At 37.9% G+C, this 455,000-nt stretch overlaps 23 protein-coding genes and 2 long non-coding RNA genes across 72 annotated transcripts in view; 11 read left to right on the top strand and 14 right to left on the bottom strand.

Moving 5' to 3' along the window:
• ncoa5 (nuclear receptor coactivator 5) overlaps window positions 1–8,053 on the bottom strand; it is a 14,098-nt gene extending 6,045 nt beyond the window's left edge. For 2 of the 9 annotated variants that reach the window (XM_046846246.1, XM_046846264.1), the window contains exons 1-7: window positions 7,905–8,040; window positions 5,764–6,056; window positions 5,408–5,515; window positions 4,285–4,339; window positions 3,075–3,275; window positions 2,699–2,811; window positions 855–984 (exon numbers count right to left, since the gene is read on the bottom strand). In XM_046846246.1, coding sequence (XP_046702202.1) covers window positions 855–984; window positions 2,699–2,811; window positions 3,075–3,275; window positions 4,285–4,339; window positions 5,408–5,515; window positions 5,764–5,926 — 770 coding nt within the window. In that variant the 5' untranslated portion in view covers window positions 5,927–6,056; window positions 7,905–8,040. Of the gene's footprint in view, window positions 1–854; window positions 985–2,698; window positions 2,812–3,074; window positions 3,276–4,284; window positions 4,340–5,407; window positions 5,516–5,763; window positions 6,057–7,898 lie in introns of all 9 variants that reach the window. The other 7 variants (XM_046846255.1, XM_046846289.1, XM_046846273.1 and 4 more) reach the window with 7 other exon arrangements.
• Window positions 8,054–9,437: 1,384 nt separating this feature from the next.
• Window positions 9,438–17,057, top strand: ctsa (cathepsin A). Its single transcript, XM_046846324.1, has 15 exons — window positions 9,438–9,569; window positions 9,736–9,905; window positions 10,066–10,177; window positions 10,396–10,446; window positions 11,239–11,325; window positions 11,423–11,578; window positions 12,013–12,104; window positions 12,405–12,489; window positions 12,575–12,666; window positions 12,909–12,987; window positions 15,240–15,388; window positions 15,533–15,608; window positions 16,062–16,151; window positions 16,231–16,332; window positions 16,472–17,057. Exons 2-15 carry the CDS (start codon window positions 9,736–9,738, stop codon window positions 16,553–16,555), a joined length of 1,425 nt encoding a protein of 474 aa, XP_046702280.1. The 5' UTR covers window positions 9,438–9,569; the 3' UTR covers window positions 16,556–17,057.
• A 246-nt stretch (window positions 17,058–17,303) lies between these two features.
• LOC124383932 (phospholipid transfer protein) lies at window positions 17,304–29,249 on the bottom strand. Its single transcript, XM_046846323.1, has 17 exons — window positions 29,114–29,249; window positions 28,093–28,952; window positions 25,978–26,104; window positions 25,759–25,858; window positions 24,108–24,233; window positions 23,801–23,956; window positions 22,688–22,751; window positions 22,530–22,593; window positions 22,303–22,394; window positions 21,239–21,415; window positions 21,107–21,166; window positions 20,817–20,981; window positions 20,603–20,670; window positions 19,679–19,721; window positions 19,500–19,563; window positions 17,796–17,872; window positions 17,304–17,718 (listed from the first exon to the last, which is right to left on the bottom strand). The coding sequence occupies exons 3-17, from the start codon at window positions 26,087–26,089 to the stop codon at window positions 17,644–17,646; spliced, it is 1,443 nt and encodes a 480-aa protein (XP_046702279.1). The 5' UTR covers window positions 26,090–26,104; window positions 28,093–28,952; window positions 29,114–29,249; the 3' UTR covers window positions 17,304–17,643.
• A 136-nt stretch (window positions 29,250–29,385) lies between these two features.
• Window positions 29,386–42,935, top strand: pcif1 (phosphorylated CTD interacting factor 1). Of its 3 annotated transcripts, none has more exons than XM_046846236.1 (17): window positions 29,386–29,491; window positions 30,742–30,887; window positions 31,336–31,460; window positions 31,767–31,904; window positions 32,061–32,233; window positions 32,523–32,677; window positions 33,092–33,239; window positions 33,329–33,412; window positions 33,501–33,600; window positions 33,694–33,856; window positions 35,771–35,946; window positions 36,134–36,220; window positions 36,310–36,494; window positions 36,612–36,705; window positions 36,798–36,973; window positions 40,584–40,863; window positions 40,902–42,935. In XM_046846236.1, the coding sequence occupies exons 2-16, from the start codon at window positions 30,761–30,763 to the stop codon at window positions 40,861–40,863; spliced, it is 2,211 nt and encodes a 736-aa protein (XP_046702192.1). In that variant the 5' UTR covers window positions 29,386–29,491; window positions 30,742–30,760; the 3' UTR covers window positions 40,902–42,935. The 3 variants fall into 3 exon arrangements, with proteins under 3 accessions (XP_046702192.1, XP_046702182.1, XP_046702174.1); XM_046846226.1 differs by having other exon boundaries at window positions 40,584–40,902; window positions 40,941–42,935; XM_046846218.1 differs by having other exon boundaries at window positions 40,584–42,935.
• A 2,286-nt stretch (window positions 42,936–45,221) lies between these two features.
• LOC124388657 (deoxynucleotidyltransferase terminal-interacting protein 1) lies at window positions 45,222–56,746 on the top strand. The gene is made up of 13 exons (XM_046853559.1): window positions 45,222–45,657; window positions 47,657–47,727; window positions 47,881–47,977; window positions 48,075–48,173; window positions 48,263–48,325; window positions 49,103–49,159; window positions 49,509–49,570; window positions 49,658–49,703; window positions 49,805–49,863; window positions 52,014–52,074; window positions 52,158–52,229; window positions 52,309–52,364; window positions 55,751–56,746. Exons 1-13 carry the CDS (start codon window positions 45,580–45,582, stop codon window positions 55,857–55,859), a joined length of 930 nt encoding a protein of 309 aa, XP_046709515.1. The 5' UTR covers window positions 45,222–45,579; the 3' UTR covers window positions 55,860–56,746.
• A 222-nt stretch (window positions 56,747–56,968) lies between these two features.
• ube2c (ubiquitin-conjugating enzyme E2C) lies at window positions 56,969–59,820 on the top strand. The gene is made up of 7 exons (XM_046853571.1): window positions 56,969–57,095; window positions 57,761–57,871; window positions 58,793–58,820; window positions 58,922–59,008; window positions 59,132–59,336; window positions 59,468–59,527; window positions 59,624–59,820. Exons 2-7 carry the CDS (start codon window positions 57,771–57,773, stop codon window positions 59,659–59,661), a joined length of 519 nt encoding a protein of 172 aa, XP_046709527.1. The 5' UTR covers window positions 56,969–57,095; window positions 57,761–57,770; the 3' UTR covers window positions 59,662–59,820.
• A 410-nt stretch (window positions 59,821–60,230) lies between these two features.
• On the bottom strand, window positions 60,231–63,448 carry zgc:109913 (regulator of G-protein signaling 9-binding protein). Of its 3 annotated transcripts, none has more exons than XM_046854988.1 (3): window positions 63,003–63,448; window positions 62,253–62,622; window positions 60,231–61,051 (listed from the first exon to the last, which is right to left on the bottom strand). In XM_046854988.1, the coding sequence occupies exons 2-3, from the start codon at window positions 62,452–62,454 to the stop codon at window positions 60,531–60,533; spliced, it is 723 nt and encodes a 240-aa protein (XP_046710944.1). In that variant the 5' UTR covers window positions 62,455–62,622; window positions 63,003–63,448; the 3' UTR covers window positions 60,231–60,530. The 3 variants fall into 3 exon arrangements, with proteins under 3 accessions (XP_046710944.1, XP_046710953.1, XP_046710933.1); XM_046854997.1 differs by having other exon boundaries at window positions 62,253–62,530; XM_046854977.1 differs by having other exon boundaries at window positions 62,253–63,448.
• A 2,365-nt stretch (window positions 63,449–65,813) lies between these two features.
• On the bottom strand, window positions 65,814–82,109 carry LOC124385738 (E3 ubiquitin-protein ligase RNF182). Of its 2 annotated transcripts, none has more exons than XM_046848999.1 (2): window positions 82,033–82,109; window positions 65,814–67,980 (listed from the first exon to the last, which is right to left on the bottom strand). In XM_046848999.1, the coding sequence occupies exon 2, from the start codon at window positions 67,277–67,279 to the stop codon at window positions 66,524–66,526; it is 756 nt and encodes a 251-aa protein (XP_046704955.1). In that variant the 5' UTR covers window positions 67,280–67,980; window positions 82,033–82,109; the 3' UTR covers window positions 65,814–66,523. The 2 variants fall into 2 exon arrangements, with proteins under 2 accessions (XP_046704955.1, XP_046704945.1); XM_046848989.1 differs by lacking the exon at window positions 82,033–82,109 and adding an exon at window positions 76,044–76,375.
• LOC124385718 (nuclear factor of activated T-cells, cytoplasmic 2) lies at window positions 81,634–92,403 on the top strand. 3 transcript variants are annotated; one of them, XM_046848962.1, is made up of 11 exons: window positions 81,634–81,652; window positions 82,292–82,411; window positions 82,914–83,808; window positions 84,024–84,192; window positions 85,835–86,037; window positions 86,192–86,364; window positions 87,233–87,373; window positions 88,505–88,560; window positions 88,652–88,784; window positions 89,556–90,104; window positions 91,178–92,403. In XM_046848962.1, the coding sequence occupies exons 2-11, from the start codon at window positions 82,312–82,314 to the stop codon at window positions 91,225–91,227; spliced, it is 2,469 nt and encodes an 822-aa protein (XP_046704918.1). In that variant the 5' UTR covers window positions 81,634–81,652; window positions 82,292–82,311; the 3' UTR covers window positions 91,228–92,403. The 3 variants fall into 3 exon arrangements, with proteins under 3 accessions (XP_046704918.1, XP_046704934.1, XP_046704927.1); XM_046848978.1 differs by lacking the exon at window positions 81,634–81,652 and having other exon boundaries at window positions 82,127–82,411; window positions 89,556–89,867; window positions 89,976–90,104; XM_046848971.1 differs by lacking the exon at window positions 81,634–81,652 and adding an exon at window positions 90,447–90,486 and having other exon boundaries at window positions 82,127–82,411.
• A 461-nt stretch (window positions 92,404–92,864) lies between these two features.
• manbal (mannosidase beta like) lies at window positions 92,865–96,517 on the bottom strand. The gene is made up of 3 exons (XM_046849013.1): window positions 96,286–96,517; window positions 95,880–96,038; window positions 92,865–93,425 (listed from the first exon to the last, which is right to left on the bottom strand). Exons 2-3 carry the CDS (start codon window positions 96,027–96,029, stop codon window positions 93,312–93,314), a joined length of 264 nt encoding a protein of 87 aa, XP_046704969.1. The 5' UTR covers window positions 96,030–96,038; window positions 96,286–96,517; the 3' UTR covers window positions 92,865–93,311.
• Window positions 96,518–104,076: 7,559 nt separating this feature from the next.
• Window positions 104,077–160,014, bottom strand: LOC124386945 (synaptotagmin-2). 4 transcript variants are annotated; one of them, XM_046851025.1, is made up of 9 exons: window positions 159,629–160,014; window positions 125,287–125,529; window positions 124,369–124,529; window positions 121,581–121,712; window positions 120,675–120,842; window positions 113,226–113,393; window positions 112,904–113,021; window positions 112,433–112,566; window positions 104,077–107,982 (listed from the first exon to the last, which is right to left on the bottom strand). In XM_046851025.1, exons 2-9 carry the CDS (start codon window positions 125,501–125,503, stop codon window positions 107,767–107,769), a joined length of 1,314 nt encoding a protein of 437 aa, XP_046706981.1. In that variant the 5' UTR covers window positions 125,504–125,529; window positions 159,629–160,014; the 3' UTR covers window positions 104,077–107,766. The 4 variants fall into 4 exon arrangements, with proteins under 4 accessions (XP_046706981.1, XP_046706987.1, XP_046706971.1 ...); XM_046851031.1 differs by lacking the exon at window positions 159,629–160,014 and adding an exon at window positions 133,051–133,217; XM_046851015.1 differs by lacking the exon at window positions 159,629–160,014 and adding an exon at window positions 126,259–126,370.
• A 5,906-nt stretch (window positions 160,015–165,920) lies between these two features.
• Window positions 165,921–176,296, bottom strand: mybphb (myosin binding protein Hb). Of its 2 annotated transcripts, XM_046854585.1 has the most exons (13): window positions 176,030–176,296; window positions 173,890–173,952; window positions 173,438–173,572; window positions 172,394–172,561; window positions 170,243–170,331; window positions 169,942–170,137; window positions 169,523–169,662; window positions 168,917–169,076; window positions 168,657–168,793; window positions 167,884–168,070; window positions 167,197–167,229; window positions 166,339–166,378; window positions 165,921–166,239 (listed from the first exon to the last, which is right to left on the bottom strand). In XM_046854585.1, exons 1-11 carry the CDS (start codon window positions 176,235–176,237, stop codon window positions 167,198–167,200), a joined length of 1,515 nt encoding a protein of 504 aa, XP_046710541.1. In that variant the 5' UTR covers window positions 176,238–176,296; the 3' UTR covers window positions 165,921–166,239; window positions 166,339–166,378; window position 167,197. The 2 variants fall into 2 exon arrangements, with proteins under 2 accessions (XP_046710541.1, XP_046710609.1); XM_046854653.1 differs by lacking the exon at window positions 173,890–173,952.
• Window positions 176,297–176,684: 388 nt separating this feature from the next.
• nav1b (neuron navigator 1b) lies at window positions 176,685–260,668 on the bottom strand. Of its 14 annotated transcripts, none has more exons than XM_046836753.1 (33): window positions 260,649–260,668; window positions 244,206–244,910; window positions 243,941–244,032; window positions 230,124–230,226; window positions 227,970–228,329; window positions 206,205–206,343; window positions 201,202–201,508; window positions 198,585–199,329; window positions 197,808–198,215; window positions 197,497–197,538; window positions 196,796–196,950; window positions 195,201–195,377; window positions 193,673–193,725; window positions 193,402–193,425; window positions 193,005–193,082; window positions 191,567–191,575; window positions 190,874–190,957; window positions 189,407–189,518; window positions 189,164–189,285; window positions 188,418–188,426; window positions 187,729–187,898; window positions 187,428–187,590; window positions 187,110–187,287; window positions 186,605–186,696; window positions 186,417–186,512; window positions 185,123–185,291; window positions 183,284–183,519; window positions 182,603–182,757; window positions 182,436–182,507; window positions 182,039–182,235; window positions 181,604–181,722; window positions 180,956–181,153; window positions 176,685–180,708 (listed from the first exon to the last, which is right to left on the bottom strand). In XM_046836753.1, the coding sequence occupies exons 1-33, from the start codon at window positions 260,651–260,653 to the stop codon at window positions 180,622–180,624; spliced, it is 5,661 nt and encodes a 1,886-aa protein (XP_046692709.1). In that variant the 5' UTR covers window positions 260,654–260,668; the 3' UTR covers window positions 176,685–180,621. The 14 variants fall into 14 exon arrangements, with proteins under 14 accessions (XP_046692709.1, XP_046692989.1, XP_046693236.1 ...); XM_046837033.1 differs by having other exon boundaries at window positions 197,808–198,182; XM_046837280.1 differs by lacking the exon at window positions 260,649–260,668 and adding an exon at window positions 257,752–257,959.
• Window positions 260,669–264,473: 3,805 nt separating this feature from the next.
• csrp1b (cysteine and glycine-rich protein 1b) lies at window positions 264,474–267,526 on the top strand. The gene is made up of 6 exons (XM_046854638.1): window positions 264,474–264,634; window positions 264,965–265,074; window positions 265,667–265,835; window positions 265,921–266,050; window positions 266,238–266,331; window positions 266,898–267,526. The coding sequence occupies exons 2-6, from the start codon at window positions 264,966–264,968 to the stop codon at window positions 266,972–266,974; spliced, it is 579 nt and encodes a 192-aa protein (XP_046710594.1). The 5' UTR covers window positions 264,474–264,634; window position 264,965; the 3' UTR covers window positions 266,975–267,526.
• A 3,363-nt stretch (window positions 267,527–270,889) lies between these two features.
• Window positions 270,890–275,392, top strand: tnni1b (troponin I type 1b (skeletal, slow)). Of its 2 annotated transcripts, none has more exons than XM_046854658.1 (9): window positions 270,890–271,012; window positions 271,976–272,003; window positions 272,257–272,263; window positions 272,543–272,584; window positions 272,758–272,889; window positions 273,019–273,108; window positions 273,195–273,371; window positions 273,468–273,576; window positions 275,035–275,392. In XM_046854658.1, the coding sequence occupies exons 2-8, from the start codon at window positions 271,996–271,998 to the stop codon at window positions 273,570–273,572; spliced, it is 561 nt and encodes a 186-aa protein (XP_046710614.1). In that variant the 5' UTR covers window positions 270,890–271,012; window positions 271,976–271,995; the 3' UTR covers window positions 273,573–273,576; window positions 275,035–275,392. The 2 variants fall into 2 exon arrangements, with proteins under 2 accessions (XP_046710614.1, XP_046710605.1); XM_046854649.1 differs by having other exon boundaries at window positions 275,032–275,392.
• A 6,130-nt stretch (window positions 275,393–281,522) lies between these two features.
• On the top strand, window positions 281,523–290,879 carry tnnt2b (troponin T type 2b (cardiac)). Of its 6 annotated transcripts, XM_046857941.1 has the most exons (14): window positions 281,523–281,751; window positions 281,902–281,944; window positions 282,087–282,097; window positions 283,490–283,519; window positions 286,116–286,142; window positions 286,263–286,284; window positions 286,370–286,430; window positions 286,630–286,746; window positions 287,213–287,290; window positions 287,367–287,474; window positions 287,562–287,674; window positions 287,851–287,941; window positions 288,261–288,301; window positions 290,501–290,879. In XM_046857941.1, exons 2-14 carry the CDS (start codon window positions 281,916–281,918, stop codon window positions 290,538–290,540), a joined length of 768 nt encoding a protein of 255 aa, XP_046713897.1. In that variant the 5' UTR covers window positions 281,523–281,751; window positions 281,902–281,915; the 3' UTR covers window positions 290,541–290,879. The 6 variants fall into 6 exon arrangements, with proteins under 6 accessions (XP_046713897.1, XP_046713906.1, XP_046713916.1 ...); XM_046857950.1 differs by lacking the exon at window positions 286,116–286,142 and having other exon boundaries at window positions 281,529–281,751; window positions 286,257–286,284; XM_046857960.1 differs by lacking the exon at window positions 286,116–286,142 and having other exon boundaries at window positions 281,533–281,751.
• Window positions 290,880–295,170: 4,291 nt separating this feature from the next.
• On the bottom strand, window positions 295,171–311,673 carry pkp1b (plakophilin 1b). The gene is made up of 13 exons (XM_046855268.1): window positions 311,341–311,673; window positions 308,360–308,466; window positions 306,473–306,858; window positions 306,214–306,355; window positions 305,509–305,716; window positions 304,777–304,945; window positions 302,961–303,078; window positions 302,409–302,585; window positions 301,683–301,853; window positions 300,394–300,547; window positions 299,403–299,583; window positions 299,223–299,307; window positions 295,171–295,929 (listed from the first exon to the last, which is right to left on the bottom strand). Exons 1-13 carry the CDS (start codon window positions 311,528–311,530, stop codon window positions 295,855–295,857), a joined length of 2,163 nt encoding a protein of 720 aa, XP_046711224.1. The 5' UTR covers window positions 311,531–311,673; the 3' UTR covers window positions 295,171–295,854.
• A 2,268-nt stretch (window positions 311,674–313,941) lies between these two features.
• Window positions 313,942–326,989, bottom strand: smpd2b (sphingomyelin phosphodiesterase 2b). The gene is made up of 11 exons (XM_046857463.1): window positions 326,854–326,989; window positions 325,528–325,616; window positions 325,005–325,101; window positions 321,130–321,206; window positions 320,833–320,926; window positions 320,321–320,410; window positions 320,144–320,226; window positions 317,637–317,769; window positions 317,444–317,548; window positions 315,886–316,042; window positions 313,942–315,801 (listed from the first exon to the last, which is right to left on the bottom strand). The coding sequence occupies exons 2-11, from the start codon at window positions 325,563–325,565 to the stop codon at window positions 315,413–315,415; spliced, it is 1,263 nt and encodes a 420-aa protein (XP_046713419.1). The 5' UTR covers window positions 325,566–325,616; window positions 326,854–326,989; the 3' UTR covers window positions 313,942–315,412.
• Window positions 326,990–333,735: 6,746 nt separating this feature from the next.
• On the bottom strand, window positions 333,736–364,574 carry tead3b (TEA domain family member 3 b). 6 transcript variants are annotated; one of them, XM_046849712.1, is made up of 15 exons: window positions 364,394–364,574; window positions 363,886–364,011; window positions 352,134–352,385; window positions 344,970–345,034; window positions 344,665–344,727; window positions 344,415–344,477; window positions 341,186–341,197; window positions 338,610–338,738; window positions 338,459–338,502; window positions 338,209–338,270; window positions 337,989–338,125; window positions 337,553–337,726; window positions 337,292–337,435; window positions 336,231–336,383; window positions 333,736–336,110 (listed from the first exon to the last, which is right to left on the bottom strand). In XM_046849712.1, exons 3-15 carry the CDS (start codon window positions 352,255–352,257, stop codon window positions 335,997–335,999), a joined length of 1,284 nt encoding a protein of 427 aa, XP_046705668.1. In that variant the 5' UTR covers window positions 352,258–352,385; window positions 363,886–364,011; window positions 364,394–364,574; the 3' UTR covers window positions 333,736–335,996. The 6 variants fall into 6 exon arrangements, with proteins under 6 accessions (XP_046705668.1, XP_046705676.1, XP_046705684.1 ...); XM_046849720.1 differs by lacking the exon at window positions 341,186–341,197; XM_046849728.1 differs by lacking the exon at window positions 344,415–344,477.
• An 881-nt stretch (window positions 364,575–365,455) lies between these two features.
• LOC124396174 (tubby-related protein 1-like) lies at window positions 365,456–373,091 on the bottom strand. 3 transcript variants are annotated; one of them, XM_046865342.1, is made up of 13 exons: window positions 372,930–373,091; window positions 370,949–371,075; window positions 370,716–370,832; window positions 370,375–370,509; window positions 369,101–369,211; window positions 368,760–368,909; window positions 368,580–368,665; window positions 368,002–368,169; window positions 367,539–367,651; window positions 367,343–367,451; window positions 367,131–367,229; window positions 366,689–366,860; window positions 365,456–366,436 (listed from the first exon to the last, which is right to left on the bottom strand). In XM_046865342.1, exons 1-13 carry the CDS (start codon window positions 372,942–372,944, stop codon window positions 366,303–366,305), a joined length of 1,536 nt encoding a protein of 511 aa, XP_046721298.1. In that variant the 5' UTR covers window positions 372,945–373,091; the 3' UTR covers window positions 365,456–366,302. The 3 variants fall into 3 exon arrangements, with proteins under 3 accessions (XP_046721298.1, XP_046721214.1, XP_046721353.1); XM_046865258.1 differs by having other exon boundaries at window positions 367,539–367,654; window positions 372,930–373,090; XM_046865397.1 differs by having other exon boundaries at window positions 367,539–367,654; window positions 370,949–371,072; window positions 372,930–373,090.
• A 3,777-nt stretch (window positions 373,092–376,868) lies between these two features.
• On the top strand, window positions 376,869–378,889 carry LOC124389100. 3 transcript variants are annotated; one of them, XR_006926512.1, is made up of 5 exons: window positions 376,883–377,021; window positions 377,280–377,501; window positions 377,909–378,101; window positions 378,215–378,535; window positions 378,640–378,889. It is a non-coding gene; the product is annotated as an uncharacterized LOC124389100 (long non-coding RNA). The 3 variants fall into 3 exon arrangements; XR_006926513.1 differs by having other exon boundaries at window positions 376,869–376,987; window positions 377,909–378,535; XR_006926510.1 differs by having other exon boundaries at window positions 377,909–378,535.
• A 6,041-nt stretch (window positions 378,890–384,930) lies between these two features.
• LOC124391552 lies at window positions 384,931–393,858 on the top strand. Its single transcript, XR_006927001.1, has 2 exons — window positions 384,931–389,504; window positions 393,275–393,858. It is a non-coding gene; the product is annotated as an uncharacterized LOC124391552 (long non-coding RNA).
• A 13,757-nt stretch (window positions 393,859–407,615) lies between these two features.
• Window positions 407,616–416,168, bottom strand: LOC124393319 (glutamine-rich protein 2). The gene is made up of 15 exons (XM_046861093.1): window positions 416,039–416,168; window positions 415,244–415,348; window positions 415,032–415,091; window positions 414,090–414,804; window positions 413,769–413,848; window positions 413,538–413,689; window positions 412,732–412,837; window positions 412,531–412,653; window positions 412,336–412,410; window positions 412,083–412,238; window positions 411,695–411,789; window positions 411,137–411,202; window positions 410,837–410,893; window positions 410,482–410,594; window positions 407,616–407,799 (listed from the first exon to the last, which is right to left on the bottom strand). The coding sequence occupies exons 2-15, from the start codon at window positions 415,334–415,336 to the stop codon at window positions 407,744–407,746; spliced, it is 1,947 nt and encodes a 648-aa protein (XP_046717049.1). The 5' UTR covers window positions 415,337–415,348; window positions 416,039–416,168; the 3' UTR covers window positions 407,616–407,743.
• A 15,661-nt stretch (window positions 416,169–431,829) lies between these two features.
• cysltr3 (cysteinyl leukotriene receptor 3) lies at window positions 431,830–439,761 on the top strand. Its single transcript, XM_046858537.1, has 2 exons — window positions 431,830–432,186; window positions 437,613–439,761. Exons 1-2 carry the CDS (start codon window positions 432,180–432,182, stop codon window positions 438,680–438,682), a joined length of 1,077 nt encoding a protein of 358 aa, XP_046714493.1. The 5' UTR covers window positions 431,830–432,179; the 3' UTR covers window positions 438,683–439,761.
• Window positions 439,762–450,107: 10,346 nt separating this feature from the next.
• Window positions 450,108–455,000, bottom strand: part of gnb1b (guanine nucleotide binding protein (G protein), beta polypeptide 1b) — a 19,651-nt gene continuing 14,758 nt past the window's right edge. Inside the window, exons 3-11 of the mRNA XM_046851712.1 lie at window positions 453,937–453,975; window positions 453,721–453,827; window positions 453,461–453,524; window positions 453,214–453,376; window positions 452,816–452,882; window positions 452,422–452,623; window positions 451,996–452,212; window positions 451,159–451,297; window positions 450,108–450,594 (exon numbers count right to left, since the gene is read on the bottom strand). Of these exons, the coding sequence (XP_046707668.1) occupies window positions 451,191–451,297; window positions 451,996–452,212; window positions 452,422–452,623; window positions 452,816–452,882; window positions 453,214–453,376; window positions 453,461–453,524; window positions 453,721–453,827; window positions 453,937–453,975 (966 nt within the window). The 3' untranslated portion in view covers window positions 450,108–450,594; window positions 451,159–451,190. The remainder of the gene's footprint in view (window positions 450,595–451,158; window positions 451,298–451,995; window positions 452,213–452,421; window positions 452,624–452,815; window positions 452,883–453,213; window positions 453,377–453,460; window positions 453,525–453,720; window positions 453,828–453,936; window positions 453,976–455,000) is intronic.

Genomic DNA, 455,000 nt, shown 5'->3' with positions numbered 1-455,000 from the left:
GAGACAGCATACAGAGAGGACGTGAAACAGTTAACAGCCTGGTGTGGAGCCAACAACCCCTGTCTTTGACAGTTGACCAAACCAAAGAGATGGTTGTGCACAGAGCGGCCATTCTCCACTGATCATTGATGGATCGTCCGTAGAGATCGTCAAAAGCACCAAATTTCTTGGTGTACATCTGGCGGAGAACTTGACCTGGTCACTTAACACCAGCTCGATCACCAAGAAAGCCCAGCAGCGTCTCTACTTCCTGAGAAGGCTGAGGAAAGCCCAACTCCCTCCCCATTCTAACTATGTTCTACAGAGGGATCACTGAAAGCATCCGGAGCAGCTGCATCACTGCCTGGTTTGGGAACTGCACCATCTCGTATCGCAAGACCCTACAGAGGTTAGTGAGGACAGCTGAGAAGATCATTGGAGTCTCTCTCCTCTCCATCATGGACATTTACAACACATGCTGAGTCCGCAAAGCCAACAAAATTGTGGACGACCCCACACACCCCTCACACACACACTTCACCCTCCTGCCTGTCTGCACTATGCACACTATGCACTTAATGTGGTTAGGACCCTCACTTTAATCCTTGCTTTATGTTGTGTGTTGAAGCTCTATTTTGTTTAATGTAGCACCAGGGTTCTGGAGGAAAGTTGTCTCATTTCACTGTGTACTGCGTCGGCTATATATAGTAGAAATGACAATGAAAGCTTGACTTGACTTGAAAATGTTCTTGCTTAATCAGCGATAATGTAAACAGTGTAAACAGCCAATGTAAATAAATGTAGATTTGCACTGCAAATGCAAATTTCTTTAATGGAGTCTGTTGATTTAAAAAAAAAAAAAGAAAGGGACTCACTTCTGTTGCTTGTTGACTACGATGACAGAGCAGTCTACAGGTCTCTCAGCATCATACCGCCTCTGCAGCTCCTCATAGTACTGATGGTACAGCTCGTTTCTCCTGCGCTCCTCAGGCCGCATTCGCTCCTCTGCACATCAGAAGTCATAATTCAGATGCAGAAAGGCCTCTTTGTAATGAACCATACAGTGAGAAAAATAAGTATTTAAACACCCTGCTATTTTGCAAGTTCTTCCACTTAGAAATCATGGAGGGGTCTGAAATTGTCATTTTAGGTGCATGTCCACTGTGAGAGACATAATCTAAAAAATAAAAATCCAGAATTCACAATATATGATTTTTGAACTATTTATTTGTATGATACAGCTGCAAATAAGTATTTGAACACCTGTCTATCAGCTAGAATTCTGACCCTTAAAGACCTGTTAGTCTGCCTTTAAAATGTCCACCTCCACTACATTTATTATCCTAAATTAGATGCACCTGTTTGAGGTCGTTAGCTGCATAAAGACACCTGTCCACCCCATACAATCAGTAAGAATCCAACTACTAACATGGCCAAGACCAAAGAGCTGTCCAAAGACACTAGAGACAAAATTGTACACCTCCACAAGGCTGGAAAGGGCTACGGGGAAATTGCCAAGCAGCTTGGTGAAAAAAGTTCCACTGTTGGAGCAATCATTAGAAAATGGAAGAAGCTAAACATGACTGTCAATCTCCCTCGGACTGGGGCTCCATGCAAAAGCTCACCTCTTGGGGTCTCAATGATCCTAAGGAAGGTGAGAAATCAGCTCAGAACTACACGGGAGGAGCTGGTCAATGACCTGAAAAGAGCTGGGACCACCGTTTCCAAGGTTACTGTTGGTAATACACTAAGACGTCATGGTTTGAAATCATGCATGGCGCGGAAGGTTCCCCTGCTTAAACAAGCACATGTCCAGGCAAGTCTTAAGTTTGCCAATGACCATTTGGATGATCCAGAGGAGTCATGGGAGAAAGTCATGTGGTCAGATGAGACCAAAATAAAACTTTTGGGTCATAATTCCACTAAACGTGTTTGGAGGAAGAAGAATGATGAGTACCATCCCAAGAACACCATCCCTACTGTGAAGCATGGGGGTGGTAGCATCATGCTTTGGGGGTTCTGCACATGGGACAGAGCGACTGCACTGTATTTAGGAGAGGATGATAGGGGCCATGTATTGCAAGATTTTGGGGAACAACCTCCTTCCCTCAGTTAGAGCATTGAAGATGGGTCGAGGCTGGGTCTTCCAACATGACAATGACCCGAAGCACACAGCCAGGATAAGGAGTGGCTCTATAAGAAGCATATCAAGGTTCTGCCATGGCCTAGCCAGTTTTCAGACCTAAACCCAATAGAGAATCTTTAGAGGGAGCTCAAACGCTGTGTTTTTCAGCGACAGGCCAGAAACCTGACTGATCTAGAGAAGATCTGTGTGGAGGAGTGGGCCAAAATCCCTCCTGCAGTGTGTGCAAACCTGGTGAAAAACTACAGAAAACGTTTGACCTCTGTAATTGCAAACAAAGGCTACAGTACCAAATATTAACATCGACTTTCTCAGGTGTTCAAATACTTATTTGCAGCTGTATCATACAAATAAATAGTTGAAAATCATACATTGTGTTTTCTGGATTTTTTTTTTTTTTTTTTTTTAGATTATGTCTCTCACAGTGGACATGCACTTACGATGACAATTTCAGACCCCTCCATGATTTCTAAGTGGGAGAACTTGCAAAATAGCAGGGTGTTCAAATACTTATTTTCCTCACTGTACCTGTCCATATATTACAAAAGGAATTGGCATAGATTTGGCAAGACCTACCTTCCGGTTCTCTCCTGGCACTCCAGTTCTCTCTGTAACGTTCGGGATATGGGTCCTCTTTCTTGCGGTACGGTTCATATTCCCCACGGTAAAATCTGTCATAACTATCATTTCTGCGACAAAAAAGATTTTCCCAGGGTCAATACTGTTAACATGCTTTTAGGTATTAAGTATTTAGGGTGCAAAATCAGCCATAATTCATCTCTGTTTCTTTACTCATTATAGTAGCATCAAATTACACAGTGAAGAACTCCAAAGGTTGCTTCAACATTTAAATATATCAATCAATAAAAATATCAACACAACCATCAACCTATCACCTACTTATCTACAATTTTCTCCAAATGAATGAGCTTTAAGGTAGCAGGGCAACTACCTGTGAGGAGCATCTCGTGAGTCTTTATCCCTTGCGTCTGATCCCCTGTATCGCTCATCGTGATCTCGTGGTGGTCCAGACCGTGGTTCTCGACTAGGTTCCCTCGTGTCTCTGCCATCCCGGCTTTCGCGGGAGTTTCGACTGTGCATTGGGGATCGAGAACGGGGTCGGGGCTCTCTGCTTTCCCCATAACCAGCAGGCCTATGCGGACAAAACCACAAGTCAGAAACATGGTTGTGACAGTCTTACATGAAATGTGCTCTTAGCACTTAACACCATGTAATAGGCTCAGGATCAGTGACTCGCACAGACACCTTGAAATGGTAAACGATGCTCAACAGAAGAGTTACCCGTTACTCAGCCATACTTCAACTGCAAATAGAACGTTCGCGGAAAATAAAACACCAAATCTTCAAAGTTGCCATTACGAGTTGGTGGTGCAGTTGAAGCTTGCAGGTTTTCTTCAGAACCAGTCAGTGTGCAGAGAAGCAAAAAAGTGCAAAATCAATCATCTTTATGCTTAAAGCTTACACGGGCGTCCAAATACAAAACATTTGGTTTTTTTTCTCCAGTATTTTCCTGCAGGTTTGCTTTATTTTTTACATAATTAATTTTTTATGCGTTTTTTAAGGATTTACCAAAAAAACAAAAGCATATTGCCATAGAAAATGTATAGTAAGAAAACTGAGAATTCAAGTATGACAGACAAAATAAATAAAATATGATGCAGATGCTCCAAAAACGTGGCACTTTTATATCGTAAAAATCCGAACGGAAATTTTTGGCGCAATCATTATGCGATCACAAAGTAACTTAATACTGTTTGTAGTCCTGTTAAATTTTTTTATTTTTGTTTTGCAACAGTTTGACGCAGTCATTAACGAACAAAGACACTTGAGTTACTGAGAGTTAAAGACTTTTTTAACAGAATAAATAACACACTGTTAGGACACAAGGACACCAAGGAAAATAGTCTTAGATTGGCCTTTCAACTTTATTTCAACAAACAACTAAATACTTGTGAATAAATGATGATCCACAAGGACACACTCCGAAAGAGAAAAAACAATTTTGGAAAGTTTTCTGTTGCCTTTAACATATCTTGCTGTTCTTGTCCGGAAATGCAAATGCATTTGAAGGCGGGGATAAAACAAATTTACCAGAAACCTGTCACCAAAACCTTCAGAGTAGACTCCTGACAATACTTTACCTGCGTGGAGGACTTGACCTGGGTTTCTGTCGTCTCTCTGCAGCCATATTTACATCTAAAAAAAACAAACCAATCCCAAAGTTCAACATCAATTTTTTGGGGGGGGGGGGAAAAAGACAAAAAAAAAAAAAAAAACACAAAGACAAAAAATTTAAAGAGAACCTAAGCTTTGTGATGTCCCACTTAAGCACAAAGCTAATAAAGGGAAAACAATTAGAATACAATTTTTTTTTAAATATATACATTTATTTAAAAGTAAACACTCAAACAGCATAGTTCAGTATACTTTTTTTTAAGATCACTAAAGAGAATAGCACAGACTCCAGAATAATAAACACTAATTATGCTAATCTTATCGGAGTGGTTATCATACAATGCTTACTCATTTTTCATCTGTATTTCATCATATAGGCACAATACACAGGCTTTCCAAAGCTCAGATTCTACTAACTCTTAAACTTAATATCCATGGCATGCTAGAACTTGAGGGGTAGCAATGTATTTAAAGGTGCAGATTAAAGTTTTTAAAGCCCTCTACTGTTTGTGAGGCAAGTTCATTTTAAGGTCACTAGTCCAATACATTACACGTGCTGCTCTCCACACATCAGCCGAGGCATGATCTGGCACAAGGCACAACAAACTAGGTTTACCTAAGTCCCTAAACCTTGTCCTGGCATATCCTTTTTTCGCAATTTAACAATTACCAGCCCTCTCTGAGTTATTTGAATCAGGTTTACTTGAAGCAGGAAAAAAAGTGTGGAAACCCGTGTGCTACAAAACCATTTTGCTTAGTCTGTATTAATACATTTCACTAGCTACCTTGCTGGCCAGCTTTTCAGTCTCGTCATCTTCTAGGCAGCAACAACATTGGACTGGGTAATCAGATTGTGTCTCTTGCCTGGTGGGCAAGCTAATAAAATGAAGATTTGTCCACCCCTTGGGCCTATAAAACGTGAAATCACAACAAACTGCACCTTTAAACAACTTGTGTAGCAAGTTTGGGCTTGCCATTACCATTGAGCGTATGCCCTGTAAGCTACAGCCAGTAGGCCAGTTAGTAATAGAGCAAAATATGGCAAGATCAGTGCACGTTTGCAACATAATCCACGTTATAAAGCCTTACCTAGTTTATAACCTCTATAAAGCCGACCGTTATGTCCTGCTTTAGCTGCCTCAGCATCTTCTGGTTTTTCAAACTGCACAAATCCATACCCACGAAACAGGGACAAGGCTGCAAAAAGGAACAGTTTTACGCAGGAAAACATGATTCTGGGTGATTATGGGAAAACGGTCTTCGTTTCTACAGCCGAGTCCATATTTTGTTTTGATGCAAACTTTGTAAACTCCATTTACAACTCTTCAATGACATTTCAGATTCCATTTCCAGTTTCAATTAGGAGACTCAAATTTAAAAGAGAAACCTCATTACTCCTCAGTTCAGCTAATTATGATTTCTGGATATGTACACCGAGTACTAACCCTGTATTTTCCCATATGGCCTGAACAGCTCTTCCATATCCTTCTTCGCCATATGAGCAGTGGGCAAATTGCCGACAAAAATCCTTCGCTCCAGGTCACGAGGGTCATTGCTGTTGGTGCCGTAAGACGGTGGAGAACCACTTCGGCTTCTTCTGTGCGACATGATGCTATAATGCTTCCGATCCGAGCAAACACTTGCTCGAGGCGAATTTGGAGTTGCCGTTGTATACAAAAGTGTATACAATTAGTTTTTTTTTCTCTTTCTTTTACCAATTTATTTTTCACCCCAGGTCCTGAAAATGCCAGGCGCATCAACATAGGGGAAGAGAAGAGAAATTCCACAGATAAAACGTCTGGAAAACACAGTGAAGTACTCTGCAATAGTTAGGGAGAAATTTAACAAAATGCTATTGTAGAACTCGTAAAAGAGAACATAAAATGCTCTTTTTTTAATGTTTTAATTAGCAACCGCATAAGTGAAGTTATTTTATATTTAAAGAACCAGATTTTAACCATATAAACCCTCCCTCCCAAAAAACCACAACTGAGGCTGCAACTAATAGCAGGTGTTGTCCAAAATGCAAAACAGAAAAGAATAAACAATGATGGGGAAATTGGAAAAATGCTCCCCGAAGATTTTCAAGCGATAGTGTCCGTTTTGGAGGTGCAATGCAACGAGCGCCGAGCCCATGGCGATCCGGTGACCGTCGTTTTGCGTGAAAGTGGTTCATGATGTGTTTTACACCGATAAGTAATGATCTGCGCATATTTTTGTCGTCCATTTCTGTGCAACCATTCATACTGTTCGTTCCATATACGTGCAAATAAACGCATAAGCGTGTAATCAATATAGTTTGACAAACTACAACATTATCTCACAGCGTCCAAGCTCCCTGGGTTTGATTCAGTAATCTAGCATACCAGTGTAGATCTATTCATTGATAAGAAACTCAAAGCACTTTTGTACGTAGCTCTGGACAAGGATGTCTTCTAAATGCCATAAGCGGAAATGTTTTGCAAGTATCTGTCTGGGTCATTGGTGCATCAGTTTTTAGTGTTCTCCAGATTTCCTCAAAGAAAAATAAATCAAACAAGTGAAGTGGTAATGGTACTTGCTGTTAGGTAAAGAGGAGTATGTGAATGTGTGTGGTGCTTTGTGATGGACTGGTGTCCCAGCCGGAGTACAACTCTGACTTTCTCAAATGTTCCCAGAAGACACTTCAGGGACAAACCGGTACGGAAGCCGAATAAACCATACTGTAAATGCATTAACAGAGAGCATTGGGAAATTATTTTGTAAACCATTAGCCTGTGTTAATTATTACAGATAGCTAGTGATTTTGGGGGTTTAAGATCAGTGTGGGTTTTGTTTTTGTTTGTTTTGTGAAAATGAGCAGTCCTCATTAGATCATAAAGCGACCTGGTTACATGTTAATAATCCCCGTTAAAACCCCAGCCGCCGGAGGACGAAATAACAAAATCCGTGCGAAGTCCAAAGACGCAAAACAAGAAAATAAACTGTAGATTGCGGCGTTAAAAGACATGAACAAAAGGATGAACGTTGTTCATTAATTTACTTATTTATTCATTCATTCCCAATAATTGAGATCGCGCTCCGGTCCCCTGCGACCGATCCGCCATTTTGTCTCACAATAGACTCGTTGCCGTGAAGCTTGTAGAACCGGGGGGTCATTCAGCAGATCCAGAGAAATGAAAAAATTCGGACGAAATGCAGCGGTTTAGAGAAATGCACGATGCTCCATGCGCGGCGCCGGTACCACGCGATATGAAACGTGCACGCGCGTCCGAACCGGTAGAACCAAACTTCAAAAGGACGCCATGTTGTTTAGCCGAAATACCGGAGCAAAATTTATTTTCTGCTAAACTGATTCCTTCTTATTGATTCTTTTAGGTTTATTCAACGCAAACAACAGCTACATATGTAAAAAAAATATATATTTTGTTCCACAACGTTGCATGTTACTTACTCCGTTGCCTACATTGCAAAACGACACCACTGAGGCTAGCTAGCAAAGCTAGGTACGTAAGTAACGTAACCAATAGCTCAGTCGGACAAGCGAAAACAAAATAATGCGTTTTCAATTCTTCTGCTAAATAAAAAAAGCCGCGTTTACTTTTACCATGAGGAGTCGCTGAGCTTTTACGCCTCCACACAGTCCCAATTCACGCCGCTACGGACGGTTTAGCTGCAAAGCATCCGTCGGCGTCACCTCGACGCGTAGATCTGTTTGTGAGTGTGGGTATAACACGCATGCGCAGTGCACATCGGTCAGTGTGGTTGGGGGGTGTTGCTTGAATCTCAAATAACTGCTCACTCTCTTCATATGTACACTATATAGGATGTGATTCCTACACCTTGGATAGTGCACTATATACATCAAATGGAGTTATTTGGAATAAACCCAGTGACCTGAACAAAGGCCATATTTAAAAGCATGTAGGAATTCATTCAATTTAATTCAGTTGTATTTGAATAGCGCATTTAACAATGGGCAATGCCCCCAAAGCAGTTTTACAGAGATAAACAGAATATTAAAAAGAGTGATGAAATGTAAATGTAAAAATGCCTATAAGTTTATCTGTTATAAGTTGAACCCCTAATGAGTGAGCCAGGGGAGACAGTTGTAAGGAAAATCTCCCTGAGATGGCATGAGGAGAAAACCAGAGGAACCAGATTTAAAAGGAAACCCACCCTCATCTGGGTGACACCAAATGTCCATGCATTATAGTTCCATCCATGTTGAATCAGAACTAATCAGAACTGTTTATGCAAACTGCAGTCCTGAGCCATTGTAGCAGATTGATGATATTAAGTCCATATCCATCATCATAGTTCCTGAGTTGCTCAGAACCTTCATTGATCTTTAGGCTGAGAGAGAGAGAGAGAGAGAGAGAGAGAGAGAGAGAGAGAGAGAGAGAAAGAGAGAGAGAGAGAAAATAAAAGAGGAGAGTAGAAATGTGAGGGAGAGAATAATAGGGATTATTAATTATCCTTATTCTTACAAAATAGTTAAAGAATCTGTACAGTGTGATCAGAGTGCAAGTATGCTAGTTATATATGCATGTATGGTTCAATAATTAATTTTCCATATTTATCCTGCTTATACTGGTTATTAACAGAGTTTATAGTGGCAAATGACTTTGTAACTGAGCGTAGCGTTACTATGTTATTTAATAGTTATAATAGATTTATTTGACTATTTATTCTGCTATATTTAGTATAATTATTCTAGTATTTATCTATCAAATTTATTTATTTACACTGTCCAAGGTTTCAGTGTCATCCCTCCATATATATATATATCGTGCAGACTAAAAAAAGTCATGGTGTAACACATCAAACAATAGTACAGGTAAAGGACTACATAAATTGCTAAATTATACAACAATAAATATTAAAAATCTGAAACACACTGCACGAAGCACACACTAGGTTGAGCAACGAACACGTTAATAATATGAACTGTGATTCTCATCCAAATGGTCAACTTTATCGTGTAATCCGCCGTGTATTGTAGGTATTTATTGCATCTGGTTGACTTTGCACCCTGGTTTTATAATGATATATATATATATATATATATATATATATATATATATATATATATATATATATATACAGTATAAGAATAACTTTCCTTGTGCCGTTCATTTGAAGCTTCTCTTCGATCGGCTGCGGTTTTTATCACCAACGTGACCTGATCACGAGTTAGATGTCACGTGACATGACGGCTGTACTTCTGCAGTAGTTCACGGGAGACTTTACTGCACATCAGGGTGTAAAGGTAGGAGAGCTGTTCTCGTTCTTCTGGTTTTGGTTTTCTTAGGAGGGATCGAATTGCCCCCAGTATTAACATTGATTTGTGTTTGTGTAGTTGCAGCGGATTTTCTTTCGCTTTCCGGCGTGTTTTGTTTTGTGTAGATAAAACACGACAATGTTTGTTGTTACAGATGCACGCGGGGTTCAGTGTGTTACTGGTTGGGGCACTGGGAGTACTGGGAGTGTTGGGAGCTCCAGATGCCGATGCGATTAAGTCTCTCCCCGGACTTTCTAAACAGCCGGATTTCAGACAGTATTCAGGATACCTCACTGTGGCTGGCAACAAACACCTCCACTACTGGTGTGTGTATTCCCAGATTTCTCTGTTGCTCCACATGGTGTTCTCATATATTTCATACATACCGGAAGCTGGTTTAAAGCGAAGAGATTGGTTTAGAAACGATTTATTTGATCAGTGTTTCCTTGTGCTTGTAAACATGGTAATATCATCTCTGTTGGAGGTTTGTGGAGTCGCAAAAGGACCCGGAGAAAAGCCCTGTGGTGCTGTGGCTGAATGGAGGACCAGGCTGTAGCTCGTTGGATGGCCTGCTCACTGAACACGGCCCTTTTCTGGTGAGATTTCATTCCTGGGAAATTCTCAGTAGGGAAACTCAACATCTCTATTTGTTCTCTTGATGACTTCCTGAAATCCGCCGCCACTTCCGGTTTCTGGCGACGTCTGGCCACCGTGCCACATTTGACTCCGATTTATCAAATCCAGCTAATTTATTACTTGATTTAATGTGTGCGTTCAGAAGTTGCAGGTTACACGATCTGTTTTTTTCTTCCAGGTTCAAGATGATGGCACTACTCTACAGTACAACCCTTATTCTTGGAATATGGTAGGAAGTGTGATTGTTTCTTATGCATTGTAACATAAAGCATTGAAGACGAAGTAAAACCTTTTGTTGCATGCACTTCTGTGCTGATCATTTTGTCATGTTTACTGTACTGAAGCAGAAAAAAAAGATAACTGGCTGAATTTTCACTGTGTTAAGTGTGCTCTCTGGTGAATGTGTAAGGAATAAAACTCCAAAAAGGCATGTTGGTATCGGAAACTAATCAACAATGATGTTTTGATGACTTTTGGGCCAATATAAAGTGGAGCTACTGTTACACCATAACTAATAATTATCTTCCTCATGTACTGCACATCCCAGAATGTTTTCTTCCTCATGCATGGTAGAAAATGTCACAATGCATGATTGCATTATTCCTTTTGTATTGTTATATCTATATGCAGACAATTCCTTATCACACTTTCTTTTACAAATGACAGATAAAAAGATTAACAACATTGGTGTATAAAGAAGGTTTGAATGCTGCTTTGCCTTTAGTTAATAAGCAAATTTTTTCTTTTAATTTTACATGCAGCATGTTAAAGCAACACAACAATTCGGTGGATTTGATTCTAAAATATAGTAATTATTCAACATGTTTAAAAATGACCTGTCAAGCCTTTGACATGTGCCATGGTAAATGTTTTCTATATATATTTTTTTCTTATTCAGTATGTGGACAGCCCATAAACAAGTGACCTCCTTTTTAATATTGTAGCTCTTTTTCATTCAAACAGTCACATTAGTTTCTTTTTCACATGGTTTCCAGCCTAATCATCTGATCATAATTTGCAGATTGCTAATGTGCTATACCTGGAGTCACCAGCAGGTGTCGGCTTTTCCTACTCTGAAGACCAGAAATACGCAACCAATGACTCTGAGGTGTGTGAGACCATCCAAATATAGACTGTGTGTAGTTGTAGGTTGATTTTTATTGATTTCCCCTTCCCTATTGTGTTATCACACATATGTTCTCTAGGTGTCCATGAATAACTACTTGGCCCTCAAGGAATTTTTCAGACTTTTCCCAGAGTACAGCAAGAACGAGCTTTACCTCACAGGCGAGAGTTACGGAGGCATTTACATCCCTACACTAGCTGAGAGAGTTTTGGAGGACAGTAGCCTCAACCTGCAGGTTGGTGGCTTTCATGTGAAGAGTTGTGCTGTGTCCTGAACAAACCTTTCTAAATAGTATGCAAGTTTGAAGTGGGGACGTGTGAACACTCACTTTTAGTGAACACTGCCCACAAGTTCTTGCACAAAGGAGGACTTCATACATTTGAAATAAAAAGTGGGGGTGAAAAGGAGAAAATAGTAAATATAAATTGTATGAAGAAATGACTGAAAAGCAACGAGTTTGTTGACCGACAGCGTGTGACCGTGTCTCTTACATAATGTCCCAGTACTTGTTTCCCACACACTCAAATGTATCCACATTTTCTTTACAGACAGAAACCATAATTTTAATGCAAAGTATAAGTAGGTGAATTGGGACACAGCATCGAAGTTGTCTTGATTTTAATCTGAGTGTGTTTTGAGTGTTTAATTCTGTGTGTGGATTTGTTTTAGGGTATAGCTGTTGGAAATGGCTTGTCCAGCTATGAACTGAATGACAACTCTCTCATCTATTTTGCATATTTCCATGGACTGCTTGGAGAAAGGTTTATTTTTTTTCTTTTCCCTTCCATCAAGTCCAGGAAATGGTTAATTTGAACACTTTTAACAAAAGAACCAGCACCAGAGTGAAATATTGCATTTATGACTAACATTGCTTAATGTCTGTGTGAGTGTAAATCATGTGAATGACCACAGGTTTAGTCAGAACATCTAAATAGGAAGTGATCTTTAGCTCTTGCGGGGGTTGTTTGTCCTTATCTGCTTGCATCTTGGTTGACTTTTGTGTAAGTTCACTTATTTGACTCTGATTAAAGCATAACTAATCCCTTGATTCTCTCTTTCAGTTTATGGGCAATGCTGCAAAAATATTGCTGCATAAATGGACAATGTAACTTCTATAACAATTCAGACCCGTCATGCGCTGATACAGTAAGGATGCCTTCTGTCTTCTATCTCTGAAATGTAAGAAATTCGATGGCTGTAGTGTGAATATTCATGTTGGCTTTATATCTAGGTAAACCAGGCACAGCAAATAGTCTACAATATTGGACTTAACATTTATAACCTGTATGCTGATTGTGCTGGTGGAGTTCCTTACAGTACCAGGTGAGAATCTGCTCCAGATATTTACCCAGTTGAATATATTTGTAGTGTCCTGTTAGATGGTGCAAACGAAGAATTTGTTGGTGTTTATCTCTTTAGTAGGTTCAGTAAGTTCTGAATGCTCTATGGTTGTCAGTCATCTGTTCTTGTATTATAATCACCGACATTACATTAACTCATGTGGATACAATATTTAATTGTGCTAGTTATGCATTGCTGGTCTTTCCTACTCTCTCCTTCATTAGTGTGGAAAATGGACGGCTTGTTATTCATGACCTGGGCAACAACTTCCTAAAAAACAAGTGGTCCAACTCATGGAATCAGGTAATCAAGCTCACTGTATATATTGTATATTAGAAGCGTAACAGTACACGTATTCATACCGGAATTTTTCAGTACAGGGCTTTCGGTTTGATAAACACGTATCGAATCCTTTTTTACGTGCGGAAGACAATTAAAATTTAAGTCCACACAGGAATGTATTAAGTGGCGGACCGCAAATTTGTTTAGTCTCCGCCTCACACTTTGAGTGAATGGTTTTTATTTATTTTTTTATTATTATTGTGTGTGTGTATGTGTGTGATTTATATTATATTATAAAACTAGATTAGCACAGCATCACTGTGGCTGTTCACTCTGTACTGGAAATAAGATCTGTTTTGTGCATGCATGAAAAGGCTAAAGACTTAATATTATATTATATATTGCTAGCATTAGCAGTGAACCGGAAAGTGGCTAACGCTACTGTTATGGATCCTTTAGTATTTTAAGTCTAAGAAATTTGAGATTTTCTCTTGAGGAGAAAACATTGACACTTCTGCATATCGAGAATGTGATTGAAGGACGAAAGAAATGCTGAAATAAGTAGAACAGTTAAGTGGATCATATTTTTAGAAACGTAAATATTAAATGTCAAACACACACACACACACTTGCATACACATCTTTATTACCCAAATGGTGTCTCTTCATTTCATTGACTTTTTCCATTTGTTTAATTTTATTTTCCCAATTTTATTTTGGACCAATTTAATCAATATAATAAAAACTGTATTAAATTAATTTGATTATTTTTATAAAATATTATTATAATTTTTAATAAATTAAATATGATTGGTTAAATATAGAAATATACCATCAGGCCTTTTATTTAAAATTATTTTAAAAATGTAAACTGTTCAAATGCCAATCAAAAGTGTAAATAATAATAATAAACCGCATTAATAAAAAACAGCAAGCAATTTTGTTTCACATTTCTCCCCACAAACCGTACCGAAATTGAACCAAATCATGACTTAACCGTTAGACCCCTATTGAAAATGTATGCTTTCAATTAACTTTCTAACAGTTACTTTGAAAAACATACAAAAGAAAATCTACTTGATCAAGAGCCTTTATTTAAACCCCACTGAACACTTACTGCACCTCCAGGGTCTGACTTTAATAAGACATTACGGTTCCCTGAGAGGGTGTGGAGGTTGATCTAACAACAAAGGTGCGATGGTCACGTGTGCACATACCTTTTCAGGCATAAAGGCTGAGAAATGCTAATTACATTTTTTATTTTTTTTGTCTAGTACAGGTTTTGTGAGGTTTTTCAGTTGATGTTGAACTTACAAATTTCCTGCAACCTGTCAAACCTGAATATTAATATTACAAAACAAGAATGGTTTAAATAGGTTAAAAAACATAAGACTGTATCCTGGAATGCATGTTGTTGACACTTCTTATTACTCAAAAAAAATCATCATATTTATTCTTAGAAATATTTAAAATATTCTGTTTTGAACTTACACAAACAAAATTTGTGTTAAATCAGATAATACCAAGGTGGGTACTATAAAAAACGTCACTAGGGTGAGTTTGTCTTGTACTAGACTAAGACACCACTAGATGGTGAAACAATTAATAAATATAAATAAACATATAAAAGGTAATAACATATTGGACATGCACAGTACTATGCATAAAGTAAGTAATTTCAGAGAATGTGAATAAAATCGATTACATTATGGAGCAGGGAATTTCATTGCCTTTATTTCTTCAGTACTTTATGGACAAATGTATTGGAACACCTACATTTTTCTGCCATATGGTTTTTACCACAAAGGAGGCACAGAATTTTATAGTATGTCTATAGGTGTAGTAGCATAAAAGTTCCCCTTTACTTGAACTAATAGATCCAAATCTATTTCACCTACCAGCAAACCACATGGTTTGGAGTGGAAGATCTTAAGAGGCCTTCTATGTTCTGGCCTCATTCTTATTTAACACCTTTGACATGAATTAGAATGTGGACTGCACTCAAGGCTTTATCAGTAGCTCACTTTACTAAAAAACCCTTATAGCTGAATGAGCACAAATCTCCACATGCACACTCCAAAATCTAGTGGAACATCTTCCCAGAAGAGTGGATGGAATTATATGGGCAAATTGGGACTAAATGTGGAATGCAATGCTCAAAAATCATACATACCAAAAACATACTGTACTTATGACCAGGTGACCCAATACTTTTGGAAATATGGCGTATCTCTGATGTTCTCAAACTCACTGATCAGTGTTTTCTATTGCAGAAACTGCAAGCACTTGGCTCTACTTTCAAACAGCTGAAGCTAGATCCTCCCTGTGTCAACTCGACCCCATCTGCTATGTACCTGAACGACCCCTATGTGAAGTCTGCTCTTCACATCTCCCCTAAAGCACTTGCCTGGGAGATTTGCAGGTGTTTGATCTAAATCATGCTTGAAGTTTAATAATGCTACAATAGAAAATTGGAAAAAAAGATATTGGTACAAATTGATTTTCTCTGTAAAAACTTCGCTTTTAAGAGTTGCTTCTAATGTGGTACTAATGTGGTGGTCTACAGTGCTGAGGTCAATCTCAACTATAACCGTCTCTACATGGATGTGAAGAAGCAGTACATGAAGATACTTGGCACACTGGTGAGTTGGATAGGAATGCTTTAGTACCCATACTGACAGTAATTTAATCAACAGTCCAATGCATCTGGCCATGTACACACATTCAAGAGTTTATATATAATTCTATGTGGTCGGTTTAGCCTTCAGCAGGCTTTGTGAAGGTTGTTAAAATCAGAGAACCACAAGGAATTAGAATGTGTACAAATATGCAAAGGCAGTAACCTGAAATCAGGATCTAAACTGGAACTTTATATTTGGCCATGATGGGGCAAGCTAAAGCTCACGCCAGTGTTTAGAAGCAGCGTTACAATTTCCATTCTGATCTTAAGCCCAATGCTTATATGAATCTGCTTGTACAGAATATATATCACTAGCAGCAGTGTTTTCCAAATCCTAAAATGTGAGACCAATTCAAAGATACTTTTTCGCTCTCCATTTCATACAAACTGTAACAGTGCAACGTCGTCTTTACAGAAATACCGCGTGCTGGTGTACAACGGAGATGTGGACATGGCCTGCAATTTCCTGGGTGATGAGTGGTTTGTCGAGTCCCTTCAGCAGGAGGTAAGCTTCTGCTCAACATTTCTATTCTATATCCTGAGTGACAGAACAGAGCGAGTTAATATGAGCGATTCTGTGGCAGGTCCAAGTGAAGCGCAGGCCATGGTTCTACAACAACGGGGAGACTAAGCAGATTGGTGGTTTCGTTAAGGAGTTCTCAAATCTTTCTTTCCTTACTGTCAAGGTGAGTATAATTAAACACTACTAGTGAATTCTAGCATGAAAGTCTACATGCTTTCTACTAAGGAAAAAGGCTTAAAGCAAGCCAAAATGTTATGTTATTCTGTATTTGAATTTTTGTTGTTGTTGTTGTTGTTCTTTAGGGTTCTGGTCACATGGTCCCCACTGATAAGCCAATAGCAGCCTTCGCCATGTTCAGCCGTTTCATCACAAAGCAGCCGTACTAATGTTCCTACATGTTCCGCACTGTTTGGTTGGGACTTGCACTGAATCACTGTGATGTACCGTGTTCTAGAGTAATCAAATTCTGGTGTATAGTGGCTGATTGTGCCGACATTTTTTAATTTTTTATTAAACTATATGGTTGAAATGAGAATTGTGAACCGCAGACTGCAATAGTTCCATTTCGCTTCGAGTGACTGTGTAATCGTGACACTAGGAGCTTGACTGCAGTAGCTGCTAATCGCTTAACGTTCAACTGTTCTGACGATTTTTCACTGTCTTGCAGGAAGCCGCAAAATAAATATTCACGAGGGTAAAAGGGATTTGTTATTTCACAAGAAGAAATGCATGACCAAAACGAACATAGGATTTACATAGACCTAGATTTCTTCAGTTGCTCAGGGTTGCTTTAAATTGATTCGACTTTCTAAAGGAAGGTATTGATGTGCCTTTAAATCAGTGTTTCATTTTTTTCTTGTATTGTCAAAATAAACCTGAACATTTAAATGAATGCATCACTGAGATTCATTTCAGATAGTACTAGCAACAGACAAAATGCTAAAGATTTTTTTTTTGTTTGACATATTTTATCATCACACCTAATAATTGCAGTCTCCAGTAGTCAGAAAACTTGTAATTAAGTATTAAGCTTATAAAAAATGTTTAAGAAGTTCTGCAGACTTTAGCATTATTTTACAAGGGTATGGAATAATGGTAGTTTTATAATCCAGAACTGTTATGTCAACAAGACAATGTGTTTGACTCATTTTATTAATTACATTTATAGACACGTACATGCCTCATTTTCTTGAATAATATGTGCAAAACATCCTGTCTTAAGCACCAATACAAGTTTTCCAGAAATATGGAATACCTTAGTAGTGATTAAATCTATTCTGAAAACAACATGCACATCAAATGTAGCTATGGTCAAAGACACATGGTGTGTAAGAGTATTATTAGTTCACTTCTGGCACAGACTGTAAAATATAAGGGTGGTAATGACTATGTAGTAAGCATCTATTTAAAGTACATGTGAAAATATTGCAAGCAGTGGTGAAGGAAAATAATGTGTTCAATATTTGTCATGTTCTTAAGATGAACTGTTCTCAATCAGCTCCTTCAGACCGCTCCGGAAATGGAGATTGGCTCCAATAGTGATGTAGCCCTGAATGATCACAAAGTAAATCGTGAGTTCAAGTTTACAGTGGAATGTGAATTGGAAAAAAAATTGTCACAACTTACATTGTGATACTCAACCACATCCTCGACGAGGTCGATTCCATTAGGCAGGGGAATCTGTACACCCTTCTTGGTGTAATCTTTTATTGCAAGAGAAAGAAAAAATAAATGAAGCATAATTTCCGAATTAGCAGAGATGTATAATATTTTTTAATATAATTTTCTTTAACAGGGGTCTGTAGTCCATAGGAGAATGTTCTGGTAAGTATATATTATAAATGTAACTAAATCCAGATACATAATCATTAGTAAAGGTTACAACTCATTAAACAATTAAAATGGGAACAAAATAACTGACTTGTTGGGGTAATGGTTTCAACATGGCTACTAGGTTTTATATAATGGGATAGAAAGAATCAAGTGAATGTTGTAGTCAATGTTGTAAATGACTGTCAGTCATCACATTATCCGTATGTGTTACACACACTATGGCTGCTGTCAGTGTTGGGGTAACGCGTTACAAGTAACGTGCGTTACGTAATAATATTACTTTTCTGGAGTAACAAGTAAAGTAGCGTGTTAATTTATAAATGTACACATTAATATCTGAGTTACTTTTTAAAAAAAGTAATGCGAGTTACTTTTCAGTTAAATTATTTTGCATAAAAAAAATTAATACTGAATTAAAATGAACGTAGTCACGTAGAATCGCGCACTTATACGTGCAAGCCGGAGAATTTTCTTTCTTTTTTTTATTTAAGTGTGCAGTCTTCATTATACGGTAGCTTAACAAATTATCCTACACCTGCTATAGAGCTCTGACCTCAACCCCATCAAACATCGTTGGGATTGAAACACTGACTGCACCCCAGGCCTTCTCACCCTACATCATTGTTTGACTGTACTAACACCTATGATGCAGAATGAGCACAGAAGCTCCACAAGCACCAGCAATATCTAGTAGAACGTGTTCCCAGAAGAGTGAAAATTATTATAACAGCAAATGGAGACTAAATGTGGAAGGAACTGTTCGAAAAAAATGGATACAAATCTTATAGTCAGGAGTCCACAAACCTTTATCTATATTTTATATATAGCAGGGGTCACCAACCACATGAGTAGCCCGCGGGCCTTTTCTAAAAAAATAGCTGTTTCCTACTTTGTTAAATCATTGTTGATACTTATTATGAGAAATCATTAACATGATCAATGTCTTCACATAGATGAATATCATTAATTATTAATAATAACATATAATAAAAGGTAAATTGAGCAAATTTGTTATTTCAGATTTTCAAACTGAAAACTGTGTGTGTCAAACTGGTAGCCCTTCACATTAATGGTACCCAAGAAGTAGCTCTCAGTTTCAAAAAGGCTGGTGATCCCTGATATATAGTGTCTAAATAGTGTAACTATAGTGCAAGTGGGATTAATAAAAACAATCCTCTAGATGTGATTGTTAGAAACTCAATCGATGTAGAACCGGCAAAATTCAGCGAAGATGCTGACTCGTGGCATTTTTAAATCTGTATTTTTTTTCTTTGTTTCTGGGGGTTCATAATAAATATTTGAAAATTGCTTTAAAAAATATAACTTCTGATTTAGGTCATGTGCACCTTGAAATTCGATCTGAATTTGAATATGATTAGAAAAATTAAACATATAGATATTAGCGATGCATTGTACCCTTTGAACTCATGGTCAATGTAAGTTGCATGTTGTGATAATTGTCCTATGGACTTTAGGATAGAATCAGTTATAACTTACTGTTTAAAAGGGGGACAATAGTCATTTGGAGCAGAGCCTTCAGTGGAGCTTGCAATGGAATCAGCTGCAAATAGTGTAGAGTTAGACAGTAGTCATCAAACATGAAAAAACATATTCCTATGTTCTCAAAAAGCAGTAAATTGAACCAGAGTTAACCTGAGTATCAAATATTGTCTTACCATTAATGACTCCAAAGCAGACTGGTTAGAAAAGATTTTAAACCTAAAAAAAAAAAAAAACCCAGAAAATGTATTATTCATTATGTGTTTTCCAAATATTCTTTTCTTTCTTGTTTCTCTTTTTCTTTTCTGAACACTATTTTTTATTATAAAAGAATAAACTACATGTACTTTTCCATTATCCACTGTACACATACAAAGCTGTTTACAGCAGTTAAAGCTTATCTACAGTAAGTAACTAGGTCTTTGGAGCATTATGGTTAAATTGTTACAATTTTTTGATGATTTTGGTGAATCATCATTCATTCGGGTCCATCTTTAGTTAGGGTCCCTCTGATGGACTTGCAATGTTCTACTGCCACATACTCTACTTTCTGCAAATATTACAATTACAATTTTTTGTAATTTTTGTACAAATGTTTTCTAAATTATCAATGCTTTTGGACACGTCTCTTTGCGTCTTTTCTGAGTGGTTTTGTGTGGGGTTTAGGAAAAAAAAGATGTATATGGTGCAGTTCAATGCTCATTGTTGTTTGTATAACTGCTGTTCCAGTTGCATTCGGCTCATCCTGCCATTAGCTTGATTTTGATTTACCTTCCACATTATTACAACTTAGGAAGCCCTGACACCTTTACTGTGATTACTAATTTCATAAAAGCTTTCCAGCAATCTGTACAAATTCAGGTATGCAAAGCTTGTAAAGATGTACTCAGGCATATTCAAAGCTGTAATTTGTGTAAAAGGTGCTTCGCTTTATTTACAAAAATGTCTAAAAAGTTGTTGTTTGTTGTTAAGGGTTATTGTGTCTAGATTAAAGTCAATTCAGTTTAATCCATTTATAATTAAACTGATAACACGATCAGGTGCAAATATTTTTTTCTGTATATGTGGTATGTGTGTAAACATAAGAAAGTTTTAAGTACCTTCTCAGGTCCAGATGTATTGCCAGTCTCTTCTCCTTCATGTACACCTTGGCATTAAATTTGGACTCCTACCCACACAACAAAGCATTTTATATTACACTTGGGTAAGATATGGAGAAGATGATTGCCTATCTGGAATGGAATCCTTGCAATTGGCAGATGTGTCAAAGCTCTTTTGTTATTATGATTCATGCGCATTATTTGAAGTCCATACCATGGTCATACTGCTGAGCTGGAAAGGTGACTTTCCTGGTGGTAGAACCAGCACTCTGACACCAGCATGCACTGCCACTGTCGCCCCCGTTGTCTTGATGCTAGACTTAGGAGCTGATGTTACCTCCATCTCCAATGAGATTGGGGCATCTATCATAGCTGGGTTCTAAAGGAGAACAAAAAGCAAATGGTCCTTTACATTTTGGGGTTTTGGTTTCTTAGATGCCTTGTTACTCATGCACTTTATTATACTGTGCAAACGTTTGCATCAGATGTTTAGAAAGGTCTCACCAATAGCATGATTGCCCCAAAATAAGTGGTCCTGAGAAGCATCTCTAAATCTTTTGGCATCTGGGAAAAAATGTAACAGTTACTCAAGGTACTTTTCCTCTAACTAAAATAATCCTGTGTGGGTATTCTTACCCGTTCATTCACTATGTGCATCCTGAATACCCCTCCTTTGAAATATGAGTGGAGTCCACTGTCAAAGAAGTACTCAGAGAGAGCCATATAGATCATGCGGTTGTATTCGTTCAACACCGGATTCACCGAAAAATTCTCCAGAATGTCAGTCTCGTTCTGCAAGTCATAGAACATCCCCTACGAACAGAAAGATTCATTCAGAAACATTTTAACACTGAAAAATAATCAACACTACAACTTTTTCTGCTCTTTCCTATGACTAAGAATTAAATCAAATTACACAAGATTCACCAGACACATGTTCCTGTTGCATATAATTTATATAAATAGATAATCTTCAGACACTATTAAAAATTATTGGTGGAATTACAACATACAAAAATGGTATTAAATGGGGAAAATACTGGAAAAAATAAAGAAGTGTCAATAACCTGGTTATATACGTGAGCAAATTCTGTCATAATTGTATAATTTCATGGGTTTCTTTTGTGTTCAGAATGAACCAATCTAATGTTCAAAAGTAATTATCATCCAGCTGTCAATTAAATTATTCTGAATAACCCCAAATAAATATATAAATTCATCCGATTGCTGAAACAATGGTCTTCAAAGAGCATACAACACATGCATGCTAAGTAATGATTACTCTCTGCATGTGCCAACAATCTCTCTTCTTCCTCATGTCAAATCTATGGGGTATGGGGTCAAGACAATAACCCTCTCTCATATCTCACATCAACATCCAAATTCCACTAAATCGCCACAAAGCAAACTGTGTTAAGGTCTGAGGAGACCATAATGGAGTGGTGTAGGAGTACACACACTTATGCAACCAGGATAATGGAAGTTTTTTTCTCTCCTTCTCCCCCTAATTTTTTTCCTAATTGATTTATGCTTGCAATTCACATTGAGGGTGGTCTGGTATGGGTTTTCTTTATTTCATATTTCTTTGTTTCTCATAATTTATTTTTATTTACAATAAAAAAAATGAAAAAAAAACTTTTTATATCCATTGTAATTGGCTTTATATGATCAATTAACAACACTGGCAGTAAACTACTTACCCTGAAATCCATATCAAGACTGGATCCAGAAACCACAGGGTCACTCAAAAGTGAGTAATCAATGCCGATGTAACTATCCACTACTGCACGCACTGCACAACCACAAACATTCAAGCTTAGAGTTTTAAACATTACCAGTACATTTCTACACTGATCACACACATGCACAACAACAAAACCACTTGTAAATAAAACAACCAAAAAAACAATCAAAAATGCAGACCAACCTGGAATTGTTTCCAACAGTTGGTTTATCAGTACAAGACCGGCATGATTCAGAGCAGGGCAAATCTAAAAATAAGTATAGAAGCTAAGTTAATATTACTTTGTTTCATGGAGAACTTACCTTAATTAATGGAACTTGCTCTTCAGCATGAAAACAAACCTGTCGATTTAATAGGAAGCGCATTCCAGTGGACAGGAACGTGGCGACAAAGTCGTAAACTCTCCTGTAAACGTATGCATTTGTGTTAAAATGAAGATGCCTGTGAGACTTTTTATAGGTTATCAGTACTAATAGCACAGCATATGTGAATTTTCAAATATGGCGATCAGAATCTGTTGATTACTTTTCTAAAACAGCAGCTGACAACTGACAGTAATTTGGGCCACAAGACAAATCACAGGTTTTTATTATTGTGTGCACTGGTTTCTGTGATACACATTGAAACAAATTTACATAAACTTGTGTGGTCGATGTCTACAAAGTCTTCAATGTCAACATAAGGGTTAATGTGTTGCAAAATTTTTGTCATGGCTAAGTCGTCAGGACATAGGACATTGCATGAAACTTCTGGTTTCTTGGTTTAATTATGAGAGAGAGAGAGAGAGAGAGAGAGAGAGAGAGAGAGAGAGAGAGAGAGAGAGAGTAAATAATGTGACAGTAAAAGAATAATGTGTCCCAGATGTCATTTGTGAAAGCCGTCATTAAAAAATTATATGCCGAATCAGGAAGGTTGGTATTTGAGTGGGTGTGGATATGCATATGTATATATGTGCATTTGAGAATGCAAATACAGTTAAATATTTGCCATTGGCAGATAGCTTTATCCATAATGGTTTTAAATGTAATTTGTGCAACAAAGCAGTTACGCTTGGCAGTGCTGTGATTTAAACTTGCGACCTTCTACTCAGATACTGTTTTTAATGGGTTTTTTGTTGTTGTTTTGTTGTTTTTAATGTGTTGAGTTGATGTTCTTGTTTGTACTGCATGTACTGTGGGTTAAACTGTGGACATTAAAAGTAACTATGCTAATATAATGTACAACCTACCTTTATTCAATAGAAAAATCAGCATTGATTAATTACTGTGGTGTAAAGGGAGTGCACTTTATACTACAGTATACTACACTTTTGGGCAGCTGTTAAAGGAATATAATCTATTGTGTGGTGGTAATGGGGCATAACACATATTTCTACATCTGAAACATATACATATAAAGAAAACAGACCATAGAACTATTAAATGTTGAAGTCAGTACTATTATGTAGTCATTACCCAAACGTCCCACCAAACTTTGCCCTCATTTTGGCAATGGAAGCATCACAGCTGACATTCCCGATCTTGAGACGGCCTTCATCATCCTTGGCAAGATGAAGGGTGGTGTTGATGTTTACGCCTTCTGCAGAGGCGTTAATGATACCCTCATCCTGTCTGATAGAGACAGAAGATATTTGTTAGATTGTCCGATTGCACACACATCTTATCCCTGCCTTAATATTGATAAAATTATAAACCGTTTAATACATAGCACTCTAAGGGAGACCCTAAGAGGATGCAAACATTACAATACACATCAACTTACAACAACCAGTAGATTACACGTCTCTTGAAGTTTAGTTTAATAGATGAGTTCTGCACGTCGAACAGCAGTCCATCTACAGGCTGGAAACTCAAATCTGCAGTCAGGTTTAGCTCTGTTATCCTAACACTGGTAGATAAAGACAGGTTTAGAACAAGGAGATTATATTATATAATATTTTAATTATATATAATTATAATTCCCTCCACTCTTCTGGGAAGATGTTCCACTAGATTTTGGAGTGAGCTTATGGATATTTGTGTTCATTAGCCACAAGGGTATTATGAAAGGCAGGTACTGATGTAGGTGAGGAGGTCTGGGGTGCAGTCAACATCCCAAAGGTGTCCAATAGGAATGAGATCAGAGCTCTATAGCAGGCCACTCAAGATCTTCCTCTCCAAAGCATGAACCAAATATCCAAAGAGCTCACTTTGTGAACAGGGGCATTGCCATGCTGGAACAGGTTTGGGTTTCAAGTTCAAGTGAATGCAAAATTTTATTATACTGCATCTTAAGACGTCCTGCAAAATTGAGCGCCTCCAGCTTTGTGGTAACAGTTTGGAAAAGAACCAAATATAGCAGGAAAGGTCAGGTGACCCAATACTTTTCGAAATATAGTGTGTGTGTGTGTGTGTGTGTGTATATATATATATATATATATATATATATATATATATATATATATATATATATATATATATATAAATATATATAAAACCAATACTTTGGGTGAATGGAATGTTGAATTGCATAAATTGTTTACATACATTTCTCATAGATCACTTTTCACTTTTGATGATTAGGTACATTTAAAAGCAAGTGCTTTTGATACATTTACTCGAGTAGAAATGTAACTTTTACTATTCAAACAATAGATTTGTAGTTTTACTCAAGAACAGGAATTGTGTATATCATGCCCCACTGAACATTTTATGGTCTAAAGGGCTGACTTGTCACTTAAGTATCTCAAATCCTTTGTTGTGGTTGAGTAAAGCTCATGTTTCTCCGTTCTATAGAGTAGGCTAAAAGGGAATGTTCCCATTTTGTGCTTGTACTCCATATTCTGTGTGACATTTTGGTAAAATTAAGGCTGCATATTAACAATAAAAAAAAAGTAAATACAATATGTAACTAATCATGGTCTTAGATTGCTTAGAATCTAGGGAGATTACCTGTGGAGATTAAATGTATAAGACACATTCACCTACAAGACATTTGCAGCAAATTAAATCTGATCACCCCAAAGCATTTAAGAGGTCTATGATGTATTTTAGCCACAGGGTAAACAAGTGCAAAGGCACCTGTCTCCCAAGCCACATTTAAGAAATTAAATTAAGCAAAAAGATTTTTGCAGTATTTTACAACCTTATTTTAAAACAACTAAAAACAAGGATCAACAATAAAAGTTCATTTTAAAGGGTCATTTGCTGATCTGCATATTAACATGCTTTTTAAATGTCAAATCCATGCATTTCTCATTTTCATTTTGTCTGACTGGAGACATTTATTATTCGTATAATAATACCTACAATAATAGTATATGGGTGGGTGAATGGTTTTAGAATAAATGAAAGATAGAACCGAATAATAAGTTCAAGATTTAACATAGTTACTGCATTTAGATATTTTAGGATTGAATTAAAGTGTAACTAACTCTGTAATGGAATACTGGAGATTCCCATTCACGCCATGCATCTCTGGCATGGATATACCTCCCAGCTCTTGCTCCACAAACTTCTGTGTCTCTTGTTTCACTACAGAAAACACAACATGGCCATTTAGTGTGATTTAAAAAAATAATAATTGCTTCTACATTTGACATAATCTGGTGTAGCAGAATATTCTACTAGAAAGTGAATGACCGTTTTCTTACACAACTCCAACCCTTTAGATGTGATACGAATTTTGAATCCAGGAAAAATGTCTGTCATCTCTGCCATGTGTGGGAGCAGAGAGATGAAGACCACCATCATCCAAAGCCCCATGTTGCCTTACTGGACCTGGAGACCAAAGGATGAGAGACAGGTAGCAAAGTGACACCAAAACACAGGATTACAAAATAGCCACATTACAAAGGATAAACAGTGACTACAATAGAAGTGATGGATGCATACATTCCACTACATCTCCACGACATGATGCTACAAGCTCAGAGCAAAAGATGCTAAAGTTAAATTCTGCCATCTTTTACCAGACTGGACAAATTTGTCTTATGATTGCTGAGTCTTCAAACTATTCGATTGGCTTTTGAATTATGGCATTTATATAGCTGTACTTCAATAAATTTTAGATGAGCTGTTGTCCTGTGAACACGTCATGCTTGATAGATTTCCAGAACTTTGTCCTGGATTTGTTTTTATAGATCCTTGGTCCATGTCCATGATGTTTGTTCTCTACCAACCTAAATTCCAGGAACCAGTGTATTTATATTAAGATCACAAGATACCATGGCTACACCATTCAAATAATCATGTGAATCCTGAAAGTAACTGAATGCAGCAAAAGTTATTTATAGTTATTTCCCAAAAGGAAGTCAAATACTAATTGAAATCACAAAACATTTACATGTCATTTTGCTTATTTTAATCAGCATCATCTTTCCCACCGCATCAGTACCCCACACAATGTGGAAAAGTTGAAGAGGGTGAATATTTACACAAGACACTGTAATTGGTTCACTTTTCGAAATGTGGTGTAGAAAAACAGATTTAAACAAAACAAAATTGTTTTGATTGCTTTTACCTCTCGCAAAAATGCCAGTAGGCAAGCCCTATCTTTGGCAAGTTATGCATCTTACAAAAAAAATCCACCTTTCAAAAACGATTTCACTATTTCCAGAATGCAGTGTTTTATTTCAATACCTTTGCATATATTAAATGTTAACCTCAAAATATTATTTGATGTATTCACACCCAGTGGATTGCAGCCAGCTGTCTTCCACCGCTTAGACCTAACTATGGACAGCACCTAAACAAAGCGCTTACCAGTGCGTTTTAATAGGTTGCTGACCTCAAGGCCTGACGCAAAAGGACTATTCAGAATACGGAGGTTGCACAATATCTACTCTCTTTGTCTTAAAGACTTCAGGGGCAAGACGTCACAGCACTCCTGAATTCCATTAAAAAAATTCTTGGAAATCTAGCGAACATATTACATTATATGCATCATACAACTCCCTTAAGTGGCTTTTTGTCAAACTGAACAAGAACGGTTTTCAAATAAGAGTGAGAACAAAGTTATTCACTAATAGTGTTGGGCCTATTAAAAGCAAGGCTTCCCAGGGACCTTACAACATTGTTTTTTATATGTTCGTTGAGCAATGATGTTGTGATTCATGTTCTCATTTCACTTTACATCAGATATCTTCCAAAGCTAGGCTTCAGGCAGGTAATAAAAAAGAAGAAGTGGTGTGTGCAGCAGATGTGGCAGGGGGGTTCTGCACTTCACAAACAAGTGCTCTGCTTTGCGGGTCAGTGCCCTATAATAGCCCCCAAGCTTTGGGGTGAGAAAGCATTTTATTTAAAGATGAGAAAGAGAGACAAAGAAAATACCAATGCAACAAAGCTTGTTGTAGAAAGCTTGTTTTTTTCCCCTTTTCTTTTATTAATAGGTAGAAAAAATATATATGAGAAAATAAGCAAAAACAGGTTTTTAATGTAGAAAATGTTTTGTTCCTCCCTGAGCGCAGCATCAGTGCTTTCAGACAGCCAGTTCTATAGGATTGTTTTTTCTTCTTATTTGGAGATATACAGTTTACCTAACACTTAATTCATTTACACATAATTGAACAAAAACAGAATATATGTATTTTTTTCCTCTAATTGATGTATAACATTAAACTAGCATTTATAAAGGAACAACAATATTATGAACTCAGCTCCATGTGTATCACTGCAGTGATGGACAAAAATCATAAAACAAAAACATAACAGAAATAGTTCAATTATAGTCGAACCCTTTAATATTCCCCAATGCACCCAATACTTACGGGAAGGGTAAAAGTTGTCCTGCTCGCTGGATAGAGAAGCTTTTTGTATTTGCCTTCACTCAAGAATTCCTCAGTGGCTTGTCAAGTGCTTTCTGATGCCAATTCTCTCCTTCTGAGACTTTCCACTTTTCTGTTGACCCTTTCATGTCAGAACAATTTATACGGGGAGGTTTCGGGGAAAAGGGTGGTCCTATGCTTGCCTGATGTCGTATGACTTTGCGGTTGAAATAATGACAGTCATTTAAAAAAAACACACTTTACATTAAAGGCCATTCTCCTGACACATTGATGGCCTGGATATTTAAAAGAAAAATAAGTTTTACTTCCAAACGATACTTGCATGTATTCTTTTCAACAAATGTACACTTCTTGACTATATATCTATATAATATCTGCTTGCCATGTTTACTCCTTACTTTTCAAACACAGTGCCTATTTGACTCCGAACCCTTTAATCACAGAAGTGACCCTTTAATCAGTTCATGACTTCTTGGAAGCACCAACCTTTTTCAAACCACTGATAGATGGTGCATTATGAATTACATCTGGCAAATAGCAAGCAGAAAGAAATAGGAAAATTACGGGTTTTCAGAGCTGATAGTAACAATGTGTGTCTATTTTTGAGGTCCTACATTAGGACAAGGATGATCATTAAGTAATCACAAGACAGATTGTATAAAGTTGAGTTTTGCTTTCTGAAACCATATATACTCTTTAAATCACGAGTGAAAACAGTATATGTTCATAGGTGGATTTGATCAATCCTTTTAAAATTGTATTGATCAATCTTATATATCATATATAACTGCTTATGACTTTTCATAATGGTGGCAAGTAGGCACTGTGTTTACCAGACAGCCCTGAATAAGAAAAAAACAAAAAAAAACAATACTCATTTAGTTTTGAGTGATTTATTATTAACTACGGATAGATATTTCAAATAATATCTATTAATAACAATTTTTTTTAACATATCGGATAAAAGACATAATGCAAAAGCAAAATTCGTTTCTTTGCCTACCTTGGCAGTCTGTATCTCCTTTATATAAAATACAATTCCGTTTAATTCACACCATGAAAACACAACACGGTCGTGTTATTCAACCAGAAATTACGGACAAAATACACAGGTTTTTTTTGTTTTGTTGTTTTTTTTTATTAAAAATTAAATAGTTCGGTGTGTATATCTTGCACGCGGAGCGCCGTCGTTGCCCTTCTGCAAATGGCTCCGAGCTCCTGACATGTGGCGGAATGCGAGACGACTGAACTCGCGCATGCGCACTACCCAGGTCCGAGTGGCCGATACAAGATGGCGGAATCGGTGGGGAGGGAGAGGCGGAGGCGGGTCCGGATCGAATAGAGCAAAGCCTATACAGGACTCCTAGAAAATCTCTCGAAGGTAAGGGATTTCGCTATTTTAAAAGGGCACCGCAGCGTCGGGCGTGCGGCGGAATATCCGGCGCATGTCGAGGTCTCGGCAAATTTAGCGTGTGCGCGCCCGGTGCGCGGGAAAAGGGAAAAAAAAACGAGCGCACAAAAAAGCCGTCTCGGAGCGCGCGCGCCATCTTGGCTATGCGTTTGCCTCGATCCAAAGTGCGCGCCTAAAAAAAAAACGGCGCTGTCGCGGACGCAAGATCCGCGCGAGCCTTCGCGGTGCCCGTGTTTTTTTTCTTTTTCTTTTTTTTTGGCGGACGCCAGTGACTGCTCCCGTGGGTTTTACGCACGCCGTGGTACCGAACGGCGGGGCTTTGGTGCGCATTTTACACGCTTTTGCGCGCGCGTCCTCCGGCCGGGTTGCTCTGTGCTGCCGTTGTCTTTGTTGTGCAGCGCCTCGGATGGCCGGCGTTTTCCCTCCTCCTCCTCCGTGTTTGTTTTCGGGCGGCTCGGTCCGGGGTGGGCGGTGTAGCAGGCGCATGCGTGCCCCTTAATAGCGACCATTTGCGCTCTAAAGACGGTGCACGCACAAATCACTGTCGTGTCCAAAATGAATAAATAATCCACATCATCTCTATAAACTACATAACATGATTATAATCATGAGTTATGATACTGACAACCCCGGAGGTAGAAATCCTTCGTTGCTAACGAGCTAGCAAGCTAAACATTTATACACGTTTTAATGCGATTATCTACTTATCTAGTGTATTATGCATTATTATTAATATTAAGGTCTGATAAAAAAAATTAAGAAAGTTAAAAGAAAAAAAAACATGGACGATTAATCGAAATAGTGTACACAGTGCAGCATGAGCCGCTTGTTTTGGTGTCGCGCCCCCTCCATGTTTTGATGCTGGAATCCTCTTCAACAACTGCATCCCGTCTTATAATAACCGTGTAGGCATCCACGTGTCATCAGCGGCGTGTTTATTCACGTTTATCAAGGTCACATGAGTTTATCTGAAGCGCAATAACAGTGTAGTGTTTATGTGCAGTGACGTAGATAAAGAGGTTTCCCTGCTCAATGAATGAAGTGCATCATTGATGAGCCCAAACTTCCTCAAAAGCCCTGATTGATCAACATAGAACCATGTCATTACATCATATGCTAAACCAGCCCCCCCAACAAACACACACACGTGCACACGCACACACTGTTTTAACCTGTGTCTGAAATGACCCGTGTGCATTATTTGCATTGTTTTAATAAAGACAGGACAAATGAGGAGCTATGACGAGTGAAAACCACAGTACTATAAAGGGAGACTCGGGCATGATCATGTCCCCGACTGGGTCCTCAGCCGCCCAAGCACCGCCACTCACGCCCTCCACCAGCAAAGCCATCCAGGACCTGCCAGGTGTGTGTGTTTTGTGTGGGTGTGTCGGAGTGTGTTTGCATGTGCGGTATCATGTTACTGTCCTCCTATTGCCAGCACCGGTCATGTAATGTTTGTGCTAGAGGTTTAAAATAGTCCAAAGTAACTGAATTAAGTCAGTTTACTAGAACTTTATTACATTACCAGTACATTTGATCGAAGTGTTTATCAAAAACCATAATAAAGTTAAGAGGAAATGAAGACGTACTGTATTGTTTATTATTTATTTTTGTATGCAGTAAGGCATTTCATTTGTGTAGGAGTGCAAGTGACTCTGGATAAATGTTGTTATTCATTGTACAATGTGTTATACATTGTCACCGAGTGCAATCATTTTATGTCAATCATTCCAGAGAGGAACTGTTAATGTCTAGTTAAGCATTGAAGCGATCTGATTCTTTTTGTTTTCTTTTTTCCTTTACTTCTTTAGATGAGCTGGTTCAGGCTGGATGGGCAAAATGCTGGAGCAAGAGGGAGAATCGGCCGTACTATTTTAACCGTTTCACCAACCAGTCGTTGTGGGAGATGCCGGTCCTGGGGCAGCATGATGTCATCGTAAGTACAGGGGGAAATGAAATACAGTCACTTAGATTACTTTAAGGACAAACGTTGGAAAATGATTTGTTGTATTGAAATAAACCTGGAATAAGGTGACTACATGGCAAAATAATATTTGAATAGTAAAATGACCTGTTAAGATGTACATTCAAATTATTTACTCGGTGTATACATTTATTTACTCAATTATATAAATTATGGCACATTTAAGTTATTTTTATAATTTTTTTTTGTCAGTGTCTTTAACTTAGACCTGTTTTTAATTCTGAAACTGTTTTTTTTTCCTCCATACTAATGTTTCAGTCTGATCCACTGGGCCTAAATGCAGCACCTGCTACAGGCGATGGTACAGGAGAGGCTGGAGTGGGCAATGGACAACGTAAGAGGCGCCCGTCAGAGGATACCTCCTCAGGTGGTCCTAACAGCTTCAAGAGGCCAAAGGTCAGCTTTTTCTATTCATAATACCATGGTACTACATTCTATTTAAAATACACTTTATCAAAAAGCACATGAATGGTGTTGGTTTTTAATCTCATGTTGAATATATAAAAAAAGCTGAACATTTTAAAATATATATTTTGTCCCTGGTGTATGAAGGTTGAGATTCCTGTAACGCCAACCACCCCTACAATCCCCATATCACCAAGCACCCCTGGCGCAAAGCCCTGGAACTCCACTTTAGAAGAAAAACAAGCCCAGCCTAGCACCCCTGGTCCAACTCCTACTCCTGCTGCTCCTGCTCCTGCTCCAGCCCCATACCGGCCTTCAGTGTGAGTAACATCACATCAACACCCCACGCTTTCCTTTTCCTCTGTTGTGTTATCAACATTAATAATAATATTATTACTATTAAAACAAACTGGTTTTCCCCCTTTTTCAGTCAAACACTATTGCTAGTTTTATAATGATAAGCAAAACAAATGGCTGAACACATCAGCTCTCTTTTTTTTTTTTTTTTTTTTTTTTGTCCATGCCCCTATTTCCTGTAAATTAGCAGTGGAAATGGAGAAGAAGCGTACATGTGATTTTTGTCTAAGATCTCCTTTGTGTTCGTTTCAGTATTTACTGGGATCTGGACATTCAGACCAATGCAGTAATTAAGGAACGGGCTCCATTCAACTACCTCCCACCTCATCCGGAGATCGAGCTACAGCGTGCACAGCTCACCACCAAACTCCGTCAGCACTACCACGAGCTGTGTTATCAGCGTGAAGGTACACACATGCACCACCGACCCTCCACATCTCATTATGTAGTTTCAGTATTCCTAGTGTGAAAGATGGGTTAAGAAAAGAGAGGTGATTCTCATCTCAGTTAGCCGTCTGTAACCGAGACGTGAACGTATCCATGCCATTATCGTATCCTATCCTATCCTAAATGACTTTACTTTTGTCCTCAGTGCAGATTTCTCAGAATGAATACAGTCATTATGAAAATCACGTGTCAGACATGTAAATGAAATTGTTATTGTTGCTTTGTATTGACATTTTGTTGGACATATAGAATGTGGAAACAGCAGCAGGAAAGACTGGTATCATTATAGGCTTTTGTGCCGGCATTAAGGGCATTATAAATACACACCGAAACAGATTTTTCTTTTTATTTCTTTTTATTTTTGCACGTTGCAGGGATTGAGCCACCACGGGAGTCATTTAACCGCTGGCTGTTGGAGAGGAAGGTGATGGATAAAGGAGTGGATCCCCTGCTGCCTAGCGAGTGTGAGCCTGTGATCTCGCCCTCTATGTTCAGGGAGGTCATGAACGACATCCCCATCAGGTGCGCATTCAATCTCCGCTTCATTGTACATGCATAAGCGCACTCCAGCGAGAAAGAATGACCCACGGTTATATCTTTTGGAATTCTAGGCTCTCGCGCATTAAATACAAAGAGGAGGCCAGAAAGCTGCTATTCAAGTATGCAGAAGCTGCCAAGAAAATGATCGATTCCAGGTGAACAACTTTGATCGTATTTCTGCACTATTGACAATATTTAGGCCGTTGCTCACGATGGACTAACGTGCGACTCATGTGTGAACAGAAACGCTACGCCAGACAGCAGAAAAGTTGTAAAGTGGAATGTTGAAGATACAATGAACTGGCTCAGGAGAGACCACTCTGCTAGTAAAGAAGACTACATGGTACCTTCCATTCCTTCATTAAGAATAAATGTTCCCACCCTTTTTGTTATTCTCGTGCCTCCCAAGTGTTGACTGCTCTTTGCCATCTCTCAGGATCGTCTGGAGCACTTGCGGAAGCAGTGCGGTCCTCACGTGACGGCTGTAGCCAAGGACTCGGTGGAGGGGATTTGCACGAAAATCTACCACATCTCGGCCGAGTATGTGCGCCGAATACGTCAGGCCCACCTCAACCTGCTGAAAGAGTGTAACATCACAGGTAAGAACAAAACTTGGGGAGAGAAGTTATAGTGTGAAATAATTGATTGCTGTACAATTAATTGTGATAAATGTTAATAAAAAAAAAAAGAATTATTTTCTTGTAACCCTAGCACCAATATTTACCAGTATATTATACCAGTATATTGGCGAAAAAGTATAGTGCTATGGTATTTTCCTCTTCTATCCACAGCATGGTTGTATTCTTGATTCCCAATCAACCGGGTGTTCATTACATTTCCGTAGGCAGATCTGCCAATAATACTGACTAGAAGCAAATCACGTTTTTTTTATTTTTTTTTATTGCACGCCTTTCCATAACAATTTGTATGTTATAGGGATGGTATTCGGTTTGTCCGTCTGAGACTTTCGTGCACTCAGTATCACTAGAGCAAGTGGTTGAATGTTTGTAGGATTTTTAAAGAATTGTCTTTGTACCCTGCATATGACTTTTTGAAAATGTTGATTGATCCAGACAGCAACAAGGTTACAGCAAGGTTATCTTGGTTAGCTTTCTTTACGTTTGAAGTAGTTTCCAGACTATAAGCCGCTACTTTTTTTCCCACTCTTTGAACCCCGCTGCTTAAACAACAATGCAGCTAATTTATGGATTTTTCCTGGGTTTTTCCTGGTTTCACAAACTTCAAGCGAAAAATCTGAGCCCCATAACATTAGACCAATGAAACTGCCGAACAGGTTCAGGTGAACAAATGAAATTCTTTATATTAAATCAGATGCGCTCCCACTGAATCGGGCCGCACCACATCATTAATATGGATGATGTTCCTCTGACGTTTGACCTGCCGCTCACTCGGACTGGCAACAGGAAATGCGAATCATTCGTCACGCTGAAAACAACCGGGCATGAAAAAACACGCTTCTGAGCTGCACGGCATCGGGAGAAAAGATTCACCGATGGTGATTTTTAAACGCACGACGACGCCTGAAGAAAAACTCACGAGAGAAATTGTTGTGAAAGGAAGGAGGAAGACAGTGAACAATAACTTTCTTGGTAGGCTACTGTTTAGATACAAGTCGTGTAACAGACACTGTCTTTTGTTAAAGCCTGTGTAAAGTTCATTAGTTTCAGTGTAGACATCTGCGGCTTAAAAACAGGTATTTATAGACGGCGTATTTATGTTAAAAATAAAAATCTTTGTCAAATTCAGTGGGTGCGGCTTATATATGGGTGCGTTTAATAGTTTGAAAATTACGGTATATATTTTTAGGGTTATTGCTAGCAAACAAATAAATAAGAGGTTGAGGAGAAAGTGTCCCCGTCACTGATGTTGGCTTTGAGTTGGACATGCTTGTGTAGTAACAACAGGCAGGTGAATGCTCGACTTTATTAGATTAAGGTAAACGTGGATATTGGATAATGTAGTGAGGTTTCGTGTAAGGAGACACACAGAAGGACTCTAATGCTGCCATTTTATGAAGTTGGTTGTTGAAGCTGTAATTTCATGCTTCCTGGCCCAGGAAAGTCTTTAGGACAGAAGGATTTGCGGCGTTTAACATGAGAAATGGCTTTATTTATATCTCTTAGAGAGCCAAAAAGGAGAAGCTGGAGAGGGAATAACCATAATAAGAACTTATTTTGTGGATGTTCCAACAAAGTTTCAACACCATAAATGGGTCAAGAGCATTTATTAATGCATTCATACTTTAGTGTAGATTTCTGCTGTGGTATAATATTAATAAAGGCTTTGGTCAGTGCTGTCACTTTAAATATGTTTTGTTTGGAAGATAACAGTAACTCTGTCTCATAATAGTTGTGCAGTCCAATATCATGCTTCACTGTTACATATCCTCCACTGCTTATTGCACACAACGGCAATCCAGAATCCAAGTATCAACAAGAAGTTCTCAATATATTGAGATTAAGCACTATGTGACGATTGTTCTTATGCTATAGTGGACGGGGCAGAGGCTGCAGAAGTGCACGACCGGTTGGTGTATTGCTATCCAGTTCGACTGTCCATTCCATCGCCACCGCAGCCCCGCGTTGAACTCCACTTCGAGAACGACATGGCCTGTCTGCGCTACAAAGGAGAAATGGTGAAGGTCAACCGTGGCCACTTCAATAAACTGGTAGGATTAACAATAATTTACAAGTGAGACGCTTCTGAAGTTCACATATGTCTCAACAGTATGATTATTAACAATGTGCTCCCAAGATATGGTGACGGCGAGATGAGTGTTTTGATATTGTATGGACTGTGAACATGCGACTATCTAACAGAAACATTTTCTTCTTAAAAATCTACCCAATGAACAGGAGCTACTATACAGGTATAGCTGTATTGATGACCCAAGGTTCGAGAAGTTTTTGTCACGTGTGTGGTGCCTTATAAAGAGATACCAGGTGAATAGAAATGTTGAAACCTAGATCTTGACTTAATTTCTGGTTTAGAGAATTCAATTTGCATGATCTGACGGTGTTCATCTCATTAGGTGATGTTTGGATCTGGTGTGAACGAAGGCAGCGGCCTACAAGGGGCACTTCCTGTGCAAGTGTTCGAGGCGCTCAACAAACAGTTCGGAGTCAGTTTCGAGTGCTTTGCCTCGCCACTCAACTGCTACTTCAAGCAGTTCTGCTCAGCCTTTCCTGACATTGATGGTTTCTTTGGATCTCGAGGGTACATTTTCCCCCAAGCGCATGCTCAATCTCATTTTGTTCAAATCTTATCGATGAGCATGCAGTGATTGAAAAGTACAGCGCTTGAATGGAAATGTTATTCTCTTTGCTCTCTCAGGCCATTTCTAAGCTTTTCACCTGTCAGCGGGTCATTTGAAGCCAATCCTCCATTCTGCGAGGAGCTCATGGACACCATGGTCACACACTTCGAAGTAAGAGAGATTTTAATAAAAGCCCAGTGTTTTGAATGTACTGTATCCTGGAAGCTTATTTGTTTTGTTTGCTCTCAACCTCTCGTTTGTAGGAGCTTCTAGAGAACTCTAGCGAGCCTCTGTCTTTCATAATTTTTGTTCCCGAATGGCGTGACCCGCCAACCCCAGCACTGACACGGATGGAGACCAGTCGCTTCCGCAGGCACCAAATGTCAGTGACAGCTTTCGAGCACGAATACCGCAGTGGCTCTCAGCATATCTGCAAAAGGTCAGATTTTCTATTTTCCCTGACAATATTTCTTCCCAATTTCTATGCACAAATCCACACTACGTGGTAATTGGCTGCACAGAAATGTGAATTATTTAAAAAGCGGACACTATTACATTTACTCGGATAAGCTAAACGAGTGTAAACCTCTTGGGTGGAGACTTTTAAATTTGTGAACTAATATTTAAACAGCAGCTTAGACAAATTGCTCACCACCACTTGTGGCTGGCGATTACAATGAACTAGCAGCAGCCGTCTTTTACATGAATCCTCCAAAACATTTAGCTCTTTTGTCCAAACTTCCCGTGAAAATATTACTTCAGTAAAAGAACAAATGTTCCTTCTTTTGAATGTGCTTATGCATCAAATGTTAAAGTAATGATCTTTTGAGAACTAGTTTGATCATTTATGCAAATTGATGTTCCATTCTACTGCACATTAGTACCTTTTCTTAGAGAGAGAAGCTTAGGGGTTATGATTGAGGCAAGTTATCATTTAAGGCTTTTTTATATTCATTATTGTAATACGTTACACGTGTAGTAAAAGCGACGTAAAATAAGTTTTTCAAAATTCCACTTTTGAAAATGCAGATACTTGAAAAATAAAATGTTTACTTCGTTACTATCCTGCCATGAAGCACTACTATAAAACAAATGACTTCATATTGTCTAATTTAAACCACCAACCAATCATTAATTGCTAAGCAAAAATATACTCGATATATCCATTAATTTGTTAGTTGCTTATCTGAACATTTGTAAATAGGTAAGTAGATATAACACGATAACATCTATCTATCTATCTATCTATCTATCTATCTATCTATCTATCTATCTATCTATCTATCTATCTATCTATATCTATCTATCTAATCACTTTATTCACCTCGGAGAGAAATTTATTTATTACAGCAACAAAGACAGTAAAAAGTATAATAAAGCAATTTACACTACAGATAAAGGATAACAAGAGAATAAATATATACAGTATAAAAAGGATTATGTAAGTATTTGGAAAAGAAACATGCTGTGTGTACAGTGAGAACGTACTAGTGCAGTGTATTGTTTGTGTAAACATTGCTGATACACCAGCAGACTTGAGGTTATTTCAATTGACAGTGCAAACGATATCAAAGTGGACATCATGAGCCGTAGTAACAGCAGAAGAGGGAATCAAAGCATTAAAGTGGCAGTGCATATGGTTGTGAATGGTTCAAATATTGTTTAATAAGCTACTACTAACACAGGCTCAGTGTAGTGTGGTACAGTGTGATCGCTGTTGGAACTAGCAACTTCCTTGTAGCGTGCCTTTCTACAGCCAAGCTGGATGAGTCTTCTGCTGTTTCATCAGTAGGTTATGGAGGGAATGGTGTGTATTGTCCAGAATAGTTGTTTACTAAATTCCCTCAGTATATTAACACTAATTACACAAGCAGTTTGCCCTCTACATTTCCCTCTTAAATCCACTGTGTATTTAATACTTACATTTTTTTTTTTTTTTTTTTTTTTTTTAGATAGTGGTATCTTTAGTTTTCCCCGTCCCCCAGATCTATCACAGTAATGCAAATACATGAAACCTCTCGTTCACAGTATTACTTTGTATTTTTTTACATTTTTCATTTGTGATGTTTTGCATTTTTTACATTTCTGGCTTGGATCATTTCAATAAATGAAATGTATATGCATTTGTTTGTGTGTGTGTGTGTGTGTGTTTGTTTGTTTATATTTTTATATATATACAGTACAGACCAAAAGTTTGGACAAACCTTCTCATTCAAAGAGTTTTCTTTATTTTCATGACTATAAAAATTGTAGATTCACACTGAAGGCATCAAAACTATGAATTAACACATGTGGAATTATATATGGAATTATATACATAACAAAAAAGTGTGAAACATCTGAAAAATGTCATATTCTAGGTTCTTCAAAGTAGCCACCTTTTGCTTGCCTTCACTCTGCGGTCCAGCTCACCCCTAAACCATCTTGATTGGGTTCAGGTCCGGTGACCTATATATATATATATATATATATATATATATATATATATATATATATATATATAAAACGAAAGATTTTCATGAAAGTCAGGAGTAAGACAGTGTGTACAGTGTGTGAATAAGAGGAAGGGCAGTGGAGTGGTGTGGTTGACAGTGTAAAGTAAAGTAATGGAGAGTGTGTTAGAGAAGTGAAGAAAAGAGTGCATAAGTTTATAGGACTGTGGTGAGACCTGCGATGTTGTATGGTTTAGAGAGGTGGGGCTGGAGGTAGCAGATGATGATTTCGTTGTGAGTGACGACGATAGACAGGATTAGAATTGAGTTTATTAGAGGGACAGCGCATGTAGGACATTTTGGAGACAAGGTGAGGGAGGCGAGATTGAGATGGTTGGGACATGTGCAGAGGAGGGACATGGGGTATATTGGTAGGAGAATGCTGAGGATGAAGCTGCCAGGTAGGAGGAAAAGAGGAAGCCCAAGGAGGAGGTTTATGGCTGTGGTGAGGGAAAATATGCTGGTAGTTGGTTTGAAAGAGGCAAATTTAGAGGACTTGGTGGTATGGAAACGGATGATCCGCTGTAGCAACCCCTAACAGGAGCAGCCGAAAGAAGAACAATTTTCAAAGTCATATTTATAAGGAAAAAAATTAGGCAGCGTTGTTACACCTACCGTATTTTTCGGACTATAAGCTGCTACTTTTTTCCCACGTTTTGAACCCCGCGGCTTAAACAACGGAGCGGCTAATTTATTAATTTTTCCCGGTTTCACAACTTCAAGCCAAAAAACTGAGCCCCATAACATTAGACCAACAAAATTTCCAAAAGAAAACGAAACAACGCACCTCACCTGTGTTCTGAGCTGCACGGCTTCGGGGGAAAAAACTTTTTTTTTTTAACGCACGAGGATGCCAAAAGATAAACTCCCGAGAAAAATAGTTGTGAAAGGAAGGAGGAAGACAGTGAACAATGACTTTCTTGGTAGGCTACTGTTTAGATACAAGCCGTTGTAACGCGTTGAGTCTGGGTGAAGGGAGAGCTCGCTAACTCCAATTGCAACAGAAATCATATCAAGCACAGACAGGTTTCCAAAACTCGTGCTTCTTTTTTTTTTTTCATGGCAACATCGTTAAGGGTTAGTCAAAGAAACTTAGAAATGAGCATCAAAAAATAATAAGGACATAATTCTCATCTTGCACACATGCAGTAATAGCGGAAAAATGCAGTGGCAGGCTATTCCCAAAATACCGCTATTCTCCTGAAGGAAGTGCAACATATTCACCGATTACACCGTGTGTAACGTGTCTTTCGTTAAAACCTGTGTAAAGTACATTAGTGTAGACTTATTTATGTTAAAAATAAAAATATTTATAAAATTCAGTGGGTGCGGCTTATAATATGGGTGTGTTTAATAGTCCGGAAATTACGGTAGTATTTAGTCAGGCTATTATTATTTTTAGGTCATTGTTTTTATTCAAATAAGTTGTCTTAGTAGTAACAGCTCATTGTCACTATTAGAAACTAAGTAGTGGAGACATCTAATATGATTTGTTTCTTTATCTCATGAAATTGCTGTGATTTAATGTTATTTTTGTTTGTTTCTGTTTAAATAAAGAGAGGAGATGTACTACAAAGCCATTCACGGCACAGCGGTGATCTTCCTACAGAACAGTGCCGGTTTTGCCAAATGGGAGCCAACCAGCGAGAGAATTCAAGAGCTGCTGGCTGCATATAAGATCTCTGGACGCTCACTGTCCTCTCCTGGACCTTCTTCCTCTTCTTCCTCCAGCAGTGGAGACAGAGACTCCAAACCGAGCTTTGAGCGCTCTGCGAGCGTGGAAGCCCCTGTAGGCCCTGAAAGTAGCAGCCCTGCACCTGAAACATCAAACATATAAGTGTGTGTGTGTGTGTGTGTGTGTGTGTGTGTGTGTGTGTGTGTGTGTGTGTGTGTGTGTGTGTGTGTGTGTGTGTGGGGGGAGAGAATGACTGACTGCATGTTGAGTCAGTTCATGAGGGAGAATGAGGAGAGAGAGCTAAGTAGAAAAGGTTTATTTACTTTTTCCTCAGTCTCTAATATTTAAAGAAATATTATGGGTTTTATTATTCATGTCGTCATAGTTGTTGAGAATTATTTTTTTTTTAAACTGATGTAATTATTTGGTCACTAATTGCGTTTTGTTGTTGCTGTTGTCATTTGACACGTGGTAATTCGACTTGGGTCCTGGTTTCTTTTGGCCTTTTTATCGTCGTGCTTTGCCAGAGTTGTCTACCCGTCAGGTTGAGAAGTGGGGGAAAAGAACGAAAAAAAATGTTGTCTCTTGTGTCTTTTCTTGTTTGTCTTTTTACTTAGATGACAGAAAGGGAGATGAATCCATGAGTGGGCAGCTATGTTTATAAGCCTGTAATATACATTACAGAGTAGTAGTAGGCCTTTTGCATACAAATTAGCTGTGTTTTATTTTGTGCTGGAGAGACTCCTTGGAATACCCATGCCAGCCCTCGTGGTCCCTCTTCTGGAAAACAGCAGAGAATATGAAAAAACGTACCTGGGAGTTTATTTGAAGCGGTTACCTTTATGATTGGGGGGTCAGGAGGCAGAGGAGTAAAACGGCAGACAAGGATAGCCTTGCATTGTTTTCCCAAAAAGATATAACTTGATTTTAACGTTATAGTTCCACACTTAGTTTACTTGTTCGTAAAATGTGCACAGAAGATGAATCCATTTGACTTTGTTTACTAACCTGTAGGAAAATACAGTTTTGTTACTCTGAGGTCAATAGCATCGACTGCGATAAGAATGGAAATTTTGTATTTTTTTTTTTTTGAGTGGATAATTTAATATAACTTTTATCCTAAGTTATGATATTTTTTTTATTTTGTGTACGTCAATACAGATTTCAAAAGAAAGCAATAGGTGATCCTAAAAGCTTAACGTGGTATGTATACGTGATATTGCATTTCAGCAATAGTAACTGTCCAGCCATCAAACTCAATTGGTTCTACTGTCTTAATCTCTGCCTTAGAAATAATATTTCTAAATGCCTTGGGTTTTTTTTTTTCTTTCTGCAAACTTACAAATATGTTATGTAATTGTATGTTTACTCCAGAACAAGATTGAACCTGATCACTGGGCAGCATAATGAATGTAAAAAAATTAACACAAAAAAAAGGTCAAACACTCGATCCAAAAAATGTTCCCTCCAGCTCTGGGAAAAGACCATGGACCGAGTTTTCTCTCCTCCCAACATTCTTGTTAAATTTATCAGCTGTTCTTTTGGAATCGGCTTTCTGGCAATTAACAATGTGACCGAATTAATAAGTGTCTTTATATACTTTTAATTTCTCTGTTGTGTTTTCTCACTTCTATATGTAAATACCCGGCATATTTTTAAAATGATGAAATGCTTCAAGCTTAAAGCTTGAAGGACGGCTCATGCAAGACATTATAGAATTTTGGCAGCTTGCTGATCATTGCTAACATTAGACCTCCTGAAGGAAGATTCTCACCTTTTAGGAAGTCTTTATCTGGCTTTCTCATTCCTGGGGTGTTTCCCATCACCAGCAAAACTGTAGATATTGTACAGAAAAGCATTATAAAGTATGATTTCTCCCTCACCCACCCCCCTCCCCGCTACACTTGCAGAGCAAGCTCTTTTGAAAAAGAAACAAAAAGTATTCTACATGTCTTTCTCCCCATGCTTTTTATTTCTTTTCATTAAATCTGTTTATGGATTATATGATTTATTAAATAGAAGTCATTTTAAACTAAACCAAAGTGATAACTGAAGAGGAGAAATCTATCTTGTACGTAATAGTAGAACTGTGTATGAACAGTACTGCATAGTGTAACCAGCAAAAATGATTTGTTATTTTTATATTTCATTGTTGAATGTGTTCTGTTTAGGTTCTTTTTGCTTGATCCCATATGTCACAATCACAAAAGAGATAATTAAATGTATAGTGCTAATGGGCTTCGTCTTGTGTTTTTACTTATGCCTTTGTAGCTGTTACTGAAAATTTAAGACGACTTACAATTCTCTTTACACAACTGAGCAGGCACTGGACCCTCGGTGGTGCTGGGATTTGAACTCACTACCTTCTGATTAGAAGTCCAACAAGGAAACCAAACTGAAAAGTACACATCACAAGTACACATTTACTGCATTTATAGGATTTAAGAGGCAGAGTAGCAGCCAGATGCTGCTAATTAAATGCCCTTAATAAATTGATTATAAGAAAAATCTGACCACCTGTATAAAAGCCCATGTTTAAGGAGTGGTCTGGAGCATTCAGGACATCATCAATCATGCTAGAGAAGCAATTATTGCTGCCAATTATTTAAAGGCCATTTTTAAACCATTCTACAGTCACAAACATTTTTACAAGTGGAAAACATCCAGTATAGTTGCAGATTTTCTCAGTAATTGGCATCTAGCAAATTCACCCCAAAGTCAGTCCATTTACTTCGCAGAGAAATAGCAAAAGCTGAGAGTTACATCTCAGACTCTAAAGATGTCAGTTTGGATCTTAAATGTGACGGTTCATAGCAGTACAGTAATAAAATGACTGAACATTTCAAACCTAAGCGGTAGTCCTGAGTTCCATCTGAACAAACCAAATACACAAAAGAGCCAAACGAAGCATATAAGAACAAACACCTCGTACTGTCAAGCATGGTGGTGGAGGGGTGATGATTTGGGCTTGTCTTGAGACAAAGGACCAGGGCACCTTGCACATATCACGGTGACTCTTAACTCAAAGTCAAATGTGAGGCCATCTGTCCAACGCCTAAAGCTTGGCCGAAATTAGGTCATGCAACAGGACAATGAATTGCACACCAGCAAATCTACAACAGACTGGCTAAAAAAGAACCAGAATCAAGGTGTTGCAGTGGCCAAGTCAAAGTCCAGACCTCAACCCGACTAAAAAACGAATGCAGGATTTTAAGAGAGCTGCGCATAAACAAATGCCTGCAAACTTTAATGAACTGAAGCAACAATTCTCGCATAAAGCAGCATTACAGAGCTTAAGAATGAAAGGGAATGATGTGTGTTTATCCCTGATGAGCAAGCCTAGGGCGACTGTGGCAAGGAAAAACTTCCTTAGATGTTATGAGGAAGAAACCTTGAGAGGAATCAGACTCAAAAAAGAAACCCATCCTCATCTGGGTGATATCAAGAGTGTGATTATAAATCTTAATACAATAAAAAACACCGGAGAGTGAGAACTAGCATGAGCACCAGAGTGTGTGATTGTGAGTAATGTCCTTTCTATAGTCTTATACAGTCAATTGACGTTGTCGAACCAGGAGCTACTGAGCAACTCATAAAATAGCTCATTTGAGATCATCATAGATCCAACACCAACTTCTCCATGCCAGAGACTTTAAACATTCAAAGAGGTTCAATGTACTTCTCTAGATGGTTCTGGATGTTTGCGGGCCTGGCATCTACTTCTTTGAAGGTCCATAATCTTCATGAGGTGGGACAAGTCTGAAGCTGGGTAGAGAAAGAGAAGCAGCGAAGAGGAATTAGTGTAGCTGATGTTCATAATATTAACAAGCCAAAGTTAATAATGTGCATTTGATCAGATGTACTGAAGCACAAGGTTATGATATGTGATGTGTGTTATGTGTAGGATAAAAAGATACGTCTTTAATCTGTGGTTAAACTGGGAGAGTGAGTCTGAGCCCTGATCTTTGTCAGGAAGGCTATTCCAAAGTTTAGAAGCTAAATCTGAGAATGCTCTACCACCTTCAGTGGATTTTGCTATTTTATTCTACCAGCTAAAATAAATAAAGAGACGGCGTAATGTCATGTATTGTTCATCCGAGGAAATTTTCACGACTACTTTTTTTCATGACTACTATATATTTAGATAGAGAATTGTATTAGTCGCTACTGTTGAAATAAAGCAAAACCATGTACATGATTATCCAAACATTTCTTCATTTACTGTAGCTGAGGAAACATTGGAGTACATTTGAGGTATATTTCATGTTTTTATAGTGTAGAAAATACCAAGTGTGCACCATTACAAACACATTTGTAGACGGTATAGTTCCTCAGTGAATGGTTACAAACAGTCTCACTTACTACAGTATATAAAAAAATACATATAACCCAAACTGGATTTCTCTACAGCTGCAGTGGAAATGCCTCTACTGTAATGGCGGAACAGCTGGTACAAATAACCCCATCGTTTGGCACGGCCTGGGCATGGACGCGCATGCGCATACTTTTACGTTGAAAGGCACGATTGTGCAACCGGAAGTTGATTATAGAATTCGTTTTGCGTTGTAATTTTTTGGGGGACTCGCACAGGGACAGAGAAACTGATTATAAACTTGGGCAGTTTGCGTTGTTTTTTCGTTTCTTCTATTGGATCGATTTTCAGAAGTCATTCGCAGTATTTGAACCATGTGGCAGATCGGTTATAATTGCAGAGCAGAGTAGCGTCAAAGCGATTAGTGCAGTAGGTACGTTTGCCTTTGCTTGCTGTCAGCTCGTATTAAAGTAGATAAGTGCGATCGGGAATCGGAAAGATCCTGAAGTCTGCTGATCTCTTTGAAACGAGAGAAAATCTAGCTTTCGAGTGAAGTGAAATTGGTAATGGGGGCGCACAGGAGTGAGGGACGCAGAGAGTGGCTTCAGCAGGACGCTGGGGAGCAGCAGCAGGTTCAGACCATGGTGAGTCACCCGGGGAGGAAGTTGTCTGTCTTTCTGTCTCTCTGTCTCCCGCTTTCATTTTTCCATCCTCGTTCTCAGTCTTTAACTGTTATTTAGCTATTACACCACCATTTAACGTTTTCACTTGGATTTTTTCTTTTTGGTGCGTAAACGGCGCTTGGTTCCGCTCAAAACTGCATACTGTTCAGTGGTGTGTATTGAACCTCTTGGAGCCCTAATAAAGCACACTTCAGTAATGTACTGTTTCACAGGCTGCATCTGTCACTTCCTGAACAGAGGCAGCCTGAGCTGCACCACTCCACTGTTCTCTTCCTCAGGCCCTTCATTTCATGTCATAGTCTCCTCTCACAAGAACATTTACATCCGTGTAAAGCAGTGCTTCTCAAAAACCATGAAACATATCCAAGAAGTTGTTTGGGGTATTTTCTTTTTCTAGGGTCGGTAGTGGATTCATTGTTCAAACAATGGAGCTCTGAGCAACTGGCTTGAATTTTCCCTTTGGAATGAATGGGTTTAATGTTGAAATTAATATATCTATAATTATTATTAGTTGTTTCTGACTACAGATGATTGAGAACTCCTGAATAAAACCACTCACAACGACTGATTTTGTTGGACAATATATTGTCCCAGGAATAATTGTGATACTACACAGGTGCATAAATCAAGCAGTCATGCAGTCTGCATTTATTTACATTTGTTTTAAAAAATGTAAATAAATAAAATAGAAAACTACATGAATGTAAACAAAAAAGAGCTCAGTGCATTCAAGTGTGGTACCTTGATCGGATGCCACCTTGGCAATAAGTCAGTTTGTGAAACTTCACCCCTGCCAGATATTTTATAGTCAGCTTTATGTTGCATTATTGGAAACTGTAAGTGTTTAGAAAAAGAAGCAACTCAGCCACGAAGCAGATCATGTAAATGCACATAGTATATACAAGTCACTAAACTTTTGCTAATTCATAGCTGAAGCGTTCCAAGATTCGACTGACGTTAATTTCAGCACTGTGAAGCGAGAGCTCCAAGGAATTGGTTTTCATGGTTGAGCTGCTGCATGTAAGCCTTATGTCACTATGTGCAATCATTAGATAGAGTGGTGTAAAGCATGCTGCCACTGTATTCTGGAGCAATGGAAGCGTGTTCACTAGAGTGACAAATCACACTTCTGTGTCTGATGGCGTGCCAACTATAAAGTGTGGTGGAGAAGGGATAATGGTATGACGCTGTTTTTCTGGGGTTTCAAGGGAAATATGTTTGCTCTAGATACCTAGATATTACCTGGATATTTTTGACAGATATGCTTCCAATATGTGGGTACAGTTTGGGAAAAGGCCTTTTTCTGTGTTCAAAGCAAGGTCCATAAAAACATGATTGGATGAATCTGATGAGGGAAAACTTGACTGGTGTGCTCAGAGCTCTGACCTCAACCCCACTGAACATCTTTGAAATGGCCTAGAAAGGAGATTGTGAGCCAGGCCTTGTTGTCCAACACATGTGCCTGATCTCACAATTGTTTTAATGGATGGCTGGGCAAATGTTTGCACAGAGACACTCCAAAATATTGTGGAATGCCTTCCTATGAAGTGGAATCTGTTTTAGCTACAAATTGGGTATCAACTTAATAATATTGTGTATGTATTTAGAATGCATGGTCATTACAGTATCCTTGTTTGACATCTCTGGAGTGAACAGCGCTACATAACTGGTTAAAATGAATTTGCTTTTGTAAGTGAACAAGCATGCAACATAGAGGGCAATAATAAGGTCAGAAAAAATGACTGTGGTCATGTCCATATATCATAAAATAAGTAATGTAGTTTCCATGACAGGTCCATTCCTTAATCCCATTAGTGATAAAGAATCTGATGACACAATGCATCTCTTTCCACTTCCAGTAAGATTTTCCTGCTAAGTTTATGTGCTTTCTTCGGTCACCGATTTGTCACCATGTCTTTACTTTGGCATTTATCAGCATTTATTTTCCCTTGTACACTAGAACCCTTGGAACATCATGATCAAGCACAGACAGGTGCAGCGCAGGGGTAGGCGCTCCCAGATGGCTGTAAGGTAACTCTGAACATACTTATTTTAGTTCATTGATTGCTACGTCTTCCAGATGATTTAAGCCGTCTTGACGTCTAGCTATGAATTGTACAAAGCCGTGATGTCTGTACCTAATACTTAGTCTCTGACAGTAATCCATGTCTTTGGGGGTGCTAGTTATACAGATCCTGTCATTTCTATGGACCTCTTGCGAACTGTGCTACAGTCCAGCTTTAACGATGACATATTGGCAGTCTTTAAAAAATACATGAAGGTAAGTTACACTCGGTAACGCTGAGCAGTCTGTATGATGTTGGCGGAAAACTGAACAACGAATGAAAGTGATATCGGTTGTTCTTTCTTTTGCACAGTTTTTTGAGAAGGCAGCAAGCAACGTGAAGGAGAACGTGGGGGAGGAGGTTCAGACGGATCAGCTCATCAAAGAGGCTTGTCGAAACTGCTTAGAGCACGTATGTCAAACCCGCGGCTTAAACAAAAACATGTTTAAAGCTTGAGACGAAAGAGTACAAGTTAAGCATGGGAAAATCTTTTCATCTAGGCCAAGCAGCTCTTTCCTGATGCAGAGAAAACTACACGACCTGTTTTTGATCCATCTATAAAGGTAAGTATCAGTTAGTTCTTTGTGTGGAGGTTCAGGAGAACAGTTCACCTTCTGCAGAAGAAAACCCTAGTTCTGAGAACTGCAAGTCAGAATCTTGGTGACTATTGATGCTCCATAGTTTTTTGTGGGATACATTTTATTGGAAAGATTTCATGGTTGAGACAGAATGGCCAGCTGTATGATTACTGCCCTGACTGCTGAACTATGGAACAGTTCTGTTGATTAAGTTTTTGGTTTTTTAAATAAGTTGTTTTGATCATTTTTCAAACTTTGTCTAAGGTCATCTGTGGATGTTGGCTGTAATCTGAATTGTTCTTTGTTTTGATGATGATGTAATGGCACAGCAGCATCATGGACATTTTGACAACCGGTGTTCGGTCACAACTTAAATGAATTAGGCTCATGTCCAGTTTGCTATGGCTTGTAAATTTAAGCTATGAGAAACACAGTTGACTAGTGTTGATTTAGATCTTTAGGCAACTTTGGTTGCATCTACTGCTGCATTTATTCAAATGGCTTCTAACATAAGTGTTTTGTAGGAAAGACAGGGTTAGAAAATAGTTTCCCTGCTGAAATCTTGTTTTGTAGATTTCTGCCACAGTGACATTTGATGGCTTTTTTTCTGACCACCACACAATCTTTCACCGTTTTGACAAAAGATGCTGGTCCCATTCTGTGATTGTCAGTGTAGTGACAGTGTAACAACATATGCTATAATTAGGCATTTAAATCTAAAGATTCTTCGGTGAGGTGTCTCAAAACTCTTTCACTTCTCAGCGCTCACGGCAGATGGATGATGATTCCAGCCAAAGAGGAAGCCCAATCCCTAAAAAGGTAAAGGAAATGGGAAATTAAAATATTATATAAAGTGGTCCTCCGGAACTCACAGGGGTTACGTTCTTAGAGTTTCCTTGGTGAATTCATCTACATTAGTGTAAACATAGTTTCAAATGCAACTTGTTGTTAGTTAGGTTCTAAATGAGAATTATCAGGGGGTTAACTATATATAAAATATTTGCTGCTGTTATTTCTACCAATACCTTTTTCTATTGTAAAATCAGGAAGGCTTATTTGCTTCAGAAAACCTCTGATGACAAAAAAGTGCCTTTTGATTTCTAATCTAATTTCTAATTTGGTCGTATTGTTTAAATAGTTGCTGACACTTTTGTTTACCTGTGTTTAGAGGAAAGGCCGTCCCCCTCTGCCCACTCTACCTTATGACAGAAATGTAACGTACAGTACTCCGTAAGTATTGTTGAGGAATGATGGTTTAAATGTATATCTGTTTGTTGGTTTGTTGTAATTTTAGAAATGTTTCCTCATTCTTTGTAGGATTAAACCCAAAATAGTCGAGCCCATAAAGCGGGAGGGACCGAAGGTAAAAAAAAAAAGATGGTTTTACTCATCACATTTATGTAGCTATAGTCTGTGTATGCTTGAGCATTTGACACATTTTAAATATGGGGTTTATTCTGGCAGTGGGATCCCGCCCGGCTGAGTGAAAAAAGCACATTTGTTTTAGGATCCAGGGCGAACAAGTAAGTTGTTATTAAATTAATTGTTTCCATGGTAACTTTTCTAATTGATTGAGACTAAACTCACCACTGGATGCGATTGTAAGACACTTTATCTATAAACATGTATTTTATAAAAAAAAAAAGAATAGCACAATTAATGTGTCATATATTTAAAATTGCAATTGATGTCAAATACAGAAACCGACGTATGCTGTGTTAATTCAAACATTCTGTATGCGAGATTGCAAGACAGAGTCCTGGCAATGACACAGCAAAATGTAAAAAAGCCTTATATAACAAATCTGTGCTTTCTGACTGAAAACGTTGCCATTACCCTTAACACAAACTAAATTGTAGAGCTTTCCTCTGAGTGTGCTTAGTTGAACTGTAACATATAAGCAGTAGAGCTACATGATGCTGTGGTTTATGTGTCTTGTTGAACATTCCACCAGCAAATTACTAGGCTAGTAGCTGTCGTATGATTGGCTGCAGCTAGCTTAAGGATTTGAATTGGCAGATTGGTCAAAATTCGGTTAAAACAGCTGACAAGACAAAGAAAAAGAAAATCGGCTGTTAGCGATTGGGTTATTTCTGACAATAACGCACTTGGACAGTGCAGTTCAAAGAAATCGTTAAAGGTTTAAAACTACATGGAAAGTACATACTTTATAATCGTACCTATGCTATCGTCATGTAAAGATTTTGTTTTATAAGAAGTTAGATTAATTTGGGTTGGGACAAATTAAACGCCTTCTCCTATTGGCTTTTTCTCCCAAAAAGCCAATAGCGTTTAGATTACATCACTACTTTAAGCCTGTCACAGAACCATAAACTGCCACGAAAACCTGCTCCTTCAAAGTAAATAAATTCAAGCCATTTATTTCTTAACCGACTCGCAGCTAGAAAACCAAATAAAATGTGTGTTCAAGCAGACACATTTCCAGCCCATGATTGCTTATATGATTCATTTCAATCAACCAAGGCAGTTTCAGCAAGGAGATCCTTATAATGTTGGGGTTCCAGGCACTTCAGATTCAAGATCAGAAAATCTTGTCATTAGAGCACGGTATATAAAAGGTTAAAAATCCACTGATTATAGGGAATGTCAGGGTGTTGGATAGTTACACACCACTGTTTAAGTTGCTTTTTAAGCAGCGAAATGTTTACCAGAAACCTGCTCAATAGTCAAAATAAATACCGTATTTTTCGGACTATAAGCCGCTACTTTTTTCCCACGTTTTGAACCCCGCGGCTTAAACAACGAAGCGGCTAATTTATGGATTTTTCCTGGGTTTTTCCTGGGTTTCACAAACTTCAAGCCAAAAAACTGAACCCAATAACATTAGACCAATGAAATTTCCGAACGGAAACGAAAAAACGCACCTTACCTCTGTTCTGATCTGCACGGCTTCGGGAGAAAAAACTTCCACCAGTGTTGATTTTTAAACACATGATGATGCAAAAAGATAAACTGCAGAGAGAAATACAGTAGTTGTGAAAGGAAGAAGGAAGACCGTGAACAATGACTTTCTTGGTCGGCTACTGTTTAGATACAAGCCGTTGTAACGGGTTGAGTCTGGGTGAAGGGAGAGCTCGCTAGTTTTGGTTGCAAATGAAATCATATAAGCACAGACAGGTTTCCAAAACTCGTGCTTTTTTATTTTTCTTGGCAACAGCGTTATGGGTTAGTCTAAGAAACTTAGAAATGAGCATCAGAAAATAATGAGCACATAACCCTCAGTCTCACACGCACACACACACAGTAATACCGGAGGAATGCAGTGACGTGCTATTCCCAAAATGCCGCTCTGCTCTTAAAGGAGCCACAACATATTTCACCCGTTACACCGTGTAACAGACACTCTCTTTCGGTAAAGCCTGTGTAAAGTTCATTAGTTTCAGTGTAGACACAGGTGTGGCTTATTTATGTTAAAAATAAAAATATTAGTAAAATTCAGTGGGTGCGGCTTATACAAGGCGTACGCTTTATAGTCCAGAAATTACGGTATATGAATGTGTCCCGGTTTCTCCCTGTGAAAGACTTTCACAGGCCATCAGATACTAATGATTCAGTTTATTGAAATTTCATTCTGTGACTATGGATCTTATGTATAATTTGAGTTCTTCTTGTGTTGTATCACAAATTTAACTAATAAATATTTAAATTGCAGAGCTTTAGGGATGGGAGGCACCAGGGGAAGGATCTATATTAAACATGCAGATCTCTTCAAGGTAGTGTGAGTTTCTCTGTTTACTATGTTATATTTTGCTTCTGCATTGTTCATTTTAAATTTCGGTGTTTGTGTGTGTTTCAGTATGCTGCTGATGCTCAGGATAAGCAGTGGCTTGCAGAGAGGCAACATATGAGAGCCACAGGTGGAAAGATGGTAAGAATCAGTTTGTACATATTGTATGTTAAGATTTCATAATTATTTTTTTAAGGAACTTTTGAATGGTTTTTTTTAGGCATATCTTCTTATTGAAGAGGACATCCAAGACCTTGCCCTGAGTGAGGAATATAAGTAAGTTAATAATACTAAACCCATTAAATGTTCCCTGTGCCTAATATTAAAGTAGTTTGTTTTACTGTACTTGTTTGATCCCACAACGTTAAATAACACCCACAGTGAAGTAAAACTGGTAATTTAGCATAATACCAATTATTTGTACCCTTTATGAACGTAAATTCAAATAAAAAGAACAAAATGCGAGGGATATTTGCATCTTAATGTCCTCCACTCCTCCACTGTGACCCTAAAAAAGGTGGGTTTTTTTTTTTTTAGTTTTTTTTGCATAAAACATAGAGTCCAAGAGAAAAAAAAAGGGCTCTGGTCCTTGGATGGGAGGCTCATAATCTCTGTTCTCCTGTAAATCACTATGACAATCCTGCGCATCTGTGGGTTCATGCATTTAGAAGGGGGAAGATTACACTGTCCTCAAAGTGCTTTACACCCCCCTCCAGTTATCCTGTGACGCAGCATGAGCAGCAGTTTAAAATGGTTTGTAGCTGCTGTATGGGAGGCGAGAGCTGGCTGGTAGGTGGAAATTATCCAGGACTAAATTAGGGAGAAAATTGAGACTCCTCATGCCAAAGCGTCAAGCAAGGCATCATCTCCATTAGTGTTTAGCTCTCCCTAACACATGTCCAACTTTCAGCACCTTGTTGTGCACACTGATATCAGTAATTACTCTGTCGGTTGTTTTGATATTACAAGTATGATAAGTGGGATAAGAGCCTCAATCAGTTTGCTAAATTTTAGTTTTTTAATAGTAGAGGGTTTGACAGGTTCTTGTATGTACATCTTGAGGAATTTGATTAAATATATTCACATCCTCACAAAAGAAGAGCTTGTTCGATAACATTTGATATGTAGAAACCTGTGCATGCATATTTTACACATATTATGCACACACACATTTAAAAAAGATACCCATGTTTTGGGCCTAAATATCCTTATACCTGTCCGATTTAACAACTTCCCCTAAGCCACCAGCCACAAAGCTTCACTGATGCTTCGCCATTTACAGCAGGTATCAGGTGTTTTTCTTATTGGTCTCATCTGACCACAAGACTGAAGGCTGGGTTGCATTTTGTGAGCTTGTTGTTGTGAAAGTGGTCTGTTCTAGTGGTTGTCATGTTTCATAATAAACAAGAAACAGCTAAGCTGAGCAGTAGGCTCATTTTTCCACCTTCTCCTTCACCGTCCTTACTATAAGAGGGAAATCCTGCTTTAGGGGGCTTTTTGTATGTTCCTTATTGTAATGGATGGTATTTTTATATTAACAATGTGATCTGTGCATTGTAATTGATGATTAAGAGATTTAAATACTTACAATTTACTTTTTATTCCTATGTACACTTCAGAGAAAAAGGACATGGATACAAGTGTTCAATAGACTTTTTAATACCTTTGCAGTTTTATTACCAATCCACCTTTTTTTTTACACATATACTAGTTTGGAAAAATAACTACAAGTACCTTTCTTGTTTGAGTAGAAACGTATGGTGTGTGCTGTATATGGTTTCAACTCCTTTTTATGAAGCCAATAATTGTGGAAGATGCTGATAAAGCTTTAGCTATCTGTTTGTAGTCTTCTTCTTGTTCTTCTTTCGGCTTCTCCCATTAGGGGTCTCCACAGCAGATCATCCGTCTCCATACCCCCCCTGTCCTCTACATCTGCCTCTTTCAAACCAACTACCTGCATGTCTTCCCTCATCACATCCATAAACCACCTCCTTGGTTTTCCTCTTTTCCTCCTTCCTGGTGGCTCCATCCTCAGCATTTTCCTACTGATATACCCCATGCCCCCCCTCTGCACATGTCCAAACCATCTCAATCTCACCTCCTTCATATTACATAAATTATATTAACTGTGTGTGTGTGTACCTGTGTCTGTGTGTGTATAAAGTAGTGTACAAAAGTTTAGGCAGGTGTGAAAAAATGCTGTAAAGTGTAAATGTGTTTATAGTTTATTTTTTATCAATAAATGAAATTAAATGGAAAATAAAATACACACGATAAATCCAAATCAATATTTGTTGTGCCTGCAAAACAGCATAGATTACTCTATGTACACTTGCACACTAGGCAGGTAGGTTGTTCCAAACATCTTGGACTTCTGAACCTCTTCAGTCTCTTTATGTAATTCCAGACAAACTCAATGATGTTGAGGTCAGGGCTCTGTGGGGGCCAAACTATCACTTCCAGGACTCCTTGTTCTCTTAGTTGGCATTTGTGGTAGTTGTCCTGCTGAACAATACATTTTTGGTTAATCAGATGCCTCCCTGATAGTATTGTAGGATGGATAAGTATCTGCCTGTATTTTTCAGCATTAAGGACACAATTTTTCCTGAATAAATCTCCAACTTCATTTACAGAAATTCAGCCCCAAACTTGCAAGGAACCCTCCACCATGCTTTACTGTTGCCTGCAGACACTCATTGTTGTACTGCTCTCCAGCCTTTCAGCAAACAACTTCCCTCCTGCTATAACCAAATATTTCATATGTTGACTCCAGTCTAGAGCACCTGCTGCCAATTTTTTGACCCTCATTCTGATGTTTTCATGCATAGTTGAGTCTCTTAGCCTTATTTCCATGTTTGAGAAATGGCTTTTTCGACACAATTCTTCCATGAAGAACACTTCTAGCCAGACTTCGCTAGACAGTAGATGGATCTACCTGGGTCCCACTGGTTTCCACCAGTTTTTTGCTGGTGGCATTTCTGTACATATTCTGATTTTGAAGAGACGTAAGCACAATATGCGTCTCATTCACTACATTAAGTTTCGAGGCCGACCAATGCGTCTACAGTCCATTTCTTTGTGCATTTTTCAAAATAGCTTAAAACACATTCGAAAACTTCAGTCTGCTTTGAAATCTTTACCTGGGAGAAACTTTGCTGATGCAGTATAACTACGTGTGTCTTGTTGCTGTACTCAGTCTTGCCACGGTGTATGAAATTAAAAAGTGTCATAATCTCACTTTACAAGCAGAGATTGGCTGTTTCTCACCAGCTGTTTCTGGACACACCAAATATTGATTTTTCTTTTGGTTGCTCACTTTGCATTTTTTTTCATATTGATAAAGAATAAACAACTAAATACATATTTTTTAAAGCATTTTTACTTTACAGCATTTCTTCACACCTGCCTAAAATTTATGTTTTAAGTTGTTGATTAGCCTATATCTTTGATTCTGCAGTTCAGGAACTGTTTCTATTGTCTGTTTTTTGCTGTGCATAGTTTTATCTAAGTCTTAGTTTGGCTGCTGCAAAAACATAAACCTACATTGTTGCGGGACATTTTACTTTCTGTTGTTTAGTGTTTTTACATGCTGTTAACCGACTAAGCTTCATAACAATGATAATTTAATTCAATCATCTAATGAATATTTGTTCCTCTTTTAGAGACTGTCCTGAATTGAGATTGGATGAATTAAAGCCCTTTATGGTTCCTGTCTGGATGGTGGAGAAGATGCAAAAGACAATGGATGCTCAGAGATCCGAGAAGGATTAAAAGAAATTTGGAGCTTGGCACCATTAAATTTTTAGGGTACAAATGCTGATTTAGGATCAACACACTGTCCAACATACTTTTTAAAAGATTAATAGATGTATTTCTTTCGTAAATGGCAATAAGAACCGATCCCAGGTCTGTTGTCTCGCTCTGATCCATAAGATTCCCAATGGCATAGTTAGTCTGCTTCTGAAAGGGACCAGGCCATGCACAATGAAAAGAATCTCAGTCAGATTTTCCATTATTTTTATTTCTGTGAATGTTTTGCATTTGTTTGTTTGTTTTAATTACACAATAGACACTGGCCTTGGAATCAAGCTTAGCAATTTTTACTTTGTGTGCAAATAGATGCTGGAAATGTGTGAACTGTTAGGGTTTATTAAACTCAGTATTATTAGAGATTATATCAGACAGATTTTTTTTTCTTCACATTAATCACAAAAGTAGCTTTAAATATCTGTGTATATACAGCATGTATTTTCTTACACGGGTTTTTTATGGGAGGTTGTCTGCATATGTATGCACTCACTGATCTTGTTTTGAGTACTTTGCCCTCTTTAGTTATATGGAAGCATTTTGACAGCCTGTAAAAGGTTTTAACAGGATACCAGAGAAGCTCCCCCCCCCCTCCCATGTACACAAAAAGGGAATTCAATTAACTTATTCCTACTTATTTTTAGTCAGGGTAAAATGTTTAGGGGGAAAGGAAATGTAGCTGTAGTGTAGTAATAAGATGTCCAACATTTTATGACTTGTGTCCCCGTTTGGTGGCTGAATGAGAACAGTATTTGACAATTACATGTTTTACAGAAAAATGGTGGGAAATGTAAGTTATTTTGAAACAAAAAAAAAATACAATTAAAAAAGCTTTTGTTGTGGGAAATACAGCCGGTCTATTGTGTGAAACTGATTTCCCCTTGTCTTCTTAAATGTGGCGTGTGATCAAACTTCGGCAACGTGTTTGGTCTGTTCTGCTGCATAGGCATCACCAACGGTTATAGACACGCCAATGTAAACGCGTCGTCCAATCAGCTTGGAGGCTTTTTGACGTGCGTCATAGTAGGTCGCTAAAGCCCGCCCAGTGTGTTTTGGAAGCTCGACTGTGATTGGTGGATGCAGTGTTTGTAGGCGGGGACACGGGTTTGAGAAAGAAAGTTTAAACGGGGGGGCGGGATATGATTTTTAAATTTTGACTGAACTCCGGTAGTAACTGTTGGCACAAGGACCGCAGAGCTGGTAATGTAGATTTCAGTATTACCTATATTATAATCTATTTATTAATATTTATCGATGTATACACAATAAATATGCAGTCAGGGAGATTTTGATTGGAATAATACGGTATTTATGTTGAACCTTGCAGCCGCACTGTTGTAGACATTAATCTTAGCTAAGTAAGCTAACCCCATAGAGGGTATATTATTACCCTGATACTAATGACAGTCCTTTAGTGTGGGCTGATGTTTTTTATTATCTTTAACAACGAATATTAATATCCGTTTACTCTAATATTTTAGATTTAAAGTGGATTGCCGGATTATTGTGCTTGTTTTGTCGCTGCTCAGCTCAATGCTAGCTAACGTTAAGCTTTCACTGCGGTCTTATCGACGCTGCTGCAGCCGGTTGGAGCTTCCAGAAGTCCACCTGAACGCCTGTTCAGCTCAGTGGCTACAAATTCCCTACTGAGCGAAACTAATATTTTTAAAATATTTAATACAAAATGTTTTCTTGGTGAAAGCCATCTATTTTTGCGCATCTGCAAAATCCGCTTGTTCGAGCTTTCGGAAATATTCACCGGTTTCCCCTCAGTTAAAACTCGCCACTTCCGGTGTGCACATTAATCTGTGGTTTTGGACACTTGTTGAGGTTGACGATTCAGACTGTGATTTCGGTTTGTTTAGACTGTAAGCGATGGCCTCCCAGAACCTGGATCCTGCTGCAGCTTCTTCTACAGCCGCGTTAAAAGGAAACGAAACTGCCGGAAGTGTGTCCAAGGGCTCCGTTACCAAAAGGTGTGTGAGTGATGAGACGCTGCATTCAGACAGCGAGAGAACAACACTGTTTAATTTACACACACACACACACACACACACACACACACACCAAAGCACACTACAACAGAGAAAGGTCATTCTCTCTCTCTCCCCCCCCCCCCCCCCCGATTCTACATTTGACAGACACCCTTATCCAGCATGAAATACAAGGATCTTGTATGTCATATATCTTAAATATCTTATACACACACACACACACACACACACCTGAGCAGTTAAGGATCAAGCAGTGACCTCATAGTGGTATTGGGTCTTGAGCTTATCTTCTGACTCCAAATCCTACACCTTAACCACTGAGCTACCACTTCTCACTGGGGTCTCTGGTTTCCTCAAAGCTTCCAATAACTGTTTACAAAGTGCACTTGTTGTACTCAGTCAACTGTGTGTGTGTGTGTGTGTGTGTGTGTGTGTGTGTGTGTGTGTGTGTGTGTGTGTCCGTCCATATCCATGTGTGCTAGATCCAGTTTAACCAGTCCAAAGTACCCAAGAAACCTAACAAACCTACCATATTTCATCAATAATTTTTTAAAGATTTCTGTGTCTATTCTTTTCTTGCGTTTCTGTATATTGTGCCATTTGAAAAACTGACATTCACAGTTTAGTAATACTGACTATTTGATAAATTATCACGCCCACCAAGGAGAGAATAACAGCAGAGACCCTCACTATCCTGTCTGACAAAGTTCCAGCCGCTTAGACTACATAAATGGATCCTGGTCCATTCTTGCTTGCAGGACAGGAAAACAAAAGCTTTATACACTTAGGCTTGTGTTTGTGGATCAGGCTCTTCAATCGAGAACTTGAAGGATCATTTTAATGTTTATTTGGTACTGAATGTGTGCAAATTCCTGATTGCGACTCTTTCCTTCCTCTTCCCAGGCTTCAACAAGAGCTGATGACGCTCATGGTGAGTCCTCAGAGTTAACTGTTCATTTTAATTAACAATAATTATTATTATATTAATAATAATGATTCATTTGCCTCCAAATATTTCATTGTGTATTGTAGATGTCAGGAGACAAAGGAATTTCAGCATTCCCAGAGTCTGACAATCTCTTTAAATGGATTGGCACAATAGATGGCGCTCAGGGAACAGTAAGTTTTTTGATGCCATGTTTGCTGCATGTACATATTAGTTATGGTGTGTTTCAGTATGGAAAACAATATTAATTTTGCATGCAAACCTTTTTTTTTGTTGTTTTTTTTTCCCCTGTTGAGGTGTATGAAGGTTTGAGGTATAAGCTCTCTTTGGAGTTTCCCAGCGGATACCCATACAACGCTCCTCGGGTGAAATTCGTCACTCCCTGTTTCCATCCAAATGTTGATGAAAATGGGTTTATTTGCTTAGACATTTTGAAAGAGAAATGGTCTGCTCTTTATGATGTTCGATCCATTCTGCTCTCTATTCAGAGTTTACTTGGAGGTACTGTTTTTTTTGTTTGTTTTTTTTTATACTACAGATTTTTATTCATTATTATTCGTAGCAGTTACTAGATGTGATGACTCATTGTTTACTCTTCATTTAACACTTTTTCTCTCCTGGTTTTATTTAAGAACCCAACAATGATAGCCCTATGAACTCTGCTGCTGCAGAATTATGGGATAACCAGGAAGGTAAATAGTTGTGATTTTTGCCTTATTTCTGTGGTAAAGTAATTTGTATGTACTGTTTCATAAGTGTAAATAAACACTTTCTGTTTATTTTTCCAGCCTTTAAAGCCCATTTGCACTCAACCTACAAGAATTGACCCACGAAATCGGGCAAATCTGCCTCTTCTGTTTTATCTCACTGTGTAACTTCATTGCGTTTGTTTTTGCCCATGACCATGTAAATTAAAATGCTGAGTCTGTTTCTGTATTATATTTGTATGTTGAATAAACCTGTCTCAATAAAATAGCATTCAGAATTTGGACTGTATTTGTTCACTTAATTTCAATAAAGCTGTGTATAACGTTTAGACCTAAATAATTTCTATCGTGTTCGTTAGTAACGTGGCCATGGGGGTTTAAAAGGGTTTAATCCAGTCCAACATTTAAAAAGAAGCAAATGCTGTTGGTGTAAACCAAATATAGTCTGGGAAAAAAAAAAACAGGAATAGATCTCTATGTGCAAATTTAAAGAATATTTATTAAATGAATTCACTTTACAGTTAAAGATGACTTTAAAATGAAAAGCCCTGCTCTAAAGCATGTACATTGATGGCTAAAACCACTTTTTACTGAATGATCTATGCAGTGTGGCCTAATCTCTACATTTTCAAATAAATTGGACTGAATAGTTAGAAATACACTAAATGTAGAATTTTTTTTTTTTTTACCCCACTCATAAGATCTATTTCTTTTTTTCCACAATTTAGCACAATATAATGATTGGTGTGTCTTGTAGGTCCATTTTATAGCCATAATTTTTTATAGTAGTATTTGCAGATAGGGGGCAGTATTGTCTTCTTAAAAAATTCGCCGCTACGGTAATGTGAATTGTGAAGTAGATGGAAGCTTGGTGTTTCCCAGATCCACCAAGGATCATGAATAAACTTGATTTCATAATAATAACCAAGACATGCCAAATCACTTGGGGATTTATAACTTCTCACTAGTTACATGACCCAAAAGGTCTTTAGTTGAGCAAACAGAATATGCATCTAAGCCTACATTTGGAATGACTGCAGCAGCTTGATTTTCCATCCGGCGCCACCACTTCTACCTCCATCATCTCCTCCAAGATGTCATCATCCTCTTCTTGTGTTCCCTCAGCCCAGGCTTTCTGCATCGGCTTCACTGACCATAACGGTACGTTTACCTTCTGCAGCATTTCCTGGAGCAGGGTCTCAATCTCCAGCACGTGTCCCTGCAGGTCAGGCTTCTCTGTGCACTCTGTCACCACCCAGGGACTCTGCACCATGGCAGCACGTCCTGCTACCTCGGTACCTCCTCCAGAAGCACCTGTGTTAATCAGGGCCTGTCTGTCTTTCTTCACGGCGATAGGAAAGAGCTCCTGGAGGGCAATGACTCTTTTGAGCTGCTGCTGAAAGTTCTCCAAGGCTGACAGGAGCAGCACCCAGATGCGCTCTACCTGCTCGCGGTCGTCCTGCTTTTGCTCTGTTTCAACCAGCAGCTCCAGCAGCCTCCTTTGCAGCCCTGTAACACGAGCATGATAAACAAATGGCAAATGGAACTGTTCTCATCTTTCTTTCTTTAATATTTAATAAACTTTTGCCTTTTAATCTATACTCCATTCTGAGTTGTAAAGGTAGAAATAGAAAGTTTACCCATGTGTTTAGTTGATGCAGAGTAACACACAATTCAATTAATTTTTATTTGTTTAACAATGGACATTGTCTCAAAGCAGCTTTACACTGATAATGAGGCAATAAAGAATAAATAAGATGTTCTCTATGAGTGTAGGTTTGTCCCTGAAGCCAGTGGCGACTGTGGCAAGGAAAAACTCCCTGAGATGGCATAAGGAAGGAACCTTGAGAGGAACCAGACTCAAGAGGGAACCCATTCTCATCTGGGTGGCACCGAATGTCTATTCGAAAGCTATGGATGATTAAGTATCCTTATTGTTGTATAAAAGTTTTAAATGCTCTACTGAGTTTTAGCATCATAATAATGACAAGGTAATTTCCTCAGCAGAAATCTGAGGTAAAATATGGTAGTTTGGACTTATTACCGAATTTAAGATGTAATGAGAACAGTTCAAGATGAGCAAAACCTACATATTCTAACGGCCACTGTACATCTGTACCAATAATTATTAATAATCATTATCATTATTATTATTATTATTGCTGTAAAAGGAGACTATTTTGAAGTGGATACTGTGTATACATACATAGTAGTTTCTTGTAAACAGAGCTAGTCTAGAAACTTTTTATATGCTTTAATTATGCTAAATTATTAAAGTTTAAATTGTCTGCAAATAAATAACCATGTTTGATTTTTCATAAATATAATAAAATACAATATGTTTATTTTGAATTGATTCAACTCATGAGGTAATAAACATAGCTTCATGACAGGAACTGATGTCATCATTTTCAACATCCTAATACATTTGTTCCTTGTTAAAAATGTTAGGAGAAGGAGCATATCTCCATGAGAATATTGGAAATGGATGAAGCTCCAACCTCTTCATTGATAAAAAGACATACACCATGAAATTCCATGACTTTTATTGTTAAGTACTTTGGAGACTTGTGCACAGTACGTATTGTGTTTCTTAACTAAAAGCATTTAGCATGGTACTGTGTGTACAAGCAGATATTTCTTTCCACTGTGTATTTCTGGTTTTAAAACAACAGTCTTGTATATTGATATAGTGGCTCTTCTTTCTTACCTGTACATATTTTATGGGCCTGCCCCCTGGTTTCCTCCAGCTCATCTCTCAGAAGGCTGCTGTCTGTGTTACTCCCCAAGCAGGTGGCCATTTGTTGGAAGCAGGCGCTGAGTTTGATGAAGGCGGCCTGCGCCTGCTCACATTCGCTCACAAGCTTTTTTCTGGCTTGGATCTCTCCCACTGACCTTCGCCACCGATTCATGCTCCAACAACCGCAACTGATTATAGTTTCAGCACATCTGGATCGAGGTTCTTGACCACAGCGTCAGTCTGATCGTCTTCCAAAAACAACTTTGGGTGAAGAAACTTTCCATAAAGTGCAAGCTCCCAGCTTTAGAAGACTTCCCAGCTAAACATTATTATCTCTTTCCTTTAAAATGTTACATTAATGGTTAATATATTATTCTTATATTTTAAAATAGCACATTATACAGATCCCAATACTTTGGTAAAGATTGTAAAATCTTAATCCAATATTAACTGTTCGATCAAACTACTAAAACATTTAAAAATACTTTACATCTTACATTTTTACATCACTTGATTAGGATACTGGATAAAAAAAATAAAACAATTAGACAGTTAATGGTTCAGCTATTCACATCAATACGATCACATAAACGTTAGACTACCATGGAGGAACCGATATAAACACAAGTTTTACTATTCTAAAATATAAACTAAAATAATTTGTAAGTAAATCCTTTAGTTATGCCGTTTGTTGCTTCTGTTTTGAAAAATGATCATTACCTTAGTCTCATTCAAGATGCCATCATTTCTTCTTATCCTTACCATTGTGTTGACAGTCTCACATCACAGCTTGGCTACATCTGAGCTGGCAAACACCCTGTTATCTTCCAACACACCACTTCCTTTCCGATGGCTTCATGGAAGCTGTTGGCCTTCGGGGAGTCTTTCTTCAATTAGGCCCATGCAGCACAGCTGATGCTCTCCAATCCGAACGACTGCAAACGTCACACATCCGAGGGAGACCTCATCTTAAAATAAACATTTAATCATGGAAAGAGGAGTACTCTCTATAGTGTACAAGGCCAAATCCATGTCTGACTTCCTTTGTTCCTGTGTTTTGTATGTGTGCTTTAGGCGCAGTTAATTGCCATCTGGGAGAATGGCGTGGGACTGCAGGGGAACGGGCTCAGGAACCTTTGATGACCCCCCTGTGGCTCTTCAGTCTAGTTTGAACGTTGTGTGTAGATGAGGAGGGCCCTTGACACTCACCATATCCCTCAAGTGTAGTATCCTTAGCAACTTCACTCATCTTAGCTCATTCAGTTAGCAAAACATCAGAGCTGCAATAAGCCATCTTAAATTGATTTTTTTATTTAATTGAAATTAAATTGAAATGTTTAATAAGTTGAGTTTGATGATTGCCAAATGCAAACCCACTAGTGTTTCCATCATTCTTGTTTTATAAATTGCATTGCAATTCCCCACCCATTTCCCTATTTCATCTACAAACCAATTCCAAAAAAGTTGGGACACTGTACAAATTGTGAATAAAAAAGGAATGCAATAATTTACAAATCTCATAAACTTATATTTTATTCACAATATAATATAGATAAAATATCAAATGTTGAAAGTGAGACATTTTGAAATGTCATGCCAAATATTGGCTCATTTTTGATTTCATTAAAGCTACACATTCCAAAAAAGTTGGGACAGGCCGGAAAAGTTAAATGTACATATAAGGAACAGCTGGAGGACCAATTTGCAACTTATTAGGTCAATTGGCAACATGATTGGGTATAAAAAGAGCCTCTCAGTGTGGCAGTGCATCTCAGAAGTCAAGGTGGGCAGAGGATCACCAATGTAAAGATAAATTCCCCCAATGCTGTGGCGAAAAATAGTGGAGCAATATCAGAAAGGAGTTTTTCAGAGGAAAATTACAAAGAGTTTGAAGTTATCATCATCTACAGTGCATAATATCATTCAAAGATTCAGAAAATCTGGAACAATATCTGTGCGTAAGGGTCAAGCCTGTGATCTTCGGGCCCTTAGATGACACTGCATCACATACAGGAATGCTACTGTAATGGAAATCACAACATGGGCTCAGGAATACTTCCAGAGAACATTGTCAGTGAACACAATCCACCGTGCTATTCGCCGTTGCCGGCTAAAACTCTATAGGTCAAAAAAGAAGCCATATCTAAACATGATCCAGAAGCGCAGGCATTTTCTCTGGGCCAAGGCTCATTTAAAATGGACTGTGGCAAAGTGGAAAACTGTTCTGTGGTCAGACGAATCAAAATTTAAAGTTCTTTTTGGAAAACTGGGACGCCATGTCATCCAGACTAAAGAGGATAAGGACAACCCAAGTTGTTATCAGCGTTTAGTTCAGAAGCCTGCATCTCTGATGGTATGGGGTTGCATGAGTGCATGTGGCATGGGGCAGCTTACACATCTGGAAAGGCACCATCAATGCTGAAAGGTATATCCAAGTTCTAGAACAACATATGCTCCCATCCAGATGTCGTCTCTTTCAGGGAAGACCTTGCATTTTCCAACATGACAATGCCAGACCACATACTGCATCAATTACAACATCATGGCTGCGTAGAAGAAGGATCCGGGTACTGAAATGGCCAGCCTGCAGTCCAGATCTTTCACCCAAAGAAAACATTTGCCGCATAATAAAGAGGAAGATGCGACAAAGAAGACCGAAGACAGTTGAGCAACTAGAAGCCTGTATTAGACAAGAATGGGACAACATTCCTATTCCTAAACTTGAGCAACTTGTCTCCTCAGTACCCAGACGTTTGCAGACTGTTATAAAAAGAAGAGGGGATGCCACACAGTGGTAAACATGGCCTTGTCCCAAATTTTTTGAGATGTGTTGAAAATTTAAATCCACTTATTTTTCCCTTAACATTTTCTCTGTTAAAACATTCAATATGTCATCTATTTTGTATTCTGAATACAATTTTGAAATTGGAAACTTCCACATCATTGCATTTTGTTTTTATTCACAATTTACTCAGTGTCCCAACTTTTTTGGAATCGAGTTTGTATTAAGGCATGAGTAAATATGTCTAGGTCCAATCAAATGAAAATTATTATATTCTTCAATTCTAACTATTTTTGAAGAAATTTGAACACTTTTCATTTGTCTTTAAACATTCTGGTTTTGTTGTCAACTTAAAAAAAAAGTACATTTCTCCTGTTTGAGTTATTATTTCTAGTCCTGTAGATTCTCTCTGGTCCAATAATGAAAATCCAGAGTGACTGAACTATTTGCAATACAGTTATCCCCCGTTTATCGCGGTGGTTACGTTCCAAAACCGCCTGCGATAAACGAAAAAACGCCAAAAATGCTATTTTATGTATACAGTACTGTACTGTATTAACGTTTTACTTCATTTTATAAATTATAATTATATTGTTATTTATAAATGTCGTTATTTCAACATAAAATTCGTTTAAAAAAAAAAGTTTTTTGGCCTATCGTGCTATCGAGAGACCGGGAAAATCAGCTAAACAAATTAGTTATGTGGCAAATGCAATTTCGCGATAAAGCAGGGGCGTGAGATTCAAACAGAGGTAAAGCGGGGGATTACTGTACTTGCAGATTCTTCTTGCTGTGTCTATATCATCAGTTTGTCAAAATTCCATTAACTGATATCCATTATATAGTGTTTTCCAGTCTTTATTGAATATCTATTAACAGTTTGGATGATCTGAAGGCATTTGTTCATTCTCATAGCAATGACAAACACATTATTTTATATTTATACAACATTAAAATATAGCTCGGGAATTTGCATGCCTTACAAAGGCAACTAGGAACTTTGACAAGTATATGGAGACTATATTTTTTAAGTTACACAACAAATGGATTGTCAAAAAGTAGGAAGGACATAGTTTACATTACGGAACGGAGTCCATGTTAGATATGAATCTCATTTCCTCATTAGTGGTACGTAAAAGGATCACAGTCATGTTAAGCCTGAGCTAACAGGTACAGAATAGAAACAAATAAACAAACAAACAAACAAACCAACAAACAAATCAAAACAGCAATTTGAGGCAGCCATAGCTCAATACAGACAACCTGCATTGGGTGTCAGGATGTTACTGCTCATTTAGATGTATGTATTGCCGTTTGTATGAACTGATGGTTTAAAGTACAATTCTAAATGCTGGTAAATTCCAGTGCAATAGTCGATGAGCAGAATGATCAGATCTGTGATTTTGGCTCGGTTCACACTGTCTAAAGACTGACAAATCACACAGAACCTATGCAGTGTCTACGTGGCAATTGCCTCCATGATCTCATGGCACAGACACTGACAGAAGCCGTAGAACACACAGAGGACGAGGGTGGAGGGGACCAGGCTGACGAGGATCACTCCCAATGTGAGTTGCTGAATCATGAGTAGATAGATGCCCAGGGGCAGCGAGCTGAAGTACAACAGGCAGAGGAAGCCCATGACAAAACGTGGCACAGAGCGCGACGTCCATGAGCGCCACTTCTGTACGGGCACATGGCATGGCAGCGAGTCCAAGCTTGCTGGCCGATACAGTCGCACCATGTTCAGCATGCCACTGGAGTCGGCTGATGTTGACTCCCCTGGAACCTCCATGATAGTGATAACCAGGCAGTCTGAGGAACTGTGAGACTGCTCTCCACCTCCTTCTCCACCTGTTCCTATTTCTCCTCCACTTAGACTGTTTGGGGTGAGCAGAACCTCACCTACAGGCATTGAGCCACTTTTTCGGATTTGCTCCTGGTAAGAGAGGATGGCCATGATGTTACTGTCATCTTGCAGAAGCCAGATTTCCTCATCGGGCACGTGCGTCTGATGGCGACAGAATGGACAGCTGACAGTGCCAGGTGATGATTCCATTTCAGCCATCTTCTTCAGGCACCGAGCGCAAACGCGGTGCAGGCACGCCAGTAACTTTGGCTTGCGAGCACGTGCATCATAGCGGCTATAACATATCTTACATTCTAATTCCTCCACCGTGTAGACCACACCATCTGTATCCGACTTGCTACTCATCCTGAGAACGGACAGCGGGGAATGCAAATGGAATTTTCAAGAATTCACAAAATAGCAGTATCTAGCTGTACAGCAAAAAATTTGTATTGTCTTTTTCTAATTGTTTTGTCTCGTTATATTTTTGTTGTCAGATTGTCTGTTTACAGCAAGGCCTCATTTTTAAAACGGCATTTACACTGCTTTGTTGACAGGTGTAGACAGGAAAATAGTTTGCTGTAAACAATAGAATCTATAAATCAATCAAACACTGATGGCCTGAATACCAGTATTATAACTATAATATTGTATTGAATAGTGAATTTTAGAACACATATATTCACAGCGGTACATGCATAATCAGACGTTTATATGCATAACATTTAACACAGATATATACTGGGTTCGTAAATGTAATGACAAACAGGAAATTAAATACTTATTATGGAAAAGGTGCTAACAACATTTTCATGGGCCGTCGCTAAACTGCTGCCGTAAATTCATTCTGGTTCAGTCCTGAGAAAAAGCCTGCTGCTCATCGGTCATCCATGCGTAATTGCGAATTGCCAGAAATAAATTGAGGTCTTCGTAGAAGGATCATGTCATCTTGGATCATGTCTGCTTTGGCCAACAGTTAAAGAGGAGTAACAAAACACATTTTATGTCCATCAAGTGTGGAACTGTGAGTGTTCAGGGGACAATGTGATGCAGCACTTTGCTTTGTCCTGAAATGAGAAGACAGACAAAACAGTGATGGATAATTCATTCATAATTATGGTGTACAAATACAGGGAATTCATACATTTAATATATACGCAATATTTAGTTTCACTGACAGCTATTCTGCTTTCATTACACTCTCACTGTAAATGGTACTGATATTCCCATTTGTGGATCTAGAGGAGAAAAAGGGGAATTACTGGACTGTTCTTGAGTCTCGCTATTCACATAAAAGCAATCCTTGACTTGCCCTTCATGGTGGAATAAAAAAAATCACCTTACAATATGCCTAGGCCCTCCACCGAGTCCTCCTTTTTATCAGGCCTATAATGTCAGAAATATAAAGCTGTCACTATCAGTATCTTTGTAACTGTATTTGTGTCATTTTCTAATGGGTACGAGCAGAATTTATTGTCCGTCTTATTGTTACAATATGTCTGATTTTCAACTTAATGAGAGGACTGAAAAATGGGCTCTTTAAGAGACTATAAAAAAATGCTGTGGATTCAGCAGGTGTGGTCTGATGCGATCCAGCAGCTAGCACAGGTAAATATTTGTGTAAATTTTACGTTTTAAGAGAATGTTTTCCACAGGCCTAAAGAAATCCATCGCTGCAGCTATAACTTAACTATACATACATTTTTACCACAACGTAATTCTTTTCTCTCTTTCTCTCTCTCTCTCTCTCTCTCTCACACACACACACACACACACACACACACACACAATATCTCTGTCTCGGAGTGCAGGTTGTTCGAATTTGAGCTAAACTATAAATAGCAAACCCATGCTCAAGGAAACACAGTGAGCCTAATATAACACACAGCCCCCCACCAGCACCACCAAATACCCTTGATGACTGTGATAAAGAATATCCTACTCCATCTTGGTCTCTCTCTCACACAGACACACACACACACACACACACACACACACACACACACACACACACACACACACACAATGCCTTAAGGAGAGAAGAGACAGAAATTATGACTGTGACTTTGTATGGCAGCTTGTCTCCAGGGGACATGATGCAAAAAGCTTACGTAAATCGCAGTGTGTGATTTACTGAACACAAGCCAATGGGATTCGTCCTGATGTCTTGGACGTAGAGACACAAGAGGGTGAAAGATGTATTTTCGCCAGCCTGAATTCTCCACCTATTAAAAATGCAACACGCCAATACATGCCTGAGGGCACGTCCACTTTTAGCTTAATAATCAATGTAGCTGACTCTTCGCTGGTACATGTTAACTGTGTTGTACAGAAATGTAACCTACTTTAAATTTGGTTTTTAAAAAAAAAAGGCTACTTCAATAGGGCTAATGAGGAAAACACATGCTAGTGTGTGTTTATGTTTAAAAAATATTTTCATATTGCCATTTTTATTCAGAAGCTTTTTTTTTTTCAAACATCTCAGATCGACCTCCATCCTGTCATGCAACATAAGCCAGCAGATACCCTGTTCAAAGGTCTATAATAAGACATTCCGGAGAGCTCATAGCATCTCAGTGCGATGCTAAAATCTAAAGATCGTACACAATTTTTGATAAAATATCATCAAGCCATAGAGATGACCAAATATTGCATAAGAGATCTTGTTTTTCATGTGTGCTCATTGAGTGTGTTTTAATGAGAGAAAGTGGCAGAGAGGTACAGGTAGAGATGCCAACATCGTAACAAACACCATCTGCGTTCCTGTCCTGTGGTCAGAAATGATACAAACCTACCAATCTGTGCCAACATCCACACCTCCCTTTGGGAGCATGTTTATTTTAAAAGAAGAATTCATTTAAAGGAACAGGTGTGTGATTTGCACAAAAACATTTCTATCTACATGCCTTATTAACAGTTTAGTATAGAATCCTCTAAACATCCAAAGGCAATATTAGGAGAGTCAAATATATAACAAGTAAATTACTAGTAGTTTTACTATTAACAAAAATACTTTTAATTTCTTTATTGAATATTAATTTAAATGAGTTTTTTCAACTTCTCATTTTTCTATTTTAGCACTTGTGTAGTCATTTATTTACTTACTATTTTACTCCTTATCACTTCATGCTTACATGATAATGAGAGGGTTGTTCGGGTGTTAAATGGGATGAGGGGTTAATGGGGTTTAGGGGGTTAGGTCTCATATTAATAGTTTATAAAGATTAGAGAAATCAAGATTGTCAGTGTCAACCTCACAAGACAAAACCTTGATATCAGAGGTGCCCAAACATTTCTGGGCCAAGAATCAAAATTGGGCAATGGGCCAAAAGAAAATGTTGCATAAATGAAATTTGCCATGGTTCCTCTCATATATTATTTCATAACATTTTGAAATAAATTGTTAAATAACATTACTCTGTAATCTGTTTAATTAATGCAGGTATATTTTCAAAGTTCTAGTTAAGTGTAACTAATAATGCAATGGGTAACAATGCAGTTTATAGTACAGTAGAGATCAATACCTGATACAACCAGGTCCTTTTTTTTCAAAGGTTTTCCAAATTACATTTTCCCCCCTTTTTTCCTCTTCTCAGATATGGCCTGGTTTGGAAATCTCTGCTCTGTATATTTCTATTAAAAAACAAATTCAAAATGACAGGACATGCTGAAGTTTGCCTCTTTGCTTTGTCAACTAGAAAATGTACGTCAATTTGCAATATTTTCTGCAGCATTCTTTTTAATTATTATTTCAAAAATTGTTTAAGAGAGTGAACGGTCACTTAGAAGACTTAGAAGCCTTTAACGCTCAGTCTAGGGCAAACAATTTATAACAATTGAATTGAACTGTATACTCATCTATGTATGTTTACTATTTACCCATGTATGTTTTTTATAAGCACCTAGATTGGAACTGTAACAATAGGCACAACAATTTTAACTAAGAACAAATTCATATACTGTATAACAGAAGTAAGAAATTCATATATATGATAAAATGATACATAATAAGCCCAAAAAAATAATTTCAGATTGGTGTTTTTTTTTTACTTCAAATATTTTGACAAGCTGAAGCCCAAAATAAGAGTTAAAAACAAATTATATCATTGCAGTAGAACGAATGGAAGCAACCAGGTTAACTTGTATTGGTGTTGGAGCTACATGCAGCTTTAGGGAAAACATCTAAATTCACATCATGGTCCCACATGAGCAGAATGCTGTGAGATTAGAGCAGAGCAAGCCTTATTCTGTGGGCAGTGTGCTGTTTTATGCATCTCTATGCCGCTAAAGGAACACAGTTACACCAACGCATTGGTGACTCTAGAGGTTTCGTGATTTCACCTAGTGCTCAGTAAATGTGACAGTCATGTTTTAGTGCACAGCAAATTATCATCTATATATCAGTCTTAGAATACAGTTAATACTGAGGAAATACCAATAACAAAAGCAAGCAGTTATACAATGTACTGTATGGTTATATGTTTGAGGACAACTGATCATCACTCCATTCCAGAGTTAGTCCCACATTGCTGTTATATTAACTTCTCTTTTTCTGAGAAGGCTTTTCACTAGATTGACTGTTAACTGTGGCTGTAGACATTTGTCCACTCTGTCACAAGAGCATTAGTGAGGTCAGTGACTAATGTTGGGTGAGGAGACCTGGGGTGCAGTCAGCATTTAAGCTCATTCCAAAGGTATTTACTGGTGTTGAGGCCAGGTCCATGTGCAGGAAACTTGAGTTCTTCTACACCAGCCTTGGCAAATCATTCCTTAATGGAGCTCAATTTGTGCTCATTATCATGCTGAAGATGTTTGGGCTCCATAGCTCCAGTGAAAGGAAATTGTAATGCTACAGCATACAAAGAATTTTGATATACTGTAAGAGGTGCCCAAAAAGGTGGACAAAGAATTCTATACTGACTGAGGGCCAAGGGTCAAAAATAAATGTTGCAGTATATCAAACATTATTTAACATTCAATATTTAATTAAAGTTAATTACTTTGCTTAACAGATAAAGTTATTTTTAAGGTTCTAGTCCAGTGAAACTTATAGTAGAATGAAAAACAATCCAATTTCTTTGTACAATAGAGTTCTTAAATGAAAGGTCACCACAGGGCAACTTGTCCCTCGGTATCCTAGTTTGGGTTTCTCTGTTCTATATAACTGAGTTTTTCTCAATTGTCGTAAAATTTTGCAAAAGAACTATACTGTATAGCTATAATGGTAAGATGTCCAAAACATTGAGCATTGAATTCCTTCTGAATGTGTTTACTTGTGTTTACTTTGAGCTGTGAGATTAATCCTCACACAACCTACATAAAAAAAATGTGTAGCTTGCAATCGCAATTTTACCAAGAAAGGCTGAAATTCAAGTTGCCTTATAAATGCCATACATTTGTATTAAGTCCATGTCAATCAACTTGGTATCAAGCAAACAAACGATGGGTAAAATGCAGACAATTAAAAAAAAAAAAAACAGCACCAACAATTAAGACTACACTGTAATAGTTTCTAAAGGACCATAAATACCTAAAAAATAGTTGGTGGAGTACTGTAACTGGTCATCTAAAACCCTTGGCAGGTTATTTCCATTGTGTGCAGTATTATAAATCCTGAGAAACATATATTCAATAATCAGCTGAATAAGCCATTCAGTCCCAGACGCTTGTTTAATGTGTTTCAATTAGTCCTAGTTTCTGAATGAGTTTGAACCCTTTAGAGCTATCTGTAAATCTGGTTATAAAATGTCCTGTGCCACAAAAATACACAAACAAAATCTTTTGTCTCTGATAACATATTGCCTCAAAACATATAGTTCATACATTTTTAAATAGGTTAGACTGGGAACTGGTATAGGGGGACTCTATGAAGAACATTAAGAACATTTTCTCCACAGGGACAAGCTATAGAACTCTTTCTGGATCTAACATACTTTGTATTAATGCATAAGTAGAAACCAGCAATTAAAAAACTCTACCTACATTACAGAAACAGGATATTATTTGCACCCCGCTTTACATAAATAAATCCTAAAATCTATACAAAAAGGTCTAACTGGTAATAACTTGTAAACGTTAAATGTATATTATATTGCTTTTTGTTAAAGAGTGTGTCGATACAAATCTAGATTCTAACCAAAAACATTGCAAATCTAAAGAAGTTATTGTGGTAAGACCTAATGTCAACCAGACAGAAAATGTGCTGGTAGGACTTAAGTTAAGCAAGACCAATGGTATCTGCGTTCCCAAATTTGGTCAAATCTGTCATGCATAATTTGCTTTATCTGTCTTTCCAAATTTGCACTTCTTATCTGTTTGTATATGCTGATACCATAATAGGACACAAATTCTAGTTTAAGTATAAGTATTTTCAACAACAAGAGCAACGAATACATCATGAAATTAATAATAATACTGCAACTACTACTACTATTGCTGCTGATAATATACATCTCAGTTTTACTGTCTATATATGTTTATATTCCATTGTTCTATAATTATAAATTGTCAAATTTCATTTTGCATTTGTGAGTAACAGTAACGTCGTGCTTCATTATTACATTTGGACCGTCGGAGAAAAAAAAACGCCACTGCAATAAAGTGGTTGATCCATCTATCAGGACCGTTGACGGACTGCAAAATGGGTTTATGAAAAATTGATCAATGAAGCTCTGAAACGTTCAATTTTAATGATGCATTTAATTCGTACCAGCTCCCTCGAATCGTATTGCCTAGGAGAACACTAATGACTGCACTGCATTTTGCACAAGTAAATACTCTTTGTTTCTGGGTTCTCAGAAAATAAATTTTTTTATATATAAATTGATATATATATATATATATATATATATATATATATATATATATATATATATATAATTTTTATATATATTTATTTTATAGAATGTGCTTGGTGCCATTATATACTATTTTTTTCAGTGGTGAGCTCAAACCACAGGACTGTCATCAACACTAAACAGCATTCAAACTCATTTGCTAGTCGATTTGGTTGAAAGTGTGTGCTAATAAATGAAGGACTAACAGATTTACTGCAATGGAGCAACTGCCAGATCATAACAAGCACATTTTAAGCACTGCATAAACCCTTCTACATCACACGAAAATTTAACACATCCGAGGAATAACAAGCTCAAAGTATTTTTCCACACTGTTTCCACTCAGATACATAATTACAACTGGCAAATATAACAGGTCTATCTGCATTTCTGCTCAATAGATTTGGGTCTGTGCCACGTTCTAATTTTGTCTCCAGTCTCTCCACAGAACGACCTGCAGTGAGAGGACGACTCTTCTATCTTTGCATTGGGATTTGTCGGGACAGCTTGTTGGCACTCTTACACAGGACAGGAAGTGCTTGACGAATCTGCTCTCATCCACCTCACTGTCAGCTCAGAGCTGTCACACTGACTAAAAGGGCATTACTGGCCTAGTTTTGATACAACTCCCTTTTTCAGGGCGTTTTTTTTTTTATTATAGACCTACAGTTTGTAGTCCTGTAAAGGAAATGGTGCATGGGTTCCCAGAAGACTACTTTAAACTCTCTGCATGTCTTTTTTTTTTTTTTTTTAAGAAATGTGTGAGAAAGAAACAGTATTGAATATGACACAGCGTTGTTTACCTTGTGTGTGTTTCTGACCTTCTAATCCCTGCCATTCCATTCATGTAACCACGGTCTTTCCTACGTTCTTTCTATATTACAGATAACATTTTTAGCTAACATCCTTTTATCTATACACTTATAAAAAAAAGGTTAAATCAAACAAGGCTATTCTCTTTACAGGTGTGTGTGTTGAAGCCTAGTTATGAACAGTAACTTTCCTAAACAAATTTTTTTAAAGACACACAGAATTGAAAACAAAATCAGCACACTGTTCGTAAACTTGACCGTCACATTTAGTGACGTGAAAATAGCAATAACCTTTGGTTTGCTGCAAGAACTTGTAATTTATCTATCTAGCCTTTCTCTTTTTCTTGTTTTTAAGCATCAACATACTAATAGATAACAAAAAAATTCTGCCATCTGTGTGATCGAGCAGAATTAAACGTTTCTACAAAAAATCAGCAAAAGATTTAAATAAATAACAAAACTGATGAAAACCAGAGCACTGGCATAGTAAAATGTTGTGTGTATATATATATATATATATATATATATATATATATATATATATATATATATATATATACAAGATATAGTATATATTTAGTATAGTATAAAATAATAGCATAATATAATATAATATAATATAATATAGTAGTGTGGTATAGTACAGTATAGTATAATATTTAATTTAGTATAGTATAAAATAATACCATAATACCATAATATAATATAATATAATATAGTAGTGTGATGTAGTATAGTATAGTACAGTTTAGTATAATAATTAATTGAGTATAGTATATTTTTATTCATTTATATAAAGCTTTTTGGATACATTTTCTGGCTTGAGATTTGACCCTGTACAGAAACACCAGTTGAAGGATAAAAAAAAAGGCGTTCATATTTTTGCATGCATATTTTCCCAATAAAAGCCTGTCAACTGCCTACACCCCGTTTACACTCTTAAAAATCGGTCCTATTTGAATATTTTGGATGATCAGATGGATGACATCTGTGGCAACTTCACATGTTGCCACAGTCCAACAGGTACATGGCGTCTAAACAGCACTGCACACATTCCCGGCAAAGCTGGAGAACGACAGACCACACAATACAAGACCACTGAGGCTTTTCATAATCCTCATAAGCCTGGTCTGGTTGTCAGCACCGCACTCCAGGCTCGTGCACACGGAAAAGCAGAAATCCGCAGACTGCTTCAGTCGCTGCCATCAATTTGTGTCATCAGCCTACGTGAGGAATCACTAAAACAAGGTGCGTCCCTGTTGCTTCCATCAACTCCGGAAGCTCAGACGAACCCATGATCAGTATTAAATGTTCTCCACAGACAGACCTAACAACGACTAATCAGTCGCGTCGATGGACGGCGACGTCGTGAGAATATTAAACCGCAAATCCATAGCGCCGATCTGCTTCTCAGCGCTTATAAGGTCATGTGTATAAGGGCTCACTGTCATTTTGATGTAACATTCAGTGCAGCTTACTTACCCCTTTCTGCTCCTAATTAGGGGCAAAAGCGTGCGCGCAGTCCTTATCGGGATCAGGAGCTCGCGCGAGCAACATGTCCCTGTTCGGTGTGCAGTGGTGAGTCAGAATCCATGTCGATCATGATGCCGATGTCGGATGGAGGCCGAGCGGAATCGCGCCACATCCCCCTCACTGATCACTGCGGTACAGCATTCCAACTCACTCACTGGTTACTGTGGCAACGCGAGCCGGCGGCCAAAGCGGCGACCGAGCGAGCGCGAGCACGAGAGTTCACCGAATTAACACAAACAATGCTGCATTAACACTTACTGTACACTGCTACACACACACACACACACACACACACACACACACACACACACACACACACTGCTGCATTAACACTTACTGTACACTGCTACATTCACACACACACACACACACACACACACTGCTGCATTAACACTTACTGTACACTGCTACATACACACACACACACACACACACACTGCTGCATTAACACTTACTGTACACTGCTACATCCACACACACACACACACACACACACACAGACACACACTGCTGCATTAACACTTACTGTACACAGCTACATTAACCCTCCCCACACACACACACACACTCTGCTGCATTAACACTTACTGTACACTGCTACATCCACACACACACACACACACACACACACACACACACACTGCTGCATTAACACTTACTGTACACTGCTACATACACACACACACACACACACACACACACACACACACACACACACACACACACACACACACTGCTGCATTAACACTTACTGTACACTGCTACATCCACACACACACACACACACACACACACACACACACACACACACACACACACACACTGCTGCATTAACACTTACTGTACACAGCTACATTAACCCCCACACACACAGACACACACTGCTGCATTAACGCTTTCTGTACACTGCTGCATTAACACACACACTGATGGGTAAAACACCTAGAGTACTGTGCTGCATTAACACACTGCTGCATCAACATTTATTGTACACTGCTGCATTAACACACACACACACACACTACTGCATTACATTTACTGTACATTGCTGCATTAACACACGCTACTGCATTAACACATCGACCACTGCATTAATTGTTCACTGTACACTGCTGCATTAACACACACTGCTGCATTACCATTTACTGTACAGTGCTGCATTAACACACACACACTACTGCATTATCAATTACTGTACACTGCTGCATTAACAAACATGCTGCTGCATTAACATACACACAAATGTTATATTAACACTGAACAATGCTGCATTAACACAGACACTGCTGCATAAACATACACACGTATTTTATATTAACACTGTTTGAACACTGCAGCGTTAACATTTACAGTGCACTGCTGCATTAACACACACTGCTGCATTAACACAAACTACTGCTGCATAAACATTGACTGTACATGGCTTCATAAACATTTACACTAACACATACCCCACTGCTTTAACACTTACTCTACTGCTCTAAAACACAAACACTGCTACAGTAACGCTTACTGTACATTGCTGCATTAACACATACACTACGTAATTAACGCATACACTACTGCATCAATACAAACGCTGTACACTACGGCATAAACGCTTATTGTAGACTACCGCATTAACACTGTACACTTCTACATAAAACTCAGTCTACACTACCACATTCACACTATACACAACTACATAAGCACTTACTTTACACTACTACATAAGCACTCAGTGTACACTACTACATAAACACTATACACTACTACATAAGCACTTAGTTTACACTACAACATAAACACTTAGTGTACACTACAACATAAACACTCACTTTACACTACTACATTAACAGTATACACTACTACATAAACACTTAGTGTACACTACAACATAAACACTCACTTTACACTACTACATTAACACTATACACTACTACATAAAAAATTAGTGTACACTACTACATAAACACTCAGTGTACACTACTGCATTAACACTATACACTACTACATAAACCCTTAGTGTACACTACTACATAAACACTCAGTGTACACTACTACATTAACACTATACACTACTACATAAACACTTAGTGTACACTACTACATTTACACTATACACTACTACATTAACACTTACTGTACACTACTACATAAACACTCAGTGTACACTACTGCATTAACACTATACACTACTACATAAAAACTTAGTGTACACTACAACATAAACACTTAGCGTACACTACTACATTAACACTTACTGTACACTACTACATAAACATTAAGTGTACACTACTACATAAACACTCAGTGTACACTACTGCATTAACACTATACACTACTACATAAACCCTTAGTGTACACGACTACATTAACACTTAGTGTACACTACTACATAAACATTTAGTGTACACTACTACATTAACACTATACACTACTACATAACCATTTAGTGTACACTACTACATAAACACTTAGTGTACACTACTACAAAAACACTTAGTGCATACCATTACAATAACACTGTACACTACTACATAAACACTCAGTTTACACTAGTACATTAAAACTATACACTACTACATAAACACTTAGTGTACACTACTACATAAACACTCAGTGTTCACTACTACAAAAACACTTAGTGCACACCATTACAATAACACTGTACACTACTACATAAACACTCAGTTTACACTAGTACATTTAAACTATACACTACTACATAAGCACTTAGTATACACTACTACATAAACACTTAGTGTACACTACTACTACATTAACACTTACTGTACACTAGTACATAAACACTAACTGTTGCATTAACATTTACTGCATGCTGCTAGATTAAAACAAACGCTGCTGCATTAAGATTTATATAGCTGAATCACACACACACACACACACACACACACACACACACACGCACGCTGCACACATACACACACATACACACACACACTGCTGCATTAACACATGCTGCTAAGCTAACATTTACTTATCTGAATTAATCATCTCTCTCTTCACAGACTGGCAAACACAGACACACAGACAGACACACAGACAGACACACAGACAGACACACACACACACACACACACACACACACACACACACACACAAACATCTTGCTGCATTAACACACACACACACACACACACACACACACACACACACACACACACACAGTTCAATAACATCTACAAATCAAAACAACCTCCTTACCCCCAAACACATTCTTACAAAGCCTGAAAAATGGTATTAACTTTTGTTTTTTATCTCAATCTGTCTACAAATGGCATTCAGAATTCCTGTCATAATATACTGATATTTGGAGCTATGCATAATGATCATAATCTGAATTAACACACACCATACTGCATTCACATTTATATAGACAAATTAACCTATACGTTACTGCATTTATGTCTTCAGAGCTGGACTAATATATATGCTGCTGCAGTAACGGAAGAACACACTTGTATATAATGGCTTAGTATGCTGAATAATTGAAAAAATAAGGGGTCCAAACCTGCTCCAGCAAATTTAAATGATCTGCACAGAGACCTGGCCTCAACCTCACTGAACACTGTGGGGATGAACTGAAACATTGACTGCACACCAGGCCTTTCTTCAACATCATTCCCTGACCTCTATGTTCTTGTGATTGAATGCCCACAGCCAAATGCTGGATACCATCTGAACCAAACAAGTTTATCTTATTTTCATCAGACCACAGGACATGTTCCAGTAATTCATGCTCTTGGACTGGTTGTCTTCAGCAAACTTATTGTGGACTTTCTTGTGAGCCAGCTTCAGAAAAGGCTTCCATCTGGGATGATGGCCATACAAACGGTTGCAGTGTGCGGCGTATGGTCTGAGCACTGACAAGCAGACCCTCTGCTTCTGTAACCTCTAAAGCAATGCTGGCAGAACTCCTGCGTCTGTTTTTTTCAAGCAGTTGCAGAAGCTGATGCACAAGGACTTAACTTCCTTGACTGAAACTTATGAGTAGAACCACCCGTCTGGGAAAACCTCTGTATGACCCTGGCCACTGTACTGTAACTCAGTTTTAGGGTGTTACTGACCTTCTTATAGCCTGGTCCATCTTTGTGGAGAGCAACAATTCTAATTTTCAACTCCTTAGAGAGTTATTTTCCATGGGGTGCCATGTTAAAAATCTTTTGGTCAGTATATATCTTCTTCTTCTTCTTCTTTCGGCTTCTCCCATTAAGGGTTGCCACAGCGGATTATCCGTCTCCATACCTCCCTGTCCTCTACATCTGCCACTTTCAACTCAACTACCTGCATGTCTTCCCTCACCACATCCATAAACCTCCTCTTTGGTCTTCTTCTTTTCCTCATTTCCTCAAAACATATGCCAAATCAAACATGCGGATGATCCGCTGTGGTGACCCATAATGGTGACCACCGCAGAAGAAATATATATGTGTGTGTGTGTTATATATATGTGTGTGTGTATGTGTGTGTTAAAAGTTTATTACAGTCACCCACTTGATCAGATCTGATCTGTGGTGCAATTAATCCTTGTATGTATCATCTAAAGATTTTGTTGTTTGTAACATATAGTGTGATCATAAAAACTTGTGACCAAATAAAGTCAGATAAATTAAGAAGCTTTAACTACATATGGAAGTAACCATGATATATTTCAGAAATCACACAGAGGTACAGAAGCACAGCCCCTCACATTTTGACTCTTCAACAGGAGGGGACTGGACTGACACACACACACACACACACACACACACACACACACACACACACACACACACAGACACGTCGATTGCAAAAAAAAAAAAACTAAACAAAACTATGCACAAAACTGCTATTTGCAAAAAAAAAAAAGTGATGTTGTCTGATGTAGCACCATGGTCCTGAGTTTCACCCTGGTTTCATTTTTCATTTCACTGTGTACTGCACTGTGTATATGGTTGGAATGATAATAAAGTTTACTTGACACATCTTTTCTGCATCTGTGCTAGAATTTCCCAAACTTTTTTTTTTTGCAAAAGCTTGTTTGAAGTGGTTTAAAAATGTGAATAATGTTTGTAAGCACTACAAATAGGCAATAGAAACAAATCATGTATCTTAAATTCATTCTTTCTTCACATATCCGAGCATATTAGGAAGCTGGGATCAGAGCGCAGGGTCATGATGCAGCACCCATGGAGACGGTTAAGGGTCCTGTTCAGGGTCCCAAAAGTGGCAGCGTGATCTGTAACCACTAAACCACCACTGCCCTAAAATGAGATTTACAATTTGTTTTTAAGTTATTTATTATTTTGATAAATCATTTTGCATAATAGGAAATGGTAGCCTAGAACTAGTATGCTAGCAAAGCTAGAGCTAAACAAACTTCTCAATGAGCAAAGTGTATAAAAAAAGGATAGAAGATGACCATATCCAGCTCCATACAGTGGAGTAAGGGTCGTTTTTGACAGACACTAATGAAGTATGCTTGACAGATACACTGTAATGTAGTACTGTTTTAAACACAGCCGTGGATTTGGATGAATATAAGCGGAGGAAGGCCGCCTGAGGTTAAGGAGCAGGTAAACATGGCAGCGGCTATTCTGACAACAAACCACTGAAAAAGTCATTCACACCTGTTCATCACACAATTCATCAGGATTTGTATTCTAGAAATTAATCACACCACGGTGTAATGCAATGCCGCCATCTTATGGCTATATTTCTTGTCTCCTGTATTATAAAACCATTTTTGGGAGGATCTTTTTTTTTTTTTTTTTTTTTTACTAAAGTGTTTAGCTATGTTTTATTGCGGATATTTGTTCCCCTTAAAAATTGGACAAGAATCGTTTAAGGGTATATTAGTTAATTTTGGTGTTATTCTTAAATTCGGCCATATTCCATGGTGAAACATTTGATACCAAAACCATAAACCAGCTCAGTGTGTGTGCTTAAGAAATACTTGAAGTTTTTTAGAGGAGTTTCTTCTTCTTAAACAGGAAGTCGCCGCGGCGCTTTGAACAGCTCGCGCTCATTGCGTGGCCGCAGAGTCGCATCAGCGCGTCCACGAGACATCATCGTGTCTGTTAGTCACATCCCCTTGCGAAAAGCAATAGACAATTTTCTGTAATTTTATTAACCATTGAGCAACTTCTTTATTTCTGCTAGAGTTTATTTTAGTAGCAACTAGTTTTGCTGATTTTATTTCATTTCTTTTCAAGAGACGATCAACTTTTCTCCAATGAATAACTGTCCAGGAAATGTCCAGGACGAATTGGACATACCTTTCCTTTTCTTACATTACGAACAATCTGGAAATGACATTCCGCACGAGGACCAAGGTGAGTAACTTCACTTCATTTACTATTATTTGCAAGAAGCCGGCTTGTTAAACGTTGGCAGTGCATCATAGGCTTTAGAGTTTGGCATTGGGTTTTGTTGTGCACTATTTGTTTGTGTCGTAACAATGTCAAAAGCCTGTGCTTCATTTTATTCGATTGTATCTATTCTGTTGTTTCAGAATGATCAAGTTACACTTTTGGCTCCTGTTATAGGCTATTGTATAATAAATGCTTTTGATGACTATGCAAATATTGTTGAATTAAGAATGAGACTATTAGAGTTACTATTAGAATTTGAGTTTACCCATAAAATCATAACAAAACTCAATCTGAAAGTGCAAACGATTATTTAATATTGGTAGATGTAGTGAGGGAGGTTTTCGTTGCCAGAAATCAGAGCATGTGCAAAGTTTGTAATGGCAGATCAGTTTGCCTGATTATTCTCCTTTTCTTACTCTGCTTATCGCAAAATTAACCTATTGTTACTCCCTTTCCTCGGCAGATGAGCTTGATGCTCTGTCACACCTCGACTCCCATAGCGACCATGTTTCATACACCAATTTGTCCCAACATGAAACCTTCTATAATGATTCGTCTTCTGAGGACCTCCTTACCTGTCATCACCCTGATCTGCGAGACCTTCTCGGTCACTCGCTCTCCTCCCAGGCCAGCCCTCGCATTAAGATCACCTGCTCAGAGCTAGACCAACAGCACCGCGACCATGTCCAAACAGCACCGGTGGACATCAATCGGCGGCTAGCTGTGCCTGCATATCAGAACCAGCTCTACAGGGAAAACCTGAGCCCGGCAAGCAGCACTTCGTCCAGTTGGCACTCTGAGGCATATTCCCCCCAGCCTTCACCTTGTGTTTCTCCCAGTGCTACAGGAGGTGGAGGTTTAGCTGCAGTGACGGTGGCTGAGTTGTGCCCGAGGCTTCAGGCTATCCATGCGTCTGGGTCGCCACATACTTCTCCAAATACATCCCCACGCAACAGCATCACAGAGGACACATTCCTGAACTACAGGACTTCATCATCGTCCTCCCCACGGCCAGGGTCGCGCTCTACTTCTCCTCAGGGAAAGCGCACTTACGAGCAATACCAGAACCCTGCCCTGGTGGTCCCACGTTCCCGAAGTCCTTCTCCTCATGCAGGCCGAGAGGAGTTAATTGAGACTTGTAGACCAAAAGCTAACCTTAATGAATTTGTAGACAGCCACAACAGGCATTTGCCTAAACCAGTGCCAACCAAGATTGGGCGGCCTAATCAAGAGTACTCAATCTATGGCCAGACAGAGCATGCTGTGTACACTGAAGTTAAGAGGGAAACTATAATGGAACCATTGTATGTTGTGCCATCCATTGATTGGACCAATCAAATGCCCACAGCAATGTGCAGGTAAATGAACTAATTACTAGGGTGTGCTAGGCCATGAAGCATTAGCATTATGGCACGACTTGATATAAAAATGATCCATTAAACTGATGCTAATGCTTGGATTAATTCATACAATGAACATGGCCATGGCACATTTATGTAACGCCAAACTTGCAGAATAATAGTGACATTTTTCCTGTTACTATAACGTGAAGTTTCTGTATGTTGGTTCTTAGCATGTCGTTGGCGTCTCTGCCTGCTCTGGACTGGACTCTTCCCAGCAGCACAGAGCAGTACGGACTGAGAATAGAGGTTCAGCCCAGGCAGCACCACAGAGCCCACTATGAGACTGAAGGCAGCAGAGGAGCAGTTAAAGCAGCATCTGGAGGACATCCTGTGGTTCAGGTACAGAGGGAGGGTGTTTCGTGGGTGCATTTGAGTTTGACCTGAATAAGTAGATGTGTGGGTGTGTGTGTGGGGGGGTGGGGGTGAAGGTACAGCAGGAGTGAAAGAATTCAAAAGAAATCAAAAGTGTGAGACAGTGAGGCATGAGAGCATCAACGTTTGTGAGATGAAGCGATTTATTAGCTAGACAGCAAAGAAAGAGAGAGTGTTATCTTTCTGTTGTTGCTCACATTTATGTAAATGAAGCGGTATTTGTTTTTCATGTACCGTAACAGAGCATGCCCTGTTTCCTTCCCATAAAACCGTTCCCTCATTTCACTCTATCCGCATATCACATTATCCGCCGGGTAATGTGTTCAATAAAATTGATTTAGCTGCTACAGTGACCTTTACAGTTCAGTAGTGGTGTATGTGCATACATAGGTAGAGCTAAGTCATGTGTTCTTGACATGTTCTAAACCTTTTCGTTTTTTAAAAAAGTATTACTGTGTTCCAATAATCTTGTAGTCATTTACAATGACATTTGTCTACAAAGGCGAATGGGTTTGTATATGCTTTTAAGTAACCAGTTGATAAATGATTTATAAGTAATCAATTAATATGCACAATGACTAAACAGAAGCTGTACATAAATAATCAACAGGTTGATATTTAAACATGAAACCAAAAAGTAATTAGATTATGGGATGGAGAATATTAATTTACAAAGTGAATGGTTCTAATTGAAAAGTATAAAACGAGAATATTTGTATTTTTTAGGGGATACAGTCACATTTGTCTATTTTAATTTTTTTCCATTATTGATTTACTGTACTGGGATGATAATGAAAAGCTGTGCTCAATGATTCCAACTATTACTACATTGCTGTCATTGGTAAAAACTAGTAAATTTAGATGAATTCCAGAATGATATTATAAACAAAAATAAGCCAATGTCAGAGCTTCTCAGAGAAGCAAAGGATCGTCTTGAAAGTTCAAAGCGTCATCGCCGTATAATGTGTTTACACATGCTGGCGCTTACATCAGCACGCCGAATACGTCGTGGAGGATAGATGGAGGATTTTACACACTTTTTGATCAATATCAAGGTTAGCTACAGTAGTATTAAACATTTTTCTCTTGACGTGAGGAGAATAATATTGTAGTAAGATTTAGTAAATGTAGGCTTTAAATTATACTCAAAAGCTGTTTCATTCATTTTAAATGGAATTGAAGTTTGTAATCCACACTACAGGGCTTTTCAGAGATCATACTTTATAAAGTACAGTGTATAATAATTTAAAACATTACCTCTCTTCTATTGCAGAGCACAGTTGAAACACAACTGAAAAACCTTTTTTTCGCGTGAATGTTCTTGAGACACCAGAAGGAAAGGAAAATCTTAGCAGCCATTATTTAACTACAACAATTTATTTTCTTATGCTTTGTACCGCAAATGATTTATTGTAAATCTCACTATAAAATAAACACATGGTATTGATATACATGTTGAGATCAGTATTTAGATTTTTTTTTTTTTACTTATCATGTAATCAATTTTTTTAACTGTCTTTCATACATTCGTGTAATTTGAACTGCTTTGCAATCAACTAATCAATTATCTGAGCTGCAAATGTTTTTACCCAAACTGTTGTGGACGCAGTTGCACGGGTACAGTGGGAGAGAAGCTCTGGCACTGCAGGTCTTCATAGGAACAGCTGATGAGAGAGCTGTAAGGCCACATGCCTTTTACCAAGTCCACCGCATCACTGGCAAAACCGTCACCACCAGCAGCCATGAACGAACGGTGCATGGAACTAGGGTTCTGGAGCTGCCACTGGAACCCAAAGATAACATGCGGGCAGTGTAAGAAAATTAATAAATAAATATTCACAATTTTAATGATATGTTTTTTACATACTGCTTATAAGCGGCATTAATAGTTTTAATTAAACATCAATATCATACAGTTTTGCTCAGTATTGTTTCTATGCGTGTGTAATCCGTGTTTTACTCTCAGCGTGGACTGTGCTGGGATACTGAAGCTGAAGAATGCCGATATTGAGCTGCGGAAAGGTGAGACAGATGTGGGCCGAAAGAACACGCGTGTGCGGCTGGTCTTTCGTGTCCATGTGCCTCAGCCTGGAGGCCAGTGGCTTTCTCTCCAAGTGGCCTCACATTCCATCGAGTGTTGTAAGTACTTCAACTGTAGTTGCTCTCGCTGAAACAATGACAAGGCTCATGTTTCATCTGTGTCTTTCCTTTTTTCCTTTTGATTAATTTGACAAAGAAACTTGGAGGGGCCGTTTGTAATTTTAGAGCCCTCTGCTGCCTGAAAAGTGGAATGGAATTGCAGTGTTTGCAGTGTGCAATTAATATTAACAGATTGTTTCCCCTCTGAACAACCCGGACCACTGGCTTCCTGTAAAGAATAAGAGATGAAACGTCTGTTTGGGCCTGAAAAATGAAAGAAATGTGTTTCTCAGATTCTACATGGTATCACTGAGATTATGTGCTTATAAATGGTCCTGAAATCCATTTAAACATTACAAACTGCACCTTTAATAAGTAAAGATTAAAAAAGAAAAGAAAAGTGAATTGTAAAAATGCTATTTTGTATATACTGTATGCTTATTTCTTCGACTATACCATATACATAAATATTTATTCATTTATTATTAAATGAATAATAATGTATCATTATTAAATACATTTATTCAGTTAATGAACTATTTTTAAGCTCATTGTTGACTATTTGATGGTTTTTTTCCAGGGCATGTGATTCAGTTCACTAGTTATTTGTTCATTATCGTGATCTGATTCACACACAATTCGTCTGAAATCAAACATACCGATTGTATAGTGTCATTTTGACCGTTTTTATTTTACAAATATATTAGTATTATGTTGAACACACTTTTCCATATTGTTTCACTTGAATTCATTCATTCATTTTGAGTCAGACAGATCATAATGATTAAAATGTCAGCAGCCTGGTTGTTATGGTTACAAGGTTTTTTTTTTTCCCTATCTTTTTTTTTTTTTTTTTTAACCCTTGTAGCTCAGAGATCTGCCCATGAACCTCCAGCCGTGCAGAGGCAGGATTTGGACCAGTGCTCAGTGCTGGGTGGACTGCAGATGATCCTCACTGGTGAAAACTTCACTTCTGAATCCAGGGTGCTGTTCACTGAAAAAACCCAAGGTGTAAAAACTCTTAATGCTCACGTCATTAGCCATAGGAGTGTTGTTTAAATATTTCAGCCTCCATTGTTCTGTACTCTGCTGGCAGGTTACATTAGCATGTGATTTGTTTTTGGAGGTGTAATGCCTTAGTTTGAATATGAAAAGCCAATTTGCATTGTATACTGTTGTCTGGTCTGGTCAGCACAGTTCTGTTGCATCAGAGTAAGAACGGGAAATAGATAACAAGCTTGCAAAGCAGCAGCATGCACAAGCACACCACAAGTCAGCTTGTCAGTGTTTATAGAGACATTTCAATTCCCACACATTATAACTAAAGTTCATGCCTTTCGATTATCTTAAGTTCTTTAAATAGATTTTTATTTATTTGGGTTATTGATCAAACGATAACTAGGCAGTTCCTCACTAAAAGTATGTGTAGACTGAGATATACTTGAAAAGACTTTGGTGTCTATTCGTAGAATTTCTCTAAAGTTAACTACTGATAAAAAAAAAATAAAAATACTCCTCAGAAAACAATATAGTGATTCGGTACCTTTTTTTAGGAATAAACAATGAATTGCAAAACAGCAGAGCAGCTGTTATTTTAGACAACAGAGAGTGTAAGACAGTGTAAAAAAAAAAGTATACAGACAAATTATAAGCACACTGAGAAGTTTTTAACTTATTGGTAAATGTACAGATATTTTCCATTTAGGTGTGCAGTGTGGAGACTAGCGGATGTGGTTAAGCTTTGCAGCGATACCGTCTACAAGCAGAGTCTTCTCTTTCCTTTCCTGTACTCAAAGTGCGTAGGCAACCCAACAGAGGTGTGAGGGGAGGGTGTTCTTCACATACTGAACTTGAAAGGGACCCGCTACTTGCTTGTCTGTGCGCAAGAGTCATGGAAAGGATGCAGTGGGAGTCAAGTTTGTTGTGGTGCCGAACAAAAAAAGAGAAAAAAACCCCATTGAACGTTTCTTGGTGTGAAAGATGCTCGAAAGTGATGTGCATAGTGATGTTAGTACTTAAGGAGAAGCAAATGGAAACAAAAATTACAATAAAAGTTCAGTTTCGTGAGTCATGTGTAGAAAAGCTTCTGCTGCTCTAATTACAGTGCATTTTCTAAAGCCTTGATGGTTTCTACTCACAGATGGGTTAGAGGTATGGGAGATGGAAGCTACTGTGAACAGAGAAAAAAGTCAAGCAGTAAGTGTCTAGGCATTGCATGGTGATTTAAATATTTTTTTGGACTATATAAACCATTCTTAACGCTAAATGTATATCGTGTCCCTTACAGAACATGCTGTATGTGGAAATTCCTCCATATCGAGACCCCAACATCTACCACCCAGCCAAAGTCAACTTCTATGTGCAGAACGGGAAGAGGAAGCGTAGTCAGCCACAACACTTCACCTACATGCCTCTCCCAGGTGACTGCGTTTCTTTATGACCCAGTGTCCTCAAAACTCAGAACATAACAGAACATAATAGCAAAGAAAAGCTATTCACTTCAGTAAAAAAAGCAATGTTTGCTATGCTTAAGGGAAAGCGTTATCACGAAATGGGTTGCGGCAAATACTCGTTATTCTCTAAACAGTCAACTCGTGGTGTAGTGTATTGAAAACATACTTTTAGGATAAACCGCTGGGACCTGTGCACTAGCATGAAGACACGCACAGCGTTTCTGTAGGTTGCTCTCGATTATTGCATCCACCAAATGCTCTCAATTGTAAATGCTGCGGTAAAGCAAAAAGCTGGAGCGAAAGGTGGAGTGAGAAAAAATGCATTACCGCAATGTGAGCTTCTAATCAAATCTGATCTGCTCATCCTAGTGAAGCAGCACCATTTCACTGATAACACCCAACCAGAATTTTCTGGTAATAAGAAGCCACAGCTTTGCTGACTCAACAAATGTTCTTCATGTCTTTTCTTGCATTTGTGAGTGTTCATGTGTGTAGAATATTTACTATTGCTATTCACTTACTAATTGTTATTGATCATTAATAACAGTTAGACCCACATCAATTCTGCATTAAAATAGCCACAGGTGTATTTTAGCAATCAAATGAAGTCTCCTGTTTATTTTAAAGTGGGGTGTCCCATTAAATATGTATTTAAAATTAAGTAGCATTTATTGCTAATACAGTCCTTGTTTTGAAGCTTTTACTACCAGTTTAATGATAAACCCCTGTCATTTCCAGTTCCACTGATAAAAGCCGAGCCGCTGGACGAGTATCAGTACGGACAGCTGAGCTGCAGTGTCTCTCAGGTCTTAGGTATCTCTCCACAATCGTGCCATCACACTGCCCAGCTGCCTACCAGCTGCTGTGCCGTGCCATGCCAGGTTTCCCCGAGGACCAGCAGCCCTGCTCTGTACCCTCCAGCCTCAGAGTACCAGCTTCATCAGCCTTCAGTCCTCTACCAGAGCCATGTGGAGGTCCTTAACAGCAGCCCTAGCCACTACCAGACTCCGCTTGATCACGCTGCATCTGGAGTGACAACCATCTGCTCAGGTCAGGCACCTGCCGTAGTGCCAAATGCAACCTCTCATCTCAAACCCAGCAGTTACCAGCATATTGTAGCTGGGCACAGCTACCAGGCTGGTGTCTCTGTGTTTCCAGGCCTTGATGCAGCCAATCAGAGAAGCTTTGGGCAGAGCTACAACCAGCGGCAGCCTGTGGAGCGTCAGAGAACTAGCAGTCCTGTTAGAGTCAAGCAGGAGAATCTGGACCAAGCTTACTTGGATGACGGTGAGGATGTTTTAAAAATGGTCAATTTGTCAGTATGGTGGGTGTAAGTGCAAGTGCAGGGGTTAAACATCAGAAACAAATGTTCTTTTCTACTAATAAAAGATTAGGAATTTAATTCCCAGAATGTTACTGCTGGCCTCAGATTTTTGCACAACAATGAACAAGTTATTAATTTATTAATTTATTTCTGTAAAACTGGTGTAATCAATACACAGCATAGAGGTACTATGTTAAAAACGTTACTGTACAGAGTTACATGACAACATTGCCATAGCAGCTGATGGTCTTGTATAATTGACACGTTTTTTTTGACTGTACATTTTACCGCTTTATGTATTTCAGTGTACAAAATGTGGCCGCCTTCACAGCCTGCATCATGTAGGTCAGTGCTTTAAATAGTTGCTGCTAAAGCTAGTTCAGTATTGAGCTTTGTCAGTGCAATGATCAGAGCACGCATGAGAGAACTATTGATTTTACTGAGAAAAAAAACAACAAAAAAAACAGTAAATCCCTAGTGAATAAATACTTTTCTCGTACCACCGTCAACTGTTACACTTTCCCTTTTTTTTAGCTGCATAAATATGGCAACTTCAAATAATATCCACGATTATTCGCTTGTTTTGAAAAGGTTAGGTGGAAAGTTATTAACCGCAATTGGTGTGGTGAGAAATGAATGCCGTTACAGTTCATTTCATGTAAGTCATTCACACAGTCTTGTACTGGCTGTTGTGGGAGTGGAAGTGTCTGCTCTTTGCCTTCTCTTCTAGCTGACTGGTACCTGTTACAGCCAGCCATTGTTCTAATTTTAGACTGAGGAGGTAGAAAAGTTTCCAATTTTAGCCCACTAACATGTCAGAAACAGCAAGCAAAGCCTCAGGGTGGTTGCAGGGCGATAAACACGATTATGACTCAGTGCTGCTCCCTGCTGAAGGATTATTTCTGGTTTTAAAGCCTGTGTATCACAGTAAAGCTCGGATTTTTCATTCATTCTAAACAACAGGGTGATCCATGTTGAACCCAGAACATCAACATGTGGTGTTTTTTTTTTCTTCTTCTCCCTTATGTTTCCTCAGTGAATGAAGTAATCAAAAAGGATCTGACCGTTCCTCCCAGTGAACAGTGATGGCTAGATCTGACAATCCAGAGTCTTCTTTCAAGTGACAGCCACAACATCTGTACAACTAGTCAACTGCCACATCTGATTTCCTAATGTCATATCAGACATCATAGTGGTGACTATTAATTTTACTTCTGATTGCTACGCACCCCTCAGAAAAACTAGTACAGAGCTTATATATATATATATATATATATATACACAGTATATATTACCTTTTAATGCTGTATCTTGGCGTTTGTAAATGACTTGGAGAGTTTTTAGGAGGGTATTTGAGGGGAAGCCACTAGCTGCCTTAGGATAGGAACATGGAAAGCTAGATATCCTTTACATAATGAGTGCTAGCTCAAACCGGAACTGTCATATACGAGAAACTATATTTAAATATAGATTGATATACATATAATTATAGATTATAGATCAAATTTATTTACATAAACAATAGAGATAAAGTAGCTGTTTTACCTCAGTTTGTTCGATCAGTTGTCTTGAGGCTGAGACTCACGCACTCATCTTTTACTCTGTAATATAGCAGGAATTGCAGTTTTCAGAATTTTGTATGATGAATATCCCATTGGCCCTTTTCAGTCTGCTGAAGTCCTTTCTACATTTATGTATGAATATACAAAAAACTATTTCTGCCATGCTAACTCTCGCTATAGCTGCTAACTTTTTTTTCCCCCCAATATTATTTTTCTAGATTGTTGTAGAAAATTGTAGAAGACATCTTTATTCTTTAGGCACTCAGCTAGGATTAAAATGAAATAAACAGTATGACCTATGAGCACTATACGACTACTGCTAGCTATCGGTCAGGATCAGGGCTTTGGCATGAGGTAACCTGTGCGTAGTACATCCTGGGTGTTGACAGAAAATTGATGCGCAAACAAAAGAGAACTGAGGTGCAATACCATTCTACAGAATACTACAAACCACAAGCAATATGTTCAAGCACCGGTTTTATGCCACAATGCTCATTTAGTTGAAGGTTATTTTTGTTCATTGTGTCATTCAGTTTTACTGGATTTTCTAACTCGCAGAAGAAACTACAGAATATCAATGAGTTCAAACTTTACCCTGATATCAAACTTTCACAATGCTTAGGATGAGTGTCCCTTTTATGAATATGTATTTATGTTTGTTCATTGAATACAAATAAAATTCTCTCTGTTGTATAAATAATCTGCTAATTAATGTATTAAATAATTAGTTAACAATAACAACAGGAGTGTAAAATAATTTAAAGAAGAACTACTTTGAGAACAAATTTCAGTTACAAAAAAACAACAAAAAAGATTTTTAATAATTTATGTAAAATTTCAGTGTATATCTTCCAACTGAATACATTTTAGATTTAGATTGAAATTTAAGAGGACTCTTCAGAGATGTTCGAATTCTCGGTTTTATGTCGGTAAAGCATATTCTTCCTTGAAAAATCTTATTTCTCAGAACGAATGGTAAAGCAAATGTTTAAACATTCAAGCAACTGCGAAAACAAGAACTTTATGGCAAATATTACTAGACACTCATTACATTTGTTTCCTTGGTATAAATGTACTTTCCCCTTAAAATAAGCAAATCGTTGAAGGTAAATCTGCATCCTGGCAGCGTGTGGAGTGCGGTGTGAACAAGTAAGTCGCAGGCAGAAGAGATCAGAAATTTATTTTTGCCAAGTTTTTTTGTTCTTATGAACTACATATATTTGATTTGTCAATTCCACTAATGTAACACAAAAACACAGACCACTGGGGACTTCAACAACGATCGGACAATATCCTGGGTAAACAGAATGATCCAAAACATTCATTACATAAATTCAACAGACTTACAAAAATGATTGTTTCAAATGTGTCAGTTTACGACATAAACATTGAGCCACCAGCATTATGATAGGGTAGTAAATGTGTGAAGTATGTATTGTAAATATGATCACTGTTGTAGCTCTACTTCAGTTTCGGGTGGGGTTTAGTGTTTAGTTTGGCTGGTCCATGATAAACGTTTCGGACATAAGAGTTCCTTTAGATGTGTTTTCTTTTATAAAACAACCAAAAGATTTTCAGGATTGCTCACACACTTGTTCTTAGACAGTCTTATCTTTTCTTCTTGCTCTCCTTTTTCACTTTTTGCCGGATTTGCTGGGCAGATGCTTTGGGTTTTTTGCTTGGCTCAGAGGATTTTGCTTCAGCTGGCTCTGAAGTCTCTTCCTGTAATCAAACATAAGAACATTTTAGTGCATAAATCAGACTAAGCCAGATTTATCTTTCAAATTGTACTGTAGTATTAAGAACACGTGACCAAAAAACTAGGTAACTGGGCCAATACACTATTCAGATTGAATAGATAATGAAATAGGATGTGTACAAGTTGTTGGTTTACCACTTTGTTTACATTTTGGGACATAAAGAGCAACAAAATTCGTTGAAAATTGATTGTGGGTATAAACTAAATAAATAAACCTCTGAATAGGCATAAATATAGTAAATATTTATGAGAGCTATGAAACAGAGGATGTATAATAAAAATCTTGTATCTTATTTACAATTTCTTCTATTTAAAATCTTCCGTGTTCATTCATATACACCAATTTGCAGTGGTGGAAGAAGTACACAAAGTATGTACTTGAGTAAAAGTAGATATACAGTGGGTGAAATATGACTAGTAAAAGTAAAAAATGCTCCCTTTAAACCTTCACACTTAAGTAAAAGTACAAAACTATTTTCCTTCATTATCCAAGTACTAGGATTTATTGTGGTTATAATGTTCCTATTATTATTTTTCTCACAAGACTGTTGCTTAATCATCTCAGTTTATGTAAAAAGACTCATAGCACAACAATCTATTAATAAAAATATATTAATAAGTTTAACATTGATTTACTGATCTAATAATTGATCATGAGCTCAAAACGACTTAAAAAAAAAATCACACAAGGCAACAGGATTCCTCTCAAATGTTCTGCTTGATGTTGAACTGATGCTGAACTTTATTTTTGTGCTAAGTAGATGGCGTTTCTAGAAAAAATGACGTCATGACCCAAAGTCGCCCCCATTGATTAGTTTCAGCTTTGAAAAGCTCCTCTCTGCATCAGCTACCATCACTGGATGAGTAAGACATATTCTCAGAGCAGTCCACGAATTTGGAAACATTTCTGAAAACTCTTTCATGTAGAAATATCACCCTTAATGCATTAATTGCACCATTAAATTCACATCTCGTTTTGCACAATTTATTAAACTCTGAGAAAGATACATACAACATCTATATCCTTAACATATGTGTCTTTTAAATGAGCCTTTAAGCTGCACTGGAGATTCCCCCTTGCTGAACTCAGTTCATACCCTATTCAGTACAATCACAGAAATACTGAATTGGGCTGCTGAGGGTTTAGACCTTTTTTTTGTCATTCATAAATTTAAGTTGGATTTAGCTCTCCTTACTCACGTGACGTCACTCCAGGTCTTTTTAGTTCTCCCACCGGAAACCCTAAAGGCTGACGTGATGTCACCCAACCCCCGCCCCTTCTTTCTGAGTGTATGAGTGAGGGAACTTCTGAGTGAGAGTCCCCACTAGGTACTTTTATGTTACATGATATAATATTTTTGATGCAACCCTGCAAATGAGTGGTTAAAAATGCCCTGTGCCGCCCATTGGCAAGAATCTGCCCTGTTCGACTGCCCTTGTCTCCGAAGCCTAAATCCACCACCGCCAAGATCGGTGGCTTTCTGTGCGCTTGACCAGCTAAGTTTTTATCTGCCTAAAGATAAAAATGGAACGACTGGTTTCGCGACTTGTAGTTCAGTAAAAAGTAAGATATTTAACTTTGAAATGTAGTGAAGTAAAAGTCTTTCCAAACGGAAATACTTAAAGTGCAGATAAGCGAAAAACTACTTAAGTACACTAACAAATTACATTGACTTCGTTACTGTCCACCACTGCCAATTTGCCATTTGGTATGCAGAAGATATGAATATGTATAATATGATCAAATTGATTTATCTTTTTGGAGTTAAATGGTAATCAGTAATGATTTTGTACTGCTAAACTAATCAATGGTATGATTAAAGTGAGCGTGTGTGTGTGTGTGTGTGTGTGTGTGTGAGTGAGAGAGAGATTTGGCATGGAAAGATGCTGTAAGCGTGCCTTAGCTACTTTTATGACAATCGGCGAAACCACGCCCACTTCTAATTTAAACGCGAATGAACATCCGGGTATTTTTAACTCTATATAAAAAGTAGTGCTGGGACGATCGGATCGTTTTAGTGACTTTTTTTTTTTATATCGTTCATTAAAAATGTCTTTTTATAGTCATTTAGTTCATTTCGTTCCTTTAATCAGAAATAAAATACAATGTTACATTTCAATAAGCAGATTCTCCATTTCTACATACACGAACTTTGACTAAAGTTCCAATAATTTATATATGTATAAATAACTACATAGCGTATATGGGAGTCACGTGACAAAAGAATAAACGACTCGGACCAAAGGACTCATGAACTACTCAATTATGTTTCCTGTACATAACCCACGGAGATTTCGCGATGCTTTGCGCATGCAGGACAAAATAAACGAATCACTCTTTTAGGCGACTCGTTCTTCTGAGTCACATTAAAGACTCGTTCAATATGAACGACTCAACACTAGTCTGTGAGTGTTACCTGTTCGTAGCTCTTGGATGTGGGGAGGATTATGGCTAAAATGCAGACCAGTTGGAAAATTGCCCCAAGAAAGAGGCCATAGCGCAATACACTCTCGAAGAAGGTGGGCTCAGGAACCTCCGGCGGTGAGAGATCCAACTCCCCGGCCATGTCGCTGCTCTGTTCGGAAACCAGCAGCGTATTTACTCATACAAGCACATCAACTCTACTATGGCATAGTATTACAATAGAATAGTATACATTAAACACCCTAACACACTGGTTAGTGCTCTACACTGCGGTTTGGGATCGAGCCGGACCCACTACATGACCCTGTTTGGGTGATGTCCCATTAATACAAATACAAGCGGTACACCAACTAATAAAGATCACTTTCACAAAAAAAAAGGCGCATATTATCGCTTACTCTCTAAATGAAATAATTCGTATCCAAGACACTTCTGTATCCGGTGTATATATATATATACATATATATTGGGAGAACACCCGGTGCAACGGAACCAGTGGACGCCTTGAAAGTTGGTTTTCGCACAAACGCGCATGCGCACACATTTTGCGCATGCGCTATGCTTAAACACTTAGAACACTAGGCATTTCTGTGTTGGATTATTTGGTTCAACACACTCTCGGCTGCGTTCATTGTTTTATCCCAAACCTTAAATACATTTCCGAACAGTTCACTCCATTCAGAACATCAGCAATCTGGACTCAGATGCAATGTGAATGTTTGCAGTATAACATGTGAGCGGTTACGTGAGCCCACGAGAATCTCGCGGCACCGGTTTACAGAGTCGATTATTTTCGTTACACCACTCCTTTGTTTCACTCTTGCTCTGTTGCTGCATAGCGGTGATAAAAGCGACACGCCGCCCCCTGGTGTAAAGGCGCGAAAGCGCATTTGACCTTATGACCATATTATTACAATTTTTTTTATAACTGTTTATCTCTGTCAAGCTGCTTTGGGACAGCGTCCATTGTTAAAAATGCTATACAAATAAAAACAAACTGAATAGAATTGAATGTGGCATGTGCACTGTATATTTAATGATGGTGTACTACTACCATTTCTGGGGCTTAGTTAGCCATAACATTTATTAAAAGTAATGCATTCACAATTTTCATCTTTTTGTAATAAGCTATGCATTTTATAACCCTGTAGAAAATGTTATGTTTCACAAAGTGTAGTAGAATTTTACAGTGACTAAAAAAAAAAAACAGTTTAAAATCTTGCACACAATCCAATCTGGGAACATGGATCCCGCAACTCTTGATCTTCCAGGTGAGGTGATTAAGGTTTCCAAAATGACAGCATACAGTATTAGATGGATTGCAGGACACAATGAAAAGTTTGCGCTAGTGTTCATTCTGAATTAGAGGAAAACAGTGTCTTGGTTTTAAGAACGAGTATTTTGTGGATGACAATAAACACAAATCCCTAGGTGAACATTTTAATCAAACTGCATTGCAGATATGTGAAGCCAGTAAATGCAAGGTGTGTGACACAAAAACTCAGAACTTCCAGTTCTCAAGTCTGTCTAAATTGTGCTGCAGCCCAGTCTGAGTCAATGTCTTTAGGTCCAGCAGAATTTGGGTGGTTGTGACAGAGTTTGTCATATAACCATATAAGATAAGATACGGAAATCAGCCTCGATATAGCCTTATGACAGAGGTTGGAAGTAACGAACTACAAATACTTCATTACTGTACTTAAGTAGATTTTTCTGGTGTCAGTACTTAAGTCAGTACAATTTTTTTATTTTCACTCATAACATTTTTACACAAATATCTGTACTTTCTACTTTTTATATTTTCAAACCAGGCTCGTTACTTTGGTTTTATTCTATTTAGTGAAATGTCTTTATATTTTTTCTTCTCATTGTGCACTGTTTTCAGTCCATCAACCTTTTTCCTGTCATTGCACGGCTTTTTTAATCTACTGGTGTATAATTTCCTGGCTATAACACACCACAGATGTAGGCTAGTTTACGAAGCTAACAATGAACAATTTTAAATTTTATTAATACATTTTATAAATAAATATAAAAGAGGTGAAATTTAACCTTCAACGCAACTCACGTTTATTTACGACGCACTTTCTTTACTCAGATATAAAAAATAAATAAAGTCCACTAAATAATTATTTTTAATCATTAAACATTTGTTTTACTGATGCGGCAAGTCTCAAATCAGCACCAAAATCCCCCATGATGCGCACATCCGACAATTAACCCACTCGGGTCGACAAACGCGCCGGCGCGTTTTGTGGCATTTTTTCCTCTTTATGCCGAAACAAACATACATTTCTCTGTCTTTTTTGATTTATTCGAATCTATAAAGGATCTTTATTTGTATACACTCATAATAACAACAAAACGCTGTGCTTTTGTAAAATAAAGAAAACAGACAGGGGGCGCTCTCTGCCGTCTCTCTCTTCACAGACACATAAATGAAACAACCTGAATCTCAGTGAATACTTGCCTCACAGACACAATAATACAATATATAAATAGAAAGCTGTCTACTTTTAAATCAACCAATTCACATTGAATACAAATAATCTCTGATTAGGTAATCCGTATAAATTAGAAGAGTTACAGTTTCTCTGGTATCACCTCATTACCCGTCCGGGTGGTAACATAGCAAAAGTTCTGTGTGGCGTCCTGATGATTTACGTAATCTAAAACAAAACATTTACATGAATATTTTGTCATGATCTATGTTGAATAATTAGCATTTGTTCATGCCCATGTTTATTAAAGCATAAATAAATGGGAAAGTATTAATTTAAGGTACATTTAGAACAAAAAAAAGTTGTGATTAATGTTGAGTTAGCTCATGGGAATCACGCAGTTAATCGCGATCAAATATTTTAATCGATTGTCAACCCTAATATTAATATGATGTGAGATCCAGTTACCAGCGTGACACTAAAACAGGTAGTAGTAAAGTCTACTTTTTACTTCAGTACATGTCAGAGTCCAAACTCTTTTAACTTCACTGAGTATAGTGTGTTCTTCAAAACATGAGTATCTCTCCTTCTTCTTAAGTGAAGGATGTGTGTACTTTTGCCACCTCTGCCTTAAAGGTCTGGTTTCAGTGACCAAATAAAATACGATTACTGGCTGCTCGATACTTTCTTGGCCAGTTTTGTGACAATAGTTACTGCACAAGGGAGCGATCAAAACACCAAAGCTGTGTTTCTCTTAGTGAAGCCAAGACTGCAGACGTAAAAACTCCTGAAACATGCAGGAAGTCAAATTGCTACTTTTCAGTCCTGGCAGAACTTCATCAGAAACAATACCCAGTGTGAAGTGATTATATCTTGGAAACTGAAAGCTGCCAAAAATTATTATAGTAGTGAAGACACTAAGGGCAAAAGTGTGTGGACACCTGACTATCGCACACATATGTCCTTGTTAAACATCCCTATTACAGATTTATTCCAACATTGCTGTTAAAAGTGTGTCTGTGGAAGGGTTGTGCTCATTCAGCGTTATTGAGGTCAGGCACTTATGATAGGTGAGGAGGACTGAAGCAATCAGTTAATCCCAAAGTTGTTGAAATCAGGGATATTTACATTTCTTCAACGGCAAGCTCATGGAGCTGGCTTTGTGCACAGGGGTATTGCCATACAGGAACATATTCATATTCAGTTTTTATTTGTACAGTGCCTTTAACAATAGACATTGTATCTAAGCAGGTTTACATAGATAAAGGTTATAAAATTAGAATTTTTAAGTTTAAGCTTATAGTTTTAATTCTAATGAGCAAGCCAGTGGTGAACATGTTTTTTGGGGGGTTTGCTTGGTTTCAGTGGAAGGAAATTATAATGCTACAGCATGCAAAGACTTATTTTTTACAAAAGTTTGAGAAAGACACATATAGGCTCTCATTTGTGTCCACAAATATTTAGGCATATGTTGTAAATGTCTATATGTAGTTATTAACTTATTTTAAACAAGTAATTTTTGTTTATAATTTGTAATATTTAAATTGGGTTTTCAAACAAGTAGTTTTTATTTAGAATTGAGGCAAAACCCCAGTCTTTAGTTTTTTGTGGATAAATGCATCCGGAGAGTTGAGGGTTTTACTGGTTGTAGATGTTTCCATTCGGATTTTGTGTGAGTCATTGATTTTTAAATGTAGCCTATAAATAAAATTCTTTCATATTATTGATTCATACAATAAGGCCCTATTTTCTGCTTTTAACCGAGACCTATGGGACACACTTCTGAGAGGATTAGAAGGGTAAAAAATGTGAGTGGGAAACATATGATAATAAATATGGATAATGAATAATTAATTGGAGTCACTTTAAAATGTGTTTGTTGTCGCCTCGAACCAGGACAGCTGTTACCTCTTCGGGTGGAATCCTCCATATTTCACCCACAATAAACGAAAACCTGTTTTCTGGTTGTTTGGAATTCTGGCACATGCTTAATAATATAAGTTATTCAGCGTGAATAGGATATTTCATATTTTTAATATTTTTTCCAAAATTCTTTTCAGTTTTAAAGAGTTAAAATCTACTGCAGCAGTAGATACACAGAGATTCAAACATGTAGTAACACACAATATGTCTGATATAGTGTTTATAGTAAAACGTTACACATTTGCATTATTTGCATTTGATCTACATCTTTTTATAGCAAGCTTTTAACAACATCATAGTTGTGCCAATCATCGAAATTCATGCCAAATATTCATCTTGATATGTGTTATATTGACAGAAATGTTTGCAGATTATAAGATTCGTATGTGCTGTTATAATAATCTCCACTTCTCTGGGAAGGTGTTTCACTAGATTTTGAAGTGTGTGCTTATTAGTAAAGTCAGGTAATGATGTAGGGTGAGGAGGCCTGGGGTGAAACCAGCATTTAAATTCATCCCAAAGGTGTTCAGTTCAGGAGGTCAGAGCTCCATAGCAGGCCACTCAAGATCTCCCACTCCAAACCCAGAGGGCAACGCCATGCTGAAACAAGTCTGGGTTTGCTAGTTTAAGGGAAGGAGACATCCAAAGACCTTCCACACAATTATGAGCAGTTTGAGGAAGAACCACATATGTGTGGAAAAGTCAGATGTCCCAATAAAGTCAATATAGTTTCTGTTCCTGGCCAAGCAAAAAAAGGCAAAGAAATTGCACTCCTGTTTTATGTAAAATTCAGCATTAAATGGTGAAACTCTTTCTTTTTTCTGTAAAAAGCTGTTTGCATGTTTACCCACAAGGCTTCAAATGTGAATAAATCAAAAGGAAATGCTTTATTTAGTTGTTCCTTTCATGCTAATTTCCTGACCAACAATTTGTGGTTAATACCTTCATGTTTTGGCTTTTTTTTTTTGCCCAGCAGTGTATAATCCAGTGCAGCATTTGGAATTAATTTTAATTTGCTTCTCTGTGTAAAAATAACGATATGCATAAGTTTGAATGGGCTATACGTTGTCCATAATTAATATACAACCATTTTGTTATCTTGAAGCCTCAGCAACTCATGGGATTCAAAAGGGCCAACACTTTTATTAGCAGATTGGATTTAATAAAATGGTGTGCAGTTTACATGACTAATTGAGTAATTTGTTAGCTGCCAGAATCGGATCGTGTAGCGTGTAAGTTCAGTCAGCGGGAACAGTTATAAACCTGTTAGGGAATCTGAATTTACAGGTGGACGAACACTCTGAAATCATTTACACAGCCAGCTTCGAAACTAATGCAGTTTCGTTCCAGAGAAATCACATATAATGATATCTGAAATGAAGTTTTGACTTAAACTGCTGTCATTAACTGCGCTGATGTTGTGAAAGAAAAATGTTTGTTTACATGGCAGCATTTGGTTTCCTGTGGTGCTTTGATGGGACTCTGCATTCCACCCACACAACCTATTATATTTGGGAATAAAGAAATGGTTAGGTCTCTCTTTAACACTAACATACAATGAAATTGTGCAAAATAAAAAAAAAGCACAGGGTTTATCTGTTCATGTGTCTGCCTCTGCAAAAGATAAATAGCCCTGTGTTGGAGGTCCAATTCATTACTGGTATAATGTTTAGCGAATTATTCAAATCCTGCTTCTGAATAGAACGGATGAAACCTGCAAGAATTCTCTGCTTCTTAAACCATACAGTGTTAAAAGGATTTAACTTGATATGTAACGTTTTTTACCTCTACTTTGGCTGTATGCTCTGATTGGTGGATTGCAATTGCAATGAACCTCGTTCATGTTCATTACATTCACTGTCACATTTCAAGTGCATCTTTTCTTTGTAACTAATGATGACGTTATAGATGTGCGGTATAGGCATGTCAATCATAGGTGGTGTGAATCTACAGTCTGAGCCAGAAAGAAATCAGCATTTGCTGCATCTGTTATCGTATGATATATAAAAAATATAGAATTTTTTTCCCACTATGATAATGATTTTGTTCTTTGTTTTACACAAAAAAAAAACTTAAATAAATTTTCAGCTATTTTTTAGCAGTAAAGATGATGTGGATGCCAAAAGATTGCGCATTGTGTGTGTGTGTGTGTGGGTGTGTGTGTGTGTGTTTACATTAACAAAGAGGTAGAATTATGTTATTAGATGTTGTCTAGTGTCTGCCAAAATATTTGTGTACAATTAATTATGAACCATGCTTTGGGAATTGTTACATCCAACCAAAAGGATCCTAATAACAGTTACAGCTGTTGTCCGTGCAATTCAGTGCAAATGTATTGCATGACCGTGTTTAAAAAAAGATGGAACTAACAAATCAAGGATTTTTTGATAATGAATGAAGCTTTACAAAATATACCAGCTGAGGTTTTGAAATCTAGAATTTGAACTTGCTATTAAAGATAACGTTCGGTTTGGACTGAAATCTTACAATATTTACATCATGTCTAAACTTAAAAAAAAATGTTTTTCAATGTTATCAACATTTAATGTTATCGTGTATATCACACGATATTAACGCATTATATTTATGGTTTTTTGGCAGACAGACTAATGCAGAGTAATGTAAAGATATCTCAATTATTTATACATCTAAGCACTTAAGCATTAAGGTCCTTGCTCAGGGAGCCCATAAGTGGTAGTTTAGTAGTGCTGGAACTTAAACTCATGACCTCCCAATCAGAAGTCTAACATCTCAACCACTGAGATAATGCGTGATGTGGAGACAAAAAGCCACCGAAAATGGAGCGGTTGTTTTCACAGGGTGCACCAAATTCATGTAATAAAAAGCTGTGGATTATCCTGCTTATATCATAGTCATTTACAAACAGTAATTAGACAAAATTGTCATTTATGCTTGCAGTGCAGAATTTGACTAAAAGGATAAAAATTGCATAAATAATATGAATGAATAAAATAAATCATTTTACTTATCTATTTTATATACAGGACATTAGATCTAGAATTGCACCTGCTCTGAATCATACCCAGAGATAAAGCAGTACAATAAGATTACATTCATTTAAATGAATTATAATAAGCATTTGCATATGTGCTGAGTCTCTTCTGATAATGAACCTGTATAAAACTTACTGTAGTTACAGAAGTTTATAGAGCAGTGCATCTACCTGCCAGTCAGAACAGAGTTTTCAGACAGACCAGGGTATAATTAAACTGTAAAATCTTGTTACATGCATATGTTTGCACTCAATTTGTACATAGTTTTTGCAGTTGTATAGCATCCTGCTGGCTTATAGATTTATTTAACCACCTGGTAACAAACAAGCAGATGGAAAATATCTATGCATTCGAGTGAAACCTAAGGATCATCGCTCCTGTCATTCGCAAGACCATGCCATTTAGAGCATGACGTGTTAAACTAACTGAACTGTAACTTTTAAAATTGTATCTGAAATTTCAAATTTTTATTCATCTTAAGTAAAACTGGTTAAATCCGGTCTCAATCTAGTTTTATGGACCATCATATTTTTATTCCAGGAAGTTTTATTTTCAAGAAATTTTTGGTGGTTTATATGTTATATAGATGATCTTAAATAGATGACTCATAACTGCAGTGTGGGACTTGCTCAAGCATGACTTGAAATTTCTAATCCTAAAATTCCATCAGACCATATATTTATGTCATGTAATGTAATACAATTCCAAGTGTATTTCTCTCTTTTTTTGCAGGCATTTGGAAAAGACATTCTTGAGGCTATATCATTTATAGGAATTCGAAGTCGAGACTGGACAAACTACTCCACAAAAAGATATTTAAAAGGCTTTATTTCATATGATTAGCTAGTTGATAACCAATGAATGAATTTGCATGTAGACCTTTTTTTTAGTGGCTGGTATCTCTTCAAGTACTGACATTATTGGTTTACAGAATGACAATAACCTACAGGAGTAGCAAAGGCTTTATCTTCTGATGGTAAATGGGATCCTCCGTAAGAGATAAAAGCATGCCAAAGCATCCACAAAAGGAATCACTGACACAGGTACCTCTACACGAGACACAATGAACGAGGACGAGCGGGTCTTTGGAAACGTCTTTACGTGGTTCTCATCGAAATGAACACAGAGAACGAGAGTGTGTTAGATCATGTTAGTAAGCACGATGTCTCGACATTATGGCGTTGGGAAAGTGTTTGCCGATAACATGGGCCGGGAAAAAAAGGTGGTGAAATTAAATGTCTCAGCATGGGCAAGGGGCCAGTCATCTGGCATCCAGTGTCCCAGGGAAGACTGGGATTTTGTTGTCTGCTTGGCAGGGGTGTAATGATCCCCTGTAGCTTTTCAATCATGGTCTCACACACACACAAAAAAAAAAAAACATGAAGACATATTTTTTTCTGCATTGGTCCTATTGCAACATCTTAAGCAGCAGCACAGAAAGTCCAAGGCAGTTGGACATGACTTAAAAAGCACACATCAGCTTTAAAGCAAATGTTCCAGAGACAAAAAATGTGACTTGGGTGGAACTTAAAAAACAAAACAAAACAAGACATTCAAGATGGAACAAACAATAGCTCCATTGCTAAACATTTCATGATGTAAGCGTGATACCATAGACAGGGCCTATTAGGAGTTGCGTACTCACGCCATACACACAAGTTAGACATAAAAAAAAAGGTAATTCACAGTAGGCTCGTCACAACTTCCCCCACCCAGTGACAGACATGAAACTGTCCCTATTTTAAACTTGTAAAAAGGCCCAAACATAATGGTGTAACTCCTATATGAAGTAATATGTAGACTGACTCAAAGAAATAAAAAACAAAGTATCACACATCACATTAAATTACAGGCTTTTAACAGTTCAGTCAACAACAGTTTTGTTTTAATAATCTATAATGATAGGATTTTTTTCTCCTTAATTATAAGACACCCATTAATGTTTTTAGCCACCCGGAAAAACTTCAAACCTTGATTAATTGAAATACTCCTTTTTACACACACATACACACACACACATACACACGCGCAGGCATACACTAACATAGACACACATTGCATAATAAAATCATGCCACTGTTACATGTGGATCACCAGAACTGTAATTGTTCTACTAATCATATCTTTTGCAAGCATTTGTGTACTGATTAAATGTGAAACACCAAATCACCAGTTCGTTTTGGATACATTGATGTAGAGATACAGTAGCTAACACTAACATACGAATACTCTATGACTAACAACATGAACTGTGCATGAACTGGCTTTAGTGTGATTTGAGTCCTGCCACTTTGTGATCTGTATGTGAAAAGAAAGAAAATATTACACTGCCTTTCAACAGACAGACTTTTTTTTTTCCTTTCGCATCTTCTGAATCAAAGAGATGTACAAAGAGTGTGTGATCTGTATGGTTTTTTTTTTTTTTTTTTTTTTGTCACTGAAGTGAGGTACACGTTCTTGTCCTACGATTATAAGGTTTTGTGGAAAAGGGACCACACATATGGCTTCTGACTTAGCTGTCCTTACTGTAAATACGCACAGATTTCTTTAACCAGAAAAAAAACAATCCAAATATATTGTATTCACACACAACATATTAGCAAGACAATAACATATACAAAAAAATAAATAAAAAATTAACACAAAAATTTCAACTAGACAAAAAAACATGAGAAAGAAAGCACGATAAGCTCATAAGAAAACCAAATCACGAATGCAAGCACAATAATATGGCACATTTGAATAAAACAGAACAAGACATTGAAATTGCACACAGCTCAGAGTAGCACTCCTCAGATCGAAATAAATAAATAAATAAATAAATAAATAAAGTTACCTGAAAGGCTTTATATCTTCAGCTAAAAATTTACATAAATTCCTATACCCGCTTTGGGGGGATTTAATAAAATGTGCAGTCGTTGTATTTTTTCCTCTACGTTTTATTATCAAAATGACAAATGCCACACATACACAATATATGCTCTATCTTCAAAACATGCTTCTATGTACATCAAGTATAGACACATGCTGTATTAACAAAGTTTATCAATGCATATGTACAGCACAATTAGAGGAGAGCAAAGGGAAAGAAGTGCCTGTCAATGGACTGAACTAAGTGTGGCCTATTTCCTTTTTTTTTTTTTTCCCTTCTAACATAAAAGGACGGAGATGAGACAAGGTTTTATCACATCTCCGGTTAACTGCGTCCCTTCCCATTAAACCTGCGTTATTACTTTGGCATTTTATTTGTCAAATGTCTTGGGAATCGAATGGCGTTTAAATGGGTTTGTTTGCGGTTGTAGGCAAAGTTCCTTCAAACAAACAAAGGCAGTGAACTAACCAGTGGATTTAAATGTGATTTACTGGTATACACCATTAAAGAATTGAAAATGGATTCAATACCATTTGTGGATTCATACCAATGCTAATTGATGGTGAATTGATTTGTTCTCACAAAGCTTTCTTGGTCAGTTTATGTGGTGAAATGGTGGAGATGTTGAGATGAATGAATTTAGGTAATATTAAGTAAGGCAATACCACCAAGAGAATCTCTTCTGAAAGCCTTAAAGAAAGCTCAGAAACCAAATAAACAGCCGATTTTGGGGGTTTAGATATAGTGGATTATATTATGTCAAATTTAGACTTTTCAACAACGCTGTGGAAAAAAAAGAACAAAACTAAAGGCAGCCCTGCTTCTTCCTTCGTCTCATAAACAAATTTAACCTTTAGATTTCTAAAAGCTAATCTCACACCCAGCAGACTTAAGATATTAATTTACACACACGTTGTAAACAATTTGATTGCAACAAAGGCTTACCATACTATTCGTGGTGATATGTTGGTAATTTGTACCAGTGTATAACTGAATAGTGAATTAAGGAAATTAATTAGTGAATTAGCCATATTTTGCTTCAAATCCCAGCGCAGAGAACCATTTGAAATTCTTTTGCAAAAAAACTTTCAATAATCGTGACAAGATTGGAAAACCATTTACTGCAACTTATTAAACGTTGCTACACAGGAATCGAAAAACATAAAATTGTATATATTTCATCAGGTAGCATTTTTTTTGCTCTTATATACACGCATTGTTATTATTTCATTGAATTAGTTTGGTATGTTGATGGTAACTGACCACAGAAGATGAAGAGGGCATGTCGGGGATATGAAAGCGATATGACTCCATGTGAAAATATCGCTCGGTTGCAGGAGCATGGGATGAGATATTGAAAGTTGCTTTGGGACGACAAAACATGTCTTCTTTAACCTCGCATCCACTCAGTGTATACTACATGATGATATTGAAGGGGGCATGGAGTTTTCACATTCAGCAATGTTGACTTCAAGTACAGTACAAAGTACAAAGTCAAGTACATTATTTCTGAAACTTATTTGGAGTAGGCATGGGCAGTGGTTGGTCGGCTTTCATGCAGTGGTGGTTGGGGTGGATGGGTTAAGAAGGGAAGTTAGTTGATTAGTTGAATTTGTAAAGAAGGTGAAGTTACTTCTTGGCATGGAGACCAGCCAGTGTGGCGTCTATGTCCTCTTCTTCTTTCAGGGTGTGCCACTGAGCGATAGGACGGCGTGGGTTGGCCAGCATGTCGGACCAGTGCTTCAGCTCCGTTCCCGAGGCCTTGCTGCCGATAAAGAGCTTTCCGATGGCATCATTCTTACCAATCTTGTCGTAGTCAAAGACGGTGACCACCACAAGGATTTTCTAGGTAACGAGACAAAGAAAATAGCAATTCAAGCATGTTTAATTTTATGATCTATGCACATGGTGAGATGTGTGGATTAACATATCGTCATATGGTTTTAAAATGGTTTCTCCTGCATAAAATGTAATAAAATGGGATTCACTGTGCCCTAATTGTCCCTCACATGGAGAGATCACAAGTTCATGTCCTGATGAAACCAAATCCATTTGAGGCCAGGAGCCAAGGATGCAAAATTTGCTGTGCTCTCTGGGCGAGGAGGCTGGCATTAAACTCTTTCCCCTTTCAATCACAGAGACAATAAACAATCATGAGTGTCTGTGAGCCCATGTATTCTAAACACAATGGATACTGCTGTCTTAACCCAAAGTGCATGTTGCAGCTCATTTCAAAACAGACATACAATTTACAATATATGTTTTCTAAAATGTTATGCTAGCTAAAAGAAAGGACATTTTGCTAATGCTATGTAGACAGACACATACAAAATTGGATATAAAGGATAGAAAACCATTGGTTTTGTATACCTGAACTCATTTGGTTTTTAGTATACTTCGTCCCTCAATCATTTGCCAGCAATCTTATAGACATTGTTACTCATATCCCTGTTGTACATTTGTGAAAGGGAAATGGATAAAAGAGGGGCCAAGAATAATGGTGGCATCCCAACTGCACAGGTATAATCCTACTCACTGTTAGTTGTGACATACCTGCTATATCCAAGGCATCTCTCTGAAATGTGCCTGTAGCTAGACAATCATTTAGCTGAAAGGACTTTCACAGATTGCATTATTGCGCATGGTTTCCCTTTCCGGTTAACGTCCCAGCTGATAGCACAAATTTATCAGTATTGGTTTCTGGAAGTGACTTCTGCTGATAAGCTGTTTGGAGATTTCAGGAAAAAAAAAATCCTGACCCTAAAAATGTTCTCTCTGAAAGGTATGGCACAGTGAGCAACAACCTTCAACAAGTGAGATAAGCCATGCTGCAGACTTGTTTGTATTTAACAGTAATAACTTCCAGTGGTAAATCAATGCCTTAGCAGCATAGGCTCATGACTTGAACAAATTATGTATATATAAAGAGTTCCGGCTCAGCAAGCATTATGGATTACACAGTATTGTTTTTGTTTTTTTTACTGATGTGAGTTTTAATCATTACTGATGTACCTTTTCTCATTATCAAAGCTAAAGAACCGTGCACACACATTGGTGTATAATTGTTCTAATGTTCTGCAAATGTTAAAAGAATTTTTGCTTAACATCATTGCAATTCTAAAACTCAAACTGGTTTTAATGTGGTCTACCTACCCAAGTCCTCTAACTACAGAAAGTTGTTGCCATGTTGTAAACCGAATTGCCGAATGGTTATTTATTGCCTTCCCTATCACTCAGTTTTACTGCTAGGTTTAGAGAAACCAGTGTTTCGCTATAGCAGTATGGCACATATATAGTATATGCACATAATTTAGCTTTGAATGCCTAACAATACTTTTTATATTATTCCCTTTTTTTTTTTTTTTGCATAACAGGAACCCCCCATTGCATTCACTACCCACTGCAGAGACACTTAGCTTTCGCTTTTTTTTCATGTAAAACCACCACTTCGATACATTTACAATACATAAAATATGGACAGTTAGATGTTATTTTTCATTTTTTATTCTAAGACATGGATGATTTATTCAGTGAGGTTAAGATTGAAAGAAAAATTCCCTTGTCTATTATTTATAATAATGCCCAGAAAAATGCCATTTTTCCAATCACTGGTACTGCTGATCCTATTATTCTGTCACTCACCTCAAAATAACCCATAAACTTTTTTTCTGAATTGAGCAAACTACTCTTTGTACTACAAAAAAATTAACTTCCATGTTGATACAATCTTTCACTTGTCGACTGAAAATAATGTCCATTTCTGCTTAATGTGATGGAGCATGTTCATTTTCTCTACACACATTCACACTCTCAACTTAATATGCTTCAGTGGTCTCTTGTTCTGTAATTGAGTTTTCTGATCACGGTCATAGCTCCCCCCTCCCCCCCTTATTTCCAAGTCTAACAAGAAAGTTGCAATACCATGACAGTTAACTCCTAAACTCTGTGATGGATTTTGCCTTTGTAATCAATGGAACTCCTTCAAAACTCCTTCAGCCTCCTTCTCTGGTTCGATTGAGTACTGTGCCACTTTTCTCAGCTTCGTTAATAAATTAGCAAAGCTAGCAAAACCTCATCAGTGTCTCCATGGAGTCCCCCTTTCACACAATGATATGCTGCCAAGCACCATCTCCGATCTTTATCACTCGACCTAATGCATTTTCCTACCTGCTTGATTCTGCCCCAACTCCTTTCCATCGTCACCACATGCCTCCAGCATCTCATTAACATCAAAACCTCAATTGTCGAAACCTAATCGAATTTTACTGGTGTGTGTAGAAAATTGTTATAGTTTTATAGCATATTCACTTCACACATCTCTTCACTTGTCTATCTATCTATCTATCTATCTATCTATCTATCTATCTATCTATCTATCTATCTATCTATCTATCTATCTATCTATCTATCTATCTATCTATCTATCTATCTATCTATCTATAGTCACAAACTGTCTTAAATAGATAGAATAATAATACAGTAATATTTCAGATACTTTTCACTCTATATCCCAAATATAATGGGGATACCAACATGGACCAAATCCACCTCTGCAGGGTTTTGCACATGCCTTTCTAAAAGGTTTATACATTTGTTTCTTGCACACATACATTTGTTTCTTGCATTTGCATCATAACCTTGTAAATGTATGTTATATCTTGTGTCCTAATTTATGTCATAGGCTGCTTGAAGGATTTACAAAGTACAGATTTCATTGTATGGTGTAACAGACTGTTTCCTGTACATATGATGAAAAAAAAAAGAAAACTTGAAAGTACACAGTACTGGTACTGTTTTTTTTTTCGCTGCTGACTCCCTAAAGATCAGTATTCTCTCCCATTTTTAATGCAGTGCATTACCACATTGTCTATTCCCAGCTTTTAGCTGTAGGTGTTATAGACTTGTCTTTTGCCCTGTTCAAAACCCATTAACAAACATTGTTACAATCAGCCAACAAAAATCTATCAAGCTACTGTAGCTCAAGGTGTTCTCCAGAGTTCAGCTGTTCCAGCATTTCTTTTTGTTATTTACTTGTTTTTAGCTTTATTCAGTGATCTCACAATCTCACAATCACTGCAAAGAGATTGTGAGATTGTGAGATCACTGAACAAAGCTAAAAACAAGTAAATAACAAAAAGAAATGTTTGCATTCGAAACTTGAACACTAACATCTAACTTATAACTAATAATGGCTCTCAATCTTTTAATTCCAAATATCCAGACCTTTACTTTAACATTGACCTGGCCAGTATTGACCCAAATTCTGTGGTGTAAAACCTGGCCATTGTTTTTTTGTTTTTATCCTTTTTTAGTAAACTGCACTCATGTCACTCATGAGAACCATGGTCAAAATTTTATCCACACTTTCCTTACCACAAGCTTTTTTTATCAATATCCTGGCAGAAACATACAACTGCTTACTTAACCACATTGAAAAATCTGCCTGTATCATTTTTAAATCCATAACCTACATTAGTTACTTATTTCAGCCAATCACGTATTAAAAAATTCTTGCACATGACATGCTCCATCTTACCATTCAATTCCTCCTACACCAATATACATACTAAGGTCTTCTGATGCTGTATCTAATGATATAAACTTTAAACACATTACTTCGATCTTCAAAATTATACTATTTGTTGAATTAAGTGTTATTTTATAAGATGCTGAATAATAAAAGTGGAAGCCATTTAATTCAATTTAAACCAAATCTGCATGTGAGTTATGTGATCATTGCAATTAGGACTATTCATGAAGCAACATCTTTACAATATTCTAGATACCTATTATATGTTAGATCTTCATTCATTTCATCTTTTTTTTTCATTTTCCATGTTCAAAATTGTCTTTTGCATTTATGTTGCATCATAATACATTTGACATAAAAAAAAAAAAAGAAAAATCTCTTTCTTCAGTCCTCATTTTATGTCTCAGGCTTAAAGGGCAAGACTTGTTGTCTAGACACTAGGGATAAAACAACCCCAGACACATCTACTCGAGAAAGGAAACCTTACAGACGTGAACTACATGCAGTTGTAATTTGTATAATCTGAATAGTGCACCCAGAAAATCAACATAAATATTAATATTGTCTGGACTCAAAACATTTTGGTCTCAACCTAATTTCTGTTCTCCATCGTTTCAGAGTAGTTATTTATGATCATTTGTTCCTGATAAATCACTTTATTCATCTCATAGGAAAATTCTATTCCAAACATCAGTATTTTTCTGTTTGTGGTACAGCAGCTCTGGGTTTGAGAATATATTTATATGAATATAATTTTGATCATACCTGCATCTGCTCCAGTGGGATCTCAAAACTGAAAGACTCATTGTAGTAGGGGTTCAGTGTATTCTTCTTCACTGTGGTCTTCTTCTTCTTTAGACGCTTACCATTCTGGAGCAGTTGGATCTTCACATATGGATCTGGCCAGATGGTCATCCAAAACAGTTATTTACTGAATTATTCACATTATTTTTCAGAATCCAAAGCAAAATATTCAGTCATGCTTCATTCACTGAAATAAAGAAATGTGAACAAGTCTGGAAGAAACTCTTGTTTCTTTCCACCTACTGGCTTATCTTTATTGTAAAGTAATTATAAAGCCATATGTTGTGATTAGAGAGATTAACTGACTTCCTGAAACCATTCTAGGGTTCATTACTGATTACAAACTCCTCATACAACAATTACATCTAAATGTAATATAAGAAATGTCCTTCAGTCTAGGGTCAGTTTTCCTGATTAGGCGAGTTTTCTCACCAGAGAGTCCACCCACATCCATTTTCTTCAGGTTTTTGGCCTCCAGAATGCAGACAGTCAGTTTACCGGCAGTGGGGACGTATCGCAGTGAAATGCAAATATCACCAAGCTTCTCTGGCTGTAGAGTCCAAAGGAAAGAAATGAAAATACTGCACACACAAGCACTAAATATATGAGGAGATTCTTGAATGGTTCCTTATCTTTCTGGGCTGTTAGTCACTAATACTGTAAAAGGTGTTAGAGCGGACTTCCTTTCAATTTTTAATGTACGAACTACAATATATGTCGAAAGAAGGTCATAGTGATAGATCAAACAATTCACCTCTTCCTTCTCAGCACTTTCCAGGTCTTTCCATTCCTCGATGGGCTGTCCTAAGTCCACTGTGTTCATGGGCAGTTTGACTTCACCAATGATGTCATGCTTGGAGAAGCGATCGTAGTCATAAACAGACATAACCAGAGTCTTTCCTCCCAGCTCCTGGTATGGGACCTAAAGAGGAAAACCATCAAGAAAAGGCCATATATTTAAACCCACGAACCATTGTGATTTATGATCAAATTCAAAAACATTATTACCAAACCCCAACAATAAACCAAACAGTAAAATATTAACATACTGCAGGCAACAGACTTTTAAATATATAATAATAAACATTATCAATATTTAGTACACTAAGTTTGACTTAAGTTTGGTGATGTATTTTTTAAAAATTAATTAAAAAAGTAAAATTTTGTCCACTTGACTTGTTGAACTTGTTGAAAATGTTGAACTTTACATGAATGTCAATATTATTGAAAGTATTTTCATGCAAAACAATTTGATGTTCCAATCCCCTTCTGTCCATATCACTTTCCACCTTGATAGGTCAGACCAGCAGGTCAGGGTATTATGCCTTTACTTGTCCATGATTAATCTTAATGTAGACAATTATTTCCTAAAAAATCTGAAAATGGCTCAGTACATCTTTCTGAAAAACAGGAAACACATGGGCTTTCCAGGCCTCCAGTCAAACTATCAGCACCGACACAAGGTCACACTTTCACATAGGCTCGTCTTCAAATCACTGCACTTGGCAATGATCATTTGTTAAACATAAAAAAAAGATAATTTATCAGAGAATGTTATTCTTTTAGTCAACGGATGTTACTGTCAGGGAGCTACCTGCTCCTTCTCCTGTGCGGGCCACGCCCACTCGTAGTTCATCCCCTACATACTAGGCATACACACCTGAACCTCGTTTATCACGCAATCACCTATCCCATATAAACCCCTCACCTCCACTCACACCTTGTCAGTTATTGTTCATGGTTCTGCTGCCCGTCACACGCTTTCCCGTGGACTGTTCAACGCCGCGCTTCTTCCAAGCGCACCGTGGATCATACACCGACTACTTGTTTGTTGTGTTTCATGCACCGTGGACGCGCTGCCACTCGCCCCGGATTATTCACCCTTTACGGCGAGTGTGTTTGGTTATTGCCCTGTGTCTCAAATAAACTGTCATTTGCTTTCACTTCGGCTTTGCCTCCAGATTCCTCGCATAACAGAATAACTGACCTTACGAAAACAATAGAGAGCTATTTTCCGGCTCTTACCTGGAAATGGATACCGGACCCAGCCGCTCCTCCGACCCGGTCCAGGATCTCGTCGCCGCGCTGCAAGCCGCCTTCCCATCAGCCGCGGCTCGACCAAACCCCCCCGCGGTCACCGGCAGTCCCATGGCGCTCCCGGGAACGTTTTCGGGAGAAGCGTCGGAGTGCCGCGGCTTCCTGCTCCAGGTTAACCTCTATATAGAGATGCAACCGCAGCGGTTTCCTTCCGAACGGTCCAAGGTAGCGTTCTTCATCTCACTCCTCACCGGGAGAGCGCTAGCCTGGGCTCAATCGCTGTGGGATTCGGAAAGCCCGGTACTAAACGCCTATGCTTTGTTTACCGCGCACTTCCTGGAAGTTTTCAGCGCCGCCTGGGTCCTAACCACCGCCGACCAGCTGCTCAGTCTGCGCCAGGAGTGATGACATCACGGCATACAGCCTGCGTTTCCGCACTCTGGCGGCATCTAGTGGTTGGAACGAGTCGGCGCTTCTGAGCATATATCGGGTGGGACTTTCACCAGAGATTAAACAGGCGATGGCGATCTATGATGACAAAATGGGACTGGAGGAGTTCATAGGAAAATCCATCGGCCTCGCAGCGGCTGGCGGCATGCCCGCCTACACCATCCTCAGGGGCCCATCCTGGACCCACCACGGATTCCGACACCGAACCGATGCAGCTGGGCTCGCAAAGGTTGTCCAGGAGGGAGAGAAACAGCCACTTGGCCGCCGGAAAGTGCCTGTACTGTGGTAACCCAGGCCATTCCATTGCCAGATGCACCAGACGTCCTGTTCGCACAGCGGTGAGTACAGTTGAGTTCCCCGCCGACATATCTCCCTTGTCTAAGCTCACTGTGATGCTTCTAACTCCAAACCTATCTGTCTCCGTATGTGCTCTGGTGGACTCTGGATCAGCAGGGAACTTCATCTCCCAAGCCTGCCTCAACCGCCTGCAGCTCCCCCGAGAGAGGGGCTCCCAGGACTTAGCCGTCCAGACCATCCAGGGCCGCCCACTGGGGAGGGGTTGGGTGAAGTACTGTGCGCCAGTGGTCACCCTCCAAGTGGGGCTATTCCATCGTGAAAACATCAGGTTCATGGTGCTCGATGACTCAACCGTCAGTGTGATCCTGGGACGGCCTTGGTTACAACAACACGCCCCGCGGTGTTCCTGGGACCCGTGCGACATTCTGGAGTGGAGCGCACACTGCAGGGAAAACTGCCTCTCCCGGCTCCCCACACGGGCCCCCAGGTCGGTGCCACCAGGGTAGAGGAGGCCACTACTAAGACCACGGCGGAAATTCCAAAAGAATACCGGGCGTTCGAGGATGTGTTTTGTGCCAAAGCAGCCACTGTCTCCCCTCACCGGCCCGGGGATTGCTGCATCGACCTGCTTCCTGGAGCCAAGCTGCCCAAGGGCCGTGTTTATCCCCTGTCCGCTCCGGAACACCGAGCTATGGAGGAGTACGTCCAACAGGCGCTCCAGCAGGGGTTCATCACCCAATCCTCTTCACCGGCGGCCTCAAGCTTTTTCTTTGTGGGAAAGAAGGATGGGGGTCTGCGACCATGCATTGACTACCGGCAGCTAAACGCCCAGATCGCCCCTCTCCCTTATCCCCTCCCGCTCGTACCTTCAGCTCTGGAGGACCTAAGGGAGGCGAGAGTGTTCTCAAACTCGACCTCCGAGCGCATACAACCTGGTACGCATCAGAAAGGGAGATGAATGGAAGACCGCCTTTATTACACCCTCAGGGCACTACGAGTACCGGGTCATGCCGTACGGCCTCTCCATCGCTCCAGCCGTGTTCCAGGGGTTCATGAACGAGGTGCTCCGGCCCTTCCTCCAGAAGTGTGTCATGGTCTACATCGATGACATCCTGATCTACTCACGTAACCTGGAGGAGCACCATCGTCACGTCTTGCGACGTCCTAGGGGCACTTCGTTCCCACCAGCTCTATCTCAACCTCTCCAAATGCGAGTTCCACCTGGAAAGATACAGTTCCTGGGCTCGTGATCAGTGCACAGGGGATACAGATGGATGAAGGCAAGGTGAGGGCTGTGAGAAATTGGCCCATTCCAGAATCGATCAAGGAGCTCCAGCGTTTCCTGGGCTTTGCTAACTTCTATCGTCGGTTCATCCAGGGCTACAGCCAGGTCACGGCACCCCTCACGACCCTCCTCAGGGGTAAAGCACGAACCCTGAGATGGACCCCAGCGGCTCAGGAGGCCTTGACGAGCCGCCAGCGCTTCTGCCTCGCCCCTGTGTTGCGTCATCCTGATCCCCGGATCCCATTTGTGGTCGAGGTCGATGCCTCCTCTACCGGCGTGGGGCTGCCCTCTCCCAGCTCTCAGGCGACCGCCACAGCTCCACCCCGCGCTTACTTCTCGCATAAGCTCTCAGCTGCGGAACAGAATTACGACATCGGCAACCGTGAGCTATTGGCCATAAAGATGGCCCTGGGCAGTGGAGGCACTGGCTGGAGGGCGCCGAGCACCCATTCACTGTGATCACCGACCACAAGAACCTCCAGTACCTACGGGAGGCCCGGAGGCTCAACCCCAGGCAGGCTCGTTGGGCCCTCTTCTTCACCCGGTTCCGGTTTCACGTCACCTACCGAGCCGGGGCGCTCAACGGTAAGGCCGACGCCCTCTCCCGGGTGTTCGGTCCTGAGGAACCCAGCGATCCGGACCCCATCCTTCCTCCCGCACTCATCATGGGGCCCATCGTCTGGGACGTGGACCGTGAGATTCGCTCAGCTACTCTCCAGGAGCCGGGTCCCGAGGGCTGTCCAGAGGGACGTGTCTTTGTCCCCACCTCCTGCCGACGGGGGCTCATGCGGTCGGTTCACGAGGGTCCTGGCACGGGCCACCCAGGGGAGAAGAGGACGGTTCAACTCATCCAGACGCGTTACTGGTGGCCGAGGATGACGGAGGAGATCACCCGATTTGTCCAGGAGTGTGCCACTTGCGCCATGTCCAAGGTACCACGACACCTACCCGTAGACAAGCTGGTGCCGCTCCCCGTCCCGCAGCGCCCCTGGTCGCACCTGGGGATCGACTTCGTGACCGACCTGCCACGGTCAGGGGGACACACGTGCGTCCTGGTAGCGGTGGACCGCTTCTCCAAGGCTTGCCGTTTGTTCCCCTCAAGGGCCTGCCAACCGCCCTCGAAACAGCTGAGGCCCTGTTCACCCATGTCTTCAGGAACTTCGGTCTCCCGGAGGAGATAGTCTCTGATCGTGGGCCCCAGTTCACGCCTCGGGTTTGGAAGGCCTTCTTCCAGCTCCTGGGGTCTCGTGAACCTGACGCCTGGTTACCACCCGCAGTCAAACGGCCAGGCGGAACGGAAGATCCAGGAGCTGAGCAGGTACCTGAGGACTTACTGCAGCCAAGACCAGGAGGACTGGGCTCGTTTCCTGCCCTGGGCTGAGTACGCCCAGAACTCGCTCCGCCAGGATTCCACAGGTCTCACCCCTTTCCAATGCGTGCTGGGGTTCCAGCCGCCCCTGTTCCCGTGGTCGGACGAGCCCAGCGATGTGCCCTTGGTGGACGCCTGGTTTCGGAAGAGCAACCGGGTCTGGGAGTCGGCACACACCCAGCTGCGTCGGGCCCTCCGCAGCACTCGCAGGCACGCTGACGCCAGGCGTCTGGAGGCTCCTCATTTCCGCCCGGGGGATCTGGTATGGTTGTCGACACGGGACCTGAAGCTGAAGCTGCCGTGCCGTAAGCTGAGCCCCCGGTACATCGGGCCCTTCAGGGTCTCCAGGCGGATCAGCGACGTGTCCTACCGGCTGGAGCTGCCGCCCAGGTACCGCGTTCATCCCACCTTCCATGTGTCCCTGCTGAAGCCGTGTGTCTCGCCTTCCTCTCGTCCCCCAGGTGGCCCCGCGTCGTCCGTCCAGCCGGAGGTCGTGGCGCAGCCGGACGTTACGCTGTGCGGAGGTCTTGGATTCTAGACGGCACAGGGGTCGCCTCGAGTACCTCGTGGATTGGGAGGTACGGTCCAGAGGAGCGGTCTTGGGTGGCCCGGCAGGACGTGCTGGACCCGGCTTTGTTGGTGGAGTTCCACGCTGCTCACCCACACCGCCCGCGCCCGGGTAGGGGCCGTCCTCGTCGCGGGGTCAGGGCGTCCGTGCCGCCCCTGGGGAGGGGTGGTGTCAGGAGCTACCTGCTCCTTCTCCTGTGCGGCCACGCCCACTCGTAGTTCATCCCCACATACTAGGCATACACACCTGAACCTCGTTTATCACGCAATCACCTATCCCATATAAACCCCTCACCTCCACTCACACCTTGTCAGTTATTGTTCATGGTTCTGCTGCCCGTCACACGCTTTCCCGTGGACTGTTCAACGCCGCGCTTCTTCCAAGCGCACCGTGGATCATACACCGACTACTTGTTTGTTGTGTTTCATGCACCGTGGACCGCGCTGCCACTGCGCCCCCCCCGGATTATTCACCCTTTACGGCGAGTGTGTTTGGTTATTGCCCTGTGTCTCAAATAAACTGTCATTTGCTTTCACTTCGGCTTTGCCTCCAGATTCCTCGCATAACAGTTACATTTAGCAGTGAGTAAGGACCTGCTTAATTTCTCTGCATTAGAAATCATGTATTACAATCTAATTTCACTCTGGCTTATGGTTATGCAACTCACAAGCTCGCATCTATCGGGAAGAAATGACAGAAATACAGTTTATGTGTCAATAGATAAACTACACTTAACTGAACCTCATTATCTACTTTGGCTAAACAAAATGGATATTATTTATGATATGAAAATTATGATGTTGGTTGCTAACACTAAGATCAGAATTAGTCACTAAGACACTAAGAAATGTCTCTCTCTCTCTGTTTGTTCATTTCTTTCCTTATATACTCATTTTGATTTCCTCGCTGCCTTGTTTACTGTTTCCCCCCAAAGCTATTTTAGTATGTGCAGTCAGATTTTCTCACTTTCCAACAATGTTTTTAAGATGAAGGAATCGATTTTGTCCCAGATCGGTTCTTAAGGCAGTGACTTTGAGCTGCACAGCCAACCACCAGAGACCCTTCTGTTCCCTGTGTAGCTAATTAGTGACTACCGGCAGTCGACTAATGACAACAATATATGATATATGTGCATAACCTTTTACATGTAGTTATGTTGGCTGCTTACCAATTTAATTATTGAAAAAATGATTCTATATCGAATATAAAAATGACATTATAGATTCATTTCACTTAACATTTAATTTAGTTTTTTGTAGAATTTTTCCCAATAAACTACACATTCAGGTAGAAATTAGGTAAAGAGACAGTTTATCAAAAGCAGTGGTAATTGCGGTCATGTCTGCCTAAAGGTGTTTCAAATATTGCTAGTTAAATGCAAGTACAAACATGCTGGTTTTAGTGGTCCAGACAATGAGAAGTATGGTAAAGGTGTGTGTAAAAATCAGGGTTTTTTTCAGGGTGCGAATGAATTTGTGGGGCAAACAAAGACAATGTTTCTTACCATAGCATGCATTCATAGAGTTAATTCACTCATCCTAAGAGACTAGACTATACCTGGTCTGGAAAACATCACTGGCAGGTACAAATACATTTTTTTTTCCAGGATCATTAGGGACATAGTGGTTGGGATCATATTTACTCTTTCTTGAACAGAAATGTTGTTTTCTATAATTGGATTCGGTTACAAATATATTAAAAGAGGGGGATGTTATTTTACATTTCTGGATGAGTATGAGTATATGTGCAAAAAAGAAATATCTTACATATCTGGAAAGAACTGTGCTTTTCAGAACCACAATATGGTAGAAAATGACGGGATTTTACCATGTGAAGATTTTCCCGGCTGCCACAGATTTATCCGTAGAACGTTAATAGGAGGGTGCTTTGGGAAATTCACATCTAATTTAAGCCCTGTACACTATACATAGTAAGTATAAAAGCTATTGTTCTCCTCTACTGTAGGACATTCAGAAGCATAAGGAGCTCCCCAGGTGGTTAATTTACTGCATTAGCAGAGTTCAATAATAGATATGAAGTCATGCAAATCTACATTTTCTCTTAGATCTCAAATCTTAAAACACGGCAGCAATTGTGTACCCTTACTCACATGACTTGTATCTATATGTTATGCTTCATAGTTTAACAATGCAGAATAAACAATTTTTTTTTTACAATAAAAAATAGAAAAACATACCTTGAAAACAAAAGTCTCGTTGAAAACAGGATTTAGTGTCTTTTTGTGCACCTTGGTGTCAAACTTTTTCTTTTTGTCAGGGAGGAGAAAGAGTTTAACATAAGGGTCTGAAGTTCCTCCGGAGTCCATGGAAATCAGGTCAGCACACTGCAAGATCCCCACTGTCAGCTAGACAGAAAAGAAAGGAGAGTTAGAGAGAACGAGAGAATAAAATAAAATAGATATCAAAGAACAGTCCTAAATTACTTTTCTATACTTTATAATAAATAAGATTTATAATATATACATGTGTGTAATCAGCCTATCATTGACAGTGGCCCAATCCATAAATTCAGGACATCAAACATCAGAATAAAGAAAAAAGTGTGATTTCTGTAACTTTGATTGTTAGCGGTTTGTGTGTTTCAGAAACTACTGATTTCTTGGGATGTTCATGCACACAGCAGTCTCTTGCGTTTACATGCAAATGATGCAAAAATACAAAACATCCAACATACAACAGCTGTGTGCAAGGCACCATGTTGATAAGAGAGGATGGAGAAGAATGGCCAGGCTTGTTTCAGTTCACTGGGATACTGAGGTACTCACATGACCGCTCTTTAAGCATGGGGCTGCATAAAATTATCTCAAAATGTACAACACTTCAAATCTTGAGTATCATAGGCTACGACTTTATACAACCACATCAGGGTCTACTTCTGTCAGCCAAGAGCAGGAATAAGTTTAAGATTGGAAGAAGTGAGATTTGGTGATGATTTACCTATTCTGATGTCTGATATGACCATTCAGCTCTGAAATGATCTTGTGTATTGTACGGCTGCCATGGATTGGCTGTTTTGATAATTGCATGAATGAGCAGTTGATACCTGATAGGTCATTAGTAAAGAAAAAGAGAATCAACTGCACCTTGTTGTCCTGGAAGTCGTAATCCAACGAATACTGCAGTTTGCCCAGTTTCTCCTGTTCCTTTTCCTCTTCTTCTTTCTCTTCCTCGGTTAAACCAGTTTCTCCGTCCTCGTCGTCATCATCCTGTTGTTTCTGCAGGAGGAAGCATGGTGTTAGATTACGGTTTTAGATGATGATGTTTATGCTTCCTATCGGCAGCATGCCACAAGCTCTGGGCTCTTGTTAGCCTCTTTGGTGCAGTAGGGTGTAAGTGTGCTCCTACCAGGCTTCCCCTAACCATACGCCTGTCACAGCAGCCTTGTACCAATGCAGTCATTCAGGGCTAGGTGTTGCAAATGACTTAAGCTCACAATTTCTTTTTGGTGACAATTTTTCAATGGATGGTCAGTATAAATTGCACAGAGATTTCTATCTACAGTGTACAATGAATAATTCACCCAAAATTCTAACTAGCCATGAATGGAAGCTAGCTGCACCGAGCTTTGGGTTATAAGCATAGCTGATATATTTTTCATTAGTACTTGAATCATGTATTTAATCCATGTAATCAGTTATATCAGACAATATGTTTTGGTTTTGTTCATCTACATCACTAGCAAACCCATTCAATCCTACTTACAATGCTGAAAGATATGTTTTTGCTGTTGTTGTTTACATTCATATTCATGTTCATTATTAAACACCATTATGTTTTCAAGACCAAATGAAAGGTAATAGGCCTAGAAATTGCTGTGTATAATTTAGTCCTGCCTGGCCCATTTTCTCATGAGCATGATCTAATTCACTGATGTGCAGTAATACTCACGGGAATAACCAGTGAGCAAAAGTGCTTTATAGTGAAATAGATGCAATTGTGCTAGTTCCGGATTTTAAAGTGCTGACATGTGAATTCCGTTCTTTCTTTATTTTTGAACTGTGACCATACTTAGAAAGAAAGAACCTTTATGGAACTTTGGTATATTGGTATAATGGTGTATTTATATTTTGAATGTAAATAGCATGATATGTTTGCAATTTGAATTAATCATTACATGTAAGGTCTTGATTTGATTTAAGAATTATTTCATTTATAAAGCTAGAGTTAAAGCTGGATGTATACATTTTTTGTTCTCATGTGAGCGTACGTTAAAAACTGTACCTTTCACTAGCAATATTTTTGAAAAATATTTGAACTTTTTTTTGGAAAGAATGTGTTGCAGAAAGTTAAAACGGAAGGCCATCATAAATGATTCAAACTTCAAAAATGTTTTTTTAATAAAATGTAAGTGAAAAAAATTCAAGAACCCATTATGAAATGTACATATTCTTGTACTTTGATTTTGTTTGTAGGACTATGAGTGTGCTGTGAAATACAAAGATGATTTCGAGTTCAGTGTTGCTTATGAGGGTCCCTAGCAGAGTGCCACCAAAAAAAAAATTGCAAGTCTTAAGCCCATTCCTATTGATCTTCCTATAGCAGCAAATTAAAGGGCACAGCATTATGCTAAAATTCCTCAGATACTGTAATGTTGTTTATTTGCATGTTTAATGCTCTGCTTTTACCCTGACTTTAAAAGGAATTATTCTGAGACAAATGTTATGCTTATAGGATTTTCCCATAAAATAGCTATGCCCTTTAACACATGCATCCACTATAAGTCTTATGGGTTGCCTCTGACTTAAAAATCAATTACCTGCCAGTATTAGTGAGTTATTCCATTCACATATCATAAGTCAACTCTGGTCGTTATTTTTCAATTCTTCATTTGCATTGTAACTTTCCTTTGTTTTTGTCTTTTTCTTGTTTTGCTTTCTTGTCAAAAAAAACAAAAACAAGGAAGTTACAATGGTCATTCCGCCAAACCCGTAACCAAATCCCAAATGGCTCCTTATTCGAAATAAAGTACACTACATAGGCCAAAGAAATGATTTGCTATCCCCAAAACAGTGTAGTATAAAGTTTTGGACACAGCCACGGCTTCTGCACCGTATGTAGTGCACTAAATGCTCAACAGGGAGCCATTTGGTATTCAGCCCCTGCCCCGCACGGCATATGCTAGCACTCGGCGGCCAAAGAGCTGAGCCGTTCGTCCGTTCACCTACCGTAGTGCCGCCAGCCATGAGCGCCACGCAAAGTGGCACGCACACACAAGACATAAAGCAGGAGGGAAGGGAGCAGAGAGAGAGAGAGAGAGAGAGAGAGAGGATGAACCCAAGACACACACCAGGAACAGAATGAGAGACAGCAGAGAGAGAAAGAGAGAGAGCCACATCAACACCAAGAACACCAGTGTGAGAAAAGACACACTACACAAAAGGAACTCTGCTTGCGTTCCTAAAGATGAGTACTAGCCTGGAGGACTTACACGATTAGTTTGAGAAGTGCTTGGGAGTGTTTATTGAACTTGTCTCATCACAGCACTTGGCAGTCTTTCACTGCTTTGTCAGTGTGTCTTTTCTCATCAGAGAACACAATGAGATACAACACCCACATTACTCACAAACACAGGAAATGAAATAGCAAAAAAATATGGCTGGATGGACTTCTTCTTTCACACACATCTGTTAGTATCTTGTCAACTCAGCAGTAAATCAGATGCAGTCAGATCAGGCTCTTATGTGGCCAGAACCATTGAGATAAATTGGGGCGTTTTATGTGATTAACTATAAAGCGCTGTGAATACAGTAAAGAAACAGGACTTAAGTAGTCATACATAAGGAGTGTCTCTTGTCCAGCACATCATACAAACAGACATTTCAGCTTTATTGTTGGTCTGTTTGGTGGTTAGACCCTTTTCATTTTACATACATCTCCACCCTGCATATTCTTCATGTTGAAGCCATCCTTGCCCTTCTTTCCTTTCTTGTTCTTCTTTTTCTTGCAGCAGCATTTCTTGATGATGCAAAAGCAGCAGGTGACGATGAGAAGTGCCGCCACTACTGCGATCGCGATCAGCGCCCAAGGAGGCACTGCAACACATTACATCAAAAGAGAGAGAGATGAAAGAGAGAGAGAGAGAGAGAGAGAGAGAGAGAGAGAGAGAGAGAGATGATTATAGAAGAATATAAAATGAATAGAATTACAAGCAAGCAACTTTTACACTAAGCATCACATGAGCACAAAACAAGAAACAAAGAAACACTGTTTTTGTTGTGTTACTAACTTCTACTAACTTCTCACTAAAAGTGTGTTAGTTAAACAGTATTCTTGGATCCTGACCTACTTGTGCTAGCATACGGATGTGTTTTTGAAGGAGACTACAATGCGCTTCTGCTTTGGATTAAAGCATCTACCCAATGCTATAAACGTAGTTTATAAACGGAATTGCTATAATTGAATAAAGACTGGTCCGATAGCAATCACACAATGACAAGCACACAAATCAGTTTCAGTACAATGGGCAATGAGGATGTGTGACGCCACTTATAAGCTACTTACAGTGTCTTCCCAACCATGCCAGCGTAGGGCAAAAAAATTGCTGGGCCAATTTTCCATCAACTAAAAATAGTCCTAAAGATACCACTGTATGTCCAGTTACCTTAAATTACCATTAAAAAACATACCTCGTCTTTGTTTTATAAAAAAAATGATAATAGGTTCAATTCACAAGATTTCTATTCATTTAAAAGCACCAGAGAGTTTGGTCAGCACACTGGATACCGTAAGTAGGTTGAGCTAATTGAAAGATAAGATAAATCAGCAAAAAACACAGCTTGATAAACTCACATGGAATTGTCTCGATCTCATTAAGGAATTTGTTCCTGATCTTCTCGAAGATGTCATCCATGGAAGAGCCTCCAGACTCGGTGGAGTTATCTGCTACGGTGGAGATAGCAGGGCCAGGGGCCATGGTCATGGTACTGGGTGGGTGGGTTCCTCCCAAACCTGTGGGCTCAGGACCCACCATGGCTTCTGGTTTCTTTTTGAAAAGGTTCCACTTCATGATCTTCAGCTAGGCACTCAGTGTTCCTGGGAGAGAACACAAACACAGCAACTCGCTCATTAAGGACTGTAGAATGAACAGAAATCGATGTGATAGAAAATCCTGGAACAGAAATGGCTGCCTTATAGGAATCAACATGGTACAATGACACTTCTAGCAACATATATACTGTATGCTGTTAGAGAGGTAAGAGGCATACAGCTGCCGTCATATAGATTGGTAATATAATACTACAGGAACAGTCGCATTATCTGGCGAAGGCTCTTTTTTTTTTTAATTAACTAAATGCAGAATCTCAATACAAACAAAAGGATAAAAACAACAGGTACAGAGCTTTGGGCAATGTGTATCAAAGCAGCCACGCAAGACCAATGACCGAGACACAGCACAGTGGAAAACCACAAAAAGGCAACACAAGATGAAGCTTTCCAGCCACAAATGCCAAGAGACATTTGTCTTAAAAGGGCTTGTCATGTTTAGTATCTGTGCATTATTAATTTACCATTTTAAGATTGAAGATTTTCATTGACTAATCTGATCTGTTCTTCTGACAATGCTAAAAACTGAAGTGATAAATCAGGTAGTCAGTTCCATTTTTCATATTTCTATTTTAAACTACTCTGATGCAGTGAAAATTTATCCTTTATACTATAACATATGTCCACACGGAACGTTTAATAGAATGGTTTAGGAATCGATGTACAGAGTCTGCTATCACAACCATGACTGCCGTGTCAGAACCCCAATTCACTTACCTTAATTCAAATGGTTTGCTGGAAATGGAAAAGTTTAAAAGGAAGCACAGCTGTGAAACATAACCGTTCTCGATTAATCCCAAACTGACAATGCACAGAGCTCTCCTGTCCTTTAAAAAAAAAAAAAAACACAACACTGCCCACCCATGGCAGTCGGCTAGAAAGGAGTAAGTTTATAACTTTCCCTCAAAAGACTGTATACCCTTCACCATCACAATGTCATATTATGACAAATATTCAACACAAATTCTATTCTATTCTATTAGTATAATAATATATAATTTATTATAATAGGGGAAACTATCCTGAATCCAATTTTATGGTCAAAAAATCATTTCATCGCCAAATTCAGCTGGTACAAATTATAAATCCTCTGGACTAAGCATTTGATGTACTGTTTCCATGGGAGGGTGTGCTTTACAGTGATTTTATTATGGGCAAAGATAAAAGCCCATTCAATAAATGCCAACATTTGTTTTTAATAATATCCCTAAGAATCATTTCCTTGGCCATGTCTTATAGTCTGTTCACAGTAAGCTTTGATTTTAGACTACAGAATTTGTTATTTTTTTCTTCTAAACATTACTGAGCCAACCCCAGTTAGATACTAATGCAAAACTATCCATTTGATATACACCCTTATATTGTACTTGGAAACAAGAACACGTCAATAAGTCATCCCTATGAAAAGGACTCAATAAACCAGAGTGTTCCATTAACTAGATTGAATGGGCATCTTAAACGTCGTCCCTCTCCCAGACCCTATACATTACCAATTGACAGTGCTCGGTCTCCTTCGTAATACCTCCTGAAGCAGATTTTTATATAGATTTTACAATATAAATTAACATAAAAGTAAAGAGAAAGAAGAAAAAAAAGTTATAGCTTGGCTGAAATTCTGGCATAATTGAATGTGTGCTATTACTACATAGCCAATGGCTAAATCCTCTCTTTCTTGTTAGACTTAGATACAGTAGCTTTGATAAGCTCAATTAATTTCTGTAGAAATTACAAGTCAAATTTCAAGACAGGCGCATATTAAGCAGTACAATTTAGGTTTGTGTATATTAAACACTGCCAGCCATAAAAAGAAGCTATAAAGTGTAAAGCAAAGTAAAAAAATTAATAAAAAGCACACTAGACAGTCAAGAAATAAGAAAAACAAAGTTAAGAGTTATATTTTTCTGGTAAACTCCACACTATCATCAGAAGCAGAGTTTCTATTTGGCTATTGCTCTTTACTGCACTTTACTGGCTTCTGCACGACACTTGAGTGTGTCTTGAGCTTGTGGTGTGCCAGCAACTGACTAAGAAAACGAACTGTGCTACAGTATAAAGATACTGTATATAAAGCTGGCGCAAGATTAATAATAACCAGTAGTCTCAGAGCGATCGCGAGTACTATTGATCCAGCATGATTATTATTGATAGAGTATTGTTTAGAAGAAGAAGCCCATCTCCAGGACATGTAGGCACAGTGCACAAACTTCATTTATTTTATATATATATATATATATATATATATATATATATATATATATATATATAAAAAAGATCATTTTGTTTTTTATTTATTACCCTAATTCCCTATTATGTGTTAAGGATCCTGTTACCCCCAAATTTATTTTCTATTCCCTATCCTCCACTGTTCCAGAGCATTCTTGTCATGCTAGACTGACATTTGCTGTCTAGCTGTGGTATTGATTGACAGCATCCTATTGTTTTAACCATTCAGTCTGCACAGAGAATATGATGAGTCTGCCCTTTTCATTCTCACATCCTATCAGCCTATACAGACTTTCATTAGAATGCTTCTCACTGGCCTGGACGTGTCATATGTATATTAAAGTGCTTTTGACAGACCAGGGGTCTGGCTTTTATCTATTTCTGTATGCATGGAAAAACGGCCCAAAAGATGGAAATGTATGGTAGGGACACTGTGTAAACCCTAGAGACTGGTGACTGTGAAACTCCCAGGAGATCAACTGTTTCTGAAACACTCGATACAGAACCATCTGGTACCTACAACCATACCACAATTAAAGTCAGTGAGATCACACTTCATTTCTTCATTCTGATAATTGATGTGAACATTAAATGAAGCTCTTGTCCTGTAGCTGCATGATTTTATGCATTGCGCTGCTGCCACCTAATTGGCTGATTGGATGTTTCCCTGCTGACATTTTACACTATACCAATAAAACACTGATGTTTAACTGTCAGTAATTATTAATTCTATTTTATATTGTATATTCTGCATCTCTTTACTGTAGATATATGTAGATTTAACAAATATGTCCTAGGTTATCTGCATATATCTGTATATTATCTGTCTGCACATTATATATATAAACAGTGTAATTCACCGTTGTACTTTTATTTACTCGATAGCTACCGCACATATTCACATATTAGCATTGTCATTGACATATTTACTGTATATATTTACATATTTAACTGTAGTCTATCTATCTATCTATCTATCTATCTATCTATCTATCTATCTATCTATCTATCTATCTATCTATCTATCTATCTATCTAATGTATATGCTGTATCTAGACAATATAAAAATTCACCTTTCCTGCTCTGTACCATATGTTTCTGATTCAAGCACCTGGCTCAAGCATTAATACTCAATACATACCAGAAACAAAAAAAGTGCCAGTTCTCTTAAACTTGTCACTAGTAATACTGAGAAAAACTGTATTCTAAACAGTTTGTGTACAGCATATGTAGCTTTCACTTTTTTTCTCCATCTCCCACAGTAAGACAGGGAGATGAAGAAGTGATTTGTCTGAGTTTAGGAGACAGGCAATTTTGCAGCCCCGGATAAATGATCAAGCAAGACAATTGCAAAGAACCAATCCATGAGGCTGCCAAACTCACTGGCATTAACCCTGATGTCTCTAGATAGGAAATGCACATTCACCGACTATTTGTCTAAATCATGACAGACAAGGTGTATGTAAGTAATCACAAATCCAAAACTTTGATTATTTACCCTACAAATGTCACCTTATTTAACATCTAAAAGTTATGCATATAAAAGCAAGGCTACATTTTTTTTAAATCAAACTTGTTAGAACATAAAATGCTGGAACAGCTGGAGTATTTAATATGTCCTTAGTTGCTGTACTGCACACAGTGAACTTTCAAAAACTATTTTCAATCAAGGGGTAAGGCATTAACATTTGATTGAGGAAAGTGGCAGCCTGCCAACAACAACAACAAAAAAAGCCCCACAAGGGGTAGATGATAATTTGTGGTAACTATATAAAAAGAGAAGCTGGAGTTAGTAATACAGAGATTCTTCTGAAGCTCTACACACCTACCTACAGTGCAATTTGCACAACTAGATTACATCTAGATCTAAAGCCTACATGACATTATTGCATTCACTTTACAATTTTTTTTCAATGAAATGCGAAGAGATTAAAACATGTTAAGTAATGGCTTAAGGAAAACATTTTGGAAATTCCTAAAATACGAAGCCAATAGTACAGTCTCAGTCTTAGGTACTTCATGCACCATTATTGTCCCTAATCTACATAAATACACATATCAATGTATCAATTCATGGAACGATGCACAATCACTTATTTAAAACCCGTTGGATTAGTGTTTTAAAATGGCAGTAACAAAATATGTGCAGTGTGTAGGGCCCTGTCATTCTGGCTGGGAGATACTGTCCTATCCAAGCCGAGAGCACGTACCAGACACAAACAAGCTGCAGATCTTTTCTCCTCTGAAGAAAACAGTAGAGGATACAGAGCCAAAGATGCCTTTGTGACAGAATGCGTAAATGCAAGGCTACCATAAAACAAGTGGAGAGAGGACATGCTGTACCTAATTAAATTTCTGGCTTGCAGCACTGCTATGGTCTTTCAAAGTCAAATGTGTTTAATCCAGCCTGTTCTGCTAGAAAAAAAAGTCTGATATTACACGTTTTACACTAAAAAAAGTCTACAATAGACAATATCTAAAAAATGTAATATCATATAAAGGTATTAAACTGTACAATACAGTATATTCTGTTTTGAAAACAACATATTGCTCTCTAAATATTCTCACTACTCTGTGAAACAGAAACCATCTGGATGAGAGAGAGAGGATTTCCCCTCAATCTGCTTCTCTAATCAAATGACCAGGACATTATTTATATGGTCAAAATATATGCATACACATTACAGTGAAACCCATATGTAGGTCCTCCCCAGATTTTGCCAGAAATTTTAAAGCTCAGAATTGCACAGGAGGTGTCTATACACTGTAATATTATAATTTTGCTGGAAATAAGTGACACACAATCCTGTTTAAACATGACAATAAAACAATGGTTTTCGATGTACCATTATCGAGTGAGGCAGAAGAGGTAGTCTGATTTGTAGGTTTATTATAACAGCAAAGAGGAACTCAATCTAAAAGGCATGTTAATAAAGCACATATGGACTGATGTTCACATCCTTTTGGCCATATATTGTACATCACAGTGAGCAATAAATAAAGTTTTCAAGTAAGGAACATTCATATAAAAAGCATAAATGCCAGCAGTGAGCACTCCTGCAAGGATACACAGTACAATAAATCAACCTTGATTACTTAATTAAATCTAAGCTGTACAAAACTTTACTCCATACATTTGCAGCACATGAAGATTAATAGCTTTGAATTTGTACATGTTCACCAAAATGTTTTTTTGCTTTGTTGGTTTGTTCCTGTAAACCAGGCACTAAGCTGAAGTATGTTTATGAGTAAAAGTAGTCTTTCTATGTGAGGCATGTTCAAGGAAGGAAGGTGTGGGTCATTTGAAGTGATAATGCATTCATTGGGAGTGGATATGGCGAGGTCCTGAATATATTATAATATAGTAGAGTATCAGTCATACAATACATCAGTCTTTGATGTAGTTTCATACCTAGCTCTCTGCACTTTACACTGTACATGTGTTTGTCTCCAAACTTCTGAAAACTGCAACACAATGAGCAAATTTTGAACACTACTACACAATGAGCGATTTCTGAACACTGCTACACAATGAGCTTTTAATAACAAGATATATTAGTTTAGTTTTTGTCGTTTATTCTGTGTTTCCCAGGTGGATTTGGGAAATGTTTTGTGGTTGGTCAGTTGCCTTTTCCACTGAAAGTAAACAAACTGTACTTGAAGGCTGAACTTCTGAACACAATTCGATGGAGGGCTTGTTTGGGCTAAATCAATTAACTCTACCATTTTTTAGGAAGAGGTTTAAGATTAAACAATCCAATCAAGCAGACATTTCTGAATCAGTTATTTCTGTTTACAGTATCTCACAAAAGTGAGTAAAACCCTCACATTTCAGCAACTATAGAAATGAGACTTGATATATTTTAGAGTAGTCACTGTGCAGCTTGTATAGCAGTATAGATTTACTGTCCTCTCAAAATAACTCATACAGCCGTTATTGTCTAAATAGCAACAACAAGAGAGATTGAGAGATTTGTTCTATTTTTACTATTATCTGAAGTAATGAATGTAGCAGACAAGCCTGGTAGCAAGTAAAACATTTTTTATATGTGTATTGTTTGTGCAGTAATATATAATTAATGGAAATGATCAAAATGGTCTGGCATTTTGTTTCTGGCTAGATCTGTATGTTGTGGTGGATTGTAGGCTAATGTAGCAAAGTGATATGGGACTTAAATGCGGTCAAGTCTAGCCTGAATTATATATGTTACTGGCTAGACCAGTGAAATGGATGACACGTAAATATACTGCAAAAAGGTTCACACTGTTTTACTAACAAACACAATATAATTATTAAACCATCAATAAAAAATGCTAATCATATTTGTAACAAATTCCTGTAATATAAGTCACCATAAATGAATATTAAAACTTTCAGTAAAACCTTGGTTGGAAAAAATGGAGATTTCTGTTATTATCATTTATTCAAAAACATTGAAATGATTATTCATAATCTCACACCACTGTGATTTGTTTTTGTCAAACCTATTCAACATAATCACTTTCAGAAATGTGTATTGGCTTATATATGTGAACTTTTTGTTACTTTTAAGTAACTTTTGAAATATAGGTTGTAAAATTGCTTGTACCAATCTGAGCCCAGTCAAACAAAGTCACTAAAAATCTGCACCTCAACCCAGAGCAACAGCTCCACCTCTCTAAGCATCCATTCTCTCAGAGTATAGCAAATATATTACAGTATGTATCATGTATATTGCACTGTACATACCTGAGAGTAGACGACAGGAAATCTATTGGCATAAAATATCCATTGCTGAGTAATATCTTCAAACACTGGGGTGCTTTCATTGACGGCAATGCAGTGCCCTAGTGAATATGTACAAGAAATGTATACAAAACCTTGTTTTTTTAGCCCCTATAGCACAGTTTGCAGTGATAAGTACATTCCCCCAATTTGCAGCAGGCTCATTATTAGAGATATGGCACTGCGGCTACGTTAGTGAGGTGCATAATTAATTACAGTCCTTGTCAGCGTTACTGCATCAGCTGTGACATCTTTATCACTTAGATTCCACTTGAGCTTTAAAATAGTCAATGATTTCGTTCAAAAGTAAAAAAAAAAACAACAACAACAACAGTCAAATGCTGTATAGGTCTGAAATGTAATTATCCTAGGCAAATAGAAAGCAAATCTTGTTTAAAGTATGCAAAGGGACTGTGGAATACAAGCTTGGAGTTTTGGAGAGAGAGTGTGGAGAAAGAGAGTGAGAGAGAGAGAGAGAGAGAGGGTGAAAGAATGGGAAAAAAAGAAGGGAAATCCCTTACCAGGTAATAGTTCTATCCTTCCAGTCTGAGCCACCCATCCAAAACGAGTGGTGGACTTAATGCCTCAGTGGTGAGGTAACATCCCCCAATGACTCTTCCATCAAAGCAAACTGCAGCGCCCCTCACTTCCCTCTACTGCAGCAGAGCTCGCTCACACACACACATACACACACACACACAAAGTAACCCCATCTCACACACACACACACACACACACACACACACACACACACACACACACACACAAGAGCTCGCTCAATGTTGTCACACCACCCATACCCTGTATCACACACATCTCCATCTCTCTCTCTCTCTCTCTCTCTCTCTCTCTCTCTCTGTCTCATTACCTCTCCTCAATTCTCTCTCTCACTCTGACATATACACATGCTCTCCCTTGATTCCTTTCTAATACTCATTTACTTCATGCGTCTCTGCCTCTCTCTCTCTCCTCATTTAGGATGCTGCTCACACACTGCTGCATGCAGAAAGCTACGCCCAAACGGGTACTGGAGGACAATCTTAAATGATAAATATGTAAAATCTTCTGCCCTTTGGAACTGTACTGTTTTAGCCAGTAAAAGAAGGCAGTGGCGACACATGGTGTGCGCGCACCATAACTGGACAGGGTGCATACCGTTTCTAATCAAAAGAATCGCTCAGAAATGCTGTATGATAGACTGTTGAAATGTACCTGGTATGAGGTGATGCAGTAATATACACTCAGTGGCAACTTTAGTGGGAACCTGTCCAACTGCTCATTCATGTAGTTATCCGATCAGCCAATAATGTTGCAGCAGCACGATGCATAAAATCTTATGGATACAGACCAAGAGCTTCAGGTAATGTTCACAGCAAACAATAAGGCATGGTGGCTGGTGCTTCGGGATTTCAGAAGCTACAGATCTTTAATTCAGCTCAATTTTGTATAATTGCATTTTTATAGAGCTGTTTTGCATACAGCTTCACTGAAGTCTAAATATACAGTTTATATCTTATATAGATAGAGACATATTTATAGATTTAAATTTATGTCTATATATATATATATATTGACTTTAATGCACAGCAGTTTAAAAAAACAAATCCATCCACTTGGAAATAGTTCTGCAGATGTAAACACTTTTTGGAGGACAGGAAAGGCCTAATGATCCAAGCATTGGCAAATGTACATAAGTACAAAAAGTACACACATCCTTCACTCAAGTAGTACAGATACTCATGTTTTGAAAAACTCTGGTAAAAGTACTGACTACACTTTTTCACTCAAGTAAAGAAGTTTGGGCTCTGACATGTAAAAAAGTAGCCATTACTACTACCTGTTTTAGTGTCATGCTGGTAACTGGACCTCACATCATATTAATATGCAAAAGAATTTTAAATTTTGTTACCTAATTAATGTATCCAGGCTGAACATCCACCATATAGAACACAACCAGAAAAATAAGATGATGATCAGGAAAGTCTCTGTTCTCAGCCATGTTTACATCACTGACTCCCTCTGTCTCATCCAAGTTAACCCCAGACTCCTTGTTGCCTTTTGCTTGTTGCTTCATACTGTAAACTTGCCTACATCTGTGGTGTGTAATAGCCAGGAAATGATACACCAGTGGTAGATTGAAAAATGGTACACAATGAGATAAAAAATATTCATAATGTCACCAAATAGATTAAAACTAAAGTAACGAGCCCGGTTTTAAAAATGTAAGAAGTATAAAGTACAGATATTTGTGTAAAAAATGTAATGAGTGAAAGTAAAAAGTTGTCTGGAAAATAAATAGTAAAGTAAAGTACTGATACCAGAAAAATCTACTTAAGTACAGTAATAAAGTATTTCTACTTTGTTACTTCACATCTTTGGTCATCCAACCATACTTTATAAATGTGGTCAGCAGAAAATCACGTCAGAAAACTGATATTTGAGGCAGGTGGGCTACGACAGTACAACACCTCATCAGGTCCACTTCTGTCAGCCAAGAATGGGAATATAAGTCTACAGTGAGCACATGGTCACCAAAATTGGACAAATAAAGGCCAGTCTTCAACTGTCACATTCTTACCGCTGAGTCACTGAGATTAAAATGTCTTCCACATTAACTAAACAATTGACTATTAGATACTTGCATTAATATGCAAGTGAATATAAAGTATACATCGCTAAGAACAGACATGAAATATGAAAATTATACAGTCATTCTTCATACATTGTCCATTTTTTGTTATTCTAAGGCTATAAAGACTAACAATAAATGAAGAATATGTAAAAAGTACTCCTTTTTTTTAATTTTTTATAAGATGACAAGCATATGTTTCTGCTGAATTAAGTGTTTTTCTTCCCTATGAATCACATTACAAAGTTTGGGACAGGTGTTGTGACAGTGAAAATGTCCAGGTGGTGCAGTTTACCTGCATCTCCTTGTCAACTAAATTGGGTTTCTGGCAGCCCTCAAGCACACAAAGTGCCTTTTTCGGTTTCCAGCTAAAACAAGAGTTTCAATCCATCTGCTCTGCATATTTTAAAACCTTGCACACCCCCACATTATTAGGAATTGAAACGACACAGCCCACATCTCAAAGCCCATTTTTCTTCCTGCCACAGTAGTTCGCGTGAAACAACAAGATTTACACGAGATGCCATCCAATGCTAACGTTTAATTCATTCGGGATATCCGCATAGATTTTTTTCCTTTTCATCTATTACAGGAAATATTCTTTCTAGTGACCAAAAAGAGTCATTTTTGGATATAAAGCTGTTAATAATGCAAGAGCGAAAGGCAGGCCTGGCAGTCACTGCAGCAGCAGCATTAGACCGGCTTGTCAATAGTCATAGTGATTTGACTTTTAGCAAAATGAATGGTTTGCCTGAAGCCTTAGATTAACGAGCACATTACAGTGTGACAGCCCAAATGCATTTTAGATCATATCAAAAACATTTGTACTAAAATGTGTGCAAAAATGATAAACACGTGATGTAGTGTGAGTACCGAGGCTAAAGAGAGAACATTTGTACTGTACGTAGGTTCCGACATATAGTCAAATGATGAGTGTGTTGTTTATGCAGTCTGCAGTGGGTGTAAGATCTTCGGAAATGAGGCACGAAATCGAGAGAAAGAATCTGCATCTACATGAATAAGAATGAACATCATACATGGAATCCATTATAGTGTAAAGTATATGTATAATATTTCACTAATTAGATTTTGCATTGACTGTGTTTATTAGTATGGTGTGCAAGAATTGAAGTCGCTCCTAAAAACTAAATAGGGTGACGTAACAGCTTGTTTAGTGCTGTAGGGATACCACAATGTGTGTGTGTGTGTGTGTGTGTGTGTGTGTGTGTGTGTGTGTGTTTGGGGAAAAGAAGCAGAGTGCTATGCTGGCACTATGCCATATGGTGCTAACTCAGGTGGATCACCTTTCACCACATTGAGCTTGCCATTCCCAAATTAAATTAGCCAATCTGACCACAAGGCAAAAGTACCAAACGTGGTGATGTTAATCGTCAGCTCATCCTCCACACTGATGTGTTCTTTAATAGGGGTACTGTAACTGTAATTTACTCCTGCAGAATGCAACTACTTAAAAGTGAGGTAAATGCAAACTATTCGGAATGTTCTCGGATAATAATCAAGAGTAGCACTTTATTAGATTCGATACGTGACATGTGATCCTTTCAAGCTCTGAGTCACTGCTAAAAGGACGATAATATAACCCACATCCACATTTGCCCTATATAGAGTATAATGCACAAATGTGTGTGCTCACTTCCATCTAATTAACCCAAAACTCTGTGAAAAGGTCTAATTTTGGAACAGGATTAACGTGAGTAGTCTGCTAGTAAGACATCTTTATGAATAAATAATTGTCAGAAAATATGAGACATGACCACTTTATCTCTGGCGAAAAAAGACTTAAGTTTTAATTAACATTGAAAGTATGGAGGTATTCTTTCATTTTCTAATTCTTTTTTGCATTGTATCTATCTGTTCATCTATAGGAAATCATATTATGATATCTTGCACAATTCGTTCAGACACATTCCATCTTCACAGCGAGAAGTCATTTGACTCTGGGCTGTGAAGCGTTGACACAATCACATCTGCAATCATGAGCAGGCCCAAAGCTCTCAGTACCAAAACTCCCTTCATTGATTGCTTTATGATTTATTCCACAGAAAACAGTGGTCCTTTTTTGTTTAGACAGATGTATGGCTATGCCTGTGTGTGTGTGTGTGTGTGTGTGTGTGGGTGTGTGGCAAGTGCGTGTGTACATATGCTTAAAAAAATAGCAAGTTGTCTATTCTGCAAAAGCCTGGCCAAAAATGACTATTGTTTTAAGCACGAAAACAGATAACAAAGAAAGAGATTGTTGTCTTGCACTGACAAAAATGACCCGTTCCTATAGATGGAAATGCCAGTCCTTCATTCTAATTGTTTGTCTTGTGTAAGCATTTTTTTCAGGTCAGGCTTGTTGCTGAATCCTAAAAAAAGGAACAATACAAACATGGAATACACCCTGTAGTGGATTGCAGTCTATCGCAGGGAACTAGAAATGTAACAATCGTGCAATTTGGATCAATTCATTGATGACCGAAATAAATCGAGGCCAGAGATTCAATGACAAAATCGAAGTCATAGATTAAAATTGACCATGCTTCGATTATTATTGAAAAAAAGACAGAAAACAGGTGTATAGAACAACAGATGTAATTTGTCTATAAATATAATACTTCTAAAGTAGTCCTTTTTAAACCAACATTATTCCTGAATCAATAGAAAGCCAACTCTACATTCTTTCACCTGTCAGTACGTGGATACTAATAATGAAATAATGAATCAAAACTGTATTGTGTGGAAGACTGAGCTTTCCACTCGTATAACACCATGCACAGACATCCACGCACTTACTCACTCAATCCTAGAGGCAATTTAGTATCGTCAATCGAATATAAAATGAGATTTGTGGGAGGATGCTAGAGAACCTGAAGGAACCTACATAGGAAATTCCATGTATTATTATTATTGTTATTATTATAAAATGGCTAAAAAAAGAGTCTTAATGCTCCACCATGTTTAAAAAGACAATTACGTTTCACAAAGTCAGCTTAATTGACACTATTTGTTTCAAGCTGGAGTCTGTTGGGAGTGTGTTCACTGCTTCAGGCATATCATCTCACTTATGAAACAAAGCCTAGACCCAGTTTACAGCATCTTTCACACACACACACACACACACACACACACACACACACACACACACACACACACACACACACACACACACAGAGTCTTCTAATTAATAAAAAAAAAGATGATTGTGAGATCAGCTTGTACCTGCCCATATTGTACACACATATCAAATATATGTAATGCAATTTGCTCTGCCTGTTTTATGTGTATTACACTGTGTCACACCTTTCCGTTGTATTCTAGTGATTTATTTGCTTGTTGTTGGTTCTTTTTTTTTAAGCTCTGTTGACATTTTCCTCTGAAATTACCCCCGTTTTCCTGCCTCGGGCTAATGCCAATGCCAAACTGTGACATGATGGGGATGAAATATAGCATATATAAGATTTTCTTCCCAGCTATTCGGAACCCACCACCTACAAATTCACACGACAACCATTTTCTGGTCTGAAGAGGTAATGAATTAGAGGTGGCGGGGATTTCATGGGTTTCGCTTTCGAAAGCACTGCAACCTTTAATGAGGTCAGAATCATAATACCTATTGTGATACAATGTGTATTATTTTGACCAAACAGGTCATATTGATTGCAGGTGATGTGTGCCATAACCGAGTGAGGAAAAATCTTTATAAGGCTACAGCGTTTAGTGATATGTAATGGGTCTGAATCAGAAAGGTCACTGAAATATTAACAATTCTTAAACACACTCACACACACACACATACACAGAGGGGTCCATGAGACCTAAATTTGTAGGAGCAAATTCTTTTCCATGGCTTTGCTTTTTAATACAAGTATGAGGCTATAAGTCCACAAAATCCTGCTGTTGTTTGACTGAGTGTAAAACAGCCACAGAACAAACATGGAGGTTAAAGGGATATAGTGAAATTTGCCACGGTGAAGGCCATTTGTGTCCTGAGCCTCTCATGGATGTTATTTGCGCCACACTTCATTTTCTTTCCGAGTGTGGGAGAAGAGATAAAAGCCACTCTCTCTCTCTCTCTCTCTCTCTCTCTCTCTCTCTCGCTCCGTCTCTCTCTCTTGCACACGTACCTTCTGCTTCTGCAAGTACTGCTGCAATGCAGGGGTTTAACAAGGAAATGTGAAGCTAGAGGGCGCAGGCAGCACTTTCTCTTTTGTGCTCACTCACAGACGCACGAACAGAGGACAAGCACGATGCATCATTCCTTATAGTTCTTCCTCCTATAGTCTATAGGTTTGGTGCGCCATTTCATTAAGAAGCACGTAATTCTAATCTATTCTTACATTAGAATAAAAGAAAAAGCAATACTAATAAAAAGCAGTGACACCTTCAACCTCCATTACTCAGTCAAATAGATGCTGTTCATCTGTCAATACATTTGGTCTGTCAGGTTTGATTTCTAGATTTTAGAGCAGCGCGCAACCTGCACACACAAAGGTTCGAAGGAAAAAATCTCAACCTGACTTTCTCTTTGGTTTTTGACACTGTAAAAGGGGACCAAAGTACATCACATAGCTTCACATAGCAGCCATTTTGAAACCAGAATCACCCCAGATGTTCACTGTACTTGCGATGCATGGACAGCACAGCATTTTAAAAGATTTATTTTACATGTTTTATCCTGTTCTACCTTGTTTAACCAGTGCTTTCCCCTTTTCAGGGTCACAAGGAGTCCATAGCCTACCCTAGGAACACTATGTTGAGCAGGAATGCATCTTGAATGAATGAAATGCCAGTCTATTACAGGGCACCACACACACATACACATACACATTGGTTTAGAGCCAATCCACCTACAGTACAAGAACATTTAGAGAACATGCAAAACAATAGAAGAAACATAACCCAAACACCTCAGCACCAAATCAGGGATCCTGGATCTCTGAGGCAACAAAAGTTTCCCTCTGCACCACAGACACTCCTGAAAATGACATCAGTATAATTCAAATTTTCATTTATGAGTCAGCACCAGAGCAGACAGATTTACTGAGTAAAACAAAAAGTAATTCAATTCAAATAAAAAAAGAAAACCGAATGCATCCTTTTATTGCAGAAGTACATTAATTATCCTGAGAGAGCCTCTTACTCAGAAAACTATAGTTAAAAAGCAGACGTTTTACTAAGATGTATAGTACATTCTCTTCTTTAATTTTTTATGTATTTTTTAATACTGATTATTTTTCTTGCACTGTCACTATAAAAATTGCATAAAGCACTCCTGGATTGTTGCCCGTTTGATTCATCTCACGCCATAAATTCATTGTCAATATTTTTAGTAATGTTTTAAAGAAGGGACTGTTTTATTTCTCTGGTTTGGGTTGTGTGGATCTTGTCATAAACGGAGCACTACCCACACCTCCTCCCTGTTCAAATAATCAGTGTTTGCTCGAGTCACAGCAATGCAGATTTACATGGTGTGTGGATTTGGAGGTGTACGCATAAATCACGAAAATAACGGATTTTTGTGAAAAAAACGTTAGAATAAAAATCCCTTCATTATTGTATTTACATGTCCTGCACAATCATTAAGCAGCCATATGAACGGTATCAGGGTGAATAACAAAAAATGGAGAATTTCACCTGAATAACATCCTGCAATTTGGTTGTATGGTATGGTCCTGTAAGTCATCACTTCACTGATAAAACATTCGGCTAGTTCATTCGGATAATTAATCGTGGATTTTTGCAGTGAGTAGGAAATTATAAAAGTCTCGGTATAATGAGCCAGTATAAGCCATCTAGACAGTCCTGTCCAATTTTACTGGATTGATATTGAGCATAATGGTGGAAAAATAAACAGCAATGGCAGCAGTGAGTTGTAAAATATAAATGATGAAATCTTTCGAGCGTCAGATAAGTTGAGAAATATCAAATAGATTGTAGCATAGATGAGATAGCGAGTAGGAGTTAACACAAGGTAGAGTTTAGTGAAAGGAGGGGAAAAAATCCTAGGTAATATAATGGTAAGTTGTGAAAGTCCTTTTCATAGAATCAGATCCTTTTAACAAGCACAAATGTGAGTTGTTTTATAGAAAAGACTGAACACTGTCACCTCCTCCAGTCTCACCCTCAACACTGGGGTTCCTCAGGGATGTGTATTGTCCCCTCTCTTATACTCGTTTTTCACCCATGATTGCATACAAACAGCATTGATAAGTTTGTAGATGACACCAGGTAGTAGGTCTGATCAGGGGCAACGTTGAGATGGCCTACAGGGAGGAGATCCGGCACCTAATAGCATGGTGTGAGGACAATAACAAGGAACGAGTCGGCAATCACGAGTCGGCAATCACGTTCATGCTCCAATTCACATTATGAGCGTTTACCCAGCCTTAAGTTCCTTGGAGTCTATATCTCTGAGGATCTCACCTGGTCTCTGAACTCTTGTTTCTGTCTTTAGGTGCTGGCTGTTACTGCACTATTAAACACCATCCATAACTTGTTTATTACCACACTACTGTATATTCCACCCATATTTATTCTATATATGCTGTATTATACAACATTCATACTTGTACATAACTATATGATGTCATTTGAGCATGTTATCTCCCAACATCTATGCACAATCTTTGCACAGTGTATTGTATATTACTATATATACATATATTATTACCTTATGCACCTTCTGTACATTATTTACCCTCACCCCTGTACATTATGTACCCTTACTACATGCTATTTATTTCTTGTAAATATTTCACTTATGCACTTCTGGTTAGATGCTAACTGCGTTTCATTGGCTCTATACATGTACCTTGCACAATGACAATAAAGTTGAATCTAATCTAATCTGATCCAATCCAATCTAATTTAATGTACAAGCAATTGTCTGCAACAAACAGGTGTATTTCTGAAAAGTAAATGTACAAAATACCTGCTTAGATATTTCACCAGTAAAGTTGAAAAATTCTTTTTACATTTCCACTTGGGTAAAAGTACAGAATTACTTGCATGTAAATGCACTTAAATATAATAAAAGTAAAAGAACCGATCTATTACAACTATATTTTAATAATTGATGCATTACAATATTCCATTCTCCTGCAAATTAAACCTTTATAAGGAGCAACTGTTAGACATATTGTGTGAGAACCCCTACCAACTTTTTGTGAGACTTTTGGCTTATGGATGTGGTCTTGCAACAGGTTAACATTTAGTACATTATATGTGCTAAATTATAATACATGCTTGTACATGTGACAATATAATAGTTACATGTGCAATTACTTTATAACTATTATTGTAGTCTGACTTTTCTGCCAGTTGCTTTTCAGTGCTGCTAACATTTAATTTCATTAATATATAACTTTATATATATATATATATATATATATATATATATATATATATATATATATATATATATAAATTTTTATTTAATCTTTGTTTTGATCTTTTACTTTGACCAACTGCAACCAAACAATTTCCCCACGAAATCAATAAAGTATTCTGATTCTGATAATATATTTTTAATTCGAAGTAGTAATGCTTCTAAAATATTGTGGAGTAAAAAGCGAGATATTACACTAAAACGTAGTGAAGAAAACTTTTCCCAAAATGAAAATCCTCTGAGGAAACATATTTGAGTACAGTAATAAAGTAAAAATACTTAGTTACTGTCCACCACTGGCGGCTTCACTAAAAGCCCTGACTTTTCATTAGACTTGACCTGATTCTCTTTACTATAAACCCTCTGAACACCTAGAAATAGAGTAATTACAAAGCTGTTTATTCTTTTCAGATGCTTTTCACAGTGACCTTCTGTCCATACCACTGATATTTATCTGCTGAACTGATGAGAAAACATATGCTTGCTTTCCACTGCTGAGGTGAGCAAAACACTTCAAGACATTGTGCAAATAAACACATCATATTCGATTACTGTATCTCAGATTATACCACCTACAGGTTTCATTATAAGCAATAAAGATGGCTTTTATTAATTTGGTTTAAAACATTTTTACACCCTGAGGAATAAAGACCAAACCAGATCCACTGTCCCTCCTGTGAATAAATGCTTTAATTAAAATCATATTAAAATATAAAATGTTATAAGACACTTCTTCTACTTCAAAAGCCAAGACTGGTTAAAGTGTAAACATCACACAACACACATTGGTTAGTTATGGCCAAAGGTTGAAATAACCACAAAAGGGGCACTTTATTTTACTTAAGTTTATCAAATCAAATCAAATCAAACTTTATGCAAGAGGTTGACTTTTTATTTTTATTATTTGATTTATTTATAAAAAAAATGGTTTAAATTATTTTAGGAGAAATAAATTAACGATTAATTCACTCAAATGTACAGTTCTAATATTCACAGTTAATGTAAATTGCAGTCTTTGCGCTGCAGTGCTACAGTTCCTAATGATGTAATAAAACTTCTGTTTCTGACATAAAACTGGCTTATTTTTAGTATAAACATAGATACACATTACTTCTGTACAGAAGAATGCATTTTGTTTGTAGCAAACAAGTCTTGCATATTCAATCATTATGAAAATTCTTATGATTTATAACACTAGACCAGGTTAAATTTCCAGATTTAGTCTAGCCAAAGAAAAAAAAAGAAATTAGTTGTTGATGATTGATGATAATAAGTTATAATAACAATGTAATAGGCAGAGGTACTGACTATACTTTTTACTCAAGTTAAAGTGAGGAAGTTTGGACTCTGACATGTACTGAAGTAAAAAGTAGACTTTAATACTACCTGTTTTAGTGTCACGCTGGTAACTGGATCTCACATCATATTAATATTAAGGCTGACAATCGATTAAAATATTTAATCGCGATCAATCGCGTGATTTTCATGAGTTAACTCAATATTTATCTCAACTTAATCCCACATAATTATCTGTTCTAAATGTTCCTTAAATCGATATTTACCAGGTTTTAAATACTCTAATCAACAATGGCATGGACAAACATGGATGCTTTACGCAATAGTATGTTGATTATCAGTAAAACCAAACTCTGAAGCATGAAGACAAATATTCTTGTAAATGTTTTAAAGAAGTTATGGTGTTTTAAATTAGGTAAATTATTTATGAGGATATTATAGTTATGAGGAAAAATGCCAGCAAACCTGCCGGTGCTTTTGTCGAACCCGAGAGGATTAATTGTCGGATGTGTGAATCATGGCGGATTTTGGTGCTGATTTGAGACTCGACAAATCAGTAAAGCATAAAATGTTTGCTAATTAAAAATAATTTTTCGGTAAAGATTATTTATTAATTATTTTTTTTTATCTGAGTAAAGAAAGGACGTCGTGAATAAATGTGTGTTGCGCTGAAAGTTTCGATTTCACATCTTTTATATTTATTTATATACATTTTTTTTTATAAAAATGGTCAAAAAGAAATGTACGCTGCATTAATCGGGCGTTAATAAAACCAGTGCCGTTAAAATGAATTTGCTTTTTGACAGCCCTAATTAATATAATAATACAAATTTTGTTACCTAATGAAGGTATTCAGGCTGAACATCCACCATGTAGAACACAGGCAGAGAAAAGTTGATGATGATCAGGTGATCAGTAATGTCTCTGTTCTCAGTCATGTTGACATCACTGACACCCTCTGGCTCATCCACATTAACCCCATACTTCTTGTGGCCTTTTTCCTTTGCGTGTTGTTAGCTTCATAAACGAGTCTATGTCTGTGGTGTGTGATAGATAGGAAATGATACACCAGCGGATTGAAAAAGGTTGATGGGCTTAAAACAGCGCTCAATGTGAAGAAAAAAATATTGACATTGTACCATATAGATTGAAACTATTTTTGTATATATTTTAGAGTAGCCAATGTGCAGTTTGTGTAGCAGTACAGATTTGCTGTCCTCTGAAAATAACTCAACATACAGCCATTATTGTCTAAATAGCTGGCAACAAAAATTAGTACAACCTAAGTGATTACAGTTATACATCATGTAACTATGCAAAGCCACACGTCCTATTCATCATGTTAATGGTTTTGTCTGCTTGAAAGAACCATACAAATGTGTGTATATTGTATTAAAGCAGTTAAAATTTGGTTCTTTGAGTACAATTCTCTCATACTGACCACTGGATGTTCAACATGGCACTTCTTTGTAAAGAACTCTGAGGATTTGATAATTAGAATTGTTGATTGTTGATCTCCACCAAGATGGCCAAGGCTATAAGAAGATAGATAACACCCTGAAACTGAATTAAAGTACAGTGGCCAGGGTCATACAGAGGTCATTCCACTCGGAACAGGTCATGCAAGGGTCCATTATAGAAGTTGAGTTCTCGTGCATCAGGTGCAGAAGCTGCTTCAAAAAAAAGACACGAGTGCTGCCAGCATTGCTTTAGAGGTTGTAGTAGCAGAAGGTCGGCTTGTCAGTGCACAGATCTTATGCCGCACACTGCAACAAGTCTGTTTGCAGGGCTGTCTTCCCAGAAGGAAACCTCTTCTGAAGTTAGCTCACACAAAAGCCCACAAACAGTTTGCTAAAGACAACCTGTCCAAGAGCATGAATTACTGGAACCATGTACTGTGGTCTGATGAGACTAAGATAAACTTGTTTGGCTCAGATGGTGTCCAGCATGTGTGGTGAAGCCCTGGTGAGGACTAGCAAGAAAATTGTGTTTTGAATACAGTCAAGCATGGTGGTGGAAGCAACGTGATTTATGGCTGCATGAGTGCTGCTGGTACTGGGGAGCTCCAGTTCATTCAGGGAAACATGGATTCCAACATGTGACATTTTAAAGCAGAACATGATGCTTTCTTTTAAGAAACTGAACTGAACGACAGTTTTCCAACATGAAAATGATCCCAAACACACCAGCAAGATGACAACTGCCTTGCTGCAGAAGCTGAAGGTGAAGGTAATGGAGTGGCAAAGTATGTCTCCAGACCTAAACTATATAGAGCAACTGTGGAGCATCCTCAAACAGAAGGTGGTGAAGTGCCATGTGTCCAACATCCAGCAGCTCCGTAATGTCATTATGGAGGAGTGGAAGAGGATCCCAGCAACAACCTGTGCAGCTCTGGTGAATTCCATTCCCAAGAGGATTGAGACAGTGCTAGATAACAATAGTGCTCAGACAAAATATTGACATTTTGGACACAGTTTTGACATGTGTGTACCCATTTTTGTTGCCAGTTATTTAGACAATAATAGCTGTATGTTGAGTAATTTTTCAGACAACTTCAATTTGCTGCAATATAATAATAACAATAATAATAATAATAAATAATAATAATAATATAATGATGATGATAATAATAATAATAATAATAATCTTCTTTTTTTAGCTGCTTCCGTTAGGGGTTGCCACAGCGGCTCATCCGTATTCATTACATATTCACTACCCTGTCCTCTACATCTGCCTCTTTCAAACCTGCATGTCCTCCCTCACCACATCCATAAACCTCTTTCTTGGTTTTACTCTTCTCCTACTTGGCGGCTCCAACCTCAGCATTCTCCTACCGATGTACCCTATGTCCCTCCTCTGCACATGTCCAAAAAATCTCAATCTCACCTCCCTCACCTTGTCTCCAAAATGTCCTACATGCGCTGTCCCTCTAATAAACTCATTTCTAATCTTGTCCATCCTCATCACTCCCAACGTAAACCTCAACATCTTCAGCTCTGCTACCTCCAGCTCCACCTCCTGTCTTTTACTCAATGCCACTGTCTCTAAACCATACAACATCGCAGGTCTCACCACAGTCCTATAAACTTTCCCTTCACTTTCTCAGATACCCTTCTATCACAAATCACTCCTGCCACTCTTCTCCACCCACTCCACCCTGCCTGCACTCTTTTCTTCTCAAACACACTCTCTATTAATTTGCACTGTTGACCCCAGGTACCTGAACTCCTCCACCTTCTCCACCTCTTCTCCCTGCAACCGCACCACTCCACTGCCCTCCCTCTCATTGACACACATGTACTCTGTGTTACTCCTGCTGACTTTTATTCCCCTTCTCTCCAGCATGTACCTCCACCTCTCCAGGCTCTTCTCAACCTGCTCCCTAATCTCACCACAAATCACAATATCATCCGCAAACATCATAGTTCAAGTAGACGCCTGTCTGATCTCATCCGTCAACCTGTCCATCACCACTGCAAACAGGAAAGGGCTCAGAGCCGATCCTTGATGCTGTCCAACCTTCACCTTGAACCAGTCTGTCATTCCTACTCTTTTCCACTCTTCATCCTCTTAATCGCTGCTCTCACTTCCTCCTTACTAATCCTATCCACTTTCTGCTTCACCATCTTCACACCATCCAACCTTCTCTCTTTCTCATTTCCCTCATTCATCAGCTGCTCAAAATACTCCCTCCATCTTCTCAACACCCTCTCCTCACTAATCAACACATTTCCATCTCCATCCTTTATTGCTCTAACTTGCAGCACATCCTTCCCAGCTCGGTCTCTCTGCCTGGCCAATCTGTATAAATCATTTTCTTCCTCCTTAGTGTCCAAATTCTCATATGCCTTTTCCTTGGCTTTCGCCACATCCTTCTTCACCTGCGGCCACATCTCCTTGTACTCCTGCCTACTTTTCCAAATTCTGTTTCACCAACCTCTTTCTCCTCATGCTTTCCTGCACTTACTCATTCCACCACCACATCTCATTGTCTTACTTTCTTTTTCCAGAAGCACCCAAGTACCTTTCTAATTGTCTCCTAATAATAATAATAATAATAATAATAATAATAATAATAATAATAATAATGATAAAAACAGCCTAAAATAATAAGAATATATTTTTAAATGTGTAAATATATATGGACCTTACTGTATATTCCTACGTGATCTGACATGGGCAGCATGATGGTGCTTTTTCACTGTTGCAATTCCATTGTCCATGGTAAGATCCTAAGCTCAGGTTACTGTTTTCCCTGTGTCTGCATGGGTTTCCTCCTGGTTCTCCGCTTTCCTCCCACGTCCCAAAATCCAGTGGCGGGCCATGCATTTGGTACCTGGGTCTTCAGTGGGGACTTACCCGACTTAATCCACCTCTTAATACCACCACTATCACGTAGCGATTATAGAAACCATCGATACTATACAAACCCTTTCCCGGTCTGAGACAAGCTAGCTAGCTTCAGGGTTGGGCAATCTCTCCTCACGATGTCTAGATTTTCTGAAAAATGGATATTTATGTATGTCCGAGACCAAATCAATTTCTCTTCCTCCGTAGGGATAAAAAGTCTAACTCAGATGTATTAATGTGCGCAGAGCTACACATGTGTTTTGCCAGTTGAACTTGGCTGTAACAGTCTCCCTCTGACCAGCCAATCAAAAAAAAATGCTGACGCTATTCTGGGCCAGCTAGCTGCCCTGTGAGGCGAATATGAAATCTGATTGGTTAAAGAAACAGACCCATTGGTAATATTCTCAATGGTAAAAAGATCCAGCAGTACAGACTTTGTAAGCCCTGGGCAGATAAGATTTACATGGCAGCACATAGAGGCTGAAATCTTATTGGACTAAAAAATCTAACCACATACACGTACTAGAAGCAGTGCATCAAAGAGAAACGCTACAAAATAAAAAGAATAGACTGTTGGGAATAAATTAATACAATTTCATGGAACAAATATTAGAATTTAGGTTGTAAATGTAGATCAGTGCTTCTGATAGTGTTTAGTCTAACAGAGAAGGCTTTGCTGGCCCTGACCGCCCGCCACTGGCAAAATCATGAGTGGGTGAATTCACTATAATAAATTGCTCCTGGGTGAATGGCTGTTGCGTATATGCGTGTAAAAGGTAGGATTCACTTTTACCCTGACTTGTATAAAGCAGTTACTGAAGATGAAAGCATTAATGAATAAATGAAACAAAAGAACATACCCAACAGCAATGAGGCTTGTGTGAGAATGGCAGTTAATTTTCTCCCACTTTACTGCTAGAAATGCTCCCAATTATAATCATATTTGCTGCAACAGAAGGCTTATGAATATTGCAAAACACTGACAGGCTGTGAGAGGTGATCAGCAAACATGAAATAACTATAGTTATTCTTTGTCGTGTCATGAACAAAAAATAAATCACTAAGCCGGAGACATCCCTGTTTCTTGAAAGCACTCATCGGCCCCTGCATGGAAAGGTGTCACAACCTCCCCTACAGTTAAAAGTAACACCGAACAATAAAACCACTGCAGGTAAGGACTGATGGAGTTGTGTTATTTCACAAGTAGCTGAGCAAATCACTTTGGCAGCGGCCGATTGGACAGTCCAAGGAGTTGTTAGGATTGTTCTGGAAGAGTTGTGGCCTCTTAGTGGCAGAAGGGTGTATCACAAATTAGGCTGCACTCTTCTCTGCAGTGCGTTTTTTTTCTTTTCTTTTTTTTTTTTTGCTATTTGCACGAAGGTCGAACAAATGAGGCCAGTCAGGCACCCTGGCCCACATGTATTCTTTTGAACATTCCACTCTGCTCTGTGACAGGCAGATTCACATGCACCGTCACAGACACTTACTTTGGTACCCTTTCAGGCACCCAAAATAGTATACACCAGGTGGTCTGGGGATACTGTAGGTAGGAAGGTAGGAGACACTTTATCAACCCCAGAGTCAGAGTGTCTAGAGTATCTAGATCTGGGTCAGTTTGACTGAACACCCTGCAAAAGGCATAGCCCACAAACAGACTAGTTCAGACCTATTTAGTTGGTAGTGTGGTTTCTTAAAACACACAAACAATTAGGGTGTTTTTTTTTTTTTTTTATCTGCACAGGATTGCAACCTGGAATTATTTACATAACCCTCAATTGCACATTCAGAGCATTATATATGAATAATAATTATATGGGTATAATAGCTGTCATTGGGGTTGGAATTTGCATGTCCTGTGAACAGCATTTAAACAGGCAAAAAAAGAGGAAAATATTTCAGAATCAGCAGATTGAAGACTGATGCTGGAGGCATTTCTCAACATTCGTGCCTCTTTTAATAGCAGAATACCAGAAGAGGGCAGTAACATTGTACAGCTGAACATGCAGCGACTTATGGACTTCTACAGCTGGTGTCCTGACTTCACTGACTCATGGTTTGAGCTGGTAATTTGATCGTGGTGGTTGCATGCATCATCAACCGCCAGCTCCACCTCCTGTCTTTTAGTCAATGCCACTGTCTCTAAACCATAAAACATCGCAGGTCTCACCACATTCCTATAAACTTTCTTCTATCACAAATCACTCCTTCCACTCTTCTCCACCCACTCCACCCTGCCTGCACTCTTTTCTTTACTTCTCTAACACACTCTCCATTACTTTGCACTGTTGACCACAGTTACTTAAACCCATCCACCTTCACCACCATTTCTCCCTGCAACCGCACCACTTTACTGCCCTCCCTCTCATTCACACACATGTACTCTGTCTTACTCCTACTGACTTTCATTCCCCTTCTCTCCAGTGTGTACCTTCACCTCTCCAGGCTCTTCTCCACCTGCTCACTACTCTCACCACAAATCACAATATCATCTGCAAACATCATAGTCCATGGAGGCTCCTGTCTGTCCTCGTCCGCCAACCTGTCCATCACCACTGCAAACAGGAAAGGGCTCAGAGCCAATCCTTGATGCAGTCCAACCTTCACCTTGAACCAGTCTGTCGTTCCTACTGCACACTTCACTGCACACACTGTCCTCATACATGTCCTGCACCACCCTCACATACTTCTCTGACACACCAGACTTCCTCATACAATACCACAACGCCTCTCTCAGCACCCTGTCGTACGCTTTCTCTAAATCCACAAACACACAATGCAACTCTTTATCAACATTCTCAAATCAAATATTATATATATATATATATATATATATATATATATATATATATATATATATATATATATATATATATATACAGTGAGGAAAATAAGTATTTGAACACCCTGCTATTTTGCAAGTTCTCCCACTTAGAAATCATGGAGGGGTCTGAAATTGTCATTGTAGGTGCATGTCCACTGTGAGAGACATAATCTAAAAAAAAATCCAGAAATCACAATATATGATTTTTAAACTATTTATTTGTATGATACAGCTGCAAATAAGTATTTGAACACCTGTCTATCAGCTAGAATTCTGACTCTCAAAGACCTGTAAGTCTGCCTTTAGAATGTCCACCTCCACTACATTTATTATCCTAAATTAGATGCACCTGTTTGAGGTCGTTAGCTGCATAAAGACACCTGTCCACCCCATACAATCAGTAAGAATCCAACTACCAACATGGCCAAGACCAAAGAGCTGTCCAAAGACACTAGAGACAAAATTGTACACCTCCACAAGGCTGGAAAGGGCTACAGGGAAATTGCCAAGCAGCTTGGTGAAAAAAGGTCCACTGTTGGAGCAATCATTAGAAAATGGAAGAAGCTAAACATGACTGTCAATCTCCCTCGGACTGGGGCTCCATGCAAGATCTCACCTTGTGGGGTCTCAATGATCGTAAGGAAGGTGAGAAATTAGCCCAGAACTACACGGGAGGAGCTGGTCAATGACCTGAAAAGAGATGGGACCACTGTTTCCAAGGTTACTGTTGGTAATACACTAAGACGTCATGGTTTGAAATCATGCATGGCACGGAAGGTTCCCCTGCTTAAACCAGCACGTGTCCAGGCACGTCTTAAGTTTGCCAATGACCATTTGGATGATCCAGAGGAGTCATGGGAGAAAGTCATGTGGTCAGATGAGACCAAAATAGAACTTTTGGGTCATAATTACACTAAACGTCTTTGGAGGAAGAAGAATGATGAGTACCATCCCAAGAACACCATCCCTACTGTGAAGCATGGGGGTGGTAGCATCATGCTTTGGGGGTTTCTGCACATGGGACAGGGCAACTGCACTGTATTAAAGAGAGGATGACCGGGGCCATGTATTGCGAGATTTTGGGGAACAACCTCCTTCCCTCAGTTAGAGCATTGAAGATGGGTGGAGGCTGGGTCTTCCAACATGACAATGACCCGAAGCACACAGCCAGGATAACCAAGGAGTGGCTCTGTAAGAAGCATATCAAGGTTCTGGTGCGGCCTAGCCAGTCACCAGACCTAAACCCAATAGAGAATCTTTGGAGGGAGCTCAAACTCCGTGTTTCTCAGCGACAGGCCAGAAACCTGACTGATCTAGAGAAGATCTGTGTGGAGGAGTGGGCCAAAATCCCTCCTGCAGTGTGTGCAAACCTGGTGAAAAACTACAGGAAACGTTTGACCTCTGTAATTGCAAACAAAGGCTACTGTACCAAATATTACCATTGACTTTCTCAGGTGTTCGAATACTTATTTGCAGCTGTATCATACAAATAAATAGTTAAAAAATCATACATTGTGATTTTTTTAGATTATGTCTCTCACAGTGGACATGCACCCACGATGACAATTTCAGACCCCTCCATGATTTCTAAGTGGGAGAACTTGCAAAATAGCAGGGTGTTCAAATACTTATTTTCCTCACTGTATATATATATATATATATATATATATATATATATATATATATATATATATATATATATATATATATAATGTTGCGGTGCTCTTCCTCGGCATGAAACCATACTGTTGCTTACAGATGGTCACTTCTTCTCTCAGCCTGGCTCCGTCCCATAACTTCATGGTGTGACTGATCAACTTTATTCCCCTGTAGTTACTGCAGGTCTGCACATCTCCCTTATTCTTAAAAACCTGGTACCAGCACACTCCTTCTCCATTCCTCAGGCATCCTCTCACCTTCCAAAATCTTGTTAAACAATCTTGTTAAAAACTCCACTGCCATCTCTCCCAAACATTTCCCGTGTTATCTACCCTCAATTGCACATTCAGAGCATTATATATGAATAATAATTATATGGGTATGATAGCTGTCCTTGTTTGTGGAATTTGCATGTCCTGTGAACAGCATTTAAACAGGCAAAAAAAATTTCAGAATTAGCAGATTGAGGACGGATACTAGAGGCATTTCTCAACATTCGCGTCTCTTTTAATAGCAGAATACCAGAAGAGGGCAGTAAGATTGTACAGCTGAACATGCAGGGACTTATGGACTCCTACAGCTGGTGTCCGGACTTCACTGGCTCATGGTTTGAGCTGGTAATTTGATCGTGGTGTTTGCACACATCATCAATCACAAATGGATGAGTCTACAACAGAAGTGAATGGCGAATGGCTGAATCAAAATGCAGCGCAGTGCATCTCTGCAAAGGCATGAGCACTGGCGCACTTATAGAGTAAGTTATACATTATTTAGGAGAGGCCTGTAGGTAGTACAGATTTATTTTGAATTTACTGTAGGCATATTGAGCCCATTTTGTGTTCAGTGCTTTGAAGATGAAACAAATGAATTATTTAATACGAGAGAAAAGAGAATTGCGTGGCAAAAACATACACTGCATTTTTTGTACCCCAGGGGTTATAAATATGGACAAATATGCAAATGATCTGCATAAACAGTAACACAAATTGTAGTGGTGTATTTATGGATATGGCTTCCAGGCTGCCATTCAAGGCATAAAAAAACATAATCATAAAAATGATTATTGCTAAATAATGCATTATATCTTGCAAAAAACCTAGAAAAGTAGAACATATAGAGTTATGGGCTATGTTTTCCTTAAATAACCAGAATTTATTGTGTTATCAAAGTTATGTCATTTAACTTTCTTTCTGTGTTTATGGTCCTTGTTTGTGGCAGAAAAATGCAGCTACAACTGGCAGAGTAAGCACTAATATTTTTGAATTTTTTTAATTAGTCTCATTTAGAAGACTGCAAACTGCCTGGGCACTTGCCATTTTGGTTCTTCTTATTGCGTTAGAAGGACTGTAGGGACACGGTGTAATTAATCGTATTTTAGTTGTAGTCACAATTAATTAAACCTAATTTACTAAAATGTAACAATTCGCTGACGTGGCTTATTGATCATTATTGATTCGGTTGAATTGATGGATGAATGCATACAGTTCTGTCCATCCATCCATCCATCCATCCATCCATCCATCCATCCATCCATCCATCCATCCATCTATCTATCTATCTATCTATCTATCTATCTATCTATCTATCTATCTATCTATCTATCTATCAATCTTCCTCACATTTCCCAAAAACATGCTGATAGTTGACTTACCTAGACACAGGAATTCTGAGCTCAGAATTATTTCATGTTTTGGACCTCTGTGTGTTTCACTGAAAGTAAAAATGTTGACTGTATTGTCTAAACAAATAATAACCGATGCCATATGCAGCTATGTTGAGTTGACATCGCTCACTGATCTTTCCATATCCTGATATGGAATAATTCTTTTTTGACAATTTTCAAATACTGACTGTGATTCAAATTGGGTTAAGAATGTAACAGCGCAAAAAAGACCAAATTACCCTTTCCATATAATCAAGATTTACACAGAACTCATCAGCAAAAATATACCTAACGAATAAGACTAATATCCGTAAAAATACAGGAGCTGTGGCAGAAGTATGTCAGAGAATTGTCGCACTTTCAGAAACACAAGTTAGTTAGAATGTGAATCAGCTGGAGCTCTGATAGCTCTGCACCATATTCCCTTCCCAGTTATAGCTTTCATGCATGATTTCACATGACAAATTGGTGACAGTGATGTTTCCCCTCCTTCGTTGGTTGTTTGCTTGCATGTTTTCTTTCTCTGTGTTAATGCTGTTAAACGGTTTACTGTCACAATATTTTGCATGCCCATTAAACTGTAGCTAAAGAAAATGTAAACAAACCCAATATTAATATTTTTCCACTACACCCATGTTACATGTGAGAGTTAGTGTTATCTCTTATTCGCTCAACAATTCCCCCACAGCCCATTTCAAGTTCTTAATGGAAAAACAGCACAGCATGAGCCATAACATTTAACCATCTGCCTAATATTGGAAATTGTAGTTTAGTAGTTACGGCTCTTCGGAATTTCACTGTGCTTTAATGGATATGTGATAAGTAAAATACCGTTTAACTTTACACTTTGAAGGTGTTCGAGGCCTGTAAATACTTTAATGTATCAATAAGCTCATTGTAAGTCGCTCTGAAAAAGGGTGTCTGACAAATGCCATAAATGTAAATGTGTATGTTCCCCTTGTGCAGCTGAAATATCAAGGCAGGGACTCTACAAGACCTCTAATGGTGTGATCCTGTGTCTTGCACAAAGATATAAGCAGTAGATCCAGCTGGTCCATTGACTGCGCTTGTTTGTCCAGCACATCCCACAGATGCTCCATGTGTTATATGTGTTGTCAGTCTTGCTAAAAGGAGCCACTGCCATTAGGTAAGTGGTAAGTCAAAGTAACATTCATATAAATGCTGGACGCAAGATTTTTCAACAGAACATCGGCCAAATCATCACATCCACCTCCGCCTTCTTCTCATACTGATTGGTGTGTATACTCTCAATGTCCACTTTCCATCCACCCAGTATCTCATTGGCTTTTCACCAGGCATTATGGCTTCGCATTGATTATTTTATTGATTACTGATGATCTCTACTGTTTAGTACCATATGGTCACCTATTTTGATGCCTCCTCATTTCACCCACATAAACATCACATTATTTTCCTATTTTGATCTCCCTTAAGTCCCACATGTCTAGTTGCAGCAATACTGTATATCCTTTTATGAGCGCCATAGTGTTCAAATATTGTGTAAAAAACACAGCTATGGTACCAGTTTAGAGATAAAAAAAACCAAATTAAAAAAAAAACCACATTGACTAGTTTTCTAGCAGTTAAAGTCGAGCAACACAATGAAATGGGACTGGGAGAAATGTCTTCAGGCTGCAGCTGGACCCATCTCATTGAATCTGGTTTAGCTCATTTTCATCGGCATTGATTAATTTCTCCTTCTAGCCTCGTTTATAATCACCACGCAGCAGCATTAGCGCTTTTCTTCCCTCCATGCCTCCCTCACTCACACACAGTAATGTGGTATAATTCAGAACCAGTCATTTTAAATGTATGATTTCACCAAGGCATCTGGCAGCAGTGCAAGGAGGTTCTGCCAATGCACTGTGTATGTGTGTGTGTTGCTCAGCGGGTACACACTGCACTAGCAGCCATGTGTAACAGAGTGCCTGTGCCAAGCTGAGCTGCTGTAGGCCACAGTCATCAATGGATTGAGGAGCACATACACTGACACACACACACCAATTTTCTGATTGTCAGCAGAAAATTCCTCCAGCCTACAGGCAATGAACCATGATTTCATCATGTGCACTAGCCCCACCTTCCCTACAGCTTTCTCGTCACTGACATGAAACAAGGCGCCATTACAAGAGCGAAAGTGTGCAAGCAGCCCTTAGGCTCTGCAATGAATATCTTAAGAGGCCTTCTGGATTTTACACCAGTGCTGTTTTAGTGCCGTTATTAGAGATAGAAATTCTGTCATGGAGCTTGAGACTGGGTATGAGCCCAACATTATCTTCACAGAGATACTGAGTTTGGGACGCTGTGACATGAGGAGCTGATTGATGAGACAGAAGACATGGAAAAGTGAAAGCGTTGTCAGAAGGAGAACAGAGAGATTTTAAACAAAGAGGACATGAATTAAACATCCCACATGGAACACCAGTGAACAGGATCAGCATGCAGAGTGTAGAACTGCTAAATAAAGGGCAGAAAGGCAAAATTGCATGGACCTGTCACAAATAAATCATCAAAATATGCTTTGAGGCTGCAACAGTTACATGCGTCAATCGTGACATTTTATTGACAAAGCATTCTTTACCCAAACTACAAAAAAAGGCTATATAATACTACTACCAAAAAAAAAAATGCTTAATGTCAAGTTGTCTTTTATTGACCGTGAAGGTGAGGGTTGCTGTAGATTTCGCCTCTGTTTTGAATATTGCTAGATAATCAAGTTATATGCAGCTTTTAAAAAAGCATTTTCAAAAAAAGCATTTATGGAAACCAAAAAAAAAAGTCAAAATTTCTTTGTTTCTCTTAAGAATTGAAATGTTATCTGCTTACATCCGATATTTGGAGATGTGTTTAAGCAAAGTCATTACTGCTTGATATGGTAAATTTTTGTAAGGAGATCATTATTAGAGACTCCAGTGTAAGCTTTGTAACCATCAAGATAAATCTGCAACTTTAAGTGTTCCAGAGGGTTTTCTGGTTTCTTGGTAAGAAACTTGTTTAATTACTTGATTACGGCTGCTATAATGTATGATTGCAAGAACTAATTTGTTTTTTAGACATTTCATAACATGACACTATAATTATACACAGACGAAATGCATGATTTTGTAACAAGTGTGATGTAAGAGGGGAACATCGCAACAACGCACATTGTTAAAGCAAAATGCAAAAGACACGACAACAGAGTGTCGAAATAATAATAAAAAATCTTTTTTTATTTATTTAATCAATAGACTGCAACTGCTTCATCGTGCTCTAATGTTCGGACCTGGTTGGATTTAGGGCAGTAATCAAATGATTTTTATTTGAAAATACTGAGAAATATTTCTCAGTGAAATTATATATATATATATATATATATATATATATATATATATATATATATATATATATATATATATATATATATAAAAATATAATGATGAAAGAAAATGTATTTTTCCTTCTTTATATTGACTTTTTCTGCTCAGGGTCACAGTGGATCCAGATCCTGGGACCACTATGCATTAGTCAGAAATGTACAGTGGATGTGACTTGGGAGGAAACCTGATAACCCAGAGGAAACCCACACAGTCACGGGAGAACGCCTGACATTCCGCACAGCCGGTAATCTGAGCTCAAGATTGATCCTGGGGGGTACCTGGAGCTGCGAGACAACAACGAAACCCACTGCACAAACACACTTATGTAACCTTTATGTTATCATCATTATCATTATTATTAACAGTATGAGCAGCAGTAGTCGTAGTATTATTACTATTAACGCTAGTGCTTTCTCTGTGTTAATTGCTACTGATACACATGAATGAGCCTGTGTGAAACGGCAGCATTATTTCTACAAGTAAACCCGATTCAATTTCATGAGCCATCAACTAGGTATTCACTTAAAAGACATACCGTAGATGAGTTGTTTCCCCTCAGTGCCCTGCGCAACCACACACAGAATACCATCTGGCCAGGACTATTCAAAATCCAGTAGGTGATGTGTGTGTGTGAACAGAGAAAGAGAGAGCAAAATTCCTCCTTCAATGAAATCTGCTTTATATCACAGCGAGTACCTTCATTATGCCTGGCCAGTCAAAGACCCAACTGAAACATACATACGCATACCTTGCACCCTGGCAACCCCCGGCTCTGATACTCTCTGATGCCCTGCAATCGATAAGATTACCTCCTGAATTGCTTTCCTTTCTCATCACACCACTGCAGATCCCTATTGTGACTGGGAGGGAATTTCTACATGTGGCTGCGTTTGCGAGATTGATTGAATCCGATGCACAATGCTAGTGAATGCTTATCATTCGCCTCAGACCAGGCTGCTCTAACCACCCGCAAGACAAGAACTGAATAAACTGCTCTCAAAACAAACACACACACACGCACACACAGTGAAATGAAAACAAAAATGCATTTAAAATAGAAATAAATGATAGAAACGATAGAATTTGTTCCACTTCGCATTTTCTCAATGGGAACCAGTGAACAGGATTTATGGGACTGAAGCTCATCTATGTGAGTGCTGCTCAGAAGAGCTGTCTCAGCAAAAAACATCCGACCAAGCTTTATTGGCAGATAGATAGATAGATAGATAGATAGATAGATAGATAGATAGATAGATAGATAGATAGATAGATAGATAGATAGATAAATACCGACCAACCTCGGAACATCCCTTTCATAGACTTCTGTTACATATTCTGGGTATTAACCCGGGGTTCGGTATATTGGAGTTTCAGTGGCGTTCAGCTCAGATCAATAATAACCTGTCAATGTGGATACAGTGCAGGGCGCCATGTGCGAGCCATAAACTTAATTTCAAATCTAACTCTCGGGTTAATGTCCTGTAGTTCCACCCGACCCCTTATTTCGCATTCTCCACACATCGGCCGCTCTTATGTAATCAGACACTGCAGAGCGCAGACTTTGCCTGGGCGGGGACACAAAGTTGGACTGTAGCGAAGCCTCACCCCCTCCGTTTCCCTCATCTTCTCCATCACATCGCAGCATCCCCCTCCAACATCACCAACCCCCAACAAACCCCCACCCCCATCCATGCACCACTTCCTACAGTCCTCTACAGTGCGTGTGCATTGTCTATCAGCAACTTCAAGGGGAAAAAAAGAACAGGATAAAGAAAAAATAAGGCTGTGGGGAAAAAGATTTCAGTGAACTGCAATGAAAAAAAATGAATATCCCAGTGCATTAAATGAAAATAATATTTATATGTATATATAAATATAAAACACTCGTGGTAAAGGGAAGTGAAGGCTTACCTTAGGCTGAAGTGTACTGCGACAGGAGATGGAGGAGGAGGAGGAAGAGAAGGAAGAGGAGGGAGAGAAAACTTCACCAAATGCGGCAGGACACTCACTCCGAGTTACTCTGCAAAAAGGAAAGCTGAAATTTCAAAGCACTTTGGTTTTTCCTCCTGATATCTATAATAAAAAATAAATATATATAGTTTTTTTCTGCAATGTTCTTCTCTTCTTTTCTCGTATGGTCCCCCAACGTTCATTCATTCACACACACACTCCGGAAAGCAGTGGCCTCACGGTGTTCAGTGCTGGGACCGGCGGATGCGCAGACACACACATTTTCACTCTCGCACATACACACACACACGCGCGCGCACACCGCAGTCGTCTCTCGGCATCGCAGCCTCCGGCGCTTCGATGCTGTATTTCCCGGCAGCGCGACGTGATTGGCTGACCGAAAACTCTCCTGCTCTCTGATTGGTCGAGCGTTAGGGTTTTTTTTTTTTTTTTGTATTCCATTTTTTTCCTTTTTTTTTTTTTGCACCGCACGCGCTCCGAAGTGTCCCCACCCCTTTTCAATCCTACAGTAGTTCATATTGCCTACTACATTAGTCAGGATGTAGGTTCTGTCCCAAACCACGTGATCTCAGACTAACAGTATGTCATAAACTGCCCCGGTGTTAAAGCGCCCTATTCAGACACACTAATTAGTACTCTAGTATGCGGATTGGGATGTAATATCAGGCTCCAACTGGAAGTGAGCTGTGTGTGTGTGTGTGTGTGTGTGTGTGTGTGTGTGTGTGTGTGTGTGTGTGTGTGTGTTGGGGCTGCTGGGAGGCTGGCCGCAGATTCCCCTGCTCACTCAGCATCCCACCGTATGTGTATGTACGAGCAGGAGGGAGGATGGGATGGAGGGAGGATGGGATGGTGGGATGGAGGGAGGATGGGATGGAGGGAGGGAGGGAGATGGAGAGGAAGGTGTTTTTCAGTAGTTCTGCAGTACCACTAGCCCAGTCTGCCTGTGCTTTTTGTTGAGAGCAGCATGTAGGTAATGTGCTGTGTGTAAATTATTCAACAATGTGGTGAACTCGCAAGAACAGCCGGTAGACTTCAAGGGTTTGCAGTCAGAAACTACAGAATAACACTACCGATTGGCTTTATCAGCAACCTCATTACTTACTGTCAGCCTCCTCTCTCTCTCTCTCTCTCTCTCTCTCTCTCTCTCTCTTTCTCTCTCTCTCACTCACTACAGCACAGCCACTGCACCATAATGCGCTTTCTGCTCGCTTTCATCATCCTTGGTGTACACCAACAGCAAGAGTCTGTTACCAGCATGTGGCTCCATTAAATGTATTTGTTCAAGGAAATTTCTGTTGAAAAAATGTCCCTAAGGCTCAGATATGGTTAGTTTCTCTTAGTTCGACTTAAAATCCAGACATTTTCTTTCCGCTCCCTATCAACTCGTATATTCTGGTTTGCTGTGTGGTGCCTCAGCTCTAATTAAATACACTTGATCAGCATCTGAAATCAATCAAATGAAGGCTGGTCTTCCTGAGCAGACGCTATAAATGATTTCATGGAGTAGAAACTCCCTGTGACGCATCAACCAGAGCCCAGACCCGATTATTACATACATTTACGATTTGCTGTTAATTCTGGAACGAAACACAATTGTATTTTTCTCTCCTGAAAGGTTCTTAAACTGGTAACATGCAACGACCGTTTTAGTGTTTGTGACTGACGGTATGATCGCTTTTGGGAAATCAATGCTTTAATAACATCTGGGAACCGACTTGTGTCTCTGAATGCCAAATGGACACATGAACCCCAAAGTGAATCTGTGATTAGATTTATCAGAGTCTTAGGCGGCAGCAAAACCTTTTAGAGAGTAGCAGACATTCAAATGGTGTTGTTTTGCTGCATCTGGAGAAATCTCTGGCAATACAGGATTTAGCCTTAGGCTGATATCTTGCAATTTAAAGAAAAAATTCAAGCATGATGTGACTGAAAAAGCACCGATGAGCATCATTCTAAGACATAATTTTGCCAGTTATATTTACTCCCAGGTTGAGTAAATGTCCTCTATAAATAAAATAAAAAAACACACACACACATCACAAACTCAGCAAACAGTGGATTGTTTGTGTGTCTTTTAGGTGCAATAAATGGTGAATCTATTTCCATATCCAATGTTAAGCCGATAAATCCTGTAGCTGCTTTCAGGTGTGCATGACAGGGCATCATTTGTTTGCTCAGCTGGCTTGACACAACAGCGATGAATGGCCTGAACCTAAACCTGATCGGATCTATTTCATCCTTCCACAATGCACTAATTGATGCAAACAATAACAAGAAGTCGAGCAGCTAATGGAAAAACCGGTTCTGGATGTTTGTACTCCATTAGGTACTCATCAGTGTTGCATGTTTAAGTTCAGTATAGAATGCCTACTCCTGGGATGTATTCCACAAAAAAAACGTTGTTTTGTGCCACCAAGATCATCCCTGATATAACCCATTAGCTGTCTGAAGACAAAAAAACAATTGATGCATTGAAAATAGAGTTGCTTCTGCTCGGTTGGAATTAAAACCCGCATCCACAGTGGTCCTTCATGGATAACAATGAACCCCCCATGGCCTGTCCTTTAATGTAGATATAAACTCCCTCAAGCTTACACACTTGTTACATCTCTTAGATTTCTTGATAATTAAATCAGTAATCAGGTAGCAGGCCAAACCTCAAACTGTCCTGGTATCTTGGTTTCCCACATTTTCTCTGAGGACAAAATTAACTATTATCATAATAAAAACTAGAACATTACTTATTCATTTCGTCATGCAAATATGATGACCATCACTAAACCAGCTAGCGTGCCACAGACATTTTAAAATGTTGGATTATGTCAAAACAAAAAAACACTTATGGTAAATAGAGGACGTACGGCTCATTATTTTCGAGATATTCAATACACAATATGGGCAAAAAGTATGTGGACACCAGATATGTGTTAACATACACACTCATATGTAGACCTTCTTTAAACTGTTGGCACAAATCTGGTACGTACAATTGTATAAGATATATTAATGCTGTCACTAAAGGCTCAAACCTGTTCCATCACCTGTGCACAGAGGGTACACAAAGTGAGGTCCATACAAACATGGTTTGCCCAGGACGGAGTGGAAGAATTATGGTATGCTGCAAATAACCATGACCTCACCTTTGGACTGAACTGGATCTCCGATTGTGTGCTACTCCTCCTCACCTGACATCAGTGTCTGGCCTTCCTAATGCTCATGTGACCGCATAAGCAGAAATTCCACACAAAAATGTTTCCAAAACCTTGTGAAAATCGTTCCCAGAAGAAACAAGTACAAATAAATGTAAATGTTATGTAGCCAGCTTACTGTAATATAAGTTTATTTTATTTTTGTATTTGTTTAGTTGTACATAAACATGTCTCCTGGATATTTTTCATTACTCGTCATCGCAATTGCACAAAGCAGAGAGCTGTAGTTTTAGGCAGACTGAGTAGCAGGACCCTCGCTGCACCAGCTCTGCACTTACAACTTCGTTTTCTTCTGGATGTAAACTTATTTCTGTGAAAAAATCCCGCCACAAATGCGATAGTCACAAATGCGATAGTCTAAACAGGAACCATTTGGCAAATGAAAATTGCATTTGAAATGTCAGTTCTATATTTGGAGGTCACCGAACACGCAAGAAAAATAGACCGCCTTTAGATGCTTAATAGATGGCGCGTATTAATACTGTACATTTCCAGTCTCAGACTTAAGTATAGCAAGCTCAATAATCTAAAGAGTAAAAGCGATGTAGGCATTTGAGGCCAGCTGAGGGAAATGCTGTGAAACAAACGAGTTGCTGCAAGAAGGCTAACTTGCTGGTGTTATTGCAGTGCCACCTGCTGTGCAGTATCACACAGCCTGCAGCACACAGTACATACAATAGGTTTCTGCTGCCCCAAGTAGACTTCATGCTATAACAATGACAAGACTCAAGTCAAGTCAAGTCAAGTCAAGTCAAGTCAAGTTTATTTCTATAGCGCTTTTCACAACAGACATTGTCCCAAAGCAGCTTTACAGAAATTAACAGTCAAGGTGAATGGTGTGTAATTATCCCTGATGAGCAGCCACGGTGACTGTGTCAAGGAAAAACTCCCTTAGATGTTGTGAGGAAGAAACCTTGAGAGGAACCAGACTCAAAATGGGAACCCATCCTCATTTGGGTGATATCAAGACTGTGATTATAGTCTTTAAACAATACAGAACACTGGAGAGTGAAAACTAACATGAGCATTGGAGTGTTATGAGTAATGATCTTTCTACAGTCTTTTACAGTCATTTGTAATGATAAAACTAGGAGCTACTGAGCAACTCATAAAATAGCTTAACATAACACCAGCAGGAGTCAAATAGCAGAGTCAAACACCTTTTATGATCAAATTATTAGAGAAAATGAGAAAATGCTAATTTGATAGACTCTTAAAACAACCTGGTTTGAGTCTAATGTAAATTTTGTGTAGCTGTTCATTTTTTCTCATTTAGCTGTGACTGAAATGTTGCCAATCTTGACTACATCAGTCACTAAAACATATGTCTTCCTTACTGTTAGTGTTCGCTTACCTCTATACATATAGCTAGCTAACAATGGCAAAATTATATTGTTTTTCACCAGTCCCCTATTCTTTTTTTTTTTTTTCTCTTGTTACAAAGTACACCATACACACACAATTTCAATAAACTATATAACCTGCTACACATTATCAATCCTAATGTAACTGACCCTTAACTTACCCTGGTAGCTGTGAATAAATTATTCCATATACAATTGATATACTTTCTTCAGCTTGGGGTCCTTCATTGAAGTGGAACGATTGTGGACGTATCTATTTTTTGAAAATGAATCATTAAAAGACGAGGTGCTGAAAACGTCATATCGCGAATGAGCGAAGGTGATAATAGTGCTTATGTTTATAAATAATAAACTGTAATACTGTATGTCTTTTTGAAAACCAATTTACACATTTTTTGTTTTGTAAAACACAATTGTATTGAATGTCTTTTGATAGCATTAAGCATTAAGTTTTGTCAGCTCATGAAGATACTGTATATAGTTTACATGGGCTGGAGTGAAAGATCCTGATCTCAAACTTACTAAAAACCTTTGGGATGAACTACACCAGTAGTTGACTTTACTGAAACCCGTGTCTAAACCCACAGTCCAGAATCAATGAAGAAGGTCATGAAGAATTGCATAAATCATTTTGTGGAGAAAAGACGATTTTGGCTAGATGGCCTAGATAAAAATATCTTGTTTTTTAAGATCAAATTATTTATTTTTTCCTACAGACATTACTCACTGTAGACTTTAGTACACATACTTGAATTATCATTTTAATATGAAGTCTTTGTCAATGTGCTTGTTAGCACTTGCTTAAATATTTGTGTAATGCAGAATGCTGTTACAAGAAGTATCGAAAATAGTTTGTCCCATAAATGACAAACATCTTGTTACAGTATGCCTGACTCTCTAGGAAGTTGTGATAATGGACGTCATGCATAGTGCCATTTGCGACTGGCGTTAAGTACCATTGAAGACTGTATGTTTGGCATCCATGTGCTATGCGGCACAGCGACTCTATTTCTGTTTATGGCTTTGCTCAGTCCAAGGTTGTCTGTGTGCAGAGCTTGAAGTGATCCTCAATCCTTGTTTGTTACAAAGGCTTCTACCTTGGTAATTATCCATCTTCCCAAATATGCTACATGTTCTGTTTCACTGCTCTTTCGTTCTGTTACACACCAAGTCATTCAAGCCAGAAGAATCAAACATTTTGCAGCCAGGCACAACTTTCATTGTATATGCATTTTGCACTATTCAAATATTAAATATTAATTTTGCAATGTAGAACACATTAGGCAGATATGTACTATAATATTTATGCTCTTGTAAGGTTTTTACTCCTATTTGTTTTTAACTCACACTTAAACCTGTTAAAAAGTAAAATGAAAATGGCTTGCCAACCATGAAACGTTTTTTATATCATAATTGCTTTTCCTAGATTTATAAAACTAGAAAAAAAAAAAAATAGAACTGAAATAAACGTGGTATTCATATAGTGAGCTTGAGACTGGAAATAAAACTTACTGTACGAGTTGTGTCATAATAAACAAATGAATTCATTTGTATCAAATACATAGCCTTATAATAACTCAATAATAACTGGAACACTTATTACAATGGTACTTTGAGCATGATCACCATGATTTCTTAAAAATAAACAGTGAGAACAAATTGGAGGCATGAATTTATTTTAACAAACACTGAAACGTTTCCTTCTTTCTGCAGGTGATCCCTTCAATAGGAAAACACTTGATCAGTCTTCAACATAAGGACAGTGGCAGGTATCAGAAGATACATACATAAATAGAAACAAATAAACAGTTGTCTCAACCATAGGCAGTGGATGATGTACCTATGTAATAGTGCTCTATTTGGGAGTCGAAATGTTACATAAGAAAAAGACGCTAAATGTCCTTGGTTATTTCCTTTATATGTACAGTTCATGTTTTTTTTTTTCCTTTTTGCGTCAGCAACCGTTGTCTTCAAAAGCCTAAAAAAAAAAAAAAAAAGAATAAAACCTTATAACGGACTACATTTAATAACAAATCATCATATATACTCTAGAGTGAGCACGCACATGTGGCCTTACCGTTTGAGCAAACTGTGATCCTGCTGCTTCTAATTTGGGACTGGAACAAATGTAGAAATATAAAACAGGTGTAAATGGCTTCTAGTAATAATTATGACAGCTGAAGTAACAAATTGTGGAGGGGTTCACCCTTTTGTCTCAACAGCTATAAACAAAACACTAAGAGACTACTTTTATTTATTTACTCATTTCGTCTAGCTTTTAAAGCAATTGCATACACATTAACAATCCAACACAATATTCACTCCGTAAACATAAGAAACCACCGTGATTCCTCCCTCGCAGAGAATCTTAATTTTCCCGCAGTGAACGTAGGCAGAAAGAGTTTATTAGCGTGAGGTCTTCAACGAGTGATGGCAAGCTCCCTGGGGCCTAATGGGGAACTGGGTGATGAGTCAGGGAAATGTGATTTCCTTTCCCGTTGTACACATATGGAGCCACACCAGATTTAATTTACATAGCGGTAGAACTTCGAACCGTGCAGCAGCAGAGGCCGCGCTCTCCAAATTTAGCGCCTACCGTAGAAGGTCAGCACATGGGGGATGGGGTCAGAGGAGAGACAGTTGTCAAGACCCAAATAGATGTAAAGTACTTAGGACTCCAAATTACTTCTGGAACACCTTAGCCTATTATGGCCAGACAAATATTAGTCCCTTGAGGGTGCATCTTGAAATACCAATAATAAATGCTCACAGTAAAAGATGAATTGATCGGGATTTATTAACCAATTAGTGACAAAGTGACAAGGGATAGAGTATATCTAATAATGTATGTGAGATATTATACGCGTAAGTAAAAGCACAAACATTGATCTGAACCACACTATAGACACCAACCAACATGAATATGACTCTTTACCTTATTTCTTAGCAGCATCAGGATGTATTGCTTCTGTAGAGGACAAAAAACATTCAATGTTACGCTAAGTACAAGCGGACATGTTAAAAAAAAAAAATCCACTACTTGGTTAGCTGATACGGTCTGATGCAAAAAAAGAGTTACTGCTAAAACCTGAAGGGGATTATTTTCCTATATTAAATGTTAATATGCTAATAGTTTATCAGCTAATTCCTGTTATGACTTATAGCATATTTAAGCAATTGCTCAATCACAGACACTTTTTAATCACTTAATTAAATCTTAATTTACTAGTAAAGTTAAACGAGAAAAAAATGCAGCTTGTCATGTTACCAGGAGATTTTCGGTAGAAAATATTCTGTTACTAAGAATTGCTACTCGGGACGTCTCCAAAAATGTTAAATAAAAAGGTGGTTAATTTGTTAATCGGTAAATAAATTAATATTAACATGTAATCTGAATGACGTAATATATTGCTTGATACTTCAAGTTTATTATATACTGTATAGATCATAAAACTGACAAACGTTGCATTTGTGTTAAAGCAAAAAAAACCATCAAAGTGAGTGCAGTCGCTATTTGTTTTGTCAGCTGTAGACATACATTAACCTCAGACACTATGCTAAAAAAGAAGCCCTGCATTGTTTATTAACGACTGTTACACTTAGTGTCCCATCGTTCACTTACGTTTGACCTCCAGCTTGCAGGAGACAAGCGCCTCACCATGTTCATTGATGGCCTTGCAAATGTACACACCGCCATCAAAGTTACCGGGCTTGCGGATCTCCAGAGAGCAGATGCCCTGGTTGTTTAGTTGCCTGTACTTAGGATCATCACCGATGATCATCTGGTTCTTCATCCACTGAATCTTGGGCTGCAGACAGATGAAGTGGAGATGTAAAGGAAAATTAGTGGTTTGGTCCATACTCTTTCCCGTGCAGAAATACAAGGTTTATCAACGTTATCTCTTAATGTAATATGACATTTCATATGACATATCATTTGTTTATAGCTTGTTGATGGATTAATTCAAGTCACACAGTACTAAGAGCCCTATTATGTATTCCTGTATACTCACTAAGTGGCCTTGGGTGTTAAACAGCAGGATCAATGTCAGGGGCCTCTCTTGACTACAAGCAACAATGACACTCATCCAGTTCCCGTCAGTGTGACTGTATTCTAATACATTTCTATCCTAAATGCTTTCACTATCAGCTAAGATAAGCTGGCTACCAGCTTCCAGTGGGCAGTCAAACTAACAATCCAGTGGCTAACTTTAATACAGTGGAGGGTTACTGCTACCTGTGCATCACACTACATTAAGAAACATATCTATAATTGCCAACGTGTTTTTGACTATGTTAAAATCAACACTAACTTCTGCATTGACTTGCTTGAACAATGTACTATATCCAGACACATTTAAATTAAAGCAGTAAGGTTGAAATAAGCTGACATGCCTTAGGGAATCCTCTGACAGAGCACAACAGCTTGGTGGTGTAGCCCACAGTGGTGCAGCGATCTGGCATGTTGGTGGTGAACTTGGGGGCCTCGCTGAAGTTATGCTCCTTGAATTCTGGTGGTTTATAGTCAATACCTAATTGCAAAATAAATAACAAAATCATAATAATTCAGACATCTTCCACTTTATTTACCTCATTCAAGCTCAACTTCCCAGAGAGCAAAATGATGGACGAATGGACACCAAGTTTTGTTTTACCTATCTTTTGGATGGTGGCAGAGCCCTTTGCAACAGTGGCATCCTTGCTGATTCCACACTTGTTCTCAGTGAACACCCTAAAAGAATAAGTATTTCCCATGATCAGGTCTGAGATAGTGGCATTCAGCCTGTGATAGTGTTCCAGCACTGTGAACCAGTCCTACAGAAAGGAAACAGCAATACTGTGTAAGTAGCAATTATTGTTAAACATAATAAGTCTAATATTCTTAAATAGTCAATAGTGTAGTATAGAACAGTAAATGAACACACTGACTTGTCCTGTTAATGTGGTTAACAACTCAAATAGTTGGATAAAAAAAACAACAACTAAATATCAGTTTATCAAGATTTGTATTGAATTAATAAAATAAACTCAAATCAGCCATTGCAGTCCTTGAATTTACATTCATTCATTAAATAAATGAAAGAGTATGCATTTTATATTTTATAGTAGTTGCATTTTATCGTATGCATATAAATCGACAGTGTTTGCATTGTCGATTTCGATGCATACGATAAAATGCAACTACAGCCAAAACACAAAACATTAAATCTATTTGATTATAGTGGGCATATCATTTATTTCAATAAGGAGACACCCCCTACCCCAGTCTTTTTGTCAGCCTTCTGCACTGTGTAGCCAGTGATAGTTGTGTTTCCATTATCCCTGGGCTCGGTCCATTCCAATGCAACATTGAACCCCCAGGAATCCACAATCTTTACACTTGCTGGTGGACCTGGCAGTTCTGTGATGCAGCATAAACAGTTTCATGTTGAAAAAGACAAAACATTGCTGATAGCACACCCTTTAAAAGACATAACCTTGCATCATAAGTTTGCATCTTAATGTGTGAAAAATCTCTCACCAAACTGTTGAAATATTATTCGCCAGTTTTCTACAAGTTCTTGACAACATAATCAAACCATCAATAACTTTATCAATAGCCTATGAATCTCAGGGGGAAAAAAACACAGGAGGTTTACTGTGTAGATTGTTGATCGTGATGTTAAGTCGCCTAGCTCACCAATAATCTGCAGAGTCAGCTGGGCTTTGTCTTCAAAGCTGTCCACTTTAACACACATCTCATAGACACCGGAGTCAGCTCGCTCAGCAGCACGGATGAAAAAGATGCTGTCCCTTTCACTGTTGCGGATGTTCACTCTTTTGGTGTCAACGGGCTGTCCATCCTTTGTCCAGGAGACAGCAGGCTGGGGTTTGCCCTGTAAAAAAGAAAAAGACCCTAAATTTAATGGGAAAATGAACAACTCATTGTTTTTAAACTTGCTACTATATAAAACTCCTATGAAGATTTAAGGCTCACATACACTGAATGGGATGAGAATGTTGACTTTCTCTCCAACTTTCAGCACATAGCGTTGCTTGAGGAAACGTGGCAGGCGAATCTTGGGGCGATCTATGGGGAAAAGAAGCAAAATTACAAAGAGATTACATCATTCTTCTGGATTTAGTTACACTTGGGCTGGCATTGTCAGGATTGCAGTGGATCTCCAGCATATTCCTGGAGCACTGGGTGTGAGGGGGAAACACACCCTGCAAGGGATATCTGTCGATCACTGGGTTAAATGTACATACCCATTCAAACACTCAATCTCACAAGCATGTTTAAATGGGAAGATTTTAAAACTGTCCACAGACCATAGCTCACCTGCATACAGCAAAAAAAAAAAAATGGATTTTTATATATTATTCTAAATTGTCCTGTTAATTTGTTGTCCACTTTTTAAATTAAAGTGATATTCTACCTTTATATAAGCAATTCAAACCTTTGAGGTCCAGGCCTTCAGAGTTAAAATTAGACTGCTAGCCTTTAAGCTTTAAGAGCCACACATGCTAATGGGCTTAAATGTATCTGAACCTGTTCTTTTAATTATTTTATGGTGTATTTACTTTACACAAATCAGATAAAACCTCATATTAAAAGGGTAAGATAAAACAAACACTCATGAGCCTTGTCTTCTGCCACACTCATCTTTTAACTTATCTTAAAACTCTAGTACCAATCTACTTTGGGCCATGCTGACCACAGGCCTGTTCATCTCATCACAGCTGTAAATAGGCCAGTCTGACACATCCTACCCTCTTATGATGTATGATGGAGAGCTTGAGTTACATCGGGTAACCAAAACACCAGGCTCCAGGAGCCAGTATAGGAAGAAAAGAAGGTTTCATTTATAAACAAAATCGTTTTAGAGATCAAAGAAAACTGGTTCGACAGATATAGTTTATAAGGCTTGGCAATGTGTAAATATCACCTCAGCAGGAGCACGCTTATTTCCCCTTTGCACTTACAGTGCCAACAAGACCACACATGCAGTCATAAAGTTTGAGTGTAAACTGATATTTACTGGAATCACTGGTGTTTGTTGGCAGATTGCTGCTAGCAAGTATAACTATACGCATATAATTCTTCAAAAATCTTCACATGAGCTACATGACCACCTGTGTCAGTGGGGTTTTTCTGTCTTCCCAAATCCATGGCCTGTTTCCAGATAAATACATTGTCCCTGGCAAACACTACCCTGAGATGCCCTCAGCTGTGACACAGTGTGAGAACACATGGGAATGTCACCCACCCCCTACGCATGACATTTGTCACCATCGCTCTTGGGGGAAAGTAGCCTGACACCGTTACAGAATGTAGCCTGTCCAAGCCATGCAAAACCTTCCCCATGTAATCCGTGTTAATGAAAAGCACTTCCCAGCAATTTTCCTATGATTTGTGTCTGGGATTGTCCTACTTAAATTGTGGAGCTAATTCGTAAGATGCCTGCCTTCTTCAATTATGCCTTGCCAGTGTTAGCTACAAACCCACCACTGTATACCCCCCTACACCAAAAAAGGGCATAGTCTGGAATCAAGCTACCTTCCAATATAGCTGCGCTTCCCATTGTGCATATATGATTTCTTTTTCTTCTTTAGGTTCATTTCATTTCATTGCATGGTCAATCTGCATATTATTCTCCTATTAAATGTCCTGTACTTGTTTGTGTGTGTGTGTGTGTGTGTGTGTGTGTGTGTGTGTGTGTGTGTGTGTGTGTGTATGCACAACCAGATATTTTTCTGGCACCAAACATGATTCTGGTGGTGTGGAAGCCACATAGTGTGATTAACAACATACTTGATTCAAGTTTGTAAGACAACCCCATCAGTAAGCCTGAGCCAAACATGTCAGCGAGATGCACCTTTACACCGAGGGGTTTCGAACATTCTGTAACCAGGGTCTACTATACCTGTAAAATCTGTTAACTATAAACAACTTATGCATGGCAGACATGAAATTTGCCCAATACACACTGGGAGTTTTATGTCTTTTGGAAAGCTTATGCTGTACAAATGTGAAGAGAACATGTATAGATCATACAAATATACATCCAGCACCTCACAACACCTCTCAACCCAGATTTCTTTCAGTGGTAGCAAAAGTTATATTTCTTGGCCAAGGAACAAGCACTTACCAACAACTTCTCTGACCAGAACGGCATCAGGTAAAGTGGCAGGGGGGCTTCGACCACCAGCGTTCACAGCCACCACCCTTATGTTGAGACGGTCACCAGTGGTCTGGTTCTTAATGACATAACGGCAGGAAACAGTGAGCTCCTCATTAACAGCCTTCCACTCACCAGCTATAAGAAAAATAGCAAAAAAGTACAAATCAGATCAATACTACAGATGCATAAACATGCATATAAATATAGACAGTTTTTTTTTCAGAAGCAGTGTATAATGAAATCAGGGTGGAAATGACCAAGACACACTTCCTATTTTATTTACTGAAAGCTAAGAGCAATTTGAAAAATATTGCAATAAAAGACTGATATAAAAACAATTTCAAAAGCTTTCATCGGATAAGGTGTCAAGAAGGTTATACGTGCCTCCTTAAAATGTAATTACTCTTAAGAACATCAGCATAAATGCTACTGAGGTACATTTCACACTGTATAGTTTCATCAATTATTATTTATAAATATTATTTTATATTAGAGTATGACTACTCTTTGTCCTACACAACCCAAATGCACCTTCACTAAATACATTAAGTGTAAGTTTTATTTATATTTTCACTCATCACTTATGTTTTTATGCAGCAGCTTTAAACATTGAAATCTGTTTCTGCACAAAAGATGCACTCTGCAAGACATCCCCAAGATATTGCTACTGCTAGAAATGCCACACTCCTTATAGGGCAATGAGATAGGTGTGGTTATAAATCTAGTGGTGACACTTTGAGGACAGGTGCAACTGAGAAGTCTGACCAACCAGTGAACCTGTATGTTATGATCTTCTCTTTACTGCATGTAGAGTGTGGTGGTACACAGCACTTCAAACAATCAGCTAAATGTTTCTTGTGCCTTTCAAATACGCTAAGAATCTTATGCACTGCAAATGTAAAGAATGGAATTGCAGATTTACATCCAGCTCTTGTATGCTGTACTCGACCTGATGGGTCTTGTGTTCAGATACTACATTTCGTAGTGTGAACATATTTTCCAATAACTTACTTCCTTCCTTGCAGCATTCCACGGTGTATCCATCCAAGCCAGCATTCCCAATGTTAGCGGGAGGTCTCCACTGGATGGTGACCGAAACATCATTGATATCCTCAACAACCAGCTCCAGAGGCTCGCTGGTGGGTTCTGGGAGAAGATGCAGTTCAAAATTACAAACCTTTTCCATTTATTCATCATTAGTAATGGCTTGAACTTGTTCAGCCTATCTTAGGAACACTAAATGTGAGGCAGCATTATACCAAGGATGGGACACCAATCCATCTCCAACACACACACACACACACACACACACACACACACACACACACACACACACACACACACACACACACACACACACACACACACACACAGGCTTATGCTGAGCCAATCCACAGGCAAATCACACCAAACATCCACAGTAGTGTATAACGAGGTAGAACAGCAGAAAGCATATGATTTACCTGCAGGAGGAGGGGGTGTAGGAGCTTTAATCTCCTCAGCTGGTGGAGCTTCAGCAGCAGGGGCTGTTATTAAATAAGCAAGGCTTTATTAGAAGCAGCAGATAGCAAGCAGAATTTCCTTCAGAATGAGGCTTGAGTTCTTATAGACTTTTTAAACAGTATACAATTCTGTCCTCCCAACACACCTGTGGCAGGCGATTCAAATTTGGAGTATGCTTTGAAATGAAAACGGTCAGATGCTTTGAAATAAAGAATAAGGTAAAAATTTGCCTTGTAACATCTCAGATAAAATTACAATTATATAATTTTAGGGATGTTTACTAACTTTGAGGTAAATATGGTCCTCAATGCAAACCTTCTGTGTGGATAATTCCATACAAAGACAGAGTATTAGGAACAACCTGGCATTTGGCACATTTGACATTTGAGCTTTCACTCGTTATCTTCTTACACAGTCTGAAAAGCACCCTGCTTATATAGCATGTTGCTATCAGAAGAAGCCTCTCCTTTAGCAGGTGCAACATCTTCCTGGCCAGAAGCAGCATCAGCTGATTACAAACACAGATGGAGCAAAGGAATGCTTTGCAATGCTGGACAAATGGCAACAGTGCTTAAAAGCCTAAAAGACAATGTTTCCCAATCCAGTTTTTATAGGCTGCTATCACACCTGATTTATGTATGTGTTAACACTCAACATCTCATACGTTCAGCCGAAAAATAATAAAATATCTCTAAAAACTGGACTGTGAAACACAAGCCTAAGTGTTATGACCTCCAGTCCTGTGCACAAGATCCAACTCAGCATCGTTTATCATCGACATCCTATCATGTGTTAGACAAGACGTGACAGAAATGGAAAAGCTGAACCCCCCAGGATCTTCACAGGACTGGAGTTGAGAACATAAAGCCTGCAGAAAGAAACTGAATTCTGGTAAAGAAAAAGAAAAACGAATTGGGCTTTTATCAGCAGCAGCAGCTTATTGATCAATATGAGATATTACATCCAGATGTGGTAAAAACCACCTTCGAAGCTTTGAACGTGACATGAACCACTAACGTAAGTGCATAATGCCAAAATGTTATGCACATAAATGAAACGTGTAGACCGACAAAACAGGAAATAAAAAAATATGACCAGATTTTTGTATATAATAAAACGTCAGTCCTGGAAATGCTACTGGTTTCAAAAGTGGACACGTGCAAGAAAAGGACGTTAAATGAAATCGCAGCTGCTTAATTGAGTGAGTACATCTAGCAGCCTAATAAAAATGTGTCGTATGTAATGTTATAGACTGTTTTACATGCGGAGATTTATTGTGCTTAAGAAGAAGAAGGGTATTTATGGCACAGACAAACTAGACCCTGATGATCTGGTCAGGGTTTAGGTTTACACCTAAAGCTTCTCTGAGGTGTCAGAAACCCCCCAGGGCCAAATTAGGAATTGGACTGCTTAATTAATACGTACGATGTCTCTTTAATTACCAGATTGACATCAAAATAATAAGTCACTACTCTGAATTTAACTCTAAAGATTTTGCTGACAAAGCAAATGTTGATTTAAATGCACTTGTAACTAAATATTTATAATTATGTACAGATACATAAGTGTATATATACTTTTTATTTTTTTATTTTAGAAAACTGAGCATAACAAGAGAATTATTTGAGCAGGACTGAGACTCTCAGTTCCAGATTCCAGAGAAGAAAGTCCTGAAATATTCCACCATAAGCGGTGAGCTGTTTTCAGCTGTATATGCCTGTAGATGCTGTAGACATGTCCAGCACAATGTCCATAATTCCTTGCAGTGCTTCTTAAAGCACAGTTAAAATAGCAAAAATAAGCGTCCTGATTCTCAAACAGTAGGTCTGTCTGCTATTTCAATGGGCTCCAGCAAAAAGCTGTGAACCGTCTAAGTTCTAGTTTTAAAGTTAGTTAAAATACATCTCAGGAATAGTTTAGAAAGTCAGTGAACACGCCTCGCGCTTCACAACATGCTCGACGAGGACTACATTTAATCCACTTTTCATATTAATGTATTTTAAAATAAAAGGAAGTTTTTGGTTTGTTTGTTTGTTTGTTTTAGAGGCCAGGGGAAAGTGGGGAGTTTGAGGTTGTCGTTTTCAGAACCCTAAACAGTACCGTCTTTGGGCACCTCCGGTGCTGGAGCTGCCTCAGCTGGTGCAGGGGCCTCGGCAGGTGGAGCTTCTGCAGGTGGAGCTTCAGCTGGAGGAGCTTCTGCAGGTGGTTCTACAGCCGGAGGTGCAGGTGCGGGTTCAGGCTTGGCCGGCGGCGCCTCCTTCTTCGCCACCTTAACCCCTTTCTTAATGGGTGCTGGCTTGGCCGGCATGGTCTTGCGCAAGAAAGATTCCTCTGGGTAACTTCGACTGCGCTTCGGAATGGGGGCGGCTTTTTATATAGAGCGCGCGCGCGTGTGAGCGGAGGGAGCGCTACTATAGCCCCGCCCACTGCATGCGATTTTACGTCATGAGGTAATAAAAGGGGGCGCGCGGAGAGCCACTGCACGTGCATGGAGTCTCACGCGCCAGGAAAGGAAGCCGGGATCCTGCACAGGTTTCGAATTAATGAACACACGGGTCTACTATATAGTATCATTATAAAGTGGCTTCATTGTGATCAAAATCAATAAATGAGAACTCAATAAATAAACTCAATACAAAAGAAGTTGCTCGATTTACTTACATAAGTATTTTTAAATATAGACATTATAAAATGCATCATATATATATTCTGCTATACTGAATGCATACATAGAATAGAAGAACGCATAAACAGGTTAAAGAACATGGTGTGGTTTTATTATGGCAGATGAATAATGTTGGACTCGTGGTTATGCAGAGAGCTCTGAAAGCATGCCGGTTCCCCACAGGTTTACAGGGCCACTCCAAACAAACAGCTTCTCCTTTACAAGCCACGTCTCTACTAGATTTCTGATCCTAAATGATTGTTGTCGCAAATGACTTGGCTATTTACAATGTATACAATTATGACATTATGTACAAAAAAACTTGGTCGTTAACAATTATCTGGGGAGAGTTACAAACAAGAAGGCTATATCCTATTATAATGGTCAGTCATTAGGTTGACCATTTCCAAATTCTTTTTCACACAAAGGTGACATGCTTTTACAACATTTAGAAACCCATTGCACATCTATTGCACATTGCAAGTTACATTAGTTACCATACCTTTGATAGTAGACTATTTTCATTTCGAATCAATATCAAGCATTGCATGGTTTGCGGACTGTTCAACAACTTGTGACCTAGGGCTTGTATTATAGCCCATTGTTTCATATGAAAACAAACTTATACTCCACAAAAAAATCTGATGCATTAAAGAATATTTGTAGTGGAACTTTGGCAACATAGAAAAATCTCATTTTTTTGTTTGGTTGGGTTTTTTTTTTGCATCCAATGTAATGCTCTCGAAATTCTTCAACAAAATGAACAACAGTGATCACCACTCGGGCAGGTAGTATAGTTTCTACAGTATATAGTAGTGTACTGCATTTGAAAACATTTGTAAAAGGGGCTAAGAGAGAGAGAGAGAGAGAGAGAGAGAGAGAGAGAGAGAGAGAGAGAAACAAACAAAAGCATCACAATCATCTTCCCTCTTTGCCAAAGTCAACAGTAAGTTGTTGAATAGTCCTAAGGGAGACACGGCACAACACAACACAGCCATCACAGTTACAGGCACATGAACCAGAAAAGTGATGCAGACAGAGCCCCATGGCTTCTGTTACCAACATCCCATTTCATACAGGGGCAAACATGAGGCACAGGTATAATTAATGGCCGAATAATACTTTTTCTTTTTTCTTTTTTTTTAATCATCAGTTGCATCGAAGCAAAGTAAAAAGCAAATTAAGCCGTATATTTTTCCAGCTTTATTTCAATTTGTTGCTAGATTACCAATAATACTGTTAGATTACAAAAGCCAATCTTTTTCTTATACCCTTTTAAAATAAATTATAAATGGGGCTTGAAGTGCTCCAATCTCTTTTTTAAAGGAAAGAAAGCCACTCTAAGGACTTAAGCCTAGGGGATATAATGAAATGAAAATCTCCCAAAGCAGGTTGGGAATAGCAGCACAAAGAAACTTCAGAAATAGACAATCTTACTGTATGTGAATATAAATAATACCTATCTAAAGGATTTTGTGGCACTTTTACTGATAAATCCTATATGACCTTTTTAAGACCCTTTTTCACATTTCTGTCACTGACATACTGTGATGCTTGAAAGGTTGTGAACCGTTTAGAATTTTCTGCACAAACACGACCTAAAACATCATAAAGAAAGTCCTTAGGATTGACCAATTTAAAACCATTTAAACAAATAAGACAAAAAAAATATACTTGGTCATTCATTTACTGAAGAAAATGATTACATATCTGTGAGTGACAAACATATGTGAACCTCTGGGATTAACAGTAATTAAAAGGGACTTTAAGAGTCGTGTTTGCAGCCCACCCAATGACAATGAGGTGTGAGTGTGCACCCTGTTTTATTTAAAAAAAAAAACAGGGATCTATCCAACTCTGATGGTTTTTAGGAACCTTTTTTAGGTTTTAAGAATAAGACCATGTATTCACAATTCAGAGTGAACAAATTTTGTACAAAGGGAGAGAATTTAAAACCATTGCTGTCCATAACAATTATGGAAAAATAACTATTCTGTTGAACTCACTAGAAATGAACACAGTATCATTTTGGTGGTGGTGGAAGCATCCTAGTTTGGGCCCAATTTTCAGATTTTACTGCAGGAGGGGTCGCACCAAATACTGAAAGCAAAGGTTCACACACTTTTCCCACTCACAGGTATTGTGTACTTGGGTTTTCTGTTTTCCCATAAAAATACATAAATATAAGAAAAAAAATTCTCAAGTGTTCTCAAACTTTAAAGCACCACAGTATTTACATGGATGAACATAAACGAGTACAGTATTTAAGGCAAAAAAAAAAAAATGAATGCAGAAACCATTTGGAATGATGCAGATTTTTCAACTGATCCACTCAAATTGATTTTGCCTGTAAACATGCATATATTGATATGCTTTGTGTTTTCTGGCAAAGGTGTGGGGAATTACTGGTCCACTGCTAATTTTGAGCAACTGAACATCCTCTAGTTTATGCAGTACATTCCTAGCCGAGCGTATCAAAGTTCATGCCTCATAGTTTTACTACAGTGCCTAATGTCAGATCTTCTGATAAAGCAGCACGCAACTTCACCTTTAGATTCATTACCAGAAAAATACTGTTATGATATGCTTATGATAGGCTTTAATTGTAACATTGGATAAGGAATAATGTTAAGACATGCCACAGCTATTTAAAGTAGAAAGGAGTGCTGTAAAGTTATTGGATGGATAGTAAGTGTCTGGTAGTTACTTCATGAAGATGCCATTGTATGCTATGAGACCGTAAGGCTATTTTACTGAGATAAAGCACCTATAAATATAAGACCACTGCATGGAAAAATTGTTATTTTCCTAGAGGCGGGTGATAGCACCAAATAAATCAAAATATCCTACGTTTTTCTAGAATTCTCGTTTAGAAGCTCTCAATGCAGGGGCAGTAGGGGCCATTTCTCTCCTACTCCGAACTCATGGCTGGTACCGAGCAGGTCTGAGCAGGTTTCAACACTTGAGTATTTGGTTTTTGCATTTTGAGACATTTGCACCATATGCTACAAGAGAGCCTTTAACCAAAAGTACAGCAATATCAAATGATCATATCTGAATGCCTGAGATTACCCACCCCCCCTGAGCTTAGTTTCGAAGCCGAATAAAATCTTACTACAGTACTATTACATAAAAAGAATAGAGAAACGTTATGCTGTTAGAGAGATTACAGAAATAGCATTCAGCTACTGCAAACACTCTCCATGCTCTTTGCTATGTACGGTTGAAGTGCTGACTCCCAAACATTGCCAGTAGTGTGACAATGTAGATTTGGAGATAAACATTGCCCCCTACAGGGGACAGAATAGCATACTTTCCAGAACTTTGCCTTTTTTTTTTAATGGCATTGAATTTTTTGCCAAAATGACACTCTGGCAGGAAAACAAGACCGTAAGAAACCCAAGGTGTTTCTAAAGTTCAAAGCAGTCACAGGCTCCAGCATGCAGTTTAGATATTGGGTAGACGATCACTGAAGTTAATGGCCGGGCAGATGTGCTTGATCACTGCAATCTATTGGATGCACTGTTTTCCTCAGAGGCTGTGAGGTGAATGCAGTTTGTGCATGCTAGCAAATTAGCACGTAACACCTGCTTCCTTGAGTTGTACTGTGGGCAGCAGTGGAACAGTAAATGCTCATGGAAAGAAAAACATATACTGATTATGCTGTATGTAAACTGTAGGATGTACATAATCTGCAGGTACAAGCATTATATATTTCTGTTTGTAACAAAAGTACCTATTTGTGTGTGACTAAAAGTATCTATTGGCTTTTATGACACGTTTTATAACAAATATTTTTGCAATGTACATACATTATTATATAAACAGGAAAGCAAAACCAGGTGTGTCAACCAACAACCAAGAAAAAACGACTTATGTTCTCTGTTAGAAGAATACTGACATAATTCCTTTTAGTAATTTATGACAATGAAGATATAATTCAGGAGTTTGCATTAGGACCTCTGAGTTTGGTCCGAACCACTGGAGAGATGAAACAGATCAGTGAAGGCTCAGTATATATTTGTGTTCATAGCGTGGGCAGTTTGGGATCTGCCTCTTTTTCTGGTGATTCAATATAATTGGCTGCCTCCTGCAGTTTTAGCAGCATTGCCATCTGCAATGAAGAAAATGGTTAGAAAATGGTTAGACCGGTGTATCAGATAAAACATCGCAGCACTACGGTCTTGAAGTAAAAAAATTAGCTCAGATGTTTGAACAGCATCTACTATGCAATGCAGTCCAAAATACAGACTATCTGTGCTTGCATTAAGTTGTCGCACTAAATGCTGGCTTATTCTATTGGTACTGAAACATAATTCACTTAAAATGTTTCTTTATAGAAAGAAATTGGTGTAACTAACCAGTGGGTCCGACTCCATTGAGCTAGGAGGGGTTTCTTTGTGGGGCCGCTCATCTCCAGCTTGACTCGGGCTGGCTGCACCCATGCTGGGTGGAGGCAGATGGAAGAGCTTGGCCTGGTCCTGCTGGGCAGAGGGCCAAGGAAGAGAATCCCGCACCCACTCCACTGGGTCCTCCCACACTGCCTTCTGACCATGTGCCTATGCCAGGAGAATACTCGGATTACATATGTATATACTGATTAAATATAGAAGAAATGTTTCAGAGGTTGCCATTTTAATGAGCTAAAACAGTTCGAGAAAGGCCCAAATGGACTGGAACAATGTGAAATGTATTATTGTTATTTTAGATATTTTGACCTTTAGATATTTACAATATTTGTGGTGTATTGTTTCTTTCACTAGTGTAGAGTACACTCATTAATTTGCAATTTTCTGTCTCTGTGTTTTATCTACCAGTCTGTGTAGAAGCACTGACATTCTCTGCATAGGCGAGACCTACGTATTAGAGAGTAATGCTGTTGATATATTTCTATCTGATAGAGATTATATGTTCCACTCATTATGCTTATAAATTGTAAATAAATAAATAAATAAAAACAATTCCGACAATCTGTAAAATATTTTCTTTGCCATTTCAAACTGACACACCTTGATACCATCTTTGGCTCCCTCTTGCAGGTAAGGAATGATTGAGTGGTTCCACAGGTCAATGAACCAACAGCGAAACTCATCAACCGTCACTGGACAGGACAGGAAAAAGCACGGCCCTACAAAAAACAAAGACATAATAACGTACTGTAGGTTAAAACTTCCATACTTAATATTTTTTTGTATGATAGATTTTTAAGTGGTACAATCTAAAAATAGAACAAGCAAAGTGTTAATCTGACTGTCTTTTAAGTTGACCTTCTGATTGTGATTAAGTATATTAGCAACAGGTCTTTAGGTTGCAAAACTGTTACAATTCTCCAGCATTTGTGTTTAATTCGAAATGACTGACAATAGGTTTGAAAAGCTGTTCCTTTTAGAAATCTTCTGTATCAATGAGTGATTAAAACTGATTTGTAAGCACAAAAATCTTACCAATAAGGAAGTCAGAGGTGCTGTGCTTCTCCAGGAAAGCGTGGAGGTGGTACCAAAGCTTGGGAACCCAATCTAGCACCCGTAGAAGATCCTCATTTGTCAGGCTTCTGGGCTCCTCTGCTTCCATTAGCTTCCTGTGCAGGTAGCGCACTAGAAAGCCATTGGCTGGCTCCACGTTATTGGAGAACATTACCATCCTTCAAAGTCAAAGGGAACAGATAAATTAGAGAATGAAACTGACATTGAATGCTGCCTTGGCTGACCATGAACAGAAGCCAATGCTGAAAAACAAGCAATCTGATGAACAAAAATCAGGATTCACACTGTTTTGTTAAATATTTTTCCTTCAATATTTGCTTTTGCTCTTTCTATAAGGTGATCCAATGGTGACACCCACCTGAAGCTAAGGTGCAGGCTGTGGTTAGGGGTCATCTTCACTGGCTGATTTGTGGTCCCTATAATATATGGACTAAGCAAAGATTATGAATAGATGTTAATAAATCCATGCATATAAAAATAGGAAATAAAGTAAAGGTTAACTAACACCCGTTTATACTGACTTACCATTTGTGATATTTACATGTTAAAGCACCATTAACTAATTCGCTGATAGATGCAGCATCATGTACATCATCAAGCACAACGACAAGTGGGATTTCAGTTGTGCTGGTTTCCCGGTCAATTTGATTTGCCAGGTTAGACAGGTAGAGTTGGAGATCCTGGAGATCAAAAAAAAAAAATAAACAACTCATATAAAAGTCTGCAGGAGGATTCATATTTTGAATATTTAAAGTGTAATAAAGGTTGTAGTTATAAAGGTGCTGTGAGGGTGAGCCAAGTGAAAATGTTATATCGATTAATTTATTAAAAAAATACATTGACTAGAGGAATCCAGATATGAAACACTTGCACTGAATGAAATCGAGATTCTGTAGAAAAATTTGACACGTTTTGTGTAGTGGCCAAAATTTTGAGTTGCTTTAGTAGATGAAACAAACTGACATTAGTAGCAATAGAGGAAGTAAAAGAAATGTTATATTAAATATATGCAGCTCTGCATGGCTCAGATTAACAATATAAATTCAGATTTTCTAGGATGTGTGCGAACCGTGTTGCAGTATTTTATAAAGTACAATGTTAAACTAAAATGTTACATAAAAATCACAAGAAAAAAAAAAAGACTACTGCCATTGAAATACATGTTCCGGAATCCAGACCCCCGTCTATCTGATCAGTGCAGATTACCTTGCAGGTCTGACGGTGCATGTTGAAGGAGACTGCGACGGCAGGGGTGATCTCTCGGGCACTGCGCTCCACCAGGTACTCAGCCAGGCGGGAGGAGAGGTAAGACTTCCCTGTGCCGCTGGGGCCCGATAAGATCAAACGCCGGTGCTTCAGCAGCAAACTAATGTAGTGCTGGATCATAGGCTTCGGGATAAGCGTCTCAAACACCACATTGTCCACACACTTCTCCTTCAGACCTGCATAGAAACATTGGAGATAGAGACAGGGATATAATGGGATTGAGGAATGTTACGACTTAAGTCTCACTGCTCTTGAGACATACTTAAAAAGCCAACCGGGGAAAGATCATATAGATCTCTGGTTTAAATCAAGCAGCCTGGTAAATAAGCAGCATAAAATTTGACATTTTCATTGGATTTATTGCTTTGACAAGAAAATAATTCCCCTAGAATTTGGAGTTAAGTCATTATATGATCTCTATAAACCTGCATAAATGCAATCTGCTTTGAAAAAAATCTTTAATTGAACCTCGGAGGAGTCAGAATGCACCAGGTCATACTACTATGGTAATGGAGGGGTTGAAAGAGGAACATTGCAGCCAGACAGGGCCTCTGCTGATTGTCTGGGGAAAATGTGAGATCATTTATTTTAAGACTTTATTTTAGCATCACTTTTCTGGTGAAGAGCCACACAGGGTGTGCAGCATGAGCAGCTCATCATGGTCAGTGCAAGAAATAAAAAAAATACATTTTATTTTTCTCTCTTGCTTGCAAAAGTTTTGAAAATGATTTGTATGGTGTGGGAGTGGAGAATTGTGGCGGGAGCACAGAGGTGTGTTCAGAAATCTTGCCCAGGGTTCAGGAATCTTTCCCAGGGTTCCAAAATGCTAGAAACGGCCCTGTTTACCGCAGGATGTAACAGACACCGGGGAGGGAGGGAGAGAGAGAGAGAGAGAGAGAGACAGAGAGAGAGAGAGAGAGAGAGAGAGAGAGAGAGAGAGAGAGAAAGATGGAAAGATACCGGGCAGAGATGACGGTGTGTATGGGGATGTGTGTGGGGAAAGCGGAGGCTGCCAGGTGAAGGCGCGCCAATCCACGAGTGTGTGCAGGTTATGCGTTGGCATTGAGGACAGATGTGTGTTACCACGAGTGGGTTTGTGTCCCAGCGTGAGTACGAGGGAAGCGGCGGTGCAAAAGTGAATGAAAACTATACAGGGGTCCATACATGCACTTATGCACTTAATTATTTCCATAAATCGCCCCGTAAACGCACAAGCCGGCATCGCGATCGCGATGCAATTAATCGTGCAGCACGAATTAAAACATTAGTGAATGTGCTTTGTCTCATAATCTACTGAGATACAAGATAATGTGAAGCCCTTAAAAGGCTCTTTAATCTCAAGCCAAGACAAGTTCTGTACGTTTCATAATATAATGATCCACAACTACTGAACAAACACAACATTTGAGTCCATTTGTATAAAACTTTGGTGTGATTTAGTCTTTGGTGTGGTTCATTTGTGCGGATGAGAACACAGCAATAGCACAAATAACCTGTTCTCTGTTTGTTCCAATCAAAAATAAAGACAAAACCAACAGTGATTGTAACAGATATGTTACCGAAAATGATATTATAAAACTAGCCGTTTCCAGAATTACCTGGTGATATATAGCCGGTGTGTTTTTTTGCATGTTCAGGATATTTTTACGATTCCAGTGTGCACTTGCCAAAGGTTCCAATATACCTTCCGTTTTTTCATGTTTTGATTTGTTTAATTTTATAGGAACTGGGCGAGACCTTGAGTACTAACAGTGTAAAAGAATACTTATTGTAACTAACCTTTGAGAGCCACGTTGATGCAGGTGGAACTCTTGCTAAGGCAGCGTACTGGTGGAGTCTCAGGTGGCTGAGCCCCTAGCACCCTCTTTAGATGACTAAGGCTGTAGCTGTAGATAGAGTCCTGAGACAGGCCCAGGCTGGAGCTTGGGTCCACCACTGATAAATAGTCCTGGGCAGACAAAAGAAAGTTGTGGATGCACAGGAGTTGTTTTATTCTAATGTTTGCTCTATGTATAGCTTAAAAACACAAAAAGTATGCGTATGTGTTGATTAATGTATTAACCAAGCCAAATAGTGAATATAATGAATTATTGTAGGGCTGAAATGATTCTTTGAGTAACTCGAGTAATTCCGTTAGCAAAATTAATTTACCTCGATGTTTTGTTTAATCCATTTAACTACAATAATTCATTATATTCACTATTCTGCAGCGTCTTCTGTATTTACCTGTCCAGGGAACTTCAGAGTTTAGCAGGTAGTGCCACAGTAATAATGGTCCGTGTGGAACACAGTGCGCCTGCTAAACTCTGAAGTGCCCTGGACAGGTAAATAGAGAAGACGCTGCAGAATGAAAAAGAAGAACGGGGAGAAAACAGCGAGAAATGATTCAGGCAAAAGAAAACACCAGAAAGTTTCCAAAATGTGGATTATTTCAAACTAAAACAAAAACAAAACTCCCTACAGTGCAGTTACCGTTTTTAAGGTCATTTAAACTTGATTATTATTTTTTTATTTATATTTACAATGCGTTCCAAATGTCTCTCCGCAGTGGCGGCGTAGAGCAGGTAGTGGAGCATCTTTTGAAAGCTGGTGATAAATACAAGGATTTTTCAAATACATACAAGGAAAATTTCAAGCGGCTTTTCCCGGAGACAAGAAAACCACGTCGCGATACTGTGCGAGATTTAATAAAGTAAATACGTGCATGAGAATAATAATAGAGTTTCATTAAACTAATAGTTTTCCATAACCTACTGTACGCGGCCACGGTGAAGGAACTTTTTAAACGCACTGTATTTGTATTTTGATGCAATTATGGCAATGAAATGCTCTAAATGAGTTTAGTTTTCACAGATAGTCTTGTATGCAGTAGAAACATACATTTTTCTAAAACGGTAACAAATGACTTTTTTAAGAGACCGGTCTTATTTTATTTAGTTTTGCTCTTCAATTAAGGAAAACTATTTTTCATCCGATTACTCGACGGAATAACTGTTAGAATACTCTATAAATAATCAATAGCAGCAGCCCTAAATCAATGATAATAATAATAAACCGTAGCCCTGCAACTCACTTTAAAAGCTTTGCAGATGGCAGAGTCAAGCGTGCACCAGTCGGTCTGCCCACTGAGTTTGATCAGACCAATGAAGAATTCCAGTTGTTTAACCTCCTGTGTGAAAAGGTTAGTTGTGTAAACTCAATATCACTGTACATTTTGAAAACAGAATGTAAAAACTAAGGTCCTATAGTAGTGAGACATACCTCATCAATCACTTGCTGGTTGGGTATGCGCACCAACACTCTGACGATGCTCTCATCCTTCTGCAGGGTCGAGGTAGGACTTTGAAATACATCTGCCAAAAAATAGCATTCATCTTTTCTATTAATAATTGAACTGAATTGCAGTTAATAGTTTACTTAGGTGAACAACCATTATCTATTTGTATCCTTACAATCATATTCATATCAGATTTAAGTACACGAGACATACACAGATTTAGATGCCGCAAAATCTGTTTTTATATTTAGTAAGGTGAGAGGACACTAGAGTAAACCCACACTTTGAAAAACATTCAAAATTTTACACACAACCGTATCCCAAGCTCAAGATCAAACATAGGAAACAGTGGTTGTGAGGCAGCATGCTACCTGCTTCACCACCCAGCACTAATCAGTAGATTAAAAGGCCATGTCCAATTAAAATGCATAAAAAAAAATCTTATATCCTGTATAATCTATTATGGTGTGCACATGTGTTTCACCTCACCTGTGTTTAAGCTTTCAGTTGCTCCCATGCTAAACGTTTTGCTAAGAGATGCCACAGATTGCCGTGGTGACAAGGTGCCCAACGAGCCAAGCCCGGAGGACTGGGAAGTGGAGCTTGGCGGTCTGGAGCTACCTGTCTTCAGCTGGTCATTTTCTGCCTTTAGATTTTCTACAGTCATCTGTATGAGAAGACATTTACAGAGATATGAAACCTCTACTGGTATGCAACATTGACTGCTGTTCGATATTTACTAGTGTATTATGTGCGTTGTGTCCGAGTGTGTGTGTGTGTCTTCACTCGGACTTTCTTCATACACACCTGCATTTTGCTCATGGCTTCCTGTAGCTGCTCCAGCTGGTGAGCAGAAGTAAGGGCCTCCAGCCTAATATCTGTAAGTTTGCGTTCTTTCTCCCAGAGTTCAGAGCGCAGCTCAGACACCACCTTCTCATCGGGTTCTGCGCCCTCACTGCTGTCGCCCAGTCTGAAGTGGAAACAAACAAATATTCAAAGCTTTGCTGATGCTTGTAAATGTGGTCAACGTTGATAAAGCCCAATAAATTTTTTTTTTGAATTGTTCGAACTGAATTATGGCTAGTTATCTTGAGAAAATGTTGCGTACTCAGAAGAGGAAATACATGTCGATTCATTTAGAGAAAATGGTGATTTTTCTACATCGTGATGGATTTTAGGGGAGGAAGGCGTTGAGGACTCTGGGGTGGCAATTTCCTCAATATCCGAGTACGACTTGGAGCCCTTTTTATAGAAAGCCCTATTGAAGGAACTTCTCAACTGAAAAACAGAAAGAAGAACAGCATATAGATATATTTTAATACATGACTCCCGCATATTGTAGTCACTGACGTATGACATATGACAGTGTAAATGAAGAAAATATGCAAATGATAAAATGCATAAGTAAGCATGTCTACTTATTGTGATTGGGATGAGACAAAGATCTATGTGCATTAAAAACGAAAAACTGTATTCTGGATCTAAATAATTTTTTTCATAGAGTTCCTATTTTATTCTAATCATAGAGATTCCACACATAAAGAATCCAACTCCAGCTGTGTCCAAGCTCAAATAATAGTTTGATTTACTGTGAGTAAATGATCTCAAAGCTGCTAAACATGCAAACATTATTTTACAAGCAAAGACTAAGAATAATAATAATAATAATAAAAAATGATTAGAGTATGAGTCATTGGTGCAGAATGGTAGAAACTCATTGGAGAGGGGAGGGTCAGATAAATAAATATGTTGCTTTCATATTGGGTGGGAATGGTGGGGATTGGGAAAATAACTCACCTCATACACCTTAAAGGAGAGAAAGGGAAGGCATAGGAAAAAGATCAAACTCATACTTAATGTTGTTCCCAATGCACAATGCAACAGCATATAATAATGCACATACAGAGAAAGCAAAAAAGGAAGTGAGAGCACGAGAGAACGGAGAGAAAGAAACTGGCAATGATGGGAAATATATATATATTTTTTTAATTATCGGTTTTTACAAAATACACAAATTGGTGACAAATTTAAGGGAAAAACTAAAGGCTCTGTTGGAGGAACAATGTCCAGTGTTGCTGCTCTACTGGCAGCTCATTGTGGCCCAACAACGTTTGTGTTCTTTTCTAGATAGAAATAAAGTCATTCATTCATCCTATAAAATGGTGCACTGAACAAAGACCATGTTGATACCATATACAAATGTTGCTTCATAATTTCAGTTACATTTACTAGTTTCAATCTGAACAAGTTAGTGAAAATATCTGAGGCAAGAAAAAAACTAACACACTTTTGTCTGGGTATAAACCAAATGAAACTTTGCAGTGAATGGCCGTGTAGCCCCTAACAATGTAAGGCTTAGGGAGAATTTGAATTTGTGGACTGATAAACCAATACACAAATGGAACGAGCAATTACATTAGTTTGCCTACATTATCACAGCCAAGAAAACATGCTGCCTTCAGGAAAAAGTTGCCCTCAGTGTGCTCTGTCCAAAAGTGCAAAAAGAAAAAAAAAAAGAGCATATTATGCAACAGTCAACTTACCCAGCTTTTCTTCTTCTTTTTCTTGGCATCTTGTTCCTTTAGGCTGCCCAGGCTAGAATGACTGGTGATGCTGTTCATGCTGGCAATGCTTTCAGATGAATTCTGCCTGTTAATCTGTAGTTCTAAAGAAAAGGAGACAGACAGGTAGAGGAATGTGAGCCTATTGTTTTGGTATCAGAGTCAGTACTTAATCAAGTTTTTCATTTCAGGTGATTTTTTTTATTCATAAGAAAAGATCCAGACCTTTGGGGGTGGAGTCTGGGTTGTTGAGTGCTCCATGGATGATAACCTGGGCCTCTGTGCTCTTAGATTGCAATATGTCAATGGTTTCCCTCAGGTCCTGTAGCTCCACGTCCTGCAAGTACAAGATATATGAGATCCAGGTATCCTTGACATGCAAAGTTGATATATAACACTATAAACACTGTCCGGTAATAAAAGTCTTATAATGTCTTTCACTTTATTAAATTGAATGCATGTGTCCCACTCTCACCTCCCTCTCCTTCCCAATTCTACAGCGGGCTAATCAAAACAAGACTGATTTTCACTCTGTCCCCTGAGAGGTCGTAATAAGTGCCTCCTGAAAGCATGAGCTCATTAGAGCTGCATAAATCAGAACACTTAAAACATGACACTGCCACTTGAACCAAGCCAACTTCTGCCACCAGCTTTTCAAAGTGGTCAGAGAAACAACCTAGACAGATCGATTGTCTTGACGTAACAAGAGCGCGTTTTGTGTTGTCTATCGATTTAAATAGATAAATATTTGAACCCAATCACATGCAAAAGTTTTTTCTAAGAGGCAAAGTCAATGATGACTAAATTAAAAAAAACTATTTCAGCTTTATTGTTCTTCTGGAACTCATCCTGAATGACAACTACCACGCTAAAGAATTATGACTGGATTAAATAAAACCCAATTTGTGTCATTTCTGTATCCCAGTGCTGGCTCAATGTGCAAGAGAACACACCTTGGGTTAATTTGTCCTGGACGTTACTGGGTCAAATGAAGGTCTTCATTTATCCAAAAACTGGTTCATTAAGACAAGGGGTCATTTTTGTACCCTCACTTCTGGATTAGTTCAACCTACTTGTGATTTGAATCTAATAACTAGAAGCTTCAGTTTGTTTGTATGTTTGTTTATTAAGCTTTAACACCATGTTAGATTCAGGGCTATAAACATGACAGACATGTTTCTGAGTAAAATCGTTTCCTAGCAGTATTGTAAAAGGTACAGTCCAACAAGATGTGTTTAGAAGCTTCAGTTTTCCAGGTATTATGTGTGTATTTATATTGACTGTGATTATTATAAGTAGATTTCTTAGGCCTGGGTCTTAAGGACGCTGTTTGTTTGCTTTGGTCTCCTGCACTGGTCAGCACTCAGACACATTCAAACGCTTTGTAGATCAATAATGTTGGGCTAGGCATTCTTCTTCTTCAGGGTTGTCAGGTCTGTTGTATTCTTAGACATTTAATGTTGTTCTATTTTATTTTATCAACCAGTTAATTATAGACAATAAAAGCCCTGGGCGAATGAGATGACTTGGCCTGTTTTACAATTATACGCATCAACAGTCTGGGTACTGACAAGACGTTGTGGGTTGGGGTGATGCAATGAAAGTGGGCTCAACCTCAGGGAATAAATTTGAATGTCTGATACAAAGGATACATAGATATAATACAACACACACACTCACTCACTCACTCACCTTCTGATCAGAGCTGACAGACAGGCTCTGCAGGCGAGCAGTCATAAGCGTCAGACTCTGTTCGAACGCAGCGACCAGGTTAGCCTGCAAAAGAATGCTAGCATTAGCGATAACAGACACCGACACACACAACAACAGGTGAGCACACCTCACACACAAGTGTGTGTGTGTCTCTCCATCCAAGCTGGAGAGAAGGATGGGAGAAGACAATGCAGAAAGGCTATGGATTATGAAGGGGCGAAGTGATGAGGTGGACAGAAATGATGGAAGGATAAATACACGAGGTCTAGCATTTTGTCCACACACGGCATTTAGCACACTGCTGAAAGAACACCATGAAGTGATTCTGCTAGCACTGTGCATGCAATAGTCTTATGTCCATATAAGGGAGTGTATAGGAAATAATGATACTGTTAATAAATCAATTTGAATGGGTAAAACGATCATTTTTTTAGCTCCTATGTATGTGTGTGTACAGCTCAACTGCTCATGAGCCATCCTTCCAAAAGCATTGTATTCATCAACAAAACTATGACAGCATCAGCTTTTAGCTGATGTCTAGATGACACCTGGAAATGATCTCCACTTGACATCATCAACCAGCACCGGGCTGAGGGTGGGGGCCTGCAGGGGGCGAGGTTAAAAACATGCAACAGCAACAAGGGACAGGCTGGAAGTGACAGTCCAACAAACCTGGCCTGCCTGCTAGAGCGAGCAGCCCCCGAGGACCCGCAAACCAGCCCGCAGCCAGAAGAGGACATCAGCCAAGGAGAGAGGGATAGTGGCATTAGGGTCAGGGTTATACTTCTCACTCACACACTCATGATCCCACACACATACACTCACATGTTAAGACAGTACTGGGATCAGATTGAGATCATTTGCGCTGTACATGTAACATAATCAAAGAATCCTAAAATATTGCCTAGATGCAAGAGAGCACTCGAGGTGCTGAAATACATTATTGTTTGACGTTTGCTGAACCCAGTTCTGTAGCAAAAAAAAAAAGTTTTTGAAGGGGAGATCTGTTTGATGAAGGTTAGTGAACGTTATCAGTGAGAGGTGAAACTCTATGCATCAACATTCGTTATAGGGATTCATTCAGTGGTATGACAAAATATGACTTTATAAAAAAATAATTGTTTTCAGCCCATTTCCTGTCGATTTGGTTATTTGCTAATTCCACACCCCATCTCTCTTCTATTCTCTCTTCTATAATACAATAGATACCAAACGAGGCAGGCTGAAGACTAACACATGCTTCCATCGAACTCTTCATTCGCTAACACATGCACTTGAAGCTACTGCATCTTTTCAATCTGCTGCTTATGCTGTTTTCAGTACTCTCTTCTTCATACCTTGGCCCACAGACACAGCTGATTGGTCAGTCATGCTCTGATTTGCCAGGGAAGAGAGTATGCCATGTCTCCCACCCAGAGGGCAGGGTTAGTTTAACTTAGTTTAATGCAGTTGTTCTCTAACTTTTGCTGCCATTCCCCTCTTTAAAGGGGGTGGATTTTCAAGCCAAAAAAACTGGCAATGAAATTCTTAAACTTCAAGTTTTAAAATGTATTGAAATATAAAGTAATATCAAGTAATTTATTGAAATATTATCTACATAATTAAATGATATAAAATTTAAATTTAAAACACAATACTTTATTCTTAATGGAGAAAATCATAATTAGAGCTTAATGAAAAACAAGAAAAAATGTGTATAAATCCTGCAGTTCATTGCACCCCACCTGTAATGTCTTTATTCCCCACTAGAGGGCATGCCCCGCGCTTTGAGAACCACTGCTCTAATGGTTTAGGCATTATGCCTTATGGTTTCAACTTCATAAGCTGCTGATGATTGGACAAATGTTTTTCTGCAGCACCACTCAGGTGCCCGATGTTTATTTAATAATAAAATATAATATAATATATATGATGGTGCATGAACACACGTTTACAAAATAGCGAAAGGCCATTCAAACAGACCACGAACAAGATCACATACAAGGCAAATAAATGTAAATAAAGAAAAACAATTCTGCATAAGGCACATTGATCTCAGTCAAAGCAGCTGGCTCAAGAATGTGCTGCACAGGAGTTGTGCTGCTGGTGTTTGGAACATTTCGGTACATACGTTAGTGGACAGCTGATTCGTCAGGTTGGCCACTTTGTCTTGAGATACTTCAAGTTCACGCCTTAGTTTGCGGATTTGCTGTGGAGAAAGATAAGTCTAGCTGTTAGTTTTCCTATCTCCACTACCAAACTAGAGTCCGATGATGATTTCTGGAAGATACTGACATGAATGGTCATAAATAATGTTTCTAACGTAAAATGTTATATAAAAACGAGGAACGTTTGACTGATTTCAACAGTGAGGCGCATCAGCTTATTGAAAAAGTTAATGACGCAGTCAGATACACAATATCGCCAAGACATTTTGAAGTGGAAGCCAATCGATAAAGCAAAGAGTACAGCCATGACCATAGACAAACATGAAACAAGAAAACAAAGTGCTGAAAGGACAGGCTTACCTCTCCCTGCATTCTCTCCTCTGTCTGAGAACGCAAGATGAAATAAATCGAGGTGGGAGCAGTAGGAAAGAAGGAAAAAGCTCAAGATTGAGAGCAGCACAGAATGATTTTTGGCCTTTTAAAAAAAAATTATTTAGTCACTAAATTATATTATATGCATTGTATGTGGCAAACAGTACCAATATATAATATTGTTAATTTAACATTCTAAAAGTGTAGAACATGTAGAGAATTTAGCCACTGTGTTTCCTTCTTGACATTGCGTACTTACCGATGAGTAGTTCGATGACGCGTTGGAGGCCAGGGATAGAACAGAACCGTGGACTGAAACAGAATATACAGGAGAATAATTTCTATTATAAATAATGTGAAATATGTATTCATAAGATGGAAAACAGAACAGCCACCAGTTTGATCGATCAAAAACAACAATAAGCTACAGATTTATTTTACAATTACACTAAAAGGTGTGTGGCAGAAAAGCCAATAACCAGTAGAATCTGAAAACAAAACACTGATTCAGCCAGAAATTCATGTTTATTTACAGTGTGAAATGTTGGTAAAAGTGTAAAGACAATCTACTTAAATCTACTGTTAAAGAGTAAATGTGAAAATAAAGCTATTTTACTGTGGGTTAAGTAATACACAGGGTGGGAACCACCTGAAAGCTTTCAAGGCACAACAATAAATAAGCAAATTGTCGACCACAGCATTGCATTTAATGATTATTAATCAGTCTCAGCAACATTTTTGATCGGACCTTTGATATATGGCATCGTAATATTTTATTTTGTACATTTATGGCATTTATCCAGAGAGACTTACAACTGAGGAGGTGAGGGTTAAGGGTCTTGGTCAACAGTCCAGAGTGCATTGCCTTAACCACTGAGCTAACGCTTCCCTCGTATACAGTTTATAAGTACTGTATTTTCCGGACTATAAGCCGCTACTTTTTTCCCACGTTTTGAACCCCGTGGCTTAAACAACGAAGCGGCTAATTTATGAAATTTTTCTGGGTTTTTCCCGGTTTCACAAACTTCAAGCCAAAAAACTGAACCCCATAACGTTAGACCAATTAAATTTTCGAACGGAATCGAAAAAACGCACCTCACCTGTGTTCTGAGCTGCACGGCTTCGGGGGAAAAAACTTCCATGGAGTGATTTTTAAACGCACGACGATGCCAAAAGATAAACTCCCGAGAGAAAAAGTTGTGAAAGGAAGGAGAAAGACAGTGAACAATGACTTATTTGGTCGGCTACTGTTTAGATACAAGCCGTTGCAACGCGTTGAGTCAGGGTGAAGGGAGAGCTCGCTTCTGGCATGCTATTCCCAAAATACCACTATGCTCCTAAGGGAAAGCCTGTGTAAAGTACAGTAGTGTAGACACCTGCGGCTTATAGACAGGTGCGGTTTATTTATGTTCAAAATAAATTCAGTGGGTGTGGCTTATATATGGGTGCGCTTTATAGTCCGGAAATTACGGTACAATGAATCCGGAAAGTATTCAAAAGGCTTCACTTTTTACATATTCCAAAATACGTTAAATTCATTATTTTAAAAAAAAATTGAAGTTTGTCTAAAATCTTTGCAACACACTTTCATGTTGTCATTATGGGGTATTGTTTGTTGAATTCTGAGGAAAATAATGAATTTAATCCATTTTGGGGTATATATTTTTTAACCCCACGTTTAGTTTGTTGATAATTAAAAATGATAATAAAGCTGATTTTACTACTAGACATTAATAATAATGCTAGAAGACAGAAGCAACCTATAAAACGTCTATAGAAAAGCTCACCGTCCTCTCCAGGCTCCCGGAAGGATCCAGAGCGCATCATGCTTTTAGGCCGATCGGCCAGTGACATTGAGCTTCCCATTGGGGAACTTGCATACAGGTCATAGCTGCCCTCGTTGGCCGGAATACTGTTGGAGCGAGTGATGCGAGGGGTGGTGTTCGAGCATGTAATGGGAGCCACTGTGAAAGACATAAGACAGGCGAAAAGTAGAATTAATGCACAAATGTATACATGCATGAATAGAGATTAAAAACGAAACACAAAAGCTTCATGAATCAGTGAAAGCATGCTCTGAATGGGGAATGTAAATGGAATGCAGACGACATGCACTTTAATCTCTATCTGTTTTCACAAAATGTGGAGTATATTAGGAACACCTGAATTCCTCCACATGCAAGCGGTTATCTAATCAGCCAATAATTTTGTGAGGGTGCAATGCATGAAATGATGCAGATAAAAATCAGGGTCTTCAGTTAAGGTGTACATCAAACATTTGGATTGGGAAAATGCGATCTTGAGCGAATTTAAGCATGGCAATTGCTGAAGTGTTTTATGCAAAACAGCCTTTACAGTTCATTTTACAATTTTGGATGGTAAATTAAAATTTGAGCAATAGACCAGATGGGGTCAGCCGAACACTATCGGAATATGAAGCTACAGTGGGCACAGGGTCACTGAAACTGGGCTGGTGAATATGAGAAAAAAATATTGCCTGTGCTTTGCAAACTTCTGCAAGATCTGTCTTGTTCTGGTTAGCCTGTACCTACTGTCTTCTTCTGTTAAAATCCATCAACATGCTCGACAAGGTTCGACATACCTGACATATGACTCCGCTATACTTTTCTGCTCACCACTATTGTGCAGAATGGCTATTTTAATACATTTAGTCGCCCCATTCTAGCTTTGTGATTCTGCTCTGATCTGCTTCTGAAGTTTCAAAATACTCAAACCAGGCTGTCTGTGACCACATGCCACAATCACAGTTCTTCTTCTTGTTCTTCTTCTTTCGGCTTCTCCCATTAGGGGTCGCCACAGTGGATCATCCGTCTCCATACCACCCTGTCCTCTACATCTGCCTCTTTCAACCCAACTACCTGCATGTCTTCCCTCACCACATCCATGAACCTCCTCCTTGGTCTTCCTCTTTCCTCTTGCCTGGTGGCTCCATCCTCAGCAGTCTCCTACCAATATACCCCATGTCCCTCCTCTGCACATGGCCAAACTATCAGTTTAACAAATTAATAACATTTGTAACAAAGATCAAATTTATCTGCATTCTAGTGTTTTAAAAAACAATACCTGCAGTTCCTAGCCTCTTTCTGCAAGACTTTACTGAATTTTTCTGCTTTGTGATTAGCTGATTGGATGACCTTAATACCTTAATAAGGAGGTAGGTATTCCTAATAAACTGAAGTATTTGAGAGATTACACAATACTGAAAACACCAATTCAAATAAAACGTATAATAATTATAAAAGAATAAATAAATTTGGTTACATAAACATCATGATAAATTCTTTCACAGACACTGCAGGGTTACAAATAATTAATAATAATTAATTCAAATGAGTCTAGGGTTTTTTATAATTGTACTCACCCACATTGGTGGGTGGTGTTTTGCCAGCAAAAGACTGGCTCAAATGAGTTGGCGATGGAAGTTGGGGTGGGCTCTCAGACTCAGCCATGCTCATTATCGTGTGGGAGTGGCGACGCTCCTTCCCTTCTAATTCCGATTGGCTACTGCCATAGCGACTGCAGGAACACAAAACAAACACAATGTCATGTGAGCTGTAAAGAATTGGTGAATTTCCCATTTATTTTCTTCACGGATGTGAGAAAATTCTTAAATAAAGTGTTTGATGCATTAAATCAAATTAAGCAGCTATGGGATTAATCGTGGCTGACAATTATTCTAAAAAGCAATAAACAAAAAGAGAAAAAAAAAAACTATGACCACAAGACTATATGCGTTTCTTTAACAAGGGAACAAACTATTAATAAAATGAAGCATTGTAAATGATGCCACATATGCATTCTTTCGTTAAAGTTAATGTTCTGTTTGATATTATTTTGAGATTATATTTAGAAAATAATACAGATTTATTGGCTAGGGAACTGTCCTACAAAGATTCTCAGTGTCTGCTGCAACTGTATCAGACAGTAAATTTAATAGTGTTAGTCTGTTTAGAAACTCTGAAACAGGCATTTTTCCTTTCTTTCCTGGACCACTGCTTAATATAATGTTTAGAACCACTTTCTAGCATGACTAGAAGACACATGTAAGTAAAGTAAGAGTACCTTAGTCCTTGCTTGGGTAAGGTGTTCCTGTCAGTTTGTAAACTGAGAGATGGAGAGAATAACACAAATAATTACCTTAGCTAGCTTATTGCATTCGTTTTAACATTTTTTAAATAGACATGCTACTAAACATGACTGATCACAGCGCTGTTAAATATATGTAAATTTGAAATGGCTAGTTTGCACTTATGCCAACAGAGGGCAGTAGTTACAAGTGCAAATGGAATTTTTTTTAACCGTAACTTGATGTAAAAAAACTACCCTCCATGCTAGATCACATTTATCTTTTTAATCATGACATTCTAGCCCACCTGTCATTTAAGGTGACCGATGTGCGATTCCCTGCCCCCCATGTGCCCATAGTCCTGCATGTGGACTCCTCTTTGTCTTTGAGTTCCACGCTGGGTGGCAGGCTCATGTGCAGGGACAGGGACTCCATGCTGCGGTGGACACCAGACATCTTAGGGTATAAGAGAGGGGAGCTGCTCAGAGAAAGCGGCTGACCGGAGAAGCAGCTTGGCGAGTCAATGTTGAGCACTGGAGCAGGGCTGGGTGTGAGACGACTAGGCATTCGTGAACTGACCAGGTCCTGCAGCTTGGAGTAAGGAGGAATTTTAGGTGGAAGGTCTTCGATAGTCACACATGAATCCAGGCTGTTGGAGTTCAACTTGTCCAGGTGCACCAGGCTTGGAGGGTGTGCAAGAGACTTAGTCAGCATTCTGTTGCGTTAACAAAACAATTACTGTTATTTTATCGGCAGGTAAACTTGATTTACACATTTTCTTATTAAATGCAATATTCAATATTACACAATTAGGCTAGAAACACAATTGACCCCACCGTGATCAATTTCAAACAATGCTTTGAATTACTGTTCATGTCCTAACAGCTTTTACTGCAGCCATAGGTCCTACAAGTGACATTCTAACAGGTCTGGCTAGTTGTCAGGCTATGATTTAAGCACTAGCAATTCACTTTAATAATTCATTAGCAGTCCATATAATAAAGCATTTGATGTTTTACCTAAAAAATAAACGACACTAAGGCTAAGGATATACATCTTAATATATTTAGGTGTAAATTCGTACCGTGGTGTGGTAGTTGGAGAACACAGTTCTGAGTATTTGCTTGTGCTAGTCCTGCGTGTCCTGTGGATCTGCTCTAAATTCTCTCCACAACTCTCTCTCTGGTTCTCACTCTTCAGAGAGTTGTTTTCCAGGTCCGCTTTAGCCTTAGCCCTCTCCTTCTCCTTCTCCCTGTCTGTCTGGTTAACAGGCCCAAAGTTGCTAGGTCGAATGCCTACCTTTATACTACCATCCTTTCCTCTAGTGGGCATGGTAGCAGGTAAAGCAGGCATGGGCTTCAGGCTAAGGAGGCTGGCGTCGATGTTGCTGCTAACGGGACGAGAGGCGGCTCGCCCCGTTAAACTCATAGCACTGGACTTGGCTGGACGAGGGAGACTTCGGTATTGAATGCTGCCGCGGGCGTTTGGTGCTAGGAAGCCGTTCTCACCATTGCTGGCGTCCAGGCTGTTTTTCCGGCTACCTCCTCCCGGAACAGGCTTGGTGGGAATGCCTGAGGACTTAGGAGTTTTGCCCACTGTGGCTGACCCGCTGGAGATGGTAGCACCTCCTGCTGTCATTACAGTGGCCGTGCCAGTTGTTGGAGCTTTCCTGTAGCCAAAACTTCCTGCAGTGGGTTTGACTAGGCCTGAGGGGGGTTTGCGGTGCTCGACGCTCTCCCGACCTGCATCTGAGCGGGAACGCTGCAGGCCTGAAGTCTTTAAGGACAACTTCTGTTTATCCACTGCCTTAGTGTCTCCTTTAGGTGTTGCTGAAAGAAAGAAAGAAAGAAAGAAGCAACGTCATCATTGAGACTCCGAAAATTAAATCAAATAACCGAGAGCTAATTCTTTTATAAGAAATGTAACCAAATGCACTTTCCTCTCAATTTAGTTCATGCGATATGTACAGCATGGTTAAGATTAGCTCATCTGCATCTGGATCTACTTAATGCGACTCAAAGCATATCAATGGAGAAGACAAGTAAGCACAAATCCATATGTATTTATTTAGGGCACAGCACGATCAGATAGCATCTAAACTGTCACAGAGGAAAACACTTCGGCCAAATAACTCGTAAACTATGTAGAGCCAGAGTACTCCAAAACCACACGGCATAGTTGTGTATCCCTAGAAGAAAGATGTATTCCCATATAACTGCATTAAAAAAAAAAGGCCCTGACATGCACAGAACTGTCCCAAGATCAGTCTGTGTGTTATAATAATCTTATTGTGGTTAGCCTTAAAAATATATACCTATATATAAAGAGGTTTATTTTTTTTTCTGATTTAATTACAATATAAATTGTTAACTGTATCGGCTTTCGAACTTATCGAACGGACTATTCTTTGAACACCTGCTTCCAACTTTAAAGTGTTGCCTAGTATGTTTTCAATAAAGGAGATTCGCATTTCTGTAGTGACTTTCTATGCGATTAACCCCAGCATTAATACTGCAAAATGAGGGTGATATCTTTTCTATACCAGTGCGTGCAATTTTGTTTATGGCCAATGTGTCCCTATAAATAAACACTAAATATAGTCTAGGTTGAATTATTAGGGTTTTTTTTGTTGTTGTTTTTTTTAAACAAATTGAAACTGATTAAAGTACAAATTTCAAGTCAGCTGCAATGGTCTACTGTACAGAGTGCATTCTTGCTCACACCCAGTGTTTTCTAGAAAAGGCTCACTCACTATTGTAAAACACTGACTAAAATCATCCAATAGAGATATGTTTCAAAATATTTTGAAATGGGCATCCCCCTTTTTTTTTTACTTTCAGTGATTAAACAGGTGTTGATTAATGTTGTTGAACTAGTAATGTTGCTGGCCAGCATCGTAACACCAAGCCTGACTCCTGTACTGTTCTGATAAAGGCTTCAAATGTTGAGGCATCGCAACTGTCCTGCTCGGCGTTTGAATGTCATGTGAACCCGGGGAGTAAGAATTTAAGGGTTGCCGTTAACAAAAGAAGAATTAACGCAATAATAACGCACTCGCATCAATTATCCAAACTTCTTTATTGAGCAAAGCTGCTGTCTAGACGTAAAGGCGGTCCACAAAGTAAGGAGTGTTGTATTAAGATCTCTCTCTCTGTCCTCCCAAAGGCTTTTACGATAATCAGATTCTGGCATCCGCTACAGAGTGACTCCCTCCATCTCTTGTGATACTGTGATATTTGCTGAACAGATATTATTCGGAGTTCAACACTACATCTGGTCTTCATTTTGAGAGCTTATGTTTGACAGCAGTGGCCAGCAAAAACATAATATCACCCATTAGCACTTATCCTTTTTTTGAATAAGCCAATGCGTTTGAGCAACAAAAAGGCTTTATGTTTTGGATAAGATAGGAGTTATGAAGATACGGTAAAATAACAGATAAGACGTGGTGGTTTTTGTCTGCATGTTAGTTGTTATGCATATTTTCCTCTAGATCATGGAGCAGAAATCCTATCTCTATTATCAAGACATGAGGACAAAGCTTTGATGTTAAACAGGAATGCAGTGGTGCAGGTGTGGGGATGTGTGCGTTGTTTTACACTCGTAAATGGAGAATTGATCTGTATGTCTCATCTTTCAGAATCGTGTGTAACTACGAGGGGGAAAAAAAGTGTTAGATGAAATATGCCCCGCTTCCTCACCTGCCACTTTCAGCACACTCTGAGACGTGTGTGTGATGGGAGATGTGATGCCAACTGGAGGATTTTGGCCCTTCCTGAAGTTGCCTGGCTGTCCGAGGCTCTGTGGCTTTTTCAGCTCTCGTTTTGCAGTCTTCTCCTGAGCAGCACCCTCTGCTGGTCTGCTCTTCCTGTATTTGCTTGAGGACTTGGTTTTCAGGCTGCCTGTGTCATAAGAGCCGGCGTCAGCTTTCTGCAAGGCCTTGTTGTCCTCGCTGTACCAAGCAAGTCCGCTTTCCACCAGGGAGCGCTTCTCTGCATCTGTACGGAGCTGACGAGATACAGAAACAATCTTTCATTCGTTTTGCCAGAGCATTCAATAAATTCACGGGAGTTGGATGTTAAAGTGCGCTGCTTGAAAATCTTATTTTATGATGTAAATATGAGAGTACTATGCCTCCTAAATTTCCGAATGACACTTAAAGGCAATAAACACAATATTTTATCTGAATGTGCTTGTCTGTTCCCAGCATTTTACTTGCAGTAGTTATTTAAATTGGAATAGCTGCATGACAAACATTGTTCCATAGAAACCCATCTATTCAATCCCCCTGCCAGAAATCTGAACCAGTCCTGGGTACAGGCTGGTATTCAGGCCGAGTTTAAAAACACACAAAGTGCAGAAGATGTGCATGTTAAACATATTAGCGGAATCAGTGAAGTTATCTACCAAATGTGTGGAAAATGCCACATCGTCTTCCACGTGGCTAGGCAATAAAGTAGCGTTATTGCTTAGCCACGTGCTCTGTGTGGTATGATAATGAAACATGGCAAGATATTACATTTTCACATAGGCTGTAATGGAAAACACAAATACAGCAGTCAAATGAATTAGGTGACTGTTCAACCATAATGACTTACAGATAATAACATGCTCCGAAATATAGAAATGTCTCTGCCATATGCTAGTTTGCTTGACAAGTAATCGTTCTTCCATGAAAAATAAAAGGCAGCTAGGAATGCTACAAAAGCTCCTGAAGCAAATGAAACCCTCCGTGCTTTCTATGGGTCTGAAAGATGTATGATTGCCATTTATTGAGCTGTCGCCAATGCTGAACACGGGCGCTTGAAAAACGTACACAAATCTGAACGTCACGTGGAACGACAGGCATCAAAATTAGCCCCGAATTCTGCCATTCTCTCTTTTATAATTTGGTACAAAAGCTTGTATGTCTCTATCATATCATAATATCTGAAGCAGGCCCCATTGCCATAGCAACCAACCCTGCAAGTCTATTAATGTGGTTTTATTTCTCCTCAGTCCTGCTGAGCCTGAATTTCTGCACTTGTTTTTTAATTTCAAGTCTTTCTGAGAAAAGGTTTCCGTATGCGCTGTTTAGCATATATTCCAGGCCAAGAAGAACTTATGCAATGTGATTCAGATGCTCCAAATTCAAAAGAAAAGCAAAGCCAGGACTCTCATGAGGCTTCCGACTTCTGTGTTGCATGATTTTTGCTTGTTACGTTTTGGGGGCTTTTGGGGGTTGGAACAGACACAGGTCAAAGAACTGCACATGCACATTTACACAACCTTAAATACAGACATGAGACTTTTGATATAAGAACCATAAAATAACACCGATGACTAGAGGACGAGCGCTAGGGGTTTTTCTCTGGATGATGCCGATGCTGATATTTAGAAATATTTAGATATGATGGAGATTTTGTTTTTTATGTTTTGATTTTCTTCTTTTCTCTTCTTCATCTCATAAATTGTTAGAGTTAATCAATTAGATGTGATAAAGAAAATTGCTTAAATTAAACATTTATTGAACAACACATGTCTCTACAATCAGTGCACCTGTTACCAGGCTTTGGTACCCGTGCCTACCTGTGACCTAAATTGCAGCTGGCTGAAGTCTCATATTTATATAATTAAATATATAAGACTAGATTAAGATCGTCAGGAAAATCGTTAGCTTTCGTCTTTTCCCAAACTATTGCCTCTGGTCAGCTGTTTGTCGGCTGATTCTGCATGTGGAATTGGAGGCGGAGTTAATCGGCGAGAAAGAGAACTCAGATTGGTTACTTAGCTTAGCGAATGAGAACACAGAAAAGAAACCGGAACATGCTCGTTGTCATTATTACTATTATCTTTACAACTTAGCAGACATGATTGAAAAGAGCTAAACGGATCTGTTAGTACTGATCACGGCAGGTGTAAACACTGCTTGCTTTATATATATATTCACTGTTCTAGTTTTTCAAGACTTGTTGTTGGGACGCCAAATACACACTACTGCCACCTGCTGTATGGGAGACTAATGTTCCCTCTTGCAAGCACAGAATGTACACTTAGCGTAATTAGCAGCACAATGGGTCGATGTTGATTAATTTAAAAATGACAGAAAATCGGCCTGATTAATCGACTGGCTGATCAATCGGTCGATCTCTATAGACAAATGTTCCTATCCACAGACAGTAAATTTACACCATAAAATAAAGGCAACGTTCTAACCCAGAAAATCTTGCATCTGTACTCAAATAAATACTTTAAATTTGGAAACTAGCCTTTCTGAAAATGGAGCTCTCAGCCTATTTTGTAGTGAAAATCACAAACAGGTCTATAAATAACCTGGACCAATCAGTGGAAAGTTCAGTAATAGAAAGTTTAATGGCTCGATAAACAACCCAATTATAACTGTACATGCAAGTAATAATATTTAATGTTTTTTTTGGCTTATGTACATGTGCGTGTCCATGGAACTTTTTTTTTATAGTTAAATGGGTCCCTCTAAATACTATAATATGTGCCATTATATATGCACATCATTTTGTTATTTATCATGTTGTACACTAATGAACAAAGATAAATAAATGCAACAGATTTTTGTTTGCTAGTAACTTGTAGACCATATCTCAAACACGTGAACTCATTAAAAAAACCCTTTACTAGAAACACCTGGACACCTACAAATTCATGGAAATATCTAATCGGCCAATCATGTGGCAGCAGTGAACTGAATAAAATCATGCAGCTATGGGTCAGCAGCTTCGGGTAATGCTCACATCAACCATCAGAATGGGGGAAAATGCGATGTCAGTGATTTTGACCATGGTATGATTGGTGCCAGGTGTTTCTGTGCATGTGGTTCCTGGGATTTCAAGCACAACAGTCTCTAGAGTTTACTCGGAACTATGCAATAGAGGGAAAAATGTCCAGTGAGCGGCAGTTCTGTGGACGGAAACACCTAGTTGATAATCACTACGGATTCCAACAGCAGAAATCCATGAACCCAACCTGCCTTGGATGAGCAGTCTAGGCTGGTAAAGTGGTTTCTTTTTTATTTTACTCTTGCTGGCCCTCTGCATCATTACTTGACCACAATTTACCTTGTTTATCTTCTAATGGCTACTTCCAGCATGATAATGCACAATGTTATGAAGAAAAAAAAACATCTCACTGGTTTCATAAACATGTCAATGAGTTCAGTGTTCTTAAGTGGCCTTACTGGTCACTAGTTTAGAAATAAATTAAAAAAAAATGCATAAAAGACAAAATGAAAATCTATGGGATGTAATCATGTCAACACGGACCAGAACGACTAAAGGATAATTCCAACATCTTGTGAAATCCATGCAATAAATATTTCAAAAGCAAACTAAGTTTAGTTAGTATTGCCTTCCTACTAGACTGGTGAACTACTAAAAAGGTGAATGTATTTACCTGTGCACACATAATAAATGAATACTCTCATTAATGGTATATTGGTTTAAACATATTGTTGATAATCTTGTAAGTAAATGCACAAATTGGAGATGGAAACAGTGTATAAAAATAATATTTCAATTTCAGTTTGATATCCAAACAATAGTTTCAAGCTTCAAATTGAACATATACAAAAATATATTCTACAACATCAATTCTATTCTATGATTCTCTGCTAAGCTACAAGCTATAAGACTCGTCCAGGTTTACCAGTGATATAAATCTGTAGTGTCTACAGATTTATATCACGACACTTATACTCAAGGTGACTACAGAAGGTGTTTTAAGTTTCTCTGACAGCACCTCAGACGATAATCCCAAATGCAAGTTAAATCAGTTGTATTTAATGCACTTGCTCCTTAAAATTTATTCAAAGTATGCAATTTTTTTTCATACAAAGTTTTCGGTAAGTTGGGTGCCTATTAAGGCTGTTCCTGGAAAATTCTGAGGACAGAGAGCACTTTGTGGCTCCTTTGTAACATGACAAGCTGCATTTTTTTCCTATTAACTTTAAGTCTGTGAAATAAAGGGCTGTTCGGCGAAACAATTGTTCATAGCTATAGTTGCAAGTGATAACTCGTTTTCATGGATATTTCGCAAGTTTGGTGACATGACAGCAACGTTATATCTCTCACACCCTGCACAAACAAATGACTATGCAGAAGACTACTTTCAGGCTCCAAACTCATTCAGCCACAGAGCAGCAAAGAACAGGAGGTCCATGATACCCACTGCTATCAGACTGTACAAGTCATCCGCTGCATGTTGACAATTCAATAACACAACACTTCCACGCTCTTCTGCAAAGTGGTTATTTAATCATTTATTCATTTCAAATGGACTATCACACATTCCCCCAACTGTCATTTTATGATGATTTTTCACTAAAATCTTTTCACTAATATTATTTGTATTTACATGCTGACTGACTGGGCATTGCACGAAACAAGAGATGAGTAAAGTATTCTATGCATCAATCTACCATACCTTCTAAAACTGTAATTAAATAAAATGATGACAAATTACATGACAAATTGCTTTATATAAGAAGAATAGAACACGTCTGGTCACGTCGTCATTAAAAGAATAACCAACTGTTGGGTGCTTATTGCTGATTGCTATATGAATGGATTATTTTAAAGCAGAATAAACTTTCATTACTCACATATGACAAATTACTATGTAATCGAAGCTAAAGGAATTTGTTTAGGATTGGTGTAAAAAGGATGATGCTTGCAAATGTTCACAGAAAACTTACCATGACAGAGGAATTCCGTCGGGAGCCGACTGGTGTCGTGGGCAGTGAGTTCAGTGAGGAGCTGGCATTTAGATCCTCTGAGCTGAGATTATCAGAGCCATCACTTAAACCACTGCTGATGGAACTGCTCTCATCCCACCTGCAAACAGAGGAAGGTAAAGAGTAAGAGGCGAAAAGGTTGATCAAATGTTTATTTTCGACAAATACATCCATTCTATGAAGGAAAACTACAGAAATTTGTCCTTTTACTTAATATCACTGTTATACCAATTTAAGAAAGACCTAAAGGGTTAACATCATTTTGTTAAATCTCCAGTGATGATCAACAAATGATTCTAAACCACAAGGCATCTTCATTATACAGTATGACCAAACTGAGAGACAGTCATGCTGAGCACACAGCTGTTCCTGAAGTGACATGTGCAGCTGCTATTATGCTAAAGACAGAGCACCCTTCCAATTCATTAGCAAGGTACAATACAACATGAATAATAACATGACATTGAGATGGTTGGAAATATCATTGGCTGTGAGAGGCAATGCTACTCCACTGCCCTGTCTGGGTTTTCAATCTGTGGGGTGTCCATGTGGTTTGAAAGCAGACAATCTGGATGATGCTAATCAGACTGGCAGGGATTACACTCTGCCCTGCATGAGAGTGGCATGATTCACACTGATAACACCCAAACGCCACACATACACAGCAGTATGCAAAACACACACACACACACACACACACACACACACACACACACACACACACACAACCACAACCGAATGCTTATCAATACTGGTCTTTGCAATATTAATAATACAGAAACCTGCAAAAGATCAGTGATATCAGTGATAAAGATTTAAACAATTCAATTTATTTATAGATCAATATAAAAAAAAAAAAAAAAAAAAGAATAAATAAATAAATATATAAATAGTATTTTAAGAATAAATACAAATATTTTTGCCCAGTCCTGCACATAAATCTTAAAATTAATGTTTAAAAACTAGAGCTAAATATTTATTTATTCTGTGAAAACGTGCATTTTAAGTTAAAACAGTATTTTCATTACAAAAAAAACAGAGCGTTCAGACATCAATTTGTCATTGGATCCGCTTGTTTATATGAAAACTTCTTTGTGTTTTTATTAGAATTTTATTTTGTGCATCTTATTTTAGCTTTCATTTCTCTTTAATCAAATTAGACAGTTTAATTAAGTCATAAAATCCTGGTCATTAAAACAATGCTTCGCCCTGCTCATTTTCATTCAGATCTATTCAACCAAACTCGTTCTGACATGTGCTTGTGCTTACATGGCTTTATAAACTCACAATCACTGCTGAAGTTGGTTTCATTTTCACCACTTGTAATTTCTTACTTACAAGTGCCGGCCTGATGACTCCATTTAGTAGAAATATATGCTGCTTCACGGTTAATAGCTGATTAGCTAGGTTGCCAACGTCCATACAAAATAACTCAAAAAGTTGTAAAAGTAAAGATGGTATATCTATCACCAAGAAACTGGTCAGTTTGATGAGGTATTGCACATTTGCTTCATGCAGACATCCCAATGATGTCCCACAAGTCTCACTGCTGGTTCCTCTTTAGTTCTCTGTATACACATTAAAATAAGAAGAAGCCTCTTATTTGTCACATATAAACTACAGCAAAGTAAATTATATTCTTTGCATATCCCTGCTTGTATGGAAATTGGGGTCGATCATGACACAGCACCCCTGGAACTTATTTTCTCTTTCCTTCCCCAGACACTCATGTTTCTGCAAGATCTCAGCATGTTTGGCTCATTCTTATCTCTTCCTTTACTTGTATCTCCTCTAAAGCACTAGCAACATAGAGCCATTTTCCTCCATAGAGGCCACTAAGGTGCTTGTTCAGTTCCTTTCATCTTAAGATTGGAATACTGCAACTGGCTCCTGGTAGGTCTGCCCTTGCACGCCATCCGATCCAGAATGCGGTTGCAAAACATTTTTTTGTCTCACCACGTTATACCACATCACCGTTTTGCTGTATTCATTCTAATAGTTTTTTGGAACTGCCCACAAAGTCAATGATGGTCCCGAACCTACTTACCTCAAGGCACCTATTATACCTTGCACTTCAGTCCTATAGCATTGCTCAAATTGACCCACTGGGTACAAAGAAAAAACATGCATCAATAATTATCTATGTCCTCGCACCCTGGCAGTGAAGTAAACTTCCTCACTGCCTAAACAGCTAAGTTACAGCTAAATATATCCAAACAAGACTTAAGACCCAACTCTTCATCAGGCATTTGAATGACATACTGAATGATATTTGTAGACACCTGACAATTACCCCATATGAGTGTTAAACCCAAACAAATGCCACAAATTGTGAAGAACACAATTGTTTAAAATGTTGTTGTATGCACACGCATTACAATTTTCTTTGCTGAAGCTGACACGCCTAAACATGTTCCAGCATGACAATGCCACTGTGGCACAATGTGGCACAATGGCCTGCACCTCAAATCCGGTGAACACCTTTAAGATGACCTGGAACAGTGATTGTGCCTCAGGCTTCCTCACTAAACAACAGTGCCTGACCTTCCTCATGCGTCTGTGGCTGAATAGGTGCAAAGCCACACTTACAAAATAACCTTCCCAGAAGAGTTAAGAGATTGTCCAACTTATTGTTGAAAATCTGTTGATGTGTTATATCTTGTTGCTCGGATATGTCTCCTAGGTATTCTCGGTCCCTGCCCTACCGTACTAAAATGAATAAAATAGAATCGAATTATCTTAAAGTGAATGTTTTGACACATTGTCATTCTCTAAAAGAATAAGCATAGTTGCATATTTGTTTGAAATTGTTTGGGATTTCTTACGCTTTAAATCCCAATTTACAACTAACATGGAACATTCTTATTGTAGAAATAATAAGATGCTGTTTGATAATCGTAAAAAATATATATAAATGGCACTGAATGCAATCCATGCTATATTGTCCAGACTTTGTCCATGATTGAAACAGTACTCTTAAAACAACTATGTCAATGTCACTGTGAATAGGTGCGAAAGTCTTGTCAGGGTGAATACACTCCTTTTCGAAAGCAAGCGCATTTAATCTGCAGTGATTCCCGAATATTTCTATTGTTTCGTGACCATCTTCAAAATAAAATCATTTTAAAAATATAATTGAATCGAATAAATAAATAATAAATGTTTCGACAAAATTATTCTTTTTAACTGGACCACGTAATGATGTTTTGCAATCCAGCATTCAGGGTTATTTAAATAGTCACTCGAACTGCCCAATCTGTCAGTGTAATTATATTTGCCCCCGGGCAAGGCATTACGTAACCTCACTAATAAAAGAGAATGTGGTCTTCTTGTAATTCACACTGAGCAAACACTAAATCCAGAACATCTCAACCTTATCAAGGTGGGTTAATAGTTCATCGAGATGTGCTCTTAGTGCGAGCTGTTCAATCTACATGCTCGTGAAATGAAAAGATCATTCTGCATTTGAACATACGCCTTCTTTCCATCACATTTCTCATTTGTTACTTAATATGCTTTTCATTTTCTAGTTGACATCTACAGTCAGCAATCAGCATTTCATGGCCATTGCAAACCCCCCCCCCCCTGCAGAGCTCAAATTGCTCAGTGGTTTCAGGCTAAGCATGGTCTTCACCAGTGGAAAAAGAGGAATTAGATGTGCCAGAAAGCTGGGGGAGGACAAAACATCCTGGTGAATCTTGGAAAGGCAGAGTTAAAGAGCCGGGAGTTAGTGTTAATCACAGGTTGTGAGTGCCGAAGAGAGAATGGGCATGCTTGGACAGCTCTGGAGCTGTATGGCTCTCCAAAAGCCACAGTGCAAGAACAACCAACATTTCTCATTCCCTGTCCACAGAGGTTTCCATTTGCACGCGTTGAAAATGCAAGAGTGGCACTTTGGAGCCAGACACACTATAAGCAAGTGCCAGCAAGATTCACGACTCACTTGTAAAGCAAAAGTAAAGATCTTATCAAATCCAAAGATGCCAAAAATGTTTGCTAACCTGGCAAACAATATAAAAGCCATTGTCTGTTGCAACTATGGATTTCAAAAGGTTTTAATTCGATCTCAAACATGTTACATCCAAATGTAGACCAAATGCAACTTTTAATAAGCACCTTTATGTTGCTGTAGTATTACTTAATGTATTAGTGAAGAAAAAGCAACCGCAAACACATTCATAGCGTCAAGAAAATACTTCTCAGATAACACGTTTTTGTTTTTTTTCATAGTTTTGGATATAGCTCTGGCAAAACTAAAAAAGCAGATCTCCCAGGCTCTATCCACTTGATATTGGTTTGTAAAGACAGAGCAGACGAATACTTACTGCTTTATCCACACTTGGGGACAATCCTATAAATCTCACTTTGCCATTACATATGTGTGAAAAACACTGCCAGCCATAAATATTCAGTGTTTACCACAGTACCACATCTCTGTCATCTGTTTGATGAATGACACAGTTATATAAGATCACTTTAAGTAGGAAAGGGATTGTCTTTACTGATTTATTTATTGCTAGTTTTTGCAGAACAAAACAAGTTTACAAAACTGGGTCTTCTTGTGTTTCACTCAATTCAGGAAGCTTGTAATTACAGTAAAAAAAGAAAAAATAGAAAAAGGATTTTAAATAAATATAAAGGCCCTTTTTCTACAAAGTCTAACTCCAATAGGAAAAAGTTCAACAAACAGCTTACAGGGCTGTCTGGGGATGTAGGGGAGCCGTTTCTTTTTTTAATGGACTTTCACGGCCTGTGAGGTAGTAATTCAGGCTTTCCGCTTTCGCCTGGTAGATGTATGTCTGTACGATGAAGCAAAGACAGGCTGAAAAGAAAAGTTAGCTGGTCAGCAGTAATTGACCCCAAACTTGAAAAGGGGGTGAGAATGTAGCCATTGTTTTTGCTGGACTGGCTCCAAGTTGGCTGGTTGAGTTATAAGCGTGTTCTGTGACTTAAAAAAAAGAGAGAAATGACTGAGTGGGGTAGCTGTTTGGGTTTGAAATACTGGCTAAAGGATGGGTGTAATTATTATAGTGTGTTGTACTACTCCCAAATACAGTTTCCATGCCAAAAGAACCAGGGGCTTTCGGACAACTCCTACCTTTCATTCCAAGTGTGAGTCAGTTTACACCCTCCTTTGACAAACATGCTCTAAACTTCTAAAAAAAAGAAACATGAACCCCCATATCTGCAAGTTTAGAACTACTCTAATTAACAGTGTACATCCAAGCTTAGCCTTTCCTGTGACCTGAGAGATTTTCAACATGAATTTGTCTGGCCTTTGTGTTCCTCTCTGGTTTCCATCTAGCGAATCAAAACTATGCTATACTTTCCTCTTTAAAGTAAGCTGAACGCCAAGCTGTAAAATCTCTTTCTAAACCTATAAAACAAGTACTTGAACTGCAATGATTACTGCAGAAGTGTGTAGTGGGAGTTTATGGGAACTCTCTAAGATGTGGTACAGGTTAGCATCCGGATCAAAAGACTTTAAACTACGGGGTGTCAACAAAATAATAGAAACGGTAGCAAATAAATCTTAATTAACAACAAAACACAACCACGGATCTTATTTAAAACGCAAAATTTTCTGGAAAAAGCCTATAATTTATGATTGTAAAGCGAGAATTCTCCGATCTAAAGCTAACGCCTGATGTCATTTAAATTTCAGGTTTTTATTAATGCCCTTGTTCTAATACATCCTTGTTTTCTACAGTCTCGGTTCTTTGAACCTTTATGACGGACGCTCCAAATGATTGACAGGTTTAAGAAATGGGTTGTCCATTGGGGAAAGACAAGTCTTTATCTTACATTCTACATTGGGTGTCAATGCTTTGAAAGAATGTCAGCAGTTTTTCCACAATGGGACAATTCTCATAACAAAAGACTTCCTGCTTGCCAGGTTCTGTAACATGACAAACTGTAGATTTCTCTTCCTATTAACGTAAAGATAGATAACAAAAGATAGACAAAAAGAGACAGTTGACAACAAGGACTAACTGATCTCACAGGTGTTCTGCAACATAGAATTTGATGGAAGTTTGCTCCATTAAATCATTTGCAAATCTTTGCGATGTAACATAAGTATAACACTTAATCCACAGTGAGGTGTTTTTCATTAGGCCACATCTCGCTATCACTTTATGAATGTTTTTTCTTAAAAAGCAGCAATTTTGGACTGGACAAAAAAAGCTTTAACGCATTATGGCATGTCAAGACATTTAAAATATTGTATGTCCAGTTTGGCATCATATGGCTTTCATTTAATGTCATCTAATGTAACGCACACACCCAAAAAAGAAATTCGAGGTCTATATTAGACATGTCATGGTATCAATAGATTCTCAATGGTGCAAATGATGTGCTGGTGTAAAGACTTTGAGAAGGAAAGTTATTATATTTTTGTTCCGTTACACTTTGGAAAAAGACAGAAATATTCTCCAAGTGTTCCACATCATACAGAAAAGCTGCCTAGTTTCCTTTTTGGAAAATAGAGGTATATATTTAGAGATAGGGAGCAAAAAAGAAAGAAGAACTGAAACTAGGCTGAACCTCCATACACTTTATCTCTAACTTTATGCAAACTGTAAAACCGTTGTGGTTATCATTGCTTTAGCAAGCATACAGGCTGTACTGCAATAAAAAAAAAAACATATAGAAATTTACGCACAATAACATAATAATGTAGAAGAAAAGTGTATGCAACTGTACTGTACTATTCTAAATTGATTTGCCCAGAAGAGAAAACGTTAAAAAAAAAAAAAAAAGCTTGTGATACTCATTGAGCAATTTTTAACTATGAAAAAAAAAGACAAAATGCAAACCAGGCAGACGATAGTGTACAATTCATCACTTAAAAAATACTGTAAGTAGAAGTTTATGGAAACATTTCTTTTAGAAACTTGGACTTACATGTAATGTAATGTCCGTTTGAGACGCGACCGAATGGGATGGACGTCAGCACGTGCGCTCATGTTCAAGCGCGAGCTCGCAGATTTAAATAAATCCGACGGTTGGATTCGAATTCAAATCGCTTCCATTCAAACGGTTCAGTCAGAGAAGTGATCTATCCGCTTTCTGCTACTCTTTCCGTGCGTGTGTGTGTGTGTGTGTGTGTGTGTGTGTATGGGCGACACCCCCAGACTTGTCCACCACGTCGGTCTCCACCTCTCTTTCTCCTCTAATTGTACACAGATGTATCACACCGCTTAGCCAACATCTCTAAAGTCTCCAAACTGATCAATATACTAACATTCTATGTACTAGTTCAACAAGTTTCTTTCAATGTTTAGCAGCAATGCTCATTTGCAAGCTAGGGCTGCAAAAGCTCGTTTAAAATAATCTTAAAAAATTAAAATAAGGTCACACATGCATCTACATTCTAGATCTTTGGGGGAAAAATATAAAGCTGACTAGGCAATTTTTAAAGCCTGATCCTCCTGAGGGCAAACACAAAGGGCTTCCTTATGCCAAGGTGGACAGATGGGAAGGGTGAATTTTTTTTTTTAACAGGGAAGCCATAGTCCTGAGATAGCATTTACTACACACAAACCAGTACAACCGGTCCCATCTGCGCCAGTCAGCTTTATTCGCAACAAGCTATGTTTGTGGACTGAAACACAGTGCTCCTTTGTAATAGCACAAGTGCGATTTTTAGGAATGAGGAACTTGGAGGAGCTAAAGAAACACTTCCCTTCTGCCCCTGCATGTCAACGACACGCTCGCTCTACACAATGCAAGCTGTGGAGAGATTGCAGGAGGTCTTTAATTTTGGTCATCACTTTAAGTGTTTAGACTAGGCCAGTAATGGTGAGACATAATGGTTTTTCCAGATGACAGCTCATGCTAGACTGGGTCGAACACAACCAGGTTTTCCACACATTCATCACTGTGCACCTTTGAAGGGGAGAGTTTCCTCCCTGACCGGGAGATCTCAGCAGGGAGACCTGGAAGAGATTTGACTCTGCATATGGACCCAGTGATCTCTACATGAAAGAGACAAAAAAGAGGGGGACATAAATGAATGTATAAAGTATCATTAGTGGAAGGTGAGTGAAACATTAGTCACAATGTTCACAGATTATATAGACAGATTTAGGAGTTAGAACTTAGCCTATGGTCTGCACTTTGGTCTCATAACCACTTAAACTGTCCAAGTAGCGCTTAAGACTGTTTCTCCCGCCCCCACCCCCTTCTTGCTTCCTTCTGGTACTCTCCAGTGACCATGTCTGACACACAAATACACATTCTGTGTGTGGCCCAAGACGATTCACACCCTGGATGTATGCATCTCAAAAGGAACAGTTGACTCTAGTCACCAAGGTCACTTTGTCTGTGGGCAGAAAGCACCACATGATTCATATCATTCACCTTCGGGTTAAAGTATTTTGCAAACAAGGACAAGCGAAGACATTTTCACATTGGGTCGGATTCAGCATTCCAAGTAATCATAGAATGCTTAGAATGATAACTCAGCATTTTTTGCACATATGTGAATGAGCCCCTCTAACACAGCCCACAGGCAAACTGTGCTTTGGACCACCTCTAGAGACACTTCCAGTATGGTTTGTTTGTGGTTTATTTTGTGGCTTGCTTGGTTTGTGTCTTGTAAAAACAAAGTGGTCGAAGTCCATTTCCCGTTTTATTTCATGGATAAAGAATTTGAGGTTTGTTCATTCGTAGTTACAAAAAAACATTAGTTAATGGCTGAACATTGCTAGTAAGAAGTGGTTAGATATCTGCATGATAATACTGTAGCATTGTGACATATGCAATACTCATTTGTGTTTAGTTAATTAGGCAATAATAAAATAATATATTGCTATATATAAAATTGTATATTACTCTTGTAATGTATGAAGTGTATGCATGTGTTTTGCTTTTAATAGGGATTAGAAAAACACCCATGCCAAATGCTTACGGTCATTTACTCTGATAACATTTTTTTGCTGTGTCCATTTTTCAAATGATACCATGATGTCAATAAACCATTTTGAATTATATGATCCATCAATCAGTATTACACATTTCAACCCATCAATTAGGCAAGAATGCCCACAAAGCACCGAGTTCCTTTTTTGAAACACTCGTATTGTGGACACTACCACACACATTTTGTGGACACTACAAGTTTTTGGGTCTACTTTAGACTGAGTAAGTCTTCTTTAAAAATACCTATATGTGAAAATACCCTCAGACTGTCAGACTATTTTGTAGGTCATCAATACAAATCTATAAGATTCAAGAAAAACAAAAACAACATGCATGAATGCACAAAGTTAGATGTAATCTGAGCTGTTTATCAGTGTTGTTGGCGTTCAGATAAACACAGGCACATCTGCCTATTACAGCACTTTATAGACATACAGACAGAGCAGCTTGACCAGGGGCAATGACCCAGAAATGTTTGTCTTAGTCTAAGACAGGTTTTCCAAACTGTTCTTATTGGGAGCCAGATGGAGAAACATATCTATCCCTTATCACATGCCATGGGCTATCTGTGATAGTTACAGTAAACAAGTAAATAAATGGACTATGTAAATGTAAACAGGACTGTATTGCTATGTACATGTTTTAAGCACTCTTAGGTATATGCTTACATATTAAATGTAAAAAAAAAAAACTATATATAAAACTATATATATATATATATATATATATATATATATATATATATATATATATATATATATATATATATATATATATATAGCTCATTCTTTTTAAAGAAAATAATTATGGTAATTACCAACCAATTTCCAACCATCAGGCTTTAAAAATACTAGCATTAACATCAAATCTTTAGCCACGTTAGTGCTGCCACAAACCCAAAATCTTGATTAAAAATAGGCTTAGAACCTTGTTATTAACAGTCTGAAAGGAAGAAGTAATTGGAACATGATCAGTTTTTAAATCCGGTTTAACATGACAGCGACACCCAGTGTTTAAACAAGGAACTCCCCCTCTCTCTCTCTCTCTCTTTTTCTCTCACGCTCACTCTCTCTAAATATATCCCCTTTTTTCCTAGGGTAAATCTATCTATCTATCTATCTATCTATCTATCTATCTATCTATCTATCTATCTATCTATCTATTATGCCTACTACTGCATCTTTAGTTTAAAAGTTGACAATGTGATTATATCACAAACAGTTTTAATCCTTATTATCGTCAACCTCAACAGCAGCATCACCAAAACCAAAGCAATTACAGCATGCGTGCATTTGCTTTATTATTTTGTGGGTTTGGGCCGAGACTATTAAACAGATTAACCCCAACAAGACTTTTTTTTAACTGTTCATCATCAGCTTTACTTTGTGTGGCAACTACTAGATCCTCTTATCAGCTCTACAAACTGCGCCCACCACTCATCTGTTACTGAGAAACACGACCATCAGCCGTATGTTTCTGACAGTTTTGCTCCTTAACTGACAGAAATGCTAAATGTAGAATATAATAACAAACAACAAAAAAGCTTTGATATGAGATGGCAAATAAAATGCTACACATATTAATCTAGAGGCATTTTACCAATCCAAATATTATATCATATACTACACACAGATAGACATTATTACACTTATTATAAGAGCTAGTAAATGGCTTCTAGATTTAAATTGCCATAGCATCTATAGGTTTAAAAACTAAAAGCATCATAGATATTTTGAAGGGACTGTGAACGCTTGGTTATTCTTGTACAGAGAGATACATAGCCGTAGGTGTGATCAGGAAGTGCAAAACAAAAAACGAACAAACAAGGAAGCCTGCTGTCACTAAACCTGGCTTGTAAAAAATCGGGAGGGATTTTGTCACTGCTGAACATTGCTATAGATTTAATTTGCTGAAGTTTTGCTGTAGCCTACTGAAAATGCACAATGCAAAAACACTCATTTAAAGATTAATTTTTTTGTTGTTGTTTGTCTTAAATCTTACGAGTGGCTAACAGTAGCAAAGACTAATATGTTATAGCTAACTTGTTTTGTCTACTTTGCCCATCTTAAAGAGCCTTTGGTTGTACAGTCAGTGTTTGTAATGCTAACTATTTTTTACCATAGTCGAAATGGCCACTGACTATATAGTAATCTGAATTAGCTACTTTTTCCTAACAGCCTTTAAACCATGGTGACAGATTTAAAGAAATATGCCATCATGTTCACTTGATATTCACCCCCTTATTACCTCACCTCTGTCCACATCTAGTTTTAAAGCTTCAGGATGTAAGATTTGGGAATGTTGCCCATTCTAAAGCAAAAATGCCATTGTAAGCAACTTGCAGAGTACAAGAAGAGCAATTTATAGTACTTTAATCCCATAGCTGTGAGTTTTGATCAATACACACTCAGAGAGAATCAAGGTAGCATCCCAAAATACATAATGTGCTCTAAGCAGTATGAAAACATCGTAACAACACCAGAGGTGTACTGACAGCTTGTGTATTACAGCCTGCATAGCTGAAACACAGTGTAAAAAAAAAAAAAAAAAAAGATAAATTTACTTGGAATGTTAGCATGTTAGCTAAAACACAGAGCAATTAGTAAAAAATGAGTTGATCCAGCATATTTCTTTATTCACTCTCACTTAATATGGCTTAACTTGCAAGACAAAATACAGAGAAAAGCATATGCACCATAGTTAGTCACTAGCGGAACAACGTGTTTTTAGCTAAAATTAGCTACATTTGTAGCTAAGATTTAGCTAAAATTTCACCCATGATATAAGATATAAATTATACAATGATACAGAGATTTTTAGCAAGAAATAAAGCTATAAATCCTAAATCCACCGAACCTTACTCTGACTTGTGTTTGGTTTAAACCCATTCTTTCCACTGATTAGATAACATCTCTTGCTTGTTATTGTAAAGCCTTACTTCTTTTTTGACTACCATTGTGTCGTGATGATGTTGGCATACCTGAGCTGCTAATGATATAATGAAGTTCCTTGTCATTAGCAAACCAAAACCACTAAAACTGCACTGCCTGTGAGTTTGTATAGCAGCAGTATCTATCAGAGCCATTTAATAAAAAAAATACTTATTTATTAAATCGGAGAAGAAAAACAAAACCTGTAGCTAGTACTTCATAGCAATGACATAACATTACAGTATTTAAAGTATGAATGTTTGGCTTCTTACATAGTGCATTAAATCCAGAGCAAAAATAACCCCTTATGATTGGATCACATGGAAGGTCGTATGATTCAAACACACTGCACAACACAGTCACAAGTCAAACCTCATTACTGACTGTTGACATAAAGCACATACATCAGATCAAAAACATTTTCAAGGTATGTGCTTTCATTACAAGGTTAAATGTTTTCATAACTTTGAAAATGTGCTTTATGTGTCCAAATGATGACGCTACACCTTCATTACTGACCCTGTATTTAGGATCATGAGGTAATATTTTGCTTTGGGGTGTGTCCCCTGGACCTGTCTTTGACTGTAGGCTGTCTCTGTAGAGAAGCAAAGCCAGACCAGTGTCTATTTCTTTACGAGCGAAACAGTGGCTCTTGCTCAAGCCAAACAGAGCGCCACACATGACTTGAATTAAAACATTTATATCCTCAAACCCACAGCAAGCCAAATTAGTTGTCATATTATAATTTGAATCCAACACCTATGTTTTGAAATAACCTTTACTTAAACCATAGATTTCAGAAGGGAATAGAATAAATGTTACTTTAAAAAAAATGGTAAAAAGCCAGAGACCGTAGACCGGAAGAGTGCAACACTCTGTCAGTATGCTTCACTGATGTTCTGCGTTTAGTCTTTGCCTGTCTCTTTAATCACTAGTCTGGAAAATTGTTGCAAGAGGATTCCATCAAGAAAAGGCAGATCTTCCAAAAAGGCATTTGCAACAGTCTACCTATGTCTTTCAATATATTAATCTCATGTGCCAAATGCACACAGAACAAAAAGAGAGAAAAGTAGACTACAATAGAATCGTTAAACTAAGAAGGAATATGTGGTAAACATGTTAACCTTAACTTATGATAATTAGTTTGCCTTTGTGAACAGATAATTTCAGTTCTTCCATTATATCTTGATCAAACCACTGTCTATGAGCAAAATAAATCAAATGTGGCACCACAAGAATATGTCCTAATTGTACTGCAGTAAATGTATGGTCAAGTCATGCTAGAGCTTGACCTTGCTGATATACATGACCTACGTTCTGCTAACTTTCCCAGGCAAGCCCCAACATGAAACAGTTTGTAAAGAGTGTTAGTGACATGAACTGCCCCAGAACCCCTTTCATCTCCTCAGATGCTTCTAGCCCATGCATGTGTGTGTGTGTGTGTGTGTGTGTGTGTGTGTGTGTGTGTGTGTGTGTGTGTGTGTCCAGCTGATATCCACCTTGTCTGTTAGCTGCTCCTGCACTACACCTTAACAACATGGACTTAATATGTGATAATTACTTTTTTTTATTTTTAGTACAATCTTCAAATATTGCACTTCTACATAGGATCTTTAAAATTTCACATAATCACATATCTGTCTTATAGCTCACATATCTTCCTGCCTGATTTACTAGGAGAATAAAAAAAATAAATGGGTAAATGGAAAAATGACACATTCTGCCAAGCTCAAGTCACTTCATTGCACTGTACATTAATATTCCATTATTTCGGTCTATATTAGGATTCCAGTCACATCCACGCATTAACACACTGACACACCCACACTGCTTTTTACCGGGTCACACTGAAGATGGAAAGGGAGGAGGGGGTTACTATGGTTGCTATGGCAACACGTACTGATCCATGTGCCGCATACTCTGAGGCACGCTGCTGCAGCACAACCAGGGAAGGAGAGACAGGAACAGAGAGAGAGAAAGCATACGGGGAAAAAAAAAGAACGACAGCGAGATTGGGTGGGATCATCTCCTGCAGCCCATCGTAATTCCTCCCACACTACCTATCCCCACCCTTCAGTTAATGCAGCAAATTATTAGCAGTTTACACATAACTGTAATCTAAATGTGACTGTTATCATTTTTCAAAAATACAAATTCTTCATTTTTTATATTCATCCCAAATTACATAAACACATTTATTTAGCTCTGGTTTGTCTCTGCTAGCTTGTGTGTTTAATGCTGTGTAGTGATAAGGAAAGAGGATTCTGTGTGGGCTGTTATCATCACATGCTTTGTCTTAAGCATTAGCTCACTCCATCTATCAAATGCTAAAAAAAACCCACCAAACAGACCCATCTTTTTTTCCACTGTACTGTGGGAGACGGATGAATAGCTGGCAGATATGACCAGGCCAGATGCCTAAGATCTGCTGTCTTTTGTGTTCAAATGCATTAAGCACAACTGACAGCGCACAATATTAGTATGTCCAAAGACGGGGTGTGTGTAAGAGAAGCAATTGCACAGCAGGGTGGTCAAATCCTTTCTCTAAAGGTCTGATGTGGCTGTAGCTTTTTATTCCAGACAAATAGGAGACAAATAGTAGATGTACGAAGACTAAGAACTGATGAACGATATTTAAAAGATTTGCGGCTTTTTTTTTTTTTAAGGCTTTTTATATTGCCAATGATCCACAGTCAGCAAAGAACTACACTAGCACTAAAATCTGAAGGCACATTTCAATGTAATTCATCTTCGTTCCTGCTAAATAAAGTGTATGTCATGTGGCTGTCACATTCAAGAGGTCGCTTTTTTAAAGATAGATACAGTGACTAAATTTTAGATCAAATTTTCACCGTCAACATATCCACATACAAGATTTAATCTAAAGTGTTAACCTACATTTTACACATTTTTTTCTTTGTCTGAAAAGAGTTCCCTAGTTTACACTGAGACCAGCCAAACTGATCTCATACAAAATTCAAAACAGATTACAGTGGATTTGGTACCAAGTTGTGACAATAGCTACAGATGCCTTAACTTGCCATGCCATTTTGTAAACTTGAATGTGAATTTCTTTTGAAGCGAACATGTATCATATAAAAAATAAACGTAAAAATAAAATCACCCTGAGAGAAATGTTTATGATCATTGGCATATAATTTGGTTTGGAAACATAGACATGCGCAATCACTGCTTTTTAGATCTTCATAAGAGATTTGAAAACTTGGATGGAAATCAGTTTTAATAACAGCGTATACATGTCTTTCTTTTGATACATCCTGTTCAAAAAAGCAGCAAAAAAATAGTTGTGAATGCAGACATCTACATTTCATTGCCCTAGCACAAAAATCAATAGTCATTATTTATCCATCCTGGAGCTTAATTTTTTCCCCCATCCATTTTATATTGATCCCAAACTCCTACTGTGAAGGTCCAACCAGGAGAAAAGATGTACAGCTCACTATGCACTAGCTTCATTGGAATCAGCAATCAGTCAAGTTTCACATACACATAGTTCATCTCTGGGGTCTCGGATGTGTCATTAGTGTCTATTTTTACAGCCTAGACATAAAGTATGATCAAAATGATGAAACCACAGACAAAACATTTGAATTAGATGCAGGCTATTAAAGAATCTGCTGCTGTGTTCCAGGTTGAAGAATGTTTTGAATACAGCTGAGAAATGCAGCCTACATTCCAGAAGTGTTTGAGGATGACAATTAGAAGTAACCCACAACTATTTAAGAATGCACAATAGACTTAGCAACGTTTTTTTTTTTTTTACAAAACCAGAGATTGGTGCCGAAAAATCTATCTGCAGATCATATGTGAAAGAAAAGAAATAATGTATATGGGGGATAGTGTTAAATTGTTATATATGTGCTGACAAATGTAAATCACATATATAAAGCTATAGCTACTATGGTCTGGATTGTAGAGAGTCCTAAGCGAATCTCATTGAGTGTGAGGTAAAAATACAACCAATAAATGAGTCACTTTTAAACACTAGGGCCAATTTATAGACAACCCACCCACTGACATGCTTTGGGAGGTATAAAGAAACATAAGAAGCTAAAGGAAGTTTATATACAGACACAAAGACAACATGCAAAACTAAACAGATAATCCTGAGCTCCAGATCATGCCAGCCATGCCCAGGAAGTGTAACATCAGCTGTAATATATACAGTACTTTACAACACACCTTAAAGCATCTTTTACAGTACATTTTAAAATATACTTTACATTCAATTGTGAGTTCTAGTTATGTTGTTACCAAGGTGTGGTGCTTTTCAAATGAATCTAGTACTATTTGTATTTAGACATTTTCAGAAATCTGTACATGTAGAGTTAAGTGATGTAGAGTTAGAGCCTTAATGAACAAGAAAAGAAGGAACTTATCTAAATGACATGAAAAGAATCCTTAAAATGAACCAGATTCAAAAAGAGATACTGCCAGATAGTGGGATTATAAATGATTATGATTTTTAGATGTAAAGTGTCAAACCGTACTAATTGATTAAGATATTTTCTGTATGATTTCTGATTATCTCAACGGTTTAGATGTGAGTCTCTGGCATAAAATGTTGCACTTGTGTCCAAGTGGCTTGTTATACCACCTTATTTTTCATGACCAACTACTGAGTAGAAGCCCTTGTAGATGCTAATTAGGAGTTGTATATCTTTGGGGTGCTGCAATAAATCCCAGGGTAAAGCTAAACTTCCATGCAGTTTACACAGGAAACTGACACTCCAGCCCACTCAAATAACCTATGCCAAATAATATCAAATCAAGATGGCCATGCACACTGTGAACAATGTAACGTACAGTTTTCTTTTATAACACTTTCTTTTAAAGGTTTATAATAAGTTTATATTTAATTTGGACATACCAATTCACAATATTAGTTATCAGTACCAAATGACTTGTTGCTAAGCTACTGCTAATGCTCTGTTGTTGCTGTGCTGCAATTTTAGTCCAAGGTTTTCCATGATTTTTTTAAGTTTACTATAGTAAATCAGTACAGATATCCAGTCAGAATTATAAATGTAAAACGCAGTAAATGTGCTTTATGTGCTGTGACAGCAAGAACAATAGGTATGCTTTCACTGAGCCATCCATGTTTTTTCTCCCACCTAGACGTCAAACTTGCTGAGGAGGGAAATTACGCCGCTACAACTTGACCATTAGCACTTACAAAGCACCATGAAGGCAGCATACAAACCCTAGGCAGTTTACAGAGGAACTCAACAATCCAGTCTCTGACTTAACACACATGCTCTAAGGCCCTTGTTTAGTGCTGAGCACCCTAAATAATTCAGACCCCCATCCCCCATATATTTACCACACTCATAGTACTTTCTGTAATGGACAGTACTAAAACAGCTGGAATGAGCAGCCTAACATTATACAACCTAGCAAAGAGGCATAACACTAATGAGCGTAATGCAAAACAATTTATAATATTCTTTGCTGCAAATTTCACAACACCTTATTTTGTATGGCTCCATTAATAAAGTTTAGAACATGTAATGGGATTTGGATTTTAGATAGAGCATAGCCATGTTTCTGGGACCACTACCTCAAAAGGGCTAAACTCTGTACTGCTCCAAATTCAGGTTGCATTTCCTTAGCAGTCATCCTCATCAACATTGGTGCAAGTACTAATGAGGCTGATTAGCATTCTTCCTTTGATGTCTAGTGCACCAACATTCAGATAATAGAGGGCCACTACAAGGCTTTTGGTCCTCTTTCAACTATATTGACTAGAACACACTATACTACAGTAATCCCCCGCTTTACCGTGGTTTGAATCTCGCACTCCCCCCTCCCCGGTTTATCGCAGAATTGCATTTGCCACATAATTCATTTGCTTGGCTGATTTTCCCGGTCTCTTGCGGATAGCACGATAGGCCAAAAAACTTATAGGGAATTGTTTTTATGGAGTTTTATGTTGAAATAATGAAATGTATTAATAAAAAATATAATTTTTGATTATAAAATGAAGTAAAATGTTTGTACTGTATACATAAAATAGCATTTTTAGCGTCTGTTTATCGCGGTTTTTCGTTTATCACAGGCGGTTTTGGAACGTAACCACCACGATAAACGGAGGATTACTGTATATAACAAAAAAATGTCAAATGAAAACATTGGCTTACATTGGTTACATTGGCAAGTGGTATTTAACATATTTTTCACCATGTAGTATTTCACATTCATCCTTTTCATATTTTCAAAACATACTTCATAATTTAAATATATCACATATACAGTTACAGTGCCTTTCAAAAGTTTTGAGTCTTTTATCATTTTTTTTATTTACTTTGACCAAACAAATGTTTGAATGTACAGATGGTGGGTTTAATTAGCTGCAGTCCAGACAGAATTGCATGAAGTTGAATGATGGAATAATAATGATGTTTCGACCTGCTTCTACCTCCATGTTTGACTGTGGGTGTGAGGCAGTCTAGTCACATCTTCTCTCCTGTTCTCCATCTTACATAAGTTCTTGTGTTAAAGCAAAAAATGTCATATTTGGACTCATCAGTCCACAGAACTTTATTCCATTCCAATTTCTGTGTTTTTGTATTTTCTATTTGTTGCCTATAAACAATTGGCAAATTCAAGTTTCTTGACAATACAAAACTATGTATTTCCAAACTTTTGACAGCCACTGTATATAAGAAAAAGGTAAGTATTGAGCATAATATATAATCTTTATTTATTTTGTTATCTTAATTTCTCACTACCTGAACAAGAGTAAAAACAATGCCAGAACAATTTAGAACAATTGTTAATGTTGCGTTCCACTGTGATGTATATGAGATGCACTGAGATAAATGGAAGTCAGCAATTAAATAGAATATTCAAAACAAGAAGCTCTCAGGCTTTGGCAGTGTTTGAGATTATACAGTTTTAGTGAAAATGAATGTGAATTTCCCAGCTCAAAATATTAAATCAAGAGTCCAAATAATTGTGGATGATCTCATAATAGCACAGAAAAAAAAATCACCTAATGTACATGTACAAAAGAATATTTAATATAAGCAAAGCAAAGCTCATATGGTAATTGATCGATTAATATCATCAGCCTTTGCCCTTTATGTTAGTTAAGGAGCATGTTACCTTCGCACAAGACTTTCATTTTCCATCTATACTCTGATTCTTGATTACATTTGACAATAAAGCTGACTTGACTTGAGAACGACACAACGAGAGCTATGAGAATAACAACACAGCTGTGATTTGTTTCCCGGCATGAGCCAAAGGCAAGTGCTGTAGATCATCACAAGCGTGATATTATTTTGTGATAACACATGACTGCAGCTCTAGCACATCTACCCTAGAGAGAAGTGCCTAAGTCCTGAAGAACTGAAATGGAGACACTATGAAAGTAGGGCTGGCATTGAACTTAAAAGTACCAAGAGGACATTAAAACCCCAACTTGCTTCATAACATGGAAAGTGAGGAAAGCAAGAAATTAGAGACAAAATGAAGGTATATTAGGCTTTATACAAAATAGAACCTGGCATACTGGTGCTCTCATGGGATCATCAGAGGATTTTAATCATATTTCTTTCTCCAGTATTTTACTAGATTTGATCTATTTGTAAGCTGCTCAACCTGGCAGAATAAAACATAAGACTTGCTGAATGCTAAAATGATGTAGGCTTATATATTCACCATTCAGCTACACATGGCAGATTAATCCACATCCATGTCCTTTTCATGTTTTTGTTCAGGCTTGTTTTCCAAAAGCAGCCTATACTCATAAGGAAAGTAACACAATGGTCACATAAATCCACTAAGGCTCAGGAGGAAATCAACCGCGAAGTGCTATACAAGCCACTTAAGGACAGTAATAATAGTGTAGCAAACTGTAGATCACACAATTCCTCGCCAAATATACTGTTTTTAACTCTGGAGTACCTCCAGTCTAAAGATTCTTATGAATAAGAAAAAAGTCTGATAGGAACATGAAGAAGAAGATGAGCCATCTGCCCTTTGAAAAACCATCATATTTTCATCACCCATCTCCGGGGCCACCAGCTGGTTGTCACACTTAACCGCTCAACTACCCACTTCCTCACACCTTACAAAGTACATATTAGCAGGATTACTGATGCCTACTTATCAGCAACAGTGACAGTTGTTTGTGGATGGCTCAGTCCCTCAGCTCTGGAAAACATAGCTGTGTATGTGTCCACTCCTACAAAGAGTCAGCTTAGCTCAATAGTTATAGACCATTAACACTGACATCTTATATCACTTAAGAGTCTTGTTCCACCCCAGACTCCTAGTTCATGAATCATGAGACCCCTTTTGGCTTGCATATCAGGAACATGATGGCTGAGTAATTATTTACATCCTGCAGAGTGCTTACTATTAGTTCGATAGAACTAAAAGTGCTGTGTTTTTTTTAACTTCTCTAGTGCTTTCAACACAATCCAGTCACCACTGCAAGGAAGGAAACTGGATGAAACACAGGTGTGTGTCCTTATGATCTCATCTCATGGATCACAGACTTCCTGACTAGCAGGCCCCAATTTGTAAAGCAAAGGAACTATATGTCTGAAAACATAGTAAACAACAAAGGAGAGCCCTGAGGATGTCATTTCCTGTTTACCTTCTGCCCTTCTGACAAATGGGTGTCATGTAACTTATCCCTGAACACTTTTTTAAACTCAGCTTATGATGTATTTCTTCTGTAAATATTGTATTTTGTTTTTTGTCTATTTTTGAATTTTGGATGGATGTTGTATTGTCTTTGGGCTGGAAATATCTCTTTGTTGTTTTGTATGGTCTTGAGAAATTACATGCAATAAGAATTTCATTGTTTACCAGGACACATGACAATAAAGTAAACTGGCCTGACTTGGCTTGAAATTTTCTCATGATTCAGCTATTGTTGGGAGTATTGTAGGATTGTAGGATTGTAGGATTGTAGGATTTACAGAAAGCATAGTATAGAACTGCTGTGAATGGCTTTGTTTGAGGCTAAAACCCTATGCAGATGGCTAAACCCAAATAACCTCCTTGTTGATTTTTCAATGAAAAGAACCTCTCATAATCCAGCCTGAGAAGTATCTGGGTGAAGAAGTAGACAATGGACAGAATCAACATATCAAGAGACACGATTCACTCTTTGAGTCAGTCTGGACCCCCTAGAAATAGTGGTGCTAAGGACAAACAAAAGCTAACTACATTATTATAATATTTATTGACCATTAGTCAAATTTGTGTGTTCTACATGTTACCCTTTTATTCTTATTCTTTACTTTGCTTTGTGTGACTGCTGCAACCAAGCATCTATCTATCGATCTATCGATCTATCTGTCTGTCTGTCCGTCTGTCTGTCTATAAATATGGCTGCAAATCACTAAGAAATGCGTGGATTTAAACTTCCCACTTGACCTTCTGTTGCTTAAGTAACGCATGTTCTATATTGCATCGACGGTCTAAAGGATATCCTGTTTTCAATATTAAATTGTCCTTTCTAGCAGGAGCTGTCTGTCTATCATTAATCTGTGTCTTTTTTTTGCTTATGAGACAGAATATACACAACCTGGTTACAGTCTTTTAGAACTTACTGACCTTTCTAAATGGTTATCTTGAACAGTCTGTTGCTTTGAATACTTTTGTGTTACTATTTTTAATGTTGGCCAGCATGCCATTTTGTGTGGAGGTATTAGTTCCCTTCAGGACTGCCAATTGTGACAATTATTATTCCATCATTTAACTCCATGCAATTGTTCAATTCTAAGCATTAAGAAAGCCTCTGGTTCGTATAGCCAAACATACCCTAAATAACCCAACAAGCGCATCCCTACAGTATCACTATCGTTTCAGAACAGGAGGGAGAACTTACCCGTTGGCAAGATTATCGTCATCATCATCATCCTCATTTAAACTCTTGCTCATTAGGTCAGAATCACTCAGGTAGCCGGATTTAAGGTCGCCATCTCCTGTGTCCAGGGTCTCAATAAGTTCAATGTGGGAGGTGTTGCCAAGGCGACTTGAACACCGGGCAGGCATGGTATGAGAGGTGTATTGGGATGCAGCTTTTGAACCCAGTGGGTAACCGGTGGAAGATGGGGCATCGCCAGCCTGTAGTCGAGGACTGGCCTGGCCATGACGCCAGGACAGTGGAGAGGAGCGGTTGGAGAGGCTGGAGACACTACGGGCATTGGTGTCATCACTGTCATAGCACATGCTACTATCCAGGCAACTGAAAGACAGATGAAAAGATGACTTTTTTCAGGTTTTTTATTAAGGTTAATGATAATCATTCATTATGATACATCTATTATGCATTCATTAATTATGCAAACATAGAAACATTTTGGTTGATAGATATAATCACCGATTCCATTAAATATTCTCAATAAATGATTCATCAGTAAACCCATCCACACTCTGTGTGGCAAAATCTGAACATATGTGTGCTTGCAGAACCTGGCATTGGCTGAGGCTTTTCTACACTAGGTAGAGGTTGTGTAACCTAATGTTACTGTCCAAATAAATACTATAAGAGTTTTCTCTAGGGCTTTGCACAAAACAGTTTTTTTAGATTCCCACTAGAGAAATGTCAATCACAGATGAGACGGTTTAAAATAAGGGTTGGGCGGAGGACACTCAAACTAAGTCGTAGGACACTCAAACTAAGTATCTCAACTTATAATGAATTGATAATAAATTAAGCAACAATAATACACATAGACTAACTTTGTTCTAATGTGTCATTTGATGAGTGATTTGCATTTTAGTGCACATCATTCTGTCAGTCCTGCAACAATAGGTCTAAGAAAGACTGGGCTGAGTTCACTTTACTTAATTGAGGATGTGAATTAAAAAAACCTGGAAGATCTGGATAGACATGTATGGGTGGAGAGGAATTCTGAGCACTCCATTACATTGCGTGAGATGACTAAAAGGAGATTATTGAGCTGCAAAAGTGGATAGTATTCAGCTACATTCTCTTAAGACTCTTTGGAGTTAATAGTCCTATAAACTTTTTGTTCTGTTAACAATGAAACGAAGCGTTTTATGAAATGAATGCAAAATAGTTTGTACAACACAAAATACTATGCTTTCTAAAGAAATAATTTTCACATAATATCATATAATCCATTAGATTAAATCTAAAAATCATTTTAGTGCATCTCACCTAGGAATCCTGAATATGATTATTAGCTTTAGTATCATATTTGACATTTTAGAGCAAATAAGCTAATAAGAATCAGTATTGTTCATGTCTATACGAGCAACGTTTTTCATGTGTGTTTACATACATTAATATATTTCAATATATAATAGTATATATAGTATATTTCAAGCTTTTGCTTGAGTCTTTTGTGCTTGTGTTTCTGTCAAACACAGAAAAGGTTGCTTGGGTCAAGGTTGTAAAATACATATCACAGCAGCTCAGATATTGTTTAACTGGATTTTAACAGAAATACTAAAAAGGCCATGAAGGAAGAGGGATATCCTGTGAGTTTTCCCTTAGGATTCAGGTTGGGGGTATCTGCTTAAGAGATATTGCTAAGCCATGGAGGTCCACTATAACTCTGAGAGACAAGGAAGATACAATCATAGCAGGGCCATAGAACAGTTTTTTTGGCTAGAATCATGCATGTACTGTCCTCTTTCATATAAACACAGGGTTTAGTGGACCCTGGCTTCTTTTAAAGGACTCAGGGATATGAGGTGAGCAGATTCTATGTGGGTTTAACAGGGAGTTTGGCATATGCTGACAGTGAAAGCCATATAAGCTTTTTTGTATTTCTGAAGAACTGAATCCAGGTGTTTGGACAGCATCGTGGCATCCTTCCCAAAAGCAATTGTGTATGTGTGCAAGTTGCAAAGTGTATGTATGTGTATGACTGGGTCCTTGTTTTTGTACACAGTCTACTTTGCACAGTAAATGCTGTTTACAAGCAGTTTTGGTTTCTTACGCTCAATGAGTTGCTTTGTAACGGTAAAATATCCTGAATATGTACGAATAGAAGCGCGTGTGTCTTACCCGTGGCTGAGTTGGGTCCCTCGCAGGCTGGACATGGTGTCTTCCAGGTTCTGCCGGAGATCCAGAACATTCTGAACAGTACGTTTCCTTTGAGACTCTCGATCTACCAAAGACACCAACAGCGCAGTATCATATATTATTCTTTGCTGGCAGAAATTGAAGCATAAATGTGGTATAATGTCATGGTAAACTTGAACTTCAAAAAAAAGTACTTGTCTCATATAACACTTTTATACCTGGGCTGTATTCAGAGTTTGCAAGTTAAATTCACTATTGAATATTCAGAGTCATCTTACGCAGACACTTCCATCCACTTCCCATTCTGCGGCTCAGATTATTTAAATTACATTTATTATGCTTGGAAGTAGAAGGTTTTTCAAAAGCACAGAGAACACAAAGTCCATGGTTAAACAGAAACACTTGTTTTTAAGAAGAAAAATGGGATAGAAAACATAGACTGAAGAAGCAGATAGTATTCATTACCTGCCTGGCAATACAATGCAACAATTTAAAATGAAACAAATTCTAATAAATTTCAAATAGAAGCATAGTTTCATTGTATATTATATATATATATATATATATATATATATATATATATATATATATATATATATATATATATATATATATATATTATTTCTGCATGATTAGAGCATGAAAATGAACCAGAATGATCTCAGTGATAAAATTAATCTAAATTTAACAACATGGCTTCCACCCTCATTATTTGGTTGATTTTAAAATAGTTGATATCCAATTTTTTTAAACAATGAGCAGGAAGTACAGTGGCTCATGACGCTTAGGTTGGTGTGACAAACATTGAATCTACTGTTGTTTATTGAGACATAGCAAGAGGCCATAAAAATATATATATTGTGTGCATGTTAATGTAGCCAAGATTACAAGATATTATATATCAGCTTCATGAAACCCTAATGTGTTCATGGGATGCACTCTCTTTTCAATCTCGGTTTATAACATACCCCAGAAAAATCTGATCAAGTCCTCACCGGGTATGGTTAGAGCTCAATAAATTAGCTTATAAATGTTGGTCCTTAAGATAAGCAATGACAGGTGTAAACTAATTTATATTAATCAATATAATAATTAATAATTAATCAATAACATAAGGTTTGTCTATATCTGAAGTGTGCAACACTACACATGCATAACCCAGCTCTGAATATAGCCCTTCATGTGTAATACTCAACACTTTGAGAAAAAAAAACTAAATTCAACCAATCACTTGATCAGAACCAGGAAGCTAACATTTTCTAAATGTCATGCTTTGCATCTTCCATGGGAACTAATCTAAAAACCAGAACATTGTCTTGCTCATATACCCATCCACATAAAATAAGCTGGAAAAAACAAATAATTAGGCCTACAACAAAATGCCCTTTAGTTTATGCTACTATTTATGAACTAAACATGTATCTAACACACACCGCTTCCTGTTAGCAACCTGTCTACCTGGTGTACATGGCTGTTCAGCATGTCATCAGTATGACCAATCAATCCCATGGTGCAGTTAGGCATGATGTCTGACATTATTAATGGCTGTATTGAGCTACAGAGAATGAGAGAGTGAGAGAAACACCAGCACTGTACAAGGGTTATGGGAGAATTGAATATTCCTTGTCAGTCATTTCCATTCCCATGGGAGCCAAAGGAATTAACAAGTGTCCTAATTAGCGGTCACTCAAGGGACTACAGTTGTATTTTAGTACACTGTGTACAGGATCAGTCTAGCTTATCAATTAAAGAGTGATCAGCAGAGATATGACATGCATGTAATTGATCTCACGTGTTAGTTACACTGTAACACGCTCAAAATAATTCAGAGCAAATATTACATAAATGAGTTTAGTATTATGTAACACACTGACAGCCAACAAATCTAAATGAAAATGGATGAGAAAGACTGAAGGTTTATTAAAATACACAAATATTTAAGGATAAATGTAATTTATCTATGCTATATGAGCTCAAAGAGATTCTGTGGACAGTATGCTGTTATTAAGCTTAATGTGATGAAACGTTGTAGAAATGAATTTTTAAGGTCACTGAGTCCAGAGCGACACATTTATTTCCTGGGTGGTAGAAGTGGGTCACTCACACAGACAGTGACAGTGTAGAACTACAGTAAAACCCACTGCTGCTTCTTTCTGGCCCCAGTTCAGCTGTGTATTTATGTAACTATCCCAAAATTATAGCTGCTATTTTATGTTATTGCTCATACAGTATCCACTTCTATGCCTCCGCATCTACTGCAGTGTCCTTGCTCCTTTTAACTCTCCTCATGCTGGGGTCGTATGTTAGAAACACAGTTAGGTTCCTCATTGTGTATTCTACCAAAACACAATCTTTATGCTCAGCATGTTAATTTCCCCCTTTCTAAGAAATGCAATACCAAAGACACATTGTGCCTTCCAGACTTGGCTACATGTCTCCTGGCTCTCTTTTGTTGCTGTCCATCCTTTTTTTTTTTTACCATCGTGTTTTTATGCTGCCAACTTAACTGAAGTCTGTTGTGTACAGTGCACCACAGCCAAGCACAAAGAGCCAAATGTATCCACAGGCTCTTAAGTTTCTGTCTCTTGTGTCTGCTTCTCAATTCAGTCCATTGTCCTGCTGAAGATATTTCAGTCAGAGTTTCTGCAGTGGGCCTAAAGCCCAGTCCAGCTGCACTACGCTGTAACAGCAGCTGCACGCACAGAGAAAACCAATGTTTTATTCCCTATCCCAATCTGGTCGCAATACAAGAGTAAGTATGCTGTTTCTTTGGGCATGACTGAGAACGATTAGAAGTGAAGAAGTCTATAAGGAAGTCCATTATGCTGGAGTATGTGGCACAAAACCCTGAAATGCATAGTGGAAATGAGACTCTTTGAAGAGTTGCATACATTATGGAAGAGAAAAGATTTTGAGGAAAAGCATTATTGATCTTTAGTCCTCAGTCTCCAATAGCTTATTCTTGACCTAAATAATGATAATTATTGTTCAACAGCTAATGAATTACATTATGAAAAAACACTACAAATTTGATGTAAACCGTATTAATTGGGCGTTCCTTTCACTGTGCCTCAGTCACTAAGTAACATTGTGCAATAGCCCTTTATGTAGACTTGAAGAGCCCTATTTTGCCTGAGTCAATATGTTGAATGCAGGCCAAGGTTTACTCTTATTAGCCAGCAAGTGATTTAAGTGAGGAGCAGCTATGAAAATGAACTTCCCAGCAAAGAACTTCACACATCAATGTGTAAGTCTTCCGTGCATACTATCAACAATTATCTCTGTTCTTAGGGAAATATTGCATTTTAATTACATGCATATCACATTTGACTGACTTATCACACTTTTCTGATTTGATTTGCTCTTTGAAACTATTTCTCAATTTATAATTAATATTAAAAGGTATATATGCAATTTCAAATGTAAGCAATGTCAAATGGACTGCTGGTAAATCATAGTATAAAACCTACATAATATATTTAAACTTACAATATTATCTTGGTGTATATTAACATAGTTGTACTTCCTTAGGCAGCTTTGAAGCAAGTGTTTTATGCTTTGTCTACCAATTCATACACCATGTATATGAATTATATAGCTTCATTTTCATCTATTTAGATCTCTTTGTAAAGGCTTTATTTTAGAATTGATCTATTTTATAGATGCTGTTATCCTATTTATGCAATGTGATATATATTATGAAATAATGATAGAATAAACAAATGTTCCTATATAAGCCTAAATATCTTAAATAGGTCTAGGTTAACTTTAACTAGTAGAGTCACAAAATGCATGGATTCACATGCACTTGATTCATTTTCACATTACCTGCCTGGCTAGCAGACAGGAATTACTTAAAGAAAATTGGTATATAATGGAATAGTTAGCTTTTTTGTGACAGAATAGCTGATAATAATATAAAATATTATGTAAAATATTTTTGACTGCAGGTACAGGTATACTAAAGAGCTATATTCAAAGGCTGTTTAGTTGAATTCACTAATTACAGTTAAACACTGAACATGAGTTTCTGATAGTTATGAGCATTGTCTGTCCAGGTTGAGGACACTGATATGGGTTCATTGTGATTTGGTCATTTATTTAAATGTCCGCAATACATTATTTAAATATCCAAATATTTCATTAATTCCAAAAATTGGAAGGCTTTTTTGAAACAAAGAAGACTTCACATACTGGGAAAAAAAGCATAGAGGCCAAACCCAATACAATTTTCCTACAGAAAATTATGTATATGAAACTAATCAGGGGAGAAGTAATTGCATGTAAGTGTTCTTTTTGAAGCATACAATAGAGGGATATACCTGCATATTGTGCCTCAGTGGCTTCTGAATACAAAAAGGATTTGATGGTGATTAGCATTAGCTAGGTAGCTGTCTTTCCCATGCTTGCTATCAAAGCAAATGTTGCACCGTTTTAAAGGCTGAGGATAAAATGCTTGGAGGATCAACGGACGAGGATCAGCACAAGCTGAATATGAATTCAATATAGCCTGCTGTATTTTACTCCCCCTTTTTCAGCCATTCCCTGATAGCAGCCATTACCTCATTAAAGCTCAGAGTAGAGCAACAGCAGTCCTAAAAAACCAGTGCGCGCACACACACACACACACACACACACACACACACACCCACATGCATACACTCAAGCACTGCAGTGGGCAGACAACAGAAAGCAGATCAGTATGCCAAATGTCGCCATCAACCAGCATCCACATGAAATGACACACAGGAATCATCTACAGATTTCTACAATTTTTCCAACAGAAAGACAGAAGTGCTAGAGAACAAACAGACACCAATGATGTGAATGCACAATGAACAATAGCACAAAGTACACAGCTGTTTTTTCCATGCAGCTCTCCCACTATTTAATTTAGGACAGTCACTGACAACCATGTTTTAGAACTGTCTAAGGACAATCGCCATCAATGAGGTTGCAATGTCAGAACTTGGTCAACATCAAGCTGTGTTTCTATCATCAGCAAAGAAAGCATATCACAGTTGTATTTAAGGTAGTTTTGGTTAGGTTAGTAGGAGTTGGGAGCAGATTTGTTTGAAACTTGGAGATCTGCAGACATTACAACAGTTTGTTTTTTTTACAAAAAAAAAAACAACACACTGTGGGTTACTCACCAAGCACCTGACTGAAGAGTAACTGCTCCAGATCTCCAAGAACTGTGACCACTAGCTCTGGATCCACCTTCAAAAAGGGCTTATCACCACCTTCCTCACCTTGGCCTTTGGCCTCAGAGTCCCCATGAACCCCAGCTGCAGTCTTCTTGCCTGCCACCTTTGCCTTGCTGGAAAGGATGTCATCATCAGACTTTCCATCATCTGCAGCTTTACTAAGAGGCTTTACTTCTGCATAAGGGCCACGAGGGATACGACTCTGGGTCTTCCCCAGGGCACCAGGAGCAGCAAGCGGGGTAAAGGGTTTAGGTTTGCCCTGAAACAGAGAATGTTCTGACTTTGATAGGTTCCTTGATAGTTGGGCACTGCCAGGCCCTTCGCCTCCTCCTCCGCCTGTTGGTTTTGGCTTTCCTGTCTTCAGGTGGCTAGTGCCTGCCTTGCCCATGTCGTCACACCACTTGGGCTCATAGAGCTGCATCTTCTTCTCGGCATCCGTTAAAACAGCTAGGTTGGTCAGAGACCTCTGCTTTCGCAGGTTGGTAGGCACAGGGATGCGTCCCTCTGTGCTACCTGTACGGTAGACCTTCAGCTCACTCCGTGCCACATTCTGTGGTACTCCAGACTTGCCTCTTTTGGCAGCCATGCCTGCAACTTCCGTCCCAGATGTATGTTCGTCTACCTTTAGATAGCTTTAGTATGCAAGCCAACCTCCTTTCCTATGCTACCCCAAAGCTCTTCCTCTAAGGGAGAACATTTAGAGCAGCTTCAGCAAGGAGGAGATGATGAAAGAAAAGAAGGAGAATCCACAGTCTCAGCTCTTTCTTTCTTTCCTCCTCCCTCCCCGAGAAGGCAGGAAGAAAATGCTAATCCTGTCCTCCCTTAGCTTTTTCTTCCTTATGCCTTCCTGTCTGCCTGCTACTTCACTGCTGCCCCAGCTCTGCCTTTCTTTCTGTTTCTCTGCGCTCTTTCTTTCTCATTCATTTCTCTCCTCCCTTCACCATAGCCTACTACAGCTGAAATGCACAGCAACCGGGTAGCAGCACAGGCAGACGCAACAACAATCCCTCCCCCTTTTTCTTCTCTTCCATCCTCCCCCTCCCTCACTCTTTTCCTCTCTCTTACTAGGTAACATTTACCAACGTTTCTCTCCTTTCCAGCAGAAAGTGTGAGAAAAGAGGGACGATGATTAAATGCATGCTTTGATTTTAGTCCGCCTTTACGATAGGACATCAGTTCATATGTTTCTGCACAGTTTATCCAGAGCCCTTTGTTCTCGCAACCCCTCCCCCACTGGATATGCACAGTCATTAAATCCACTGTTACTGTATTAGATGGGTTAATAGAGTTCTCATGCCATTTAAAACCAAAAAGATTTATTGCCTCATTGGTCATAATTACATCATAATTACATGTAATTCATATAATTAATCAGCTATACACATTAAGATTAAATGCAGGCAAAAGGTAAACTAAATTAAAAACAATCAAGAAAAGCTAGATTTCAAATCTTCTCAGTTATTTTGTCTACATAATTGGACACTTATTTTATATGTTATTTTTCATTTGTTAAATGCTAATCAAAATGCATATAAAACCTGAACCTAAAAACGTAAATTGCTAAGCTTCAAAACATGCAGAAAGAGCTAATACTGCTCAATGCAATCTTGCAGCAGCCTCATCTTGCAGCATCTATACATGCTGTGGATGAGGTATTTTGAGATGATCCCTAAGATGACAGTCCATGTACATATCTCTGTAGAGTACTCCACAATGCTCTGCTGGAAAAGCCATCTCCATAGCAACCATGCTCCCTACATCACAACAGGCATTAAGACTGTAGGACTGACGATTCCCTGAACACAACAATGCACTGTGAAAATGGCGATAGAGGGCTTCAAATGTAGATATGAGCTATCCCATCTTCTTTGCTGAATGCCCTAGTTCCTCATCACTCTTAACATGCATGACCGAGAATGAGCACTCCTCCGAATGCCTGGGGCAACTGACCTGGTTAGCACTATGTGTAAAGAAAAGCCTTAAAGCTCTCCCACTGAGATATAGAAACTTTGTCAAACCCATGCTGATTGTGGGGGGTTAATTCTAAAGTCACACAAATCATTTGATGCCACTGTGGGTCAAAAGGAAGTGAAAAGAATAGCCTCTATTCTTTTCCTTTATTACTAGTAGGCTGCCTGTGTTTCTGGCTACATCTGATGACATTACTGCGTGCATGACAAACTTCCTGTAGAGAGCACCACAGGAAGAGGGGCTATGGAATTGCTCAAGGATATGGAGAGTTGAAATTCATTTTAAAACAAGAGAAATATTGACTTAACAGTTAATGTTATATCTCCAATATCATAATTATTTTAATTTCTACAGAGTAAAATATTGTTTCATTTCAGTCTCCAGTCACATAAATTGCTTTTACATGACATTAGTACTAAAGTTTTAATCCATAGCACATGCTTTTATTTGGGATTATACTTGACAAGTTCATGAAATAAGAATACTAACTATACTGTACTTAAATAACACTGCCTTTTTAGAGACAATTAAATTATTCATATACCTAAATTATCTTCAATTCTCGAATCTTATTAATGAGAATGTGTTTATTGTAAATGTAAAATGTAACATTATTGATACATTTTCTTTGACTGTAGTATTGGTTACAATAATATTTATGGTTGATATTAATGAGCTTATAAAATGGGATAGTTATTTCATTTAAGCTTATTTTAAAAAAATGTAATGCCAGATGACCTACATAATCTAAGACTAGTAATAAACATTGCAACATTTCAGTGGATTTATTTATTAAGTTTACTTAAAGATTATGGAAGAAGTCTCGGGTGTCAGCAAATTGTCAGAAAGGACTTGATGCTCTCTGGGTTAAACCGTGGTAAATTCTGGTACAAGAGGAATACAATATTTCGTGACAGGATGAAATAGGAAAATAATTGATAGTTTGATAGTAGATTGATTCAACCTGATGCAAAGCTTACTTATGGTTTATTAATTGTGTACCAACCCTATAATGTATGCCCTGGACTTCAGAAAACCTTTTAATAGAATACTTTAGGTAGAAGCAGGTGAGGTTGATCATAAAGTTCACAAAAAAGTAAAACACCAGTTTCATCACTATTGGCAAAGAAGCCCTGACCATGCTGTTCACTTTTAAAAACTTTTAAAATCCAGCAATTAGTTAAAGCAATTGAGTGAGTGAGTGTGTGATTGTGGTTGTGATATTTGTGTACAATCCTGCTGGGTTCTGAGGGGGCATGATTATGCTTAGTGCTTCTGTATGTGTTTGTTTTTGTTTTGAGTAGTCTCTTCCAAATTTCAGGAAGTTCAGATGCGGACGTCACTCCAGTCTAATCTGGTTCTCGTTTTTTTTTTGGTTTTTTTTTTATGTGTCTCTGTGCTTCATTCTCATGTGCCACGTTGTTGTTGCTAAAGTAAACGGAACAGCTTTTTCCTGCTCACTTGGTCTGCAGCCTCACCTTATTTTTGCTTCCATATGTTAATTGATTTTAGAGCTGTTTGTAGACTTTTTACCTTAGAATGCAATAAAAAAAAATTCTTGGTCTTTCCTGAATATTGTTAGATATGATTTGTTTTTGGTTATAGATTTTGTAAGTGGTACATGCATGTCTACCAAATTGCAAAGAAAAATGCTATTTGAGACCCTCATTTTAAACACTGGCTGACGTGACCACCCTTCCTCAGGAGAGGTTTTCCCCCACATCTGCAGATCATTGAAAGGCTAAGGCCGGCCAACAACACAGCTGTCAACAGACACGTGAGCATCCCCAAGGCTAAGCCTGATCTGTTTATGCCATTAAGCCATGGAAATAAACGACAAAACCTGACAAAACTGCAGAGGAGCTGGCCTCTTGATTGATTTTTAGTGTATTCTTAATGTGTGTGTCCGTATATATATATATATATATATATATATATATATATATATATATATATATATATATATATATATATATATATACATACATACATACAGTATATAGATAGATAGATAGATAGATAGATAGATAGATAGATAGATAGATAGATAGATAGACAGACAGACAGACAGACAGACAGACAGACAGACATATAGATAGAGCTTTGGACAAATGTTTGGGTACAGCTGTAAAGGAAAGTTTACTTCAAAAATAATAAATTGTTAACAATGAATAATTACTATACTAAGAGGTAAATAGAGTAGTATTTGCATTTACACTGCATGAATTCTCTTAGGTACACTCTTATGCAGTTTTCTGCTCAAAGATTGTTTCAGGCATTTTGAAAAACTTGCTACACGTTCCTCTCTGCATCTCAAATCACAGATGACATCCATGAAATGTAAGTCTTTATTAGCACTGTGCATATATTACTGGGAACATGTAAACACTACAGACTAATTTACGAGTGTTTTTTGTACATTACTAATTCAGCGTAAATATCATTGCCATTTCCTTTGCATCTAAGCAGAAATCCAGTGATGTGAGAAACCCAATGAAAATGGTTGAACCATAGTCTAACCTAGGAGAATAGATTTTTTTTGGTGAATACAAAACTAAAACCACGAAGGGCATCAAGTCACAGACCAAGTCACAGTGGGTGAAATCGGATCCATAGACCCGATCTACTGATCAAAACCTGCCATATGCTGTGTCTGACCCTGCAACCATTTAAAAACGTTCACAGCTGCCTCCTTTTGAATTATTACTAGACTAGGGATCAATGCTTGGTTACTGTCATCTAGGATTGCTGGATATAAAACTACACAACAGAGTATTTAAAAAGTAACTGCCCTTGGATATTACTTCAACCAGACACTGTTAGCATCACCTAAGAGAGTTCATGGAGTATTTTATCTCTGAGTAAGATTTCAATGACTACAAATTTCACTTGAAAATGAATTACCACCTCCCTTTATTTATATTTGTTTCCATATTGTGTTTACAAAAGCATAGAACATAATTATTTATAACTGTTCTGCAACTACAGACTCCTAAACCCAAATTCTGTTTCTAATTCATCATATTTTCATGTAGGCCAACATGAAATATGACAAAATGTCATGGAAAATGATCTTTTATATATTTCAATATCACAGTGCACTTAAATAAACAAAAACAAAAACCAACAGAAAACCCCCACAAACTAATGTTTTCTCTTAGTTAAATGAGTCTGAAATGTGCATATGAAACTTACAACCTCTTGCAACACCATTAATGATGGCCTAGAAAAACATTTATGAAAAAACAGGGAGTATTTTCTGGCTCTGAGAATGATTAATCATATTCCAAAACTACACCACGGATGTTGAAACTCTGGGAAAATAGGAGTCTACAATAAAGTGTGTACTGTTTGTTTTCCCAGGCTTTCAAAGCCTGGAAATTGCCACACAACATGTACATAGATTTATTTTAAAAAAAGCATAATGATCCAACATAAAGCCTTTACCTCTAATTTATTAACATAATTTAAATTATTACATTCATAAAGTAACCCAGTGCTGCTTGTCCAAAGCAAAACCCAGACCTTCCCAACCCTAGACTCACTTGAACGGCTATTTTCTTTTAACTAAATTAGTGTTGCCAAGAGTAGATTCCCACAACTAAGTTCTGGCAAGTTTAAAGTTCCACTAGACTGAATGATTCTGGATTCCATTTAATCCCAGACAACTGTGGAAATAAATATAAACTTTTATTTGTAGCCTTATAATCTACAGGAACATGACTGGAATTAATTGCTATTTCTTGACTTTCTTGGTTGATCAGTAGACAAGTAAGATTTCATATTTGGCAACTTTGAATGTATATTTTACATCCATGTAGACTTATCTGTTAGAGTCACTAGGAAGAAAATCTGGCTCTTGATAAGGAATGTATCTGGACAGAATTATCTGTCAGTATGTAAGTAAGATAAGACATTTGAAAGAATGTGTTCCGGAGAATGACTCTAAATAAAGGAGTCTGGCCTGGCACAATGAAAACATGACAACAAGCATAATCTACACATAGATTTGCATAACACATACCAGTGTGGGTATCTATATATATATATATATATATACAGTATCTAAAAAAGTGAGTACACACTTACATTTCAGCAAACATTTAAGGGACACTACTATAAAAATGTAAAAAGTAGTCGATGTGCATATAGCAGTACAGATTTACTGTCTTTTAAAAACAACACTACATACAGCCATTAATGTCTAAATACCCGGAAACAAAAGTGAGTACACACTAAGTGAACATGTCAAAAGTGTCTAAATATTATAAATATTTTGTGTGAGCACTATTGTTATCTAGCACTGCTTTAATCATACTGGAAATGGAATTCACCAGAGCTGCACAGGTTGTTGCTGGGATCCTCTTCCACTCTTCCATAATGACATCATGGAGCTGCTGGATGTTGGACACATGGCACTTCTCTACCTTCCACTTGAGGATGCTCTACAGGTGCGCAAGAGGGTTCAGGTCTGGAGACATTCTTGGCCCCTTCATCACCTTCAGCTTCCTCAGCAAAGCAGTTGTCATCTTGGTGTTGTGTTTGGGTTCATTTTCATGTTGGAAAACTGCCAATTATCCCAGTTTCAGAAGGGAGGGCATCATGTTCTGCTTCAGAATGTCACTGTACATGTTGGAATCCATGTTTCCCTCAATGAACCACAGCTACCCAGTACCAGCAGCACTCATGCAGCCATAAACCATGATGTTACCACCACCATGCTTGACTGCATTCAAGACACAATTTTCTTGGTACTCCTCACAAGTGTGTCACCACTCATGCTGGATACCATCTGAGCCATACAAGTTTATCTTAGTCTCATCAAACCACAGGACATGGTTCTAGTAATTCATGCTCTTTGATAGCAGCGGGCTTTTTTGTGAGCCAGCTTGAGAAAAGGCTTCCTTCTGGGACGACGGCCATGCAAACCCACTTGTTGCAGTGTGCGGCATATGGTCTGAGCACTGACAAGCGGACCTTCCACTTCTGTAACCTCTAAAGCAATGCTGGCAGCACTCATGCATCTGTTTTTTGAAGCAGATCCTGCACCTGACGCACAGCACGAGGACTCAACTTCTTTGATCGACCCTTGTGAAGTCTGTTTTCCAAGTGGAACCCATGTTGGAAAACCTCTGTATGACCCTGGCCACTATACTGTAACTTAGTTCTAGGGTGTAATCGATCTTCTTATAGCCTCTGCCATCTTTGTGGAGAGCAACAATTTTAATTCTCAAATCCTCAGAGAGTTCTTTACCGTGAGGTGCCATGTAGAATATCCAGTGGCCAGTATGAGAGAATTGTACTCAAAGAACCAATTCTAACTGCTCTAATACAAGATACACACATTTGTATGGTCCTGTCAAGCAGACAAAAACATGAACGTGAGTAGGATATGTGTCTTTGCATGGTTACATGAGGTATCCTTTAGATGTTAACACTTAGTGTGTACTCATTTTTGTTGCTAGCTATTTTGAAAATAAAGGCTGTATGTTGAGTTATTTTTAGAAAATGGTAAATCTATGCTCTGCTATACAAGCTGCACATTGACTGCTCTAAAGTATATCCAAGTTTCATTTTTTATAGCATTGTCCCTTCAAAAGATATACTAAAATGGTTGATAAAATGTGCTTCAGTAATTTTCAAATGGACAAAAGAAAAAAGTTTATTTCATGACAATTTAATACACTAACTTGACCACTTTTTACAGCCATGGTGAGCAGAAAAGCATCTTTGAATCTTCTTCGTCTTTTGGCTGCTCTCGTGAATGGGTTACCACAGCAGATCATCCGTCTCCATACTACCCTGTAATCTACAACTGCCTCTTTCAAACCAACTACCTGCATGTCTTCCTTCACCACATTCATAAACCTTCTCCATGGTCTTCCTCTTTTCCTCCTTTCCTGCAGCTTCATCCTCAGCATTCTCCTACCGATATACCCCATGTCCCTCCTTAGCACATGTCCAAACCATCTCAATCGCGCCTCCCTCACTTTGTCTCCAAAACGTCCTACATGCGCTGTCCCTCTAATAAACTCGATTCTAATCCTGTCCATCCTCGTCACTCCCAACGAAAAGCATCTTAGAATGCACAACATAATAAACCCTGAAATCTATCAGCGAAGACAGCAGAAGACTACATTCTGTTTTCTCTAGATAGCCAAGAGCAGGAATCTGCCATAGTGACCAAAGACTCACTAAAATTGGGTATTGTATCACCAAGCACTATAACAGCATTTATGTTACTTGTGATTAGCATATGTGAAACACTAAACACTACCAGCACATGTCTTGCTTGTATAATTAAATTCAGTTGTCTTTATTTTGTACTAAGGGTGTGCAAACCTTTGCACAAATCCAAGTAAAGATTATTAAAAAGGTATCATAATAAAGACATCCTTAGCCCTAAACAGTATAGCTGACTTGAATATGGCAGGGCTCTGAATGTGGAAACAGAGACAAAATAGCATGCTCTCATTGCACCTAGCAATTGCACAGGCAGTAATTACATCTAATTTTGCCAGCCTGACATTATGCCTACATTCAAAGTCAAAGGCCTTTAATAATAGGCCATAGAGTGTAAGATTCTGGTCATGAACTCTGGATAATTTGGGAAAGGCTTACCCAAATCCTCACAGTACACTTCCATTGAGTCTGAGGAGCAGTCACTCACATCCTCCAAAGAGGACATGTCAGTATCCTCCTGAACCTGAAGCCTGGGGATCAGAGACATGGACATGAATTAAAATAGTACAAATAACTTTATGTTTAAGTTGTTTAAGCTTAACTAAGCACAGCCTGGGTTCTGATTAATAATAAATACAATATTATAAATAAATATTGTGAATTTTTACGAGTTGTTGCTTCAGCATAAACTCATTGATCTTACTTTAACCTGAAAGGTGCCACTGCAGCCATACGAGGTGATTCACTTCCTTCAGCTTTCTGTGGTGTAGGTTTGCATGAGTTCATGCCTTTGTTATTGCTTCCATTTTTTAATTCGATTCTTTGCTTGTTACAGCCTGGTCGGTTACCAGCTGAGGATCCCCAAATCAAATTCCCATTGGTTGCTCTGAGATTAGCTTTTCCTGTCTGGACCCCTTGCATCGTCATACAAGATGATGATGGGGCATCTGCATTATCCAGTCTCTTGAGTTGTACCATATTAGTTTTCCAGTTTTTGTTGCCATTCCTTGTCAAGTTTTCTAAACTGTCCTGGGTCGCAGGAACTCTACGGATGTCCAGGGTGTCTTTAGAGCGCTGCATATGCCTTTTAGGAACCTGTGGACTAGTGTAGGCAGAGCGAGAGCCAGTCATGTGGTTAAATGAGGTCTTGAGTGGAGTTGGTCTCTGCAATTGGTACTGAATCCTTGATGAAGCTTCCTTCAGCAGCTCTTTAGAGTTTACACTGCTGGAAGTGGAGGATGCAAAGGAAGCCATTCTTCCACCTGGCTGACACTGTGCAGGTGAGTTAAGGAAGCTGCCACTTGAGCACTTGCTGTTCTTCTTGGAGAAGGTGTTCATGGTCCGGGGTAGAGGAATCCCAGAGCCACTGTGATCCTGAGACACCGGTTTTATTCCAGCACTCATGGTCCTGCCAAAACAGTAACACACGATTTTATAGTGCATTCAAGAACCCCACTAACACAATTGTGGCCAAAGGTATCTGACACATTGTAATGCAGCATGGTGGACTACAGGAGAATTCTTACATATAGATAGGATTAGATTACAGTAAAGCTTAAATTACAAGGATCTTATGGAAACAATCACCATAAACTACCTTAAAAACAATAAAAGTTCAGACATTTGCACTAGTCTAATTTTTCCCACACCTCTGTTTTCATCTCTTCAAAAAGGGTAGTACAGTTAGTGGGATGTCTAGTCAAGCTTTGGATGTTGTTTTTTAGCAGTGCTACTGTGTGTGTATATATGTGTGTGTGTGTGTGTGTGTGTGTGTGTGTGTGTGTGTGCGTGCGTGCGTGCGTGCGTGCGTGCGTGTGTGCGTGCGTGTGTGTGTGTGTCTATGTGTGTGAAAACATATAGGTCACTGTGGGCATGTTGACTTGAAGAGACCCCCAATTTGAACACTGCAACAGCAGCACAGTCCTTGGTAAGGTGATTATGTCAAAAAGTGCTTCTAGCAATGCAGTTACACCAGCATGTTATAACTATAACACTAAAACAGCTTGATTAAAGTGAAATACTACAGGCAAATAAGCTAAGCCCTAGCATTACAGTGCATTTATATGAACCCTTAAAAAATCCTTTGTTTCTCTGGGATAATTTAGTTAAAACTACAATGTGAGGTTACACACATGTAAAATCTGTCATCCATCACCATAGGGTTAAACCAACACACTGTAAAATATTGCTGCTTGGGGGCTGTTTTGTGGCTAGTGGTTCAGAAGTTTTAAAGATTGATGGCATCATGAGTTCTCCTAAGCACCGGGATATTTTAGCATTAATCCTAGTTGTCTCTGTCATGGACAGAGCTTTTAATAGGATAATGAGTAGAAACCCAAAATCAATTGTTGCAAAGACTGAATTTAAGAGGACAATCCACATGCACACACAAAAATATAAAGCAGTAAAATTTTTGGGTGTATCTACCGTTCATGATGATTAGCCATACTAATCATCATGAACGGTACCAATAATGGAAAGGACTGTTAGGTGCATAGACAACCTTACAAAACATTCTTTCTCCTGACGTTCTTTTCCCTGAGTGCTCTATTAACGCCCAGCCCCACCTCATCATTACTTTAACCCATTTCGCATTAGTCGCAGTGTATATGTGCTCTGTTTTCTTACTTTTCTGTTTACAAAGTCTTGTTAGGTTCTCTCTGCACATTACTGAGCTTGTTTATGGTGTTATTTTTCTTCCTGTTTACAGATGTTTTTCTTATTTATTCATTTTCACAATCGCCCATAGAATCCATAGAACACAGGCAATGCTTAGACTACACAGGAAACCTGGCGTAGCCTGAGATTTCATTAAAATGCATTAAAAAAACTTTTAGCAATTTTCCTAAATCATTTTGTTTAAATTTAATATTTTAGAGAAATGAGCAAATATCTCACTGTGGTATCACACTCTTGCCGGCCCATAGACACTCAGAGAAGTTTTAGTGAGTCATGGCTTCTGTGGCCTTTTAATACAGATTCAAATACACTGTTCTAATACAAGAACAGGCTTTTAATAGTTTTCGGGTACCGACCCGAACACATGGGTCTGGTGTGATTGCAAGCATTGAGACACTAATGAACATGCCAGCCATCTCAAACTTTAATATCAAACAGTTCCAATCAGATGCACAAAGTGCTCAAATTATGTTAGCAGCTAAATCCAAAGTTCACGTCAACAGTGACCAGCTACATCAGCAAGTGCACTGATGACATGACTTCTACGCCCGGTTTGAGGTGCAGAACAACATGGCGGCGAGGAAGACCACAACTCCTCCCAGTGACCAGGTGCTCCGTCTATCCATAGCAGAAGTTTGGAAAATTCCATTTAACCCATTTACATCTGCTGGACCAGACAACATTCTTAGCAGAGTGCTCAGGGAATGTGCAGAACAGATAGGGGATGTATTTTATTGAGATTTTCAACATCTCCCTGAGCATCGTCCTTTCCACGGACGATGTCATCTTCACGACCCTTCATTTGGCTCTCACCCACTTGGACAATAAGGATTTAGAATTATACATAATCATCCCTCAGCACCTGATTGAGAAGCTGAGGCTACTGGGCTTGAACACCTCCCTCTGTAACTGGATCCTGGAATTCCTGACTGGGAGACCTCAGTCATTCAGGATCGGGAACAGCATCTCCATAACCACCACACTGAGCACCGGGGCCCCTCAGGGCTGTGTGCTCAGTCCACTGCTGTTCACTCTGCTAAATTGCAACTGTGTAGCAAGCAAATCTTTATTCACATCATCAAGTTCGCAGATGACACGAGCGTGGTGGGTCTTATCAGCAAGAACGATGAGTCAGCATACAGAGGTGCAACAGTTAACAGCCTGGTGTGGAGCCAACAACCTGTCTCTGAACGTTGAAAAAACTAAAGAGATGGTTGTTGACTTCAGGAGAGCACAAAGGGGCCATTCTCCACTCATCATCGATGGATCTTATGTGGAGATCGTCAAGGGTACCAAATTCCTTGGTGTTCATCTGGCAGAGAACTTCACTTGGTCACTCAACACCAGCCTCATCACCAAGAAAGCCCAGTAGCATCTTTACTTTCTGAGAAGGCTGAGGAAAGCATATCTCCCTCCCCCCATCCTGACCACATTTTACAGAGGGACCATTGAGAGCATCCTGAGCAGCTGCATCATTGCCTGGTTTGGGAATGCACTGTCTCGAATCGCAAGACCGTACAGATGATAGTGAACACAGTTGAAAAGATCATCGGAGTCTCTCTCCCCTCCATCACGGTCATTTACACCACACGCTGCGTCCGCAAACGCACACACTACTCACACACACACTCTTCACCCTCGGCCATCAGGGAAGCTGTTCTGAAGCATTCGGGCCGCCACATCCAGACTGTGCAAAAGTTTTTTCCCTCAAGCCATCAGGCTTCTCAACACACAGACCTGAACTGAAACTAATGCACAGTATACAGTAGGTTTACTGGTGGCGCTATTTTGTGTCTTGTGTATTTGTCCTTCACTGTCTTGTGTTGTCTTGCACTGTTTGCACCAGGTTGCACACAATGCACTCTATGTGGCGAGGACACTTACTAGTCCTTAGCTCTGTGTTTTCTGTTATGTAGCTTTATGTTGTTAAATGTAGCACCAGGGTTCTGGAGGAACATTGTCTCATTTCGCTGTGACTTGACTTGACTTGAGTTTTACATTCTGCCATTATATGACTAGATATTTGAATAAAATGTGTTTTTATGCTCTTAGCTGCACAATTTGTCTGCAGTTAAACCAAGGTTACCAATGTGCCCGACCTCAACACCAATGAACACCTTTGGGATGAACAAGGCATGTTCCAGTCCTCCTCACTAATGCTGTTGTAGCTAAAGAGGCAGATCCCCAGATCTATACTTTAAAATCTAGTGAAAAGCCTTTTCGAAAGACTGAGAACTTTGGAAAAGGATGTACAAAAAGCATATGGTTGTGAAAATAGGTTAAATACTTATTTGCCATGATCATAACAGCAACTTATAACACTATGTGTAAAAAGGCCTGTATCACAAAACTTTTTCAGGCCTTTTAAACTTCTTTTTATTCTTCTTGTTCTAGTTCTTCTTCTTCTTCTTCTTCTTCTTCTTCTTCTTCTTCTTATTATTATTATTATTTTTTTTTTTTTTACTTTTTATTTTTTATTTTAATTATGACTATTGTTACTATAAGGCTTCATATTGTTTTTAATCATGCATGGTGTATTTTCCCATTAACTGATTTGTGCAGATCGGTAATTATGGGTTTATTTAGTTTATTTCATAGTGATGGACAACAAAGGGATTTATGAACAGATATACCCCTGAATGATGTGACCTGGTTAAGGGGAGCATTAGAGTTGCTTAAGACTTTGTGCATCTAGGAAAGACATAATTTTACTACATGGCTTGCTGAAAAACACTATTATTATTATTATTATTATTATTATTATTATTATTATTATTATTATTATTATTATTATTTAAAAATTGCACTCTCATGAGAAATAATTTTCAATAGATCATTATTAAAATCAATAATCAATTTTTTATATGTCTCATTCTCATCATTCTCATTAAGAGTGCCACAAATTCTGTAGTTTACAGTATTTATATATATAATCAATCAAATACACTGACAATAAAATGTGCAATTGTACAACACTATTCTTACATTCCACTGTTGTACAAAATGTTGTTTTTAGACAAAAAGTGCTCCATTACCCTGGGTGATTTGAATAGAAAGCTTTTAAAAAATATCGTTTCATTGAAGCCACCCTAAGGGCTGAGTTAACTCAGTGACCTGACAGGGTTTTTATGCTTTAGGTTTTCCGTTACTGTGTATATCAGACAAATAATTATTCTGATATTTCTTTTAAACAATCAGTAATCGAGTAATTATTTGTCTGAAAGAAGTAAGTAATGTAAATACACTCAGGAGCCAAGCAGGTGCATAATTGACATTTCATGACAAGGCAGTTCTGAACAGTGATTAAGCAGTGTGTATATTTGGAAGAGAGAGAGAGAGAGAGAGAGAGAGAGAGAGAGAGAGAGAGAGAGAAGGGATCGCAAATAGTGAGAGATGCATTTCATTATTTTACACTAAACAATTCTACTATTAATTCACACTGAAAAGAACATTCTTACCTGGAATCTTTGAATCTTTTTGTCCTTTCAGCTAATACATTAGTAAAATCCTGTAGTAGTACAGTGGCACTTGTCTGTGTTTGCTGTGCCAACTCTTATCCACTGTGGTGAAATAAACCTTTAATGCTATCTAACAAAGCCTTGAAGAGCCACGTGCCGTTTCTTCCATGTGTGCGGGAGGGGAGTAGAGACATCTGGACTGAGGGGACCTCTTCTCTCTCTCTCTCTCTCTCTCTCTCTCTCTCTCTCTCTCTCTTTGTAAATCTGTCTTATAGTCTTGGCAAGTGACACACTGATGAACTCTCTCACATATACACCAAGCAAAAACTCAACTATAGCTCTCACTACACACATGCACCCACCAGTGACTCATATTTCTTCTAGTAATGACATCATGCCAAAACCCTCTGGGTCATTTCCTTCACAGCTTCGGACCACCTTTCAATTTGAGTCACCCCTTTCACCATCAAACAGCTTGTCCTTGAGATGTATCACTTCCAAAGTCAAGGGTAATCCCTTGCAAAAAATGCATGCTAGCCTTTTAATGCCTGAAGGAGGTACACTTACAATAGCACATAAACACAATACCCGAACTTACTAGTAGTTACACAGTACATAACTGAGCCTGCTATATAGGAACCACAGTGCTTTAAATCACTGTGCTAATGTTGATACAAGGCCACAATAGGAAGTTTGAACCATGTTGATTAACAAGTTCAGCGTGCACTACACTGACACTTGGATTTGTAGAATAGGACTGGTTTGCTTGTATTCCGTAAAATCTATATCCACATCTTATTTTCTACAGTACATTTTGTGTCAGAGAAAGAGTAAGACAGAAAGAGCATGGCAAGCTGGGCAAATTGCTTCAGATCAGATTGATCTCACAAAGGACATTCAGGACAAGAAATGGAAAGATAATGAGATAGGGAGAGATAACAAGAGAGACAATGTCGTCTAGATCGAATTGCAATATGCAATCTAACAAAGAACTACTCGATTAGTTTTTAACATTTATCCATTTACACAAACATTCTGACATTCATTAAACTTGTTTATGTTTTTGGGAGGTGAAAGAAACTAAGAGAACCCAAAAAAATACAGGAGAACATGCTACAATGCACACAGACAGTAACCTGAGCTAAAGATTGAACCAGAAACAATGGAGCTGTGAGACAGCACCATTACTGTGTTGCTATTGTTCACGAAACAACATTCATACAATTGATAAACATTTGACCACAACTAAATTTGTTTACAGCTAAAATGCAGGACACATACAGTAAGTGAAAACAACTGGTTTTGGTGCCCTGTATAAATTAGTTTTGTCCAAACCTCATCAGCTATGTATGACATCACCAGTACCCCGTGAACAAGTAAAACATGGTTTTAACATGTCTTTCTCTTCCCAAGGCCAGACATCCCTAATTCAATTCCCCCTCTATTCACTTGACAGTCAAGGAGTCCTCACCCTCAGTCTGTCATACAGCTAAAACAATTACAGCATAAGAAGTCTGTCTTTTCCAGGGGAATTTAAAAGGCTCATTGCATTATATATATATCAGAACAATGCACAGAGGAGCAGCTTTAACGTGAGGCTGAAGGAAAAGACTGCTTGTTATTGTTGTCATTATTGATGTTATATGAACTGTGGACCTGAGACAAAAGGATAAAGTGATTAATAAAACACTTCTAGTAAAATGTATTCCTAACTTGCCAATAGATGTTTGATTTAGACTTAACCTGTTATTTCCTGTAATCTGTCATATTTATATATTTGGACAAAGAAAATAAAAACAGGAAAGTAGTAAACAGTGCGGTAAATAAGTAATAAATGCAATGGCCATAAAAAGTCTACATGCCCATGAAAGCCCTGACCTGAATCCAACTAAAGATCTGTTGGGTGTCCTGAAGCAGGCTGTGCACAGGAGATAAAATTTGATGGATCTTGAATGTTTTTGCAAGGAAAAATCGGAGAATTGTGCCAAGTCAACTTGGCATGCTGACTGCTTACCCCAAAACATGAGTAATGTAATAATCAGTGAGGATTTAAAAAATAAATGATCTTAGTTCCTTTTTTTGTGTCACTAAGGCCTGCTATTTTAACAGTGTGGAGGGTGTAGACACAACGCCTGTGATATTTTTATATACATTGTATAAGCTTGAGCCCATCATCAACTTTTTCCCTATTGATTAGTCAACAAAAATGTATTATCTATCTGAAACCATGCACATAGGTCAATGATAAGAGCAATTTACCTATACATTATACCTTTTTCTTTTAATATATGCATACACAAGAGAGCCAGATGTGGACATCTGACCATAACACCTTTGTGAGCTTTCTGAACATCCCTATTTCAAAGTCAGGTAATTAAAATGGAGCTTGTCCTCTTTTTCCTCTTACAACTGCATCTGGGAAGGCTTTCCTCTGAACATAGTTTTATTCTAGATTTCCTCTAAGGTTTCCCACAGGAAAACCTTGGGGCTATTAAAACAAAAAGAAGCTAATTTATTCGGCTAAAAGATCATTAGTGGGGTCTGGCACTGATGTCAGGTGAGGAATCCTGGTGCTTGTTCCAGGTAATCTTAAAGGTCTTCAGTGGTGGTTGAGAACATGGTTCTGTGCAAGCCAACTGAGTTCCTCTACAAGCATCTTGGGAATCTTTGAGAATTTTCATTCTGGAACATGTTCGGGCCCTTTTATTTCCACAGGGAAATTGTAATGCTCCAGCATACAAAGACAGTTTGCACTATTGTGTGCTTTTATTTTTGTGCTAACAGTTTCAAGAAGACCCACATATGAGTGTGATGATCAGGTGGCTACACACATTTGGTTATGCATTCTGCTAAGATGTTATAAAGCTACATAATCTACTGTATACAAACACATACTAGACAATCATGTGCCTCCAACTTGCCAAAAGTTGTGGACTTGGGGAGGACTCACTCGTAGGGTTATAGTCAGGCATTTACATAGCTTTGACCATATAGTCTATTTATATCTGTAATGAATCACCCAACACTCTGACCTGAGTAAAGCAGTTATTGAATATGAATCATTCAATAGATATCAGTAGGATACAAATGGCACCCAACAGAATTACAGAGAGTACAACACAAGACAGTAAAAATATATAATTATTATCCAACCAACAACAATCTATAGAACAGAATTGTGAATGTCTAGATAAGACAATGCTTAAAAGCCCTGTATTATTATAATCGTAAATTCATAAAAATAAAAAAAAAACCACTGTTAGTGCTGTTAATTAGGAACAAATCAGCCAGTCTAATTCCTCCTTCTTTAATGTTCATTGGTTCCATAATGGTTTTTTAGTGCTAATTTGATTAATCCTATGATTGACTTAAAGAGCTAGTGTGTGCGACTGTAGCAGATGCTTAGATAAGCCTTCCTGCCTGTTTTCAGACTGATTGGCGGTCAGAATATTAAACCTCTTTTAAGCTGGTTAGGACTAGATATTTGAAAACTGTATGTGTTTTTAGTCTTGCCATTCACTAAAACATGCTCACAAGAAAGTCAAATACAATTAAAATATTATACTTCTGGAAAGATTTTGCTGTGACCTTGACATTTCAAAAACAAATAAAAAATTCAGTTCATCTCATGGCTACAATGTTCATTCGATATAAATCCTACAAACAATAAATCTCTCGTTCTGTAGATATTGCATTCGCGAGATTCGGACAGACATGGGAACGAACATCCGGAAATCATAGTCAGAACATTTATTACCATTTTTACGTATTTCTATTTTGAGATTTGTAGGACATTTCTAGATTATGCTTAAATTGTATAATCTTGTAAATTATATTGCATAGTGTATTATCTTGTATTACCTTGTGTGTGTGTGTGTGTGTGTGTGTGTGTGTGTGTGTGTGTGTGTGTGTGTGTGGGATGAGGTGAAGCCTACATGTAAAAAATAAATAAATAAATAAATCTATAACACTACATATCAGTAACACTACATATTGATTACATATTGGCAACAATATATTAGCTAATGATTAAGTTAAGTTAAATTAAGTTTAGTTAAGTGTTTAAACTATTTTCTTTCAAAAAGAAAAACAAATAAATTGGATCATTCATTAATCCTAACAAAATAAATCTACATAAGAAGTATTTTGGTGTAGCTTGCTAGTTAACTGTGCTAGTTAAATATTAGAATGTTTGAATAGCACTCTTTTTAGCGGTGGCCCTTGTTGACCACCTGTGACAGGATAAAAGAATCATACAGCTTAGTTCCAGTGGTTCAGTTTTGTTGAAATGTAACATAAAAAATTCATTACATTCACATTATAGGTTCTTACCACTACCAACGAGTATTGCCTGTTTAAACTATAAGGAGATTGTAAAGCTATGCTAACAGGCTAACAGACTTATTGAACGTCTCCTGCCTTTATACCCCTCACTTTAACCTTTGCTGTTATTAATAAAACTATGGTGCTTCAACCAAACTTACATAAAAGACAAAAAAACCCATTGATATTCGGTTCCTTTGTCTCTTCAGTATTTTAATGTTTTGTTTTACTGTATTGTAAATATAGCAGTGTTTTTGTATCTATGCAGTTCCATTAATACTGTACATACAATAAAAGTTCCTTTAATACAGTATAACCTGCCAGTATTGTATAATTACAGGCTTTTCAATAAATATGCTGTTGTATTAAATGTATATTTATTATTATTTTTATTATACTGAGTTGAACACAGAACTATAAAATTAGTCTTTTTGAAGTTCTGTATAAAAACTTGTCAATCTTTACCATGTCAATCAAAGAAAAGGGACCACTGTAAATTCATGTAATGTTGTAAAGCTTATATTCAAAAACACATGCTAAAACTTTGACCTCAGGGCCTGTGCTAGGATTTTTAAACAAAATTCTCTCACACTGAGTCATGAATCAGATTTTATCAATACAAATATTTTTTATGTCACAGCCTCCATAATCCTGGAGACTTGTGTGGAAGGTGGTCGCAGGTGGTCTTCTAGGAAATTTGTCACGGTTGGAGTACAGTACTGTAAATGTCACACCTCGACAAAATGATTTACACATTTTTACAGTAATAACACAAATTACAAGACCCAAGATAAAAACGTGAATCTGTCGGTAGCCTGGAAACTCTGAGAAACCTTATAATCATGGTGTTTATGCAAGTGACACAGTTTAAATCCGAAACAGAAACAGCCCTGAAATTAGCCGAGTGTGGGTGGCATCTATTCAAAGGCTACTGTATGGTACAGTAGACAGAGAATTAGGTTAATAGCATAAAAAAATAGCATAACACAGCACATGGTGTCAACGAAATAGTTGATAAATGTATTTAGGAAACTGGCAACTCAGCATTGGCAATAAACAGGGATTAAGCAATGTAAAGGACTGCTGAACTGTGTAGACTTTAAACTAAAAGCAACTATAAATAATGACTGAGGAGAAGAATGTTCAAGCCAGGATTGTAATTCAAATCTGTTAAATTGCTGTGTCATTTGGCAAACTAATCCTAAAAATACAAACATTGATGTATTTCGATTTGACTCTATTTTGCAGCTTCCTGTAAGTTACACTGATGAAAAGACTTCGGTTTAATGCTTTACTCTAATTTTTCTTATCAGACATTAGGCCCATTCCATTCAGGGTGTATTCCTGTTTCTCGCCCAATATTCCCGGGATAGGCTCCAGCCCCACCATGATCTCAACCAGGATAAAGCACTTACTGGAAAAAGCCAGAAAATTCTACAGACATGATTTTCTATAAAGCAGAAATGGTTTGGTTTTTCAATTATGTTTAATTTGTGTGCAAAACAGCAAACACTGTTCATAAATTAACATGCTTGGCTATGTAGCAAGTTCCAAAAAGAGAAGGAGAGCCAGTAAAAATCTCTGATGGCGTTAATATTACAGAGGAGACAGAGTGTCTAGTCAAGGGCATTACTCACAGTGCGGTCAGAGAGAGACAGTATGGCCATGTACAACAGCAGCTCTACAGTTACGTTGATTTGAGCTAGTCTAAATAATTACCTTATTGTCCAAATAAACACACTTGTAGATTTATCCAAATTTTATATGTACGTTGGTACAAATGGTACGTCGAAAAGTAATTTAATAACTGAAACACTTTTATAATCTTCAACAAAAAAAACGGATGGTTTTTATATCAGAGCTTCTTCTAAATGACTGAGTTAAATATTAAAGAAATGCTCTAATTGAATAATGTATGACCTTTTGACTAACATTGAATCCTTTTCCTGATTTAAACACCAGATTTCACTGTTGCTGTATAATGTAGAGTTACAAATTTTACTTATAAAAATTCAAAAACAAAACATATGACACTCACTGTATATCACCCTCCTACTTTCACCATGACATCATCACAAACTTCCTGATAATTCTATGGCCATGTATGTTTCCTGGCAACTTTCCACACAGTCGCAGGATATCGTTTGTCTTGGGAAACAACACCATGTCCGAAAGCACATTGTCTTGCTCAAATGCTTGAGTACTGACTGATGATTCACAGACAATGAATCATATGTGGTACATTTAGCTCTCAGGGGAAAGTGCTCATAAGGGTTTTTACTAGCACAAATCTCACTTTCTGCTCACATCTGACCAAATTTTGATCCACCACATGTTTCTTAGTTGCTTATCATTAGCTCTGAGGGGCTTTGGCAGTCAAATAGCAGATGCTGGTTAGTCTGTGAGAAGCAAATAAGACAATTTCACAATAAACCAAAGGGCCTCAAATGCGATTCGTTCTACTTCCTCGAGGGAAAATTCCTCCAAACAGCTGTGTGATTCCTTTCTCACATTTTGTCTTAGTTGATACCCTTGCACGGAAATACTTAAGCATTTTCTAAATAAGGTTAAACGAATAAAATAACTACAGATTGCATATTATTTCTCTCATACCAACATATGCGTATGTCCCAAAGCTTCAATTTGAGTACAGAAGTCCATGTTGTTAGTTGAGCCAATTGAGACAAATGCACATTGTTTCACCCTGCTCCCAGACCAGTCTCACCCCTCAGGACTGTCACACCACTGCCTTGTGACAAGCAACAAGGATGCACATGACTCCTTGCTTTGTATACAACAAAGTATTTTGGGATTAGTAATCACATACTAACTCTAGCATAGTTAAGATTTATGTGGAGTGTTGCATGCAGGATTCCTTGGTTCTCTGGTTTCATTCCACCTCCCAAAAACATGCAGGTAGGTAGACTTGATACGGTAAATCACTCCTAGGTATGAATGAGTGTGTGAATTTGTGTGCAGCAATAAACTATCCAGGGTGTATTCCCGCACACATGCACACTGTACCACGACCACGATAAAACTGTTACTGTATACGAATGAAAGAATTTGCCACTTGTGTTGACATTATAACAGTCCTAGTAGAAGCCATTATATTAGTGTAATGTGGCACATATACCTTGAAAATGAAAAGCTAATTAGGAACATTGAACAAGAAAGTAACAGTCTGTAAAAAGTGCAAAAATGAGAGATGACACAAATAATAAAAAAAAAAAACCTTACTGAAAAGAAAACAAAAACAAAGCATAATCATTATCTATTATTTTGTAAATCACTGGCAACATAAACTTGTATTTATGTCATATACTATCATATTTACTCCATTTAACTATGTCAACAAAACCAAATGATAATTAATTCATTGTTTAGAGTTACTAAAAGAGAGAACAATTTAAGAAATAATGCATTAACATCATATTATATCAAGTTCTTAACCTTATGATTATTTATGTTCAGCTCAAATAATTATGATGAAGCAATTGTGTAATAATTGCAAGAGGATTAACCCGTACTAATTTCTACTTCATGCACGAGTCAACTGCACAGAAATAAAACAGATGAACATGGATAGAACAGAAAGATGAGAATAAGCAGAACATCCCAAAAGTTGAAGGTATTGAATTCGTTTTAAGCAGTTCTTTAAGTTTTCAAAGAAGATTGCGACTATTTAAACAGACAGAAAGACTGTATATATTATCACAGGGTTTACTTGAACACAAAAAGCAATAACTGTGACTGATCTGCTTTTAGTATGAGTCATTATATACTCACTGAGAAGGGAGGAGCAGCTACAATGCCACGTAAAATGCTGACACATGCAAAGGAATCAAAGGTTCCTGACTTCAGCAGCCAGTGGAGCCACGATAAGACCAATTGATCTGCTGAACTAAAAGATGATGTGTCTCGTTAGTGTTCAGTCCTCACCGCATTAAAAATCATAGTTCAACATTATCAGTGTGCAGGCTGCAATCGTTAAAGAGAAAAATCTTCTACATCCTTCTCTGTGTCTGAAGAAAAGCAACTGGCCTCTTTAAAAATGCTCCTACTGTGCCGACACCGCTGCCTGCATTGAAATACTGATTTTCTTAGTCGGGAAATGGACTCATTGGCTGGCCTCCAACTCAGAGGGATATTTTTACCTGGGCCTGAAGCTGAGGCGTGTTCAGTCTGCGGTCCATTACATTACATTGTGCTGTAAAAGTCAAGGAGAATCCAGATTACAAGGTCAACTTGAATCAGCAAAAATGACAATAATTAAAAGAAGCATCTCACATAAAAATCACAAGCTAAATTTCCATTGGAAGAAAGAAGAAATGCATGACAAACGCATACTAAGGTTTTCCTCTCTGGGTGTCCATGCTTACTGCACATTTACAAGGTTTAAGAGTAAATTTAGCATTGTAACTATTAATTACAGTCATTGCGATACTTATTAACACCTACTTCTGTCTCTCTCGAACTGAAGTGTGTAAATGATTACAGGTTAAGTGGATCCTCAGAGATTAAAACTACTACAGCACATTCTCTCTTTCTCTTTTTTTTAATCACTGTCTGCCTACCACCCACTTCACTAAGTTGAGAAAAAATATTTAGAGCATTTCATTACTGTGCACATTGTACAAATCTCTGTACACTCTAGCAAACCACTTTAAATATTTTAAATCCATTTATGGTTAAAACATAATGAATGTGATAAAACTACCACTGATTTATTTTCAGGGTCAGGGCCATAGTGACTCTGCAGTCAGTCCCAAGAATACACCCCGAATGAGACACCAGTCCACTGCCTTGCACCATGCACACACATTCACACCTCAAGGATTTTGGTGTAGCCAATCTATCTGTATGTTTTTGAGAGATCAGAGGAAACCCGAGAACCTAAAGGAAACTAACACTGACATGAGGACATGTGAATCACCACCCAGACAACAATCCAAGAATAGGATGAATCTGTGAACCACGTAGCAGTCAGACAGGAACAATACATCCTGCACAACCATGCTGCGCACTTCCATACTGATATAAAGATAAATAAATGGACCGAGGGTAACAAATATCAACATGCTTTCACCATTGTTTTTCTGAACCTGATCTTAATGTAGTTGAATAGACTTTTTTTATCTCTACAAATTCACTCTGACAGGTTTTCAAGCAATGCCATATGTGAGTGTATGTAAACTATAGCTGACCTATAGGACAAAAGAAAATCTTAAATGATTGATGTTCTGTGGCCTCATCTAGAGGCAATATTCTGTTTGGGTACAGGAAATAAAGTGGAGCCCATAATCATATGATTAATAATATAGTTATATATTAAAATTATATAATAATTAATGTTATTTCACATCCTGTGTATTTAATAAGAGAGAGAGAGAGAGAGAGAGAGAGAGAGAGAGAGGGAGAGAGAGATTATTGGGAATGAAAGATCACAGAAAGATTTGAAAAAGGGTGTGTCTTTCTGAAGGCAGAACATCTCATCAGTGAAAAGTTGCGCCTCCTCCTGGCCATTTTATAAAACGACAACACGCCATTACCTTCACAGCAGCTGTAGGGAATATAAAAAGTATATTCTGTATGTAAAATATAAAACACATTTATGGGTTTTTTTTATATATATATTTATTTGGTCAGAGGCAATTTTTTATCAGCAATATTAAGATATCAGTACTTACTATTACGCAATATAACAGAAATTAAATTATATTAGGATATAATAAGGTATATTAGTATTACGCATTTGCAAGTGTAAAAGAATCGTTCGGCCAAATTACAGCAGCATTTTTCTGTTTCCCGAAAATTTCACAATTTATTTGTTCTTTAGATTATATAAGAGATTATTCATATGGATATCCGGTTTCACTTTCCACTTCCGGTATAGAGTTTATCAGTGACCACTTTTTATGGTTATAGAAGTAAATTTCCCATTTTGTCCCAACTTAATTTAAATAGCTTTCTTTGAAAAAATATATAAAGGGTAATGATGACCTAAAGAAAACGGTTTAAAAAACTAGTGTACATTGAGTTTCGGAGAAAACAACTACATTTCCTATATTGAATTGCGAATGACGTAAATGCCTCAGTGTCTCCTGCCGTCCAATTAGTGGGCGGAGTTACAGCTTAGGCATTCTGGGCAATGTAGTACTGAATAGAAACTCGTGCAAATAAGGCTGAAATCTGACTGACTAGTGTTCACATAGGCTTTGCAATCCGTAGCTCATAAGAAGTCAGTTCTATGAAGTTTAATAAATTATCGCAAAAGATGTCATTGGTAATTGAAAGGAAGATCTGAGTCGCATTTCCTGCACCCCATTGATTTGATTTATTGCAGATTACTGAAAAGCCTGAAACATTTTCTGTCCATTAGTTCAAACACACAGCAGTACAGTAAATTAAATCTAAAACCGAAAAACTCGTACTGATTGTCTGACAGCTAAGCGACTGCAATATATCAGAACTAAAAGCATTCAGGTGACCAATAATTCATAATTATAATGCTATCAGCTAAATGCCACAAATGTAAATGTAAATGTATAATGCTATCAGATCAGCAGGCTTATAGAGATAGACAGGAAAGAAGTGTCATGAAATACACATGAAATCGAGGTATAATAGAGTTTGGTTATTATATTAAGAAACAAATTCCACTCAAGACAAATTAATTTACTTACAGCATTATAATGTCTGTTATCCTGCCAAAACTATTGTGTTCTTTTAAATGCAATCCAATAATCATGCATTTCCATAAAGCAGAAACTAACCCAAGTTCCCTCCTCTTACACCGAGTCAGCACACCGGTCACTGTTGTGCATGTTGATGTACAGCTGCAACCAAAACAATGTGTTCACCATTGGGCACTAGAAATAGTCTCTCTCTCTCTCTCTCTCTCTCTCTCACACACACACACACACACACACACACACACACACACACACACACACACACACACACACACACAGTGTCTTAAAATTGGGTATGAATTTCAGACCCTCTGTCTCTCTTCGATTTGAGGGATCAGATATCCAGCATATATCAAGTGCACAATGTAGATAAGGTATACACAGAGCTGCCTAAAGAAACATAAATAAAATATCACAAATGTGCAAACATGACATTTTACTGTATATTAAGTAGTTTTTTTTCTATTATAACTTGGCATATATTCACATAATATAGCCACTGCATATTATCTCATTCACCCCTTACAGCTGTGAATAATGGCAACTATGTTTTTTACTTTGTTAAGCACACAGCAGTGACATTGAGAAACCAATTTGTTGCCATAAACCATTCTGTAAAGTAGATCTTATTTCCCAAAATGTGTCAGATTTAACATGTATGGTGGTACCTGATAAAATTCTTCACATGGTTAAACTGTTACATTTTCTTCTATACATAGTTTAAATACATTATAATTTTCATCACTATATTTTGCTGATTAAAAGCCACATCAAAACATCAGTGCAGAAAGGGAGACATGAGTCCAGGATTCATGGCTTGTTTATACCCAACATATCATGGAAGCAAGAAAGGACAGTGGAGACATGACCTTGCTGCAGCTCGATTTGGCCAACAAATATGGCTGGAGAGCAGATCCCTACTATCAAAAATAAATAAATTAAAAGAGTGACGTGCCAGGGAAGGGCCAGTAACTATAGTTTGTAGGACACATATTTTACCAGTGGTACCTGTACACATCTTTAGGGCTAATTGAGAGCTGTCAAAAGATTTGGTCTCAGAACATCCTGCTTGAGCTCACTGTGCCTTGGGAGTAGAGATCTTGGAGGAACAGATGAGGAAGGAAGGAAATATTTCAGAGCTGGTCATGGACTGACACAGGAAAACCTGTAGGTTGAGGTGCCTGCCAATCAATACAAGCTGCTGGGGGTTTTAAAGCCCAATTTCTCAGCATGGTCTCAAAGTGTCTGGGCACTACTGGGCTAAGAAGGAGGAGAGCAACTAGTTCCAAATCAGAGGCAGCAGACATAGTGGTTCAATCTGAAGAATGGAGAGAAGTTACGGAGCTGGAATGCCACTGGGACTGGGCTTAATCAGGTGACCTGAACGAAGGTGTAAGATATATTTTGAAATGTACTAAATGAACAACCGTTCTAGAAAACACCTCTTAATTATTAAATTCACGTTTCAATCAGACCTTTTGCCACAGCTGTTTTAATTCAAGCACCAAGCATTGCAGTCTGCATTGGCAAACATTTGTAAAAACAGTAAAAAGAAATGGGTGGTTCCAAAAAGCTCAGTGAATTAAAGCATAGTACTGTGATAGGATGCCACCTCTGCGTTAAATCTATTTGTAAAATTTCATTTCTTTTAGATATTAAATTCCAAAGCGGTATTATTGAAAAGAAAGGGTTTGGGAATAACAGATTTAGCCATTAAGCTGAAAATCAGTCACAGAGTGAGATCATCGAGTGCTTATGCACATGCTGCGTAAAAGTCGCCAATACTCTGCTGATTCGATAGCTGAAGAGTTCCAGACTTTCATTGGCATTCATTTCACCAGCTTCATGAAATGGATTTCCCTGGTGGAGCAGCTGCATGGAAGCCTCCCATCACCAAGTACAATGCCAAGCATCAGATGGAGTGGTGCAAAGCATGCCACCACTGTACTGATACAGTGTTGTCTGGATTGATGAATCACACTTGACATGAGAATGTTACCTGCCTGACTGAATTGTGCTGTGCTGACTGCCTACTGTAAAGTTTACTGGAGGAGAGATCATGAAATGGGGTTGTTTTTCAGGGTTTGTGCAGGGCCTCTTTCTTCCAGTGGAGGAAAATCTAAATGCTTTAACATACGAAGATATTTTGAGCAGTGCTATACTTTTAATTTTAAAAGCATTTTATATCTATTTAAGATTTTGTTCCAGTTTCACTGAATGATGACCCAATGTATATTTCTGGTTTAAAAATAATTTTTGGCTCTTTTCCAGAATTAAACCACAACATTTGCATGTTAATATCACGTTTGCTAAATATGTCATGGCATATTCTGTTCAGATATGCTTGTGTGTAAACATTTACTAAGCTATTTAGACCACATGGCCACATACTAGAAATAAATGCATACAGTCCTTGTTTGGACGTAGTACTGATGTCCATGAGAAAAATAACTTTTATTAACAGCTATCTGTTTGTTAATGAGTCAAAAGTCCCCCCTTCCTCTTTCTCTCTCTCTCTCTCTCTCTCTCTCTCTCTCTCTCTCTCTCTTTCTCTCTCAAATTAGATATGTCTGCATCGAATTGTTGCAATTGTCACCAGAGCATAAATCAGTTTTATCCTGTGAACTAAATGTTCTGACTAAATGTTTCTCTCTCTGGAAAGAAAACTTCATACAAAGAGCCTCATTATTTCCAGTGACAGAGTCCCTACAAGATTTACTTCTGAAATGCCATAGCCTTTATATTTATTCATATATTTATTCATATATTTATTCATATATTTATTCATATATTTAAAATATTTAGCCTATAGATTTACTTCTAAAATGATATAGCCTAAAATGCTATAGCCCTTATATTTATTCACTGTACATATGCTTACATATATATATATATCACATGCTGTAAATATGCTACATAATTAATAGCACGATTGCTACATTTTACACTTCTGGTAGATGCCAAACTGCCAATCTATCTATCTATCTATCTATCTATCTATCTATCTATCTATCTATCTATCTATCTATCTATCTATCTATCTATCTATCTATCTATCTATCTATCTATCTAAAATACAAACATCAAAAAACAATTTCCTGGATGTAGTTTTTACATTATTAAGAATGCTAACTTTCAGGAAACCAACTGAGTGCTGAAATACCTTTAACTATAATAAAACAGCTTCACTCACAATGTCACACCGACTGCATGAAGCTTGCGCTCTTTAAATGCCTGAATATGTCAGGTAGGAAAATATAGTAGCAACACAATTATCCCGAAATGGTTATCTCCCGTGTGAATAGAGCAGATAAGCGTATCAGTGTGGTGTCCTGTGGAAAGAGTGAGTAAGTGGATGAGTGTGTGATGGATTCATGTTGAGTCGGTTTCACATAACAAACACCTTGTATGGAAATACAGGCAAACCTCTAGCACTGTTTACACTAACACAGCAGGACGTCCTCTGGTCAAACAAAATCCTAATATGTTATCCGGTAATGCCAGATCATTCTGACACAAAACTTCTCCTGCTCATTAGGCATTCATTATACATAATTGTGGTAATATCTAATGGTTGCTTATTTGTCCCTTTCGAAATAATCTTGAAATAACTGATGTTTGGGGATTAAGGAAGTAGCTCCAGGCTGTGTATACAAAGCCAGGTTAGTAAGGCAGTATAACTGTGCTAAAAAAAACATAACGGTGAAAGGAACCAGATGAAGACTGGAATGAAAGAAATTTGCGTCATTCCAGGGAGTTGCCTCCTCTCTCTCTCTCTTTCTCTCTCTCTCTCTCTCTCTCTCTCTCTCTCTCTCTCTCTCTCTCTCTTTTTACTCTTTCGCTCTCCCCTCCTTCTGTTGTCCTGCCCACTTTCTCTCCCATTCTGTCTCTCTGATATTACCATAAGTAACGGTGAACTTTTCACAACTCTTACCCAACAGCATCCATTCACAGCACTAACACCATACTGACTCCAGGTAAGTGACAATGATGCTTCACATATTACATCCTTCCAGTGTATCAGCATGTCTAGGTCTCGTGTCCTATATAGATTCAATTGGCCTTAATATTTTAACTTTAATATGTATTTCTTTGTACTCGCTGCCACCTTTGGAAGAGAGAAAAATACCATGTGTCTACTGGGATACTTCAAAACTGTATGTGCTGCAAAATATGTAGCTGAGCTGAGGCTGAAGTCAAATTGTTTGTGGTTTTGCTGTGGATATTCTATTATGTATAGTTGCTTTGTTTGTTATTTAGTGTGTGTGTGTGTGTGTGTGTGTGTGTGTGTGTGTGTGTGTGTTCAGGATGCCCCTCGGAGGGGGAAACAGGTGTGGCTGTTGCCAGAAGACCGTGTACTTTGCAGAGGAAGTCCAGTGTGAGGGGAAGTATTTCCACAAGTCCTGCTTTCTCTGTAGTAAGTCACCAGCTTCTCAAATTTAGTTTTAATAGGCAAAGCTTCCTGCCTGCTTATTACTGTCTAATTTATTACAGAAACACAGAGACATCCATGCAAAAAGATGACATGCCTCGAATTCTTAGGCTGCATGTGAAAAAGAATAACATCTCCACTTTAACAAGTGTGCCCATATTAGGAAGTCAGAAAAAGAACGTCATTCTGATGATGGATGCCTTATATGGGACTCCAGTGTGTGCTCCTCCTCAATACTATGCCTGTGTTGTCCATAATATTCAAACAATATATCAGCGATATAAACAAAGTGGTGCGAAACCATCCTTGAACCAAGAAAACCTTTGTGTCATTTTCTGAAGTTCAGAAATGTTTTCTTGAAGAGCAGAAATTGCACAAACTGGAGACTCAAAAGGCAAAACAATGCTTGACTTTGAGACAGACATCACATGCTACACCACCTAAACCCAATCATATTAGTGCATGAAATTGCATTTTTAAAACAGAATAAACACCTTATAAGAATATAACATCCACTTTAGGGGTTGCACTGGGAAACTCAGCAGCTGTCTCTCTTCTCTGTTTTGTTTCCACTTAGTGGTGTGCAGGAAAAATTTGGACAGCACTACAGTAGCTGTACACGTGGATGAGATCTACTGCAAATCCTGCTATGGCAAGAAATATGGCCCAAAAGGCTATGGTTATGGTGGTGGTGCTGGAACCTTGAGTATGGACTCAGGTGAAGGGCTAGGCATCAGAACTGTGGAGTAAGTCAAAAATCTTTGTGGTGAAAGTTCATATATTTATGAATAGTCTGTACCAGTTTTGCTTCAATACTTGTTTCTTACACAGACAAGCACCACATCAGCCTACCAACAACCCCAATGCCTCCAAGTTTGCACAGAAGTTTGGCAGCTCGGATGTGTGCCCTCGCTGTGGCAAATCTGTTTATGCAGCAGAGAAAGTGGTGGGAGCTGGTAACGTAAGTGATTCCTCTCCTGTGCTTTTTTATTTTATTTTAATAGTGCAATAAAAAGTACTGTAATAAAGTTTGCACATTCAATAACACAGAAAGATGATATAAAGATAAAGACAGTCCAGCAATGAATGGGCAAGAATCAACATCTGGCAAATGATGTGAAGTTTTTCTTTTATGTATTATCTTCTAGGCGTGGCATAAGAGTTGCTTCAGGTGCGCTAAATGTGGAAAGAGCCTGGAGTCCACCACACTGGCTGATAAAGATGGAGAAATCTACTGCAAAGGTGAGCATCTGGTATCAGTCAGAAATATACACTGATCCATGTATATATTTATATTTATACTGGAAAACATAGTCTAGTCTAATAATAGTGTAAAATTAATTATATGAACTTAAATGGATTGCAGACCTGCCAATCTTTACACATGTGGCACAGGAGCTCTGCAATTGGACATTGGAGTATGCTGCTGTAAATTATATTACTTGAAAAAGTGATATCACAAAAAAAGCATTCCTTTTTCCATCCAATAAAACATTCAACAGGTTAATCTATGCACAAATTTGAAAAGTTGCACAGCTGTTCTGAATTTGGCAATCTTATTATAATAATACCCCTGAAAGCTCCGCCTCACTTTCCCTTATCGATCAGGTTTGTTGTCACCACTGAATGTTTTAAATTAATAAATGCTAAATAAAATATCTCAGTCATATTTATTGGTGACACACCCCCTCCATTCCCCTTAACTCCATTCTGGCAAGACTACACAGTATTCCTTCTACAGTAGGCAGGCCTGAGGATTATACTGCGGATTTAAAATGTATAATTCTGACATTGCTTTGGATCCACAGGTTGCTATGCTAAGAATTTTGGGCCGAAGGGTTTCGGTTTTGGCCAGGGAGCTGGAGCGCTAGCCCATGCCCAGTAGGAAGAGTATACAAGATCAAGAGGATCTGCTCCAGCTTTCTGCTTTGATGGCTGCAAACTACACCTACAACGGAGTCTCGCGTGCTTGCAGTTTGCACATGGAATTGCTTTTAAACCTTTAACTACTCATTAAAAAGTGCAGAGCTTTACATGGACCAAATTCCAGAAGCAGCATGACTACACCTTCATTGATTCATTGGTTTTCATACTGTTTTATATCTACTGGGGTTTAAATTTTCTTAATGAATCCTAATATAATGGGAGGTAAACAAACCTTTACAATTGCACCAAAAGAGCTAATTCATTAAGGTGAATAAATAAATATTGCTTTCCTGTCAGCATTGAGCCACAGTAATGGTTTAGGGCATATTACCTCACACTATATATATATACACACTACAGTTTATGATTTAATGGGACTTGTATTAATGGAACTAACAGAAACATGTTACATGTCAAACAATGAAGAAAATAATTTGCGATTACACTAAAATGATCCCTGAAAGCTGTTACAACCTTGCCTCACAGAAGAATGATAAACATGTGCAGATGATGTGATTGTTTACTTCTGACATCATTTAGTCATCAAAAAGCAACAAGTCTTAATGAACAATGGAGGAATTATGTCTCTGAGCCTGTCGGCACCCTGACATGTTGCCATGAAGCCACAGACACACAGCTGGTTGAGCAAATTATAGAATGAAAGCATGGGAGAAGTTAAATGACAGCTTGTCCTGTGCTAATTTAAAAAATATTTGCTAATTGACTGTAACTCTTTACATAAACAGCAGAAATATGGACCTCTATATAGGACCTTTATAGCATAATTCCCTTTACTTGCAAGAGAAAACATCAGTGTTAAAAAAAATTTGAGTAAAAAAAAGAGGTGAGAGTTTTGCCACTAGAGGGGGTCTTCATGTGTACTGCACCATGTTTATATCACTTGTCAAGGCAGAAAGACCTAAACTAAAATAAAATCACCAATATTTTATAGAGAATTCCTGCTGGCTTTAGGTAGACTGTCATGCAGTTTTATAAGGAGATGCAGACTTTCGCTTCCATTTATGTCTTTACATGTCCCAGACAGCCTCTATAAAGGTTTTCTGCAATACTTAATGCTGCTTTTATTAACGCTAAACAAAACCTTAGCAAGCATTTTATTATAGGATGGCCTGTGTGTGTGTGTGTGTGTGTGTGTGTGTGTGTGTGTGTGTGTGTGTGTGTGTGTGGTGGGCGGGGGATGTCTAAGTCCTACATTTGGAAATCTAAGGCCTGCGCTTCTTAACAACCCGAAAGAGCGATTAGCAGTCTGTTAATTATAAGTGGTTATTAACTGTTCAACTAACTTTGCTGGAGAGGTTTCAAGCTAAAAATAAATACATTTTATCCTTTGGAAATTATGGCATGCCAAAGCACAACTGTTTCCATTTGGGATTTACTAGGGAGATTTAGCTGACTGGATCAGGTACAAGGCACAGTATGAATGTTAATACACTCACAAACTGGCTGTCTGGAGGACTGCGATTTACAGGAAGCATTAATAAATAATGTCTGTGTGATACTACAAAAAGACAAATTGCATAAACATGCAAGGTTTGTTTCAAAGGCTTGTAATTATCTCCTGTAATCAGCTATAGGCCATATAATCAAAAGATTTATTAGCACACAAGAAAGGAACTGAGCTATGACGAAAAACAGTTATAAACTTCTAAAGGCTAATAGGATAAAAGGTGTGTTGCCAACATCAACTAATAAATGAGGCTTTGTTAGTAAACCTAACAGGTGTCTAACAGAGTTGAGGCTGTTTTTGAAGTCTTTTGGAGAAGGAATTTCTGATCAACAGCACACAGCAGATGTGGGTCTTTAAATGATTTCCCATTACCCTCTCATATCCCCTGCAAAATGGCCAAATGTGATGTGATATGAACTGACAATGTTCTAGATAATCTTTGTAGGAAACAATTCACACACGCAACACCCAGATACACCTTCACTTTACCGTACTGTTACAGAGGCTTGTTAACAAGGACACCGATAAGTATTGTGACAACAGTGAAATAAATCTACGAACAAATATGCATGCTAGATATGTGGTGTCCTGTGGGATAGAGGGCAAGCTGAGTTCAGTGATAGACATCAATCAACGGGTTCCAGCACACGCATATTATACACACAGACACAAGTGACAGCATCAGCTGGTATGCTGCTCTATGTTTAGCCCCACCGTTGTATGAAGAGTATTGCGTTCCTGTCATCAAGATACAGAGATTTGAGATGTCTACAGTTAATATTTTAATCAGAGGCAGTGTTACGGGACAGAGGGTTGGGATGGGGTGACACTGAGTTGAAGCGCGTCTCTAATAGCACAGTCATTAAACCTCTCTGTGGAACACATGGCCCTGCAGACCTGATAAGCCAAGCCATGCCAAAGTCCTAGATGTAGAATTCTCAATCTTTTTTTAACTGCTCATAGCATAAAGCAATTTAAACAAATATCATCAACTTCTTTAACTCTTAAGAGCATGAAGCAGATCATATATAAGATTGAGCTTACTCGGTTACACTATAGGGGTCCATTCCTAATAACTGTATCCAACACAAGAGTTACTGTACTGTAATGTAATGTTTTTGCAGATCCAGGATGATTCCTAGATAATAACTTTTGTATGAAAAAAAAAGAAGAAAAAATAATGTTTCTAAAATGGTACTAGCATCTTTCACCTTTTTGTATTGATTTACTGAAAACACCATACACGATATGGCCAAATATATCTGGACACCATACCCTATGTCTGTCTTCAACTGTTGCCACAAAGCCGAAAGCACGAAATCTCTTATATTGTAGCATTAATATTTTCCTCCAATGGAACCATGGGTTCTAGCCCAAACCTCTGCAAATGGATGCATCACCTTTGAGATAAAGTGGAGCATCAAATTATGAATCAGACATTAATGCCTGCTTTCAGTACTTGATCTCACTAATGCTCTTATGGCTCAATGAGCAAAATTCCCCGCAGCCGTGTTTCCAAAAATCTAGTGGTAATCCTTCCCAGAAGAGTGGAGGCTCTAACAGCAGGAAAGTGAGGAACAGCTCTATATTAATGCCCATGGTTTACAAATGGGATTTTCACCAAGCATGTTTAAGTGTGAAGGTGCAGTGTCAGCATACTTTTGGTCACATATGGTATTGATATTTCAACCAATCTGCAATGATAACACCTGCAATGATATTACAAACCTTGTTTCAAATCAATAGCACACTGCGGCTTAATAATCTGTATGGTGTATTTAGGCAGCACTCGAAACTAGTAGCAACTAGACAAACTCGACCATAATAAAAGCAATTCATTAATATTCATTAGTAATATTAGTGAATGAATAATAGTTCCAATCCAACAGGAAATTAGCTCAACAAATTACAATGACTCTCATTGTAATTCACTTTATTATAAATACATATAAGATCGATGTAGGTATTTCCAAGTAGTATCTGGAACAGTGCTTATTTTGCAGTGTACTGTATGTATCTCATGCAAAAAAACACTAAATATAAGGCTAAAGTGAACTGTCACTTTTTGTGTTTCATACATGTTATACCATGCCTATTGATGTTATTAAGACATTTAGCATACAAAGTAAAATCCAGATGACCAAAACCAAACTTAATAGTGGATATATTGGCACATATTGGGTTGTTCCTGTTTTTCTGATTTGCGGAGGTTGTGGTTGATTTGGACTGAGACAAAGACAGTGTTAGACTGATTGATATTACATGCACAGAGAGTGATAGAGTGCTGGTTATCACTGAGCAACTCCAGAAGCGAAAAAAGTCAGAAGCACAAGTGCTGGATAAGTGTGTGTGTGTGTGTGTGTGTGTGTGTGTGTGTGTGTGTGTGTGTGTGTGTGTGTGTGTGTGTTTCTATTAATATCTCCCAGTGAGATGCAAGGCAAGAACAATAAGAGGTTGGCTTAAAAGAAGTCGACATTGTTCCTGAGCATCATTTCATGGTGTATCCCCCTTTTCAGTCCTGTGTTAGAGGTAAGAGCAGTTTACTTTTTTTCATTGTTTTTTTAAATTATCTGTAAAATCTGAATTTTAAATATTTGAAAAAAATGAAAGTTTCATTTTGTTCTGTCAGCTTAGTCTTTTTTTGTGATACACCAAACCTTGTTTTAGAACACTGTTAGGTCTGGTCATTACACCTCAAACTATTGACTGCTATATATGTTTTCTTTACAGGTATTATAATAATTATAATTTGAATACCAATACTTTCCAGTTTTGTGAAAAAGTAAAAAGGGTGTACAATTGCTTTACTTCGCAAAGGTCATTTCTTAAGCTTTTAAAACTTTTAAGACATGATCGGACATTCACAAAGGTGATTATTTGGTTGCTGTAAAAAGTCGAAAAAAGGTGTGGATGTCTTTAAAAGGCCTGATGCAGGTCTATTTACAGAGCAGCCCTTGTAAAAATAAGCAGGAGAAAGCCGGATTGTTATCTGAAATAGCTGGCATGCCATTATCTCCCGACACACTGTGTATCAGCCAACACTTTCCTTTTAGTATGTGTGTGTGTGTGTGTGTCTGTGTGTGTGTGTGTGTGTGGGTGTGTGTGTTAGAGAGAGAGAGAGAAAGAGAGAGAGATACCAAAGTTATCACATCGAAGTGGCCTATAGTGACCAAAGAATATTGATTTAATTCCTTTCCTATAAAGGTCTATACCAAAGTTTGTCTGTGAAAATCAAATTCTTGTTATTACTTTGATATCACATAAATATGTCCAGTTTTTAAGTTGAAAACAGTTTGTTATTTCACTGTAATATAAATTGAAATTAAGTTGATTTAAGATCAGATTAGTATTTTACTTTCAAGACAAACGATAGAAAAACATTTGTTGTCTAAGGAATGCTGCCAGCTGAAACTTGACCTCTTCATCTCAGTGGCTCACTTAAATCTCCCCAATGAAGCTTTAGTAACAAAAGCTTTTATGTTTGTCCTCTAGGTTGAATCCAGATTGTAAAGATGCCCGAGTGAGTTGTATTTCTTATTTGTTTTCCATCTTAATGAAATCTATTCTTAGTTAGAACGGGCAAAGCGCTTCAGTTACAGTTTTAACGAATATATTAATAAAATCTGGAATGTTACTGTAGTAATGATTTTTTTTGTTTGTAACAGTTTTTATTTTGCAAAATTGATTTGTGACCAACATAAAAAAAAAAAAAAAAAAAACTTTATTCATATTAATCACTATTTAATTATCTTTTTTTTTTTTTCATTTTGCAGGCAAGAGGTAAGTGACATGTTTATCTTGTATTGTGGTGCATTTTTATGCATTGTTTTGTGGTGCATTTACGCATAAATGATTCTAAACCAGCAATGAAAATATCATTTAAAGGGAAGGGAAAATGTACGTGTGCTTTTTTCACATATTTTACATACCTGGCTTGTGTTAATGAATCATGCTAAACACATATTACAGCTTTCCTGCAAATTTTGCTGAATTAATTTGATGAACCAGCTTGTGGATTTACATTTATCCTACAATGTGCTTTTATTTACTATTTAATAGAGAAAGTCCAAGATTTCAGCCTCGCGTAAGCTGATGCTTAAGGTATGTGCGTGCGTGCATGCTAGACTATAAAGAAACATGATTGTGAATCCAACTGAGTAGTTGGATTCATTAATGTAAAAATAAAAATATATGTATTATGTCACTTACCAAGATTCATTCAGTATGAAAAGTATGACTTCTAGTGTATTGTTTCTGTCCTGTATATGGTGCAGAGCCTGATGGTCGCTAAAGCAAAAGAGATGTTGGAGCAGGAGATGATGGATAAGGAGGAGGAGAAGCAGCAGTATCTGGAAGAGAAAGCTCCTGCTATACAGACAGGTGGAATGTCTATTACAGAGCTTCAGGTAATACATGGGCACACTTACATTCATACAAGATCGAGTATCTCCTTGATTATAAATCAGCTACAAAAAAATCCTGAGGATTCGTTTTAAAACTAATGAGTATGTATTGTTTTTCCACACCACTGACAGGAAATGTGTCGAGAGCTCCATGCCAAGATAGACGTTGTGGATGAAGAACGCTATGATATTGAAGCAAAAGTGCTGCATAACAACAGAGAGGCAAAAAAGATGTTTTTTAGCGAAAAATAATACAAAACCTATCTCTTGATCCTTGCTATAAACTCTGATTGATTTCCTTTATACAGATAAAAGATCTAAACATTAAAGTCTTAGACTTGAGAGGGAAGTTTAAGCGGCCCAATCTGAGAAGAGTGAGAGTGTCTGCAGATGCCATCCTGCGCTCTCTCTTGGGTTCCAAACACAAGGTGTCATTAGACCTGAGAGCAAACCTCAAATCAGTCAAGAAAGAGGACACAGAGAAGGTCGGGTAGTGATCAGAAGACTTCTGTGCATCTTGTCTCAAACTATGTGAATGTGGCAAGCTGATTTGTGAGTGTGTGTATATGTTTGTACTGCAGGAAAAGACAGTAGAGGTAAGTGACTGGAGGAAAAATGTCGAGGCCATGTCTGGAATGGAAGGCCGCAAGAAAATGTTTGATGCTGCCAAGGGGCCTGTGCAGTGATCAAGTGAGTGATCATCCAGTCTTTTTGACTTTCTAATACACACCACAGGGACAATGTCATTGTGAATGAAATAAATAGCATGAAGATTTGATGTAGAGCAACACACTAAAGCTTAAAAACACCTTATGATGGAACAGGATATCATGCAGTAAAATGTTTTTTTTTCGACTGTTCGGGAAACATTAAGTAGAATTTACAGGTATAGTAGAAAATAAAAAACAATACAAAATTTAGCATTAAGGATATATAAGGTAGATGGTACAGTGTGGACTGTTTTTTGGAATAAAATGAGGGCTTAATCTGGCATATGTAGTTGCAGTGAAATAGCTCATATAAATAAAGACATATGGCATAATATATTAACAAGATTGTCGGGGGTGTTGGGTGTTGTGCAAACAAAATATTCCATCCATATTCCATTAATCAAGGCTGCACATAACAAAGTACTATTCTCATGATTTCACCCACAGTGTAGTTATAAGGAACAAATAAATACAGAGTCAATATTAATAATAATAATAATATTTATTTATCAGGGTGACTTTTTGTAAAGATGATGACCAGCAAGCTAAAGCAAATAATCTAAACGTGCACATTACGATAATAATTTCTATTTCTGATCTAATGTTTATTTACAATCATCAATAATTTTCAAATAATAATATAAATTTCCCTATAATTCTAATATAATAAAAACTTGCTCACAGTGCAAAAAAAGGGCTATATGTTTATACATTTTATAAATATAAGTAGGTTATTTTTAGTAGCAGTACAATGGACATTGCTGGTTGTTACAATTTGGGCATATTTTAAATATATTTACACATGAGGCTATAGAATTAAATGCAAACTCATTTTGTTAATTAGAAGACATGGTTCAAATTCACAATTAGGCAGAGAAGTGCATTTGTTTGAACACACACACTTTTCTAAAGAAAATGCCAGTGAGCCAAATATATTTGGGTATAAAAAGTATTTATAAAAGAATAAATGATTGCAGTACAGTATAAATTATTATCAAACAGTATACATATTATTATCATATTATAACATTTTGAATCATGCTAATGTTAATTCTGGATATATCTTGACTTTAATTAATAATAATTGATGAGAGCATGGTATAATCCTGAACTCCAATCCAAAACAGATAATCTGTCTGACATTTATGGATAAATGAGTAAATTTGCTGTAGTCAATAAAACAGAAAATGGGAGACGGTGAAAAATAAACAGGACTTTAAATGATAAATAAAAGAGGGAAATACAATTTGTTTAGCTATTTTTTTTAACTCACTATTTGAGAATTAAGGAAAGTATTCAATTTTTTTATTATTATTTATATTAAATTTAGGATCAGTTTTTTTATTCACTTCTGACTTTATTAAATTGTCTATTAAAAGACTTTGTAATTTTGGGGATTCTTCCAATAATAAACACATTTTGTTTTTTATTTTAGCAGGACGTCGGCTCAGTTGAGAGTGAAGCGCTGGAATACTGACAGCTGCTTAATCAAGTCAAGTGAAATTTTATAAACTACTTTATAGATTTTGTTGGTGTACTGCCTGTAGCCTTTCACATTTACATACATTAAGTCAGATTACGTGTCCGTTTGTATCAGGGTTTTCTCTTAATGGAAATTACTTTTCTCTGTCCAGTCTGCAAATTAAGAAATTCAAGTGAAATATATAAAAAAAATTCCATTTAGCTCATTCAGAGATGACATTAATCGCAACACTGGATTGTCAGACCCATATACGTGTTTGTTTGATAGTGACCTTCTCAATAAATTACAAATAAAAATGTCATTTCTATAAACATTCTTTTTGTCCTTTACTTGTCTTTTGGTTCTGTCCATTTAGAAAACAAAGGTGATTAATAATCAAGATAAAAAAAATAATGAATGAAAGTGCTTTTGAGGCCCTAAAAAACTGGATAAATGTCCAGACTGAATAAATGCACTGTAAATCTCTCTTGCTATCCCTTTCATACTGTAGCATCTGGTGAATGATTAATAATGGAGCAGCTAATCAGCAGCCATATAAAACCAAATAGGCAGCAATTCACATTATATAAAAAGTATTTTACTATCAGATATTAAATACAAGGAGTTATGTCATTAAAAAAACCCTTCTGATTCCATACTAATTATAATGCAGGCAATAAATAGCTTATTATGAATGAAACACATCACCCAAAGCATACTACTAAAACAATGCTAAAAAAAACATCAGATAGGTTATTTTTTTTTATGTGAAAAGATATTGCCACACTGGATTAATGTCATTATAGAAAAAATACGAGTTTTTAATAGCATGCTATAATCACACCAGAATATTGGCCAGTATATTTTGCTGTTGTCTCTCAGGTTTGAACTTGTTGTTTTACAGTTTATTAAGAGTTATGGTATGTAGAATGAATAGAGAATAGATTTTCACTGAGTTGGGACATAACAAATACAAACTGGCTTTTAATATATAATCTGCATTTAGAAACCAAGGCATAAGAAGGAAGCATGACTAGACTGAATCCCAGGCAGCACGGTGTTGCAGCGGGTAGTGTTGCTGCTTTGCTGCTCCACTGCTCCTGGTTTGATTCTGAGCTTGGGTTACTGTCGGAGCAGGGTTTTCTGCTTTCCTGTTTTCCTCCAACCTTCCATAGATATTCTGATAGGTCAACTGTCTGACTGTAAACTGCTCTTAGGTGTGAATGTGTATATGAATAGTAATACAGTATATAAAGTGCACTGCAATGGTGTATTCCCAATACATATATACCTTGTTATACACTGTATGCTGTATTCAGTGTTCATAAGTACACATAGGCATGTTAAGCAAGTGATCAGATTTGCTAAAGCTGGCAAGCGAACTTAGCGCTCACCTGCAGTTTCTACAGTTTGGTGCTAGGTGGCACTGTGGACAAACAGTGACAGGAAAAAATCTGATGAAATGCATGACACACCCTTCTCACTATTAAAAAAAAAAAAGATGCTGGAAAGGTGTTGAAGCTGTGAGAAATGCCCCCTTTGAATGCAAATGAATTTTAAATGAACCTTTTCGAAATTTGTATTTTGTTTTTATGTGTTCACTATATCCCAGCACACTTTATTACTTTGCAGATTGTGAATCAACATAAATCTAACAAATCTTGCTCCTGTAGCTCTTACTGTAGTACAGTAGTAGTATTATTATTAGTATATTAAGAAGTAATAAATAACATGAAAAAATCTTGAAAAAGGGAAAAAAAATAAAATAAAATATATATATATATATATATATATATATATATATATATATATATATATATATATATATATATATATATAAATATAAAATAGGTGCAACAGAATATAAAAGAAAACGACATTCTTATGGAATGAAAATAACCTTTTAATAGAATATTTGAATTGTTTATTTACATCCAGTTTTTTATATAATAGAGCACAGTTTCATAATATTTTGTCAATTTGAAGACACCTGGTCAATTTAATAAGCATGTTTAGTGAATGTTTTAGAGCAGGATATCACAGCATTTCTGTGATTTTATTCAATTTTTTCTTTCAGTATATTTTACTTATTCAGCATTTTCAAAAGTTGATGAACGCGGAAAATGAGAGAGAGAGAAGGGTGAATGATGTGGAGATGGTGAAGCAGGATGTGGATAGGATTAGTAAGGAGGAAGTGAGAGCAGCAATTAAGAGGATGAAGAGTGAAAAGTCAGTAGGACCAAATGACATACAGGTAGAAGCATGGAGATGTTTAGGAGAGATGGAAGTGGAGTTTTTAACCTGATTGTTTAACAAGATTCTGGAAGGTGAGAAGATGCATGAGGAATGGAGAAGGAGTGTGCTGGGACCGGTTTTTAAGAATAAGGGAGATGTGCAGACCTGCAGTAATTACAGGGGAATAAAGTTGATCAGTCACACCATAAAGTTATGGGAAAGAGTAGTGGAAGCCAGGCTGAGAGAAGAGGTGACCATCTGTGAGCAACAGTATGGTTTCATTCCGAGGAAGAGCACCACAGATGTAATATTTGCTTTTAGAATGTTGATTGAAAAGTATAGAGAAGTACTATGAAGAGCTGTGTATGCTATTGTATGAGGAAGTCAGGTGTGTCAGAGAAGTATGTGAGGGTGGTGCAGGACATGTATGAGAACAGTGTGACAGCAGTGAAGTGTGCAGTAGGAACGACAGACTGGCTCAAGGTGGAGGTTGGACTGCATCAAGGATCGGCTCTCAACCCTTTCCTGTTTGCAGTGGTGATGAACAGGCTGACGGACGAGGTCAGACAGGAGTCTCCGTGGACTATGATGTTTGCAGATGATATTGTGATTTGTGGTGAGAGTAGAGAGCAGGTGGAGAAGAGTCTGGAGAGGTGGAGGTACGCACTGGAGAGAAGGGGATTGAAAGTCAGTAGGAGTAAGACAGAGCACATGTGTGTGAATGAGAGGGAGGGCAGTGGAGTGGTGCGGTTGCGAGTAGAGTAGGTGGTGAAGGTCGAGGAGTTCAGGTACCTTGGGTCAACAGGTGCAGGCAGGGTGGAGTGGGTGGAGAAGAGTGGCAGGAATAGAGGGATAGAAGGGTATCTGCCAGAGTGAAAGGGAAAGTTTATAGGACTGTGGTGAGACCCTTTATGGTGTATAGTTTAGAGACAATGGCATTGAGTAAAAGACAGGAGGTGGAGCTGGAGTAGCAGAGCTGAAGATGTTGAGATTTTCATTGGGAGTGATGACGATGGACAGGTTCAGAAATGAGTTTATTAGAGGGACAGCACATGTAGGACATTTTGGAGACAAGGAGAGGGAGGCTAAATTAAGATTGTTTGGACATGTGCAGAGAAGGGATATAGGGTATATCGATAGGAGAATGGTGAGAATGGAGCCGCCAGGAAGGAGGAGAAGAGGAAGACCAAAGAGGAGGTTTATGGATGTGGTGAGTAAAGACATGGAGGTAGTTAGTTTGAAAGAGGCAGATGTAGAGGACAGAAGGGTATGGAGACGGATGATCTTCTCTGGCGACCCCTAATGGGAGAAGCCGAAAGAAGAAGAAGAGTTCAGCAAAAACAAACAGACAAAGACAAAAACAAACAAACAAACAAAAAAAGAAAAAAAAAACCCTGAAAAACATGAACAAACAATTTAATCATCATTAATTAAACATAACATTATGGTAAAATAATGGTTTAAAGAAAAACAGGCTTTTTTAAAAAGGGGATTTACATATAGTCATTGATTCTACAATTCAAAACAAAACAACTTGCTTAGAGTTATTCATTTATTACAAAATAACTATTAAATAACTTTCATTTTTAGTTTTTACTGTTCCCAAACCTTTTTGGTGTCATTACTGTGCTTTAGTTTTGGCCACTTTTGTAAGTATGGGACATAACAGCCTTGCAGTCATGCAGTAATTTAGCATTTGAGGTGGGGTCTGGTTGCAGTTGTCTAAACAGCTGGAGGGAGAAAGGAGGCACTTTTGACAAATGACTCTTTACAAAAGCTTTATGACTTGACAAAATACACTACTTACTTTTTACAAGACATATTGGTCATTATTCACTGTGGCTGCAGTTTTCTAATTAATCTCTAGTATTTACTGAAAACTTGAGGTTTCAGGAAAGTGCAGAAAAAAACAATTGTAAAACATATTTACAAAAAAATTATAATTTTAACTGTAACAGTTACAGTTAATAGATGTAATATTTAATATTTAAATAATTAACATATAGCCCTGTATGCGGTAATCCCCCTTTTTACCGCAGTTCGAATTTCGTGCCCCCGATTTATCGTGGAATTGCATTTGCCCCAAAAATAATTTGTTTAGCTGATTTTCCCGGTATCTTGCGGATAGCACGATCGACCAAAAAACTTATAGAGAATAGTTTCATTGGAGTTTTATGTTGAAATAATAACATTTATTAATAAAAAATATTATTACTGTATTCTTGCAACTGTTTTCTGTGTGTTTAAAGTGTCTGATTTACGGCTTAAACAATAAGTATCCGTTTATCGCGGTTTTTTTTGTTTTTCACGGGCAGTTTAGGAACGTAAACGATAAACGGAGGATTACTGTATTTGACTGAATCATGGTACGAATGAACTGCAGGTAAAGTGTCTTATCCAACCAAGGCAGCTTGGTGCTACTGAAATTTAAGCACACAGCTATCTGATCTGGGATTTACCACTGAGTCTTAACCACTGAGCCGCCACAACTACACTAGAACAGTGCCACAGCTAGCTAGCATTGATTCCTCTACCTTAAGAACCGAGTGAGTTCTGGGATTTCTTATTAGAAATTATTGAAGGTTCAAGAATGACCCAATCCTAGTACCCAGGATTTGTCTTCAGAGTCTTCTTATCTTTCTCAGTCTGCTTGATTAAACAGTGGGGCATAGATTTTTTGGGGCTTTTCAATAGTAAGGTGACTATAGCTTAAATGCTCCTATACTCCTATTTAACCATTGTAAAAAGACCAACAAATGAAGTCCCTGTCATCTGGAAGTGTAACCAGATACTCAGTTTTGGTGCATGTCAACTCAAAATCTAGTTCATCCTGTATGTCCCTGAGAAACCTGCTTGAAATTCATTGAAACTCAAATTCTCCAGGAGACCTTAAAACAACAGACAAATATGGTGAACAGAAAATATATAAAAAATATAGAATAGAATAGACATTCTTTTAGCAACTTATTGACAAATGCCCATGATACAGAGTGGGCAAAGTAGAAAAAGATGACATGATATGGTGCTTGTAGTAGCCTAACATGGTAATTAGTAATTTTCCTGTCAGCATCTTTTTGAAGGATGAAATTGTGCTCTTTAAATACCCATTAAGTCAAAAGGTCTTGCTTCTTGTGTGTGAGTGGCTTACTGAAAAATTATAAAAACAGTTAGTCACAATTTTTCTTTCCTTTTAGAATATCTTTCATATATTTATTTCTTTTAACATTATAGTTTATATCGAAAAAGGATCTCTATATTTGTAAAGATATATACATACATCTTTATCTATATCTATATTTATATCTATATCTCTAAATTCCTTACCCATGTTTAATTAAATTTCCATCTATAGGATGTAAAGGTCATAAATGGAAACTCAGTTTATTTATTGTTTGGTTTGTTTATTGCTGTCTGTAAAATTATATATTTATTAAGCCTTATTTGTGTCAGGTCCCTGGCAAAGTAAAAATATGTTGCTATTATTGGAAAGGATGAAAGATTTAAATAAATTATGGGATTGTTTATTTATAGAAACCCCATGCAGTATTTCAAGATTTGGGGAGATGATAAAGGCTCCCTCTGATAGCTAATGATAGCAGATAGGATCAGTCAACATTAGTGACTCATCAGGGGTGCATTGTTGGATTGTGTCAGAACAGCTGTCATTGAAACCTCCTCACCTGGGGACATAGATCATTCTCAAAAGCTCGGTGCTTGCACTGGAGGCTGAAACAAATAGACATAAAGAGACTGAAACCGAAAAAGAAATCACATTGTAATATGAAGAGAATTAAAATGAATACAGTTTACACAAACAAATGCCAGTGCATTTTCTGTGCATAAAATATCAAATTCCCTGTTGCCATTTGATTATTTCATTCACTTAAATCTGACAATGTGGGAACCAATTTGCATTTTATGGCACTTTCTTTTAGCTTGTAAATAAAATAAAATAAGCTAGTGGTCTAAACACTTTGCTATTCTTGTTTATAATGTGGCTGTTAGAGGTAGACTTTACTGTTGTGACCAGTGTGCCAGATCAGAGGTTTTGGAATGGCGTCAGGCAGCCATGTGACTTAAGCTCTCAATCTTCCATTCTCCCCTGATAGAAATGATAAAAGCCACACAAGCTGAATGCACTGCGGCTTCAAATCGGCAGTGCATACTCCATATCTTCCCCTCTACCCCTCTTCAGAGCAGAGCTAAGACAGCCATGTTAGGTGGATTAGTTCATTGCTGGCCAGCTGGGCCTATGCTATATAAATAGAATTGGATTGCTATTGTTCCATACTGAGGCATGTGTGCACTCATACTACAGAGTGTTTTACTAACTATGCAAAGCCCTAAAGTTAGTCATGTGATACAAAGACAGTTTATAAGCCAGTTTAAATTTGATTCAGAGTTCAGATTGAATCAGGAGGTACTGTAACTTCTTAAAAGATCTCCCAGACCGGACAGGTAAAACCAGGTTATATCATCTTTACTGTGACAATATAGATGTATGAATAGATGTATGTTTGTCATGTGGAGAATGAAAAAATACATAATAAATATAATAATGCAAACTTGAGGAAACAAAAGCAAACTGTTTATCTTTTCATGAAACAGGTCTTAGTCCAAATATGTCAGATACAGAAGAAGTTCAATATGAGTAAGTACTGTTTTAGAATGTTGTTCTGGAATTTAAACATCAAGTACTGGTTATTATTTTCTATAACTAGTAATGGTCACTACAGTTGTGTGTGGCAGCCACGCTAAAAAAAGTAATTGTCTTATTTGTTTCTGATTTTCAGGGAGAATGAGGGTAAGATTGACTGCAGTATCACTAATGCATCACATGTTGCAAGCTCGCTCTATATATATCTTAATCAGAGCACAGTTATCAGAGCAGAGCATGCTAAATACGATGGAACAAATCTTGTTCATGGACTACAACCAATGCTTATACAGCACCACAATAGGGTTGGGACAGTGTATGTGTTAATCATCTCACCGGTTTCCTTTAAGCATGGATAATAAGCTGGCAGGCAGCTTTATGATCTTGCCACAACAGGACCTTCAGACAACAGCAGTGATAGAGCACCGCACCCTTTGGAGCACATGTGGACTACACTTTCCATAATGTCTGTTAGAAAAGCCTGAGCTTTTTGCATGGGTGTGGTTTTGTTTGGGCAATGTCGGCTCAGCCCAGTCAGGAATTGCTGCAGGTTTTGGCAAAGGAACAAGCACACAGGAATGAAGCATTGTGTTACAACGCGTGATGTGTGTGTTTTCAATGCTCTTTCTATTTCTGAGATTAGAGTCTTTTTCCTCAGTAAGGAGTGGTACTTTTTTAAGAGTTTCTGTAATGAATCATGACAAACTTGAAAAATCTTCGATTTATGTAATAAAGTCTTTTCCCATTTAACTGCAAAGCATTTTTTAGCAAAGCAGTTATGAACGTTGCTACATGTTTTACACTAATCTTCACACTCTTTTAAAACACCTTTGCCCTCTCAAACTTGTTTCTTGTTACCTCGGGAATGTCACGAAGCTATTCGGTTGCCATTATCTTCTTGGCACACGGTGCAAAGCCAGACGAGAATGTAATTTTAAACGTTTCGCTCTGGTTAGGGAGAAAAGCTGCTTTCTGCTGGCTGAAAGAGGCCGAGCTAACTAAGGGCCCTAGAGAAAAGTGCTGTTGTTAGCTGTATAATGCAACTGTCACTCCATCTCCTGATTTAAATTCTCTGTAGATGAGTTCAGGGCTATTACTCTATTTCTCCTGCTGTAAAAGGCTTTCAGACTTGACTTTCAGCCTTTTGTCTACAATCAGGAGTAATTGGGTCAATTGTCAATAACTGCACACTAGAAAGTAGTATTCAGTTTTTGTCTGTTCTCTCACCTATGAGTTGATTTGCATGCATTTTGTAGTATAAGAGTAATAAGGTTTGTGCATGTGTATGTGTGTGTTTGTGAAAGTGTGTTGTTTGTAGCTTATTGCAATCTATTGTCACAGATGCAATACTTAATTATTTAACATTGATTTCTGTTGCATTTCATTGCGTTTGATTGTCAGTTTGGTGTATTGTGTGTATACAGGTGTGTGCATTTGTTTGGTGTGCATGTAAATTAGCTGTATTAGCTGTATTTAGCTGTATTTTAGGTCTGCTCTGATGGCTGCTCTTTAACTGTGCTATCTGCTTTTTTTGCACAGAGGAGGTTGAGGAGCAGGAGGAGGAGGAAGGTAGAGGAGATTTAGCTAACGCTAAAGATTCACTGGCTTTACTAATTCAAACAATGATCAGCAAGCCCTCAGGACTCCCGCAAACAATTGCAATAATGTATTTCTAAAGTAATAATATTTCACTAAAATATGAAGCACAGTGCAGGTCATAAACTGGCTATTAAATTAGGTGGACAAAATGGCAAAAAATGTTGTGAAACCAAGTCATATCAAATCATAGCAAAAACAATTATAGTGATTGTAAAATTGTAAATTAAGCCAGTTTTGTGCCTGAATATGGTCCTAGTCCAATCCCACAAAATATCTACTGTAGCACAAATTAAAAAAAGAAAAAAAAATGATAATGATGGTCATAAGGTGCATCACAACTTGTTGCATATAAGGCTGCGTAACTGCAGACAGGACAGAGTGCCCATGCTGACCGCTGTCCACCACTGAAAGTGCTTACAATGGACATGTGAGCATTTGAACTGGACAGAGGTGAAAGAAAATGGCCTGGTCTGATGAATCACATTTTTTTGTACATCATGTCGACAGCTGGGGGCTTGTGCATCACCTACATGGGAAATAGATGACACTAGGGTGTGTTATGGATAGAAGGCAAGCCAATAAAGTCAGTGTGACGCTCTGGGCAATGTTTTGCTGGGAAAAATTGGTGCCTGGCATTTATGTAGATATTTATTTTAATACCTACCTATACTTCATTACATACCAAGAACATCTACACCTTTTCTTGGCAATGTTATTTACTAATGACACTCCCCTAGATCTCAATCTGATCAGGCAAGCCATGACACTCCACTGTGCTTGACTGATGAGGTCATATGCTTTATTATTGAGCAAATTCTTATTTTCTCCCTACAAGTTGGTAGTGGTCAATCTGGTTTGCAGAACTTTTGTGGCTTGCCACAATTATTTGGAAAGTGCAGAAGAAATGCATAGTTGGGAGTCCAAAAGGGCAAAATTGGCTATGCTCTGTCAATCTTAAATGTTTGTATGTGGAAGAGGGCAGATAACACTTTTCACTGCCCTGCAATGCTGCATGAGCAGAAATGCCTTAATAGGAAAAACATGCTAGACATAATCCTTACATTTGTTAACTGTTGTGGGATGTGGAGAGTAGACTGGTTGGTGGGAATTGGCATTACTAAATTGGGGAGGAATTTGGCATGTAAATTAATTTATGTAAGTATGCATGTATGTACGTAAGTATGGAAGTATGTATGTATGTATTTTTAAAATATATATTTTATATCTATTTATAAACAATATATGTGCAAAAGGATTTGGGACACCTACCATATTCGGTTCTTCATCAAAGTGTTGCCACAAAGTTGGAGGCATACAATTGTACAGGATGCCGTTAGAATCCTTTAGAATGTGGCAGCTTTAAATGTTCTCTTAAATTGAAATAGTGGAGCCAAACCTGTTTCGGCATGGCAATGCCCCTGCGCACAAAGTGATCTCCATGAAGATATGCTTTAATGGGTTGGAGTGGAAGAACTTGAGTGGCCTTGAACACATTTGGGATCCACTGGAACTCAGACTGCATCCAAGGCCTCCTCAAATATCATATCCTGACCTTTCCTATACCCTCATGGCTGAGTGAGCTCTTCACAAGCACACTCCTAAATCTAGTGGAAAATCTTCCCACACTATCTATCTATCTATCTATCTGTCTGTCTGTCTGTCTGTCTGTCTGTCTGTCTGTCTGTCTATCTATCTATCTATCTATCTATCTATCTATCTATCTATCTATCTATCTATCTATCTATCTATCTATCTATCATGACTACAACCCAAACCAGGGTCATAAGGTTGAGAGTCCAACACTCTAGCAATGTGCCACAGGGATTCGCAGTGCCGATTATGGAGTAACATATAATAGAAAGTAACATACAAATAAAAAACCCAACAAACCAAGTAAACAACCCAAAAGAAACTATGCGAAATAAAGTAAGTGAAGGCAACGGAAGGCACTTACAGAAATACTGAGCATGTGCACAGGAAAAACTTGGCAATAAGTCAACGTGGCTGCGGCCGGGTAAACAAAAACCAAGTGAAGAACAGAGGAAGTGTAACCACTTAAATAGTACATGAGGCAGGTAGTGAAAAAAAACAAATACAGACAACTTGTGGAAGCGCAGCGAAAAAACCCTGACATCCATCCAGCCATCCATTCATTCATTCATCTATCTATCTATCTATCTATCTATCTATCTATCTATCTATCTATCTATCTATCTATCTATCTATCTATCTATCTATCTATCTATCTATCTATCTGTCTGTCTGTCTGTCTGTCTGTCTGTCTGTCTGTCTGTCTGTCTGTCTGTCTGTGCTAATATATTATATGTGTATGTCTATAACAGCTCCCAGTGGCTTAGCCTCCAATCATTTTCTCCAGTCAGTCAGAATATGAAACAGTTTTTTACAGTATGAAGATGTCTGTGTCTTCCTTTTGATTCTGAATATATAAGCAAATAATTTTTTATCAAAGCTTCTTACAGTATTTTATTCCCTCTTTGTTGGGCCTGTTTAAGTCTTGTCCTCACATAGCAAGAAAACATTACCTAGAGCCGTTCTCTTTCTGTAGGTGTGGCAATGGAACATGGAGAGGGAGGTTAGGAAATGCATAAATTGTAAATTTTTGTTTTGCTTTGCTTTTAATTGCTACCTTGGTTTATATAGTTTCTTTCTTATATCCTCTGAATTTCTTCTTTATAATCACTGGGAGGCACAGAAGAAGCAAAACCAAAGCCAAAGTGAGTGACTGTGGGAAAGAAATATGGACATTTAATACATGATTTAAGAGTAAATAAAAAAAACTCAGTATTTATTATTTTTTAGATCTTTTCTGCCACCCATGGTCCCTCCCAAAATACCTGATGGGGAGAAAGTTGACTTTGATGTGAGTACAGGTTGAAGCATGACAACATTTTATTCTTTCTAGTCATAATGTGATTGTCAGTTTTAAACTTTTATGCAAAACACACTTTGGTTGTAGAACAAGAAATACGATAAAAATGACCCCTTGTTTTGATTAAAAGCTACAAAAAGTAATACTTTACTACTGTAATAAAGTAATTGTTCTGTGTTTGGCGGTGCAGGATATCCATCGTAAGCGCATGGAGAAGGACCTGACAGAGCTCCAGACTCTAATTGAGGCACATTTTGAAAGCCGCAAAAAAGAAGAGGAGGAGTTAATTGCCCTATCCTGTAGAATGGTGAGTTACAAAGAGAAGTGAATTGCAAAACATTCGGAAAACCAAATGAACTTCCATAACCTTAAATATTGAAAAAGTTTGCTTCAAGTTTTCAACAAGTTGTGGCGTTTTTTCTACTTTGTGTATGTGAGTTTCTTCCAGGTTCTCTAATTTCCTTTCACCTCCTTAAATCATACCAGTAGGTGGATTTTGTCTGGTGAATTGCCCTTAGGTGTAACTGAATGTTCATGTGTCTGTGTGCATGGTGCTCTTTGATGGACTTTCGCCCCATCCAGGGTGTGTTCCTGGCCCACAGTGTTCTTGGGTTAGGCTACATAGTTGCTGTGACCCTGTCCAGGATGAAACAATTTAGATTTTTCATTAATTACACAGTCACTGCCCAATGAAGGGTTTTATTACACTGTGTTCGAAAACACATTTTCATGTTGAGTGACACTTTGTGTTTGTGTTTTATTCTGACAATGAGGAAAAACGACGGGCAGAAAGAGCCGAGGAGCAGAGAATCCGTGCAGAAAAAGAGAGAGAACGTCAGAACAAGTTGGCAGTGAGTTGACACTTTGGATCAGTTCGATACCTAAGAGATTATCCAGAGAAAAATTAATTGGTGGTGTATAATTCAGGTAGAAAAGGCACGAAAAGAGGAGGAAGAGGCAAAGAAAAAAGCTGAAGACGATGCCAAGAAAAAGAAAGTTCTGACAAATCTACAGTTCACCGGATACATGCAGAAGGTAATGCTCATGAATCCTCTCATTCTTGGGTGTAGCTTAATGACTTTCACCTGGTTTCTCTGTATGATTATCTTGCTTTGTTAATAGACAGACAAGCGGGGAGTACAGAGAAAACAAACTGAGAGAGAGAAGAAGAAAAAGATTCTTAATGAGCGGCGTAAAGAGCTCAGTGTTGAAGACATGAATGCTGACAAGCTCAGGTACCATGAACTTCCCAAAAAGATACCCACTGCAAATGTCCATCAGATTTCAATTCACAAAAAATTACCTTGTAAATGATTCTGAAATTATACATGCTGTAAAGCCGCAGACGACTGACCTACAGTGTCATTCCAGAGACTGGTTCATCCTGTTTATCATGTCTCATTTCATACAGAGAGAAAGCTAACGAACTTTGGAAGTGGATGTACCAACTTGAGGCAGAGAAGTTTGAACTGCAATACAAATATATCCGTCAGAAATATGAGGTAATCGATTCCCTGTAAAAGTACATTCGGTATATCGCACGTGAAAAGACACACTCTGTAAAGTTGCTAGCCATGTAATTCAGTTATTATATTGCAAGTTACTGTACTCTTATGCTAACTTTCACATGGAGGCTTGTTGACAGAGCCATTTAACCATAACTCACACTAGTTGTGGCATTTACTGTACACCTAGGCTAGACTTGGCAGGGGTACATGATTGTGCTTTATAGCTGGTCTCTGGATTGCTTCCCGAATATTTGCAAGAGACGCACATACTTCAGGAAGAGACTATGTGTCATATCTCTGATTCTGTCTGTAGGTCACTGTTCTGAGAAACAGAGTCAGCGACCACCAGAAAAAGTGAGTACTTTGTTATATATAGTTGTTGTTTTTTATCCATCCATCTAAACAGACTGTATTTATTCAGTATCCAATTTCTGCATTCAGTTCTAGTAGAAGCCACATATATAAATTGGTTTCCTTTAGTACAGTGGCAGATAGAGTTCAGAGCCTTGAAGTGTTGAGGCTCTTCTCCTGTCTCTTCCTGTTTGCCATGTTCCCGAACATTCTGTTTGAAGTAGCAGCTGGCTTTATTATGCCACGGCCTCTGAACTACGCCTGTTGGGACTACTACACAAAAGTGCAGTGTTAAATAAAGGCGTCTCAAAAAAGCAACAGTGCACACAGCACACAGAGAGACATATAACCTGGGTGGATACAATTGCAAAAAAAGGCCGGGAGGAAGGACAGCTGAGAAGCCGCACTAAGCCGTGTGTATATAATAAACCACAGAACTGGCATTCAAAACATCAAGTCCTCTAAATCAGCTGGACACACAGTCCCTAACACAAAGGTAGCAATATGCATGAGTCATCTCACAGGTGTACATAAAAAATATAAACAAAACATGGTATGAGCCAGACCTAAAAAGGCAGGATGACATGCTGGGTGATACCACCATGACGATTGTTGATTTCAATTTGTTTTTCTTTATTTTTGCTCGCATGCCAAACACACATAGCAGTTTAGTCACAACGGTTTAGTTGAGTCACAACACATTTAAGTAATGTCTGGGATGGGATTCAATATTACGATAAGAGTCCACCCCTTTTCCATTCTTCACGAATCATTTCTTTGCTGCCTGCTGTGTGGCTGTATTGGAGGAGCTGTAAAAAAAATCAGCTTATATTCTACTCCAGGGGTCACCAACCTTTTTAAAACTGAGAGCTACTTCTTGGGTAACGATTAATGTGAAATTCTACCAGTTTGATAAACACTTCTGAAATAACAAATTTAATTATATGTTATTATTAATAATTAATGTCATCTATGTGAAGACACAGATCATGGTAATAATTTCTCATAATAATTATCAACAATAATTTAACAAGGTAGGAAACAGATAGATGCAGCTCACTGGTAAGTGTCGCTATGGTGAGCTATTGTTTAGAAAAGGACGACTCATGTGGTCCTTGCGAGCGACCTGTTGCCACCATGTTGGTGACCACTGTTCTACTCCATGATGGATGTCTTGGTACAAATCCTAGATCCTATTTTAGAGGATTAAGGAATTTCTTTAAGCCTCTCTCGTTATTTAACGATCTCTCCCTTTCTCACTCTCAAGGATATGTGTCATAGGCAGATCATAAATGACGGCGATCTTGAAAAATGTTGTTGGCAGGCTGGCACAGGGCATGTTGACAGAGTGGTAGGTGCGAGAGAGGAAGAGTGAGAGAAAGAGAGAGAGACAGTGAGACAGAGAGAGACAGTGAGAGAAAGGGAACAAGAAAGTGACAGCAACTGTCATCTTGAAGATGGCGATGATTGTTTAGTTAAAGGGTGTGGTGTTGGCGCCTTTATTTTTTAGATGAGACAGAAGTGGGGCGTATACTAATCTTTCAGCTGGATTGCAAGGCAGAGATTACAAGAAATTAAAATTAATTTAAAATGGACACACCAAACAATAAATAAAATAGTTTTAAAATGATAAAGTAGTAAACTTCCCTTGAATAATATTTACATAATATATTTACATAATATAAGGATTTAACATAATAAGTAAACACATTTTTTTTTTGCATTTTGTATTTTCCTTTTTTTAAAGTTACATATTTAAACTTGATGTAGATCAAACCATTTTTCAAAAACAGCATTAAAGTTCAAATATTGAACCTAAAATAAAAAAATTATAATAATAATGAATAAAAGTATAAAAGAATATTAAAGTATAGGTCATACTTTATAGTTATACTTATACTTTAATATACTTTTATACTTAATTTTATTTATTTTCTATTTTATTTTACTTTTTTTATTTTTATATTCTTTTCTATTTTTCATGTTCACATGTTGGACAGTCGTTAAAAGCAGTCGTAAAAAGCATTTCACTACATGTCGTACTTTGTATAAATGTGAATGTGACAAATAAATATTTTCATTTTGAATTTGATTAAATTAGTAAACACCCAGGTACTGGCATTGTTTATTTCTGATGTTTGGACAATGCAAATAAATCTGTCTTATCAGCTATTTTCTTTCTATACCTGTTTGTTTTTTTAGTACCAAAGGGCCAAGGAGCAAAAGAGGTTTGAGAAAATAGAAAGCCATAACCAGCGGAGCGCTTTAACATTCGACGTGGCAAACACGGCCTTCATTCATGACGTTCCTGAGAGCAAAAATTGTGGTGTCATGACAATTACTTTAGAAATTATTTTAGGTAACATTTTAGGAAGGAAGCTTTATGTGATTGCATTCAATTCCAAGCAATGCATATTCCTAGTAAAAGATTAATATCAATGTTCAAAATGTAATAAAATGTTCAAAATGATTATTTTTTACCTATGAACTGTAACAGCCACTAGAATAACAGATGCAACCTTATTCTATACATCTATAACTACAGTTGCATGTTGTAAAACAATAAATCATGATGAAAGTTGTTATGTCTGTTTTTTAAATTCCACAATAGTTTACGAAGTTCTGCGGAACATTAAAATGAACGCTCTGTCTAAAAAAAATGGCACCTTCAATGAAAATACAAAGCATAAAAAAGTAATAGCATGTTAAGGTTGCCAAACATGATCTTATTTTTTTTTATGTTGTTATCAACAGAGTTGTATAACAATGTGGCATACACATGTTCTGGGACCAGGAAAGGTGATATTATCATGTTGTTAGCCTTATGTTGTTTGTGTTTTAAACTTCTGAAAAAAATAGCACCATAGCAATTTTTTTTTTTCTGCTCTATGAAATACTCTGCATATGCTCATCTGAAAAAGTCACTTAACAAATGCTATAGCCAACTCATGTATTAGTTGCTAATGATAGCACTTGCAGCATTATTCTACATTCATTGCTGTGTTTGAAAATGTATGATTTGTAAGCAGATACCATGAGCCACATCTCTGACTGCCCCATCTCAGAATTCCCGGTCATATTACAAAAAGCATAGCAAACTACCATGACATAATTCTCTGTCTGTTCAAGCACTACACTGTAATAATTTGACCAATACATTACCCCATATTACCGTTCACAGTTCACTGATTACTAATCATGCATACAGCCACATCTCATCATGGAGAGTGAAGTCGTGTATTTGAGTAAATGTACAAATCACCTGCTAAAATATTACAAAAAAAGGTACTTGCTTTGAAATCTGCTTAAGCATCAAAAGTAAAAGTACTGTTCAAGGAGAACTATATCTATAAATCATTTCTGAATTTCAGTGATCATTCTTTTGCACACAACTTTTTAAGTCGATAATTTCTTTAGAATACACACAGTCAAAGAACTGTGGGGTTTTGAAGGTGATCTTAAACGGGTTATTATTTAACCCAAAATATGTCCTGAAATATTGTGATGTAAAAGTTTCAAATAATGAAAATACTCTGATACTTACATATGAAAAAAAAAACTTTTATAAAAACATACATAATCATTCGTAAATTACTTTTGTACACCATTACACCTAGAACTAGAGTCTATCCTCTTCTTCACCAAAAACAAAGCCATCACTACTGCTTCAGCCAGTTTTTATATATTTAACTAAAGAAAGGCTGTATAACAATGCAGTGGAAGATTCAGAAACACTGTAAGGATCTTATTTTAAGATATAGTGGCTCCACTGTCCTTTACATGACAGACATGAGATATCATGAGCAAAGCTGGCTTAGTAATCCAGCACCCAAGTCTAGAACTTTTTCATTCACCACTTTGATTTCCAAAGTTTTTTCTCTCAGTTCAAAGTGAAATAGTTGTAAAAGAATAATTTGTTTCAGTTCAGCATGATTAGTTGTTTTATTTTTTTGTTGTTGTTTGTTTTTATTTATGTTGTTATACAAACATTAAATTTTTAATATGGTTTCTACTAGGAACAAAAAATTTGGAATACATTCGGATAAACCAATGATATACAATAGAAGACCTCAACAGAACACCCGTTGCTGGTTAATCGTCATGGTTCAACCCTGGACATTAAATTCCCACTGCTTTGCAAATTATTCCTTATTCCTTGCATCAAAATGCAAGTAATTCCAAAAGTCTTAATGTTTCCTCTGTTGCAACATTTCCTATTTTCTATCAAAATCTTTAGTCTAAACTATAAAAAACAAGGACAATTTATTGACAAATATTTGTATTTAATTTGATCTTTTTTGTAAATTCACCTTAAAATCTTGGAAAATTAATCACCTTGGATTAAATTTTTTTCTGGCAACTGGCTACAGAGGGGTTCACAATTCCTGTCCCCAACTCTCCAAGGACCGAACTAGCTATGAACTTCATCAACATTCCCCTTCCTCTTTCCAGAACCACACTATAATCCTAGTGTTCACTAACTGGTTTTATACACTTAAGGGACAAAGACACTTTAATATTCCAGCAATATGTGGTTCTTTCCTAAACTGTTACCACATAGACGGAGACACACAAATGTATTTGGATGCAGTAGCATTAAATATTCCTTTAATGACAATGCCCAATGCACAAAGAGAGCTCCATGAAAACATGGTTTATATGTGTTGGAGTGAAAGAACTTGAGTGTGATGTTCAAAAAATACAAATAAAAAAACACATACTTTTGATAGTAAAGCTCTGAGTGAACTTCTGTACCAATATGATCCCCCACGCCAACTTAAATAAAAAGGTGCAGGTTATTTGTTGGTACCCCAAATAATGAAGACTATAGCAGGGGGCAGATCTTTCTCTTACAAAGCCCCACAGTTATGGAACAGCCTTCCAATAAGTGTTTGGGACTCAGACACATTTTCAGTGTTCAGTGAAAACGTTTATTAAGTCAAACCATTTATCGGTAGATTTTTCTTAAGTATAGGAGCAGCTCTGGAGAGATCATAAATATAGAATGTTTGGTGAACTGGGATATTTGTATGCTGTCGTCTCCTCACTCTCACACCTTCACCCAGGTTTGGTGATGATGGTGTGGTAGGCCGTCTCTTATCCCAGTTAAAGTTAAACATGCTCCTGAGGTTCCAGTGACCACTGTTCCTACCCCACTCCTCTATTCGGATCTGCCCATTCATCCCGGTCTGCTTTTGGATGGTGCTCTCTTTGCCTGGAGGCCACTCTGTGCAGCTGGGGATGGTTTCTCATCACCGGCCTGGGATCCATGAAATTACAGAGTAAGAACAGGAACTGGATTTTGATTTGAACTGCAGCAACTGTGGACTATGTGTTAACAGTCTGCTACACTGACTCATGACTACAGTTTGCATCTGATCACAATCACTGCACACCTCAACATTGTTTATCTGTAATAAATGACCACCCAGATGAGGATGGGTTCCCTCTTGAGTCTGGTTCCTCTCAATTTGCCATCTCTGGGAGTTTTTCCTTGCCATTGCCACAATAGCTTGCTCATTAAGGACAAACTTATACATAAAGAACATTCTTATTCATTCCTTATTCTTATCCTTATCTGTGTAAATCTGCTTTGAGACAATGTTCATTGTTAAAGGCGCTATACAAATAAACTGAATTGAACATAAGAAACTTGTGCTCAAGTATCCACAAACTTCTGTCCATATAGTGTATGTTCTTCCAAAGTATAACTTTTCAGAATTGTTATACAGAATTTCATAGAATTCATATTTTCAAATCAGTGTACCCACTTCAGGTAGAAACTGATCATTTCATTTAGGAACTGCCAACTAATCTTCTGCTTTTCAGATTTACTAAAAAGGCCAACAAACACAAACCTAGACAAATGAAGTTTTTTTGAAGGGTCATGTACATACACATGTATTGTCCTTTCAGGGGTCAGTCCTTAACTCCCCACATACCAAAGTTAAGCACAAAGATCAAATTGTATCCTAGACCCTGGCAAGCACATTCCTGTTCACAATATACTACCAGTGAGGGAGTTTATATTTGCACATAAATCTTGAGAAATGTGTGTGAAGCTTCAGTATGTCTAAAAATACACCAAAAACATGGAGACCTATAAGAAAAAAATATTTCCCTCATTCATTAAGCTTAACACTGAGATATAATCCACAGTTAATGAACATGTAGACAATGCAAATAATAATAATAATAATAATAAAGCATTTTTTCTCTGCCCTAACAACACAGGAGGACTAGTTTATGGTCTGCGTACTCCCAAAACTGTTTAAAGCACTCTGACAATAATCTGACCTCTGTACTGTGTGTACTTGGCTATTACAAATCAGGTATAGCAAAGCACATACAAGGTAGTACAGGTGACCCAACAGACCATGAGAATGTTGGCCTGACATAAGGCTAAATAGCAGTGTACACACTTGGGAACAGAGTGTGACTATCCACCAGAGACCTCTGAGATGCAGACCTCAGAACTAGAACATACGGTTCTATCATGATGGTCAAATATAACAATGAATCATGCACCTACCTAATCTCTAATACACATCACAATGTCTCTCTTCTGCTAAATCATATCCCAGAATGCTCAGTCACCTAATATCGATGACAAAGCAAACTTGCTTGCCATTTCAAAGATTGCTAACTAACCACATAATTTGCATTCTGGAACTTTGAGTTTGACCTTTGCTGTCTTCTCTGCATCCTACACTGGATTTCTGCTAAATATGACATTGAATGTTGCTGAAAATTGAGGGGGAAATGTTTAACCCCCCCCACTTTATTCTGCATGAAAATCTCAAACATGTTTAATGTGTCTTAGGATTTTCCTTTTTCTTTTAAATCACCACAAAAGAAAACTAAACACAAAATACACTTTCAAAAAGCTTTATTAAGTGTCTGCTGGAGAAAAAAAAGATATTAACAACTCAGACATAAGAATCGAATGAAATAAGCAACTACGAAAGCAACCCTCTTTGAATATTAAGATCCAGCGAAAGATTTTAAGCAATGCAAAAAAAAAAAAAAAAAACATAAAAATAAACATTCATAATAACATAATATTCATAATAATACCTTGGTGTCTTAAACCTCACCCTAATGCTAAATGTACCGGGTTGAATGGAACCAAAACCCAAATCTTTGCGACATTTTTTTCATTGTTTTAACACAAGTGGTAAATAAAAAGGCATTAACCCCTCTCATGTAGGCGGACATCGTTTCAATTCATCATACTCAACATAAAAATCCATCAAATACATAGAAAATGTAAAGCCTTTTTTTAAAAATGCAAAAAAAAATTACTATGGTCCCATTACGGTGCAACAAAAAAATCAATACGAAATTACAAAGATAAAGAAATAGACTTTTTTTTTTCCATTTCTGTGCAAACTCAGTGCTGTGAAGCTCATTTACATTCCCCTTAGCTGCTTTTTCATTACCATTGCAGTTCTGTTTATTCGAAAGCGGACAGGAATATATAATTTTATTGCATATGTACTGCAATACATACTGTATGTACTTATTTTCTGTAGATGTGCTGCAGGATGATCAAATTAGTCAATAATCTGTAAAGATCTGACTGCAGCTGAAGTTACCTCATTCACGAATGCCTTCTTAGCCATCCCTTGCTGGAATAAAAAAAAAGAAAAAAGAAAAACATAAATACAAAATATACATCGTCTATTACTACAGCCTGTCACAGGCCTGTTTATTGGAAAATAATTAGCAATCAAACAAATAAAAAACAGTCTATTTTTCAAACCATTTTATGAATAAAATTGTAAAGGTGAAATCCCAACAGAGAAATCTTTTTTAAATGGATTTGCATGAATAATGATAAAATGAGGAGGAGGAAAAAAAAAAAAAAAAAAAAAAACGCAATTAACAACATTTTCAATTCTGCCAAAAAGGTGTTTCGAAACCCCAAAACAGAAGAAAAGAAATAAAAAACAACAACCCGTAAGCCCCTATCTGTCAAGGTATTTAGAAAAGACAACAGCATTAGTCATGGAAACTAGTGTGGTACGATTCACTTATTTTTTACAAGCATACTAGTATGCAACTGGACACCCTTTTGCCTCAACACCCCCTTTACCTTTTACCTAGAGCTGTGTAATCACAAACAAAGGTCCTTTCACTAAAACATGGACTTGCGCACACCCACTTTCACCCAGCAATTGGATTACTGGATTGGCGACATGTGAGCTGCTTTAAACTAAAAGCCACACCCAAACTTATCCACCCTTCCACACCCAGCGCTAATATAAAACACTCTGTCACCTCCACCCCACCTCTGCAGCTACACGCTAAGATCTGCTACGCTGCAGTAAACAGATCAATACTGTCAAAACTGTCAGAAATATCAACTGCCAATAATTCCCAGAACTGTCAGGGTGTTCAGAGCTCTGATTTTAGGAGCGGGAGAAATAAAGCTCCGACGTCATGACGTATGTGAACAGCCTCCAGACATCTTACAGTTACACCTACCTAGATAAGTATATTAAGTTACAATGTCTCAGTGCATGAATCTCTCCTTCATGATCATTATTATAGCATGTTTTTGGTTCTTACTCCAAAGCAGGAAGAAAGGAGAGAAGTGAAAGAAATTCAGCAAAAGATATTTGTCAAGCAGGTATGGGGACAATGTTCTCAAGTTACACTGCTTCACTAAGATTGCTATGGTGATATAACAACTTCTCAAATATCCAGTAAGTAGGAACTGACAGAGACAGAAGACTACTACCAATTTTAAATCTTGGAAATGATTGCAAATGAGGGTTTAAAAAAAAAAGACATCACAACATTGTCTTAAAACACAATTCATTAGACCATGCGTGAGATTAGATTCTGGACTCAAACACTGGCATGATGTAGACCCAATGTCATTCATCCTGTCACTAAATTATAGGACAATTCTGGCACTGACTTACTCTGAAATATTTAATTAAATAGCAGCATGTTTATACTGGCCAACAAATACCACCTGCCTCCTTATGGATAATCCGACAGTGTCAGGATCTAGTATTAATAATATTTTCTTTTTAGTGTACATTGTCATCCAAATAATATGGACAAATACGTCCATGCTTACCACAAAGGAATGGACTTTTTTGTATTTTTTATGGATGATAAAATGTCCATCAGGAGCATTTTGGATGTCACACTGTTCTTTGTGTCTTATCCTATGCATCAATTAGTTTTTCCTTACAGTATATTACCTCTAGCCCTCACATAGGTATACTAAAACATTACCTGGAAATCCTTTCATCTGTCTTTTTCCATATATATCCTTCCTATGAAGACGTTTACTAATGCTTAAAAAATGATGAGGGCAATTCAGAGTTTAGCCTAACCGTTTACCAACACTTTCCAATAGTTCCATGCATTTTCTGCATCCTGAGTCTTACCGAGAGACAATTTGCATTTGTTTACATTGCTAGCTGGGATTCATTTAAATAAATGCAAAAAAAAACCTTTTATACACAGAAAGCACTGAAAGACTAAATCACTCCAGACCATGTTAATACACAAAATGGAGAACCCTAGCTGTGTGTGTGATGTACCATAATGTACATGAAGTGCGTTCATTTTGTACTTATATTACTGTGCCAACAATATTTCATTTGTTAATGAAAGGCACGCCACACTTTTTAATGGTTCACAGCTAGATATAATGTTGTGGAATATCCAAGAGACAAGTTAGTTCCTGTTCTCCCTAATGCTATTCTTCTCTCTCCCTCTCTTTATCTTTCTCTCAAATAACATGGCTTGTAATTATACACAGAAACTCTGTATAAGAGGAAGCCTATGTAAAAAAAAAAAAAAAAGGTCTGCCATAAAAGGTCCTGTGGATGAGCTGCTACTATAAAAAGAATAACATGCTAGAATGAGTACATTTATATTACTCTTTCATTTAGGTTAGACCCAGAACTACTGTCCAAGCTATGCGCTTATACATACATACACCTTGTATAATCAGTTGTGGCTTAAAGTCAAATTACAACACGGCATCATAAACTGGCTCATAAATTCTGTACACATTTCTTTATCTCATAGTAAATGATTAACACTAACAAAAAATGCTTTAACTTGATCATTACATTTTTTAAGTTCAACTGCTATAGCAAAAAATGTAAGCAGTTGAGAAAAGTTTTTTGAAAAAGTGAATAATCATTTGTCTGGTATGACTTAATTTCACCATTCCTCGTGTTAACAGCAAAATAATGAAGTTGAATAAATAGATAAATAGGAAGAGAGAGAGAGAGTTAGATAGATAGATAGATAGATAGATAGATAGAGAGAGAGAGAGAGAGAGTTAGATAGATAGATAGAGAGAGAGAGAGAGAGAGAGAGAGAGAGAGAGAGATAGAGATAGATAAATAGAGAGAGAGAGAGAGATAGATAGAGAGAGAGAGAGAGATAGATAGAGAGAGAGAGAGAGAGAGAGAGAGAGAGAGAGAGAGAGAGATAGAGAGAGAGAGAGAAAGTAATTGAATCTTTTTTTACAGGACTCACAGGACTGTACAGGACTTTTTACAGTAGTCTCTCCACTACTGAAACATGCAAACACTGGATATAAATCATGAAATGTATAAATTGTTTTTTTCTTCTATTTGCGCTATGAAACAGAAGACTAATCAGTTAAAGACTTGGTCTGTGTAGTCTTGTAGAGAACAACATTATTTTTAAGGTTTTGTGCAGTTGCTCTGGCAATGATAATATCCCTCTGGTTTCAATAAAATAATTAAAATTAAATAGAATTAAATAGAAATAAATAGATAGATAGATAGATAGATAGATAGATAGATAGATAGATAGATAGATAGATAGATAGATAGATAGATAGATAGATAGATAGATAGATAGATATGTGGTAAAAGAAAGGTACAATTGTATTATTATATTCAAAGCACAGACTCACCTTCTTGAGGACACCTTGAATAGTCTTGTCAGACCAGAGGCTTTGAAGGAGAGCTCCTGCTGCCGTACTGGCCTTAGGAAGTTCCCTGTAAAAACAACATGCTGCACATTAGATCACATATCTATTAGCACAATTGCTTTTATTCATTTATTATTTATTTTTTCCCAATAAGAAACTCACTTGTTCTGGCTCAGGTTAATGAGCGAATCGATCAGTTTATTGTTAATTGATTTCTTCCCCAACTCAGGATCTACTCTCAGCAGGTTGTTTGTTGTGTGGCAGATCATTGCTAAGGAACTATCAGACTCTGGAGTAGGGTCGGACGGCAAGTTCTTGATGAGACTGGGGAGAGCCTGATGAGCTGTCGGCATACACAAAGCACAATCGATAGCTGTCATGCAACCGAGCGAGCAGTTAAACCATTTAACACACAGCAAATCAATAAATCAAATCAAAACAAATCAGCACATTGCCAACAATGAAAAAAATCAAAATAAGCTCATAAACCACACAACACACATTTTTACTACCAAATTCCTTATTCAGCTAATTAACAACAAACACACACGTCACAACCGGCAATTATCTGAAAAGGACAATATAAAAACATATAAAAGGCTACAATTGTGAAATGAAACACAAAAAAAATCCTCAACAGACAAAAAGGAAGAAAAGCAGCAATTCAGCATACATATGGATTAGCACAAATTAGCACTAGCAACATGCATACGCACAAAAAGAAAAGGCAAGAGAGCAAGGGCAAATGACATTCGCAGGCATAACTCACGCCTAAAATCGGAATCTAAGAGTGTGCCAGACCACAAGTTAAACCAGCTCGGAAAGCTTTTATAATCAATTAAAAAAACATTTTAACTCTATGTGCCTTTTGAGTGAATGTTACTGCTTTATCGTGTTGATCACTTTCACATGCTTCCTATAGTTTTACTAAGAGTTGCCTACAAAACCAAAAATGTACTTCCTCCCTACGTTGTAATAATCATCAAGTCTCACGTGTAGCCAGAAAGTATGTGACAGTTCTTCTATTCTTAGATCAGGCTGATGTCTTTACACTCACGATGATCTGCTTTAGCGTAAAAACTTGTATTTTTATTCCCCCAAAGAAATACTAAGGATGTAAAAATACAGGAAAGGTCAAAACATATTCATTTACCGATAATCTTTTGCAGCTGTGGAGTTCGAGACAGGTTGCATATCAGTGTAGTGATGTTGTCTCTCAGGGGCAAATTCTGCGACTGTAGATATGGAATAAGGCTCGGCAGACCATTCAGTCTCTGAACGATGGTGTAACTCAATAGATCTGACACCTAAAGCGAACACACAGGATAATACACGGTAACGTTATGTTCCTCAAAAATACTTCGATATTTTATACTTAGTAATGAGAATTGCTGAAGCATGGGATGGTATTTGTTTAATAGTAACCCTGCTATCTTTAAGCTAAAAAAAAACTGCTCTGGGAACATGAAGCATTATATAAATAGCAGTAGATAACAGATAGTAGACAGTCGAAAAGTGACAGGCAGGTGAACTGATATAACATTTGCAACTGATTATTTGAAACTTGCATACGGCTCCTGTGATCTGCTTTTCATGCAATATTTTTCTCATCTGCATAATTATTTTGCTAGTGTAGGTACACAGTACACACAAAAAGAAAAAAAACAGAGCTTGAATTGCTAAACAGAAATGCTGTTTCTGTTTCATCATTTCTACTGCATGATAATCGCTACTAAAAAGTAAATAAATATATAATCACAGGCTGTATTATATCTTATCAAGGATTTATTTAGCATATATTTTGATATTTTGACTTTTCAGTAAACCTGAATCACATTCATGACTGAAGAACTACACAGACTGTTGTGTACACGAAGAGTTTGCCTGAAAACATAGGTGTGTCTCACTTACACACAATTCTGACATGGAACTTGGATGATCTGATCAAGTGCGCAGTAATATTAGGTCTAGCACGGAATAAACAGATTATCGGAGCTACGATATTTATTATTAAAAAAGGAATGGATTACACAATAAATGTCAATTTGACTAAAGTTTATATTAACTAAATTAATTATAAATTATACCTATTTTTTTTCACATGTATTTGAAACAAGAAAAATAAAACTGCTTTCAGAATAAAACTTTAATACTGAGCGATTCAAAACGGTGTAGTAATACACAACATGACAACAAACAAGCAAATTTGCCACAAAAATTTGGAACTTTCGAAACAACTTAAATTTTGAGCAATCAAAACAACTAGGAATTTGATTTCGTTTCTTATATGCCCGAACACTAAATTAACTACAAAACAATTGTGTGTCTCTAATTATGTGTACTACATTTTTACATAATAAAGAGCAGATAATAGAGACCATTTGAAACCATGCATTAATAACCAGTCAGTGAACATGTGTATATAAAAACGTCAGATCTTACGGGGCCCTTCTTGGCGGTGAGGTTGTGCATCGCTCCGCAGCATGCCTCTTGAGTGCGTACGTTATGACTCGAACTCAGAAGATTCAGATACAACTGCAATGTTTTTGTGTGTACAAGCCGGCTCTTGCCTTTGGGATCGAAATCGTCCATCAGTCTGAATTCGGAGTTGCTCTTCAACACAAAAAAAAAAAACCCAACTGATTACTCATAAGACATGGTACTGATTTATCACGTCCACTTTACTTATATTTTACTTCCTGCTGGTGTTTGAATGTCAAAGCTTAAACCTTTCTAATCTCCCCAATTTGTTATTATTGATACTTTACAATTTACTGATTTATTAGCAATATATACAATATTTTATAATGTTCATAATCACATAATGCCTCTTTATATGCTTGAGGATCATCTTGATATGTGTGTACAAGTAAGGAATGGAAATAACATGTAAAAGAAACTAGATAACCTATATACATATATATACACACACACACACACACACACATATATATATATATATATATATATATATATATATATATATATATATATATATATATATATATATATATATATATATATTAATATATATTAATATTAATATTTCTTTAATTGCAATAAATAGGACACATATAGAGAAAATGGTAAATATTTCAGAATTGTAAATCATGTGCCTTTACTCCAAAAGCTTTGGTGAAACTTATACACTGCTGACATTAAACTGACCTCTTCCTGGACCTTGCGACTCTGGTTGCTAAAGCAGCCGATGGGGCCGATGTCGGCGGTGTTGGCGCGGCTCTCAGACGCCGTAGCCTTTTTGTTTATCTTGCTGAACACAGCAGGCACCTCACCTTCCAGCTGATAGGTGAGGTTGTGCAGAACACACACACAGTTCTCCACTGACTGCGGGCAAATAGCAGAACAAAGAACACCTGTTAGGACATGAAAAATGTTTACCACTTTATATATTTTAGTGGCACTAACCCTAGGCCATGTGTATTATATTGCACATTCGGATTACAATGCCTACAACGAATTCAGGCTCCTGATGGCCAATTCATTTTTTATTTTTTAAAGGCTAAGACACCAGAAAAATCTTCTCATCACTGTAATGAATAATAGGATCGTCTAAAAACCTCTCCTTCGTACCCAAACCTAAATTTTTGGCTAATAAAATTTCATCCGTACATCTTACTTTCCTTTATCCTCTTAGCCATAACATACTCATTTATCATTATTGCATATGGAACCTAGGTTCTGGTTAGCAAAGAATAATACCTTATCATCCAGCTGGCCATTGTCCACACAAGCCTGCAGGTGTGTGACTAGGGAGTCAATCAGGCCCTCACAGTTGCGCAAGGATTGCCGGTTTGCTAGTCTGCCAGAGCTCAGATTTCTGTTGGTGAGGCGAGTGAACAGGCTACAGTTACATAACTTTTTTTTTAATGATCTTAATTGCTTCATTAAGCCCAGTGAACAAAATGTTCACACAGTTTTAAAGGAATGCAACCTAAATTGCTAAGCTTAACATGGCTTAATGGACCAAACCAACATACACCAACTTCTCAAGCACACTGCAGAGGGAAAAACGAAATAATAAGCAAAAGATAATATTTTTATATCATGTGCTTTCTGCTGTATTAAAAATAATATATTATTATAAGGAAACAGCTTGACATTGCATTGCTTTAGAAATGGCTTTATTCATTCTAAACACCCTCATGAAGTGATCCTCCTAATTAAAGGAGCTCAGATATACAATAGGTCTGTGTTTAATGATCAGAGAAATGATGTTAGCTGTTGCAGCCTGCTTTGCTGGCAGATTAACTTGATTAAGCTTGATATTATGGGCAGGTGTTCCAACGTTCAAAGGCTGTGAACATTTTTGCTTTATTATGCGAAAGTTTTTAATGTATGAGTGTGAAAAACAAGCAGTGTCAATCACGGCCAGACACTTGGCACTTGCCACATATTATTTTGCTCTGACAATGTTTTTGATGATGTGTTTGGTTGACTGTATATCACACTCAGACCTAATCATTATATTAGTCAGAATAAAGATAAGACATTGTTGTCAGTGAAAGGGGTCCTTTTCATATTGGTAAATGATACGGCTGGAGTTAATGTACTGCAGCTACGCCCTTGGTACAGCCCCAGGATGTCAAACATAATGAGGAATCTCACTTTGTTTTTACAATGAGTGTAATGACTCATGCTCAGTCTTGTAATTATGGTAATGTGAAAAACATGTCAGACTCTGGTTTCACGACAGCAGGACAAAGTTTCAGTGGTTTCGACTTATAACAAGTTGCCACAGAAGAATTGCAAACGAAATTCAGTCCTCCATTTACTGTTAGTCAAAGCAGTAGTTATTTTTTCAATATCTCAATCTCTCTCTCTTTTTTTTTTTTTACACTTTCACAAGCATTGGAAGTGAAACCATATTTTGCTCCACTATCTTTCCTTATAAACCACTGTGTAGATAACGTGCATAATGGCATACTTGTTTATGCCACTGGAAATCGACATGGGTCTGTAGAAGTTTGAGACTCTTTGCCACTGACAGGAGCCTATTACACAATTTTGCAAGGAATTATAAGATAAATTTGTTTATTCTAAATATAAGAAATATGCCCCAAACTAAATTTACTTTTTGCCAACTGGGAGGTACTTATTCTATACAACAAATTACTTATCATCATCTTCCTAGATTAAACTTTCGAAAAATAACAATTTGACAAATGGGGACTCCAAAAAACATCATTATTGTTCACCTACTAATGAAATGATTTACTCTAATACTTGTATTATGCCACCTGAGTACTTTTATGTGTGTCTCTTGTCCATTTTGCTTTGTCTTTAATGCCGTTTTTTTTGGCATGGCCATAGATACTTGGAAAAAACCCTGTACACTAAATAAAATTAAAAAATTGTATAATTGAAGTGCATAACCAGACAGCAATATGCCAAACAAATATGATTCAGGAAATGAACCCAGTTCAAAATAACTGGAAAATAAATATAAATCATCCACTATAATCTTCGATAAACCATTTGCCCACACTTACAACAACAACAAAAAAGTTTTGCTCACCGTAGACATGCTGTAGCGTTGCAAAAGCTTTCAGTACGAGCATCAACATCAGAAGAAAAGTTTGAGGCGTCTGCATTGGGCTGCAGCACAGTCTCAGTGAGGACAGGGAGAGCATGACGTAGCAGATCTGGCTGAATGCTTTCTTCAGAAGACATGTTCCACAAAAGACCTGGTTTGATACAGACACTTTAAAGTTAAATAAATGAAACGCAAGAGAAAAATAATGTGTTGTCTTTTTTACTGTCGGGTAAAGTGATTTTAATGGAAACATAAGCCGTGGCAGGCTCTGGATCTGGATGGGTTCTAGAAAAACAGATCATTTACTAATTTAGACTTGCAGTTCAGAGAGTTCGCAAAGGAAGCAAACATCTCATCTTCCAAAGATGAATTCTCTGTAGTCTGCTCCATACAGATTAAGTTTGAGTGATTTATTTATATATTGCACTTTTTACATTAAACCACAAGCCTGCATTGCTATTGCACTAAACAAAGCTTAGACTGCTGCTTTAATATTGCTACTTACTACCTACTGAATAGGTACTGTAGCCTGTTAAGGATAGAAGGAGGAAGGGTCCAAATTAATCGCCATTTAAAACCATCATATAATATATTGATTATTTAATTACATGTTAAATTAAGCCAGGATTTCCAGCATCCTAGTTGTGGAAAAAAAAAAAACAACATCTCTCAGATCCCCAAGACCGCAATATTAATGTGTGTGGAGCTGCTTACCGGTCACATGTTTCTGAATTTCAGCTGAGTTAGTGTTTCGGAGTAGCTGCAAAGCCTCGGTCAACCCTCCTGCGCGCCGCACCTCCTCCTTGTTGGCTGTATTCTTGAAGACAAGGTTTCGCAAGGCGGAGACCGACGACAGCTGGATCTGAGGGTTTGAGCTGCTGAGCAAGGACACCAAGGAAACAATACCACCAAGCTTACGTACCTAAAAGAGTGAGGGAATATGCAATTAAGGGGTGAAAATGGTGTAATGTTAATGGCTGTTAATTTCTAAGGCATGTTACAAGAGGTAGGCATGGGTATACATAGTTAACCATTTGAAGCTCCAAATACCGAAATCATTATTTTGGTACTAATTATGTTATTAAGCAATGTATTGGTGTGAAAAAGAGCCAAACATGATGTGCTCTGTACGACTTTTTTTTCTGAGCTGAACTACAAAAAAAAAAAAAAAAAAAAAAACATACCCTAACCATTGTTATCAAAAACACATGTTCACTCTTCTATTCTACGCTTTAATAATAAACTGAAATAGTGAATTTGACCACACACTAGGGTTATAATATGTAGAGTGCAACAATAAAATTACAGGCTGAAATGTTACCGTTCAGCAAAGCGTTTGCTGTGTGTTAAGATATTACATTTCATTATTTCTAAAGAACATCTGTCATATATAAATATGGGCGTTGTTGAAATGCTCACCTCTTCTTTGGCTTTGTCATCTGTGTATGTGTTATGCTGAATAACAGAAGCTCCATGCAGCTGATACTTTTCATCGCCATGGATGGTCCAGGATATTGCATCTGATAATGTGATATCGGACAAGTTTGCCTCTCCGTTCATTCTGATAATCAACATCAGAGAAATCCTTAGTTGTCATTTTGACATTTACAGAACAACTCGATCACAAAAAAAATCGGCAGCAACCTAATCATGGACCTAATCAGGCCTTCCAACTCACCCGTTCGTCTCACTCTTGCTCCTGTTAGCCGCTGAGAGCTTGGGCTCAGAGCTTGAGTGGGCAGAAGGTGGTCGCTTATTGATGGTGTTGCTGATAAAAAATTGACTGTTGGTGGCCTGCAAGATGTTGTTCGCTTTCGTTTGTACAGGGCTGGTCTGTGGAGGTTGGCTGTGACTCCTCTCAAGGGTTTTTGCCTGCACGTATTTCTGACTCCAGTGGGCGGTGTTACTCTTTATGCCCCCTTGTGTGGCATAAAAGTCTGCCGGGATACTGGGTTGGCTTAGAGCATGAATATTGTTTGGTAAAATGTTGTTATTTAGGATCCTATGATAGTACGCTGACCTTGTGCTGCTGCTCCTTTGCGTCATGCCCTGCTGCTGTTTCCTCTGGAAAATAAACAGGCAAGAGAAATAAGGATGTGGTTATTCAGGAGCTACATGCATGGACAGATGTATAAAAATTACTGTTCACCAAAAGATGCAATACTATATAGAAAATGTAAATGCAAATGTCCTTCCTGGGGAAATCAATAGACAAGTTGATGTGAAATTGTACGATATCTACATATGCCAGGGCACAATATATAGGCGGAAAATTATGTTTCTCTGCATCATACAATAAAAATGTAAAATGTTTTTTCTGTGCATTAAGTTAAATCTAATAAAATACATATAATTATTTGATTCAGGATTCATAGATATCTCTCCACACCTTAATGGGAATGTGATTATTGTGAGGTATGTTAGTAAATGGATTATAAAACATGATAATTAATAATTGATAAATGATCATTTAAAAGGATAATTGATATGATATGAAATGAGAATTCAATTGATGAAATAAATAAATGTGATATTTTATTATTATTGATATTATTACTAGTGTTCTTCTCGAATTTCCCCATTTTTAATCATATCAGCTGGAATTTGCTCCAAAACAGAAAAGCGTGAGAGGTATAATCTGTCATGTCTCATTCGTTCGCTCTACAAATATCCACTTCCAACTTTAGTGATTCTACTAAATTAAATGTTTCCTGATTATGATTTATTGTTCACTCAAAAGGCAAGACCAGACAGACCTTCCACCACAGACTAATGTAATGCACACCAGCCTCATCATTCTGACTTTTTCTCCTTCTATTATTTAACCGATGGTGACATCATGCAAGGACATTCACACTCCTCCGTCAAAACACAAAAACAGGCCCAATTCATCATTATTAGGAATTTCACAATCTGAAAGCCTTTTTTTGAACAAATTATACACCCCCAAGACATCTCCACACGAAGTTGTAGAACACAGCACGTTTACACAATAACGTTGGCACGATAAATCGAATGCTGTTTGTGTCTCAAAATTATGAAGTAAAAAACAACAACAAAAGAAAACATTCAGAATGAATAAATCTAAATTGGAAAATCCAATTTTACAAGTTTATTCTTCGGTTTGCCTCTCATGATCATGACTCACGTTTCACTGATATCTCATTCTGATGGAATGTACTTTTGGTTTTTTTTTCTAACCGTTTCCTCATTAATACAAATAATCCTGCTCATCAACTGTGTTTTATGCTAAGATTTGATAGAAATATAACTATACGACAAAGATTATTTAAATTATGTCCCCCCCCCCAATCACTCCACAGTCTGATACTATTCAACTCAACGACAATACTTTTACTGCAACCGACACAATTCACAATAATGGGTCAGGCAATAAACCTTATTAAAAACCTATTAATCTAGCACTAGTGGACATATATTAAGTCTTTATGGATATGTGGCAGCAATATTGTTAAACCTCTACAAACCTAACTGTATGTGTGTGCGGAAAGAGTAATTATAAGCAGAAAAGTATTGTATATGCGCAGATGCACACAGAGCTTACCGTTTTTGTGTGTCCATTTGCCATGGTGCCTTCATACGCATAGTCCAATCCATTTAAACTTGAGTGGGGGAACTTGCTTTCAAAAAACACACTGTCACTCTTGGGGCCTGATTAGAGAGAAGATAAGAGGGATACTTTTACATAAACTCTAGAAGATTTTTTTTAACATAGTCTTTATTAAAAAAAATTACACTGGCACAGTAAATAAATATACAAAAATAAATATAAATAAATAAATATCCAGAACTTTATTACTCACTATAAAGATTTCAGACACATAGACAATAATGAACACATGCACTTAATTTAATGCAGGGCAATGCCCCATAAAATAGCAGTAGAATATCATTTTATAAAAAGGTTTTTGCAATGTACATTTCATGCAAATATTTAAATACTTACACTGATGATAATACATGGTAGCAAGTTGTTAACTGTTGGCTCGCTTTAACATGAAATAAAGTTGTGTGTTCATTAATATATGCGCTATTGATGCGGTAGGTTGTGAAAAATAATGACAAACAAACATGCAACCTTTTTTCATAACTGATAAAATAAATAAAAAAAATTGACAAAATTACTACGAATGTATAAAATCTATATTATATCTATTTACATTTTATATACAAATACATTTATTATTATTATATATATTATATATTATATGATATATATTATATAAAATGAACAAATTATATGCACAGAAGATGGAGGTTTTCTCAGAAAACTGTATTATGTATTATAACTGTATTATAACTGTATTATTATCTGTATTATGCTGTAAAACTGTAATTCTCTCTCTCTCTCACACACACACACACACACACACACACACACGCACACGCACACGCACACGCGTATGTTTTAAATGGCAGCCGCAAGTTTGTTTAGTAGCCGCCTCGCACTGTTGTGTAGTGTCATTTTTTATTTTAATTTTTTTTTTTATTAAACTTGAAAACATGCAAAACAATGCCAGGGGTATAAAAGTGTCACTGTGGCTACTTACTCTGTAGCGTAAATACGATTTGTAGTGAGCTGTTAAACTCTAATTTTCGCTAAAAATCGCTGCCACTTCCTGCCATTGCCAATGTTAGCGATATGGATTCTTTAGTGTTTGCTTCGAAGATTTAATATCAAGGGAGTAAATGAATGAATGAAGGATGGAAGGAATGAAGACTGCTGTATGAAACAGTTCAGTAGAACATATCTTACTAAATAAATATTAAATGTAAAACACACACACACACGCACACACACACACACACACACACACACACACTTATATAATTGTTAGACCCCAATAATACAGGGTGATCTGTATTAAATAATTATAATCTTATTCCATTTATTTAATCAATTTAATATGTGCCAATTTATTCGATTACTGAATTTAATCAATATAATAAAAACGTGTATTGCATATACAAGCAGGGATTTTATTACATTTTTTATGTAAACTTTTTATGTTCACAAATATATATATATATATATATATATATATATATATATATATATATATATATATATATATATATATAATATTTAATAGAAACTAAATACACACACGTGCAAATAATGATGCATGTGTACACGTTATGTACGAATATATAGCTATTGATTTATTTTAGTCAGACTGGTAAAAGGCAATATAACACCTGCATATTATATATTGTGGCTATGAAGTTATAAACTGTTAGATAGAGTTATAGACAGGTGTTATTACATGCTGGGATTATAAAGCAATAGACTAATTATATACTATAGAGTTATAAAGTTATACACTGGGGTTATAGAATTAAAGTCTGAGGTTATAGAGTTTTATCCTGGAATTGTAGCGTTATATACTGGGATTGTAGCGATATATACTGGGATTGTAGCATTATATACTGGAATTGTAGCATTATATACTGGAATTGTAGCGATATATACTGGGATTGTAGCGATATATACTGGAATCGTAGCGATATATACTGGGATTGTAGTGTTATTTATTGGGATTGCAGCATTATTTATTGGGATTGTTGAGCTACAAACTGGGATTGTATAGATGTATCCTGGGATTGTAGCGTTATATACTGGGATTGCATCGTTATTTATTGGGATTGTAGCGATATATACTGAGATTGTAAAGATAAATACAAGGGTTGTAGTTCTATATACTGGGATATATATATATATATATATATATATATATATATATATATATATATATATATATATATATATATTAGTAATATTCTGGGATTCTAGAAATATATAGTGAGGTTGTAGAGATATATATTGGGATTGTAGCATTATTTACTGGGAGTGTATTGATATATACTGGGATTGTAGAGACATATGGTGGGATTGTATAGATATATACTGGGATTGTATAGATATATACTGGGATTGTTGCATTATTTTTTGGGGTTGTAGAGATAAATACTGGGGATGTAGAGATAAATACTGGGATTGTAGAGATAAATACTGGGATTGCAGAGATAAATACTGGGATTGCAGAGATAAATACTGGGACTGTAGAGATAAATACTGGGGATGTAGAGTTATAAACTGGGGTTAGGTAAATGATTACCCACCTCTATGTAAACCCTTGAATTATTATCAGTGCTTCCAATTTTATTTCTTTATTTTTATTCTATATTTTTAAACAGGAATTGCAGTCAGTAAAGCCGAGCCTGAGAGCGGGTAGTAGAGAAACAGCGCGTTGCAACTCTGCCGCTAAAGTGCGCACTTCATGAGAGTGTTTGTTTCGGACTCCAATCTTCTTCTTCTTCTTCTTCTTATTATTATTATTATTATTATTAATGACATGCGTAATCGTTTTGGAAACAAGTTCGGTTATTTGCTCTTGTTGTTGGTTATTACTGTATTGCAATACACCGAATTGCAATCCGCATTATAAGCGTATGAACAGAAGTCAGTCAGTGGTGATTCGGTTTGGTGTGTGATGGTGTGTGAAGGTGTATAAATGAGCTTACTGGTGGGAGACAGGGTTCCCGCAGATCCCCTGTTGTTGTAATTGCTCTTCTTCCTGCTCTTCCTCATGGTGCTGACCTGCTCCATGACGCGCTGCTGCCCCGAGCGGGAATCTCCGTCGGACGGCAGCGCCAGCGACGTCTCCCCGATCTCCCCGAAAGACATAGCCGACTTTAAGGGGTCCCGTGTCATTCTGGACACTCGCCTGTCTCCGAGGACGAAGCAGAACGAGAACTGAGCAAAAAACAAAGAAAGAAAAAAAGATCTGTTTGTGCACTCCTGCGTCCCGCTGATGCTCCTCCTGCCCTGCCTGACTGACTGACTAACATAGCCTACAGCTCACCTGTTCCCTCCCTGCAGATTCACACACCCTCCACACACACACCCTCAACCAGTCAGCCTTAACCTCAACACCCTCCAAACCAACCGATTTAACCGTGTTTTTTTTTTTTTTTTACTTTGTTTGTTTGTTTTACATTAAATTATATATAAATGTATTCGTTTACTTTCAGGTGTTTATTTCACCTTCCAGGATCACCTTGCATTGAACAGGTGTTTATTTCACCTTCCAGGATCACCTTGCATTGAACAAGGGGTTACACATGCACTTTAAGACACTACTAAAATGTTTGCATTTATAATATATTTTCACTTAATCATTTTTGTAAGTTTGTGTATTTTTTTGCCTTAATGCCAGGTCAGTAGAGTTTTCAATAGACAGGCCTGGGCTTGGTTGAAATCAACAAGAGCAGGAAATCCATGAGATAAACATCCAGCAGGTTCCGCCGCGCCCATAGGCAGGACCTGGGCCTCGTCCAAAACCGCACACTATGACCCTCAATAGTGCGCCACAACAACAGCACGAGTGCGGAGTGCGTGTCCGTGGACTGTACTGTAAGGGTGCGCTTCAGGACACGCGCACGGGCGTGGTCCTTTGGAGATAATGGTGCATCAGCGAGGCGGCCTCCATGTTGCGACACGTCCATGACGCATCCCGAACAAGGAAACGTGAGAAATGAGTCCGCGAAGAAGCGTGGGAAAGAAGATATCACTACACATTAAAACAAAATCGGGCCTTGTTATGCCTCACACACACACACACACACACACACACACACACACACACACTAGGATGACAGATGATTGAAACATCACAATGTGTTTGAATAAAGTTCTGGGCCACCAGATCAGCTCGAAATACTCCATCCACAGACGTTCATTGTCTAACACACCTGTCCAAAAGCTCTCATATGGCGTTCAGATTGAAATCTGGTGATTGTTGAGTTCATAGCACATTCTTTACATATTTATCAGACTATTCATTATGGGTTTCAATAGTCTTCCTTTGGCATGCTTGGCATCCGCAACATTATTCAGAGGTTCCTCAATGTTTCTAATCAGTTCCTAAAATCAGTTGAACCAGAAAGACAAACACAAAATAAATACATTGCATTCTAGGACTGCACCCTTGTGGTCAAAGTGTTTCATTGCAAATAAATTAGTCATGTTGAATCCAAAACCTATTCCTATTTATTTAAGCACAGGACATAGTAATAGAGTGGCATTTGTGATAGAAGGATATCTGCAAGAGTAAAAGGGGAAAGTTTATAGGACTGTGGTGAGACCTGTGATGTTTGGATTAGAGACAGTGGGATTGACTAAAAGACAGGAGGTGGAGCTGGAGGTAGCAGAGCTGAAGATGTTGAGGTTTTCATTGGGAGTGCGAGGATGAACAGGATTAGAAATGGGTTTATTAGAGGGACAGCGCATGTAAGACGTTTTGGAGACAAGGTAAGGGAGGCGAGATTGAGATGGTTTAGACATGTGCAGAGGAGGGACATGGGGTATATCAGTAGGAGAATGCTGAGGATGGAGCCACCAGGAAGGAGGAAAAGAGGAAGACCAAGGAGGAGTTTTATGGATGTGGTGAGGGAAGACATGCAGGTAGTTGGGTTGAAAGAGGCAGATGTAGAGGACAGGGGGGAATGGAGACGGATGATCCGCTGTGGCGACCCCTAATGGGAGAAGCAGAAAGAAGAAGTAATAAAGGAAAAACAAAACAAAACAGAAGAAACGCATACACAAGGACTGAGAGAACATACACGGAGGAACTAGACACAGAGTGTAGCATGAGCAACCTGGGGATGTAGCAGTGAGGCAGCAATCTTATCCTCAGCAACTCCCTGCCTATATCCTCAATAATATCCATCAATTATTCATAACGATAAAACCACCCAGTATGTTGAAGACCCTTGTATTGCCGAAACAGCCCTGTCCCGTTGAAGCATGGACTCCTAAATACTTCTGAAAGTTTGTGGCGTTATCAGATATCAAGAGCGGATCCACTTCAAGCCTAACGCGTGCCCATTTTTCCTGTTTCGAAAACGTCAACCTCGAGATCTGACTGTTCAGTTGATACCTAATATATCCCGATCCTTAATATGTGGCACTGTAATGAAATTCAAATCATTGTTATTTGACTTTGCAGGTCAGTGGCTGTAATGGCTGATTTGGGACAATGTCCACTGTTAAAATCCCTTTACAAATAAAACTGAATTGAATTTGTGTTTGCAAATACAAATCAAATTAAAGACAATTACCACTTTTGCCTTTGTAATAAGAATCATTTATTTCTTCTAAAAACACTGCATCTATTGTTGCAACTGAAAGCATAAACGTGAGCAAATTGAATGCATGTAGGGTTTACAGAGAATAGACAAGAGTATATGACATGTATGAGGTATAGAAATATATATACACATAAAACTGGCATCTTTCGGCATCCATAAAGTATACAGTACATATAAGTGTGTAATGAAATCGGAGTGAGTAAGTGATTCCAGTACAGTTAATTGAAAATGCTTCAAAAAAACAGATAATGCAAATGTGTAGTTTTTATTTTATCTACTATTTGTGTAAACACAACAAATACAGGATTTAAGCAGGATCCATCTTATATAAGGAAGACATTAAAGTTATTTAATAGACATTATTGGTTATTTAAATGACCTGCACTGCAGGATTAAAATCAGTCTGATAATTAAATAAAAATCTACTTGGCCTGATAAATATAAGACATTTGTGAGATAATGGATATTACCAAAGCGTATCCGGCTTAATGACAATAAATAAGAGCAACAACTGGTCCATTTATCTAACGGAACATGGACGCACAGAGTGTGTAAGGAATCAAACCTGATGGAGTGTGCTGTTATAGGAACATAAAGAAACACCTTCTGACCAATACAAATGAAGCAGATTTTGTGTATAAGTTTGGTTATGCAATGTTATATCCTACACTTTGGTTACTTTTTTAAATTTCGGTCGTATTCCCGATGATTGTTCGTTTGACTAAGCAAGGTGAATGGTCCAATTCCTGAGACAGACGTCCATCTATGCGTTATATACTGAGTTACAATCTCATTACTCAAATCAAGGACACATAATATTAATGAGAAGTGTGACGCACATGCTTTTTTAAAATTTTTGCTAGTGGTACTAATAGCTTCAGCTTGTGTAGAATCATCAGTGAGGAAGACAGCTAGTGGCACACCTGGCATGTGTCCTGGGTAATCCCTTGAGAAATAGACAGCTGAGACATAGCTGAGACAGCGAAGACATAGCTGAGATCACTCAGGCCAGGTATCGTAAATGCGTCATTGCTTGTGGTGTCATTTTCACTGAAGAAAGATTGTCATGAAAAAAAAAATCGCCATTTATTTCCAGGCAAAAAAAAATAAAAAATCTCCCACGATTTATATTTTGCACATTTCTAAAAGCCGTTTAAAATGTTTTGTGGGCTGCGAATGAAACTTATAAATGAATGACAGATAAGCTGATTGATATAGTTTTGATTTTGTATCTGTACTCAGAACGCAAGTTAATACCAGGTATGAACAGAGCCATGGAAAGATTTGGAACCATCTACAATGAGTCAATCAGAAAACTCTTAAAAGTGGTTCAGCTTAGCCTTGTTCGAAATCTATGAAATTAGCAGACGTCACCTTGCAAGAAAATAATCCTCAAATTTATGTGAGTGGTTCAGGAGTGTTTACAGCTTCGATTCTTCATTATTCAGGCTTCTGCAGCCTTTTTGGTATGTTCCTTGTCCTTAGGCAATTCTTTCAGATGTTCTTGCAGGCTGCCAACTGTAAGCCTCATCTGGTCCTCTGCTCCTTGCAGGGACTTCACTTCCATGGTGTAAAATATGTACAGGAAGGTGGCAGAAAGAAGGATGGTAAAGCACAGCGCCCCCAAGAGGTAGAAGGAAGCTTTGGGGAAAGGCTGCTCAGTTCCCAGGGAGAATATAGGCACAGCAGCTATGGCTAACTCAAGCAGCAGCAACACCAGGCCCATGAATCCTGTGCGTGCAGCTGTGTAGCGCATGCGCTCAGCACAATGCAGGCCCACCTTCACCTCTGTACGAGCCTCGGTCACAATGTTGATCAGCTCAGAAAGGTTAACTAAAAAAAAAAAAAAACATAAACGGGGAAACATTTTACAGCATGGCCAAAAAGAATCCGGTGGGGGAAAAAAGCTTGATTTACCTTCAGTGCATTCTTTTTCTCGCTTCTCGTTTTCCAAAGGGGAAAGCAGAAGGTCAGTGCTCAGAGCTTCGTGGTCAGAGTAAGGAAAGTCATAGCCAGGAACAGAGCCCTTGGTAGTAGACAGAGATTCACAACTCACATCCACTTTCCCTGATCCCTGTTAATAAAACACAATTCAGATTAAAGATTTTTTTTATATTCATTTATTTGACAAACATTTTAATTTTCATCTAAATACTGTACTGTTTATGGGTTGGTCACACTAGACTTTTAGCATTCGCCATTTCTTCTGAGGCCTGCTGAGGACATAGGCAGCAACCAAATTTGAATTGGAATTCAGTGGAAGGAAAAGTGTAACGTGACAAGCCCATTAGCCAAAACTGTGTAAGTATGCAAATATATATCATACTATTCGTTTTTTTATTTTTACAATACCCTTAGTTGTCAGTTTATTATATATGCCTCAGTTTTATCTCTACACGATTTACATGTTTACTTTTTTAAACATTTGTACTGGAAAAAGACCCGCTAATCAGTGTTGTATCTAATCATCATGTACAGCAAAAAAGGTGATACAATACACTACCATATACCTTTTAAAATATGCATGTACTTCAAGAAAAAGAGGCTAAAGCATGCACAGTGCCTGTCAAAAGTTTGGAAACGTTTAGCCATTTATCGGTTTTTGAGACGCATCCTAATAAAAAGATGTTTTTATTGGTTGGGAAGATATCACACAACCTATAGCAATCAAACTAAACTCAACTAGAAAACCTTATGGAGCAATAGCAAATGATGTCTCTGTTACTGTAATTTTATATGCCAAAAAATTTGATAAAAGGCAAAAACACAATAATTAGACAGCAAATGACTGGAAGAACGTTCTATATAAAGATGAGCTCAAATGTGACATTTTTGACTCTAACAGAAGAACTTATGTAAGATGGAGAACAGGACAGAAGATGTTACCAGACAGCATCACACTCACAGTGAAACATGGTGGTGGAGGCTTAATGGTTTGAGGGTGTTTTTTGGAGCAGGTAATATTAGAGATTTATTCCAGGTTAAAGAAATACTGAACCAACATGGCTACCATTTCATTCCTATATGCCATGCAGTTCCATCCGGACCAAGACTACTGTACCAACTTTACCATTTAACAAAACAATGAGTGTTATTTAGAGAGCAAACAATCAGTTGGAGTGTTATCTATCACCTAATGGCCTGCTCAGTCAATGCACCTAAATCCTAGTGTACTGCTCTGGGATGAACTGGGTCACGAGGTCAGAATAAAATATCAGGTGAATGTTTGAAGAAACTAACTGTCTAAGAGACTAAGCTGCAATTCATACATACAGAGGGTAACTAAGTGAAAATAAAGTTTAACAGCTGTGGATTTGTTTGGTCAGAATAAATCTTCATACCGTTAAATGACCTAGTTTGTTGCATAAAAACAAAAGAAATGTGCATGCTTCTCTTCAAAATCGATGAAAGACCAGGCGTTCCAAACATTTGACAGTGTTACCACGAGTTGTCCTGTAAAATCAAGCACATTCACCTTGAATAAGATGTAGTCGATACGGATTCCTTCTCCAAAAGGAATAAGCTCATGATTATTTGTGAAGGGGTTGTCTGTTATATGGGTGAATCCCTGTTCACATCCCTGAAAATTGTAAACGCAATATTGCTGTTAACAACTGAATGATTGACAGTCACAGAAAGATACACTGCCTGGCCACGGCAATACTCACGTCGAAGTTGGCTGTTTCGGCGAAGCAGTCTTTGAGTCCGCAGTAGCTGCGCACCAATCTAACACCAAGGTCTTCAGGATGCATGTTTAAATCCCCCCCTAATATAACCACATCTGCCCCAGCACATGTGTGCCTGAGTGAGAGGAAATGCAGACTTTATTTTTAAATTAAATCCTTAATGAATCCTTTTGATGGTGTTTGAACATTTAGTCATGGAAGCCTAATAGTGCACACCTAATGCTCTTTATTTTACATTCGAATCGGGGTACTTCTTAACGTAAGGCTGCTACTGTATATATGAGCAGAATGACGCGTCGCATGGTCTCCTTTGCTTTGCGGCTTACCAAGTTTCTTCCTCACTCTTCAAAAGCATGCAGTTCGGTAGATCATCCATGCTAACCTTCTCTAAGTGTGTAGAAGGGTGTGAATGTGTGTGCGCAAAGTGTTCTGCAATAGATAAACATATGGGCCACAGGTAAGGACCAGCCTTATAAAGTTTCCATATAGGCACACCAAATGCATTTAGAATCTGATCTCTGGGCCATATTGCACTGAAAAGTCCAAACATAAATTTTGTTCACAAATTTGATGCTGTAACCATGCATTCTTTCTAAAAAAAAAAAAAAAAAACAATTTTGTGGTATCACAATAAGAGGGGTGAATACTTATTTAAGCTTATGTACTTTCCTTAGGTAGGGAATAATTCAATTGAATAATAGTATGTCGCTGTGTGTGCATATATGATAAGAATACAGGGAGTGCAGAATTATTAGGCAAATGAGTATTTTGACCACATCATCCTCGTTATGCATGTTGTCTTACTCCAAGCTGTATAGGCTGGAAAGCCTACTACCAATTAAGCATATTAGGTGATGTGCATCTCTGTAATGAGAAGGGGTGTGGTCTAATGACATCAACACCCTATATCAGGTGTGCATAATTATTAGGCAACTTCCTTTCCTTTGGCAAAATGGGTCAAAAGAAGGACTTGACAGGCTCAGAAAAGTCAAAAATAGTGAGATATATTGCAGAGGATGCAGCAGTCTTAAAATAGCCAAGCTTCTGAGCGTGATCATCGAACAATCAAGCGTTTCATTCAAAATAGTCGACAGGGTCGCAAGAAGCGTGTGGAAAAACCAAGGCGCAAAATAACTGCCCGTGAACTGAGAAAAGTCAAGCGTGCAGCTGCCAAGATGCCACTTGCCACCAATTTGGCCATATTTCAGAGCTGCAACATCACTGGGTGCCCAAAAGCACAAGGTGTGCAATACTCAGAGACATGGCCAAGGTAAGAAAGGCAGAAAGTCGACCACCACTGAACAAGACACACAAGCTGAAACGTCAAGACTGGGCCAAGAAATATCTCAAGACTGATTTTTCTAAGGTTTTATGGACTGATGAAATGAGAGTGAGTCTTGATGGGCCAGATGGATGGGCCCGTGGCTGGATTGGTAAAGGGCAGAGAGCTCCAGTCCGACTCAGGCGCCAGCAAGGTGGAGGTGGAGTACTGGTTTGGGCTGGTATCATCAAAGATGAGCTTGTGGGGCCTTTTCGGGTTGAGGATGGAGTCAAGCTGAACTCCCAGTCCTACTGCCAGTTTCTGGAAGACACCTTCTTCAAGCAGTGGTACAGGAAGAAGTCTGCATCCTTCAAGAAAAACATGATTTTCATGCAGGACAATGCTCCATCACACACGTCCAAGTACTCCACAGCGTGGCTGGCAAGAAAGGGTATAAAAGAAGAAAATCTAATGATATGGCCTCCTTGTTCACCTGATCTGAACCCCATTGAGAACCTGTGGTCCATCATCAAATGTCGATTTACAAGGAGGAAAACAGTACACCTCTCTGAACAGTGTCTGGGAGGCTGTGGTTGCTGCTGCATAATGTTGATGGTGAACAGATCAAAACACTGACAGAATCCATGGATGGCAGGCTTTTGAGTGTCCTTGCAAAGAAAGGTGGCTATATTGGTCACTGATTTGTTTTTGTTTGGTTTTTGAATGTCAGACATGTATATTTGTGAATGTTGAGATGTTATATTGGTTTCACTGGTAAAAATAAATAATTGAAATGGGTATGAATTTGTTTTTTGTTAAGTTGCCTAATAATTATGCACAGTAATAGTCACCTGCACACACAGATATCCCCCTAAAATAGCTAAAACTAAAAACTACTTCCAAAAATATTCAGCTTTGATATTAATGAGTTTTTTGTGTTCATTGAGAACATGGTTGTTGTTCAAATTAAATCCTCAAATAAAATTAATCCTCAAAAATACAACTTGCCTAATAATTCTGCACTCCCTGTATGATTTGAAGAAATGTGTGTTTGGCACTAAATTGCAGTCTGTTCATATATGCTTAGTTTATCTGCTAGTGCATTCAGAATGAACCTTACTGTTGTTTAATTAAATGACTTTTATTTGTCTAGCCCACTTGACACTGGATTAAGTGCACTGTAGCCCGTTTTATATCTCTTATCTAAAAACAGAGAGTGGTTTAATACCGTATAAAGTTTTGAAGCTCCCAGGCCTGCACCACTCTGTGAGCGAGATAGGAATCTTGCTCTCTGGAATACTCAGCATGCAGCTGTTGGGGAAAAGACATATAAAAAAGGGAGGTGCTACAACTCAGGGCTGATCACACACCTATACATTTCCCAAAACAATGTTTTTCGACTTACATGAGTGACGTAGACATGCACCATCATCCCACTGATATTCAGCAGTAATTTCCCAACAGCTTTACCCCCAAACCAGTCTCCGTGATGGGCCTGGCACAGAAAAAAGACGATTCTTAGACGATATCTTATCCATTCCACTAAAACATTTATACGCTGGCTTTAAGTGAGGAAAATGCTTCAGGTGTGCTATCATAAAAACATCAGTTTATCACTGACAGCAAATATAAACAAATCCCAATTACCTAACAAACCCAAGACCTCCTTTACTATGCCAACAATGAACCATTTGCCAAAAGCCCATTTGAATAAGCTAATACTACAGAAAATATATAACAGAGGCATTTAGTGTTAACATGTAATTTGCCTTAAATCTTATTTTTGTGCAGACCATACTGTTATAGAAAATTCAACATCATCTAAAAAATTTACTGTTCATATTAATGCTTTGGTCTGATTAGGAGCAGCGATCTGATCCAAAACATTTAGCAAAAACACGATTGGACTGGACTCACCATGTAAGGATAACCATTCAAGGAGTATTTGTAGAGAAAGACGTCATGGATTCTATGCTTGGAAAAGGCCGCCAGTCCACTTCCAAAAAATCCACTAAAAATCAGAAGTTTAAAGCAAACAAATATAAATAATGATACAAACTTTAATAATTATAGCTTTATTATGGTTTAATGATAGCAATTTCATGCACATGGAAGGAACAAATAAGACTTTAAAATAAATAGTAATTTATTACAATGTATTGAATAAATAACATTATAAACTTAAAAGACACGAATGCAATGTTCGGATCTTGCCTTTTAAAATAATGGGAATGAGGATGTGTGCTGGCAAGCTTCGCTTTCAAGAAGTGGAAGTCTTTTTCACTCCAAACCTAGAACACAGGTCAGGAAAAGAAGACGAAAATTGCAGTGTCAAACGTTCTTCCCTTAATCTGAGTTTATCTCTCTTGAGTAACATGACTAAACCACTTCCTTCAATAGAGCTGAACTTGGTCAGCACTATTCTAGCTCATGGATCATTACAGAGAGATTATCACGTACCAAAAAAATATATATATTTATATTGCAGAATGCCTCAGAATTAAAAACTAGTATTAAGTCAATCCCTGCAGTGAGTGAGTCAGTATGGAAAGCAGGAAATTAATACTATTATAATCCTCTTAAGTAAAGTCTTAGTTTACTTTGGCAAGCTGTAGGACTAACAAACAATAGATTATTCACTACTGAGTGAAGACTGCATTACAAGTTGAAACCGCATATTGAAAGCTTGATTAACCTAACTGTATCAAAAGCAAAGTGCTTTTAGTCTTACATTGTGTCAAAAACACTTTACTGTTGGGTAAAGACAGATAGGTGATGCTCTACTGCAATGCAGTGTGGAGCCATAAAGCAGTAAAACCCCACTAACGTTCCAGCTATAAAGATACAGATATGGACAAGGGAACGATAATAATAGATTGTTTGTCTGTATGCTGTTAAAGGGAGCAGGATTATTGCTGTCATGGTTAAATATATATATATATATATATATATATATATATATATATATATGTATGTATGTATATATATATATATATATATATATATATATATATATATATATATATATATATATATATTTATTTATTTTTCAAGATTTTTTATTTCTCTTAACTTTATATTGAATTACATGCACACCAGGATATTCAGGGTGTTAAACAGTTAAACAGAACGGCCTATTGAAGTTATTGCATGATAATAAATGAACACATTACTGTAACGGACATATGTTGTCAAACAAAAATGATCAACTAAATGAACCAAATCAATAATCATTAATTATTACAGGGTTCCCTGGTGGTCTAGTGGTTAGGATGGGAACCAACCCCAGGCATTAGGGTTGCACAAGCCAGTGCACTCTTAGTGCCGGTCCCAAGCCCGGATAAATGGGGAGGGTTGCGTTAGGAAGGGCATCCAGCGTAAAAACATGTGCCAAATCGAACATGCGGATCATGAATACGGATGATCCGCTGTGGCGATCCCTAATGGGAGAAGCCGAAAGAAAGTATTAGTCATTAATTACAAATTACAAATTTAGAATGAACTTTTTTATCTGTATAATCGCCACACACACACATACACCCTTTCACAATGTGAATAACATGGGCAATCTACCTTGGCAGAATTTGCACATACATGACTTTCATATGTACATTGCACTCTTTATATATGCACATATTTTTTTTTCTCTCCTCTTCTTGCATTTGCACTATTGCAATATTGTACATTTGTATTTTATCTTTTCATGTACATTGGACACTAAACCCTTGAATTTTTAAGATCCATGCAACTGTAAGCTCATACATTTCTGTGTATTGTTTGCAATTTAAACATGGTGTTAATGTTGCCATAACACTGAGCCATAAAGGTTATAGGTTAACTAGGATTGTAAGTTAGAATGTTTTCCTGAATAAGGCTATGCATGTGGGAAAATCATTGTTCACCCGTGTTCACTGAAAATAGGCCTCATTGCTCAAGTTGGAGACAAGCAGATTTTTTTCAGAAATTGATTGAAGGAACATTCAAGAAGTCTAGATAATGTAAGAATGGACGTAACCAAATTCAGGTCATATCCTTTTTATCAGAGTACCTCATAAAAGTGCTCTGTAGTCTCTAGCATATGATAGCTCAGTTGGTCTGGAACTAAGCAAACCACTAAAAAAGAATGAGTTTTATTTTATGGGGATAAACTAAGGAATGCAAAAACAATAATAGAGTAAGCAAACGCAATCACAATTTTAAAACTTAGAATGTAGATATTTAAAACTACAGCGTATCCTAAATAGTGTCTATGCATAGCAAAATATTTTTTACAATTTTTTATACATATTTTATTTTAATTTTTTTCCGATAGCCTTTAAGAAAAAAACATATTGAAATGGTTATCGAGGCTAGATAAGAAAGCTCTTGCAAGGAAGTTGCAAAGGACTTTAAAGAGGAAACGTGACAAACACTTAATTTACAGCGTTTGACAAACGGCCTTATCTAGAAAGACATACAGGTTAAAGGGCATGCACAAGGGACCAGCTTAGTGGTGCTGGAATTTGAACTCACAATTGTCCAATCAGAAGAGTTAAGTCTAATGAGTGTTGAGAACCAAGGTTGAAAGAGAGTGGACTCAACGTGTGTTTAGAAAGAAATGGTAATCATAGAGAATGTTTTGCAAAAAAAAAAAAAGGGGTTGATTTCCTCTGTGTATGTTAACTTGTGAGACACCCTGTAGTCATTCAATTACAACAAAAGAAATGTTGCCACACACACACACACACACACATTATATATATATATATATATATATATATATATATATATATATATATAGATAGATAGATAGATAGATAGATAGATAGAGAGAGAGAGAGAGAGAGAGAGAGAGAGAGAGAGAGAGAAAAAGCGAGACGGGGAGAGAGAGAGAGAGAGAGAGAGATTAATACTAGTAGTTCTGGACAATAGCACTGAGCACTAATTACTCAACAGAGAGATGATTTGAAGTGATGAATTGTGCACACTTATAAGGAAAAAAAGAGGTCAGGAATGTGCACTTTAGAGCTCTTCAGCATCAGCCTATCCAAAGCTGCTGATAAATTCTGTGGATATTTCTGGTTTGGGTTGGCCTATACAAACATTAACACAGGTTTACTACAAACATGATCAATGAGGCTCATAACAAGTGGCAAAAGCAGAACTGAAAAAAAAAAAAAAAAAAAAAAAGAAAAACATTTAAATTTCTCCATAATGGATGATGATTAAATTTTTTGTAATGAAATACAGCAGGGAAAAAAACACTTTCATTGCCAAAGTAGAATGATTTTTGATGACCATGTAAATCATTCAATACAATTATCTACACAGTAGCAAACGACACAAGAATCTACACCCAGTGAACGCTTCATTCCTGATCCCTGTTCTACGCAGAAATGCTGATGAAATTCTTTTACATGTTTGTTGGGTTTAGAGGTGAGAAGACTAAGAAGTGCTTGCTCTATAGGTATAACAACTTCCTTTAAATGCCAATCCCTATTGATTTTTCTTCCCCATTTTCTTCCAATTTGGCCATTTTGCCATGTCCACCCTTAGCTAACTATATCCTAGCACAATAGAGCAAAATATTCTCCCTTTAAAACATATGCAGCCAGTTACTGCATCTTTTCCGACTACTGCACAGAAACTCAATACCTCTTACATATTCATAACCTCAAAAGGACCCACAATCGGTTAGTGTTGCAGAGTAATGCAATCTCTTCTCTCCAGAGAGCACGGCCAAGTTTGCTCTCTTGAAATCCTGGCATGAGCAAAATTGACAATTCTGTCTCATGAACTCCATTTAGAGGGGAGATTTTTGGGTCTTGCAGGACCTCCTGGTCTCTAACTGGTTTATGATTTGCTGTACTGAATTCTGTCACTTTGTTAAACTTGCATCGTAAAAAGAACAAGCACATTAGTGACACTTGTGAGTAAAATGTTTTTTTAATTTGGGTCACGAAGGAAATTTTGGCTCACTTTTTCTATTGCCAATGAGGACTTTGTATAGCAAAAAAAGGACTCACTAAAATCCTACAATCCATATTATCTTGTTTAATTAAGAGACAAAAGTGTGTGTGTGCATGGGTGTGTGTGTGTGTTTATCTCACCTCCTGCAGTAATACTACATCATGCTGGTCTTTGCTTAGCAGATCTCCAATCATGGCATATCGCTGAGCACGGTGCTTACTAAGGTAGCGGATTCCCCTAAAATCACAAACACACAGATCACACATACTGACACTCTAAACAACAAACCACATTGCTGATGATAAACATTTATTTTAATGTGTGTATGCCAAGTCAGTGTCAAAGACCAAAGCAAGAAGGAAGCAACATAAGATTCAATGGTACATTTTGCTGTATCACAAACACCCTCTCCTTTCTAACATAGTACTTTGACAACCTTGAGGTAGATTCGGTGAAACTCGAGTGGCTTCGTTTAAATTATTCAGCGGTTACCCTAGAAGTAGTCGGACATTTGTAGAAAAAAAACATGGGGCTGATTAAATTCACGTCACTCATAGTGTATTCTTTTTACTTGTAGTGTTTTTGTTTTTGTCTAAGCAGCTTAAGAGATTACTTAAGATCTTTCTGTGTGTAATGTAAGGAATATCTGCCTGGTGTGCTCACCAGCAGTTGAGAGAGAAGATCCGTAGTCTAATAGTCATTCTGGCTGTCACAGGATGGTGAGAGAAGTGTGATCAACTCGGCAAGAATAGCTGCATCAGCAGGGGAAATAAAATGGTCAGCAAGAAAACGACAATGTTAAGTCACATTACTAAGAAGGTGAAAGTTTGCAGATATGTTTAGAAGCTATGTGAACAAAATAAAAGACGAGTGCTTCTCCAGCTTCCAGAAAACAGGACACTCAGTTGGTTGTACATAAAATAAACTGTGCATCTCTCTCTCTCTCTCTCTCTCTGATATATATGTATTTCTGACATATTCATCTTTCAGTCTGTCTGACCAATCTATCTGCCTGATCTGTCTATCTAAACTATCTGGTTTGTATGTCTGATCTCTCTCTCGCTCTATCTATCTATCTATCTATCTATCTATCTATCTATCTATCTGACATATTCATCCTTCAGTCTGTCTGACCTATCTATCTGCCTGATCTGTCTAAACTATCTGGTTTGTATGTCTGATCTCTCTATCTATCTATCTATCTATCTATCTATCTATCTATCTATCTATCTATCTATCTGACATATTCATCCCTCAGTCTGTCTGACCTATCTATCTGCCTGATCTGTCTAAACTATCTGGTTTGTATGTCTGATCTCTCTCTCGCTCTATCTATCTATCTATCTATCTATCTATCTATCTATCTATCTATCTATCTATCTGACATGTTCACCTCTTTAAGTCTGTCTGACCTATCTATCTGCCTATCTATCTAAACTATCTGGTTTGTATGTCTGATCTATCTATCTATCTATCTATCTATCTATCTATCTATCTATCTATCTATCTATCCTGTCCTACTTTTCTATCTATGCTATATAACAGTGGTTTATTTGTGGCTCTATCAGCATTTTTTTACATCAGTAACAGTTCACCAATACAGAATAAAGATTCAGACGAGCCAAATGGAAAAGCTGTTGGTGAGCAGTATTGTTTACGGAAAACTCTCTTCTCACGTAATCAATCCTTTGTTCAAACTTTTTTACTTATTCAAAAACTCCCATTATGGATTTATTTCTGAAACTCAGCAAATGCGTTTGTAATGCATTTAAACGAATGTCAGTGCGCCATTAAATGAGTGCGCAAGCTGTGCTTTTATATGTGCAATTATCCAGGCAAAAGATAAAAAAAATAAGCTGATAGAAGTGTCATACCCTCCTGCTATGACTACTCTTATCAAGAGCACTTATAGTGAAGCTAAAGCTAACGGGCTAATGAATCATTTCCGGTAGTTCTGCATGAAATGTAATACAGTAAGTTTGCGTTTACCTGTAATGGACTCGTTCGCGCTTTCACGCGGAAAAAGTTGGGGGGAAAGTATCCGCGATTAATGATGAAGCCAGATACACTGCAGACCAGGAGGAAGTTTTGGCTGTGTGTGTGTGTGTGTGTGTGTGTGTTCTGCGAGCTGTCACGGAGCTCCGATTCATTACACAGCCGTTTCCGGGTCTTGGTGACGTAAACACGGGGGCCATTTTCACATCAGTGATGTGAGCAAAGTAGATGCTCTACTTCCCAATTGCCATTGAGCATATTAAACAACATTTCTAAGGCGTCTGTTTTATATCTAAATCTTGATAAATGTGAACGGATGACCATTAAATATGTTTCTCTGTTCGGTATTCCAGTTAGGCCGGAGGTGACATATCTGTCATGGTGTAGTTATACGTAAGGATAAGGCGGTTAGATGTAAATTAAATTTTGAGCCAGTTGTTGAAAAGGCCAAAAGGAAATTCAATTATTGGTTACAGAGAGATTTATCCCTGAGAGGTCGAACTCTCCTTGCTAAAGCTGAGGGGATCTCGAGATTGATCTACTCTGCTCTCTCTTTACATGTGGACAAATCTGTGCTGACATTGATAGTGTTAATGTTTCCTGTGGAAACATTTTAAGTCAAGTCAAGAGGCTTTTATTGTCATTTCTACTATACACAGTGGTACACAGTAAAAATGAGACAACGTTCCTCTAGAACCCTGGTGCTACATTAAAACAACATAGAGCTACAACACATAACCCAAAGCTACATAAGTGCAACCTAGTGCAAACAGTGCAGACAAAAACAATGCAGACAAACAGTACAGACAGACAGACAGACAAACAGTACAGACAGACAGACAAACAGTACAGACAGACAGTACAAACAGACAAACAGTATAGACAGACAGTACAGACAGACAGACAAAAAGTACAGACAGTACAGACAGTCAGTACAAACAGTCTAGACAGACAGTACAAACAGACAGACAAACAGTACAGACAGACAGGCAACACAAGACAACACAAGACAGTGTGGGACAATACAGATACCAAGATAGCGCCGACCAGTAAACCTACTGTATACTCTGAATATACAGTACTGTGCAAAGCGGACTATAACTGAGTGTATATGTAAACAAACAAAATGCAGTGCAAAAACAGCAGTAGCAGCAGTCAAGAGATGCAAAACATCATATCAAAAAGTCTGTGTTTATCAATCATAATGAAAGTGGTATTCTTACATTTCTAGATTTTGCAAGCTTAAATAATACATTTAAATAAATTGGGTAAGACAGATCTTACAAAAACCCAGTTCAGTTTGACTGTAACCTTGTTTTTTTCTAAGGTGGGAGGCATTCCTTTGTTATTATTGTGTAATTATAATATTTTTAAACTGCCCCTAAAACTTTCCAATTTTCATAAGTAAGTGCTTTTGGCTTGGCACCTGATCTATAAACATAACTTTAGTCCTCATCGCTACTATATCTGGAACAATCAAGATATTCTTTACAAAATAAATAGTTGTTTTTCCCAGATTTGTTAAAATAATAATAATAATAATAATAATAATAATAATAATAATAGGTTTGTATCTTAATTATTCAGTCCTGGTGTGACGAATAGACGGATTCTAATTCTAACTTCTAATATATGAATCAGATATCGTTGAATATCGTTTCTTCACCGATATTTTGTCCTATAGGAATCCTTTTATCTCATTACATGGAGAAAAGGGTGGACCCTCTCTCCTAAATATTTAATTACCAACAAGGCTAAGGGTGTATCTAATAAAATACTAAATCTCTTCTATCCCACCAAGCTTTATTTTAAAAAGATATTTCCAGACATTGACTCTTTATGTTCCTTCTGTGGGGCGAAGAATGTATTCATTCTTCATCTCTACTAGGATTGTGCACATATAGCTTAGTTTAGGAAGGATTTTTGCATCTTTTTTTGTGTATTCCCATCACATTTCTCTGTCATAAAAAGAGGTTCTGTTTGGTTGCTATGACTTAGACTTTAGAAATAATTATTTAATAATTTACTCAATAATTCCTAAGAGAAAAAAACAGTTGTATAAATACTATAGAAATAAACCTTAAAAATATTTTAGAGCAGTCAATGTGCAGCTTGTATAGCAGTATAGATTTACTGTATACAAGCTGCACATAACTTTAATATACTTCTAAGAGACTCTGCCTCTCAGATACACTATTTATACACAATCATCTTATTGACCTGTTGTCATTTAACCTAATTAGTTGCAAAACATTTTTTTTACAGACTTATTGCCCCATCCCAAATATTTTGAAACATGTTGCAGCCATACAATTTTAAATTACCTTATTTCTTCTATAAAATGTTTAATTTCCTCAGTTGAAACATTTGATTTTTTTTTTTTTTTATTTACAATAAAATTAGTTTATGAGATGAGCAAATCAATGCATTCTGTTTTTATTTACATTTTACACAGTGTCCCAACTTATTTGGAATTGAGATTGTAGTTAAAAAGTTGAGTTTTTAAATTAACTGAATTCAAACCTATATTTACAACAAAATTTTTACAGTTCGCATAATAAGGAAAGTTAACTAATAATCTTGAGTAAAGCATAAATAATGTAATAATTAAATCAATTTGAGTCGACATTCATCTAGTTTATAGTAAACCCAACTTAATTTTTTTACGTTTTTACTTTTTTAACATTAGCAGTATAGATTTTCATTTCAAAGCTACAGAATGTTGAACGTGTGAGTATTTAACAAATTCTCTGACACTTTAACATTGAGGCGGCAATGGTAGGTGTTGCATGTGTTGACAGCTCTCTTTAAAAATGGATCTCTAGTTGCTTTGTCAGTGTGAGTCACTGTATGTGTAAATATAGCTTAAGGCTAGACTCCATCACTGATGTAAAGAAGAAATTTTTTTTTTTAAATGCACTTCGCATTATATCAAAAGATAATATTGTGTTAATGGATTATGAAGAGACAGCCTACAGGGTAGACGGATTCAAAAGCTGGTTAAAATAGTATTAAATTACAACCTTCACCACAATACGCATAAAGCCAAAGAACTGATTGTGGCCTACCACATGACATAGAGGAGCTACAAACCCATCCCTATCTTTAATAATGAAACTGGTGTAGTTAGTGTGTCTAGCTTTGTGTTTCTGATTGTCCACATCTCTGCTGACGTTTCCTGCAACCCCAAATTTGTAGACAAGCTCAAGACAAAAATGTATGAGCGCCTGTTCTTTCTGAGGTGAATGAAGAATGCTTATCTTGCTCCTCATATAATAGTGAATTTTTACCAGTACAAGTGAAATCATCTTTACAAACTATATATCACAGTATGCTACAACAGCTGCAGCTTGTGACCATTAGGCAGCAGGTAAACACAATACATCATTGGAATACAACTGCCCACCTTTGCTGACATTTATTAAAGGCGCTGGTTGTGGAGGGTGACAGGTATTATTACTTTGCATCCATAGCATGTACTGTTTGAACGTATTTCATAAAGAAGTCTGTGCTATCGTTTACAAAATTTCATTATGTTCCTTTAGCTGTACTAATGCTGAATTCCGTTTCAGTTTCAACGTCATTTAAAGGAACTGTGGAAGTTAAGACACGATTTAAAAGACTGCCCGTATAATAGCCAGAAAAGCAAAATTAACCAACAATATGATATAAAGGACCTACCAGAAAGTTAAACAGGAGAAGTAATGTACTGCTCTACTCTTAAATTGATTAGACAAACATGATCCGCTTGGAAGTCATGCCAAGAAAACTATATTCGTGATCTTTTCACATGGTAAGCGGCTGATACGTGGTTGACAAAGTATACTTGGTCACTACAATACACTACACTTTTACAAACTATGTACTTGAGTTAAAGTAGAGATACACTAGGTAAAATTTTACTCCAGTAAAAGTATTTGCTTTCAAATGCATGCAAGAACCTGGGGCTCGCAAGTGGACAGAGGGATTGGAGATGGGCAGCCCTTCTGCCACCCTCACCTTTCTCTTCTAGCGTCCGAACGAATGTTTCGGAATCGCGCCTTTCTTTTGCGAGGAGAGAGCTTAGCTCCACCTTTCTTCCTCTGGAAGGTGTGTGTGTGGTGGGTGTCTCCAAGCCCCCTGAGACTACCCCTTAGGCAGTCCTTTTATAGGAGCTAATAGAGGTAGTGACCCGTCCCTTGGCCAAATTTGAAACAGAGTGGCTTGCCGATCAGCCGGATGCTCGTCCGCCTGGCAAACTGGAAAAGTGCTTCCTGCAACCCGTGTCACTGCCTCTGCACCAGGGCTTGCCTTTTTTTCCTTAGACCTGCACACCGAGGTGTCCAGGTCGTGGGCTAGGCATAGCCCTTGAGTCCCAGGGTGTGTCTATATTCAAGGGAGTGTAGCTATGTGGCGATACCCCTGATCAAAGAGATGCTCAGGAGTGCTGGGCGTTCCTGGGCGTCGCAAAACGCTTACGACAGACGCAACTCTCACAGGGTGTGCAGCAGTCACAAATGGTCGCTCCGCTCGAGGTCTCTGGTGGGAGGTCCCATCTAACGTAGCATATAAAATGCCTCGAGATGCTGACCGTGCTACAAGCTCTGATGCATTTTCTCCCAGAACTCAGAGGCCACTATGTTTTGGTCTGTTTGGACAACACCTCAGTGGTTTCCTATAACAACCACCAGAGGGGGTCTGCGCTCTCACCTCCTGTACAAGCTGGCATGCCAGATCATCCTGTGGGCCCAACTAAAGCTTCTCTCCTTGAAGGCAGCATATATCCTGGGCCACTTAAACCAGTGAGCAGATGCCCTCTCGAGGAAAGGGCAGAGGCCTTGGGAATGGCAGCTTCACCCAGAGGTGTTGGAGCAAATCTGGGAACAATTTTCATTTGTCACATTTACATTTTAATTGGGTCTCAAGAGACATCGCACTGCCCTCTCTGGTTTCCCCTAACACCCCAGCCCCTCTTGGGCTGAATGCCATAGTACAGTGGCTGCATCCACTGAGGGGGCACAGAGACCATTCTTTAATCCAGAGCTCCCTCCACAAGGACATCCTACGTCGATACGTTTTTCCGCAGCACCCAGAGGCTGAGGCCTCTGGTATGATCCAGAGTGCCTACATGGGACTTGCCCATTGTTTTGAAGAGGCCCTTTCAGAGCCTTCCTTTGAGCCTCTGACCGAGGTACCCGTGAGGTGCCCCATGGTTAAAACTGTGTTCCTCTTGGCCATCTCCTCTCTTAAGAGAGTAGAGGATCTTTAGGCCCTTTCTGTGGCCCCTTCTTTCCTGGAGTTTACTCCAGGCCTGGCCAGTGCCTTCCTCTACCCTAGATCAGTGTCTGTTCCCTCGGTTGTCCCACAACCTATTAGGCTCCAGGCATTCTCTTCTCCTCCCTTTTAGGCCCTAGATCAGGAAAAGCTTAACCGACTGTGTCCAGTGCGAGCATTGGACATATACGTCGACAGAACAGAACTTTGAAGAAAGTCGCAGGAGCTGTTCATCTGCTATGGCCCTCCGAGTAGGACTCTCCCTGCGACTAAGCACATGCTCAGCAGATGGATTGTGGATGCTGTTTCTTCGTCTTATGAGTCCTCTGGTCTCCCCACTCAATTCGGTGTCAGAGCACACTCCACTGGAACTGTGGCGGCCTCCAAGCCCATTTGCAACGCTGTAGGCTGGTCCACCACGCTGACCAGATTCTGTAGCCTCGACCTCCGTGCTCAGAAGCTGGCACTGGTTTCACTCCATGTGCTTTTAAGCTTCCTGGTCATGACATCACCCCGCCAGTCATGCCGCGCTTTCCATTGAACTGATTATACAAGTGATTCAGACCGTGGACAACGCACAGGCATTCCCAAAGCCTCAGGTAACCATGGTTACATACGTAATCTGGACCTAAGGTAACATTATTTATTACTCTACAAGTTCTGCTTGCTCAACTGTATGTTTGTGCTAAGTAGAAACCAGCAAGAGGCAATTGAAATAAGTTCAAAACAAAGCACGCTATACACAGATTGGTGGATTGCTGCATGACTGACCAGTTACCTTTTTTCATCCACTTATAAATAAAAAGGAATAACTGATTTAGCAAAATGTAGTTGAGTAAAAAGTAAAATATTTGACTTTGAAATGTAGTGAAGTTAAAGTCGTAGTTTCCCCAAATGGAAATACTTCAGTAAAGTACAGATACATGAAAAAGGTACTTAAGTTCAATAACGAATTACATTTTCTTCCTTGTCCATCACTGTTTGTTTATAACCGTCTTAAGAATAGGTCTGACCAAGCAAGCGTTTTTACTTTGGTATCAGTACATATTTTAAGTTTTATCTATGAAATGCATTGCCTAAGGAGTGCATGGTTCCAGATAAATAGTTCGCTTGTGGTCCAGAACATAAGAGGTAGTACAATAGTTTATATACATAGTCAAGGTTTCTTTGAGTTAATAGGGTCATTTGGGGCATTCAAACTAATCAGAATGAATAGATGATGTAGTGGAACCTCTGCCAATCTTTACTTAACAGATACTCTGCCTCTTTGTTTTACACCCAATCATGTTACTGACACTTTGAAAGCTTACAAAATTAGTTGCAAAATGTTTCTCCAGCTGTTTCTATTTAGTATAATGTACTCTCAGCATTATGCTACTGTGTGCTACTGTGAATAAATTATGGATTTGAGATTTGCAAATCATTCTATTCTGTTTTTTAACTTCCATTTTACACAGCTTCAAATTTTTTTTGGAACTGGAGTTGTTTTTAAAATGACTAAATATTTACTTAGAACTACTAGAGTGCATTATAATAACCTCACTGACTACTGTTACAAAACCAGCTGAAGTCGAAGCTATACAGCAGAGTCAAGCATGTCAAGTAGGAAAATACAGGCTAATATTTCATCACACAAATGTCCCAAGGGGAGCATGACTTTTTTTTTTATTGGTATTGCTGTATTGGTATTGTTGTTTAGATAATATTGTACAAAACCCTCACATTGTATATAATATAAATGACTTCAATGCACATTTGGTAACCAAGATCACAGTGAACCGTTACTGGGTATTGAGGGGGGAGGGAAAGAAAACTCCAACACCATTTAGATTATTATATAAAATCTCAACAGTAACACACAATTTTCAATTGATGCAAACAGCATTAACTGAAAGTCAAAGAGCAAACATAAAATTAATAATTAATAACAATAAAAAAAAGGAGCTTGGTTAAAAAAAAAAAAAAAAAAAAAAAAAAAGTACATTTGAGGAAGCTATGAAATTTCACAGACGCCACCATTTATAGGCTACGGCTGTACCATTCCAATGATAGCTTAGGAGTACTTAAACATGTCACTGTCCTTTTACCATGAAGTACCATGCAACATGAATGGATTTGATAAATGGATTTCTGGACTTTTTTTTTTTCTTTTCAAAAATCATTAATTCAATCTTCAGTAAGTTCAATTAAAGCTTATGCAAAACCTTCACAAGGAATTTAATGAATTAACAAATACTGTCAGCACAGGAACTGCAACTATATATTTCATCCAAGCCTCTTCTGTTGCATTGGAAGCATAATGGTAAACCGGGAGACAAATTGTGTGCACTTTGTTTCAGTTTAACAGTTACATTTTTTCAAACTTGATTTTTTTTTATTTTTATTTTTTTTTATTAGAAACAATATGGTACCATACTTTTCGTAAAGAACAAAGGGTGGACAGCTTTCCCCACTACGTAGACTATAGGATGACAATGCAAGGATGAAGGGACTTCTTAATTTAAAAATAATTATTAGACTAAAATACATAGAACAGTTTGTATTTACTTTGGCATGCCCAAAGAATATTCCATTCACCAAAAAGATGTATGGCAAATAGGCTTGAGTGGGAGAAGTCAAATCTCAGATTAGGCAGAGTTTAATTTTGCTGAATCTCTTCTAATGATCCAAAAGCACCAGAGAACACAATAACTAAAGGCAGGACTTTCCATTGTCAAAAAACAAAAACAAACAAACATAAAAAAAAGGAACATTTAGGGGTATAGTACCACTACCATCCAAAAATGACCCATAGGCAGCCACAGATAAGCCATCTTCTTTGTGTTAGCAGAAAGATTTAAACACATCGACATGCTGACAATGAATTTATCCACTTAGTTAACCTCATTTTAGGAAAATATGTCTTTATCTATTTGTAACAAGGCCAATCGAATGCATACTCGTGCTTCAATGTACTCGCTACAAGTAAACAAACTGAACAAAGAACTGAAGTGACATTTGATTAAAATGTAATTGCTTAAATCATGCTCTAGTATCAAAACCCTAGCAAATATTTGTACTGATTTATCTCAAGAGGTAGTCAAAAGGCACTTCAGAATGTCACCCACACCGAGTTCTTTGGACAGAGGCACTTGTGATTTTCACCGACTTGTATAGTGGGCGTGTAAACCTTCTTTTTTTCTGACACCTTCTTGTTAGATAAAGGGCAGGTCAATGTAAATGTAAAAGTTGCAGTGTTTCTCACTCTCTACATGGGCTGAAAAAGAAATAATAATAATTTGTTGCCTTTAAATATTGCGCACTACATGTCAAACTGTACGTCCTTTGATTCATACTCTTGCTAATTCAGTTTATTGCTCTATATTGTTCCCATGTAGGAGAAACAGTAGCAGTATCTTTTCATCGAACCTGTCCTATTGAAAGAAATCCATTTCTGCCCTTGTCTTTACCCTTCGAATATGCACTGTGTGCCTAAAGACACACGTTGTCTTCGAAACGCTAAAACCTCACCTTCCTGCCAACGTGTTCAACATTCATAGTCCCTCAGTATAACAGAAAGAGCCAAAACAATTTACATTTAGAAGTTGTATGCAGTAAAACCTGTGAGACCCACTTTGTTTTTAAGGCATTTAAATATGTATAAAATAAAAAAAATAAAAACACTGTCCTTTAAACAGAGCAATACTACTTTTCTAATTTCCGTTTGTGCGTGACTCTTTCTTTTCTTTTTTTCTTTTTTTTTTTTTTGAGTCTCCATCCACTTTTACCCGAATCGGTACGGAAACGACAAACGTCTCCGTTCTTGGCTACATGCTGGTGTATTGCTCTGACGTCTGGACAAAAAGACAGAATGTCTGTTGGCAAAACCCGTTCTGGCAGAGTGGCTAGTCTTTAATGAGACGGTAGACGTGGTACTGTGCCCCGTGTTCGCTCGTCGACACTTCGAATACAAACGCTATGCAAAGCAGAGTTTCCTGTGTTTCCCTGTTAGTCACCACCTGGAAAGAAAAAGAAAACATTAAAAAAACTCATAGGATGGTTAGAACTGTATCACAAATATCTGCACATATTTAGATAAAAAATGCAAATAAAAAAACAACGGATTTGTACTGTCGAACCTGTAAAATGGTGAAGTTCTCCAAGACGCTGTTCATCATGTATTTCTCAGGCAGGTGCTTGAGCTTGTGGATGAAGTTGATCATGTATTCGCACATGGGCGAGCGGTGGATCCTGTACACACACTTTCCTCCTTCGACTCGTGCGTACTCCGTCTGTCAGTCAAATGCATATACGAGAAAATATAATCAATTGTTTGTACATTTCAGATGAAATACCGTAATTTCCAGACTATTAAGCACACCCAAATATAAGCCGCACCCACTGAATTTTACAAAGATTTTTATTTTGAACATAAATAAGCCGCACCTGTCTATACTGTCTACACTGAAACTAATGAACTTTACACAGGCTTTAACGAAAGACAGTGTCTGTAACACGGCTTGTATCTAAACACAACAATTTCTCTCGGGAGTTTTTCTATTGGCTTCGTCGTGCGTTTAAAAATCACCATCGGTGAATCTTTTCTCCCGATGCCGTGCAGCTCAGAACACAGGTGAAGTGTGTTTTTTCATGCCCGGTTGTTTTCAGCGTGACGAATGATTCGCATTTCCTGTTGCCAGTCCGAGTGAGCGGCAGGTCAAACGTCAGAGGAACCTCATCCATATTTATGATGTGGTGCGGCCCGATTCAGTGGGAGCGCATCTGATTTAATATAAAGAATTTCATTGGTTCACCTGAACCCGTTCGCAATTTCATTGGTCTAATGTTATGGGGCTCAGATTTTTGGCTTGAATCTTGTAAACCTTGAAACCGAGAAAACCCAGGAAAAATCCATAAATTAGCCACTTCGTTGTTTAAGCAGCGGGGTTCCAAGCGTGGGAAAAATGTAGCGGCTTATAGTCCGGAAAATACGGTACTCTTTATTGCCATGAGGGTCTAGGAAAATTTTATATAAAGCTGGGCATGTATGTGTAAGAGGGATTCAGAATCACTGCACAATGAATTACTACCACCTGCTGGACCACACCAGCCAGTTTAATGTTCAATATAATTATCTACTGTAAATCAACATGCTTCGAGGGCTTGTATGCTATATAGATCAATTAGAATATAAACTCACCTCTACTTTCTCCACCACCTGTTTGCCAAATGAGCAGACTTTTGTTGAGACGGTGATGGTCATATTCTCAGTGCTGCAGTATTGGCTGCTGACGCCGTAGAAAGATCCCGGGCCGTCCTGCATATCGCTACTATTCAGGTCCGCCTAAATCACATAAGCAAAACAGGTCAAACTCTTGGCTGAAGTTCTATCCTTGTTATTTATCTACGTTTCAGTAGGATTGGTCATATTAATCCTCTCCAGCAAGTGAAAAATACCCACCCAGAACTTGACCAGAAAAAAGGCGTTTTGCGGGCCCTTTTCATAAAGCTCTTTCAGCCCTCCCTTCTTCTCTGGGAACTTGTCGTAGATCTGCCGTATGTCCACTGCCTCTAGCAGGGGATCGCTGTATGATGGGTTGGTCTGACCGATGTGCACAAACAAATGTTTGCTGTACTGTAAAAAGGAAAGCAGAGCATTATATTTAAGTTTTGTACTCCAGTTAAATATTACCAGGCAATTTTTTACAAACCAAATACACTAAAATAAAGGAGTGACTTTCGCCACGGCTGCTCGTCAGGGATAAATACACATCTTTCACCTTAACTGTTCAATTCTGTTAAGCTGCTTTGAGACAATGTCCGTTGTGAAAAGCGCTATAGAAATTTCAAGAAGGCCCCCTATGTCTAAGATGATATACCAGTGTGCAGTCACTCACAGTGTCCTGGTCTCTGGGAACCTCCATGAAGGCGGAGTACTCGAGCATGCGCAGCTTGGAGGAGGCGATGGTGCGGTCCTGCCACACAGGCACGGCAGTGGCGACCGGGGGCAGAGGGGGTGCCAAGGGCTCGTACGCTGTACAGCAGGCACAAAAGGGGCACCGGTGAAACACAGCACAAACAAGACATGCACACAGCAAACATACAGTAAAAGCGTACCAGATATGGGAGGTGGAACAGGTCCGGATAGGTTTGTGTAGGGATGTACAAAAGGCTTGATGCTGTAACAACAATAATGTTGTACTGTTAGACAATAGTGTCATTTGTGAGGTGCACCATTTCCCTTGACTTTACATACATGTTATGCTACAGTGCCTCCTTACCCAATATGCACATCGGTATGCATAACTTGGGGTTATTCGAAACTAAACCACACACTGACTACACAGATTTTAGAAATGATACTTACTCCTGAGAGGGTCCAGGCTGTCCTGGAATTGGACCTGACCAAAACTATAAAAAGCAGAAGAAAACAAACAAATATTAAAGTTGTAAATGGATGATTAGTGTGTATGTGTTTCAGGGCATGAGCTAGGGGAGCATTAAGGGGCATTACTGACCCGAGGTGGAGGTGCATAAGGTGGCTGGGGCAGTGGTGGAAGCTGGCTCTTGATCAGATTTGGAGACACTATCTGGGCCGAGGACAACGACGCCATATTCTGAAGAGCCTTGTCTTTGGATGCTTGATCCTAAAAATAAGCAAGACGCACTAGTCAGAAAAATAGAATGCTATTGCCCACGTACACTCAAAAGTTGGATAAGGAGTTAAATAAGATTGAACTTTGCATTTCATTATGCAGGGCTTGGAACAATTCTGCAAACTGTCTATTGTTTATGATGTAATCCATGATGTAAAAGCATCAAAAACATAAACAAATGCAGACAATGTCGGCTAGAATGCCAAAGAAGGAAGTCAGAGAGCACATAAAGAATCCAAATATTAGAAATAGTATGCACAGTGGGGAAAATAAGTATTAAACATGATTTTCTTTTTTTTTTTTAACACTGTTCCAGTGCAGCAATTCATGTGAATTGTTGACCACCAATTAAAAACTAAAGATATGTATGCAGTTAAATAAATATTAATATAATCCATCAAAATAATTATACTTAATTTCATGGAGTGATACTAGAAAAAAATAGTATTGAACTAAAATGTATATTTAATTGGTGAAAAGATTTGTTTGTAGTAATGCCTTGTGTCAATTCTTCTAACCAGAGTGTATTTAAATCTTGAATATATTCTGGAGGGAATCCTGTGATCTTCAGTTCCTTCCACAAAAGCGCTTTTAGATTTTAATCTGAATATTGACTGTGCCATTCCAAAAACAAATTTCTTTCTATGAAAAAATCAATTTAGAGCCTTCTTGCAGTATATTTTAGATCAGTGTCTTGCTGGCAGGTCCACTTGGATTTCATTCTCATCATCCTGGTGGATGGCAACAGATTCATCTCAAGAGATTCCTGCTACATGGCTCCGTTCATCTTCAATTCAATAATATGGATATTAGCCAGTAATAAATAAATAAATATATATATATATATATCATGATGCTTCAACCTTCAAACTTCACTGTTGGTATGGTATTTTAGGGTCATATGCAAAGATGCTCCTCCAAAGATGGAATGTGTTATTACATGTATACATGTGTTATTGGTTGTATAGTGTTTTTTTCCCATTGTTGTTAATTGTTTGTGCTTGAACTGTATGTAAGGAGTCCTTGAATGCCCATAAATAATGTATTATCCCCAAAAAGTTTGAATCATCAAACCAAAATACATTCTCCCTGTAATTTACAGGCCTTTCCAAATGTTGTGTGACGAACTTCAAATGAGTTTCAACATGCCTTTTCTGAAATAATGTGCATGGGGTCATAGTGAAAGACTCCAAAGTAGCAGGTAGAGTTGCCACTAAGAAAAAAGTAGGCAACTCTATCAGCTGCTTTCAAGTCTTTCTGGATGGTCTTTCTGAGCGGTCCCTGGCTCTTCTGACTAACTTTCTGACTCCCTGATCAGAAACCTTGCAAGGAGCTCCTGTGCATTGTGGGTCGATGGCGGATTGATGTTTGTCCACTTGTGGATAATGGCCTCCGGTGGTGCTTACAGGAAAATTTAGGAGTTGCGGAATCTGTTGGAAGCCAGTGCTGTTGTTATGGAGCGCAACCATCCTGTTACAAAGGTCACAAGTGAGCTCCTTGCCTTTACCCAACATAAGATGTTTGTATGCTTGAATTTAGAGGTGGTTGAGCCTTTTCGACCAATACGAGGTTGCCATGCCGCACTTTTTTATGGATTGTAATATACTGACTTCTGTATTTGTGTGGAGTTAATCCCAAAGTCTGGTCAAAATGTCATGTGAAATTCTGCGTTGAAACTTAATTTAACTGAAAAAATACAAATAAAAATGCTGATGTGTTTAATACTTATGTTTCCCACTATATGTATGTATGAATAGGTATACATACACACAGAAAATATGGATTAACTTCTTGATCTAGTTTAATTTGTTTGCAGTGCTCCTCTGGGTTTCCCTAAAAGCAGAAAAAAGCAAGAGACAGGCAGAAGCAGTTAGGAGAAGTGATCTACAGGTCAGCCCCTGAGCGCACGTTGTGAAATGAGACAGCACTGAGCCAAACAGCCAGGTCCGTTAAGCACCGGTTTAACGGACGCTATTTTTCTCCTGAAAGTTCGCAGCCAGTAAACCGGGTTCAAATAAACCTTGCCTAATAATTGTTTTAATGTTGCTTAAATCAGGACACATTCGAGGCATGCAGGCATTGCTAACAAAAAACATGGGTTTAAAGCAGAAATTCAAGCAAGTATGTACACGTTTAGCATCTCTCTCGCGCTGTTATAGCACTCGCCTAACAGTAGTAAAAACCTAAATTCCCATTTCATATTTTTTCCACACAAATCGTACGAGTCACTAGAAGCAAACAGGTCATGGGACAGAAGTAAGGTGAAGCAGCGAATGCATGGAGACGCAACGTCCAGCTATTATGAAGACACATCAAAGCTCACAGAAACTGTATGCATGTGGAAGGCTGAGGCTGTGGAGGGCGGAAGAGGCAGTGCTGGGCATTAGGGTTGCTAAGCAGCATGTGGTAAAGCCAAGAAAATGTCTAAATCCACTTACCAAGTTCATGGCCTGAATCAAAGAAAAGAGAGAGCGTTAGTACAACATCCAGAGGAGCTATGTTTTAGTATGTACTTTCGCAGTGATTTTGGATTATTTCTCTCTCGGATATGATTAGATGCAGCTCTAATTATATGTGAGAGAAGTCTGCTTTAAATTCCCCGCACAGAGACAGAAACAAACAAACAGTGGAGATCATTTTGAACTCTTTCTATGGCATGTTGCATTTTGGAAGTGTTTGTGCTTCTCATGATGCACGAAATGTTTAAATAACATTGCAGAAATGTCTGTAGCTTTTAAATACAATGCAAATACAGTTGAAAGGAGATAGGAATATTCTTTGGAAGGAAACAGATTACTAAGCAATGCAATTAGTATAAAGTCAGATAAAGTTGACCACTTTTTTGTCAAAAGCTTAAATGTGAATCTATTTAGGATGTTATCTAGCTTTGTAGATTTGCGTCTAACTTTACTGCCAGAAACTTGAGCAGCACACCTCATATTGGACTTACTGTATGAAGACTGTATGGCGATACCAACGCATATACAGTGCATCTCGAAAGTATTCACAGCACTTCACTTTTTCCACATTTTGACATTACAGCCTTGTTCCAAACTGTACTATTTTCCTCAAAATTCTACAAACAATACCACATAATGACATCGTAAAAGAAGTGTGTTTAAAATCTTGCACATTTATTAAAAAAGAAAAGAAAATATCACATGTACACAAGTATTCACAGCCTTTGCTCAATACTTTGTTGAGGCACCTTTGGCACCAATTACAGCCTCAAGTCTTTTTGAGTATGATGCTACAAGTTCGGCATACCTATTTTTGGAAAGTTTCTCCCATTTTTATTTTTTTTGCAGAACATCTCAAGCTACATATGGTTGGATGGGGAGCATTGATTTTTGGCCATTTTCAGATCTCTCCAGAGATGTTCAATCGGGTTCAAGACTGAACTCTGGCTGGGCCACTCAAGGATATTCACAGAGTCGTCCAGTAGCCACTCCTTTGTTATCTGGGCTGTGAGCTTAGGTTCGTTGTCCTGTGTGGTCCAGAGCGCTCTGGAGCAGGTTTTCATCAAGGATGTCTTTGTTCATTGCTACATTCATCTTTTTGTTCAATCTGACTAGTCTCTGTGCCAGCGTTGAGCAGGCGGAGGGCGAAGCCGGACGGAATAAGCGGTAAGAAATACCTGCAGCGGATGAGACTAATCAGTGACTGAGCGTGGGTAGGCGGTGGTGAAAGACGTGCTGGCTGGCGAGCGCACTCGGGCGGACACCAGGAAAAGGCGTGCCGCTCTGCGCGGAAAAACGGGTGGGCGCTAAAGAGAGAAGCGTGCCGATCCGTGAGTGAGACGGGCAGATGCCGCAGGAAGGCAGGTGAACGTCAAGAGGGAAAGGCGTCCCGAACTGTGAGTGTGTGGGTAAGCCCTGAAGTGATTAGTGAAAAGGAAAGCGCTGGGGTGAAAACAAAAGTCAATTAAAAAAAAGCTCTGCTTGGTGTATGTTTGCCTCGTACTGGTAGAGAGGTATGACGCCAGGGAGACCTCTCTGTGGTGGAAGCAGGACCAGGCCACTGAGGAGTGCTGCAGCTGCTGCGGCTCCACCTGTGTCCTGTGAGGAGAAATGGGTCCGTTGGCGAAAACAGCCACTCCATCGACTGCCATGACTCACCAGGGAAGCCCAGATGGCGGTGGAAAGGTGTCCCGAACTGCAAGTGTGTGGGTGGGACGAAAGAAAATAAAGAAAGCTTGGTGAATTTTTGCCTGTCTTTCTTTCTTCCAGCGTGGAACCAGTGAGTGTGTTACAGTCTCCCAGTTCCTGCCGCAGTAAAAAAAAATCCCCACAGCATGATGCTGCCACCACCATGCTTCCCTGTAAGAATGGTATTGGCCAGGTGATGAGCGGTGCCCGGTTTACTTCAGACATGATGCTTGGCATTCAGGACAAAGAGTTTCTTTGTTTCTCATGGTCTGAGAGTTCTTCAGGTGCCTTTTGGCAAACTCCAGGTGGGGTGTCATGTGCCTTTTACTGAGGAGTGCCTTCGGTCTGGTCACATATAGGCCTGATTGGTGAAGTGCTGCTTGGATGGTTGTTATTTTTGGAAGGTTCTCCTCTCGCCACAGAAAAAAGCTGGAGCTCCCTCAGAGTGACCATCAGGTTCTTGTCTCCTCCCTTACTAAAGCCCTTCTACCCCGATCGCTCAGTTTGGCCCGAGTCCTGGAGGTTCCCAACTTCTTCCTTTTATGGTTGATAGAGGCCACTGACCTTCAATGCTGCAGAATATTTTCTGTACCATTCCCGAGATCTGTGCCTTGGAATTCATGGCTTGGTTTGTGCTCCGACATGCACTTTTAACTGTGGGACCTCATATAGACAGGTGTGTGCCTTTCCATATTATGTCCAATCAACTGAATTGACCACAGGTGGATTTCAATCAAGTTGTAGAAACATCTCAAGGATGATCAGTAAATACAGGGTGCACCGGAGCTCAATTTTCAACATCATGGCAAAGGATGTGAAATTCATTAGTTTTTTTAAATACATTTTCAAAGATTTTAAACCAGCTTCTTTCATGTTGTTATTATGGGGTATTGTTTGTAGAATTTGGAGGAAAATAGTTAAGTTCATCCATTTTGGAATAAGGCTGTAACATAACAAAATGTGAAAAAAGTGAAGCGCTTTCCGGATGCACTGTATGATAAATACAATGTTCTACTGCCAAATATTACTATTCTTTCAAATTTTTCCTTAACTCTTATACACAGCATAACTTGGTCACTAAGAAGGGGAAAAACTCAACCTTAAAAAAAAAAAAAAACTACCTCACTGGATTGTGCTGCGAGAGTTCAGGGTGTAAGTGGTCAGGGTGAAAGATTGGGTGGACATGGGTGCTCTGGGTGAAAGGAGGGCAAGTGTTAAAGGTTAAAGAATCAGCGTCAGGAAAGACTACAGGCAGAGAGCACAAAGCAGTCATGCACTTTCAGCCTTAACCTGCTACAAAGCATAAGAGTGTTGAGCACTGAACCACTCACACTACTCCAGCCTCCATCTAACACAGGCAGCCTTTGCTACAAGAGAACTTTCACTTGGCGCTTCTTTATGGTTTGGTCAACAATGGCACAATGGAATGGGCCGTTCCAGGAGGTAGCGTTCTCGACGATTTTGTTAGAGCAAAGCCGAATGCTGCAAAGCCCCACCCCACCCGCAAGAAAGCGCATACCTTCAGCTTTGACTGTATTTCGCGAGATTTTCTCCGGGCAAGAACCTGCAAATGGCTAGAAACCTGCAGAAGAGAAGAGCGACAGAGGGGGCAGGAATAAAAAGAGAGAGAGAGAGAGAGAGGGGGGAGGGAGAAACAGAGATAAAGAGAGAAAGAAGAGGGAAAGAAAGAGAACAGAGAAGCCATAACCAAAGAGGAAAGAGACTGCTGTTTGCATGCTAGCCCTAGGGGGCTAGCCAGAGACACCTACCTTTATACCTGCTTGGAACTCGCGGACTTTCTTCCGTGCTAACACCTGTATGTGACTAGAGACCTAAGAGAGTGTAACATGGTTTTAAAACACGCCCATGCAGACATGTTTGGACAAAGAATCATGCATACGCATGCGTATGTCATTAATTAAGCAAATAACACAATTATGGTTATTGGGTTGCAAAATATATATATTATTTAGGGCTTCTTTAAACAAATATTGATCAGGTTTAAATCTGCTTGATTTACACAATACTATTAAATAATTAGTGAGTTAGGTAGCAGGCAAAGGAATTCAAGTACCTGTTTCCTTGTGCGAGTTTTTCCTGTCCTCAGCTTAATGTACCTGGCAATGAGCTCATTACGGCCTGTGGAGACAGGAGAAGAACAATGATGTGGAAAAGGTTTGCTATACTTTTCATGACCACAAGATGGCAGTCAAAGAACGCGCTAAAGTCAACACACTCGCACCCTCTCAAAAAGCTTTGAAGATCTAATGAGGTGAGCATGAAGGCTGATACAAAAAGAGCAGGTCATCCTCAAAATAAACATCGGCCCCCACAATAACATACAACGCATAACATGAAATCTAGGTCATCGTTATATATTACATTCAGTGTATAATTAATAGCACGATCGGATGCATCTGATCTGAACTCGAATCTTCATTTTTTGAAATCTTTTCAAATGTCTTCCCGAAATCAATGTTTTGGAAAGACTTGTCTGTGCTCATACATGTCATTCTTAGGCAAAGAGGTCTTTTGGCTTTGAGAGTTTTTTCCAGCTAAATAGTTGAGCAGACAGATAGGTCTAAAGAATTGTAAGCATGAAGAAGCATGTGTGTGTGTGTGTGTGTGTGTGTGTGCGCGTGTTTGCGTATACTAGAGACAGCCATGCCATCTTTCGTTTCCCCTCTGTTGCTTATAGCATTGAGAGCGGCTATTTCTGCATGCACAGGGATTACAGGAGGAAATTGGAAACCGTGGATCGGCTAGTGGTCTAACACCTGGGTCTGTCTCATTCTACAACTCGCTCTCTGTCATTCTTCGATTGTCAGAAAAAAAAGACGCTGCTTGAAGCTTTACTTGGGTGCAAATCAATATTTAAAAATGTACTCGTTGTGAAAATGTCCGAATTGTTTGAAGCGATATCACTTAGGGTGATTACTATAAACAAATTAAGTCTGGCTAACACAGTTAACATCAGTTTTTCTGCTATTATTATTATTATTATTATTATTATTATTATTATTATATTATACGTGGTGGATATCTACAGTTTATTTTTATTAAATGGACGGTGCCTCCGGAGAACCTCTTAGCAAACCATCTATATGTGAGATAAGCAGGCAGAATGTTTATTATTATGGCTGGGCATTTTATATGATATGTTATCAGGACTACATTATCGATAAAATGAGAGCTGATGTGAAAATATTTTGAATTGAAAAATCATGTTTAATTGTGTAAAAAGTTTTTGTTTTTGCTTTTTTTTAATAAATGCAACACTATTGATATACCAACGCTGTTCACAAACCTATACAGTGTGTATCGTTTAGCCTACAAATCTTCAAATCTCATATATATGTTATATAAAGACCCTGCCTTTTCCTGTCACCCTGTCTCTCTTGCCGTTTGTCTCTCCTTCTCTCTCTCTCGTTTGCTCGCTCTCTCCCTCTGTCTGACCATAAAAGTCATGCAGCACAGTTCTGAGCAGAGGAGGGACACAGAAGGAAGTTGTGAGAGAAAGCAAGAGACACATGCACTGTGTTAGCCATTCCCAGCCATATGCTTCCCCCTCCTCCCCTCCCCCTACCGACACACCCGCATATGCCTCTGCCTCTCTCTCACTGCCTCCGCATTCCTTGCATTCCTCAGTGCCTGTCACATCTGCCCCACACAGCCTGAGTGGATGAAGCAGGGCCAGGAGCATGCGTGGAAAGAAAGAGAGAGAGGAAGAAAAAAAGAGAGAGAGACAGAATGAGAGGGAAAGAGAAAAATGGTTTCAATGTTTCTGCCAACAATGGGCAGCTGGAGTCCCCCACCCCAAATCCCTCTTTAACAACGGCCGCTTGCATCTGCTGTGGACAGTCTTCATTCACCACCACTTCCCTTCCCCCAAAAATCTCTCACTCTTTCTGTACAACTTCTCAACTGTTGCTCTACTCCAGAATACTGTAGCCTAGCCACTCAACCAGTTTTTGCATATATCTGAGAATAATTATAAATTCTTGCTTCGTGTCCAATATAATCAGAAAAGTGAAAACTGGTGAAAGCGAGGGATAGAATAAAAAAAAAGTTATTGAAAGAAAATTAAAGTGACTTTAGAAACACTATAGATAGGGGACAGACAAAGCAAGCCAACAACATGTGCGTCAATGTGTAGGCACACACATGCATGTTCATACACACACACACGCGCACGGACTTAATCTCTTTTAAGCTACCGTTCTCTCCAACAAATTTCATGCTCTTTCGCCTTGTTTAGGACAAGGCCGGGGCGGACGCTTTAACCTTTTCTGTGCCGGAACACGTCCAGCCAGCTTTTTAACGGTATGCCCTGTGGATGTTTCCACCTTTGTCAAGAAACTGAACGCCTACTCAGTCCCTGTTCGTTAACCTCGGCTAACTCTTTTTACACCATGTTGTCCTTCGACCGTATCTACAGTGCTAAATATCTAAATAATCAGACATGCTCCCTCCCTTTACGCAACCTTCGGGCCCTGCTCAACCTGTTTCTCTGAAGGGAGGGTCCCATCTTTTTCCTCCTTAAAGTGCTGGACTAAAATATACATGGTTTGACTAAACCCAGGTAGAGAGCCAATATCCTAACAGCAGAACCAGACTGGCTGCATTTCTGGCAGTTAACAGCACCCTGAGCTACTTTCTGAAGTAAGACAGCAGCTCTCCATGAGAAAGGAAACAAAAAATAAACGACAGAACAGTTTCTTTTTCAATAAAGCAGTTTCAGACAAAAAACTCATTGGATTCAATGGATTCAAGCAAACGGGTTCGCACCCATTGTGCGAGCCTGAAAGTCAATAAGGACTACACATTTGTGAAAAAATAGACTGGCCGACACTAAATAAACCGCCCCACCACATAACTGACCAAGGCAGCAATACCAGGGCAGAAGCAGTTGACGTGCCTTTGGCCTCACGTCAGCGGTGGAATTAGGAATGCTGAGCTCATCCCACTCATGAGAGGACTTCTTCAGTGGCAAGGCCTTTGGCCTCACATGACTGAGTGTAAGCGGAGAAGGCATTAACAGCTATGGAAAAGAGCAAGCGCTCGAGACAGCCGCAGGAGGTCCTGACTGCTCACTAGCCAAAGAAAATGGTGAGAGCAAGTGCAAAAATCAGAAGTTGCGATGTACATTCGTTTTTAAAGTATATGTTTAATGCAAAAGTGCAAAAAGTGTCTTCGATAGGGAACTCTGCGTGGCTGCGTGGGAATCAGTAGCAGAAAAAAAATGAACATTCCTTAGAGCCACAGTTGATTGTTTCCAATGATTCAGGAGCATTCACACGTTACTGAGACAAGATAATATATTAAAAAGGCCACCGGCTTTACATGAAGGTGGATATGATTTTTTTGTAATGTCAAGCCAAACATGCTCAAGTGTTCATGTACAACAATCTTAAATCTCTTCAGTCAGGAGAAACACCTATTGAGATATGACAAGTTTTACCAGTCATATAAAAATCAAGGGCTTGAGATTTATTGACCCACTGCTATGCACTACAGGCCTTGTGGTTGGAACAAAAGTTCCCAGGAAAACAGTATGACCCCACAAATGGAAACATTGTTGAGTCATAACTCAAATGGTGAAGTTAAACATTATAGATTCATTGAACCACATGGACAGGCCTACTTGCACAAAATAAATCTGGAGCCAGAAATAGTTAAAGTTTTTTTCTTTTCTTTGAATTTAAAAAGTACGATTTTCCCAAATATAAAGTGGGGTCCAAAAATGTGAGACCACTAGTGAAGATGTTTATTTATTTATGTATTTATTTTACATTTGATCTTTTGCCAATGATTAATTATAAAAATATGTGCATGTATTTCAGAATCTCTATTTGGTACGTCCTTTTTTTTGTTTGTTTTTTTTGCTTGAATGGCAGCGTGCACAGCAGTAAATCCATTGGAATGTTTTTTGAATCTGTTCAACATGTTAAAAACCTGAAATTTCGGTCAATATTACACATTTGCTTATATTTCTATAGAGACCTAAACATATTGGGCAATCTTGAATATTTAAGATATTGACATTACCTTAAAAATTTCAACCATTGTGTTAACTTTCAACTAGTATGGAAACAAACAAACAAACAAATAAATAAATAGAAAAAAAATGTTCCTACTAACTAAATAAAAAAAAAACATTGGTTTACAAGCAACTGCTACTGGTTAGTCAATTATCTACTATATTAATTCATAACTAACTATTATTATAATATTTGTAGTAGTATTTTGGATTACATTTTGTTTAAAGATGACTACAATAATCAGTCCAGTCATCAGTTTCAGTCCAGTCATTAATTTGTATTAACAAATGTGTCATCATCCGGTTGAACTACATTACAAGGTTTTTTTATTATTATAATAGTTTCCATAGTTATCAAATATGTCTAAGACATGAAACTGAGTCACTATGATTTCCACAATTACAACAGGTTTTCCAATTTAGCCTGTTCCATGAGAACCTGAAAATTGGCTTCAGAAACTGAGCTGGGATCATTTGGTCATGTCTTCGGAAAAATCAGGTGTGACTCTAAAAATAGAACCACAATCTTCATGAAAATCATCATAAAAACAGACCATGGCTGTGTTGTTCCCAGACAGCACATAAGGGAAACCCTTCATGTAACTGAAGCAGGAGTAGTGCTGGAAAGAAAATGCTAACAATGCAATAATCACAATGGCATGTCTTCTGGCACTGGCTTTATGAGCTGTGTGTCCTCAACTATAAAGATCAAAGTAGTTCATTGTAACTAAAAATGTACAGATAGCAATAAAGGAAGTCGTAGTGCATGTGTGCAACACTGGACGAACGAACACTCTACCTTCACTTGTTTCAGACTATCAGTTTGATCACTAAGGAAAATATAAGGGGGATTTTATTTTTTATTCGTTTTGTCCAGAATGGGGAAAAAAAATGTGGAAAAACTAAAATATGCAGTTTAAAATATTCGAATGCTCATGTGAATGAGTGTTACCAAGATGGAACTCATTAGCAATGTCTACTCGTGTTTAGAAGTAAACCTCTGGCTAATAATCCGGAAGGTGCATGTGTGAGAGAGAGAGAGAGAGAGAGAGAGAGATTAAGGAAGATAGTTAGAGAGAAGGAAACAGAAAGAAAATATTAAAAATTTGAAAAAGAAAGCAACGATGTGATTGAGCAAGACACACTGAGCAGGTTTTGCCACTTCTCAACTCTGGGAATGAAAAGAGAAAGAAACTAAGCTAAAAAAAAGAAAAAGAAAAAGAAAAAGAAAAAAAATTCAACAAAGAAAACCTCTAACTAGGAAGTAAAGTTGTTAATGATCTTCAGATAATAAAGCAAACCAGAGGAAAAAAAAAAAAAAAAAGACAAGCAGGAAAAAAAAAAGTGATCATTGTGTTTGTGCACTACAGGAGAAACCTGTCTGTGGCCTTCTCATCCCCGACTCAGGGCAAGTGGAGGCCTGTTCAGTACTGCACTATGAAAAACACAACTGCTGGCTATAATCTATATGTGTATGTGGCCTGTTTTCGACTCGTGCACCAAATCCAAATGAAATGTTTTCGAATAATACATACATACAAAATATGTCTAAGGGATACATTTCACAAATATGGCAAAATTTCATACACATTTTTACATCGATCTTCAAAAAGAATCATTGAAACTGTTAAAATATTTAAAAATACATTAAAATTGAACTAGTTTTAAAATAAGGCAAGTTAAAATGATAAAATGTGGGAGACACGGTGTTGTCTTAAGCATGACTGATAAGATCTTCTGAACGAACAGGTGTGACTGACATGGCACGAAAAGTACACCCTCTCTCTCGCTCTCTTTCTATCGCTTCCTATTTGTGTGTGTGTGTGTGTGTGTGTGTGTGTGTGTGTAGACGTTTAAAGGGACAGAGTTTAATAGCCAACAGTGGGCTGCTGTCTCCGTTTCCTCACGCCAGTTATGCAAGCGTGCAAAATATTATAACCTTCAGGTCTGTCTGATATCTCTCTCTCTCTCTCTCTCTCTCTCTCTCTCTCTCTCTCTCTCTCTCTCTCACACACACACACACACACACACACACACACACACACAAACCACCAATCAAATGCTTTCCCTCCAGCAGTCACTCACTCGCACACAATCTAAACCAAACAAATCCCTATAATGCTTGAAAATTCGACCATAAACACTGTCTTGTGCATACTTCTGACCAGCAATTTGTTTCTATAATTATAACAAATTTGATCCATAATGTACAATCTGAACCAGGCTCACTGAGCAAACACTGATAAATGCTATAATTACTTACAATTACAAGGGGAAGAAAACACACCTCAAAAATGTTGATGCAAAAAAAAAAAAAAAAAAAGTGTTCTGGTGGAATATGTTTAAATTACTAATGGAGTTTCTTTCGGGTGTGAAAACGAGAGGAAAAAAAACACTTCCGTTAATTAGAAGTATGTAAAGGGGGGCCTAGCAGATGCAAAGAACTCCAGTAATGCAAGGATTCCTTCAAAAATAAAAAAGAATGAAAGAAAGAAAATAAAGAAATACAAAACGCAGTAAACAAAAATAAATTAACTGCTTAACGTTTCGAAATTTAAAAAAGATATATTTTTTGCACTGACTCAACAATACAGAATCAAAAAGTTAACATCTATAACAAAGCCCCTTTGACAACCAATAATAAAAATAATAAAAGCTTTACCTAAATAGATTCCAGATGTGCTTGAATCAGTTTTAATGCATTTAACTGTGCTAAGTGCTGAATTTTACACACAGTGAAAGCTCATGCTGGTATATGGATCCTTAATAAATAAATAAATATATATATATATATATATATATATATATATATATATATATATATATATATATATATATATATATATATATATATATATATATCAGCCAGTGTGTAATTGTTCCTTGTTCTTCTGCTGGAGTCAGAATTTGTGAATAATCAATAGGCTCTTGCTATTGTATTGCAACATTGAGAGAAACACGAGTTTAATTTTGGCTTAGTTTTATAGCACAATGAGGCCAAACAAGTTAGGAGGAAAAACTAATGCAAAAAAAAAAAAAAAAAAAAAAATGGTGGACTTTGGGATATGACCATATTATCAGTTTTTAACTGGGAAACAGAAATTGACATTATGGAATTTGACATTATGTGGTGATGTGTGCCTAATACGAATAAAGCAAAATGAATAAAGCAGAAAGTGCGACTTGGAGCTTACATACCATACATCTTTCCCTCATCTGAGAGGATGATCTTGCGGCGGCCACAAGGTGGGTAGATGGCGAGTGCCTCCTGGAAACTTTGCTCAATATCGGGGCTCCATACACCTTCCGCATCACTGTCCATTGTCTTATCGAGCTCATCGCCGCCATCTTCCAGCCCCTGCTGAGGGCTCCCGTTCGCACTCCACTCGTTTGACGCAATGGTGCCGGCTCTGATCGGGCCCTGCCACGAGCCCACTCACTATTCTGGGACTGCAAAAGACGGAAATGAAGTGACCATTAATGACTGTCCCTATTAATCTTATCCTGATCAAATACCTTAGAAAATGTGTGTTATAAAACACACCAATAAACTAAACACACAAATAATGCTTATTAGTTGCAAACAGTTACAGTTGGTCTCATAAGTCAGTTTTAAAGCACGGAGAAAGTCAGCAAATTAGCACGTGTTAGTGTTTAATTGTAATTCGCTCATAAAATGGTGTATAAAGAACTGTATCCTGACTGTAACTTCCTTAACGCTAACGCCCCTCCAAATGACAAACGAATTTCTGACATTATATAAAACCCCATTTAAAAAGGTCTCAATAATCAGGCCAGGCCTGAAAGAATTCTTGCGGTCAGGGGAGAGTGGTCCAATGTGGCTGTCGGAACGTCTGAAACTGGTTAAGAGATCTTAAGTGTTTTTCAGGCTGCTTCTCTTTGCATGGTATTGTTCCTGAAGACTCGGGTCCCAGGAGTGACTATTATACCCACATAATTCATTCTTTTATTTCACTTTCTGCTGATGTTGACTAAAATACACAGCTTGGGTAAATACGGCTGACTCGGCACGTGACCTTCCTGGGGGGATACTTGAAGCGCTCTGGTTACGGCCACGCTGAAAGAAAAAGCTTTGCTTGGCAGGCGGAGAGACTGAATGAGCAAAACAACCAAAAAACCGAGAGCCCGTCTGGAATGGGAGCAGCCTAACTGCAAATGCAGGCTATGATGTGGTCTAAAATGCTGGGCAGATTAATTAGTGATACTGCAAGCTGCTTCCAAGGCATAATAAGGTCGATGGGAAAGGAGTCTGATCGTTAACTCGATGTCTAACGTGATGTATAACAGAGGTCTCTGCATGTTGCACATACATGCGCAAGACTGGCTTAAAGGGAAAAAAGGTCAAGCTGAGGTGAAGGATTAAACACAACTTGGATCTTATCTTCATTATTATAGTTTGTGAGCCTAATGTTTGGTGATCAAAGCAATGTTAAAAAAAAAACGAGCTGTGCCTAATAGGGATGATTAAGCAGTGCAGATGCGTGAGGGCTAAGGAGACTTGCGTAGCGAGCAAAAGCGGTTACTTGTTTTCCTTTGAAGGCCAAAGTTTGGCCTGCTGAAAAAACTGTGTTAAACCTGAGCCCTTTGGGCCTGTGCTTCCAGATCAGTAGTGCTAAACATCCAGACTGATTCCTGGCAGAACTTAGGTGCTGCCTTTCAGCAGCTTAGTGAACGCATATTTACACAACCATAAACCCGCACCGATACTGAATCACCTCACTCTCAAAAAAACATAAAAGCTAATTATGTGTGAGTGTAGGCTCAGATATTAACAGATATCTTCATTACCTCACTCGGTGTGTGTGTGTGTGTGTGTGTGTGTGTGTGTGTGTGTGTGTGTGTGTGTGTTTGTGTTGGTGGGGAAGATGATAAGCATATATGTAGAAAGAGAAGCTGCTCTATTGGAGAGTTGGGCTTAAATTCCAGACATCTCCTTATTAAGGAATCACAGCAAGCGCTCTCTCTCTCTCTCTCTCTCTCTCTCTCTCCCTCTCTCTCTCATGTCAACTGAGCTGCCTCTCTGCCCTCTTCCCCACCCCACCCCACCCCACGCTCTCAAACACTCTGCCCAAATAAGGAGAGGAGAGCATGGGATGAGGGGAGGGGAGCACTCAGAGGGAAGGAGGAGTGTGTGTGTGTGTGTGTGTGTGTGTGTGTGTGTGTGTGTGTGTGTGTGTGTGTGTGTGGGCTGGGGGTTGGTGTAGAAGGAGGGGAGGCAAACGACAGAGTAACCAATTTAGGCGTCCTCTTCGGGGGTCTGAAAAACAGTGGGAACAGCAGCAGCGCCCAACACTCACATGCTAAAGAATCACACTAAATCTAAAGCCAGTGTCTGGCCTACAGACCGGAGAACTGCAACCAATTCATTACAGAACCCTGAAACAACTGCCAAATACTGATGATGAAACAGCCTAAGCAGTGGATACGTTTAATGGCTTTTAGTAGCGTGCCGGCTGACGCACTTTACCTCAACTTTAAGGAGCATGTTTAAACGCTAGCCTGTATGCTGTGGTATTGTGTTGCTAAATGCATAAACGGAGAACTGAAGGCTGACGAACGCACATAGAGGTAAAACTTCGGTCCTCCTCGACCTCTAGAGAAATCAGAAACACTGCTGCTTTCATCAAACTATCTTCCCCTCAAGGCTCGAAAGACCTTTCGCGTTACATGGCACAGCGAGGGTATTGTGAGTGAGGCACTGTTACAAAGTGCACATCTTTAACACACACAAGTGCACACACACTTAGTTTTCCAGGCAGACAACTGCGATATTACAGCTCTTGCCTTGACAATGGAAAAGGAAAAAAAACTTAATAGTACAGCTTTCACACTCGGTATTAACATTCGCCTCAGGTGTTTGGACGCCTAAGTACAGGTGTTAATGAAATCCACAGCCTGGATATTTGTACATTATTGCAATTTGATTTTATATTAAATTATGAAATCTACCCACTTATTTACTTCCATCTAATTATCTATTCTACTATCAGGTGATGATACCATCATATGGCCTTTATTTATCTAGTTTCAATGAACCTGTGCAGACTGAAGCGTCAGCTTCCTGTTCTTGGCTGACAGGAATGAAACCTGATGTATCCTGCTGCTGATGTATCTCATTAACCTTAGGCTTCAGTGTTCAGTTGTGCGTTCTAACATGGTTTTCTTCTCAACGCAGATGTAAAGAGTGTTTGTTTGCGTTACAAGTAGCCATCCTGTCAGCTCGAACCAGTTTGGGCATTCTGCTCTGACCTCTCTCATCAACGAGGCCATTTCCACCCACACAGCTGTTCTTATTAAAGTGGCTGATGCGTGTATGTATGTAATAACACTGCATGATTAAGCACTCTGGTGAAATCCTAGCCTGTTAAGAAAATACTGCCTGTAACAGTCTGTATGATTAAGTTTTAACATTATACCTCTTTTTTTTGCAATGGTGGTCTGGATGAGCTTTAAAAATGAATTCGGGCTGCAAGATTTAGGATTGGAGACTGGCAGTACATAGTCACCCATAAGATGGCACTGTTAAAACGAAACATCATTAGTATTTGCTGATCCACACAAATGCCCTAAAAGCATGCAGTTTCAGACATGAGTAAAGCTCCTGCCAAATGGATCTAGAGTTTTTTTTGTTGGTTTTGTTGTTGATGTGGCATCAGGTTGCTTTTAGCAGATTTGGAAACTCATTCAAGAAATATGAAGAAAAAAAAAAATAGGTGTGAACAGCTCTCAATTTCAATGCCCAGCTGATTGGATCCCCTGAGACAGATATTAATACTAGTCTGAAGGACCTCGAATCACAGAAGGACAAGCTGTGGTGCTCCAGAGCCTTTAGCATATAATGCTGAAGAATCTCCTCGTGTAACAGGAATGTAAACAATCGTTAATGCTCTACACATTCATTCAAACACCAGTTAGTGTAAACTTGGCATCGTTGTCCCTGTTCATGAGGAGCGATGTCTACTACTGCTTTCCAGTTAAACTGGTGTACATATAATATAGTTAGTGTTCTGTCCGGCTCCGTTTTGCTGTTTGACTACCAACGTACATCGAGATACAGGGCCAAGCCAAATGATTAAGATCCGTTTGTCTCAGCATTCATCAGTGCCCTCCTCCATGTGTTTGGGAAACGATGTTGTGAAATTCATCTGCGAAATCGCTCGCTAGAAACCAGAGAGCCCTTAGTCACAGGTCTTTTCTGGGAATAATGGGAATGGTGGCCAATGGAGGCTCAGCTGGACGTTTTATGGTTGATCCACAAACCGGAAATGAAGTGTGAACGGCTTGCACAGCTAGACACACAGATAAAGAATCGCATGGATTTCATCCAAGGCTTGCAGAAAAAAATGTGTGTATATTAGTAATGCTTTTGGATTTCACTTAATAAACACAAAACTTCATATAGAGAAGTCAAGTCAAGTTTATTTCTATAGCGCTTTTCACAACAGACATTGTCTCAAAGCAGCTTTACAGAAATCAACAGTCAAGGTGAATGGTGTGTATTTATCCCTGATGAGCAGCCGTGGCGACTGTGGCAAGGGAAAAACTCCCTTAGATGTTATGAGGAAGAAACCTTGAGAGGAACCAGACTCAAAAGAGGAGCCCATCCTCAATTGGGTGACATCAAGAGTTTGATCCTAAATCTTTCAACAATACAGAACACTGGAGAGAGAGAGAACTAACATGAGTACTGGAGTATAAGATTATAAGTAAGCTATAAGAAGCTATCCGTGCAATCCCAATTACACATTTAAAAAAAAAAAAGTGAGATCTTTCGAAATATAGCATTAAACTATTTTACATTTATCAAGAAACATGACTAGGGTCTTTAGCTTTACAACTAAATTAAGGGTCTCATGTTTTGTTTTTTGTGCCTCTCAATGAGTCATCTTATGAATTTCAGGGAGTCCTCAAACTGTTGACAGAGTGAGGGGACTTTCCAGTGCAAACAGATGATTCCACTCATCGAGTGAGCTCACGGCCCATCTGCGAGCGAGTTTTCCCTGATGGGCCACTTTTTTGGCGGGAAAAAAACGCGAGAAACGCATTACATGCAGAACGGAGATTGTTGTATACTTCCGCCATGAAAAGATGAGTCGTGCGGCTAACGACCCTGACCTACCTTTGTCATTTATAATAATCTGGGCTGAGGTGAATGCTTACTCAATCACAGCTAGCTGGCCATCTAAGTAAAAAAATTGCTAAATAAAAGAATGCTAGAATTTAATCCCTGACTTATTTGTACTTTAAGTGTTTGAGAAAAAACATGCTCAAAAGTACAGACCCTGCATTTCCTGTTCTGCATTAGTAAGAACAGCGCTCTTCTCAGGAACTGCTACAGATAGACCACACACCCTAGGGAGTTTAGATTTAGGGGAGCCCCTAGAACACGCCCTTGTTTCGATTATCATTCATCGATTCTTTCAATCAAGTGGCAACACACGTGCGCGCACACACTCGAGAGAACAACAGGGCTGGACAAGTGTAGCAGCAGCTGCCTTTTCAGGTCGAATTACAGATAAAGACACTCTAGGCTGAGGGCAGAGTCGTCCTCCTCTCCACAAAACCAACATAAAGCTCCACACACACACACCACCAAATATACACCAAGACTTTGAATTCTACACAATACATGGTGGGCAGCCAATTCTACTGCTGTGCATAAATGACTCCTTTAACACAATGCTACGAGGTGGAAGTCTTAATACATACACGGAAGCCATCCAAGTGAATCAAATAAACAAACTGATCTCGATCTGGATATCAGTATGTGCTGTCACCAAAGTGCTGTAATTTTGGTGACTGAACCTGAGGTCACACACACACACATACTGTGTCTGTCCTACCATAAAATGCTTGAGGGGGGGTTTAGTGAGAAACAGCCAGCAGTTTAAGTAGCATTTCACTCACCGAAATTGTGGCTATAGTTAGATAATTAGTATAACACATTATACTTTTCAGTTGGGTTTTCCACAGAGCTGAACTTCAGATGCCACATTTCGAATGAATTTGTTGTAACACAGTAACGTTCTTATTGTATTTGGACACTTCTGCCTAACTCTGAGAAGATTATTCCCACAAGACTGTTTATCGTTGAACCAAACACCCTTTTAACACCCTTTCAGGACTGATTTAAGATTGCGACTGACTTCCACTCGGTTTGTCTTTCTCACTCTCTTTCTCTCTTTGTTCGAGTCTAATAAATTCTCTTCAGCTCCTCTCCAATGGCTTCCTCCTACTTCCGCTCTGGCTCGACGTTCAGGAAACAATCAGAGCCGAGAGAGAGAGAGACAGAGAGCAAGAGAGTGAGTGAATGTATGAGCGTGAGTGGTGGGGGAGAGAAAATAAGAGGATAGAAAGAGCTACAAAAGAATGGATCTTGTAACAGTGTAGGGTACACCACAAAAAATAAAATTCTGCTTCAAAGCTAGAGAGGCAGCTGGGACTCTCGGATAATCGAGAGTTCTGGATCGCAGATTTACACATTGTTTGAAAGAATCGGGACGTATGGCGGATTCGGCGTGCGCTCTGTCTCATTCATGGCAGCTGTAATCCAACCAGCAGAGGAAAGACTGACACGGGGTCTGGCGTGTGGGCCAAAAGACTTCCGCGAACTCCTGATTCAGCACTTTCTTCGGAAAGTCTCCAGGGCAAATCTGCGAAGCAGCATTCACTGCCTGACTTGGTCATTTAGTGGCTAGGCCAGGGGCTGCTGCCAAACCCCATGAAACCTGAAAGACACGCACAAAGAGGGGAGCGTCCTGGCTTCTCAGTGGTGCAACAGCAACCACCCTCTCTCCCTTTACCCCCCAAAAAAACTTGTTTGTTTTTGCTTCTTGATTTTCAATTTAGTTTGTCCTTTCAATACAGACTACATTTTGTAATCTTATGTGTTTTCCTATTGGTTTTGTTTACCACCTAGATTGCTCTAGCACCTTCTCTTTATCACACTAGAATTTGTATTTCTATTCACAATTTCTTCAATGTCTAGCAGATTTCTAAGTGGCTATAATAGTAAATGTAAAAAATCATGTTAATCACTGCCTGAAAGCAATTAAACCAATGACTATAAAAAAACAACAAAAAAAAAAACAACAAAAAAAACAATTACTGTTAATAAGCAGCTTGGGTGCTCAGTCGTATGTGTGCGTGAGTGCGCATGTGTGTGCGTGTATGTGTGTGGAGGAGTCCTACCGGTTTGCAAACTTCGACGCACTGCCGCAAAACAGTTGGTTTCAAGAACAACTGGAAAGTTCAGCAGCTTCAGACTGACAGAAACAAAGACTACACTGTTCCAGCCAATGAACTGCTCCTCCTATGGAGTTGAAAGGCCAGAGAGAAGCCAAAAAAATCTTATCTGCCACTTGTTTTTGCACAGGAAACGTATGTAAACAAGTGTCTGAAGACCATGCATTCGTTTTCATCTTCAAAGTAAACACATTTCCAGAGACAGCCGCGCAGTCACAATTAATAAACCATTGCGACGAGTGTTTTGGCCGAGGTGTTAATTCTACCTTTTAAAAGAGCATGTGAAAAAAGGAAGGAGTACTATTTTTTATTTTATTTGGGAAACTATATAAAATGTCTCAAAAATTTGTGTATCTTGTAAAGCAGAGCCAGAAATCCAGTGTAAATAGACACAACGGTAACACAATTAAGCAACAGTGATTAGTGTGTCCTATTTTTTTTTTCATACTAATTCTCTTTCTCACACACACACACACACACACACACACACACACACACACACACACACACACACACACACACACACAGAAAGATATTTGTTCAGGCCTGTGTTGACAGCTGGGTAAGTGGCCACCATTTGGAGGGCTACTTCTGAGACGGGTGCTAAAAGGCTGCTCCAGCCTGTGCAAATGGACAGGCCTCATTACATCCTGGGCCGCTAACACAGACCAGTGAAGAAGTTGTTAACTGGCCAGCAACATAAACACACACATACTGCACAAACAGTCTGTTTCCATTGGCCCCCATTTGCTCTCAAAAAAAGGAAACGTTTCCCGATATCACAACTTTTTTTACTTCTTCCAGAATTAATTATGTCAAAACATGAAATAAAAATGTAAACCGTGCTCATGAGTAAGAGATAAACACAAGCTAAATCGACCTAACTCAGCTGGTAACTTATTAAACGGCAAAGGCTCACTTAGTAAGTCGATATGGCAATAAAGAAACAAAACGTATACAATCAAACAAAAAAAACAAAAAATAAATAAATCAAATACAAAACACCTGACTGGATGAATTTCTTATTCTTAAATTTGAAACAAAATATGCAAACAACTTTATTGTACAAGCTAAATAATTAGCCACGTACATCATAACTAATACTTAGACTTGCTTCTATTTAATAAATCAATCATAAAAAATAATTCCATCAAAAGGTCCATAGAATTTAAACTGGCATTTCTCCACTATTAGAAACCCCCTGTTTAAAAGAACTAAAGAAAATCATTGCAAAAAAAAACCAATGCTATGGATCAAACTAAATGGCTGGTAAGCAAATCAGAGAAAGAAAGCAACTTATGAATTTGTGGCACAAACACCGACGTGAACCTGCCGGTACAGAAGAACTGTTAATCCATCATAGATTTACTCTTGCCCTTAAAACTCTGATATTAGAAGCCAATTAATGCTCTATCTGAGCTCCAGTGCTCCTGTTTGACAATACACTCTGATTAACACACACACACTTTCATCTAATCCATCATAAAAAAGTAACCTACAAAATGTGATCATGGCCCACACTCAAGTCCAGGCCTACACCGGCCACCAAAGCTCTGCAGACTTATTGCTTGTTGTTCGAAAATGTTCAGATGATCAGATTTTGTGCAAATACATATTTAGGGGAAAAAAATAAATCTATAATCAAATGACCGGTCAGGTTATAAACTCAAAATGAGCTGATCTGGGAGGCACGGTAGAGCATTACGGGACTTTTTGTTTGGAAAACATTATTCTCTTCGAAATAAAATAGATTTCGAGATGAACGTTACAGCCAGCAATGAGAAATCTTAGAACGAAGCTTAAAAGACTGGTAAGGGGGAAGTGCATCTGCCCAAAACACTATGCAAACACAAAGGCACTTACAATTAGGTGTAAAAGTTTGCATTCCCAATATTTTCGGGTTGCGCAAAAGGAAAGCGGAGATGTAGTTCATGAACGTATTGTCGAGAAGATTTAAAATAATATGGATAAAACCTATAAGACAACAACACAAAGCATAAGGAAAAACAACAGAATTTTGTTTTTGTTTTTTATCATAAAAAAAAAAAGAAAGACCTTATGTGATGAGGGCAAAAGATGACAGTGGAGATATAATTGCTGCGTTAAGAAGAAAGCGTGGGCTAATAAAGATTGTTGGATGCAGTCACATGTCAAAGTAAGACGAGAGTTACGTTTGTTTGTTTGTTTGTCATTATTAGCCATTAAACATAAATTATCTTACCATTTTTTTCTGTGTCTTCTGGTTAGCCTGTTTGCCTCATTTAACTCAATGCTTCTCATCCACATACCAGTAGGTCAAAATAAAGTGGTAAAGTCGGCCTTTAAATCATTTAAACTTGCGTTCTATTAGTAAAACATATAAGAATGCAAATCTCTACGGATGTAATAAACAGAAGCATCGTGATTGTGATTAATTTTCATTAAAATAACTGCGTGCTAATGGGATCTTTTGTATTTTGTTCACGGTTAAAGGAAACGGGCTACATAAACTTTAGAACCCCAAATTTAGCTCACCGTGATGCCTTCCAATAAATAAATAAAATGCCATGTCCTTTATGAGCTCTATGAATAGATTTTGCACTCAACTGTATGCATTGGTTGGTAACAAAGTGATTAATCTCGTGATTTTTATACGAAGACATTTTCTCAACATGCACCATTTTGGCTAGTACTGGTAGGACAAGGTCTCTGATGCCTACAGAAAATACTTTTCCAGTCTTACCGGCTTAGTAAACAGCAGGCTAACCTAAGGCTTGACCTCGTTTAGGAGGCAGAAACCTTTTCTTAAGAAGACAAAGTGTTTGTAAAAGGCAGTAAATTATAAGACACATCTAAGTATGCAGTCTAACCAGAACAGGCAGTCTGGGCTGAACCATGTGGAATAAACCTGAATCACAGCATTCTGTTCCTGTAGCAAATCTTCCAGTGGAGAATACGGTTAACCTCGATTTACAGATTTATGTATGTTGAAGGAAAGAAAAATGTATTAGGAATAAAAAATGAAACGTTCACTCCGACATCTACAACAGCTATCCAAAAGCAATTCATCAGGGGGATACATGAATACAAGACAATTGGGATGCTTCATGAGACGTCAACAAATAAAAAACAAACCTTCGATTTTACTTCATTTTAGGAACGCATTCCAACTATTCAATCATTACAAGTACAAAATATAATGAGATTTCAGCTATTAAATAGAGACCTTCCCACAAACTGGACACAATATATTGAACTCTACTACTCATACTATTACTATGCCGGGTTGCCTTTATTTATATGCCAATTTGAGGGATTTTTTTAACTTTGGAATAAACCCATACAACTGCAATGACCAGTCAAAAATTTAGCAATAAATATAATAATATTTCTTTATTTTTTATAGTTCATACATTTTATTTATCTACTTTTTTTATCCTTCAATTCTACTCATTTTTTATGCTTAAATGTTGGACAGTGGTACAAAGCATTTCACTGCATGTCATAAATTTGATTTGATAACGGTGGTTTGTGATTTTCCACCACTGAAGAAAAAACTGAATGAATTAATTAAATCGCTGACCCCTGGCTATGTTTTTTGGATCCTTGGAATCACTTTAAGATCCAAGGCTCTAAAGGACAACTTTGTGTTGGTGGGAATGTCCAGACTGTCCAGAGTGTTCCCGAGTGCATGAGCCCTAGCAGTCCGTCTGCATGGATCTGACTGCACCATGCTGTTATTTCATCTGTTCATGCGAGAAACACCAACGAACTGAGACAAGAAACTTGGGGACCCTAATGAAGGACTGCCATAGAAACAAAGTCAACAGGAATGAAGAGCAAATGAACAGATACTGTAATACTCATGAATTCATATACTACCAGGATTAAACATAGGTGGTTATTTTAGTCGTCAAAAACTTCTAGATTTTTATTTATTTTTGCAATTTAAAGCTGTAGTAATAAAAGATCAAGGAATATGTTTGAGTCTCCACCTACTTGGCACATCTCTCCATGGCATGCAGTATATCCCTTACATAAAAGTGCATCTCATTATGACATACATGTCAACATCCTAACCCTTAGAAACATTAGAAACTAGAATGGAAACACATTTTAAGGGCAAGGAAACAAAAAATTATCTCCATTCATCTCCTGCTTTCATGAAACCCTCCAACGTTCTCGATATGATAGCAATTTACACGAACGTGGATTACTGCTGCCGGGAAAATGAAAAGTAAGGAAGAAAGAGAAAAGAAGTGATATCCCAATAAACATTTGTGTAGTACTAAAAGTGAAAGAAATATTCAAATCACGATCATCAAATGACATTCAAATAGATGATATATGTACATTATCGTGAAGCTCAATCAGTCATGCACAGTTTTCGAGTTATTATGATTGTTCAAATCGAATGTCCACAAGTGTCTTTCAGTAGCCGTGTCAGTCAGTGGTGTTAGTTTGCTGTAATAAAGGTTCAGATCATTTTATTTCTTTTATAAAAAAATGGACATTGGGTGGGAAATGTAAAATGAGCCTCTGATAACGTAGAGAGATACTCTGCAAACTCGGGATTGATTTCTCTCTCTGTCTTTCTGCTAATAAATAAACATTAAATGAACTTTTACAAGTTTCAAAGTGACAGTAATGTGTACTGGTGGAAGGGAAATAAAAAGTTAGAAGAAATACAAGAGACGCCCCTTACCCTTAACCGTAGTGGTACAGTAGTGAGGGGAGCGCGTCTTCCCAAAACAGCTCGCCCTTTCCTTCTTCTCCTCCTTGGCCAGTCCTAAAGAAGAGTAAAAGTTCTTCTCTGATCCTCAGAAGGAATCTTAAGGAAAAAGAAACAACGATTTATGGTATAAGATAAAATGAACACCATTTTCCCCATAAATGCTGAAGTCTCGATTGGGGCAACAAACAATGAATTTGATCGAAATGATTGATAAAAAAAAGTGTCACTAAAAGTCCAGGACTTCCTAAGCTTTGGTCATGCAACACTCAAGACAGTGTGTGTGTGTCTCTGTACATGGCATATCCCTTCGCAAATCTGTTCACCATCCCACCCTATGCGGGGAGCTCCGTGGAAAAATGCAAAATATGTCAAAGATCTGAAGACTTCGCGCGAGCGGCACGAAAAGTGCAGCAAAAAAAAAAAAAAAAAAAAACACGCCAGGAGACAAAGGGAACGCGCGGCTCCACGAAATACTCACCTTTAAATTGGGGATAAAACCCGTGTAGATGGACAGCAGAAGGACGAAATATCATTAATTCAAGAGCTATTTCTTGCCTGAGCCGCTTATTGTTTTCAGTAATATTTCTCCTGGTTTGACAGTAAAGGTGGAATGCAAGGTATGGGTTTGGTATGAAATTCACGCACTTCACTAGTGGAGAAAAAATGAAGGAGGGGGGGGAAAAAGTTGAAGAAGGGGCGGAGTCCATGCTGGGCGTCAATCAACAAGTTTAGAGGCGGGGCTCTGATCCAAAACTCCACCCCCCCCTGTAAATTCAGAAAACGCCGCACACTATTTTACTGTACATTCAAGAGCAAAGCTGTAAATTATAAAGTCAGTGGGATTGTTTTAATCATGTTACCAAAAAAAAAGTTTAAAAAGCGCAATCATGACATTTTGGTAAAACCTAACGCAAACAATCACAAGAAGTAGATTGAACAATCCCTTAAGTAACAAAACGAAACAGAGTTGTTGGTTGAAGAGCATGGATTTTTGAAGCCAACATTAAGAGCAGCGAAATAGTTTGGGTAGAAGGACTTCAGTTAAGTCCTGAATGAAAGCACAAGCTCTGTGAGCAGTTCCCAAACCCTTAGAAGGACAAACTTGTCCAGGAATTCACTGAGAATTTTGTCAACATTCCAGTGTACTGAGTAAGCACTGAAAAAGTTCCTCACGATTTGCCACTTTGTCTCAAGAGTTCAACTCAGTGATGTAATGCTCTGGATGAGAGCCTAAAAGGAATAGATTTGTCATTTTTTTCTCTTTTATTGCTTTCACCACAGTTCTCCCCTCACCCTCGAAGAACCCTGCAGCTCCGTCTGTTGGCTGATCAGGAAACCTGCACAGCAAAAACGTTTATATCATTTAAATAAAACAATAAAAAACGATCACACTCCTTGGCAAAATGTTCTTAAATTGCTTCAGAACATCCCCCATCCTCCAGTACCTTTCTTCCTTATGTACTGTTTCTGAAAAGACATTTAGAGTTGAAAAGGAATCCAGTGCTGAAAGGATAAACTGAAGTCACAGGAGTGATTCAAGTCAAGTGGGTTTTTATTGTAATTACTCTGTATAGCTTGTAAACATTGAATCAAAGTGTTATTTCTCCAGTACCAACGTGCAACACAGAACACTGATAATACATTAACAATGCTGTATGTATCTAAAGTTAAAGGAATTTTAATCCCAAAGGAAAAGGAATTTTAATCCCATGTGCTTGTTCCAAAAACCAAAACTGGACTATGAATATAATTCCACTTAGAAAACAAGAATTTTGCCAGTATCATTGCTTTGGCTCATCCACTTTTATGAAAATTTTTCGATCCTACAATGTTCTTTCAACCCTCTTGCCTAAACATAATTCATAATTATAAAACACATACATTTGTAATGCTTCACAAAAAGAAAAAAAAAGGAAAACAAACATAGATAATGCATATTATATCAAAACTGACAATATTTTAAGATAAAGATTAAAAGCAATTGTATAACTTTCATGACTTGAAAAGGCAAACAAAACAACCCACCATTAATGATTAATATTCAAAGTTATACTTTAGAAATGTATATCAAACTCTAGAATGACGTTTTTCTGACGTATTCAAAGACTGATTTCTTCTCTTTTCATACCTTCCAACTCTCACAAATATCCAGTAAAAACATATTTAATGACATCACTCGGATCTGTCTCCATATATCATTCAAATTTACTGACAAAAACCCTGCACTTGCATTTCTGTGAAAATCTCTTGAAAAGACCCGGAAAACGCAAGGCAATTTTTATTATGTTAGAATAGTTGCAGACCACTGCCAGTTTGATGGTTTCCAGTCTTTTCACAGACGTATAGAAGAAGAGTGGTAAAGAGTACACTTCTGTTGGTTGAAACTGTCACTCACAGGCAATTTTGCCATCAAAGCTAGACAGGGCGATAGCAAAAGCCTGCACTGCACACAGAGGATAGTTATAGTCCAGGGTGAAGGCATCATCTGCAACTCTCCCAAACTGCATCACTATGTAGTCCACTGCAATCACATGACACAAACTTATTATTACACTTATCCATATTATATTCATTGCCAGCATACAACTAACTCATGATATATGACTGAAGGGCAGCATAGAAATTTTCATTATATTATGGAATTCTATAATCTCATAAAACTCTTAATGATGCACAAAATAACTGCAGATTTCATATAATTTTTGATACAATAATAAATAAGCTCTTATGGCTTTGCAGCTACAAATTTAAAGAAGCTATAGGTTTTACATACAGTCTTTGCTGTGAACAATCTGAAAGTTTTTGACAGAGGCTTGAGTGACTCTGCCGTTAAAGTTGAGCACGTGGGACGACGTCTCCTCATTCCACACAGGCGTCTTGTTGCGAAGCTCTATCAGATTCTCCATGTTCCTGTTTTGGTGTCGAATGAGAAGGCCATCATTTTCCTGTGAATCGTGAGATAACGTAACATGTTGGGTCGACATGAATGTAGTATGAATATATGTTTATTTAGGGGAAATACATATATTAATTGATTAAATCAGTGTTCTATGTAAATTGCTGCATTACACCATTGTATTCAATGTCGGTTCCAATAATTTGCTGTTCAGCTTTTAAGTGATCTTGTATTACAGACAACAGGGGGCACTAGAAAACAAAGTAACAGGAAAAGTAGGATACATTTTATTTTATTTTTCTTTATTTTATTTGCTCACACTGCGTGGTCGTATGGGTACTCGCACTCCATCCTTGTCCATGCCAGGAATAATGACAGTCATCCTCCTTGGACCCTTCATTCCCAGTACATTGGTCTCCTGGAGAATGACCAGTATAAAGATCCTTACATATTATGCTCTCACTCAAAATTAACTTTTGATTAAATTTGATTAGATATCTAATAGTCACAGTAATAAGTAGGTGACCTTACATAAATGATGGCTGCTAGTTCCTGCCTTGCATTTGACATATCAGGAAGTGCTCGGTCAGGATGAAGAGCATTATCAAACACTGTGAATTTAGTGCCCATCAGATTGGACCTGAAATGACACATTCAACTGAAGTCATTAGCAAATGTTCCAAACTGGAGGAACCGAGTCAAATCCTGCATATACATAATATCTTACCTTAATTTCCCAATGAAGTTTTCACCCCCCCTAGACAGATCAGTGGGGTCGATCGAGATCAAGTAGTTGGATGTTGTGCTCTTTTTACGTTTTCTCCCCGCCAGCAAAAAGACCTGCTTTTAATAAAATCAGATGTTTAACTTTCATATTGTTTGAGAAGCTCAGATCTAAACAGTAATGATAGTGTTTTAAACTTATACATCAAGAATGCAAGACATTGAAGCCATAAGGTTCTGATATTAAGATCAAGAAAGATGAAACTTTCATGTTTTTCATACTTTGAAACAATATTAAACAGATTCTCTCAGATATCTATTGCTATATAAATACAATTTATGACTGTACTACATTTTGGCCAAAACATTTCAAATGCCTTGTAAAGTTTTATAGAGTGTCATATTTCTAATTCCAGGTGTAAAGGTGTAAAGAAGTGTTGATTATATGTCCAGTTGTGTAAGCAGACCTTCTTTTCATTGTCTAGATGAAGGTAGTAAGTGGGATATAGGCCCCGGTCCATTCCTCTTTTGTCCCGGGTCACTTTACATTTCACTGTAACACCTTGCTGTGCAGGCTGAAGCACAAACTCCTCAAGGTCATCAAACTCAATGACTGGTGAAGGGACTCGTTCCTCCTGTAAAATATCCAGAAAGAGATAAAGTTCATATTGCTCATATATTTACATGCAAGGTTGATGAGATTCAGATCATAGTTGTACCATGCGCTGCACATGCCCTTGCAAATGGCCTCATTTTCATTTTCATTTTCATTCAGAAGGAATGGGATTTTTCTCATCGTTTCACTATGTGGCATACCAGGAAGAAAAGATTGGCTGATCATTTAACAAGACTGGATGCCTTTTGATTTTGGTTTAAGACACAGTGCTGTGTATCAAGTAGAACAAAATTTGCATTCGAACAAAAAATTCGAACATATGCTTAAAGATGTGTTATGAATGAAAATGAATTAATGACTTCATTTTAGGAATATTAGAATTTTCACTCAAGCAGCTGATTACTTGCCAGATATCTGACTCTACTTTACCTTTTTACTCTTTTTTCCTTTGCCCTTTTTCTTCTTCTGCTTCACCTCAGACTCAGAGTCATCACTCTTTTCTGCTTTTGTCGCACCTGAGAAAAGAAATAATGCATCCAACCTATATAAATATAGGCTTCACAAGAGACCACAAATTTCTGGCCATAACGTAATTTATTAATTACTCACTTTTGGACTTTTTAGACTTTTTGTCCTTGTCCTTGTCCTTGTCGTCATCCTTTTCTACACCAGCTAGGAACATAGAACCTGGGTTTGATGTGCTCTTTCTCTTGCTTTTGCTTTCTGGCTCACTCTCCTCTTCACTGTCTGATTTGGCAGCTGATAGCAGCAAAATATTTACAGGGTAAAATAGACATAGGCACTCTATGTTAAGTAAACACATACAAATAATCTTAAATTAAACAAATCTGAAAGTATAATAATATATAAAAAATCCCCTTGACATTGATTGTAATGTGTATTTGCATGTCCTTTACTAAACAACTATAATCAATATCAAGATTGATTACCTTTCTTTTTAATCTTAGTGGTAGATTTGTCTCCGTTTATCTGGAACATAGATGCCGGCTCCTTTTTTTTCGTCTTAGACTTTTCCTTATAGTCTTTGTCTTCTTTTTCCTCTAGATGTTCACATCAGGCAATAAGAAACCTTGTTTCTGTACAGACCATTTCAACACATTTCTGGAGACTTTCCCAACTAAAACTACGCAGCTTGGACATCTGTGGTGTTTTTATAAGTGACACTGGGTGGTTCTTTGTTTAATATCACAACAATGTGATCACACAACTTTCTTTAAATTACAATTAGTTTATAAGCTACACATGTACTTTAAAATGAACAGAGCCACAGCAATGGTCCTTCTCCTCTCTTTAATGCTCAGCCTTTTGGCAAAAGGATCTACAGCATCAGGGCAGGTACTGACAGACCCTGGAACAGTTTGCCTCTGGCAGTCAGATTTTTCACTCTTCAACTCTGGCATGAGCACCTTATTGCACAATAATATCTTTTGGAATATCTCTATTTGTCTTTTAAGACAGGGTTACAGAGGTTATATTTACTTCACTAAATGAGTACTTTATATGAACACCTCTACACTTACACATTTATAGAAACTGCACACATGAATTCATAAAATCCTATAACAACTCAGTGCAATTGGGGTGAGTAGAAATGCATCTTAGAATGCACATTAACCTCAAAGTCTATTTCCACAGGATCCACTTCTGTCAACCAATAAGAAAAAGCTGAGGCTGCAGTAGGCACAGGCTGAGAAAAACTCTAAAAAGACTGGAAAAAATTAGTCTGGTCTGATAAATCTTCGTTTCTCCTGAGGTACACATTTGTTTGGGTCAGAATTTTTTACCAACAGCTTGAATCCTTAGACCCTGCCTGCCTTGTATAAACAGTCCAGTCAGGTCTAGATAGTGTAATGGTGTGGGGAAAGTGTGTCACTTTGGTCCTGTTATTACCAGTTATTCATTGCTTAACTGCAACAGCCTATTTGAGTTTTATAAGTTTTCTCAGCCTGATAATTTTATTGTATAATTTTTTTATAGTGGGTACTATGTGTAGTGAACCATACTACCTGCATGCTCTGTAATACATATTCCTTGTATTGTATTGTATTGTCTTTGTTACTTTCAAACAACGTCACACCATTTGTACATACACCTCCTTAAGTGTTTGCGGCCATCAATATAAACATGCTCGTACTGCCCTAAAATGGTCACATTAACACACTATACAATGAACAATGTGTGTAATAATGAGCATAAACCTCACCTTTAGATTTAGATTTCTTGTCCTTGCTTTTTTCTTTTCCATCAGGACCATCCTTCAAAGACTTTGATTTTGTTTTCTTCTGGGGTTTTGCCTTTTTTTCCTCACCATTGCTATCCTCTTCACCATCAGAGGAACCTGAAGTATAGTAAACATAAACATACCTTACAAATATATATATTGTTTTCAATTCCCATGAAAACGCACTATAAAATACTGTACAAAGTGTACAAATAAATTATTGCTTTATTTTTAAAGTCACACATGCAGATAATGAAATATGCAAGATCTTATTTGTAGGAAAATGTCATTAATAGTAGTCATTTGTATTAAAATGATCTTACTTTTCTTTTTCTTTTTTGAATCATTTTTAGCTTTCTTTTTTGGCTCCGCCTTTTCCTTCTGTGGGGATTCCTTTTCTTTTTCCTTTTCAGTCTTCTTTATCTTTACTTTTTCACCATCTGCTTGGATGTGTTGGTGTCTATGTTAGTGTCTCATGCTTTAAAACCACAGGTATGCAGTTTGATATTGGATGAATGTTATACATGATAATGTTTAAATGTCTACTGTATCTCACTTTTTTGTGTGGCAGGACTGCTCTCTGTTGACAGATCTCCATTTTTTTTATTCTTGCTTTTTTTAGATTTAGTTTCTGTCCCATTAGTCTCTATAGGTGTAGACTCTGCTTTCTTCTTTTTAGGCTTCTGATGCAAACATGCTAATGGGCAGAAACAAATAAATCAGTCACTGCCATAACTATATTTAAAAATTAAAGGAAGAAAAGGACAGACAGATGAATGTGAGGAAAATAAGGATGCATGGAAGGAAGGAAGGAAGGAAGGAAGGAAGGAAGTAGGGGATGGAAGAAGATTTATATAAATCTATTACATTTATAATTTATAAATAAAGTTGAGAACTTACCATTTAAAAATGAAGTAAATGCAGCAAAGAAACACAAAAAAGCACTAGTAACAAATTATGTTGTAATAGTTTTGAATATATTTGGTGAGATGTGACGTTTGCATGATTTGTAAGGGTTTTTATGACGTCAATCCCTCAATTTCCACTTTATAACTCACTGATATAAACTTAACTAGCTTACCTTAGTCAATAATGGGAAATTATGTATTTTATGAAGAACATCAATTGAAAATGCCTAGGCGATGTTGTGTTTATACTGCTTTGATATACCAATGGTTCTAAGTACATCATACAGTAAATTAATACGAATAATCACACTGTACTTTTAATATGCAGAATATTTAATATATGTGTATATGTAATGCCTGAATTTTTTATGCTGCTCACTTTACTTATAACTTCTCATCAAACAAGTCCCAGCCTCAAGCATATTACTGTGTTGAGTTTTCCCTTATTATTTAATTCAGTTTCTTTTCAGTCTGCAGATCTGGTTTTGTTTAATATAGCAACTGTCTTTCTGCATGGTAAATGATAAAACCCGAAATCCAAAGCATAAATTAAATCCAGTTCAGTTCAATGAATACATGTGTGCTATTTTTTTTTTGCTCATCTACAAATAAACTTATGAGTGTTTTACTTTCTGAATCATTGATTAAAACGTTTCCTAGGCTAAGGTCAGTTGTAAGATACTATAGACAAAAGCACCTTTCCAAAGAAGAAAATATCAGTGGAAGTAAATGGTTACTGATGTCTATATGTTGTGAACCTTATTCTTATAAAATCAGGGAGTATGGGATTTTCCCAAACAACAAAATAATACCGAATTGTTCACATAAGTGAGACAATAGTTTTACATCCCTGCAGTCTTTTACAAAACAAATCCTGTTGAGGAATATATCATATCTGAACCATCAAAATGTACATTTTAAGCTTCAAGAAATGACCTCATGTGGATCAGTTTACACAAACCTATAGTCAGTCAGTCAGTCATGCAGTCAGTTTGCCTGTCTGTCACTCTCCTTCCCTCTCTGAGATCAACTTAATACACCATTTGAGCAGCACTATAAATAACCTTAACCTCAGACAATCCCTTGCACTATAGGAGAACCTAACATGATAACAGGAGAATCTGTCAAGCTGACACAAAACAACACATCTAATGTGTTTATATTCTTCTTACATATTATTTATATCAGTATATAGATTCTAGTGAATGAACTGCAACCTTATTGTTTTTGTTGCATGATCACACATCCATATTATGTTTTCTTGTCTGTTACATAAGCTATTTGAAATAAAGGCTATGTACAATTGTCCCAGGTTCACAGCCTTATTTCAGCACATTTCAAAACTATTAGTTTGTTTTATACTGATTAAAGTTACCAACTAATTATTTCACGATCTGGTTTATGTAACATTTATATCATATTTTATCAAAACGTAAAATATTTTTTCAATTGAACAATTTAAACAGATTTATTCCAAAAGAAGCTACAAACACAAACTAAATCTGATATAACTACATTAACAATATTACAACTTTCTCATTCATTTAACTGAGTAGATTATTAATTCTGTATTAATTTCACCCCTTTGTCCCGATCCCTTATAAAAAAAAAAGCATAGAACAAACTCACCTTGTCTGAAGACATTTCTTAGTACAGACTTTATCTATATAAAAAATAACATGTACCAGCTCTGCATTGAATGTTTTTGTTACAGAATGTGGAAGCTAATTTAGAGATGGGAGAGTGTAGTGCTCTACTCAATGAATTACCATCAGCACAAATTTGCTAAGAGGATTTTCCTGCTGACCCATCTGCTGTGTTTCCTTATCACACACTTGACACTCCAAATAAGGAGAAAGGGAAGCTTGAAATTGTCTAATAATCTGAATGAGACCTCGACTGTATTTTTAATCAGCTATACAATGAGCATGAGGAACATATTGGACAATCTTCAGCAAGTGCATTAGAGATGGAATCCAACTGCCAAGCGTGTCTCAAAATTAGTCATCAACACAACACACCAATATAAGTTTTATATCTATTTTGAAACAGACAGCTCTTGTGTATTAATAAGAATGTATATTGCATTTATGTAACAAAGAAATGTAACAGTCTATACTTGACTGTTGCTGTCTTTTTCTATCATTGTGTCTAAAAATATGAAACACACACAATATGTTTATACAGTCACTGCTCTAGAGGAGATCTGCATGGAGGAATGGGCCAAACTACAGCAACAGTGTGTAAAAACCTTGTGGAGACTTACAGAAAACGTTTGATCTCTGTCATTGCCAACAAAGTGTATATAACAAAGTATTGAGATGAACTTTTGTTATTGACCAAATACTTATTTTCCACCATAATTTGCAAATAAATTCTTTAAAAATCAGACAATATGATTTTCTGGATTTTTCTTTCTCATTTTGTCTCTCATAGTTGAAGTGTACCTATGATAAAAATGACAGCGTACCTATGATGAAAATTATTATATTTTTAACTATATATTTATAGTTAAACTCCCTCACTCATGTTCCCTCAGACATGTATTCAGTGGCGGACTGGACTTTGTTTAGTCTCTGCTTCGCACCTTAAGTGCATTTTTTATATTATTTTTTATTAAACATACACAACAATGGCAATTTTATAAAAAAGAAACTGAGCGCAGTGTCACTGTGGCTACTCACTCCGTACCGGAAATAAGATTTGTTTTGAGCATGCATGAAAACGCTAAAGCGTTAGCCGCTACCCAGGAAGTGGCTAGAGGCTAATTGTATTCAATCAATTTAATTTGTGCCAATTGAACTGATTACTAAACTGAATCAATATAAAAAAATAATTGCATCAATTTGATTTATTTTTATTATTATGAAATGTATTAAAATTTTAAATTATATATTATTAAACCAAGCAGGCATTTTATTTCTAATTGTTTTACCATTTTTAAATGACTGCCACTGGAATTAAGTTAGGCTTTGTGTACTCACAAATTTAGTACAAATGGTAATTCCAAACACTTAATGTTTATTTTCTATTGCAGGAAATGCTTTCCAGTAGATTTGCGCTCAGTGAATATCATTCTTGGCAGAAATTCCTACATCTGATTGCATGTAAACAAACTGCTCATTAAGACATTGTGTGTGAGTCTAAGGCAGCAACATAGGATGTATTAAATAAAGCTGACTGAAGGCATAAGGTCACACAGTCTCATCAGGGTTTACATATTTATATGTAAAACTAAACGAAACAGCAAAATTGCAGTATGGATGTAAGCAGCAAAATACGAATGTGGCTAATAGTAAAGATCTGAGTGGACGCTCACATTTTGTTAGTCCACACTTCTTTCAGGATCTCCTTTTGTAGTGGCATAGTCACTGTGGAGGGAAAAGATCATAAAACTGCAATTATTCACATCAGGTGCATGGGAGTTAGCAAGAACAAAACTCAGTTGGTGTTGATAGCAGCCTATTTTGGCAGAACATTTACATGACATAAGTGTTATCTAACTCTAAGAAAGCTTTTACACATTATTTTGTGAACAAAATCCCTATAGGTTATCCAAATGGCACCAAATACAACCGACACACACACACACAAACACACACACACACACACACACACACACACACACACACACACACACACACACACACACACTTACACTTTTAGCTGAAAGTGATCAATTTCACATTTTGCCAAATGTGTGGTTTAATTTGTAAGCATTCACTCTACTATTCCAGAAACTCAATTTTGACTGGCCTGCCTATTCTGCTAAAGCATCCAGACCATTAATAGGATTTCCCTCAAAACCCAAAGACCTCACCTTCCTATCCAAAGCAGGATAGGCTCTTGCAAGATCCTAATACGCACTGCCCCCAAACATGCAGTCCATAATATAGTTTTTTCTGAATCTCCATTAGAAGTTCCATTAGCCACTAAATGACAATAGTATTGTCCTATTTATAAGGACTCCAGAAGAAGATGTTGGTGTTTTTTTTAATTTAATAAATTTAATGAACAAAGCATCATAACATAATATAAAGGACAGATGATTAAAAAAAAACTAGACATTCTCTGCAATTTCAGATCCTCTATCAAATTACAATGACATTCTTTTTTTTTTCATTTATTTTAAAGATAACGAAATCATTCTTTGTGAAATATGAAGACGTTTGGAAGCATTTTCAGAAGTTTCACAAGAATACTAATTGTGTTAATTGCATAAATATAAATGGGGAGGGTTGCGTTAGGAAGTGCATCCAGAGTAAAACCTGTGCCAAATCAAATATGTGGATCTTGAAAGAGAAATTCATACCGGATCAGTCGACGCCCGGGTTACCAACGACCACCACAGATATTGTTAGCCAACAGGGTACCTGAGGAAATTGGGCTACTGTTGGCCGAAGGAGGAGAAGGAGAGGAGAAAGACATCTATAGAGACGGCAGAAAAGGAGAAGTGTAGGAGAGTGGAGGTTAGAGTTGGTACTTTAAATGTTGGTACTATGACAGGTTAAGGGAGAGAGATAGCTTATATGATGGAGAGGAGAAAGGTAGATATGTTGTGTGTTCAGGAGACCAAGTGCAAAGGAGTAAGGCCAGGAACATTGCAGGTGGGTTTAAACTGTTCCATCATGGTGTGGATGGAAAGAGAAATGGTGTAGGTGTGATTCTGAAGGAAGAGTACAGTAAGAGTGTAGTGGAGGTGAAGAGAGTTTCTGATAGGGTGATGAACATGAAGCTGGAAGTTGAAGTATGAGTATGTGGTTGTAAGTTGTGAGTATAAATGTCATCAGTGCTTATACTCCACAAGTGGGCACTGTAACACTGATAACGGAGTTTATTTTTTTTTAGGGTCAAAATCACATCTAGGGAGAAGATTGATGGCACCGATTTTCATAAAGATTTGACTAGGGATATGAAATTTAAAAAAGTATTTTAATTATTTTAAAAATGAGCTTAGCCAAATTGTTTTGATAGTAACATTAATGCATTCACTGTCAATGGCTTTTAGGCCTCCTGCTTCATAGTTGTTGACCAAAGTTCCTTCTGTGATGTAGTGGGTTTTTCCTTTTCAAACATACTTATCTTAGTTTATAGCTTTTATTGCATTCTTAGGAAATGAAATTGACTCGGAAGGTTAGATAAGTCTGGAAATATATTAAATTTTTTTTTTGGGGGGGAAACATTTGGCCAATAATAGAAATATTTATTTGAGAGCACAAATTCAAATATGATTTACACTTACCTACCTTATTCCAGATGTTAAGATTATTAAGTGAAATATTATTGTGCACACCTTGGTATTTATCCGTATCTTTTATATGAGAATTGTAAAAAAGTTGATTTTTTGGAAATTATGAATTATATAATTCGCTTCGGTAATAATTCGCTTTTTCTTTTTCTTTTTTAAGATTACGTTCTAACTTGGTTATTGTTTTTCATAAAAATGGTTATCAGCCAAAAAGAGAAGTAGTTCCCATTGTTAGCGTAAGGTGCCACTATTCTCCTATTTTACACATGCAAGACGTACGTAAAGGAAACGCGATTTGTTCTGCGCATGTGCAAAACTAAAATAAAATAAAAGTTTTTACGACTGTCTAGCTATATTGGATTTTTTTGCGTTTTATCTCCAACTTCAAGAATTTCTCTTGAAAGGAAAAATTCCTGATAATTCTGCACATCGTCGGAAGGTGAGATGCGCGTCTACAAATGTAATCATCAAAGGTAACTTATGAGTATAAGTATATTTTACAATGATAAAAGAGAACTGGTTGCCTGGTACAACCTGGATCTTGTGCTTGATTCACAATTTGTTTACAATATGTGTTTACAATAATCGAGCTACTTTAACTGTCCTTGTTCAGCAACCCTATCTGGGTGTTAATATACAAGTGACTATAATATAGTTCAATCTGTCAGGAAATTTTACTTTGAATTGCAACATTTTCTAACTTTCTCCTTTTTATTTATGTATTAAATTAGATGACAGACTCTTCTACGTCGGCCCCAGTAGGCAGTACATGCGGCTAGTTGTCCTGTCAGAGGAAGAGAAGAGATCTGTTCTTTTCGGAGTTTCATATTAACAATGGGACTGGAAATCACAGTGGCACAGTGGAAATCACAGTGTCCCACAATGAGACTGGAACTCACTGAGTTATTGCTGGTTACTATTGGCCTACAATTATCCAGGATGTGAAAGAATGGGTAATGTACTACTTTTTAGGTCAGATCTTGTCACCACTGCCAGTTGAATGACCCCATCAAGACTGTTGTGCCCATCTTCCAGTAGGTAGCGAACTGATGAGACTAACAAGCCCCAAACTTACCAGCAATAATACATTGTGTCGATGGCTTTTAGGCCTCCTTCTTCATAGTTTTGGACCAAACTTCCTTCTCTAATGTAGTGCAAGTAAAAACCTATTGAGGTAACACTGATATCAGGATCCTTTTTTTAGTTATTAATTATTAAATTAGTAGTAAGTCGCATTTTTTTGAAGATTTAGTTTTAAACCGGATGCCCTAGAGAAATGCCCTACAGTTTGAAGGATTTTTGGAATTTGTTATTGAACATTTGGCCAGCATTTGGCTGATGCTAATTCTGTGCCATGCAGGTAAAAGAAGCTTGGGAAGTGCTTGGGTTGGATTTGATTGGACCACTGCAAGAAACAGCAACAAGTATGTCCTTATGATGACCATGCAATCTAAGACAGCAGCTGAGGTGCGGCAATAATGACCACAAAGTTGTACCTGTTCGACATGGGTAGGAAAATCATGGGAGACCAAGGGAAGGAGGTTGTTTCCAAGGTGAAGTTTTGGAAGGGTTTAATGATGTTTTTTCCCTCTACTCTAGTCTCAACATATATCTCTTGTTGTCTTATGATTATTCATCAACTTTATAAATACACTGATAATTACAGGATGAAAGAAACAATCAGAATATCAAGCGTACTCTCAGGAAGTTTGTGAATGACCACCTTAACGACTGGGATCTCCAACTTCCTGCTGTGGAAGCAGGTTTTGTCTTAACACATTTATTATATATCTAGCAAGTTGTCAATGGTAAAACTGAATTGGTGAATTTATTTAATATTTAATGTCAAGTGTGGAGTTTTTCCCTTTAACACAAATTTAATAGTTGATGGGAAGCTTCCTATGAAATCAATATTCCACTAGACACAGTTCCTACTTCCTCCTCTTCCATCGACACCCACATCTGCCAGAGGTCTACAGATTAAAAAGTAATAGTTTTTAATAAACTCTGTTTATTTTAAAATATTGATATATTGGATATTTGTTTGTAATTCCTGTTGTTACTAATTATCATGTATTTGTGTATCATCAGATGGACCAAACGAGAGGATGTTTCTTCAGGACCACTGTTAATCAACTTTCAAATGGCAGATCGAGCATCCAATAGATGAATGAGTAAGTGAGTGAAGGACTGAGGGAGGGACAGATGACTGAGGTAAGAAGTGAAAGAACGAAGAATGGAGGTAATGAATTAATTAATGAATAATTAAATTAAATGAATAAATAAATTAAATGAATAAATAAATATCTTGTTTGTTTCTTAAATGAAGTCGTTTGTTAAAGTATGCTGAAATAAAAAAAGTAAAGTCGAACATATCTTTAGAAAATTAAATATTAAATGTAAAAAACAAACACACACACCCACAGTACCCCAAATGAGGGTACAATTGTATTGAATTTTTTCATTTATTACATTTGATTTAATCAGTTTAATTTGTGCCAATTTAATTAAATATTAATTCATTTATAATCGCCCCTTTCAACCTCCAACTTCACGTTAATCACCCTATCAGAAACTCTCTTCACCTCCACTAAACTCTTACTGTACTCTTCCTTCAGAATCACCTCTACACCATTTCTTTTTTCATCCACAACATGATGGAACCCACCTCCAATGTTCCTGGCCTTACTCCCTTTCCACTTGGTCTCCCACAACATATCTACCTTTCTCCTCTCCATCATATCAGCTACCTCTCTCCCTTTACCAGTCATAGTGCCAACATTTAAAGTACCAACTCTAACCTCCATTCTCCTCCACTTCTCCTTTCCTGCTGTCTCTGTAGACGTCTTCCTCCTCTCCTTCTCCTTTGTCCAACAGTAGCCCAATTTCCTCCTGTACCCTGTTGGCTAACGATACCTGTGGCGGTCGTTGGTATCCCGGACCTCGACCGATCCGGTATGAAATTCTCTTTTGTGATCCGCATATTTGATTTGGCACGTTTTATGCTGGATGCACTTCCTAACGCAACCCTCCCCATTTATCCGGGTTTGGGACCGGCACTAAGAGTGCACTGGCTTGTGCAACCCTAACGGCTGGATTCAATATTCAATTGATATAAACACACTTTTTTGGTCAAATATATCAAGAGAATCAATAGTAAAGAGCTATTCCGGTACAGATTGGGTCGTGTCAACATTATAAATACCCGAAACTGCCGTAAATTGTTTTGACATACTTTATACAGGAAGTAAATGCATTTGCACACATGCACTTTACAAATCGTGTTTCCGGTACTGATTGAGTAGCCGCAATGCTTCTTGGCCTATAGCCACACTCTACTTGGCCTTTAGCCTGGTGGGCAATGAATTCTGTAAAGTCTAAAGGGACATAGTCATATCCTTAATGATACATTACAGCCACTGAGGGGGGGGAAGGACCAGTGAAGTTGTCTGTCTTTGTACTTAAACTTTTTAGCAATGCAATACAATATATTCTCATCTTCTGTGTCAATTAGGGGTTTTAAAAACCTTTTTACCCCAAACATGTCAAGATTCATCATACGGTAAAACTGTAAACGAACGTCTAAGCAGAAGTTAGTCTATAGTAGATTTGATCATAGCTCACGACATAAAATCATGGATGTAGAAACACACAAAGGAATACATGTTAATAGCTGGCTGTTGGTATCCAGGGCAGAGAGCAAACACTAACGACAGGAAGAGCGTGATGTTTGCTTGAACTATGAGTGCTGAAGTAGCATGACTGTAAGGACATGAACTCATGACACTGTACAAATCACAGTCAGAGAGACATAAGCACACAAACCCCTATCTCAGGAAACACAAACAATGAGGACAACCCAGGGAGGTGTAGGGCAAAGAGACACACACATACACACGCTCACACGCCTGAGGGAGGCAAGGATGCCCCAGTGTGTCTCTGGCTCAAACATTCGTTGTGTCTTCCAACAAAACACAAACAATGACAGGAGGTTTACGTTCTCACTGTAAATAAACCCGGTGAGTCAAGGCCAAGCCTACTGAGACCAGGGAAGTCCACAGGATAAAAGAAAATATCGTCAGTGTGTGCTCCCTCTTACACAATGTCCCAGCTTCCTCACAGGAAAATAGTTGGAACAGCTACAACAGACCCAAAACTTAAACACTGTCAAGAATATGCAAGGACTCCAGGGAACTATATTTGTGTGTGTGTGTGTGTGTGTGTGTGTTGAAGGCCACGCCTGTGTAACATATGCTAGCATGCCATTATTCTTTCTGAGGCAGCTGGGCTGCTAGGAAAAGTGAAAGAGCCAGTGTGCAGTTGTTTACTGTCACATGCACACCACTTGACCCGATTTGCCCTCACAGCTGAACCAAAATGACATGGTCCCAGTGCAGAATTAGGGTCAGCTTTTACATTATCGGTATCCTGAACCAAAATGGATTCAAACAAGCCAATTCTAATACTGTCATCTGAATGCATGAACGTTTTAGGGCATATGGCAACTGATACCATTTCTGTGACTGTGTTTGTGGTGACAATCAACAGTAGATGCAATTACTGAGGTATAAAACATGAACTGATATTTTTTATAGGATTTAGCTATATCATGTTGTAGATATACAGTCCTGTGCAAAAGTGAAGATAAGCTTTGGAAAGATGCTTTTAAAATATTAAAAATGAAAGTTTAAAAAATCAGTTAAATCACATTATTTGATTAAAATTAATTCCAAATTTAATTGTGGTCTTAGATGCACTGTTGTGCAATTTTATAAGAAAGAAAATATATCTCCTGTCTATCCTGTTAGGGTGAGCTTATGTTCTTGGATGTCAGGAATATAACCCAATGTGGCTATTCACTGTTGTATCTCATTTACCGCTTAGGCTCAATATTTTGTGGAATTTGATATGCTTTTTTGCTTACCACAGCTGTAAAGAGTGGTTATTTGAGTTAACCTATAGCCTCCTTATTGGCTTGAATCAGTCTGGCCATTATTCATAGACCTCTCTAATCAATAAGTTCCCTGTTGAGTCTGGTTTCTTTCTCAAGCCACATATACAATTCAAATTAAATTAAATAATATTGACTTCAAATGCATTTTTTTCTGGTTGTGAATGTAGTAGGATATCTATCTGTATCAGCAACATTTATTCTGCTGTTAACCATTATCCTTTAATATTTTGGTAATACAAATAACAAAATGAAATAATATGTTAAAAATAATAGATCATGGGAACATTGGGAGAATATATTCTATAAAATATGATATTATCTGCATGTTGGTTTTTTTGATGGATGATAGACTAAAATCTCACCAGAGAGCATTTTCTCTGTATTCTGAGGTTATGCAAGGCTGTCAAAAATACAAACAGGAAAATTAAAAGTTAACTCAACCGGTTGTGTCAGCTACCACTCACCTCAAATGACACTGCCAATGATCACAAGATAGGACCTCAGGGAAGTTCTGACATGATAATCGTGTTATTGTTGCAGCTATTTTGTAAAGAAAAAGATGTGTATGTGATTCAGACACTTATATATAGAAAAGAGAAAGAAAACTTCACTTGAGACCTGGTTTTTTGTTTTAATAAAATTGGAAGAAACCCTTTTAAGCCCAATGTGAAAACACTGCTGCACTTTGACGGATACCACAAGACACAACCACACGTTTAGGGCAATTTGCCATAACCGGCATTACAATGCAAGTTGTAGGTAGTAATGTGTTTACTTCTCTATTTAATATGTGAATCATGTGAAAATGTGAATCAGGAAATATTCTTGGAGCACTAAAGTGGCAAAACAGTGGGCCAAAACAGGTCAGTGGACCTAACACCTCCTTCATTTCACATTTTAATGAAATTACTAATCAACTGGTTCTGTAATAGGTGTCATGGTGTTATGTAAAGAGTGATTTTACTAATAGACATTGTCCCAAAACAGCTTTACAGAAATAAATAGATTACGAAAGTAAATTAGGAATTACTCTCTACATTTATCTCTTATAAATTTATTCCTAATGAGCAAGCCAGTGCCAACAGTAGGCAAGGAAAACCTCCCTGAGATGGTGGAAGGAAGAAACCTTAAGAGGAACCAGACTCATAAGGGAACCTATCCTTTGGTTGACACCAAATTTGTAAAACTGTTTGTGGTGAATGTTGTCTTAAGCAATTGTACCAGACTATATTAATTACAGTCCAACCTTCTGAGTTCAACCTTCCATAGTAATCTCATGGCTCTTTACACAGTTTATGTGGGACCATCCTCAGCAGCAGCAAGTGGTCTCCAATCAAAAAGAACTATCTAGAGATAGGGTGTCAGAGTTAATCAGTCATGTCACGAAAGAACAAAGGTAACAAAGGTCATTGGTACTTCCGGAGCATGCTTAACTCAGCAGAGAGAGAGAGAGAGAGAGAGAGAGAAACATGTATTATTAAGTATCCTTATTGGGACATAATAGTTAAAGACACTGTGCAGTATGGCAGTTCTAGCTTTATTTGCACTCTAGAAGAACCACATTATGTTCCTGTGCGAGCTCTCTGCCATCCAAGCCTGAGTGTCCTTTATAGTGCAGTGTCGTACTAAGTATAATGTTATGTAAGTTATGATGTTATGTAAGAACAGATAAAGAACATTTGTTACGTGCCAAAGCATAGCAGGCAACATAGCATGACTGAAGTGATATACAGTTATTAGCCTATTTCATTAAATGCATCAGTTTTTACTGTCCTCTTAATGAGATATAGCTGCATACATACCTTTAACTTTTGCACATTCCCCCCCTTATTCTTTCCTCTTTTTTTTCTGAATTGGGGTCCTGATGGCTTAGACCTTTTTTGGCATCTATAAATTTATTTTGGATTCAGCTTTTCTTACTGACATGATGTCACGCCAGGTCTTGTCAGTTCTCCCACTGGACAGCCTGAAGGCTGAGGTGATGTCAGCCACCCCTCGCCCCTCCTATTTGAGTGTATGAGTACTTCTCTGAGCGGTGGGTGCACACTCCGAGTCCCAACCAGGTTAATTGACCCCAAGCAGTGACATGATATTATAATTGACCGCCCGGCAAGACACTGCCCTGGGCAGCTGCCCATGTCACCCATGCCTTAATCTGCCACTGATAGTATGATTAGAGTGCAAGTAGGAACTCTGGCAAGAATAGCTAGACTAAACTAAAACTAGTTATGACTATAACTAAAAGGGAGAGCCAGAAGGTAACAGACAACTTTGATGCTGTTTCTCACGGTCTGAGAAACTTCATCGGATGGCTCCATTGTTTAAGGTACCAACAAATAACCTGCACCTTTGACCGAAGTAGGTGTGGCGGCTTGTAACCAACCAAAGGTTTGCTCAGGTACTGCAAGAGACCATTTACTGCTTTAATGCCAGTAGTAGTATTTTTATAAGCAACGTAAGATTTAATAGGGAGAGTGAATAAAAATGCGGTGATGTGGTCATATTTTCTGGTTCTGGTAAGGATTCTTGCTGTTGCATTCTAGACTAACTGAAGCTTATTTATGCACTTGCAAGAATATACAGACTATCAGGTTCCCTGGTGGTCTAGTGGTTAGGATGCGGCGCTCTCACCGCTGCAGCCCGGGTTCGATCCCCGCTCAGGGAACCAACCCCAGCCACTCTTAGTGCCAAGCCCGGATAAATGGGGAGAGTTGCGTTAGGAAGGGTATCCAGCATAAAAACGTGGCAAATCAAACATGCGGATGATCCGCTGTGGCGACCCCTAACGGGAGAAGCCGAAAGAAGAATATACAGACTGTAAGGCATTACAATATTCCAACCAAGACAAAACAGTTTATACTGTTAAAAGGTGCGGACCATTTCCTGGACAATGTTTCTCTGGTCATAATACCTTTTCTCAAAACAGGTCATAATAATGCAATAAATTGTGCACGTAGCATTGTGAAATGACTTACAGGCTTCCCAAAGACTAAAGGAGGTAATATGCACACCTTACCATGGAAAATCTTCCAATAATGAATCTGATTTCTCTGTGCACTGGTCAGATGTCAGATGAGAATTCATTGTTGCACCTTATGCTGTCATCAGCACCTGTCTTCTAACCGTATACCACATGACCTCAACATGGGATGCTAATATAACCATTGACCAGACTTGTGCATTTATTTATCAATACTTCTGTGTTTGGTTATAATGGGTTTTATACCAGAATTTCCATATGGTTTTACAAAAGATTAAAATTGTGCGTTGTGTGTTTTACCTCTTGGTTTGTGCTAAATTGGCTGATAGATATTTTGATTTGTACATGACATAGATTGTGCTTGGAAACACTGATGTTTCTCAGACCGTGAGAAACAGCATCAGAGTCTTGCACCCTCCAGGCTTTTAGTCCCAGCAGGACCCACACTTTCAATGATACGGTGGGGAGCGGGGAGGGGACATTAGTACATGTCCAAATTGTTCCTCTTGCCCTTTACTAACCTCCCCAAATCCAGTGATTAAATGTCATTAAAACAGTAAGATCCATTTGTGTAGGCGACACAGCAGAAGGCAGGAATATTAGTCCACCAGGGCCAGTTTGCAGTCCATGTGCTTGCTTATGTGAGCTCACAGGGGAGGTATTCTGTGAGTGGTAAAGTCATGGGTATGGCAAATATATAAATTAAGATATATATTTATTTATTTATTTATATATAAAACAAAGTGCACTCTTTTTAGCTACATATAAAGCAAGCATATAAAGCCTATAAGTATCCAGTGGAACTCGACAATTCTGGTTTGCTTTAATAATCAACGTATGGCATCTTTTGTCACTTTTTGCTAAAAAAATGGCATCCTTATTTCATATGCAGAGTGTGCTTAATATTAGAGAGTCAGGCTCAGTTTACATATGGAGAACAGTGTATAGGCAGAAACACAGAAACTCTGTGTGTGCACCAAGTGTCACACCTTTCACATGCTTTGCATGTGTGGTTGCAGAGGTTAGTTAGCAATAGCTGAGTGTAAGCTATAAGCGTGTGTGTGTGTGTGTGTGTGTGTGTGTGTGTGTGTGTGTGTGTGTGGGTGCAATCATGGTTAGAGCAGGGCAGTGTCCTGAGCTGACACCTGCCAACCACACGGCTGTGCAAACAAGCAACAGGTGGCCTCACCCAGGGCAGACATTTGACAATTTTACAGCAGATAACATAGTGCTTTTACTTGTTCTAGAATGACGCATGTTTTAAAACTGATAAAGAGTTTTTACCCTTGTAGATAACTGTGCACAATCAAACTATATAAACAGTATTGATTCAAAAAGCATCATAAATAATTATTGCCAGTGTACATTGCTAAATGCTTTTTAGACGATGAACAAAATTGTGCACAAAACAACTATCCAAACTTTACAAAGAGAGCAATTGTTGTAAACTGCAGCTGCATCTGTAAGAAGAAAGAAAGCAGAACAGTCCACGTGAAGGGGGAAAATGCGTATAGGACTGTCTTGGCTGCTCCCTTTTTGTTTCTGATTCAAACTTCCAGAGTAGTTGCAGCTGGCACATATGACCCACTCCCCTCATTAGATACCCATGTGTATTGATGGGAACCCCTCTACCCCCTGGTAAGTTTACCCCCACTCTAACAATCTCTGGGTGCTTTAGAAACAGTCAGAGCTCTTCTTGAAATGCTGCCAACAGGGGCTGGCCCTAAGCCGGCGCAGCTGAAACTTTTACAAGCTCCCTGCTTGCAAAGGCAGGAAGGCAAAGACATGGTGAGAGATTTGTGAAGGCAGTCTCTCTCTTTCTCTCTCTCTCTCTCTCTGTTTCTCTCACTCACTCTCTCTTTCTGCTATCGTTACTGCCTCTGTTGTTCTCATTTCTTTTAACCATAAACTTTTGGAGTGGACTACTGTTAACTGTGGAAAGGCTTTTCTCCAGTATTTTTTGTGATGGGGGTAGAGTGTATACGTGTTGGCTGCAGAGGGGAGGAGCTGAGGAGTACAGTGGGGAGAGCAAAATAAATGAACATACAACAAAAGCGAACGAAGGGGGCCGTGACATCACACACTGAGCTGTCCTGGACAATGCCTGAGATGCGGACTATGGACGGCAAGCACCTCACTCGCTTTTTATTTAACTATCTCAGCACATTTGTCTCAGGAATAGGGCAAAGCACTCCTTTTTGCTAGTCACACTGGATTATTTCAGTGACACTTCTCTCTCTTGGCCAGCTGGCAGCATGGGCTCTGAACCCCTTTCTCGCCACAGCTGAAAAGGATTCGTCAAAGGCACAGCATACTCCTGGAATCAGTGTTTTTAAGAAAAACAAATGAATTGCACTCTTAACCTTCTTGCAAACTCAGCTTATTAGTGTCCTAAAAAAACGAGGCCAAAAGTTGGACTGTGGACTGGCGGATTCTCTTTCACCTACAAAAGTCGTACATTTGGATTGTTTTGTAATTTTTTTAAACAGAAAAGATGTCTTTCCTAAATTAAAGCATATATAACTGCACTTGTGCTAACCAAAATAATATTTAACCATTATTTCTATGAAAGCGCGAATACGATAAGGGAAATTCGCTCGGAAAGCACAGGCATCACCAGGGCAGCTAAAGACGCTGCAATGACTTCTGTAGAAGGGGAACAGAGAGGCATGTACTACCTGGGACGAATGCCAAATGCTGACAAAAGACTTCACCACACTCTCTCTCTCTCTCTCTCTCTCTCTCTCTCTCTCTGGGAGAAATCATAGTTCTTTATTCTAAGGGTGGCTTAAATCACTGGCATTATCTCTTAATTCGAACCTGCTCACAGAACAGAAGTCAAAGCTTGTGTAAGTATGCTGATATGATTCTCTACATAGTTGTGTTTTTCGCAACAAACGTGCTTGTTTTTTTTTTTTTTTTTGTACTTTTTTGTCAACTGTCAAAAGTGCTCATGGTGGGATGTGTCAAGATTTGTTGTTTTGCTGATTTTGGAGGGAATCCATTCTCCCTCCATGCCTAAGGGCCCTGGCAGTCGAGCGTCGTATAATGTTTGAGATGAAATGGTGAAGGAAACCCTACTTTGCCTGGCAACTCTTGCAAAGACTTTGCTCTCTCTCACCCAAAAGGAAGCACGTCCTCTAAAAATATTACTACCCCAAATTATTTCATCTTCCCTTCTCGCACTGCTGTGACCTCATGCTGTCTCTTTCCCATTAGTTTCTTGGCATCATGCTTGAAGTAGGCAGGGAGATAGGAGGGCATGGCTGCAGAGTGTTACTGCTGGCTTGGTTAGGTTCTCTTGCTTTCGCCTTTTTTCTCTGTCCTCTTTCGCCAGCTAATTATCAAGACACAGAAATAATCTTTAATTTCCCTCTTCTTCTACCTCCTCCTTCCCTGTCTACCCACCCGCCCATCGTGCTCCCTAGCCCTTGGCCCGAATTGCTGTGTCGTCCAGCAGAATTCATACTCAGGTATTTCCCACTTTTCAATCAGTTCGGACACTGTTTTCCTAACAATTAACTTTCTGCTTTTTTACAAGTGTTCCCTTTTTCTCGCTTTTGTGCTCATTCTGGCTTCTTTCGTCCTCATTGTCCGCCTGTACACGTGTCTGCCTTCCCTCCGTCGCCATTGCTACCACATCCACCATTATGGTGCGGTCTGATTTAAGAATTACTCTCTACTAACGTGAGATATGTTAGCACTCGACCGTACTCGAGAAATCGAAGACTTCGCGCCATCTGATAACGAAAGAAACTTCATCAGATTTCATCATGTCTGTGTTTGTCGTGTATTCACAGCCAGGCTGAGCTCAGTCATATCATGCAACTTGTTTGTATGATGGCGGCCAACAAAGCGCTTTACAAAGATAAAGTAAATGAATGTATATAGTTTATTAGACCAAGCAGCAAAAGAATTGGGCTGCTTTTACAGTAAATTGCATAGTAGCAACCTTAAAAAACAAAAGGTAAGTGGCTTTTGACTTATAAACAACAACAACGCTGACAGGATAAAAGTATCTATAACATACTCTATTTCTCTTGACACTGAGAGCTTTTAAGGTAATCTTTCTTCTCCAGCTGATATTTAACTTTTATTGTAGAATGAATTCTATTGTAGAATAAGTTCTTCCAATGCAAGAGCAACTTTGGAAAACAATATTTGAACAGATTTATAACCAAAAACAGCTTTAAAAAAAAGTAACAAGAAGCTATGAATTAATTAGATTTATATTGATCTATTCTTTAACATAAAGAAGATGCTTTCGAACGATTGATGTCTATATAGTAGTTTTGTTGCTTTCCCTACCGCTGCATTACATGCATACAAAAACGTTATCACTTAAGCCATATATACATACAATAACAAGTTTTTATGTACACATCCATTAAATCCACATATGTTTGTCATTAAAATGCCTATTCCTATTTCACATATGTCTGTATAATATATAAAATGCATATTTTTACTGCACGGTTTGTGTGAACAAGTGGCCTTTCCGTAGTTCTGCTCACCTACTTAACAGATTACAAGTACGTTTTGTATAGCACATAACAGAAATAACTACCTCGTGCAGTTTTTTCGTAGCATAAATAAAGGATCAGTCTGCCGACCATTACAATGCTATCACAAAGCAAGAGAAAAATGGGCGTATAATGTTGTTCAAAAATCGGAGATGGAGAGAGCAGGAGAAATAAAGGGCGGGGTGACAGGCAGAAAATGAGAAGGATTTCCCCTCCCCTCTGCTATCCTCAGATGAACTTGTCGTGTTACTTCATGATATTTTCTTTCAGGCCTGCCATCTCTACTTCCTGCTATTTTTGTGTCCCCTCCTCCCCCCTCCCTCTTTCTTTCTTTCTTTCTTTCTTTCTCCCTCTGTCTTTGACTATTAGCGGCATGGTAACCAGGAATAAAGTCGCACTTCCTTTATCAGGAAACACATTTCAGCTATGGAGTTTGATTAAAAGCGCACCGAATTACATCCATTTTATTTTGCCTACGTGAAACGATTTATGAGTGTTGGTAAGTGGGGTCCAATTTGATTTTAGACTAAGTTAGTCGAATTCATTAAAATGTACCCAGTTATGTCTACGGATTCTCTGCTTCAGTACTTTAGGCATAGCAAGATTGTTCATGTTCAAAGATAGGAATATGTCTCGATGAAAATTCTTCGTGTCTAACCTAACGCCACACAGTAACCCTGACAAAACCTAATTTACAGCTATAGCCTATGTGCCAAAAGTACTGTTTTTCTACAGCAGACGAAGAAACTGGACTTGATAGCTGCTTTTGTTTTCTGCGCCACTATCAGAGTGATAAGAAATGAACTTGGAGACCTCCACGCACACAGGACAGAGTTAAACTAAGTCGGCAGAAGGCAGGCTTCCTGTTTAGAAATGCTATTTTGGTGTGCTGGGTGGTTTCCCTGTTTCTGCTGAATGACAGAAAGACTAACAAAATTGATCCTTGGTAATTTTATGGTGTTGTTAAAGTGGCAGAAACCATTAATATATTTCATCTGAATGTCAATAGCTGTTAAACATATTAGTGCTAAATCAGCCTCCATATTTGTTTTGTCACAGCAAAACCAATGTATCCTGTTTGAAAGGTGAGGCAATGGGTTTGTATATTGAAAATGAACAGGTAGTCGGTTGTTCTGTTCATAATTTTAGACTGATCCAGGCACTTACATGTAGCCTCTATCAGAGAGGTTGCGAAAAACCTATTTGCTTATCATTTAACTTAATATAATGTCAAAGGTGAAACAGCCTTCAATTAAATTCAGACTGGAAATCTTGCAGAAAGAACTATGAACAATGCGTTTACAGAGTAAAAAGCTGCCTGATAATTACATCACGCTATCCGGTTTTATAGTTAAATATTCATCTGAGCATAATTTTCATTCTTTTTTTTTTTTTAGGAAATTATGCTCAAAAGGATTTTTGTTTTGTCTTACCATGTTAACAGGATGGCTGTGGCATCGACCCATGAGCTTCAGCGAGACATGAATCATTAAACAAAAATCACATACATACAACAACAAATCATTATTTGGCAAAGAAAAAATGTAAAGGCTGCAGTTGAACTGACAATGCTTTGAAAGAGCTTTTAAAATGCTTTCAGATGAAATCTGGGAATATTATACTCCTTTAGAAGACAAGAAGTGGACACTGTGATGTCATTGCCTGTATCATCAAATTGCTCTTTGCACTTTAGAAACCCAAAATCTACTTCGTACGTGGCTATTAATTATACAGATTGTTTATTTTTCACACACATATTACATACATGAGATATAACTATGGACAAAATACAGTTTTCTTAAATTATTCAAGTTTCCAGTTGCCAAAATAATTTTAAAGCTGCATTCTGAATCATCATTCAATCATGCATTCTCACTTGACAGCAATTAAAGCAATTTTCTAAACGGCTGCAAGAGTTACATTTCATATTGCTGACTTAAAACCATTCACCATCATACTGATTTAACATCTCAATTAAGAGGTTTCTATTTGTCCTCGTCAAGCACCACCCCCAAACTCATGCTGTTTTTTCTACCCTTTCGAGTTAGAGGGCCACCTTTTCCTCCACCAACTGCCATGCCAAAACATTTCAATCACTGCCCCCATTAATTAGGCCAAAGAGGAATTTTGCATATTAATGAGCTACCATGGTGCTTTTCACTGTCTCTGGTTCACATGCTAATTTATGCAAAGTGACACGGCAACTGCCCTACCCCTCCTTGATGCCAGTCAATTGTTTAGACTACTCCCATGACCCTTGTCTGCCACCCTCTCTGGGCACAGCTTCATGCCAGAGCTTGGCATTGTCTAAATGCCTCAGCTGCCACTGTGGACACAGAGCTAATATGCGATCTGGGGTTTATTGAAAATAATAACGATCAGATTTGCAAATGCGAAATGATTACCCTTGTGAAAGCTACAAATCTAAAGAAAAAACTTTGTTTACATTAATTACAGTAGCAAATGTATTGTAAATTGTGCTAAATGTTTGGATTGCATAGTGTTTCTCTTCCATCTGAGTCAAGCTTTCTAAAATGGCAGCAGGACAGCCATTTTGTTTGCCCTCTCTTTAAACTTCCTCCATACTTGCTACTTACTATCAATACAAGGTATTTTATGTACCGCAGCCTTTTAAACAGCAGACTGCGTCAGGTTTCTAAGGGCCAATTTTTGCTTAAAATGGGCACAATTTCCTGGCACAGACTACTCATGCTATGTGCCAACCACTGAATGTCAGTTCAGAGTTATGGATGAGTTTTACACAAAATGAGCATGCTTTCTGTTTAGAATCTTATGTCAGCTGACTATTTTGTTGTTCGCTCTTTCAAAAACAAACAAACAAAAAAAAAACCTTTTTTATTTCTTACCCACCTACAGATTGCTGCTTGTGAGTTTAGATGAAGGGCATAACCTGACCACTGAGGAAAGATCATGGATGATGAATGAGATTTCACACAGAATTTCTGAACCTAGACCAGGATTTCAAAACCCAAAGCCAACAGGGCAGACAGGAAAAAGAAACAGTGAAAAGTGGAAATCTGGATAACGATCACACTCATTACCTGATTGTAAGGTGTAAAAAATGCTGTGATGTCACTAATTAAGCTTTTTTTTCTCAATAATCAGAATGCATCCCAATGTTACTTTAAAATATTCCAAATTAATTACACTAACTAAAAGGACAAAAAATAAAAATTTCATGTACAGAATGAGAATATTTGTCTTATATATAAATCTGACAAATACATGCCAATTTACTATAATGAAAACGATAAAAATGATTTATGGTGTATAGAGATGAAATTGTGTTAGCGTGTATTGGTGAAAACACAGGGTTGGTGTTGGGCCACATACTATGGAGAATGGAACGAAATAGCAGATAAAATGTTCTTTGCAATATATTCAATATTTGATGTTGATTCTTTGGTTCGAAACTGTTTGAATTATGTATACAAAATCTTTAATTACACCATCTATTATAAAAAAAAATAGAATCCATATATCAAAAAATCCGGATTTTATGAAAAATAGTGAATCATCAACAATTCCAATGAAACCCTGATTTCAGAGTGACCAAACAAATGAAAGTTATTGTGTTCTACTCAAACAGTGGTTGAAATTGATATACTTTTTATACTGTCTGCCCAGAATGACTTTCAGGTAACTTTCTAGCTAAACTGACATGCTAACATGTGCTTAATAGCAATTGTTAGCAGCTAACAGTCAAAGCGCACAACTTAAAGGGAGTTTGCAGCTTAATTAAAAAATAAATAAAAAATAAAAAATTCAGTAGAACACAAAAAGTTGGTTTACACATTATGTTTCTTTATCATCTGGTTTGCACATTACTTCATGAACATCACTACATGGGTGTGGCAGATGGCTGTGCAGAGTTCAATCACTCTGCTGCTGTCTATTTTTCCTTGGCAAATCCAGGTGGCTTTATCAACGGCTTAATTTTCAAAACGAATAAACAATTAAGCCAAAAAGTATTTAATGTGCTATTAAATACACAATTGATTAAACAAATTAAATATAACACAATTACATTCAATTATAACACCTTTATCGAGTTCCAAGTTGCATAAGGCATGAACAATAAAGACATCTTTTTAGTAGCTTTTGTGTATCGTGTATTCTTTAAACATAGTGCACCTTAGCGTTCATAAAACAAAAAGATGAGTAAAAACAATTGTGGATCATTATGTATAGAGTATTGTGCAATATGTTTATTAACTGTCTTTCTCCAAACTCTTGTTGCCTTTGCAGTGCTGGTGTGAAAGCTACTGTCCTTAAGGCTGAGGTAGTAGATTGAATAGTTGTGGGGTATTAATCCTCTCTCTGAGATAACTATACAATCTACTGTCTTTCCTAAGGAGACAGTCTGATCAACCCCCAGCTCGTTGATGACTGGACATCAGGGTGAATCAACATCTACTCATGGAGCTTTAATTTAAAAAAAGAAAGTACATTCTTATTGCTGGAATTGGTTGTATTGTCTGTTGTTAAGTAATTAAATGATTAGAAATTTTAATTCAGGTAATGTGTTGCCACAAGATGAGGTAGTAGGTTGTATAGTTTGTGGGAATCATCACATCCTATTGAGGTGATAACTATACAGTCTATTGCCTTCCTTGTGAGACACAATGACATGGAGAAAGTCTTCAGCAGTTGATTTCTTCATAATGGCCAAAGAATTAGACTAGTCTACTGAATTGATAGTATTCCAATGTAAAATATTTGCCCAGCCATATTAAAATGCAATGATCTTTCTTTAGACCACTTTGTACTTGTGCTATGTAACTGTTTTTTTTTTTCCTCCAGCACCTTTATAAAATAAAATGTTGAATCAGCAGGTTATTAATGTGTAATTACTAACCTATTAATCCAAAATTTGAAATCATTCGAAATTTATGCTTGTGCAAAATACATGCCAAATATTTTCACATAAATTATATTACATTCTATTATAAAAATTAATTCCTTAGAATATGTTTGGAAATGTGCATTCGAGAAGAGAGACACAACAAAGTTATTAAGTGATATGACTATTTTGCAGTTTGGAGAGAATGTAGGAGAGTTTTTTCAATTAATACAAATTTACACTATAGGAAAATAAAAATAAAATTAAATATTTAAATAAAACACAATTTTCAGATATTTTGAATATTATTGTATTTCTATACATTAATTAAAGCCTAATCTATCTATCTATCTATCTATCTATCTATCTATCTATCTATCTATCTATCTATCTATCTATCTATATAAGGGCTGTCAATCGATTAGAATATTTTATCTCATGATTGTCATGAGTTAACCTGTGATTAATCACAACTTGATCACCCATTCTTATCTATTCTAAATGTACCTTAAACTAATACTTTTCAAGTTTTTAATACTCTAATCAACATGCCATGGACAAATATGGATGTCTGTGTAAATGTATCTTTGTTATTAGTGAAACCAAACTCAATATAGAGCATAAAGACAAAATCCTCTTGTAAATCATCAGGACATCAAACCGAATTTTTACTATGTTTCCACACGGACGGTTAATGAGGTGATACCGGAGAAACTGTACCTCTTCTAACTCTCACACAGATTACAAAATCAGAGAATATTTGTCTTCAGTGTGTTGTTTATTAAAAGTTAGGCATTTTAAGCTTTGAATTCATATATTTTTTATGTCTATGAGGCAAGTATTCACTGAGATTATTTTATATGCATATGTGTCTGTGAAGAAATCACATCCTGTCTGTTTTCTTTATTTTACAAAGGCGCAGCATTTTGTTATTATTATAAGTGTATACAAATAAAAGTAGACCCTTTATAGATTCAGAATTATGTATTGCTTTTATCTGTACGATCAAAAAAGACAGAGCAAATTGAGAAAAATTCCACAAACGCGCCGGCGCGTCTGTCGACCCCTTAACTGCCGGATGTGTACATTATAATGGAGACTTGGATCCACAGACTTGCCGCATCAGTAAAACAAATGTTTAGTGATTAAAAAAATATTTTTTAAAAAGGTTGAAAGGTTGAAGGTTTTAATTTAGCCTCTTAAATATTTATTTATATAAATGTTAATAAAAGTAGTTCAGTTAAATGAATTTGCATTAAGCCCTAATATATATATTACATATGTAACATGGTTAACTCATGTCTTGTGCCTCTGTATTTGGTGTGGCCGTTCATTGCTCGCTGTTTTTTGCAGTCCTGGTCATATTGTAGTTTTGTTCTTTTGGTTACAAGGCTGCCATTTGCTACCAAGCCAAACTCGGAGCCAAGCAATTTATGCTCCATTTATCCTTGGAATCTTGAATGTATGCACTAATGGATTGACTGTTGAACCAGCATGAGTCAGCAGGATAAGTGCTAACAGTGATAGTGAAACATGCTGACATTTTGACAGTAAAAATTAACAGCGTGTATAAGGTTCTCTGGAAGCCAACTGAGAAACAAACACAAGAACCAGTGAACCAACTTGTGCTCTTGTGAGTCACAAGACCTACATTTGCTCTTAAGTGCCTTCTAGTGGTTAAGAAGTACAAGTATAGAGCAGTCAAGCAAGCTAACTGAAGATGACCAATTCTCAGATGCCTTTAATGATACTGGTGCATTGAGCAATAAGTTGTGGTTAAGGTCAAATAAAACAGCACACTGTAGTAAACCTGGACATCCCCATCACAGTTCCAGAACTCTTTTATAATCATCACACTCATAGCTAGAATCGGGGAAAGCACAAAAAAAACCAGTAAGAAAAATGAACCTGTTTCATTTTTAGTACATCTAATGAGCTAAAATGACTTGATTAGTATTCACACCTTTAAACTTTTTTGAAGTTTCAGAAGGTTAACACTGACTTGCCTTCAGAAAGTTTAAACAGTAAATGAATGTATGGTCTTAATACTGATTTGTGTAACTGGCCACTTCTCCTTGTGAAAAGTACTTGGAATCTACACAAATCCACTTGTGCCTAGACCAAAGAGTACAATCTACTCTTTGGTCTAGGCACAAGTGGATTTGTGGATTAATGATACTGATCAGGACACAGGAGTCAGGTTGACCTTTAAGGAGTTTAGCATTTAAGGAGGTCAGCATTTAAGAAAAGAGAGCACAAATCTACTCTGATAATGGTGTTTGGATATGTGTGTGTGTTAAATACTAACATTAATAATGTTATAACGAAATATCTTAGTGTCTGAAATAAAAGATTTGATCAAGGCAAACAAAATTCACCCACCTGTATGCTGATACCTACAACGCATTTTATCAGCTGATATTCTATACTGTTCTGTTTCATGTTGTGGTGGGTTTTTTTTATATAAATGACTTTTTTTCTATCATGTATAAAAAATGCATACGTGTCTGTTTAGATTTAAGGATGCAATACGTTTTGTGCACAATAAACACAGTTTACACATCTGTAGCTCCACATCTGCAAATCCATCCAGTTGTCTTCAATTGCGCAATACTACACCTAGTGGTTAAAACTGGATCTGCAACAAGTACTAACAGGCTCACTATTGCAGAGATACTTCCTGCCTCATGTTTTCTGCCCCACACCAGACTTTTGTTCTGTATAGAACCACAATTCTGCGAGGTGCACATAAATCAAATTAATGGTCAATCTTATTTTCTATTTGTGTGTGAGTTCTCTATGGCATATGTTATGGGCTTAAGCTCTCTGTTAATGTAAACCTACTCCCAGCTGAAAAGATGGCTGGTGGTGTACTGCGCAATCCCTTAATGCTTTTAAATGTTTGCTTTGGCTCTACCCATGATCACTTGATGACATTTCTCATCTCTCTCGCAGATGTGTCGTTTCTTTAAATTGGGGAAAAAATCTTCCCAGTAATTTACCCAGTAATTTACCATCTTTTGTCTGGGTCTGCATGGAGGAATTACTCATGAACATTCTGTCTTAGAAAGTATATTATATTATATTATATTATATTATATTATATTATATTATATTAGATTAGATTCAACTTTATTGTCATTACACATGTACAAGTACAAGGCAACGAAATGCAGTTTGGGTCTAACCAGAGTGCAATAACAGCAAGTGCAGGATATATAGTTTATACATGAATTTACATAGTTAAATAAAATGAAATATAGACTATAAACAGTAATTTAAAGATGTATCTGTACTATAAATGTAGTATACAGATGAATATATATGTACTAAAACATAATATACAGATTTATATATATATATATATATATATATATATATATATATATATATATATATATATATATATATATATACTGTATGTGTGTACTATGAATATAATTACAGATGAATATGAATATATATGTACTATGAACAATAATATACAGATTAAAATACAATATATATATATATATATATATATATATATATATATATATTCTAATATATATACAGAATATATATTTCTATTATAGGATTCACAGACACATCAGCTCTTTGAAGCTTTTTTGAGTAATACAAAGAATCACTGATCATGGTGATGAATAGGAGAACAACATTCAGCACTGCTAGGATTTGCATTTTTATTGACAGTGTTCTGAAAATACAAAGGACATACCACTGAAACAGGACCTTCCCAAAGATATTATAAAACTTGTAAGGAACACAGAGTTCTTTGGAAAAAAAAAATAGAACCGGTATGTTCCTTTCATCTCACCAAAACAGCTTGGTTAGCTTCACACAATCCATAAAAGCCCAGATAGTGGAGCTGGGTCAACAACCATACCCACACACCAGACAGTTACTACCATGGAAATCACCTCTTTGCTAAATATACTTCAGTTCCTGTTTCACATTTGACATTCGAAAAAGACTTGACACACTGTGGGTAGGCACTTAAAAGGCTTGATGTCTGGTTTTTGTGCAATTTTACAAATGGCCAAATATTGAAAAACTTTTGGTGTGCGTTTTTCTCTTCCATTAATTGTTGTTCAGCATTTAGATATGATACAACACACATCCTGAATTGTTTGTTTATGGTTTTCAAAACAGTTCTCCTATAAGACTTACATGCTGACTTCTCTAGAATATACTGCCTATAAATGATTAGTAGGAAATGAATCACCCTACTCATTTCCTTCCATAAGAGAGGAGTGTTTGGGGTTTTTTTGTGTAACACCTGGTTCTGCCAGGTTCGAGTTCCACAAATAAGAAGGTTGACATTACATCTTCAGTAAACAGTGTGCATTTTTGTATGAAACGAAATAAATAAATACATGTCAATGAACAAATATTATTTATTACAGGTTTACTTTATCATAAAAATAAACATTTATTCTCTGCAAATTTTTATCGAACAAAGAAATTGATCCATAACAGAAAACAGAGCAAAAATGCCCAGTTTCTATAGCCTTTGGTGTGATTTGTACCTGTGTAAAGTGGTCATGTAACTGCATAATCTGTGACTGGGGCTAATGGACTTTATAAGTGCAGACTTCCCATGAAAGAATGTGATCACGTGACCAGTGTGCTCTTTCTGCCTTGACTCAATGGGTTGAACCTATTGAGACCCCTGGTGTTCAAACTGTGCAACTGCATTTGTATTATGCCAATTGTACATTTTCAGGATGCACATCAGATTTTTTATTGAGATGTACCATGTACGTCATTACCCGCGTACTAAACATTAATTCATAAAGACTCTGTGCTACAACCCGTGCATAACTATCTTTGTGTATGCACAAGAAGATGATTAATAATGATAATTATTTTTATTATTAGTTAGATATTAGGTGTGTTTTAACCACCCACCGGCAATCTAATACAACTTAAATCTAATATCCAATTTAAATGGCTTATTTTTGAGATTCCAGTGCTCTAGTATACTGATGTAATAAGGAATCTATATGACCCTTTTTTATGCATTACTTACATTACAATACATTCCTATAAAAACTTACCTGTGTAATGGGTCACCGTCCAGGCTCTGGAAAACCGCATAATAATAAAAAAAATGGTGGAGAGAACCTTATCATCAGACAAAGTGCTGTTGGTAGCAAAGGCTCAACCATAGCTTAACCATAATTTAATATCACTTTTGCATAAACTGCAAAACAAGAGCATGAATGAGGAGGTTGGGTGTATTATTTTGGTATCAGACAGTGCTGAGTTGTTTGTCAAGTACATTTGCCATATATTCTTCTTGTTGGCCTATTGTACATGTTCCACAGACATGTTTATGTTTTTGCTATTATTATATTTGATGTACTGTAAAACAAGTTAAACAGTTTGATTACAAAATTTATTTGAGTGCATTATTGTAAAAATATTAGTAGATTCTATTAATTTGCTGAAATATTTGAATAATGCACACAATTAAAGTTCTAGATGTTTCTATGGCGACTGTGGCGAGGAAAAACTCCCTGGGATGGCATAAGAAGAAACCTTGAGAGGAACCAGACACAACAGGGAACCCATCCTCATCTGGGTGGCACCAAATGTCCATTTATTACAGATAAATGATGTTAAGGTGTGCAGTGATGGTGATCAAATGCAAACTGTAGTCTTGAGCCAGTGTAGCAGACTGTTGATAACAAGTATAGACCAAATCCTTCCTCAAAGTTCTTGTGTTACGCCATAATTTTATGGATTTCCAAGCTGTCCAGGTAAACCCATCCCCAGCTGCACAGAATGGTCTCCAATCTAAACAAACCTGAGTGTGTGTGTTCACCGAACACTTTATATCCATGATCCCAACAAATCTGCTCCATTACCTCGGAAAAATATACCGATCAAAGGCTTGACCAAATAAATATGTTTTCAACATCGACTTGAACAGTGAGACTGTGTCTGAGTCCCAAACAATAATTGGAAGGCTGTTCTATAAATGTGGGGCTTTGTAAGAGAAAGGTCTGCACCTGCTGTAGTCGTAATTATTTGAGGTACCAACAAATAGCCTGCACCCTTTGATCCAAGTAGGCGTGGGGAATCATAATGGTACAGAAGTTCCCTCAGATACTGCGGTGTGAGACCGTTAACTGCTTTATACATCAGTAGTAGTATTTTATAATCAATGTGAGATTTAATGGGTAACCAGTGCAGACTGATTAAAACAGGGGTGATGTGGTCATATTTCCTGGTTTTGGCAAGACTGGCAAAACTAGTTTTTCTGCATCCTGTAACGACATCCTATTTATAATTTTAGCAATATTTCCAATGTGAAAGAAGGCTATCCTGGTAATGGTATTAACATGAGCCTCAAAGGACAGACTAAAGTCAATAATCACACAAACATCTTTGACTGCTGTACAAACTGAGACAGTAAGACTATCCAGAGATGCTACGTAATCGTAAAGTTTACTTCTAGCTGCATGTGGTCCTAGTAAAAGTACTTCTGTCTTATCAGAGTTGAGCAGAAGGAAGTTATCAAACATCCACTGCCTAGTGTCCTTTACACACTCCTTAACTATTTTAAGCTGATCTGTCTCATCTGACTTTGCTGAAACATACAGGATCGTCAGCAAAGCAAGCAAAACAAGTAAGAAGACAAAACCCTGATCAGAGGCCAATAGCGGGTCATTCGCCACCTTAACCAGCGAAATCTCTGTGCTCTGATGAGGCCTAAATCCTGACTGATACATTTCAAAAATGTTATTCCTAAGAAGGTGCATAACTGCTGTACTACAACCTTTTCTAGAATCTTGGAAATAAAGAGAAGGTTTGATATAGGGGTTGATAACTGCCAGTTTAAAAGATTTAGGTACATAACCAGTGCTAATGGAAGAGTACATTATTTTTAGAACAGGTTCAATTACCTTGTGGAATTATTTGGTTGATGAAACTTGTAGCAAGGGATCGAGAAAAAAAGTTTATTATTTTGATGAAGAGATAAATTAAGTCATTCCCTTAAATGGGAGTAAAATATTGTAATTGTTATAATTTTAGTTCAATCTACAGGATTATTTACAAAATAGTTTGAACTTATATTAACCCAGCCATTAGGGTTGCACAAGCCAGTGCACTCTTAGTGCCGGTCCCAAGCCTGGATAAATGGGGAGGGTTGCGTTAGGAAGGGCATCCAGAGTAAAACGTGCCAAATCAAATACACGGATCACGAATCAGAAATTCATACCGGATCGGTTGACCCCCGTGTTACCAACAACCGCCACAGGATTGTTAGCCAACCGTGTACCGGTGGAAATTGGGCTACTGTTGGCCAAAGGAGGAGAAGGAGAGGAGGAAGACGTCTACAGAGACAGCAGGAAAAGGAGAAGTGTAGGAGAGTGGAGGTTCGGGTTGGTACTATGACTGGTAAAGGGAGAGAGGTAGCTGATATGATGGACAGAAGAAAGGGAGATATGTTGTGTGTCAAGGAGATGCAGTGGAAAGGGAGTAAGGCCAGGAACATTAGAGGTGGGTTTAAACTGTTCTTTCATAGTTTGGATGGAAAGAGTAATGGTGTAGGGGTGATTCTGAAGGAAGAGTACAGTAGAGTGTAGTGGAGGTGAAAAGAGTTTCTGATAGGGTGATGAACATGAAGCTGGAACTTGAAGGTGTGAGGATAAATGTCATCAGTGCTTATGCTCCACAAGTGGGTTATGAGATGGAGGAGAAGTAAAATTCTGGTTAGATGAAGTGGTAGAAGGTGTACCTAGGAATAAAAGGTTGGTGATTTAGGCAGACTTTAATGGTCATGTAGGTGAAGATGGCCTTAAGAAGAGGAATGTGGAAGAGCAGATGGTGGTAGATTTTGCTAAAAGGATGAACATGGCAGTGGTAAACACTTATTTTAAGAAGAAGGAGGATCATAGGGTGATGTATAAGAGTGGAGAAAGGTGCACACAGATGGACAGATGTTCTATGTAGGACATGCAACCTGAAGGAGATCGGAGACTAAGTTGTTGGCAGAGGACAGTGTAGCTAGGAGTACAAGCAGGTGAAGAGGGATGTGGCAAAAGCTGGAAAGGATGTGCACAAGTTAGAGCAATAAAGAATGGAGATGGAAATGTTTTGACTAGTGAGGCGAGTGTATTGAGAAGATGGAGGGAGTATTTTGAGCAGCTGATGAATGAGTAAAATGAGAGAGAAGGTTGGATGGTGTGGAGATGGTCAAACAGAAAGTGGATAGGATTAGTAAGGAGGAAGTGAGAGCAGCGATTAGGAGGATGAAGAGTGGAAAGTCGGTTGGACCAGGTGACATACTGGTAAAGCATGGAGATATTTAGGAGAGATGGCAGTGAAGTTATTACCCAGGTTGTTCAACAGGATTTTGGAAGGTAAAAGGATGCCTGAGGAATGGAGAAGGAGTGTGCTGGTACCGATTTTTAAGAATAAGGGAGATTTGCGGACCTGCAGTAACTACAGGGGAATTAAGTTGATCAGTCACACCATAAAGTTATGGGAAAGAGTAGTGGAAGCCAGGCTGAAAGAAGAGGTGACCATCTGTGAGCAACAGTATGGTTTCATGCCGAGGAAGAGCACCACAAACGCATTATTTGCTTTGAGAATGTTGATAGAGAAGTATAAAGAAGGCCAGAAGGAGTCGTATTTAGAGAAAGTGTACGACAGGGTGCCGACAGAGGAGTTGTGGTATTGTATGAAGAACTCAGGTGTGTCAGAGAAGTATGTGAGGGTGATGCAGGACATGTATGAAGACAGTGTGAAAGCAGTGAAGTGTGCAGTAGGAACGACAGACTGGTTCAAGGTGGGGGTTTGACTGCATTAAGGATCGGTTCTGAGCCCTTTCCTGTTTGCAGTGGTGATGGACAGGTTGACTGACGAGGTCAGACAGGAGTCTCTGTGGACTATGATGTTTGCGGATGATATTGTTATTTTTGGTGATAGTAGGGAGCAGGTTGAGAAGAGCCTGGAGAGGTGGAGGTACGTGCTGGAGAGAAGGGGAATGAAAGTCAGTAGGAGTAAGACAGAGCACATGTCTGTGAATGAGAGGGAGGGCAGTGGAGTGGTGCGGTTGCAGAGAGAATAGGTGGAGAAGGTGGAGGAGTTCAGGTACCTGGGGTCAACAGTGCAAAGTTATGGAGAGTGTGTTAGAGAAGTGAAGAAAAGAGTGCAGGCAGGGTGGAGTGGTTGGGGACTAGTGGCAGGAGTGATTTGTGATAAAAGGGCATCTGCATAAGTAAAAGGGAAAGTTTATAGGACTGTGGTGAGACCTGCGATGTTGTATGGTTTAGAGACAGTGGCATTGAGTAAAAGACAGAAGGTGGAGCTGGAGAAAGCAGAGCTGAAGATGTTGAGGTTTTCGTTGGGAGTGACGAGGATGGACATGATTAGAAATTCGTTTTTTAGAGAGACAGCACATGTACGACGTTTTAGAGACAAGGTAAGGGAGGTGAGATTGAAATGGTTTGGACATGTGCAGAGGAGGGCCATGGGTTATATCGGTAGGAGAATGCTGAGAATGGAGCCGCCAGGAAGGAGGAAAAGAGAAAGACCAAGGAGGAGGTTTATGGATGTGGTGAGGGAAGACATGCAGGTAGTTGGTTTGAAAGAGGCAGATGTAGAGGACAGGGGGTATGGAGAAGGACAATCAGCATTATCTACATCATCTAGAGCCGGAGCCAAAACTCAAAGCACTCTTGAGGTCGCGGGCCAAACAGGATAAACATTTATTGAACACACTAAAACCAAATGTTTTTTTAACATAAATATGAATAAAAACAGACAGAAATATTATTCCAGAATAAATCAACTTAAACTTTAAATAACTTAAAATATTTTGCTCTCCATAAAAATATATCCTTTCAAGATTATTCAAGAAATATGAACATGCTGCAAAAAAAACCTGAAAAAAAAAAATCAATAAAAATTGTGCTTTTAAGTAAACGTTAAAATAACAACAAATCAAAACAATCAGATTTCCTTGCTCTTATGGCATTTTTTTTTTTTTAAATAAACAAACTTTAAATAACTTTAAATATTTTGCTCTCCATAAAAATATCTCCTGTTAAACACAAGACATCTCACACCTTCATCATGCAGCTCTTCAGTAACTCTCCCTCAGTAAATAACCGACTGATGTGACTCTGATTTCTCCTCTGTTTTCACACCAGCTTCACTTTGTGATTTTGCTCTGGTGAAAAACATCTGCTGAAATGTCAGATTCTTCTTTAACTCTTTTACTTTCTGTATCTTCTGCTCCGCATTCCGGTTTTTCAGCTTCTCCTGATGTTTTGTCTCGTAGTGTGTCTTAGATTCAATTCCTTCATTACAGCCACATTCGCTCCACATATAAGACACACGGGTTTACCGGCAGTGTCTGTAAACATATACTCGGAATCCCATCGGTTTTGAAAGGCTTTGTTTTCAGAATGAACTTTTCTCTTCACCACTGTGAGGGGCTTCACAATCTCTTTACAATAGGGTTCAATACATCAACAGAATCTCAACTAGATCGACGCTGGAATGTTCCCAGGTCGCCTAGAGTTTGGTAAGGCAGCTGAAGTGCTGCATTATGGGATCTGTAGTTTGTGTTATCAGCGCTTCATATCGCCGGGCCATTAATAACAATAATAATAGATCTATATAAAATCATCTCGCGGGTCAGATATGCCCGCAGGCCTTGAGTTTGACACGTGATCTAGAGTGTAACGGAACATTGATTCTAGACATTCAGTGGCCCAGTCAAGTTCTGTGGGGTCAGACAGAGATCTAATGAAATGTTGATAACTCTTAAAATTCTGAAAAAGCTGCTTTGAGACAATGTCTGTTGTGAAAAGCGCTATAGAAATCAACTACTGCTGTAGTTGATGTGAATGTACACTTAACACAATAACATGGCGAGGTACTTATGCTATGACTGGGGCAGATTTCAGAAGAGACAAGGTAATGATCCGAAATAGCTTCACTGTGGAATTTCTAAATTTTTGTTTAACTCCATGCAGCAGACAGTCGGTTTAGCCTGTTACCTGGCCTTGGCTCTGGACAGTCCCCGATTAACTAGTGCTGTTCTGTGACTGTGACCTATACTACAAGAAATGAGAGCAGCACCTTCCCAAGTGAAATGGATACCGTCCCACCCTAACAGGCACTACTTGCCCTCAAAATTGCTCCAATTATCTATGAAGCCCATATTGTTTTTGAAGCACCACTCGGACATCCAGCAGTTCAGCGACTATAACCTGCTAAATTGCCTGCCTCATTAGAATGGGGCCAGAGCATATTACAGACATTTGTTACTCCCTTGGGCGAGCCTTAGCATTGGGTTGGGGGGGTGATGCTAACTCCACCTAGGGCATCCAGACTTTCCCCTGCAGAATCTGGACTGACACTCACTAATTCTCTCTAGACTTTGGATGTGCTTTAATGCTAGGTTCTTCTCAGTCAGAGCGCTAACTAACTTACACTTCTCACAGAAAGAATAATCGCTAGTGATGAAGAAAGACTGACTAAACATGGCACACTTCACACAGTGAATGAGCTGGATGCTCGCCATATCAGAGAAATTAAGTCATGTCAAGGCAAGTTTATTTGTATAGCGCTTTTTACAACAGACATTGTCTTAAAGCAGCTTTACAAAAATCAACAGTCAAGGTGAATGATGTGCATTTATCCCTGATGAGCAGCCATGGCGACTGTGGCAAGGAAAAACTCCCTTAGATGTTATGAGGAAGAAACCTTGAGAGGAACCAGACTCAAAAGGGGACCCCTTCCTCATTTGGGTGACATCAAGAGTTTGATCATAAATCTTTCTTTTTTTTTTTTTTTTTTTAAATATATATATATATATATATAATTTTTTTTTTTTTTTATATATATATATATATATATATATATATATATATATATATATATATATATATATATATATATATATATATATATATATATATATATATATATAATTAAACGCCAACACAAACACGAAATTCGCGGGAACAACAGGAAGCTACGCCACACGGCTCAACAGTGCCACCTCAGCCAATGATCAACTTCATATGTAGGTTGAAACTCTGTCATTAACTGAAACAGAAACAGCTGTGTAGGAGCCTTAAAACTAGGTGAGAAACTGCTGAACTCTGCTACCAAGGTGAAGTTGTAGATACTTATATCTATATTCATACTGCATCAGTAAAGTCTCTCCCAGGCAGAGATTTCAAAGCAGACTGGGGTTTGAATATGAGCTGTTATTTTTAATTGTTTTACAATAATAGAACGTCTAAACAATGAAAGAGACAAATATATCATATTTCATCAATGTTCTCTCACCCCTACTAAATACCAGGGGCAGTGAGAGATAAGAGATAAGATAAGAAAAAGAAATGCAAATATATAAAAGAAGAGAGACATAAAATAGTATACAGTATATACACAACCCAATGTATAAATACAAAAGAAGAAGTAGAAAAAAAAAAAAAAAAAAAAGAGAGACCACAAGTAAGTAGTTAAGCTAACATATAAATTGCACACAGGTAATATTGCACGGTTTTAAAATCTGTGTTGTTATTGCACGTGTTGTTTAAAATACTTTGTTATTGTTATTATTGCAGTTAAACAGTAATAACAGTGTGTATTCTGGTGACCGTTTCACTGGGAGCAGCTTTGATTGTAAAGTCTAAGGGAGCTGCTGCAACAGGCTGCCACTTGGGCGCCACATGCATATATAAACTTCACGTACATGCATATAAAAACCTCATGAACTCCAAGTTATTTTCTTGGATAACACTCATGGGTGTAAATCCCGGGGGGGACAAAGGGGACATGTCTTCCCCCATCCGAGAGTTGTCCCCCCAAAAAAAAAAAATTTTAAAAAATATCGCACTCTCTATTGTGAAAATATATGTATGTATACCTAAATAATTGTGCAAGTAGAAAAAAAACGCAAAAAATGCATTTAGAAACAGTTGAGCTCCCCCTTCGACTTGGAATAATGTTAACATTAACGGACACAATTAGCATATTGTTTATCTGTACATTTACTAAATGAGCACTGTGCTACATCCGAACTGACCCCACTGTATTCTTTTGTATAATCAATTTCTATTCTGTTCTTAAGTGTCTTCATTAATTTTAAATAAAAATGTAAAACTTTTTTTATTTAATTCTTTGTTTTGCTTTGTCATTGAACCTAAGAAAAACTTTGAAAATAACCATAAGGACGCAGTCTCCATGCTACAATAATAATGATAAAAGCAAAGATTTTCCCTGTGGGGACACTGTGTCTTTATAAGTACAATTTGACTATTATTTGTGTCCCCTTTAAAAATTGCTCATGAGAAATTTTATATTTATTGTCCCCCCCCTACTGTGAAATGAAATTTACTCCCATGATAACACTGATGCCTCATTCTTCTGCCAAGCCATTTCTCCTTACCTGTTGCACATCAGGCAGAGTGTGAGGATACTGTAAGATGCAAGATGTCTCTAATTTCCTGCCTCAGCAGGACCTTTTCAAATGTTTCTTCTTGAGCAACTTGCAAAGATCATGACTTCCAATGTTAATTTAGTAACATAACATAAGTATCTTTAAGAAAGCATGCACGATGTCAAACTAAAAAAGATCTTTCTAAAAATCTGCTTTTTCACCATCAATCACGTTGGTAAAAAATGGGAGAACTGCATAATCAGTTTGTACAGTTGTGATTTAAGTGACTCTTATCACCCAGAGATGGAACAAAACAGAACATCTGCTCATTTAACTGGCATTTACTACACATCCCATTATAAATTTTTTTTTTCCTTGTGTATGTGTTATTAATGATGTAGCAATGCGGTGTAGATTTTCTGTGTGACGTCACTGAACAAACTTGCCATCTGTTCTATGGTATGGACTCTTCTGGGATCCACAGCTTCTCTTTCTGTATGGAGCCTGTACCTGGGAAAACATAGGTAAATGTCAGAGGGTCATGTCTCCTTATAACAATAATGTAGTTCTGACAACACAATATTTGAAAAGCACTTTACCCATCAGGTTTTATACAACCTCAAAGTCAGAACCGATTTTGAATTCGTATTCCATACCGAATATGCAATAAACGTAATGATTTTGAATACAAGACAAATGCAAGAAATGTTGTTTAAGGCATATTTACTTTGATTTACAGTCACTCTAATAGAGGAAAAGACTAAGGCATTTAAAACTCACATTGCATATGTCTCAGAAATGATAAAACATGGATGCTCACATTAAAGCTAATGTAATCTATGCTCTTTATATAGAGTTAGAACTTTGCTAACTTTTAAATGTTGATTTATCAAAATATAATTTCTGTGAAACCCCCCCCCCAAAAAAAAATTATATATATGACCCTATAGACAGTGAGGAAAATAAGTATTTGAACACCCTGCTATTTTGCAAGTTCTCCCACTTAGAAATCATGAAGGGGTCTGAAATTGTCATCGTAGGTGCTTCTCCACTGTGAGAGACATAATCTAAAAAAAAAAATTTCAGAAATCACAATGTATGATTTTTTAACTATTTATTTGTATGATACAGCTGCAAATAAGTATTTCAACACCTGAGAAAGTCAATGTTAATATTTGGTACAGTAGCCTTTGTTTGCAATTACAGAGGTCAAACGTTTCCTGTAGTTTTTCACCAGGTTTGCACACACTGCAGGAGGGATTTTGGCCCACTCCTCCACACAGATCTTCTCTAGATCAGTCAGGTTTCTGGCCTGTCGCTGAGAAACACGGAGTTTGAGCTCCCTCCAAAGGTTCTCTATTGGGTTTAGGTCTGAAGACTGGCTAGGCCACGCCAGAACCTTGATTTGCTTCTTACAGAGCCACTCCTTGGTTATCCTGGCTGTGTGCTTCAGGTCATTGTCATGTTGGAAGACCCGGCCTCGACCCATCTTCAATGCTCTAACTGAGGAAAGGAGGTTGTTCCCCAAAATCTCGCAATACATGGCCTTGGTCATCCTCTCTTTAATACAGTGCAGTCGCCCTGTCCCATGTGCAGAAAAACACCCCCATGATGCAACCACCCCCATGCTTCACAGTAGGGATGGTGTTCTTGGGATGGTACTCATCATTCTTCTTCCTCCAAACATGTTTAGTGGAATTATGACCCAAAAGTTCTATTTTGGTCTCATCTGACCACATGACTTTCTCCCATGACTCCTCTGGATCATCCAAATGGTCATTGACAAACTTAAGACGTGCCTGGACATGTGCTGGTTTAAGCAGGGGAACCCTCCGTGCCATGCATGATTTCAAACTATGACGTCTTAGTGTATTACCAACAGTAACCTTGGAAACGGTGGTCCCAGCTCTTTTTAGGTCATTGACCAGCTCCTCCCGTGTAGTTCTGGGCTGATTTCTCACCTTCCTTAGGATCATTGAGACCCCACAAGGTGAGATCTTGCATGGAGCCCCAGTCCGAGGGAGATTGGCAGTCATGTTTAGCTTCTTCCATTTTCTAATGATTGCTCCAACAGTGGACCTTTTTTCACCAAGCTGCTTGGCAATTTCCCTGTAGCCCTTTCCAGCCTTGTGGAGGTGTACAATTTTGTCTCTAGTGTCTTTGGACAGCTCTTTGGTCTTGGCCATGTTAGTAGTTGGATTCTTACTGGTTGTATGGGGTGGACAGGTGTCTTTATGCAGCTAACGACCTCAAACAGGTGCATCTAATTTAGGATAATAAATGTAGTGGAGGTGGACATTTTAAAGGCAGACTAACAGGTCTTTGAGGGGCAGAATTCTAGCTGATGTTAGAACAGGTGTTCAAATACTTATTTGCAGCTGTATCATACAAATAAATACAGTGGAACCCGCTTATCTCGCCCTCGGTTACCTGACAACCCTATTAAGTCGACGTTTTTGAGGTGGAACCGCCAAATTCTCACTTTGTCTAAGCATTTTTTATCGGTTATGTCTTTTTTTATGTCGCCGAACCCTAATATCTCGAGCACAAGGGGGGAAAAATTTGCTATTTAACGAAGGTTATCTCGGTGCAGCCGCAGAAGAACTCGCGAAAGTGTCGGAAAAAATCAAGCCTTACAGCTGCTACAGGTGTTGTATTGTATACTGGTGAATCTCTGCTGTTAGTTAGTGCACATATGCCTTTTGATGTTAAATGTTATGCGATGAACGGGAGGTGAAAGCCGCGATTGGCGCGGAACGTGTGATGACCATCCAAAATCATAGAATGACACACATCTCACAGTGGAAATGCACCTACGATGACAATTTCAGACCCCTCCATGATTTCTAAGTGGGAGAACTTGCAAAATAGCAGGGTGTTCAAATACTTATTTTCCTCACTGTATATATTTTATGTTGTAAAGCTCATTACATCTTGATTTATTTGTGGATTTTATTACTGATTACTGATGGAAAAAGCGAAATTACAGTAAGCAAAGAAACACAATGAGTGCACTAATTATAAATATTATCCTACAGTATATCATTTACTATTGTGTTTGCAAAATTCAAGGTAGTGGTTGAGAATTTTCACCACCTGCTGCTGAATGTCTCACATGACTTTTGCTATCGTTACATTATAAACTGGGTTTCTAGTATTGGGAATTAGGTTAAGGATAAAAGTGCGTCTTACTTGCTCGTAAGCGGTTTATAGGCGATCTCATGCCGTCTTGATATTCTTCTGAGACTTTCTTATCCAAAGCACAGGTGTCAGGCTCTTTGGCAAAGTGTGTGCCTTTCTTCAGCCTGGTAAAATGAAAAGGCTGAAGATTAATTACTGATGAACAAATAGTGGATTATATAAAAAAAAAATATTGAAAATTTTCATAGAATAATCAGAACTAAACTTTCTTATATATGCATACAATCAGATAATTGTGCTGCTTCCTTTGTGTTGGTGGATTACATTTTCTTATCACAAGAGATTTGTTTAACCAGGATATCAACTATAACTATATAAACTAAACTATAAACAAAATGTTCGTTACCTCTTATGAATCTTTGAAGGTGGTAAATTAGGAAACTCTGGCAATACTACCAGGTGTCTGAGAGTATCCAGGGAAAGAGATTAAGAAACACAAGACAAGTTTAAAAAAAATAATAATAATTATAATAATTTTATATATATATATATATATATATATATATATATATATATATATATATATATATATATATATATATATAGATAGAGAGAGAGAGAGAGAGAGAGAGAGAGAGAGAGAGAGAGTGTAAACAGTCATGTAGAATACATTTGAATGTATTTAAAGCGGGAAAAGCACACATACGGTCCTGGAGTTTGCAGATCAACAGCACGATCACAGGAGAGGCAGTTATACCTCGTCAAAAGTTTTCTGTTAAAAAGAAGGAAAAAAGATATTAGTATAAGAAGAAGAAGAAGAAGAGACTGACAATAATATGATTCCATGGTTTCACAAGTCAAAAGACTGACTGCTGTAATTTTATGGGCTGTATTCTACAGATTCACTTGATCTAAACTTCAATATAGAGGAACATAAACAGAGGCCATAAACAAAAACAAGAATGTCCCTGCATCAGCATTGCAGTAGGTTGGCTGGTAAAAAAAAAAATAAAAATAAAGGCTGTTGATCATTATGAGGTACTACTACTTGCTCCAATACATTACCTAAAAATGTTAAGCACAATGGCACAAAACTTGTTTAAAAAAAAAAAAAAAAAAAAAAACAACCTGGCTTAAAATGGCCAAGCACACACTGTACATTCGAGCAGGAAGCATGAAGCTACAACTGAAACCCAATCCACATCATAACATCTTTAAGAGTTTATATACAAAAGGAGAAGCTGTGAAGGATTCTTTCCCATACTTCTTAAAACCAGCAGCATCATCTGCTTTTGGAACATCTAGTGCTTTCTGAAAGTTCATCTGGAAAATCTTCAGCTGCTTCTTCAGAGGGTCAACCTGAAATCAAAGGCACACAACATTGAATCAGGTCTGTATCCAGACATTAAGACAGCAGTGCACATTTTGTGTTGGTTTTTGGTCTAGTATTTGATTTGTTACGCATCAACTTACCAAGTAAAAATGAATTTTTATATTTATATAATATAATATAATATAATATAATATAATATAATATAAGATAGATAGATAGATAGATAGATAGATAGATAGATAGATAGATAGATAGATAGATAGATAGATAGATAGATAGATAGATAGATAGATAGATAGATAAGAGTTTATATATTCACATTGAGTTTAATTTCAGAGCGGATCTCATCAATTTTCAAACAATTCTCTTCATGGTCTGTGATGATGCTGATAAGCTCGTGATGATCCTTGTCCAGCTTGTTTGCTGTTGTATCATACAGGTGGACCTTGGCCTCCAGAGCCTCCATGTCTGATTTCTGAATATGGGAGAAACATTTCAGTCTTGAAAAGTGACAGGATAGACTTTATATGTTAGATTATATACGATAGTGTGCTACAGTTTAAGACACCTACAATGTCTTGTCCGATATTTATTGCGGCCTTATCTGCCTTGTTCTCAACCAGCTCCTTCGTGGTCTTGTACAAATGCTGAGAGATACATGCATATTAGTTCATAGTACATATTTCCTATGTGAACAATAGCAGTGATACAATAGCAGTCTTTTGCTGTATTTTCTGCACTTTAATACAAAACTCAGTGTTCATTACCTTGATGTGACCTTTTTCCTGCATGTGATCTTTCATTAGCTGAGTGGTTGTTCTGTGAAGCTCGTCACACCTAGCCTGGAGTTGTAGCACAACTCTCTGCATGTCACTAGTCAACTCAGTGCCCTGGTGCACACATTTTTATTCACACATTATCAGTAACCATTCAGCTTGATTAATTAATGTTTCTTTTCTGGTTTATACCTCAACTGGAATTTCCTTTTCGATGCTTCCCTTCTGTTTCTCAATGGAAGTCAGCAGCTCCCGATACATATTTTGCATGTCCTTCTGCAGCTTCTGGACTGCGATCCTGTATAAATATGTGTGACCGTGTGAGACAGATTATAAGGATGTTTTTACCAGACAGCTGTACCACTGAGTACAGCTGACTGTTCTCTACAGTTGTTGTTTTTCTCTCTGTTCAAGTTTTCACATATACAATTATTTCTTCTGAGATTAAAGTAACCCTGAACTCAAAACTATGCGCTTGGATCTTTTGGATGGCTGACTCTGGATATATACGGTTCTGATGTACCTCTGTGAAACGTGTTTGTGAAACGTGTTTGACAAAGTCCATCATTGTAAACTACAGCTAATGCAGATAATTGAAATTCTGAAATTTTACATTTTGACAGAGGCTACTAACCTATTAGCAATTACCTAAAGAACCATCTATTTGGTGATCCGCATCTTTGGTAAAGCAGAAAAACATGAAGGTATATTCATGATTAAGTGAATTTTAAAATAAACGGTTTCCCAAAGTTGAAGGCTTGAATACTAAATGATTAACTGAATAGTGTCACTTTGATTGACAGAAAGAAGGTGAACTGTGCAATCCCACCAACCCAATTAGTATCTCTTTGTTCCATGCCACAGAGAGCTTTGGTATCATTATGCCTATCTGCCAACCAAGATAACTAACAGTAATACAATGGACATAATATAAGTATTTTTAAATAACGAAAATTGCTCCCAGTGCTGTTTTGTGTGGACCTGAGAATAGAATTTACCTAAGGTCAGCTTGATGAAGCTGCTGCTCCGTTCCAGTAAATCTGTCACTGCTCTGGCTTTCTGTTGTCTCAGATTTGGCAAGCTCCTTACCTAATCCTGAGCTTCCTGACATGTCCACAGTGCCCTCAGCCAAAGACTCAGTCATAGATACCTGTCATAATGTAGACTCTCAGTTGTGTATATGTGTAAGCGTATGTATACATATAGGAGGGCAAGTGTCCTTTTATTACCATTGTCCTTTCGTCCATTACATCAGACATTGAATGAGCTTTTAGTTGATTAACTTGGTCCAGTAGTTTTTTTCTTTCTCCTAAGAAAAAAGTAAATACGGAAATATTAATATATGCTTTTCCAGATTTAGACAGCTTATACATCTGAACAACAGGAACACTGGCACTAAAACTAGTATACTTTTTTTTTTTTTTATTAATGCCCCCACATTACTGTTACAAGGTTACAAATGAATTTAATATAATTATATACTATACAGATATTTTTATTCTGTATTGGTAATTGAGTTTTATTTGCTAAATTTAAAGTGCTATAGTCACCTTCTAGGTGGTTCATACGAGCCTCCAGACTGTCAAGCTTCTCCTGTAGTTGGTTTACATCCAACAGAGATCGCTGGGAACTGGGCTCTGTTTGCTGTGGACTCACCATGGCTGCTCCAATGTTACCTTCTAGGTGTTTCACAAGAGCCTCCAGGCTGTCAAGCTTCTTCCATATTTGGTCTACGTCCACCAGAGATTGCTGGGAACTGGGGTCTATTTGCTGTTGACTCGGTAGAGGCGCTCCAATGTCACCTTCTAGGTGTTTCACACGAGCCTCCAGACTGTCAAGCTTCTCCCATAGTTGATTTACATCCACCAGAGCTCCCTGGGAACTGGGGTCTATTTGCTGTTGACTCGATAGAGGCGCTCTAACGTCACCTTCTATCTGTTTCACACGAGCCCCAAGGCTGTCAAGCTTCTCCCGTAGTTGGTTAACGACCATCAGAACTCCCTTGGAATTAGGGTCTGATTGCTGTTGACTATAAACGGGCGTTGTAATGTCACCTTCTAGGCACCTCAGTCGAGCCTCAAGACTATCCAACTTCTCCCGCATTTGATATACAATCATCAGAATTTTCTGTGTCTCCACCCCAGTGTTGAACTGGGTCAGGTCCTGGCTAAGTGGCTGAGGCATGGCTTCTTCAGATATGCCCGGGATAACGAACTCTGTACTTGTATCCAAGAGCTGAGTTTTACTAACATAATCTTTTAGTTCCTGGTGAAAATGAATCATATATCCACTTTTAAGTAATATTGAGAAGACACAAGCACTTCATCAAGATCTATTTGCAATGCAAGAAAACAAGAATTTCTTATTGCTAAACATATTAGATGGCATGTTAATCTCTAAGTGATTACAACCTGTTTTATCTGTTTCAATTTAAAGCTTGTTATACATTATACACTATTCAAACTGTGTAAGTTACACATTTATCAGCATACCTTCATTATACTTTCTTTCTGACAGTCGAGAGTGGCCTGCACATGCTCCAAAGTCACTAACTGAAGGGAGAAACAAGATTTTGAGCAGATCAAGGGTTCTTTTGATTTATTTGTTTTGCAATTTTTATCCTATAATTGCATTTGTTACCAACAACAATTATATTTTGACCATGCAGGAGGTAAGAGATAAAAAGCAGTCTGTATGTGGTCACCTGTGTAATCTGATTTTGAAGTGACTCCACTTCTTTTTTCAGGCTGTAGGTCTTCTCCTTGAGGTCCTGATTTTCTTTAAACAAGTCTTGCATAAGATCAGAACTCTAAGAACAGAAGGTACAGGTTTTCGGATACTTGTTGTTTTATGATAAGTCTTTGTTTACACCCAAGAAGCATTCTGTAGTAAATTATCCATTATTACAGTAAGTTCAGTGTGTATAAAAGTGTTATTTAATTCTTTGAGCCTTTATTACAACAAATATAACAGGGTAGAAGACTTCAGTAGTAACAAAACATTAGTGTATGCATAAAATGAGTCCAGAATAAAGAGGTGGGAAATAAAGTACAAATACTTCGTTACTGTACTTAAGTCGATTTTTCTGTTATCAGTACTTTTTACTTGTACTCATTATATTTTTACATAAATATCTGTACTTTCTACTTCTTGCATTTTCAAAAACAGGCTCATTCTATTCTGTTTGGTGAATTGTCAATATTTGTTCTTCTCACTGACGCGGTTTTCTACGACGGTGTTTTAGGTGATTTTCAAGTTGTAAGTGGAAATGTTTAAGTCCTTGATAGAACAACCCCCACCCCAAAATGTTTGAGTTTTACACACAAACATCTTATAAAACTTCAAGTTTATTTCTCGTAAATGTGTTTTTTTCTTGCAATCTTCTAAATTACACTCGGAGATTCCCTTTCATTTTTTATTTTATTTTATCCCATAGTCGCTCTAATACACTATTAGCCATCTTTGCCAGAATATACAGAATTAGAGAACGGAGTCTTACCTCGGACACGTTTTCCTTCTGATCCTGCACTTGTCCCCTCGGGAGTTCCTTAGCCCTGTCACCTTTTTGTCCCACAGGAACCTTCGTAGCGCTTTCCTCCACTTGTCCTCTCGGGAGCTCCGGAGCACTTACCTCCACCTGTCCCCTGGGGAGCTCAGCAGCACTTTCCTCCACTTGTCCCCTCGGGAGCTCAGCAGCACTTTCCTCCACTTGTCCCCTGGGAGCTCAGCAGCACTTTCCTCCACTTGTCCCCTCGGGAGCTCAGCAGCACTTTCCTCCACTTGTCCCCTCGGGAGCTCAGCAGCACTTTCCTCCACTTGTCCCCTCGGGAGCTCAGCAGCACTTTCCTCCACCTGTCCCCTGGGGAGCTCCGGAGCACTTTCCTCCACCTGTCCCCTGGGGAGCTCAGCAGCACTTTCCTCCACTTGTCCCCTGGGGAGCTCCGGAGCACTTTCCTCAATTTGTCCCCTGGGGAGTTCCGGAGCACTGTCCTCCATTTGTCCCCTCGGTAACTCAGTAGCACTGTCCTCCATTTGTTCCCCCGGGAGTTCCGGAGCACCGGACTGTTCCAGTGCGGCTTCTTTATCACGCCCCGGCCGCGGGCCTTCGACCTCGCGCCAGGCGTGCTCTTCGCTCCCATCCTCGGCATCAGTCTCGGTAAAAAGATGTGTCACAATACCGTGCAGCAGCGAACGGAGGGCTTTAAAGTTGACTGATCCGCATTCTAGAGAGTCGATGGAAAGGTTTATTAGTTCAAACAGACTTTCTTTAGACATTTTTGTTTATTTCCAATTAAACATGTCTAATCCAGTCCAGGTGATCCGCTCTCGCCAGCGAGTAGTTCTGCGAATCAGCCGCTGCCGCAGTGATCAGCGGTTATATTGCCTCCGCGTGGGAGCAGACAAGCTCAATGACGTCACAGTATTGCGCTGAGATGCACCTGAGCTGCTAGCTAGCGAGATTCACTGTGGAAGCTAGTGGGAGCTTTAAATACAAACAAAAAAGCGAATATTACTAAAAATGTTTTATATATATATATATATATATATATATATATATATATATATATATATATATATATATATATATATATATATAACGGCAGATAAAAACGCGGTTTGCTTAATGTATTCACAGTTCTAGCTCTTCCGGTTTTCCTGTTTGGATGCCGAATACAAACTACTGCCACCTTCTGGTAGAGTTATGATCTCTACCAAGTTTTTCTCTTCAAAAAGTTAACAGGCAGTGAACTAGTGCTAATCCAATACTTTGTCTGTGTGTGTTTTACAGCACATAATAAATGTTTTAAAGAAGTATTATCATTTTCAATTTCATATCATTTTATTGTATATTATTATAAAACAACCTGCATACAAAATTTACAAGGCAGAACGATCACTACATGGGCAATCTTGTTTTTTATACAGTAATTCCTCGATACTTAAAGCCACAGAAAGCACAAAAGAGAATGCTTCATGTATCAAGCTTCACTGTGAGAGTCGCTTTTGAGTTCCGAGCATGCGACGAGCGACGTAACCGCAGCCAACGAGTACCGAGGTATAACTGTTTTTCCACATTTTCTGTCATGGAAAAAAACAGCACAGACCCCTACAAAGAGACCTACAGTGAATATAAAATGTCTACACACCCTTATAAAAATGCAGTTTTTTAAAAATACAAAGACAAAAATAACAACATAAATGTCAGACTTGTTAAAACTGGTGATCTTTCAACAAACAAAAACAGCTACAAACAGCGACCTCTTCAGTGCAAACATGAGAAGACAGGTACAAGGTACAAGTGCAGAGAGGTCAAGTCAAGTCAAGTCAAGTCAAGTCAAGTCAGATAGATAGATAGATAGATAGATAGATAGATAGATAGATAGATAGATAGATAGATAGATAGATAGATAGATAGATAGATAGATAGATAGATAGATAGATAGATAGATAGATAGATAGATAGAACTTTATTGTCATTGCATTGTACACAGGTACACAGCAACGAAATGCAGTTTGGCATCTACCAGAAGTGCAAAATCTAGCAATCGTGCAAAAGTGCAGATAAGTATTTAGCTTATATACAGCAAGTGATATATATGTAAGGCAAGTGATATATATGTAAGAACAGAGTATACACAGTGGTACACAGTACACAGTAAAAACGAGACAATGTTCCTCCAGAGCCCTGGTGCTACACTAAAACAACATAGAGCTACAACACATAACACAAAGCTACATAAAGTGCATCAAGTGCAACCTAGTGCAAACAGTGCAGACGAAAAACAGTACAGTACATTTTATAGTTATATTTATAGATATATAGTATTATTGGAAGAGATTGTTGCTGCCTGTTGCAGCTGTGTGAAAGTACACACACTGCCCTTTAAAAGACTCTTATAATACTTGTTGAAAAAAAAAAGATTTTTCACTAACAATAAACATACACTTGCCCAAAGCATCCAAAAACGTATTAAAAAGTATGAAATGTATTAATTTAAGGTACGTTTATCTGCATCCTAACATTTTTAATTGTGGCCTCATCCAGGATGAAGCTCCTGGATTTAAAATGAAAACTCTCCACACTTATTTTGTGACTACAGGTTAAGATGAACCTTCAGCCTTCCTCTTAGCAGACACTTTCATTGTTGAAGCACACATCTGAGCAAACAAATCAAGATCTATGGGGGTTTGAACAATAAAAGTTAACTCCTTGGCATATCATGTCATCAAACAAATTAAAGGTTTATTTTAATGTTCTTTTGCAGTGCATTTGCTCAAATAAATTGTCATAAACCAAAGGTTTTACAAATAACAAAAGTTAATTAACATATCTAACTGAAATATCAGGAAATGGAGGCTGGATAGTAGTAATTTTCTAAATGCTTTCTATGTTTATATGTTTTCTATGGGCAACTATATAAAGCTGGAATAAGAGCAAGTAGTAGCAGCTTGAGTTGCTGATTTTTGTTTTGTGCTTCTCCTGTTTCTTTCCCTATTTGTCTGACTCTGTATCCTCTGTATCCTGTATGCTCTGTGCCCTATGCATATGATCAATATCAACATAAGGATTGTTTTGAGTTGTTTACTAAATTGTAATTAAGCACCGTATCTGTAAATCTATGTAGCTACATATTTGGATTCAGCGGTAGTAGGGGGGTGTGGGTTTTGTCCCTGGTTTTGAAAGGAAATACTGAAGATTTTTGTCTTTTATCTGTGAAAGTGTATTTTTGTAGGTAAGTTTGTTTCCAAAAAATGTTTCTTATTTTGGCCTTGGTCCTCCTTGAAGTTTCACTTGTCTACTTTTAATTGTATATCATCACAATATGTCCCCTTTTATGCAATCTCTACTAGTGTAGGCGAGACTTTAAAATGTAATGAAAGAATGAATCACTCATTGCTCATTCAGTTTAAACTTGATTGTAGAGAACACAGTGACAACACAATGTCAATGACTCCTAAGCATGTAATTTCTAAACCTTTAATTAAGTAAAACTAAAAACCTCCATTTAAAAGTATTGTCTGACATCTGGGTTTTCCCTTTTAGACTGTGTGCTTTAATGTTTATGAAATTTTTACCTATAAGCACATGTATACCAGATGAAAATCAGATTATAATAATAACAGACAGCAAAGACATAAATCTGTGGTTAAAAATGCAAAGAAAACCTTGGAAAATTATACTCAGGTATGCAAAGAAAATATACGCAACTAACTAGGTAAAAGGCAAAAGCACACAAGAATAGGATAGTTAATGACTAGAAGAAAGTTCTGTGGACAGTTGAATACAAATTTGACATTTCTTGGCTCTAACAGAAGACCTAATCTAAGACAGAGAACAAGAGAGTAGATATTATCAGACTGCCTAAACCCACAGTCAAACATGGAGGTGTAATCTTAATTGTTTGGGGTTGTTTTAGAGCAGGGAATGTTAAAGACTTATTCTGGGTGAAAGGAATACTGAACTACGATTGCATATATAATTTCATCTGGACCACGGCTAATTGAAAACGACTTCACGATTTAACAAGACAATGACCTGAAGCATACATCCAATCTATGTGTAATTTAGAGAGCAAGAAGCAGAAGTGTTATCTAACGTTGCATTACCTGCCCAGTCAGCGGATGTCGATCCTATTGAACTTCTCTGGGATGAACTGGATCAAATTTCTGGAAGAATTATCCAACTAGTGAAGAACACCTTTACCTAGTGAAGTCACCACCAAGACTCTGAGACACTTGGGAAACTTCTCATAACAGGATGGTATGTAATAAACATCATTTTTTCAATGGACAATGTTAGTTCTGAACCTAACCTGCAAAATGGCAGGTTTACAATAGTCAAGCCCAAACTTGCCTGCAGTATTTAGGGAGCAGAAAATGTATATGATAATCAGAAGGAGCTTTTTTGCTAAGTATGTTTACACGTATAAGGAATTTGCTTTGGTGACAGAAGCCTCCAGTTGCACATTTAAAAAGATATGCTAGGTAAAATCTTCATAATAAAAATAAAAAAAAAGAATAAAACATGTTATTGCATATGGCACATATTTGTATTTTTATTTCACAATAGGGAAAAGATTCCCTGGTGGTGTAATGGTTAGGATGCGGCGCTCTCAACGCTGAGGCCCGGGTTCAATCCCCGGTCAGGGAACCTACCCCAGCCATTAGGGTTGCACAAGCCTTAGTGCAGGTTCCAAGCCCGGATAAATGGGGAGGGTTGCGTTAGGAAGGGCATCCAGCGTAAAAACATGTGCCAAATCAAACATGCGGATGATCTGCTGTGGCGACCCCTAATGGGAGAAGCCAAAAGAAAGTTTATTTCAGGATGGGGAGAACATTTAAATATTAATGAGGTTGCTCTGTAGAGTCAGCCAGATGATAAAAGTAAAAAAAAAGCATATAGCTTGGATGTGAGGGACCCAGAGTGATTTTTCTGAGAATTTTTTTCTCACTCTGGATGTGTACAGCTCCTGAAGAGTGGACAAGGGAGCATTAATAATCCTTTCGAACTGTCCTCTGTATTCTTCTAATGTCTGATTGTGTAGCTGAGCCAAACCAGGCAGTTGTTGAAGTTTGCAGGACATACTCGATGATGGCTGAGTAGAACTGTGTGAGCAGCTCCTGTTGGAGGTTGAACTTCCTCAGCTGGCGAAGGAAGTACATCCTCTGTTGGGCCTTTAAAACAATGGAGTCAGTGTCATTGTCCCATTTCAGGAACCCGAATGACTTCTCTGCTGTCACAGTGCTGTTCATGATGGTGAGTGGAGGGGAGTGCAGGGGGGGTTCTCCAAGAAAATCATCTCCACTGTTTTGAGTGTGTTAAGCTCAAGGTTGTTATGACTGCACCAGGCAGCCCGCTGCTGAACCTCGCTTCTGTATGCAGACTTGTCACAATCATTGATGAGGCCGAAGATGATCAAGTATGAGATATGTGTCCTTTATCTTAAGTCTTTTATTTACGTAGGTGATTGTAGACAAAAATATATTAAAAAATGTACAAGAAGACTACATATTACAAATCCATTTATCGACCATGAATACATGCACATTATTACACAATGCACACCTTAAATTGTAATTTTAATATTGTGAGTTCTTTCCTACTGTACTGTAAATGCAATCACAATTTGCTAGGCTACAGTCGTAATTAAACAAATATGGAATGTTTATGTAATGCAAGATAAAAAAAATAAATAAAACTGCCATTAAAACCAATCAAATACTTGCTATAATATTTGCTAAATGTTTTTGCATTCACATACATAGTCAAATGTTGTATTGTTGATTCCCTTTTGCAGTTTTGCAGTTGTGTTGCTCTAATGTATTTTTCAAAGTTTGTTTTATAGTCTATAAGCATGGCTTATAACTGCCCATAGACCGTAGCATAAAGCTGGGTATTTTTTGTCTATTTCCATTGTTTTTCTAGGACATAAATATTTCCATAAACAGTTGGGTTTTTTTGGGTGAAAGGTGTCACTACCACATTTTTTCCAGGCCATGTCTTCCTTCCTTCCTGGCTACAGAATGAAAGAGGTTGAACCCATTTACATAACACCCTAGCTTTATTACTGACTAAAAATCGCAGATCATTACACAAAATCTATATTGTTTTATTTTTACCTCAATTAAGGATTATATCAGCATTAGTTTTAAAACATCTTCCACTGAGTGTTATTTTAGTCTAAATTTTACATGAAAGATAAACATGGCATAAAAGATTATAACCTCATACTTTAACTCTCAATTTGTGTGTATCAGATTCTTGCAAAGGTTAGCCATTTTGATGTTTGAAATTACTTTGTTGTTACTGTATTACATAAAATAGAAAGAAAAACTGTTTGGTATAGTTTTTTATACTAATCAAATAACAAGACAAATATGTCTTTAATGTCAAATAAAAAGAACTGAGGTTCAGCACAGTTAGTTTAGTCAGTAATTCAGAACCTTGTTGCAATGTTCAATCTCTTTAATATGCTTGATGTTCCTTTATTTTTACTGCTTTTATTTCTTGAATGTAAAGAATTGTTGAAAATATGAATGAAATTGAATGAAACTCAAGTATTATTATTTTTAGAATATATTTGTATTTATATTTTTAGTAACGGGAGCATTTACTTTTAATGAAAAGACATTAGCAAATAGCCAATAGTTTAATAGGAATAAATAACATTGTTATAATATTTTCTAATATACTAACAAACTTTCTTTCGGCTTCTCCCATTAGGGGTCGCCACAGCGGACCATCCGCATGTTTGATTTGGCACGTTTTTACGCTGGATGCCCTTCCTAACGCAACCCTCCCCATTTATCCGGCCTTGGGACCGGCACTAAGGCTTGTGCAACCCTAATGGCTGGGGTTGGTTCCCTGACCGGGGATCGAACCCGGGCCGCAGCGGTGAGAGCGCCGCATCCTAACCACTAGACCACCAGGGAACCTAACATTTTCTAATATAAATTATTTTATTTTCATTAAAAAGACAAAATAAAAAAAGACAATTATCTGAAAAGAGGGGGCCCAATATTCTGTCTTGCATAACCCCTGTTTGAGGTGCTGCATGGTACATGGTGGCATATAGTGTTGTATGTTTTGAGCTGAATAAATAAAAGGCACCCGTTAGAAACTCTATGCATCTTTCTTTCATTGTCCAGGGGCTGCTATAAGGCATGTATTCAGTTAGAATATGTAGGATTAATCAACTTGCTTTGGTGTACAGCTATGCATACACACATGCTAAATGCCAGTTTTCTAGTGCATGTTAGATGTCCTTTTGTTGAGAATTGAAAATTGTTCTATGTTGATAAGATGAAACTTTTACTTTAACATCACTACATTTTAAAGTCAAATATCGTACTTTTTACTAAACTGTAATTCGCAAAATCAGTAATTCCTACAAGTGGATAAAAACTTGTTTTGATTGCTGCTTAGTGGTATCTGCTTAGCTCGAACATACAGTTCAGCGTCAGTTCAACAGCAAGCAAAACATTTTGTGAGTAATAAATGATGGTTTTGGGCTCATGATCATTTTAATAGATATCAATCAGTGTTTGATTAATTTATATCATTCTATTAATAGATTGTGACAGAAATGATGATTAGACATAATGGCCATAACAAATTATAGTACTTTGGATACTTAAGTGCATTTAAAGGCAAATACTTTTGTAATTTTACTCAAGTAAAAGTTTGAAGGGAGCACTTTTACTTTTATTAAAGTAATATTTTGCTCATTGTATCTCTACTTTAACTCAAGTATATGGTTTTGTACTTAATCCAGCACTGTACATGTTTAGAACTGACTTTTGCTTTGTTGGTTTGACTTTTTAATAAATACACATTACAGAAATATGCATTTAAATAATATATAAAACCCGTCTAGCAAATCAAACTGCAAAACTACATTTGCAATCAACCAGTGTGCCAAATTCTAATAGAAGAGGAAAACATTCACACAAATAGCAGCCTGACCTCAGGATCAACCAGGGATTCAGAAGCTTTGGAGCATTAGGATTCAGCAAACGAGAAGATTGTTCATTCATTAATTACTGCGTATGATTTATAACATTATCTGCAAATACAGAAAATAATTATAAGTAAAAATAATAAAAAATACAAAGTGAAAATATATTGAATATGGTTACATCTATCTTGTATTTTCTGTTATACTTTTACAATAAAGCTTCACATTTGTCTCGTTCTTTTTTTTTCTTGAAAGAAGCAAAACAGGAAATATTAAATATTGTTTTTGCAGATTATGAATTGGTGTACATTATGAAAGACACATGAACTAGTCACGAGACTCTTGTGGAACATCACTGAACTGTGCTGAATTTCAAACTTCTAAAATTCTGTAAAAGTAAAGGAATTCAAAATGTTGAACTTTGTTTGCTTTAAGTTTTAGTGTATATACATGCCAAGAATAAGAAAAGAAATTGCTTCAAAAAAGACCTCAAATTATAGTTAATATAATGATAATTATATTGAAGTGGCTTATTTTATAAATAGTCTACATTTGTTCAAACAACTATTTTATGGTTTTTTTGTCATTTTTCCACTTGTTTCTTTTGGCACCTTTCATCAAAACCAGTTCGGCATCCCAAATCCTAAACTAGAAGAATGTCATTGGTGTGAAGGGTTTAATGTTTTAAAGGTTCTTGCAAAACCTATATTTGGTGAAGTGGAATCTGGCCAGGTTGCTAATGCTGTCTTTTCTAAAAGATAAAGTCAGTCCTTTCCTTGGAAGTCACTGTTTTATAAACAGTCTCTTTTGCATTTGGTCTGAATATAAACTGTCAGAAGGCTGATTCCATGTCATAGTTGACTTCATTACAGAGAATCTGTCTTCCTCTCAGGGCCAACCTACCCCAATTACAGCAGACTACAGTCATAGACCTTATTTTGCTTCCTGCCCCACCCACAGGATACATAGTATCCCTATGGACATTGAGTCAAAGCAAGGGCTACTGAGCAAAGAGACATTTGTGATCCAAAGATAGGGTAAATCTTTTTGGCCTCTGGCTATTATCAACAAGATTTCCCTCCTTGCTCCATTTAACCATGCAACTCAAGTTTTTAAATTGACAACAGAAGTACAATACCAACAGATTAACTAAGAACATAACTTACTGCTATAAACATATAAACTGTCATAATTTCAGAAGCTGCAAATTCCCATGACCCACTTATATTACATAACCCCTAATCAAGCTCCATTAAAATCCTCTACTACTATTTGCACTCTTATTTGGCTGCCTCACGTTCCTGAATATTGCCCAATCCTTTTTTTGATTACTATTTTATATTTGTTAAATCCAGAGAACTGGTAATCTTCCCAATTTTTGACAGAAATGAATAAATAAGAAAAATAAATACAACCATTTTGCATAAAAGTTATCGTTTGTAAAAACAGAGGTCGAATATACTCTCTTAGTTCACATGATGAACGCTAGTACCTACCCAGAAGCACACAAGGGCTAAATTATGTTTCAAATAACAATTAGTTACAATTAGTCACTGAGACATCAATGTGGAAAATATGGTACTTGGGACTATACTTGATATCTGTTTTGTGATCGAGAAATGACAAAAGTCATTATGGAGCTCCGTATTAGCTGATAATTTGTAAGATAATGTTATTAACAGGCCAGCAATGGCAGCAAAGGTAGTAATATAATGTGTTTACCACAGTAGTAGATTATGCAACCTGTAAAAACAAAGATTGTTGCAGCTTGAGAGGAACAGGTTTGGGAAATCCAATCTAGTAAATCAAACTGGGAAACTGACCAAAGGGTTTATTGTTAAATAACATCTGTGATTTGCAGGGTACATATGGTACTTAGCCAATTACATGAATCATTGGTCCTGGGGCGATGTTAATCCCTGCTTGATTTGGGGGTAATAATGAGTGCGTTTCATTACATAAACAAGAAAAGACATTGATTCAGAGACCGGCGAGGGGGCAACATTATCTCTCGTGCCATCGTGTCACTCTTTTTTTATGAATATGCATACTGTATGTTGCTGTACTTGATTTACTTAATAATTCACACTTTTAAAACATTCTAGCTTATCTTCACATTGAATATTTGTGGTTGGTGTAAACATAGAGAATCTTTGTATTTATCCCTTCATAACTCTGATAAATGTGTAAACATGACATTTATTCTTTATTCATTAGAATTTGTTTGTTATAATTTATTCATGCTTGTGCATTGTTGGTGTTAATTTGTCCAAAAATAACTATCAACATCCTTTTCCCATGACCCTCTGCTATTTGTTACCATTTGCAGTTCTTGTTTATACTGAAGAATTTCACACTAATGCTCCTTTGGGAGACAAACTTGGCAGGGCAAAACACAGCATTATGTTTATAATATTTCTTATACCTCGCAATATATAATACTAAGAAGTAGCATTACTGAGTCAAAAGTGAAAATGTAGTCATGAATATCCTTGCTGCTGCTGTAAGATTTACTGGAAAGTCTATTATTACAACTATGCTTTTTTGGCCAAGTATACCGATGCATTCAGAGAATTTGATTTGGTTTGATAAGCTGTTATTGTGTTAAGAAGATCCTGCAGAATAGGGAAAACAAATGACCACACAAAACACAGCTATCAGTAATGTAAAAAAAAAAAAATATATATATATATATATATATATATATATATATATATATATATATATATATATATATATATATATATATATATATATATATAAAGATAAATGTTAAGTATGCAATAAAAAAATGTAAATAGTATATATAATGCAATGCTGATGTAATGCAAATAGTGCACCCATAAAGTTAGTAGTGAACATATTGCAATGCTGGTAATATGAACACTAAAGGCAGTTGTGACTCTGGGTTCAAGCCACAAGACTGCCAAGCAACCACCAATGGGCTGCTAAATAAGTTCCTTGTAGCACTTGCCTGGGTTGGTCAGGAATGAAGATTAAGGAGGCAGCCTCAGGACAGCACAAAAAGGTTCTTTATTTGATTAACTTTTAGTGATTTAGACTCACACACACAGCCCTGTGCTGCTCAGTACTCATGGCTGTCAGCTCTCCCCTTTTTATCCTTGCCTCACTGAAACACAGAATACTCATTAGACTCAAAAATGTCTCACAAGATCACTAGCTTCACACTCCATTTACAAACTGGAAAGCAACCACGTTCCCCGCTTACACATACTCCGACCAAACGACTCCCACTGCTGCCGATTGTCCCCCATGACCAAATTTTTCAGTTGTGTTAAACGAGAGTTCTGAGCTCATTATTTAAGTAGCTGAGCTGATCGAGTGCGACATTCTTCTCTAGAGAAAAAACGGTATTGACTTTGGTGTTTATTTGGGTTGAGATCTGATTACTGCAAATGGTCACACTATTACTATTTTCATCAAAATATTTGGTGACCCCCTCCTTCCCCATGGGACTTGCCATTCTGTAAGAGTCCCCTATCCTGATGGGAGTGAGCAATGCAAATCAGTCTGCAATAATAAGTCATTATTATTATGAAGCTGGTCAATCAGAATAACTTAATATTGATTTGCAGTGGGTTTTTTCTTCTTTAAATGGACCAAAACCTAACTGTTCTAGCATTGTTAATAACACCATTACACAGCTGCCAACATTCTCAGCGTACTTGAAAATCATTAAGCAATGAGATTTATGACTAGTTTATCTGTGATGTTCTTTGCCAGAAGTCTATGCACCAGGGAACTGATGAATGTGCATACATCTTTGTACTGTGATGTATATGCAGTGTAATGCTAACAGTCTGATGATTTTCTCAGTTACCTTAAAAACAATTGCTTTTCTATCTCACTCTAATAATTGTAAAAAAAAATTTACCTACTGTCAAGGCAATTAATTTTCCCTTGTATTATAGGGCCAACATCAACATAAACTGGGCTAGCTGTGTTTTTATACATAAAACAGAGTTTATAATCAATATATCAATATATGTTGTAGGGTAGTCAACTCCTGCACAGTTTGTAACCTGCACAAATAAAAGAAACTATTTCTAACATCAACATTCTCCATGTTACATCATTGAAAGCAGGTAGTCTTCCAGACAAAACAGCAACATTTAATTTTGAATTTAGTATTTGAAACTGATATTTACATACTCATATCCTCCAGGTCTTTAGTTTTCTTTTTTTTTTTTGTAGCCTAATTTTCAGCTAGTGGTCCACTTCTGAATGGTGTGTCATGTTAAAGACCAAATTGAATTGTGGAATTGGTCCTAAAGCCTCAGAATATCTTGGCTGGTGAACACGAATTGTGATGAGCTTGGGAAAAAGAAAGCTATATTCAGTTTGTGAGCATAATAAATGAGGACGGTCCAATTCTGTTGTTCTGTTTTTTAATTGCATGTTCAATTCAGAGGCGTGTGATGGTTTTTGTTTGTTCATGAATAAATTATAGACTCATCGAAAACAAAAGGTTTAACATAGAACCCTGATGCTTTCTTTGCTTGTTTATGAAGCAACACTTAAAGCCTCTAAATAGACCCCTACCACAATGTGTTTCCTATCAGAAATGGGTAGAAACAAATGTCACAAGTATTCACTCCCTAGACTATATCTTGGTTGAAAAAGCTTTGCTGTGATATGGGAGAAATACGTCTCTATCAGCTGTGCACATCTGGATTGTGATATTTTGGCACATTCCACTTGGGAAATTTCTCAAGCTCTGTCTTGTTGGAAGGAGACAGTTTGTGCACGAAAACTGCCACTGTTTATTAACTGGGTTGGGTGTCTGTGCTTTAATTATGACATTTCTGTTCTAGGATGTGAAATTATACAATATAGAAAACTGCCAAAATGCTAAGGGTCAGGTTCCAGCAGGAAGGTAAACATCTTCCCTAAATAATGACTACAAACTCTTTAGCCATCTTGAACATGTTTTACATTTGTTTACACAAACTTAATGCCATAAAACTTGAAACATAAAAAGGTTCTTTCACATTTGCAGAGTATCCACCATGGCTTTCGGTTAACTCAAATTACTTTTTTGTTTCTCACCACTTTTCTATAAAGCAATGTATTAGGACATGCGCGGTACCGCTAATAAACTCATTTCTAATCCTGTCCATCGTCGTCACCCCCAACGAAAATCTCAACATCTTCAGCTCTGCTACCTCCAGCTCCACCTCCTGTCTTTTACTCATTGCCACTGTCTCTGAATCATACAACATAACAGGTCTCACCACATTTTTATAATCTTTCCCTTTCACTCTTGCAGATACCCTTCTATCACAAATCACTCCTGACACCTTTCTCCACCCACTCCACCCTGCCTGCACTCTTTTCTTCACTTTTCTAACACTCCCTCTATTACTTTGCACTGTTGACCCCAGGTACCTGAACTCCTCCACCTTCTTCACTTCTTCTCCCTGCAACCGCACCCCTCCACTGCCCCCCCTCTCATTCACACACATGTACTCTGTCTAACTCCTACTGACTTTTATTCCTCATTCCTCATGCATCTGCTCACCTTCCAGAATCTTGTTAAACAATCTGGTTAAAAACTCCACTGCCATCTCTCCTAAACATCTCCATGCTTTACTGGTATGTCATTTGGTCCTGCCAACTTTCCACTATTCATCCTCTTAATTGCTACTCTCACTTTCTCATTACTAATCCTATCCACTTTCTGCTTCACCATCTCCACACCATCCAACCTTCTCTCTCTCTCTCTCTCTCTCTCATTTTCCTCATTCATCATCTGCTCAAAATACTCCCTCCATCTTCTCAACACTAAACACATATCCATCTCCATCTTTATGGCTCTAACTTGCAGCACATCCTTCCCAGCTCTGTCTGTTTGTCTTACTTTTGCTTTCCAGATGTCACACCAAGTACCTTCGTAGCTGTCTCCCTTATCACTCCTGCAGTAGTTGCCCAGTCATCCAGCACCTCTTCACCACCACCGAGCCCCTGTCTGACCTCTTCCCTGAATCTCACACTACAGTCTTACTCCTTCAATTTCCACCATCTTATTCTTCTTTGAGTCCTCACACTCCTCCTCTTCTTCTTTACCTCCATAGCCATCCTACAGACCACCAACTGATGATGTCTATCTACACTGTCCCCTGCCAACACCTTACAGTCTCCGAACTTCTTCAGGTTGCATTTCCTACATAGAATATAATCCACCTGTGTGCACCTTCCTCTACTTTTATACATCACCCTATGATCATCCTTCTTCTTAAAATAACTATTTACCATTGCCATTTCCATCCTTCTAGCAAAATCTAAAACCATCTGCCTTTTTACATTCCTCTCCTTAAGGCATACCTACCCATCACCTCCTCATCACCTCTGTTTCCTTCGCCAACACGATCATTGACATTTGCCCAAATCACCAGACTTTTATTCCTAGGTACAGCATCTACCAATTCATCTAACCCAGAATGTTTCCTTCTACTTAATCTCACAACCCACATGTATCGCAAAGGCACTGATGACATTTATCATCACCCCTTCAACTTCCAGCTTCAAGTTCATCACCCTATCAGAAACTCTCTTCACCCCCACTAGACTCTCACTCTACTCTTACTTCAGTATCACAACTACACCATTTCTCTTTCCATCCACACCATGATGGAACAGTTTAAACCCCCTCCAATGTTCCTGGCCTCATTTCCTTTCCACTTGGTCTCCTGAACACACAACAAATCCAGCTTTCTCCTCTCCATCATATCAGCTACCTCTCTCCCTTTACCAGTCATAGTACCAACAGTGGGCTTGGGACCAGCACTAAGAGTGCACTGGCTTGTGCAACCCTAATGGCTGGATTCCTCTTTGAATTAGGTATATGGTATTATTGGAAGAGCTTGTTGCTGCCAGTTACAGCTGTGTAAAAGCACACACACTGCCCTTTAAAGACTGTCATAATACTTGATAAAAAGAGGCAAAAGAGTTATACTTTCTAGATTTTTTGGATAAGATAAAAACCATTCCAGGTAGTGACATCAAACTTCTGAAATACCTCACAATATGTTGTGACAATGGATGGTAATCAATTATTAATTTACTCTGTTTTAAATATAGTTGATATTTAATAATAATAATCCACCTGCCGGGATGATCCGAGACCCCCATAAGGCATTAGGGACCCCCCAGGACAAGTAAAAAAATAGATTAAGGGGTGTCCCCAAGTTTATTTTAGTAAAAAATATATGAATTACACAACAACTGGGGGGGTCCCCCAGTTAAGACTTGACTCATTTCAAGCACAGCTGAACAGCACACCTCAACAGTGATGTAACTGTAATGAATGGACATTTAATTGCCACCCAGATGAAAATGGTTTCCCTTTTGGTACAAATTCAAACGAATTGAATTGAATTGAACTAAAATCCCCACAGCTATAGTCCAAAATGTAGTGGAAAGCGTTCCTGGAAGAGTGGAAGTTCTTAGAACAGTGAAGTGGGACTAAACTTAGGATGTTCAATAAGTAGATATGGATGTGATTTTGTTAGGTATCCCCCAAATTTTGGATTGAGATATAAGATCATGAAGGGGGAAAAAAGCTTCTTAAAAACTTTGTTTTTTATGTTTGGCGTTCTGATACCGTTTAAAGTGGGGGGTTTTATGGCTATATAAAAAGCATCTGGTGAACAGATCCAGTAAACTTGTGCTATGCTATTGGAAGTAAGGAGAAACTAACATTATTCTCGGCAGTAGAGCTGAATGAATTGTAAACGCTGCTGTAGTAATGAGTAAAACTGTACCGCCGCTGGGTTCATCACTTGGCACATAACGTGAAAGGATTGGTTCAATACAAATAGGCGGAGGAGCTGAAGGAGGAGGAGGACACCCAACGTAATTTCACCCGAATTGAGAGTGAACCTCCAGCTTAGAAGTAAACCGGCTCATCCTGCAGATACACACCTGAACCTGAACCTCTGCTCATTGCGGTGCAGTGTTTTTCTTTTCTTTTCTTTTTTTAAACAGGAGACTCCACACAGCACTGCGTGCTCCTGCGTGGAGACCAGAGGATCCCTTACATACCCTGGGAGCAGCTTCTCTTCTAAGGAAATGCCCACTTTGGCTTCCAAAACATGGACTTTCTGAAGTTTTGTTTGCGCCGCACTTCAGCATGTGTTCGTGAGGATAAGGAGATCTACCATGGAACGTGAGTTTTGTTTTGTTTTGTTTTTTAAGGCGAACAAAATGTAATAATAATAATAATAATAATAACAATAATAATTATTATTATTGTTATTATTGTTGTTATTATTTATTATTATTATTATTATTATTATATAAAAACAGTTGTCTATTTATTTACATCTTCATTATACTGGTCAGTGTCACGTCTACCTGTGGAACACACTCCAATACATTACAGGGCACCACCACATACACTCATACACATACGCGTGTCGCCATGACTTTTATTTCATTTGTTTCCCCTCTTTAAAAATATTTTTTCTTTATTTATTTTTAAGTCACTCAGACTCTAATGCTCTCAGGACCGGACACTGAGTCTCTCTCTGATAGTCAACGAGTCTTTATTTACACGGAGATTTTATAATGTAGCACCAGTGTCTCACTTGTATGAGTAGATTTTCAAGTAGTCGAACGATGTATATAATTTTGCAGAAAGCAACTATTTCTTTGTCTATTTATGCATTACAGATGGCGTTTGTCGTTGTGTGCGTGTGTTTGCATATATCATTTGCATTCCTCTTGCTACCTGGCTTCTTTTGTTTGTTAACATAAACTCATATTTTCAATTTGCATTGCAGCTTGTCAGACAGACTCTCACTCTCTCTCACTCTCACTCGCTCTTTCTTTCAATGTGTCTTGTCAGACATAGTCTACTATTAAATAGTATGAATTAATACAAAATAGTCTACAAGGAAGTTCATTTGAAATTCCAAGTACTACAGTATACACATACCTTTAAAGTCACACCCTACATCATCACCAGACTGTGGCTTTGTCAACGTTCTTTTTATGGGTTAATCGGAAAGAGCTTCATTCTTAAGCTTCTTCATCACATTTCTCAAGAAATGAACAGCAAACAAACGGTTGTTGGTTGAAATGCTCTACTGGAGCAGAATTTAATACACATGTTTAAAGCTTTTTCTGGTACATTTAGGGGACAGATTGCAAACATTTGTCTAAATATGTCCTTTAAGGTCATATCTTTCATCTGTTTTCTTGGCTGCTAGTAGACATACGGACATAAATCAAAAGCTCCTTCAACCCAGAGTTGTCAGTTTCCCAAAATGTCTGTTGTTTATATTTGAATCAGTATGTACATGATTTACAAATTTTTGTTAGGTGTAAAAAAAATGTTGTAAAGCAAAGATGCCTTTAACAATATTGAAATGTTTTGATTTTATTTAGATTGCTGTAAAGTGTAATGAACCGTAGTAAACATTGGACTTCTAAAGATAAGGTGGTGAGTTTAAATTAAATTACTGCTGGGGCCTTGAGAAAGTCCCTTAACCCTTAACCTTTCATTTGTATAAATAAGATTTAAGTTATAAATCGCTCTGAATAAGGGCATCTTTTTAATAAATGAGAGGCATAAAATCCAAACCTGATAGGCTTGTTCAAAGTAAACAAAATGACAGAGTCAGGGCAGGACAGAGCAGCAAAACCAGTACTATTAGAGCTCTTATTAGGGTGTGTGTGTGTGATTGGGAACAGATGAATGTTATTAGAAGTCCAGTGATTGAGAATGTAAAAATTGTTCTGGGAAGCCCAGTCTACAAGTTAATGTGCTTATTAATTGACCTGACGCATGTACAATTTGTGCTGCTTTATAAGGAGTGGTATGCTTATAAAATAATTATTACGTGTCCAATTTAACAAAATACATTTCTTCACGTAGCCCAAATTGAAAGTAAGTTGGAGTCAGAATGCAGGCTTAGTCATGATGCTACATCACGGGAAGGTGGTAGTGTAGTGGTTAAGGCATTGGACTTTTGGATCTGATGGTCATGAGTTCAAATCCCAGCCACACCAAGGTGCCACTCTTGAGCAAGTCCCTTCACACCATAGCTGCTCAATTGTATGAATAAGATAAAATAAGTCGCTCTGGATAAGGGTATTTGCCAAATGCCATAAATGTAAATGTAACTCACAAGACGAACAACAGAGAGTTAAGAGGTTTATTGAAGAACCTCACCCTAATCTCAGTGTGTTGTTGCGTAGACACTGAGCAACGCCACCCAGACTAGAATCTAGAATCATTTTCGGGGACTTCAATAAGGCAAACCTAACACAGGAACTTCCAAAATTCAAACAGCATATTACACACCAGAGACAAAAACACAAAAATCCTCAGAGCTGCTTTAGGACTATCTGACCACTGCCTGGTTCATCGTCTACATACAGGCAAAAACTTAAATCTGCTCAGCCTGTAGTAAGGACTGTAAAATGATGGACCAATGAAACAGTGTAGGCCTGTTTTGAGTGCACTGATTGGAGTGTTTTTAAAGCTGCTGCCTTTGATCTAGATGAGCTCACAGATTATGTAACATCTTATATCAGTTTCTGTGGATATATGCATTCCTACCAAGACTCATTTGACACACAACAATGATAAGCCATGGTATACAATAAGACTCAGACAGCTTTGTCAGGCCAAAGAGGATGCCTACAGGAATGGGGACAGAATCCTGTACAATCAGGCAAGGAACACACTGTGAAGTGTCTACTTGCTTTAAACCTTCCACCATCATCCCCGTCCCAAAGAAACCAAAAACTTAACAACTACAGATCTTTTGCCCTAACATCTGTGGTCATGAAGTAATTTGAGAGATGGTGTTGGCTTATTTGAAGGACATCACTGGACTCTTGCTGGACCCCCTGCAGTTTGCTTACCGAGCAAACAGGTCTGTGAACGATGCAGTGAACATAGGACTGCCCTTTATCCTGGACAAACATCTGGACAAACTGGGGACTTATGTGAGGATCCTGTTCGTGGACTTCAGTTCAGCCTTCAACACCATCATCCCAACACTCCTCCAGATCAAACTATCTCAGTTCTCTGTTCCTATCTCTACCTGCCAGTGGATAACCAGCTTTTTGACAGATAGGCAACAGCTAGTGAGACTGGGGAAATTCATGTTAAACAGCCTAACTATCAGCACTGGTGCCCCCCAGGATGCTCATATAGTTCTACTCAGCCATCATCGAATCTTCTTTTTATTTATTTTGCTTTTTTATATCCTTTTTACTTTAGAAAATGTGCAACTGGAAGCTTCTGTCACCAAAACAAATTCCTTGTAAGTGCAAACATACTTGGCAATAAAGCTCTTTCTTTTTCTTCTGATTCTATCGCATTGCTGTTACTTAAAACAGTAAAAAAAAAAAAAACATCGAGTCTATAACAATAGTGCCTGTAAAGGCAATTGAGTGTCTTTCAAATCGTGTACACCCTTTAAAATGTCACCAAATGTCAAATAATTACATTTAAGATTTAGTACAAACGAAATTTTACTCTGAACTTTCGAGCCATTTGCAGCTTCCCGCTAACTATCAGGTTTTTCGGGAGTTACTCTTAGTCCAGTATCGTTCCACTGTATTTCTTTGTTGTTGTTATGGCATACCTGATGGACAGGTAAAAGAATGTGTGATGGTATTTGGATAAAAGAATGGCATAGAAATTAAACACACTGGCTAAAATTAGGCAACAATTATTTATATTTGTATTAGCCTGGTTGAAACTTAATGTGCTAGAACAAAAGAAAACTTCCTGAAACAGAACTATGGGGAAGAAACATATTATTACAGTATAACATTTCCAATCATAAGAGTGTCTACTCCCTTTCATGATCCAGTTCAATGACTACAAAATCAAGCATTTGAAGTGACAATCCCAGTCCCTTGTCTTTAAAAAAAACAAAAAACTAATGGAGAATACAAAGGAAAAAATCTGAAACCACTTCTCATCCCAGAATCTCAGAGCCCAGTGGTGGACAGTAATGAAGTAAATGTAATTCGTTCCTGTACTTAAGTATCTTTTTCTTATCTGTACTTTACTGAAGTATTTCAATTTGGAGCGACTTTTACTTCAACTTCACTACATTTCAAAGTCAAATCTACTATCTAAATCTATTAACAGATTGGTGTGTTAGTCTTCACACTGGGTTGATTAAGCAACAGTCTTGTGTCAAAAATGATAATAGGAACTTTATAGGCATAATAAATTATAGTACTTTTGATACTTAAGTACATTTAAAGGTAAATACTTTTCTACATTTACTCAAGAAAAGTTTAAAGGGAGCACTTTTACTTTAACTGGAATATTTTACCTAGTGTATCTCTACTTTAACTCAAGTACATGATTTGTGTACTTCATCCACTGTTGAGAAATTTAGCTAGTTCACTTTATAATATAATGATAATAAATATAACAATATATAATATAAAATAATGATAACAGCAATAATAGTAGAAAAGTCGGGTTTAATAGGGTTTTAGTGGTGAGTGTAGGTGCATCGTGAACTGTGCAAAATTCAGTCGGAAGTCACGTATGGAACATATTAGAAAATGTAAGTAAATGACAGACAAAGAAATCGATACACATCTGCTGCCTTTGTGGTTAAACACCTTGGCTATGCGGAAAAAACAGAGAGACCGCATGAACTCTTGACTCATCTTGCATAATATGGTGCATAAAGTTTACCAATGTAATTTAGCTCAGGTCAGCTTCAGCTCTTAGTAGTAGAATCTAGTATTATATAATATCATTTAGCATTTACCACTGTCAGATCTCACAGGGTCCTAGGCCATTTCTTGTGTCTCTTTTATTCCACTTATCTTACAGGTTTTCAGTAAGGTTTAGGTCAGGGAACTGAGCAAAATGAAAAGCTTGATTCGATTTTTTTGTATGTTTTCTATATGATTTGAAACATTGTTCTGTTAAGACTTAACAATGATCACATTGTAGACAGCCATTTAATAGTTCATGGTACTTAATGGAGCATTAAAGGTTGCCAGAAAATGGTGGAAAATCAAAATCACATCACAGATCAACTATTCTTTTTATTTGCATTCTTTTTGTGCTACACCGACCTTCAGCATTTGCTGTAAATTTCTATTTTTGTCTAATTTAACCGTAAACCCTGGTACCTGTCAATGTTCCAGCAGCATTGAAAGTGAGCACCAGGCACTTGCTTTTGTGGTTAAATGAAATAAAGGCTTTATTTCTGGTTTAAATTTTAAATAGTTTATTGGAACAGAGGTTAATATAATATTTGAACAAAATCATAAGCAGATGGCGAATGGAGTTATGATGCATATGTGTTTTCTATTGTTCACACTACAAATGCAATGTAGTCTCGGTTTGCTACATGTTTCATAACAAGAACGAGCCATTTATCATTAATTAACCATTAATTATACAAAAGGAGCTGTAACATAGATTCCCTTTTAACTATCAAGTTTTTTTCCACTTGTTGTCTTTGGGAGTTTACTTGCCACTCCCATTTCTGACTTGTTTATTAAAGATCAAATATCCCAGTTTGTGTAAAACTACTTTTTATACTTAAAATATTAATACTCTTGAAACTTAATCATGTTTTCTTTTCCCTTTAGATTCTCTGGTTACACCATCCACAATGAACAATTATTCTCTGAATCAGACCAACTGCACCGAGTTCAAATACCTAGCATACACTATCACCTATACCATAATGGTTCCACTTGGATTCTTCAGCAACTTGGTCGCTCTATATGTGTTCCTGAGGGGGACAACCAAGAAGACAGCCAACACTGTGTTCATGATCAACCTGGCTATTTCTGATGTTTGTTTCTCTTTAACGTTGCCATTTCGCCTGATTTACTACTTTAGGGAATGTCATTGGGACTTTTGGGACTGGCTGTGTCGCTGGTGTGTGTTCTCTTTCTATGTGAATCTCTATACCAGTGTGTTGTTTCTCACGGGCCTAAGTGTGCTGCGCTATATCGCCGTGGTGCACCCCATTCGAAATAAGAGCCTGGTGACTGTGCGACGGGCCAGTTTGGCATGTTTATGCATCTGGGTGTTTGTCGCGGTCATGTCCATTCCTTTCCTGTTATCTGGAGCTTCGCCTGATAAAGGGGAAAAGGGATGTTTTGAAATAAAAAAAAGCGGAGACTGGAAACAAATACAACAACTCAGTTATGTGGGACTGGTCTTTGGCTTCCTGATCCCATTTTTGATCATTTTGGGCTGCTATGGGTGCATCATCCAAAAACTGTTTGCCAAACAGAAGGTACAGGTTCGAAAGCAGAACCAGCACTCGCGCTCTGTGTACCTAATCATCGTGATCCTCAGCACCTTTCTGCTGTGCTTTGCACCATACCATATAGTCCGCACACTTCATCTGCGTGCCGCTGTCGCACAGAACAAAGAGCAGGAGGCATACCTGCTCAAGATTTTGGTCATCACACTGTGCATGGCTGCATCCAACAGCTGTCTGAACCCCCTCCTGTACTATTTTGCTGGAGAAAGTTTCCGGACCTCCTTCAACAGAGCCTCACGTCGTTTAACGATCAGCTCTTTAAATGATAGTGTACGCCTGTCACGATATTCATCGAGATCAAGGAACCGATCAGAAAGCCAGAAGAATAAGTACATAGACACTGTCCTACTAGAAGAAAAAAAGAAAGACTTAGTTCAGTGAAAAGAAATAGAAACGGCATACTATATTTTCTAACGCTCTGAGAGACATGATTAGATTTCATGTACATTTATAACACTTCAGCACAACACAATAATTTCAGAGACTTTAGAGCCTTTTTAAAAGTGAAATGTATGACGTATGACAATGTCTGATGTAATAGTAAAGAAAAGGGAGACAGACACTGCATTTTGATTGTTTTTTTTTACTACCTCCTTTCCACATGAGATTGGAACCTATCAATGAAGATATTTCTATATTTATTTTCCAGTTCCAGGCAACCTTTTAAAAACCATCTATTGTATTTTATGTATTTTATTTGTTTGAAATCTACAGTTTTTTTTTATCACCGTATTTACATAAATGTCAATGTTTATTTATGTATTTATTGTTCTCTTTCGAAACTAGTAAACTTCAATTATACAAAGAAATTGGGACACCTGACTCAAAGCCATATGTGGGTCTTCCCCAAAATGCTACTGCAAAGTTGTATACAATGTCTTTGGAGGTGAAGGCATTTTTACATACATTTAACTTTCACTTGAACTAAGACAACAAAATCTGTCAAAATTTTGGCAATGCCCCTGTGCACAAAGCAAGCTTCATGGAGAACTGGTTTACATATTGGAGTGGGCTGCCATTGGACTGCAGACAAACTTAAAGCCGTCATTTATGGCTGCAATGCAAAGCTGACAATAGATAAAATAACCGTTATATGCAGATATAAACTCGTACCATTAAATTATTTCATATTTATGTGTTCGTGTTACTTTCTTGTGCTGTTCTTTTTATAGTTCTCATTTTATTGTTAACTTTTCCAATTCATCACATTCATCTTGCACATTTATACAATTTGCCATATTCCCCATTTAAGAAAACTAACCCAAAACAACAGAGGAAATATTTTTTAATAGGGGTCTCACTCTGTCTGAGCTGTGACTGTACATGATTATGGTTACAGATGTTTGTAAGACATAATTTTGACTGGTACTTCCCATGCATAAACTGGTTTGAACACACCTTTCAGCTAATTAGCAACATTTTCACTTTAATGTCAACCATAATAAAAATACCTAAAACTATCTCTGAAAAGAGGAATTTTTTTTGTCCAATTATTTACAATTAAACTTACAGCATGACGCAGACACTGATTATTTTTTTTTCTTGTGTTTGTATTTTTAAACAAACCAATGAGGTATAAAATTCACAGGAGCCTTGATGCCGTGACTCATAAGCACGGGATGCATTCAGCATTCATCCTCCACTTATTAAATATTAACTTCCCTGTTGTCCTTGTGAATTCTTAAACCTGGATTAAACAAAACAAAAAAAAACAAGAGGACAGTGTGTGGACATCATTAAGCTTACATTTTTATTTGAGATCCTTGTATTGAATGATACAATATGCCATATCCGTACACCAATAATAAGCACAGATGAATAATTATTAATGAGCAAAACTGTTCTAATACTACTACTGCTAGATTAAGTGACACTTGTTATTTCTTACAATTTGCAGCATGTAGCATTTTCGCTGCACAGCTGATAGATTTTGTGTACTATACTTCCCTGAAGCACATCATCTGTAGCTGTATATGTAGCTATGGGTGAAATTCTTTCAAATTATGTCTCCATGTTGTATTTATTCCATTAAAAAAGGAAAAACTTTCATTTATATGTGTTTTATAATCTATGCAGTCCCTATTCTTACAATGTCAATTCATGTTATTTCATACAATGTAAAATGTTTTACTTGAAATAACTATTTTCTATGTGAAAACGAGTTCCCACTTTGTCAGCATCATCCACATCAGTCTCTTTACACAACACTATCGTCACTATTATCAGGCTTTATACACTGGTAGGTAAATACTACTGATTCATTCAGAAATTTGTTCCGTTAATGAAATGTATTGTTAGTATTGTTGTAATGAACCTTTAACATTTTGAAACTTTGTTGTCTGTACAACCACATTTCTGAAAAAAGTTGGGACAATGTGAAAAATGTAAATAAAAACAGTTTGCAAATCTCATACATCCGTATTCTGTTCACAGTAAAACAATAAAACAAAACATCAAATGTTTAAACTGAGAATATACAGGTGTATCTTAATAAATTAGAATATCGTTAAAAAGTTTATTTATTTCAGTAATTCAACACAAATTGTGAAACTCATGTATTAAATAAATTCAATGCAAACAGACTGAAGTAGTTTAAGTCTTTGGTTCTTTTAATTTTGATGATTTTGCCTCACATTTAACAAAAACCCACCAATTCACCGTCTTAAAAAATTTGAATACTTCATAAGACCGATTTAAAAAAAAAATTTTTTTTTTAATTGTTGGTCTCCTGGAAAGTATGTTAATTTACTGTAAATGTACTCAATACTTGGTAGGGGCTCCTTTTGCTGTAATTACTGCCTCAATTCGGCGTGGCATGGAGGTGATCAGTCTGTGGCACTGCTGAGGTGGTATGGAATCCCAGGTTCCTTTGACAGTGGCTTTCAGCTCATTTGCATTTTTGGTCTCTTGTTTCTCATTTTCCTCTTGACAATACTCCATAGATTCTCTACTGGATTCAGGTCTGGTAAGTTTGCTGGCCAGTTCAACACACCAACGCCATGGTTATTTAACCAACTTTTGGTGCTTTTGGCAGTGTGGGCAGGTGCCAAATCCTGCTAAAAAATGAAATCAGCATCTTTAAATAGCTGGTCAGCAGAATGGAGCATGAAGTGCTCTAAAATTTTTTGGTAAACAGGTGCAGTGACTTTAGTTTTCAAAAAACACAGTGGACCAACACCAGCAGACGACATTGCACCCCAAATCATCACAGACTGTGGAAACTTAACACTAGACTTCAAGCAACTTTGTCTATGAGCTTCTCCACCCTTCCTCCAGACTGTAGGACCTTGGTTTCCAAATGAAATACAAAACTTGGTCTCATCTGAAAAGAGGACTTTTGACCACTGGGTAACAGTCCAGTTCTTCTTCTCTCAGGTAAGATGCCTCTGACGTTGTCTGTGGTTCAGGAGTGGCTTAACAAGAGGAATACAACAACTGTAGCCAAATTCCCTCACACGTCTGTGTGTGGTGGCTCTTGGGTCTTGATGCCTTGACCACAGCCTCAGTCCATTCCTTGTGAAGTTCACCCAAATTTACTTTCTTTTTCTTCCACACTTTTTCCTTCCACTCAACTTTCTGTTAACATGCTTGAATACAGCACTCTTGAACAGCAGCTTCTTTGGCAATGAATGTTTGTGAAGGGTGTCAGTGATTGTCTTCTGGACAACATTCAGATCAGCAGTCTACCGTATGATTGTGTAGCCTAGTGAACCAAACTGAGAGACCATTTTGAAGGCTCAGGAAACCTTTGCAGGTGTTTTGAGTTGATTAGCTGATTGGCATGTCACCATATAAAAAATTTTTGACATTTGAATTGGTGTGTTTTTGTTAATTGTGATGCTTTTGGATCACATTTAGCTACTTTACTACTACTGTACAGTGTGAGTGTGTGTTTGCTCTGACCATGTGATGATGCAGGAACATGGTGACTATTTTTACAGCTGTTAAGCATGAACTGAGCAAGAACCAGTTTCTGTTTGTTTTGCTACGGTATGCAACTGTCCAAAAAAACTTGCTTGTTGGGAAGGGCATCCAGTGTAAAATGTGGCAAATTAAATATGCCGATCAGAAACCTGAATTTTATACTGGATCATTTGAGGCCCGGGTTACCAAAGACCACCACAGGTATCGTTAGCCAGCAGGGTACCGGTGGAAATTGGGCTAATGTTGGTCAAAGGAGAAGAAGGAGAGGAGGGAGACATCTACAAAGACAGCAGGAAAAGAAGAAGTGTAGGAGAGTGAAGGTTAGAGTTGGTTCTTTAAATGTTAGTACTATGACTGGTAAAGGGAGAGAGTTAGCTGATATAATGGAGCAGAGGAAGGTAGATATGTTGTATGTTCAGGAGATGAAGTGGAAAGGGAGTAAGGCCAGGAACATTAGAGGTGGGTTTAAATGTTCTATCATTTGTGGATGGAAAGAGAAATGGTGTAGGGGTGATACTGAAGGAAGAGTACAGTAAGAGTGTAGTGGAGGTGAAGAGAGTTTCCGATGGAGTGATGAACTTTAAGCTGAAATTTGAAGGGTGGGATGATAAATGCCATCAGCGCCTATGCTCCACAAGTTGTGAGATGGAGAAGAAAGAACAATTCTGGAGTAAGTTAGATGAAGTGGTGGAGAGTGTACATGGGAATAAAAGATTGGTGATTAGGGCAGATGTCAATGGCCATGTTGGTGAAGGGAACAGAGGTGATGAGGAGGTGATGGGTAGGTATGGCCTTAAAGAGAGGAATGTATAAGAGTGGAGGAAGGTGCACACAGGTGGACAACATTCTATGCAGGAGATGCAACTTGTAGGATGACTTTTTCTGTAGGATGACTTTTGAGGTGAAGAAGAAGAGGGGGAGGGGAAGGACTGAAAAAAGAATAAGATGGTGGAAGACTGCAGTATGAGATTCAGGGAAGACATCAGACAGGGGCTCGGTGGTGGTGAAGAGTTGCTGGATGATTGGGCAACTACTGCAGAAGTGATAAGGGAGACAGCTACGAAGGTACTTGACATGACATCTAGAAAGAAAAAGGGAGACAAAGAGATGTGGTGTTGAAATAAAGAATGCAGGAAAGTATAAGGAGAAAGAGTTTGGCGGAACAGTTGGGATTGGCAATTGAGATCGGCAGAGAGATGAAAAAAGTAGACAGGAGTTTAAGGAGATGTGGCGGCAGCTGAAGAGGGATGTGGCAAAAGCAAAAGAAAAGGCCTATGAGGAGCTGTATGAGAAGTTGAACCAGGTGACAGGAATGGAGAAGTGTGCTGGTACTGTTTTTCTAGAATAGGGGGAATAAAGTTGATCAGTCAGACCATGAAGTTATGGGAAAGAGTAGTGGAAGCCAGGCTGAGAGAGGAGGTGACAATCTGTGAGCAACAGTATGGTTTTATGCCGAGGAAGAGCACCACAGATGCAGTATTTGCTTTGAGAATGTTGATGGAGAAGTATAGAGAAGGTCAGAAGGAGTTGCCTTGTGTGTTTGTGGATTTAGAGAAAGCGTACGATAGGGTGCCGAGAAAGGAGCTGTGGTATTGTATGAGGAAGTCAGGTGCGTCAAAGAAGTATGTGAGGGTGGTGCAGGACATGTATGAGGACATTGTGATAGCAGTGAAGTGTGCAGTAGAAACAACAGACTGGTTCAAGGTGGACGTTGGACTGCATCAAGGATTGGCTCCGGTTTTCAGTGGTGATGGACAGGTTGACGGACGAGGACAGACAGGAGTCTCCATGGACTAAGATGTCTGCGGATGATATTGTGATTTGTGGTGAGAGTAGGGAGCAGGTTGAGAAGAGCCTGAAGAGCTGGAGGTATGTGCTGGAGAGAAGGGGAATGAAAGTCAGTAGGGGTAAGACAGAGCACATGTGTGTGAATGAGAGGGAGGGCAGTGGAGTGGTGCGGTTGCAGGGAGAAGAGGTGATGAAGGTGGAGGAGTTTAAGTACCTTGGGTCAACAGTGCAAAATAATGAAGTTGTGTGTTGGAGAAGTGAAGAAAAGAGTGCAGGCAGGTTGGAGTGGGTGGAGAAGAGTGGCAGGAGTGATTTGTGATAGAAGGGTATCTGCAAGAGTGAAAGATGAAGTTTATAAGACGGTGGTGAGACCCCACGCCTACTTAGATCAAAATGTGCAGGCTATTTGTTGGTACCTCAAATAATGACGACTACAAAGCAGGCAGATCTTTCTCTAATAAAGCCCCACAGTTGTGAAACAGCCTTCAATTAGTGTTCAGAGGACTCAAACACAGGCTCAGTGTTCAAGTCGAGACTAAAAACATGTTTCTTTAGCCCAGCCTCTTATCGGTAGCCTTTTTTTTAGGTAAAGTAACAGATCTGGAGGGATCATGTACAGTATATAGTGTTGTATGCTGTCGTTCCATCACTCTCACAAGTTCACTCAGGTTTGCTGACAGTGGTGTGGTGGGCCGTCTCTTATCCCAGAGATCCCTCATGTCTGTGTTACCTTCTGGCTCTCCCTTTTAGTTATGCTGCAATAGCGAGTCTTGCCGGAGTCCCCAACTGCACAGTGTCCTTAACTTTTATACAACAATAAGGATACTTAATCCATATCTTTCTCTTCAGGATGGGCAAGATTGAAAATAAGTTTATTAGAGGGATCATGAATGTAGGACAGTTTGGAGACAAGGTGAGGGAGGCGAGATTGAGATGGTTTGGACATGTGCAGAGGAGGGACATGGTGTATATCGGTGGCAGAATGCTGAGGATGGAGCCACCAGGAAGGAGGAAAAGAGGAAGACTAAGGAGGAGGTTTATGGATATGGTGAGGGAAGACATGCAGGTAGTGGGTTTGAAAGAGGCAGATGTAGAGGACAGGGGGGAATGGAGATGGATGATCCGCTGTAGCGACCCCTAATGGGAGAAGCCGAAAGAAGACGACGACAATAATATCCGAATTTACACCAATAAATCAAAAATTAAGTGTATGTAACCTAAGTGTGTGCTGTTGCCATATTTATGTTGCCAAATATGCGGCCAGTGATTTAGATAATTGGTTTAGGTTAATGTAAGTTCAGATAAAAACCTTAAAGGTGCAACTGAATCCATTGAATCCTTCTGAGGGGTTCTGGACACTCTAATACTGAATATATTGTTTTGTATTAAATTATGGAATCAATCAGATTTGTCTGAATGATAAATATGCACATTTGTTTTCTTGTTAGTATTTTCTATTTTTATAAGACAATTTTTTAAAGACTTTCCTACAGTAAGAGTCAAAATGAATTTTTGGTCAGCAAGTAATTATTAAATAAATAAATAAATAAAAATGCTATTTGTATTTCACTTCCCAGTTTCTGAAATCTCTAGATGAAAGATATGTCCTTAATAAGGGCATAGTTCACTTATAATTGACCTTCACCCACATCGGTTGAAGAGTCATTGAAGAGATTGTCAGGAAAGTAAAGACTTTATGATGGTTAAATATCTAAGATGTTAAACATCCACAGTAAACATTAGGTCAATACTGAGGAAACGGCTTTACCGGAACTCAACACAAACAAATCAGAGACTTTTAAAGGGAAGTGAAATCACAGTTTTTTTTGTGTGGGTTTTTTGCTATTAAGACATTATTTCTTTCCTTTTTGAATTCACATTCCTGGATGTGGAATTGTTGTACTTGATATAACAAATATAAGAGTCAGTGTGTGAGAGTGGTGGGTTTAAGACATAACTTACAGGTCAATTGATGAAAAAAAAAGACAAGACAAGACATGGCACGATGGACATGCAAGGATTAGTAGATGGAATAAATTGAGTTCATTAATGTACAACACAAACTTTTCTTTGCTGTAAATGTTATGTGAATGTGTGTTTCTATTTTTGTTTTTGCCATTATGTCTGAATTATATGGTTTGTTTATAGCAGAGGAACCCAAACTATTTCCTGTAAAGTGCCCAAAAAAATCTAACTTGATACAGAATAAATGTGGCATTATACAAAGCAGTTGCAATGGATCGTCTCATTAATGATTTCATATTTTTTTTAAGTAAATAACTAAAAAAAATAAATGTAGTGCTTAACTAATGCAGATTTATTTTTTAAAAAAGTTTTAGTTTAAATTACAGCACAGTAAGAAACCATTCCGTCTATTGTACAGTAGAGTTCAATGGAGAGACATGAAGGTGGTCCTAATTTTTCACATTTTTTCCAAGTTGTATTTATTTATTTATTTTTGCCATTTTTTTAATGCAATAGTCACATTATTTATTGATTTTCCGTTTGTTAGTGTTTTGTTCTGAAAACGTTTTACGTGGGATGCTGTAAATTAGAGATATTTCTTTTGGAATCTGTTTCCATAAGTGAAGGACTGGTCTGCATTAGCATATGGAGCATATAATGTAAACAATGTATAGATATTAGATGTGATGTCGGATTTCCGGTAGTTCATTTTATGCAACCAATAACCTGTGTAGTGAGTTCTAAGGCTTAGTTTTCATGGCATTTGGCAAAAGAATATTGATATCTATGTAAGGCATGTTCTGTAAGATTTCTGTTTGAAATCCATTTGATTTTACTCCATACCATAAGCAGATATAGTAAGAAAGAAAGAAAAAAAAAAAAGGAAACAAAAATTCAATACCAGTGAGAATCTGTGGCATCATTCGAAAATCACAAGAGCATTGAACCAACCTGAAGAACTTGGAGTAAATGTAAAAATGGATCATAAACAGTAAGAAACACTAATATTGTAACAAAAGGTCATTTTACTAATCAGAATTATCTTTTTTTTGTAACTTAGGCAAGAATTAGGGGTTATTGTTTAAAAAATATAAAATGTTTTGTCCCCACTAAACTTAAACACAATAGGTCCAAGCTAATGTTATTTTTCAGATGCCTTCTTTAGCAAATATATCCATTCACGTGACCAGTCAAATTGGTAATAGAATAGATGAATTAGAAAGTAATCATAAGATAAAGGGTAATACCTGGTCGTGATTTCTACCAGTTAAAAACTAAAAAAAAAATAGTTTAATACATACATACAAGCCTGGAAGAGCCCAGACCATATTTTGGCAAATCACTGGTTATTATTTCACTGGAACAGTACAGTGAAAAATAAAGTTACAATTCTCTGCATCCATACGAACCCCTCTATTAGGAGTAGAACAGATTTAGAGTAAAAACCAGTGACTTAATAATTCACAAAAGGGTTTTCCATAAATGCTTTGCATCAAAATGATGAACTACAGTCTGCTACAATTGTCCATAATTATTTATCGAGGAAGGTTTATGCAACCGCGTTTTGTTTATAAACACAGGAAAACAATGAACGTCTATCAGTACAGATGAAGCGTACGGACAGCTTGGTGGCTGCACACACAAACATTTCAATTTAGCAAGTGATGCAGAGAGAATCAGCAGTGAGCCGAGCTGTTCGTGTTAAATAGCAAACTTCAGGGTTTCATCAGAACCATATTTATGTCACACATTGGCATGAAAATTATTTATCCGTCAGTGGGGACAAAAAATAAACCTCAAAACTGATTTTCTGGTTAAATGCCACTCGAGTAAACTGCACCAAGCAGGAAAAACTATGTAAGCGTGCCTGTCCGAACTATAAACAAAGCCGCTGGCCACTTCCCATTTTCAATGCAGCAGGAAGTGTGCCAACGACATTTTTGTTTTACACAGGGAATTTGAATAAAGTTAGGATGAGCATTTGGACCGTGGCTCCTTTCTATTTTAAGGTAACACTGGAAAGGGGTTTCATTTAAAACGCAGCAGCTGGCCTTGAATGTGCATTGATCTCGACAGCCATCTGTTTCCTTGAATATCTAGAGAAACGAGAAAGATTGCACAAGTGTTGAAAACTTCCACTTTGGAAGGAAGTTCACTACGAGCCATGCACGACTCATCTAACCATTGATACACCTGACTTTTACTGAAAGCCCTACGACTCTTGAAGGCCAATCTGGGATTTCTACCAAAACATCCAAGCAGAGAGACATCTCAAACTTCTTTTTATTACATCTTAAATAACAGTACATTTTAATATAGTATCTATCTTGCATCCAGCTTTCTGTGGTACACCAACAGACTGAAATTAAATACAAAAGGTGAGGAGTGCAGAGCTCTACAGTTAATGATATATTATGACAGTTAATTAATGATGAGAAAATAATGTGGGGAATCCATTTTAATTGAACTGCAATTAATCTTTACTGGTGGCAGCACACACAAATACATCACAATTATTGTACATTATCGCAGAAAGAGAGAAAGAGGGGGGGGGGTGTTAATGAAAGTCACAACTATCAAAGAAAGTGCATCTGTTTACAGTGGTGGAGGGGAGAAAGAAAATATCTGCCATTTCAAATGCCATTTTCTAGATATAGGAAGCCAGAACGGTTTCTTTGGACCCATTTCTCTGTCGATTTCAAAGATGAGTAAGAACGAGACTAAACTGCTGCAGAACAGAGGTCTTTGTAACCGTTTACATTTGAAGAATCGGAACTAGAGCACAGGGACAGAGGAATATGACAGGAAACGTGCCAGTCTTGTTTAGTTTTTCACTTGGGTGCATAGCTTTGCTTGTAAAAGTAAACAATGAGTACATGGTGTGAGAGAGAGAGAGAGAGAGAGAGAAAGAGAGAGAGAGAAAGAGAGAGGGAAAAAAAAGAAAAAAGAATGGAATTAAGCTGTTACAAAGTCTTACCACATTTCACCATCGTAGCAGAGATCAGTAGATCAAAAAGAAACGAGCACCTGCTTAAGCATTTCTACAGCATGCAACTATGTTACTTCATGGCAGATGAACTAAAAAGGTTAAAGTTTTAAGAATTCTTTTCAGACACTGATTTGTACAACATTTCATTCACAGATTACCTGTATTTTCAAGCACAAACAGGGATGTTTTTTTTTTGTTTTGTTTTTTAAGAAACTGGATTAAAAATGTAAAAAAAGAAAAAGGAAAAAAAAAAAAAAAGAAAGAAAAAAGAGAAACCTTCTGCCCCGCGATCTTATTTCGCCCCACCAGTAGTTGACCATCCCTGGACTGAAGAGTCACAAATGCACAAAAGTAACTCCGATACAAAAAAAGGAAAACCAGAAGAGAAGCTTCGAGGTTAGTTCAAACTATGAACCCCTATGAAAGAGAGGACTGGGATGTAAATTTCATTTTCTAGGTTAAAATTCACTCGATGTGATTAATGGCATGTGCTTGGTTAGTTAACGCGTAAAACATTAGTCGAGTTTCTTATTGTGCAAACAAAGCTGACGAGACTTGAAAGAAAAGTAGCTAGGATATAATGCTGCATTCGCGTGCAAGTCAGATACTCGTATTTACAAGCAGCCATTTGGAGATAAATGATGCGAGTACCTCGGACTCAGAAATGGTAAAAGACGTAAAAAGATATGGCATATTAATGGCGCTTTCGTTTCTCTTCGAGGACAAAGGATCGTTAGACACATCGAAAGGTAACTAATGCACAGATTCTTACATTTTTAGAAAACTAAGGCTGTTCTTATTACCCGGTAAATGCTGAACGCTCAGCAACCTTTGAACAAGATGAACATTTGCGAGTTGAAAGCTGCTTGGGTCTACCACTTGGTCGCCCAAGACTATGAATCATGACTTGACGAGCGAGCACACTTCTTCCTCTTATGGCATCTGAAGTCACACTCATGAAGACTACTTGCACACACCCAATACAACGCACACGCAGACGCAGACTAGGGCAATCTAGTGCACCATTAATAAAAAACTAAAAACAAAAACAAAGGGGGTTCAGAAAAGAAAAGACTACTATTCCTTCCATGTCTAATCTCAGCCTTTTACACGTCTTTTGTTTCTAACGTTCACCCACAATTTTACAGAATTAAAAGGGTTTTTATTTTCTTTAGGAACGTATCTAAAAAGAATGTTATGAAAGGAGAAAAAAAAAAATAATCCACGAATAACAAAGAGCCCGATAAAAGTCTAAAAAGAAATAAAAGTTAAATAATTTGTACAATTACACTCCAACATTTGCTTTCTAGACACATGATACATAAGCATGGGATGATAGTGTTTGTCAGGCTGACACAGAATGGTCTAAAAGGGAATGCACAAAAGTTATTCTTTTGATACCACAGGAATTCTTTGTCGTTTTTTTCTTTTCTTTTTTTTTTTTTTTTTTAAGGTGGGTGATAGAACAAATTGTGCTCTTCTTTGTGTAGGAAAGGCATTGTTTTTCCTTAGAAGTTTTTTCTTTTCGTGGTGGTGTCTGAGTCAGTTTTGTTGTTGACGATGCTGTGAAATTTAACATTCTAGAGTTGGAATGGTCTTCCAGTCAACTTTGGAGTTCAAATGACATCTAAAGGATCAGAAGAAAACAGTGAGAGGAGCAATTAGTATTACCACATGGACTAGAGAACACTATTATTGCCATTAGAGGATGCTGTAATAGAATATTACTGAACTGCCCATCATGTTGCTTTTCATATGGGTAATCAGATGCAAATATTCAACTTTCAGGATTTAATCTCCTGATCAGAACTGAATAAAGTGGAGAAGGACAATACAATTCAGTATGTTCTGGGAAGGATATAGTTCTGCAAAATACACTGCTTGCTCCAGGCTTAGCTTACACATTTTTTTGTAATTTGACCAAACAGCCCACTTTTTCTACAGCTAAAAGAACCACTTCCTTCTACCAGGTTATTTCCTCATTGCATTCTGTTGTTTCATGGTTCACTTACAGTAAATATGCAAAAAAAAAAAAAAAAAGATTTAAAATATACTTATAATTAAAAAGTGAAATGAGGTTTAATATATTTATTTACATTTGCAATCATGTACTTGCATATGTTTTTAAACCTGTCATAATATGGAACTTGTCTATGATGTGCATTTAAAGGTAAAAGAAGCTGTGGCTTACTGTGTCGGACGTGTTGAAAGCACCTTCTGAGATCAGTTCCAGATCTTGAGGAAACTGTCCCAGGACCCTGTAGCCACAGCCATGCCATCATCAGTCACACCCAGACAGCTCACACGGTTGTCATGGCCAGCCAACACACCTGCAATAAAGAAGCACATGAAGAAGACATTTATATAATTAGAAAGGATAGGGATCTAAGGTCTGAAATATTTTGCTTAACAAATGTCCTCTAGTTGTTTGCAAAAATAAATGCATAAAATAAAAGATAATGGTAGAGCGCTCGCTTAGCATGCGAGAGGTAGCAGGATCGTTGCCCACATCCTCCACTCTGCTTGACAATCTAAACCACCTTAAATTGTTTACTGTTTACTGCCATAAGCAATTTTTTGTATATACATGCTATTCTTTCATATACATGTATAAAAACTATATAAAATAAAAGTATATATATATATATATATATATATATATATATATATATATATATATATATATATATATATATATACACACTTATTTTATATAGTTTATTTTATATAGTTTATTTTATATAGTTTATTTTATTTTATATAGTTTTTATACTTTATTTATCAGTCTTTTTCTTTATTATTTTTCTCCCCATCCTATTCCCTAATAAGCATTTCACTGCATGTCGTACCCTGTATGTATGTGACAAATAAAATTTGAAAGTCAGATAGACTTCAGGGGAGAAAAGAAACAACAACAACAACAACAACAAAACCCTATATTACTCAAGAGGCTGGATTGCATCGAAGGCTCATGCAGCAGTATCTGTTATCCTGCACTGAACAGTGTCAGAGTGTGTGCCTGCATCACCTGCACGGTCAGCCTTCAAGCTGTCCCAAACATTGCAGTTGAAGTCATCATAGCCAGCGAGCAGCAGGCGGCCGCTCTTGGAGAAAGCCACTGAAGTGATGCCACAAATGATGTTGTCGTGCGAGTAAACCATCAGCTCCTGATCTGCACGCAGGTCAAATAGCCGGCAAGTAGCATCATCCGAGCCGGTGGCGAACGCGTTACCGTTAGGGAAGAACTAGAAAAGGGGAGCAAAGTGTTCAGTGTTGTCCTTACGATCTCAGATACACAACAGACAAACAGGAAATGTCACACAATGCAAATAATCAGTTAGTATAGTCTATGACATGCACATGGATTGAAAGTAGATTTAAATGCCTGAGCATGCCTACATTTATTTTTTTAATCACGTAAGTGTAGGCCAGCTATTACAAAAATGCCACTCACGCAAATGGCGTTAATGTCGGACTCGTGGCCGGTAAAGGTCTGTCTGCACATGCCCTCGCGCACATCCCACAGCTTAGCTGAGGCATCGCAAGCTCCAGACACGAAGGTTCTTGAATCTGGAGCCAGGGACAGGCTCATCACATCTCCAGTGTGACCTGCGAAAGTGGTTGTCTGCTGACCAGTCTCTATATCCCAGAGAGCACTGTAAAACACACATGCACACTGTTTACATGGGGGAAAATGTTTTTTCTTCCTAATCGCTTTAAAAGTCCATGGAGCCGTGCTAAATTCTGCTCTCTCTAAAGAATACAATCTAAAGAATACATTTTTAACAAATCTCAACTGACCAGCCATGCCATCTATTTTTATGACATTGTATATAAACATGTCTCACCATGTGGTGTCTCCAGAACTTGTGACAATCTGGTTGTCATCAAGGAAGCGGCAGCAGGAAAGGTATCCTGGAATCACAGAGGAATGCAAGTCAAACGTTAATTTAAAATAAATGGTCCGACATAGCTTTACAATATAACAGGTCTAAACTGTGCTTCTTGATCAATGTGCACAGATGAACTAAAAAAAAAAAAAAAAAAAGGTTCTTGGCCCGAGATTTATAGATTACAAGATAGAGGTTGCATGGTCAGCTGTCCAAAAAATGTCATACAATGTTAAATTGTGGCATTGTATCAGTGTACTACTTCAAAGGTCAGTGCTAATGGCCAAAAGAATAAGCGTATGCACACAGATGACATCCTAAATAGCAAGAGAATACATGTAGGTCATATCCACAACCTGTGTGTCCAGCCAGCTCACGGCTGACGCGCACATTGCCTTCGCGAGTCTTCAGGCTGTAGATGGAGCAAATGTTATCTAGGCCTCCACAGGCCACGTAATTTCCTGAGGGAGCGTAGGCACAAGTCATCACCCAGGATGAACGCAGTGGGATAGCATGGACCTGAAACATACAGACAAATATCCTGAAAACCTACGTGCCTTGAAACAAACCTTGATACTTGATCTTTCAATACTCTCGGCTTACCTTGTTTGTAGTATAACTGTCCCATATAATGAGTTTACCATCCTGGGATGCACTGACCAGCAGCCTACAGAGGAAAAGAAATAGCATGAAGGTAAATTAGGGGCAGCAATATGATCCGTATTACAAAACTGAGCGTGCACAACTAGAAACAAGACAAGAGACATGCTTTAATTGGTGTTTGAACATTCAGTTTTTGTTTATTTCCCTGTATGGACTCCCAAATACAACACTTATAAGATAATACTGCTAAAATTAAGTACCTGGAATCAGAGCCCCAGTGCATAGCATAGATCTTAGCCAGATGTCCCCTCAGTGTTCGCCTCGTGCGCATCTGGATTCTCCCCACAGGGTCGATGCTGGCTGTTATCTAAAACAAAAATTCAAACTTTCACCTTCTAAAGTAATCTAAAGTAATGAAATGAGAGAATTTAAGCTGGATAATAAGAACCAAGAATATTCCACTGAGTAAGTATTACCTGTGATAATGTGGCATCTGCGCAGGCTTTCCTCGCATCCTAAAAAAGGAAATTGAAAATTAATACAAAATAAAAACGGCGATTCAGTTCTAGTTCAAATAAAGAGGATAAAAACTGAAATTATTCTGCATAACTGAATCACTGTAGAAAATGACAAAAGGCATGCATTTAAATAACTGCCCATCAGACAAACATTATACTAAACCTTAATAAATCGTTCAGTGCACATTGTTTTGAATCTGAAATTTACAATCGAGGTGAAGACATACAAAATGGGTGTAGGACAATGTTAGCAACTGATTAAGAGACTTTTAAAAGCCGGTGTATTATTACATAAATCCAACACTTTGCATGTATGCAGTGGCAGCATGTATTTTCATTGAACACAAGACAGCCATTCAAACAGTATAAAGTAAATTCATTGGTCACCATATGAAAATGACTCGTTTATACAAAGACTGCTTTCACAAAGAGGAATAACCCAATAATCCAGCTTGGCAACACAACTATATGAGAAGACCTAAAAATTAACTGTAGGAAAACAGTATAATAGATGAAATTATCTGCCCCATTTAGATGAAACAATCTGTAATCTGACAATTTACACTCACTATGAAGAACGCCTGAACACATACATATTCGTGCAATTATCTAATAAGCCAAATAGTGTGGCAACAGTGCAATAAATAAAATCATGAAAATACAGGTCAGCAACTACAGAGAAAGTTTACAGCAACCATCCGAATGGGGATTTGCACAGTGGCCAAGTTTAAGTTTTTCGATAAACACTTGATCTCCTGGGATTTCACACACAACGATTAAAAAAATAACTCTCCCAGCAAGCAACAGTTCTGCAGCTCTCCATATGAAAAGGGCATTGTAGAGAGCGGTCAACAGAATGTGGCCACCCTGGCATTAATTATTAAAAGTGTACAGTTGTGTAGAGCAGAAAAGTATCCCAGAATGCACATCGTATCTAACTACGTTTTTTTTTTAGCTGCCGTAGCCCATCCAACTCAAAGATGAATTTCACTTCAGTCAGCCAAGAAGAGAAAGCTGAGGCT

The sequence above is a fragment of the Silurus meridionalis genome, chromosome 1 (genome assembly GCF_014805685.1).
Source record: "Silurus meridionalis isolate SWU-2019-XX chromosome 1, ASM1480568v1, whole genome shotgun sequence".
In the NCBI taxonomy this organism is placed as follows: Eukaryota; Metazoa; Chordata; class Actinopteri; order Siluriformes; family Siluridae; genus Silurus; species Silurus meridionalis.
Note: the sequence above shows the minus strand (reverse complement) of the source record. Positions and strands in the feature narration are given on the sequence as shown.

Excerpts from the sequence above, each read along its gene's own strand:
- ctsa (XM_046846324.1), top strand. The coding sequence starts at position 9,736 with ATGCACGCGGGGTTCAGTGTGTTACTGGTTGGGGCACTGGGAGTACTG. Across the intron at positions 11,326-11,422 it reads ACGCAACCAATGACTCTGAG|GTGTCCATGAATAACTACTT; the intron begins GTGTGTGAGACC and ends TATGTTCTCTAG. Across the intron at positions 16,152-16,230 it reads TCGAGTCCCTTCAGCAGGAG|GTCCAAGTGAAGCGCAGGCC; the intron begins GTAAGCTTCTGC and ends ATTCTGTGGCAG.
- LOC124383932 (XM_046846323.1), bottom strand. The coding sequence starts at position 26,089 with ATGGGGCTTTGGATGATGGTGGTCTTCATCTCTCTGCTCCCACACATG. Across the intron at positions 22,594-22,687 it reads GCTTCCTATTAAATCGACAG|ATTTGCCCTGCTCTGAATCA; the intron begins GTTTGTTTTCAT and ends ACTTATTTTTAG. Across the intron at positions 20,671-20,816 it reads AGCTCAGCAGTATGACCATG|GAGTCCAAATTTAATGCCAA; the intron begins GTATGGACTTCA and ends TTGTGTGGGTAG.
- pcif1 (XM_046846236.1), top strand. The coding sequence starts at position 30,761 with ATGACGAGTGAAAACCACAGTACTATAAAGGGAGACTCGGGCATGATC. Across the intron at positions 31,461-31,766 it reads TGGGGCAGCATGATGTCATC|TCTGATCCACTGGGCCTAAA; the intron begins GTAAGTACAGGG and ends CTAATGTTTCAG. Across the intron at positions 35,947-36,133 it reads GTGGCCACTTCAATAAACTG|GAGCTACTATACAGGTATAG; the intron begins GTAGGATTAACA and ends CCCAATGAACAG.
- LOC124388657 (XM_046853559.1), top strand. The coding sequence starts at position 45,580 with ATGGGGGCGCACAGGAGTGAGGGACGCAGAGAGTGGCTTCAGCAGGAC. Across the intron at positions 48,174-48,262 it reads GTCGAAACTGCTTAGAGCAC|GCCAAGCAGCTCTTTCCTGA; the intron begins GTATGTCAAACC and ends CTTTTCATCTAG. Across the intron at positions 52,075-52,157 it reads AACATGCAGATCTCTTCAAG|TATGCTGCTGATGCTCAGGA; the intron begins GTAGTGTGAGTT and ends TGTGTGTTTCAG.
- ube2c (XM_046853571.1), top strand. The coding sequence starts at position 57,771 with ATGGCCTCCCAGAACCTGGATCCTGCTGCAGCTTCTTCTACAGCCGCG. Across the intron at positions 58,821-58,921 it reads AAGAGCTGATGACGCTCATG|ATGTCAGGAGACAAAGGAAT; the intron begins GTGAGTCCTCAG and ends TGTGTATTGTAG. Across the intron at positions 59,528-59,623 it reads ATTATGGGATAACCAGGAAG|CCTTTAAAGCCCATTTGCAC; the intron begins GTAAATAGTTGT and ends TTATTTTTCCAG.
- zgc:109913 (XM_046854977.1), bottom strand. The coding sequence starts at position 62,454 with ATGAATCGGTGGCGAAGGTCAGTGGGAGAGATCCAAGCCAGAAAAAAG. Across the intron at positions 61,052-62,252 it reads GGCCCATAAAATATGTACAG|GGCTGCAAAGGAGGCTGCTG; the intron begins GTAAGAAAGAAG and ends CTCGTGTTACAG.
- LOC124385738 (XM_046848999.1), bottom strand. The coding sequence starts at position 67,279 with ATGAGTAGCAAGTCGGATACAGATGGTGTGGTCTACACGGTGGAGGAA.
- LOC124385718 (XM_046848962.1), top strand. The coding sequence starts at position 82,312 with ATGAATAACTGTCCAGGAAATGTCCAGGACGAATTGGACATACCTTTC. Across the intron at positions 86,365-87,232 it reads CTCACATTCCATCGAGTGTT|CTCAGAGATCTGCCCATGAA; the intron begins GTAAGTACTTCA and ends TAACCCTTGTAG. Across the intron at positions 88,561-88,651 it reads ACAGAGAAAAAAGTCAAGCA|AACATGCTGTATGTGGAAAT; the intron begins GTAAGTGTCTAG and ends TGTCCCTTACAG.
- manbal (XM_046849013.1), bottom strand. The coding sequence starts at position 96,029 with ATGGCCGGGGAGTTGGATCTCTCACCGCCGGAGGTTCCTGAGCCCACC. Across the intron at positions 93,426-95,879 it reads CATCCAAGAGCTACGAACAG|GAAGAGACTTCAGAGCCAGC; the intron begins GTAACACTCACA and ends GTTTGATTACAG.
- LOC124386945 (XM_046851025.1), bottom strand. The coding sequence starts at position 125,503 with ATGAAGTGGAACCTTTTCAAAAAGAAACCAGAAGCCATGGTGGGTCCT. Across the intron at positions 121,713-124,368 it reads AGAATATGCAGGGTGGAGAT|AAACAACAGGATGATGACGA; the intron begins GTATGTAAAATG and ends TTCCTCCTGCAG. Across the intron at positions 113,394-120,674 it reads ACGAGACTTTTGTTTTCAAG|GTCCCATACCAGGAGCTGGG; the intron begins GTATGTTTTTCT and ends TTTCCTCTTTAG.
- mybphb (XM_046854585.1), bottom strand. The coding sequence starts at position 176,237 with ATGCCGGCCAAGCCAGCACCCATTAAGAAAGGGGTTAAGGTGGCGAAG. Across the intron at positions 173,953-176,029 it reads ACCGGAGGTGCCCAAAGACG|CCCCTGCTGCTGAAGCTCCA; the intron begins GTACTGTTTAGG and ends ATTTAATAACAG. Across the intron at positions 168,071-168,656 it reads CTGTCAGAGGATTCCCTAAG|CCCAAGATTCAGTGGATGAA; the intron begins GCATGTCAGCTT and ends ATCTGTCTGCAG.
- nav1b (XM_046836753.1), bottom strand. Across the intron at positions 201,509-206,204 it reads GACGGAATTCCTCTGTCATG|CTCCGTACAGATGCAGAGAA; the intron begins GTAAGTTTTCTG and ends GTATCTCGTCAG. Across the intron at positions 183,520-185,122 it reads CATCAACGTGGCTCTCAAAG|GTCTGAAGGAGAAGTGTGTG; the intron begins GTTAGTTACAAT and ends GTTTCTATGCAG.
- csrp1b (XM_046854638.1), top strand. The coding sequence starts at position 264,966 with ATGCCCCTCGGAGGGGGAAACAGGTGTGGCTGTTGCCAGAAGACCGTG. Across the intron at positions 266,051-266,237 it reads AAGTGGTGGGAGCTGGTAAC|GCGTGGCATAAGAGTTGCTT; the intron begins GTAAGTGATTCC and ends ATTATCTTCTAG. Across the intron at positions 266,332-266,897 it reads TGGAGAAATCTACTGCAAAG|GTTGCTATGCTAAGAATTTT; the intron begins GTGAGCATCTGG and ends TTGGATCCACAG.
- tnni1b (XM_046854658.1), top strand. Across the intron at positions 273,109-273,194 it reads TGCTGCATAACAACAGAGAG|ATAAAAGATCTAAACATTAA; the intron begins GCAAAAAAGATG and ends TCCTTTATACAG. Across the intron at positions 273,372-273,467 it reads AGAAAGAGGACACAGAGAAG|GAAAAGACAGTAGAGGTAAG; the intron begins GTCGGGTAGTGA and ends TTTGTACTGCAG.
- tnnt2b (XM_046857941.1), top strand. The coding sequence starts at position 281,916 with ATGTCAGATACAGAAGAAGTTCAATATGA. Across the intron at positions 283,520-286,115 it reads GGAGCAGGAGGAGGAGGAAG|GTGTGGCAATGGAACATGGA; the intron begins GTAGAGGAGATT and ends CTCTTTCTGTAG. Across the intron at positions 287,675-287,850 it reads ATGAATGCTGACAAGCTCAG|AGAGAAAGCTAACGAACTTT; the intron begins GTACCATGAACT and ends CATTTCATACAG.
- pkp1b (XM_046855268.1), bottom strand. The coding sequence starts at position 311,530 with ATGACACGGGACCCCTTAAAGTCGGCTATGTCTTTCGGGGAGATCGGG. Across the intron at positions 300,548-301,682 it reads TCACCGCCAAGAAGGGCCCC|GTGTCAGATCTATTGAGTTA; the intron begins GTAAGATCTGAC and ends TGTTCGCTTTAG. Across the intron at positions 299,308-299,402 it reads ATTAACCTGAGCCAGAACAA|GGAACTTCCTAAGGCCAGTA; the intron begins GTGAGTTTCTTA and ends TTGTTTTTACAG.
- smpd2b (XM_046857463.1), bottom strand. The coding sequence starts at position 325,565 with ATGACTATTAGACTACGGATCTTCTCTCTCAACTGCTG. Across the intron at positions 321,207-325,004 it reads ATGTAGTATTACTGCAGGAG|GTTTGGAGTGAAAAAGACTT; the intron begins GTGAGATAAACA and ends CCTGTGTTCTAG. Across the intron at positions 316,043-317,443 it reads TCGACTACATCTTATTCAAG|GGATCAGGGAAAGTGGATGT; the intron begins GTGAATGTGCTT and ends TTTTATTAACAG.
- tead3b (XM_046849712.1), bottom strand. The coding sequence starts at position 352,257 with ATGGACAGTGATGCGGAAGGTGTATGGAGCCCCGATATTGAGCAAAGT. Across the intron at positions 336,384-337,291 it reads AGGTGGTGGAGAAAGTAGAG|ACGGAGTACGCACGAGTCGA; the intron begins GTGAGTTTATAT and ends TTTGACTGACAG. Across the intron at positions 336,111-336,230 it reads AGAACTTCACCATTTTACAG|GTGGTGACTAACAGGGAAAC; the intron begins GTTCGACAGTAC and ends TTTTCTTTCCAG.
- LOC124396174 (XM_046865258.1), bottom strand. Across the intron at positions 370,510-370,715 it reads TTCAAAAAAGAAAAAGAAAA|GTTCCTCTGATGGTGAAGAG; the intron begins GTAAGATCATTT and ends ACTATACTTCAG. Across the intron at positions 366,861-367,130 it reads TACCCATACGACCACGCAGT|GAAAATGATGGCCTTCTCAT; the intron begins GTGAGCAAATAA and ends CACGATTCACAG.
- LOC124393319 (XM_046861093.1), bottom strand. The coding sequence starts at position 415,336 with ATGCAAGACTTGTTTAAAGAAAATCAGGACCTCAAGGAGAAGACCTAC. Across the intron at positions 413,690-413,768 it reads TAATGGACGAAAGGACAATG|GTATCTATGACTGAGTCTTT; the intron begins GTAATAAAAGGA and ends ACATTATGACAG. Across the intron at positions 411,790-412,082 it reads GCTCTGAAATTAAACTCAAT|GTTGACCCTCTGAAGAAGCA; the intron begins GTGAATATATAA and ends CTTTGATTTCAG.